The sequence below is a fragment of the Vulpes vulpes genome, chromosome 3 (genome assembly GCF_048418805.1).
Source record: "Vulpes vulpes isolate BD-2025 chromosome 3, VulVul3, whole genome shotgun sequence".
Classification (NCBI taxonomy): Eukaryota; Metazoa; Chordata; class Mammalia; order Carnivora; family Canidae; genus Vulpes; species Vulpes vulpes.
This window is the reverse complement of record NC_132782.1, coordinates 11,945,224-12,521,939: the sequence shown is the minus strand read 5'-3', so window position 1 is coordinate 12,521,939 and position 576,716 is coordinate 11,945,224. Positions and strand designations below refer to the sequence as shown.

At 35.9% G+C, this 576,716-nt stretch overlaps 4 protein-coding genes, 1 long non-coding RNA gene and 3 pseudogenes across 22 annotated transcripts; 5 read left to right on the top strand and 3 right to left on the bottom strand.

Annotated features, from left to right (window-relative positions):
• Positions 1-18,788: 18,788 nt before the first annotated feature.
• Positions 18,789-19,381, bottom strand: LOC112916572 (MICOS complex subunit MIC26 pseudogene; annotated as a pseudogene).
• A 10,694-nt stretch (positions 19,382-30,075) lies between these two features.
• LOC112916527 (tetraspanin-6 pseudogene) lies at positions 30,076-30,820 on the top strand (annotated as a pseudogene).
• A 23,262-nt stretch (positions 30,821-54,082) lies between these two features.
• On the top strand, positions 54,083-57,721 carry LOC112916573 (DNA primase small subunit pseudogene; annotated as a pseudogene).
• Positions 57,722-92,420: 34,699 nt separating this feature from the next.
• Positions 92,421-177,268, top strand: SCN7A (sodium voltage-gated channel alpha subunit 7). Of its 3 annotated transcripts, none has more exons than XM_025994110.2 (25): positions 92,421-93,019; positions 110,995-111,230; positions 114,908-115,020; positions 115,368-115,457; positions 116,749-116,877; positions 118,342-118,433; positions 123,511-123,717; positions 133,508-133,577; positions 134,791-134,932; positions 138,198-138,398; positions 144,898-145,000; positions 145,660-145,898; positions 147,062-147,235; positions 148,695-149,051; positions 153,239-153,676; positions 156,735-156,840; positions 158,432-158,586; positions 161,121-161,294; positions 163,501-163,608; positions 166,577-166,855; positions 167,617-167,670; positions 168,586-168,723; positions 170,436-170,540; positions 171,294-171,564; positions 174,237-177,268. In XM_025994110.2, the coding sequence occupies exons 1-25, from the start codon at positions 93,010-93,012 to the stop codon at positions 175,301-175,303; spliced, it is 5,058 nt and encodes a 1,685-aa protein (XP_025849895.2). In that variant the 5' UTR covers positions 92,421-93,009; the 3' UTR covers positions 175,304-177,268. The 3 variants fall into 3 exon arrangements, with proteins under 3 accessions (XP_025849895.2, XP_072607942.1, XP_072607943.1); XM_072751841.1 differs by lacking the exon at positions 92,421-93,019 and adding an exon at positions 93,039-93,249; XM_072751842.1 differs by lacking the exon at positions 92,421-93,019 and adding an exon at positions 96,607-96,790.
• A 30,882-nt stretch (positions 177,269-208,150) lies between these two features.
• Positions 208,151-374,133, top strand: SCN9A (sodium voltage-gated channel alpha subunit 9). Of its 2 annotated transcripts, none has more exons than XM_025994117.2 (27): positions 208,151-208,384; positions 272,748-273,055; positions 278,385-278,503; positions 278,879-278,968; positions 279,492-279,620; positions 281,082-281,173; positions 282,173-282,382; positions 287,658-287,721; positions 289,122-289,263; positions 290,877-291,083; positions 292,655-292,942; positions 295,049-295,420; positions 298,096-298,225; positions 299,563-299,801; positions 302,851-303,024; positions 303,847-304,203; positions 315,269-315,745; positions 338,099-338,219; positions 344,988-345,142; positions 349,022-349,195; positions 352,070-352,192; positions 356,479-356,760; positions 357,416-357,469; positions 358,413-358,550; positions 364,508-364,612; positions 366,434-366,704; positions 369,684-374,133. In XM_025994117.2, exons 2-27 carry the CDS (start codon positions 272,798-272,800, stop codon positions 370,871-370,873), a joined length of 5,961 nt encoding a protein of 1,986 aa, XP_025849902.2. In that variant the 5' UTR covers positions 208,151-208,384; positions 272,748-272,797; the 3' UTR covers positions 370,874-374,133. The 2 variants fall into 2 exon arrangements, with proteins under 2 accessions (XP_025849902.2, XP_025849901.2); XM_025994116.2 differs by lacking the exon at positions 208,151-208,384 and adding an exon at positions 209,281-209,402.
• On the bottom strand, positions 342,222-417,574 carry LOC140598178 (uncharacterized). Its single transcript, XR_012000304.1, has 3 exons — positions 417,184-417,574; positions 344,420-344,736; positions 342,222-342,298 (listed from the first exon to the last, which is right to left on the bottom strand). It is a non-coding gene; the product is annotated as an uncharacterized lncRNA (long non-coding RNA).
• LOC112916444 (sodium channel protein type 1 subunit alpha) lies at positions 417,264-558,199 on the top strand. Of its 15 annotated transcripts, none has more exons than XM_072751832.1 (28): positions 417,556-417,704; positions 421,646-421,746; positions 479,736-480,048; positions 491,234-491,365; positions 493,295-493,375; positions 494,995-495,123; positions 497,302-497,393; positions 498,285-498,554; positions 500,404-500,467; positions 500,975-501,116; positions 501,781-501,987; positions 503,674-503,958; positions 504,915-505,262; positions 506,546-506,678; positions 507,915-508,153; positions 509,426-509,599; positions 510,625-510,981; positions 512,958-513,440; positions 530,372-530,492; positions 532,400-532,554; positions 534,255-534,428; positions 537,005-537,127; positions 544,141-544,422; positions 546,857-546,910; positions 548,618-548,755; positions 550,885-550,989; positions 552,525-552,795; positions 554,904-558,199. In XM_072751832.1, exons 5-28 carry the CDS (start codon positions 493,296-493,298, stop codon positions 556,079-556,081), a joined length of 5,604 nt encoding a protein of 1,867 aa, XP_072607933.1. In that variant the 5' UTR covers positions 417,556-417,704; positions 421,646-421,746; positions 479,736-480,048; positions 491,234-491,365; position 493,295; the 3' UTR covers positions 556,082-558,199. The 15 variants fall into 15 exon arrangements, with proteins under 15 accessions (XP_072607931.1, XP_072607935.1, XP_072607927.1 ...); XM_072751828.1 differs by having other exon boundaries at positions 417,568-417,704; positions 504,915-505,295; XM_072751830.1 differs by lacking the exon at positions 421,646-421,746 and having other exon boundaries at positions 417,264-417,704.
• LOC112916447 (protein CEBPZOS-like) lies at positions 511,450-511,791 on the bottom strand. The gene has a single exon (XM_025994121.2). It carries the CDS (start codon positions 511,789-511,791, stop codon positions 511,549-511,551), a length of 243 nt encoding a protein of 80 aa, XP_025849906.1. The 3' UTR covers positions 511,450-511,548.
• Positions 558,200-576,716: the final 18,517 nt, after the last annotated feature.

The window sequence follows — 576,716 nt, the reverse complement described above, 5'->3', positions numbered from 1 at the left end:
ATCTGAGATAACACTAAGCTTTTACCTAGCTAGGTATTAATGAAGTGCCTTAGCATAGACCAGTCTGCAAAGACTAGGGAAGATGCAGAAGAGGGTTCATTTGTTTTAGGTGTTGGTACTCAACAAAATCTCTGTCAAAACACAAGCTGAAAACAAGCTAAGAACAGACTTCAGTGACCACAATACAAAGAACAAAATCTCTGTGAAAACAGTGTCAGTAAACAAATGGACTACTCAGCTTTCAACAGTCAAAAAAGCCACAACCCCTAGGGAAAGTGGAGAATCTGATTTCAAGTATCACTACATTATGATATTTAAATGTCGTTTAAAAAATTCACAAGACATGGGTACCTCAGGAGCACAGTTGGTTAACGGCCAGTTCTTGGTTTCAGCTCAGATCATGTCTCTGGGTCCTGGGACAGAGCCCTGCGTTGGGCTCCAAGCTCATAATTCTCTCTCTCTGCTTCTGCCCCTCCCCTAGTCCACTTGTGCTCTCCGTAATTAGCCATCAAGAAAATGCAAATCCAAACCATAGTGAGAGAAGTCTTCTTATCCATTAGAATGCCTGTAATAATAAAAAAAAACAGACAATAACAATGTTGACAGTATATACTGAAATTAGAACCTTAATACACTGTTGGTGAGTATGTAAAATGCTGCAGGCCTTTTAGACTATGATTTGGCAGTTCCTCAAAATCTCCCATTGACCCAACATTTCACTCCTAGGTTTTATTCTTTAGAAAAATTAAAATCTTTGTCCACAAAAAAACCTGTACACGAATGTTCATACAGCATTCATATAGTCAAAAAGATAAAACAACCCAAATGTCCAGCAACTGATGGACAAAATGTGGTATATCCATACAATGAGATATTATTCAGCAGTATATGTAACAAAGTACTGATGCATGCTATAACATGCATAAATTTTGAAAACATTATGACACACAGAAGCAGCCAGTCACAAAAGACTATATATTGTATGATTCCATGTATATGACTGTCCCAAATAAGCAAATAGAGAGAGAGATAGAAAGTAGACTTGTGTGTGCCGAGGGCTGGGGGGAGATGGAATGGGGAATTATTGCCAATTGGGTTTCTCTGAGACAGCATTAAAATGTTTTAAACTTAAGACTGTATTTATAGTTGCACAATTCTGTAAGTATACTAAAACCCTCTGAATTATTTATTTAAATCAGTGATTGCATGGTATGTGAATTTTATCTCAATAAAGCTTTTATTAAAAAATTTTTTAAAGACTTTACTAAAGGAAGTGTTCATTGGAATGATCCAGGGTTATCCTACTCAATGTATTAACATAAACAATGTGGTCTAACTCAATAGTTTGTAAACATGGATGTATCACTTGGGAGTCTCATAAAAACACAGAGCCCCGAGGTTTTAATTTCATTAATGATATTTAGGCTGACTTGAAAGAAATTTATTATCTAACAAACCTCCCTTTTCCCCTAAAATCAGCATAAATTGCCATTTACCAACAGCTAATTAAATTAATAGTAGTCTAATATTTTACTACTGCTACTGATATTCTGCTAGATGCACAATAGAGCAATATATGATTAATATAGATATGTATTTTTAAAAAATTATTAAACAACTGAAAATTCATTGAGGAACATGGCAATTAATGTCCTGTTACATCAACTTTTCTTATTAGTATTTCCAACTTAAGTTTTCAGTTTAACTGAGATAGTAAGACCTTCAAGAGGATATGCCATGCAAATGGATCATTTTGTAATAACTCTAATACAGAGGTGGGAAAACCAGAATTATTACATTTTATTTCACATAAAAGGTATCTCCTTTTTCATTTTGTATCTCTCATTTTGTACCCTCCAGGAAGTTACCTATTTACAATACAATAAAATTGATTACTTATGTCTCTTCTTTCCATACTTATTAAGGTGTTGTTTCCATTGTTTCAACTATATATTCCTCAAGAAATATCCAGTCTTTATGTCTAGTTAAAAACCTGATATTCTTTCTATCCCTGTATCCATTCACCTATTTAAAATACATTCAAATTTCTATAGGGTTGTCAGACACTGTGCCTTTTACACATACATTACAAACAAGGCATGATCCTTTCTATAAAGGAAGAAAGACAGCTCTTTCAACACAAAGTTAAAATAAACCGGGGTAAGTGTGCTCACATAGTGATATATATAGTGCAGCAATAGCATGAGTGACAGCAGTCAGAGAAATGGAGGTTAGGAAACATTTAACAAAAATAGAAATTCTTGAGCTCTGTCATGAAGAATGAGTTTGCCCCTTTGCCAGAGAGCCATGGCTGGGCAGGTACTGCAAGCAGAGAAAACAGCAAAAATAAAGGCAGGGAAATATTAAATTGTATAGAGTAGTTATATTAAAATAGGATTGCATTTTTACTTCTGCTTCTAAGAATGCAGAGTGAAAGTATTTTGCCTACTATTCTTTCTATATACAACTAAAACGCTGAAGTTATATATAAAATAAACATAGGAAGACATTGAAAGGTGAGGAGAAGGTAGACTGGTTAGGGACCCTGGCACCTAAGTAATGACAGGATAATAGGATTCTTGGGTTTCTTTTTGCCTCTTATACCCAAGACACGGCATTGAAGAAGCCAGAAACCTAAAAATGAAAACATGAGCAACCAAAAAACAAAACAAAACAAAAAGTCAAACAAAACAGGCAAGGGGCAATACAGCAAGACTGAAAAATTTGAGATAATAACTTCTTCAGCCAAATACAATAGAAAAGGATTCAGCTGTGGTCATGCCAACAAAAGCCAAGCTAGATGCCTAGGTTTCCACCCTCATCAGACTGTTAACGATATACCCCAATCTCATTACAAGGGTCATGTCAAAGAAGGTTGAGACTTACATCCTCAATGGGCACTAATGAGCCCCCAAAACTTCTGTGATATCAATGAAGACCTTATAGAGAACCTGAGGTCCACCCCATCCAGCATTAAAGAGATTGTCTCCTTTTCCCATGATATAATATAAAAGGAGGCCTAGTAGAGACACAGAACTTTTGCCACCCAGCATTACTAAAGCCCCCCATTCCCTATGCCATATCATCAGAGGGCAGATGGAGAACAGTAAGGAGGTACATCTTCCCCTTCCAGGCAGAATGGGATCAGCAGAGGCCCAGTAGGGTGCTGAAACTTTCATTCCACCAAGCAGTAAGGAGGTACCTCTCTCATCCTCCAGTGGGAAAGCTGGACTTTTATCCCTGCTTGGCAGTAGTTAGTCAATGTCTTCATTTTCCTGATGCAGCAGTGTCAGAAGAAACAAGGTAAAACAATGTTTAGGTAAGATATAGTTTCTCATAAGATAATACTCAAAATGTCCAATTTCCAACCAAAAATCACCTGTCAAACCAAGAAGCAGGAAAGCCTCAAACTGAATGAAGAGTGATAGTCAACAGCCACCAACACTGAGATTATAGAATGTTAGATATAATTGATAAAGATTTTCAAGTAGCCATGATAAAATAGCCATAATGAGTAGTTACAAATACATTTGAAACAAAAAATAAGGAATCTCTGAAAAGAAGTAGAAAATCTCAAGAAAGATGTAAAGAAGAACCAAATGCAAATTTTAGACTGAAAAATATAAACACCAAAACAAAACTCAGCTAATGAGCTAAAAAGGAAAATGGAACACAGGAAAGAAACAGTAAACTTGAAAACAGAACAGTAGTAATTACAAAAAATTTATTACAGAAAGAAAATAAATGAAAAAAAGCCTCACTGATCTGTGGGACTGTAGCAGGAGAGCTAACATCTTTATCATCATAGTCCCAGGAGAGGAGAGAGTAGAACTTAAAAAATATCCAATGAGATCATGACCAAAAACTTCTCAAATATGTCAGTGACATACACCTACAGATTGAAGAGGCTGAGCTAACCTCAGAAAGGATAAATCCAATGGAATTCAGGACAAGAAATATCATAGTTAATCTTCTGAAAATCCAATTATACATAGTGTGTCCTCCAATTATAATGGATAAAATTAGACACAAATAATAGATAACGTAAAAATATCCAAGCATTGGAAACTAAACAATATACTTTTAAATAATCAATGGATCAAATAGGGTATCTCAAGAGAAATAAAACTATGTTGAGTTTAATGAAAATAAAAATGCAACATATCAAATATATAAGATGTAAGTAAAGCAGTGCTGACAGGGGAAGTTATAACATCACCATTTATAATTAGAAAAGAAAGAACACATCAAATCGACAGTCTAAGCTCTTACCTCAAGAAACCAGAAAAAGAAGAACCAAATAAAGTAGAAGAAAGTAAATCATGAAGATAAGAACTTTAATGCATTGAAAACAGAAAAACAGGGATCCCTGGGTGGCACAGCGGTTTGGCGCCTGCCTTTGGCCCAGGGCACGATCCTGGAGACCCGGGATCGAATCCCACGTCGGGCTCCCGGTGCATGGAGCCTGCTTCTCCCTCTGCCTGTGTTTCTGCCTCTCTCTCTCTCTCTCTGTGACTATCATAAATAAATAAAAATTAAAAAAAAAACAGAAAAACATTAGAGAAAATTAATAGAACCAAAAGCTGTCACTTTAAAAAGATTAATAAAACTGACAAGCCTCTAGCAAGAACGACAAAGAAAAAAAAAAAAAGGACACAAATTACCAGTATTAGCAGTGAAAGAGAGGCTATCCTTACAGAGGCTGCAGACAAAGCACAATAAGGAAATACTGTGAAAAACTTTACCTACATAAATTATACGAATCAGAAGAAATAGACCAATTCCTCAAAAAGCACAAACTATTACTGAATGCATCCAAGATGAAACTAATCATTTCAATAGGCCAATAACTATTAAGAAAATTCTATTCATAATTTTAAAATACTGCCAAAAAAGAAATATCCAGGTCAAGATGAGTTCAGTAGAGAATTTTGCCAAATGTTTAAAGAAGAATTGACCTCAATTCTGCATAGGTTCTTCCAGGATACACAAGAGAAGAGAGCACCTCTCAATGTTATGATGCTGGTATTATCCTAATAGCAAAACCAGACAAATACAGTACAAAAATTTAAAAATACAGACCAGGGGCGCCTGTCAGTTAAGCATCTACCTTCAGTTCAGGTCATGATCTTAGGGTCCTGGGATTGAGCCCCGGGCTGGGTCCCTGCTCAGCTGAGAGTCTGTCCACCTCTCTCCCTCTGCCTCTCCCCTCACCCATTCTCTTTTTCTCTCCCTCAAATAAATAAATAACATTTTTTTTAAAAAAGATAAAACTACAGACTAGTATCTGTAATGAATACAGATGCACAATTCTGAATGAAATATTAGCAAATAAAATTAAGCATCCAAGAAAAGAATTATATATTATGACCAAATGGGGTTTAATCTGGGGATGAAAGGCTGGTTCAATATTCAAAAATAATTAAATGCAATTCATCATTTTTATATAATTTGATAAAATTCAATAGCAATTCATGATAAACCCCCAGGAAACTAGAAATAAAAGGGATCTTCCCCTGACAAAAAAAAATCTACAAAAAACTTTCATAGAATATTATTCTTAGTGTTAAAAAACTGAATGCTATCTCTTTAAGATTAATAATAGTGCAAAGATGTTTATTCTTAAGACTTTTATTCAACATGGTACTAGTTCTAGCCAATGCAATAGGCAAGATTGTTATATACAGGGAAGTGGGGGAGAGGGAAAAGAAGTGGGAGAGACAAACATCAGAAATAAAGAAATAGACTCCTAACTCGGGGAAACGAACTAGGGGTGGTGGAAGGGGAGGAGGGCGGGTGTTGGAGGGGAATGGGTGACGGGCACTGAGGTGGACACTTGACGGGATGAGCACTGGGTGTTTTTCTGTATGTTGGTAAATTGAACACCAATAAAAATTAATTTTAAAAAAAAAGAAATAGGGATCCCTGTGTGGCGCAGCGGTTTGGCGCCTTCCTTTGGCCCAGGGCGCGATCCTGGAGACCCGGGATCGAGTCCCACATCGGGTTCCCGGTGCATGGAGCCTGCTTCTCCTCCCTCTGCCTGTGTCTCTGCCTCTCTCTCTCTCTGTGACTATCATAAATAAAATAAAATTCTTAAAAAAAAAAAAAAAGAAATAAAGAAATAAAAACATCCCTATTTGCAGATGTCATGATTATTTACGCAGAAGATCCTAAGGAGTGCACATATACACAAAAATCCCGAAACTAAAAAGTGAGTTCAGGTACATTAGAGAATGCATGATAAATGTTAAAAAAAATATTGTATTTCCACATACTAACAGTAACACTCAGATACTGAAATTAAAGATATGATATTCTTTATCTGCTCAAAAATCCTTTGGTGTAAATCTAGCAAAATATCATAGAACTTGTAGACAGAAAACTATAAACCACTAATGAAAGAAACCAAAGAAAATCTAAATAAATGGAGCATATACCGAGTTCATGAATTGATTCAACACAGTAAATATATAATTCTATTCAAAGTGATATGCAGGTTTGATGCCATGCCTATCAAAATCTGAGGAAGGTTTTTTTGGAAAATATTGGCAAGACTATTCTAAAAATTATACAGAATTTAATTCTAAAATCTATATAATAAGGTATGAGCACTAGAAAAGGTAAAAACAATTTTGAAAAGAAAAATAAAGTGAGAAGGAATCTTTATACCTAATTTCAAGGCATTATATAGGTGCACTGGTGAAGTGACAGACATTTACTTAGGTCATCTTTAATTTCACTCAACAATATTTTATAGTTTTCAGGGTACAAGTCTTTTATTTCCTTGGTTATTTATTCCTATGCATTTTATTTATTTGTTCAGTTTTAGAAGAGGAATTACTTTCTTAATTAACCTTTTTAGATCATTCCAATTCTGGTATATAGAAACAACTGACATTCGTGTGTTGATCTTATACCCTGAATTATTTCTTAGCTTTCATTATCTTCTTGTGGGTTTTCCTTCAGTACTTGTTTTCAGTGTAGCTCAGAACCACTGGCTTTCCTAGGATGACTTACCCTAAATTAGTCCAGTACAGCCCCAGTACAGAACCCATGGGTGTCCTAGGTGTCTTCTTATCCTCTGGGCTTATCCTTCACATAGTCCAACAAAAACAGGTGTTGCATACTTAAGCTTAATTGGTTTTATTTATTTATTTATTTATTTATTTATTTATTTATTATTTATTATTTATTATTTATTATTTATTTACTTATTTATTTATTTCTATTTTTAAAGGATTTTATTTATTTATTCATGAGACACACACACACACACACACACACACACACACACAGAGCAGAGACACAGGCAGAGGGAGAAGCAGGCTCCATGCAAGGAGCCCGACGTGGGACTCATCCCAGGTCTCCAGATCACACCCTGGGCCTGGGCCGAAGGCGGTGCTAAACCTCTAAGCCACCAGGGCTGCCCAGCTTAATTGGTTTTAAATGACAATTATTTTTGTATGAACTTTTTCTCAAAACTTTTCCCCCGGGTTCCTTCAGGACTATTTTACAGACTTCCCAGGAAGTGAGGATGATTAGACTGAGTGATGGAGGTGCTTATGACTCTCTTTCCTTTGGGGGTGACCTCCAAAGGAAAGCTACACTGGATGCTGTTCCCTGACTCACCTAAGTGCAAAGGAAAGCAAACAAATGAAGCAAGGGGAGGAAAAGGAATGGGAGATGGGACAAAAGCTTGCAGAGGACTGTCAGTCAGCAACTGACTATAAGAGAAGAGTAATCCTCTGTGTAACCAGAAGGAGGGGGGAACTGTATTGAGGAAGCTTGCTTTGTACCCTAGCCACCCCCCTTATTCACCAGGGCATTCCAAGGCCCCCATGGAAGCCTGAAACCATGCATAATACTGGACCCTATATATATTCTATGTTTCTCCTTTACATACATACCTATGATAAAGTTTCATTTATAAACTAGGCACAGTAAGATTAACAACACTAATAGTGAAATTTAAAAATTATTAACAGTATACTGTAATAAAAGTTATGTGAATGTGGTCTCTCTCCCTCAAAATATCCTCTTGAATTTACTCACCGTTCTTCTTCCTGTAATGATGCCAGAGGATAAAATTTCTACATAATGAGATATAATCATTTAGTTACAATGATGCAAGTATTGTGATGCAGCATTAGGCTACCATTGACCTTCAGACAGTATGTTAGGAGGAAGATCACCTCCCAGCTTCTGGATCTCGTTTGACCATAGGAAACTGAAACTGCAGAAAGCAAAACTATGGAAAAGGGAGACTTCTGTACTTTGAAATGCAAATTGGAAGAGAAAAAAATAGTTTTATTTATTTTACAATCATTCTCTGCCTTGAATCAATCCAGATACAAAAGAGTTTGCCTTCCTACTGATTATATCAATTTTAAATGGCACTTATTGCTATTTTTCTTTTATTCAGAAATATTTATTGGATGTCTGTTACATGCCAGCAACTATTCTCACTAGAGCAACTAAAACTAAAAAAAAAAAGGCAGAAAAAATTTCACACTCATGCAGCTTGAATTTTCGCTAAAAAGATACAGGAATAAACAAATAGTGAAACAAATAAGCAAAAAGGATGTCAGAAGCTATAAGTACTAAGAAGAGAAATAAAGAAGGGGTCAAGGGGATGGTGAGTGAGATGTACATGGAGAGTTATTATCTTCATTGGGGTACTCAGGGAAATTGCCTTGCCCCAAGATTAATGCATGCTAATGGTGGGAAATTTTAACTATAAATATGAACAAAATGAAAAACTGAAATATTTTTTAAATTTTATGACTCAGGGATAGATAGTCTGTGTTAATATCATACTTAATTACAATGATTATCCATAATTATTTCATGAGTCTAATTTCAAATGTCAGTCAACAATTAAAAATTAGAATTGTGATCAACACTGCCATAATTTTTTCTAGTAAGTTATTATCATGGGCATTGGATGGGGGAAACCACTTCTTGAAATACTCATTAACATTGGTTATTACCATTCATCAATATATGACGAAGCTGATTTATCTTTTTTTAGTTTTTATCATCAGCATAATCATGCTATATTGTCTTTAAAATATAGATAGTATGCATTTTGCGATGGAATCTACATTCATCCAACTAAAAGAACTATTTTAAAGGACAGAGGGAATATATTTTCTCACAGTAGGTTATAATGGTAGCACACTGCCATATATCAACAGTACATGTGGAACACAAACCTCAGTTACCCTTTGCAGAGGGTTTGACACATTTTAAATATTTTTAACAGCTTTACTGAGATATAATTGGTGTATACTACACTGTGCATATTTAGCTGTACAATTTGATAAGTTTAGACATTTGTACAAACCCAAGGAATTATCACCACAATCAAAATAATAAACATTTCTATTATTCTCAAAGTTTCTTTTGGCCCTTTCATAATCTAAGCCTCATCATGTATCCTTACACACTTCCCAGAAAAACGTTTACTTGCTTTCTGTCATCCTAGATTTATTTTCAATTTCTAGAATTTTATATACACTGAATAATATTATCCACTTTTTTTTGGCCTAGTTTCTTTCATTCCTCACAATTATTTTGGGATTTATTCAAGTGGTTGAATGTACCAATAATTTGTTTCTGTGTTAAATATGAATTTAATAAAATTTGCTTATCCATTCATTGATTAATGGACATTTGCATTGTTTTCAGCTCTGGCAATTATTAAAAACAAAGTTGTGATGAACATTCAAGTACAAATATTTTTGTGGTTGTATTTTGCAGTTATACAAAGTCAGTATCTCTTTGTTGGGTGGTATGGTAGGTATGTGTTTAAGTTTTTTAAAAACACCTAAACTATTTTTCAAATTGGTTGCCTCATTGTACATTCTCATCAGCATTCTTATTCTCTACCCCAGCCTCAGTTCTGGAGTCACCTTAACTTGTGATAGGCTCCACTGCACATAAGTCACAGTTCACACCATACAGGAATTGAGACACTTAAGAAAGAGAAACACCAAGGTCAGCTTCCCCAGCTGAGAAGATTTAAAAAGTTCATTTTTTCATAATCATGCTTCAAGTTGGTGCTAGGCAACTTTTGAGAGAGACTTCTACCCAGGAACTGAAAGCTCAATCTGAAATAGTGGAATACCCTACCCTCAACTTATCTAACCTTCCTTGATGCTGCACCTCAACAAACAATGAAACCTGGACATGAAAATTCAGGAGACACAAGCTGAGGACTTCTTGTTCCCATCTCTCTCTCCTCTTTCCTTTCCTCAAACCATTCAGATGGGAAAAGAGCTATGTCATTGCACGTTACCCCATGCTTCTAAAATGATAGGTTTCCTCAGGGCTCTGCTGCATAACCTCAGAAAGCATTCTCATTAAGCTATGTTCCCATCCCCTTCTGATAGTACCCTCCATCAGAGACAACTACCATCATGATTTTGGTGTAGATGTTTCCTAATAACATTTTATACTTTACATATAACACATAAATAGTATATACATATATACATGAACAATATACTAAATTTTTGCATATAAGAATCTAAAACTTTTTTATTAAGAATACACAAAGGTATAGGAATGAGATGTCCTTTTCCTGTTTTTAATGGCTACAAATTACAATGAATAGACATGCTTACATTAATAGTTTAGTAAAACATTCTAAAGATTTATTTTTATTTTTTATTTATTCATGATAGACAGAGAGAGAGAGAGCGAGAGAGAGAGAGAGAGGCAGAGACACCAGCAGAGGGAGAAGCAGGCTCCATGCTGGGAGCCCGACATGGGACTCGATCCCAGGACTCCAGGATCGCGCCTTGGGCCAAAGGGAGGCACTAAACCACTGAGCCACCCAGGGATCCCCAGTAAAATATTCTAAAGTAAATAAATATATCAGCTCCCGAAGTAAAGGATCTGAACAAGCTTTAACCTTTCCTTGAACTCCCACTTCCCATCCCAAACCATGTGAAATACGAAAGTATTTGTTATTTTATTTTAGAGACCTCTAATTTTTTCAATGTGCTTTATACGTTTCTCACCTTTCTTTATAGAATCCCTCGTCTTCTGCTTGGGGTTATTTTTCTTCTTGGTATAATATGTTATCGATGACAGTCTGTGGAGTGATTAAAGAACAAACACTTCAGAAATATGTTCATTTAAGCTTGTTTTTAAACTTCTGCGAGAGAATAAAAAATTCTGAGATATTGCTGTAAATAATAGAAATCATATTGGAGTCTTCATAATATGAAGTGAAAAGGATAATTCTGATAAAAACAACTTCAATACACATATTTTAAATTCTTGTATTTTGGTTTTAATTCGAAATTCAGTTAAATCTGAAATATCTACAATAAACCTAATTAATGAACCTATGTAATTTTTAAAGCTAGCCACACACTCTGACTCATATTTTTCTGTTTCACGATATTAACAAACATAAAAGTATATTTTATAAATGCAGAGAGTACTTCTCATGGACACTAAATGGCAAGAAAACAGCAGAAAAATTACTTTCAATCATGCAGAAAAATTTGTCTTAAGGCTCGTTTTAACTTGATTAGTGGGAAGACAGGATTCTGCTTAACACCTGTGTTGTAAATATTCTGAAAGACTAGTTTCTTTTAGTAATGAAGAGACATAATTCACAGCATGGGTGCCTAGATAAACAGAAATGCTTTAGATCCTAGTTATTTCCATCATAGCTTTCTTTTCACTTAAAGGTGATTCTGTGTACAAAGGGATATTTTGTTGTCACTTTTGTTTCATTTTTGAGAGGTCTTATTTTATTCTATCTTGATAGCAACAGGCGGTTTTTAAAAATATTTTATTTATTTATTCATGAGAGACACAGAGAGAGAGAGAGAGAAGCAGAGACACAGGGAGAGGGAGAAGCAGGCTCCTCCCAGGGAGCCCGACATAGGACTTGATCCCAGGACTCCGGAATCATGACCTGAGCTGAAGGCAGATGCTCAATCACTGAGCCACCCAAGCATCCCAGTAACAAGCTGTTGTGTGTGTGTGTGTGTGTGTGTGTGCGTGCGTGACTGTGTGTGAGTGTATGCAATAACTAAAAATAGTTCGGATGCAGAAATTCAGGTTCAGAGATATTTTCCTTCAGCACTTTAAAGATACTCCATTATATTATGACATAAATTGCTACTAAGATTGTTACTAATGATTGAATACTATTTTTTGCATAGGAAATCTGTATTTTTACTTTAAAATGTTTTAAATATTTTTCATTGTTCTTAATGGTATGCAATAATTTTTTTACCTCCTTCTTTAAAGTTTATTAGATACATATTATAGCTTACTATACCTTAGTTTCTCCTCTATAGGCCCTATCTTTGATTGAATTATAGAAATCTACCTAATTTATTACCAAATTCACTTATTCTTCACTTATGTCCAATTTACTACTGAATTTAAGGATTAATTTTTAAAGCTAATGATCAATTAATGTTAAAAGTTATTTTTTTCTATTATTAAAGTTAATGGTTAATATCTAAAAATAATGTCTAGTTTGGATGCCTGGGTGGCCCAGTGGTTGAACATCTGCCTTTGGCTCAGGTCGTGATCCCCAGGGTCCTGGGATTGAGTTCCACACCAGGCTCCCCACAGGGAGCCTGCTTCTCCCTCTGCCTAAGTCTCTGCCTCTCTCTCTGTGTCTCTCATGAATAAATAAATAAATACAATCTTTTTAAAAAAAATAAAAACAAAACATAAAACAAAAAACAATTCCTAATTTTTTTCATATTCATCAATGATGTCCTTTGGAGATTTAAAAAAAAAAAAAACGTTTTAAAATTCCTTCAAATTACTTTAGTGATCTGAATCTTTTTTTCAGGTATGATTTTTCCACTCATGAGTATGCTGACTCTTTTTCGTGGCAATGGATTTTTTGTTTGCTTTGTTATTTTTGTTTGAAAGCTCATTAGGCATTGTTTCCTAACAATGAGATTTGGTTCCACATCTTGGTCTTTTTTCAGCCTCTGACTTCATAGAAGTTACAGTCTTTTATTATTTGCCTAGTTTTGCTCTTTCCTCTCTGGTTTTTCAAGCCTTTTTTAGGAGTTCCTCTTCATGTCCCTGGCTTTTAAATATTTAATCATCCTAGAGTTCTGTCTTTAGTTCTTTTTTTTAAAGATTTTATTTATTTATGAGAGAGAGAGAGAAACAGAGAGAGAGGCAGAGACACAGGCAGAGGGAGAAGCAGGCCCCATGCAGGGAGCCTGATGTGGGACTTGATCCTGGGGCTCCAGGATTACGCCCTGAGCCGAAGGCAGGTGCTAAACTGCTGAGCCACTCAGGGATCCCCTGTCTTTAGTTCTTAATCCTATCTATATTCTGTGCCTTAAAAACCTAATAAAATTTCATGAAACTAAACAGTGTCCACACTTTGACAGCTACCAAATACCTTTCTCCAGCATGAATTGCTTCTCTGAACTCTCAACTCATATATTCATATTCCTACTTGACAACTTTAGGTGGATGCCTAACAAACATCTCAACCTTAACATTTCCAATCTGAGCTCCTGCTTTTCCCCTCAAACCCACTCCTCTTACAATCTTCATTTCAGTATAGCACTCCATATTCTCAATCATTCAAACACAGATATATTGTCATATACTTTATTTCTCATACGAATATACAGTGATCTCCCAGCAAGCCCTCTGTAAATGTACCCTCAAACTGCACCCAGAAGAAACCAATATCTTCTACCTTCTATCCACCACTCTACTTGTGACACCATTATCTCTCACCCAAATTACTGAAATATTCTTCTATTTGATCTATGGTTCTGTCTTTGCTTCACTTGGTCCCTTCTCAACACAGCTGCCAGGACAATTATCTCAAAACGTAAGTCACATCATACCATTTCTCAGTTTTAAGCCTCCCAACGGCTTCCCATCTAATTCAAATTAAAAACAAATAAACTTATTGATTTATGTTTATAATCAAGTATCCTGTTTCTATTCTGAAATATTCTCTTACTACACTTCTCAATAATTCCTATCATACCAAGCTATTGACATTTTTCAAACATGCCAGGTCTTTATATCTCATTCTCCCTTTGCCTAGAATGCTTCCTCCACCCCCAATATTCACATGGCTTATCCCCATACTTTGTTTTTCGATATTTCCTCAAATGGCACTTTCTCAGTGAAGCTTTTTTCATTGCAACCTCCCACACTGTCATTTTGTGTTCCTTTTCCATGTATTATTGCTCTTTCACATTTATCATTATCTAAAATACTACAAATTTTACTTAATTTTTTTGTTGCATTTTCCTCTTCTCTGTTAAAACATAAACCACATTACAGTTAGGAATAGAGGGGTTTGTTTAATTCACTTCTATAACCAAGCACCTAGAATAAAGCCAGGCCAAAAGAATAAAAATAAAATAAAATAAAACAAACAAGACAAATGCTCAATAAATATTTTAATATTAAGGTATGATTTTCAAAATTATTCCATTTGGGGTAATGAAAAAGTTCTGGAACTAGATACTGGCATGGTTATACAACATTTTCAATACATTTAACGTTATTTAATTGTACATTATAGATTGGTTAAAATGGTAAATGTTAAAAAAAATGGTAAATGTTATCTCTATTTTACCACAATAATCAAAATGTATGTTAAAAAAAGGACCACGAGTATCATACAAATCTAAGATAAACTATCTCAAAAATTTTATTTAACTCATTTATCAGTAAGAGAAATTATGAAAGTTATGATTGCTTCAAAGAGCATTTGAGAAAGAAATATAAAATTTAAAAAGAAATGTTAGACAAAGATTTCTAGATAAAATACAAGTTATTTAGGGGGATCCCTGGGTGGCTCAGTGGTTTCGCACCTGCCTTCAGCCCAGGGCCTGATCCTGGAGACCTGGGATCGAGTCCCACATCAGGCTTCCTGCATGGAGCCTGCTTCTCCCTCTGCCTGTGTCTCTGCCTCTCTCTCACCCTTGTGTCTCTCATGAATAAATAAATAAAATCTTTTTTAAAAATGCAAGTTATTTCACATCCAACATAATCTAAAAATCATAATCTTTTACTTTACCTCTTCAATTAGTTAGAAATTTGTATCTCTGTAGAAAGAAAATCTATAAGTTAACCTCTACTCCTATAGAGATGAATATGGTCCAGACAGCAAGGCTATTGACAACTCAGGATACATCCTATGAAGTTCACACTATCTGAAACATCTATGTCATGTTAACTAACTAGAATTTAAGTAAAAACTAAAAAATTAATGGCAAATCTAAATAAATAAATACATCATTTATGTCAACTGTACTTCACCTATATAAACTTAAAAAAGGCTTAACAATTCTTCTATTTGACATTTCTCCCATATTAAATACAGAATGTGTATTTCATTGGATTCAATAATCATTTAAGCTAACTAGAAATATAAGCATAACAATCAAATCTCATTTTCCTAGCATCTTCCTTTTTATAAGATAAAAGAAATTTATGAATTTTCCAGGAGCTCTATAGAAAATTTCAAAGAAAAAAATTTCAAAGATAATTTCAGTTGTGAAAAATATTGTGAAAGTTTTTTTTTTTTATTTTCTAAATTTAGGGTTGAAACTTGAAAGTAAAAAATCAGGGGTATTCAAAGATTTATAATTGGATTAATACTGATCCTGCTTAAAGAAAAACAATATTCTGTTTCCTGTGTAACCAAAGGGACAATAAAATACTTTAGGATAAACCTAGAGGATAACATGATTTAAGGAAACTGCACATTCACAAATAAAAAGTTTTATTTAACAACTGAGGACATGATAAAGTCAACATAAAAAACAATTGTGTTGAAAATATATAAAACCTCTGATAATGGATACACTATATAGAAGATATAGAATGACTTTTTACAATCCTTTGTTAAGACTCTAAGACAAATTTAATATTTTAACAGAGAAAAAGCATTAATATGATACTTATAGTATTAAAGTAACACAATGATTTACAGCAAAAATTGTAAACTCCTTTCTTAAAAAAAAGATGTTATGTTTCTCATTATTTTTCCTACTATAATTTCACCCATCCATATTAACTATGATTTTTCACCAAAGTAATAACTTCTATTCATAGAAAAAACCGTAAGGCAAAAAAGTGAAAACTGTCATATGCAAGTATGCTGGCAGACTAGCAAAGCTTAAAACTCCACATAACACAACTTCCTATAGCCTTACTTTTTTATTAACCTTAAGGTAGCAAAAATGATAAACACATTCATAAAATTATTCAATAGTACTGCCACTCATATATTTTGGGGTTTTTTTGTTTTTTTTTTCATTTGTTTTTATTGAAGTTCGATTTCCCAATATATATTATAACACCCAGTGCTCATCCCATTAAGTGCCTTCCTCAAGTGCCAGTCACCCAGTTACCTCAACCCCCCACCCACCTCTCCTTCCGCAACCCTTTGTTCATTTCCCAGAGTTAGGAGTCTCTCATGGTTAGTCAGTCTCTCTCTCTCTAATTTTTCCCACTCAGTTCCCCTCCTTTCCCTTGTAATCCCTTTCACTATTTCTTATATTGCTTGTACTCTTAGCATATAAAACCAAGACGCAAAAGTATATCATCTTAAATTTATCTTTAATACTCCGTGTTTCAGGATTCAATGTTAAGTAACTATTATTGATGTATGGAAAGATTATACATTAATTCTTCTGAATATTAGATAAAGATTTTGATTTACCAAAGAATTTGGACATTGTGTTTAAGCTAGGAAATGCCAAGCATAATTTCTGTTATATAAAAGCATATGTCATTATTATGATTCAATTTACATGAACACAAATTTACATTTTTCATAAGCTTAAACATCATGTAGACTTTGAGATATATTACGAAGCTATAGCGATCAAAGCAATACAGTATAGGTGTCCCCTAAATGAAAAGCTCTTACATAGCAAAGGAAACCATCATCAAAACAAAAAGATTAGCTTCTGAATGGGAGAAGATATATTGCAAATGATGGATCCAATTAGGATTAACATGTATAAATACTTCTACAACTCAACACAAAAAACTCAGATAATCCAATTAAAGAATGGGCAGAGGACCTAAATGAACATTTTTCTAAGGAAAACATACAGATTCCCAGCAGACACATGAAAAAATGTTCAACATCACTGATCATCAGAGAAACGCAAATCAAAATCACAAGGAGATATCATTGCACACCTATCAGAATGGCTAAAATCAAAAACACAAGAAACATGCATTGGAAAGGATGTAGAGAAAAAGGAACCCTCATATATTGTTGGTGGGAATGGAAATTAGCGCAGGTACATCTGTACTGTTTTCCACAAATGTTTTCCATTCTAGTTTTAAAACTAGAATTGCCACATATCCAGTAATTTTACTACTGGAAATTTAACCAAGGAAAATGAAAACACTAATTCAGAAAGATATACGCACCCCTCTATTTACTGGCCTTATTTATAATAGCTAAGATATGGAAGCTGCTTAAGTGTCCATCAATAGATGACAGGATAAAGAAGATGTGATATATATATGCATACACACATACATACACAATGGAATATCCATTTGCAACAACATGCACCTAGAGGGTATATAACACTACGTAAAATAAGTAAGTCAGAGAAAGACAAATACCATATGATTTCACTCATAAGTGGAATTTAAGCAACAAAACAAATGAACAAAGAAAAAGACGACTCATGATTTGCTAAAGTTTCATTTTGATTTTGTGACTTAGATTCTTTAAATGTTTCTGAACTAGCTATCTGTATGGAGGATTATTATTTTTGTGGAAGAGAGGATTAGAACTTTTAAACTTTTAAAATATTGAAAAACAAGTTTATTTTCTGTGAATTTAAAAATATATAATTTATGTAAGTACTTATTCCTGAATAAAACAGAACTTCATTTATTTAAGAATGCAACCTTTTTACATCTGCCAGAGATAGAAAAATATTTCACATTTGTCAAAGAGATGTAAATACTTTTCTGAATTGTAGACACGCAAACATAAACATAAATATAAAGAGAACTTATTGCTTCAGTTCTACAATTTCAGCCATAGATCAAAATAAAATGAAAGCACAAAACCCATTAGTTCAGAAATCAAGGAATTGTTGTGCTTCCCAAGAGGCACAAAATTTTAATTGTTTTGAGCTCACAAACAGATAAAGAAACAAATAAAAAAGACTGGCAAACCAAATTTTCTGTCATATTCACTTACTAGAGGATAGCTCATCATTCATAGAATAGAGATCTCATCAAATGGTCAAACCACAAAACCAAATTCCTAATCACCACCAATGGGAATCAATTTTCAATTATGCATGAGCCAGAAAAAAAAATAGCAGTAGGAAGAAAGAAAAAAGAGAATCAAAGAAGTTAAAACTGATTGCCATTTGAGCAAGAAAAAACATAACTGAATTTAAATAACCATGGGGTGAATGTCCCCTTTAATACCATTTACTTGGCTCTATCATGATGAACTCATGGCATCTCAGTGAATGATTGCCAAAATGAAGTACAATTTTCATTAGTTGAAAAACATGATTCTTTTTTTTAATTCAGAATTTTAATTATGTACATAAATAGCAACATGAGAACCAGGAGTTCAAATGCTGGACATTATCTCTAGGTGAAAGGATTTCCGATTAGTCCACTGGTAGTATGGCATCACCCAAGATAACAAAGAAGCCTGGTATAGTTTTTCCTGAAGAAGAAAGCCAATTTACTACATTCAGTACTGACTTTTCTGCCATTTTTCTGTAGAAAATGGAGTTTCCAATGTTTACCTATAACTTTTGAAAGTTCTCCTTCCACAAATCTACGACTATGTTTCCTTGTAAACCCCAGTCATACAATTTCTCCCCACTGACCTGGACAAATACGATGGCTTGTTGTGAATAATAGAGAGGTAGCTAGTCCCATGAACCCAGGTGGATACACCAGCTTCTTTATTTTTGACCCTCTAGCCAAGAAGTCCAACAATGCCAGCGAAACCAATTAACACCAAGTCTTGGAAAAAATCTAGGAGGTGCATTTTGGAGATATTCATAGCTGTCTAACCCCCAGTGAACCAAGCTCTGCATCTTGGGCTTTGCTTGTGAGTACATCTCCTGACACCAACTTGTATATGGCTCACAATAATGTCGGAGATGTGAAATGCTTTCTTCAAGCTGGGTCCTTGGCTCCTCCACATATTTAGATTGACCCTCAGGAACTGAGTAGAGTGAAAGCTCATTAACCTTCACAGAAATTTTGTGAGGTGAGTCCCTTTTAGGTGACGCATAGACTTTAAAGCTGAGCAGACTCAGGCTGGCTGGCCCCACAGACCTCCGAATTACCTTGAACATGTTGCTGGCAGAGGTGGCTCTGGCGGGGTCACCCCAGCCCCGGCCCCACCCACTACCAAAAAACATGATTCTTATACAATATAAAATGAACATGTCAAATCATATTCAAATTAAATCATTAATTAATAAGGAAACCAGTAAGGATTATGACTGGCTCATAGATTCTTTAAGAATAAAATATACAGGAATAAAACAAATGTTAGTATAAGATTTCTGTGTTAGATATGAAACTACTTATATTCAACATAATCACAGAAAAAAATCTTGTTTTATTTGTTCTACTGGACAGAAATTATTTTCTTCTCTTCCAGACAAAAATCTACAAGTTAACCTTTTGCCCAGAGTTGAAAACTGACTAGTCAATAGATAGTCAAGCCAGCACTGCAATGAAAGAAAGCCAATAATCTTTCTTGGCTATTTCAAGTTTAAAATAATTTTCTGGCTGTTACATATAATAAATCTCTAGGTTTTATCAGACTTCAATTTACTTCCAATGGTCTCAACTATTATGTGTATATGTTTTGTCTTTCACTGAGCTTTAGCTCCTGTTTAGTACTTGAATTCCAAGACCGTATATAGAAGAAAAATAAGTTTCATAAGAGTTAAGGCATATTTGAAACTCTATGGTTGTGGAATAAATTGATATTTTTAATAATATGGTTACTTTGTTAAACCATAAAAAAGAATTCCATTCCAAAGCCAAGTAAATTTGTATTTAGAAAGCTTTAATAGTTTGTCTGGATTACATGGTCTTTTTATCACTTGGATAACAAGACAAATAAATGTCCTAAAAACTTGCTTCACTAGACAGATTAAAATGATAGTTATGAGTTCTGTTTTATTCAAATTATAAAGTTTCATTTCTAGAGTGGCTTCTACCTATAGTAATCTAATATCAGGGCTTTTGCTAAAATGACTGTATCTGCCATAAGATCTCAATGAAGCTTTATGAAAGGATTAGATAAAAAAATTATGCCAGATGATTATAGTTTTTGATAGTCTATTCTTAGCATATGAATATACTTTATCACCATATCATTTAACTAATATTACCACTATATCACCTGTTAACTAATAATTTAATTCAATTTGTTAGACTACTTTATTTCTATTAATGTTCAGGACCAACATTTTTTCTAACACTAGCAAATACTGAACACTGTAATGCCTAAAAACTTCTCCTTCTATTCCATGAAATGAATTTCTTTATCCCTTGGTCTTAATATGAACATCATAGGATATTTAGATGTCTTCTGCCCTCATCCTCAAATCAGTGTGACATTATATAGGTATTTCCAACACCCCATTTGCCACCTAATGCTTTTTTTTTTCTCTTTCCGATTAATAGGCTCTTGCTCTCCTTGGTAAATAAATAGAGAATACGAGTCAGGCCCCAGCTATACCACTCCTTTCTGGACAGATTTCCAAACTTTGTAACTTTCCTTATCCTTGTAAAAAAGGAATTTGGTTTTGCTGCAGTTCTTCAGAGAAGCTGTTTTCCAGAAGATATGTTAATGGTTGCTGATATATTAATTCAATGTCTCTTTTTAAAACACTTACTTTAATGAAGGCCTCCTTTGCCTCAATGGAAAGAGGTATCTCTCATGGAAATTCAAGTTTCACTACTAATGAACTATTAGTAAGAAAATTTAAGAAAATTCCATTTACAACTGCATCAAAAAGAATAAAATGCCTAGGAATAAATGTAACCAAAGAGGTAAAAGACCTGTACTCTGACAACTGTAAGACATCAATGAAAGAAACTGAAGACACAAACAAATAGAAAGATATACTATGCTCTTAGATTGTAAGAATTTAATATTAAAATGTCCATACCACCCAAAACAATCTGCAGATTCAAATCAATGCCTGTCAAAATAGTCAAATCAATGACATTTTTTCACAACTAAAATAAATAATCCTAAACATTGTATGGAACCACAAAAGACCCCGAACACCAAAAGCAACCTTGAAAAAGAAGTAAACTGGAGGTATCACATTCTTAGATTTCAAACTACAGTTCACCCTTGAACAACATGGGGGTCAGGGATGCCACCCTCCTAGTATGGCAAAAATCCATGTATAATTTTTTAAAGACTTTTTATTTATTCATTTGAGAGAGACAGAGAGAGGGAGTGAGAACACAAGTAGGAGGGAGGGTTAAAGGGAAAGGGAGACTCCCCACTAAGCAGGTGGCCCAATGCAGGGCTCCATGTATAACTTTTGATACCTGAAAACTTAACTACTGATAACTAACTGTTGACTAGAAGCCTTACTGGTAACATAAACAGTCAATTACATATACTTTGTATGTCATATGTATTATATACTCTATTTCTACAATAAAATAAGCTAAAGAAAAGAAAATGTTATTAAGAAAATACACGTATAGTACTGTACTTATTGAAAAAGTAATCTGCCTATAAGTGGACCTGTGCAGTTTAAACTTGTGTTGTTCAAGGGTTAACTATATACTACAAAGCTACAGTAATCAAAACAGTATGGTAGAGGACAAAAACAGACACATAATTCAACAAAAGAGAACTGAGAGCCCAAAAATACATCCATACCTATATGGTCAATTAATACATGAAAAAGGGGACAAGACATTCTCTTGAACAAATGATGTCTGGAAAACTGGGCAGCTACATGCAAAAGAATGAAACTGGACCACTTTCTTACACCAAAACAAAAACAAATGCAAAATGGATTAAAGACCTAAGTGTAAGACTTGAAACTATAAAAACTCTAGGGAAAAAAAAACATAGGCAATAAACTCTTTTAGCAATATTTTTTAGACCTGTCTTCTCAGGCAAGGGCAACAAAAGCAAAAATAAACTATTAAGACTGCATCAAACTAAACAGCATTTGCACAGCTAAAGAAACCAACAAAATTAAAAGATAATTTATTGGGAGGACATATTTGCAAGTAATACATCCTATAAGAAGTTAATATCCAAAATAAAGAATTCATGCAACTCAACACCAAATCAGCACAATGTGATTTAAAAATGGGTAGATGACCCGATAGGCATTTTGCAAAGAAGACATACAGGTGGCCAACAGATACATGAAAAAATGTTCAACATCACTCTTCATCAGGGAAATGCAAATCAAAACTACAATTGAGATATCACCTCACACCTGTCAGAAGGACTAGTATCAAAATAAATAAAGAAATAACAAGAAATAACAAGTGTTGGAGAGGATGTGAGGAAAGGGAACCCTCATACACCGTCGGTGGAAATGTAAACTGGTGCAGTCACTATGGAAAACAGTATGGACACTGCTCAAAATTAAAAATAGAAATAACATACAATCCAACAATTTCACTCCTGGGTATTTATCTGAAGAAAAAAACCGCTAGCTCAAAAAAGATATACTCACTGTATGTTCATTCCATCATTATTTACAATAGTGAAGATATGAGAGGAACTTAAGTGTCCACCAACAGATGAATAGGTAAAGAAGCTGTGGTGTATGTAAACAACAGAATATTATTTAGTCATAAAAATGAAATCTTGCAACAACACAGATAGACCTAGAGGGTATTGTGCTAAGTGAACTAAATCAGAGAAAGACAAATATCACATGATTTTACTCATATATGGATTCTAATAAGCAAAGCAGACAAGCAAACAAATAAACAGACTCATAAATACAAGAACCAGTGGTAACCAGTGGTTACCAGAACGGAAGTGGTGGAAGTACAGGTGAAAGGGAAGGGAATTAAAAAGTAAAAACTTCCAATCTTAAAATAAAGGGGCTGGATGCAAAGGGAATATAGTCAATAACACTGTAATAACTTTGTATGGTGATGCATGGTAACATGGTGATCACTTCATTATGTGTATAAACATTGAATCACTATGTCATACATTGAAACTAATACAATATTGCATGTCAACTATAGTTCAATAATTTTTTTTAATACTTGCATTTTTAAAAATAAAATTAAAAAAACCCTCAGGCTTACTGGTTTCAGGGCTTCTATAACAAATTGTCCCAGATCAAGGGATCCCTGGGTGGTGCAGCGGTTTAGCGCCTGCCTTTGGCCCAGGGCGCGATCCTGGAGACCCAGGATCAAATCCCACGTCGGGCTCCCTGCATGGAGCCTGCTTCTCCCTCTGCCTGTGTGTGTCTCTGCCTCTCTCTCTCTCTCTTTCTGTGTGACTATCATAAAAAAAAAAAAATTGTCCCAGATCGAGTGGCTTAAAACAACAGAAATTCATTCTCTCACAGTTCTGGAAGCTAGGCGGTGTTGGCAGAGTCATACTATAAAGGCTCTAAGGAAGATGTTCAATGACTTTCTTTAGTGTCTGGTGCTACCAGCAATTTTGGGTGCTCCCTGACTTATTCACCTATTATTCTAAACTCTGTTTCCTTCATCCCATGGTATTCCCCCAGTGTGTCTTCTGTGTCATTTCTCTTCTTCTTATAAGGACACCAGTCATACAAGACTAAGGCCCAGCCTAATTCAATGTTATGCTATCTCAACTTGATTGCATCTGAACCATCCCATTTCCAAATAAAATCACATTCGCAGGTATCAGGGGTTAGGATTTCAACATATCTTTTTGGGGGGAAAACATAATTCAACACAACAAGCCCAGGTCTTGCACCACAACGTTCCAATTCTTTCCCGATGGTTAAAGGTGCTCTAGCCCCAAACATCAGGAGATGTGCAATTTAAACTGTTTATCAACTGTACTTCTTTTTGTTTGAATGCAGCTATGCTTGGTTTCTGCTCTCAATATTAAAGCCATGATAGTGAAGGAAAATTAAGGGAGGTATGCTAATCTGCCTCATGCATCGTCTGCAAAACCGTCAGGTAAATTCGGACTTCAAAATTTTTGTTTTAGTGCTAGTGACTAGAAGTAGAATAAACATGGTTTGATTTGCAGTCAGCTTGCTATGTTTGTGACATTACAGCAGTAGAAAAAATATTGTTGAGAAGCATAAACTAAGAAAATTTAATATGGAAGTCATTGATGTAGTCTTGGGAGAGACACTTTTTCAAACAATAGATGCATTTTATTGCTGCTTTTAACATTCACTACATTTTCAGCAGTGTTGCCATATACATATTAAAGATATCTTTAAAAGTAAATTATATGCAAATATATGGATATTAAATATCACATGGTTGTACAGCTATTAAAGACTGTTTTTAAGGCTACAGGAAAAGCTAATTTGGGCCTGACTAATTCACATTTTTGATATTTCAGTAATGGTTCATCTTAATTTTACCTTTGCTTTATGAAAAAATAATTTGCAAAGCATATTTATCTTATGAAGAAATTGCCCTGTTTATGTGACAAATTATATACATATTTCTGGTAGCCTGGAAACATTTACATATGAATAATTGATACACTAATTATAAATCATTCTCAGCTGTTAGTTAAATCAAGTTTTCTAAGTTCCACTTCCAGAGGAGACTAATTCAAAGCAGAATATAGCACAGTAGAGAGTGTTATAAAAGGCATTTCTGTATAAGAAAAAGCTTTTTAATGCATAATTTTACTTATGCAAATAGACCCACCCTTTTTTAGATGAAATTACTTAGAACATGTTTCTTATATTAGATTTTATTCCTGATAGATAATTTGTTCATATTCTGAGATAGAAAGCAAAATGTGTGTTAAAATCAAAGATTGATGGTTTCTATAAATGAGTGAAAGATGGACACCAAGGAATTCTCTTATACATTATAGAACCAAATATAGTTTCACTTGTTATTATGAAAAGAATCAGGTAATTGTACAAGTTTGCATTCTTTAGCACAATGAGGGTAACTGAAGATGTATATGTCTAATATTACTCAACAGGATTTAGGAAATAAAGGGAATCTGGCTGAATCTGTTACAAAAATGTACAGAAGAGAAACCTTCAGACATTCTAATTTTGTAGTGAGTTCTCAAGGAGTCAAAACTAGTCATAGTTATTGAGAATAATGCAGAGAATTCACTCCTCAAATGCTGGAATTAAAACAGAATTTGTGGCTCAGGTAACCATCACCATATTAGATCAGTGATGAATTAACATGTCATTTTATGCCCACTTCACATGATTATATGAGATCCATTTTAGTATGCTCATGATGTCACAAATTCCTCAGATTATATATCAAGAAGTTGACTAGATGTCTATTACCTGTATTTTAGACTTAGCTCTTCTGACTAAGTGAAGTTCACATTTAGACTTAGGCTTAATTAGTGAGGAGAGTTTTATCTCAGAGGTATCTCTCATAAGAGAAAGATTGAAAGATCTTTGCGATCTGACCATAATGATTTAGCATAGATTTTTGTGGGCCTTAATTATCCTTCTACTTTATAAAAACAATTCTGAAAGATTGACTTATTATATAAATTGAGGGAAAATGCTATAGATATATTTGGTGTGTTTATATTGATATTTGAATATCAAGTGGCTGTTCCATTAGTGCTTATGTCACAGGGATTACAACGATTGTGGCATGGAACGGTTGCTTCTGAAAACCTTAGGTGTTACATAGGGAAAATGAGAAGTGTAAATTCTTGAATGCTCAGCTCAGAACATGGGAAAAAAGAAAAGGAATTAGAAAATCTCTATGAAAGTTTTAAAAGATTCCTTATCTTCCTAAACAGGTAATAGTGAACTTGACTGGTTACAGAGTTGTAGTACCAATTAAATGTAGCACTCTATCAGGCCTCTTCAATTAACATTAAGGCATGGTGTGGAAGACATTGGAAACTAGGATAGTGGGCCATTTGGGGTAAAAACAAAAAAGACCAAGAAGTTTGAATCCCTAAATTATCCTAAACCTTCTTTATTGTAGAAGTAATCAGTCCTTATATGAAAGAACCAGCATTACTGTTGTAAAACTCTTTCACTTCAGGCAGTTGCCCCAAGTATGCCTGTTTTGCATCAAGACTCAACCTCACCACCTTTCATTGCCTCTGGTCCTAAGCAAGAGATTTTTATCCTACTATACCCCCGATGGAGAAATAAAAAAAATCTACTCCGGAAAAAGCCTTTATTCAAAAGAATTGCAGAAACTTGCTAATGTAAATATTCTCAAGATGAGCATGCTGGAGAAAAGCAAATATCCAGACCTTCCAGAAATATTAGATGTTGGTTCTAAACTGAAGCTAATTCTCAAGGACCCAAAACCCTGCTATGATTCATGGCCAGACCGAGTGGCATTGGAGGTCAGTTAAAAGATGAAGTCGTGGTCTGGGGATTCTCATGAGACACCCACTGCAGTCATGGCCATATGCTGTGGTTCTTTCTTTGGTTCTAGAACATATACTTAGTAACTGAAAGAATCCTTAGATTTGTTCCTGTGAACTGGGGGTCATTTTGGTAAGTGCATCACATGGAAGCCATTATGTCACACCTGTACCAAGACAGTAAGTGAAAAGCAATAGCCAATCCCAAGAGATGGGCAGAAATCAATGCGATTTTCAAATACCTAGAAAACTGAGTGGTGATGATTCATACTGCTTCTCCCCATTATTTACTTTTTGGCTGAAACAAAAGCCAAACAGGCTTTGCAAAATGAATGATTAGATATTACTGCAAAGTTAATCAGATCATTTTACCAACACGATTGTGATGGGAAAACAGAGATATCAGTGGATAAAACCAATATATCCTGACACACCGATTTTGCTTTCTTTAGATTCCTATCAAGAGACATAAGCATGATCAGAAATAGTAGAACAAGGATGCCTGGGTGGCTCAGTGGTTGAGCACATGTCTTCAGCTCGGGGCCCAATCCCACAATCCCTCGGGGAGCCTGCTTCTCCCTCTGCCTATGTCTCTGCCTCTCTCTCTATGTCTCTCGTGAATAAATTAATAAATCTTAAAAAAAAAAAAGAAAGAAATAGTAGAACACTCTGTCTTATCATAGGTTATGTCAATTCATCTGTTCCTGGTCATCGCATTGTCCAGAGGGATTTTGATTGTCCTGTTATTCCTCAACTATCAGGTTGGTTCATCATATTGATGACATTATGCTAATTGAACCTGGCTACAGGATGTGACAAACTTTCTAGCTGCCTTAGTAAAACACAGGCATACAAAAGGAAATGGGATGAACCTTGAAAAAGTTAAGGAGCCCACATATCTGTGTAGTATCTAGGAAAAAAAAGTATGCTGGAATGCCCTTTCTAAAGTGAGAGACAATCCTTTTTGTCCTTCATGACCTGTGTATTATCCAATCAATGAATGATAAAGTTATACAAGCAGCAGTATCCCATGCTTAAATGAAAATATTTGTTAAAAGAATGAACAAATGTTACTGTTTAAAAACATTTTTCAAATATTTCATTTCCCTTTTACATTACCCTAATTCTGACTGGTACGTTCCTTTAACTGAAAGGAAATTAGAAGGAAATCATTAAGAAAATTTAACTTTCCAAAGAGTGTAGAGACATTCTCAAAAATCAATTCACACGGTACTAAAACAAAGAAGTAATCTAATGGCCCACCAGAGGGCAAATGGTGATCCAAAAAATAATTGTGGGTTCCTTAAAGTGCCCTTTGCTATTCATTTCCTTCCCTTTAATAACAAATCATTATATATATGGAATTACTGTATCTGGTAATATTTATCCACTCATTCATTATTCATTTAGATAATGAATAGACATCTAGAGATAGAAACGATAGAAATAGAGAAGGTATGAATCATAAACAGTGCAGTAGATTTTAAATGAATCTCTAGGACATTGGATTTACAAGTTGGTAAAGGAAATGCTTATTTCGGTGAAGACACCGATTCAGTGTCTTCATTTCTAAATAGGGTAGCTTAATAATTCTAAAGGAAGACAAAAATATTAATGTGAGTTACTCATAAAATTAATGAATTTTGTCCCAACTAAATAAGAATTTTTCTTAAAAATTGAACAAAAGTTTGTGTTTACTGTCTTTATGATGATTAATTGGATTAATGATGCTTAACAAATTTTAACAATATTTAAAACTGTTTAATGGAATTTAAATTGATTTAACAATTTAAATGTTCTATCAACCATGAATAAGAGATGTTAAATGATCCCAGGTTAATTAGCTTTTGATGCTTAACCAGTCTGATCTAGTCTTTTGAGCCTAAAAGCATAATAAGGATTTCAAAAAGTTTAGTTATTCCCAGCTTGGTTTAAGAAGGCTAAAGACACTAAGCCTTATTTAATGAGGCTTAACTACATTTAATGGAGCTTGAAAATTTTAATGAAGTTTAAGTTTTAGTAAGACATAAGAATCCCCTCCTATTTAAGATTACGAATATTTTTCTTTATATCTGGAAAGCACCTTAAGACCTAGGACAATTATGAATACAATAAAAATCTATTGATAAATAAAGATGATCTCTAAAGGATTCACTATGTTTTGGGGGCTGGAGAGGCAATCAGGAAACTGAAATTGTGAGTATTCCAATAAAATAGCACATAATAGATTCTTAGAATCTGAAGGGGCCTTTTCTTCCATTTTATTTGATGTTTTACCCAAGGAAGGACCCTTCTATATACTATTCCTGAAATACTGCAATTTAGCTGTAACCCTGAGCAACGCCTGTAAGAAGGCTACAACTCTAGAAAACATCACATTGGACTTTTAACTAACTATTTACGGATAACTAATTGTTTTATAGTGAGATGCAAAATGGTATTATGAAGCCAGTTGACTTACATTTGAATATTGACACCAATAGTTACCAAATGCATTAAATACATTGCTAGAAATAAAACACAATATTTAAGAACATATGTTCTGGACTTAAGATTGCCTGAGTTTATATTACAGCACCAATATAAGCTTACTAGCTGTGAAGCCTGAGGAAAGTTATTTAACCTCTCTGAACCTTGATACTTCTAGAGGATTTATTTCTTCATAGAGTTGTTGTGTGGCAAGGAATAGGCAATCAGTGATGGATAAAGGATATTTGGAATTCTTTGTACAATTCTCATAAATTCGAAATGCTAGAAATCATTTCAAAATAAAAAATAAAGCAAATATAATAAATATTTAAATGCAGCTCTTGTGAACATCAAATAGTTCAATTTTTTTTTTTATTTTGTGTCAGACTATTCTGTCCATCTTATACCTGTTCACTGGAGTATTTAATCCATTTAAGTTTAATATAATTAAATAACTGATTACTATATGTTTTCTATTTTCTTCTCTGTTCTTTGTTCTTTTTATATCTTTTTCTGCCTGTTTGGATTAACTATTTTCAAAATGATCCTTTTGGCACTTCATTTTACTTCCTCTGTTGTTTTTATGAATACCTCTGTTTTAATGTTTTAGTGGTTGTTCTAAAAACTAAAATAGTATCCATAATTTATCACAATCTTTCTTGGATTAATATTACACAAGTTTAGGAAATCAACAAGGAGATAGTCGCTTTGAATGACACTTGAACCAGATGGATTTCATATATATTTTCAAAACATTCCATTCTAAAACAAGAGAATACACATTCTTTTCAAGTGCACATGAAACATTCTCCAGACAGATCACCTATAGGCCACAAAAGACTCTCAACAAATTAAAATGATTTAAATCATACCATGCATCTTTCCAACCACAATTCTATCAAGCTAGAAATCAACCACAAAGCAAACAACTGGGAAAATCACAAATATACGAAGGTTAAACAACATGCTACTAAACAATGAATAGGCCAATTAAGAAATCAAAGAGGAGGCGCCTGGTCCGGTGGTGCAGGGTCGTGGGCTAGTCATGGCGTCCCCGTCTCAGAGACTGCAGACCAAACCAGTCATTACTTGTTTCAAGAGCGTCCTCTTGATCTACACTTTCATCTTCTGGATCACTGGTGTAATCCTTCTTGCCACTGGCATTTGGGGCAAGGTGAGCCTGGAGAATTATTTTTTCCCTTTTAAATGAGAAGGCCACCAATGTCCCCTTCATGCTCATTGGCACTGGCACTGTCATCATTCTTTTGGGCACCTTTGGCTGTTTTGCTACCTGCCGAGCTTCTGCATGGATGCTAAAACTTTATGCAATGTTTCTGACTCTCATTTTTCTGGTTGAATTGGTCGCAGCCACCATAGAATTTGTTTTCATACATGAGATTAAGAATCTTTAAGAATAATTATGAGAAAATTTTAAAGCAGTATAACTCTATGGGAGATTATAGAAGCGATGCAGTAGACAAGACTCAAAATACGTTACATTGTTGTGGGTCACTGACCATAGAGATTGGAGGGATACTATTACTCAGAAAAAGGATTTCCCAAGAGTTGCTGTAAACTTGAAAATTGTTCTCCACAGAGAGATGCAGATAAAGTAAACAATGAAGGTTGTTTTATAAAGGTGATGACCATTATAGAGTCAGAAATGGGAGTGGTTGCGGGAATTTCTTTTGGAGTTGCTTGTTTTCAGCTGGTTGGAATCTTTCTAGCCTACTGCCTCTCTCGCGCCATAACAAATAACCAGTATGAGATAGTGTAATCATCAAACCACGGGCTCTATTGTTCAGCTTTAAGGACATTTACATCTCCCCTGTGAGCTAGGAGAGTGCCTGGATGGAAGATTGCCTAATACTACTTACGATAGGCCAAAAAATTCCATCAATAATAGTCTGATTCAATCAAGACATTTGTGTAGGTCCACCTTTTGTCCCATTGGTGTTAATCACTGAAACCCCTGTATCACTGTGAAACACTGGAAGAGCTAATAAATTATAAATGAAGCAAAAAAAAAAAAGAAATCAAAGAGGAAATAAAAAAATACTTGGAGAGATGAAAATGAAAACACAATGGTCCAAAATCTTTGAGATTCAGCAAAAACTTTCTAAGAAGGAAGTTTATAGCAATGCAGGCATAATTCAAAAACCAAGAAAAACTTCAAATAAACAACTTAAACTTACACCTAAAGAAGCTAGAAAAAGAATGAACAAAATCTAAAACCAGTAAGAGAAAGGAAATAATAACGATTAGAGCAGAAATAAACAACACAGAAATGAAAAAACAAAAAACAAAACAAGAATAAAATAGATCACTGAAATCCAGAGCTGAACCGATTCTTTGAAAAGATCAACATATTGATGGACCTTTAGCAAGGGTCATTTAAAAAAAGAAAGAAAATCAAGAAAGAGAAAAAAAGAAAGGACACAAATAAATAAAATCAGAAATGAAAGAGGAGAAATAATAACCAAACCACAGAAACACAAAGAATTATAAGAGAATATGAAAAATTACATGCCAACAAATTAGACAACCTGGAAGGAATAGAAAACTTTCTAGAAACATATTACCTCTGAAAACTGAATCAGGAAGAAATAGAAAATTTGAACAGACCCATTACCAGCAATGAAATTGAATCAGTAATAAAACTCATAAAAAACAAAAGTTCAGGACCAGACAGCTTTCACAGATGAATTCTACCAAACATTTAAAGAAGTATTAATACCTATTTTTCTCAAACTATTCTAAAAAATAGAAGAGGGAAAACTTTCAAATTCATTTGATGAGGCTAACATTGCCCTGATACCGAAACCAGACACTACAAAAAATGAATGAATGAATGAATGAATGAAAGAGAAAGAAAGAAAGAAGAAGAAAGAAGAAGAAAGAAAGAAAGAAAGAAAGAAAGAAAGAAAGAAAGAAAGAAAGAAAGAAAGAAAGAAGAAAGAAAACTACAGGTTAATATCTCTAATGTACATAGATGCAAAAATATTCAACAAAATATTAGCACCAAATCCAATAACACATTGTAAAAAAACCATTCACCACAATCAAGGGGGATGTATTCCTAGGTTGCCAGGTTGGTTCAATACTTGCAAATCAATGAATCTGCAAGTGTGATACATCATCTCAACAAGAGAAAGGATTGAAGCCATTTGATTATTTTAATAGATGCAGAAAAAGCCTTTGACAAAGCACAACATCCATTTATGATAAAAACCATCTGCAAAGGCAGATTTAGAAAGTACATACCTCAACATAATAAAGGCCATATATGAAAAACCCACAGTTAACATCATACACAATGGTGAAAATTTGAGAACTTTACCCCTCAGATCAGGAACAATACAATGATGTCCACTTTCATCATTTTAAAAAAGATTTTATTTATTTATTCATGAAAGACACACACACACAGAGAAGCAGAGACACAGACAGAGGGAGAAGCAGGCTCCATGCAGGGAGCCCAATGCGGTACTCCATCCTAGGACTCCAGGAGCATGCCCTGAGCTGAAGGTAGACACTCAACCACATAGCCACCAGGCATCCCTATTCTCACCATTTTTATTCAATAAAGTACTGGAAGTCCTAGCGATAGCAATTAAGCCAGAAAAAGACACAAAGGGCATCCAAATTGGTAAGAAAGAAGTAAACATTCACTATATGCAGATAACATGATACTCAGAGAAAACCCTAAAGACTGCACCAAATATATACTAGAACTGATTAATGAATTCCATAATGTCACAGGATACAAAATCAATATGCAGAAACCTGTTGCTTTTCTATACACTAATAGTGAAGTAGCAGCAAGAGAAAGGAAGAAAAAAATCCCACTTACAACTGAACTGAATAATAAAATAACTAGAAATAAACTTAATCAAGAAGGTGAAAAACCTGTACCCTGAAAATATAAAACAGATGAAAGAAATTGAGGACAACAAAAACAAATAGAAAGATATATCATGTACGTGGACTGGAAGAACAAATATTTTTAAAATGTTCGTACTACCCAAAGCAATCTATAGTTTGAATGCAATCCCTATCAAAATACCAGTAACATTTTTCATAGAACTAGAACAAAAAATCCTAAAACTTGTTTGGAGCTACAAAGAACTCTGAATAGCCAAAGCAATCTTGAAAAAGAACAACAACACTGGAGGTATCAGAATCCCAGATCTCAAGATATGCTACAAAGCTGCAATAATCAAAACAGTATAGTACTAGCACAAAAACAGACATCTAGATCTACGAAACAGAATAAAGAGTCTGGAAATAAACCCACACTTACCTGGGCTGTCTCTTTAAAAAGTGGTATTGGGAAAACTGGACAGCATGCAAAAGAAAAACTGGACCGCTTTCCTAAACCACACACAAAAATAAATTCAAAATGTATTAAATACCTAAATGGAAGGCTTGAAACTACAAAAATCCAAGAAGAGAGCATAAGCCATAATTTCTCTGACATCAGGCATAGAAACATTTGAAGGAAGAGAAACAAAAACAAACTATTGGGACTACATCAAAATGAAAAGCTTCTGAATAGCAAAGAAAACAATGAACAAAACTTAAACAGCTTATTGAATGAGAGAAGATATTTGCAAATGACATATTTGTAAAGGTTTGTATCCAAAATAGTTAAAGAACTTAGGCAACTCAAGGCACAAAGACCCCAAATACCGAATTAAAAAACAGGCAGAAGACTTGAATAGATATTTCTCCAAGAAGACATACAAATGGCCAGCAGACATAGGAAGAGATGTTCAACATTCTCATCATCAGGGAAATGCAAATCAAAACCACAACGAGATATCACCTCACACTTGTCAGAATGGCTAAAATAAAAAACACAGGAAAAAAATATTCACAAGGATGTGGAGAAAAAGGAATTCTCATGCAGTGTCGGTGGGAAAGCAAACTGGTGCAGCCACTACAGAAAACAGCATGGAGGCTCCTCAAAAAATTAAAAATAGAATTATCATATGATCCAACAATTCCATTACTGGTTATTTACCCAAAGAATATGAAAATACTAATTTGAAAGGACATATGCACTTCTTTGACTACTGCAGCATTATTTACAATAGCCGAATTATGGAACTATCTACTGGTAGATGAATGGCTAAGGAAGAAATGACATAAACAATGGAATATTACTCAACCATAAAAAAGAATGAAATCTTGCCATTTGCAACAACATGGATGGAGCCAGTGAGTAAAATGTAAAGTGAAATAAGTCAGTGGAGAAAGACAAATACCTTATTATTTTACTCATATGAGGAATTTACAAAACAAAACAAATGAAGGAAGGAAAAAAAGACAAGCCAGAAAAGTATGGAGAGACCTCCAATTACAGAGTGAAAACATGGTTACCAGAGGGGAGGTGAGTAGGGGGATGGGTGAAACAGGTGATGGGGATTAAAAGTACACTTATCGTGATGAGCACTGAGTAACATATAGAATTGCTGAATCACTATACTGTACACCTGAAACTAGTAAAACACTGTATATTAACTATACTGGAATTAAAATGTAAAAATATTTCAGTTTAGGTATAATGCAAGATGCTTACAAAAGTAATATTCCATGTTACTCTGCTATCTTCTATGCTATCCTAATGATGCATTTATCACTATTTGTGATATAAATCACACAACAAATGTTACTGTTGTGCTTTACAGATACAATTTATATTTTAAAGAAATTAGTTAAGAAAAGTTATTTTATATGTGCTTACCATTTATAGTGCTCTTCAGTGCTTCCTGTAGATTTACCTTTTTTTTTTTTTAAGATTGAAGACTGGCCTTTAGCATTTCTCTCTTTTTTTTAAGACTATTTATTTCAGAGAGAGAGATAATATACATGAGCGGGGTGGAGGGCACAGAGGGAGAAGGAGAAGTAGACTCCCTGCTGAGCAGGGAGCCCGAATGGGGGCTCCATCTCAGGACCCTGGATCATGAACTAAGTGGAAGGCAGATGCTTAACTGAGTCATCCAGATGTCCTGGGAGCAGGACTTTTGACCACCACAAGTTCTATTGGCTTTTCTTTCTCTGAAAAAAATTTAACCTTTACTTTAAAAGGTTATTTCTACTGCATATAAACCTATATTTATATTTGCCTTTTTTGTTTTGTTTGTTTTTTGGAGGAGTTTTATTGACTGGTTTTGTTTTTTCTAAACAACTTTAAAGCTATCATTCCATACGTTCTCGTATGCTTTGTTCGCAATGGGAACTCAGCCACCATATTTAACTTTGTTTCTCTGCACATAATGCGACTTCTTTATCTGGATGCCTTTGGAATTTATCATGGATTTTCAGTAGCATTACTATGATGTGCCTTAGTGTGATTTTCTTGCATTACCCTGTTTGGAATTTGCTGAATATCTTAAATTTGTGGATTACTGTCTCTTATGAAATTTAGAAACCGTCTAACTACCATTTCTTTAAACACATTCTGTCCTGGTTTGTTGTTTCTCTCCTAGGGGGCTCCAAAATTAAAGTGCTTGACATTAGACTGATTGATTGATTTGTTGTGTTTTGCTTTGTTCTCTTGCTTTTCAGCCCGACCTTCCTTGTACTTTTCTCAGCAAAACTGGTAGTGGTGTTGGACTTTAGTAGAGACAATTGTTGGACAAAGCAAATTGTTCTCTCATTTTAACTGTATTCAAGACTATCATCATTCCTGCTTGCTCCTATTTTAAGCAATAGCTTACCTGGCCTCACCCCAGGGGTGTATTTCTTGTATTTTTTTTTTTTTTTTGCCAGACTTCCTCCTACTGCTTCCTGAACCAGAGCCAGCAGTTTCCCCAGGACTGCTCTGGGGCTCACTACTCACATATAAATTGGTCCTCTTTCTGGGAATCAGTTCATCAAGACTTTTCTTGTACCCACTGCTCTTCATGAGTCTTACGGAAAAGTATGATTTTCTATTTTACCTAGGTTTCCCTTTGGGTTACTACAGGAGTGAAGGCTGTGCATATCTTTTCATGTCCTAACCAAAAGTGAAATCCCCTAGCACCTGGCTCTAATGAAGTTGTAATCCATGAAGTTTTTCTTTTGTTATCTTTGTTCCTCTAATTGATTCTTTGCTGCGCTATAATTGAGCTGCTGGACATTTGTTATGGAACTTTTAAGTCATACTATCTTGGCTCATATTAAACTTGCACTTAACCATTTTTATTTTGATAAAGTGAGTTTACAGCAGCAGAGACCAAGAAACCATGTTTTGATTTACAGTTATAGGGATATTAGCCACATTAAAAATATTTTTAAAAAGAGAAATACATCTTTCAGAGAAATGTTCTTAATAAAGCCAGAGATTAATTTTTCTTTTACATAACTTAAAAGTAACTAATTTTAATAGCTTATTCACAGGTACTGCCAAGGACTGAACTCTTAATCTTGTTTCCTTTTCCCTTTTCTTTTTAAAACAATGTCAATATCTATGAATATTCAATCTTCTAGTATATTGTCCAATGTCTATTTTACCTAAGAGATTACTAAGGGCAATGTTACATTCCTGTCTTCAGTATCTGATATTTCTCGGTTTTCTCCAACATAATTACCCTAATAATCTATACACATTTCCTACTATGTAAGCAAATAGCCAAAAAAAAAAAAAAAAAAAAAAACCCAATAAATAAAAGTAGTAATTTTGTGGTCTCTTTCTTTCTCTCCTTCTTCTTAATATCTGTATCATTTATTCCAAATAGGTATCTTTCTTGTTCCTGTTATGAAAATAGCCTTAAAAGCATTCATTAACATCTTCTTTAAGATATATAGCTTTTGGGATCCCTGGGTGGCGCAGCAGTTTGGCGCCTGCCTTTGGCCCAGGGCGCGATCCTGGAGACCCAGGATCGAATCCCACATCGGGCTCCCGGTGCATGGAGCCTGCTTCTCTGCCTCTCTGCCTGTGTCTCTGCCTCTCTCTCTCTCTCTGTGACTATCATAAATAAATAAAAATTAAAAAAAAAAGATATATAGCTTTTAACTCTACTCTTATGGGATACTTTTATTTATTATGGTTATGTAAGATTTTCACAACATTTGTAAGTTCATATGTAAAATCTGATAACATCAGAAAGCCTTGCTTGTAAACACAGATAGTTTTCCTATTCTTAGTTGAAATCGTTTGGATTTGAAACACCTAACTCTTATGTTATTTCTTTCTAAATTTTATTTTTAAATAAATTTATCTTTATTTTTTTAATTTATTTATTCATAGAGACAGAGAGAGAGAGAGGTAGAGACACAGGCAGAGGGAGAAGCAGGCATCATACAGAGAGCCTGACGTGGGAGTCCATCCAGGGTCTCCAGGATCAGGCCCTGAGCTACAGGCGGCGCTAAACCGCTGCGCCACCAGGGCTGCCCTAAATTTATCTTTAAATCAAACTTTATTTTTAGGTAAATATAAAATTTGATAAATTTTATTTTTAAAATGTACTATTGATTTGAATTGTATTAACATTTGGAAATGACCATATGATCTTATCTCTCCCCATTAAATTTAATCAGGTTATCAATCAAATTGAATTTTATCAAGTTATTGATTCTCCTACTAAATACATTCACTATCTTTTTTAGGATCAAATAATTTTTGAATTGTAGGGCAAGGTTTTGAAAGTCAAATCCTATTTTTGGGTAACATATATTTATTTAATCTTCTAGGAGTTTTACCTCCATAAAAGAGATGAAAATGTCATTAATTGTATTCTTTTTGTCCTTGATTATTATCTATGAAACTGTAAATAATGGTAAATAGCTCCAATTTGTAACAGCTCTTTATTAAGTACACTTTCCCTTAGGCAACTATACTAGTTCACTCCAACTTTGGCCAACTATACTAAAAATATTTCATTCACCTCTACTGTTTTGCTGCTTGGGTATCCCAGTCACAGTTAACAAAATAAAATACTGCTATCAAACCATAAGTAAATTTTGCTTTCTGTTGACACTTTCAAGGAGAATAGCAAGAGATGATAGATTTAGAACAAAGAATAAGTTAGAACAGATATCAAATGGGGAAAAAGAGCAGAAAAATCTACCAAACAACCATTTGACTATTTGATCTGTTTAAAGCTCAGAGTTCCCAACCAGCACCCAAATCTGTGCCTGACATCTTCATCTTAATAGTCTGAATTATTTCAAATAATAATGTTATTTTCTCCATAATTCCTTACTCTTGTGCCCTTTATATATCTTAGGGACCCTGTCAGCCACGGAAGACTGGTAGATGAAATAGGTGTTTGTGGAATTAGTTTTCCATTTCAAAATTTAGGATAAAACCAGAACTAGAGGTAGGCAGGAGGGATTAGGATGAGGTCTCTGTCCTCTGTTACCTGGTTTCCAATAACTGAAATATATATAGGAAAGTTGTTTTATTTTCATGTGAAAGTGTAAAGCGTGTTATCCCACTCTATCTTAGTTAGAAGCTGTAGTCCCCTGTGAATTTCGTATTTTGAAACCAGCCCATATTTACAGTGCATAATCACTTAAAAAGTACAAAAAAGAACTAGCTATTGAATAATTTATATTTTAAATCCCAGACTAGTGAGACTTTTTACAAAGGAATCAGGCTTGATGTTTTATAAATGTAATAGTTTTCACACTGTGTTATAATCATTTCAAATTTATAGTCCCTAAGTAAGGTAGCAGTCCAACAGTAAAGTTTCTGGACAGTTTTCTGGATGGCCTTTGCTATTTTCAATGGCTTCAACTTTTAGCAGAAAGTCTTTCATTTTCAAATGGAATAAATTCCTGTGATGCTTTAAAAATAACAACTGAACACCAGTCAGTGTGATCAAAGCTTTAGCTTAAATCTGAAAAATAACTTAAAATTATTTTGCATTGCTCTTTGCACACATCATTTTAAGTTTTAACTCTTGTGAACTATGCCTAAGATTTTGACTATGAGATAATGGCAAATTATGCATTTTTAATGAAATATATAAAGTCACATATAAACCAACACAAATGTTGTTAAATTCAACCTTATAGAAATCTAACTTAGAAGTCCACTCTATATATAGTGAGTAACGATACTGAGCATTACAGTTATGAATGGATAGGAAGGTCATTTTGTCTGGAGATGCAAGTTTAATTCAACTGCCCACCAGAGTCACAGCTCAGGCTTTATAAGTGAAGTGTCCTATTAAATAGTAGGAACAACATATATTCAAATTTGTGAAAGACAGAACAATGCTTATACTATATTTTTAATTTGTAGGCATAGTTCTCGAGCAGAAATTATCTATTGTTAATGGAGATGGAACATAGATAAGTATCATGTTTGTTTACAACCAGATTATTTATTAATCAATTAATTTATATTCTAACATCTTAGCTTTCAGCCTCATGCAATTTGTTGTAAAATGAAGTTCTTGAATTTCTCTCCTATGCCTCTTTTTTTCAAGGTATTAAATCTCAAAGGTAAATTAAATTAAGTTCTCTATGCTTTTTAACACCCTATTTGCAAACTGTTATCTTCTGATACTGTGTATAAATAATATACTAGAAATAAAAGGAAAAATATTAACAGAATAACAATAAAATTAATTCTCTCAATCTGTAGAAACTAAGACCAATAAATCTACAATGAAGGAATTAAAAATGGTTAGTATACATTGCTCTATTATTCTCCATCAGTTTCTGCCTTTCTGGGCAGTGTTTACACTAATTTCCACAAGACATTTCCTCAGGCCCATATTTCTATACCATTTTCTATACCATACTAAGGCATGACACAGTCCTCAAAGCAGTCCAACACTCTAAACTCCATTGTATAATATACCTAAACTCTCTAGATTTAATGTTTCTTTTCCCCTGCTTTAGCATACAAATGCATAAAAGTAAAAATAATTTTTTTATTTTTTTATTTGTCTATTATGTCTTGGGTTTAGACAGCATAGGTAAAGTCAAATTCAATTTACGTCAATTTTTATGCATTCTCTGTTTTATCCTATTTTTCCAAATGTTTTTATAACTATGACATGAAAAATACAATATTAAGCAAATTTTATATTATGGATAATTCACATATAAATTTTTATGAAATATAAGAACAAATAATGTGTCGTTTTAGCATGTAATAATTAATTGCCAATGCTTGATTTCTGATGCATTGGAAAGTTCTGTTGTTTAAAAAAAAAAAGAAAAGGAAACCTTTTAATCATGGGTTGATTCTTGAAATTTAATTGATATCAGTTATTTGGCTTAAACCGTTGACCCTGCTGAAATGCATGTGTTCTTGAGAGGAGTAAGAAATTCAACTTCTATCATATATTTATGCCTTATTATATATGGTTTATAAATCTTTAACCAGGAGAGTTCAGAATGTGAGAGAGTTGAATAAATAAAAAATAGAAGAATATGGATAGAATATGAAATGCAAGAATTCAAGATGTTCAATGCCACTAATGTATACAATTGCCAATTCTGTATTTTTGCACTCTATATTTACTAATATCCCATATTAAAAAGGATACTTAAATGCAAGTAATCCACATACCCCAAAAGTATTTACAACATTTGATGTTCTATATTTTACAATGTTTGTAAACATTTTATAATTTATAAAATGCTATCATTTCAGTGGAATAATTAAAGCAATAAAGATATTTTTATTTTTTTATTTTTAATAAAAAATAACCTAAGGCAAAGAATGAAGCTCTGATACCCATGCCAAAATTTGCGTAGGGTGGCAAAGGCACTTTAAGTATCAAAACCAATTTCTTTAATTTTCAAAAGAAAATTTAGAAAACATGGATTCGATGGTTTGTCAATTATAGTCAGAAGCAAATCTAAGTTCAGGACAGAGATCTCCTCATTGCCTAATCTCAGTAATTAGTATACGTGGTATCATAAAAATCCTCCCACTCACTTCCCTCTAACCCAGCCTCCCATCTATCCATATCTTTGTCCTGTGTTCTACATGTGCTGTCAATGAAAATGTCAATAAAGTATTACTAATGTATGTAATCATAACTGAAGTTGTCAAATAATTCTTAAGGAATCATTCTCCTAAATAATACTTGTATTTTTAATGACATTAGTTAAAGTCAAATATCTGAGCACAAAATATTGCAGTGAGGGCAGACACTGGTACTAAGGAACCTACCCTATGGCTTCATCTTCAACCAAACCACTCACTTGCACTACTCTTAGAAGTATTTTCTGAACATGTCCGAGTTAAGCTTCTAATCACAGACTTACCCAACATGCTTCACACTGCCACTAGAAGAACGAAGGAGGTGGGTTTGATGGGATCTACAGATAAGTGAGAGTAAAAATAAATATAGCCTTTGCTGAATGCTTATAAAACCTTGATATAATAACCAAATATAAATCAGATTTTGAACAATACAGGAGAACTATTATATATACCTAATATAATCTCAAAAAAATTTTATAGGAAGCTTCAAGGAGGAAGGAACAAAATCTGGGCCAGGTAGTCAAGGCATGAAAAACTGTATGTCACTACTGATATATAATAAAGTAGACAGAAATGAACCTACTGGAAAAAATTTAGTGAGAGCTTAGGCCATCAAGACAAAATAAAAGGAGTATCATCAATCTCAAGTTTGAGAACTCAAATGAGGGATAGCCTCCAAATGTACCTACAGTATAAGGTCATAAGAAGAAAAGCATGCAACATCATAGGCATGAATAAAGTGGGGCAATGGAATGAAAAATAGACCCAAGAAAGCCAGGAATATTGTCTGAGGTCTGTCACAAACAGTAGTCCCAAGTGGGGTCAAGCTGAAAGGGAACATGTTCCATGCACAAGGCATAAAGTAGGTAATCGACTATCAAGCTTGATTTCAGATGCATGGGAAAGCCATACTATATAAAACAAAACAAAACAAAACAAAACCTCCTTTAACCATTGACTCTCTCTGTTTTTTAATATTTAACACCTCAAGCATTTGGCCTAAAGTTTTGATCCTATAAAGAAAAGAAATCTGTTGTCAATTCTTCTCACCTCAGCAAGACAACATTAGGATTTATGATGAATCTCCTACAGTTTTCATAAGCCTGGAACTTATAGGATTAGTGAATCACACTGTGGTTTACATGCTGGTAGTTTCAACATAACTTTCTTCATATATTTTTTGGGGGTACTGTATACATGCTCCCATCATTCTGAAAGTAAGAGTGAACTAATAATTATGTGTATTCCTGTCTTCCTCATCTAATATTTTCATTTAAAATCCTTAAAGGAAGGCCTTGTAACTTTTATTAATTCTTTATCCTCAAAACTTAGTATGGAACCTAATAGATGGTAGACATTCAGTATTAGCTGATCTGAAAGTTTACTAGAGGTAATTTTGTTCAAGAAAAGAAGAAATTTTCAGCTTTACTGTAAGTTATATATGAATTCATCTGATTGGCACACAGTCTGAGAAATGTTTTTTTTCTTTTAATTTAGGTAAGTTTCCCTCATTGAATTGGTTGCCATATTTTAAATTTCACCATTCTCACTACAGAATTAGTTGGTGTTAAGAATCCAAATTATGTTTCTACTTCTGTCTGACCTATCCTTTTGTCATTGGATGTCACTTCTTTTTTCCTAGATCTAAATTCCAGATAATACTATTGATTCTTTGTGTGTAATGTAGAGTGATGTCCTTTATTCATTTTCAGGAGGACATGCTGTTTGAAATACTTTTCTAGTAAAGTAATATTTTCTGATGCAATATTGAATGAGCAACCATAAATCCTTCCTCAAATATTGTTGTATAAACATATATATGAACTTAAAAATACACACAGACTCTTACCTGTTCATCTTTAGAACCAATAGTTTCTATTTGGTCATGGTTCCAGGAACAATTTGTTATTACTGGAGTAGAGTGAAGCTAAATTTTTTGTGTCTTTGTTCATTTCAGAAAGATGATAGAAGCAAATAATTTCACACAAAAAAAATCATTTATAGGGATGCCTGTGTGACTCAGTGGTTGAGCATCTGCCTTTGGCTCAGGGGGTGATCCTGGGGCTTGGGGATCAAGTCCTACATCAGGCTCCCTGTGAGGAGCCTGTTTTTCTCCTTCTGCCTGTTTCTCTGCCTCTCTCTCATGAATAAATAAATAAAATCTTTAAAAAATCATTTATAAAGGTGTCCAAAGGTTTTGAATAATTATAACATTCTATTAAGACACCAAAACTCTGCCAAGGAATTGTTAGATTCATGAAACAGTTTCTTCAACATTCATAAATATTTCTCTTTCTGTCACTGCATAATAATAAGATATTTTGATGTGGGAAGACAGATGAAGTAAAAAATGGCATGGTTGATCTTATCTCAATCAGCCTATACTCGAGTTTTTAAAGGTCCCTTTTATCTGAATAATACATTTCCCCTTCTTTGGAATAATTATTAGTAGTTAGAAACTAACTCTATTCCTGCCTGTACAGACCACCTCCTTAGATCCTTGGATGCTCTCCGTTTCTTCTGAATAAACAGCCAACTCCATTACCCTGCCACCTGCCACAGCCAATTGAAGTAGGTGGACAGTCAACCAAAACAGGGTCAATGGGAATTTATCTCCAAGGACTGCAGAGTTGCTACCTAGAGAGATTAGAAGTGTAGTCTCCGGTTTGAAAGAGTCTAATGTGGCTGTCACTGGGCTGACATGAGCAACTTGAACAAAGAAATTTGATGTGCCAGGAGAAAGATGAAAGAAGCTGAACCTACAAGGAGAAGTAGAGATAAGAGAAAAATGTGAACCCAGAAAGAGAGACAGAGAGCAAGAAACAGATAACAACTTTCTTAATGTCTAATTATCTTACAGTTCTTGGTTTTTATTCCCATGACTAAATCCTATCTGCCCTTAACTAGAAATTAGGGAAGTTTTCTAATTACAAATGTTTTTCTTCAGCATGGAATTCAAGCTAATGTTTGCACTTCCAAACTAGGCCTATAGAGGTCTCATAGCAGGTAGTCCAAACAAAACAAAACAAAACAACACCACCACCACCACCACCACAAACAACAACAAAAACGGTTATTTATTAAAGTACATACAAAGACAGTTTGTTTGGATACTTTGATTCCAAGAAATCAAACAGATAATCTAGAACTCACATACCTGACGTAATCATCACTGAGAGAGTTCTTGATATGGGATAAGCACTGGGCTGATGATTTTACATTATCTCATTTTATCCTCCAACAAACCTAGGAGTTATGTGCTATTTCTGGCATTTCACAGATGATGAAACTGAAACTTTAACCTTCCGAAGGTCACAGAGGCATTAAGTGGTGAAGCCAGAATATAAATTCAGGTCTCTGACTCTGAATCTGTGTTCCTTTTATATATAATCCATGTAAATTTGGTCAGCTTTGCTTCTATGTATCTAGTTTATAACTAGATTATTCTTTAAGTATAATTGCAGATTAAAACACTAAGCTAAAGACTACTAAAAATGGCTTAGAAGATCTGTAATTATATTTTTCGTTACTTACTGTGTCAAATTAATTAAGTGAATGAATTAGAAAACTAAAGGACATGAAATCAGAGATAGCTAATTACTAACGACCAAAAGAAGACTAAAATCACCTAAACGCAATTAATCTAATATAGGAATTTATTTTGATTGTGCCTTTTAGGGAGCAAAATGATACCTTTTTACTGTCTTTAATTCCAACATTATTACCTTTTATGAAGATAAAGTTAGTATTTTTTTATTGAAAAAATTATGTACTTAGTATTCTCTAAACATGTTAAACAGGAATGAATAAATAAATACCCTTATGACAAGCATCTGAAAAAGATGATTCATAGAAATGAATTAATCTTACAGCATTGCTATAAAAACTACACTCCAAGTAGCTACTACACATATTGAGTAGATATTTCTTATTAATTTAAAATAGATTTATCGAAGGAGGGGCAAGAGGGCGGAACAGTAGGGTCCCCGAGTCACCTGTCCCCACCAAATTACCTAGATAACCTTCCAATCATCCTGAAAATCTACGAATTCGGCCTGAGATTTAAAGAGAGACCAGCTGGAACGCTACAGTGAGAAGAGTCCGCGCTTCTATCAAGGCAGGAAGACGGGGAAAAAGGAATAAAGACACAAAAGGCCTCCAAGGGGGAGGGGCCCCGAGGAGCCGGGCTGAGGCCGGGGCGAGTGTCCCCAGGACAGGAGAGCCCCGTCCCGGAGGAGCAGGAGCTGCACCGACCTTCCCCGTGGAAAGGGGCCCGCAGGGAGGTGGAGCAGGACCCAGGAGGGCGGGGATGCCCTCGGGCTCCCTGGGACACTAACAGGCACCTGCGCCCCGGGAGAGCGCCCCGAGCTCCCTAAGGGCTGCAGCGCTCGGCGGGACCCGGAGCAGCTCGGAGGGGCTCGGGCGGCGGCTCCGCGGAGGAGGCTGCGGGGCGGGAGCGCGGATCCAACAGCGCAGGCCGCGGAGCACAGGGCGCCGGGACACAGCCCAGGATCCGGCCTCCCCCGGGACAGGCAGAGGCCGGGAGGGCCCAGGACAGCGAGGACGCCCCTGCCTGGAGCTGAGCAGATCAGCGGCCCCGCCCCGGAGCCTCCAGGCCCTGCAGACAGAGAGCCCCGGAGTTACTGCGGGAGCTGACTCCAGGGCTGCAGAGCTGGCCCCGCCATTGGGGCTGTTCCTCCCGGGGCCTCACGGGGTCAAAAACCCCAACTGAGCCCTGCACCAGGCAGGGGCAGAGCAGCTCCCCCAAGTGCTAACACCTGAGAATCAGCACAGCAGGCCCCTCCCCCAGAAGACCAGCTAGATGGACCAGTTTCAGGGGAAGTCAAGGGACTTGAAGTATACAGAATCAGAAGATACTCCCCCGTGGTTTTTGTTTTTGTTTTTGTTTTTCTTTTTGATTTCTGGTTGCTTCACGCACCGTTTTTTGTTTTTTTTTTTGTTTTTTTTTTTTTTTACCTTTCTTTTTCTTTCTCTTTTTCTTCTCTTTTTTCCTTCTTTTTCTTTTTTCTTTTTCTCTTTTCTGTCCTTCTCTCTCTCTCCTTTTCTCCTATTCCCAATACAACTTGTTTTTGGCCACTCTGCACTGAGCAAAATGACTAGAAGGAAAACCTCACCTCAAAAGAAAGAATCAGAAACAGTCCTCTCTCCCACAGAGTTACAAAATCTGGATTACAATTCAATGTCAGAAAGCCAATTCAGAAGCACTATTATACAGCTACTGGTGGCTCTAGAAAAAAGCATAAAGGACTCAAGAGACTTCATGACTGCAGAATTTACATCCAATCAGGCAGAAATTAAAAATCAATTGAATGAGATGCAATCCAAACTAGAAGTCCTAAAGACGAGGGTTAACAAGGTGGAAGAATGAGTGAGTGACATAGAAGACAAGTTGATGGCAAAGAGGGAAACTGAAGAAAAAAGAGACAGACAATTAAAAGACCATGAAGACAGATTAAGGGAAATAAACGACAGCCTGAGGAAGAAAAACCTACGTTTAATTGGGGTTCCCGAGGGTGCCGAAAGGGACCGAGGGCCAGAATATGTATTTGAAAAAATCCTAGCTTAAAACTTTCCTAATCTGGAAAGGGAAACAGGCATTCAGATCCAGGAAATAGAGAGATCCCCCCCCTAAAATCAATATAAACCGTTCAACACCTCGACATCTAATAGTTAAGCTTGCAAATTCCAAAGATAAAGAGAAGATCCTTAAAGCAGCAAGAGACAAGAAATCCCTGACCTTTATGGGGAGGAGTATTAGGGTAACAGCCGACCTCTCCACAGAGACCTGGCAGGCCAGAAAGGGCTGGCAGGATATATTCAGGGTCCTAAATGAGAAGAAAATGCAACCAAGAATACTCTATCCAGCAAGGCTCTCATTCAAAATGGAAGGAGAGATAAAGAGCTTCCAAGACAGGCAGGAACTGAAAGAATATGTGACCTCCAAACCAGCTCTGCAAGAAATTTTAAGGGGGACTCTTAAAAGTCCCCTTTAAGAAGAAGTTCAGTGGAACAATCCACAAAAACAAGGATTGAATAGATATCATGATGACACTAAACTCATATCTGTCAATAGTAACTCTGAACGTGAATGGGCTTAATGACCCCATCAAAAGGCGCAGGGTTTCAGACTAGATAAAAAAGCAAGACCCATCTATTTGCTGTCTACAAGAGACTCATTTTAGACAGAAGGACACCTACAACCTGAAAATAAAAGGTTGGAGAACCATTTACCATTCAAATGGTCCTCAAAAGAAAGCAGGGGTAGCCATCCTCATATCAGATAAACTAAAATTTACCCCGAAGACTACAGTGAGAGATGAAGAGGAACACTATCTCATACTCAAAGGATCTATCCAACAAGAGGACTTAACAATCCTCAATATAGATGCCCCGAATGTGGGAGCTGCCAAATATTTAAACCCATTAATAACCAAACTGAAGAAATACTTAGATAATAATACACTTATACTTGGTGACTTCAATCTAGCTCTTTCTACCCTCGACAGGTCTTCTAAGCACAACATCTCCAAAGAAATGAGAGCTTTAAATGATACACTGGACCAGATGGATTTCACAGATATCTACAGAACTTTACATCCAAACTCAACTGAATACACATTCTTCTCAAGGGCACATGGAACTTTCTCCAGAATAGACCACATACTGGGTCACAAATCGGGTCTGAACCAATACCAAAAGATTTGGACCGTCCCCTACATGTTCTTAGACCATAATGCCTTGAAATTAGAACTAAATCACAACAAGAAGTTTGGTAGGACCTCAAACACGTGGAGGTTAAGGACCATCCTGCTAAAAGATGAAAGGGTCAACCAGGAAATTAAGGAAGAATTAAAAAGATTCATGGAAACTAATGAGAATGAAGATACAACCGTTCAAAATCTTTGGGATTCAGCAAAAGCAGTCCTGAGGGGGAAATACATTGCAATACAAGCATCCATTCAAAAACTGGAAAGAACTCAAATACAAAAGCTAACCTTACACATAAAGGAGCTAGAGAAAAACAGCAAATGGACCCTACGCCCAGCAGAAGAAGAGAGTTAATTAAAATTCGAGCAGAACTCAACAAAATCGAGACCAGAAGAACTGTGGAACAGATTAACAGAACCAGGAGTTGGTTCTTTGAAAGAATTAATAAGATAGATAAACCATTAGCCAACCTTATTAAAAAGAAGAGAGAGAAGACTCAAATTAATAAAATCATGAATGAGAAAGGAGAGATCACTACCAACACCAAGGAAATACAAATGATTTTAAAAACATATTATGAACAGCTCTACGCCAATAAATTAGGCAATCTAGAAGAAATGGACACGTTCCTGGAAAGCCACAAACTACCAAAAGTGGAACATGAAGAAACAGAAAACCTGAACAGGCCAATAACCAGGGAGGAAATTGAAGCAGTCATCAAAAACCTCCCAAGACGCAAGAGTCCAGGGCCAGATGGCTTCCCAGGGGAATTCTATCAAATGTTTAAAGAAGAAATCATACCTATTCTACTAAAGCTGTTCGGAAAGATAGAAAGAGATGGACTACTTCCAAATTCGTTGTATGAGGCCAGCATCACCTTAATACCAAAACCAGAAAAAGACCCCAACAAAAAGGAGAATTACAGACCAATATCCCTGATGAACATGGATGCAAAGATTCTCAACAAGATACTAGCCAATAGGATCCAACAACACATTAAGAAAATTATTCACCATGACCAGGTAGGATTTATCCCTGGGACACAAGGCTGGTTCAACACTCGTAAAACAATCAGTGTGATTCATCATATCAGCAAGAGAAAAACCAAGAACCATATGATCCTCTCATTAGATGCAGAGAAAGCATTTGACAAAATACAGCATCCATTCCTGATCAAAACCCTTCAGAGTGTAGGGATACAGGGAACTTTCCTCAACATCTTAAAAGCCACCTACGAAAAGCCCACAGCAAATATCATTCTCAATGGGGAAGCACTGGGAGCCTTTCGCCTAAGATCAGGAACAAGACAGGGATGTCCACTCTCACCACTGCTGTTCAACATAGTATTGGAAGTCCTCACCCCAGCAATCAGACAACAAAAAGACATTAAAGGCATTCAAATTGGCAAAGAAGAAGTCAAACTCTCCCTCTTCGCCGTGACATGATACTGTACGTAGAAAACCCAAAAGCCTCCACCCCAAGATTGCTAAACTCATACAGCAATTTGGGTGGGTGGCAGGATACAAAATCAATGCCCAGAAATCAATGGCATTTCTATACACTAACAATGAGACTGGAGAAAGAGAAATTAAGGAGTCAATCCCATTTACAATTGCACCCAAAAGCATAAGATACCTAGGGGATAAACCTAATCAAAGAGGTAAAGGATCTATACCCTAAAAACTATAGAACACTTCTGAAAGAAATTGAGGAAGACACAAAGAGATGGAAAAATATTCCATGCTCATAGATTTGCAGAATTAATATTGTGAAAATGTCAATGTTACCCAGGGCAATTTACACGTTTAATGCAATCCCTATCAAAATACCATGGACTTTCTTCAGAGAGTTAGAACAAATTATTTTAAGATTTGTGTGGAATCAGAAAGGACCCCGAATAGCCAGGGGGAATATTAGAAAAGAAAACCATAGCTGGGGGCATCACAATGCCAGATTTCAGGTTGTACTACAAAGCTGTGGTCATCAAGACAGTGTGGTACTGGCACAAAAACAGACGCATAGATCAATGGAACAGAACAGAGAACCCAGAAGTGGACACTGAGCTTTATGGTCAACTAGTATTCGATAAAGGAGGAAAGACTATCCATTGGAAGAAAGACAGTCTCTTCAATAAATGGTGTTGGGAAAATTGGACATCCACATGCAGAAGAATGAAACTGGTCCACTCTCTTTCACCATACACAAAGATAAACTCAAAATGGATGAAAGATCTAAATGTGAGACAAGATTCCATCAAAATCCTAGAGGAGAACACAGGCAACACCCTTTTTGAACTTGGCCACAGTAACTTCTTGCAAGATACATCCACGAAGGCAAAAGGAACAAAAGCAAAAATGAACTATTGAGACTTCATCAAGATAAGAAGCTTTTGCACAGCAAAGGATACAGTCAACAAAACTAAAAGACAACCTACAGAATAGGAGAAGATATTTGCAAATGGCATATCAGATAAAGGGCTAGTTTCCAAGATCTATAAAGAACTTATTAAACTCAACACCAAAGAAACAAACAATCCAATCAGGAAATGGGCAAAAGACATGAAGAGAAATCTCACAGAGGAAGACATGGACATGGCCAACATGCACATGAGAAAATGCTCTGCATCACTTGCCATCAGGGAAATACAAATCAAAACCACAATGAGATACCACCTCACACCAGTGAGAATGGGGAAAATTAACAAGGCAGGAAACAACAAATGTTGGAGAGGATGTGGAGAAAAGGGAACCCTCTTACACTGTTGGTGGGAATGTGAACTGGTGCAGCCACTCTGGAAAACTGTGGAGGTTCCTCAAAGACTTAAAAATAGACCTGCCCTATGACCCAGCAATTGCACTGTTGGGGATTTACCCCAAAGATTCAGATGCAATGAAACGCCGGGACACCTGCACCCCGATGTTTCTAGCAGCAATGGCCACAATAGCCAAACTGTGGAAGGAGCCTCGGTGTCCATCGAAAGATGAATGGATAAAGAAGATGTGGTTTATGTCTACAATGGAATATTACTCAGCCATTAGAAATGACAAATACCCACCATTTGCTTCAACATGGATGGAACTGGAGGGTATTATGCTGAGTGAAGTAAGTCAATCGGAGAAGGACAAACAGTATATGTTCTCATTCATTTGGGGAATATAAATAATAGTGAAAGGGAATATAAGGGAAGGGAGAAGAAATGTGTGGGAAATATCAGAAAGGGAGACAGAACATAAAGACTCTTAACTCTGGGAAACGAACTAGGGGTGGTGGAAGGGGAGGAGGGTGGGGGGTGGGGGTGTATGGGTGATGGGCACTGAGGGGGACACTTGACGGGATGAGCACTGGGTGTTATTCTGTATGTTGGTAAATTGAACACCAATAAAAAATTAATTTATTAAAATAAATTAATTAAATAGATTTATCTTTCTGTGACCAAAATATTCATTAAAAATTATAAGACCTACATTTTTATAATTTCAATTCAATAATTTTTGAATTGAATAATTCAATAATTCAATGGAAGGAAAATCTTCCCATTAAGGACAGGTACCAAGCCACCTGCTAGCATGACTCATTCTGACCCACTAACCCCAGAAGATATAAGTGCTAAGCTGACAATGTAAGATCTGGTTATATAAACAGGATTATAAAGACCAAATTGAGACACCAAAAAACTATATAATAGGAGCACAGAAAAAAAAATAGGAGCAAAGAAAGGGAATGAAGGGGAGACAAATGCCATCATAGCTGGCCTACAAACCAAAATTCAAACACCAGTGAGGAAAAAATGATAGTAGCAATTGATTAAAAAATCAAAATTCATGAGATTGTCATTTCAGATATGGTATAGTATAATGTATCTAAGATGACCTTAAAATAAGTATGTTGCAGATTATCAAAGGCATATGAGAAAGGTAATCATGAAAGAAAGAGTAGCACAATATGAAAAACAACCAGTTACAAATACCAGGTATTTAACATGTAATTAATGAAATTTAGAATTTAATAGATTCTTTAGGCTGAAAAGAAACACAGGATTATTTTCTTTTTATCTTAAAGAAATGCACAGCAAGCATAGAAGAGCTAGTAAGATAAAGAGTGAAAACACAAAAAACAGGAGTTCAGAAATAGATGTCAAATGACAGACTTAATGAGGGGTTCTAATTTATCTTTAATAGGAATGCATGAGAAAGACATTGAGGAAGCATTGGAGAAACAATACCCAAAGAGGTAAGGCTGAGAATATTCTAGTACAATTGGAAGACATGAATCTTCAGTTGGAAAGCGCACTTGGGAGAACAAGCAAAATAAACAAGAACCACTATATCAATGCATTGCAGTGATATACTGGTAATAGTACAGTAATAAATAATATTAACGATAAATAGTACATGAATAAGTAATGAAAAGGAATTTCACATTTAGAAATATATAGGAAGGGAGGCTCCCTTCTCCCTAGGAGGCCAAATAAATTAAAGTGTTCAATATGTTCATTTTTAAAATAAAGTCTTAAGTAAGACATTCAGAACTCCTAATAGTAAGCATCAAATAATAAGGGATTTTTTTTCTTCCTTTCTTTCCCTTTTATTGTTTTGTTTTTCTACTGGACCTCATTTTGAAAGGATTTTTAATTACACTTTTAAATTAAAAAGCACAGTGTCATCATATATCATTATCTGCCCTCTTCTTATTTTTGCCTTTCTTTCATGATCTCTATTCTTACTCCCCTCATCCCATTGCTAATATGATTGATCTTTGTCCTTAAATATGACTTCATACAGGTTCACAGCTAGAAAGATATTTTGCCTCAGATGAATCAATCATACCTTGAGCCTCACTCATATCTGATTTTTTTATGAGACTTTGGACTCTGACTTTAGAACTGATGCTGGAAAGAGTTAAGACTTTAGGGGCTGCTGGAATGGCATGCATATATTTCGTGTATGAGAACAACATGAATGTTGTATAGCCAGAAGTGGAATGGTATTAAATTATGTCCCTCCAGATTCATATGTTGAAGTCCTACCGCCCAATGTGATGGCACCTGGAGATAATGAGATCATGAAAGTAAGACCCTCAAGACTGAATTAGTAATCTTGTAGGAGGAGGCACCAGAGAGCATGCTTCCTCTTCACCATGTGAGAATGTGAGAATACATTGAAAACCCTTCTGCAAGCCAGGAAGAGAGAGCCCTTACCAGAAAAATGAATCTTGATCTTGGACTTACCAACCTCCCGAAATGTGAAAAATAAATCTCCATTGTTTAAGGCACCCAGGCTTTGGTATTCTGTTTTGACAGCCAGAGCTGATTAATACAATTTTTTTTCCAAGTTTCTTTGCATTTTTTTATTTATAACTTTTGTTTTTCATTTTTCTTTCCTGCCTTGCACTTGACAGATCCAATTTCTTTTGATGCTTTTAGATTCATTCATTCTTCAATTTTTTTTTTTTTTTTGGTCTGGTCATTACCTTACCCTTTATTATTTTTTCTTTATTTTTCTTTTCTTTTTCTTTTTTTTTTTTTAACAATACCTCTATCTTCCTGAAAGACATGGCAGATATTTTAATACATCCTATTCTTCCTGGGATCCCTAAGGCCTTCCATGGCTTTCTCTCCCAGCAAGTTCTTTTCTTCACTAGGCTTAAAAAAAAAAAAAAAATGCATTCCAATCTAATAAAGAAAAAAATAAACTTTAATTTTTAAAGAAGATATAAAATGTTTTTTGATCTTAGGATAGGGAAAATATTCTTAAAACAGATCCTCTGCAAAAAAAAAAAAAAAAATATGAGTAATGCTAACTTTTTGCGTTGTGCCAAACAGGCAAAGAACAAATAGGTCAAGTACCAAATGACTGGCTTCTTTTTCTATTTTGAAATGTAGATTACTAGTCCTGAAAACTTCAAATGAAGTTTTACTCAGGGAGAAATCACGTCTAATTTTGGCAAATTTCTGAACCATTTTGCCCTTAAGATTTGTAGACTTCTGAACTCCGTCTAAAGGTCATTCATACTCCCTGGAGCTCAGACTCCTGGCGGCAGTTACACCTAAGCAGCGAGGCAAATAAGCTTGAAACTTCCCTCCGTTTCCAGCCTCCTTCCTGTCCTCAGGCATACACAGGGTTTTGCAGCGCGCAATTTGCAGGGAATTAAAAGTCGGTCTGGGAGCTTCCAAGCTGGTCAACACGTGGAGCCTGGGGCCGAGCTGTGCGCCTGCAGAGCGCGGGGACCTCTCCTCCCGTTCTCTTGGCGCTGGTGCTTTGTAACTCTTCCTCTGGTTGGGTGTTCTCAAACGGCTCAAAAGCTCACCTTTCCAGAGAAGCTCCTCTTTCTGGAAGTTGCGTGGCCTCCTCGCCTCTAGCCGAGCAGTGAACCCAAAGACGATGGCCCGAGATCGCAGGAGCCTCCGCGGTGCCCAGACCAAGCCCCAAGCGGGAACTACAATTCCCAGCGGCCCCTGCAGAGGGCGCCAGCCTGCGCCGAGCTGGGGCTCAGCCTCGGTCGTGCTGTTCCCGCCAATCACGTGGCGGGCGTGGAGTCCTGCGTTTTGCGCAGGCGCAGGCGCAGACGCAGACGTCCGAGCACCTGCGCCGCTGCAGGTAGGTGCTTCAGCCTTATTACCTGGCGTTCTTTCCCTACGCCGAGTACGGTCGCCGGGGTAAAAGGTTGCTTTCGCACGGGGGTTTTCGTTCACGCCAGAAGTTGACCAGTCCTCAGACACCCAAGTGATGTGGCAAAGGGGATGCAGGAGGGCGCGGCAAACTCCGCGGACCGGAATCCAGGGAAGGCGAGAGCGTCCGGGCTCGGGAAGACTCGTGTTTGGCGCTGACGTCACAGCCCAGGACGGTGCGCTGGACGCTCTGGTTCTGGAGACGTACGTTCTAAGTCTTGGACCTTCCTGAAGACGGCCACGTGCGTCATCGACTGAGCATCGAAGGAGGGCTTTGGGTTCAAGCATCGTCCCTGGGCGTGTTCTGGAAGCAGAAGCGTTCCTCGTTGGGTCTGTGATCCGTCCGTCGGAAGGTTTCCCCCGGCAGTACGCCCTGGGATGCTCGACCGTGTGAGCCTTGCAAAGGGCGGTGAGGACGTTAGAAGCGGGGTTCACCTGAGTGAAAGAATTCACCTTCGGTCAGAAAAATCTACACACGTAATTCTAAATTGAAAAATGTGCCTTGGTTGGTCAATGTATCCTCGAAAATAAAGAAAGGTGGGGTAAGATTTTATCACTCGCCTCGGAGACCGTTCATGAGGAGCTTCAACAAATCTTCCGAAAGCATCGCCGTTCGCTTCAGCGTTGGGAGCATTGCGAGACAGCAACCAGCAGATGTCAGAATAACATTAAAAAACGACAAATGTGAACCCCGGTTTGAGTGGGAGATCGGGCTCCTACACTGCTTTCCATGGCCGGATGTCAGTGTTAGCAAAGGAATCTGTCATTTACCGAAGAGCTCTGTTAATATTCATACTAAAACAGGTTGCATTTCTGTGCCTGTTGATTTACAGGAAGTAGATCAGTTTGATCCATTTGCTGCTCTAAAAATCTCGCATCTGTCATGCATTGGATAACATTTCCACTGAAGAAGAAGGAAGGAGAATGAAGCTGAATCTGATATCAAAGATGAAATCAGAGGTTATGACCTTTCTAGCTCCCTAAGTGGAAGTTTTCAGTTTCTTGAAAATCTGGGCAAGTCCTCAAGAGGATAGTCCTCAAGAAGGATAATTTACGAAAAGACGGGCAGTCTGGGTGGCTCAGCCATTTAGCGCCGCCTTCAGCCCAGGGTGTGACCCTGAAGACCTGGGATGGAGTCCCACGTCGGGCTCCCTGCATGGAGCCTGCTTCTCCCTCTGCCTGTGTCTCTGCCTCTCTCTCTGTGTCTCTCATGAATAAAAAAAATAAAATCTTTTTTAAAAAATTTACAAAAAGACTTCTAAAGATAACAGTTTCCCCCAAACCAATGTGGGTATCTTCAATCTAAAATCAAATACATCAATCTAAATCGAATATTTCAAAAGCCATTTGATAAATATGGCAGGACCATGTATGCAACTCAATGCTCAAAGAAAAATTTCCTTTTTTTGAGAAATAATTATGTTGAAAATACTCCTGAGACAACCAAAGGAGAGTGTCAAGATTCCTGGAAGGAGCAATAATGGAACAGATAAGTGGATTACAATAAATTTGTAAAATTTCATATTTTACAGTGATAACTCTACAATTTCTGAAATGAACACTCAGCTCTACCAGTTGCTATAGGTAGAGGTAAGTGACCAGTAATATGCCTGAGATTTTAATCTAACCCCAACGGATACCTGCATATTTCTGGAACGAATATTCTAGGTGAATGAGGACTTTGTCCTTAGGTCTTTGACAATTATACCTAAAGTGTGTATACAGTTACTTCCTAATTTTGCTTACCAATATTTTTATTAGGCTACACTTCTAAAAATCATTTTAAACTGGGCATCTAAATTTAGGAAAACTTCAATTCAAAAGATATGAGTTACTATATTAAAATATTATAACCTACTAGACTGTCTTTTACAACTATTGCAATTGTAGCTCCCAACTTCTTCCCTCAGAAACAACTGGATTGGTCCCCTTTAAAGAAACAGCTTAGAAAAAAGTAGCTTACTTTACCAACATAAAACTGTTGTATTTGTCAAAACACTTGGACTTTCTATATATCTAGGTACTTTAATTTTAAAGGTTTTGTTTCTTTCATGTTTGATTTTGTGCAATAGATTTTTTTTAAAAGATTTTATTCATTCATGAGAGAGAGAGAGACAGAGCGCGCAGAGACACAGGCAGAGGGAGAAGCAGGCTCCATGCAGGGAGCCTGATGTGGGACTGGATCCTAGGACTCCAGGATCATGCCCTGGGCTGAAGGCGGCGCTAACCACTGAGCCACCAGAGCCGCCCTGTACAATAGATTTTGAAGTATCCAATCTCTTTTGCCTGGTTTTATAGCCAGTCTAAACAAAACAAATGTTCTGTTTTACATTCTTTTTTTCTGAGAAACAAACTATTGGGCTAGTGCTTTCCATGATTTAAGAAAATTGCCTTTCCTTTGCATTTCCTTTAACATTGTTTTCTCTATAGTTACACAGTCTTTTTTTTTTTCTTTTATCTTTTGGTTACATAGAACAAACTAATGCAGGCAACACACTAAAATGCCCTGGATTTCTTTCTCTGCCAATTTTTTAGAGCAGTATTACAATTGTGAAAAAAAATACCACTTAAAAATTTATTTAAATTCAATTTGCCAACGTATATAGTATAACACCCAGGGCTCATCTCATCACATGCCCCCCTTAATGACCATCATCCAGTTACCCTATCCCCTCCTGACCTACCCTTCTGCAACCCTTTGTTGTTTCCCAGAGTTAGGAGTCTCTCATAGTTTGTCTTTCTCTCTAATTTCCAAGTGGAAACCCACTTGGTTTCCCTCCTTTCTCTTATGGTCCTTTTCAGTATTTCTTACATTCCACATGTGAGTGAAATCATATGATCATTGTCTTTCTCCGATTGACTTATTTGACTCAGCACAATACCCTCCACTTCTGTCCACATCGATGTAAATGGTAGGTATTCATCCTTTCTGATGGCTGAGGAATATTCCATCTATATATAGACCACATCTTTATCCAGTCATCTGTTGAAGGACATCGTGGCTCCTTCCACAGTTTAGCTATCGTGGACATTGCTGCTCTGATCATTGGGGTGCAGGTGTCCTGTCATTTGTCCTATCTGTATCTTTGGGGTAAATACCCAGTAATGCAATTTCTGGGTCATAGGGTAGCCCTATTTTTAGCTTCTTGAGGAGTCTCCACACCGTTTTCCAGATTGGCTGCACCAGCTTGCATTCCCACCAACAGCAGAAGAGGGTACCCCTTCTCCACATCCTCGCTAACATTTGTTGTTTCCTGTCTTTTTAATTTTAGTCATTCGCACCAGTGTAAAGTGCAAAGATACTGCTGTTGATTGTGGTGTATATATGAGCATCATGAAAATGGCACAATAAAAAAACAACCTGAATCAGAGTTGATTTGGGAGAAACAAATGCCTTATGAGAAGCATTAAGTGAGATTTTAGCTCCACCTAGTGTCCTGTGGTAAGATCAGATCTTGGAAATGAAAACTAATCAATCCATCATAGGCAAGACTCAGATTAGGTGGCTAGTACAAGGCTGGGCACTAACTCAAAGCAGCTACAGTCAAAGGCATGTTGCTTTGAGTTTCTTAGTTGCTGTACTGAAAAACAGCCACGCACAAGAAACATTCTTAGATCTAAGGAATTTGCCAGAAATTTACAGGGCCAATCAGTACAAATGCTCTTTCATATATCAACTTTAAATATAAGACGGTTTAAGATGATAGAAACCTTGATTTACTGAAAATAACAGTGAGATGGCGATGGAATTCAGGGTGGCAGTAACACCTGGAAATAACAAGTTCACAAGACACATAAGGACAATTTTGCATATGCATGAATAAAGCCATTTTGTGCTTTTCTTCCTTTTTAGTGCAAGTATGTTTTAATGTTACCATTTTAGAACTGGATCTAGATAATAGACAAAAAATAAATGCAGAGGCTATGTATAATAAAATAAATATATTTGATTACATAACTCTGGCTATATTTGGGAGGGGGAGAGTTTAAATTCACTAAATAGAGAATAATCTTTATTGTGTACCTATAGAATATTTCTAAAAGTTAATCATGCATTTGGCTAAAACGAATATCTTAAATCCAAAAAGTAATGTGTTTATGGATCACATTCTCATAATAAAATAAAAGTAGAAAAAGAATTTAAAGTGTTTCCTAGTTTTTAGGAATTAAGAGGCATACCCAACTCTTCTCAACAAAGGGAACAAAAAAATAAAATTATAAACTAAAAAACAATGAAAAGGTTTATAACAAAACCTATGGGATCTAGAAAAAGCAAGATTGGGAAAAGTTTTACCCTCAAAATACTCCATTATTCATGAACAAAGATGAAAAATAAAGGTATTAGTATTTATCTTGAGCTATTAGAAAAAGAATAACAATCTCAAATGAGAAAAGAGAATTAGGATATAAGGAATCAATTTGCTCAAAAATGTTTTATTTAGAGATAGTAATATAAAATGAAAATATGCCTATTTGTGTCTGGTCAGAGGAGCCAAATGCAGCATTATTTCAGTCATCCCAGCAGAGTTTTCAAAGTCTGCCCCATAAACCCAAATCAGAGGCAATTTAACATTGTTAATCAATACCCTTTTCAAAGTGTATCGATACTCCATCTCATTTTGAATTGCCATAAGAGCTTCTTGCCATCCAACTTGGGCCCATTTAATGTTTCACATATTTCTGCACAGAAGTTAGGAGTAATTGCCCAGTTTTTTTCTCTGTAGGGCCCAGAAGTAAATACCTTAGGTTTTGTGAGCTGGATTGTGTCTGGTATCTATCCCAACTACTTAACTTTGCCATCATTGCTCAAAACCAGCCATAAAAAAACATTTGGATGAATAAATATGGCTGTGTTCCAATACAAATTTATTTGTAAGGAGATTGGGGATGAATTTGGTCTGTGGACTGTGTTTGCTGACCCTACGTTGGTGAGAGTGATTAGGCACCACTGATCTATATATGACTATATAAGAAAGTTCACTTCAAAACAAAAAATAGGGGCACCTAGGTGGCTCAGTCGGGTAAGTAGCTGCCTTTAGTAGGGTAAGTGGCTGCCTTCGGGTCAGGTCATGATCGCAAGGTCTTGGGATAGAGCCCTGTGTCGGGCTCCCTGCTCAGGAGTCAGTCTGTTTCCCTCTCCCTCTGCCCCTCCATCTTCTTGTGCATGCTCTCTCTTTCTCAAATAAATAAAATCTTTGAAAAAAAATAGAAAAACATATCCATTTGAGAATGATAATAAAGACAATAATAAAATAATAATTATTACAATTACTATTATAACTCTCACTTTGGTGGGGTTTTTCTACAGATTAAGCACGTTATACAGTGTTTCATTTTTTTTAATGAAGTGTAATTTCTCACTTAAATGTCCACATCAACCCTAGGAAGTAGATATTGATATCACTGTCCTTTTACAGTTGGAGAAACTGAGGTTTTGCCACTTAAGATATCTGCCCAGTGCTCTAAGTGAAAGGTGGCAGTTTGAGATTTAAAGTCATGTCTGCTGAGTCCAAGTTCTTTTTTTTTATTTATTTTTTTTATTTTTTATTTATGATAGTCACAGAGAGAGAGAGAGAGAGGCAGAGACAAAGGCAGAGGGAGAAGCAGGCTCCATGCACCGGGAGCCTGATGTGGGATTCGATTCCGGGTCTCCAGGATTGTGCCCTGGGCTAAAGGCAGGCGTTAAACCGCTGCGCCACCCAGGGATCCCCTGAGTCCAAGTTCTAAACAGCTCCACAGCAATACTTGGAATCATGGTGCCATATACCCAGCACATGAAGGTGTCTTTCTTGGGTTCAGGAAGCTATTACTATGTATATGTCCATATATTTCTGTAGGCACTTCCACTCCATTTCCCAAGAAGCAATACTTCATCCCAACCTCCCTTCTGACCTTGTTCCAGCATTGAGTTCTCCCTAATGGTGGAAGAACTGAGCATTCCAATTAAGAGTTAGCCATTCCCTGAGTCACACAATCATCAGGTTAGGACCAAAGGATTATAAATTAGGCAGCATGGATCCACTCTCTCTTGTCCTTTTGGAGTGAGTTGTGTCCAAGCGCAGCAAGTGCTTGCTTCTATAAATTCCATGGAATAAGCTGAAGAAGCAGAGCTTCTTGTCAGCTTGTCCACCTGCAATGTGATGGACAGATCAAAGACTTGAGGTTCAAAATAAATTTCTAGGCTCAAAATAAAGTAGAAATAACCCTGCCAAATTCTTCAATCCAGCTTTACTAGGAAAAATTCTGAGCCTGCTTTAGTACTTACTGGGTCCTTGTCTGACTTTAATTGATTAAGTTCCCAAGGATGGGAGGAGTGAATAATTAGGCTCACTCAAACCTCATGACTATGGGAACCATAGAAATTATAATAAATGCCTGAGGTTACTTGAGAGTCCACATTGTTTCTGGAATGTTATTATCTGCCTAGAGTATACCCAAAGGCAGAGTAACTCTAAAAATTGTTGAATTCCCCTCCATTTGACAACTCTTGAAGAGAATTTATTTAACAATTGCCTATCATGAAGTTAATGGAAGACTAACAAATTACAGTCTAATCATGAAATGGGCTGGAACTGAATCTAATGAGACAAGGTGAAATTGCAGAAGACTGGAATGAATTAGAAGGGTCAATGGTAGTCACCACTTAACTGTTTGGTATGATGAAGTTCAACTATGATGTGATGGTTAAGGACTTTAAAGAAAGAGTAGTTACCAATTCTTCTGTATTCATGGAATTCAAATGTTTGTCTTTCTGTAAGAAGAATGTAATTCAGGCACAAAGATACATTCTTTAACTGAAAAATAGGGAGCCAGGCCAATAAGTTACTGAGGAAAAGCCTTATTTGTTTACAACATTTTAAATAGCTCCTTTTAGATTCTAGATTCTAGAAATCTTGCTGAAGTCTGTGGCTTGGGACAGTCATCAGAACTTTACTTTCACGCAATCAGGCAGAAATACAGATTCTCTTGGCATCATTTAGTGAGATCACAGCCTGTCAGCTTGCACTCTGCAGCTACTAGGAAAGCAAAACTTTGGGATGTGAGAATTCTCCCTGGGTAATTGTAAGAGAGGTGAGAGGAATGTCTGTCACATAAAAGGATTTTTTTTCTTAAATTTGAGGATTAAAACTTGTTAATCACACAGCATTTAACAAGCACAGTCAGAAGATAGTTTGGAATTATTCCTGGTTGATCTACATAGGTTCAGTAATAACATATAAAGAAAGAGTTTTTTAAGGGAAAAAAACTGTTGTATTTGAATATAAAATTGTACCAAAAATAATTAAATTAAATTAAACCAAGACATGAATCCTTTCCACTATTATTTAAATATATATTTAATCATCCTTGGAAAAGTTCTAACGAGTAGATAGATTATGATGTAAAAATGTTGGGGTTCAGAGCAAACGATCAAGAAAGAACTCTTAAGGGTGTCTTTGGTACCAAAAGGGTGGTTTTTTTAAAGCATGGGGACAAGATCTGTGGACAGAAAGAGCTGCACCGGGGTTGTAAGGAGTGGCTGATTATATACTTTCAAGTTGGGAGTGAGTTAGGGATACTGTAAGTCTGAGGAATTTGGAAGCAAGCTGTTGTTAGGAAAAGGTCATTTACTACTGTTTAGGAAGACCTAACTTATGAGACCCTACAGATGTATATCAGTGGGTCATATACTTGGAGGATGATTGCTAACCTGTATCTTGGCGGGGTAGAGATAAAGGAAGTTTCCAAAGGAATTTTTTTTTTAATTTTTATTTATTTATGATAGTCACACACACAGAGAGAGAGAGAGAGAGGCAGAGACATAGGCAGAGGGAAAAGCAGGCTCCATGCACTGGGAGCCCGATGTGGGATTCGATCCCAGGTCTCCAGGATCGCGCCCTGGGCCAAAGGCAGGCAGCAAATCGCTGCGCCACCCAGGGATCCCTCCGAAGGAATTTTTATATGTTAAAAGAGACTCACAGGATCCTGGAGATCAGACTAATGTTAAACCAAGGTTGCCTTTTGCCCTTACCAAGGTTTATTTTTTAAGATTTTATTTATTTTTGAGAGAGAGACAGCTAGCTTGTAGAAAGCACAGGAGATAAAAAGCACAAAGGTGGGGAAGGGCAGAGACAGAGGGAGAAGTAGACTCCCACCCAGCTGGGAGCTGGAGATGAGTCTTCACCCCAGGACTCCAAGGTCATAATCTGAGCTTATGCTTACCTCACTGAGCTACCTATGCACCCCACCCTTAGCAAAGTATTAACATGGGAACAGTTGAGTTTGTAAAGGAAGATCAGCCTGCCTGTTTCAAGGCCGTGTCAATGGGCTGTAGGTTATAAAGAAATTTAACTTTTTTTCTTTTTTTTTTTTTTTTTTTTAACTTTTTTTCTTTTGATTTTGTTCCCCACATTAGATTAGATGGACAACAAATAAAAAAGATAAATATCTATTAATTAGATACAGAAGTGAAATTAAATTTTAGATTATGAGTAAATTAATAGAAGAGTGTATTCTGGTAGAAAGTATACAATTTGATAAGTGAATTGTAGTTGAGGGTATGGATTAAAATGAAGTAATTAACACAGAGAAAATGTAAACATTGCTTCTAATTTGCTACAAAAGTATGGTTTGAACAATACAATTCCAGAATGCCTTTTAGGTAGTGAAATTTGTATATCAAACTGTTACATGCTTGGATTTATATCATTAACTCTCAGGAGCTATTGTGTTTTTTTTTCCTCTAATCAAAACAACAGCATAAAATATTTGGTACTTCATAAATTAAGCACATATCTAAATCAATGTCTACAGGTATTTACATTTACATTGCCTCTTTGCCCTTCATCCTTCTCCCATTATCAATCTTTTACTCCTCCACGGGTAATCTAATTTTGAAAAGCTAGGATGTATTGAAGCCACTTAAAGCATTCTCAAAACAAAACAAGACTGTATTTCTTTAGAATATTCCAAAAATTGCTTTTTTTCTCTGCCCTCAGCAATAGTAAAATAATTAACTCTTTAAGGTGAATCAATACTAGTTCTTTGTTCCTTTGCCAATCTTAAAAACACAACGGAGGTATTAAATTCCTGTTGTTATTGTAGCAAATATCACAAACATAGTAGCTTAAAACAACACAAATTCACTATCTTAGTGTATGGAGGTCAGAAGTCCTAAAACCAAGGTGTCAGAGGACTCCATTCTTTTTGGAGACTAGAGAAAAATCTGTTTTCATGTCTTTTCCAGCATCTGGAGGCCTCCTGGATTCTTGGGTGCATGACCTTTTCTTTCATCTTTGAAGCTATGTCTGATTCTGACGTTTCGTCTCCTTCTTATAAGGACTGTTGTGATTACATTGGATCCACTCAGATAATCCAGTATAGTCTCTCCAGCACAAGATGTTTAACCTAATCACATCGACAAAGTCCCTTTTGCAAGGTAAGGTAACATACTTAATAGGTTTTGAGGATTGGGATGTGGATATCTTTTGCAGAGGGGGAGGATGTTATTCTGTCTGCTATAGTAGCATTTAGAAACTTGAGTCTAAATTTAATGTGGCCTAGGAAAGAGAAAATAATAGAGATGAAAAAGGAGAAAAGCCCTGTTGGAAACAGTTTAACTTCCTTTCTTACCGCTAAAAGTATAACGAAAGAGGTGAATGTGATTTCCATGGGATATTAAATGGGAAATAAGTTCTTTTAAGGCAGAAGCTGGCCTTTTTCGGAGAGTAATTATGTAATTATTTTAATCTGTTTTATGAGATTTTAAACAATTTATAGATGTAAATTGCCTTGCCTTTCCAATTCTCTACTTTATCTATCCTTCAACAAATGTGTAAATAGACGTTAGAGAAGAAGTAGACAAAGGGGATGCTTGGGTAGCTCCGTGGTTGGGCATCTGCCTTCGGCTCAGAGCGTGATCCTGGGATGCCTGGATCGGGTCCTGCATCGGGTTCCCTACATGGAGCCTGCTACTCTCTCTGCCTGTGTCTCTGCTTCTCTCTCTCTCTCTTTCTCATGAATAAATAAATAAAATCTTTTTTTTTTTTAAAAAAGAAAGGAGTTAGAAAAAGAACTTCACATTTAAGAATTTTGTAAAAGGTGTCTATCTGACCAGTGACATTATACTCTAGTCCCAGCCCCAACACTTCACATATAAATTATTATGTATCACGTTACTAGTGTTTTTTCAAAGCTGTCCCTTACAATCTATCCTAAATATTATTCTTAACACATGTTGCTTAGCGATCACTGTTTTTTCAACACATTGAATCATACCACTTAATGGAGCGATTCATTAATTAGTTCTTTCATTCATTAATTTATTCTACTGATATTTTATTGGCTATTTTCTAGAGTTTGTGCTAGAGTTTGTGCTAGAAGTGTGTAACAAGCACAAAGAAATTTAAGCACATGCGTTTTCACCACCTTTTCCAGGCTCACCACCACTGAGAATTGTTGTTGCTTTAGGGAGATAGTAGCATACTGGTTATTCATATTTTTCCTCATATTTTAATGAGGAATTCTCATTTTAGAGAATTGTTTTAGCCCTTCTCTAATGGCTTTTTTGAAGTTTAAATAAGCCAATCTATGGTAAAGTTCTGAAACCAGTGCTTGACACATTGCAAAGCCCTCAAAAGATGTTAACCATTATTACTTCCCTTTCCTCACTTATTTCTATAAGGAATATCTCCGAACCAAAGAGGCTGATGCTTATTCTAATAGTGAGTAAAATGAAAAACTGGAGAAGAGAGGGTGGTAAGATTTGCTTTGGCTGGAGCACAGCATTTCTCTTGGGACAGAATAGAAGAAAGAAAAGAAACGGAATTGGCCAAGAAGTGTAAGAAATACTGAAAGTGAAAAAAAAAAAGGAAATGATTTTTAAGAACATGCCTTAGTAAGATACTAAGCCTTTGGAAATTTTAAGAAGATATAGTAGGAACTAAAATCGCTTTTATTTATTTTAAGGTTGCCAGATCATGTTTTCATTCATTAATTCATTCAACGAATTTTTAATGGAGCTAAAACTATGTGTCATATCTTGGGCTAAGTGCCTATGATTGTTATGGAAAAAAAAAAAACTAGGGCTCTGTCTGCATTTAGCTTTTGTTCAGGGAAATGACAAACCTTGACTGAATAATCAGACACAGAAATGTTAAATTATTAATGTTGCAATTGCTGTAATTATAAAATTAGGGGAGTTTGATCCACTCAGGATGGTCAACAAAGCTTTATCTGAAGGATGATTAAGGGAGTGAGCCTAGCCTGTTCTAGGAACAGAAGGAAGGGGTGTGTCTGGGGTGCATTCGGTGAGTGCTTGAAGTGAAAGGAAAGGAGACATAGAAAGATGTCAGACCATATAGGGGCTTGTGAGTCTTTCTGTGTGTGTGTGTGTGTGTGTGTGTGTTTCCATGTGAATCTTAATAATGATTTTGGTTTTTGTCTTTAGGAGAAATGGGCTGATGTAATCAGTTTCATATTGTGAAAGGATTTTTCTTCAGAGACTGCTTGGAATAAAAGATATATGGACAGACCAGTGGAAGGCCATTGCATTCATAACGAGGAGAGGTAAGAGTGCCTAGGATAGGACAGTGATGAGTGATGTCATACCGGTGGATGAGTTTATGGAATTAAAAGCTGTATAAGAGTGAATCAACAAGTTTCACTAATAATGACAGAATGGGTGTGAGGTTCAAGGAGAAGGAAGTGTGACAGATGACTTGTAATTTTCTGGCTTGACTAACTAGTTAGATAGATAGCAGCTGCATTCCTGGGAAGGCTGGAGGAGACTAGAAATTGTGTTGGATTTATTTTTGACTCTGAAAAATCTGTCCTCAAAATGAAAATAGGGTTTATCTAGAATTAAAATCATCACCCTGGAGATGAGCCAAGAGTACTGATGAACTATGAACATGTGATATTGAAATTTACTGTTGAAAGACATGCAAATGAACTAGACAAATTGTAATTTGGGGGAAAAGGTATTAATCAAGGCAGAAGATATAAAATATTCTGTTCAATGTTTTGTTTTGATTTATAGAGTTATTTTAGTTTCAGGTGTACAATATAATGATTCAACAATTCTGTACATTTCTCAGTGCTCATCAAGATCAGTGTACTATTAATTTCCTTTATCTATTTCACCCATCACTCCACCCACCTGCCTCTGGCAACCACCAGTTTTTTCTCTGTATTTGAGTCCAGTTTTTTGTTGCTGTCCTTTTTTCTTTCTTTATTATTTTGGTTTTTTTCCTTAAATTCTGCATATGAATGAAATGACATGGTAATCATCTTTTACTTATTTCACTCGGCATTGTACCCTCTAGATATAGCCATGTTGTTGCAAATGGAGAATTTTCATTTTTTTATGGCTGAGTAATATTTCAGTGTGTGTGTGTGTGTGTTGTTTGTGTGTATTTATATCTCACATCTTCTTTATGCATTAATCAATAAATGGACACTTGGGTTGCTTTCATATCTTGGCTACTGTGATATGCTGCAGTTGTTGTGCCCAAGATTGCAAATCTGAGAAACCACCAAGGAGCCGACACCGATGCAAGCACACGAGGGTTTATTAGCAAGCTCGACCTTGGGTCCAAGTATACCCATCACAGCAGAGCAGGGACTTGGACCCCAAAGTGGGTTACAGCTGGGTTTTTTATGGGCTGGTCTAGGGGATTTTAAGAAGGGGTGGAAGAATTTCTCAAGTTCTGTTTACATTCTGATATGGGTCTTTCAAGGTCATTGAGCTCTGTTCTGCTTGGGCTCTGTTGTCTTTCTGATATGGGATTCCCTGCCGAGGACATTCTGCAGTTTTTCCTGTAAAGTTCAGCTCTTATTCACAGGGGCCTAAGATGACTCTATGTGTGCTAATGCTTAACTTGAGGTGGAATGGCCTTAATTTTTCTCGGCCTCCACAGCAATAAACATAGGAGCGCATATATCTTTTTGAATTAGTGTTTTTGTTTCCTTTGGGTAAAAACCCAGTAGTGGAATTACTGGATTATATGACAATTCTATTTTTAACTATTTGAGGAAACTTTATACTGTTTTCCATAGTGGCTGCACTAATTTCCATTCCCACCAACAATGCATGAGGATCCTTTTTTCTCCACATTCTTGCAACACTGATTATTTCTTGTGTTTTTTATCTTAGCCTTTCTGACAGATGTTAAATGATATCTCACTATAATTTTGGTATTCATTTCCCTGATAATTAGTGATGTTGAACATCTTTCATTATATCTGCTATCAATCTGTATGTCTTCTTTGGGAAAATGTCCATTTGGGTCCTCTGTCCATTTTTTAAATAGGACGTTTTTGTTTTTGAGTTGTATGTTTTTATCTGTTTTGAATAACAGCCCCTTATTGGATACATCACTTGCACATATCTTCTCCCATTTGGAGGTTTATCTTTTTGTTTTGTTGATGGTTTCCTTTGCCATGCAAAAGTTTTTTATTTTGATGTAGTCCCAGTAGTTTACTATTGCTTTTGTTTCCTTTGCCTCAAGAGACATATCTAGGAAAATGTTTTTATGTCAAAGAGTTTAATGCCTATGTTTTCTTCTAGAAATTTTATGGTTTCAGATCTTCCATGTAGGTCTTTAATCCATTTTGAGTTTATTTTTGTGCCTGGTTTAAGAGAGTGGTCCAGTTTCATCCTTTTGCATGTAGCTGTCCAGTTTTCCCAGCACCATTTATTGAAAAGACTGTCTTTTTCCCATTGTATATTCTTGCCTTCTTTGTCATAGATTAATTAACCATAAATGCCTGAGTTTATTTTGGACTCTATTCTGTCCTATTGATCTATGTGTCTGTTGTTGTGCCAGAACTATACTATTTTGATTACTACAGCTTTGTAGTGTATCTTGAAATCTGGGATTATGGTAACTAGTTTTGTTCTTTTTCAAGATTGCTTTGGCTATTCAGGATTGTTTTTGTGGTTTCATACAAATTTTAGGATAATTTGCTCTAGTTCTGTGAAAAATGCTGTTGGTATTTTGATAGAGATTACATTAAATCTGTAGATTGCTTTGGGTAATATGGGCATTTTAATAATATTATTCCAATATGTGATGTTCTTTTTTATTTGTTTGAGTTTATTAAATAGAGAAATCCAAGGAGACTTCTTTGTAAAATTTGAAACTATGCCGCATTTTTCACCCAACTTGCATGGAAACCCGATTTCTAAAACTTTAGGAGCTTTTCTTCACTGAAAAGAGATGTCAATATTAGACATGCCTGGATGAATTTAAAGCTTTTGTACTGCCCTGCTGGCTAGAGCTTCAGACTTGGCTGCTGCTATAAAACTTGAAGATAGTAAGCATTGTTTTTGACCAGAGACTGAAGAAATTTGTAGGTAATTCTGTGCAAAGAAGAGGAGAAAAGGAATTTTGGTTTAAAGAATACTAAGCTCTTGTTATAGAAGAGAGACAGAAACCATTGAAGAAGCACAAAAATACTGCCAATTGCTAAAGGTCTGTAGGATCAGGCATGGTTAGACAATGTTTCAGCAGAGAATGCCCTCATTATACTAGAGGTAGTGGAGTAATTTGGATTCATATGCAGAATTCATAACAGTTAATTAAACAATAAGGGTACAAAATAATCTGCCTGTGATTTTAAAGAGAATAAACTCGTACTCTGAATAAAACATCAAGGAGCCAGTATTGTCACGGATCAATACAAATTGAACCAAGACATGGAGGAATATTTCTTCAAAAAGAACTCTGTCTTGATCACACACACAGCACACATCCTGATTACTTGGTAAAGTCAGTGAAGAAGAAGAAAGAAAGAAGGAGAATTGTGGCAGGATTCTAGGACTAAGAAAAAAGGAGCAGAAAGATTTGAATAATGTAAATGTCATGCAGGCAAGCTTCAGCTTCTTGAAGATACCACAAGTCCCTGTTGGGTGATCCTTATCTCTAGAATCACCACAGCAAACCCTAGAGGAGAGCTTAAGAGAGCATTACTCACAATTTTTATTTTTCTGAAATCAAAGTTGGTTACAAGATGGATTACTATGATTACATAAGGACACATGTCCTTGAGTTCCACAGAGCTCTCCTCAAAAAATTAATGATTTAGTTATGAATCTGCTGAGTAAACAGGCACATTTCAATATACCTACACGAGTATCTGATAAGATGCATGAATATTGTGAGCACAGAGAGAAATTCACCCTGTCTGAGCAACCTACAGAAGTTAGCCCAGAGGAAAATTGAAACTAGATTTTTATTTAATGTTACTATATGTGTTGATATGATATATATATCAACATATCTATAGAAGAGAACATATGTAAGTGTACATTTCAGTTAATTTTCATGACATGGATATAACACCATGCAACCAACCATGCAACCAACACACAGATGAAAATATAGAAAATAGCGAGTACCCAAGAAATTCCCTCTGTACTTTCTGACTACCACCTTGCCCAAAAGAAAACACTATCCTGATTTTTATCACCATAAATTATCTTTTTCTGATTACAGTAGTACCTTATAGAAATAGAATTCTAAAGCATGTGCTCTTTTGTATATATCTTCTTTGGCTGGATGTTATGATTTTGAGGTTCATCCATATTATTATATGTAGCAGTAATTTGAATATACCATTATTTATGTGTCCATTTGTACTATCCCAAAGAGTAAAATATTAATTTAAGATGGATTCAATAAATCTAGGATCCATTGTGTAATCTCTGGAAAATTCATCTCTCCTCCTTTGAAAATAGTAACACAATCTATAGGGAAGTTAATATAAGGGAAAATAGAAATATTTAAAAATGTATTTTATTCTTATTAAGTCAAGAAAGAAGAAAAAGGAAATAAAAACAAAAGGGGAAACTGAGGGAAAAGTAAGATAATAGATGTAGATTCAAATATACCAGTGATAACATTTAGAGATGAATATTTTCAGTCTGGATGAAAATAGACCTAACTTTTTTCTAATTACAATAAACATATTTTAAATATAAGAAAGATTGTAGTGCCTGGGTGGCTCAGTTAGTTAATCATCTGCCTAAGGCTCAGGCCATGATCCTGGAGTCCTGGGATTAAGCCTCACATAGGGCTCCCTGCTCCTTGGGGAGTTTGCTTCTTCCTGCACTTGTGCGCTCTTGTGCTCTCTCAAATGAATAAATAAAATGTTAAGAAAAATACACACACACACACACACACACACACACACACACACACACACACACATATATATATGGGTGCCTGAGTGGCTCAGTCAATTAAGTGTCCGACTGTTGATTTTAAGTATAAGACTCTGCCTTTGGGTGGCTCAGGTCAGGATCTCAGGGTCCTAGGATTCAGTCCTGTGTGGGGCTCCACACTCAGCAAGGAGTCTGCTTGTCCCTCTCCCCCTACTTCTTCTTCTGCTCTTCCCCCCTCTTGCTTGCTTTCTCTCTCAAATAAATTTAAATCATTTTTAAAAAGAAGGATTGAAAGTAAAAGGATACAAAATGATATGTCATACAATATTAACCAAAAGAAAGAATATGTAACTTTACTAAAATCAAACAAAAATACTTTATAACAAGAAGCATCAGTAGAAATAAGATGGCATTTTGTAATGAGAAAAGGCTGAATCTACTGGGAAGATATCATAATATTATATCTTTGTGTATCCAAAATCTAGCTTTTGAATGTAGAAAGCAAATGACAAAATTTTACGAAAAATACACATCCACATTTATTGTAGAAAATTTTTCCAAACCTCTTTCAGTAACTCATAAAAGAAGGTAACAAAAAAATCAGGAAATATGTAAAATATTTGAACAACACTATTAACAAAAATGACTAACATATAGAGCATTTACCCATTTACAATAGAATACACTTTTTCCCCAAGGGTACATGAAACATTTAAGAAAATAGCCCAGGGCCTTGGACCATAAAGCTCAAAGTTTGAAAATCATACAGAATATTTATCTGACCACAGTGGAATTAAGCTAGTGGCAAATAACAAAGCAAACAAAAAGGAAATCTCTCTTTAGCAATTAAATAATGCACTTCTAAATAGCCCAATGGACAAATTGTCAAATAAGATAATATTTTGAGCTAAATGAAAATGAAAAAGAAAACTTATAGAATGCAGCTAAAGCAGCACTAAATAAAATGTATAGACTTAAATGCATATTGTGGAAAAGAAGAAAGCTTAAACATTAATCACTGAGGAATCCATCTAAAGAAGCTAAGAAAATACCAACAAATCAAAATAAAACAGAAGAAAATAAACAATAAAGATACCATGTATAAACAATAGAAAACAAATGAATGAGAGAAGCCAATAAAACCAAATTTAGTTTTTTAAAAGACTTAAAACTTTGAAAAAAAACTTTGAAAACTAAAAAAAAACTTGAAAAACTAAATAACAAAAATGATCAAGCAAAAAGGAAACTATCAAATTAAGAAATTAAAAATGGGATATTGTTACATATTCTACAAGTATACAAAGATAAGAGAGAGTATAATGGACAACTCTATTCCAATAAGTTAAGTATTTAAAGAAATGGACTAATTTCTTAAAATATATTTTTTCAATATGTCATAGGAAGAAGTGGGAAATGTGAATAGTTCTATACCAATTTAAGAAATTGAATATGGCATTAAAGCCATTGTTTCACATGTGAACTTTTTGATACATATACATAAACTCCTTCAGAAAATAGAAAAATATAGAAAATAGAAAAACTACTTGAATCCTTTTATGAGGTCAGCATGACCACAGACCTAATATCTGACAAAGTTAATCATAAGAAAGATAAATTGTATGTCAATGTCTTTCAAAATCATAGATGCAAAAACTCTAAACAAAATACTAACAAATCAAATCTAATAATATGTAAAAAGGATAATATGCCATTATAAAATTTTATCTTCAAAGACATAAAGGTAGTATGACATTAGTAAAGATTAGTAAAGTAGTTTATTCCAAACTCCCTTTTCCAAGCCAGGGTTCCTTTTCTTAGGAATTCGGAACCATTTGCTTCTTTGCCTCTTTATTTTCCCAACTTCATTTTTTAATATTAGATTTTCCTCTTCCTTGCCTTTTATAAGTCTTCATGGTCTTAAATTGGGGTGCCTGTCAACCACAATTCCAAATCTCCTAGAAATATTCAGGCAGCCTTGGGTTGGGCATACAGTGTTGCGCATACAACCCTTAATGGAGAATTTCTGAATTCCCTAACACAGGCTTCCGTGGTGAAGTATATTTCATATGGCTTTCCATGCCTTCCTCCAGTGGGAGCTGAATAAATTCCTCTACCCATTGAAACTTACATTAGAACTAAAATTCTTAAATATTGCTCAACAAGCCACATTGTCTTAGATAGGATTATATAAAAATAGAAAGTGAAGTAAAAGCTTGTTTACCTTATTTTTATTGGTGATTGAAGTACCATGGGAGCTGAGGTGTGAGGTAGTATAGTCACCAAAACAGTTTTTGCTTTGAGTTCTGATTTCTATAAAAGGAAGAACAGATAAATAGGAGTGCTTTACTGACGCAAGCAGAGCTTTATAACAAGGATGACTTTGTCTTGCTGTATGTTTTCAGAGAAGTAGGATGGAACTACCTCATCTCAAATAGTCCAAGACAGGAGGAATTGAGAGGGAATTTATTCTGGTTCCCTCTGGACCTCTATCCCTCATCAAAGTTTTCTTCATGGAGTATTACTTGGTCTTCGCTTCAAGGTGTCTCACCTAACCATGTCAGCTCCCATCAGGAAGGTAAATCCCTCCACTTGCTGTGTGGAACTTTCTTTGTGTCAGAAGTGGTAGGAGGAACAAGCATGACAAAATTTAGCATTAGGTTTTACTGCAACAGCTGGAACCAGGTCCACCTAAAGTTATTAGATCTCCAGCAACTGGGACCATAATATTGATCTAGGAAACATAAATGAGTTTGAAAAGCTGTGGTAGCAATAAGTGGTGCCAGATACAGTCATAAAACCCTGAGTATAGCTGTTAAACTCTAGAAATATATTCCATACTTCTAGTGTTCCCTTTTTAATGGATGAAATTATTTGCTAGTGTTCAGTTTGATACTCAAAAACACTGTTAGATTGAATCCCTGAGTTTTTGTGAATTCTGAACTATCACATTTTCAAGATGTGGGACACACATCCCGCCAGAGCATATCAGTTTAATATCCCCAAGTAATTTATCACTGAAGTTCAGAATAGATTAATAAGACCAATGCTAGTAAGCAAGCTTTATCAATACCAATAATTTTACCCCAAAACATTTTTGTCTCATATGTTTATAGTACTTCTTGGATCACTTCATCAATTATGTTATAATCTCTTGCATCCTCTATGTACCTCTCAGACATTATAAAACTTGGTGTGATGACTAAAAATAGATTCTGTTTATATGGTTATAAATAATATTCACCATAAAACAAATTTAGAAACGGATTTAGGAAAGGATGAAAGTAGAGAACGGGTGCTTAGAAGTATGGAATAAAAATGACCAATATGCTAATTGGTTTTACAAGTTGTTTAACATTTCTCTTTTACATCCAAGTTATGATGAAACTGGAAATTATATTATTACCATAAGAGATGACTGTTCCCATCTTTCCATTCCTTTTAGCATCTCCATTTAATAGCATTTAGAAGATGGATTAGAATTTAACTTGTCACTTATGGCTTTTAGTAAAAAGCTTGGAAGGAGTTGCTTTTCAACACTTTCTCCTCAGCAGTCCCAGTGGGCCTGTGAGGAGTATTATGTTCTTCCAACTCTTGGCATAATATTCTAAGAAGATGCCAATGCTTAGCCAAAGCAGTTACATTAGGAAAAGTGAATATCTGGGAGAAGACAGAGCGTCCCTAAGGAATGTGGCTGGTGCTGAGCAGTAATGTGTGGAGGCAGCTCTAAGGGGATGCAGGGTACTGAGTGAAGAAGCTGGCTCCTCTAACTGGTAGAAAACAACTGATGTTCACGTGTACAAAATAACTCCATGATTATATTCATGATTACTGCCAAACCAGTATAGCACAGTACTTTAGTATATCTAAACTTGTGATCTCGGCTAGAGTTAAAATGTGAATCCCTGGACTCCATCCATATCTGCTAGTTTTACAGTCAGTTCTTTAAGATATTTGTATGCAAACTGAAATTTGGGAGCTGTGTTCGCTTGGAATCTAAGGGTTAAGAGATTATCTATGAGGGGTTAAGAACATGGACCCTGGCATAAGTCTACCTGGACTCACTACTTATGTTCAGATGATAATCTAACTTGCCTTAGCCCAGCATATGATTTGTGCTTCATGAATCTTGGCGGTACTAACAATGGTCGAAGCAAAGCTCCATACTTTCGGTGTGTTTATTCCTTGTGTGCTACCTTTTAATAAATTCATTTCCCCTTTAAGAATACTCTAAATGACCATTTTAACTAGATTTCAAAACTGCAGTATGGGGAATGCCTTTAATTTAAAAAAATAGTATTTGGATTTTTTCTGGAGTCGGGGCCTATTTCCTCCCCACACTGGGAAAGCCTAGAATTACCTAAGTATAGGCATTATTGTTCCACTATGCTAAATGCCAGAGGAACATGGGGTGAATTTCTCCCCAAATAACCAAGACCCAAGTAAGCAATTTAGGATTCTTTCAAGTTGCGAAACAAGTAAAGAATACCCAGATTTTAGTTGAAGAGGGAATGAAGGAACTGGGTGAGCAGAGTGAGGAGCTCTACTATAAAGAAAATCTAGGCTATTTTCAAACAAATTGTTGGAGAGTACAATATACTGCATTATTCACATACTCCATTATGCCTCTGACTTCAATAAATAATTAACCCCCCATGAAATGAATACTGTAAGTTTGACATTGAGCTAAAGAATGAATTATATATAATCTTATCAATAAAATTTTCAACTATAAATATTTTTAAGCAAATGGTTTTAAGTAAAAAGAAGTCATTCTTTCAGATACAATTGTGAGTTCTTGGATAATCATAATCTTCCTAATCTCAAAGTTCCCAAAACTCAGAATTGCCTAAGCAGTAATATTTTTCTTGCATTATCTTCACTCTCTAAATGCATTTTTAGTTTTTCTTCCTTGCTCTTGGACTATTGAAAATCATTACCAGTGCAGCAAGACTAATTTTTGTGCCATTACAAATACTGACATTTATTCCTAATGACTATAAGGGTAGAAGCCAAAAAGCAATTGCAATCGATTATATGCAGAAAGTTCTTTTAGTCACAATTACAGCATTTATATAAATTTCAAAATCTGCAGTTATAGATGTCTCAGAAGACAAATTCTCAATTATTGTTAAAATACAAAATATAATTTTCTAAAACAAGTGTTTTTCTCTTACACAAGATCTGGATTTTTCAACTAATTCTGCCCTAAAATGTTCTTTTTCTAGATCCCAGTATAAATGGTCACTATTTGCAGTAACCCTCCCCCAAAATATATTAAAAGTTTCCTTGCTTTCTTTAACTTTTTTACTAAAATAAAGTTTGAGCACTGATTTTATATAAATTCTCTGTGCTCTGCCTGGAATTTCAAATGTGATTCTTTTTCTGAAGCACTTTAATGCTATTATGTTTTACTGTAGTGATGTTAAAACCTTCTAATGTCGTTCTTGCCAGCTTACCTGTTTCTCTTCTTTCCTTCCTTTTCCCTGTACTTGTATTAGGGGAGGTTCAGTTATTTAATCAGTGGGTTCTTTGTTTTTCTTTTCCCTGTACACATCAATCCCCATTTTTTAAATAAATATGGTCTGTAGAAATATAAGCATCTTGCTTTTATACTTCATGGCCAAATTTCTTATAGTTACAACCAAACCAACTTTTAAGGGCCTGTCAAAATTGCTGCATTGGTCAAAGTTTAACCATCATTTCTAATGGGAAGTGTTTCTGATCTGTGTCATCTAGATCTGGAACAATTTTTTTTAATTCCCCCATATAGTGCCTTCTATTTGTTCTTTTAACACACTTATCGCATTGTACTATAAGTCCCATCTATTTATCTGTATCCTCTATAAAACTATATTTTTCATGAGGGAAAAAAGGGATCTACCTTATGGCTAACACAATATCTGGCACATAGTAGGCATCCTACAAATACTTGTTTGTAAAATTAGCAATGAAAACTCCCTCTGCTTGCCTTTGAGAAATTAAGAATGAAAAGGCCTGAGTGGGCAGGACATCTAGCACTTTATCATTGATATCTGTTATCTTCAATGTCCCTTGTGAAATATATCTTAAATTCTACAATGAAAGAGCTGAACTAGATGCTATCCAGAGATCATTGTCAGTTCTGAATGTCTAATAACATCGCTTTTTGCAGTTCCTTACAATTAATCTGAACAAGAGGGAAAAAAGGAAAGCTAAATCAATGTGCATCATGGCAAATGTGTGGAAATGTATATGTTAACTGATTAATGAAAGGGAGAGAGGAGGAAAGGTGTAAGGGAAAAAAGGAAGAGACTGAGATAAAGTGAGCCAACAGACTCTGAAATTTGATTTTAGACAGGAATTATTTCAGATATCCAATTGAATTAATCAAACATATATATAGTTATTAATTTCATCAGAGTCACAACTGCAATAAAAATGGGTCTATCTGAACCAAAATTTTGCACACCATACCTCCAATAAGAATGTATGGTGGAGAGATGTAGACAGTGTAGCATATAAGGCTTAATTTTAACACCAGGGGGCAGTAGGGCATTTTATATTTAAAATATAATGTGTCTAAAATAAAAACTTAATTTGAAACTTTTTCAGTCATATTTACTGAAATACCCACTTTATGCAGACCTATGAAAAATATACTGAGTAAATTCCTTAAGAAATAATGTACTAGTTCATAAGTATTTAAAATGAAATAATTATTAAATTAATCAGCAGTCCTATGTTACCTTATTTAAGTCAATGATTTCTAGTTCAGTTAGAACTGAGATAGTGAATATATATATATGCCTCTTCTAATAGCAAACTATAATTTCTGTAATTTATTCCTTTAATTGAGGTACAACTTACATATATTTGTTTTAAAGTATGTAACATAATTATTCAATATATGTATATATTGAGAAATAATTTACAATAAGCCTAGTTAAGATCCATCACCCACAGTTACAATTTGCTTATTTATTTATTTATTTGAGAGAGAGAAAGCAGAGCACAAGCAGAGAGAGCAGCAGAAGGAGAGGGAGAAACGGGCTCCTTGCTGAGCAGGAAGTCCTATAAGGAGGTCCATCCCGGGATCCTGGGATCATGACCTGAGCTGAAGGCAGATGCTTACCCGACTGAGCCACCCAGGCACCCCACAATTTGTTTTCTTGGTGAGAACTTTTCAAATCTCTCTTAACAACTAAACTATAATTTGTGGCTTTCCACTTCGTTTGTGCAAATGCTCTTTGAATAAATGCCAATAACAAATTGAGTGATAACTCTTCTTCAGTATTTAAACTACTTCAAGACCTAAGAAGGAAAATCTTCGAGACAGATGTTTTTAGGAAATCATTTCCTTTGAAAAAAAAACACAATAAAATTTTTTTAGGGATCCCTGGGTGGCGCAGCAGTTTGGCGCCTGCCTTTGGCCCAGAGCGCGATCCTGGAGGCCCGGGATCGAGTCCCACGTCGGGCTCCCTGCATGGAGCCTACTTCTCCCTCTGCCTGTGTCTCTGCCTCTCTCTCTCCCTCTCTGTGTGACTATCATGAATAAATAAATAAAATCTTAAAAAAATAAAATAAATAAAATAAAAAATAAAATTTTTTTAGAGCTAATAGCAGAATCACTGAAACCAATTGTTCTGACCCCTTTGTTTTTGCAAATAAAGCAACTGAAAAAAAAATCTCCTTCAAGATCATACTGTTTTTTAGCACTACACTATCCATATGGTAGCCACTAGCTGCGTGTCACTATTTGAATTTAAATCTATTGCAATACAATGAAATTTTACCATGTGATTTTCAGTTTCACTAGCTATATTTCAAATACTCAGTAGTTGCATAGGACCAATGACAATTCTTATTAGACAGGCAGATATCAAACATTTTAATCATTGCAGAAAATTTCCTTTGGATAGCTGTGGGGTAGAGGAGGAGCTGGAATAAAAACAGATCTCTTGAGATGATGTGCAAGAGAAATTGAATCAGAAGAGTGTGGTGTCAGCAAGCACAAGGAAAACAATAGTTTCAAGAAGGAAATTATAATACAATAGAGGTGTTAGCCAAATAGAAACTGAAAAGTGTCCACTGATTCTGGCATTTAGTGATTTTTATTTTTTAGAATTGTATACAGTGCCGTCCCACTTCTAGTATCCTAATATAACACCATGATTTTCCAGAGAGGGAAAAACTGTAACAGAATGAAATTACTGAATTATAAGACATAATGCATACTATCAGTTAATTGGAATTAAAACATTTTCAATTTCAATTTTTGTGTGTAAACTTTGAAAAAAATCTGTGAAAATATAAATTAAAGGAGAGATAAACTAATATGGCAATCTATGGGGACACTAACCACTATCTGTGCGTCTTCTGCAAGGTACTTTATTCATATAAGATGCTTTTATTGATGACTGTGTCAAGAGCAAGTGGAGAGAAAGCCTAAAGCCAAATTCCAGAGTAGAATGAGAGAATGAGGGGAGAGGAAGCAAAAACATCAAGTATAATCTGTTTTATTGAGAAGGTGACAGAGAAAAGAAAGAGAGGATGGTAGCCTACAGAAGACCAGAACTTTGTTTTATTGCACTATGTACTTTAATAAATGAGCTTCAAACTGGTCTTAAAACTAGCTACAAAACTTTTTTTTTACAGTTTTTTTTTATTTGTTTCTTGAGAGAGTGCATGCTCATGAGTGGGGAGGAGCAGAGGGAGTAGGAGAGAGAGAATCCCAATGTCCATGCTGAGCATGGAGCCTTACATGGAACTCGATCCCATCACTCCAAGATCTTGACCTGAGCCTAATTCAAGAATTGGATGCCCAACTGACTGAGCCACCCAGGTGCTCCTTAAGTTTATTTAAGTAATTTCCATGCCCAACATGGGGACTTGAATTCATGACGCTGAGATGAAGAGCTTCATGCTCTATTGACTGAGCCAGCCAGACACCCCTAAGTGCAAAGCTTTTTAGGTTTGTACATTTGTGTCTTTTTCTGCAGATGAAGTGTGTAGCATCTCTATAGGTTAGTCTAATGGAAGAATTTGGAGATAGAAAGGTGAAATGTGATTGATAAAGGTCCCAGAATATCAGGTAAGAAAAGGAATCAGGAAGAAAGGAGAGAAGTAGTCTTAGGAAGGAGTAAGGACTTCAGTTTTGGTCATAATAGAGACGAAAGCCTGGGCAAGGAGAGAGAGAAAGACAGTCTTGAATAGTCATATTAAGAAGTCCTGTAATACTGCTTCAAACTACTTGGTTTCACCTAGGCTTTCCCTAAATATTTTTGCTAAATATGACTTCTATGTAGAAAAATGTTTCTGTTATACAATATATTACATTTTATGGAAAATGTGTAAGAACTGTGATCATAAACTAATTTATCAGCAGGTATTAATTAAGCAGTTAATATAAGCTAATTATGCTCAGTGCTATGTTTTAATATTCTTACATAGTATCTACTTGTACCAAGATCAGAACTATGCAGAGAAAGACCTAACTTTATAGTTATAACTTTAATAAATATAACTTTAATAATTTTAGAAGAGGAATCCAATAACTCAAATGTGCAGACATCAATGTAAGGAATCAAGAATCACAGAAAATTAGGTAACTTTGACATCACCAAATTAATGAGGCTGCTATAACCAACCCTAAAGAAATGGAGATCTATGAACTATCAGACAAAGAATTTATATTAATCCTTTGAAGGAAATTTAGTAAATTACAAGAAGACACAGACAACTAAATGAAATTTGGAAAATAATGCATGAACAAATGAGAAGTTTGACAAGGAAAGAGCAACCATAAAAAAAAAAAGAAAAGAAAAATCCTATGGTTATAAATGCAGTAACTAAACTGAAGAATTCAATAGAGAGTTTCAAAAGTGGAGTCAACTGTACAGAAGAATCATTTACCTGCCGGATAGGATGTTGGAACTTATTCAATCAGGAGAACAAAAAAAAAAAAGGAATGAGAAAGAGTAAAGAAAGCCTGCAGGAATTGCGGCATTCAATGAAAAGAACCAATATTCATATTATAGGAATTCCAGAATAAGAAAAGAAAGAGATAGGGCAGAAAGTATATTCACTTAACAAGAGAAGAGCCAAATTAAGATTTGATGTTTTTTTGGAAGTTACTCTCATTTTCCCAGATGAGAAGATGAAGATGCCATCCTTTTGGAAATTCATTTCATGAATAGTTATTTTGTAAAATCTCCATTTCAAGTCTGTTTTTCCTTCAGATAGGATAAAGAGATAAAGCATCAATGAGCAGAGAGAAAGGACATTGTTTATATCTTCATGATAGTGTGATGACTTCCTGGGAAATTATGTATCAATTTATTTTAATTAATTTTATATTTTATTAATGTAAAACAAACATAGTTTAAATTAGAGTCCTAATAGGCTCATAACAAAACCTGCCCATCTTCTTCATTTTTCTTCCCAGTAGGCAACCCTTTAAATCATTTTAGCAGTTATTTTCTTTTTAAAAAGATTTATTTATTTTTTTAGAGAGAGAGTGGGAGAAGGGGCAGACGGAGAGAATCTTCAAGGAGACTCCTTGCTGAGCATAGAGCCCACTGTGGGATTTCATCTCACTACCCATGAGATCATGACCTGAGCTGAAACCAAGAGTCAGATGCTTAACTGACTGAGCCATCCACACACTCTGCTGATATTTTCATATGCAATCTTCTGAATTTACACACACTATATGGATACTGCTCTCTTTTGGTTCATCAATTTTAAATATTACATACCACATTTCTACTATAGAAAAAGTAGCATTTTCCCTCTCTTTCACCCCCTCCTCAGGCAAACATCCTGCCAATGTGACTGTATCACACTGATTAAAACCATGTTAGTTGCTTTCATAATATGATTCTGCTAGGTCAAAGAGAATACTATAATTTTATGTCCTTAAATCTATGCCCTTTTGGTTTTTTGCAGAGTTAATATTTGAATAACTTTAAAAAATGTTAACCATTGGCTAAGTATCTTGACACTCTTCAAAATCTCTGTAAAATGCCACCATGTACCTCAATGTACCTTTTCATCCAGTCTGGACTGTGTGCTCTTGGGATGTGCATCTCTCATTCTGGCATGTTTATTCTCATCATTGGGAAATGCCTCTTTGTTTTGAAACCTGTTTGTTGGATCCCAGGAGCATTTTTGTATTGTTTTCTTCTTGGAGAGATCACATTGCTCAATAATTTCATAAGTAACAATGCATAGATAAAAAAGTGCATGGAAAATAAATTTTGAGAAGTCCAATGTCTGAAAATCATTTACATTCTTCTCTTATATTATTAACTGATGGTTTGTCTGTAAAGTACTAGATTGGAAATCATTTTACTCTAAAATTTGAATTTACCGCTCCATTGTCTCCTACATTCCAAAGCTGCTACTGATAAATCTTTAATATTTATAGCCCAATCCCTCGTTTGTTGTTTTTAATCTATAGATTCTATTAAAATTTCTCTAGTTTTTCCACCAATGTCATTCTCCCACAACAGGATGTAATCCAGAGTTCCACATTGTATCTACTTTTATGTCTCCTTAGTCTCTATGATCTATGACAGTTTCTTGGTATTTCTTTGCCCTTAGTGACTTTGATACCCTTGAGGAGTACTGACCAGTTTTTTTATAGATTCTCCTTTATTTTTTTTTTTAATTTTTATTTATTTATGATAGTCACACACAGAGAGAGAGAGGCAGAGACACAGGCAGAGGGAGAAGCAGGCTCCATGCACCGGGAGCCCGATGTGGGATTTGATCCCGGGTCTCCAGGATCGCGCCCTGGGCCAAAGGCAGGCGCCAAACCGCTGCGCCACCCAGGGATCCCTAGATTCTCCTTTAATTTGAGCTTGTCTTATGTGTTCTCCTGATTAAACTGAGTTTATACATATTTGACAAAATATCACAGAAGTGGTATATGATGCCTTCTCAGTGCATTTTATCAGAAGGAACATGATGTTAGCATGTCTTATAATTGATGTTAATTTTGATCATTTCATTATGTTGGCCTCTGCCAAGATATTCCACTGTAAAGTTGCTTTTTCCCTTTGTAATTAATACCTACTTTCTGACTAGATTCTTTGGGATTTGGGGAATACCATTTCTCATCATCCTTTCATCCTAAATAATACTTTGCTATTTCCAGCAGTTTTAGATTTACAAAGGAACATTTTTGAAAAGATAAACAGTTTCCATACACCACTGTCCCTACTCTCCATGCAGTTTCCCCTATTATTTGCATCTTAAGTTAGTATGATACATTTGTTGTAAGTACTGGACCAAAGTCCATAATTCAGATTTCTTTTTTTTAACGTAATGTCATTTTCTTCTGTTTCAATATCCCATCCAGCTTACTATACTTACATGTAGTTGTCATATCCTAATCTTTTGGGTGTAGCAATTTCTGAGACTTCCTTCTTTTGATATTCTTGACAGTTTTTCCTTTTTTTTTTTTAAATTTTTTAATTTATTTATGATTGTCACAGAGAGAGAGAGAGAGAGAGAGAGAGAGAGGCAGAGACACAGGCAGAGGGAGAAGCAGGCTCCATGCACCGGGAGCCCGACATGGGATTCGATCCCGGGTCTCCAGGATCGCGCCCTGGGCCAAGGGCAGGCGCCAAACCGCTGCGCCACCCAGGGATCCCTCTTGACAGTTTTAAGTAGCATTGGTCAGGTATATTGTAGGTTATGCCTCTATTGGACTTTCCCTGATGTTTTTTTTTTTTCTTAGTCTGGAGACATGAGTTTGGGAGGAAGATGACAGACGTGAAGTGCCATTTCCATCAAGTCATATCAAGAGTGCATACTGTCAACATGACTTATGACTGTTGATGTTGACCTTGATCACCTGGCTGAGGTAGTGTTTGTTATGTTTCTGCACTTTAAAGTTACTCTTTTTCCCCGTTTTCATACTTTGCACTTTGGACGGAGGTCACTATGCCCAGCGCACACTTAAGGGGTGCAGAGTTATTCTCCCTCTCCTTTAATGTGGTGTATCTACATGAATAATTTAGAATTCTTCTGCGTGGGACATTTGTTTCTTCCCCCACATTTATTAATTTATTCAATCATTTATTTATATCAGTGTGGACTCATAGATATTTTATACTTTGGGTTATAATTCAACATTACTTATTTTGTTGCTTAAATTGTTCCAGCTTTGGTCATTAGTAACTCACTCAGTTGGCTTCCAAGTCCTTTTGCTTTGATAGATACTCATTAACATGAGGTGAGTTTTGTTCTGTTTTATTTTGTTTTTTGAGCATTTCTTTATTTTCTGGCACTACAAGATGTGCCAGATTCCTCTTGTATATTCTGCCCTAGTCCTAGAAACTGCCATTTCTCAAAACCATCCTGGTTAGTTTTATTGGACAATGATATGGCACTCAAGATTTAAGCAGTAGATAGATAACCATCCCTTATACTTAACTCACTTTTTTTTCCCTGTCTAGGAGTTTTTAAGTCATATCTTTATACAAAGATTGTAATATTTCATGATAACTTAATTTTATTGAGGAACTATTTTTATTTAAACTGGCTTTCTGTTGGTCTATTCACTTGGGGATTTAGGCCCTCATTCTAAGAAATTGTCTTGATTACTTTATTTAACAGTTTTCTCTCACTTGTTCTCTCTGCTGCCTTCTAGAATTCCTTTCAGCTGAAGGTTGAATCTTTGGAATTTATTCTCTAATTTTATCTTTAATATCTTGCTGGCCATCTTTTTGTACATTCTTAGTGGTTTCCTCAGTTTTATTATTGAAGCTCTTTCTACATTACTACCACCATCATCCTCATCATCTGTCATAGATATAGATTCCAGGTCTTTCATATATTGTTCCTTTAAAATAGGGCATTGGGCAGCCCAGGTGGCTCAGTGGTTTAGCGCCTGCCTTCGGCCCAGGGCGTGATCCTGGAGTCCTGGGATCAAGTCCCACATCGGGCTCCCTGCATGAAGCCTGCTTCTCTCTCTTCCTGTGTCTCTGCCTCTCTCTCTCTCTCTCTCTCTCTCTCTCTCATAAAAAAAATTTAATTAATAAATTAATTTATTAATAAAATAGGGCATCTTGGGGTGCCTGGGTGGCACAGTTGGTTAAGGGGCTGACTCTTGGTTTCAGCTCATGTCATGATCTCAGAGTTGTGGGATCAAGCCCCGTATCAGGCTCCAAGCTCAGTGTGGAGACAGCTTGAGATTCTTTCTCCCTCTCCTCCCGCTCATGCTCTTTCTCTCTCTTTCTCTCTCTCTCTCTCTCCCTAAAATAAATAAATAAATCTTAAATAAAATAGGGGATCCTATTCTTGTTCTATGGATATATCGCTCTTATATCTCATGTTAATTATGTTGTATTTGAATTTTCTTCTATGCTTTGTTCTATCTCTAAGTCCACAGTCTTCTTTCAATAGATTTGTTTCAGCTCCTTTCTGCCATGCTAAAAAAATTCCTCAGATGTTCAGTGATTCTTGTTTAGTGATCCCTAAGTAACTAATTGGATGCATGTGTTTAAGGGCTGAGGGAATAAATCTGTGGAATAGAAGGCTTTATTCTAGAATGATTCAGTAATCAGCCAATTTTTTTTTTTCTTGAAAACACCAAAATGCCAGAATCAATGGACCTATCCTGTGGGATAGATCAGATTTTCTAGAGGAAGATCCTAGAATCTCTTTTCTGAAATATAAAAATGTAACTACTAGGATTTTGGGTGTTGGTCAAGGGAAAGAACCTGGGGCAAAGGGGAGAGTTTTATCATTGAGAGTATAAACTTTTATTAATATCCACCCAGCACCATTGAGAGTATAAACTTTTATTAATATCCATCCAGCACCTTTCTTTATTATCTTCTGTGTTTAGTATCCCAGATTTCAAGCCTCTGTAATCAAAATTTCCTAGAGAACATACCTTCCACCATGACTTGAGGAAGAAAGCAGTTAGTATAGTGAGCTAGTTTTGAACCTCTGGTGGCCTAAAGATTTTCAGATAACTTGATTTTTACAGAACCCAACCTTGCTCAGCTGTATGATAACCAGGTTTGTTCAATTCTGAGATTTTCTAGCTGTCTACAGAAAGGATTAGTTTCTCTCACCAGTATCATTATTTATAGACAATTAGGTTAGACTTTCTTTGTTTCTCTTTACCAAGTCATTTATTTTAATTTTTCCATCTGCATTTCACTTCATATATTGTATTTTGATGTTACAGATGTTTCATAGTTTCACTGAAGATCCCATTAGCAATTTCTGGTTTTTGTACTCCTTATCTTGAAAAATTTGGGAAAGGAAAAGTTGTAAGAAGAGTTTTTGACCTGCCATTTTATCAAACAAAACACAAAGTAGTAGAAATAAGTAATATAACTGTGAAACCTAATGCATTTGAGTAAACAAACTAGACTCTATCACTGTAACTGTTCAATTAGTCCTTCAATCTGAATTTCTTGCCTGACAATTGTAATTTAGGTGGGGAGAAATGTTTCTTGATAAATTTGGGTATGCTTTTGTAAGTTCTTAAATCTTCAGAAGTTACTTTTTTTTTTTTTCTAATTTGCTGTTTGGCATGGGCAGGAAGTCTGGATAGAATGCCGATTGTAAATACAGACACAGTATGGCAGAAGTTGCTGGTCATCCCCAAATATTTATTCTTACCTTTCTCTGTATTAGTAGAAACCTCAACCTTTGACTCACTGAATGAATATGACATTCCTTAACCTTCCTTGCACCAGTTCTGTCTATGGGGTTAAGTTCTGGCTAATATAATATGAACCCAAGAATGTGTAAACTAAAACTTCTATATTGTAATCTTTAGTGGAATGACATGAATTTCATTTCTTCTATTTCCTTTTTCTACTGCCTGCAATCTTGCCATCTTGAATTATGCAAATAAGGGTTTAATACACTAAAGATAGCAAATCTACAAAATTGAAAGAGCCTCATTCAGTGATGTTTTGGACTGGTTATACCTGGATTATTAGGTTTGAGAGAAAGAAACTTCTGCCAAGTTTAAGCCATAGTTATTTTAAATTTTTGTTATAGCAATCAAATCTGACTTCTACATACAACGTGTAAATATTCAGCCATTTCACATATATGCATGTAAATTATAATGGGATTTCTACATAAATGACAAAAAGTTGCAAATTTGTAATTATCTTTGTTTTCTATTTTATTTTTTCATTTGAAAATATTCTGGGCTTCTGCCAAGCCTGGATAGGAATTACTTGATACATGATTATTGGATACAAAATTGCAAAATAGACAGCATTGTGATTTGGAACATTTTGAATAGAAACTTCAGTTATACCTGTGATCTTTGTAATCTGATTCTTAGGACCAAGGCAAACTATAAAATAAGTATAGGTATGAAATGACCCACCATCTACTATATGAGAGTATGTTTTCCATATGAGATGTTTGAAGTCTTCTCTGCTAATTTCCAATATTTATTTTTTTAAGGTTTTATTTATTTGAGAGAGAGAGAGAGAGAGAGCGCGTGCGCACAAGCAGGGGGGAAAGGCAGGAGAGGGAGAAGCAGGCTCCCTGAAGGTGGGGCTCTGATTCAGATCAGTCTGATCTCTCACACTGAGATCATGACCTGAGCCAAAGGCAGAGACCTAACCAACTTTTTTTTTTTTTTTTTTTTTACTTAACCAACTTTAATACGGCTTTTTGCCGATATTTTTTATTGACTGTGCCTATCTTTGGAAGATTTTTGGAAAGAGTCAAACTGGGGCTATGTGTTTATATATGTGTGTCTGTGTGTGTGTGTATGTTCATCTATAAACATATCATTGAGGTATGTATGTATATATACATGTATTTATGTATATATGCTATATATGTACATATACATGTTATTTATATAAAACATATGCATATATATATAACAAATATGTGATCTGGGTGTGTATGTATATACATCTAGGGAGCTAAGAAATTGAAATCAGTTTAGAAATTTGTCAACTGATAAAGTGTTATTCCTCACTATTTTGTAGAGGAGCCCAAATAACTTCAATCAAGGAACTGATTCTGGCTTTGCAAGACTGTCTTTATGTAGGTATGTGAGGATGACAAAAGTGAAACTATGGGGCACCTGGCTGGTTCAATCAGTAGAGCATGTGACTCTTGGTCTCAGGGTTATAAGTTCGAGCCCCATGTTGGACGTAGAGATGATTTAAAGAAATAAAATCTTAAGAAAACAAACAAAAATATTGTGGATGGACTGTGTGTAGCCCCCTCCCCGACCCACCCCAAATTCATATATTGAAACCCTTCTCCACAGTGTGATAGTAATAGGAGATGGGGCCTTTGGGAAGTGATTAGGATTAGACCGGATCAAAGAGTAGAGCTGTCACGAATGCATTATCATGAGAGAGCTTGCTTCTTCTCTCAGCTCTTCACCATGTGAAGATACAAGTAGAAATCTATAGTCTGCAACCCAGAAGAGGGCTCTCATTGGAACCTATGTTGGCACTCTTGTCTCAGACTTTCAACCCCCCAAACTGTGAGAAATCATTTTCTATTGTTTAGAAACCACCAAGTTTGTGGTATTTTGTTATAGCATCTTTAACTAAGACATAAAAGGATTCTAAGTATACGCCTATGATGTCACACATGACATGTGGAAAGGTAACTAGCATTTGCTAAAAAGAAAAAACATGAAGTCTTAAGAATTTTAAAATTCAAACAATTCAAATTATTTTCTACAATATGATTTATATTATATTCGTCATGAAAGATATCTAAGCCTGGATTTTCACAACAAACCCAAGCCAATGTCTATTTCTTGTTATACTAGAATAAGAGTAGGGAAGTTCCTCCTTGATGCTGAGTGCTTTAGTTCCTTGAATGCCTCGGCATTCCCCGTAGATATAATTGGACTTTCTTGTTTTGTTTTTTTTGTTGTTGTTTTTATTTGTTGTTTACCCTTTCTTTTCAGAGAGGCCTGTGCTTTGTAACAAGATTCTGCAACCAGGGAAATTTTCATACCTATATATTACAAAAGCATTAAAGTATATAAGTATACTGGAGGTTAAGCAGAATGAAAGCAGATCAACAAACAATTCTCATGTTCTTCAAATTACGTATGCTCTATGATGTATTTCTATGGTGAATCACTATATTTTTCTGGGAAGCACATAGTGGATTAGAGGCATTCTTGGTGTTTGTTTCTTTAGCAAATTTACTGAGTATCAACTATATTACAACCTGTGTTCTAGGAACTACCTCACAGCAGGGGATAAACAAAAATTGTCATACAGCATGCATTCAAGTAGAACAAAATAGAAAATAAACAAATAAGAATTGATATTTAGCAATGCTAGGTAAGTGTTATGGAGAAAAACAAAGCAGTTGCTAAGCTGCTAGACAAGATTCAGAGTGTAGGAATTATAGCTGAGGTGGAGTGGAGAAAGAGATCATCTATTAGGGAAGATATCAGAAGCTAGGCTATTAGATGTTTCATCCAAATGCTGTTGATATCCAAATGGATGGGAAAGTTACTAATAATAGGGAGAGTCTGGGTAGAGGAGACTGTCAACTAGAAAGTAAATTCTTAATAAATAAGAGTGTCCATAAAGTTAAAAGATGAATGCTAGACTAGAAGAAGAAAAAGATTACACAGCTAGATAAACATATCTTCAAAAAAGGAGTTTAGATTTGTTTGCATTTTGGGAGTATTGTTTAAGGTTTTATCAAACGTGGGTGTGGTGATATGGAGTGAGAATAAAAACAAGAGTCCCGTCCACACTCCTGAGGCTGACATCTTTGAGGTCAGAATAAATAGCCCCCTCTTGAGGCAGCAAGGAAAATAATTCCCCTAGGGGCCTATCAGGTTCAAGTGTAGTGTGAGGAAGCAGGTTTTTCCTTTTCTTTTTTTAAAATTTATTTTATTTAAATTCAACTAATTAACATATAGTCTCAGAGATATAGTTCAGTGATTCATCAGTTGCATATAATATCCAGGGCTTATCACATGCCCTCTTTAATGCCCATCACTCAATTACCCCATCCCTCCACCCACCTCTCTCCAGCAACCCTCAGTTTGTTTCCTATAGTTAAGAGTCTCTTATGGTTTGTCTTCCTCTCTGATTTTGTCTTATTTTATTTTTCCCTAACTTTCCCTATGCTCCTCTGTTTTGTTTCTTAAATTTCACATATAAATGAGATCATATAATTCTTTGATTGACTTATTTCGCTTAGCATACTACCCTCTAGTTCCATCCAAATCATTGAAAATGGTAAGATTTCATTTTTTGATGGCTGAGCAATATTGCATTTTATATATATAATACATTATATTATTTTATATAAATATTTATATAAAATATAAATATATACATATACATATAAATAAATATATGCATATAAATATATATGTACATATATACATATATACATATAAATAAAATAAATGTATATTATTTTATATAAATATATATAAATATATACATACATATTTATCCCACACCTTCTTTATCCCTTCATCTGTCGAGAGACATGTGGGCTCTTTCCATAGTTTGGCTATTGTGGACATTGCTGCTATAAATATTAGGGTGCAGGTGCCCCTTCAGATCACTGCATTTGTATCTTTGGGCTAAATATCTAGTAGTACAATTGCTGAGTCATAGGGTAGCTCTATTTTCAACTTTTATAGGAACCTCCATACTGTTTTTCAGAGCGGCCATACCAGTTTGCATTCCCACCAACAGTGTAAGAAGGTTCCCCTTTCTCTGCATCCTCACCAAAAGCAGATTTTTCTTGATAAAGTAGAGCATGCTAGAGCTTCCACCTTCTGGATACATACTTAGGAAACACAGCTTAGAAAACACAATTATAAGGTTCTTAAGGCAGATGTGTAGAAAATAAACAGCATCCCCTTGCTGAGCAATCCAAAAGAATCTCATCAAGTCCTTTTTAGGGTCATAATGATTGCTAAAATGTGTCAGATTAACTTAGTAATATTATCTGACAATGTTGGCAGTGTGTGGGAAAGATTTTAGGGTTTGAAGCCAATGGCCAAGAAAGAATTCTTGCGACATTCTTTGTGCAGAAAGGTAGTTTTATTAAAACGTGGGGACATGACCCGTGGGCAGAAAGAGCTGCACTGGGGTTATCAGGAGTGGCCCATTAAATATTTTCAAGTTAGGAAGGAGTTAGGGATAGCGTAAGTCTCTAAGGAATTTTGGAAGCAAGGTTTCCAGGACCTTGAAGGGGCCAGCTATTGTTGGAAAAAGGTCATTTATTACAGTCTAATAAAATCTTATTCATAAGACTCCTCGGATGTATATCGGTGGGTCATATGCTTTGGAAATGATTGCCAACATGTATCTTGGGAGTAGAGATAAAGGAAGTTTTAAAGGAATTTTTATATGTTAAAGTAAATTTACAGCATCTGAGGGGGCAGACTGAGATTGTCTTGTGCCCTTAGCAAATTATTAATATCGAGGCAGCTGACTTCGTAGAAGAATGTCACTCTACCTGTTTCAAGGACATTTCAATGGACTGGATGTAGTAAGGAGATTTAATAAATTTCTTCTGCCTTTGTGTCCCACATTAGCAACATATTTCCTCCAGAACAACAACACAAAAATGCCCAGTTCAGAAGATAAGTCCAACATCATTGTTTTCCCTTCTGTTTGTCTCTTATTTCTATTATTGGTTTGCATAGTGTCTTGGGATTAGTTGCCTCTTCACTACACATTACACAAAGAAGTTTATGTCAAGTACATTATTTAAGCTTTAAAATATTTAATATTAAATTTGTTAAATGTTCTTATGTTTTAATATACTGAAAGATGCATAGATTTTTCTGGGTGAAAAGGGATAGATAAGTTGGATTGCCCCAAAGGAGAGTTCTGCGCACTAGAACATTCACTTGTACTGCCATCACAAAGTGTGGGAAAGAAGAGATGATAATCCATACATTGTTTATTAAAAAGATATCAAGTGGATGTTTGACACTATGAAGTAATTGTTAATTATTAGGTATGATAATGGTACTGGGTTGTATGGAGGGGGTTGTATTTTTAAAGTGCTTATACAGAGACTTATGTTAATATAATTTTGGATAAAATATTATGTTGTCTGGACTACTTTTAAGCTAATCCAAGGTGTGAGGGCAAGCGTAGATAAAACTAGATTGGCTATGTGTTGACAATAGTTGAGGCAGTGTGCCTGAGGCAGAGTGATGAGTACATTGGAGTTTATTAAACTTTCTTTGTATTTTTGTATATGTTCGAAATCTTTCATAACAAGTGTTAATTTAAACAAACAAAATACATGTAACAAGGCCTTTTCTGTGAATCATGGATGAAACATGCAGTCTTCTGACATGGTATGCACAGAACCAGTGTGTGTTTAGTTCCACTTTACCCTTGTTTTTCATACTTTGGAATATAAACTTAAAGTCTCTCATAAATATACATGGTTTCTTTTCCCTTTTCCTCATTTTTGTTATTTTTTCCTGGTGTGTTGTAGAAATAGTTTTTGTTTTTGTCTTTTTTTTAAAGAAACATCACCATTTGCAAACAAGATAGAGTTATAAGTGAACATTCTATGATGTAACAGTTTCCAAACTCCCTTTGGGAAAGAAGGTCCAACATCTCTTCCCTTCACCCCCAAACTTCATTGCTGCACACCAGTTTTTCCAAATATGCATGATTTTTTCTCTTTGTACCTCAAATCACCAGAGTGGGAAAGAAATCTAGAATGAGGTTGTAGTAGCTCCAGCCCATTCCTTCCTTAACAGGCCACCCCCCCCCCCCATTCCTAAGTGATGTTCAGGTCTGAAAACTGCAGGCTGACAATTGCCCCCTGACAAGCTCTACTGGGGCAGCTATGCAAGAGGATAGAGAAAGCGACTAGAGGTTAAGACATGAGTTTGCTGCCTTCCTCTCTTCCTCTCCCCTATCTCCCTCCTATTCCCAGCCTTCCAGAACCCTTAGCTGCATCCCCTTCCACTTCTCTCCATCTTTTCAAGCTCTCGAAGAACTCTCCGCTCCCTCTCCTCTCGCCTCCGCCCTCCTGGGGCAGCTGTGGAGGAGACGCGCTGCAGCTGCAGTTCAGGCCTAGGCAGGCTCCGTCTCCATCACCCCGCCCACGCCCGGTCTGGAAGGCGAAGTCGCGCACCGGCCTGGGGATGAGGGCGGGGGAGAGGGTGGCGTGGCTGGGGGATGGGAGGGAGGAGGGAGGACACAAAAACAGCATCAAGGCGGCAGGCGCGGCTCCACTGCGCATCTGGCCAGGAGGGGTCTGCGGGTCAGTGGCTGGGCAGCCACCCCAAAGACCCGGTTTCTAGCTGGGAATTCAGTGGGGGCCCATTCACCGCTGAGCCGTCGTGGCCTGTAGCATCAGCTGGTGAGGGCAGACGCCAGCCTAGCAACACCTCCTAAGCAACCAGAACTCAGGAAGCCAGAGAGATCCGGGAAGAAAAAGAAGCCCAGGAGGAGAAAAGGGCTCCAGGGAGTTGTGCTTCTCAGGGTTCCTTCCCCCAGGTGCTGTTGGAGACCTGTCACATGGTCGCAAGTAAGTGCCTCTTCTTGCTGTGTGCCCAGCCCCAGGATGGTGATAGCCGCCATCTGCTGCCAGCCTTTCCCACCCACCCCCAGCCTGCCCCACCCCATACACACCCTTAGGGTCTTTAGCAGTAGATTTAAGATTCTGGACCTGAATTAAGAGAGCTACTTCGAAAGCAGCGTTGGTCTGCAGATGTTTACTGTGTGCTGTGTCTGTGGTCAGTTTTCTCATCCCACCAGGTAAGCTTCTGAAGCCAAGAGGCTCTGTTAGTGAAAAATTTCTAGAAATCCTATATGGCAACGACTTCTAGTTACATGACACAATGATAGAAGAGAGGGAATAAAAGCTTACACAGCAAGATGGAATATACTTTGAAGGAATCTTGTCTCTTAAGTAACTTAGTAATTTTAAGATTGATGCTTTTCATATGTGAATCAACAGTATAAAATTAGAGGCATAGATTAAAAAAATAAAATAATCAGAGGCATAGATGTGATGGGAAATGGTGTGCCCAGTTTAAACGGCTGTGCATTTTGGTATTGTTTGGATCAACAGGTTTGTTTATATTGTTATCTTGGTTAGCCTGTGAACTGCATACGTTCTGGAAGTTATCTTCTAGAAGTGATGATGTGTTCATTGTGACTCTGGTTATATGTTGACTCCAATACTTAGGATATTGGTCAAAGCAGGACAAGTGATAAAAAATATGTAGAATGACACACTGATATGCTCCCTTTATTAATGGAAATGATGGACTCAAATTTGGATATTGGTCAGAAAATTCTCTTGTAATGAGTATGGGTAGTATTTTTGTGGATACTTTTCTTCCTGGCTATTTTTTAGGAGAGTAGTTTATAGCAAAATAGAAGGAATCTCGGCCCTATAATAAACAGAGCCCTGTGCATCATACCTGCTATTTTCCAGCCCTAATTAAAGTTTCTACAACCCAGCCACTAGTTTTACAAGTGAAGAAGATAAGGCCTATAGGTAATTTGTTGAAGTTACTAGGCTAATCAATAATGAGCTGAAAAAAAAAAAAAAATAATGAGCTGAAAATCCAATGAAGACATTGAGATTTAGAATGATAAAAATAAATTTTCATTTTTTAGAAATGAAATTAATTATTTCATGTTAGATTAAGCTTTATTCTTCTAATTTGTAAGTGACACATCAAAAACTTACATATCCTGGTGAGGACTGAATAACAGATTACATGAAGGGTGTTGTGAATATATCACGTGTAACTGTTGCTTGTATAAGGAATTGTTTTGTGTTTTTATCCACTTTCCTATTCTCATTTTATGTCTATATAAAAATGAAAGGGGCTTCGACAACCTCACTACAATGCACTAAAGGAAAAAATATTCAAATCCAGGTTCTGATCTCTTGCCACCTGTATAGTTTAAAGAATATTCTAGCCTGTGAGATTGCATCCTCACAAAATTATGTGCCATGGTTAACAATTCATATGTAAATAATTTTGAATATTCTCAAAATATGCCCTATCCTCTTCCTCTTTTTAGCTCTAAATTTTATTTTTGGTATGTGGTCTTACTTCCTTGGGATGCAAGTATATTAGATATTGGTAAATTTATTTGGCTCATTAATTAATATAGGAGAAATAAAAGTTTAGGCATACAATATTCTACTCTTAACTTCTGGGATTTATTATAATCCTGGACTCAGAAGAGGTACTGTGAGCCCCTTCTTTCCTCCTTGATGTGTTTGAAAACCATAGGAGAAAAACCTGAAATTAGATGTAGGCTCCAAAAAAGGGATGTATAGACCCCAGATGACATATGCAGGTCCCAGGACCTGTTGCTGCCTATCATCCTCCACTAAAGAGCAGAAGGTAGAGCCAAACACCTTAGAACCGGGCATTCTGTCTCACAGCCTCCTGTGGGAGAGGCTCTGGTAGGGCAGTTGATATACATTCCCATGAATTTTGCCCCAGTAGGATGAATACAGCTTTAAAGCACTCAGGGAATGAAACAGCAGTATTTTACTCAACACCTTATTTAGGGAAGGAGTAGCCTGATAGACCTCAGCCCTAGGTTCTCATTATGGTAGGATCTGTACCACAACAGGGGTGCCCAGAAACTGACTAACAACCCTAAACCTAGCATCGTAGATTCTCTTGAAAGCTTATTGTGGAAGCGTTAGTGTAAAAGCGATGTTCTTGATTTCTGGGACTCTGGTCCTACTATTTTCACTAACCAGTATCAGTTTTATCAGTTGTGAGAGGGTATCTATAAGTCCCTCCCATTACTAGCTATTAGCAATGTAGTCTCTCACCGTCATATGAACTTGTACAGATCTCATTTCTTCCTGAGTTGGCCCCTTTCTCTTCTATTAGGGTGGGCTGATCAAGGCCAGGCAAGGAAGTCATCCCTTCTGCAATGCTGAAGGAGGAAACCTTTAAGGCTAAAGAGAAAATTTTCATCCAAGGGCTTATAGGGATGTTTTTCACCTGGTGTGTATGTATCTCTTGGCCCAACTGAGATCATGATTTCCATATATTTGTTCATTCATTTATAAATCAGGCTTATTCTAGTTGCACTCCATGCCAGTGGGAGATCCCTAATTCTGGCAAACAGGTATCCCAATTATAGACACAGTATTTCTGACTGACTTGACTCAGCCTATTGCTAGCTGAGGATAACTTCTCTGTGGACAGCTGTGGACACCACACATCAGGCAGGTGCCAAACTGACTGTATCAACATCAAACAAAAGTTGACCAAAATGCTGAAGCTAGCTCTCCCTCACCAGCCCCCTGAACCCCAGCCAGACAAATTATAATTCTAGAAGTCTGAGATTAGGGCAGAGCATTTGGTTTTAAACTAGAACCAAAGGATGATGATTTGAGGACCATAGTACCTGGTTAAATATATGGTACTGAATGCAATATTTCTTCTTTTCTACTTCAAATGCCAGAGTGAGACAACTGATCTGTCAGTTTTTAATTCTCCAAGTTCCCCCAGAGATTTCAGGGTCCAAGCACCTGATTGCAGGCTATAACTTGGTTCTGGTCCATATCTAGTCTCACCCTAATATGTTTCAAAGTTGCTCTTCAACTCTAGAAGGAGTTGAATATCTATGTGTCTGGTTCTACATTTGAAAAGCTAGTGTAGTTTTGGGATTGGAGTCAATCCTGGAAAAGTAGACCAACTCTTTCAGGGTAACCAGGAGCAGAGGCAAATAGCCAGTTCTAAGAGACCGCTAGGGTTCCAGTGAACATGCCAGTTTGGGATTTTTTTTTGTATTCCATACATATAATCGCGTCTAAAACCATAGGCCAAAAGGTCTCAGGATTGCTGATGGGTATAGAAGGTACATGTATAACAATCTTTCCTTTGTATTACTCAATTAGGGGCAAGAATTCATTCCTTCTTACTGAGCTCTTAAATGGACTCTGGCCAGTTTCTTCTGGTCAAAGGTCTGACTGACTAGGGTCACAAGAACAGTTAGTTCTGTAAAGATTCTGGCCTTTCCCCAGTATGCTTGTTCTGGTGGGCTGGACAGGCGCAGCTTGGAAGTTGTTACCGTATCCATAGAAATAAGTGAACCATGCTAGTGAACCATGAGGTTGCCAGAGAAGTTCAAGTGGGCATCCTTAAAACTGAGGCAGCTTTCCTTCATGTTCCTGGAAGCCTTCCCTGCCTCCATTGCTAGTCATTATGGCTCACCCTGGTGAGACACCATCTTACACAATGACTTACTGTCCTGCATCCACTCAGGGCTTTCAAATGTCCACTGAGCTTTCCTTGGGCTAATTCTGGTAAGTGAACTTGAGACAAGATGCTAAGATTTTGTAACATGATACTTTTCTCCAGATTTCTTCTCTTCAGTATAGGTTGTACCACTCTGAATGTGTATGACCTGTCCTCCTCCTCCCTGGCAAGAAGATACTTGTGAAGACATCAGCTCCTGATTATTTTAATGAACCATTACTAGAATCCAAGTTTACTAGGTTTGGGGGGAATTCGATTCTCAAAAGAGATCTTTTTTTTTTTTTTTAATTTTTGGTGGTACTCATTTATTGACAAGGCTGTTTTCCTAGTTTTTGAATCCAGACGAGTATTAAATATCTTAGGGAATATAATCATAACAAAATGGCAATGCATATATATGTTTTTGAGAAAGTTACTTATTTAAAAATTTCCTTTTCAGAATGATATATTTTAGGAATACTTAGCTGAAATTGTCAGAGAGAATTGAGTCCATAATTAAATGGGTATATCAAAGCCAAAATAGACTGACCTGGGAGCAGAGCAGAGCTACAGGAAGAATCCAGGTCAGATAAAAAAGTCATTTAAATCAGGCAAAACAGACTGTATGCTCAGGAGACGTAAAAGAGTAGAACTCAGATCATCAAAACTAACAAGAAGTAAGCAGCTCAAGTGGAAAAATAATCCCAAAGCAGAAGACCAAGTCAGTTCAAGTCAAGAGGAAGAGACAGCTACAAAATTCCGGGTGGATTGGTGCCACTCTGGTCAACCTATGCTTTATTCCCGAGCCTTCAGTGTATAAGACTCTCCATTTCTGGACTTTGGGTCTGTATATATTTGTGTTCAAATAGTATAGAAATATTAACCAGAAGATGACAAAATCCTCTGACACCTCATCAACCCCTCTCCATAGATGTAGCAGCTTACTTCCTTCCAGAGGGGGAACATTATGCATGCACTAGCATATATAGTATGATGTATGTAATTCTTATACTTTAGTCAAAGGTGAACAATGAAAGCCAATTTCAACATTAAATTTTTCACTAATTTATTTTGGGAATCTTTCCCAAAGACAGATATATCTGTCTTATTCTTTATTATTACTAGTGTTCCATGATAGCAACATACTGAAATTTATGGTATCGTTCCTTAGGGTGGACTACTTGATTGTCTCTAGTCTTTGAAACTAAATGTATGTTGTGATTAACATCTTAGCAAACATGATTTCTCAAACTTCAACAAGAATATTCATAAGACAACTTAATTGCTGGGCCAATGAGTACATGCAACTTTATTTTAGAAACTAATACCAAATGGAAAAAAGAATGTGCTTATTTTTGCTCCTAGCTGAACTCTATGAGGATGTCCATTGCTTCCATATCAAGGTTGCATCCATTGAGGAGAGTTTCAATTTTGCCCTGTAGAACTTTACAGTAAAAATGATTGATTATTTTGATCTTATCCGTATCTATCAGAATTTCATGAGCTTCAGTCATCTTTCCTCATAGCTTTCTGCTTCCTAAAAGACAATGCTATTATTTTGGTATTCTCCATAAGAAAAAAATCACTGCCTCTAATATCATTTGAGTTCTAAACCCTAGAGAAAAAAAAGGTAAGAGCTGTGAATCATCACAGAATGTGAGAGGGGATGAAATATAAGCTATAATATATAGCATTTAAGTGCTATGAAGTGCATTTAAGTGCTCTCAATGAACAAAAATGTCAATCTAAATTGGTCACTTCAGGACACCTGGGTGGCTCAGTGGTTGGGCATCTGCCTTCGGCTCAGGGTGTGATCCTGGAGTCCTGGGATCAAGTCCCACATTGGGCTCCCTGCATGGAGCCTGCTTCTCCTTCTGCCTGTGTCTCTGTCTCTGTCTCTGTCTCTCTGTCTCTCTCTCTCTCTCTCTCTCTCTGTGTCTCATGAATAAATAAATAAAATCTTTTAAAAAATTAAAAAATAAAAATTAAAAAATAAATTGGTCACATCACTAAAGCTATTGTGCTTCCCACGTTCTCAGTAATACAGATTCTGTTTAATGATCACATTAACTGTGTCTCCTTCACTTATGCATGCAATACCTTCCAGTCTCAAGTTAATTTACCAGCCTTGTCATTAGTAGCATTACTTTTTTTCAGAGTTATTTGAATGTCATTGGTGCAATAGGCTTGATGCATTGTCCATTTCTGATATAGAAAGAAAATACTTTGGAAATTGAGAAGTCTTTTTACCCTTATCTCCTGTTCCATGTCAGAGTGAAATTGGCATTTGGGATATTTTCCTTATTCTGTGGATCCACAGAGTAAGGATTTTTATTTTTGCTTTATTTTTCTTAATTTATATTATATTGCTATGTGACTTATGCCCTTGTAAGCTACTCTAAATCTTTTTAGTAAATATATTAGAAGAATAAATAAATATATACTACCTGGTACACAGTAGAACATCTCATAAATCTTTTGGAAAAGCTACTCTAGCTCATCTTAGGCTCGACACTAGCTTCGCACAAAGCATAGAGGTTATCATTTAGATGTTGTGGTTCCCATTCCCTAAGGTGGGAAAAAATTAAGGGAGTTGTGCCTATCCTGGTCAGTCACCTCTTACATGTGGGAAAATCTGTCTCCCCAGCCTGACTGCCTTACTGGCAGGCTCTACTTAGGGAATATAACTAAGGGATAGGGAAGCAGTAGAGAATGAGGCAAGGAGAGAGGAAAAACACTGACTTCTGGCATTCCCTTTCTTCCCTGTCCTTTATTATCTCTAAGAAAACACAGCTGCAGTTGCCAATACAGAATGCTACCCATATAGCCTCTTCCTTGGGAACTCAGCGGAAGAGGCTGAGCATTGGCTCACTGCTTTGATGGCTGTGTCATTCATCATCCCACTAAAGATGATTCTGAAAGGAAAAAGAATGCTATTAATAATTAGTTCTCAACAGTAGGCATAAATCCAAACTGTCCCCCAAAATTGTGACTTTTGGCCATGCTACTTAAATATGAGATAAGATGTATTGGAAACAAGAGGAAGAGAAGAAGGAAAAAGATTCGTTATCTTGGGAGGAACTGGAAGCAATAGGATAAGATGGATGTCCCAGTTGCATTTCTTTGACTTCAAACATTAGAGCTGTTTTGCACAGGACCTCTGAGGCAAAATAGCAACATCTGGTAAGATCATTTCCAAATAGGCACCTAGAGAATGAGGACTATTTTAGAGATGGGGGGGGAAAGGTACCCAAAAAGGTGAAAAACATGTGCATATTCTGGAGAAGTTATGTTCTAAAATGGGTATTCCCTTCAGCAATTCAAGTGTAGCTTCATCTCTTATAGTTAAGAGCTCAGTCAAGAAAAAAACAATCTCCCAAAATTTAATGATGCCTCTGCCTGCTTTATAAAGGTGAGTGGATGAAACTTGGCTGTTAGCCAAAAGAATCTTTCTATCTGGCAAGCTGCATTAGTTTTATCTCAAGGGGCCCAAGGCTAAGATGTTCTGAAATTGTCTGTCTGGGTTGGGCTGCTTCCTAGATTTTCAATATTAGCACCAGGAGATTTCTAATATACAGTCAAGGGCTGGTATAATTCAAATCAGCTGCATTAAGAGGATTTTCTTTCCATACAACTCACAGTACCACCATCCTCTCACCTTCTCTGTCCTCTCAGAGGCCCCAGGAGTCATGAACTGCAGATTTGATGCTATCACATCTAGTCAGCTGCCTAGGGTTTCATACATTGTCTAAGGTCTTGTGCTCATCACAAGATAACCCAGTGCCAAATTAGCTGCTAGAGGTTTATAGTTGGCCTTACATGACAACTGGTTTTAACTCTTACATCTGGTCACAGATTTGGGCATAGTTTGTGGATCTCTGAGCTTAGTTCTGCTCAAAAGGTGAGCAACAATGAAGGTTCAAGGAAATGTAGCAGTTTAACTGCATATGAAGAGGATGTTCATGGAGGTCAGCTAGTTGTGAATGTCCCCGAAAGCTCCAGGGAGAGTGCCAGTTTTAGATTTTTTAAACAGAAATCGGGTCAGGTCTTGCATATCAAAGGAGCAAGTTGCATCAAGTACTTCAGGATTGAAAGCAAGTTATAGAATCTGGTTGCATGACAGAGCCCTTTGCATTCCTCTGGGTAGTAACAAAGGGCATTTTTCTCTCAATTATTGAGCCCTAACATGGCCTCTGGTCAGAAATTTTTGGTCAAGGATCTGACAGATTGGGTTCACTGTGAATACAATTCTAGGAAGATTCTGGCTCCTTTACAACTTGCTTATTTTGTTTGAGAAACAAGGGATAATTCAGAAATTCTAGGGGCCAATTTCACAAAGCAGTAGAAGTTTTGAGAACAGCTGGAGAATTTTGGGACATTGAGTGGTTTAGAATGTTGGGTTAGACCCCTTTCCCAGACTGACTGGTAGGGATCAAAACCTTTGTTGTCTTAGAAGATTCAAGTAGGAATATTTAAGGCAGAATCAACTTTATTTTTGTGTTCCTGGCAACCTCACTTTCTACTGTCTTTTTTACTGTCATATATAGGACATTCACTAGTGAGGCAAGAGACCCTCATTGAGATCCTATTCCCAGTCAACTGCATCCATTCCTGGTGTTTCAACTGCCACTACGTTTTCCTTCTGTTCATTGTTCTTCCAAAATTTGCAGTCAGCTGCAAATAGAGAGACTTTGTTATCTGACCCTGGTTATGAACTTCTAATTCTATTGTGTGTATTGACTGTGTCATTCTGAAGCTTAATATCTTAGACTGTTCCTCCCTAAAGAAGAGAGACATTAATTGTTCTGAGATTATTGGAAATTTTGACATGTTGGAGATGATTTTTAATTTCAGTCCTTGTTGCTCTTGATGCTTAGTTTTCAGAGATGACCAAGATGACTTGGTTCCTATTTATTTACATGTCTGTCTCCCATTGTCCTTAAATTCAGTGTCTATATTTTATTACTATCTCCAGTGTTTCTGTCTGGCACAGTGCTTGGCACTTAATAAGTATATGTTCTACAAATGATTGCTAAATAAATTGTTAAGAGCAAACACCGTGGTTAAACTTATGGCCCTGTATGACATATCAAAATGTAAGAAATATTTTTTTAAAGAAAAATCAAAGCTTAATTTTTAAATATATCTGAAATTATAAATAAAAATAAGAACATACTTCTCTGCAATATAACACATTCCAATAAGGTACTCCAAGGGGTCTGAGGGGCGTTAGGACAAGGGATCTAAGGAAGGATAGAAGTGAACAATCATCAAATCTGAAGCCACCAAAAGCCCAGAACTGGGACCCAAAGTAGGTCAGTGCTAGTCAGATACACATATTGAGGAGCCTTAGCCTAAACTGACTAAACTCTGGGCAGAACACAAAGAGAATGTAAAGATCAGAGCCATAAATCAAAAGTCATTTAAGTCAGGAAAGAGTAAACAGCACCAGGGACAAGACAAATAGTTGGAATAAAGAAAATGATAACCAACTGGAGGGAAGAGATGCAAACACACAAAGAATCCAGAAATATAAATGAGTTGTGCAATAAACAGAGTGAAGCCTGAACCAGTTTTGAAGACTAGAGCTTGGAGATGGCTATTTTTTGTCACATGTTAAGTCTATCCAACCAGCTGCCTTCCAACAGTACACCTTCGTAGAAAGAGTTATACCATTGGAACATTAAACCATTGGATAATGATTGTGTCATATTTTAGATTATACTTATAAAAGAAAGAAATGCCATCAGCTTCTTCTAAAGCTGACTGGAATCTGGGAATCTAAAGACATGTATGCTCTACCTTGGTTATCCAAGGGTCAGCCTTCATAATCACAAGCTTTCCAGCTATATCTCAGAATAATAAAATAATGACGTCAGGGATAGGGAGAGGGGAGAGGTTTTATGAAAAGCCAGAACTTTTAAAATTTGGTTGACTTTTTCCCCCCATTGGAGAGCTTGACTGCCGTCTCTAACACCTATTATAATGGTGTTTATACGTAATAAGCTGGAGGCAATTATTAGAAGAGGAAGCATATAGAAGCAAGGAACTTGTAAGCGGAAGCAAAAAAAAGGTAGAAGTCTGATGATAAAAGAGATATGAATAAATAAAGCAAAAGAAAGTGTAAAAAGCAGAACTCTTTGAGTTTTAAAAATTATTTAAGGATGTCATAATATTGGAGCGCCTGGGTGTCTCAGTTGTTTAAGTATCTGCCTTTGGCTCAGGTCATGATCCCAGGGTCCTGAGATCCAGTCCCCTGTCAGGCTCCCTGCTCCACAGGGTGTCTGTTTCTCCCCCCCCCCCATTCATTCTCTCTCTCTCTCTCTCTCTCTCTCTTGCACTCTTTTTCTCTCAAATAAATAAAATCTTTTTTGAAAAGGATGTATTGTGATCATTGTAGTTGAATATTATTATTACTTTGCTTTATCAATAAGAAATTAAATAAGGGGTGCTTGGGTGACACAGTCAGTTAAGCAGCCCACTCTTGATTTAGATTCAGGAAATGATCTTAGGCTTGTGCGTGAGATGGAGCCCCGCATCAGGCTCTGTGTTCAGCACGGAGTCTACTTGAGACTCTATCTGCCCTGTCCCCCTAAAATAAATAAATAAGTCTTAAAGAAAAAAGATTAAAATTATTCTTTTTCTAAATTCCATGAATTTAGAAATCATAATAATATCGTAATTTCAATTAAAAAGATGATTAAACATAAAAATACCATGTTTTAAAGGATTGAAAATAGTAATACTAGTATTTATTGTATAGCGACTATCAGGCACTGTTCTAGGTGCTATATATTTATTAACTCTTTCAATGCTCACATTCCTCTTCACAGAGGTAAGCCCTTCCTATTCACATTTGGTTGAGGAAAATGAGGAATGGAAAGATTAAGTACTTTGCTCAAGGTCATAGTTAGAAAATGCTAAAGCCTCAGATTTGAATCCAGGTAATCTAGCTCCAGAACCAAACTTTTTTTTCCAAATTTTTATTATAAAATAATTTCAAACGGAAAAAGCAACAGAACTGTGTAATGAACACCCTATACTCAGAACCTAGAGTCTTCAATAGTCATTCTATAATATTTAGTTTGTCATTTATCTATCAATGCATTCCTCAAACCATTTATCTGTTCTTCATATTTCCATATTGCCTTTCAAAATAAGTTGCAAACACCAGCAGACCTCACCATAAATACTTCATAATTCATATATTTAACTGGAATTCAGTGTTTGTTTATAGGTTTTTTATTTTCTTATTTTTCTTATTTATTTACTTTGTGGGGTACACAGAGAGATGAAGACAGAGAGAATCTTAAGCAGGCTCCATATCCAGTGCAGAACCCTATGTGGGGCTCGATCTTACGACTCTGAGATCAGGACCTGAGCTGAGATCAAGAGTCAGATGCTTGCTTATCCAACTGAGATGCCCAAGTGTTCTGTTCATGGGCTTTTTAAAGGTAAAACAAAGTAAAACACAAACTTTAAGGTATCCTTTGGTGAGTGTTCACAAATGTGTATACCCTTGTGCTCTTAAGTCCTAATGGGCTTTGAATGTTCTCACCCCAGAAAGTTCCAGCATCCTTCACACTTGATTTCTGTTCCATACCTAGAGATTAGTTTTGTCTGTTCTACCACTCCATATAAAGTGGATTGTGTAGTTTTGATATTTGCCAGAAGGCTTCTTTCACTCAGCGTAATATTTTGGGTCTTAGTCGTTTTGATCTATCAGTACTTCATTTGTTTTTGTTACTGGATTATGTTCTATTATATAATATGCCATAGTTTTTATTTTTCTGTCTATTCTCTTGATGGACAACTGGGCTGTCTCCTGGTTTAGGTAATTATGCTTTATTTCCCACATATTTACAAATTCTCTTGCTCTTCATTTCTTCTTACAGATCTAGATTTCCATCTTAAACATCTAAAAATATCTTTGTCTTCATTCTTGAAAGATACTTTTGCTTTATGTGGAATTCTAGATTTATCTTTTCTTTGTTGTTTCAACACTTTAAAAACATTATTACACCATCCTCCGGTTTCTGTGTTTTTGTGATGAGAAGCAAGTAATCATCTTATTGTTTCCTAATACATGTCACTTTTCTTTAAGGGCTTTCAATATTTTAACTACGATGTCTCTTATTTTTTTTTACCCATGTGATTTAAAATACTCAGTGATACATAAAATCACTTGTTTTCAAACTTTTTTTAAAAATCGCAAATGTTAAATAATAGATGCTTTTCAGTGGGCTGTCCTTAATATCATTCTGTAAAGAATTTTACATTTGCAAGTATACATAATCTCTTGTACTCTTTTGATTTCAACTATTTATTTATCTATATAACTATATAACCATATTTGGTATGTACATGTATATGTATACTAATATATACACATATATTTATGCACATATATAAAATATATAGACACATACTGTCTAATTATCTTGTTAAGCTCCAGGTCCAAATTTCCAACTTATCTCTGAATTTTTTATTTTGGATACCTCAAACCCCCCAAATTCAAAACATTACCTCTTCTGTCCCTAATCTAAACTGGTACTTCTTCCATAGTCTATGTTCTTTATATGATATGACAGTCCAGATATATGTGTGCATAGAAATTGGGGGCAGCCCCAGTGGCTCAGTGGTTTAGCGTTGCCTTCAGCCCAGGGGTGATCCTGGAGACCTGGGATCAAGTCCCACATCAGGCTCAAGCATGGAGCCTGCTTCTCCCTCTGCCTGTGTCTCTGCCTCTGTGTGTGTGTCTCTCTCATGAATAAATAAATAAAATATTTTTTAAAAAAAGAAATTGGTTTGAGGTATATCAGTGAAGTAAATTTCTATTCAAATTGCTAGGGTAAGGTATACACATATTAATTTGGATAATTAGTGCCAGATCTTCTTCTAGAAAAGTTCTACTATTAACACTACCAAAAAGTTTATTAGAGTGCTTATTTCCTCAAATCCTACCAGCACTTTGCTTCATTAAATTAGGACTTCCATTTTAAATTATTATAAATATGTTCACTTAAGTTTTCTTTTTTAAGTTTCATAATTTAGACTATTTAAAAATTATTTTTCATTTAAATCACTGAACCATCTAAGTTTTGTTTGGCTGTAAGAAGTATAATGGAAACTGCCCGATTCTGAACCTCCATATATATGCTCCACAAATAATACAGTACAAAAAGAAAAACAAACTACACAAAACCCACACCATCAGCACAACTAGAAGACAGAGAATGCCTGAACTTCAAAATGCACAAACCAAATTCATTTGCATGCTCTTTCATGCTCCAAAAGCTTTATGGAAAGTAAGTTCTAAATTTGATTTAAAATGACTAAAAGAAAGATAATACTCATCCTAATTATGAAAATAATGGGGGGAAAGCATTTTCTTTTTTTTATTATAAATTTATTTTTTCATTGGTGTTTGGTTTGCCAACATATAGAATAACACCCAGTGCTCATCCCATCAAGTGCCTACCTCAGTGCCTATCACCCAGTCAACTCTACCCCCCGCCTACCTCCCCTTCCACCACCCCTAGTTCGTTTCCCAGAGTTGAGTGGAAAAGCATTTTCCATAAATTTCCTATCAGTTATTTAATAACCTCTATTTTTCCCATTCTTATTTGTAACAAACTATTTAGGTTTTATGTAGATTCTATATTATACTAATACTTCAAATTATGCTTAATGATAGTAACAAAATCAATCTGAGGAAAATAAAATCATGTGATAGATTAAAACTCAATACCCAGTAATACTAAATCTGGGTATCTACAAAAGAAAATGGAGGGATTATAGGTAGAGTGCACTAAGTCATAGCTGAGATCACAGCCAAGATCATACGGCAGAACCAGTCTAGTAAGCATCATAATACCTCTGCTCAGACCACCAAAAATATAGCACTGGTTACTGCTACTGGCTCTGTTGTTACTGTCACTCCCAAAATGGCTCAGTTTCTGCTGAAGCCTCTACCTCTCTTGCAAAAAAAGTGATTCTCCACTGCCTCTCTTATTTTATGTCAATAAATCAAAATTAGAAAGCTTGAGAGGATGCATTTGATTGTCTTTGCAAGATCATGTTGTCACTCATTAAATCCGCGAGACCCTGAAAAAGTCATTGTATTATCTGGTCCTTTCCACTTCTGTTGCAAGAGGTCTCTCATGATTCATGATTTATGAATGATTGATTCATACGATTCAAATGATTCATACAATGAATGATGATTCATACAATTCAAAATTTTCTAAATCTATGTAGAAGATCATCATGCTCACTAGGCAGCACCTCCTCCCCTCCAAATTAATGTCTACTATGCTAGCTCACCTTCAGTTTTACAAAATTTTCCAAAATATTTGACATTGACAACATTTACAAAAAAGTTTCTAAACAATACCACATGACATCAACCTGTCAATTACTCAGTGAAACAAGTTACTCCAGTAAGCCCATTGGTTTTTTGGATATTTCTAAGGTAGACATACTGAGATATCAATTGTTTACACTTGTCTGAAAATTTATAGCTCCTATAGTTTAGAGATACCCAAATTTAGATTAGACACACCTGGGTTAACATCTCCCTCCACCATCTAACGAGCTATAGAGTGATGGAGAAATCATGAAATTCATCTGTCTCTGTTTTCTCACTGGTAGAATGATGACCACAATGATACATGAGAATATGAGATCATAGAATTAGAAACATCTAGTTCATTGCCTCTCAAATGGTAGTCACTCAGTCATTGTAACTATAATTAGAATTGTCATTATTATTATAGTAAATATTGGCTTATGTTCAAATGTTTGAAATTTGCTTTAAAGAGAATATTTTTCAAAAGAATGCATCTCTTTTTTCTATACTGATGCTGCTGTGCTACTTTCAACTGATGTCCAAGAAAATTGACTTGCACTTTAACCAACAATATAAGACACCAGTACAACTGGAACTTGTTAGGATCCAAATCTGGGCTGATTTTGATAAAATTTTTGCCAAAAGCTTACTTTACCTATTCAGTTTTTTAGAAAGGCATTCTAATGGACAGGTTAATCTTTCTATATTTTTCAGGCTTTAGCATTATATTAAGATCACTCACTGGAAAGCATAGTGCCTGACCATATTTTATGAATTCCCCACAGAAATGCTTTCACTGAATTATGATGTAATGATGAATAATTTAAAGTCTGTGCTCAGCTATCTAAAAGTCGGATGCAAGCCAGGTCCATTTGATAAATACTTGCCTTTCTTTGTCATACCATGGGAGAGAATACCCACTGTCCATTCATTCACCTAGTCAACAACTCAGAATAGTTTCATTCAACATCAAAATCATTACTAGAGATGGCTTCTGGGATAACTGCCTGGGTTGATAGAATTAGCATCAGCAAAGTCAGTAAAGTGCCCAAAAATATTTTCATTATTAACAGCATCTTTGCAGTAAGTTTGAAACTCCCTTAGTGTCTACTTTTAAGGAGAATATTCTTTACATATATACTTAATAATATTTGTTACCAGTTACAATGGATCCTAAAAATATAAGATATAAGAAGTGCTTTTATTTTAATATGAAAAGAAAAAAGATGCTTTTGATTTTGTTAATTCAATGCTGCATAGGTTCTGTGTAGCTAATAGCCCAGACTTTTAGGTCATGTAATACTCTGTGAAAATTCAATCCGAAGATTTTAAGATCAGAAAGTTCTAAAATTATAAGGTTGCAACCAATCAGTATTTGGACCCATTTAAGTTATTCTACCCAACTGTCAAGAAGTCCATGCTTTCATATTGCTAATTACAAGGAGGGATTAATGTCCAAATTAACTTATTCCATGTCTTGACAGCTATTTAAAAACTACTTTATTATTTTTTTATTATTTTAAGCCAAATGTATTCTGCTTCAGCCTAATGATTCTAGTTCATCTTTTTTAGAAAATAATACTTAAATCAAATTTCTTTTCTACATGAGAATCATTGAGATACTTGGAATCAATAATGTTCCACTTGAGCCTTTTCTTTTCTCCATTCTTTTATCTGGTGTTATTTGAGTCTAATCAACATTCAAATCCCATCTGAAGACCCTTTCAGTTTATATACAGGCCTCTTTGACGTGGTCATGGAATGCAGCAAAGTAAAGACTGCTTCCTCCATCTTCCTCCGAAACAGACAAAAGTTATATTAGCTTTTTTTGGCAGACACAAACTGGTATTGATTTATATTGCAATTATTATTAAGTAAAACCCCTTGGTGGTTTTCTCTGCTGCAAAAATATATCTATTACTCTTGCACAGATGGGTTGTTTTGGTTCAAATTTCAAAACCTTATATGTATTCTTACTATATATTATTCTATTAGATTTGGCCCATTATTCTAACATATAAAATCTTATCACAATTAAAAATTCATATTTACTTCCCACCTATCGTGTGCCAATGACGGTAGTAGACATTTTCACCTATTTTATTTTATTTTATTTTATTTTATTTTATTTTATCCTTATTTAACCTGAGAAGGAATCCCTATTTTATGACTGACAGGTTTAAGAACACTAAGTGGGGATCCCTGGGTGGTGCAGTGGTTTAGCGCCTGCCTTTGGCCCAGGGCACGATCCTGGAGACCCAGGATCGAATCCCGCGTCGGGCTCCTGGTGCACGGAGCCTGCTTCTCCCTCTGCCTATGTCTCTGCCTCTCTCTCTCTGTGTGTGTGTGACTATCATTACAAAAAAAAAAGAGCACTGAGTGGTTTTACTGAGACTGCTAAGAACATTAGTAACAGGAAGGACCATTTAATTCCAAGATTCATGATTTTATTTGTTTGTATTAGACTATAACCGTGAGTCGTTAAGAAACTATTTAATATGTATTCAAGGAATTCCATGTAATGGATATAATTTTGAAAGCTCATTAAATATTTCATTAAATATTTTAAAGGAAAATTTTATATGTAAGTGCAAACATCAAGTATCTGTAGCTTGTATTGACAAATTGTACTAATTCAAAGCATTCGGGCTCCTCTCAATAAAGTATGATATGTGAGGTGTGTTGACAGGAAACGGAATGGAGAAAATCAGCAAAGAACATGTTTTATGTGAGAGAATAAAGCAAAGTTCATGAATGGGGAATCAATGCATGAAATTATATTTAATGAAAACTAACTTCAGTGGCCTTTCAGATGACTTAAAATAGGCAAGACTTAGAACTGAGAGAAACCTTAGAGATTACTAGGGCAATCCAGATATAGAATTATAAAGATGTGTACTTTGACACAGATATGTGAACAATGGATAATATTTAAATTAAATAGGGATGTTTTTCACCTGGTGTGTATGTATCTCTTGGCCCAACTGAGATCATGATTTCCATATATTTGTTCATTCATTTATAAATCAGGCTTATTCTAGTTGCACTCCATGCCAGTGGGAGATCCCTAATTTTCTGGCAAACAGTTATTCCAATTATAGACACAGTATTTCTGACTTACTTGACTCAGCCTATTGCTAGCTGAGGATAACTTCTCTGTGGACAGCTGTGGACACCACACAGCAGGCAGGTGCCATACTGACTATATCAGCATCAAACAAAAGTTGACCAAAATGCTGAAGCTAGCTCTCCCTCACCAACCCTCTGAACCCCAACCAGACAAATTATGATTCTAAAAGTCTGAGATTAGGGCAGAGCATGTTTAAATTCATGATTGAAGATAATTATAAGAATATTATTTTGTTCAGAGGAATTGATGACAAAGATTTCATGAATAATTTTCAAGGTGTTAAATTTGTGTGTTTGTGTACGTGTGTGTTTACTATGTCTAAAAGGTTAAAGAGCAATTGTAGTCACTCAGTCAAACAATGAATTTTGTTTTTACTTGTTAAATTGCTGTTATGGATGTAATTGCCACTTGGATGATTGAGAGAAGAGAATGTTTGCGGAAATGTTCTTGGTAAATATCCATGTACAATAATGGAAACTGAAAATCTCTAGAACTTTAGAAATCTTTTATTATGGGGGAGAAACTGGAAGGCAGTTTTCAATAAAACAGAGAATTCAGTGGATGAGTAAATGATGTAAGATTAGTCACTCATGAACTTACAAATAGGTATAATATCAAATATAACAAAATCTAGTTTAACAACTCCCATATCTACAAAACTCAGGAATTTTCTTTGAATGTATATATTTAATTTGCTCTTCTCTTTTAATCATATCCTAACCATTTGAAATTTAATTTTTTCTTTATATACCAAAATTTTATAAAGAACTGAAGAAAATACATTTTTGCAGGTAGAAAATTGGAAATGGCCTCCCCAGAACCTAAGGGCCTTGTCCCCTTCACCAGAGAGTCTCTCGAATTTATGAAACAGCATACTGCTAAAAAGCACAGTGAAGAACAAAGAGATTTAACGCCAAACACTGACTTGGAAGTTGGAAAAGAACTTCCATTTGCTTATGGGAATCTCCCTCAAGGAATGGTGTTGGAGCCCTTGGAAGATGTGGACCCATACTACAAGAATAAAAATGTGAGAATGAATTGAACTTACTGTGACTACATTTTCATTTATTTTTTTCAGATGTACAAAAATTGTAATTGAGATAGGATTTAAAAAGAATGAATAATAAGTCAAAGAGTTATTTTAAGTGTAAAAAACTGGATAAGAAATTTCACAAATATTCGGGATTTTTATTAAAACTGGTTGCTTGCCTGCTAGGGTATTTTGGGAGTTACTTTACTTTTAATAGGCTAGACTGTTAGGACTTAGTGTAAAGGACTTACTTTATGGGATTGGCTACTTAAGGTTATTGATTTTAAAATGACTATGATACAAAAATTTTGTAATATGTACAATAATTTTAAATGTTGAACTTAATAAGCTTGTTCAGTAGATAGGAAAATAAAACTAACTTATATTTTGTCACTTTCATTAATTCATACATTTACATCCTATCTTATCCCTGGAATGACCTGAGAAGCCAACTAAGTATTTGAACAATCCACAAACAAGCACAGAAATGATAAAATAAGACTATTATTCTTAGCAAAGGCTGTGTGGGCTGACAAAGCTGAAAGAATCTTCCTTAAGAAAATAGAATTTTAGTTACAGCTTGGAGAACATTTCACATTTTATCCCTGCAAAGGGAAGATCTTGATATTAATTGGAATAGGGAAGAGATAGGGTGATGATAGCACTCAACCCCTCTTGCAAGTTGTGGGAAATGAAGGAATGAGGAAATGAAGATGTCAATATGGATTTAATGTGATGGCCAAAGGACTGATGTGATGAATGCAATGTTTAATTAAGTTCAATTTGAATATTTATAAATTACTATTGTGTAGAAGAGATGGGGTCAGAGAGATGATATAGGAAAGAGAGTAATCCAGGTCTGAAGTGAAGAGGCCTGGATTATAGGAAGGTCTTAGAAGAGGGAAAAATTAACAAACCTGAGAAGAAACAACGGGATTTGAAGACAGACTAATAATGCCAAAATTTCAGCCTGGAATGATAGTAGTGCTACTTTACAAAACTGAAATAATTCTAAAAAAAAATTAAGCTTGGGGGGATATGAGGATTAGCCCTATTGTGGACAAACGTAATTTGATATTCTTTTAAAGCATTCAGTGATATTACCAAATGGGCAAAATGGAATTGAACCAAAGTCTCTGGATAGAAGGCAAAGTGATGATTTTGCATAACCACAACTCTTTCAAATATTTTGCATGCTGGAAGAGTATTAGCATTTTACAGTGTAAATGTATAGGTTAACAAAGACTCCAGTATCTGCAGTAGCTTCCATGGGCATTATGTAGCATTAGCTATAAAACACCTGTAAAATCTTCAGAGCATTTTAGTGAAAATGTTAAGTCTTCATCTCAATTATCTCTGCTTTTTTTTTTTTTATGATAGTCACAGAGAGAGAGAGAGAGAGAGGCAGAGACATAGGCAGATGGAGAGGCAGGCTCCATGCACCAGGAGCCCAACATGGGATTTGATCCTGGGTCTCCAGGATTGTGCCCTGGGCCAAAGGCAGGCGCTAAACCGCTGCACCACCCAGGGATCCCAATTATCTCTGCTTTTACTTTTACTATATAGCAGAGTTCTGAGTTTTTTGTAATGTATAAGATATGGTAGGCAAATCTAAGTTTGTTATTTAAGACAAAACCAAGGATTTTGAAAAATAAAACAAGCCAAAAAGCATAAGGATAGTTTAGTATAAAATCAGTAGTATTAATGATGATACAAAGTATTAAAAATGTAAATTATATTCAGTTTATTTTGTTAAAGGTGGCATACCAATAAATAATTGTGAAATTAAATAATTTCAGCACTTAGACATTCACTGGAAAATTGTTATGTCTGCAATTAAACATTTTTTTCACAATAACAAACTAGTTGATTGCACATAGAGTGTGCAATCTTTTTTTTTTAAAGATTCATTTATTTCACAGAGAGAGAGAGTGAAAGAGCTTGTGGAGGAGAAGCAGAGAGAATCTCAGACAGACTCCATGCTAAGTGCAGAGCCTGACTCTGGTCTTGTACTCACAACCTTGAGGTTAGGAATTGAGCCAAAATGAAGAGTCACAGGCTTAACCAACTGCGCTATCCACGTGCCTCACTCACACATTACCTCTTGTATGAAGTTTGAGATTGTCCTGGAAAATAACAGAAAGCACATGTTAAATAATCAGATTTTCGGTGACCCTCTTATTTTTGCTTTGCGTTTGAAATGGAAATAGGGAAAATAACTACAATAGATGACAAAATGTCCATAGATTATATATTCAAAAAGTGTTTTATTGAGAAGAATTATAATACACTCCATTTCCATTTAGAATATACATTCATAAATACCAATGGATATATATTTATATTAACTAATATATTTATATATATATAAATGCCAATATATAGTCACCATAGGTACCTATAATACTTAATTATATAACACATACAATATAATACTTAAGTATATAATAGATTATTTTTACATATATCATTTAGTACATTATTATCACATTACATTGTATACTATATTTATATACTATGTTGTATTATGGACATAATATTCATTGTGTATAATGTATTTGTACTCACACCATAATAAATGAATTTTCCAAATGGATATGTATATATATAGTAAAAGTATATATGTGAATATATATGCACACACACAAAGACATACACACATAGACACTTTCACTGTACATATATGTGTGTGCATATATATATAATATATATGTATATGTGTGCATATGTATATCTGTGCATCTATTATAATATAGATACATACATGTTATAACATATATGTATACATTTTATAATATACTATGTGTGTCTGTATTATAATAGATGCACAGATATACATATGCACACATATACATACATAACTCATTTTTAGGACATTTCTGATCTTTCATTATTTTTGTATTTAATGCTTCTGTATCCCAATATATTAGGGTTTTTTTTAAGATTTTATTTATTTATTCATGAGAGACACAGAGAGAAAAGGAGAGAGGCAGAGGGAGAAGCAGGCCCCATGCAGGGAGCCCAACGCAGGACTTGATCCTGGGTCTCCAGGATCACACCCTGGGCCAAAGGCAGCGCTAAACCGCTGAGCCACCAGGGCTGCCCCCAATATATTAGTTTTACATGATGTAACTTTTTGTTTTAGATATGTTTATTTCAATAATAACACAAAAGTGGAGTTTTATACCATAGATAATTACTAGTGATTAATAAAATATTTACATGAATTGGCTCATTTTTACTATTGTAATCTCACACCTTATTTGCTTTGAAATAAAATTAACCAAAAAAAAAAGAAATAAAATTAACCTTTTTTATATTCATTAATTCAAGTTTCTTTAAATGTATCTTCATGAGCCATCAGGATCAGGATATAGATTTCTCCATATTACATTAGTTCTCTAGGAATACTTGAGGGTTGGAGTGTGGCAAACGGCTTTTTAGGTAGAACACTAGCAAAAAAAAAAAGTAGTAGATAATCCTAAATATCAGTGAAAATGTTTAAAAAAACAATTTTTCCCATTTGATTTCATCTGGTAGAGGATATCAAAATATAAGAAAAGTGTACCTGTTAGAATTCACGACTGAAGTGATCATTGGCAATAGATTACATAGTGGATGAAATTATAGTTCCTAGTTGTAATTTTACTTGATGTTCTTTTTTAATTTTACAGACTTTCATGGTATTAAATAAAAGTAGAACAATCTTCAGATTCAATGCCACATGGTGCACATTTTCTCCTTTCAGTTCAACTAGAAGAACAACTATTAAGATTTTGGTACATCCATATCCTTTTCTATTGGCTTTAGACTGTAATAGTATCAGATGCAACTATTCTACTCAAATATTGCTGCAGTATTTTTCTCTTTTGAATTGATATCTCATTTTAGGTCATATTGGAATCTAGATTACAACTGCACTAAGTGTTCCATAATTGAAAATACATTTAAAATTTTTTTCTGGTATACATAACAGTAGTAAATATTAACAAATCTTAATCCTCCTTGTTTTTCAATATGAATAGTATTCTTTCTTGACATTTAAAAAGATATCTCATGTATACACATATAAACAAGTTATAAAAGCATATTTCCAATATTATATTTATCCATTATTCCTTGACTGTAACCTACCTTTTTCCGACTATTCATTTTAATTAGCGTCTTGATTGACTGCATATTTATGTCCATGACTGAGATGCCAAAATGGGGCCCAGTATTACAGTAAGTCATAGAATTTTATTATACATTATCTCATATATGATTATATTTTATATTTAACATATTGCATCACAGTACATTATATACTACATATTTAACATTGTACAATTTACTATTTATATTTCATATACAATATTCATTGTAATATAAACTCATTATACATAATATCTTATACCTATAGCACAATTAATGAGTTTTCCAAGTAAAAACAAATAGATACATATATTAGTTAATAAATTTTAATGTTTTTCTGCCCTTTCATTATTCTTAGTTAGATTTTAAATGCTGTCATTTTCCAACATGTTAAGTCAACATCATATAGATATTTGAATGTTAGATACATGCTTATATCTGTGTCAGACAAATGAGGTTTTAAAGTCAATGAGGTTTTAAAGTTAATTAATAAGATTAATATATTATTTCAGTGCCTCAGATTTTTACTATTGCAATTCCACCCCTGACTTGTAAACTCAAATAACATTTATTCCTTTCTATTCTTTAAGAAAGTTATTTCTATTGCCTCCATTTTGTTCTGTTTTTCTTCTCTTTCTTGAAGGATGTGAATAGTTTGGATGGTATTAGCCTACAATGGTGGAAAGGCCCATTAAAATTTCTAGAGAAGCCTTTCTTGATGCTATTTCTTTTTTTTTTAATTTTTTTAAATTTTTATTTATTTATGATAGTCACAGAGAAAGAGAGAGAGAGGCAGAGACACAGGCAGAGGGAGAAGCAGGCTCCATGCACTGGGAGCCCGATGTGGGATTTGATCCCGGGTCTCCAGGATCGCGCCCTGGGCCAAAGGCAGGCGCCAAACCGCTGTGCCACCCAGGGATCCCCTTGATGCTATTTCTTAAGCTTTAAATCTGTTCTTAAAACTAGTTAATTTTGGAAGGTAAATATAAGACTGAATCACCACAAAAATTCTTATATATGCACATAATAAAATCAGTTCTTTCACACTCTTATAATTTGGCTAATTATTCTGTGATTTCCAATGTGGAATAAATTTGATATTTTATATTTTCATTATTTACCAAAATATATATAAAGACTATAACCTTAGCTAGAGCTTGTTGAAAAAGTTGATAGATTTCATAGTTAATGTTGTAACACATAGCCCACCCTAAAAGCTCTAAGTCCTACTGTATGGTTCAAAGGGCATAGGCTTTTTGTTGTTTAGTTGATTAGTGGATTGGTTGGTTGGTTGGTTGCGAAAGAGTTACCATAGACATATTTTTCAGAGCTGATAATGCATTTTCTCACTTTTAACATTTATATGAAAATTTTTCTGCAGGAATACTTTGCTTGGAATTTACACATTTGAAATACTTATAAAACTCATTGCAAGAGGCATCTGGGTAGAACCTTTTTATTTCTTTGGTGATCCATGGAACTGGCTCGATTTCAGTGTAACTTTGTTTGAGTGAGTATTTCTTCAAATTGCAAACATCTTAATACCTGCTGAGCAAGTACTTTTCATAAAGAAACATCAAGATTAACAAGTTTTCTGCTTGCAAAAATTCTGTAAACAAAATATTTCATAAATCATAACCATAATGAATTCTCTCAGGCAGCTCTGACTGAACTAGCCCTCAGAATATGCAATAAAAATGAAAGAAATGGGATATTATCTCTTTTTATCTGAAGCAATGTAACAGAATTGAATTTTAGAATTTTAAGTGATTATTCTCAATGTGCAGTAAATCTCTTGGAGACTTAACAAAAAGATCCTAACATGTTGATTTTGTCTCCAACCTACATTTAGTTTAGCTACATTGCTTAGGGCCAGTAAACATACTAGATATCAGGGTAAGATATTTTATTTATTTATTTTTATTTATTTTATTTTATTTTATTTTATTTTTTTAGGGTAAGATATTTTAAACACACACATATTTTCAAGAGTGTTACATTAAATTTTAATGCTTCTATTTTAGTGTACTTTGTCTTATGGCTAAGGAAGTGATCACTGGCACTAAACTCCTGTTAAATATAATTTAAAATGATATTCTATTTCAAGATTTGAGGTTGATTTTTAAAAACAACGAATAGCCTTCATAAAGCACATAATCAGTGTCTGCCATGTTGTAAGCAATAGAAAATAATAGTTAATATTCCTAAAATTATTATCACTAGTACTTTTGCTATTGCCTTCGCTGGTAGCTAATACTTTGCTAACACAGATAACCCTTATCTCCATATGCCAGGTACTGTGCATGCACTTTACGTCTATTAGCTTGTTTAATCCCCACAAAACCCTTAGAATTAGGAAATATTATCTCCACTCTAATTTTGAAGAAACTAAGCCAAGAAGGAATCACTAATTTTTCCATGTCACACAGCTAGTAAATTGAGAGCCTGAATTTCTACACACTGAATATCTACACACATGCTCTGGCTACAGTCTGTGCTCGTAACCAGTATATACACTGCCTTCTGCTATCACCACCAGCATCATCTCCACCATCATTCTCATCATAATCATCATCAGAAGCTTAAGTACTTAAATCTCATTACTTAGAAAACTATGGATTTTTCCTATTTTTAACTACCTCTTCACTATTTGGATAACAAAATATTATCCATAAACATAATATATGGTATAAACATAATATATGGTATTTGGTATGGAATTATGACTAATCAGTGTCAGTCTTTTATGAACTGTCATAATTTGTTTGTGGATTAATAATTACCCAATTTCTTTGCACTGTAGCAATCTTTGTCTTCAAATCAATAATGCAACTACTTGCAAAATGGAACAATGAGAGCAAGGGAAACGTTTGGATATGTGGTTTTAAAAATAAGTTTTAACTAGTATAAAAAGTTAATCATTAGCAGCATAGACTCAGTATGACTTCTAAGTAATTCTAATTTAATTCCACAGGCACATAACAAGATACTTACCCCTATACTTCATTCCAATATTTAGAATTTCAAGAAATTTGAGGATTTTAAAAATTATTCCCCTAAACCAAGGTAAGAAATGGCATTTTGTTCTTGTCTTCATTTTGATTTATGTACTCTCCTGTATTCTTTTGAACTCCCCTGCAATTGCTTGGAGAAATACTAAATTGAACAGTGCTTCTTCTTTGAAATCAGTGAATTATCCGATCTGTAAGTTTATTTCAGTTACTCCAAGAAAGCCAAAAAAATTCACATTCAACCGTTATTTATTTGAGATGGATTCAGTACCTAATGATAACAAAATATAGAAATTAATCAAAATATATTATTCTCTATTTTTTCTTATTTATTCTTGCATCTTAAAAATGAACTTATAAAATTGTCCTTAGACTTCTAAGAGAGCAATTTAGACAGATATCTAATTTGCCTTCTTTTCCTCACTGCATCTAAAAGCCTGTTGAAATTAACAAAGTAATACAAAATAAGATAAATTTTCTTTTCTTCTGAGTGCTTGGATAGGAGACATTCCACATGCCACAGAATTCACGGAAGTTCTGCTAAATAAGGTAGAGCTGGGATCACATTGATGGAAGATGCTAAGGACTAATTTACAGCTCCCATTCCTGAAGATATCCTAGAGAGGCCCACTAGCACCTATTTATGTTAAGAATTAATAAAAAACAGATAGGAAAAACTCCACTCACTCAGAGTGTTTTTGGCTGCTGAGTCAGAAGTACTTTTGAAAGAGGTGGACCAATAAGTCCAGGAGCAAGTATGATAATACCAAAAATGAGATCTACAGATAGTTTCTGTCCACTGGAATTCCACGAAGAAGACCAGATATATGCATACTACGTACTTGGAGTCCAGCTTGGGCAAAACAGCAAAAATATTGGAGAGTATGGTGATGGACAGTGCATAGCCCTGTCGATATATTAAAACATTGATTGGTACACATACTGTGTGTGAATTGTGTGATTAATGAACTATAGCTCAACAAAGCTGTTTAACAGAAATGACCTATGCATGGCAGCTTCACCAAACCCAGTGAAGACAGTAGCAGGGCAGTCCAGGTGGCCCAGCGGTTTAGCGCCGCCTTCAGCCCAGGGCCTGATCCTGGAGACCAGGGATCGAGTTCCATGTCAGGCTCCCTGCATGGAGCCTGCTTCTCCCTCTGCCGGTGTCTCTGCCTCTCTCTCTCTTTCCTCTCTGTGTATTCTCATGAATAAGTAAATAAATCTTTTTTTAAAAAATAAATCTTAAAAAAAAAAAAACGAAAGTAGCAGTGAGAGTCGCCCTGATAGGAATTTTCACAGTTCTAACTCCCTACTACTCTCCACAAGTGACTAGAACATAAACCTGCATCACCTGTATCTTCATCTTAGGCTCTGAAGTAAAGATTATAGAACAAATCAGGTGAATCTAAGTTAATACAAAAAGAATGTATTCACTGAGTTGAAGACACACAGGCTGATAGAAACTTTTTTTCCAATGGTGAAAATAATCAAGACACATACCAACAATGTAGAGCATATGAGAGTATTTTTGCAGTACCAAAAGAGGAGCATATTATTTAAGAGAATAAAAAATAATTCTTTTTTCTTTAAAGATATATGCCCTAAGGAATAGAGGCAAGCATACGAAGTTATCTTTTTTTGTTGTGCCTTCAAGATTGTATCTATCTATCTATCTATCTATCTATCTATCTATCTATCTATCTATCATCTATCTTTCTATCTAAGAGAGCACAAGTGAGGGGAGGAGCAGAGGGTGAAAGAATCTCAAGCAGAATCTGCACTGAGCTCCACATGGCGCTGGATCTCATGACCCTGAGATCATGACCTGAGCAGGAACCAGGAGTCCAATGCTTAACTGACTGCACCATCCAGGTGCACCTTTTGTAGTGCCTTCAGAAGAAAACTTAGACACAAGTGGAAGATGAAAATGAAATAATAAAATAGACAAAAACACTTATCAGACAAAAAGTGATAAAAATTATAATACCTGGGGCACCTGAGTGGCTCAGTCAGGTAAGCATCCAACTCTTGGTTTCAGCTCAGGTCATGATCTCATGGTGGTGAGATGGAGCCCTGTGTTGGGCTCCATGCTCAGTGGGGAGTTTCTTTAAGATTCTCTCTCCCCCTTTGCCCCTCCTACTCATGTACTCTCTTTTTCTCTAAAATAAAGAAATCAATCTTTTAAAAATTTATAATATCTTGGTGAATATTTAATGGTAATAGAAGCACTAAAATACAGTATTATCTGTACAGTATTATGGTATAGTAAAATAAAACCATTTGGGTAAAGAAAAATGAGGGAAATTCTATATTAATACAGTAAAACTAAAAGTGGATGAGTTAATGAAAAAGAGAAAACTAAGTTCCATCTTATGGGTAGTTGGTGACCCTAAAAAAGAGATTAGAATAAATGTAAAAGACAAATTATTTAAAAATATACTAGAAAAGTTTTTAAAAAATAATTTAATGAGATTTTTGTCACAAGTGGAAAAGATTCATTTTGCAGTAGACAAAAGCTAAAAGATATACTTAAACATAATAATAGCTTTTAAATTTAAACTATTAAAAATAAAGGTATAAAAATCCTATAAGCAAAAAAAAAAATTCCCTGTGGAAAGGTTATTTTTAAACCTTTTGATAATTTTGAACATGAATAGGCAGTGGAGTTTCAGAGCTTAGAAGAGATATAGGCAGGGAGGTATAACACCAGTATTCTAACCTGTTTGTTATCCATATGTGAAGTTGATAGGAAGATATTCTCAGTCATGCAAGAGTTCTGAAATTTTATATATGTATCTTTCTTGAATAACTGGTATGAAAACAAAATATTCAACAACGGAGAGATTTAATACCAGAGGTAATCACAGTGAACTCTGAAATTTCAACACAAAATGAATTTTTAATTACTGTTGTTAGTGGTATGCAAAACAGATTGCAAATGTTATAAATCAGAAGTAATAGCATTCCTGAAAAATATTCTGTTTTAGAAAACTTTGATAGAGATGCCAAAGTCATAAAAATCTAGTAATTTTTAACATTAAAATCTAAATTACTTTGGATGAATTCTCAGTATCCACCCACCTGCATTCTTGCATGACAACTACCAGCTGTAGTTGAGGAGCAGGTGCTCCTTTAAATTAGGTATATTCATCCAAGTCCCCTCTGCTCCTCCTTTGCATGAATTTATGTTTCCTAACAAGCTATTGTAAGGATTTGAATGTTACCTTTCCTATAAATCATGAAAGATAATATGTAATGCAAAATACACAAATTGAGGAATTATAACTAGGACAGAAGTCCTAAATTATATTAATAAAAACTGAGAAGTGGGAATAGAGAAATGTGAGAAAATAAATGATTATTTCCTTATCTTACATGGTGAGACTATAGTACAGTTTTATTTTTGATGTAGAGAGTACATTTGTTCAAATTAAGAACATAAATTTGATACGGTTTCTAAAACAAATATGTTTTGTCTTAAGTACTAGAGAAAAGGGAGAAAAAGTAAACTTTATTTTTAAAATATGAGACACGTAAGGGGAATATATGAATCCAAAAATATAATGGTAAAGTCATATCCAAAAGTAAAGGCAATTTATGAAAATAAATACAATTGGATCAAATTTTTCTGTCAAGATGTAGACTTTATTTTTTTTTAATTTTTTATTTATTTATGATAGTCACAGAGAGAGAGAGAGAGAGGCAGAGACACAGGCGGAGGGAGAAGCAGGCTCCATGCACCGGGAGCCTGATGTGGGATTCGATCCCCGGTCTCCAGGATCGCGCCCTGGGCCAAAGGCAGGCGCCAAACCGCTGCGCCACCCAGGGATCCCTCAAGATGTAGACTTTAATATTAAATCTTAAGTAAATCAAACTCCACAAAAGATAAACCTAAACTAAAACAGAATGAAAGTTTAAAAATAAAAGGGGAAAGTTATACTAGGAAATCAAAGTCAAAATTGGCATATGGTTCAGACCTTTGAACAGTAGATAGTAGCGAATGGTGGATAATAATGAAAATTAGTAATAAATTTGATTTTGTAAAATTCAATGGTGACTTTTTTTAACCTTCAAAATGTCATCACTAAAATTAAAGCTCCACAAGAAACTTGGTTATGTATATCTATATGACATACATATATTCTTATTTAAGAATTCATATACATATTCATATACATATTCACATACATATATTCTTACTTAAGAATTATTCTTCTTAAGAATAACTCTAACAGGGGTAGCTGGGTAGTTTAGTCAGTTAAGTATCTGACATTTGTTTCAACTCAGGTCGTGATCTCAGGGCCATGAGATAGAGGCCCATATGTTTCTGGCTCCTGCTCAATGGGGAGTCTGCTTGGGATTCTTTCCTATCTCTCTGCCCCTCTCCCTGCTCATTCTCTCTCTCTCAAATAAATAAATATTAAAAAATAATAATAATTCCAACAAAACTGCAAAAAATTTTTTGTAGAAAAAAATTACAACTAAAACTAATATAACACTGTATGTTAACTATATTTCAATTAAAGAAAATATACAGAGGACTCATGATAGTTGCTAAATGAAAAGTACATATAAAATATACATATTTTGTAAGTTCATTATAGTGATCACAGAAATTACATAAAAGTAAAGTGATCTTATTTTTCTTCTAATAAATTGGCAACTTTTTTAAAGATGTCAGTGAAGGCTTGACTATGTATTTATATCTTTGGTTTATACATTGTTTCAACATCTCTTAAAAACAAATTGAATATAATGTATTAATACTTAATATATTATGGTAAAGCAATTCTACCTCTAATATAATACATTAAAAAATACTTGCAAACAGCAAAATAAAATTAATCTTGTTCTTTATAGTAAAGAAAAACAAATAGCTAATTTTAAAATTTGTGCCTGAATTATTTTATCAGATGTAATGTTAGCAAAAATATAGAGATTTTAAAGTTTGTATATTTAGTTATCTTATTTTTTATTCATTTTATTTATTAGATATAGATAATCATGATTTAGATTATGAAACACAAAGCTGTTGATTTCAATGGAGTATGCATTCGCCCTGGAGGAATTGGGCTAAAGGCTGCTTTACTAAGATATTTTACTTTATCAAAAACAAACTTTTCTTTTTTTAGGTCTGAGGTCTTTTGTAGGGATCCTCATCCACTGCTTGAAGAAACTTACTGGTGTCATTACCCTCACTCTGTTTTTTCTGAGTATATTTTCTCTAATTGGGATGGGGCTCTTCATGGGCAACCTGAAACATAAATGTTTGCGATGGCCTCAAGAAAATGAAACTGCAACCCTGCACAACAAAACTGGAAATCCATATTATATTCGAGGTAAGAATCACTTGCCACCTATATAAAAAAACTAGGGATCCTTGGGTGGCGCAGCGGTTTGGCGCCTGCCTTTGGCCCAGGGCGCGATCCTGGAGACCCGGGATCGAATCCCACGTCAGGCTCCTGGTGCATGGAGCCTGCTTCTCTCTCTGCCTCTCTCTCTTTCTCTCTCTCTCTCTCTGTATGACTATCATAAATAAATAATAAAAAAAAATTTTTTTTTAAAATAAATTTTTTCTTACTGGCCATGCAGCCTTCACAGAAGTGTTAAACACTCAACTTCAGAACAAACTTCTTATAAATGCTATAACTGTGCTCGATACGTCTTCCCGGCTTTTTGAAGGTTCACATTTCACCACTTAGCTTTTACCGAAGACCTACATGAGTACCAGTTTTCGCTAACCAAAGGAAATCTGAAGATGATTTTCACTTTTATGAAAAAGGCTAAAAAGATAGCATTCAGCATTTGTTTTGCAGCAAACTGTTAAAAGATAACATGCATTGCCACAGGTAGAAGTGGCCCCAACAAAGCTCCTTCCCCTGGAACCACACTCAGCCTCTCGGCATCAAGCTGCCATAGCTTTGAATTGTGTCTGTGAGCACCTGTGCTTTATCTTTATTTTGTGCATCCATAAGCAAGATGTGTGCTAAAATATCAGAAAAGCTGAAAAGAGGTTACTTTGGGGGCCTAAGAATGCCTGCAATTTTTTTCCCTAAAAACTAACGATAATTGTTTCTTTGCTTTATGTCATTTCTGTTCACAAAAGATTTCATTAGAAATGCTCTACTTTTGGATAGTGAGGGGAAACCTGTGCTGATTTGGATCAGTTTCTTTTTTTTTTTTTTTTTTTAATTAATTTTTATTGGTGTTCAATTTACCAACATACAGAAAAACACCCAGTGCTCATCCCGTCAAGTGACCACCTCAGTGCCCGTCACCCATTCCCCTCCAACACCCGCCCTCCTCCCCCTCCACCACCCCTAGTTCGTTTCCCCGAGTTAGGAGTCTTTATGTTCTGTCTCCCTTCCTGATATTTCCCAACATTTCTTCTCCCTTCCTTTATATTCCCTTTCACTATTATTCATATTCCCCAAATGAATGAGAACATACACTGTTTGTCCTTCTCCGACTGACTTATTTCACTCAGCATAATACCCTCCAGTTCCATCCACGTTGAAGCAAATGGTGGGTATTTGTCGTTTCTAATTGCTGAGTAATATTCCATTGTATACATAAACCACATCTTCTTTATCCATTCATCTTTCGATGGACACCGAGGCTCCTTCCACAGTTTGGCTATTGTGGCCATTGCTGATAGAAACATCGGGGTGCAGGTGTCCCGACGTTTCATTGCATCTGAATCTTTGGGGTAAATCCCCAACAGTGCAATTGCTGGGTCGTAGGGCAGGTCTATTTTTAACTCTTTGAGGAACCTCCACACAGTTTTCCAGAGTGGCTGCACCAGTTCACATTCCCACCAACAGTGTAAGAGGGTTCCCTTTTCTCCGCATCCTCTCCAACATTTGTTGTTTCCTGCCTTGTTAATTTTCCCCATTCTCACTGGTGTGAGGTGGTATCTCATTGTGGTTTTGATTTGTATTTCCCTGATGGCAAGTGATGCAGAGCATTTTCTCATGTGCTTGTTGGCCATGTCCATGTCTTCCTCTGTGAGATTTCTCTTCATGTCTTTTGCCCATTTCATGATTGGATTGTTTGTTTCTTTGGTGTTGAGTTTGATAAGTTCTTTATAGATTTTGGAAACTAGCCCTTTATCTGATACGTCATTTGCAAATATCTTCTCCCATTCTGTAGGTTGTCTTTTAGTTTTGTTGACTGTATCCTTTGCTGTGCAAAAGCTTCTTATCTTGATGAAGTCCCAATAGTTCATTTTTGCTTTTGTTTCTTTTGCCTTTGTGGATGTATCTTGCAAGAAATTACTGTGGCCAAGTTCAAAAAGGGTGTTGCCTGTGTTCTCCTCTAGGATTTTGATGGACTCTTGTCTCACATTTAGATCTCTCATCCATTTTGAGTTTATCTTTGTGTATGGTGAAAGAGAGTGGTCCAGTTTCATTCTTCTGCATGTGGATGTCCAATTTTCCCAGCACCATTTATTGAAGAGACTGTCTTTCTTCCAATGGATAGTCTTTCCTCCTTTATCGAATATTAGATGACCATACATTTCAGGGTCCATTTCTGGGTTCTCTATTCTGTTCCATTGATCTATGTGTCTGTTTTTGTGCCAGTACCACACTGTCTTGATGACCACAGCTTTGTAGTACAACCTGAAATCTGGCATTGTGATGCCCCCAGCTATGGTTTTCTTTTTTAAAATTCCCCTGGCTATACGGGGTCTTTTCTGATTCCACACAAATCTTAAAATAATTTGTTCTAACTCTCTGAAGAAAGTCCATGGTATTTTGATAGGGATTGCATTAAACGTGTAAATTGCCCTGGGTAACATTGACATTTTTACAATATTAATTCTGCCAATCCATGAGCATGGAATATTTTTCCATCTCTTTGTGTCTTCCTCAATTTCTTTCAGAAGTGTTCTATAGTTTTTAGGGTATAGATCTTTTACCTCTTTGGTTAGGTTTATTCCTAGGTATCTTATGCTTTTGGGTGCAATTGTAAATGGGATTGACTCCTTAATTTCTCTTTCTTCAGTCTCATTGTTAGTGTATAGAAATGCCATTGATTTCTGGGCATTGATTTTGTATCCTGCCACGCTACCAAATTGCTGTATGAGTTCTAGCAATCTTGGGGTGGAGGCTTTTGGGTTTTCTATGTAGAGTATCATGTCATCGGCGAAGAGGGAGAGTTTGACTTCTTCTTTGCCAATTTGAATGCCTTTAATGTCTTTTTGTTGTCTGATTGCTGAGGCAAGGACTTCCAGAACTATGTTGAACAGCAGTGGTGAGAGTGGACATCCCTGTCTTGTTCCTGATCTTAGGCGAAAGGCTCCCAGTGCTTCCCCATTGAGAATGATATTTGCTGTGGGCTTTTCGTAGGTGGCTTTTAAGATGTCGAGGAAAGTTCCCTCTATCCCAACACTCTGAAGGGTTTTGATCAGGAATGGATGCTGTATTTTGTCAAATGCTTTCTCTGCATCTAATGAGAGGATCATATGGTTCTTGGTTTTTCTCTTGCTGATATGATGAATCACATTGATGGTTTTACGAGTGTTGAACCAGCCTTGTGTCCCAGGGATAAATCCTACTTGGTCATGGTGAATAATTTTCTTAATGTGTTGTTGGATCCTATTGGCTAGTATCTTATTGAGAATTTTTGCATCCATGTTCATCAGGGATATTGGTCTGTAATTCTCCTTTTTGGTGGGGTCTTTGTCTGGTTTCGGAATTAAGGTGATGCTGGCCTCGTAGAACGAATTTGGAAGTACTCCATCTCTTTCTATCTTTCCAAACAGCTTTAGTAGAATAGGTATGATTTCTTCTTTAAACGTTTGATAGAATTCCCCTGGGAAGCCATCTGGCCCTGGAGTCTTGTGTCTCGGGAGGTTTTTGATGACTGCTTCAATTTCCTCCCTGGTTATTGGCCTGTTCAGGTTTTCTATTTCTTCCTGCTCCAGTTTTGGTAGTTTGTGGCTTTCCAGGAATGCGTCCATTTCTTCTAGATTTCCTAATTTATTGGCGTACAGCTGTTCATAATATGTTTTTAAAATCGTTTGTATTTCCTTGGTGTTGGTAGTGATCTCTCCTTTCTCATTCATGATTTTATTAATTTGAGTCTTCTCTCTCTTCTTTTTAATAAGGTTCGCTAATGGTTTATCTATCTTATTAATTCTTTCAAAGAACCAACTCCTGGTTCTGTTGATCTGTTCCACAGTTCTTTTGGTCTCGATATCATTGAGTTCTGCTCGAATTTTAATTAACTGTCTTCTTCTGCTGGGGGTGGGGTCTTTTTGTTGCTTTTTCTCTAGTTCCTTTATCTGTAAGGTGAGCTTTTGAATTTGAGATCTTTCCAGTTTTTGAATGGATGCTTGTATTGCGATGTATTTCCCCCTCAGGACTGCTTTTGCTGAATCCCAAAGATTTTGAACGGTTGTATCTTCATTCTCATTAGTTTCCATGAATCTTTTTAATTCTTCCTTAATTTCCTGGTTGACCTTTTCATCTTTTAGCAGGATGGTCCTTAACCTCCACGTGTTTGTGGTCCTTCCATACTTCTTGTCGTGATTAAGTTCTAATTTCAAGGCATTATGGTCTGAGAATATACAGGGGACTATCCCGATCTTTTGGTATCGGTTCAGACCCGATTTGTGACCCAGTATGTGGTCTATTCTGGAGAAAGTTCCATGTGCACTTGAGAAGAATGTGTATTCAGTTGAGCTTGGATGTAAAGTTCTGTAGATATCTGTGAAATCCATCTGGTCCAGTGTATCATTTAAAGCTTTCGTTTCTTTGGAGATGTTGTGCTTAGAAGACCTATCCAGGGTAGAAAGAGCTAGATTGAAGTCACCAAGTATAAGTGTATTATTATCAAGGTATTTCTTCAGTTTGGTTATTAATTGGTTTAAATATTTGGCAGCTCCCACATTCGGGGCATCTATATTGAGGATTGTTAAGTCCTCTTGTTGGATAGATCCTTTGAGTATGAGATAGTGTCCCTCTTCATCTCTCACTATAGTCTTTGGGGTAAATTTTAATTTATCTGATATAAGGATGGCAACCCCTGCTTTCTTTTGAGGACCATTTGAATGGTCAATGGTTCTCCAACCTCTTATTTTCAGGTTGTAGGTGTCCTTCTGTCTAAAATGAGTCTCTTGTAGACAGCAAATAGATGGGTCCTGCTTTTTTATCCAGTCTGAAACCCTGCGCCTTTTGATGGGGTCATTAAGCCCGTTCACGTTCAGAGTTACTACTGATAGATATGAGTTTAGTGTCATCATATCTATTCAGTCCTTGTTTTTGTGGATTGTTCCACTGAACTTCTTCTTAAAGGGTAATTTTAAGAGTCCCCCTTAAAATTTCTTGCAGAGCTGGTTTGGAGGTTACATATTCTTTCAGTTGCTGTCTGTCTTGGAAGCTCTTTATCTCTCCTTCCATTTTGAATGAAAGCCTTGCTGGATAAAGTATTCTTGGTTGCATGTTCTTTTCATTTAGGACCCTGAATATATCCTGCCAGCCCTTTCTGGCCTGCCAGGTCTCTGTGGAGAGGTCTGCTGTTACCCTAATATTCCTCCCCATAAAAGTCAGGGACTTTTTTTCTCTTGCTGCTTTAAGGATTTTCTCCTTATCTTTGGAATTTGCAAGCTTCACTATTAAATGTCGAGGTGTTGAACGGTTTTTGTTGATTTTAGGGGGGGATCTCTCTATTTCCTGGATCTGAATGCCTGTTTCCCTTCCCAGATTCGGAAAGTTTTCAGCTAGGATTTGTTCAAATACATATTCTGGCCCTCTGTCCCTTTCGGCGCCCTCAGGAACCCCAATTAAACGTAGGTTTTTCTTCCTTAGGCTGTCATTTATTTCCCTTAATCTATCCTCATGGTCTTTTAATTGCTTGTCTCTTTTTTCCTCAGTTTCCCTCTTTGCCATCAACTTGTCTTCTATGTCACTCACTCGTTCTTCCACCTCGTTAACCCTCGTCGTTAGGACTTCTAGCTTGGATTGCATCTCATTTAATTGATTTTTAATTTCTGTCTGATTGGATCTAAATTCTGCAGTCATGAAGTCTCTTGAGTCCTTTATGGTTTTTTCTAGAGCCACCAGTAGCTGTAAAATAGTGCTTCTGAATTGGCTTTCTGACATTGAATTGTAATCCATATTTTGTAACTCTGTGGGAGAGTGGGCTGTTTCTGATTCTTTTTTTTGAGGTGAGGTTTTCCTTCTAGTCATTTTGCTCAGTGCAGAGTGGCCAAAAACAAGTTATATTGGGAAAAGGAGAAAAAGAGAGAGAAGGAAAGAAAAGAGAAAAAGAAAAAAGAGAAAGAGGAAAAAAAGGGGGAAAAAGAGAAGAAAAAGAAAGAAAAAGAAAGAAAGGAGATAAAAGAAAAAAAGGGGGGGTGGGGCGGGGTAAGCAATCAGAAATCAAGAAGAAAGAAAGAAAAAAAAAAGCACAAAACAAAACAAACAAATAAAAAAAAAAACACAAAAAAAAACCAAAAACAAAAATAAAAAAAACCAAAAGCAAAAACCACGGGGAGTATCTTCCGATTCTGTGTTCTTTAAGTCCCTTGACTTCCCTTGGAACTTGTCCCTCTAGCTGGTCTTCTGGGGGAGGGGCCTGCTGTGCTGACTCTCAGGTGTTAGCACTTGGGGGAGCTGCTCTGCCCCTGCCTGGTGCAGGGCTCAGTGGGGGTTGTTCACCCCGTGAGGCCCCAGGAGGAAGCCACAGTGGCGGGGGCAGCTCTGGGACCCTGGGGTCAGCTCCCGCAGTAGCTCCGGGGCTCTCCGTCTGCAGGGCCTGGGGGCTCCCGGGCGGGGCCGCTGATCTGCTCAGTTCCAGGCAGGAGCGTCCTCGCTGTCCTGGGCCCTCCCGGCCTCTGCCTGTCCCGGGGTAGGCCGGATCCTGGGCTGTGTCCCGGCGCCCTGTGCTCCGGAGCCTGCGCTGTTGGATTCGCGCTCCCGCCCCGCAGCCCCCTCCGCGGAGCCGCCGCCCGAGCCCCTCCGAGCTGTTCCCGGAGCTGCGCCGCCCCCTCCGCGGAGCTTCTTCCTCCGCCCGAGCCGCCGCTGCCGAGCTGTTCCCGGAGCCGCGCCGCCCCCTCCGCGGAGCTTCTTCCTCCGCCCGAGCCGCCGCCGCTGAGCTGTTCCCGGAGCCGCGCAGCCCCCTCCGCGGAGCTTCTTCCTCCGCCCGAGCCGCCACCGCTGAGCTGTTCCCGGAGCCGCCGCCCGAGCCCCTCCGAGCTGCTCCAGGTCCCGCCGAGCGCTGCAGCCCTTAGGGAGCTCGGTGCACTGTCCTGCGCGCCCCGCAGGTGCCTGTTAGTGTCCCCGGGAGCCCGAGGGCATCCCCGCCTTTCTGGGGATCCTGCTCCAATTCCCCGGGAGGCCTTTCCCCCGGGAAGGTCGGTGCAGCTCCTGCTCCTCCGGGACGGGGCTCTCCTGTCCTGGGGACACTCGCCCCGGCCTCAGCCCGGCTCCTCGCGGGCCCCTCCCCCTCGGAGGCCTTTTGTTTCTTTATTCCTTTTTCCCCGTCTTCCTACCTTGATAGAAGCGCGAACTCTTCTCCCTGTAGCGTTCCAGCTGGTCTCTCTTTAAATCTCAGGCCGAATTCGTAGATTTTCAGGATGATTGGATGGTTTTCTAGGTAATTTGTTGAGGACAAGTGACCTGGAGACCCTACTCTGCCGCCATCTTGCCCCTCCCTGGATCAGTTTCAATGATCAGAATTGCAAAGTTGCAATCTTCAGACAGTTCACTGAGGGAAACCTAAGTTTGAAATTGCTAAGTTTTGTAAATTTTATCTTTTACAAAATAAATACATATGACCAAAGTCTTATTTGCAGTTTCATCAAAGTAGAATCCTCATAATACTACCTTTTCAATAAAGTTGTTTATTTATTTATTTATTTATTTTTAAAGTTGTTTATTTAAAATATAAATTTAACTTTACTCATTAGAAGTTTTAAAATGACCTTAATATAAAAAATGGCCTCCATTATAGAAATTCTTACTCTTGTTGGGTTTCAATTACTGCTGCTAATTTTAAATGTTTTGGATTATCCCTTGATAAATAATAAACATATTTTAGGCAAATAGTAATAATGCCAAAATAAATATTGCTTTTATATATAAATAATTCACATGCTTGATCACATACCTTCACCATAATCCTGCAGAGAAGTGAATGACCCCTGTTACAAACAGAAAAATCCAGCATATTGTAACTACTCAGTGATAAAAATAGGATTCTAACCATGCTCAATCTAGATTTCAATTCCATTACCTCTCTGCCAGGCTATATTCTCTTATTGGATTTTTGTCTCATATTAAAATTGTCAGATCCTTCTGATAGTATTTAGAAAAATATAAAAGCATATTTTTAAACGAATAAAAATAAAATATTGATGTCTTATGTAGTCCCCCTACATTAATTTTATTTGTATTTAGATATAAAAAGTTCTAAAACAAATCTTAATAAATTTTACTGTTTAGTTTACCCCAAAATATCATTATGATGCAAGTATTACAAAATTATTGGCATATGAGTATGTGAAACATTTCCTTATTATATGTATCTATTTCATGGTCATGAATCTGGTGGTGAGGGCAACAGAAAATGAATGTTAAAACTTAGATTCCAATTGAGGTACTCTTTGGTTTCTTTGGTTATAACAAAAGTAAACAATTTTTACTACTTTACTGGTTATTGCTAGGAAAACAAAGACCAATTTCTTTTCATCTTAAAGCATAATTTATATTATAAAGAAATTACTTTAAAATTTGTCCAATTTTGGTCATTCCATTTCCTCTAAAAACATATTAGGACTTGATTAAAATATTATATTTATAAGACATTATTTAACCTAATTGCCATGTCAAAGTCCTTGTATTTAGAAGAGTATTTGAGGCTGCCCTCTTCTATTAATGTCAAATTTCATTTGGTTTTTGACTGCCATTTAAAAGGTTTAATCAAACGAACTAGGGGTGGTGGAGGGGGAGGAGGGCGGGTGTTGGAGGGGAATGGGTGACGGGCACTGAGGTGGACACTTGACGGGATGAGCACTGGGTGTTTTTTTGTATGTTGGTAAATTGAACACCAATAAAAATTAATTAAAAAAAATAAAAAAAAATAAAAGGTTTAATCAAAAAATAAATAAATAAAAGGTTTAATCAGGGGCAGCCCCGGTGGCTCAGTGGTTTAGCACCTGCCTTCAGCCCAGGGCCTGATCCTGGAGACCTGGGATCGAGTCCCACATCGGGCTCCCTGCATGGAGCCTGCCTCTCCCTCTGCCTGTGTCTCTGCCTCTCTCTCTTTCTGTGTCTCTCACGAATAAATAAATAAAATCCTTAAAAAAAAAGAGGTTTGATCAGTGGTATTATTTTAGGCAACAAGCTGAAGTGACATTATTTGAGATTGGAGTAATTTGGTTTTGTGTGTATGTACATACCTACGTATATGTATATGTATATGATTCTATGACATACACGCATACAATCAGGACTAATCTCATGTGTTGGATCTCTGTGGTTTGAATTTTGAACCTAATGTCAATGCATGTTCCCAACCCTGGTAGCTCATCTCTAAAAACACACAATTAACATTTTGAATGACAGCAGATAAGGATATATGAATAAATTCTATGGACTATGATTCAGATTAGTTTGTATTGTGGTTGAAATTAGGTGACATTATGGCAAGTAACTGGCTCTGGATGCTTTTTGTAGAAGAATAAACTTCAAAATGGGAGGAGGCATTTAAACCCAGAGGTAGAAATATGGTCTTCTGTTCAGGAAGATCATTAAGAATAAACCCTGGAAGAAAAAAGTTCCTCAGGCTTTCAAACATTTTAGTTTTGGGAATTTTTCCTTCAAGGTTCTCATCATACCTGGCTGGTTATATTCATTTTCCAGAACTCTAATTTTGAAAGGGATTCTCCTCTTTTTATGCTGAGCTTTCATTTTGGGGGCAGTGAAACAGGTGGATTGTCCAAGTGAAACAGGTGCATTTTGACCTGTGCATCATGGACAATTTTGTAGATAAAAAAGGGCGAGGGTGTATATTTTTTCCATAGTAGAGAGGGATATTTATCTTCTAATACAGATATAAATGAATATCAGATATGCTCTTCACTCAAAATTAGAGAATATAATTTCTTTCCTATTTTTTCAGAAACAGAAAACTTTTATTATTTGGAAGGAGAAAACTCTGCTCTCCTTTGTGGCAACAGAACAGATGCTGGGTAAGTACTGTTAATGTTCTTGTATCAAGTCAGTATCATGGATCCATAGTATTTACTGAATTATTGTTGCTTAGGATGATGTTTCTCATTTGATTACGTTATCTCATTTTATTATTAAAACCATGCTGAGAAGTATACAACATGGAATACTATTAATCTGATTTTACAGGAAAAAGCAATAAACAGACTAGTTAAATGATTTACTCAATATCAAGAAGTTGGTAAATGGCAAGGCTGGGAAGTAAATAAGGATCTGATTTTCTGTTTTCTGTATACCCCAGAACTAGTGGGAATTATTAAGAAAGATGATATGAATCTTTTCTTTAGCCAGAAGCCTTTGAAGAGAAGAAATAGGAAAGATATGCTTTAATTTCACTTATTTTATGGCTTGTATCATTTATGACTAAAATTTACATTCATAAAATGCTTACTGCTCTTAAAAATAGTACTTATAAATAATTCTTCAGTGATATGACAAAACTCTCAAGTCATTGTCTTATGGCTTCAAATAAAGAGAAAAGAAAATAGAAATATGGTGCTTCTCAGCAGTACTAGCACTTCAGTAATTCCTTATGTTACTTCCCTCATTGTAACTTTCCTCAAATATGATTTGATGCCCATCTGTAGGCTCAGCTCTTGCTTTAGCTCTGGGGCCCAGATTTAAAAAGTCATATGGAGGCAGAGGAGCATGAGTTATGTAGTTTATATGTTCACATGATTTAGACATTTTGTTGCTTGTTCAACTCTTTGCCCAGATCATGTGAATGATCTGATCTTTCTACCAACACGTAAGTATTGCTTATAAATTATCAATGTGATAAGCGTTTTCTCACCCATAAACAATGGGAGCTAAGGGCTTGAGGTGAGAGCATTTGAAAATTAAACTCTCAACTACAGCTTTGTTTTATGACTGTTATTTCCCATCAAGTATGCTTTGACTTTGATACTGAGTAGCAAAGAAATCTTTAACAAGGCTTTGCAAAAAACCATTTGTGAGGCCCTTTTTCCTTTTAGCTTAATTAACACTCTTCACTTATATTAACTTAAAATCTACCTCATTTGCAGCTTCTTCACTAGAAATTGTTTAGAAGACTATTCTCTATGGAAGAAAAGAACCCTTTATTATTCATGGGTAGATGTTCTGTATTTACGATTTGGCTATAATGAGAGTCACTTAAGAGTAATCAGCTTTTCTTTTCTTTGTCTTCTTTAGTCAGTGTCCGGAAGGATATGTCTGTGTGAAAGCTGGCACAAATCCTGATTATGGCTTCACAAATTTTGACACTTTTGGCTGGGCCTTGCTTGCCATGTTTCGATTAATGACGCAAGATTACCCTGAAGCACTTTATCATCAGGTAAGAACAGAAAGAATCTGCATTGCACATAAAAATGATGCCATGCTCCTCCCTTCTAAAATAAAGGTCAAATGTAACATGGTTTATCAAATTTTTATGGAGAGAAGAATTTGAGCACAGAAGAAAAGAGAATCAGAATTATTGAATATCAAATTGTATGCTAATGCTGTGCCCAAATCTGTGCCCTTATATATATTTCATTTAATCTTTGAAACAATCCTGCAAGACCAATATATATATGCTTTTTATATGAAGACACTAAGATCCGAGGGTGAGTAACCTCTCCAAAGTTACAACACATGTATCTTCCAGAGATGACTGCCCTGCCCTATGTTATCATACATTTGATATTAACTAAGTAAAGAACATTGGTAGGTACTAATTCTTTAGTTAAAAAAATTTTGAACCTATGAGATTACCATGTATTAAAAAATTATTTAATATCTATAATGTGTATTTCACATCAATTCTTCTATTTCTTCTCATTCCCCTTTAATATTTAATCATGGTCTGATTTTAACAGAAAGCTTGCCATTATGAGACTTGAAATCCAAATTGAGTCTTTTTTCATAACCGATGATTTATGTGCCATAGTTTCTCAGAAAGATATAATACTCTTTATAATGGAGACTCAGTTTTTCTTTTAAGAGAAGTTTTATCACAGTATAATATGCAGTGTTAATTTAGCAGCATAATTAATATCAAAATATATTAGATAAAATAAATTACTTTAAATTTCCAAAGTATGTACAGTGAAGGAAAACACTTTTTCCTTTTTTTAAAAAATATACACATACACTCCATACTTTTTATAATTGGGTAAATTACGGCGAGTGTGTGTGTGTATGTGTGTGTGTGTGTGTGTATTTACAGGCTATTAATAATGATAGGACTTTCAGCACAACGGTTGATGTTATGTTATTAGATGAAAAAATCAAGTAAACCAAATAGACATGCAGTACAATTATATTTCTAATAAAAGAAATACATTAAAATATTAAAATGACTTTTTAAAATGCAAACTATATTTCTCTGATTTTGTAAGGGGAGTATTTATTTATGTTATTTCCAAACGTTGTTAAGTATCAATGCCTCCTCCACTGTACTAGGAACTTCTTCTTTCTAAAATAATCTTATAACGTTATCCTACTGCTAAAAATCTTTCAAAGGCTTCCAAATCCATTGGTATGCAGTTCAAAGTTCAAATGCTTGGTCTATAATGCCCTTTAAGATCTAGTTTTTGCATACCTCTCCAGATTTATTTTCTAGTGATATCCCAATATATACCTACTCTCTGCTTTATTGGAAAAGGCTTGCTGTTTCCTAAGTGAGCTTTTTCCCGTAATTTCTTGTTTCAATGTATGTTGTACCCTCAGCCTAAATTCAGGTTTCTGTTTTCAGTCTCATACCTTAAATTCATGCCTCAAATCCAGAAAAAGTCTTGAGCTTTTCCAGTCTTGAGCTTTTCCCCAAGCCTTTCTTCACAGCTAGGCAAACCCTACAGTAGAATTCCATGGAACTGTATAATTGTCTTTAGTTGTGGTTATTTTATCTTATTTTATTGGAGAGAGAGAGAGAGAGAGCATGCATGTGCACATATGGAAGAGGAGGGGAAGAACAGAGAGAGAGAATCCTAAGCAGACTCCATACCAACGCAGAGCCCCACACAGGGCTCGAACCCACAAGCCTGAGATCATGACCTGAACAGAAATCAAGAGTCAGACACCTAATCGACTGAGCCACTCAGGCATCCCTAATTATGGTTATTTTAATTGCTTGTTCAGCAGTTTCTCCCACTAGGAGATATGTTAGCTAAAAAGTATTTTGCCACATTTTAATTTTTGTGTTCTCAGCATCAAACACATAGAAATGCTTAATGAAATTTTAATAAACAAAAATATAAATGAATATTTATGGATTGTATTACTTTACATAATAATTAATGTTTTCTGATTTTTGGTAACAGCCCTCTAAGTATGTTACCTAATTTTCTTCTTAGAATTGGTCTAAAGGAAATCCTTTCCCACTACTAGTGAAATGAAAAATCAGCCTGGGAGTACCCTGGTGGCATCCACATACCTCATCTTTCATCTGCATATTGGAAATAATAATAAATACCACATAAATGTGCTGCACAGATTTAATGAGATAATAAACAAAGTATTGATTAATATGCATGGCCTACAGTATATCCTATAACATCTATTTTTGACTCCTGAATGTCTATTGTAGATGATAGCTAGTTCAGTGGGAAAAATATTTAACCAAATTCTAAATAGGTGACTCTTTGGGGAAATAAAGCTTACTAAAAATACCGTTGAAGATAATACACTATAGATTAATAAGATATTATTTTTGATTGAATGTTAGAACTTATTAATCTGCAAACATTTTAACTGTTATTCAGTATAATATATTCTATAAATAATACTTACCTATTGATTCAAGTGGATGCTTAAAAATTAACACTAGTCTTATCTATTTTTTTAAATTTTCTTTATATACTTTTAATCAATAATGATAAATCCGTGGCCTGTATTACTTATATAGTGGACCTTATCTATTACTTATAATTTTCTAAATTTTTAAATTCTCTCATTTTTCTTAGGTAATTATTATGAAATAAAAGCTAGTCAATACTCAGTTTTTAAGTCTAAAATCTTGGATTTTTTTCTATACATAAATGACTTCCATAAGTAAATTATATGACTTTACCATGTGATTTGTCTAAATGTTCTTCACCAATGTAGGTATCTGACCTAGAAAAATTATCTTATTCCCCACCTCTTTGAAGAGACCTAAGCTGTTTCCTTGTTATGATGTTTTCATAAAGTAATAAGAAGAAACTAATCTCTAAATATTCATTCTCTAATTTTAATAAGCTTCATATATTAAAATTTTTACTATAAAGGAAATAGTCTTTACTTCAGACTGTCCAGCTTTCTTTTTGAAAAATGACAATTTTTTCCTGTCAGTGTGTTTTCTCTTTTAGTGAAGACCTAAAAGCCGGACTCTCACCCTAACTTAATTCAGTTACTAAATTCTTCCTTTGGTTTTATACCATGCATTTTGTACCTAATGTATATATCTAAAATTGAAGAGCTTTTCTCTTATTTCTCCAGTTTGAGCCAGTAAAACTATTCTGTGATTACATTCTACTTACAACTAAATTATTTTCATAACAAAATGTCATTTTTCATTTTAAAATAGATTACAGGAAGACAAATAACGTTTTCCTCTTTTGTCGTTTTCCATCTCTCCTTAGATCCTTTATGCTTCTGGAAAAGTCTACATGATATTTTTTGTTGTGATAAGCTTTTGGTTTGCTTTTTACATAGCAAGTTTGTTCTTGGGCATACTTGCTATGTCCTGTGAAGAAGAAAAGCTGAAAACTAAAACTAGGAAGGTTGAGCCAAAATTTCAGCAGACTTTAAAAGAACTTCAAGAAAGAAACGAAGCGGCTGAGGTAAAAATTTTTCTTAATGCTTCATAGAATCACAGAATGAGTTACTTTCTCAAGATCTTGGACTATATTGCTTTCTACTTAGTGTTCAGTAGCTGTGTGTTGTTCATGATAGGAACATCAACAGTGATCTTGATAAGTGGGCTCACTGTTGCTACATAACATTATTTCCTGAGTGCAGTGTGGTAAGAGTGACCAACATCTTTAAATATTTCTTTAAGACAGATAATTTTATGTTCCAAAATGTGTATTATTACTGCTGATAAACTATGAATATATTATTTTTCAAACTTCTCTTAATGCAGGTTTAGTTTATTCAAGCTTGCTTCAGACAGTACATCAGACTTAACTGGACAATTCTAGTATTCAACTCAAAAGTGATAATGCCTTCCATAATTTAGATATCATGATGTACTAAAAGTATGGATTGAAAGTACGGTACTGGGCAGCCCCAGTGGCTCAGCAGTTTAGCGCCTCCTTTAGCCCCAAATCCTGGAGTCCCGGGATCGAGTTCCATGTCGGGCTCCCTGCGTTGAGCCTACTTCTCTCGCTGCCTATGTCTCTGCCTCTCTTTCTGTGTCTTTCATGAATAAATAAATAAAATCTTTATAAAAAAAGTACAGTACTGAAGTTGTAAAAAGAGAAAAAAATGCACTTTAGTAGCTTTCTAGTTCTTTCAAGAAGAAATGCACTATGCATCTCAATATAAGGAATTATTTTATTCATGAAATGATGAAATCCATGGCTAGTAAAATTTAATTAATTTCCCATCATTTTAGTGTTGTCTTTGAGTGTATTTTCAGATTTTTAGCTTCATAGCAAAATGAACCTAAAAGTATTGACAGAAGTAACATTAAAGAAGCTATAGAAATTATCTTTAAAAAATCTAAATTGGTATAAGTGTACTAAAAGAAGGGGACCCAGGGAAGCAACCAGAGTTGCTTTCTTATAGTCAATAGGACCTGGCAATTTCATACTTCTTTCTCAGTTGGGGAGGAATAGGTTTGGTCCAGTCTTCTAACACCCCTACCTGGAGCTGTTGAGGTATGTATGGTGGTCAGGAGCCAAGTGGCCTGCAGTAGGATTCAGCCCATGCTTTTTCCAGGTATTTCTCCCTACCCTGGTGTTATAAAGAACCCTCTTGCCTGGGAACTTAGTCTTTGGAGGGTACTGGGAACAAAATGGCTGTAGTCGAGTTGAGTGCTTCTTGACTGGAGTGGCCTAGATACAGGACCTCACTTGCCCTGCCTCCTTTTCCATTCTTTTAGGTTTGTAACTATTTTGCACTCTCAACACCTGCTCATAAAGATTGTCTACACTGGAGAAAAATACAAACTCCATGATAAAATGACGGATTGAGGGAGGAGACAAAGAATAGAAAGGAACTCTACTGAGACCCTGTCATGTGAGAAAGATAAAAAGAGATGGGGACAAGTAAAGAGCCAAGATAGACTTCAGCACTAAGTAGAATGTGTAGTAAGGCTGGCTAAGAGGTTCAATAATACAAAAGGTAACTTCTGGGTCAAAGGGGGAAAATGTTAACTTCCCTACATATATAACTCTTTATTAAATCATCACTGAAGAATCTCTAGAAAAGCCATTCTCCTAAGAACATGGGAACTGAGTAACATAGTGTAGGATCACACCAAATTAAAAGTTATTGATAGATACTGTGTCTACATGGTTCATAACATGCATACCATTGAAACAAGAAGCAATTATAGACAGTATGAAGAAAACATGTATAAAAAGAGGCTATTGAGTGTACCCATTATATCACCCATGAGGAAGTCATAGAAAAATTACAAGAGATTTCTGTCTCTAGAAATGAGTGTGGGGTCCTTCTGATTGAATGATTATGGTCTTAATGATATGCTGAATGTGTAATTTGTTTTAAAGTAGTATTTCAAATGTCAAGGGCTACACACAAGTGTATCCAAGAGCACAATACTTCTCTTATCCCAAGATGAGATGCCCTCTTAACTCTGCTTAGAAAGAACTTGAATTATTTCTCAATTTCTTAATATCTCCATTCATTTGGCTGCTTTGGATCACATAAAGCCTTTCTGGTTTTAATTAAAATCTTTCAATTGTAAAGGATTTCTTTTCCTGGAAGAGTGCTAGAACATTTTGTCATGAAAAACTTTTTTTGGGAAGCAAGAGGGAAGGTCATTTTCACAAGATTTACTTTCTTTTCCTTTTTTATTTATACATAAGAAAATACTGTAAATACTGAGAACCCTTTAGGTGACTGATCTAAGACTAATTAGATTCTAATTCTGATGATGGAATTACTGAGAGATTACTTAGATGCTTCATACTTTCACATTATAGGAAAGCAGTAAATCATATTGGCTAAAAGCATAGTTTTGCAGTCAGATAAATATAGATTTCAGTCTATTTTAGCCACTTAATAGATATATGATATTTGCCAAGTCTGTTAACCTTTCTGAACTTCAGCTTCTTTATCTGCAATATGTATATATAATTGTAGTATCTGTCTCATAGGTTGTGAGATTCAAATGAAATAAATGCTTGTAAAGCACTTGGCAATGCTTATAGTATACAAAGAAACTGAAAAAAAAAGATGTTAATGGCTAATTATAGGGGACACAAGAAGGCACAGTAATACATGATAGAGACTACCCCATCAACATAAAACTCTTAAGTCTTTGACTATATCCCCCTCTCAGAGGTAATTACCCCCTTTTAGGGGTAATTAAAATAATAGTAATGATAATAATAATGGTATATAATGTTTATTGAGTGTTGACTCACATATGATAAGCATCTTAATGAATCCTCAAATTTAATCTTTATTGAGGAGTTCCAGTTGCAAAACTTGACTTGTATTTATTGGTATCTAATTTCTCAACACTTGACTTCATTTTTCACCACTTTATTTTTCTGGAGGCTCAATGCTGAAACTATATTTTTCAGTCAATTACACAGTTGGCAGATGAAACTTTCTCAAGAATTGCCAGTCACTGTCCAAACCTTAAGAAGAGATTCAGATATATACAACTGTAGGAATATAAATATTTTCAAAAATATTTGCCCATCTAATAGCAAATGGCATCCTTATATCTCATCTGTCTAAGTAAAATGTTATTGACAATCTGCTATATACTTGGCATTATACTCAGCATTGGAGATTTTTAAATGTTAATAGATACAAATACAGAGTCTGCTTTCATTAAGCTAATGACCAAATGGGGAGATAGACCATAAAATTATCATAAACACAAAATTGTACCTCTAGGACTACCAGACGTTATGTGTTTCCTGTTGTTATGAAACATGGGACATATAAAACACCAGATATAATATATTATTGCTATAATCTGAGCTAAATCTAGTAAGCCTCTAGATCTAACAATCTTTATCTAGAGACTATAAGAAAAAGAACACATTAAATTACATTAATAGGACACAATCTGCCAAATCAAGAAAGTGGAAAATTCTGCAGTTATAAGTGATCCATTATCGTCAACAAATAAATCACATAGGAAAAAAAGTCACCAGATAATCAGTAGACCTGTAAGCTAAGTTCAATATGTGGATCTCTTTTGTATTTTGATTGGAACAAATAAACTATAATAGAAAATTTCTGAGCAATGAAAGAAAATGGAGCACGGTCTGTATTGAATAATATTAAGGAATTACTAATTTTCTGATTGTGATCCTAATATTGTTATTATGTGTCTTACAAAGCTTATTCTGGTGTCTGATTATATAGTGTCTGAAATATTTTTCCTGAAATTTTTAAAATAAAGTAGGTTGAGTAATGCATCAGAAATGAAGAGTATAATGTTAATATTGGGTACCTGGTGATTCACTGTATTTTTCTCTAATAAAAAAAAATAAATGAAACTGTGGCACATGCCATAAAGGTGAGAAACATGATGTTTTGAGAGCCTATAATAAAGATTTCCCTGAGTAAGAAAAGGTTTTTCTGAGGAACTGACACTTGAACTGAGATCTAAAGAATGAATCCACAGTATATAGGGGGAAGGAACACAATGAGTAAGGATTAAAAAGGCCAGTATAGCTTAGAGCAAATCTAAGTCCAAGATGAATACTTCATTGCTTCATTCACTGCTAAATGCTAGAAATATGACTGGATTCTATCTTATTCATATATCCTCTCTAGAGGAAAATTTAAACCGGTTGTGAGAACAAGAATCATAGCTCCTTTTCTCAGTCTAATTTTAACCTGGGATATGTCCTGATTTCCTCTTAAACTTCCAAACAGGAGATTGCTGAGTTGTGATCTTCTTAATTTGCGTTATAAAATGGTCCTGTCCTTAGTAGTTGGCCAACTTGTGGGCATTCATTCAATATTTTTAAGAAGTTCCACTGAAGTAACTATATTACTAGACTTATATGTAGTTTATTCATTTTATATTCTAAAATATATCTACAGTTCAAGCCAAATAAGTAGAGAATTGAACATTGAGTATATTGACAATAATGTTATTTCTCTCCTCACTCTACCTTCTCCACACAGATGATTATCTTTACTGAATTGCTTCTTGAGGTGGTTCCATCAAACACTGTCATCAGAAACCTCTCTAGGAGAGGCAATTCCTCATATAAGAATAGTGGAAGGTATTATTCACTATCTCATAAAATATCATCTTTATGAAGGTTTACCTGGAAAATCCTTGTTAGACTTTAATAACAGAACAATTATGCTTTTGTTGGTTTTTAACTCATGGAAATCTGAAATTTTGTAAATTACAACTTATATTTTATATAACCTTGTAAGTCAGTTAAAAACTACTTTCTGAAGTAAGTTTAGTTAAGGTAAATAACCTCACATCCTGAGTTTTTAGATTACTTTTCCAATAAAAAAAAATAATAATAAAGGAACAGAGATCTGTAGACCTGAAGAATCTATCATTTTCATGATGGGATCAGTGTGTAGTACAGTTGGTTTTTACCTCCTCTGATTCTACTATTTATGAAATTAGAGGTAACTTGACTTATATAGACTGAGATAAATATGATGATTCTCTTGATACCTATTATGCCACTTCAGAAAGACCACAGCAGAACCTGCCAACCAGGGAATGCTGAGTATTGCTTATCAATGAGCCTTGACCACTAATTCCTTCAGTGTTAGTGCAGAGCAGCAGCCCCATGCCATTTACCTCTGTTCCAGAGAAGCTTTATATTCAAATTTATTTACTATTTATTTTACCTATTTAGCCATACCTAATGGCAAGTTAACAAATATACAAATATAATTCTCTTGTGTATCAAATGTAAAAACTGTTGGGAACTCTGTGGTGTAATATTATGTACCCATTGTCGATTTCTTTCTTTTTTTCTTTTGAGAAAGAGCATGTGCACACATACACTCAGACACATGCATGCGCACCAACGTGTGCGTTGAGCAGGAAAGGGCAAAGGGAGAAGAAGAGAAAACCCTGAGCAGGATCCACACCCAGCACAGAGTGCAATGCGGGGCTCAATCTCACTACCCTGAGATCATGACCTAAGCTGAAATCAAGAGTTGGATACTTCACCAACTGTGCCATCCAGGTGCCCCACCATTGTCAGTTTCTTACATTTTAAATTCAAATATAAATTTATTCATGGTTGCTAGAAACATCTGAGCTCTATTTGTGATAACTCTAATGGTCTAGAACTTGTAACATCTACATCAGACTCTAGGAATGTATTTCCAATGCAGGATTTCTTCTGAACTCTGTGTAACCACATCAGCAAAAGAGACTATCTTAAAACCATCACTCAAGAGACATGACAGAAAGAAGTGATTCCTTTATGGAATTATCCTATATGTTCTAGCCAAAACAACTCTGCGATACATTCTTTTACCTCATACTATTCAAGATTATTTCATTATCACAAAAGCAAATAATTTTGATTTTATCAAGAGAGTTTCTTTAAAAAAATAAAAAAAGATTTATTCATGAGAGACACAGAGAGAAAGGCAGAGACACAGGCAGAAGGAGAAGCAGACTCCCTGTGGGGAGCCCGAGGCAGGACTCCATGCCAGGACCCCAGGATCATGCCCTGAGCCAAAGGCAAATGTTTAATCCCTGAGCCACCCAGATGTCCTTCAAGAGAGTTTTCAGTTATAAAATACCCTCAAATAAATTTTGTTTAAGAAATACTATTATTCAGTGGCATGTTTACCAACTGGATATTTTGCAATAATCCTAAAATATACGTTGAATGGCTTGTCAAATATGAATAATAAACCAGTATTCTCTGATTTCCTCCTTTTATATTGACCTCATAGTATGAAATGATTTTTTTGAGTTGCAAGTTATACACATTCATTACCCAAATAATCCTAGATTAGTTTAGTATTGCCTATAGTGTAAAGAGCACCAGATGATGAAACCCAAAAAGAGATTTCTGGAGGTAAAAGAGTCAGCATTTTAAAAAAGGTTATAAAACTTCTTATAGTTATAGTCTTGTGTCTATAAAGGGAAGAAGCCATTGGACTCATCTAATTTCTTTTTAGACCAACGCCACACAAATAGAAATGAAGAAAAGATCACCAACTTCTATTATCACTTCTTTGAATATGTTGGATGATGCTACTGCTGCTATCAGACATGAGGAAGGTAAAGTAGAAAAAAACTTAGACATTATGAAAGGTACCATTCATAAGATTCACTTTTAAAGAAATCATGCAATTTCTTCAGAATTTTAAATGATAACAAAAGTTTAAGGATTGATATAAGAATATTAAGGAATTCCATAAACATGGTATTTTAGACATTGGAAAGAGTCACCAAAGAGTGCTAAGAAATTTTCTTTAACATTGTAAACAAAAAAGTATTAACTTATAACAACTAAAAATAGAAGTTGTAATAATAAAACAATATTTTGAGATCCTTTCTGTACTGTCTGCTTTTTTATATTTATAACCAGTAACTCATTATCATGGACAATATTAAAAGCCATTATTTTGTAAAGCATTAAAATCTAGAAATTATAAATCGTAATACTCTCAACTTTATTACATACTTGTTTTCTTGAGAGAAACTAATATTTTGCTTCTAATAGACAGTTTGTCTCATTTTGATTGGTCTAACTCAGCAAGAATGAACAAAATAGAGGAAATTTACTTTCCTCTGCTTTTATTAGTACAAATTATTTCTATTTGCTAATTCCAAATCAAAAGTTTTAAACTTATCTCTTTGCATGCAAAAATAAAATATTTTATTAGTTAGATCTTAAAGAATTTGCTAATGTTTAACTTTTTATTCTTTCATTTCAGAGCTTAAAAAATCCAGGAAGAGATGCCCATCGTGTTGGTATAGATGTACTAAAACTTTCTTGATTTGGAATTGTTCTCCCTGTTGGTTAAAATTGAAAGAATTTATCCATATGATTATAATGGACCCATTTACTGATCTTGTCCTTGCCATATGCATAATTCTAAACATATGTTTTTTGGCCTTGGATTGTTATCCAATGAGTGAAGAAACCAAAAATGTTCTCAGCATTGGAAACCTGGTAAGGCTCTTGTACATCATTTTCCTTTGTGATTTCAGCTTTCTTTAGTCATCATTATTCCCATTATTTTATTTTATAACTCCAATTTGTTACAAATGCATTATATGCAGATTAGCTTCTGAAGTATTATGTTCATACTTCCACAACCCACCCCAGCTCTGCTTTGTAAGTGTTCTTATCATTGAATAAGTTTATAGCAAAAGTTTATAGCTAAAGTTTAAAATTCTGCTATTTAAGTTTGAGATTCTAGTCAGCTGCTTGGCAGTTAGGTTAAATGGAAATATTACTTATTTTCTCTCCCTTCCCAAGTATTTCCCCTCTTGGTACCATAGCTCCATAGATCAGAGCAGGGCACAGGTGAAATAACAAATACAAGTTCCTCAATGACACCTGAATTCTGAATCCTGACTACAACCATACCTGCTTTGTCTGTTCCAGATGGGAACTTTGCCTGTCTTTGCCTTAGATGGTAACTTATCCTTTTGGCAAGGCATTGTTGAGATACACTCATCCTTTTTCTTACCTACAGTGCAAAAAGCAAAACAGATTTCTCAGAGTTTAAAAACAAGTCACATTCAAGGAAAGAAACAGTGTTTAATTTTCTTTGCTTTCATGGTAGTTGTTGTTTGTTGCTTGGTATTAGTACAGATTGCCAAACTACTACCCATTTTGAATTATGCGTTTATTCGGTACCAATATAACAATTTAGTTATTTCTGCCAGTATAGTTTACAAAAAATAGTGTTCATAGATTTACTCTGTTTTTTTTCTAGTTCATATATGTACTTTTAAAATTCTTTAACGAAAAAAAAGTAAAAAAATAAAATTCTTTAACGGTTTAAAAAATTAAATATCTTATCATCTACTCTATATCCCAAAAGGAACCATTCAAAATGAAAAGATTTTCATCCTTAAATATTCTTTTGTTGTCTTCCAGAATAGTTTTTTGTTAAATAACTGAAAACTTTGTATGCAATGCTTGATGTTAGGCTGTTAAATAAAAATGTTTGAGCCTAGCCTTATAATACAGGCTCCAAAACTAATCAGATCTTGACAGAGAAACTGTGAAGACTGTGGCAGTGAAAAGTTATAGTTTCTGTGTATGAGGGTTTTGATAGTGTATTTGAAAGCATATTCTCATCCATGTGTTTTGTTTTTGTTTAGATTTGTGTCGGAATTTTCACAGCAGAAATGATTTTGAAAATAATTGCAATGCATCCATATGGGTATTTTCAAGTAGGTTGGAACATTTTTGATAGCCTGATTGTGTTCCATGGTTTAGCAGAATTTTATCTAGCAAATATTCATGGAATGGCTCCTTTTCGAACATTCAGGGTGGTAAGTAGGATTCAATATCTAAATTTTATTTTATGAAAATTTATCTCAGCTTCCTCAGACACAACGTAGGAAGGATAGTAATACCTATCCCATTGGGACATTTGGAGTAATAAATGAATTAATTTTCATGGAAAGAGCTTAGAAAGTGCCCCAGGAAGAGTAAGCAGTTTCCAATGCTGTCATTTGACCAAAACCTCAAAGAAAATGAGCCACATCTGTAGCAAATTTGAGGTGTAGTTTTAGGAAGTAGGACCAGGGTTACTGGTCAGTTGTGAGGAGCAGGATAATCTAGAGTCCCAGAAGCTGAATGCCAGTGTATAACTAAAGAACAGTATTTCTGAATGTAGAGTTAGAAAACATTATAAGAGATCAGGCTAGCAGAATGTTATTATGAAAAATATTAAGTCAGAATCAGTATATGCCTGCAATGTAGGGTGGTAGTAAGAGTCAGAAAACTAGCCAAGGAAATAATGTTATTAGAAGAGTATGTATAGAAATGTTAAGTACTTAATAAGTAATATATTCTGGTAAGAAGTTGAAGGAATGTAGCAGGAATCAAGAACAATTAAGTAGCTTTGACCTTTTCCAAGTAATTCTTCAGAGCCTTGTCTTAAGTCTTTATCTGTAGACTTTTCTAATCAGTAAGATATGCATATGTGAGAGGTACCTATCAAATTTATGGATGAAACAAAACTGGGAAATATAAAAATACGATAAAAGTATCAAAGTATCTGAAAAGCTGGTATGGACTGAATATAAATGATTGAGTTTTACATGAATAAATGTGAAGCCCTACTCTTGAGTTCAGAAAGCCAACTGTATACTAGACAAAGTTGTAGAAGGTATAACATCTATAAAAATGATGTTTCAGTTTTAGATAACTGTTCACTGTAATATGGTGGCTAAAGTTTTAAGGTAACCCTATCAATAGAAACAAAAAATCTAGTGGAAAGAAGAGAAATATTCAGACTAAACCTAGAATGCTGTGTTTGGTCTTTGATAAGTTACTTTAAAGGAAAATACATAATAAACTTTAACTGGAATTTAATGGGACCTAACATGTTTTTTCGATATCATCTATTTGTCAGAATGTAGGAGAATTTCCTGTGTGTTGTGAAAAGCAAAACAAAGAATGGCTAGTTGCCCTGCCAGATATTAAAACAAAACTAGAGTAATTATAATAGTATAATGTTGAATGAAAATTGACAAATAAATAGAAGAAGATGTGTATGGATTAGTGTAAAAAATACAGAATATGTATGTTATATTAAGAATTGTATAAAAATGAATTTTCAGTGGTTATTATTAATAAAACTTAAAGCTGAGTATTGCATTAAAGACTATATATGTATATGTGTATAATGCTGATAAAAATTTTAAATATGTGTCACAATACAAAGTGACCAGGTTTTTTGTTGTTTGTTTCTTATTTTTGTTGTTTCTGGGATTTCTGTATTAGTTGAGAATTTTCAAGTTGGTAAAATACTGGCCGACATTTAAGATTCTGATGCAGATTCTTAATGACTCATTGGTGGCCCTGAAAGACTTGGTTCTGCTGTTGCTCACATTCACATTTTTTTCCGCTGTGGTTGGCCTGAAACTCTTTGGTATGAGTTACAAAGAAGGTGTCTGCAACATAGACAAAGACTGTCGACTCCCACGCTGGCACATGCAGGACTTCTTCCACTCCTACCTGAATGTGTTCCGGATTCTCTGTGGAGAGTGGATAGAGACCTTATGGGACTGCTTTAAGGTAGCAGGCCAATTCAGTTGTATTCCTTTTTACATGATGGTCATTTTAATTGGAAACTTACTGGTAAGTAACCCATGCTTTTACATTTTCCTTGAAAAACTGATGTAATGTAGGCTGGTATTTTCATGATACAGATTTATGGGATCTAGTAGTCTATTAATTGTGTTGTCCAATATGGTGGCCTCTAGCCATATCTGGCTGTTGGTCAGTTGAAATATGAGTGGTCCAATTTGAGATGTGCTACATGTGGAAATACTCACTGGATTTGAAGTCTTACTCCATAAAAAGTGTAAGTGATTTTATTAATAATTTTCATATTGAATAAATTTTAAAATAACATTTTTGATATATTTAGTTAAGTAATATATGTAGTAAAATTAATATCACCTGTTTTTGTTTATGTTTTTAACGTGGCTACTAGAAGTTTGCATATGTGACATGCATCATATTTCTGTTGGATAGCACTGGTTTAAAACCTTGCTACTCAAGTAGCATTGGCATCATGGGAGATAGTTATCACTGCAGATTCTTAGACCCCACCCCAGACCTATGGAAGTAGAATCTACATTTTTAACAATAACCCCAGGTCATTTGTATGCACATTAAATTTTTAAGAAGCACTTAGATGTAACACAGTTTGTCAAACTTGGCTGCACATTGGGATAACCTGGGGAATTAATAAAACTATAGTAATACCCTGGATCCATTCCCAGAGATTCTGATTTTATTGGTATGTGGACATAGCCTGGTCATCAGGATTTTTTTTTTTTTAAGTTTTCATTTGATTGAATTGTGCAGCAGTTTAAAAATCATTGGTTTATAAAACTGTTATGCATTAACTAAAAGGAAAAGCTGTCACTTTTAAATTCCCAGTAATTGAAGTGGTATTACATGAATTGAGTAAGTAGCTTTCACTTCTTCCAAGAAAAGGGAATAGCTTATAAAAGAAAATTGCTCTTACAGAGAAAGGGAAAAAAAAGAAAGGATTCAATATTTGGTGGAGATCAAATACATTTTCCTAAAGACTGAAAAAAAAATCACAGGTTAGACTCCATTGTATCTATTGGTGCTCCTATTCACCTTGCTTCTGTTTCACCTTGGTTATAACCCCTGTCTACTTACCTCTGCTGACATTATGTTTAATTGTTGATGTACATGTCTCAACCTTCCTTATTAAACTAAGCTGCACAAAGAAAGGATCAAGACTTTTCTCCATATCATCAAAGCCTAGAACAGGGCCCAACATGTGAAAAGACTTCACTGACCTCTGCCTTTGTAGCTATTAGTACACTTTCAACTCCCAGTGACAAAACCCTATTCGTACTGGCTGAAACAAAAATCAACACATGTATCGGCATGCATAACTCAAAATATCGGAGGTAGATTTCACTTCAGTTATAGTGTGACACATATGTTCAAACAAGGTCATCTTTGTATATCTCAGATCTGTCTTCTGTATGCCTCTTGCTGGCTAGTGCCCTCTGTTTTATCAAGATGGCTGCTGAAGTCTAAAGCTTCTTGTGTTCATATCATGTCAAGTCTAATAGAAGAGAAATTCCTGTTTCTTTCCTAGAAGTCACAGCAGATCTCTCATATTAGCTCTGAGTCACATGTCTATTTGTAAACCAATCTCTTTTGCACAGGGTGTGGAATACACTTATTATTTATTGTGCAATGTGTAGAATATATTAACTTGTGATATATTAACATGTATTACATTAAACTACTCAGAACCCTGTCCTGGAGCTGGAGTTGGCATCATTTCAACTCATATAACTACTAATGAGATAAGGGTGATTTTGCAAATGAAATATAAGTTTCTATTCCGAAAAGGAGGGATCATGGTTGATGGCTATTGATGGAAATAACACACAACACACACACACACACACACACACACACACACACAGAAAGCAAGGAAGCAAAAATGCTGAGGCAATTATATAATTGTACTTCTGTTTCTTTATTTTGGAACTCTATTCTGTGTCTTATTTTTCTTATTCCTGATTATAAGAAACTTGATGTCAATAGGCAGACAGATTAGAGGGTAAAATGGAGTTACATGAACCTCCATTTCCAATTGATTGACAATTATATTACTCGGCTTGCTGAATCTTTTAAACTTTATTCCCCTCAACAGTCACCCATGTGTGGAACATCATGATAATAACACTAGAGTAAATAAGGGAAAAAATGCAAGGAGAGAATCTGTAAGGCTGTAGATCTTTCCCCCCTGTACTTCCAACTCATTGCATTACAGCATTGCAATTTCACACTCAATCTCAGCATTGATGTAAAAAGAAGATATTTCCCAGTTTTTAGATTTAACTTTATCTTATTCTCCCAACAAGATTCCGACAGTGATTCAGTCTTAAGTGGAAATCTTAAACTATTGTCATATACAAAAGCAAGTATTTAATTGACTTTTAAATACTTATATGTAGCATTGAGCTGTAGATAAAAACAGAGTTCAGATCCAAGAAAAAACAGAGTTCAGATCCAAGAAGAACAGTTCAGATCCATGGGTTCAAATTTCAGTTCTATCATTTAGAATTTCATTTCAGCTTTTTAACATTTTTATTGTATATGTAAATCTGCAGGTATTGTGTGTAGGATATGTGTATCTAAGATATAAGAAATCTTAGATTGTAAGCTCTTAAAAACACAACTGTTATAGCAGAATATTTCCTTGTCCAAATCCTGGCACAATATCTATTCTTTTTTTTAAGATTTTATTTATTTATTCATGAGAGACACACAGAGAAGCAGAGACAGAGGCAGAGGGAAGAAAAGCAGGCTCCATGCAGGGAACCTGATGTGGGACTCGATCCCAGGACTCCAGGATCATGCCCTGAGGAGAAGGCAGATGCTCAACCACTGAGCCACTCAGGCGTCCCCACAATATCTATTCTTTCATTCATTATATAATTTTTTCAACAAATATTTATCACTTATTTTGTGCCTAGAACTGTGCTAGTTGTCTTAAGAGATAACTTGGTTCCTGCTCACATGAAGTGTATAGTCATGAAATTCTTACCTAACTTCCCTTCCTTTATTTCTCACCATGCCTAATAACCAAACAAAGGAAGGAAAAGAAACAACCAACTACCTTAAATTATATTTGGTGTTGCGTTCTTAACATCCTGAACTCATTGTCTCTTAAGAAGGATAAAAATCCTAATAATGTAATTTGTACAAGGGCCATAGAGCCCCTGCCCATATTTTCTGTAAGTAAACTTTACATTTATATATATATATATATATTATATATTATATATTATATATTATATATATTCTTAAACACAATTCATGTCATTTGAATTTGGTTCATTAAAAGCAATGTATAAAACATAAAGGAAACTAAATCATTAAAAGCTCAGATATCCAAAGAGAGGCAGAAAAACTTCCATAACAAGCAAGATGCTCAAATTATTATTGTAAGTCTAAAAGAATTACCAATATGAATCTCCAGCTCTAAAGTCCAAAAATATTATTTATATCCTACAACTACAAACAAGATAAAAGTATGATTCTCTGTTACAAACAAGATAATAGTATGATTCTCTGGAAACTAAACATGGTTTGATCATATCTCTTAGTGATAGTAAAGGTCAAAATATACACCCTCCTTGAATTCAAATAACTTACAAGTATTAGGAATGATTCTTCCATCACTCATCTCTTTCTTATTTAACAAATTTATTACCACAGAGAATCAATTAACCTACCCAGTCCTTGTGCTAGCATGTCCCAAGGAAATTTAGATGCATGCTTCAGAACCAGGAATAGCACTCTCCTCATTATATTCCTTGTGGGTTTGCAGAACCCATGAAGATGTCATTGTATGTCTTCCTGGGATAGTGCTGAAGTGAAGTCAGCCACCTGAAGTAACAATCTGTTTCTTCATCTTGGAAGATGTAGCCTTAGCTAGACAAAGGAAAACAAGCTTTGGAATAAGATTTGAGTCTAATCTATATGACCTTTGATATTTGAGACCTGTAAGCCTTGCCTTTTTCATCTATAAAAGAGAAATAAATGATACATCAGAGAATGTTGTGATCCTAAGGGAGTTCTAGCTGTACAAACTCTTAGCATAGCACCTGACCCTTTGTAAGAACTGGCTAGCCTAAATAGCATTGTAGTTTGTATCCTGTTTTCAAATCTCAGGTCAGTTTTTTTCAAAGATGTTTTATTGTTTAGAAGGAAACAAAAAGTAAGATAAAATCAACCTCATTTACTTCCTCATTTAGATAATTTACCTGTTTCTGGCATTGGTGAGCTCATTTAGTTCATACAAGGCTGCAACAACTGAAGAGGACGATGAAGCAAAAAATCTCCAACGTGCAGTGGCAAAGATTCAGAAAGGAATAAACTATGTGCTTTCTAAAATATTATGCAAAAACCAAAATGTTTCAAAGGAGACAATGGACAATGTAAATGATGTATATGTTAAAGAGAATATTTCTGACCATACCCTTTCTGAATTAAGCAACACCCAAGAATTCCTCAAGGATAAGGAAAAAAGCAGTGGCACAGAAAAAAACACACTGACTGAAAATGAGAGTCAATCACTTATCCCCAGTCCTAGTGTCTCAGAAACTGTGCCAATTGCGTCAGGAGAATCTGATATAGAAAATCTGGATAATAAGGAAATTCAAAGCAAGTCAGGTGATGGGAGCAGCAAAGAGGTAAGATGTTTGAATATTCTGATTGCTTATTGTTGATTTATGCATTGTCGGTAAGAAAGTGAATTAGTGGTAAAGTTGCGAGGACCCATTCAATCCTAGCTATAGCACTCCTTGCTCCTGATTTCATGCTCCTAATCAAGTTAATTAACCTTTCTAAGCTTCAGTTTCCTTGTCTATAAATGCAGATAGAATTGAATCTATTTCTTAGGGAAGATGGGACTGCGAAAAGTAGATCAATGGTGCGTAGAACAATACCCAGTCTATAGTAAACACTTTGTAAAATTAGGTTAATATAATTACAAAATTTGGTAAATTAATAAGCAGGTAATATGGGGTGATGAAAAGCAGGTTGGAGAAATCTAAATTTTCAAAGAAATTGACATTTCTTTGTGCATTATCAGAGAAATCATTAAACTCTGGGCATTATCATCTTGGAAATGAGAAACTAGACTATAGGAGGGCTAAAATACTTTCTTACTTTCTAAAATTCCAGGATTCTTGTCACTTTATTTCTGCAACATTTACTATAACATATATAATTGAGTTGGGTTAAAAGAATAAAGAAAACGCTACCATTGTGAACAGTGTGTAGCTTTATCAACTCTTGAACAAACAAAGCAAAATGAAAACAAAACAAAACAAAACAAAAAACCCAGCAACAAAAAACTCAACACATTCAAGGAAGTAGAGATATTGCTGCTAACTTACCTTCTAAAATGTACACCCTACTGGAATCAATCTTATCTTCTTCATTTGCAAGCATTATGTTGTCTTAGTAGGAGGTATAATTTAATATAAAGTTACATTTACAGAGATCACATCTGCTCAGCAAGCTTCTTGCTTTGTACCTCAGTAGGAAACCATCTCAGATTACTCACAGGAACTGGGAAGGAGAAAAGAATGTCTCTTTCCACATCCCTGAAAAAGTCTTTGGTACCATCTTGTCTCTCAGACCTCTTACAGCTTGGCAGCTGCGCTGTAATAACTTCTCAAGTTGGCTTAATAGGAGTTGAATTGCAATTATCCAGAATCCTTCCAGCTCCTAGTGAAAGTATCTATCTTTGTGTTACAGAAACACTTTCACTCCTTAGCATGCCAATATTTTTAGGTCTATTTTCCTTTAATTAATACCATTTCTTTCTTTTTTTTAATTAATACCATTTCTAAAAAAACAGGGAATACTCTTCTCCAGATACACTTCCATATCTTCACTTACAACTTTGACTACCATCTTATTCTGGGTAAAATTGCTATTTATCAAAGCACATCATGTTGAGATGCTCTGGGAAACTTCTTGCCAATCTCATTAGAAAGTCTGGGATTTGAGAATATATAGGAAAGATGACACTTAAGTATAATTGTAAATGGTAAGGTTTCAGAAAGTGTAATTAATGCTTTATAATTATTTGTTCTTGTTGATTGATCAGTCACTTATCTGTATATTTAGTTGCATATTTAATTTAGACACTTAAAGATTATGCAACTCAGGAGTACTTTAGGATGCTAATCTCCCAAAAACCAAAGAATATAAAGGTATATCTTATCTGATAATTCTGAGATATATTCTTCTTTTTTCTTTGTTATTAAAACTTTCAGCCATTTTTTAGTTGCAATGTGACTATAGAAATTTTTTAAAAAATAACATCAAACTTTATAATGAATTTTATGTTTCTCATATGTAGCATGGTCACTTCATCATGCCATTAAATAGTCTTCTAATAAAATTATTTATAATTTTGAATTCCAATTGATTTATATATATATTTAGAATAACATACTAAAGGGGTTTGGAAAAATCGCATCAAATAGTTTATTTAAAAATTCTAAAATAACATAAATATAAGGTGTATAATTTTTAATTATGGAATGCTGAAGCATTATATAACATTCATTTATGTATTGTTTACTCTCAAACCCATACATTGCTATACCTTTATTTCATCGGAAATAAAGGAAATTTGAGGAATTGAAATAATAAAAGCAATTTGTTTAAGAGTAATACCCTAATGGATATATATTTTTTCAGTACCAAATGTCTTACTGACAATTGACCATGTAAGGTCTAAGGCAAACAAAGCCTCCCATTTATATTTCCTTGACACTTTTTGTGGATAAGACCAATAGGTAGGACAAAATATTTATAATTTTCCTTTTGATATACTTTATTTAGATCTTTCCTTAATTTTTTAAAAATAAGACTGTTCTTCCCCAGATGTTTTAATATATTTATCTTATTTTTAATTAGAAAATAATCTCCTATGTTATTAACTTTAGGATCTTGGTCATTTTAAAGGATGACATGCTGTATATTGATTTTAAGATAAAGTAGAATAAAGCATTGTGAGAAAATAATTTCAAGTAAAAGCCATGCATGTCACATGCATTATTACCACATATACAAAGTCATGGCTACCTTATCCTATTCGGTCTTGAACTTCAGTCAAGTACCGAGTGAGAAAGAATGTCAGTCCCTGTAAATAGCCTCTCCATAAGGCTGGTACCATTTTGCCAGGTCTATTCCTGACCTTTATTCCTTGTGCCATTTCTTCATTTCACTTCAGGATAACCTCACATCAGTCCTGTCCTATGATGGTATATACAAGAATGTCTGGACTGGATTTCACAATACAAACTAAGTGCACTCTTGTCTACCCATCTTTAGCATCAAGGGGTAATTTATTCTGATACTACTTATCTAGCTGAAATGGCATATGTGGAAATCTTGTGAATAACTTCAGGAGAGCTTTGAAACTCAAATCCTTTTGGATACTGGAGATATGGTATCCTATACATCTTTCAGGAGAACAGCATTATGAACTAAATGCTAATTTTAATCTAAAAATTATTTTAGTTTAAATTAATCTTTAATTTTTTAAAACTTCAAATCACAGAGATATGTATGCATTTTAATGCCAATCATGAAATTAGCCTAAATAGTCTTTAAACCTGATAAAAGTCTTTCGGTACACAATTTTTCTTATTCCTGAAAATGAAATAAACTTGAACTCCAGTGAGAAGCTTTAATCACAGCTTTTTTTGGTGGGACTTTACTTTTTAGAAGGTGAAGCAATCTAGCTCATCTGAATGCAGTACAGTTGATATTGCTATCTCTGAAGAAGAAGAAATGGTTTATGATCATGAGAAGCCAAAGCATCTTAAAAATGGTAAGAAAAAAATAAGTTCCTTTGATCATTATATTGGAATTCAACTAAATTTCTTAGTTTATCAAATACTATTGTATATATTCTAATTTTAGAGTTTACTAATTTGGCTAAGGAACACACAAACAAATATATGCACACATGCTCATATCAATCCTGATAAAATTTATAGGGAATGTCAATAAAAATGTCAACATGTGGAAAAGAGGGAGAGGGCCTATTTCCTAGGAAGTTTAATACAATAGTTAAGAGCATTGGCTCTGGAGTCAGATAGGCTGAATTCAAATCCCAAGTCACCATTTACTGGCTTTTATTTAGCCTTTCTTAGGCTCATCTCCTAAAATGTAAACTGAGGATAATAATAAAACTTAACTCACAGGATTGGTAAAAAGATTAAATAAGTGTATGTGCATGCATGTGTGCACGTGTGTGTGTATTTTTATGCTTCATGGAATACAGTCAATATTCAAAATACTCAGATGAAAAATCTTCTATCTTTCATAGGAAAACAAAATAAGTAATGGTGATTACATCAATATTAAGAAATGTATGACTTCAGTCAGTTGATTAAGTCACTAGATATATAACATACATCTCTTGATGACTTATAATTCAAATTAGTCCTAGCAAGATGAACAAATAATTATGGGTTCTGGACATTTGAAATCACTGGAAATCAGAATGTTAACTGCTAAAATGCTCAAATTCCTGTATTTAGTATAAGAACCTGCTCTCAAAAAATAAAATAAAATAAAATAAAGTTAAAAAAAAAAAAAGAACCTGGTCTCAGTAGCTCAACTTCTAGGATTTGTATGATTCAAGACAAAGGATAAAACATTTCCTATTTTTTTTTACCAAAGATATATAAATTGACAGTAGGTAAAGTTAAAAAGTAAAATGCATTGACTTTAAACTCCACCCACTTCTGTTTCTTCATTTTCTCACCTGTTACGCACTGTCTTCTCAAGTCTCAGGGTTTTTTAATTTTTATGCTAACTCTCTTAACCAGAAGGTAGAGTTCAATCCATGCACATGAATTCTACCCACAAAGTGCTCTACAATCCAGAGGAGCTCCCCAGAATCACCATTCTCACGCCACCTAAGACCTGACATCAATTTAATTGACTTAATTAATATTATACTTCTCAACATTTCATAAGCATCTATGTGCTTAAATGAGAATGCTTTGTGAATTTTCAGAGAATGAATTTTAAAGCATCATACCAAAATGTGATGTTTAGAAGGTGTTGCATGTGTGTGTGCTTTTTTTTTTTTTTAAGGGTGGGGAATAAATTCTATTCTTCTTAGACTCTGTCCTTCTGTCCCACAAGGCTAGGGGATGTTGTAAGTCATCTTTTCCTTTTACAATTTCTTTCCTCCTACTATTCTCGAACTCACAAGTTTTTCTTGTCTTCCTCAGTGACTGTGTGGTCACAGAAACAGGGGTAAAAAAATCAAATTTTTATAAGTCAGAGAGCACCTGTATTAAATTCTGTAAATAACTAATTGCTAAAGCATATGGTAGAAAGTTTGAGATGTCTACTTTTTCATGACTGTTCAAGATTTTTCTTCTTAGCAGTTTCATTTTTGACAGGTTATAGACAAAGATCTTCACCTGGCCAATTTAGTAGAGTATCCCGGAAAGGAAAAATTTGGCAGAACATAAGGAAAACCTGCTGCAAGATAGTGGAAAACAGTTGTTTTAAGTGTTTCATTGGCGTTGTCACTCTGCTCAGCACAGGTGCTCTGGTAAGTATATGAGACTTTTATGGGAAAAAAATGTGTCTGAAGTCTGTTATTTGAAGTCATCATGCCAAGTTCATATTTTGTGATTTTACTTTTGGAAGACATATATTACAGTCTTAAAATCTGTATTAGCCTCTTTCAATATTAAATAAATAAAATAATTTTGAAATATATGAATAACAGTGGGAAAATTTGGTTAGATACCAAATTCTTATTTTAATAAAGTTTTCTGTATGAGACAAAGTTTAATTACAGTCTTAAAATCTGTATTAGCCTCTTTCAATATTAAATAAATAAAATAATTTTGAAATATATGAATAACAGTGGGAAAATTTGGTTAGATACCAAATTCTTATTTTAATAAAGTTTTCTGTATGAGACAAAGTTTAATTACAGTCTTAAAATCTGTATTAGCCTCTTTCAATATTAAATAAATAAAATAATTTTGAAATATATGAATAACAGTGGGAAAATTTGGTTAGATACCAAATTCTTATTTTAATAAAGTTTTCTGTATGAGACTAAGTTTAATAATATGCACATACATACTGTTATACTGTGCTAGTACTTTGGTACCAATTCAATCAGGAAAGAAAAGTGCTGTATATACTTTTAACGACCTTTGAACAAAAAATGTATTTATCCATTGACCCAATAACCCTAATTCTGGGAAATTATCCTACAGATCTGAGCATGTATTAAATGCATTTAAACGTTATTCACTGAACAGTTCATTGTAATAAAAAAAAGATTGAAGAGCAAAAACAGTTTATAATAGGTGACGGTTTAAATATGCTATGGTACAATCACCCAATGGGATACTGTGCAGTTATTTTAAAAATATGGAAGCTGGAGTGCCTGGGTAACTTAGTTGGCTAAGCCACCACCTCTTGGTTTCTACTCAGGTCATGATCTAAGGGTCCTGGGATCCAGCCCCAGGTTGGGCTCTACCCTCAACAGGGAGCCTGCTTTAGAATTCTCTCTCTCCCTCTGCCCCTACCACTGTTCTCTCCCTTTCTCTCTAAAATAAATAAATGTATCTTTTAAAAGTTATAAAAGCTGTATGTATGCTGATATTGCAAGATATGGTAATAAGTGGAAAAAGAATGATCTGGAATAAAAGTATCTATTAGATATCTATTAACATTCATGTTTCCCACTGTCATTCGTATATTTTGAAATTGTTTTATTTATTTAATATTGAATGACATAGGAAATAAAGAAAAATAGACTATAAATTATTTTCTTGGGTTTCATTGAAGAAGATCAGAGAAGATACACAAAAAATAGTTAATTGTGAGATGCATGGAACAGAGAAAATGGAGTCACAGCTGGGAACCAACTTTATACTGTATACATTTTTTAAAGTAAGCTTTATATTGACATTTAGCATACATAATGAAAACCATTGAAATTCTAAGTATATAGGCTTAAAGAATTTTTACAAAGTGAATGTATCTGTGTAACTGTCACTTACCTTGAGGAATAGAACATTACCAGGACTCCAGAACCACATACTCTGACACCTAACAATTACTTCCCCAGTCCACCTGGGTAGCTGGTATGTGGACTTCGAGTACTATATATTAGTTTTGCCCATTTTTTAAATGTTTTTAAAGACTTTTGTATATCTTTTTATATTATCTTGCATTATATACTATGCAATAAGTAAATACATTGTAATAAAGTTCTTTATAATCATTTTAGGTTATATTTATCATTTGCTTACATAGACACCTTTACTCCATAATTGGTTCAATTGAAAGTCAGTAACTCTGCTGTCATGTTATATTTACTCTTAAACATTAGACTTAGAAGAACCATACCATTATTTGCATACTATTATTTTAATCCTTGTTTGCTTTTTGAACTTGAATATACTTTAATAAAAGTATGCCTGACATTATTGGTATTTTATTGCCTTTTTTCAGTGCTAAAATAAAAACACTATGAAATTGCTTTAAATGACATTGTCAGGCTTTGCATCCTCCTTGGTAAAATTAAAGTTGATCAATTAAATCTGAGGGGCTTTGGAGAAATGATTATAGTTTTATTTCATATTTATGTATTTCCATTGGTTTACCTGATTATTTCTGCAGCAGAGCAAACTTTGTGATTTTTCTTGTAACAGCAGTGTAGATATCTGAAGACACATTTTTTAAAAATCTCTACTTCTCTATTAGCAACTGGCATATATCTGTGAGTTGGCTACATGGAATTAGAGCTAATAACCAGTCAGATGTCAGTAAAAGTTGCACCTCTTATGTTAAGTGTGATTAACTGATTTGAGAGAAGCTTTATGGATCATTGTGGTGCCAAACTAGTCTGTATAAGAAGTTCTAGAACCAGTTGATGTCTGCTACAGGCATGGGATCAGAAACTGATACTTAGGGATTATGTGAATAACCAGCCCTTGAAACAACAGCCTATGACTTTGCTCACCATCTGCTTACTAGGGAGGACATTTCATTCATCTCTATGCCAAAGATTTATTAGAAATAACATGTACACTAATCCTTATTTTTTTTTACCCATAGGCTTTTGAAGATATATATATCGATCAGAGAAAGACTATTAAAATCTTATTAGAATATGCTGACATGATCTTCACTTACATCTTCATTCTGGAAATGCTTCTAAAGTGGATGGCGTATGGTTTTAAAGCCTATTTCACTAATGGCTGGTATAAACTAGACTTCATGGTTGTTATTGTACGTATTTTAAAGAAAAGTTTTAAAGTTCAGTATTTGATTTTCTTCTTTACTGTGATTCTCACTTAACTCTTCCATTTACTTATATCTTCCTTCTTCCTCTGTCTATACATTTTCAGTTACCAAAATCCCCTATATCTTCATTTATAATGCTAACATTTGTCCTTTTCTTTTCATCCTAATATTTTTGAAGTTCAACATTCATACTTGAATTATTCTAACAATCACCTATGAATCTGCTACTAACAGAATAGGCTTATTGCACATCAGTATCCTAAAATATTTAAATTCTGTTGGCTTGATTTTTAAAACATATATTCAAAATTAGACTACTTATCATAGCCTTCACCATCATCACACTGATCCAAGCTACCAAAAACTGTCATTTGGATCACTGCAACAGATTTCAACTGCAATCCCTGCTTCCATCACTGCACGCCTTCATTCTGTTTTCCACATAGCAACCACATGCATTTTAGTGTTGTAAAAAAGAATTCAGCTCAAGTCTCTTTTCTTCTTGACACCCTCCAATAAATACCTCATTTCACTCAGAGTATAAAGCTACATTCTCTGCAATCAAAACCTACAAGTCTCTACATGATCCAGTCTTATCTCCTACTACTCTCCATTTACTCCATCCCAGTCTACAGACTGCTCCACCATCACTGACGTTCCTGAAGTTCCTAGGGTATGCTAAGATGAGTTCCATCTTAGTGACTTTGCACTTATTTTTCCTCTCACCTCGAACTTTGGCTGGCTCACTTCATTCATGTCTGCTCAAAAAAAAAAATGCTGAAGTTAGATGTCTATCTGCATTACTATATTTAAATCTGCAACCATTATAATGCCCCCTTTTCCTTTCTCTGCTTTCTTCATCTCCATAGTACCATTAGTATTATATATTAATTGATATTCATTGTTTATTCATTGTGACTGCTTGTCTTCCCCCACTGAAAGTTTAGCTCCTTTAGGGAAGAATCATTTTCCTAATATGGTTCTTGTCTTATCCCCAATGCCTAGAACAATTCATGTATCATAATTGGTACTCAGCAATTTTTGTTGAATGAACAAATGACTCCTATTTTACAAGCAATGATTGAAGCTTCTCACTGTATAAATAAAATGACTTACAGTTCTGATCTCTGACTTCTAAATAAATTATTGCAAATTAACCTTCTATGCCAACAAAATCACACCATACCATCAACCCGTCTTCCTGTTTGCTAGTCATTATTTTTAGGTGTCCACATACCTCCATGCTTACATAAATCATATGACTATTTTAAAGCTCACTTTAAGACCATCTGTTAGTATAGCATAAAAAAGAACAAATTTTTCATTTATGCTGCCTTGAAAATACAGAAAATATAAAGATGCTATAAAAGTTCATCATAACTCTACCATCTTATTCAATCTCCATTAACAATTATCAATCCTGAATGATATTTTTAAAAGATAGGTTAATTGATTTTAGAGAGAGAAAGAAAGAGAGCAGATGGAAGAGCAGAGGGAGAGGGAAGGAGAATCCCATGCAGACTCTGCACTGAGCATGGAGCCCGACAGGGGGCTCAACCTCCTGACCCCAAGATCATAACCTGAGCTAAAAGCAGGAGCTGCACGCTTAATCAACTGAGCCACCCAGGCACCCCAGCCCTGATTGATTTTATGCATATGCTTACTTTAAAAAAATCACGTTAGTATCTTTGTATACATTTTTGTAATTTGTACTTGGACTTAAAAATATCCATATTCTCCTTGATGCCTCTTCTCTGAAATCTTATTCTATTAACCATATTTAATATGAATTTGTATGTAACATATTCCAAATTTTGCTTTTATGAATGCATAGCATACTATTACTATATTACAAATAATCATGAAACTGACTCAATCTAATTTCAAACTAAAAAATGGATAAAAAAATCCTTGATCATAAAGTATGACAAATATACAAATTTTTGTTTACTTCAATAATATATATTCCTTCTGCTGCAAAATATTTTTATTTTATCTTTTTGAAGTTATTTCCTCATCCATTTCTGTAAGTCATTGATAAGATATATGGAAATATATATTAAATCTTTTGTATATTTCTTGGTAAAGTTTAACTTATCTTTTCTGTGATAAATACAAAGTTTATTTTGCAGATTGTTTTATTTAATTTAAAATTAAACCCAATTCATCTTTTTCCCTTAAACATATTTAGGTGTTTTGTCTCAGCTTAATAGGCAAATCTCGGGAGGAATTAAAACCACTTATTTCCATTAAATTCCTTCGGGCACTCAGAGTTCTATCTCAATTTGAAAGAATGAAGGTAAGAAAAGTTTCTAAACCAATCTGTAGATTTTAATTTAGGATTACTAAACTTCTACAAATTAAATTTTTGCAGTTTTAACATTTGCATCTTTAATAATACCAATGCAAGAACCTTATGTTCTACTATTTTAAAATATAGAAGAAAGGTATGTTAGTTATGCTTAAGATTTTAGGTCTTTATTGCTCATAAGATATGAAAAATCATAAAAATAAGAAAAAAACCTCTAGTAGTTGGGAGAGAATGTAGTTTCAAAAAGTGAAACCATTCTAGCCCATATCATCACCTAGATGTTTAAAATTATAGGAATATTGTACACACTAAGTAATTATACTGAATAAAAGTTTGAATTTTAAAATAAATTAGTTTTTAAAAGTCATATATCACAAATTATGAATTCTTGTCATCTCTCCCTCACCAATGTGTTAAAATCTCTTATCAATGTGAGGGAAACTAATAGGTTGAGCCACATAAAACAACTAACGTTCAATCTTTCGGGCCCATAATGGAAACCCACCCCTTTTGGCTCGAGCTAATGGAGAAAACAGAATTTATGACCCACCACACAGAGTATAATTATGTAATATATGGTGATCAGCTATGTGAAGAAATGACAGAAAAAGCCCAATTTTACCTTCATTTCATAATAACACATCAATGTTTTCTTGCATTTTTCATTTACATAGATTAGTTAACATTAACCTACCTATTTGATTAATATTACAGAATTTCATCTAGTCAATATAGGTAGAATCCAATAAGAAAATTATCTGTGTTTAATTGTATAAGAAAGAGTCCAGTTGCATGTGGTTGCTTATTTTTCCTAGCACCATTATTGGAGAGATTGTCTTTTTACACTGTATATTCTTGCCTCCTTTGTCATAGATTAATTGACTGTATAAGCATGGGTTTATTTCTGGATTCTCTGTTCTGTTCTATTGCAGATTCAGATCTTAGCCTTCATTTCTACCTCTGGAAGTTCTGTAGTTGAATGATTTCTGAAAATATATCATTGAATATATAAGGAGCCACGTGATTACAAAATTAATGCTTTATAGATTTAATAAGTTCCAGGTCTTGGGTGCTCTGACTACTAAAATATTTGTGTCAACTCTATCCCACTGCTTTTTTCTTACATTGAGTATATTTCGGATGAGAATAGCATTTTTTTTTATTAGAGGCATCAGTGGGCCTCTCAAAATATCTAAAGTGCCAACAAAGGATCTATGACTTAGTTTTAGAAATAAAATGAGGTGTTACTGAAACCAAATTAAAAGTTAAAATATTTATTCAAAGCCAGAAAACTAAGGAATAAATATCAGCAAGAAAGTACAGCAGGAAGAGTATGCACCCAGTAGTGGCTGAGGGAAGGGAAGGATAGAGTGGTAGAAAAGAGAATCAATGGTGCCTCACAAAAAAAGAAGGACAGGAAATTGGGAGAAAGGGGTCAAAAGTGTAGATGCTAAGGGAAAGATAAAGAAATGCAAAGAGTGAAAATTTCTATTGGCTCTAAGAACTGGTTTACATTTGCCGTAATAGCTATAATGGAGTGATAAGAATTCAATTCCGATTATAGTATCAAGAGAGAAGGGAGTTCTATGGAGACAGTGAATCTAGACTATTAGAGTTATTCAGGTTGAGGTGGTAGATTTATTTCCCACACTTACTGCTCTGGAGTGGTTCACCAGTGATGTAGAGTGATAGAGTGAGGAGGTTTGTGATCTTGCAGGCAACCCCTGCTCATTCAGTGTTTCTTGAAATAGCCTCTTGCCATGACTTCATTGATCTACGATTTCTTGGTCTTCCTCTAATTTCCCCCACCACTTCAGTGTCTGCTTTGTATGCTTATCCTCCCCAAAATTAGAATCATCAAGACTTAGATGTAGCCCTGTTTCTTTCTCATTTTATATACTTTCTAGGTAATATGTACACATATATTCACACAGGTTCAGTTGTCTTGCCCATTTCTGGCACAATACAGGAAATTGGTAAACATGTTAAATCAGTGAAATAATTATTTACCTAATCAACTCTGTTGCCTTTTAGTGATTATTTTAGTATGAAAATTTTGAGAATATCTGGATTTTAATGTATATTTTTAATTGAAATATATTAGGTTGTTCAAATACTGGCATGTGGCTGAGTAAATCTTTAGTGATCGCTTTTTTTGGTTATTTCTATATGACATTACATTTAACATTTCCAATTCAATTAAAGTGATTTTACATTTCTTTTTTTTTTTAATTAATTTTTATTGGTGTTCAATTTACCAACATACAAAAAAACACCCAGTGCTCATCCCGTCAAGTGTCCACCTCAGTGCCCGTCACCCATTCCCCTCCAACACCCGCCCTCCTCCCCCTCCACCACCCCTAGTTCGTTTCCCCGAGTTAGGAGTCTTTATGTTCTGTCTCCCTTCTTGATATTTCCCAACATTTCTTCTCCCTTCCTTTATATTCCCTTTCACTATTATTCATATTCCCCAAATGAATGAGAACATACACTGTTTGTCCTTCTCCGATTGACTTATTTCACTCAGCATAATACCCTCCAGTTCCATCCACGTTGAAGCAAATGGTGGGTATTTGTCGTTTCTAATGGCTGAGTAATATTCCATTGTATACATCTTGTGTCTTGGGAGGTTTTTGATGACTGCTTCAATTTCCTCCCTGGTTATTGGCCTGTTCAGGTTTTCTATTTCTTCCTGCTCCAGTTTTGGTAGTTTGTGGCTTTCCAGGAATGCGTCCATTTCTTCTAGATTTCCTAATTTATTGGCGTACAGCTGTTCATAATATGTTTTTAAAATCGTTTGTATTTCCTTGGTGTTGGTAGTGATCCACAAAAACAAGGACTGAATAGATATGATGACACTAAACTCATATCTATCAATAGTAACTCTGAACGTGAACGGGCTTAATGATTTTACATTTCTTACCTAAAGTTTACCTGTTTGTTTTTTATATGCCAGGTGGTTGTGAGAGCTTTGATAAAAACAACCTTACCTACTTTGAATGTGTTTCTGGTCTGCTTTATGATCTGGCTGGCTTTTAGCATCTTAGGAGTACATTTATTTGCTGGCACATTCTATGAATGCATTGACCCAACGAGTGGAGAAAGGTTTCCTATAGCTGAAGTCATGAATAAGAGTCAGTGTGAAAGCCTTGTGTTTAATGAATCCATGCCATGGGAGAATGCAAAACTGAATTTCGATAATGTTGGAAATGGTTTCCTTTCACTGCTTCAAGTAGTAAGTTCACTTCTGATTTGTTTTGTCAATGTTTATATACATTCATTCATATTATAGGTGAACATAAAGGACAAAATGTGGATGATTGCTAGAGTTGGTTATTATAACATATTTTAGCAATTATTAGTTTAGTAAATACATGTTATGGGACATGCTGCACTAAGCTTATTTGGGAAGACAAAAGTGAAACACAGACCCTGCTCTGCTGGGAGAGGGAAGGGTGAAGATAGGTCTGATGGGGGAGATGACAAGTACTGGAAACCTGTTTCTACCATAATTGGTAAGGTAATAGAGTCACAATTTTTGGTCCAGTTCAGGACACTACTATTTTGTTTCTACTTAGTGCTATGGCTACTCAGTCACCCAACATCTAACAGAAATGAGGAGATAAATCATTCATCTTGTCTTACTTTCCCCATATAAAAGTACATATATAGTAGATACAAGTAACAGTGACACTTGGGTAGCATGTATATATTTACCATTTATCTACCTACCCCCCTCTCTTTCTATTTATACTATCTTACAATATTTTTATCAGCTACAATTAAGCTACCACAATTAAGTGGTTTTAAATAGTTGTTAATAGACATTATAAATGCAGTAATGGAAATGATAAAGGTCTCAATTACATGGTATATTGAAATGAGGTCAGCCTTACTAATCACACTTTACACTATTAATAACAATTTGAGTTTTATATTTTATTTGCCATGAAGCTTAAGATTTCCATAAGAATTAAATACATGCCATTTTTACAGGCAACGTTTAATGGATGGATCACTATTATGAATTCAGCAGTTGATTCTATTGGTGTAAGTACAATATCATCTTAGAGCCATTTTTAAGGTATAGGCAAGGTTATTTTTGCAGTTCCAAAAAGGATACCAACAATAAGAGAATAAATAACATGGTAAAAGCAAATGCTTATTCTAGACAGAAATTGAATACATTTCAGATTGAGTATTTCACAGAAAATGAAATCCTTCCAGGATTATGTACAGTGGTTGAAGCCCAGTAGGCTTATTTGAAGGATTATCAGACTTCATAGCAATGATTAAACCAATGGAGTAAAGTTTGAAATCTAAATAAGCAATGATATTGCTTCACCAAAGAACAAAGAAGAAACATTACCTCAGGTAGAATTGTTGGTTTTTCCTGTTGTAAAAAGGAAAAATTGTTTTATAAGTCTTATGTTTTAAAAAATTGGTATATCAATATTTTGCTATATTGTTTTATAAATCTTATTGTTTTATAAATTGTTTTATAAACAGTTGTTTTATAAATTGTTTTATAAATCTTATATTTTATAAATCTTATGTTTTATAAATCTTATGTTTTAAAAGATTGGTATATCAATATTTTGCTTATTTTTTCACTCTTTTATTTTTAAAGATTTTACTTTTTGGAGCAGTTTTAGGTCTACAACAAAATTGGAGGGACATTTAGATATTTCCCATATACCCACTGTCTCCACACATGCATAGCGTATTATCAACATCACCTCCCAAAATGGTACATTTTTACCAAGGATGAACGTACATTAACAAATCATAACCACCCAAAGTCCATAGTTTACTTTAGGGTTCACTTGGTGTTGTACATTATATGGGTTTGGACAAATGTGTAATGACATATAACTATCATTACAGTATCATAGAGAATATTTTCACTGCCCTAAAATCTGCAATGACCTATCTATTTTTCTTATTTTTTAACTTAACTTTTAGGTAAATAGGCAACCTAATTTTGAAGACAACATCTACATGTATTGTTACTTTATCAACTTTGTTATTATTGGATTATTTCTTCCTTTGAGTATGCTGATCGGTTTTATTATTGCTAATTTCAACAAGCATAAGATAAAGATAAGTACAAATATTTTTTGTCCACTAATGCCTAAGAAAATCAAGCACATTTATAAAAATGTCCTGCTTCAAATAATTGGTTTGGGATCAGGTTAATACCATTTATATTTGGTACTTACCTAAAAAACAGGTTGATATTCCTGCATATTGAGAAATACTGATAAAATTATCATCTTTACATTGTTTTCTATATTCAAATATAAATGGACAGCTTAAAGTTAAAAGTTACAAGTATATATATATATATATATATATATATATATATATATATATATTTGTAAAAAATAACATACTGACAAGTATATTGTGGTACATCTGCACAAATATGTGAAGTTCAAGAAAAATAAGCTATACTTTTTACTCTCTGATATGTTCAAAGCCTTCAGACTCATAACCACCATAGACATCTCTGTCAGCACAGTAGCTTTTTCAGCTAGAAGTAGAGAAAATCCTAAATCCTAAATATACAGTCTAAACAGGAGTACTTGGAACGAGTAAGAGATGCTTCAGAGACAGAACAAACAACATGTTTGGTGCCATCTCTGCACAAAGACTTCCTTCAGGGCTTCTACAAATGTAAGGGCCTCAAAAGTCATTGAAGTCTGCTTATTTTAACCACAGAGACCTACTTTCTAGAGGTTTAGGAGAACCTTCTAAAGAATCAAAGAAAACAATAGTCTAGTTTTCAAATTCTATCTTCAGCCATGTACAGAGTCTGGTAAACAAACTACTCTCAGCCTCTGCTAGTCAAATGGGATTAGGAGAACAGTGAGCAAATATGCACTTGATAGTATGCTTCAGCTTCTTCAACCTAATGGGATAACATCCTAGGATTTGCTTCTGGACTTGAAATTGGTGACTCTTGTCAAAATTAAGTGACTAAATCCTGACTTAGGCAGTAATAATTCCTAATTTCTAGATTAATACAACATTAACTATTTACCTCTTATTCTCTTGATGTATTTTTATATAAGATACTGAAATTAGCACTAGGGACACAGAGATAAATAAGCTCTAGAAGGTGCTATGAAGAAGTAAGCACAAGGCCCTGTTGGCCTAAGTGTATAAAAATATCTTCCCATAAGTATTATTTGGAAAATTAAGAATATGTGAACTTATAAAAACATATAATGGCCAATTCTATTTTTCCTGCTTATTAGAAGGTACAAACTAATTTTACCCTTAGCTTTTTTTTTAAGATTTTTTTTTAAGATTTTTTTGAGACAGAGAGAGAGAGGCAGAGAGGCAGATACACAGGCAGAGGGAGAAGCAAGCTTCATGCAGGGAGCCCGATGTGGGACTCGATTCCAGGTCTCTAGGATCAGGCCCTGGGCTGAAGGCGGCACTAAACTGCTGAGCTACCTGGGCTGCCCTACCTTTAGCTTTTGGATTAAATTTTTCCTAGTAAACCTTTCCGTTTATCCCTGACTGTTTCTTCTCTGTCTCTGTTTAACATGAGGTAGGCCTCGGTAGACTGAAAAATTAGACAAGAATTGACTACAAGAAAGTGCACCAAAAGATAATTGCTGCTAGCCATTACCATATACTTTACATGTACTTAGTGTGGATTTGTGTGCAGAAGGTTAAATGTGGTTAGGCATGAATCAGGTCATTGCCTTTATGCCCTTTCTAAAAGATCAAATCAGTAATGATTTGATGTAAGGTGAAATTTAGATTCAATGTGATTTTAGTATCTTCTTTCATTTCTTTACCAGGGAGGCTCCAATATCTTTATAACAGTCAAACAGAAGAAACAATCCCGTGCACTGAGGAGGCTGCTGTGTGAGGACTCTCAAAAAACATTACGTCGCCCAGGAGTAAGAAAACATTCCATTTTTAACTAGAGATTCCATTTTTAACTTCAAGAAGAGTTTCTTTTGTGTATTCTCTTTTAAAAATGAAAATGTGGGGATCCCTGGGTGGCGCAGCGGTTTGGCACCTGCCTTTGGCCCAGGGCACGATCCTGGAGACCTGGGATCGAATCCCACGTCGGGCTTCTGGTGCATGGAGCCTGCTTCTCCCTCTGCCTGTGTCTCTGCCTCTCTCTCTATCTCTCTGTGACTATCATAAATAAATTTAAAAAATTAAAAAAAATTAAAAAATAAAAATGAAAATGTGTTGGGATGCCTGGATGGCTCAGGGGTTGAGTGTCTGCCTTTGGCCCAGGGCGTGATCCTGGGAGTCCCAGGATCTAGTCCCATGTCCGGCTTCATGGATGGAGCCTGCTTCTCTTTCTTTTTGTGTCTCTGCCTCTCTCTCTCTCTCTCTCTCTCTCTCTCTCTTTGTGTGTGTCTCTCATAAATAAATAAATAAATAGTAATCTTTTTTAAAAATGAAAATGTGTTTTTAGAATGCTTCACAAATGCTTTTGACAAAATTTAAAAATATGTTCCTTAAAGTTTTGATGATCTTTTGTTTGTTTGACTATATACACTATAATTATATTTTGGTGAAAACTTAGGCCCTCATTTTCCTGTTTATGCTAGGAGGAAAATTATAAATGTACAGAGAATATGTGTGGGAATTGAACCTCTTAATAAGGCTATTATATCTTTTTTTTTCATCCACAGAATAAGTGCCAAGGATTCATCTTTGACTTGGTAACAAATGACATTTTTAATGCTATCATTATGGTTCTTATCTGTTTCCAAGCCATAACCATTATGATACAAAGTGACGAACAGAGTCAAAAAATGGACGCTGCTCTCTGCTGGATTAATTTAGTTCTTATTATTCTGTACACTGGAGAATGTGTACTGAAGCTCATCGCTCTCCAATGTAGCTATTTCACTATTGGATGGAATATTTTTGATTTTATGGTGGTCATTTTCTCTGTTACAGGTAAGATTTTGTTTAGTCAGATTTTCTTTTGTAGTAATACCAATTCAGACAAGTTCTTACACTAAATGTGCCCTGAAATATAGTCTCTTAATAGGCAAAACAGATAAGATACCCTTCTTATTCCAACAGGAGTCCTTATATTTTTTCATTCATATGTGTACACATGCCTGACAGTTATAAGGTATTCAAAAATACTTGTTGAATTAATACATAGACTTTACTTCAGAGGTCACCCCTTCAGTATATCACATACAGTATTTTTCTAGGATGACTCTAGAAGGAGCTTTAGGTCTTAGCATGATATAACCTTTCAAGGTCCCTATTCTTTTTTCTCTAATCTCTAAAACTATTAACAACTCTCACAACTCTAGAGTGTTAGGCTTTAATAAATTTATCACCAGTTTTCTCTTATTCTGGGGACCTCAGTTTTATTGAACAAATATATTTTATTATCCCCTTTGTGAATAGATATTATACTATATGCAAAGAATCCAATAGTAAACAAGGTAGGCATAATTCCTGTATGCACTTAATTTACAATCTAGTAAGGGGTACTGATGATTAAATACATATTTCATGTGCTATTAAGGTTGTGGTAAGGGAAGAAGCACAGGGTGTTATGGTGGCACAAGAGAGTGAAGGGCACCTAACAGTAAGTAGAGATTAGAGAAAACTCCATGGATGAAGCAAAATCTAAATCAAGATGCATTGGATAAGGGGAAGAACTAGTAAAAAATCTAGGATAAAAATCTTTCAGGCCCAGAAAAGTTAGTTTATTGTCTGCCTCCCCATAAGACACATACTAGGAAGTAAGCTCCATGAGAAACAATATTTAAATGTTTATTATGTTAAGCACTATTCTATATAGTCAGTAGTGAAAATATAGATAAACTGTCTGCCCAGTTGTGCTTCCAGAAACTTCAGCCTATTCATTTGGTAGTAGAAGCAGTTCAACTATTGATAATACAAGCACAAGAAACTTGAAAGAAAAATACAAAAGGCAGGAAGGGGCTGATAGGGGGAAAAATAGAGGACTATGGAAGTGAAGAGCCCTTTCGGATTAAAGTGAAAGTTACTGAATCAGAGGTTTCAGAAGGAGAGCAAATCACAGTCAGAGAGAAAGCTGTTTTTAAATTTGAAGAAGTCTCAGATGGTGAAGAATCCTGGGTTCAGAATGTGGCCATAGCTGCATATGACTGAAGTAAAATTATAGAGATTATTCCAGGTAAGAAAGTCAAAGAACAAGAGACTGGCCTTTCAATGCGCTGTTGATGGTGATGTTGGGGTGGAAAGCGTGAGAGTGAGCCAAGCATTAATTCTCCAATGAGTGTGAATAAGGAGAAATAATAGATCATATAGCCAAGAAATGGTATGCAATAGTGCAGTTCAGTGGCATGATCCACAATGTGTCAGGACAGAAAATTCTTTTTTTTTCTTTATGAAATTGACTTAAAGTGTCTGGAAATCACGTTGGAAAAGATGGAAGATGTTTGGTTATTCAATTTTTCTACCCCAAGAAATCTGGAGTGGGAAGAAAGAGCTCTCTGCACTTGAGAATGTTCCAAGGGTAATAGTGTCCTCAAGTTAAAGTCAAATTTTAGATAAGAAAAGAGGTGAAGAAAATCTAGTGATGAGGATGTAGAAAAAATTGTCTACAATTATATGGGGATACTTCTGGCATAATGGATGAATTTGGAAGATTGTAAGGAGAAATAAAAATTTAAGTCAGAGCAGAAGACTCACTAAAACAACGTGGAAGGTAGAGACAAGATAGAATGTCAGAGAGAGTGTCATCATTGACAATGACCAAGCTGAATGGAAATGGAGACATGATCCTTCCAGATTCAACAAACATGCCATCTCATTTAGAAGCTTCATGGAGTTCTCCCCTACCTACCCTCTCAATTAAAAATGAACCTCACTCTCTCCAGTACTTCCAGAAAATACGCCCCCTGCTTTTAGGGTAATTGTAATTTCACTTTGTTTCATAGTTATAGCTCTCACTCCCATGGTTCCCTCATCCACCCACACTTCTACAAAAAAAAAGTTCTAGGCCAGGACTCATATATTGAATTCAACTAAAGCTGCCAAGGGCCCAAATACTCTTTATGAAATAAATTAAATTACAGTCTGTGAATCACTGAATGCCAGACATTTTTATAGTTACGTTTATCAACTAGGAGGTCTTTCTACCTTACATTATAATTACTTTAAATATCTACCTCTACTTTCTAGATTATAAGGTCTTTGAGGACAAAAGTCAGGTCATTCATCTTTGCATATTTGCATGACACCTTTATTAGATATACAATAAAGGCTGGATTGAACTAAATTTCTTTATCCAACTATAATCAGAAAAAAAATGTGACTACTATTCTAAATTATAAAGTCATAGCATCTGTGAATTCAGAAATACCTCACCTATAGTACTCTTAAGATAATGGTATAAGTAATTCTCCTCCAAATTTTGCTAGGTAACCTGAAAATTGCTGCAATTGATATTTGGCTAATCCGCACTTTATGTTCTATTATATGAGAAGGATTTATAAAATGATCTTAGCATATAGAAAAAATGAAATAATAATAGAAATAAATTAAATAAATTTATATTCTTCTAAATACAGTCATATTTAAATAATTTTATTGCCTGTTTTATCTTCTCCCACACCAAGAACTATTTCTGCCTATGATGGTAGGATACTACCTTGTGTCTCCTTCCATCGTGGAATTGATACGAATGTCACGGATTATCCACATCCTGCGTCCTGGGAAAGGACCAAAGGTGTTCCATGATCTGCTACTTCCTTTGATATTGTCTCTCCCAGCATTGTTGAACATCAGCCTTCTCATCTTCCTGGTCATGTTCATCTACGCAATCTTTGGAATGTACAATTTTGCCTATGTTAAAAAGGAAGCTGGAATTAATGATGTGTCCAACTTTGAAACCTTTGGCAGCAGTATGCTCTGTCTTTTCCAAGTTACAGTATTTGCTGGCTGGGATGGGATGCTCAATGCAATTTTCAACAGTAAATGGTCTGACTGTGATCCTGATAAAATTAACCCTGGGACTCAGGTTAGAGGAGATTGTGGTAACCCCTCTGTTGGGATTATTTATTTTGTCAGTTACATCCTCATATCATGGCTGATCATAGTAAACATGTACATTGTTGTTGTCATGGAATTTTTAAATATTGCTTCTAAAAAAAAAGCCAAGACATTAAGTGAAGATGATTTTAGGAAATTCTTTCAGATATGGGAGCAGTTTGATCCTGATAAGACCCAGTATATAGACTCAAGCATGCTTTCTGATTTTGCAGCTGCTCTCGACCCTCCTCTTTTTATGGCAAAACCAAATAAGGGCCAGCTTGTTGCCATGGATCTTCCCATGGCTGCCGGGGACAGAATTCATTGCCTTGACATTTTACTTGCTTTAACAAAGCGAGTTATGGGTAAAGATGTGAGGATGGAGAAAATTATTTCAGAGATGGAATCAGGGTTTGTGTTAGCCAACCCCTTTAAGATTACATATGAGCCAATTACAACTACTCTGAAACGAAAACAAGAGGCAGTCTCAGCAACCATAATTCAACGTGCCTATAAAAGTTACCGCTTAAGGCAAAATGACAAAAATACATCAGATATCCATATGATAGATGAAGATAAGGAAGTTCAGGCTAACACAGAAAATGCCTATTTTGACAAAGCTGAGGAAAAATCAACTATTCAAAGCCAAATCTAATTCCACTTACCACCTTTTCACCTTCTAAAAACGTTGGAAGTTTGAATCAGAAATAAAAATGAAAATGAGAAAAGTAAAGATTTTAAATTGTTTACCACCCATGGCAGTTAAACTTGTGTTCACAAGACTTCATGTCAAGTTTATTTTTTACTTTTGTATATTCAGTCTAGCCAAGACAACCCCTTGAAATCACTTCTGTGAGTTAAAATGGCTTAATATTGCCATTTGATAATCCAATGCTTATTTTCTCTATCTGACTTACATGGTGTGTACTTCTTTCTTTTAGAGGATCAGGGAGGTAATAGAGAGATTAGTAGCAAAAGGAGCTTCCTTGTATAGTTTATGTCTACTTTATGGGATTCAAGTCACCATTAATAGGACTTAATTACAAATAAGCAAGTACAATAAGTACTTTCTTAAGGAGGGAAAGTGTTAGAAAACTACAATGCTACAGGCCATTAAGTCATAAACTTGCAGACTGGGGGAAGAAAAAAAGGCGGTTCTTAGAAAGTTCCTTTAAGGTCAACCACAGATACTCTTGGGCTGATCCAAACCAGGTTTGGTTGACTGGAACCTTGGTTTGTGTTTCTGCCTTCTTTTATTTTTGGTACTGGGGATTAATAATGTTTGTTTTTGGATTCCTGTTTTTTTATCTCTTTGGCTAGTTCTACCTAAGCTCTAGCTCTTCAACAGAATGGATTCAAAGAATAAGAAGCACAAAGGGAACCATAGTTATGGCCTACATTTTCCTCATTTTTTTCTCATTTTAACTTTTTTTAAAGTATACATTTACTAAAATGATATAATATAGAAACTATTAGACTCATGTATTATATTATCATAAGGGTGATATATTTTTGCCACTTATCCATAATGTAACATTGAATAGTAAGATCTGGCAAATGAAGCTCATAATATGAATTAGAAGAGTCAAGGGTTACTGTTATGTCTAGAAATTTTCACAGAGTCTAGATCCTTGGTTGGGTAACTGTGGCCACTTTGAAATACTTTTCACTGTACTTTATGGTTCTCTATAACTTAGAGAGAGAACATGACCACTGAAACTGTGAAGACTCTGAATAGAAGATCAAAGTGTAAATTTGTTGATGGTGTGTAACATTAGTGTATACAAATCAGTTTTCACTTTCTCATTTATCTTTTTAAGTTTGTTTTCACTCTTATCACATGCACACTCTATAAAATGTTTTGTTTGAAAAACTTGAAAATCCTAAGTATTAATTGTCACTATCTTTAAGATAGGCACAAATAGTTGTTTTTTAACATGATCACAAAAATGCAGCCACTTGCATCCATTTAGTACGAGATACTGGTATTTGTTCCCTTTGTATAAAGATTGATTTCAATGTGCCTAGAAAATCTGAAAGTATTCAGAAAGAAAATATGTATACTGCTGACATAAATGATAAACTTTAAATATGTTGTATGACATTCAATATCACTTAAATGTCAGTAATTGTATTTTATTATGAATGCATGATCTTGAGCCTTAACTATTATAATCTATTTCTGCTCCTCAGAAATGTATTAACTTGACCAAGATGCCTTTGGGGGAACCCTTAAGTAAATGTAATTTCAGGGTTCTGTTTCTTTAAGTGTTCCTTCCCTTACTCCTTCTGTTCTTCATCATGTGATGGGGACCAGTGAGGAACTAGTGTTAATTTGGTGACATGGTGACAGTTGGTGCTTTACCTAAATTTCTTAGGTTTCTATTTCTTGGAAATGCTTTAATGTAGAAACTGCTTTAGATATTTAAATTGAATCTTAACTTGCTTCTGTAAATTCAAGACCATTAACTGATTTTAGTTTGAAATCATATTAACTTATAAACTATGTTTGTCACTAACCTTCCAAAAACTATGTAAAGAATTATTTTTAACAAAATCTTACAATATATTCTACTATTTAGAAAGTATAGAAAATAATAAATACAACCTGTTAACCTAAGCTTTGGGGTTTTTTCTTTGATAAGTCAGGTTGTCTACTTTGTATAAGAACTTTTTCCAATGAGCCTTACATTAAAGTTTATTCATTCAGGTTCAAAATTCAAAACTGGCAAAACTTGTGCCACAAGTTTTGAATTCACAAAAATTCTGTAAAATAAGTGTTAGGAAACTTAACAGAGACCCTTACACATAGACAAAATTTGCAAAACACTCCTCCTATTAAAATTATAAGTTTATTAGATATATCTCAGTATTAATTAGAATTTTCTTTATGGAGGATAATACTGAAATAAATTGATGGGTGTGCTACAATTTTAAAGTCTGCATCTTTAAAATTTTTCTTTCTGCTTCTTTAGTAAATATAATGAATGCACTTTAAAATGGTTCTAAAGTTATTGGAAATAGCTACCACTTATTGAGCAGACTATTAATATGCCCAGCTTTGTGCTAAGTATTTATCATGCATGAACTCAGCATTTACAACAACTCATGGAGCAATGATAATTTTCATTTTATAGACTAAGAATAGACTTAGAAGGGTAATGAGAGCTCCTATGGGGCACAGAACTTGAAAGCGACATGGCCAGAACTCCAAACCAGGTCTAGTTGAAGAGCCTTAATATTTAACCACTATGTAAAATAACTGTCAAGTAATAAATGACCTACCTAGAGGCAGAAGAAGAGAAGAAGTTTAAGGTGAATTAAGTTGTTGTGGAGAGATAAGGTCTCTCTCTCTCTTTCTCTCTCTCAATCTCTCATTTGGTGGAGGGAATTTTAAAATTTGTTTAGAGACAATCCTTGGATAAAGGAAAGACACAAGAAATAAAGCTACAGGAATTTTTTCATTCAATATTTATTGTATGCTAGATACTAGAGGTAAACCCAAAGCCTGGATCGATATTCATACATACGTACAGACAGACAGATAGGCACACAAAGATAATTTGAGACTAGAGAACTTGCTAACTACTGAGGGAAAACATAACTATAGCTAATTATAATATATGGTAGTTTTTATACTATTAATATAAATTGCAATATGTATTTTGGAAAGAATGATGGGTTCTGCATTGAAAATTATAGATGAAGTTAGTAAAGCAGGCCCTGGAAGAAAAAGAAAGATTTTATCAATTAGAGAAGAAGGTAACTATGATCAACACAGAAACATTTTTAAGAAAAGGAATCCATACAGAGATGATACCTAAGGATCTGAGCTTTTGATTTGTCAGGGTAGACAATAAAAAGAAAGAGGAATCAAAGATGGAATAAAATGTCTACTGAAGAGATTGGATGGATGGCAAATTAGAGCAGAATTACTCTAAACACCGTGATCCCTTCCCAGATATGCTTTATTTTGTCCTTTGGTTCTTGAGCTCTTCCTCCCTTACTGTTCTTCACAGAGATTCCAGGTCCATATTCTCAATTCTAACAGTCAGTGAAGAGCTCCAGTGAATGACTGAGCCTTCACTCTCCAGGTGAGGACTTTGATCTTTTATCTTAGAGAACCTAACATTGTCAGGGTCAGACACTTACTCATCTCCTCATCAGTAAGTGAACCTCTTATCTTCATCGACTTCAAAAGCAGATATGAGCTCAAAGGATTCTCTCAGTTCCAACTTGTCAGTTTATTAATCATCCAGGTGGCACAGCACCCCTAGTCCTCGATTCTAAATCTACACCACATGAGAGTAACTTCTTAAAATGATGCATGAGTTCACAGTTCCCAATCATGTAAAATCTCATCATCCTTCTTCCCTTCTTTTCTCGCCCATGTTTGCTTTCATAAGATTTTATCAAACACTTCCTAGGTATTAGACACAACAATTTAGAGATAAATAAGGTCGTCTTTATCCTTAAAAAGGTAGTAGTCAGGGTTTTCCAGAAGGAAAACAACTAATAGAACATATAGGTTTCCCCTGCTATCCAAAATGAGAGTGTGCCTATAAAACCTTTTATAAGCTGAAATAATGTGAGAAGCAATTACTATTTATATGAAAACAATTTTTATCATTCTGAAACCCAAAAAATAACCTCTTAGGCTTTTTTGTGTCCTCTTAGGACACAACTTGCTAATACATACACAAAATATATCAAGACAAAGTACAGAAGCTCACAGACACAGTTCAAAGGTATGGTGGTTTGATGCTGAGATGTTAAGTGTAGTTCTGGGGAAGAAGTTTGGCGGGACTGCTCTTGCTGCCTGGTTAAGGGCTCATAGCAAAACAAATACTATTTTCACTTTTCCTTTAGTTTTTTCCTCTCCTTTTTCGTTTTATGAAGGCAAAAATCCTCTTTGGATTTCTTTTAGTTAGTGAAAACAGGTACTAATATAGGTCTTTTGTAAAAGTGAAGTGGAGCAATTCAAACTTTTCAAAAAGCAAGGAATACCTATATATAGATTTATAAGAAGAAATTTATTATTACGGGAAATGTTTCATAGGGTCATAGAAGCTGAGATGGGTGGCAATATGCCACGTGCAAGCTGGAGAATCAGGAACATCAGTGGTATAATTCAGTCCAAATCCTAAGGCCTGAGAACAAGGCGAGCCATGGTGTAGCTCACTGAGGCCAAAGAATATGGTGAGGGGCACTGGTGTTAGACCTGGAATTAACAAAGACCCAACGACCAGGAGCTCCAATGTCCAAGGGCAGGAGAAGATGAATGTCCTAGCTCAAGGGCAGAGAAAGAACTTACCCTTCCCTCCACCTTTTTGTTTCATTCAGACCCCTAATGAATTGAATGTTGCTTGCCCACATTGGTGAGGGCAGTCTTTTTTTTTTTTTTTTTTTTCATGCTTTTACTTTTAACAGACAGATGTCTTTGGATTTGAAGTGAGTTTCTTGTAAGCAGTGTATAGCTGGGTTACATTTTTTAATCCACTTTTTATTGATGTACTTAGACCATTTACATTCAAGGTAATTATTGATATGTTAGCACTTTCAGTTTCCATTTATTATTTGTTTTCTATTTGTTTCTCCTGGCCTCATTTCTCTGTTTCCGATTCCTCTGTTTCTCCTTTCAGGCCTTCCTGTACAAAACTCGAAATTGTTTTAGGATTTCATCTTGATTTATATATAGTGTTTTTGAATGTATCTCTTGTATATCTTTGGTAGTAGTCATTCTGAGTATTACTAATCTGTCCCTCTATCTATATTTGAATTATACTGTTCACTAGCAGCGACATTTTACCACTTTGGATGAAGCGTGAAAACCTCATTCTCATTTGTATACCTTTGTCTTTTTCATTTTTAAGTATCATTGTCATGGGAGTCAGATGATGTTATAATTTTTTTGAAGATATTTACTTATTTATTTATAGAGTGTGCGTGCAAGTTGGGGGAGAGGCCGAGGGAGAGAGAGAGAGAATCTCATGTAGACTCTGTGCTGAGCGTGGAGCCTGTCTCAGGGCTCAATTTCACAACCCGTAGATCATGACCTGAGCCAAAATCAAAAGTAGATGTCTAACTGGCTGAGCCACCTAGGTGCCCGTGACACTATAATTTTTGTTCCAGTGATCAAATCTGGTTTTATTATTTTTATTTTTATTTTTTATATTTTTTAAAATCTGGCTTTAAAACTCATGAGGAAATGAACGATTCCTTGAATGTAACCATATTTCCGCTCTTTGCATTATTCTTTTTTTTTTGCATATTTTTTTTTGCATATTATCCTGATGCTCGAGCATTCTTTCTTTTATCAATTACTTTCCATTTGAAGAATTTTGTTTAGCCAATCTTTGAGAAAAAGATATTTTATTTATTTTTTTTTGCATATTTTTTTGCATTTTTTTTTTGCATATTATCCTGATGCTCGAGCATTCTGTCTTTTATCAATTACTTTCCATTTGAGGAATTTTGTTTAGCCAATCTTTGAGAAAAAGATATTTTATTTATTTTTTTTTGCATATTTTTTTGCATTTTTTTTTTGCATATTATCCTGATGCTCGAGCATTCTGTCTTTTATCAATTACTTTCCATTTGAAGAATTTTGTTTAGCCAATCTTTGAGAAAAAGATATTTTATTTCTCTTTAATATTTTCATACTTATGATTTAAATTACATTTTGGCATATTGAGTTAAACAAAATATATTACTAAATTTTAAAAATGAATATGCATGCTAGTAACAAATTCTTTTAGCTCTTCTTTTTCTGAACATATTTTTATTTCTCTTTCTTTCCTCAAGTATGGATTCACAAAATATAGAATTTGTTGCTAACAGTTCTTTTATTTTAGCACTTGAAAAATATGGTACCACTTTCTTCTGGTTTCTATGACTTCAGATTTGAAATATATTAATCATTTGAATTGTTATACCCTACAGGGAATACTGATTTCCCTCTAGTTGTTTTCACGATTTTTTCTTTGTGTTTATCTTTCAAAATTTTAACTATGGTGTATCTTTGGCATGGATTTCTTTGTATTTATCTTACTTAGTAAGCTTCTTGGAATTATAGACTTCTGTCATTTTACCATCTTCAGGAATTTTCAGCCACTACCTCAAACAACTTTTCATTCCCCCCTCTTTTCTGCTTTCCTTCTGGAAATATATTGACATGAATGATGGCTCATTTGTTATTGTCTCATAGGTCCCCAAGGCTCTTCATTTTTTTCCAGTTGATTTTTTTTCCCTCTCCATTGTTCAGAATGGATGAATTCTATTGTTCTGTACTCAAATTCACTGATTTTCTCCTGTCGCCTTCACTCTCTTCTATTGAGCCATCTATTGAATTTTTTTATTTCTGTTATTGTATTTTTCAGTTCTGTAATCCATTGTTTTTCTTCTAAAATCTATTTCTGTAGATATTTTCTATTTTTAATTTGTTCCAAGAGAATTTGTAATTAATTGCTGAAGCATTGTTATAACGGATGCTTCAAAATATTTTTCAGATAATTCTGACATGGGATTCATCTCAGTATTATGTCAACTAATTGTCTTTTCTCTTTAAGTTATGATTTTCTTAGTTCTTAGTATGCTGAGTGATTTTTTTTTTAATCATACTCAGGGAATTTTGTCTACTATGGTAGAAAATACTGGATCCTATTTAAGTCTTTCATTTTGGCAGGTAGTTTAAACACTGCTTAGGTTTAGCACATAGGTCCTGATCTATTTTTGTGAGTTATGGTTCCCTGGTGGCTTAGTTTTTCAGAGGCTTTATGGTGTTATTTTGGTCTTCTTAGTTTATCTGGTGTGGCTTGGACTCCCACTGGTTTCTGTGGGTTCCTGTCAAAGGGAATGGAAGAAGTTTCTATAGGTCAGGCAACCTGGTTTTTCTCAGTGGTGGTGAGGGAGGGGAGGTGAATACCCCTACCTACAGCTTATGAGAAAAAGAGGCTCTCTGAAGTGGGCTCTTGTGGCTAAATTGTCCTTGCTGGCTCTGCCCATGCATTATGGTGTTTCTGGACAGGGAAAGAGGGTCTCAGTCAAGCCTTGGATCAAAGACAGAGTTTTTGGGTCAAAAAACCATTCTGGATCAGGCCACTTGCCACAGCTTTTTCTCCCTTGGCCAGTTCCAGCTACTCTTTCACCAGAAAAGGGACACCTCAGGCCCAACAGAAAAGGAGATTTCTTCCCCAATCACCTTGTTTTTGGTAGGGCCCTCAAGAAATTCTTGTGCAGGCCTGCCTAATGTTGCCAGAGGGACTCTCTTTAGATTCAGGGAGAGAATCAGCCAACCTGACCACCTTCTGTTTTTTAGATCAAAGGTGGTGGACTTCTGCTGTTGGTTGTTGGAATGCAAGATGTCTTTCACTGCACTGTTTTTCCAGTCATGGTTTCTCAAGTCAACTTGCCTTCTTTTTAGCATCCTCAGGGTTCTTTTTTGGTTGTGTTTTATAGCATTTCCAGTTGTATTTAGCAGAAAAGAGAAGGAAAAACATGGTCTATGACATCTTGTCTCAACCAAAAGTCTCATAATATATTTTTAAAGGTCTGTTAAAATTGTTAAAGGAAAAGTTAGTTAATGTAGAATGTTTCATTTTCCAACATTACATAAATGAGGCATCACTTTAATTGGACAATTATGTAAATATAGTATTAGTATAAATACTAAGAATGACTAAAATGCTATGAAATTAGTGATAAATACTAAATATTAAAAGTAGTGTAAAATTATGTTGCCATTAATCAGGCTGCTTAGAATTATCATTATTAACAAGCATCACTATTTAACACAATAAGAAATAGTAATAAAATTTTAGTTAGGCCATCAAAAATTATAATCAATTTTTGTATGGATAAATCCTAACCTAGAACAGTGGTTCTCAAAATGTGTTCCTTGTGGATGCCTGGGTGGTTCATTTGGTTAAGCATCTGACTTTTGATTTCAGTTCAGGTCACAATCTCTGGTTTGTGAGATCAAGCTCATGCTAGGTGTGGAGCCTTCTTAAGATGCTCTCTCACCCCCTCTCTGCACCTCCTCTGCTCAAATAAATAAATAAATAAATCTTTTTAAAAAAATTTGGGCATCCTGGGTGGCTCAGCAGTTTAGCACCGCCTTCAGCCAGGAGCCAAGTTACCAGGTTGTATGTTTAGGTACAAAGACAAAGTAACATTGAAACTCTCTGACCTCTAAAAGTTATAATCTAGCTCAAACAGGCCATGAAAAAAGACATGAAATAATTAAAAGTAGTATATGCTATAACTCAAATTATTAGTAGGTAAAGGTACCACAGGCACTAATGTGATACGATCATGGGACTTGGCCTCACCTTCAACCACACACTAACAGTCTGCTTGTGATTGGAATGAACAACACTTTCACTACTAGTTTGGCCCAGTTCTTCCCCTCTTACTTCAACTCCCAATTGTTTGAATCCCCTGCTCAGAAAATCAACTTTTTGCAGCCACAGCCCAGCCTGAGCACTTGGAAATCCATTACCAAGGATACTGAGTCTTACTACTCTCAAAGCTTCCAGTCTACCCAGTAGAAACAGACAGTGACCTCTCAAAACTACAGCCAGTTCAAGGCATGGCAATGAAAAGTCTTCAATCATTTCTAAGTGTAAACTTTCAATAAGATAAAGGTTTCTTTTCTCACTGTTAAGAGGACTCTAAGTATGTAAAAAAATGACTGTTATTTCCCCCACCCTATTTATTCTCCCCTTCTTCTTTGGTAATAGCATTCCTAATTATTAGCTAAACATGGCCTCCTTGAATAAATACTACATTTTACAACCTCTTTTCGCAGTGAAAGCTGACCATGTAGCTAAATTCTATTCTTTAACATTTCTTTCCACTTGTTGGAACATGGTTAAAGACATGGGCCATCTGTAATGATACAAGTAAGGCCGATAATCAATGAATGATAAGCAACAAGTTAGAAGAGCCTTGTTCAGATCATCATAAAGTAGTAGCAATTAGTCCGATCACATTTTTTCTCCTGTAATAAAAAAAAAATAGAACCTTTGTATCATAGCGAAGTGATGTCCCAAACTTCTTTACATTTTTAGGCAAAGGTCCAAATCTTAAAAAAAAAAAAAAAAAAGGGAAGGAAGGAAGGAAGGAAGGAAGGAAGGAATCCACATCTTTATAGCAAGATCATATTGTCGAGCATTAAGGCCTAGAAAAATTGTTAGACAACAGTACAGTTGAGAAAAGAGCAATCTAATATAATATCCCATTAAAATTGACTTTTTGTTAGCCATGTGTGTATTATGGGCAGTAGTTTCCAACTCTGCATTGACTTTCACTTTTTCTTAGTACAAATATCTCCAAGATTTTAACAACTGAATTGGAAAGAAACTTATAAACTCATAAAACAACGCACAGTGAATTGGGAATGCCTTTTTGATCATTAGGTGCATCATGGTGTTTCAGTATGTGAAAGAGCTATCTTTGTTTGCTAAATACATATTTATTTTAATGGCTTCATCAATCATGCTTAATGGTTCTGGTGAAGAAAAGTTATCTGTTCTCTCAACTAAGTGAAACTTCTTTAGATCAAGGTGAAGCACTGACACATTTGGGTCAAGCAAGACTTTACAATAGTGTAATCAGCTTGATTAAAGTAGATGTGTTGATTTAATTTCTTTCATATCACATAAAGTTACTAAGAATTATCTCTAAATGTCTACTTTTTTCCTGGACCTTAAGTTATTAAATATATTTCTATGGCCTCACATTACTTTATGCAGAAGACACTGCATTCTTCCATTGGACACCAAGACTCTCTACTTGGCAGTGTAACCCAAGTCCAACCAGTCACGGTTTGCTGGGGATGTCTGCTGCTAAAGCATTCGAGGCACACAGGAAAAGTCTCATGAATAATGCACGGTTATAAACAGGTGACCATATCAAGATCTCTTCACTTAATGCTGTTCCCAAACACACTCTAAGGAAAGTAATTGGATACCTTCATTAGCAATTGATCTGTACAGGAAGAAAGTGTGATTAAAAGCTTTGCAAGGCATCGATTGCATGTGCATTAGCTTGCACTGACTTCCATTTATTTTCTACTAAAAACCCACGTAAATTGTAGCAATAACCAGAATTGTAATGCTAAACAGAAATATAAAATATTTTAAAGCCACAAGGATGAAAATCCAGAGCCATTCTTCCACTGCAGAGCAGGTAAGAAGCAGAAGCAGCTTATCATGAGGCCACCTTACAGCTAGGTTAAGTGCTTGTGAGGCGGTGTCAAGTGCTGATGTGCTACCAAAGGAACAGTTTATAAAGTATGAATCCACTCTAGTCCATTTTCTTACCACCAGTGACAAGAAATGTCAGGAGGCTCCAAGCACCTTCCTGGAACAGCCACCACTAATCTCCAATATGATCACATCACTTTTTTATTACTCTAGATGAAAAAAAAAATAGCGGCACTTTTTTCCACCAATCACAGACTATGTGTTAAACCTATTATTAGTAGTTTTGAGGAGCATTCCACCTCAGCCATAATTATCAGCACAATTGACTAAAGTTAATTGCTGCTTTGGGCAGTAAGGAACAGGTGTATGGTCCCCATGGCCAAGTTATATATGACAGATTTAAGCCTCTTTACTTACACAAATCTTTAACAAGACCTTTAGAATGATTTCTGTACATTTTGTTTCATTTTATGTTATTTTAGTTCAGTGGCTATTATGTTATCAGTGAGTCCTATAAAATATTAACTGTATCTGAGTAACTTTTTCTTGCTGAGATTATAAAGCAGAGTTATTATCTAGGTCCTCTGTAGATTCTATGTTGCTGATTGTCTGTAGCAAGCTTTACATATAGTATATCATTAGTCTGTTACGGCTGTGTTCTCCATATCTTAGTTGTTCCTCCTTATCTTTGTTGGTTTAATGCATGAAAATAAAAATGATGATGGAGAAGAGAAGAAAAATAAAAATTTAAGCTGTCATTAGTGTGAGGTGCAAACATCGGGGAAGAGGGATTTACTTAAGGTTATTTAAAGTCAGGATCTTATGCTTCCATTTATGAAAGATCAACTGCTGTGGGAATTGTCATCTCACTTTAAACCACAAGAAAACTTGACAAAATGTATGAGAGAGATAGTTTTAGACAGTGGGCAATAGGCAGCACAGGACTGTGAAATCTGACAGAAGGGGTCCCTTCTAGATCCCTGCCCTAGGTTAAAGGATGCTTCAGACCTGTTTTAAATACACTTCAATACAAGCCTCAAATTTCTAAACTAACTTGAAAGTAATTTGAATCTGTGCCATATTTAAGGAATAAATGCAGCACTTAATAATGTAAAATTCACAATTTTCAGTATCCAATCAAAACTGTCAGAGAAAGAGGCAGGAAAATATGACTCTTATGCAGAAATAAGAAACAGACTCAGTTATGACATAAATTATGAAATAAGCCAACTACAATAGTAAAACAATATTCTAAATAATATAACTATGGACAGGAGTGTAAAGGAACACATGAGTTAAGGGAAAAATTGAAAATATAAAAGAAATTCAAATGGAAGTAGAATCCTAGAGATTAAAATAAAATCATCTGAAATGGAGAAAAAACTGGCTGGGTTTAACTGCAGATTAGAAACTGCAGAAGAAATCTGTGAACTCAAATACGTAGGAATAAAAACTGTCCAAATTTAACAAAGAGAGAAAAAAAAACTGGAGCCTCAGTGACCTGTGCACCAATGTCTACATATTTTACATAAGCATAATCTTTCCAAAATTAGGATAAATATTTTTTAAGAGAAACAAAATATAAGAAAATCTATCAACAGTAGTGCTACACTATAAGAGATCATCAGAAATCGTGTAGAAGGTGTGAACAATCAACCTGATTTTATCGACATGTTAGAACCCTCTGCCAACAACAGTACGATACACATTCTTTTCAACTATAAATGAATGATGCACTCAGACACAATAAGCTGAGACATAAAACACATCTCAACAAATTTGAAAGGACTTAAATTGTAAAAATATGTTCTCTGACCCCATCCTTATTAAACTGAAAGCCAATAAATGAAAGGTATGTGGAAAATCCTCTACATTTTTAAAAATTGAAAGTCATACCTAAGTAACCCATGAGTCATAGAAGAAATCAAAAGGGAAGGATGAAGCAAATTTGTCCTTATTTAGAGGCAAAAACATTGTGTACAAAGAAAATCCCCAGATTTTTTAAATAAAAAATGTAAAAGCTATTGTGCAGACAAAATTTAGAAGGTAAGTATCATTAACAAAATTAAAGAATGTTTATATATGAATTAATTACTGAGATATTAATATAAAACAGCCAATAACTAGTATTATATACAAGAGCATAAAAATGTTAAGTATTTAAGAATAAATTTAACAAATCATGCACAAGATCTATATTCTGGATAGTGTAAAACATTTTGAGAAAATATACTCTTTGAATGCATTGAAAATTAAAAATTATTAAGATGTCAATTTTTCCTCAATCTGTAGAGTCAATACAATCCCAATCAACAGTAGAAATCAAGTCAAGTATCAAAAACAACTTTGAAAAAGAATACAAAATTTGATGAGTTACATCATCTGATTTGAAAAGCTACTATAAAGCTACAATATCAAGATAGGATAGTATTGAGGTAAGAATAGCATATATATACCTTTGGAACAAAGTCCAGAAATAAATCAACAACTATCTGATCAATTGATTTTAACAAAGTTACCAGGGTAGTAAAATGGAGAAAGAAAATGTCAACAACTGTGCTGGAGCAATAGGCTGTCACATTCAAATAAAAATTAATTAATTAATTAATTAATTAATTAATTAATGGCTATACTTCCCACCATTTAAACAAAAATTACCTTGAAATAGATCCTAGATCTACACATAAGGGCTAAAACTTAAAATTCTGTAGGAAAACATGGGGGATAATCATTCTAATATTTGGTAAATGAAGGATTTCTTAAGCATAAAAACTGAAACTACTGCAGAAAAAAATGTATTACTAGAGCAGCATAAATTTTTTTTATTATTATTTATGATAGTCATCAGAGAGAGAGAAAGGCAGAGACACAGGCGGAGGGAGAAGCAGGCTCCATGCACCGGGAGCCCGATGTGGGATTCGATCCTGGGTCTCCAGGATCGCGCCCTGGGCCAAAGGCAGGCGCTAAACTGCTGCGCCACCCAGGGATCCCAAGCAGCATAAAATTTAAAACCATTTGCTCATTGAAAACACTGCAAAGGAAATATAAATCCTTTATAGTCTGGGAAAAATATTTTAATACATTTATCTTACAAGGAACTTTTATTCATAATATATAAAGAACGCGTATATCAATATTAAGAAAATAACCAGTTTAAAAATGACAAAAAAAAAATGTGGATATACACCTTCACAAAGGAAGAAGAGACACAAGGAGCAAATAAGCCCAATATAGTTAAATCGACATAGGAAAATGCAAATAAAAACCACAATAAGACACCAGTGTGTACCCACTAGAATGGATAAAGTTTTGAAGGATGACAATGGCAGGTGCTGGTGCTCTGTCATATACTGCAGGTGAGAATGCAAAATGATACAAGCACTTTGGGAAATAGTTTGACTCCTTAAAGCACAGATTTGTTGCCCAGAAAAACCACTCCTGAGTATGTATCAAAGAGAAATGAATACAAATGTCCATATAAAATCTCTGTTGAAAAAAAAAAAATCTCTGTTGAGTGTTAATAGCAGGTATCTTCATAATAATCCCAAACTAGAACAACCTAAAGTCCATTGACTGGTGAGTGGATCAATAAACTGTGATATATCCATATAAGGAATACTACTCAGAAAAATAAAAGAGAAGAGAAATGAACTACTGATAATCACAATGTAAATGAATCTCAAAATCATTGTGTGAAAGAAAGAAGATAAAAATTTTACATATTCTATTATTCCATTTAAAACAAATCCCAGAAAAGACAAAACTAGATAGAAAGCACATCAGTGGTTGCCTGGGCCTGAGTATGGAGTGAATACACCAAAGAGAAGCTCTTAGGTGAAGGAAATTTTCAATTCAGTATCTGGGCAGTTGTGGTTACACAACTAACTATATATTTGGCAAAACCCATTGAACTGCACATATAAGAGAATTGGATACAAATCAAATATTAATAAATTTGAAAAATGTATAATCTGTTCTGCTAAATTATACAGACACACATGTATGCATAGAAAATTCTGGAAAATGAGATTTAAAGCATTAATCATGGTAATCTCCAGGTAGCCTCTTTTTCTGGCAAGAAGTTAGGTATGATGAATAATATTTCCTTAATAAATGTATACATGGGTAAGAAAATGCTTTCAACATTTAAGATCAATTATCACAAGAAATTAAAGGAAATAAAAGATATCAAGGAGTAGAAAGGAAAGAGAAAAAAAAGAAGAAAATCAAGAGTAAAACAAACAGGAAAAAAATAAGATGGCAGAAATAAATCCAAGCATATAACTAAGCACAATAAATAAAAGAGATACATCTATTAGAATGTGGTTTTTCATACAGTATAGGAAGGGGAGAAGGGATGACTTCACAAGGGAGAACATGACAAGCACTTCCACAGTCAGGTAATGGTCAAGATCCACAGTCATTAATCACGCTGAGAGTATATAGCCCTGATATGATGTGACAAAAAGGTATTTATTCTTCATGATTTTCCTCCAAAAACTCTATATCCCCAGTCTAATCACAGGGAAAAGATCAAATTCCAAAAAAGAGTAGTATTCTGCAGAATTGCTGAATTGTCAATATCATCCAAAATCAAGGGAAGCTTGAAAAATTGTCTCAGTCAAGAGAAGCTTGTCCTGGAGACAGGACAAGTAAATGTGTGCTACTCTACATGAAACTTTGGAACAGAAACAGAATGTTAAGTAAAAACTAAGGAAATCTGAATAAACTAAGGATGTATTTAATGATATTCAATATTAGTTCATTTTAATTGTAGCAAATGTACCATATTAAATTAAGATGTTAATAGTCAAGGAAACTGGATATGGGATATATAGGAACTCTGTACTGCCTTACTTTTTCCATAAATCTAAAACTTTTCAGAAAAATTTTAAATTAAAAATGTATTATAAATCTGTATACATATTTATGTATATATGACAAATTAATATGGTTTGTATTTAGCTCAAAAGGCTGAAATTAAATAACAAAACAAAAACAAATGTATTTTAAAAAATAAATAGTAAAAATCACAAAAATGCACACAAGAACAAAAATAAGTCCTTAAAATTTGTCCTTAGAAAATGCAGTTTTAAGACTATATAAATAAAAGAAACAAGTACTGGAGATATATTCCTCAAGAAATGTACATGTAGGGGCACCTGGGTGGCTCAGTGGTTGAGCATCTGCCTTTGGCTCAGGTTGTGATCCCGGGGCTTGGGGATTGAGTCCCACATCAGGCTCCCCGTGGGGAGCCTGCTTCTCCCTCTGCCTGTGTCTCTGCCTCTCTCTGTTCTCTCATGAATAAATAAAATCTTTAAAAGAGAGAGAGAGACATAAAAGGAAATCATGGAGTCAGATTGAAAGTAGAGAAAAAGAAACAAATATAATTAAAAAATGAGGTGAGGCAAGATTAACATCACACAATATAAAATATTTAATTAAAAAGGACTAAAAGAGGTAAAGAAGGGAAGGACTGAGTGGCTCAGTCTGTTAGGTGTCCACTCTTGATTTCAGCTCAGGTCATGATCTCTGGGTCATGAGATTAAGCCCTCTGTGGGGCTCCCCACTCAGCAGGGAGTCTGCTTGAGATTCTCTCCCGCCCTCTTTGCCCCTCTGCCTGTTCATACTCTCTTTCTCTCTCTCAAATAAATAAATAAACAAACAAATAAAATCTTAAAAAAAGAGGTGAAGGACACTACCTAATGATCAAAGGAAAAAAAAATAAGCTAATGAGGTGGCATTAAAATAGGTGGTGCAAAAAAGCAACGGAATTGTAACGAGAAGCTATATATTCATAGAAAGAAATGTTCTAATGTATTTGAGAAAAATTATGCAAAGAAAGATCAATAAGATTTAGAATATGAAGAACACTACTGAGTTGGGTTTAACCTGCACACTACAAATAAAGAATACAGAATTTTTCGAAGAGCACAGGAAACTTTATAAAATTAAAATAGTTAATTTTAAAAAATGGATATGATCCTTTTGGAGAAATTGTTAAAAGCTATTAAGGTGTTTTTTTAAAGTAATAAATGGATAGTAATAAATGGATAAAGTAATAAATGGATATACAAATTCAATCCTGGCATTAATTCCAAATAATGTTCTTTTTAACATCGTTGGTATTGTTGGAACCAGGCAAGCTGATGATCTAAAACTCACATGGAAGAGGAACTGTCCAAAGATAGCAAATATAATTATGAATAATAAGCAAATAAATAAAAGGAACAATCACATTTTCAGATATAAAAAATAGCACAGGGATCCCTGGGTGGCGCAGCGTTTTGGCGCCTGCCTTTGGCCCAGGGCGCGATCCTGGAGACCCAGGATCGAATCCCACGTCGGGCTCCCGGTGCATGGAGCCTGCTTCTCCCTCTGCCTATGTCTCTGCCTCTCTCTCTCTCTCTCTCTCTCTCTGTGACTATCGTAAAATAAAATAAATAAATAAATTTAAAAAAATAGCACAATTTCCTTCCTTGTTTCTTTTCTTCCTCCTTCTTCCTCCTTCTTTCCCTCCTTTCCTGTCTCCCTCTTTCCTTCCTTCCCTACTTTATTCTTTCCTTTTAGTTTCCCTCAACTCCTCTTGCTCTCCCTGTTTTCCCCTCCCTCTTTCCTTCTTTTCTGCCCTTTCTACTTATTTATGTAACAAAATCCCATAATGGAAAAGAGCAACTTCAGCCAAGGTATTGGAATACAATGTTCTGACTAGTGACTTCTCACACATTCCCACTGACTTACATTATAATTTCAGGAACACTTTCTGTTCAGTAGTCAATATTCTTTGGCTGAGCCATCAAATATACATCCAAATGAAGGAGTGCCTTTGAACTAATGCTTTTTGAATAATAAGATGAGTCCTGAGTTGGACTCTAGTAGAATTAATTACTTCATGAAGTAGTACAAATCAGAGGATTATTATAGATTGATAACTTATATAATTGTGATAAATCATAGGATATCTCACTTTATTAGAGCACATACTAGTCTTACTCTTTTAAAAAGATTATTTATTTTAGAGAGAGAGAAAGAGAGTGCACAAGCAGGAGGGCAGGGAAAGGGGGAGAGAATCTCAAGCCTCACTGCGTGGAGCACAGAGCCTGATGTGGGGCTCAATCTCAGGACCTGGAGATCACGACCTGAGCCAAAACCAATAGTCAGTAGCTTAACCGACTGTGCCAACCAGGTGTCCCACTGGTCTTACTCTTAATTATTTTTTCTAAAAAAAATATTCATTCATAAGACACAGAGAGAGAGAGAGAGAGGCAGAGACACAGGCAGAGGGAGAAGCAGGCTCCATGCAGGGAGCCCGACGTCGGACTCGATCCCAGGTCCCTGGGATCAGGCCCTGGGCTGAAGTTGGTGCTAAACCGCTGAGCCATCCGGGCTGCCCTTAATTCTGATTATCATTTTAGTCTACGGTATGAATGACAGATATGCTAGGGGCAACTGATTCTTGGGGGAACCTTTTATAAGCCAAATTAGTTATATACAGCTCTTAAGAAAAAAAGTGTTTTAAATAAATCCATAATAAATACTTCAGTGCTGAAAGTAATGAAGCCTTTGTAAGAGTCATTTTATGTGTTCTACTCTTGTCCTCAATGGTAATGAATGACAATAGCTAATAATAGTGGTCATTGTTTATTGAACACTTACTATAAGCCAAGCATTATATTTAGCATTTTATTTGTATTATCTCCCTACCAAATATCCATTGGATGAGTATTGTTATTGTCCCTATTTCACAGATAACTTAGGCTAGTGTATGGTACAGATAAGAAGTCTGTCATCAGACTCTATTACACATTAGCACTTCTGAGTAAAAATATGGAAAGTATCAGTCTATTTGGTTGTCTTAAAATAGAAAAAAACTCTATTTGTATAGATACTTATTTGTACCACCTCTTGTTCTAGAATGGAGTGAAAGTAACACTCAAAAGTACTCTTGTGGTAGATTGTATTTATGGTCCCAATTCTTTGCTCTTCCCTCTATCCATGCCCTTTGCTTTGTGGTATTATAGTTTATCCATTACAGAGTGAGGTTAAGTTCATTTCTCCAACTTTGAATCTGAGCCTGGCCATGTGACTTGCTTTGCCCACTAGAATGTGGCAAAATGTTCTCCATACTAAGTCTGAGCCTAAGCCACAAGGGATCTTACATGTTTCCACTTGCTGTCTTCTTTGTGAGCATGTCTCGATTAGCTAGGGGCTGGATGACCACGGAGAACGGATCTGTCCAGTAGAACTCAGCTACCCCAAGTGCCCCACTGAGGCCAGTCTGATCAGTCTAGATTAGTAACATTCAGCCAACCTCCAGACATGTGAGTAAGCCCATCTCAGAAAGCAGAGCCACCTATCCAACCCCAGTAAACTCCTGACTCTGGCAATGAATACTGGTTGTTGGATGCCAGTCAGATTTTCTGACTGTCTGTTATGCATTATTATCATGGTAATAAATAACTGACACAATATAGACCGAGTTTCATTTGGCAAGATTTTAAGAGCTCACTCCATACCAGAGAGTACTCTAGCTGCTAAGGCTATGGTAGTAATCAAGAGACATGGGGTCCCTGCTTTTTGCAGAGATTACATTCTACAGAAAGGCAGAGGAAAAAAATATATATATATTTGTACAAAAATATATATATATATTTATTTGTACAAGATACTTTCAGTGAAACTGCATGAAGAAAATCAAGCTGGATGGTATAATCAAGACAGACAGACAGAAGATGTGAGGCATAAAGTGTGGGGTTAGGGAAAGGGGACATTTCAGTGTGGCATCACTTTTGACTTGGGAAGGTGACATTTGGGCTGGTACTTGAGGGAGTACCAAGAGACAGAATTGCAAGCAGACCCTAAGCCTGATGCAGGGCTTGATCTCAGGACCCTAAGATCACAACCTGAGATGAAATCAAGAGTCAGGGGCTAAAAAAAAAAAAAGAGTCAGGGGCTTACACACCCTGAGCCGCCCAGGGGCCCCTAGACTGTGAATTATCATGAGAGAAGCTCATGAATCAAAGTGCTATTAAATTAACAGCTACCTAGTTACCCAATAACTGACAATATCAAGTCTGAGCTCCCTGGCATGTCATTACAGGTCCCTCCATGATTTATTTTTGCTTATCTCTTTGATTTCATTTTCATTCACTCCCTGCCTCACATATAAAAGTTGTCCAACAGATTTTAATTCCTTAATGCTCTATTGTACTTCTCACTTCCATATCTGTACATGCTGTTTGGTGGAATGTGTTGCCACCATCTGCCTCAGATTTGCTTGTCTCCTCCTCCTCCTTCTTCTTCCTCCTCCTCCTCCTCCTCTTTTTCCTCTCCTTCTCCTTCTCCTTCGTCTTCTTCTTCATTTCACTCATTCATTTAATAATCGAGCTTCTTCTCCTTACCAGGCATCCTTTAGCACTGAGATATAGCAATAAAGTAGACATATTCCCCTTTTCACAGAACTTTGGTTTAACAGCCTAGGCTGAAAAATAATTAGACAATTACAAGCATGATGAAAGGAAAGTTCAAAGCATAAGGTGGGGACAATGTGACCCAGTCTTGGGAATTGAAGATTGGCTTCAAACTGAGATATAATTGATGAAGAGAGTTTCAGAGAATGGGGATGGCCCTATAATCAGAGGAAACTGCATGGTCAGAGCCCTGAAATGGAGTATTTCTCGTTCCAACAATCTAAAGGAAACTACTCTTTTCCTTCTCTGTCTCTGTCTCTGTGTCTTCCCTCCCCCCCCTTGTTCCCTCCCTCCTTCTCTTTCCCCTTTCTTCAATTGTTGACTTTTGTTTCCACTCAGAAGAGGTGGTATAGCATCATTTATTATTTGTGTATAAAGTTATGTATTTAAGATAAGCTCCTTGTCTGTTCAATGGGAGTAGTAAATGTGCCTACACCCTGGTTTATAATGAGAATTTAATGAGATTGTGTGCCAATGCCTGATATGTCATGAACACTCAAACACCTTAGTTATCTACCACTCTATTGGTATGTTTGTCATTGAGCCTCAACAATGTATTTTATGAGTCAAACCCAGTGTTATGGTATTTTTACAGATAACGATCTTAGGTAATCTCACAAACTCTTACAAGGCAGGTGTGACAGTTCCCTAGAATGTTCAACACATTAACCAGCTTCACTTGCTTATGAGCCCGGGGCTTTTAGATACCACAGTAAGCTTTATCCCTTCATAGGGTTGTTTTGTATTTTTAAAAAGGGAAGTTATTCTTTAATATTGACACAAGCGTATTTCTTAACTTTGTTTATATAGAGGAATTTTGAACTTAAATGCAGTATAGAAACAAGATTGCATTATTCTACAGCTCCTGATGAGTGATACCACAAAGTTAAATCACTAGGGGAAATGATGGAAGGCAAACTGATTGATAGAAGAACGTTAAAGGAAATAAATCAGTCAAAATGCAGTGATTATGTTTTTAATTCCTGAGAACTACAGTGTCCTTGCCAACCCAGCTTGGTGATACAGATCATTTTTCAAATATGTATAATATGGAAGACTTCCAAAAACCTGTAGGGTAGATCATTAAAAGCTACAGTTAGCCAGTGGCCATCATTTCAGCCTTCTGTCGCCATCCTCTTCCTTCTCCAGGTCCCCGGAGACTGATGCTTATGATAATATCTATTAATGTGGGTTAATGGCCTAAGAGGTCAGGAAAACAATTTACATCAATTGGGTGCCAGTTTACAGTTCACTGATGGCCTGGTTCAGATATATGTCTTTTTAGGGGGCTGTCCAGACATCAGAAGTACATATGGATGGTTGAATCTTCAGACAATATCCTTTTTTTCAACAACAGTATTGAAGCAAAAAATGTAATAAATTCTCTGATAAGCATCTGGAGTTCAAGTTATCTGTGCTTATTAAGTCCAGGTCTCTTGTGCATCATTTGATTTGGGGTGCACTCTGTGCTTTTATCATACTACAGAGTCTATCTCCAGACAAGAGGCTGTCAATGTTGTCCATGATTGGTACAAGTCCATGAGGAGTTTTCACCAGTCCTCAACTTCGGACTTCTCTGTGTTGGGGATCAGTGCATCCAGCCAATAGCCTCACTGCAAGCAGACATCTAGCTGTCCTGGAATGCTCTGCAGTCTCCATACCCCTCACAGTTCTAACAATTAGTCCATTCATTACCTGGTCTCTAACCCTTTTATTCTCAAACTGTCAAGGCAAAGTCAGAAATATTGCCTCTGATTTCTAGGGTTTCTTCTCTCATACAGAGATTGACTCACTTTTCTCAATATTCCTATGCAATACAGACTTTCTTCTGAGATAAAGGAATCAAAGAAAACTCCCTCTAACTTAAGGAGTGAATCCATTGTTCCTGAAGTGGGATGGGTAACACACCACATCATCTGCTATAAGTTACTGTGATACATCAAATCTTTGTTCTCTTCTTTGGGTTTTGCTACCAAATATGGATTCCTAAAGTAACAAACGTAAGTCAAGAAAATAATTACATGCAATGAGATTTGCAAATAATATTAAGTTGTAACTTTCTAGTTCAGAAAATTAGTATATATAAGATATAAGATTAACTATATATATGAATATATATGTGTATGTATATATATATTGACCAAGGTTTTTTTTTTCCTGTTAAATTACTGTTATTCTTAGATTATGTTGTGTATACTCTTTCAGTATCAAAATGTAATTTAAAAATATATAATATATAGGTGTTAAATATCATATTTGGAATTTTTTAATAACACTATGTTGATGTCCACACATCAGACTTTCTTACTAAACAGTTCCACTTGTATTTGTCACAGCATCTCAAACTCAGTATGTATACAACTTTACTCATCTTCCATCATTAAATCCACTTTTTGTACTATTTATTGAGGGTAGGATTGTTAATAAAATCATCATTGTCATCTGTTGTCACCCATGTCAAAACCTTTTGATTTATCCTGAATATTTCTATCTACTCTCCCACCTGACTACAATAACTACTTACTTCCTCTCAACTGTACTTAAAACTATCAGTGCTGACCATACTGTTTCATTTTTACTTCATTAGTTTCTTTAAGTGTTTATTTTCTCTCCACTGAATATTTTTCAAATCACTCTTCCTAGTGTTGTTGAAGAAATACATATTTTTAAGAATAATGATTTTAGAATTAAAATAACAATGGTGATAGTTCATATTTGTAAAACATTTAGAATGTCTCCCTTCCAGATTAATGCCAGACAATGTAGCAGGGCATTTTCGAGACTTGTTGTGGCCTCTTTTTCTCCTGGCTTATCTTCTCTTATTCTCTCAAGTGCTTCCAATACTTCATCTATACAGAAACTGGAGTTACCTGCAGTATACAAAGTTTCCTATCTTTACACATGATATTTTCTCTGCCTGGGACGTGCCCTTCCTCCAACTAACCCAACCCACCTGAGTAACTTGTGAGCAACCTCCCAAGTGCAGCGCAAGCATTACTTTTTTGGAATACTTTTGCTGGCACCCACACAAAGCATCATAATAAAATGTGGTAAATGTTTTGATAAGGGGATATTCAGGATATAATGGAAGCATGGAGAAGTAGAATTTAACCCATACTTAGCTCATCAATCAGGGTTTAGCAAATGTGATATTTAAGATCTGCAGGATGAGCAGAGTGGGTTAAGCACAGGTGTTGGGGCAGAGTGCTCTATCAAAGGAAGGTGCAAGAGCAAAGCCTTGCTGCTAAAGATAACAATGCATATGTTAGGGTTTTCGACCTTTGTCCTGAAGGCCACCCATTAAAGAGAGAGTATGGAGAATTGGTTAGAGTTGTTAATGCCTAAAGGTGACAGAGCAGATATAGAGACTGTTTTTATAACACAGAAAAAAGTTCATGCCACTCAAACTAGGACAGTGGGAATAGTGGTGGAAATAAATAACTTTGGTGTAGATTTTTCCAAAAAAAGAAATGAAGGAAGGAAGAAAAAAGAAAGAAGGGAGAAAAAAGAGGGAAGAAAAAAAAAGAAGGAAAGAAATCGAAGGAACTAAGAAAAACAGTTGCTCTATTATTTTCTTTCTCCTTCGCTTAGATCAAACAAAAAGTGCCTACATTTTGTAGACCAATAAATCTCCAACATTTGCCATTGACTCTTCCTTTGTCAACATGTAGTAAGATTTCTTTGATCATGTATTTGTGGACAAAAGCCATTCAAAGCCAACCCAGAAGGAAAGACACAAAGTTATGAAATAGTACTTTGGTAATTAATGCTTTTTGTTTCAATATTTTAATTATTTATTTGAGAGCACAAATGGGAGCATAGGCTGAGAAGGAGAAGCAGAGTCCTCACTGAGCACTAGCCAATGTAGGGTTCGACATGGAGCTCCATCCCAGGACCCTGAGATCATGACCTGAGCCAAAATCAGACACTTAACTAAGTTACCCAGGCATCCCTGGTTATTAATATTTTTGCATTTTATCATGAAGGACAAAGATCATCATCAGATGCCTCCCCATATCTGCCTCTACTTGCCATTACTTTTTTCTCCTCTCCTCCAAGAGCACAGAGCAGTAAAAGGAGGAAAAGTGAGAGGAGAAATTAGGGGCAATGTTCACATTTGATATCTGTTTAGAACATTATTAGGAATTATTCAAAGCCTTGGCACACTCAGGAGTAGTCTACTTTTAAGATGGGCTCAGGCCTTACAAGACAACTAATACCCTGGAATTAAATAGACTTTCCTGAAGAGCTGTATGTACATCTCTTCTGGAGAGTATGGGTACCCCATGGATACTATTACCTACCTTCTGCACTCTATGCCATTTAAATACTTTTATTCTACAGGCATTTCCCTGTTTCTCTCATTGGTTTCTGGTCCATCCTGTGGTTCTAGACAGGAAACCTAGTGCCTCCAACCACCATATCTTGAATTTCCTCCAAACTATTTTATTTTAATGGAAGGAGAAAAGTATCTTGTTTATAAATTCAAACAAATTTTATTTGAGATCTACTTTAAAAATAAATTATACTTTATAAAATGATAATTACATTTATATTTTCAAAAAAAAATAAATATCCTAACTTCTACACTTATTTATACTGTCCCTCTCCTTTATTTCAAATTTATATGTATCTCTGAGAGACTTTTGTTTTGCTTTGTTGTAAATCAAGAGACTAACATAAGATTATATGATTTGAGGAAGGCTTTTCTATATCAAGTGGGGTCCCCTTAAAAATAACTTTGATGAATATTTGTGACAAAATCACAAGTAGAGGAAGAAAAGTTTGCATAAAACAATTACAAATTATTAAAAAATATCTCAACTTAAAAATATATATATCAGAAAAATAAAATAAATCTAAATTAAACCTGTCATATTTATTAGCTGAAATGATTTCTTTTCATATCACTCTTACAAATACTCAGAAGTGTTTCCCTTCTGCTCATCTAGAGATGGATCTTAAATCTGAACATCAGCAAAACATACTTTTCTGCTTTTCATGTAGATAAAATTTTAACAAGATTCATATGAGGAAAACTACAAAACAGATGAATAAAACCAAAGAACTAAATCAATGAAGAGTTATTCTCTGTTTATGGATAGGAAGACTCAGTATCGTCAAAATGTCAGTTCTTCCCAACTTGATCCATAATTTCATTGCAATCCCATCAAAATCATGTCTAATTATTCTATGGATATTAACAAACTGATTCTAAAGTTTATGTAGAAAGGCAAAAGGCCCAGAATAGCCAATATAATATTGAAGGAGAGCAAAGTTGGAGGATTGACATTACCTAACTTCAAAGTTTACTATAAAGCTACAGTAATCAAGATGGTGTGACATTGGTGAAACTAACGTTGTAACAGTGGATCTATGTCATTATACCTTTGTCCCAACTCATAGAATATACAACACCCAAGAGCAAACTCTAAGGTAAACTATGGACTGCTAGTGATTGTAATGTGACAACAGAATTTCATTTCTGAGTTAAAAAAAAATGTAGCATTACGGTGAGTGATGCTAATAATAGGGTAGGCTATGCCTTTGAGGGGGCTGGGTGCATATGAGAAATCTCTATACATCCCTTTCCATTTGGTATAAACCTAAAACTGCTTTTAAACCTAAAACCTAAAACTTCTCTTAGAACATCTAACAGAAAGAAAGAAAGAGCGAAAGACAAAATAATGTAAAAGGTTTTCAGTTGACTTTCTAAAATGTTTGACATTATGAACACCAGGTGGCAGTAGACGTAACATTTCTCAAAAATGAAAGTGTGGATGAAAAGGATTTTGAACTTTATGTATGCGAATTAATAGGATATACAGAGTATTCACATTAGGCAGTGTGCTAGAATTTGTAATGGGATACCTCTGAAGGAAACTCATAATCCAGTACTCTAGATGATTTCATATTTGAACCTACGGTTTCTATTCAATTCAATCTCATTTGATTACTTCTCTTAATTTGTGTCAAAATACATTAATTAGCCATTTTGGTAACACCTTCCAGAAGTGGGAGTCATAGAAAAAATATGAATAGATGTTGCTCACAAATAACAATTTTTCTGGAGGCTATTTGTTTCAGTAAAATAATATTCGATTTAAGTTTGACTTAGAAAACTGCACATATTCATATAAAAGAAATATAAAAGGTTAGAGAAGAAAGGACCTTAAAAAAAATTTAGTACTAACCTTTCCATTATGGAGGAGAAAACTAAAACATACAGAGAGGGGTGCCAAGGGTGGCTCAGTTGGTTAAGCAGCTGCCTTTGGCTCAGGACATGATCTCAGGGTCTTGAGATTGAATCCCACCTCACATTGGGCCCCCTGCTCAGTGGGGAGCCTTCTTCTCCCTCTCCCTTTGCTGCTCCCCCTGCTTGTTCTCTCTCTCTCTCTCTCTCTCAATAAATAAATCAAATCTTTTAAAAGTAAAAATACAACACGCAGAGATTAGGAGACATGAAAGACACAGTAATGATTGGTAAATTAGGAAATGGCTTTTGTCCTCTTTCTATTATACTATGAAGTGGTTTAACTTCTCTGCCATGCTTGATTTCAGTTAACAGGTTTAACTGTGAATAAATGAACTCCTGAGAGGTTTACTTACCTTACATTTATATTGTTCACCTGCATTTACCAAATTTAATTTTTAATTCATAATTGTAGGGTAGCCTGGCCAATGTTTTCTGAATGTGTATATTGAGAGACATAGAATAGCCGCCTCCTATGGAAGTAATACAGCTTGTTGCTTAACACACGGGCTCCAGATCCTGATTGCTTAGGCTGACATCTTGGTTCTGCCACATATTAGCTGTGTAGCCTTGGACAAGTTGTTTAATCTCTCACATTAGTTAGTGTTTTCACCTGTGAAAAAGGGCATGGTAATATTACCTACTTCAAAGCATTGCTGTATGGATTAATTGGATTAAACAAGAAAAGTTTTAAAAATACATGTTAAAACTTCAACAAGTGTTATCATTCATCTCACTGGCAAGGACTAAAATAATTTCAAGAGTTAAACCTAATTACTTTTCTGAATTTTTTATAAAAATATACTGACCATTTAAAAAAATACCATGTTATTTACCATTCAACCCGTCTTTATTACAGTTCATATAATAATGCAGTCTCAGATACCAATATTTTGGTGGATAGTTAACAAATTTAGACATTGCTACAAAAGACCTCAAATTTATAATTTATTGTATCTAATTCATCACTATAAGATATAATCTATTTTAGGAAAATGAATTTCTTTTTTTTTCTTAAAAATTTTTGGTGTGTGCAGGTGTCTTTCCTTAAAGCTACAAAAATTTGAGTCTATTTATTGAAGTGCTTAAAACACAAGGTTAAAAAAAAGTTAATGTCTAAAAGCCCCCACGATGGTAGTTAATCAGATCATTTGAAAATCTAGGATTTCAACAATAAACCTTAACTGATTATTATTTACATGATAAAAAGTTTCAGTATGGGAATCTTTTAAAAAATAAATTTAGTACTTAGAATGTGGGGATCTGTAAGTAGCAAATAAGATCTTACATATATAGGCAAGACCTTGTGAACACTGAGAACTTGTGGACTTCCCCAAGACTTACCACTCTTTTAGCTCTCCAAACTTGATCCACAGATTGGGAATATTTATTCCATTGTTTTGTTTAAACAAACCAAAACAAAATTCAACTGAGTTAATTTAAAGATCAAGTTGACCTTATTCAACAATTCATGAATCAGACAACATTCCATCTAGCAAACATAAAGGAGTTAAACAATGGGAGACCTTTATAGGCAGGGGGGCAGGACAAGGAAAGAAATGATTACTTTGTCTTTCTTTGGGTCTATCAGGTGGATTATCTCACTAGTACAGATAACAAAATTCCAGGTTGACTAGTTTAAGATTATATTTTTTGGAGAGATTGAAACTGCATTTAAGTTAGGTATTAAGGCTTGGTTTACTGACCTGGGCTTTAGCACAAGTGACTCCATTTTAGGTCTGCTGTCTTTTTTTTTTTTTTTTTTAAACAGTTTCTTCTTTCTCAAATGTTCCATTTCCATCTTTGCTTTAACAATTACTAGTTAACAAAGTTAACAAAGTTAACGAGTAGACAGAACTCAGTTACTACCACATCTTAGACTATACAGTCAAATTAGTCAATACTCTACTTCTGACAGCAGTCAAAATAACTACAAAAATGATGCCTATATTTCCAAACTATATTTCATGTCACATAAGGGAAGTTTCAATTCAGCAAATATACTGAAATTAATACATTTAAATAGCTATTATCCCACTTAAAGTAGCAGCTTGGGAAGTTACATTTTGATTTCACTAGCACTATTGCTGAAATATTTCTGAATTTCTCTTTGGAACTATCTTCAGGATCTGTTTCATATATCCTTAATGGAAGAAAATTTCTGATCCTTGAGGGTGAACTTAATAAATATAAAGTTTTATTTATAAACTAAATATGTTAGGTAAATATATTATATGTTAGGTAAATATAATAAAATGCTTATCCAAAGCTAAGGATGATCCCAGCTCCCTACAAATTATTATAACTGCAAAGCAATTATTGTATTAATGTTTTATTGTTTTAAATAATAATGACATATTTATTTATATAGGCAAATTAAAGTCTAGAATGAGAGTAGTCAACTTGTTTAAAAAGGTTGCACATGAAGTTTTGTGATTTAGGGCTCATGAATTTCCTATTTTGCATATATATATATATATATATATATATATACATTCTCTGCTTTTGCGAATTGCATTTATATAGAGTGGATTTTCATTTCTGGTACCGTATCTTTCATATATAGAAGTTCCAATTTGCTGTTTTAATATCTTCTATTTCTCTCTTCATGATGTTCAGATTTTTCTCTAGGGTCTTGAGCATGTAGAGCACACTTATAATATGGAACCTAATGTCATCAACTGTTAATTCTATCATCTTTGCTGTTTCTGGCTCAGTTCCTGTTGATTGACTTTTCTGCTGACTATGGCTCATATTTTCCTGCTTCTTTGCATGCCTGGTAAGCTTTTAAATCAGATGCTAGTCAGTGTTAATTTTATATCATTAAATACTTTAGAAAGTGTTGGACTTTATTCTGGCTAGAATTTAAGCAAGTTGAAATCAATTGGGTCCTTTTAAGTATTGCTTTAAAGCTTTGTTATTGTAAATCCAAAGCAACTTTAATTCAAAACTAATATAGCCTCATTACTAAGAAAATACCCTTCTAAGTAAGGACTCTGCAATATCTCATGTGATGATGAAATTTTTCTACTTTGGCTGGGGGAAATGCAAATTATTTCTAGCTGTGTGATATCCAGGGATTTTGTGACCTACAGTTTTCCATTAATTCTTTCCCTGGCCTTAGGTATTTGGGTTCTCACACCACCATATGTCAGTATCCACCAAAAACCTGAGGGTACTCCTCTGCAGATCTCTGTATAGGTTTCTTCTCTATGGTACTCTGTCCTACAAATCTGAGATGCTTCAGCCTCTCAAACTCCAGTTTCCACCTTCTCAATTCAAGGACATTGCAGGGCTCTTTTCCTATTTCCCCCTTCCTGTGCTACAGTCTGTAAACGAATCTCATGTAGTAACTTGGGACCATCATAGGACTCACCTTGTTTACGTCCTTTCTGTCAGTGATCAAAGTCTTCTGTATCATGTTGCCTAATGTCTACACACAAATATTTCATATATTGGCTAACCTCGTCTAGTCTAAGGCTTCTGCAAGAAAAGAACTTTGAGAATAGTAGTTTTGATTAAATGAAATTCCATAGAAAGCATCTGATCAGCAAAAGCATTGTTCTAGTAGAGGACTCATTGGTGGGCTGTTTGACTTAGTGGGAATTCATCATGAATAATTGATCAATCACTACACTACTAAGCATCTACTACATGCAAGATAAAACATGTTTATTTTTCTTCACATGAGTTTACTACCACAAAAACTCCCACCATGTCAAATTAGAAGAGCGAATATTCTAATGCTGATATATTTAGGAAACCTCTTTTCGTTGTTTCATTCTGCATAATTTGTCCATCTTTTTATTATTCCAAACTGTGACTAATAATCTTCCTTATGTATTGCACTGTTTTAATTGTAGTTCTATTTCTTTTTAATCCTACTTTGAAACCCAACTTTTGAAACCTGCTTTTTAGCTATGTATATACAAAAAAATTTGTAGCTTGGTTCTTTCATTTTCACAACAGCATAATTGTTTTTACTCAAGTTAGAATACTGCCACGTAGCAGATATTAGACAATAAATACAGATTTATAATCCTGTTTAATGAGAAAAAAACAAACTGCGGGTACTGTACTGTTTAATTTACTGCCTTCATAGTACTATCTATTTCTGTCTCCTCCAGAAAATTTGAAGAAGTTCTAAAAATTGGAGAAGCAATGTGGACAAGGAAGTGCGGCTTTCCATGGTTCCATTTATTTTATTTATAAAAAAATAAATTTTTTATTCCTGTTCTGGTTTTGGAATATTGGTTAATTTCAATATGTAAACATCTCTACCTTTTGTGCCCAAATTATAGAACATCCATTTGTGAATAGCCTAAGGGATTTATTGGTTGTTGGCTGGTTCAACCAGATTATCTTTTCTGCCTTCCATAATTCAGGTCTAACATTTAACCTTCTCAATGGCACAGGTGACACCATCACTTAATGCTTGATGAACTCTTAGGTATGTTGACTATAATATTTAATAAGAGTTTCAGTTCTTTTCTGGATTTAAACAGAGACAAAAATCTCTGCCAAAAAAGTGATTAAAAACAGAGACAGCATAGACTGAAAGCAACAGATCACAAAATGCTTTGGAGACTAAAAATGAATCGTAAAACAGTTTTGGGGTAAATGGTTGAAAGATAAAAGAGAATTGAGAAGATAATTAATAATATACACTAGGCTTTGCCAAGGAGCTCATAGGCAAATCCTTCCAGGGATCCTTCAGACAGACCAAGGAAGTTTTATTTTTGAAGATCCCTAACCAGAGTGTAAGTATATCATGTATAATATGTACCTGTGACTGAACTCTTGGAGTAGAACATGTATTACTAACACTAGACACCAAAACCAAAAGAGATAATGTGAAAAAGAAATTCATTTTTTATTTACAGGTATAACAAATCATGCATTGATAACAAAGAGGCAGCAATGTGATTGCTTTATGGTAGCCTAGTATAATTGATATGATTGCTTCATGTTAGCCTAATGTATATGCTAATGAATGAATCATAAAATTTTTGTGGCATGCATTATTACAGTCATATTCATAATACAGCATTGCAAATATTAACATTCAATACTGCTAGGCTATGTGGTTCATCTGCAAATTTTTTCAAATTGTTGCAAATCTCAAAAATATTTTCCAATATCTATATTGAGAGAAATTTGCATATTAAGTACACTTCAAATCTGTGTTGGTCAAAGATCAACTGTGTGTGTGTATATATATATATATATATATATATACTCATTGACAAAGAAGCATGGTGTAGGTTATTCATTATTTTCTTAGTGGCAGAGGAAAAGGGATACCAAATCTCTTTCCTAACACACTGATGCAATGTACTTTTTTTCTCCACTAGTAAAAACTGCTACACTTCATTATACCAATGGGTTACCCAGCCCAATATTCCATTACTATCCCAAGTGCTGTTTTCTGGGTGGTGCTATATGACAACCAACCAAAGGTGCCTAACTGTCTTATAATTATTCTGAATATTATATGGATTATTTCCTGATGGAAATGAGATCAAATGTCAGGGAGCTTTAAGACAAAGGGTTGATTGAGCTCATTGTACTTCACTGTGACTGCACTGGACAATTTAGTTGAGGAGGGACTTGAAGGTGTCAAAAAAGAGAAAGCAGCATTGATTAAGTGTAATAAAAAAAAAAAAAAGGCTCTCACTCTTAGTACAGTTGAACTCTTCTATGTCTGCGACCAATCAAGGAAGAGAAGATGAAGTGGCTGTGATGTAGCATTAAGAATTATCTCAAGTGACCAAGTTCACCCTTCAGTGGAGAGCCTGTGACACAGAAAGCTTCCTTTCTTCAAGGGCCCATCTTGCAAGTCAGGAATCTAAGGTCAGCGCCCCAGGGCAAACTTCAGAATCTCAGTAGGCAGCTGGGATTGGTCAACCCTGGGATTTAAAATCCTGTGTATTGACCACTAACTGTTTCCACAGCAAGAAGGTGTGGAAGCAAACTACAGGTGCAGATGCCACCACTTACATTTGTACTATACTGTACACTACACAGTGATTTGCCCTCTTTTTAAGGCCTGAATCCAGAAATCCAACATAATCCTTTGATCTTTCCTTCTGGTGGAAATTTCTCTTTGAAAAAATAATCCTGTTTTCATTACTGTTTCTCCCAGCAGGCTGTTGTAGAAAATATACATACATACCCACACACATACCACAAAAAAATTTATGAAGATTCATTTTCACGCTCATTCGTACCCAGCTCTAAACTTGGAACCTATACGACCGACGATGGATCCAGACGCGCGGGTCCAGGTCTGCGAAAGCAGCCTCTACCCTACGTTGGTCCCTCTCCACCCACGGCCGCCTCTGACTCCTCGTACACCCTGGAAAGGAAACGGGGGTTTCTGCCTGCTGTAGAGACCCGGCAACCAGATCGATCTGGGAAGGAAGGGAGGGAGGGAGGGAGGATGGAAGGATGGAAGGATGGAAGGATGGAAGGAAGGAAGGAAGGAAGGAGGAGGGGAGGGGAGCGAGGGGGAGGGAGGGGGAGGGGAGGGGAGGGGAGGAGGGGGAGGGGAGGGGAGGAGGGGGAGGGGAGGGGAGGGAGGGAAGGAAGTAAAGAAAAAGGTCGCAGCCTAGAGACAGGTCTTGGCGGCACCTCTCCGGTCTCCTTGGGCAAAGCCTCGGAGAAGGAACCGATCCGCAGCCCGAATCCTCAGGGCCCCGCAGCCCCGGCCCGGCCTGAGCCCTTGGTCCTCAGCTCCTGGGTCTGGAGCCCTCCTCCCGCTTCCCACCAAACCGCACGCAGCGACTTCTCGGAAACGTTAGCAGGTGGTGCCGGGCAGGAAGGGAGCGCGGGGGGCGGGGTGAGGCCAGGGAAGAGCCCTGGAGGCTGCAGGACGGGGACACACACACGCACACTCACACGGGCGCGCCCCCTCCCCCCGGCGGGGTAGCGGTGGGCGCGAGGCCTGGACAGCGCGGGTGGAGGCCGGGCGGCGCGGGCGGGGAGCGCGCAGAGGAGGCGCGGCGGGGAAGCCGAGGCGCGGGGGCGGGGCTGGGGCCGAGGAGGGGGCGGGGCCGGCTGAGGAGGGGCGGGGCCGGAGGCGGGGCCGACGAGCTCGCGGAGGGGGTGCGGCCGGGAAGCCGAGGCGCGGGGGCGGGGCCGGGGCCGAGGAGGGGGCGGGGCGGGGCCGGAGGCGGGGCCAACGAGCTCGCGGAGGGGGTGCGGCCGGGAAGCCGAGGCCCGGGGGCGGGGCCGGGGCCGAGGAGGGGGCGGAGGGGGTGCGGCCGGGGAAGCCGCGGCACCGAGGCCCGAGGCGGGGCAGGGGGCGGGGCCGGGATCCGGGGGGCGGGGCCGGGGCCGTAGAGGGGGCGGGGCCGGGGCCGTGGAGGGGGCGGGGGCGGGGCCGTGGAGGGGCGGGGGCGGGGCCGAGGAGCTCGCGGAGGGGGTGCGGCCGGGGAAGCTGCGGCGCTGAGGCCCGAGGCGGGGCAGGGGCCGGGGGCGGGGCAGGGGCCGGGGCCGGGGGCGGGGCCGGGGGCGGGGCCGGGGCGGCACTGGGCGCGCCCGGGCCGGAGGGGCTGGGTGTCGGCGGGGCCTCGCCTGCGCGCCCGCGGCGGCCGAGCGCTGTCCGTCCAGGTCCGCCCTCCCGGAGGCTGAAGCCGGGCCGGGCCGGGGACCAGCGGCTGGTGGCGGAGGCGCCCGCCGAGCAGCAGGAGCCAAAGGAAAGAGGGTGGAGGAGCGGCGAGGGCGCGCGGGCGAGGAGAGGCCGGGGCCCCCGGGAGCGCGCCCCGTCGCGGGCGGCACCGCTGTGCGCTGGGTGGGCGCCGTCGGCCGGCCAGGGTGCAAGTAAGTGCGTTCCCCGGGGCTCCCTGGGGCGGCCCGGGGAGCCCGAAGCCCTCCGCGTCGCGCCGGCGCTCCCTCGGCCGCCACACCCACCTGTGCCCGCTCTCCCGTCCCTCGGTGTGTTACGCCGCCTGCAAAGTGGAGGCGAGAAGCTGCGGGGACCAGGTCCAGGCCGCTGGAGGAGGAGCCGGGAGGCCGCGGGGTCGCTGCGGGGCCGGTCCTCGGCGGGTCCTGCCGCGCGGCTCCGCTTGGCGGAAGGGAGAGGCGGTCTCCGCGGTGGCTGCGCGCCGTCGCTCTGCCTGTGCCGGCAGAATGGTGGGGTGGGCTTCAGTTCCAAGGGGCAGGTCGTATATTTGCGAGAAAAAAAGCAAAAAAGCAAAAAGGCAGCCCGCGCCAGGTGGCGTCTGCGGAGCTGAGCGTGCAGCCCGGCCGCGGACCCACCTGCCGGCGGCGAGCGCGCCGCACCCCCCGCCGCCCCGCACCCTCCGCCGCCCCGCACCCTCCGGGGCCCCGCACCCTCCGGGGCTCTGCACCCCCCGCGGCCCCACGGCCCCCGCCGTCCCGCACCCTCCGCCGCCCCGCACCCCCCGCCGCCCCGCACCCCCCGCGGCCCCGCACCCCCCCCCGCGGCCCCGCACCCTCCGGGGCTCCGCACCCCCCGCGGCCCCGCACCCCCCGCCGCCCCGCACCCCCCGCCGCCCCGCACCCCCCGCCGCCCTGCACCCCCCGCGGCCCCGCACCCCCCGCGGCCCCGCACCCTCCGGGGCTCCGCATCCCCCGCGGCCCCGCACCCCCCCCCCCCGCGGCCCCGCACCCTCCGGGGCTCCGCACCCCCCGCGGCCCCGCACCCCCCCCCCCCCGCGGCCCCGCACCCTCCGGGCACCGCACCCCCCCGCCGCCCCGCACCCTCCGCCGCCCCGCACCCTCCGGGGCTCCGCACCCTCCGCCGCCCCGGGCTCCGCACACCGGTTCTGCTTTTGTGTTTTGTTTTGATTTTTTTTCCCCAAACGAATAAGCATTTTACAGTGATACTCAGAAAAGATTCAGAGCCCTTTTAACTTGTTTTCGGTCTCGACTGAAAGTGTCATTTACTTTCAATGGGGAAAAAAATAGGTATTTTTGTTACTTAAAGACAAAAGATCAAAACAAGATGACCACACTGAAAACTTCGATGCCAACTTTTGTGATTCTAGCTAACATTTTACTCGTTCTTTTAGTGTTTCTTTTTTCAATGATAGTTGCAGCCTCCCCAGTAATTTTTATCTTCTATGACGCTAAGAATCTTTTTTTTTTTTTTTTTTTTTAATCTGAAAAGCGTAGGGGGAGTTTTTATAAAAGCTAACTGCAGTAAGGTAAAGACCAGGTCAGCACAGGCTTTTCAAAGAACGGTGGATTTTCAGTTTCTGGGTGCCAATGTTGGGAGGTTCGTTTCTTTTCAGAAATACAATTCATGTTCTTTTCTATTTCTCCTCCTTCCCTGTGGACAGGAGAAAGACTTTTTCTTTCTTTCTTTCCTTTGAGAATTTAAAATACATTTCCCTGATTTTTGCTTTAACACCCAAAACCTAACTATGACACTTAAACCTAACATTATAACCTAACATTTAAAACCTAACTATGTATAATCTGCAAACCAGATCCAATTATTAAATAGCCCGTTTTATTGAAAAGTCCTGAAATTCTTTTTCCATGTTTTAAAATAATGAAACTAGATTTCAGGCTCTTAGAAACTATGATAAATAGGATTAAAGAATTTTTATTTGATTATTTAAAAGCTGATCTTATCTGATCCATACGTATGGAGTTATCACAACTCTTAGAAGAGCTTCCTCACAAAATACTAGACAAAATAGGACATTTGATGTGTTGGAGAGCGTGCCTTCTATGTAGGCAGTGGGTAATAGTTTTGCTTAAGAGAAGTTTTCGCATTTTGCATGGCTTTACAATACCTGTCTATTGGAGGTTCACTTTTGGAAGAGAACCGTTGTGCAATCATGGGACAGACACAGTGACGTGTTTTTACAGAGGCTCAGTAGACAATGTGGCATGATTCCTATGGTTTAGGGCAGGGCCAGCTGGGTACCTTGACGAGTACAGAGGAAAGATGAGTCAGGTCTGGCTCTCTGCCAACAGCATCCTTATGCCTCTTGGTGTCCCCTAGGAGTGGGAAACAATCATGGGAGCCCGCCAGTGGTAGTGCTTCTGTGTTTTTGCTACTTGTTGCTGAGGTGAGCTTTGTCAGCAAAGAAAAAGTAAGAAATTCAGAGGTGGCATCAGTGAGTCACTCTATTCAATATGACCAAACCACTCTCTTTGTGGCAAGGAAAAAAAAAAAAAAAAAAAAGAATGGCATTTTGCATGAATAATAGTGACATTTATCTAATTTATCTAAACATTTATCTAATTTCTATTCCTACTAGATATATGAAAGAATGGGATATGCTGGAAGGATTTATTTGGTATTTTTCTAATCCAAGGCATGACCTTGCTGAGGAGCTTAAAGTTTATTAATGTAAATGGGTCATTCTAAATATCATAGTGGTATGATGATGATTTTCCCTCAAACTGTTAACATCTGAATAAATGGCTTAACCTCCAAAAGTTGATTGCTTTCTCCCTTCCTCAAGACCACATTTCATCTATAGCTAGTCCAGATGTAGATCTATCAGTTTCTCTTCCAAACATCTCTATTCAATTGTACTTCTCATATATATATATCTCTCTTTTGCCTTATTCTCTATATCTACTATGCCAGTAAATTAGTTCAAACCACCATCATATTTACCTGGATTTCTGCTACATGCATCATATTAGTCTCTCTACTTCCATAGTTTCCTTCCCTGCGATTCACCCTTCATACAAAGCATACTATCATGCCTCTCCTTAAAAACATTCATTAGCTAACTGCATAGAAGGGGAAAAAAAAAAAAAGGAATCAATGCAGAAACATAGAAACCAATCAACAGCACATTCCTTCTGTTAGCATATAGCTCACTCTAATCTGGTCCTTCATTATGACTTCACTGGAGTGTATCCCCCTCATTTATATGTGACTAGAGTCACACTGGTCTTTTAGTACTTGGAACACGGAATAATTTCACCCCCTGAGGCTGTTTTAAATGCTGTTGCCAGTGCCTGGACTCCTCCTTTCACTCTTTGAATGGTTAGCTCCTTCTCAAACTTTATTTTTCAAAAAAGATTTTATTTATTTATTCATGAGAGACACAGAGAGACAGGCAGAGATTCAGGCAGAGGAAGAAGCAGGCTCCCTGAAGGGAGCCTGATGGGGGACTCTGTACCAGGACCCTGGGAACACGACCTGAGCCAAAGGCTTAACCACTGAGCCACTCATGTGCCTCACCTTCTCAAACTTTAAATCTCAACTCAAAAGTCTCTTCCTCAGGTGATCAAGAATGAAAGTAGATTGTCATCTGTTTTGTTTTTTAAAAAAAGGATTTTATTTATTTATTCATAAGCGATACAGAAAGAGAGGCAGAGACACAGGCAGAGGGAGAAACAAACTGCTTGCAAGGAGCCCACTGTGGGACTCGATCCTAGATCCTGGATCCTGGGATGATGGCCTGAGCTCAAGGCAGATGCTCAACCAATGAGCCACCCAGGCGTCCCAGGTTGTCTTCTGTTAGTCTCTGTCTTGGTACTCTTTGTTTCCTTCTTGGTGCTTATTATAGCATGCTCATATTTTGTGGATTTGAAATCTGAATGCTCCAAAAAGGAAGAGAGACCGAGTCTTGATTGTTGGCCCAGTGTCCAGAATAGTACCTGGCATGAAGTGGTGTGAGGTTCCTAAATATTTATGTGAATAATAGAGTACAAGGATATGTCTTATTTCACCGTAACACACGTCAGCCCAGTCAATTTATGCATTTTATGATTCAATTTCTTTTTTATTTGTTGAGCATCTGGTGCATTTACAACCCTGTACTATGATTCTGAGGAAGTGAAATATTCTGAGATGTATCCCCATCTTTCAGCAGGCTAGGCAATGATGTGTTCAGAGGTAAGTAGACTATAGCATATATTTTGGAAACCAGTGACCACAACTGGATTAAAATATATCCTGAAGGAAAATTGGAGCGTGTAAGCCAATATGACTCTTGTATGAGTGACTTCTGACACGCACAATGACCTTATTAGATTTAGTTATGTATCTTTTGCCAAGAATTTGAGGGTCTCTCAGTAATTACTAAATTTAAAATATTGTTTTGTAATAAAAATGGATATTTGAATGAGTTCAGTTGATGGCAGTATGGTCGATTGAGGCTGAGGCCATAGAGCCTGAGCCAACATGATCCATGTTGGTGTTTATGCCAGGTTCAAGGGGCAGATTATCTCATAAACCCCAAGTGTCTGCTCAGGAAGGTTCTGAAAGACAGTATGGGCTCATCTGTGAAGATCTATCACTATTACTGGGTGTGGAGGAAATGGGGCTTTAAAATTCATGCTGGTTAATGATAATGGCATATTTGTACTAGAATTTATACAAATATACACACTTTGTGTAGTGATAAATCCACCCATTATTTTTTTGAGTCTGTATTTAGAGATATTAAACATTCTTGGTATTAACATATGATTGAAAAATCTAGCTTTCAATTAGGCAAAAAGCTTTGATTTTTGTTTTTTATCTAGCAAGTGATCAGCCACATTGTTTTTTTATTGTAAAGAATTTGGCAATCTTATTTCTGGGAGGACTAAACTATTTCATGAATTGTCACCAGGGATTTTGTAAATTTGCTACTAAGGTGGCACATTGTGGTTGTAATGTGTTGGAGTGCCTCTGTGTACTAATTGAAGACGGCCCTCTGTTTTACATGTCGAAATTAGCTAATGTTTTTTCTTACTCAGAGGTATTATAGCTTTCTTCAGAAATATTTACATTAGAATAGCACTTAAGATGGCACTGTCATTATAAAATGAGTATTATAAGGTTGTATAAAAATAATTTTCACTTGAGGATTCATGGAAGAGCATCCACAGAATGTGGGTAGACTACTTTTGTAGAATGTGAGAAAACGGTTTTGGTGTCTTGCCATCCTGCAAAACAAAATTTCTTCACTGAGGGTTAAACTGGCTCTTCCCCCCACCCCCGCCCCCATAGCTGGAAGGAAATGGCTTTAGGCAACAGGGAAAGCCATCAGCTCTTGGCAGCTGACTGTAGAATAAACTTTGGAGGAACAAAACTCTTCTGGGTGGTAAGGAAAAATGCCAGACCACGATATAGAGGGACAGGAGGTGGGAATGCCTTGAACAGTGCCAATAAATATAATCTGCCACAGACAAATTTGAGTTGACATTGTATATACAGTTGAATTATTTGAGATCTTTTTAGCCACATTGAGAAGAATTCTTTCTTCTCTTGTCTTTAGAATAACAACTGTAGTTTCAGTGAAAACATGCTATTATTGCTTCTTTTATACAGGAAATGGATTACCTTTGGATTTTTAAAGTGATATAATAGGGACCCAAAAATGTCATGTATTACTATTTTTAAAATACCTTATTTTCTTTAATTGTAAATTCATTACTATTCATTTCATGATTTCCTTTTGTTGTGTCAAGTGTTTGAGAGACTGCTGTATTGATTATACAATTTCTTTAAAATGTCTCCTTGGTTTTTTTTTTTTTTTTTTTTTTTTACAAAGCTTTGCCAGAATACAATAAAACTAATTGTAACTATGATGTTCACTTAGAAATTTAGAGGGAGTAAGTACATTTACACTGTCAACCTACCATCAACCTACCATCTCTGCTCTACAGTTTATGTCTTTTTTCTCTTTACATTTCATCTTCTGAACATTTGATATATATGCAGTAAGACAAATTTTGCTCCACTCTTTGGTCAAACTATTATTACAAATAATTGGAAAATTGAGCTTCTAGAGAAGAACTAATAAGATTAGATAGATGCATTAAAACATAAGCACAAAACATTTTCTGTAGAGATTTTTGATGAAATTTCTATGTATTATGTGCGAAACTAGACATCCTGCGTCATCTGATTTCTTTTTTAATAGGGATGATTTTACTAGAGGTAGTAGTATGTAGTGGTATTTGTCAACTGTACTAGTTGCTCATAAACTATGTTTCTTAGAATCTAAGCAATTCTTTTCATCTTTCTGAGAGCCTGTGATTAGAGATTCAAAAAAGAAGTAAATAGTAGATACTAAAATACATACAGAAAAGTAAAATAGGGGAAATATCCTCTTATTTATTGGTTTAACTCCACTAAATGATTATTTTTTTCAAGTCCCATGGACAATGCTTCTTTCAGGGTTTAGAGTAAGGATAGCTTATTAACTGTATGTACATTTTGAATAAGATACATAGAATATTTTATTGAAAAATTATGCCTTCCTTTGCTTTCTCTAGATAATGATATAAAGTTAGCATTCCATATAGATAAATATTATGGGACTAATCTTTATAGATGATTCATTCACGGAATAAAATATCACAAAGTATAAGTAATGATTTGTCCCCCTTAACATAATATATATTCTTGTTACCCTGGAAAAACTTCGCTCATGGTAATTCATATAGGGAGAAGAGAAATAGCATCCTCAAGTGGGAACAAGGTTCTTACAATCTCATGAGATCATGTAGTAGACTTTCAGGAATTAATGTTTATAGGATCGATATGCAGAGACATTCTTAAAAATTCATATTACATCCTTACTGTATTTTTCAATATTTATAAAATATTTTTATAAAGGGTTAAAAACATAGAGGGATAAATTTGTATTCATATAAGTGTAGTTACAGTGTGTTTTTCTAGATATTTCTGTTGCTCAACATGTGGTCTTAGCCAAATGTTTTTTCTCAAATGCAACTTCATTATTTGTAAAATTGAAAGTGTCCACTTCTGAGGTTTCTATACAAATTAGAATGTGTGTGTATATATATATATATGTATGTATGTACATATATATATATATATACACAAAATATTTATTTATTCATGAGAGACACAGAGAGAGAGAGAGGCAGAGACACAGGCAGACAGAGAAGCAGGCTCCATGCAGGGAGCCCGATGTGGGACTAGACCCCGGGACCCCAGGATCACGTCCTGAGCCAAAGGCAGATGCTCAACTGCTGAGCCACCCAGGCGTCCCAGAATATATATATTCAAAAAAGCAATTCCAGTGTCTTGCACATGATAAGGAGGTTTTCAATAATGGTAGATAGATATTTGGTAACTTAGTATATTATAATCAAAATGTGTTCTATTTGAATATAAATGGTACAGCATTTAAAGTTCACTCTTGTTACATTTACTTTGAATCCTATTTTAAAAGTTCTAATTATACATCTCTAATATAGGATCATTCCATTTTGAATTCTCTGTTGGTAAAGTTGTCAGTTATAAGCTATTACAAATAGTTTATGTGAAGTACCTAAAACCTTATATAAGTAGGAAAAATGAAAGCAGAGTCTAAAATTCAAGACTTTGTTAACTATCCAGTTATGTTTTCTTTCTGTTTTTGAACCTGATCCCTCAGAATTTTTCATTAGTAGGGAGGAGTTCAGTGGAGGGGACCTGCCAGATATCCTAATTATACATCATAAAACTACCTACTTTGATAGGAACTTTTTTTAAAGATCATATCATGAAATTTCTCACTTATGTGTGAAATCAAACTTACTCTAGTACTTCAGTCATCAGGAATGTAACTCTAAATTTTTTTTTAACTCTAAATTTTTAAATCAGCAAATAAGATGTCTGAGCTTGAAGGAAACATTTGCCAATATAGCCATTTGCTTACTTTCTTTCAGTAGTAATCATTAACAAAAACCGGAATCTCGTAAAGGAAATTATCATATTAAGGGTAATAATTGAATTGGTTTTATTTATTGTTTTCTTTAGCAATCTGTGATTCTTCCTCAGTTACAAAGAATAATAGACTTTGCACTTTAAGAGGTAGATCATGGCAACAGTTCATAGACAGAAAATGAATATATGAACAGGTACACTGCCATTAAGAGAAATACGGGTAGCAGCATCATTTACATACTGTTAAGATTACTGATTATACCATTAATTTAATAGCCTCAAATACGGAGCTCTCATTTTTGCGAAGCGGTTCATTAAGAGTCCTTCAAATGCTCCTTTTAAATCCCTACGACCACCATGTGAGGTGAGAACACTCAGGCTCAGAAGTTTGCTAAATTTCCCAAAGATTTGCAGTGATCACTAAACTGAGTAATGTGCATTCTTTTTAGAGGCAACAAAATTGTATGTGTCCTATGAATGTGGTTGTACGTATTCCACCCAAATATACCTAGGAGTTATGTTAACAAGGATGAAAATCTTTTCAATCCACAATGGAGCTACAATAATCTAATTTGCAATTAAAGCAAACTGTGTAATTACAACACTAGAGAATAAGACAGATTCTTATTCAGTGTTCATTTTGAATACTGATTTTTGGGTAGTGTATTTGTATTAAACAGAAGCTGAGATTTAGATGGAAGTTTGAGGACATTATGATATTATGAAATGCACCCATAAGTTTAAAGTGTTTTTGAGGTTGTTTTTAAAGTTGCGTGGCTTTGCTTTCCTGGTCAAAGGATATCATTGTAATACTCTGCGTTGGCCACGATGAGAATGTTTTGCTTCTTTTATTTTGGGGAAACTAATGAACTTTCGCAATATGAGCAAGAGTTTGAAAGAAAAAGTAGTGCCATTAAAAAGGATAGGAGTATGAAACGTCTAGACAAAGTTCATTCAGCCTCAAATTTGAATAATTAAATGGAGAAGAAAGAAGAAATGAAGCCACATACAAGATCCTGGGTGTTAGGGGATGGAGAAGTAGAGAAAAGCAAAGTGACCTTGTAAAGTGTCAGGAAAGAAGACGACAATGTTCATCTGAAGTTCTTATGTCCTAGAAATTGAGAATATAAACCTTTCTAATTAGAAGAGTACAAATATTTTGAGTACCCCAAATTGATACACTCAAATGTTATCTTAATCATTGTACTTATTGTCACAAAGAGACAATGATTTATGTCAGTTAAAGTGTTTAACATTAATGATTCAAGGTGTTTGCTCTTAAAGATTTTAAAATATTTTTGGAAAATTAATTTATTTTGCATTATATTTATAATTTTATAATGCAAATGATCTTTAAGTATCAAGTGTCTACTTAGATGCTGTACTTTGAGTGGGGTATGTAAACATGACGGTTGGAACCTTGAATTCTACGGTATAGCTGAGTTCTAATGGTTGTTGACTGGCAGCTTGTCCAGTAGACTGTTGAGGCTTTAAGGGTAGAGACCATAGCTTTTTCACATCGGCATCTCTGCGTGGTGCCTTATATGCAGCCATTCTCAATACAGATTTGCTGAAGCAATGAATCATGTTTATTACACAAGTATATATTTAACTCATTAAAAATAGCTCCTTTTCACTGAAACTTACTTTCCAAGTATGTGGGAGAAATAGGTTAGGAGGAATTTAGTAATTTAGACTTCTCATACCTAGCGTTTTTATCATTACTAGGTCATGAAACAATCATATTTCTTTTAAAAAGTTAAAACTGAAACTTCCAACTGATTTGTCTTGAGCTGGTGATCAGTCAGTCATTCAGCCATATCTGGTTGGCCTCCAAAATGTGTAGGTCAGGAGTTGGCATCCAAATTGGTGTCATGCCATTGAGGTTTGTGGGGAGGGAGAGCCTGGCAGAGATCCTAAGGGTAGCGGTAAAGGGAGGCTGAGTGGCTCTGGGTCAGCTCTTAAAACTCACCACCACTGCTCTCAGCATTTTGTTCTGCAGTTGAACAGAAATTCCTTCTTTCCTTCCTTCTTCCTTTATTCACTCTCTTCTCTCAGCAGATATTTATTGAGTGGCTACTCAGGCCCTGTTGCAGACAGTGTAGATAGAGCAGTGAACAAAACATGGAGGATTCACACTAATTTTGAGACATAATGAGCAAATACACAGAAACCACTATCTGTATGCTGTGGAGAAACATGGAGCTGGACAGAGAGATCTGAGGGAAGGAGGCGTTAGTTAATAAGGATGGTTAGAAAAGCCTTTTAGAGGTGGTCTTAGAGCTGAGACCTGAAGGAGGTGGGGAAATGTGGATGCCCGAAGCAACAGGAAGATCATTGCATTCACAAGGAGCTGCAGTTGCACCAGCCTGAAGGCATCTTTGATGTGTTCATGGAAAAGCAAAGACCATCAGGGTGGCTGAAGTGCAGAGAGCAAAGTAGAAAGTGGTAGAAGATGGCGCCTTTTCTTAATTTGAGAGGGGTTACTAAGTCTGCCTAGAGGTCTGTATAAGAGCACATGCTTTGGTGACCAGCATACGACAAACTGCAGGGAGCTGAATTGTGCCCTTTTTTTTTTTTTTTAACTGGATCTCATTCTGAATATAGGCACTGCACGATCCAAATAAATATTTGGGAAACTCCTAATTTCCATATAATATTAATCTTTTTTGTGATTTATGTGTAAATGTCTTATATTCTCTTCCTATCTGCAATGAAGTAGATTCTTAGCAGCCCTCACTACCATTTGAGGAAGAAAGGGCTCACATAACAGAGATTATAATTGAGAGTATTTTTAAATGTTTAAGTTCAGAAAAAAGTAAATGTTTAAATTCAGGAAACTCAAACATGGTGAGAGTACAGTAATATTTTGCATATTTTGATTGATTTTTGTATCTCTTGTACAGTTAATTACTTATGAAATAGTGGAACTGCATGGATAGAAAGGAGTACTGCCTAGCAAAATAGATACCAGGGAACACACCTGTATCCTGTAAAGCTTGACCCCCTGCTAACTGTTATGACTTTAGTATTCTACTGACTCTCTCTTCCTTACAGTTTCCAGCAAGTTCTTGTGAAATTAAAAAAAAAATTAATTTTGGTGCAATATTTATAACATAAAATTTGCCACTTTAGCTATTATTAAGTATACAATTCAGGGGCATTAAGTACATCCACATTGTTGTGCAGCCATCACCACCATCCATCTCCAGAACTTTTTCATCATTCTACACTTAAACTCTGTACCCATTAAACAATAACACATTACCTTGCTACATCTACCCCTTTCCCTGGTAATCACCACCATTCTACTCTCTTTACCCAAGAATTCTATTATTCTGGATACCTCCTATAAATGGAATCATATAATATATGTCCTTTTGTGTGTGGCTTATTTCACCTCGCATAATATTTTTAAGGTTCACAGATGTTGTAGCATATGTCAAAATGTCTTTCCTTAAAACAAAAAAAGAATTTCCTTCCTTTTAAAGGCTGCCTAGTACTTCCTTGTGTGTATATCACATTTTGTTTACTCATTCATCAGTTGATGAATGTTTGGGTTGCTTTTAATTTTTGGTTATTGTGAATAATAATATCGTGAGCATTGGTGGGCAAATATCTGATTGCATCCCTGCTTTAAATGTTTTGGTTATATACCCACAAGTGAAATTGCTGGAGCACATGATAATTCTGTGTTTAATTTTTTTGAAGAACTATCATACCATTTTCCATATCAGCTGCACTACTTTACATTCCCACCAGCAATGCACAAGGGTTTCAATTTCTCCACACTCTTGCTAACATTTATTTTTTTTCTTTTTTTACAAAATAACCATTCTATTGGGTGTCAAGTGGTATCTCATTGTGGTTTTATTTACTTTTCTGGAATGATTAGTGAAGTTGAATATCTTTTCATATGCTTATTGACCATTTGTACATCTTCCTTGAAGAAATGTCTGTTGAAGTTCTTTGCCCATTTTGTAATATTGCTTGTTTTTGTTGTTAAGTTTTAGGAATCCTATGTATATTTGGATATTATTTTTTTTATCAGATATGTGATTTGAAAATATTTTATCCATTCTCTGGGCTGCCTTTTCACTCTCTGACAGTATCCTTTGACATACGAGTTTTCAATTTTGATGAAATCCAATGTATCTGTTTTGTTCTTTTGTTGTCTGTACTTTTGGTGCCATATCCAAGAAAACATTGCCAAATCCAATGTTTTAAAGATTTTCTCTTATGTTTTCTTATTATAGTTTTATAGCTTTAGCTCTTACATTTAGGTCTGTGATCCATTGAATCCATTTTTTTTTCAATTCCTGTAGACATAGAGTCTAAGAGTCTCCAACTTCCCTTCATCCTTCTGTTGTGTGTGTTTTTTTTTTTTTAAGATTTATTTATTTAAGAGAGAGAGAGAGAGCAAGTACTTGCAGGTGCACAAATGCATAGGGGAGGGGCAAAGAGGGTCCCAAGCCGATTCTGCACTGAGTGTAAAGCAAGACTTGGGGCTCCATTCACAACTTTGAGATCATGACCTAAGATCATGACCTAAGATCACAACCTCAGCTGAAAACAAGAGTTGGGAGGCTTAACCCACGGTGCCACCCCTTCCCAAAGGTCTGGATTTTTAGCTCAAATATTCCTTACTCATTCCTTACTTAGAGTTCGGTAAATAAATATTCCTTATCTTATGTAAATATTTACCTTACCTTTTAATAGCCCCCTGGTTTCATTTTTTTCCTTGTATGCTAGGATTAAAGTCCTTGAATTATTGGAAGAATATGCTAACAACTAGGGAGATTCCTGATATGGAAAAAAATGTACTATTCTGCTATCTGTTGGGTTTGTTCATTCTTTTGATCAATCCTGTTATTGAAAACTGTTTGGGTTTGGTCCCTGCCTATATTGTCTAGAAATTCTGATTCCTTGCCAACTAGTTAATAAATTCAGGAACTGTTCGTATTCTAATCCTAAGTATTAGATGTTTTGATTAAGTAGAGCAAGAATTCTGTCTTGCTACAATCAAATCTCCTCCAACTCTAGCACGATATTTTACACCGAGTACTAAGTAATACTTGAGTGAGTAAACAAATGGGCAAATGCATGAAAAAGATTGTCTTGTTTTCTTAAGTGTTTAGTTAATCAATGACTTCTACTTTTTAGAATCTTAGATTCATTTTAACAAGTTTAAAAATATTTCCTCTATTCCTTAATTCTTATAAAAATATTAATTTCTCAATCAATTTTTCTAGAAGTGTTTACAGAAGAGCTTGCTACCGAGAACTGAAGTTTGAAGGTTAGAGTTCGTACCATAAATATTTTTTGTTCCATGAGAAGTCCTTGTGGAGGTTAAATCCCATAGGCAGTACCTTTTCCCCTTGGGTGGCTACCAGCAAATGAAAAATGGTGACTATTTATGGAAACTCAAGGTCACTGAGTATGGTTTATATTGTCATGAAAATATGACATATGAACATCTTTTTGCTTATAAATAGTTCAGTGCATTAATTAGTATAATAAAAGAAGTAAAGCCTGTAAATAAAAATTACCTTTGCCATTGGATTGTTTTAGTTTCTTTTTGCCTCAATACTCACCTTATCTCAGAATCCAAGTCTCCTGATCACATATCTACTAGAATATAAATTTGAGGATGGGTAGGAAATATTTTCTTCAAATTTACTTGTCACTCTGTGGCCACTATCTAATCTGGAATTTTATTCACTATTCTAAGTTTATTGATGTCTGTTATGGAATTCTGAAAATCATGTCTCAAAATGGTGAAAAGTAAGAAATGATATCATACATTTAATTAACCCCCCTAAAAAATAGCCATACCCTTCATCTTTTATCTTTCAAACAATAACAGCAACCATTTTAAACATTATTACATGTATTTCATCACATTCCCAGATTAAGTTCAGGGCTACTAAATTCCTCACCATAATTTTAGCTTCTGGTTCCAAGAGTAGGTGTAGAGAAGTATGAAACGTGGAAGTTCCTCTGATGGTGAACATATTAGTTTGCAAAAGATTTGTTTGTAAGTTTATGTTACTTATCCCATAGAACCTCCTTCCCCTGCTGATAGACATTCTAATGGAATGTCTACAGTAAAAATCTTATAAGTAGATGACTACTTTTCTCAATGATGTCCACAAATATTCCAAAGAATCCCTTGGCATATATACTACTTAACTCACCTGTTCTGATATCACATTAAAGGGCCGTTTGTTATTGAACCATTCCTGGGTTGCCAGGAATATTTCATCAACAGCTGTCACTCTGCTTGGATGTTACCCTCTTAAATGTGTAGCTAGCTTTCTCTTGCTTTGTCAGTTAGTTTCTGGATGAAGAAAATCCTCTGGTCCATGGTAGAATGTTTTTTCTTTTTGTTTCTTAAAATAATGTTTCTTTGTATCTTGCTAGATGTTACCAAGGCCCAGCACTTTTAATGATCACATGATGCTGCTCAGTCCTAAAGAATCATTTCTACTGTTAGATGATTAATCTTTTATGAATTTGCCATATTTCTTATTTTCTTACACTTTCATCTATTTGATTATTTCAATTTTGGTTTCAAATATTACAGCACTCTCAGATGTTTGCATTTAACAAGCCTGATGGTTTTAATCATTTTCATCACCACTTAAAAACAATGCATACATTCTGTTCACACTGCATGGACTAATGAGCCTTATGTTGGTAGAAACGAAATGGCTCTAAGTGATATATATTGCCACCCATTGGTAGAGAGCAGTGTAGTTCGGTTTTGCAATGATCATAATTTTCTTTTACTTAAAATATCCTAAGTTGAAATAAATGTCTTTAAGAAGAATAAGTTCTGGATATGTAATACAAAACGTATCTATTATGAAGTCACCAAACTTATTCTCCATTCTTAAGAACATTAGGTAAGCTAAATCAATTTGTAAGAAAGTTGATAAAAATCACTAATAATAATGGTTAGAATATATTACACACTTAAAGTGTATCAGGAAATGTGCTTAATAATTAAAATGTAGTGTCTCATTTTTTTCCATTAAATGATCTAATAGGATAGTCTTTTTCAGCCCTGTTAATTTATGACGCAGAAACCAAGATTTAGGGATCCCTGGGTGGCGCAGCAGTTTAGCGCCTGCCTTTGGCTCAGGGCGCGATCCTGGAGACCCGGGATCGAATCCCACGTCGGGCTCCCGGTGCATGGAGCCTGCTTCTCCCTCTGCCTGTGTCTCTGCCTCTCTCTCTCTCTGTGACTATCATAAATAAATAAAAATTAAAAAAAAAAGAAACCAAGATTTACAGAGGTTAATTAACTTACCCACAGACACAAGTTAGTAAGTAAAAGAAATGGGATTTGAACCCAGGTTTCTCTCACTCTGGAGCCACAAAATTAACAACTCTGTTATGCTGTCTTCCTATTGTACTGCAGATCTAGATTTTAAATGAAGGCCACAAACATGTTAGGAAAATGAAGTTGCAACATAAGCAGCAAATATTCTCCCCTAAGATTTTAATGAGGTTTTACTTTTACTCACTACTTCATGGTTTATCATTTAAAAATTGCTCTATATATGGGGAGATGATACTGTGGCCAGTATTTAGTTAGCCTAGGCACTGTGGTAGGCACAGAAACTGTTTCTATTCTACCTAATAACCTTGTAAGGTGGATATTTTCTCTGCTTCATTTATGAGGAATTTGCATAATGCCGCAGAGCTACTTGGGTGTCATAATCATGGGGTTCAAACCTAAATCTGCCTGCACCAAAGCTGTTATGCCCTTTCTCCTAAACCATGTTGATGTCTTGGGTCAAGTGCATACATGGCACAGTCAGAGTAGAAATGCATTCTCTATATAACACTTTATAAAAAGGTGTACGACTTCTTCTGCAGCCACACTTTAGTGACCTCGGCAGTTATTTAAGTTTGTGATGATTTGGGCTCTCAGAAATGTGTTAATTCTGGGTTCAAATCTTTTCTGTTAGTCAGAATTAGCTAATATGGGCTAAGAAATATTTTCCTTTTTTCTTCAGACATCATATGTAGATGGAACATGCATTTTTCTATTAACAATTTCAGATATGTCAACTGTCATTGACAATAAACATAATTTCCCCAAAAATAATACACTTCTTGAGTTCTAAACATTAATTTCTTATAAATCTGAGGAAAACTATATTTTGTTAGCTCACAAATAGAGACAATTTCTATCTTAAGGTAGAATTTAAATAATCATTATGTGTGTTGCACAAGACCCAGATCACAATATTTTAATAAATAAATCCCTAACATCCATCTGCTACTCATAATTTAAAATCACATACACATCTTAAGGTTTTTTTGCGTATCAATTGTTCAAAGACTGTAAAATTTCATAAAAAAAATTTTGAGTGATTTTAGGACATGGAATATTGGACTACTCTTTTGAAATCTTTATAATAGTCATTGTCATCCCCCAAATTATGCATCTCTAAGAAACAATAATCATTTAAAGAATTGATTATTTATTTATTTTTTTTAAAGATTTTATTTATTTGAGAGAGAGAAAGAGCATGAGATGGGGGGAGGCAGAGGGAGAAGAAGAGTCCCCACTGAGCAGGACCCTGAGATCCTTACCCAAGTTGAAGGCAGATGTTTAACCAATAAGCCACCCAGGCACCCCTAAAGAATTTATTAATATGATTACCATGGTGCTAAACATGAAGGATGCAATGAGAAGAATTTGGCAGTTAGGAAAGTAATTAATTAAAATGATTGGTTACTTATATATTGATTATTATATTTAATTTAGAGATGATGTACTTAACACTAGAGCCTCTAAAGTGGGTAGCCAGCTAGGTCCATTTTTCTTATTATGATGGTATACTTTGTATTTATGATCTCAAGAGAAAGTATTAAGAAAAGGAGTTACAGCATATAAAGACTGCGGTTCTTTTTAAGTTAACTTATAAATTTACTGCATCCCAATGAAAACAAAAATAGGATTTTCAAAATTAGATAACACGAGTCTAGTTATATCTAGGATAATATATACACAAGAAAGAGCAATATCTGATAAGGCAATGCATTAAATATTTAACCATCTTATAAAACTAGAATAATTAAAATGATATGGTATTGATAAAATATATAGTGCAGTGGAAGAAAATATAATGTCCAAAAATAGACATAATTATATTTGAGAATTATAAATGCCATCTCAAATAGGTGGGAGGAAATATTAGTTAATAAGTATCGTTGGGACAACTGGATAGCCATGCAGATAAAAATAAATTCAGATTGCTACTTCATAACTTAACCCAAGATACATATCAGATGAATCAACTATTTAAAATATAAAGTATAAATCACAAAGAACAAGAAATGTTACTGGAAGAACACATGTAGATAGGGTGCCAAGGTGGCTCAGTCAGTTAAGTGTCCGACTCTTGGTTTTAGCACAGGTTGAGATTGAGTTCTGCATCAGCCTCTGTGCTCAGCATGCTCAGTCTGCTTGAGGTTCTCTTCTTCTCTCTCTCTCTGCCCCTCTCCTGCTCTCCCTCTCTAAAATAAACAAATAAAATCTTTAAACAATATTAGATGAAAACATAGAATTTTTTCTAACTCTTAGTGTAAAAACAATAGTCATTAGAGAAAGGATTGTTGAATTCACTTTAATAAAATAGTAAATGCTTCAAAGGGCAAAATTACCATAAACGAAAAGAAATGAAAAACAGCAAAGTGATAAAAATATTTGCATCTTATACTACAGAAAAGAGCTAATTTATTATTCAGAGTTCCTAAATTAATAAGAACAGAATAATAGCCCATTATAAAAATGGAGGAAGGCTATGTATGGAGAGTTCACAGAAAGGAAACCCATTTTAAGAATATGAAAAGATCCCCAACCTTACTCATAAGAAAAAAATGCAAACTGAAACAATAGAAAGTTATAATTTCTTACTTAAAATAGCAAAAGTGAAAATTTTTTTATAAAACACCATGTTGAGGGTGTGTGCAGAGAATCCCTGATGTACTGTTTATGGGGAGCATAAATATGTAGAACCTCAATGAAAATTAACTTGGCAATATTATTTTCTCCAAGTAAAACTGCAGATGCAGTTGTGAATCAGAGATTTTACTCTCAGCTTTTCACTCACAAATATAATTTCATATTGTGAGGCTATGTATGAGAAGATAATCATTGTGGCTTTGGGAAACAACCTTAATGTTTGCAGGGAGGAATGGCTAAATAATTTCGGCGTATCTATGCAAATAGAAGTTTATGAAACTGTTGCAAAAAGAGGTGGTGGCTCTATACATACTAATATGGAAATGTTTCCAGGCTATATTTTTAAGTGACAAATGCAAAATGTAAAGCAGTGTGCATACAGGGCATTATTTGTATGGAAAGGAAAATTAATAGGTGTCTATGTGTTTATAAAAACACATAGATGGATACACAAGGGATTGGTACCAGTAGTTCCCTCCAGGGTAGGAATCTGGGTATCTGAGAAACAAGAGAGAGAGAGAGAGAATTCTTTTCTTTATACATACTTTTGAGTTTCTTGGCTGTATTTATGCTTCAACAATAAATATAAGAATGATATTTAGGGAAAAAATGAGTCATAAACTGGCAGTTTTGGCTTAACTATTCAACTTAAATGTGTTCTGTTCTTGGAGTTATTAACTGCTCTGAAGCTTAGGATTATAATCAAATAACAGGTCTTCAAAAATATATCTGGAATGAATTTGAATGAATGATGCATGTAAAAGTGTTCTGCAAACTATAATGAGTATAAAAGTATATAATATTGCTATTTGCCCTCTTTAGAGTCATATGAATTAAAGAAATTTCAATCTTCGAAATAACAAATTCAGAAAAGATAGTACAGAAGATCTGAGGAGCTGTGTTACCCAAACACTGAGAAAAGAGAAGAGGAAAAGTTTAGATGGTTTCATTTGAGGTAAAATGAGTAACTAAGATCAGCCTCAGATAAGACTCCAGGGATTGTGTGAGTATCTCATTCCTAGTCCTGTGCTTCCCACAAATAGTAATTGAAAATAAAACTCTGCTGTCACATTATGAAAAAAATATATATGCACAAAAGTGAGAATGTTTTAATTATAAAGTAACTGTATAGTTCTTTTAAGTAGTAATTACATATTTTTATTTATTTTTAACAACCAGGTTTACCCAAGACAAAAATGAAAAAATGACAAATTGGCAAAAAATAAATAGAAATTTTTGTGAAGAGGGATCAATATTCTTACATAGAATCCTTATCAAAAGAAGAAAATGATGAATACCCCAATAGAAAAAGGACCAAGAAAATACAGATTTATCAAAGAAGAAACAGAAATGTTCCATGTAATATTTAAAAAATATTTTCCCCATCAAATTGGGAAGCATTTTTACTTGGAAAATAGGGGAAAAAGCCTACATATATTGCTAGAGAGAACATAAATTTTTATAGCCTCTCTGGAAAGCAGTTTGGCTAAATGTATGTACATAAAAAGACAAAGTAAATACCTCAAAATAACAGCAGTAATTTTCTCCACACAGGTTAATTTTATTTTAGTCTTATGCCTTTCAATATTTTCTAAATTTTCTAAGTTACTGTGTTTATTACCCCAAATTAATTATATGCACAACTTTCTGGAGAGGATTGTGTCTTGGACTTAATGATAATAAAATGTTTTCTTTATAACTTGACCTTGTTTTTATCTACCAATTTTAAATAAACTACATTATTAAAAAAATAAAAAATAAACTACATTATTTAATAGCAAAATTTAAGTTAGAATTAACCAATAATCCACTACTGTATCTGTGCCTGAATTTCTGAAAAAATTAAGTTTTCATTTTGTTAGAGGTCCAGACATTTGGTCATTTATCTTTAATCAAACATACACCTCAAATAAAGTATTTGCAATTTGGGGGAGCTTAAACACTGGTGAAAATGGAAAAACACTTCTAATGTTTTTTTAACTTCTGCTAAGACTAGTATACCTCAAAATTATTGAATTTCAAAGTTTAATTAGGTTGTGTCCACCGTATTGGTCTCCCCTCTCATCCATCTGATCAAACTTTTAACTTTATTGTTTATAGTTAAAAGAAAGCTGCTTTGATTAAACCCAAACAGATAGTAGTTTTTGTGTTAGTGTCATTAAAATGAGAAATAAACTATAATAGCAAAACTTGTGTATTTCTTGCCCATGTTAAGCTAAATATAAGGTTAGGAATTACTTTGTTCCTGATATGTTTGAATTTTTCAAATAAGGAAAAAAAGAAAAATTGAGATAGCATAATTTTTATTTTTTTATTTTTATTTTTTAATAATTTTAAAGCATGTTTCTGATATAAGTCAATGATGGTTATTAATATAAATATTTGAGGACACTTTCAAAATATTAAAAAATCTTAAGTAATTTAGTTAAAAATCTTAGTAATTTAGTTAATAATTAAAATAAATAATTTGTTTGCTTACAAATTTGTGTGATATATGTGTTATCTTAAGGACAAGATGCTTACACTTCTTCAAGAATTTGGGTTAAGAGAAGTTGTCATTCCTCGAGCATTTAACAAGTTTCCATGACACCTAGATACCCTGATAAACACTGGTAATAAAATATGCCTAAATGCAAACCGGTGTAGCCACTATAGAAAACTGTGTAGAGGTTCCTCAAATAGTTAAAAATGGAACTACCCTATCATCCAACAATTGAACTACTAGGTGTATGCCCAAAGGATACAAAAATATTGATTCAAAGTGGTACATGCACCCCAATGTTTACAGTGGCATTATCAACAATAGCCAAACTATGGAAAGAGCCCAAATGTCATTAACTGATGAATGGATAGATAAGCTGTGGTATATATATAAATATTACTCAGCCATCAAAACCAGTAAAATCTTACCATTTGCAAGGATGTGGATGGACCTAGAGAGTATTATGCTTAGAGAAATAAGTCGCTCAGAGAAAGACACATGCCATATGATTTCACTCAAATGTGGAATTTAAGAAACAAAACAGATGACTGTATAGAAGGGGTAAAAAGAGAGAGGGAAACAAACCATAATAGACTTCATAATAGGGAACAAACAGAGTTGATGGTGGGAGGTGGGCAAGGGATGGGCTGTTGGGTGATGGGGATTAAGGAGGGCACTTGCTTGTTGAGCACTGGCGTTAGGTATGTGAGTGATGAATCACTAAATTCTACTCCTGAAACTAATATTATACTATATGTTAACTAACTAGAATTTAAATAAAAAAATAAAATCCTAAATAAAGATTTATAAACACAGAAAGGAAAATACAAAATAAAAGATGCTAGGGTAAGTTTCCTATCTAGGGAACCTAGAGTCTAGTTGAAGAAGATAGGCATTGAGACTGATGAAAGAAATGAAGCATTACTGCAGCTATGATTTATTTATTTTTTTTAAAGATTGTATTTATTTATTCATGAGAATACACAGAGAGGAGAGAGAGACAGAGACACAGGCAGAGGGAGAAGCAGGCTCCATGCAGGGAGCCTGACATGGGACTCGATCCCGGGACTCCAGGATCACGCCCTGGGCTGAAGGCGGCGCTAAACCGCTGAGCCACCCAGGCTGCCCTGCAGCTATGATTTAAGAAAAAAAATGACAACAACAAAACAAAAACTCTTGCTCTCAGGGGCTGTTGAAAACCCAAAGCAGACAGGAGAGATGAGAGGAGAAGCTGATGAAGAGCTAATTTATATTTGATGGAAAGAAGATAGGAGATGAGGTCAGATGTCTTCAGAGAAGAGATATGGAACTAAATATTAAAAGATAAGTGATCAAGTGATCAGGATAGTTGAAACTGGAGAGAGAGAGCATCATGAGAAGGCAGGGAATCATAAAATAATCTGGCTGCCCTTTGAGGAAATAAAATGTAGAGTGATGGAGCTGGAATGTAGACTGCAAATAGGGGAAGCGAAAGAGGCTGTCAGCCCCAGGTTTGGAAAATCTTTCTATGCCAGAACAGACACAGAGCAGGTTATTCTGTAGTAGACAACTAGAAGATTTTTTTTTTTTAAGCAGCAGAAAGTCATCAAATTTCCCATTATAAAAATAGAATCTCTTGTGCACTGAATTAACATTCTATAATTGAACCAAACTTCCTTACTACCTGGTGAAGTGATTTTAAGCATTTTCTACAGCACAGCTGTTTTTGTTTTTGTTTTCCAAAATAAATCTTGTAGCACATCAATACAAAAAAAAAAGCAGATAAAATGGAAAGATACATCCCTAAAAGTTTTAAATCCTGGTATAGAGAAAACAATTTATTGTTTCAATAATTCCTAACGCTCCTAAATTGAAAATTACTAATGTGGCTCATCGCACTTACACAGAAATGACACCCAGTTTTCAACTGATGGAGGCAGCAGAATGGAGCAGTGCAGAAATCTGGAAACCCCTTTCAGGTGGAATACTGGGATTCTTAAAATAGGTTCTGTTTGGAATTTCTTCCCTTTATTTAAAGTTTAATTCACATAAAACTCTCGGTATCTCCTTACAACTGTAAAGCAATGGTTTCTTGGTCAAGATATAGGAGAACACAGTGTCATTATAGTTAAGGAGAAAAATTAACAAATTTGAAACAGTATTTTTAAAGAATGCATTAAAATTCTGATGAAGATGATTTAAAAATAAAAGTGTATTTTAGTTAACTATTAATATTTTGTAATTGAGGATTGCTTTCCTAAATACCATTATATTTCACGATGGGATATAAGGTCGTTGCTAATGCATTATTTGGTTTCTTAGTTTCAGTAATGCTGCACTCTGCTTTTAATGGTAGGTTTATGTTTTTAATTTGTCATTATCATTAATCTGCTGTAGTATTTCATTTTTTGTACTTATTTAAGATCATATTTTATATGCTCTATTTCTTGTCTCAATAAAAGAATGCCCTTACCAACCATGTAAATATTTGTTGAATAGAGCAGTCTTTAAAAGTACATCATTAAATCAGTATGGATCTATCTATTTTACATTTTCTTTTAAGCTTTCTTAAGTAGGGCTGTGTAAAAGTGATACTCCATTAAATTATGTTAGGAAAACTTCTAACCAATCCTCTGAGTTAGCAGTTTTTTTTTTCTTTCTTACATGTATAAATTTTATTTTTTAGCCATGCCAAGTATAATTTCAACATTGTTTTATTTGTTTAAAAAATTCTTTATTTAAATTCAATTTGGGGATGCCTGGGTGGCTCAGCAGTTGAGTGTCTATAGTTGAGTGTCTATCTGCCTTTGGCTCAGGGCCTGATCCTGAGTTCCCAGGATCGGGTCCCACATCGGGCTCCTTGTATGGAGCCTGCTTCTCCTCCCTCTGCCTGTCTCTGTCGCTCTTTCTGTGTCTCTCATGAATAAATAAATAAATTCTTAAAAAAGAAATTAACTTGTTAACATATGTGGTATTACTTGTTTCAGGGACAGAATTTAGTGATTTACTGTTTGCAGAAACACCCAGTGCTCATTATATTGTATGTGTTTCTTAAGAACAGCCTGAAGAGGGTGGACAGTGGAAGAGTGTTCCTAACATAGCTTAGCCCTTATCCTCAGATTTTATTTTTACTATGTCTTACAAGAGTAAAACAAAACAAAACCATATCATATATACTGGAATAAAAATAAAAGGCAATAAAGTGACAATCAAGTGTCACTTTATTGTTTTGCATATAAACATATTCTTGGGTGATAATATGCTGATGATGTGCTTCATAGTAAATAAAACTCCAGAATGAGATTTGTTCCCATTTCAGTCAAGAAGGATAAGGCATTAAAAAAAAATACTAGGTCTATCCTTCGGTAATTAAAGTTAACTATGTGGGCACCTGGCTCAAAAGGTTTGGATATTGTGAATCCACATGATTTTTCTACCCAACCCCCAACCCTAATGACTTAAATGATCATGCTGTATTCGTTTGTCCATACCGAAGACAGATGGATCAGCCAGGGAATTCTCCACTAGCTCTGCCTCTGAAACCACAAAGTCAGGAAATGTAATCAGATTGCTGAGCTGAACCAGAGCAAGAGCTTTCCTAATGGGTAACTGTGACTTGAGAAATCACATCCATTAGATAAAGTGATTAAATATACATCAGTCCTTTGGCAAGGGAGCCATGAAGATATTGCAATAGAACATCATCCTGTGACCCATCTCTTTTGCTTGAGAAAGGAACACATTTTTACCTTTGACATGTATAGCCTCTAAATTCTTCAGTTCAGTCGCAGGAAGACATTTTTTCATGATGAGATTTATGCAGTTCATCATTTTCTATGAACTAAAGTACTTGCGTGGTTGATGACACAGTACAAAGGAAATAATTCTGACTTGCTCATCCCCTTCATACTGCTTTTGTTTTATATTATTGTTCTTTATATTTTAGGAATTTCATACTTCAGGTTATTTTTTTTTAAATTCTGTGTTCCCAAGTTATATTTTTTCACTTAGATATGTATGTCTTAAATATCTAATTAAAAAACTGTATTTGTGTTTGTGTGCTCATGAAAATTTCCCTTAGCTTTCCAAATAAGCTTTCTTTTTTTGTTAAAATGTTTAAAAATATTTTCATCATAAGGAAATATGACATCAAATAGCATTAACCTTGAATATATTTATAGTTCTAGAAATTCCTGTTTCTCATTCTTAGTTATAACTATAATCATATATTTGATTAATAATATGAAGCCCATAATATATTAATATACTTGCTACTAACCCACTTGAAGTAATGCATGCATTCATAATGTTCTTTTTAAGCTATGAATGACCCTTTACTTTTTCCTTGGTGACCATCAGCGAACAATTGCAAAATGACTGGCAGAGAATGTGTTTACAATCATGGAATCATAGATAATGAGGTTGAAGAAGTCTTCAAAAATTTTGGTCTACCTCCTTATTTTATGCTGGGTCCCTGAGAGTTTAATTTAATGTGTCCAGGATAATGGGAAGCACAGTTAAAGAAGTGAGATCAAAAGTAATTGTAATTTAAAATTTTTCTTTAGTGAATTTCTGAGGACACCTCTATCCATGCTAATTCCTACCACCAAATCAAAATTTCTCCATATATTCTTAAATTTATAAGCCTTCAAAGTCACCAGAGATGAGGGCAAGGGGCTCTAATTCTATTGGGTTTTCTGCTGCCTAGGCACATACAGGGGGATGTCTAGTTTCATGGACTAAGTGGTAGGGATATTACCCACAAAGAGAGGTGTCAGAGTCAAAGCCCAGATGAGAATGAATATGAAGTGCCTGCAGGGGCATTCTTACTAGCCTATTTGATAATCTCTGTGATTACGTAAAGTACTCACGTTACCTATAAATTACACAAGCAGGAAAAATGGAATACAATTTTCATACTGAAAGGAATTTTACAGAGATGTTGTAGTCAAAACTACTCATTTTATAAATGTTTTTGGTGCTTATAGATGGTTTAGCTATGGCACAGCAAGTTAGACTCAAGTCTATGAACCAAGAGTAGAAAGGCTTTTAACTGAAAATATAGCAGACCTGGTATGTTAATTTGAAACATTTTTATAGATATGGTTTCTCTAGGTTCTTACAGTACATTACTGCCAATATCTATGTGGAATGTATGGTAAAGTTGTGCCCTAATTTAAAATGTAGTGGAGATGTTCTGATTTGCAGAATTGACAGTATTTTAACTTCCTCTGACCATTGAGAATGTTTAACATTCCTGAATTTTAAGATGAGGAGAAAATACTCAATAAGTAAAACATCCAGTTCAATATAGAAATAAAAATAAAGGGGATCCCTGGGTGGCTCAGTGGTTTAGCGCCTGCCTTTGGCCCAGGGCACGGTCCTGGAGACCTGGGATCGAGTCCCACATCGGGCTCTGCTTCTCCCTCCTCCTGTGTCTCTGCCTCTCTCTCTCTCTCTCTCTCTATGTCTATCATAAATAAATAAATAAATCTTTAAAAAAAAGAAATTAAAATAAATACAATTCGTTGTGCCAGTACATGCAAGAGGAAGTGGAAAACAGTACATAACTTTGTGACCTTTTTTTTCTTTCATTGAGGATTTCAGTTTTGAGGTTTTCCTCACCTTGTCCATTCCTTTCTTTCTGAAGTAAGGAAAAGAGAAAAGAGTATATAGACATTGAATCAATGTTTATTCCTACCGTGTGCCCCATTGGGCTAAATATTGAGAGTAGAAAGATGAATAAGTTGTCAGATCATGATGAGAGTCACTACTTTGGAGACTTCGGGAAGTGGTCCTTAGGACCTTGAAGAACCCACAGTCTTGGATAGGTGGGTGGAGCTGAATTGTAGGGAATGAGACTAGGACCATTTAGGAAAGGCTCTTTTGAGTTAATCTCATAAGGCCCGGGGAAGCTATTGATGCCTTAAATAGACAAGTGGTGCTGTCAGTTTGTTTGCCACTCTCATGAATATGTAGCCTATAGATGGGAGGAAAAGAAACTGAAAACCTAGAAATTAGGAGACTATTGTGATAGTGCAGATAAGAGGCAAAGAAAGAAAGAGAAAACTGTGGGGATGTACAGGGGAATGAGTTAGGGATGATTTAGAAAGGAGCATCAATAGGACTTGTTGATGAGATGTTAAGACTCTATTTTGAGTTCCCAGGTAGAAAAATGTAGTCGTTTCTAGCCTTGGCTACTGATTAGTGTCATTTAAATGAGCAGAGTAATAAAAGAGTATATGAAAAGGTAGCTATGTGTGCTGACCTCGAATGACATATCTAAGCTGGAAAATAGTGTTTTTAAAACATATTTTACAGTGGAAACCCTTTCCATTCTTAGTTTGTAGAAACCATATACAATAATCAACAGACAACTGCACATATAAAAGTGGCATATTAGCTCATTTACATCAGCTCATGAGTTGATGGCTGCATGCTTTCCTGTCCAACAGGTGTTGGCTGCCAGCTGTGAAACAGACATTAAATTTCCCACATGTTGTCCCTCAGTGGGCACCTGGTTTGAGTCCCCCACCATCTTCTAGGAAAAAGGCTCCTGCCTTCTGGAACATGCTCAGGAAAAGTTACCAGTTATTTTTTATGTATCTCCTGGGTTTATCTGAAATTCCAATTCAGCTAGGTGCCACTTATCTAGTTACCCTATCCTATGTTTCTCTTAAATGTTCATCCTTCTCTGTCTCTTTATGACCCCAATATATAAGCTCAAGATCAGAATGTACTAGAGGCCTTAAATTCTGGGACGTGCATTTCATATGCATGAGAAGAATGGGGTTAGGGGAGGATAGTCTACCATCAGTCAATTCCAGGTACTTCAGACACTGATTCCTGGATTTATTTTCAGTGTTGTCCTTTATTGATTACTTCACATAAAAGCTTAATGTGTTTATAATTCAGGAAGAATGATGGAATAGTACTAACAGTACTGCAGGTGTGTTTTGAGCATTAATTAGTTAATTATGAAACACTTTGTTGAGAGGCATTCTAAATAGCATGGAACTCGGGGCTTTTCACCTCAATCAGGGGTCCACTTAAATAGCACTTTACTAAACCAGGAAAAACAAACACAACTTGTAGTACCTGAGGTACGTCACCCACTAGGAACACTAATCTCCCAGTGTGACTGCTTGCCTGAAAAAAATATCCCCTGAGTGTGAAAGGCTTTCTAAGAGCAATGATTCATGAACCTCCTGGACCTTGGACAGTGCTGTGAAGTTATTTTCATCTGTATTCATAAACAGTTACTTGACATGATGAAAATATTTTATGTTTTGATTCAGGAGTTATCAGTGTCAGTGGAAACAACAGAATACTCTAAAAATGTAAGATCCTAGAGGAGAGAAGGAAGGGGGGTGAGGGAGGTGGGTGAGGGAGGAGAGAGAGCCAGTGGGCGGCACAGTGCCTGAGGATTTCAGACAGACTCCAGGGACTGATACCTCTTGTGTTCTCTAAATGCCATTCTTATTAGATCAGGGTCACCATCGTACTTAAAAACATTTTAAAAAGTAGACCAGTCAGGTATCATCAAATTGATGTGGGAAATGTGGCAGACACGCGGGTGACCCAGGTCCAGTCTCAATTCCCCGTTCTATTTTAAATTGGAAAATCCAGCTTTTTAAGCAAACTGAGTTCTCCCCAGCCTGAGGCTCAAATGATTTGAATGACTGTCTCAAAGCTATTGTATAGATGTCCGTTTTTCTAGGTTTTTTGTTGTCTTTCTGAGTCTTTCCTCTCCTGGCTTTTTCTACCTACTATTAGAAATCACATACGTTATTGTGTACTTTTGTATAACGTATATCCTTTACAATGAGCTTGATTCCCACCTGAGCCCATGATGTAGAGAGAGAACAATGATAGATTTCTCTGCACCTGCTCTATGTTTAGTAAGTTTCCAATTCCTTTCGGTGTCAAACAATAGCAGGTATCTCTGAAGTCCCTCAGGTCACTAATGTGCTGGTTTTGTTGTCAAGGTAGCAGCTGAACCATATCTTTCACAAACAGTTGGGCAGAGCACTTCTCATTCATTAGGAGAAATGCCCCTAGAGGCCTGTCTCTGTGTCACCGACATGGCTCAAGCATTGTATACATTAAAACGTCTGATACGTTTTCCTTGTGCAATATTGAATTGTTTGAATTAAGAATCTTAGTAAATACTCTTACTTTTTTGAGATGAATGAAAGGTGCTCAGTTTGTGTTCAGTTTTCCCTAGTCAAGACTGAAATGGTCTTTGAGAAATGCTAAGTCATAGTGGATTCATTGGGGAAAAAAAAGAAAAAAGTTTCCTGGCAAAAGGTTCATGGTCTTTGGTATTGAATTTTGGAATTAAGGTTAGAGATAAAAAATGAGATTTTCATGATGATCTGTTCCATTTTTATGTTCCCTGCCAAGCCCGTGGCCTTTGTGAGAAATTGACTAAGTCATAAAAGAGGGAGCAAGTGTTGGGGCATCACTGAATCATCTTTCCTTGTTTGTTTACAAGTAGTGAGACAAATTACCTCCCACAGCAGCACAGGTTAATCAAGGGGATCGGAGGAGCAGGAGGATGAGACACTCTATTCATATTTTAGTATAGAATTCTCCTCCAACTCTGTGGTTTCAAGGCAGATGAGAAGAACTCTGCAGCCTGTAAATCCCAGTTAGCAGACCTATTGGCATAGAACTTTATCACATGTTCCACAGTGATCGTTTTAAGTGCAGAGTATTTCTGAGATTCAGGGAGAGTGCTAGGTCTAGTTCCTTTTCGGTAAAAATATTGCAGAATGTAACTTACAATGCCTATTCTTAAGCATTTTTTCCCCTAGTAGCTTATAACTTCTCTTATTAAAAGATGTCCTCTTGTGGTGAAAATAGAAAGACACAGGCTAGGCACTGTCAATTTTTTGGGAGGTGGTCATAGTTGGAAATACACAACCAAGGGTATCACGGCAACATAGAGCCCTGGGAGATCAGAAAGAAGGAAAGCGACAAATACCTTCATCATCAATAGGAACTTCTGGCAAATATGCTTTTTTTTTATTCCTCTATTGATTTGAAAAACTTAGTTCTATTGTGTTTGCTTGTAACTTACATCTTTGTCAGCCAATAATCCCTCCTTTCCCCACTTTTTCAAGACCCCACTGACCTCAACATAGTGAACACATACAACACATGCAGAACTGAGTGTAAAGCCTGCTTCTGTCCCTTTCTAGTAGTATCGGATGAAATCTCTAATTCTCCATGAATGAAATGAGGATAAAACCATTCTTTGTGTTGCTAAAAGGATTATATTTCTAACAGCTTTGAAGAACACAGAGTAACTGCTTTCATGCACTCTGCTCTCTCAGATAGATAGATAGATAGATAGATAGATAGATAGATAGATGTAAATTTTCTTCTACAACACAATAACTCTTCTCTCACAAACCCAGTTCTTTCCTGATGTTCTTTACAGCTCTATATAAGCTTCCTTATCGCTGGCTAATTCCCTAAGCCATGCACACCACAAGTCAGTACCAATTTTGTCACGAAATGTCCCAAAGAAAAGCCTGAGAATAGAAATTCTATGAAAGAACATTGAGTGCCATTAAACCAAGATATGTATCATAAAGCAGTGATTTGCTTGATATTCACCCATACAGATGATAGAAAGTCCCTATTTAGGACACTGGATTCCCATTTTCCATGACAGCTGTGATATTTTAACTCCTGGAGTAACTGGGGATGTATTTGCAATACAATCAGCTCAAATCTAATTTATCAATTTTATGAGGTCTGAAACATGGTCAAAGCTCCCTTTTGGTGCCTTGAGAAAAAGCTGCTTGCCAAGATAACAAAGGACATGACTCAACTGCTTTCTGATTTGCACTCCTGCTTCACATCAGAGCAGAGAATTTTATGTTTAGTGACCTTCTCCTCCCACATATTTTAGATTTTCTCATCTAAAGTCACAGCTATGACATCAGTGATGGAAATTTCCATCTCTAGGTTTGTTAGCTTGATTATTTTTTTCCACTCGGCACAAAGAATTTTAGGTGGCTTTTGATAGGCATCACTAAAAAGGTTAGCAAAATAAATCCGGTGTTATGTGCAGTGGAGAAAAAAAAATCATAGCAGCAGAAAATTTTGTTTCCTCTTTTACAGAAGATCTAATACATAATGGTGAGTTGCTAGTATGATGATTGTTTATATACCTCAGATACATCTTAAAATTTATTCTCTGTTGGCCAAGACCAGTACTCCATGCAAGGTTGAACGATTCTCAAGACCACTTTCAAAGCAAATATAAAAATTACAAATCCTTAGTTTCATAAGATACCTTCTCACCAAAAGTCTTTACTCTGTGGTTTCTCATGTTAACTCCTAGGTGATGGATAATGATATCTTTTTCAGCAGTAAAACGTTGTCAGGTTCAAATGAAGTAGTGGATACTAAAAAGCTTTATGAAGTTAAAAATATATCAAAATAAGGCTTTAATGATGCTTCATTTATTCTAAGTGATGTAATGTGGTTAATAATTTTTCAATTAAGCATTTACCCGTGCCAGTTTAGTTTGCTTGATTAGAATATGATGCTACTGAAGCTAATGCAATGAATTGGATTCCTTTAGGAACACTTAGCATTTCTCCATGGAAAGACCTACGCTCAGACAATCCTCCTTGAACCTAGCCTGTTATCTCACACAAGCATAGTATTGACCCTTAGCATTTTGAGATTTCATATTTATCGAGTGCTGCTTGTGTTCAGCACCGTCTCGGCACTTTGTGTTATGAAGTATTTATCTAAAGTCGATGGCATTATATGCATTACCTATTGTAATGCACACACTAACCTGAGGATGGGCTCTATTATCTCCACTTCTTAGATGAGGAATCTGAGGCTTAGAAATGTAAAGGCACTTGTCCATTACACACAACTGGAACATGATATAGCTGGAATTTCGACTCAGGCTTGTCTGACTCATGGTTCCTACTACTATGCTGTATTCCTCAAACCAAAGGCTTCCTCTTGGCTGATTTTGAAATGCATAGAATAATTCTTGGGGAAAAAAATAAAAGCTAGATTTTACTTATTCATTTTTCTTTTCCAGCAAAGGTTTTTGGCAAGTATTTTGTGTGGAGGCTTCGTTTTTGAAACACGAACATTCCCAGTTCTCTAAAAAGCTTGGCATATATAATATTTCTCAAAAGCTTAGTTTTTTACATATGTAGAGATTTCTTGTTTTCTTTTCAAAATAAAACATCAGTTAGAATTCTAAATGGGTTACCCCAAATATGTAATTTTCTCCTGTAAAGCTAGCAGAGGATATGATAAAAATTTTGTGTGCTCTTTTTCTCATCACACGAAGAAAATCAGTCTTATAATTATTTCGTTTGAATAAGAATTTTCATCTGCACTAAAGTATGTAGTTAATTTTACAACACCTAGAAAGTTGTTAAACAGAAGATATTACAATTAATCTTGATATTGAAAGAATGCTGGTTTTAAAACCAGATGTAGGCTATGTGAAAAATGTGTTTTTGTAATATGAAGGTCAGAATAGACGAGGCATGTGTGCCAGAGTACTCCAGGGAAGTTTGGGTGGCCGCTGAGAGGCCTAGCTGAACCTGACAAATAGATTGGGACTTGGACATTGTAGAAGGCATAATCTGTGGTCTCCAAGTGGTATATGCACACATAAGAAGGATGTTGGAAGAGTTTTTTTTTTAATCAATGTCTTTAAATTTTCAGTTTTATTTTATTTTTTTTAAAGATTTTATTTATCAGAGAGAGAGAAAGAGAGAGAGAGAGAGGCAGAGTCACAGGCAGAGGGAGAAGCAGGCTCCATGCAGGGAACCTGATGTGGGACTTGATCCCTGGTCTCCAGGATCACACCCCGGGCTGCAGGCAGTGCTAAACCACTGGCCACCACCAAGGCTGCCCTAAATTTTCAATTTTATACATAATATTTTAATGTATATAATGCTCTATAGGTGACGTGTAGATTCTTTAAAATTTAGCAGTAGTATAAATTCATGTATTGGAAGGTGCTCACTTTGTTATTGTTATTTTGCTAGAAAAAATGAATCTGGGACATTCTCTTATATTGAAAACATTATCCTATAATTGTCACCATTTTAAGGAAAGGCAAGAAAACTAGCTATAGGAATTGACTGTTGACATGTTGCTATTGGTTTATTATAGCAGAAAGTGACCAAACATAAACATCTCTATATGTTATTTTTTGAATAAATTGGCTCTACCACTGATCTAAATCACCTGTGTTTCCTGCACAAACTTGAAATAATCCAATAATTCTATATTATTTTAAAGTAGTATTATATATTTATGTATATGAGTTTATGTATATTTTTTCTATTTGAAAGACATCATTATTTCTCAAATGTCAATAAAAAGTATCTTCATGAAAGATTTTTTAGAAAGCATATACAGAAAAAAAAGAAAGCATACACAGTCATTAATTAATTATTACTTTGGTAGATATTTATGCCACAGTCACAAATATAAGTCTGAGACATTTCCTATGTATTGACCACACTGTTCTGCAAGCATGCTTATGAGACAATATAGGAGAAATGAGGATCTCCTACTATTCTTAAAGTTAAGACCAAAACTTGCCTCATATTTCCTGAATGAAATGACAGGTTAATGTTATTGATGAAATGATTATAGCTTGGCTTCCTTGAAATGTAAGCTGTTAGTAAAAAAGCAATTAGGAAAATAATGAAGAAATGAACCAGCAATTCCTCTCTCATTTTTCCTTCCCTCTGTATTATGTCATAAACAGAAGTAATATAATAGTCACTAATTATAGGAAACCTTTCAGACTTTGTAATTGGATCCTTCATTTTTCCCCACAGCAACTGTGAACTAAATTTATTTACAGATAAACCTAGTTCATTCCCATGAACTCCTGTCAGTGTCTCTTTATAATAGTCTTAAAACAAAGAGATGTATGTCTTTAGTCATATTAGCTAAACTGGTGCCCTTTTGTTTTAGGAGTAAATATTAGGCTTCTTCTTGCTCAGTCTTTATCACCTACTATCAAAATGATCTATTTTAAGCTGTACGAAATGGTGGAAGGCACTGAAATCAAAGCTCAAAACTTCTGGTCATAGCTCCAGAATTTCCTTAAACATGACGTGGCAAATATTAAACTCTATAAACCATGATGTAACCATTTGTATTTTTTTAAATTTTGTTTTCACTCATTTTCATTAAGGAAACAGGTTACCCAGTTACTTTCTTTTCCTTTCTTCTTCTCTTTCTTTCTTCCTCCCTTCCTCCCCCTTTCCTTCCTCCCCCCTTCTGCCCTCCCTCCCTTCTTCCCTTCTGTCCTCCCTTCCTTCCTTCTCTTTATTCTTAGCTGTGATGCTCTAGAATAAAACTAACCAGTTTCTTGATGTGCCTTAACTTATCTCATCCCCTCTTCCCAACAGATTAGCCAGGTAGGTTCCTCACCACTGAAGTGAGATGTACAGTACCTAGGTATCTGAGAGGATAAATCACTTGCTTTTCACACAGCAGTGATAAAGCCAACATGCTTTTGTAACAACAAAGCAGATTTTTAAATTATATTATGTTGCCCCTCTAGACAGAGAACTAAGGTTCTCATTTATTTTTCTACCATTTTATAATATAAACGTTATTTAAACAAAAAGCTGATTTTTCTTAAGGTGATTTTTTATAGTAACATTAATTTTTTTCTTTGCAATGGTGAGTTTGCAATTAATGAATAGGTATTGAGCAGATACTTAGATACAAGAGACAGTTTTGTTGATATTAATGTAGCTTTTTTAATTTAAATATAGAGGCTTAAAAAAGATAAATAAATATAGAGGCTTGTAGGGATAAATGGTAATACATTTAAGAAACTTCTCCTCCACCTTCATAAATTTATTACGCTTAGATGCAGGGGCCTACAAAAATGTAAGGACCCATAGATTTGTTATGTATCAACAAAATTCTAAGAGAATGCATTTCCTTGCCATAGCATTTCTTTAATTTCCCCTTCTTATCACCCATTTTTTTCATTTTAATTTTAATTACTATAAGCTCTAAAGTACAAATTTAGAAATTCCTGATTTAACGTTGCTATCAGTGAAAGATTACTACCTACATACCTACCTACAAAATGAGCCTTTTCTGTGATGTATTCAATATTAGAGAGTTTGCAATTACTTCTTCATGCCTTTAAGGAAGTTAAGAGCAACCTGCCTGTCATTTTAAATTTGATTTTCAAAGAGCAGGGTGCCAGAAGTGTGACATAAACAAACCCAACAAAATGTGGCTTCTAGTTGTTACTGATGGGTAGGCATTCTTCAATTAAGTTTCTGGGGATTGTTTTATTTAATTACAAGGGCAGTTTACCAAATAAACTACTCACTGATTGAATTTCTAAACTCAAGCCTGCTGAAAAAGGCCAAATGAATCATCAATTAAAAACTTTAATGATTTAGGAATTGTTGAATCACTATATTATATATTTGAAACTAGTATACTCTGTATGTTAATAACTGGAATTAAAATAAAAAGGAATAAAAAGCTCCTCTCTAAAATAAGAAAATAATAAAATAAACCTTAGTGATTCAGATGCCAAGACCTCTTTGACAGGTACATGTTCTAAGCTGTATGCTACTTTTTGAACTTTTAAAAACAAACATTCCTCACCTGGTGTTATCTGTTTTCCTATAGGACTGAGGATGAATAGACCTCAGTCCTAGGCCTGGCTCTGCTAGACACAGCTCTGTCATCTTGAACAAAGTAACCTCTAGATGACACTTCAATTTCCTTACTTGTTAAAAAAGATTTTATTTATTTATTCATGAAAGACACAGAGAGAGAGAGGCAGAGACAGACAGAGGGAGAAGCAGGCTCCCTGCAGGGAGCCTATGAAGGACTTGATCCCAGGACCTCAGGATCAGACTTGAGCTGAAGGCAGATGCTCAACCACTGAGCTCAAGGTGTCCCAGTTTCCTTACTTTCAAATTTAGAGGTCTGACTTACAGTTTCTCTAAACTCTAGTCACTCTAGAGTAGTACTTTTAAACGGGATTTTAGTGAATTGTAGCATGTAGATTTAATGCATGCATGCAGGCTAATGGGAGTAGACTAGGAGAGAACATCAGTGTTATCTGTAGTAAGAATAAGTATTTTTTTGTGAAGCTTTGTTTCAGATATTAGTAAAATATAGTTTGCACTGTGTAACTTGGCCAAACATTGTGAAAATAACTTCTGTAGAATTTTAATCAGTATTGCACTTTGTTCATAAGATTTGGTTTACAAATGAATACTTAATAAGTATCATCTGTCCCCAGTACAGAATTTTAATTGTCCCAGTCTTAAAAATGCCATGCCCCCAAACAGTAAACCCCTAAATAAAGCCAACACAAATATATATGAAATAGGGTTCCAACTATTATCCTAAATTTAGTCATGGAAAGAAAAGCAGAAGTGTGTTTAAGGCACTAAAGTAGTATTTTGCCCAGTTAGATTGAGATGCATTTTAAGTATTTCCTGCATCCCAAAAGTTAATTGATTGTTAAATTTTAATGTTGGCTTTGCCGGCCCTGTTCTTTCAGAATGATGAGTCTGATAATTGCCATCTAAGATTTGCATATTAAATCAAGATGATTAATGATTGTTGAGCCTCAATGGATAGTAATTAATGTAGTCTTCTTAAAGTATTCAAGTTTTCTTTTTATTTCTAGGCTATAAAATAGATTTTATGGTACTTTTGGTCTTGAAAAGCTCTAAGTAGGAAGAACTGCTGCAGTATAGTCATTTATATACAGCTCATTTGGACCAAGGTCTTTATAATTGGAGTCTTACTGAAATATTATGTCTGTATTTGTGTGTATATTCCATGGAATTCTCTTATAAGTGAAATTGATATTTTGCTGTGCCTTCTTTTGAAAGGTACCTAAGACAGCTCTGTGCTTTATTTCTCTTTGGAAAAATAATATTAACTATTGTATTAAAGCTGTATGGTTATGAGATTGTTTTATAGCCCTCTGAAATCCATAAAATCTGTGCTTCTTGAGGGAACCAACCTGTGTGGTAACATATCAAGCACTGATTAAGATACATTTTTAAAATTAATAATAATAGTGAAAAATTAAAGTTTGGTATATGTAAAAGAACAGAAAAGCGTACAAAATATGTTTCAGTGTTGTATTTGATGCTACTAAGAATAACTATTTATTCCAGGTTAATCAGTTTAATTTGATATGAATCAAATTAGTATTACTTAATTTAATAGCTATTAAATATTGTTTTAGTATCATTTTGAATTTTAGATTCAGCTGCTAATATTAGAGACCTGAACACAGTAGCTTACACTCCCAGATTTTATCCTTTCACTTATTAGAAACCCAAGGTAGACTTCCAGAACTGGTAGTGTCTGTATAAAGTCACTGAGTACCCAGATCTTCTGTCTTTCTGTACTGCTACTCCTGACTTCCAGTACGGTCATGCTGTAGTCCACGATAATTGATTGTCGGAGTGCCAATATTCAAATGCAAGGCATCAGAGAGGAGGAAGGACACAAATTCTCCCTTTTCAGGCATCTGCCATGAAGTTCCATGTAACACTTCTCATACTTGTCAGCCTCCTCTCATGTACCTGTTAGGAAAATTGGGTAATGTTGGGTAGATTTTCAGGATGCTGAAATGCTTTTCAGTTGGGTAGATTACCTAGGATTCTCAAAGAAAGGCAAGAGTGAATGTTAGAACACAGATATTTCCTCTTTTGTTCCAGATAATGGGCTAAGTTTAGTTTATTTTTTATTTTTTCAAAAGACAGTCTCATTACCAAATAAGATGGAAGGATTTATTAAATAATCATTTACTGACACTGTTATTTCTATTCAAAATAAGCTAAACCATTTCTGGTAGTATCACAAATTCAGAAAAATCATAGCTATTTAAATACACTTTTTAAACCAGAAAAGAAATTAAAGACCATCATTTAAATTTTATATTTTCCATGAAAGTATCTGATACTAGGGTAAGCTGGAGGAATCTGCTTTTTTAAGATTAAAAGAACTTTAGAATATTAATATTTTAACATCTGTTAATCAGATCAAATAAGATAGTTTACAGAGGGACACTTTTTCTGTTTTAAGCTTTATTCATAAAAAGGAAAAGTCTTGGGATCCCTGGGTGGCGCAGCGGTTTGGCGCCTGCCTTTGGCCCAGGGCGCGATCCTGGAGACCCGGGATCGAATCCCACATCAGGCTCCCGGTGCATGGAGCCTGCTTCTCCCTCTGCCTGTGTCTCTGCCTCTCTCTCTCTCTCTGTGACTATCATAAATAAATTTAAAAAAAAATTTAAAAAAAAAAAGGAAAAGTCTTGTCAGAAACATGCTATTGAGTTCATTTATAAGGCATTCATTTATAAGGTTTTCATTAGGAATTCAGAATACATTTTCCTGTAAGGAATATATAGTATTTTCACAACTGGCTCTTGGAAGCCCATGTAACACTTGATGTATCCAGAATAGCATACACATAATACTACAGAACTTAGCCATTCTACTTCATTTGTTTAGTAGTACTAATGTGTATTAAACATAAACGTTAATATACATTAACATTTATAGTTCTAGGCACTGTTCTATATACTGGAGACAAACTTGGTTACTGTCCACATAGAGTTGACCACGGGAATGGTTTAAGTATTAGACTAAGTATTAAGCAAATAATTCAGAGTGAGATGAGTGCTTCCACTGAAAAGAACAGGATCCTAAGTAGATACGTTAGCTGGAGGAGAGAGGAGTGTTCTGAGAGGAAAGATGGAAATAAAAAGGGGCCAAAAGTTACACATCCAATTCTGCTCAACTCCAAGAATTGATACTGATTCCTAAAGAGAAAAACTAGTGGCAGAAAAGTTTTTTTTTTCCCCGGCAAAGTATATTGATTATTCCTCAGCTATACCCTGACACCCAGTTTAGAAACTTCTTACTCTCCATTTTTTTTTCCCTTTCTCTTCTTATCCATTTATGCTTGGTCTGTAGCCGAAGAGGCCTCCGGTGTCTGTAGGTAAATGGCAAACTTTAGTCTTTCCCATCGTCCATGACAATTCAACTTTCAGTTAACTTTCTGGCTCTATTACCTTGGAAACATATAAAAATATGTGAATGATATCACTAAATCACATTGTTCATGTTAACAGAAACTCCTGAGATACAGAGATTCACCAGTCAGCAAAAACAATAGTAATAATTATCGCAAACAAGATCCACTGATGGCTATACTAAAATTAGTATGCGAATGTTTGAGGACAAACAGGATTTCCATAGTCTAAGTATCTTCGCTTACCAACAACAAAGGTAAAGTGAGTAACTTGGTAGTGGAGAAAATTGAAAAAATTCAACTGAACTAAGTGATCAAGGTAACATCTGCATAGTAAGACACATGGGCATTATGAATCACTTGTTCAAAATAAAGGTTTAAATAATAAATGAAAGCTGCATAGAGAGGAGGAAACAACAAATGTCCTAAGTATAGTGCTGTTGTATGTGTGCACATTAGATGGGCTGTAACAGTAACCTCTAGTATCAGTTAAATGTAAGGGAAACTGAACAAAAGATTAAACGTGCTCCCTGATTGGTAGGGCCCAACTGAGCTATAAATGCCTGAGGAGATGGTCTTGCCTTTGGCCACCCTTAATGCAATGACTCATGTAAGTGGGCTTGCCCCTTCCAAGCAAAGTTGTTATAACTGATTGGTGAAACATGTAGCTTTTAAGTGGTGTGAGTCCCACACTTGTTCAGCATGAACCTCATATCCTGGTACTTGTATGGATGTGTAGTGCTATACTGATTACTGTAAAAACTGCCAAAAAGTCTCCCATAGAAGAGAAATGCCTGTCACTACTACTCTTCTGCTAGCAAGTGCCAGTTCATACCTTGGTAGAGTACTACCAAGTACTCCATAGACCTCTCATCATTGCTTTAACTTGTTCTGTGTGTTCTGATGCATGCATGGCTGGCTTGGTTCATTTTGTTCCCTGTGTGATTAATAATGAGAATAATGACAATAGTAATAGGCTTTTACTATCATCTTACTGTTACAAATATCATTCTAAAAAATTCATATTCATTTTCATTCATTCAATTAACTCATTTAATTGTTCAACATCCTTTTCATACTCATTTTACAGATGGGTAAACTGAGATTCCCAGTTAACTAAGTTGACCAAGGAGACATAACTTCTAAGTGTTGGAGGTAGGGTTAGAAAGAAGATATCTGGCTTGTCAGTCTCACCTTTACAAATTTGCATGCAACCGTGTTCTTCTGTAGAATTTTGACGTATCTTTCTTATTACCATCTCAAACTCACTTCTAATTCCTTGTGTTCCAAAATACATTTTAACTACTTCTACTTAAGTAATTGTACCATGCCTTATATTATGGTCTCTTAAAGACCATTAACCCTTGGAGAGTAGGAATTTTTATGGTCAGTATCACATAGTTCTTTATATTCTGTGACTCCAAAGTTACTATTTCCAAGCCAGGCTCATTTTATGAGTTCTAGAACAGCATGGCTAAGTACTTACCCATCATTTTCCTTTCTTGTTCAAGCCTCATCCTCCTAGTTTTTCTACCATATGGGATCATGGGACCATTTATTTGGTTGACCAACTCAGATAGCTGAAAAAAATCCTTGCTTCCCATCTCATTCCTGGAATCCCATATTCAACTGTCGATTTTCTCTTTTAATGGGCTCTCAAATATGACCACACATATACACCAGAGTATGCTGTACCCCCAGTTGTATCAGTTTCATTAATTTGCTAGCTGATCTCTCTACTACAAATCCACCCTCTGCCCTGTGGGAGACAGGAGTTTTATAAAATACGGATTTGTTCATCTTCCTGCTTAAATGAATTCATACTCATTGCATCTACCTTCTTCTCCCATCCTCTCTCTCTCCACTTTATTTTTTCAAGGAGATGGTGCCTTACAAAATAATGGAAACAATCAGTCAATATTTCCCAAATGAATTAGTGTCAATGTACAAGGCCTATAGCTCAGTGCAGGTATTCTTTACAGAGAATACTCTAATATGAATACCAAAGGTTGGACCAAAAAGTCACTGACAAGGGAATGATTGTAATTAAAAAGAGGCTAGCTTTTGTGGACTTACTGACAGCCTAAAACACCCCTCAGGAGAGTTTACAATGTAAATGGCAGCTAGATAATGTAAAAAGCAATTAGAGCCACGTTAGAAATTAAAAAGTCATTTTGTAAGAACCATAGCCAGTACTAAATTAAAGAGGCCACCAGATGAAATTGTGATCTAAGCCTAACTTTCTTAATTCAGCAGAATGGACATTTGGGGCTATAGAATTCTTTGTCCTGGAAGGCATTCCTTGTAGGGTGCTTAGTGTCCTCTCTAGACTCTTCTCACCAAGTATTCACGGTAAGTATTCTTCCCTCTTACTGAATTACAAGCTAGTCATAAAAATTATACTTTTGGTGGAGATAATAGAAATATAAATTTGGTGGATGTTTGCCCAAAGGTGCAGTGTTTATTGGAAGTTGAAACAAAGCATAAATGAATCTCTGGCTGGTATTATGGTTCTGCTCTATTGTACATGATGAAGAGTACTTGATGTTCTTTATAGTGACAGTAATTGTCATGAAATTATTCCCTTATTTCAGCACTTATTCTGTTCAAACTGAACAATTAAAAGAAGTTTTGTATTTTTTTTTCTTTTCATTTAATAGTCTTCAGTTCTTTTGCATTCTAGAAGTTAGTGGCTCTCTTGAACAAACGAAGCTGGGAGACTCCTCAGCTTATTTGAAGCATTGAAATCATAATTATGAAAAGTCCCCACAAATTCTTGCTGGCTTTTAAAGTATCCATTGAGTGAAGTCTACGTGTTTCTTATTTGTAGTGATTTTCGTGATCTCTTTAGCAGCAAGATTATGCAGCTTGAAAGAAGAGAAGAGAATGTTATTGAGTATTTGTGGTACTCCATTTCTTAAAAGAACTTGTGGAATGTGTGAAAAAGAAAATTAGTGAAAATGTTATCCCTTAAATGCCAAGGTTGTTTTTAAAAGGGAGAATATTACCTAGGAATAAGCGGGGGAAAAATCCATCTTGAAGAGAATAATTTAATGGCAGTTGTCATGACTATATTTTGAAATGAATTTAATCCCCTGAAGAATTTGATTCTTTTATATGGATGTTGCTAAATAATCTTGCAGAATGGAAGTAAGTAGAATTATCGTGGTAGAAGAAGGGAGTAAATTTACAGTAATGTTTTGTCGGTGGGCAGCATTTTAAAATGTTATAGTCTGAGAGATATAACCTGATCCTCAAGAATGCAAAAGCAAGTTATGCCTTGAAAGATAGTACTAAATGCCTCAAAAAACTCATATTTCTTAGAGTTGTTGACTTTATGTCAATATGTGTTCAGTATCCCAGCTCATAAAGCTAATTTTCTCATTAATGAATGTTCTGCTATGGTAGATAAAGGTAAATAGAACATAGACTTTACAAGTTAAATTGAACATAGACTTTAATTACAAGAAATTTTATAAGCAAATTCTGTAAAACAAGGAGCTGTTCATGAAAGCCAAATCATTAAGGAAATATTCAGGAAAGATGTATATAACTTACTGATTATATATTTCAGATAAACAATGTACATTTTTGGAATAAGTATGTTATATGCATATTTTTTATCCCAAAATGTGCGCAGGGAACTAGAAATAATTTAAATTTAATTGAATGTTGTAATTTTTTTTATTTGCTAAGTCTGGAAGGCAATCCTAAGGGAAGGTGGGTAGGAAAGAATTGCCCAATTGGGAACCGCTAGTTTAGGGCTAGATCAAATAAGATAGCATTCTATGATTGTTATTTTAATTATTTTATTTTATTATTAGCATATATATTTCTCATAATAATATTCCTGTATGTCCCCAACTTTCCTAAAGATGAAAAAGTATATTTTATGTTTTATAATGAAATGAATTAAAAATGTATTTTAAAAGAAAATTTAGTTTTGAAGATTTTAAAATATCAAAATTTTGTTTTATTCTAGCCAGTTGACAATCCTTGTACTGCTCACTGAAGAATTAAGGTCCTGTCACATTAGAAAATTGATTAAATTTGTTGCATATATATGTCAATGATTCCATTTTCAAATGCTAAGAATAATAATGGAAGAGATAAAAGAGCAGTTTGCTTGTTTATTTATTTATTATTTTTATTTTTTAAAAGAGCAGAATATTTAAAGTGAGTGTTAACGACTGAATTTAGATTGTATAGAAGTTTTGGACTACTGATTTTGCAGAAACACTTTAAATGGAGATTGTAAGCAAAATAATCGTATCTTTTTTAAACTATGCAGACTTATGAAATGGGTTCTGCATTTATAGAGTACATTATTTTTCTTCCAAATTGCTACTTCTGAGCTCAGATAATGATTTTTCAGATAATTCAGAAGAAATACTTTAATCACTTAGCAAAACTGCCCTGTCTAAAATTAGCTTGTTTTTGTCATAGCCTAGTTTCTACACAGTGAGTCAAAAGAAATTATCCCATATTAAACAAGAATATTGGCTGAGAGCAAGAGGAACAAACATTTGCTGTCTTAAGCCAAAGAGATACTTATTGGAAGTTACAGGATCCTGACAGAGTTATCGGAAAGCTTTGAGAAGTCGGATGAGCTGAATGGGAAAATGAGAAGACCAAAGGGAGGACTAGAGGCTGTTTGGCTGCCCCAAGTGGCAAAGACTGCTGGACCACTCTGCCACAACCAGATTTTCCCATAGCCATCTAAAGGCTCCAGCACAAAGGAATGCCAACCAGCTCTTCCTTCACTTGGTTTCATTCATTCCAGGGTCAAAATAAAAGGCAAGTGAATCCATCTGGACCAGTTTAAGAGATGTGGCCTTACCCTACTAGCAGGAATGGAAAGGGAAGATAGTTCACCTTAGATTTCCATAGTAAGAGACAGAGCTTCAGTCCCACTACTCACAGTGGGAAATCTTCATTTACCCCAGGTAAGAAGGAAAATTGTATGTTGGATAGGAAAAATATATGTATGTGTGTATGTAGGTGTGTGTAGTCATATATACATACACACATGCATGTACACATCTATAATTTGCTTTGGGGTTAAAAAAACAAAGCAAATTGATGTTGGACATGTATGTAGAATCAGACGTAGAATGACTGAATATTTAGAATCAATGCACTATATATGCTTGAAGCAAAAAAAGGCATTTTTACTTCAAATAGTATAATTTTCAAATAGTATCATCTTATGTTTGAATATAAGTGCCATCTAAGTGATAGTGGATATCCCCTCCCCACGTAGGTAAAAGATAACTTGTGGTGCTTTTTCAACTTGTGAAATTGTAATTCTACAGTTTAGACCGAACTATGATTTAGACGCAACTATGCCTATTCTCTAATTTCATAAGTTAACTATGAAATAGTGTATTATGAGGAGCTTATATGAATGCAAAAGGTAATGCACTAAAAAGTAGATTGTATTTTTAAAAAGCAGTTAAAATTGAGGACATGGCATTTTGTCTTTTTTGTCATTGAATTCCCGGATTTTACCCAGTATCTGACACAAAACAGTTACTCATATTCTTTACTGGTGCTCCAAGAAGAGAAAAAGAAAGGAGAAAAAAATAATGTGTTTTTATTTCTAGATGATATGATCATCTATTCAGAAAACAAAATTGACAAACTATTAGAAAGGAAAATTAACAGTTGCTGAATATAAAGTCCCTTGGTAGCAATTACCAACTAGAATGTATATGGTTTTATTTATTTTATATTTTTTAAGATTTTATTTATTTATTCATGAGAGACACAGAGAGAGAGGAGAGACACGGGCAGAGGGGACTCAATCCTGAGACTCCAGAATCATGCCCTGGGCCAAAGGCAGGCACTAAACTGCTGCGCCACCCAGGGATCCCCTGTATATGGTTTTAAAAATAGGATGTCATTTATAATAGCAACATAAAGCTATGAAGTATATAATATATCTAGAAATACACAAACTCTTATGTAGATAAGATTATCTACCTCATTAGAGAATCATTCTGTGCTTTTGGATGGGAAGACAATACTGTAAATATATAAATTCTTCATAAATTATAAGTTTCAGTTGGCTTTTTGTAGAAATAGATCAAACAGAAAAATGAATGATCATTTGTAGATAAGTTGACCTTAAGAGAAAAAGGACTTGTCTCAATATGTACTAAGACATAATATAAGAAATCTTGGTGGGAGGAGAGGTGGAGAAGGCTATTTTAAGCAATACTTTCAGAGCACTACAATAAGACAAAGGTACGTGTTCAATAAAGAAAAGATACTACTGAGAAAGTTAATGACAGAGTAGAAGATATTTGAAATTCTGAAATTGAGATATTAAAATCTAATATATCAAAAAAAAATCTAATATATCCAAGGAACACCTACTTATCAACCATAAAAGACAAAAATCACAACAGAAAAATTGGAAAAAGGGTAAGAACAAAGAATTTACATGAGAAGAAACTCAGCAAATAGGCATACAAGAAGTGCTCAGCATTATTGTAGACCAGAGCAATGCGAATTCAACAGAAATAGGTGATTTTTGATCTCTAGATCTTGTAAAAGAAAAAATTTTGAGAGAAATCCTCCTTGGGAAGATGATATTGTAAATGTACAAGTGAATAATGCCAAGGATTGGTGAGGATGTAGAGATGTAGAACCTTTGAGTACTCTGGTGGAAGAATAGAAAAGTCAAGTCCTTCTGGAGAGGAATGTGGCACTGCTTAGTTCAATTAAATATATATGTACCCTAGGACCCAAGAATTAGCTCCCAGGTAACAATTTCCCAGTAATTCTTATATAGCTCCATAAAGGGACACATGCAGAGTTGTTCAGGACTGTTATTTTGTGCTGGTGACAGGTGAGTTTACTGAGAAAGGAGGAGCCTTAACAATGTATCCACATGGTTAGCTATTTTGGTAAGATTTACAAAAGTAAGATATTTTAACTATTACCATAATTTCCCTCTTATTAAGTAGTGTTAAGAGTATGGCTACGGGCATATCTGGTTTGCAGCAAAGTGGAGTTCAGTTGGAGATACATTTAATGGGGATTCAGTGGGATGTATTTATGTGGTTTGTAGTCACTTCCATGTACATTTATCATGCACATTCTTAGAAAAACACTAAGTATATAGAACAGATGCCATGCACAGGATTTCCTTTAATCTTGATGGAGAAGAAAAAACTCTCTTCCCAGTATCTGAAACTGTGATTACTTGGTATTTTTCAATAGTTGCATTTTTTCTTTTTTTTTTTAATTTTTATTTATTTATGATAGTCACAGAGAGATAGAGAGAGAGGCAGAGACACAGGCAGAGGGAGAAGCAGGCTCCATGCACCAGGAGCCCGATGTGGGATTCGATCCCAGGTCTCCAGGATCGCGCCCTGGGCCAAAGGCAGGCGCCAAACCGCTGCGCCACCCAGGGATCCCGCATTTTTTTCTTATTGCATTTTCTTATTGCATTTTATAGACATATTTAAACACAAATTCCAAACTGGCAATTTTCTTTTATGTACTGTACCTGTTACAAAGCTTTCCAAGCTACACAAATTAGGTACAATGTAATTCTAAGATGGACCTTTAAAGATTTTGTTGAGAAAACCAAATATCAATGAAGTACAAGACTTAATCATGAATGTGATAAAGCAAAAAATGACAGTTTAGCTACAGTTTGGAAAGTGTATAAAAGTATTTTAAGTTTAAAATTGCAAATTATGAATTATTGAACATATTATATATATATATTACACATACAAAAAGCACTTTTTTGTTATCTTTAACTTTTTTGTATTAAAATACTGAGAGAATTCAGATACAAGATTAGTGGTATATAAAAAAGTATAAAAGGCAAGGACATGAATAAATTATATTAACATTGAGCAAGAAATATAACAAAATGTTTTGTTATCTCAGAAGCAAAAGTGAGAAACAGTATTTCACTAAAAGGAAGAAGGGTATTTCTTAAAGATATATTAAATAGATTATTGGTGTTTGGTAATCCGGTTAAAGAAGAAGAGTGAATCATAAATATGTTGAGGACAAAAGATTTAAATTTTATGTTGGTTCAAAAAAAAATAAAAAATAAATTTATGTTGGTTTGCCATGAAATATCCAATGCATGAGATAACACAGAACTCATTATACATCACTATATTGAGGACATTGATGACAAAGTGGTTAGAAAGTAGTTAATTCAAAGTATTTAAGATAAACCATTGAACTAGGATATTTGAAATCCTGTTATTTTATAGATCATCTATGAAAGGAACTAAATGGAGGCATTCTCAAATTTGACAATATTTTTAAAAATTTATATGCTTTTACCAATAATGAGTTGTAGAGATCAAAGAACTTTGCCCAACTATCAGTAATAAATACATACACATTCCTATATTTCAATTAGTTATGTTAAAGGAAAGATAAGTGTGCCTCTATTCCCTGTATTTACAAAACCCATTGCCCTATGAAGAGATAACCAGAGCATGAAGCCAAACATGGAGGAAGAGTATTAAGTGTGCTAAGGAGTTAAATTTTGGAACTTGTGTTTGTGATATTGGTTAGTTTTTTTAAAAAATGGAAATCCATTTAATTTCTGAACTCACTTTTAATAAATATGCACTTTTATATCTACTTTTATTTGTAATATGCATTTTGTTCTCAACCCCCCCCTCCCCACCCCCCGTAAAATGTTGTGTAAGCTATGGGCCATATGGATCTGTCTCTGGGTTTCGGGAAGGATGGGCGGGGGGGTCTAGATGGCACCCGGGTGTTCTAAGAGCAAAGAGGCAGCATATCTGATAATATATGTTGGAACATTATGCAGTAGTTAGAAATACAGATTAGAATTATTTATAGTAACATGGATAGATCTTTAAAACCATAGTGCTTAGTTATAAAAATAAAATGAGTCATATGACATGAAATTTATGTAAATTTAAGATATAACATCCAAGATAATATTAAATTTTTAAGAAAACATAGTGCAAAGATGTATAGTAAACATGCTAGGATGGTTGCCTAACAATGAGAATGAGAAGATGCTAAAGTAGCAGGGAATGGAATGTGGCTGATGAAGGAAAAGAATAATAATTATGATAGGCTTCGTATGGCCAATGATGATAATTGTCTGTGCTCTGGGGAGTTTAACTCCAAACCTGAGCTTAAAAAAAAAAAAAATGATAGGATGAAGGAACTTTGGTTGATATTATCTCCAATATAGTTAAATCATGATTTAATCTCTACAAGCTATGTGCAAACATTTTAAATCTTAAATTACACTAGTTTAGATAAATCTAGGAATGGAATGTAAACAGTTTGTGAAGTTACACATTTCAAATTCCATGGAAGTACAAAGTCAAAGATAATTTTTTTATTGTTTAGAAAAGCTGAGAGTGGTGAAGACAAGAAAGCGGAGATAAACCTAGAAGATGACAAAGACAGCTTCCGGACCACACCAAGCAGTTAGTTAATAAATAATCTTATGAATGAAGAGTGTCAAGGGAGAGGATTTATCAAGGATGTGAGTCATAGTACAGATCAGCTGGCTTCTACTCATCTTCTCTCTCTGACCTAAATCTTCCCTCTGAAGCCCAAGTCTGATGCCGTTCTTGTATATTCTCATTACTTTTGAATGATAGGGGGATTGCATTTGTTTATTTGTCTTTATTTCCCAATAGACCAGGGGTCCCAGAGGACAAGCACCAAGGCTGCCTAATTTGTATTTTTGTCCCCAGCACCTGGCATAGTGTCTGGCACTTAGTAATCATTTTTAAAATATTTGTTGAGGAGTCGATTAAGTAGAATTAGTATTAAAAGGATGTTAGCATCACATGATTTCACACATATAGCAGTCATTATTTGTACCTTCTACTGAGGGATGATCTTAAAATTAGGATTACCTTCATTTTGATTTAGTAATTTGAAAGTAATAATATTTAGGTCTTCTTGTTTTACTCTTTTGTAGCTTAATAAAGAGAAATTTACAAGCATATTCCATTAATACTGCTAGCAATTAATATGATGGCATTTAAAAATAAATTTTAGGGATGCCTGGGTGGCTCAGCAGTTGAGCGTTTGCCTTCGGCTCAGGGTGTGATCCCGGAGTCCCAGGATCGAGTCCCACATCGGGCTCCCTGCATAGAGCCTGCTCCTCCCTCTGCCTGTGTCTCTGCCTCTCTCTGTGTGTCTCTCATGAATAAATAAAATCTTTAAAAAATAAAAATAAATAAATAAAAATAAAAATACATTTTAATACACATAGTAGTATTACAATAATTCAACTGATTATTTCAGTTATTATTGCAACTGGTTGTTTAAAATTTATTCTCTAATTTTCAGTTAGTGAAGGATCTTTCAAAATAAGACTACTTGGGAAAAAAAAGTAATATCTTACAATGGTATACTCCAAGAGTCTTCATGGACAGTATTTTCTACCAAAAAGAAAAATTCCATCTGCTTTTTAAAAAAATCTGAGAATAATGACTTCTTAATAAAACCAGTCAAATATTGTAGACAAAATAATTGAAAATTAAATAAGATTAAAGGAAATCTAGTTTGTATATACAAATTGATGAATTTAAGAAAATATACAAGTTGGAATTCACTTATGCATTTTATTCTACATAGTCTTAAAATCCATATGATATTATTAATGCTTTGTATAGTCCTTGTTCTCTTTTGTGGAGTAAATTTTTTTTATATACACAGACACACCCATTCTGATATTCATTTTTTTCTGTGCTTCCATTCTTCTGCTTTTAGGATCTTTTCATTCTGCCTAAAATGTTTTTTTAATGTATATTTAGTGCAGTGATGAATTCTCTATTTGCCTTTTCTGAAAAAAAATTTTTTAATTTCACATTTGTCTTTTTAAACTTTTCATGAGATACAGTATACTTTAATAAAAATACATATATCCTAAATGTGTAGTCCAATGAATGCTCCAAACTAAACAAACCGTGCAAGCAGCACTGGGATAAAAACATAGAGTTCCCTCACTCTAGGAGGATATTTTTACTCCCTTTAGTATTCTGAATTTTCAGAATATCATCAGAATAATATATGTAATATATTATCATCAGACTATATTATCATATTGTCAGAAAATTGTCAAGTGGCATGTGTGCTTTCTTCCAAGCACAATTACAAGCTAAGGATACTCAGCTCCTTAGGATTTCATAATTTTAGAAGTTCCTAGAGACATCTAATTCTAATAGTTAAGTAAAGCTATTTATGGGCTGTAGTTAAAGGGTGACACAGATAAGCGCACCTGGCCCACTTTGTCAGGGAAAGCCCCTTAATACTGTGAGAAATAACTGAGTTAGCAGGTCTTGGGGGCTTGGGGACAGTTACCTGGGTTCAGATCAGCTTTCTAGAGAAATGGACTGGATAAATTTATCATGAAGATATGCACTTAATTGATAAGGTTGTACTGTATTTAACTGTTTACTTCTGATGACATTGTAAGAAACTATATAAAGTTAAAAGCAAATGGAGATATTATATTGAGGAAATAAGAGTGTGTGTAGATGCATAAAGGCTGTCTTAATTCCAGTCTCTTTACTGCCTACTTAAATGTAAAAATTTTGGTTAACTTTGAAATATCAGGTAACAGAGCAAATAATATGGCCATCACCTAAATTCTTGAGTATGATGGATTATAATCATTGGTTTTACCGCACCTACACTAGGCAAAGGGTAAGGTAAAATGTTAGTGATAGAACAGTCAGCAATTTGAAAATTGATAGTTTTCTAAAATGATAAACTGATATTCACAAAGTATTGGAGGGTTTCCCAAAATCAGAGCTAAAAATTGTGTATTTATTTTGACCAAAATAAGACAAATTTCAAGACAGCCCTTTTATTGCAGATTAAATGCGATGCCAAGCGTATTTGGATATGATTCATGGTGCTTCCAGCCTTTAGCCCAAAGTTGGGAATCTTGTTTTTGAGGTTCCCAGCTCTGCAACTCACTAGGATGCCGTTTAATCAAGATATAGGATTTCCCAACACTAATATGTCACTATGACTAAATCCTAAGAATTTTTCTTAAAGATTTGTTTATTTATTTTAGGCAGAGAGAGAGAGAGAAAAAAAAACATGCATGAGGGGAGGGGCAGAGGGAGAGGGAGAGAGAAATCTCCAGCAAACTCTCCACCAAGCGCAGTGCTGGACATGGGGCTTGATCCCAGGACCCTGAGATCATGACCGGAGCTGAAAAGAGGGGAATGTTTAACTGACTACACCACTCAGGAGCCCCAAATCCTAAGAATTTAAGATTTAAGGTTTAAGTTCTATTTATGTTTATTTTAGTACTTCTGTGCAGCCATAAAATCTGTCTTTCAGAAAAGCAGACGGTAACTGGGGCATACCTTGATAAAGAATTATGATCAAGACAATTAGTTTTGGGGCACCTGGGTGGCTCAGTAGTTGAGCATCTATCTGCCTTTGGCTCAGGTTGTGATGACAGAGTCCTGGGATCCAGTCCCGCATTGGGCTCCCCACAGGGAGCCTCTTCTCCCTCTCCCTGTGTCTCTGCCTCTCACTCTGTGATTCTCATGAATAAATAAATACATAATCTTAAAAAAATACAATTAGTTTCATATGCTCCCTTAAAAAGATGTATTACAACGCAGAACCAGGATTTTAGATCCTCTTTGGTAAGTTCTCCTAGGATCTCTCAAAACAAGATGTATATATATCTAGACTGGTCCAGAACAGTCCCAGATTATACCTGTTATCTTGATGTCCAATGTGATGTAGCATTTATTCTTGACAAAAAAAAATCTTATTTTGCAACGTAAATGCTAGGGTCATCCTGCTAAGGATAGAACCAGACTGTCAAGTGTATTTTTTTCATAGCCAAGGTCTATCTCTCTCTGATTTCCTCCAGTGATACTGTCAAATGTTCAAATCTCAGTACAATGAAAAACTATTGAGAGATTTTTTTAAAATTACAATTCAGAGAGCAGATAGGAGTGGACTCAAACCTGGTTTAATTATTATCTTTTCCCTATATTCTCTAGATTGAGTTTTCTAAAGCAGTGTTCATTTTCTTATGCAATTAGGTGAGCAACTGGATGACTAAAGGGCACTTCCTCTTGTCGTCAGATGTGTCAGCTTTATCTTCCTTGTTGTTAACATAGAGGATTTGTATGATCTTGATATTCTTCTCCTGCACTGAGGCTGGAAAGACTCATTCTGGAAGTTTTTCAGTTCTCATGGAAGAGAGTACAGATCATAATAGTTCATATTGGAAGTGAACATTGCCTTTTCCATCTCTCCTGATGATGTCATTCTTTTTTATCATGGCATTTTAGATTTTAGGAATGGAAAAATTGTGACATATTGTCATTGAATTAATAGGAGTTTTTAAAATGCCAGGTGACCAAAGGGGCCTTCATGGATATCGGAAATGGTTAAATGTACCCCTGGCAGCCATAGTGGAGTCAGTCATCTGTTGCCTTGTTTTGGTCATGTTATCAAGTGTTCACACATCAGTAAAAGGAGAATTTCTGAGTCAGTTGCTTTCTTTCATTTCAGTGTTACACTGCAGTTCTTAAAGTAACACAAAAATCAAAACAGAACCTTTGTATCTTAATAGAATCATGAAGATCAATACATAATAAAGTTAATTTAACAACTTAAAGAATAGTTTTTGTGTTTAACACTACCAGGTAAGTTAAATTACCATTTTTCTAAAAGGGAATGCACACAGAATCCCTTGCAGATTTATTTTTTGGCCTACTTAGTCATAATGACTCTCAAGTATAATTAGGACTCAGACATTGTGACTCCAGTCTATTTCTATGTTTTTAAGTTGTAAGCTCATTCCTTACCCAAGAGAACACATTTATAGAAAATTATCCTCCCAAGCATAATAACTTTAAAAAGTTGATCAGCATTTCTAATGGACCTCTTATTGATCAAAGTGTTGTTATTTTGTACTGTGTAAAATATTATTTTTATATATTAATTATAACCCATTTTATACTGTTAATCACTTAGGTACATTATAAATAATGGCAATATATTTACTTCAAATTTGCTGGAACGTTGTTAACTTTACATAATATTAGTATAATTCTATATCTGTGATTTCTATTTTTACATGTACTTTTTATCTTGAAATAGATTTATGGAATAATGGTGCAGACATTATGGAAAGTTCTGAAAGAGTCCCTACCCAATTCCCCTGTATTAAGACATACATTAGTATGGTGCAGTTGTCACAACTAATAAAACCATAATGATACATTATTATTATTAACTAATGTCCTTAATGCAGATTTCCTCAGTTTTTCCTCACTATCCTTTTTTTTTTTTCTACTCCAAGATTACATCCAGGATACCACATTGCATTTAACCATCATTATCTCCTTAAGCATCATTAGGATGAGGCAATTTCTCAGACTTCCCTTGTTTTTGATGACCTTGACAATTTGAAGTAACATTGATTAAGGTATTTTGTAGAATGTCCCTGAATTGGAATTTTTCTGATTTTTTTAATCATTAGATCAAAATTATGGGTTTTGGGGAGAAAGGCTATACAAAGAAAGTAGCATTCTCATCATATCAAGGGAACATATTATTGTTGAACATATACTGAGCCTGGGTGGCTTAGTTGGTTAAATGTCCCACTCTTGATTTTGGCTCAGGTCATGATTTCAGAGTCCTGAGATTAAGCCCTGGGTTGGGCTCTATGCTCAGCCCAGAGTCTGCTTAGTATTCTCTCTCTCCCTCTTCCTCTGCCCCTACCACCCCCCCACTCATGCGTGCTCAATAAATAAATAAATAAATTTTAAAAATCTTTAAAAAAGAAAAGGGAACATATTATCAACATGAGTTATCACTGCTGATGTTAGCTATGATTTATTTTACAGTGCTTTTGAAAAATGCTCATGTATAGATTCTGTGGTGCCTTGAGAATACTTTAAAAATTAATAGTACTCCAGCCAAGATCTTACCTATGGGAAAATATCACTCTTTATTTCAAGAGAAGTGACATTTTCAAAGCAGTTTTTCATTTGACAACAGTCAGCATCAATAAAATATTCTATTTTACTTATTTTTACATTGGTCCACCGTCTTAAATAATTTAGATAGGACCTAATTTGATTCAGATTTTGACAGCTCTTCAAAATGGTTTATTGAACCAATTTTAATTTTATATCCATAGAATTTAAGTTATCTATAGGTAAGAGACTCAGAGAGAAATCTAAAGAGTCTGAGATTATGATAGAGTCATATATATGTAATTATTCTACTTAAAATATGGAAATATCCTATCTTAATCTCTCTAATCACAGTTACACAAGAAATTAAAATATTACTTGCTTTCTATAAGAAATGTTGAAAGTTTTCAATTTACTGCTAAAAGAATTCTATGGGAAATATTTTTAAGAGAATAATTAGTCCCATTCTTTAAATGTAGATTTCATATGTAAGACAAAGTATGCCAATAATAATCATTACCAAAGCATAATTCATATTGCAAAAGTATATGGACATAATACATATCCTATCTGAACCACAATGGAGTTGACACTGTGACATTAATGAATCAATTGGGAACTGCAATTTAGTGTTCCAGTATTAGGTACCTGCCATGGAGCCACTGGGACCTTTGCCAGCATAAGATAATGGGCACAGGCCACATTTTCTCCTTTCAGTCATTTAGGTAAGAATTGCTTTTGGGGTTCACTAAAGTGATTTCTGGGAGATTCCCAATTTGGTTTCTAAGTATGTAGGGGAACCCCATCCCCAGTCTCCCTCCCAGGGGCTGTCCCTATGTAGAAGATTTCATAGGACCCTGAGGACTAACGGAATCCCCGAAAGCAGCTTCCTGGAAGCTGCTCTTGATATTTGATTCCAGGAAGATAGTTTCCAGAGCAATAGTCTGTTCTGAGTCATAGCAGGCATCCAGAGACCCTAAAACTCTAGAGACATTACCTGTGATATTTCTTGCTTGAAGGAAGGGATCATTCTTGTAGTCTGACTCCATTCAGGATATTTAAATGCTTCTTAGAAGATGAACCAAGTAGAAGAATTCATTTCCTTTTGAGCTTATTCAGAAATATCAATTCAATTAAAGAAAAAAAATCTTACTCATATGTCTATGGAGCCCATAACTGGTCTAATTAAAAAAATATTTTCAAGTTTTCATATAAAGTTCAAGGCAACAAAAATAAATTAATGGGAATTTCATCAAATAAAGGAAATACAGCAGCAATCCAAACCTCTGAGTGATTGGTATTTATTCTAGGGTTGTTGCAATGTCTAACATTACATTTTACAAGTAACTGGTTTTAAATGGTCCAATGATTTTAGGCTCAGAGTGGGTGCATGAGTTGGACATCCAAGGTCACATACATAGCTAGTAAATGGTAAATCCAAGATTTAAACTCCAGGCTTTCTACCTCTAGAACTTACACTTGAATCATTATTCTAGACCAAAACTCTGCTTATATTATATTAGAATTCTATGGGAATATATATATATATATATATATATATATATATATATATTTCATGTTTAAAAGGCTAGTAATTCCTATAAATTGAATTATCCTCAAGATTAATGGAATTAATAGATCTTAATTATAGATGCATGATGAAATTGTTCAAAACAAGGAATTCAAATGGAAGGACAAGTTAATATTATTAACAACACTACTTTTTTCATGATAACAATTTGCAAAACTCTCTTCTAAGTACTTTACACACACTTAACCATCCCAGTCCTAGCCACTCTTTGAGGCAGTGATATTAATAAAATACCGTTTTTCAAAGTAGGAAACTGAAATTCAAAAAGTTAAGTCATCTGAACAGGGTCAATAGCTATAAAAGGTAGAACAGGGATTGTGATGTTCAGGTCAAGATGATTATTTATCTGTGAGCTACTGGAACCAGTTTGGATTTTTCTGTATTGAATACCAATGTACTTCATGGTGTATGTTAACTATTCCTGAAGGATTTTATCTACTTTACATTTTGGAAATTAAGCCATATTTCCAATGTCTTGCAGAAACTCAAATTTAAAAAGAAACTAGAAACTCATTTTTAAAAAGTGTATACATTCCTAAATAATATTCATAAAGTAATAAATACATACCTTTCATTCTTATGTTGATAAAATAAACATGTTTCTTTTAATATCTTTTTCTTTTTTGCAATGTTGTCATTTATTCCTGAAAAAAATTGAGGTATAATTGGTATGTAATATGTAACTTTCAGGTGTATAACAGAATGATTTGGTATGTGTATACACTGCGAAATTATCACTACAATAAGTAGTTACCATCTGACATCATACATAGTAAAAAATTTTTCTTTTTTTTCTTCTTCTGTTGAGGACTTTGAAGGTTGACTCTCAGCAACTTTCAAATATTCAATACAGTATTATTGACTATAGGCACCACGGAAGATTGACTTTTTAAAAAATACTTAAAAAAACTAGATGCAGCTCTTAGTTATTTTACAGTTTTACAGTTTTTTTTCTTTTTTCTTTTTCTTTTTTTTTTTTGTCGTTGTTGTTTTTGAAAGACATTTTATTATCAGTGTTCCATTCCGTTTACTCAAGGCACTGGATGAGATGGCAGCTCAAGCAGAGAAGCTGGAGACAAACCCCACCCTCCTGGGAGGGCCAAAAACGCCTGCTGAACTCAGGGGGCCACGCTGGAGGGCTCTGGGGCCCTGACTCACTGGGAGAAGGTCCTTCCCTCCCACCCTCAGAGGCCCAGTTTTTGTTAGCAGCAAGTTATCTGAGGTCACATAAGAGCTGACCAGTTTGAAGGATGAGTGAGTGTTAAGGGCATTATAGCAAGGAGTATCCCATGCCTCAAAGGAAAGTAGAGAGAATAAAGGATATAAAAATGGGGTTTCCAGGCCTAATAGGGATAAAGGAATGTGAGCAACAAGAGGGATGCTTAAAATGTTGAGAAATAATAAAATAAATAAATAAATAAATAAATATTGAGAATTAAAACTAAAAATTAACATGATGAATTTGCTTTGCTCTTTCATTGTCTTGGATTTTAGAGCTGTGAGTATACTAAGGGACAGAGGATATTTTTGTTAATCTCACATCCCTTGGTTTATCATCTTCCTTCAGTGCTTCAGCATCGTTTCTCATTATTCTTTGTGTTTCTTCATTCAACTTTTCTTTCTTTAATGGAGCCTAACAGATTCAGAGTTCAAATATGTGGTGCTTTTCTCTTTTTAAAATTTTTTATTTAAATTCAATTTAGTTAACATAGACTATATCATTAGTTTCAGGGGTAGGATTTAGGGATTCATCAGTTGTATATAATACCTAGTGCTCATTCCATCACATACCCTCCTTAATCCCCATCACTTAGTTACCCCATCCCTCCTCACTTCCCCTACAGCAACCCTTAGTTTGTTTCCTAGAGTTAAGTGTCTCTTATGGTTTGCCTCCTCAATTTTGATCTTATTTTTCTTTCCCTTCCCTTATGTTCTTCTGTTTTGTTTCTTTAATTCCACATGAGTGAAATCATATGATAACTGTCTTTCTCTGACTGACTTATTTCGCTTAGCATAATACCCTCTAGCTCCATCAATGTGGTTGCCAACAGCAAGATTTCATTATTTTTGATGGCTAATATTCCCTTGTGTGTGTATATGTGTGTATAATATTCCCGTGTGTGTATATGTGTGTGTGTGTCCTTTCAATTTTAAAATGGAAATTTTAAACTTTGATGTTTTACATTCTTACTCTTCAAATAAAACAAAATCCAAAAAGTTTTTGTGCACCTTAAATTAAATTTGCTTTCTCTTATTAAGTAATAAAACCTGGTTACTAAGTTGTATTCATCAGATGTTTTCACTTTAGTGCATTTGTTGGTTTAAAGTGGTTCTTAAAAGGAGGTTCATATCTATCATTTATGTTTTTTTAAAAGTAGAAAAGTGGGACGCCTGGGTGGCTTAGCAGTTGAGCATCTGCCTTTTGCTCAGAGCGTGATCCTGGGAGTTCCAGGTTCGAGTTCCATGTCGGGTTCCCTGCATAGAGCCTGCTTCTCCCTCTGCCTGTGTCTCTGCCTCTATGTCTCTCGTGAATAAATAAATAAAAAATATTTTTTTAAAAGTAGAAAAGCTTAGATCCTCCCACTAGAAGTTTGTTTCAGCAAACTTACTGGGTAAGCCCTGGCAGTTGCTTTTTATTTTTATTTTTTTAAGTTACATGGTTGATTCTTTTATACATTGTGGTTTAGAATCACAGTGGAGTATACCTTTACTTTGACATTTGCATTTTAGGCAGCAATAGGGACAAGCTGCCTTCTTACTATTACCTAACATAGTGAAAAGAGCTTTTAAAACATAGTCTTTAAGAAAATAGTAGGAAATAATACTTATTAATTCCACAGTATGGGTTCTTGGTATAACATAATACCGATTTCTAAACCTAATTATGGAAGAATTGGCATCAGATTCAGTGATACTTGATATTATTGAAAATCACACATTTAGCAAGCCAGCCATAGGTGGCACCTAAAAAAGCATTCCATATTCATTTAAGAGAGAAAGTAGAAGACACATTCCTTACCCTGCAGTGTGACATATTAAGACTTTGAAAGAGTTATTAACAGAGTTAATAACAGAGTTAAAGAGTTGTTAACATTTATTAACAAAATAAATTTCAAATTATTTCCAATTTACCCTATTATATAAATAATGGGTCTAATACAGAGATTTTTTTTTTCAAAACCTTGTCTTTATTATTGGAGTACTAAATTTTCACTAGAATGATCTTTTTAATTGAACCTCTTTCATGCTTTTCAGCCGGATGACTCTTGATTAAGTTTCCTATATCATTTCTTGTATTTTCTTTCTTCCATTTGCTGCTCCCTTTTTTGAAACTGACGCTAGGACTTCCTAAATAATTCGACATCTCCTAAATTTTGTTTTGAGTTTTCCCTTGTTCTACTGTATTGACACAAATCTAAAGTACAGAACACTGAATTTTTTTTCATATGTATGTACCTGTGTGGCCATCACACAGATCAGCTCTCACACACCTGAGAATTCTCACTTGTACCCCTCCTGGTGAAGTACCTGTGGAAAATAACTAAAATTCTGACTTCTTTTTAGCAAATACTCTATTGAAATTTTTATTTTGACGATTATGCCTCCAGTTACCAAGAATTTTTATTGTTTTCAGTTCCTTTTTTTTCTAATAACCTGTTCTTTTCACTAAGAGCTTATCTTCTCAAATTTCTCTGAAAATACTAATTTTAACCTTTTATTTATTAACCTATGTTTGCTAAATGTTTCCTTTCTTCTAGAGTTAGGAGTATGGTCTGTTCATCTCAGTCTTTCAATTTTATATTTGATAGGCCTTGATTACCAATTCATCCTTAATTATCTATTAATATTTGTGAATGAAAGACTATGTTGCTGTTTAGGGTTGCTTCTGCCTTTGTGTAGGTCTGTTTCCCAAACAAATCCTGCCTTGTTGGAGGGAATACCTGCAAGCTTTGTGTATGTGGCTGTGTGGTGTGTGTATGTCTGGTAGGCTAAATTTTAGGATATGGGTGAGGAAAAGGCAAGAAGAGTCCACCTTCAGAAAAAATCCTAAGTAATCTACCAAAATATCAGGGGTAATTAGAGTAAATTTAGCAAAGCCACGGGATACTAACCTAGGTTCAATTTTACCATTTTTGCATCAAACAATTGTTCCATTGTTATTCAAAACAGTGTTTCCAAACTGTCTTCTGAAAAACGCAGGAGAAATTAACATGTGAAATACAAAGAGTTCTGTACCAGTTTGAGGTTACCCTTAGGAAATAAGTGAGGAGTGAAGATAATTGAGTTGAGAATGGTGAAGGGGCTTCAACTATAACTGAATATTTTTATTTCTTCAAAAAACAAAAAGTTAAAGATCCAAAGCAAATATGGGAAACTGTTAAAGTTTGTTAAATCTGTTATTTCCTATACTTTCTGTGTGTTTGAAATATTTCATAATTTATCATTTCTAACATTATCAAAATAAAAGAACCACTAAAAAAGAGTTCTATGATCTAGCAGAGTCAAAGTCGGCCATATTTCAACTGTATCAAACTCTTAAATGTAAAAAGTCTCTGATAGTTTAGTGGCAGAGAAATTTGTTTGCTTGTTTTCTACTCCAGTATTTTCCAAATTTAGCCCCAGAACTCTTTTATGGTGTATTATTTCATATTGCATGGGCCAGCATTCACAGATACTAGTTTTTTATATGCTGCTTTGTAATTTGTAGCCAATTACTTATCAAAATAATTTGAGGAATTATTCAGTGGAAAATTATATTTAAAATAGAAATAGAAATAAAAATTAAAAAACATGAGAAAAAGGTAGTAAATTAAAAAAAGAAAATCAACAAAGAGCCTATTTTCCCCTTGACTCTACCCTGCTTCTAGGAAAAATGGAAATGAACACTTTAGGGATCTTATGTCAATTAATTCAGAGATTAATGTTTTGGTTTAGCCTGAGGATAAATCCCACTCCACTGCCTCACACTTAGATATAAAGGAGGATGTGGAGAAATGTGGCCTGCGACATTGTTGGGTACATAATCCATACTCAACTTGTTTTCTGACCTACTTAACCCATGGGCCAACTCTATGACTTCTTTGCTGGATGGGAATATTTTTTTTCTCTAACTCTCTCAGATGAGTGTGTAGGCTGTGGCTTCTGCTAATTTCCTCACTTAGGTAATCCTATATGCTCTCTCTTCTTCAGATTTGTGAAAACTCTTTAGTGTCTTCTCTGGTCTTCAGTGACATCATGAAAATTTTCCCTACTCCATCTTTATTTTCATTGCAATGGCTTTCGCCAAGGGGTGAAAAACACATGGGATAGAAGTCATAAATTAGAAATTGAAGGAGTCTTGATTGGAAAAATGTATGAAGAAAAAATAGATGATAGATAGTACATGTATGTGTGCATAGATAAGGGAGTTCAGAATAAATTTTTTATATCTACTTTAACTGTGAGAAATCCTAGATACAGGGATTTATACTTTTGGTTTTCAGTAGTTGTGTAAGTATCATCTAATATTGAGGTTAACAGTAGCTGGATAGAATTGTCATGAGAACACCAAAATGTACAATATGTACGATATTCAAAAAATGTAGTCCTAGTAATATTAATAAGTGGAAATATGATACTATTATTTTTCAAAGTTTTAAATTAAAAAATGTTGATTTCATTAAATTTATTAGATTCAAGCCAAATAAATTTAAATGCATCCTTTCAAAGTATTTTTTTTGGGCAAAAATGCATGACATCTCCATTATAAAAATTTGAAAAATAAAGAAAAGTATAAAGAAAGTAAAAAAATATAACCCATGATCCTTCAGCTGTGAATAACCTTCATTGACTATATTGAGCACTTAATTTCAGACTTTCTGTACATTTTAAAAATTGAGATGAATATACAGGTATGTGTATGTGTAACACATACATCAGTTACCCATTAGAATATTTTTATAATTCATTAAATAGTTTTTAAAAGTGTTCTTCAAATACCACTCAGTTTTTCATTATATGTTCATTTTTTTTTTATATGTTCATTTTTTATTTTATGGAACCCTATTAGGCTTTTAGGTTGATTATAATTTTTCAGTATTATGGTAAACATCTGAAGTAAACATCTTCATAAATGTTTGAGGACATCTGAGATTATTGCTTCTGGATAAATCCTAGAAGGGAGGTTATTTAGCAATAAAAATGAATTATCATATTTAAGGGTTTGATAGATATTACAGAATTCTCCTCAAAAAGTTTGGATACATTATTTATTCCCATCATCAAGATAGGAGGCAGTGACTTCTATACCTTCCAAACTAGAGGATGTTGATGGAATCTGATCTGAGTCTCTTCAGCTTACTTTCCAAGACCATGATTGTAAGCAGATGCTCAGATGCTTAGTGTCTTTCTTCAATTTAGCCTAATCCGGAAAATACCAAGCGTGGTACCACTGACATGAATCACTTGCCAAACCAAGTGAATACTTTAGTGAATCAGAACCTGTGTGTGTAGGGTATGCATAAATAGAGAGTGAAAGGAAGAAAAAGAAGGGAAAAAAGAATAAGGATAGTGGAATTGGGGATTGGACATCTGTATTCATGAGATCTACTTACCTGAATTTGTCAGATAATTCCTGAAAGGTGTGATACCTCCATTTGAATGTAGGGTATATAAAAATACCAGTTCTTCAACCATCCTTTCTCCAACAGACCAAGTATGTGTACACTGAAAGTCTTTTGAGGAAAGCAATCTTCCCCTCCCCTGTATGATTTCCAGAAGCATTGCGGAGCCTGCAAAACCCAAGTAGAAACTGCACTCACTGCCTTATTTCTCAGATTGAAGTGGTATAGTTTCTACAAGGCTACTACGGTCTTTTTAAAATACATAGATTTCTGGTAAGGAGATTTCTTATAACTGTGCCCAAATAACTGAGTGGAAAAACCATCCACTTTGTTTTAAATATAATTGAAATTTATTTTGTTTGATATGGCAATAGGAAAAACCTGAAAAAGAATAGTTTTAGCTTCTCCCACTTCTTTTTCTGAATCTTTGTTGTCACTACTGTGATTTGCTTAATTTTTATACTTAGCCCTGGATAATAAAAGAGCAGACCCTGGATTCTCTTAGTTCACTCTCCAGGTTTGGTGATATTATTTACTATACAGCTTTTCAAGCCATTCACAATGGACCAATTTATTACATGTTGGTCATGTTGGTGTGTCCAACTCTGAGGCAATCTTAATGTAAAAAAAAAAAAAGGATTACTTTTATTTTTTAATGGAGAACTTATGAAGCTATCCTGACTCATTGAAATAATGAGTTTGTTGTTTTAAAATAAGAACTATTATTTTTTATGCTTTTTTGTTTAGAACATTCCAAGATACTGATACATAGGGACTTGACTTTTGTATTTTACTTTTTTCTTTTCTATAAGTTTTGTATATACATATAAGTTATTTAGGGAGGTCATAGTTTGAATGCATAGCCTATTTTTTAAAATTTTTTAATTGAATTTAAAATTTTAATTTGAATGCATACCCTATTGTGGTTTTTTTTAAAAAAATTTAAATTGAATTTTTAAATTCAAATTTAAATTAAAACACAAATATGTTTTAAATTTCTTTTCTTTGTTATTCCTAACATATTTTCCCTAATTGTTTTTAATTCAAAATGAGAATATATTTTTTGTGGTTTCTAAAGGGACGTATAATTGTAAGAAAATGTAAAAATGCAAAATAGAATAAAACAATCTTTCCATCACCTCATTTCACAGAAATGAGGTTCCCCAAGAGAGGGGAGCAGAGGTTTGTGAGCAATGTTAATGAGATTAAGACAAGAGGATGAAGTGAGGTGATCAGAGAATCAAGAGAAGCTTGAGAGTGGTAGGAGACTGTTAAAATTCTTACTGCGGTAAATTTTAAATGAGAAAGGTTGATTGAATTGCAGTAAAAATGAATACAGATGAAAAGTTAAGGGAATTGATTTGTTTTTTCATTAAGTTGTCAGTTTTTCACTTTAAAAACTGAGAAGTAAAAAAATAAATAAAAAAAAATAAAAGCTGGGAAGTGTTAAGTTCAAATTTTTAAATAAAGATGGTAAAGAGCATGAAAAGTTAAGTCTTGCATGTAGCAGTCACTCAATAAATGCTAATTCAACATAATAATTCTGTGAACACATTACTTGTAGTTGAAACAAAAAAAATCTGTTTAAAGATTGATTGATTGATTGATTGATTGATTGATTGATTGATTGATTTGAGAGAGTGAGAGAGCCCAGGTGCACACACATGTGAGTACAGGGGCAGAGGGAGAGAATCTCAACAGACTCCCCTGCTGAGCACGGAGCCCGAGGCAGGCCTGATCTCATGACCCTGAGATCCTGACATGAGCTGAAATCAAGAATTGAACACTTAACCCACCTGAGCCACCCAGGTGCCCCAACATCTGTTTATTATTATTTTTTTTTACTGTGCCATTTCTGGCTGGCAAACATTTAACACTTTATTTCTTTGTTTCCATTTAGGCCTCTTATGTAAGGAGCTGAAGGGGAAATAAAATAAACAGGATGAAAAGATGGCAACGTTGCCTCCCCCAGGACCTCAGAGTTTTGTCTACTTTACAAAACAGTCTCTTGCCCTCATTGAACAACGTATTGCTGAAGGAAAAACAAAGGAACCCAAGGAAGAAAAGAAAGATGATGATGAAGAAGGCCCTAGGCCAAGCAGCGACTTGGAAGCTGGCAAACAGCTGCCCTTCATCTATGGGGACATCCCCCCAGGCATGGTGTCAGAGCCCCTGGAGGACCTGGACCCCTACTACGCAGACAAAAAAGTGAGTTATTGTGACTGCAGTAGTGCGGTCTCTGTTTGCTTCTTTTGTTCAGAGAGCCATTTTAAGTTGAGAATCCACTGCATGACACAGGTGTTCAGCTAAATGCATATGTAGGATATTCAGATTATGTACTTTTAATTTTTCATCAAAACTGGTTGTCACTGGCATATTATTTTGATTTCTGTAATCTTTCAAAATATTCAATATAATGTCCAGCCTTTTTGGACGTGACACAGATGCATACCTGTAGGAACAAAATTATTATCAATCTGAGAACTAAGAGCTGGGATATGTCCAGAATGCATTTGCACGCAGGTGACAGCTGAATCCATGGGAACATATAAGATCATTCAGCTAGTAATGGAATTTAGACTTTCCATTATCCAAAAAAGAAGGGGGCATATATTATAAAATTATTACAAAAGTTGAGGACCAAGAAAGACTGTTGGAATGAGCAAAGAAAATGAGCTGGCAACTTTGCGTAAGCAGTTTGTCTTAGGGGATACAAAGCAGAGCAAGAGCAAATAAAAAGAGGAAGTTGGTAGTGGTACATTCATGCTGAGAAATCTGTCATTTTCCACGAGAAAGATGGTCAGTTGAGGCACCAAATTGAAAACCTTTTCAACACAGCTTTGAAAGCAAAGGAAAATTATTCACAGGAGAAAAATACAGAGGGTTGGAATAATGTCATAGCGAGTTGCAGATGTTAACAGACAAGATACAAGCTTCAGGTCCAAGTGTATTTGCATTAGAAATGTGGAGAGAGAAAAAAAAAAGAAACGTGGAGAGACTTGAGGGGCAGATAGAGGTTGGATTTGGAGAGTCCTGATATGTTGAAGTAATGCGGTAATGAAGTAAATGCAGGCACATCAGAGGAAATGCATGTTAAATGATGTCAATATTTTCCATAGTACAGGAATGGAAATTGTCCTCTGAATGTCAAATGTTGAGAGTACCAGAGTTGAGAAGGTGTTTATTACATTAGGGAATTGGGAAAAGTTTGAAATAACTGTTGTCAAGTTTATTCTATCGAGAAAATGAGAAGTACAGTTGCAGACACAACCAGGTTGCAGTTGAAGTAGACTACGAGGAGTCTGTAAAGAATTAGATAAGCAGTTCCAAAACTTTCTCCAACATTGCTTTGCATTATAGCACCTGTAGACTTTGAGAGATCAAGAAAGGCAAAATACTGTCCATTTAAAAACATATTTTGGGCCGCCTAGATGGCTCGGTTGGCTAAGTGAGTGCTTTTGGCTCAGATCATGATCTCAGGGTTCTGGGATCAAGTCCTGCATTGGGCTCCCTGCTCAGCAGAGAGTCTGCTTCTCTCTCTCCCTTTGCCCCTCCTCCCCACTTGTACGCTCTCTCTCTGTCTCAAATAAATAAATAAAATCGTAAACAAAAATAAAAACATATTTTTGATTTGTTTAAAATAAAAAAAATTAAACAAATTTTGATTTGTTTAAATAAAAGAATATTTCTTGAAAAGACACCTAGCTCATAAGGTAAAATAGAAAACATATTTTAAATATCTTGAAGTATAAAATATGATGAGGTTATATTTTGACAGTAGAAACATGTCTGCCTCAGGTGGTAGTTGCTATGAATAGCGATACCTAATATTTTGGTTCATTTTAAACCCAGCATCTCAACAGGTTGATAGCACAGTGATAAAAAGTGGAATCCTGTGAAGACCTTGAAATATTACACAGCATTCTAATTAATCAGTCACTATTCTTACACAGAAAGGAAGAATGGTAATTTGTATTGAGAATCTCTGTGTTAGGCACTAGACTTTTTATATAAATTAGCACACAAATACATTTATCATAAACTGGTGAGAAGAGATGTAATACTCTATTTTTAGATGAGACAAAGGGCTTGGGGAAATTCAATGTAGAAAATGTTATACCCTGGTAAATTGCAGATTTTTAAAAATTCAGGTTGGTTTGACCCCCTACTGAGATATTCTGTTGTGCAACATCTCTTAGTATCTTAGTTTCTGTTGTATAGCAACCACTATGCCAACAACTTGGCAAAAGTGAGTGAAATAATGATGAGTGAATAATGAGATAGGCAAGATAAAAAGTACTTTCTCATTTGCTTATTCATCCTGAAAAATTCCTGGCTCAGCATGGATACCAACTACATTTCTTAATTCCACAGGGGGGCTGGATGTTACTTAATCAGCTACTCCTTAGGGGGAAAGGAATCTCTCCAGAATAATCCTGGAGTCAGAGATAGACGCTAATACTGGTTTAAAATGACTTGAGAGGTAAAGAGAAAATGTTTACATTTGAATGGAGGAGTAGTCTACGGCCATGCCACCCTGAACGTGCCCGATCTCATCTGAATGGAGGATTATAGACTTATTAATAAATGGAGTAATGTTAGTTATGTGATAGACTAATTTAATAGACGACATTTGGGACAGGACTCCAGCCCTTCACCTTGTCCCCAATTCCTTTTAAATATCCAGTATTTGGGTATCAGATAGCCTCATCAAAAGCCTAACCCACATGTGCATCAGTATTGTTGAGTTTTGACTTTTGCTTACAACTTTCGGGTTAACTTTGTGTTTCAAGTTACTCACGCTAATTGACCAAAACTTTATTTCTGCTACATTATAATTATTGCTTGGATTAAAAATCTTAGTGACCCCAAATTTGACTTGGGCTCAGATATTAATTTGTATTTAAGTGTAATTATCAATGCTTCATTAAAACAAAGAACAGTTAACGATAGAAGTTAGGGCTTCATTTTTATGTGTGATGAATATGTAAGTACTTTTTAATAGTGTTATGCTGTGCTTTTTTTGTAAGTGAAAGTTTTTTTGTCTTTAAGAAAGAATAAATTACCAATCACCCTCTGCTATGGGTATTAAGAAAAAAGGTACATTGTCTTATTATCTTCATATTTTCTGTGCCTTATATGTTGCCTGTAATTTCAGCAGCTGCTCCCAACATTGACTAAGAATTTAACAATGTGCCAGAAACTTAAAAAACTTTATAGGTACTAGGTGCTGGCTCTCACGCTGCTAAATGGTGGATCTGATATTTAGAATCACATCTATCCAAACCAAAGCATATGCTTTTTAGACACCATAATTCTCTAATTTAATGTTCAACAAATACTTAAATAAATTAGCAAAATTAAAAGAATTTGGCAGCCCGGGTGGCTCAGTGGTTTAGTGCCACTTTCAGCCCAAGGCATGATCTGGAGACCCGGGATTGAGTCCCATGTCGGGCTCCCTGCATGGAGCCTGCTTCTCCTTCTGCCTGTGTCTGCCTTCCTCTCCCTGTGTCTCTTATGAATAAATAAAATAAAATCTTTAAAAAATTTAAAAGAATTTATTCAAACTTTGACATCTACGCATTTCATAGCAGGATTTTAGAATTTCTTAAAGGGACCTATGCTGATCCCTCAAATTTCGTTTGAGGTTTACTTATTCTCCTACCTATAATTAACTCCTAGGTGTGTGTAAACCCAGATATTCCTAGAGAAGTTTTTGATTTTTTTTTTTTAGAGATTGTATTTATTCATGAGAGGCACAGAGGCAAAGACATAGGCAGCAGGAGAAGCAGGCTCCCTGTGGGCATCCCCACGTGGGACTCCATCCCAGGACTTTGGAATCACAACCTGAGCCAAAGGCAGACACTCAACCACCCAGGTGCCTGAGAAGTTTTTGATTTGAATAAACATTGGGAATTTAAATTTAAAAAGAGAGATGAATTCTTTTTTGTAAAAATTTCAAGTGCAGTGTAACTGTATCTGGCCAAGCCTAGACAGTAATGTTGCAATTTTTACGTTAGCTCAGCTGACCTCTGGTTCAGGAATTCTCCCTAATAATTCTGACACACGTGTGACTGTCTCCTCCACACTGTCACACTCCTCCATTTGTATTTCTCTGTGTTATTCTTGTCCCATCTTGCTTTGTATTCAAGATATTGTGTATGCATCACTTTTCTAGGACGTTTCTTGAATGTAAAACCAAAGACTCACTTACGTTAAATGCCTTTTATCACCTCATATGCCAGAGTTGCTCACTACACAATTATAGAACGTTATGGATGAATGAATTTTAAAAAGCACAGTGTATCAAGATTTAAGACAATAGTGGTTGTACTCAAAGACTAGATATCAATTTTAAAGCTAATTTTAAGTGTAAAAGTGAACGTTATGTTAAATCATGTTTAGGTATAACTAGTATAGTGAAAGTGACCAGGAATATAAAAGGGCATCTAAAAATAGCAGATTCTCCTTCCTTTTCATGAAAACACTGCCACATAAAATTAAAAAGTAACATACTCAAACTTAGGTCCCCAATTTGGTGAAAAGTATTTGTTCCCAGAAACCCATTCCTAAACTTATATAAAATTCAGATTAAACAACAACAAAAGTCCAAGTCAGTGTCTGCTCAATAATACAGGTAATTTGCTTACCAACTACAGAAAAATTAGACAAAGATTTGAACTTAATCTTCCTGATTTCCCAGCAGCTTTCTTAGATTGCATTAATATTTTCTACATATTTGAGTAATTTTGAAAAAATTAAAGAAATATTTGCTATTTATTTATTTATTTGTTTGAGTTTAAATTTTTAACTAAATACCAAACCCATAGAGAAAGTCACTTATTGTGCAATGGTTACATAATACATTTCAAGAGTATTTGGTTCATTTGTATTATTTTTAAAAATTACTCTGAGTTAGGAGCAAGTAAGTCCTTTAATTTGTGTTCTTTTATTTTAGCTGTTATTAGAATTATATCTAGAATAGGAAAATTGAACTGGGTAATAGGATTCTTCTAACTCTAATATTCCTTAAATTGATGAAAATGTGTTTTTGAAAGGACTCATATTTTGGAACACTTGCCATTAATCATGACAATAGCCAACAAGTATTAAAATTCTCAAGGTGTTATGGCAAAAATCAGAGATAGCTAGTTTCTATTTAGTTTGCTTAAAATGCAGTGAAATGAAAGAAGGAAATTATATTCTAAACTAATCCAGTGGCACAACTTATTGTTACTGATTTGGGTATTCAAGGGATATGAAAAAGAGAAGACACTATATTTTGGGAGCTCTAGGCAATCCATGCTCACAGTTGTCTCACTTCTTAATTTACTAAGAAGAAATGGACCAAGTTCGTTGGTCAACGTGACCTAAACAGCTGCGTTAATGGCAGTTAATGGCGACGTAGCTTGAGTCTGATGGCATGTTTCTTTACTATGACCCTACTACATGCAGATGTGGTAAACTGCTGATATAAACGTGCTAGGATGAAATTTTGGATTCTCAATTTCATGCTATTTTCTTTCTTTTCCCACAGACTTTCATAGTATTGAACAAAGGGAAAGCAATCTTCCGTTTCAATGCCACCCCTGCTTTGTACATGCTGTCTCCATTCAGTCCTCTAAGAAGAATATCTATTAAGATTTTAGTACACTCATATCCTTTTTAAAATGATTACTGGCATTGGTTCTTTAAAATGTAGGTTTTGCTGTTTATTCAAGTATAGATTTTAGTCCTCTTGTAGCTGAAAAGACTTGGGTTTTAGTTCACCAATTTTGATATAATATGATGTAAGTCTCAGAAAATTGGGAGAATGGCAGTTTTAGCATTTAGGATAAATTTTAGGATAAATTATTGTTATGACAAATTACTTTGTATATTAGTCCCTTGTCCAAAGAAATAGAAAAAAAGGTATAAATTCATATAGAATTATTTTCTAGGAAAAAGTTGTTAGCATTTTAACAAGTGTCATTATCAAATATTCAAAGTTCCCACTGTGTTCTTTTATCCTATTCCTTGATTCTAAGCTACCTTATTCAGCATGCTTATTATGTGCACTATTCTGACAAACTGCATATTTATGACCATGAGTAACCCTCCAGATTGGACCAAGAATGTAGAGTAAGTGGGTATAAATACATTTTAATATGATCTCTATGTTATTTTAATCCTCTCCTTTCCCGCCACAAAGTTACTGCAGCTCTAAAAATTTTGGTGTTTTTCTGCCCATGTTATATGGTTGCTTTTCTTTCGATTATTTTTTTCTTCTCTGTGGTATTAATCTGCTAGCAGTGGAATAGAATAGTCAGATGCTACAATCTTTTCTAGAAGAATGAATGTATCAGATGTCCTACCTTGTTTCTTAAGACGTGTATTTCTGATAGGAGTAATGTAGGACTTTTCCAGGCAGATCTAATACCTATGTTCTTAGTCATTTTGAATACCACGACTTTCTAATGTAGACATTTAAAAATTTTCTGGAAATACCTTTACTGTAGTTTATTCTAATAGAGTGAATCCAGGGATTTCCCCAATAGCCACACTCCAATAGATGCCTTTCTCTGGTTGATCAGAAAAAAATAAAAGATTTACATGCTGTTGTATTCTCCTTATATTTAATATTCCATTGGATTCTTGTGTCTAGGTACACTTTTACTGGAATATATACTTTTGAGTCACTTGTCAAAATCCTTGCAAGAGGCTTCTGTGTAGGAGAATTCACTTTCCTTCGTGACCCATGGAATTGGCTCGATTTTATCGTCATTGTTTTTGCGTAAGTACATTCAGTTTTTGAAATGGCAAACTTAGAAGAATCAGTATTTCAGTAAGAACAAGTCCTTGGGGTCTGACTTTTCTTGCATGTAAAGTTGCATTTAAAGGATACTGTGTGAAAGCTAGTCATTGATAAGCAAATATTAATTTTTGAGAAAGAGCATTTCCCATTCAAAAGTATATGACATCCTTAAGACTGATCCTCCATTCTCAGCAATTGGATGGATAGTCTATGCAGTGCAAGTGAGATTACACTTTTTTCCGTGTCTTATTTAAAAACTAATAAAACCTGTAAGAATCACAGAAAAAGCTCAGGCCTTTAATTATAAAGTACATTTCTTTTTTTATTAACCTATACTATTCAAGAGCTAATTAAGTATATTAAGATATAGAAAAGTAAATCTTTTTATAAGGGCTGTCACTGCATATAATCCTAACATCAGTGAATCATATATGTACTACATATGCAGCCACAGCTTATTTTTGAGAGAAAAATATTACATTAAAATATAATTTTAATTAATTCATACTGCTGTTATTTTCCCAAATATATTTGCCAGTAATATTCCATTGTTTTTTAAAATCTCCAACCTAGATACAATATTTTTCTCATCTATCTAATTTTAAAAGTAATACATGTCCATCGGAGGAATTTAGACAATAGAGAAGGGTCTTAAGATTTCTAGTTTCCCATTCCCTCACCCCCACCTCCACCTCCTTGTCCATCAGGCTTGCTTCTTTCATGGTCACATGACTACTGCAGTTGTACCTACCACCTGCTGGTAAGACCATACTGTGTCAAAGAAGGCTGCCTCTTCAGGGGTCTCATTTTAAGTTGAGATATAATTTATATGATGAAAATTAACCTCTTTAAAAGTATAAAATTCAGTGTTTTGTTGTTTTTTTTTTTAGTATTTTCACAAAGTTATGCAACCGTCACTAATCTCTATTCCAGAATATTTCCATCATCCCCAAAATAAGTCGATTACATTCCCTTCTCCCCCTAATGCTTGGAAACCACTCATCTGTTTTTGAATCTATGCATTTGCCTATTTGCCTATTCTAGGCATTTCATATGAATGGAATCACATAGTATGTGACCTTTTGTGTGTCTTGCTTCTTTTCATTAGCATACAGTTTTCAAGGTTTGCTGTTGACATTTTATAGGATATTAAGTATCTACATTACCATAATGTGGAGGTATAATAATTAAAGCATTTGATTGTTTATGTAGGGATTTTAGTGCATGAAACCATTTTAATAATCTGTATTTTGCTCACATAAAAGGGGTCAAATCAAATCTAATCAAATTAAATTAGTTGTGATGGGGGAAAAAGAAGGCTTGCAGAAACTATCCATTTAAATCTGAATTTCCCAAATATAGGTAATACCTTGACTAAAGGCACAGGTAAGTATCATAGACTCTATCTAAATTCTGAATAACTCTGATTTAATTCTACAGGTATTTAACAGAATTTGTAAACCTAGGCAATGTTTCAGCTCTTCGAACTTTCAGAGTCTTGAGAGCTTTGAAAACTATTTCTGTAATTCCAGGTAAGGAGTGATTGGTGTGAAGCATTAGGCCACTCATAACTCCAACTATTTGGGAGTTGTTCTTTGTTTGTGTGTGTGTGTGTTGTCACTGTGTTGTGTGTGAACTCCCTATTACAGATATGTGACAGAGTTCGTGGACTTGGGCAATGTCTCAGCGCTGAGAACATTCAGAGTTCTCCGAGCACTGAAAACAATTTCAGTCATTCCAGGTGAGAGTGGGGTTAAACACCGGGGCTGACTTTGATCTTTTGGAGGAAAGACAAGAATGATTTTCTCTTACATATTTTAATTGAATTTGATTTTTTGTGGTTTTCACAATCATTATTAAAAGTCAGCCTTTGCGTTTAATCAATTGCATGGGTCTTAGAGGATGAAGATGGCCATTTGGCTCACATCTCAACTTGAAATTTTCCTTCCTGTGTAACCGATCATTTTGCATTTTGTTTAGCCAGGAACGAAAATTTCAATTTGTTTTGATTGCTTTTCATACAGTTAGAAAAAGAGATTTAAAAAAATATCAGCATGAGGGTATTGCATGATGTACTGTACTTTTAGCGTTTCACAACAAACCATTTCTCAACTGAAAATTGGTTAAGTTGTCACTATACGCTGCAGTTCAGCCTCTTTTAATGTCTTTATAGAGAGATGGTTTGTTTGACAAGCATTTACTAAATTAGCACTTTTAAAAATAATATTTACAAGTGAATATGGATATGATTTGAGCAAACAAATTTTTCATTTTGATAGTCTGGCTACTCATTGGAAATGTTTTATATTTTTTTATTATTTGCTGTAATATATAGAAACAAAATATATATATAACAGCAAATCCACCCTGTTGAGCTAGTAGGCTTTTTTGAACTAGGATACATAAGGTCATTGATTTGATATAATGCATGCATTTCTAGGAAAGCTTGTGTTTTGTTTTTATGTCTCATTTAGAGGCTTTATTTCATTATGAACTTTTTTTTTTTTTTTTTTTTTTGCCCCTGTGTTCAGGCCTGAAGACCATTGTGGGAGCTCTGATCCAGTCTGTGAAGAAGCTCTCTGATGTCATGATCTTGACTGTGTTCTGTCTGAGTGTGTTTGCGCTGATTGGGCTACAGCTCTTCATGGGCAACCTGAAGCATAAATGTCTCCGGGATCCACTGGACGATAATGAAACATTAACAAGCTTATTGGATACCCTTGAAGAAGAAGACTATAAAAGTAAGAATGTCCCTTTAGTTGATAATAGGTTAAAATTAGATTGTTCTCTTTTAGCAATGAAATGTTGCTTTCTTTAATTTTTTCAAAATTACTCAAATATATAGAAAGTTACCACAGTGTGAATTTGGATCATGTTATATGTTCATAAATCTCCCTGTTTCTAAGCTTTGTAGCAGTTTTGGTATTGGACATATGATAGAGCTACATAATTCTTAATCTCTTCTATAAGATAAAAATAAATAAATTTGCTCTAGAGAAATGAATTTATGTGTTTTATATACTATAGTTGTATTGTGTAATTTATACTTAGGTTTATAGGGTAATCTATTTGTTATATAATAATATAATTATATTTTTACACTTGTGTTATAACATATGTAGTTGTATGAATCCCAGTATGACAATATTATTAATTATCACATATTAAAATGTCTACTTGATAGTATTTCTGAAGATTTGTATAAAGCAGAATGGTTCACTCAGCTTTATCAGCACTATCCCTATAATCAATGTAGTTTCACAGCTCTAAGGGCTTCTCCTGAGTCTAGCCAATAGCGTTATATCAAAGTTTAATTCATCAGAACTAGTCTGTAGGAAACATATGAGTTTATCTGTGCACACAATCTCAAGTCTGCTTAATTCACAAGTATATTTTAGAATATCTTACAGAGAGCCTGAACTGCGTGTTTTCTGAACAATTGTCCCCTACCGCAGTTTCTCCTGCCAGAGCTATTGATGAGTTTGGGTGAGAATGAGATCAAACAAGATTGTGCTTTCTGTCTAACACCTGCAGTGTGTCTGTATGATGTTATCCACATGAACCCATGAACCTTAATAGATAATTAGATCCAGAATGGGGGAGAGGAAATCAAGAAACTTCCAAGTGTATATGCCTTTGACAGAATGTGATCAAGGAATAAAGATCTGAATTGGATTATGAAGAGTATACATCATTTTTTTACTTTACTAAATATGTACTCTCCCACTCACTAAGGAAGATAAGAGCAAATGAAACCTAGCTAGTATAGTAGGAGACTGTAAATAAAGAAAACAGAAAAAAAATATGGAAGCCTAAAATGAGAAAAGTGAAGGTTTTCAAGTAAAATATTTAATGTATAATTTCTTTACTATCAGTGTTTGATGAGGAATTTAGCATACTTTCCCTTCCATTTTATTTTGGCTTATTTTTCCAGTTTCTGATTTTTTAATGATATAATCTTTAATTTTATTTTCAGTTTACAAAGAATTATATTCCTTAATTTATAGAACATAAAAGTAATATATATGGGTAATTGTTGACATTTACAATTAACAATCAGTTTATAACACTTACTTAAATTTAACCTTTTTCTGTTTTACTAGGATTATTACCAGTTATTTTATTTTGATTACGTGTAAAGTTAAGGTTGGGCCAAGCTAGTATGATAGACTTAGAGAAATACTTTGAAGTTGAGGAAATCATAAAAAAATGACGATAACGATTACCTATTGGATTCTACATTGGACAAGGAAAGAAGTGAACCCAAGAGTTAGTTGATAGATATGAGAAAGTGGTGCAGTAAATGAACTGGAACCCTTGAAGAAATGAAAGTATTACAGTGGTAAAGGCAGCCCCACAGAGAAAAGCTAATATATTTTGAAAGTGTTTTCTGGTGCCTGCAGCAAAGCCTTTTTTGGAGGTGTTTTTAAAATTTATCATCAAATAAATGAGCCTACTATCTAACATCATGTCTCAAAATACACAATTTATAGATTTCCTTTGACACCAAGCATTGTCAACATTGATACTCATCAAACTTCCTTCTTGCTACCACAGGTGAAGGAAAGGTTCATGCGCACAGCTGATAGCTAAAATTCCAGTAGCTATTGTACACTAATATGGTGTGGTTCTGTTGGGATAAAGAAAGATAGTCTCTTATTCCAGTTTTCTGAGTGTTTGACATTTAAAAGGTCCTGGAAAAACCACAGTATTGGTCTGTACCACACCCAGGGCTTTTCCTGTCTTCATCTAAAGTGCTTTCCATGCGGGGACTCCATAGAACGCAGTCTCCCAGAATGCAGTGTGTCACCTGCAGGTGCTTGGCCTGTACTTTATCTCCTGCACCAGTGTTCTCAGACTTGACTTATTATTGCCTCTTGGTTGAAGAATAAACTCCAAAAGCCCAAGTCATATGTAGTTGCTAAAGGTCACCAGTCATGTCTCACCATTCTGTATCATTGGCTTTGAAATTAATTGAAAATTTCCTCAGAATCTGCACTTGATCTCCGTTCCAGAATTTTGTTGTATGGATTTTGCAATTTTCTTATTCCTTTTATCCATATATGTCTTTTACTGTGAGGTTGGGGCTTATCTATTACTATCTGCAACCTTTGTTTTGTTGTACTGAATTACATTTATTTAACAGCTTTATATAATTCACATACCATAAAATCCTCCCTTTTAAAGTACACAATTCCATGTTTTATAGTATATTCACAGTATATTCACATTGTACAATGTCACTAATTTTAGAATAATTTCACTTCCCTCAAAAGAAATCGTGTACTCACAGGCAGTCACTATCCATTCCCTCCACCCCACCATCCCCTGACAACTACTAATCATCCTGTCACTATATAGATTTACCTATTCTGAATATTTTATATAGGTAAAATTATACAACATGTGGTCTTTGTGTCTGGCTTCTCTCACTGAGATTGTTTTCAAGGTTCATCCATGCAGCAGTTGATTCACTTTTTATTGCTAAATAATATTCCATTGCACGTATATACTACATTTTGTTTATTCATTCATTAACTAATGAACATCTGAGTTGTTTCCACTTTGGGGCTATTGTGAATAATGCTTCTATGAACATTCATGTGTAAGTTTTACTGTGGACATATGTTTTTATTTCTCTTTGCATTACATTTTTCCTTTACACATTAACCTTAAATCCTCTTGGGGCTAATTATTCTAACCATTTAATGTCTGCTTATTTAGGGGTGAATTCAGAGTGTTCTATAAGACCAGAGTAAACTACTGCCATTGCTTTAGCTTTCATCATTCCTGTACCGACTTGAGTCTGGTCACCCTACCATGTGCTAGCACAGGCAGCTCAAGAGCCCCATTCTTGTAAGGCAACTCCTCAAGCACCGGTAAACGTGAGCCAGCGTTCCTTTAAAGGATAATTCTAAAGCAGTCCTTCCATAATAATAATATCTTGGAGGCTTATGCACAAAAAGTTGCATCTTAACCTCCTCCCTCCTTATTCTATCATGCCCACCCTACCTGAGGTACAGGAGTTCTTTTTCAAAAAAGTTGTTCATGTACATTCCCAGCTAAATTGTCACCTCAAATGAAGGGGCTTTATTGTTTTATTTGTGTCCTCTAAGATTTTTATCTTCTGTGGAAGACAAAATGATGTGTAATTCAGTCAATTAATCTTACCTGGATTGTTTAATAGTTTAATAATGATAGCTGCTGCTCTCTGAGCAGCTGTGTAGAACGTGTGCATCACTGTATTAAGTGCTTTACATGCAATATCCTATTTATGCTCTACAATATCTCTATAAAGCAGGCATTCTTATGCACATTTTACACATGTAGTGGCAGTGGCTAACCGTTAAAGTGGTAAGATCATTCACCTACGTAGGAAGGGGTAGGAGCAACATTCAAATCCAAGTATATCTGACTTCAAAGTCTTTCTTCCACTATTACTTCAAAAGCCTCCTAATAATTACATCTTTATTCCTTCAATTTGAGCCAAATAGGAAGATGGGCCCTTACTAAAAAGAGTGGAATATTTTAGTTCTTTATACATTTACTGTGCACTGTTGGATCAGCTCTGTGTTTTAGGAATAAGCCTTAATAGTGCATGGAGGAAGAGATTATAAGATCCCTTAATGCCTGATAATGGATACAAAGAGTGCCACGGTGAGAAATTGTGCATTTTGCTCACTGCCACAGCCTCAATATCTGGAACTTAATAAGTCCTACATAAATAGTGATTGGTGAATAAACAAGAATTTCAGGAGACAAGTTGCATTGTTCCATTTATGTATGATATTGCCTTGCTGGCTCCACCTCTTCTAGAATGCTTTGGGCCTCAGTTGGGGGCTCCCTTCCTTCTCTTTTCTCCCCTTCCCTTTCTGAGCTACACTTTCTCTTTGGGTTAACTCAAGTCCCACGGCTTTAAAAACTGTCTACTTGATGATCATATTCTTGTGTCCTCTCCACCCCCCGCCCGACTCTATCAACAAGTCCTGTCTACTCTGTTCTCATGCACACAGCTGTTCTCTGAATTTTATCCATGTTGCCTCTCACTGTAGTCACTTAAATCATTTCCCTGCTTCCACACTTGCTCTCTTATAGTCTACAGTCCACAAAACAACCAGAGGGATATTTTAAAATGTGATTATTATCTCCAATCTCTACCTCCCACTTCTATTACTTCTAATTATACTTAAAATCCAAACATCTTTTCATAACATACCAAGGCTTCCATCATTTGACCCCTGCTTACCTCTGCCACCGTAGTTCTCTCCACTCACTGCACCATAGCCAAGCTGGCCATCTTGCTCTTTCTTCCACACACCAATTTCACTTTTGCCTCAGGGCCTTTGCACCTGCTCTTCACCCTGCAAGAATACCTCTTCCCAGGGTGTTTGGATGGCAGCTTCTTTGTAGCATTTAGGCCCCAGTTTAAATGTCATATCTTTAGAAAGGCCTTCCCTGACCTTTTCTCTTTTTTTTTCCTAAAGATTTTATTTATTTATTCATGAGAGACACACACAGAAAGAGGCAGAGATATAGGCAGAGGGAGAAGCTCCCTGCATGGAGCCTGATGTGGGACTCGATCCCGGGACTCCAGGATCACGCCCCAAGCCGAAGGCAGATGCTCAGCCGCTGAGCCACCCAGGTGTCCCTTCATTGTCTTATTTTCTTTAGGACATTTATTGCTTTCTGAAAATACCTTGTATATTTCTTTATTTACCTGTCCTTCTCCATCCCCAATTTACACATCCCCTTCCCTACACATAAAGAAAGATCCATAAAACTAATGATCTTGTTTATCATGCTTTTATTATTATATTCACTGCCTGGCCCATAAGAGGTTATCAATAAATATTTGAAGGAGAATATACAAGAATATGATAAATAAATGATTGTACATTGCTTGAGACTGGGCCTGAATGTGTGTGTGAATATGCCTATACTAATTAATTTATCATCTGTGTCACTCTTAAAGCTTGCACTCTCTAATGTTATATTGTTGAATTTCTTCCTAAACAGAATATTTTTATTACTTAGAGGGATCTAAGGATGCTCTCCTTTGTGGTTCGAGCACAGATTCAGGGTAAGTAATATTTGTTTTTAGTCAAAGGCTACAAAAAAAGGAAAAGCATATCCAATCAGTTTTTTTTAAAGTAAGGACCTCTGATTTTTATATTGTTTTCATATATATCATGGCATTATTCTGTCCCACAGTGAGTCCCAACTTTACAAATTTATGGTTAGTCCATACTTCTTCTTTTTTGTAAAGAGTTTTTATTTCTTCATTCATAAAAGACACATAGAGACGCAGAGACACAGGCAGAGGGAGAAGCAGCCTCCCTGCAGAAAGCCCAATGTGGGACTCGATCCCAGGAATCTGGGTCATGCCCTGAGCCAAAGGCAGACACTTAACCACTGAGCCACCCAGGCGTCCCTGTTAGTGCCTACTTCTGAAAGCAAAAGTTGGAGGTAGTGCTTGAATTCAAACAAGATACAAGTCATATAAATCTTAAGAAAATGAAACTGGAAAACTCCACCAAAAGTTGCCTGCATAGTTTCAAGTCTTTCTTTTTATGGAAAGAAAAGTTACAGAATCAACTTTTTCTTCCATTCCCAAATTCTATTTCCAATCAAGAATGACTCATAGGTGAATGAATGCAGTGACAATTTGGCACCCTAAACAAAAGGAACCCATGGATTTCGGTAAAGATATTTTAAGAATCTCCCATATATGCAAGATGCCCATCTTGTAGTTTCTCCTATACATCACCTCATTTCTGCTGGAGTGCCTTTGTTCTTGTTCTCCCCCGACCAGATATTTCTTCACCAGGCTCTGTGTACCCTGGGAACGTTAAAGTAAACAGATAGAGTTGCTGCCCTCGGAGACAGCTCAGAACACTGTTCAGAGCATCATGGGTATCAATCCACCAATTTTAGAAAAATACCATAAAGCTGCAAATCTTTATGAACTTATATAATTGCTCTATTTGGGCTATTTTTTAATTCTTACTCCAAGAATAATTTGGGGGAACCCAGTTTTGGTGGAAGCCTATATATCAGTATTTATGATGCAAGAACTATTATTTGACATCAGTAGAAGTTTCCAGGTTTTGATGATGATACTAATAGCAGGTACCATTTATTAAATGCTTTCTATGTTCAGGAACTAGGCTAGGTAATTTGCATACATTATTTTTTTTAACTTAACAGCAGTCTTAACTATTTGAAGTAGGTGTTATCCTCTTCTCACAGAAAGAATGAACTGCATCTTGAAGAATTTCAGTAATTTGACAAAGTCACCAACTAGTAAATAATAGGGTTGGGCTTCAAACCCAGTTCTTCTTGATTCCAGATAATGTGTTCTTAACCATTATTAAGTATTGTCCCTCTAGGAAAGGAACCTTGACTATCTAACTGTTTTGTATTCCCCTTTACACACATCCTGGAAACAGTCTAACTTGTGATATTCTTTTTCATATGTAGTCAGTGTCCAGAAGGGTACAAGTGTGTGAAAGCTGGGAGAAACCCTGATTATGGCTACACGAGCTTTGACACTTTCAGTTGGGCCTTCTTGGCCTTGTTTCGGCTAATGACCCAGGATTACTGGGAAAACCTTTACCAACAGGTGAGTGCCAAGAGAAACATTCGTTGCAATTTTGAATGCAACGAATGCAAAAATCTGGTGAATGTTCCTTCTCAGACTTTATATGAGATATTTCCTCAATTTAGAAAGGACAAAACCCTATTGTCTTATCAGTAAAATTAGACATGTTTTACTTCCAGCTTTATGAGATTAGAAAATTCTTAAAATCATATATTATTTTCATATCTTTTTTGGCTTATTTGATCTCTAGTTCACTTTCCCCCTTTCTGAATATAGCATCCCATGGGTCCTAAGTAAATAGCAGGAAATACGCTGTCATGGTCTTTTGTTGCTCTCCTGTACACACTGTTTTCTGCACATGCTGACTCAATTGCTCATTCCCCTAGACCTACATGGCATTTGAATATTCCTCAGTTTATCCATGGCTTGTGCTTTCATTGTTCATTCCCATGGCCATCGCTCTCCAGCTTAAATGTGATCTTTTTTTGTCCTAGAGGCTGCATCTTTTCACTTACATATTCTCAGCACTCAACCCCAAGAGGAAGGAGAAGAGAATGGTCATTCTGTATTATAAATAAAAATGAATCCCTTTTTCAGAATTGCCAGATTGTTCCTTTGGCCTGTCTTATGTCTACTTAATTTCTGATAATATTATAAATGAATATAGAAATTATATAAATAAATTATATACTTTAGAGGAAAAAGGGAATACAAACAACTTTATATAAAAAGATGCTCACTTTTACTCAGAATTAAAGAAATGCAAATTAAAAGTAGAGTAACATCAGATTTTTTACCTGTTAGAATGACGGAGCTCAAAAGAGAGGTGCTGTCTGGCTGAGATGTGGGGAGGCAGACTTTCTCATATGTTGCTGGGAACCACTGCAGAGTGCAACATGGGAACCTCTATGAAAATTAAAATGAATATGCCCCTTAATCTAACAATTCCACAACTAAGAATTTATCAAAGAAAAGAAACTGTAACATTAATAACTGATAGAGAAGGAAATAAGGGAGCATCAGAGATAGGAGAGAGATTTTTCATGTACTATCTTTTTAGGCCGTTTTTTTGTTTGTTTGTTTGTTTTTTTGTTTTTGTTTTTTTTTTTTTTACCGTAGACTGCATTCAAAAATTTCTAATACATGTTAATGGAAAGTAAATATAACAGTAGATGAGCAGATAAGATCATTCAGTGGGGCTTCCTGCTTTGTGTGAACATAATACATCATCATTAACACTTCCTGCTAAAGATAGAATTTTATCAATAAGAAAGGAACTATACATATTATCTGGTCCTCTAATTTGAAAATGAGCAGAGCAGAGGGTTTCTGAGTAATTTTCAGACTGCAGATAAAGAAAAATTGCAAGAGCCTTAGTCTTAAAAATTGTAAAGAATCATACCTGATTTTAATATAAGTTTAATGGATTGCTACTATATCTTTTATGCTGAAAAAGTATGTATTTTCACACTCATTGTTTTCCATGGAGATATAATTTTATTCCTTTATACTTTTGATAACATGGGTTTGTACAGACCTGCCTCACCTTTTCCAGGCCTAATATGCCATTGAAGTTGAAATAATTTACCAGGAATCTTTGTGTCACTAAAATAATGATTTCCATTTTTCCCTAGACACTGCGTGCTGCTGGGAAAACCTACATGATCTTTTTTGTTGTGGTGATTTTTCTGGGCTCCTTCTATCTAATCAACTTGATCCTTGCTGTGGTTGCCATGGCCTATGAAGAACAGAATCAGGCAAACATTGAAGAAGCAAGGCAAAAGGAGTTAGAATTTCAACAGATGTTAGATCGTCTTAAAAAAGAACAAGAAGAAGCTGAGGTATTCTTATTTCATTTAAAATTCTTCCTAGGAGTCGAAGTCCAAAGGGGGATAGCAGAGGCTCTGTGGCCTTTCTAGGGAAGTTTTCCTTACTGTATTTATAAATATAAATAGAATTTTCTTTCTGATGTGGTCAAAGGAACCAATTCTTGATTGAGTTAGAATTGGCATCTGTCCCATTGTACCTTTCCCTATCATCAGCTCACTCCAGCACAGAGACTGTTCTAAGCCATTCCTCCTAACCCTGTTATCCATGAGGCCTCAGTATGTGTACATTATGCACAGTCCCAAAACAGATAGGATGTGTAACAATTGCATACAAAAGTTTAGGGAAAATTATTTAAATATTTAAGTTAACAGATACCCTATGGGGTAGAAAGCAAAATGTGCATCGATTTTTGTTAATGTGGCAAGAACTTTTAAGGTAAAAAACATGAGATGTTAAGAAAGTCTATACTGATGGTTATGGATGCTTTAGGTTAAGGCACATATTCCAGAGGATTCTTCCTCACATTCCTCTCCAAAGGGGCGCTTCAGGGGAGAAGTTGGGAAGGTTTGTACCTTGAAAACACAAATTTAAATATTCTGCAAGAGTTTAAAAATTATTTGATGGTTCAACCTAAGTTAAATATCTTCAAAGCATCTAACTTATTAGGTGTAAGGTAGTAATCTGTAATGCAGAGAACTTGAATGCAGAAAGATGTCCAGTGCAGTATTGTGGTAACATTAAAAATCAAAAAGCATTTAAATTTTTTAAAATTAGTAGAATTATGATATTTTTGTCTCTTGGAGTATTATTCAGCCATAAAATTAGGTGTTTTAAGAATATTATGACAGTGAAATGTGTTAATATAATCACATATTAAATAAGAAGATACGAAATTGAGTATAACATACAAACAATTTAAAAATTATGTATAAAGATTGGAAGACATATTAACAGCAGTTATTTCCAGGATATAAGATTTTGAGTGATTTTTATTTTTTATTCACAATGCCCTTATTTTCCAAATTTTTACAAGGATTATTTTAATAATAAAGCTTAATTTTTTTATAAAGCATTGAAACTAGGCCATCCCAAGAATCTTTTAGGAAACCCTTAGAAGTCTCTCATTTTTTTGAGATGATTTTATAATAATTCATTTTCATTTTCAGACTATTCAGTCTTCATTAAACTGAGTGCCTGACTCTATTGATAATAGTGAGTTAATTACCTGAATAACACGTATTCAGGTTTATGTTTATGTGAGTTTATGTGAGTTTTATGTTCCAAAATTAACTACTAAAACTTTCACATAAACTATTTTTAATTGTTTTACTATCAATATAGTAATAATGTGCAATAGTTTAATTCCAAAGTGAAATGGGGCCTTATTACAATACAAGAGAAGCAATAAATATATGCTCTGTAAGTTCTCTGGTCATAGTGCAAAGAAAACAGCATTACTCATGTACAAGGGACGTGATTATATGCATGGTGCAGTTATATTCCTCGCAGAGAGCTGCCCTAGCATAGGGTTCCCCAGACTTTGGAAATGACTTACTGTATGTGTGGCCTCTTGGTCCAACAGGCGATTGCAATAGCAGCAGCTGAATACACAAGTATTGGGAGAAGCAGAATGATGGGCTTCTCTGAGAGTTCCTCTGAAACATCCAAACTGAGTTCTAAAAGTGCTAAAGAAAGAAGAAACAGAAGAAAAAAAAGGAATCAAAAGAAGCTCTCCAGTGGGGAAGAAAAAGGAGACAATGAGAAGTTGTCCAAATCGGAGTCAGAGGAGAGCATCAGGAGACAAAGTTTCCATCTTGGTGTTGAAGGTCATAGACGAGCACGTGAGAAGAGGCTGTCTACCCCTAACCAGGTACTCCTGCAGCTACCAAATGCATTTCACCAGGGGTAGGATTACAGAGCAAATGGTTCATTTTGAAGTCCAGGATCTCATGAGAGGAAAGTGAGCAACTTCATCGGTGTTTTTAGGCAAAAAACATTGGACATTTAATGAAAGCACATAGATGTCCATAGTTTTCCATGGAAGTTTGACCCATTTTTGAAGGAGCTTATAGTTTCAGCATTGTCAAATGATCTTCTCTTTTCAAAACAAAGTATTCATGAGAACTGTCGTAGAAATGAAAAAAGAATCATTCACACTATATATTAACTCCTACATTTTTATCTAGTCTGTATTTTATAAGGCCTCACTGGTTAAAAACTAAACTTGACTAGTTTCTCCACTTTTCTTCACCACTGTAAGTCATGGGACCACTGAGTAGCAGTCACCAAGGCTGGAAAGTTTGAAGACATCTTGACAACCTCCACCCACAAACTGCTCAGTCACTAACATCAAGTTGCACAGTTTATTGTTTCTGCTTGTGTAAAACTTCTCATTTTTTTCTCTCCTTCCTGGAAACCATATCTCAGGTTTCCCTGCCTACAGACCTCCAAGAGGAACAGTTGCTTCTGGTCTCCGAACCCTTCCCTGTGTTCTATCACACAACCTTCCCAAATCATTTTTCTAAAACAAATCTGTCCCTTGGCTCAACTTAAAAAAAAAAAAAAAAAAAAAAAAGCCCAACTCTGTAGAATAATCACAGACCACAGAACAAGACTCACAACTTATCCATGTTGTGGACTGGCCTCAATTTCATTTCCTTCCTTTCTCTACGTTCATGTACCCTCAGTCCACCATGATCATTCACTCTTACCTACCCTCCCTGTACCTGTATTACTTAGTACATATCGTGTTCGCTAAGTGGTGTAGAACCACTGGTGTCATAGCACTCATTCTTTTTGTTTTCCTCCTGGTGCACAAGCACTCATTCTTCATTCACTAGCTTGGATGCCACTCATCCCACAGATTTATCTCTCCCCTCTCCACTTGTCCAGTCAGCTCTTTGATGCCCTGCTCAGAATTACTATCCTTCTCATTTATGTCTTCATTTAAAATTTCTACTGCTTAAGTGTTTAAGACACTGCCAGACAGACATACAAATAAAACATAGAGTCCCTGCCATAATAGATTTTATAATTTAGCTGGAGAGACTGAATTTGAATACATGTGATATCAATAAAAGGAAATATGACAAGAACAATCCAAGCTAGTTTTAAAACAGAGACTTTGTTATGCTTACTTTCCAGTATTCAGAGTGCCTGCCACTTTGTCCTGTCCATAGGAAGCACTAACATTTATTGAAATAGGTACTTCCAAAGAATAAACATTCAGTTTGGTTTATGGACACAGTTTGTCCTGGCCACGAGTCAAATAAATGTGACTTACCCCTCTTTGGTGTTGGGCAATCTCTCTCAAGTTCTAGTGTTTTATGACTTCGTAAACTCATTGACATTAAAAGGTCTTTCTCAATGTACCTTGACTGAGTTTCCAATATGTAAAGTGGAGTTGCAAGCAATGGAAGGCAAAGAAGCATACAGTGTGGTCTTTGGCCTCAAGAAAGTGTCAGTTACTTAGAGAACTTAGGGATCAATGTATAGGGGCACCTGTGGCTCAGTTGGTTAAGCATCTGCCTTTGGCTCAGGTCATGAGCCCAGGGTGCTAGGATCAAGCCCCACGTTGGGCTCCCTGCTCAGTGGGGAGCCTACTTCTTCCTCTCCCTCTGCCACTACCCCCAGCTCAGGCCTTCTCTCTCTTACTCTGCTATCTCTCTCTATCTCTCAAATAAGTAAATAAAATCTTAAAAAGAAAAAAGAAAAAAAGAACAGTAGAGGCCATGGTAGAAAATATCTGTACGGCAATGAATAATTTACCTGTTCCTAAAAGGATGAATTCATCCTATCTTTTCATCCCTTATTTGGAAGAATTTGTCTTGCTGCCGGATTTCTTTGTTTTTAACTATGTTCCTTTTAAACCAGAATGGAGCCACCTGACCTCCACTCAGCCGTGTCAGTAGCCAGTTCTGTGTGCTCTATTCTTGGTGCTTCAGCAGATAAGTGTCATCTCTTCTCTTTTCTGCAGTCACCGCTCAGCATTCGAGGCTCCTTGTTTTCTGGAAGGCGCAGCAGCAGAACAAGTCTTTTTAGTTTCAAAGGTCGAGGGAAAGATATCGGCTCTGAGACTGAATTTGCCGACGATGAGCATAGCATTTTCGGAGACAGTGAAAGCAGGAGGGGCTCACTGTTTGTGCCCCACAGACCTCGGGAGCGGCGCAGCAGTAACATCAGCCAAGCCAGTAGGTCCCCCCCGGTGCTGCCGGTGAATGGGAAGATGCACAGTGCCGTGGACTGCAATGGTGTGGTCTCCCTGGTTGATGGACCCTCAGCTCTCATGCTCCCCAATGGACAGCTTCTGCCAGAGGTGATAATAGATAAGGCAACTTCTGATGACAGCGTAAGGACGTTTTGAATAGCTCAGGCATGGCTCGGCCTTTATTCTTGCATCACTCAGTCTCTGCTAGTGGGACCTTCTCTGGTCCTGTGAATGGCTCTGCATTTTGCAATACCTCTACTCTAGAAACACACCTTTAACTCATTAACATACTTTGCATACTGTATGCTGTAGATGTTAATGCAAAGATATTTGAAACTCCATTTTTTAAAAAGGAATTTATCTATTGATATTATACTTGGATATTATAAACCATCCCTGTACAAAACAATGTATAAAAGACATACATGCAAATGTATCAACACAGGAAATGCATTGATCATGCTGATCTTATCAGTTGATAATAGGTCTCATTTTTGTAAGGAAGTTTTGATTATTTGCCACCTACTGATACCTTGTTCAAGATACTGTTTATACCTTGTGCAAGGAATATTGAGTTTTAAAAATAGTAATAATAATAGCAAATGTGTGTTCAATATTCACAATGGCCCTATAAAGTGGTATACATTATTCCTGTTTTAGGAAGGGGGAAACAAAGACACAGAGAAGTAAAGCAGCTTGCTCAAGTTCATTCAGCTAATATATATATAGTAGTCCTGAAATTCAAACAAAGACCTTCTGTTTCAGACCTTGTGCTTTTAACCCACCACACTTTTGCTGTCTCTCCAATGTGTGGTAGACTTCTTAACTCAGAAATAATTTAGAATAGCTATGCTTTTTCCCCATACATAAGTGAAAATTACTATTTTCATTTTTAAAAAACTTTTTTTGTCTGGAGTCTATGAATAAAAAAATAATATACTGCATACACTAATACGAATATACATGCATAAAAGCAAAAACAAAACAACTAGTCCAAAGAAACAGTTTCAAGAGTTTAGAAGTAATTGGTTAGCAAAAGAGTCTGATTAGGCTTAAAAGAGATCTCTCTGGTTTCTGGAGTTTCCAGGTCTCTTTAGACCTCTTTAGACCACTCACTATGTTGCATTGCATTACTAAATATCAGCAGGAGTTTCGACTAGCCTAACAAGCTTTGAACCCATGCTGCTTATTCATATATTTATATTTTCAGATGATATAGTATTTTTCTTGAGAATAAAGTTCCATCAAAGTCATGGCCACAAACATATTTCAGTTGGAATGAACGCATGTGCTTTTAGGTAACGTGTGACCTCTGTGCTTGCATGATACAGCTTTGGCCCTTCTGTCAAGATATTTTTCCTTATCAAGTGAGCATGTTAAATTTCTATGGAACCAGATCTTTGCTGTGTTTTTCTTTTCAATGACATATTATCTGTGAAATATATAATTTATATCAAATTTGTGTGATATTTCATACCTTTAAATAAAATGTTTTAAGACCTTACTTTTACCATAGGAAAATCAGTGTTACTATAAATCCTGAAACAAAATATGAAACTCTGGATACTCTAAGATTCAACAGAAATGCAGTAAATGTAATAGTGTGGTAAAAATGTACAGATGAAAAAAATGCATGACAAATAATATAACCTTGACAACTAAAACATGTCTACATGAAAAAGAATTTGTTACTCTCGTTTGACTGGTAGAAAAATTGCTGTTTCTGGGAAGTCAGTAAATTAGAGATTGTATCTGATAGATCTCTATGAAAAGCAACCTGCAGATATGTATGTGTGCATGTCTGCACATACACATACAGACACATATGCAGATATTATGCCCATGTGTCCATGTTTTGAGATACACACATATATAACTATATCCAAACAACTATACAACATTAAAACTCTAGAACCATATTTATATGCTTGTAAAGTGCATATAAATACATGCTACAACAAAGCAGATAGATATGTGATATACATAGAGAGTTGTATAGTTGTTTGTGTGTATATATGTGTGTGAGTGGTGTGTGTATGTGTGTGTATTATTGGCTTGCACGGAACCAGCATACTGTTTTAACTTTGAATTGGTTGCCAAGATTCAAAAATAAGACATTTTCACACAAAAGTGAGTGTACCTGGTAAGATTGAGCTCATATTCCTGCATGGCAACAATGCTTTAGAGCAGAACAGTGGTCACCTCTTTTAGATGGAGCTTACATTCTCCACTTTGCTCTAGTTCCCACCAGTCCCCCATTGTGCTTTTCAAATGGAGTCATTTATCATCATACTCAGAGCAAAATATGAGACAACCATTACAGTCACCACCATTAATGCTATTACCTCAACAAACAATAATTACAGAAATTTATCAGAGAAAACTGAGGCTCTGCCCCTTTACTACACATCACTGCAGTACATGTCTAGCTGTTTTCATGTAGGACTCTTACATGGTAAAACTATCTGAATAAATTCAAGACCCAGAAAAATAGATGATAAACATGACTGTAACAACAAAAACAACTTGTTTTATTTTTTATTTTTCTAAGCATTAATTTTTTTAATCCTCAAAGTAAGAATATGAGGCAAGTACTATGATTATCTCCATTTTACCAATACTAGAACTGAGACAGGAGTTAAGTAACTCTCCAATTATACATACCCATGAGTAGCAGAGCTATGATTCCAACCCAGCAACCTAGTCTCTACTTTTATTTAAGAACTACAACCACCTAAGCAAGATTTTATTCTACACCTATAATTTATTAGAATTCTATTCTTAGAAGCTTAATTAATCATCTTTTTTTCTTTCAGGGTACAACTAATCAAATACACAAGAAAAGACGTTCCAGTTCTTATCTCCTTTCTGAAGACATGTTGAATGATCCAAATCTGAGACAAAGAGCAATGAGTAGAGTAAGCATATTAACAAACACTGTAGAAGGTATGTAATAATACTCGCTTACTTACCCATAGAGATTTTTATAAACAGAATTTAGATAAATTCTGCTCAGTCTTAAATAGGTATATGAAGTTCTTAGGAAGAATTCAAAGAATAAAAATTGATTATAAACAAGAGTAAAGATAACCAATGGATACTAATGGAATGGTCTTTATGTGCTCAAAAAGTTGATAAAGTTTTCTGTGATTAAAGACATTGAGTGATAGGACTTCGCAAAGATAAAAAGCTCAATGGTTATTAATGAAGAAATCTAGGCTAAACTAGGGCTGTGTGGTTCTCACTATATAGTCTTAGAAATTTAAACTAGTCTCTCTGAAATTTTCATCTCTCTAATATGCAAGAAAATAATACATACTTCCAGATGTCTATAAATGGGTATCCCTGAGCACATTCAGTAAAATTATAAAATGATAATATGTGATGTAACATCTATCCAGATTATGATGAAAAGACATTAAGAAAGCAATTCAGAGAACATAATGGAAACAATAGTGGTTAGACCGTGAGACGCATTGAGAAGAGAATTAAGGATGGCAACTTTTAAAATGTGCTGGCTCCCACCCTCACCCCCTACAACATGCCCCAGAGGTCCCACCCCATCCATAGATTACCTCATACCCAAAAATACCATGATGGCCTCAAACAAAGTTTCCACCTACCTCTTAAACTTAATGGTAAGAAATGAAAGGGCTCACGGCATGACATATCTATTGAATGAGTCACTCCATAAGTTATTTCTAGTCTCTTGGTTCTGAGATCGTTTTCACCTGTGAAAGGATATATATTGGTGGAAAATATATACTTCTCCATTAAGAAAACATAGGTTCTCCTGTTTCCCATCACATGTTAGGTGTATGTTTCTCAGGGAGTTGCCTGTATCTGCTTTAAGTCATTAATTTCATTGCCTTCCCCTAACTTATACTTTCTCTAGTAAATGAACATTGGTAATGTAAGATTTTCTATGTAATATGCTATGCTTTCTTTTTTTTTTTAAGATTTTATTTATTCATGAGAGACACAGAGAGAGAGGCAGAGACATAGGCAGAGACACAGGCAGAGGGAGAAGCAGGCTTCATGCAGGGAGCCTGACGTGGGACTCGATCCCGAGTCTCCAGGATCAGGCCCTGGGCTGAAGGCAGCACTAAACCACTGAGCCACCAGGGCTGCCCTATGCTATGCTTTCATAGAAGTACTGTTAAACTTGTAAATTTGTAAACAGAAAATTTGTTTCAGTGTTGGAGTACTGCTGATTTGTACCTGGTTAGGAATAAAATAAATAAATGATTGACTTACTGTTCTCTGCTGTTTTTTTCCCCCAGAACTTGAAGAGTCCAGACAAAAATGTCCACCTTGGTGGTATAGATTTGCACACACATTCTTGATCTGGAATTGTTCTCCATATTGGATAAAATTCAAAAAGCTTGTCTATTTTATTGTCATGGATCCTTTTGTAGATCTTGCTATTACCATCTGCATAGTTTTAAACACATTGTTTATGGCTATGGAGCATCACCCAATGACTGATGAATTCAAAAATGTACTTACTGTGGGAAATTTGGTGAGTCTCTTAATGCATGTTATATAACCATAGTTCTTCTCTGATTGTCATGACTGTCATTTCTTTATTTTTTACATCATATGGATATGTAATTACATAATTATCCATATCCAGAATTCACAGTATGAATCATTGTACCGAGTCAACTTTCTGGTGATACTGTTTTAAGTAACTTTGCAGAGATTCAGAGGTCTGTAACAATACTATTTCCAAAGAGGGTCACTCACCATCTTGGGAGTTGATAGCATGTTTTTCTTTTCTGCTGGCATATCTCTTTGAAGTAACAGTCTGAAAATTTGATACTTTCTTATCCATTTTATAATTACATAGCAGCTGCCTTGTGAGTACATTCTCCACATATTTTCAGAAAGACTATGGATGGTTTGTTTTGACATACAAGTGAAGTATCTGGGCCTTTCCCAAAGTCCTGGATTTGAATTCTGATTCTGCCTCTTACTGGTTGTATGACCTTTAACAAACATGTTAATCTCTACAATCTTTAATTTTCTCATTTATAAAATAATATATCATTTGTTAAATTAGAAAAATGATTCATTATTTATAATAATAACACCTCATTTATCATACTATTAAGAGGATTAAACACTTTCTAGTTAACGTTGGTGTGGTATATCATAAGTCATTAACAAATTAAGCCTATCATTACTGTTACTATTATCATAATCATGCTGTAAATCAATTAGCAGAAGGAAGCCTTAAGAAGAAGGATACCAAGAAACCAAAATGGGAGAACTGGACACAGAAGACAAAGGGCACTATGCTTCAGGAAGATATAGGATCCTACTAGGAAAATGGGTGCCAGAGTGATCTCTTAAATGTGCAGTGCTGGTCACATTTTTACTTAATTAATGCCTTAGGGCAAATGATAAGTGCTAGCTTGTGAGAATCAGTGTGAAGCAGACAGAAGTTCTATTTCATGGCCAGAGGGTCCCAGTTTATGACTCTTCATAAATTGTGAATGATTCTGGATGTCTTTGTGAATGTCTGTCTGAGATCATTTTACTTTTGCACGATCCCATACCAATTTATCTTTGAAGCCAAAGAGTTTCTTTCTGAGTCAGGCTTCTTTCCCATATATTTTTAGTTGAGTTATATGTACCACATGTGCTCTCTGAGGTAGCATTCTTCTTCCTTCTGTTTCTCTTTGGAAAAAACAGGACTAGATGGGTGATGGGTAGTAAGGAAGTCACTTGTGTTGAGCACTGGGTGTTGTATATAAGTGATGAATCACTGAATTCTATTCTAGAAGTCAATATTGCATTGTAGCAGAATTTTTTTTTGACATTTTAAGAATAGTTTAATTAATTTTTGCCTTATTCTTAAAGAGTTCCTTCAATGGGAACAAAGTAAGAATTTTATATCAGAGGGAAAGAAAAACACTTATGAACACGTATAATGCCTCCTCAACCTGAAAAGCAGGAAAGGATAATAAATAGCAAAAATCAGATAAAAATACTTCTATTATAATAGACAGCATATGGCAAGTGCATTTAAAATTAGCAATGCATAACATTTATTTCCTTGACATTTGTCTTCCAAAGAGTTCACAGTGTTTCGGTGTCAGTTGAAACAGGGGAAGAATCTCGGGGAAGAATCCTTCACATAATAATAGGACCATTGGTAATAATGTCTCTCAGTTCCTTCCAAATCTGTAAAGATGCAATTCCTGATGAGTGACTGAGCTCGGGGTCCAAGTAGCAGAATTTTAATAAAAAAGGACTGTCTAGTTTCTAATTGGTGGAAGCACAGATCATGAAAATCAGTACCTTCTTGCTGAGTTGACTATATCACTGTGAACCTCAAAAGAATTTATCCTGTTTCTTATCTCTTGCCACAACCCTAAGTGTGGGTACTTCCTGCTTGTCTTCTTGATGTTGCATTTTTTGTTAATTGACGCAGCACTTAAAGACTTCACCATTTCCCTTTGAGCCTTCTTGGGTCAGCTTCTTTGAGTCAAATCAAATCTGAATGATTCATAAACAAGTCCTTTACTGTTTTCTTTTTAAGTCAATCCTTTGATACCAGTGTCATGAATTAATGATGTTTTGTGATGCACTTTTGTGTCAAAGCTTTGGAAGTCTTACTTTAATTCCCACTGTGTCAATTAAATACTTTTTCCTATTCTACTGATAAATCTTTAAAGAGTGAGTCAACATATTCTCTATTACCTTAGCAGTCGTCAGACCAGACAAAAAGACTGGCTCAAAAATTCAGTATCAATCTATACTTCCTTTTCATTTTCTTCCAGAATAACTTATTGACCCACATAACTTTTTTTTTCCAAAAAGTGACTGTGTTAATTGTCATAGTTTTATTTATGTGGAATTTTTTAAAATATTTTTCTTTATTTATGTGAGACAGAATGAGAGAGAGCTCGGAGCAGGAAGGGCAAAGAGAGAGGGAGAGAGAAACTCAGGTAGACTCTGCCCCGAGTGCAGAGCCCAATGGGAGGCTTGATCTCACAACCATGAGATCCATGACCCCGAAATTATGACCTAAACCAAAACCAAGAGTTGTACACTTAACTAACTGTGCCACCCATGTACCCCTATTTATGTGGAATTCTTATATGCTCTTCTAAAATACTGTCTAGGGACACCTGGGTGGTTCCGTAGTTGAGTGTCTGCCTTTGGCTCAGGGCATAATCCCGGGACCCCGGGATTGAGTCCTGCATTGGATTACCCACAGGGAACCTGCTTCTCTGTCTGCCTAAGTCTCTGCCTCTCTCTGTGTGTCTCTCATAAAGAAATAAAAAATTTTAAAAATCTTTAAAAAAAATAAAATGCTGTCTAAAGATGATGAGAGCAGACAGGAAAGTTAGAGCTTTTTAACTCTGTAATGCTTGTATTATAGCGATAGAAATAGTATCACCAAGTTTATGGGACTAAATGAGATAATTATATACATTTGTAAAGGATCTGGTACATTGACTAATGCACAGTGATGCTAAACAAATAGTCATAATCATCATTACTTTGATTCCATGCTTTTAAGAATACCAGAAAAAAATGTTGTATTTCTCATTTAGGTCTTCACTGGGATCTTTGCAGCTGAAATGGTTTTAAAACTAATTGCCATGGATCCATATGAGTATTTCCAAGTAGGATGGAACATTTTTGACAGCCTTATTGTGACTTTAAGTTTAGTGGAGCTTTTTCTAGCAGATGTGGAAGGACTGTCAGTTCTGCGATCATTCAGATTGGTAAATATAAACTAACCTTACTATTATATTCCACATATAAGATTGGAGGTTTGAATCAAAAGACAAGATTAGGTCTTGCTATCTAGTATAATCAATTTCATTTCCATAAGAAAAGCTCTTAAAGAGCTCAAAAATCACATGAATATTTTTATCTTAGCATCTTGAAGACATAGTCGTAATTGAATTAATTTTAGGATCTTGAAGACATTCAGTTGTATATACTAGTATAATAGAAGTAGGTAAAGAAAATATTTCTTTGCCAGTAGGCAATAATTTATTTCACATTAAGAAGCTTATGGTTTACAGAATTTCAGCTCCTACAGTATAATCATTACTTTATGGGTTTGATAACTAAAAGTCAAATTATTGTCCCCAAAATGATTGTTGTCTAATATCAAAAATATAAAAATGTAAAGACTTAAAAGCATTTTTCTCTAACATGTTGGGCTTTATCCCTATGTCAGGCTGAAAAAGTAGATAAAACTATCAGACTATATTCAAAATAAAACAAAATTTTAAAGTATCAGAAGATAGAGTTAAGGATAAATTATCAATTCTAAAGGGAATAATATCTGAAACCATAATAATAGGCTTTTATAGCAATCCTGGACTTCCTGCAAATATATGTGGGGTAATTATATTGTGGTAAGCATAACAAAATAATAGAAATATTGAAAATAGCTGAAAGTAAAAAAATAGAAATAATCAATTTTAGTTAATAATGATAATATTTTAGAATTTAAAATTTGGAACAAAACTCAAGATTGGAAACATTGAACATTTTTCATAATAATTAATATTAAGCATTGTGTTTCCTTTTAGCTTCGAGTTTTCAAACTAGCAAAGTCTTGGCCGACACTGAATATGCTGATAAAGATCATCGGCAACTCAGTGGGGGCTCTGGGCAACCTCACCTTGGTGTTGGCCATCATCGTCTTCATTTTTGCTGTGGTCGGCATGCAGCTCTTTGGTAAGAGCTACAAAGAATGTGTCTGCAAGATCAATGAAGACTGTACACTCCCACGGTGGCACATGAATGACTTCTTCCACTCTTTCCTAATTGTCTTCCGTGTGCTGTGTGGAGAGTGGATAGAAACCATGTGGGACTGCATGGAGGTCGCTGGTCAAGCCATGTGCCTTATTGTGTACATGATGGTCATGGTCATTGGAAACCTAGTGGTACGTAATCAGATGTTCACACATTTAAAATTCTGCATAGAAAATTGTTATATGATCTTATCAGATCAGTTATTTTATAATTTTAGGATTAATTATACCTGAAACTATTAATTGTAATAGAATATTGCTCATTTTAATATAGGAAAGTACAGAAAAGAAAATGAAATATTGTTTCAATTTCCCTGACAGATAACCTATATTTGTATTTTTCACAAATTTTGTTTTATTTATTGTATTTTTAAAAATATTTATTTGAGAGAAAAAGAGAGAGCATGTGCAGGGAGGGAGGAGCAGAAGGAGAGAATCTGCAAGCAGACTCCTTGCTAAGCATGAAGTCCGATGCAGGGCTCAGCCTCACAACCTCACAACCCGTGAGATCGTGACCTGAACCAAAACCAAGAGTTGGACAGTGAGCCAACTGAGCCACCCAGGCACCCCTTCACAATATTTATTTTAGGGGAGGAGGGGCAAGAGGGCGGAAGAGTAGGGTCCCCAAGTCACCTGTCCCCACCAAATTACCTAGATAACCTTCAAATCATCCTGAAAATCTATGAATTTGGCCTGAGATCTAAAGAGAGACCAGCTGGAATGCTACAGTGAGAAGAGTTCGTGCTTCTAGCAAGGTAGGAAGACGGGGAAAAAGAAATAAAGACACAAAAGGCCTCCAAGGGGGAGGGGCCCCCAGGAGCCGGGCTGAGGCCGGGGCGAGTGTCCCCAGGACAGGAGAGCCCCGTCCCGGAGGAGCAGGAGCTGCACCGACCTTCCCCGTGGAAAGGCCTCCCGGGGAATTGGAGCAGGATCCCCAGAAAGGCGGGGATGCCCTCGGGCTCCCTGGGACACTAACAGGCACCTGCGGGGCGCGCAGGACAGTGCACCGAGCTCCCTAAGGGCTGCAGCGCGCTCGGCGGGACCCGGAGCAGCTCGGAGGGGCTCGGGCGGCGGCTCCGCGGAGGGGGCTGCGGGGCGGGAGCGCGAATCCAACAGCGCAGGCCCCGGAGCACAGGGCGCCGGGACACAGCCCAGGATCCGGCCTCCCCCCAGGACAGGCAGAGGCCGGGAGGGCCCAGGACAGCGAGGACGCTCCTGCCCCAGCTGAGCAGATCAGCGGCCCCGCCCCGGAGCCCCCAGGCCCTGCAGACGGAGAGCCCCGGAGCTACTGCGGGAGCTGACTCCAGGGTCCCAGAGCTGCCGCCGCCACTGTGGCTTCCTCCCGGGGCCTCACGGGGTGAACACCCCCCACTGAGCCCTGCACCAGGCAGGGGCAGAGCAGCTCCCCCAAGTGCTAACACCTGAGAATCAGCACAGCAGGCCCCTCCCCCAGAAGACCAGCGACACGGACCAGTTTCAGGGGAAGTCAAGGGACTTAAAGTATACAGAATCGGAAGATACTCCCCGTGGTTTTTTGTTTTGTTTTGTTTTGTTTTGTTTTGTTTTTGATTTCTGATTGCTTCCCCCCCCCTTTTTTTCACCTTTCTTTTTCTTTCTCTTTTTCTTCTCTTTTTTCCTTCTTCTTCTTTTTTCTTTTTCTCTTTTCTGTCCTTCTCTCTCTCTCTTTTTCTCCTATTCCCAATACAACTTGTTTTTGGCCACTCTGCACTGAGCAAAATGACTAGAAGGAAAACCTCACCTCAAAAGAAAGAATCAGAAACAGCCCTCTCTCCCACAGAGTTACAAAATCTGGATTACAATTCAATGTCAGAAAGCCAATTCAGAAGCACTATTATACAGCTACTGGTGGCTCTAGAAAAAAGCATAAAGGACTCAAGAGACTTCATGACTGCAGAATTTAGATCCATTCGGGCAGAAATTAAAAATCAATTGAATGAGATACAATCCAAACTAGAAGTCCTAACGATGACGGTTTTCGATGTGGAAGAATGAGTGACATAGAAGACAAGTTGATGGCAAAGAGGGAAACTGAGGAAAAAAGATACAGACAAGAAACCATGAAGACAGATTAAGGGAAATAAACGACAGCCTGAGGAAGAAAAACCAACGTTTAATTGGGGTTCCTGAGGATGCCGAAAAGGGCCAGAGGGCCAGAATATGTATTTGAACAAATCCTAGCTGAAAACTTTCCTAATCGGGGAAGGGAAACAGGCATTCAGATCCAGGAAATAGAGAGATCCCCCCCTAAAATCAATAAAAACCGTTCAACACCTCATCTAATAGTTAAGCTTGCAAATTCCAAAGATAAAGAGAAGATCCTTAAAGCAGCAAGAGAAAAAAACTCCTTGACTTTTATCGGGAGAAGTATTAGGGTAACAGCAGACATCTCCACAGAGACCTGGCAGGCCAGAAAGGGCTGGCAGGATATATTCAGGGTCCTAAATGAGAAGAACATGCAACCAAGAATACTTTATCCAGCAAGGCTCTCATTCAAAATGGAAGGAGAGATAAAGAGCTTCCAAGACAGGCAGGAACTGAAAGAATATGTGACCTCCAAACCAGCTCTGCAAGAAATTTTAAGGGGGACTCTTAAAATTCCCCTTTAAGAAGTTCAGTGGAACAATCCACAAAAACAAGGACTGAATAGATATGATGACACTAAACTCATATCTGTCAATAGTAACTCTGAACGTGAACGGGCTTAATGACCCCATCAAAAGGCGCAGGGTTTCAGACTGGATAAAAAAGCAGGATCCATCTATTTGCTGTCTACAAGAGACTCATTTTAGACAGAAGGACACCTACAACCTGAAAATAAAAGGTTGGAGAACCATTTACCATTCAAATGGTCCTCAAAAGAAAGCAGGGGTAGTCATCCTCATATCAGATAAATTAAAATTTACCCCGAAGACTATAGTGAGAGATGAAGAGGGACACTATCTCATACTCAAAGGATCTATCCAACAAGAGGACTTAACAATCCTCAATATATATGCCCCGAATGTGGGAGCTGCCAAATATTTAAACCAGTGAATAACCAAACTGAAGAAATACTTAGATAATAATACACTTATACTTGGTGACTTCAATCTAGCTCTTTCTACTCTCGATAGGTCTTCTAAGCACAACATCTCCAAAGAAACGAGAGCTTTAAATGATACACTGGACCAGATGGATTTCACAGATATCTACAGAACTTTACATCCAAACTCAACTGAATACACATTCTTCTCAAGGGCACATGGAACTTTCTCCAGAATAGACCACATACTGGGTCACAAATCGGGTCTGAACCGATATCAAAAGAGCGGGATAGTCCCCTGCATATTCTCAGACCATAATGCCTTGAAATTAGAACTAAATCAGAACAAGAAGTTTGGAAGGACCTCAAACGCGTGGGGGTTAAGGACCATCCTGCTAAAAGATGAAAGGGTCAACCAGGAAATTAAGGAAGAATTTAAAAATTCATGGAAACTAATAATGAAGATACAACCCTTCAAAATCTTTGCAGCAAAAGCAGTCCTCAGGGGGAAATACATCGCAATACAAACATCCATTCAAAAACTGGAAAGAACTCAAATACAAAAGCTCACCTTACACATAAAGGAGCTAGAGAAAAAGCAGCAAATGGACCCCACGCCCAGCAGAAGAAGAGAGTTAATTAAAATTCGAGCAGAACTCAATGAAATCGAGACCAGAAGAACTGTGGAACAGATCAACAGAACCAGGAGTTGGTTCTTTGAAAGAATTAATAAGATAGATAAACCATTAGCCAACCTTATTAAAAAGAAGAGAGAGAAGACTCAAATTAATAAAATCATGAATGAGAAAGGAGAGATCACTACCAACACCAAGGAAATACAAACGATTTTAAAAACATATTATGAACAGCTGTACGCCAATAAATTAGGCAATCTAGAAGAAATGGACGCGTTCCTGGAAAGCCACAAACTACCAAAACTGGAGCAGGAAGAAATAGAAAACCGGAACAGGCCAATAACCAGGGAGGAAATTGAAGCAGTCATCAAAAACCTCCCAAGACACAAGAGTCCAGGGCCAGATGGCTTCCCAGGGGAATTCTATCAAACATTTAAAGAAGAAACCATACCTATTCTAGTAAAGCTGTTTGGAAAGATAGAAAGAGATGGAGTACTTCCAAATTCGTTCTATGAGGCCAGCATCACCTTAATTCCGAAACCAGACAAAGACCCCACCAAAAAGGAGAATTACAGACCAATATCCCTGATGAACATGGATGCAAAAATTCTCAACAAGATACTAGCCAATAGGATCCAACAACACATTAAGAAAATTATTCACCATAACCAGGTAGGATTTATCCCCGGGACACAAGGCTGGTTCAGCACTCGTAAAACCATCAATGTGATTCATCATATCAGCAAGAGAAAAACCAAGAACCATATGATCCTCTCATTAGATGCAGAGAAAGCATTTGACAAAATACAGCATCCATTCCTGATCAAAACCCTTCAGAGTGTTGAGATAGAGGGAACTTTCCTCGACATCTTAAAAGCCATCTACGAAAAGCCCACAGCAAATATCATTCTCAATGGGGAAGCACTGGGAGCCTTTCCCCTAAGATCAGGAACAAGACAGGGATGTCCACTCTCACCACTGCTGTTCAACATAGTTCTGGAAGTCCTCGCCTCAGCAATCAGACAACAAAAAGACATTAAAGACATTCAAATTGGCAAAGAAGAAGTCAAACTCTCCCTCTTCGCTGATGACATGATACTCTACGTAGAAAACCCAAAAGCCTCCACCCCAAGATTGCTAGAACTCATACAGCAATTTGGTAGCGTGGCAGGATACAAAATCAATGCCCAGAAATCAATGGCATTTCTATACACTAACAATGAGACTGAAGAAAGAGAAATTAAGGAGTCAATCCCATTTACAATTGCACCCAAAATCAGGAATAAACCTAACCAAAGAGGTAAAGGATCTATACCCTAAAAACTATAGAACACTTCTGAAAGAAATTGTGGAGGACACAAAGAGATGGAAAAATATTCCATGCTCATGGATTGGCAGAATTAATATTGTGAAAATGTCAATGTCACCCAGGGCAATTTACACGTTTAATGCAATCCCTATCAAAATACCATGGACTTTCTTCAGAGAGTTAGAACAAATTATTTTAAGATTTGTGTGGAATCAGAAAAGACCCCAAATAGCCAGGGGAATTTTAAAAAAGAAAACCATAGCTGGGGGCATCACAATGCCAGATTTCAGGTTGTACTACAAAGCTGTGGTCATCAAGACAGTGTGGTACTGGCACAAAAACAGACACATAGATCAATGGAACAGAACAGAGAACCCAGAAGTGGACCCTGAACATTATGGTCAACTAATATTCGATGAAGCAGGAAAGACTATCCATTGGAAGAAAGACAGTCTCTTCAATAAATGGTGTTGGGAAAATTGGATATCCACATGCAGAAGAATGAAACTAGACCACTCTCTTACACCATACACAAAGATAAACTCAAAATGGATGAGAGATCTAAATGTGAGACAAGATTCCGTCAAAATCCTAGAGGAGAACACAGGCAACACCCTTTTTGAACTTGGCCACAGTAACTTCTTGCAAGATACATCCACAAAGGCAAAAGAAACAAAAGCAAAAATGAACTATTGGGACTTCATCAAGATAAGAAGCTTTTGCACAGCAAAGGATACAGTCAACAAAACTAAAAGACAACCTACAGAATGGGAGAAGATATTTGCAAATGACATATCAGATAAAGGGCTAGTTTCCAAAATCTATAAAGAACTTATTAAACTCAACACCAAAGAAACAAACAATCCAATCATGAAATGCGCAAAAGACATGAAGAGAAATCTCACAGAGGAAGACATGGACATGGCCAACATGCACATGAGAAAATGCTCTGCATCACTTGCCATCAGGGAAATACAAATCAAAACCACAATGAGATACCACCTCACACCAGTGAGAATGGGGAAAATTAACAAGGCAGGAAACAACAAATGTTGCAGAGGATGCGGGGAAAAGGGAACCCTCTTACACTGTTGGTGGGAATGTGAACTGGTGCAGCCACTCTGGAAAACTGTGTGGAGGTTCCTCAGCCCTATGACCCAGCAATTGCACTGTTGGGGATTTACCCCAAAGATTCAGATGCAATGAAACGCTGGGACACCTGCACCCCGATGTTTCTAGCAGCAATGTCCACAATAGCCAAACTGTGGAAGGAGCCTCGGTGTCCATCGAAAGATGAATGGATAAAGAAGATGTGGTTTATGTATACAATGGAATATTCCTCAGCCATTAGAAACGACAAATACCCACCATTTGCTTCAACGTGGATGGAACTGGAGGGTATTATGCTGAGTGAAATAAGTCAATCGGAGAAGGACAAACATTTTATGTTCTCATTCATTTGGGGAATATAAATAATAGTGAATGGGAATAGAAGGGAAAGGAGAAGAAATGTGTGGGAAATATCAGGAAGGGAGACAGAACATAAAGACTCCTAACTCTGGGAAATGAACTAGGGGTGGTGGAAGGGGAGGAGGGCGGGGGGTGGGGGTGAATGGGTGATGGGGCACTGAGAGGGACACTTGACGGGATGAGCACTGGGTGTTATTCTGTATGTTGGTAAATTGAACACCAATAAAAATTAATTTATTAAAAAAAACACAATATTTATTTAATGGGAAGTTTTCTACTTTATATTCTCTCATTTTGATAGTGATGTCACATGAATTAAATCTGTGGTTTTCCTGTCTCTTAAAAGTCCATTCAAATATCAAGTTATACTAGTAAATAGAATATGATTAAATTACAGTAACAAAAATGAGGTTATAATGGAACAAAGCAATTGAAAGGACTGGTCCCTTTGCATTACAGTCATATGTAATAAGACTACCAACCATAGCAAGGATCAGGAAACTATTCATGTGCCAAATCCAGCATACATACTGCCTGTTTTTGTATGACCTTGCAAGCTTGGAATGTTTTTTTTTTTTATATTTGTTCAATGGTTTAAAAAAATGAAAGGAAAAATAATATTTCGTGATACATAGAAATTATATGAAATTTTCAGGCTCTGTGAGGAAAATTTTATTAGAATACAGACATGCTAATTCATTGACTTATTGTCTATGTCTGTTTTACTCTGCAGTGACAAAGTTGAATAGTTGCCACAGAGATTCTATGTCCTACAGAGGTCAAAATATTTTTTATCTCGCTCTTTATAGAAAAAATTTGCCCTCCACTGCTCTGTAGCAACTCTTTCACAATTGAACATCTACTTCTCCAAGAGTGTTTGCTTGGTTTGTACTCCTTCTCTGTTTTTTGTTTGTTTGTTTGTTTGTTTACCTACTTATTGGTGAAAACTTTCAGGCTTACAAACAGAAAATTGGGATAAGATGCTCTTTCATGACTCACTTCAATTTTTAAAGCCACCATGTTGACTTGGTTTAGTTTGTCAGCTTGGCATCAGACTCCTTATTAGGAATCCTGGGAGGTGGCGTATAGTAACAACTATATGGTTAGCACTTTTACTTTCTATTGACTTGAAAATAAGTTGCTAATTTTTTTTGTCTTTGAAGCCCCCATGTCAAAAGTAATTCAGAGCCTACATTCATCAAATCACATATTAAATGGTACTGTTTTGTGCCATTAAGTGGCTAGACATATTCAGAGTAAATTATGCAATCTAAATTCTAGGCCATTGCTGCACAAAATATAGACACCATGAGTTAGAATTCTGTAATTACTGATCATCCTTTAGTTGTAGTAATAAACTTTCTAGTTTTATACAGGCTTATAAATCCCTTCCAAGATGAAATAAAATGTATGTTCTCTATCCAGTTCTTCTGAATTTAACATTTGTATTCATAACCTCCTATAATGCGATTTGTTTGTATACTTCTTCTTAAAAATTTTGCCATAAAAAATCAAAATGTAGCTTTCTATAAGATATAGGATGTCAAAACATATCATATCAATGCTGTTAGTCACAACTAATTTAAATATTTAGTACTCACTCAGGGATGTGTGAAGTAAGGGGAATTCTTTGAACATTCTCGAATTATTCATTAAATATTTGTATTACTTTCTCTGTGAAAGGAAATGTATTTGGATATTGCAGGATGGATTAAAGATATATACCTGTGAGTTAGTCCATGTTCAAGTTACTTACAATCTATGGACATAGGAAAGTGGTACACAAAATTATCAGATAAGGAAGAAGTGATAAGTGCTAGCAGTGAGGCAAAAATAAATGCTCTTGACACAGTAGAAAATGAGGGAAATTCTAAATAGTGACTCAAAGAATTTTGAAGTGGGCCTTTGAATAATATGTTAAGTAATATTTAAGCATGAACACAAGTGTGAGAGCAATGGTTTATTTTGAAAAGCAATAGTTAAAACAGCTGGGATATCTTGGTGAATGTTTAATCATATAGAATTGGTAATGACTGACTCGTGATGATATTTATTCATGATTTACTAGTAATAGTGAAAGACAAGAGAAATATAATTCACAAAACAGATAACCAACTCTTTGTTAAGGAATTACCAATAACGTAGAATTAGAATCTAAAAAGAAAAACAAAAATTTATGTTTCTGATACAGTCCTCTGTGTATGAGTTACATACTAAACAGATCTCTCTTTTTTTTTTTACTTTTTCCTTAGTTCATTTTACTACCAATTTGTTAAAATGGTTAAAAACAATAAGAAAGAACAATAATCAAAATGATGTTGAATCAGACATATATTTTATTAATGTCTTTCCCTGCTTAATCTGATAACAGATGTGTGATACAGAAGGGATTTCATTTTCATTTGTGATACCAGTAGATTTTGATAAAACAGCAGAGTCCTATTATGATTTTTGATGGAATGAAAGTTATTGTTATTATCCTTAATAATGATGTGACAAGGCAGCCCGGGTGACTCAGCAGTTTAGCGCCACCTTCAGCTCAGGGCATGATCCTGGAGACAGGGGATCGAGTCCCACGTCGGGCTCCCTGCATGGAGCCTGTTTCTCCCTCTGCCTGTGTCTCTGCCTCTGTGTGTGTGTGTGTGTCTCTCATGAATAAATAAATAAAATCTTAAAAAAATGATGTGACAGAAAATAAGCACATTGTTGAAATGTGTGGAATCTTATAAAAGTCACACTCACAGAAACAGAGACCAGAATGTAATAACTAGGGGCTGGAGGTGGGGGTAATGAGAAAGGGTGGTCAAAGTTCAAAATTCCAGCTACAAAATAAATAAACTCTAGGAATCTTGTTTACAGCATGGTAATTATAGCTAATAATACTATATTATATACTTGAAAGTTGCTAAGAAAATAGATCTTAAGGATGCCTGGGTGGCTCAGTGGTTGAGTGTCTGCCTTTGGCTCAGGTCATGATCCTGGGGTCCTGGGATTGAGTCCCACATTCCCCTGCGGGAAGCCTACTTCTCCCTCTGCCTGTGTCTCTTCTGCCTCTCTCCGTGTGTCTCTCATGAACAAATAAATAAAATCTTAGAAAGACGAAAGAAGAAGAAAGAAAAGAAAAAAAGAAAGAAAGAAAGAAAGAAAGAAAGAAAGAAAGAAAGAAAGAAAGAAAGAAAGAAAGAAAGAGAGGAAGGAAGGAAGGAAGGAAGGAAGGAAGGAAGGAAGGAAGGAAGGAAGGAAGGAGATCTTAAAAGTTCTCACTAACAAAAAAAAAAAGTAATTATTTGACATGATGGAGGTGTTCCTTAACATCGTGGTGGTAATCATTTTGCAATATATAATCAACATGTTGTATACTTTAAACTTATGCAACATTTTATAACAATTATATCTCACTAAATGTGGAAAAATTAAGTTAATTACAAATTTGAAAGGAAAAAAGATGTATTAAGATTTGCATTGATTAGGGAGACTAAAGCTATAGAATGAGCCCTTGCCTTCTCATCAACATTCTGGTTAAAACTTAGACACAAACAAACATGTATCTCATAATGAAATATATTTTCTCATTGACAATAAAGACCAAATTGAAAATAAACTATTTCAGAGTTCCTTAGTGTTTTATCACAATTGCTTTCTGTGATTTTCTCTCTTTGCTCCCTGTCAAACTCTTCTCTTAAATCAAACATATTTACATAGACATTTTTAACCTGTGCTCTTGTACTTACATGTCTGAAAAAATTTGTTTTAGGTGGGACCAAATTCGGGCATAAATCTTTTATCTTCGATTTGACCTAATTTTGAGTATTTTAATAAGGTAGATGTTTTTGTTTGTGAAGAGTCTTACATGAAAGGGTATTTCAGTTACGTTTTTGTTTCCTATATAAACAACATTTAAATATAATTTAAATACTTTCAACCCTCTGTGAGATTTTGTTTTTGTTTTCGTTTCTGTTTTTACAATTTCGAGACCGCCTAGACCCCTACCTCAGGGAGGAAAAACAAATTGTTTTGTACACAAATAGGATTTTAGGAGTTGTCCTGCCCTTTTTTATTATTTTTTCTAGGGCCAAATATTGGCATGAGGCCATTCAGTCATAATGCCATTATCTCAGTTGAATTGGTTTAGTGGGCAGGTCCTTTTATATGCTTTAAAAGCCTCATTAAGTTGCAAGCTGGCACAATTCATGGACAGAATATTTTATTGCAGGAGCTTTGCAAGTATTATATGTTCCATTTGTTGCAACAAACTGGCATTTATCTTCTGGGAAAAGTGAACACAGAGCTTGGCATAGGTTACTTCAGCACAATTGGCTCTTGTCATTATTTTCTTGTTCTACCTTTTTCTTACAGGTGACAAATATTAATTACAGGTACACATTAGGAGGGCTTTTTATACCCATGAAAAGGAATTTGGCTAAGGGACTCCTGCTGCAGATGAACTTAAGAATGATATAATAATAGGGAAGAGAGCGTCTCTTTGCTCCTCATGCTGAGTCCTTCTTGGGCATGGCTGACCTCTGCTCCCCAGAGTTCCCAGGATATGTGATAGGAGAGGATAGTGGTGAGGAATCTAGCATCTTCTCTAACCCATCACATGTTCTCTCTGTGGGAAGAAGTGCAGGGATCTTTAATCCTGGCTTGGATTTGGGCCTGTATTTCAGAAAAAATATGCTAATTTTCTTTTTTATGTTCTGTTTCCTTATTTCTCCACACTCCATCCCCATCCTAATGTAGGTCCTCAACCTATTTCTGGCTTTATTATTGAGTTCATTTAGCTCAGACAATCTTACAGCAATCGAAGAAGACACTGATGCAAACAACCTCCAGATTGCAGTGGCTAGAATTAAGAAGGGAGTAAATTATGTGAAACAAACCTTACGTGAGTTTATTCTCAAGGCATTTTCCAAAAAGCCAAAGATTTCCAAAGACACAAGAAGAGCAGAAGATCAAAATAGTAAGAAGGAAAATTGTCTCTCTAACCGCACACTTGCTGAAATGAACAAAGATCACAATTTCCACAAAGAAAAAGACAAAATCAGTGGTTTGGGAAGCAGCATGGACAAATACTTGATGGAAGAAAGTGATTGCCAATCATTTATTCATAATCCCAGCCTCACTGTGACAGTGCCGATTGCACCGGGGGAATCCGATTTGGAAAATATGAATACTGAGGAACTTAGCAGCGATTCAGATAGTGAATACAGCAAAGGGGTAAGATTGTTTCATACCCATTGTTTCATGTTATTAATCAGTGTGAAACCAATCGAAATCTCCAATTTTGCCAAGATAAGTTCTTTCTAATATTGCAGACTGATGAGGAGTTTCTCTTTTTGTTTGTTTAGTTTTTGGTTTGTTTGTGAATTTACACAGCAGCTTGCTGAAGGTTCATCTGGTAAGGTTTTACACTTACTGGTTCTTAATAATTGATTCTCTCACACTTAGCTAGATCTGAAAGCACCAGGCACCTTTAAGTCTTTGCTTCCCTCATTTCCTTTTGTTATCGATTGTAAAGTCATATGCAGTTTCCCATCTGTTGAATCCACCACTCCTTATCACCTTTGCCTTTGCACTCACTACTTCTTGCTTAAACCATGCCAGATAGAGTCCCAGCTGGTCTCTGTGCCTGCATTTTCCATCTACTCCAGGCCACGTGTTTAATTTTACTCAGGTTCAATCCTAATCATTGTCACCCCTTTGAAGTATGCTTGCCCCCCGCAAGCCTTCTGAATTATAGGCTGTGGATAAAGTCTTCACACCGTGGCCCCAATCAGCTGACCGTCCATGTCCCCTAGTGTTTGCCTGGTTTCCTTCTGCACCACAAGTGCTTCGTGCATCACTCTGCTTGGGATTTCCTTCTTCTGTCAAAATCCTATACATGTTCTTAAGACATTCTTCGTGTATAAAATTATTAGTCCTTACATAACACGGCTAAAAAAAAACAGGGCAGGTTAAAGGTTACATGAATTAACATGGGTAACAATGCTTATTAGAACAGTACTCAGAGTGTTCAAAAGCAGTAGCTTATTGCATCCTTCCTAATTTCTCCCCAAAGACATAGGAACTCTCTCCATTTTGAATCCTGCCCAATTTTATGACTTTTCCTGAATTTATTTTTTAGCCTGAATAATTTTATTTATTTTTTTTGGAGAAAATATCGTATGTATAAAGTGGTACTCTAAACTCATTGAGAAGAGGAACTTTTTATCAAAACTTTTTTATATCTTCCTTCTCTACACCTGGTTGCATATATTTAAAGTAACAGTTTTTTACTGTTTTTATTAATTGAACAGTGTTTTCATTAATACAGGATATAAGGACCATATGTGAGTTTTATGGCAGCTCTGTAAAGTTTCAAGGTATCACTTAAAAATTTTACTCCTTTCTTTAGGTCACATTTGAAAGTATTTGACAGGTGTTTATCACATACCCTCTATCTGCTTAGTCCTATACTAAGACCTGCCCTCCATGAATTTCTAATGGATTTGGAATAAAAATACATTCCGGTGTGTGTGTGTGTGTGTGCAGTGCTGAGTGCATAGTAAGTGTTCAATACTTACTGAGTGAATACATGACTATATAAATTAAGACTATGTATTTCTATGTAGCCAGAGACATTCTTTCCAAGATGACAAAGTATGGAACAAATATTTTTTATTTTTAAAACTTTTAAATGGAAGAAGTACTATCTCTAAAATTCAAAAATATGGTTGTTTCATCTTGAAGGTGGGAAATCAGATTACACATACCCCTTTTCAGGAACAGTCTTCTGAGCCTAGTCTCATGTGGAAAGGGAAACGAGTTCAATTGCTCATTTTTATGTTCATGGAGACCAGAGTTGAAAAGCCACAATTACTTGGTAGACTCTAAATAAGTTTGGGATTTCAGGTGTTAAGACACTTTGGCTGCTGGCAGAGTTTATCAAAACTTCTTTGAATCTTAATATTTGGAAGAATCGTCTTACCTGGTCATTTTTCCTTCACTCAAAACCTAAATGGATCTCCTCTTTGGCTGGAAAAAATCTTATTCTTACTATGTTAATTATAACATTTTAAAAGGATTCTTATAGATCTGCCCATTTAGCTCCTCATTTTCTGAAAAGGTAGCAGTAAGAGGAAGTGACTTTATCCACAGTTATAAGCCTAGCTCAGAGACAGAGCCATGACAGAAGACCCAGTCCTGTTTCTACCTTCCTTGCCCTCTTGGTCCACTTCAGGGTTAAACACACATCCCTATTGGGTTAATACCCAGTATTTCTCCTCTGGGGTAGTGAACCAGGCTTCTGAAGAATTAACATACCCTGTGGCATCCAGAGGAGGTTTGTGATTTAAAGAAGTTCAGGATCTACAGGAAATTTGTTAGGTAACTTAGAGCTACTATTAAGCTGTTACCAACTGTGAAACCCTATGTTTATAGTCTGTCTCTCTAGCTGTTTAAGATTTAAATGTTTCTCATTATGACTTGGTTTTGGTTTTCCATTTGAATCACTAAAACACTGCAGATTTTCTTTATCAGAAGTGCGTCTAATACCCTCCCATGCTAACCTCCCTAATCTTCAGCTCCCACATGAGTTCCAAAATTTTTGAACTACTTATTCCCTCCTGTGCAACTTTCTAATTTTTTCATGCCTAACGCATCATTAAAAGAGTGATTGCCATGGTCTTGATGAACCTTATCCAAAGCAAATCTTGATCACCCAATAGAAAGTAATGCCTGATTCAGTACATTTGGGTTACTTAAGTCTTAAGTACTACTTTGGGATATGTTTAAGAATATAGCCTCTGGAGATAGAAGATTTGCCTTAAATTCTAGCTTTGGTATTTACTACCTCTATGATCTTGAGCAATTTACAAAAACACTCTTATTGTTGTGGTTGTTTTTTTTTAGTTTCTTTATATGCAAAAGAGAATTGGTAATGATGAGTAAATAAAGTAGGTAAATAATTACATACATGTCTATTGGAAAGTAAGTGCCTGATTAACAGTTATTATGGGTATGGATTTGAATGGTCACATATACACTATAAGTAGTTCCCTGCTACAAGTTAATGAACAGTAAATGATGTAGATAAATAATTAGATACGTGTTTGTTAGAAAGTAAGTCCCTGATTAACAGTTATGGGTATAGAATAGAGTGGTCACATATACACTGTAAGTAGTTACCTGCTACAGGTTAAATTCAAGAGAGGTAGCAGAATGTAGTTCAATGGTTTACAATTTTCATGTGTAAAAGACCCAGGGAACTTGTTCCAAACTCCAGTTCTGGGTTGTACCCTTTAAACTCTCTTTGCCTAAGTCTGAAAGCAACTTTAAAGTCCTTATCAGTGCTGTTCCCTGTGGCCACTGTGGTCGATTGAGTTGGCATATGGGAAATGAACCTAAATTCACTCCTAGCGTGTTTTGACCCAGGTTTTTGAGATGTCATTTTCTTTATTCAGGGGCTGAGGCTATTTCTGTCTTTGCCTATTGAAGAATCTGCATTTTGAACAGAGAGAAACAACATCTTTAACTTTTGATGCCTCTCCTTCCTATCTCCATCAAAAAACCAAACCAAAACAGAAAACAAAACAATTTTCTTTCATGGCCTAGCATTCTGTTTTCCCATTATACGTGATGGAGACTTTTCCATCTTCTTCTAATATCAGATCTCACATAGGCAAGTGTCCTTGTCCTGATATACACTCCAGAATGAAGAAAAAATATTTATAATAAAACTCCTTACCAGAAGATGACCAAAGAGATGAATTTAAATAAGGTGTTGAGTAAAATATCTTAAACGGTTCTGAGGAAATAATTGGCAATAGAACATCAGCATTTCTCTCAAAATAAGAGTTTTTCTCAGAATTGAGAAAGACATACTGATATCTTCCATGCGCCCATGAGAATAAGACTTGTCGCTGCTTCTCAGAATACAGACACTGAACTAATGGTCCCTTTCAAAATCAGCCTCCTCCTGAGGCACACTGTGGTCCTCTAAGCATGCAGCAAACATTAGCAACACACTGCACAGATTTTTGCCATTAGTAGTGAAGTGCTTCCTTATTATGAGCCTCCAACGAAGCATGAAATGCACCCACTCATTCAATAAATATTTATTGAGATCTACTATGCTCCGGGCATGGTTCTAAGAGTTGCTGAGGAAAAAAAAAATTTTTTTTCACCCATCTGTAATGATTTAATGTGATTGGCATCTGGCTTAACTGAATTCATAAGTATAGTTGTTTTTTTTTTCAATTATGCCAAGTCTCAAAATTTAAAACTCCAAAAAGCTAAATAAGTAATTTTTTTAATGGAGAGCTCTTTCTTAGGTGATTAGAGTCATTCTCTTTGTTTTCTATCACTAGAGATTACTTCTTTCTCTGCTATAAAGATGAAAAACAAGAAGCAGCTTATAGAATTGTAACATGGACTTTAAAAGTATATATGCAAATTTCAGAGGAAAACATTAAATTAATCCAAATTTATTTCTTCAAATATTTAAAAACAAAAATAGCCTCATGTGATTTTAAAGTAGTACAGACTCTTAAAACTTTCAGAGAAGCTGTTTTATTCACTGTGACTCTAAACCCCAAGTACTTTTTTACGGCTCTTTTGACAAATGTATCTACTTATCAAGACTACTTAAGTGAATTTGCTCATATTGTGTGCTTAGCAGAGAGGAAATATTGTGTGTAAAGATTTCCTCCTAGAGAGATGCCCCTTCATTCCTCTTCAAGCCAAAGGCAGAGACTTAGATTTACCTAATAGTTGTTTAGTGTTTTGAAACATATCAAAGTTGTGATGGAACTAGCTGAGGTCATTGGAGAAAGGAGATCAATGAAATATTCAAATTTTACATAATCAAAATTCCCTTCTTCAAGAGAACATCATTTAAAACACTGCAAACATATTTATGCAAAATTACACCTTCCATAGGAACCAAATTCCAAACAAACCCCTCATTAACTTTGATCATTGGGGGTGGGGGGGAACTTGCAAAGGAATACATTAGAGAATATTTTCTAGAAACCATTGTCGTTCATTTGTTCAACTCACGTTTACTGAGGATCTTTCAGTTACTATATTCCTGCTAGCCCTTAGGAAGGCACATCATTAGTGCACTCATTTCTTCAGTAAATGTAGGCTATAAGTCTTTGTCTTTGACACTTCAGCACTGTCTTAAGTGATAAAATGAGTAAAGCAAGGTCCCTGCTTTTGAGAAGAAACATAGTGAAACCATAGATTATAATTAAACATATATAAAACATTAAAACAGAGTTTGGTTTTGGACAAAATATTCAGACAGGGTAGAGGACAGTATAACTAATCTTTAAAAAATTGCAATACTTCACAGAGGAAATGGCAGTTGAGGGAGATTTTATGAGGAAAAGAGAAATTCTTTCTACAGAGTAAGTGAGAGACCTTTCTGATAGGGGTAGAGAGTTAAGTGTATGTGGAAGCATCCAGATGTAAAAAGGCCCATTAAATACATATGATGGCCTGGTGGGAAGTAGTAGGTAACTGGGGTAGATTGGAACCAGTTAATGAACAGCTTGATGTACCATGACAAGAGATTAAAGTATGTTGCTTTTTATTTAACAGAAAGAGTAACTTAGGGTCTTGTTTTGTTATACCTTGTTAAGAGCAAACTTGTACTTTTAAAGAAAATTTCTTTGGGGGTGTAATAAAGCCCAGCCCAGAAGAAAGAGGAGAAGATGGGAAGCTATTTCACTTATCCAAAGGACAATTGATAAGGGCTCGAGCTAAGGGAATGATGGTGGCAAGTGGGGATAAACTTTGAGATTACTTCCACGTTATATGTAGGGCCTCAGGGTCTAGATATGGGAGTTGTAAATTGTTGCCAAAGGTGTATCAGTTTCCCATGGCTGCCATAATAAAGTATCACAAACTCGGCTTTATACACAGAAATGTATTCTCTGACAGTTCTAGAGTTCTAACAGTCTCAAACGGAAGTCTCGGTGGGGCCATACTGTCTGAAGCCTCTAGAGAACCTCCTGCCTTGCTTTTTCCTAGCTTCTGATGGTGGTTCCTTACTCTGTGGCATTCCTTATCATCACATGTTATTCTCCCTGTGTGTGTCTGTCTTTTCTTCCTCTGAGGCCACTGCTTACACTGGATTAAGGCCCACTCCTAGTGACCTCATCTTAACTATATCTGCAAAGACCCTATTTCAGGTCATATTCAAGTGTACCAGGGGTTAGGACTTCAGCACCCTTTTGGGAGACACAGATTGACTCATGACAATAGGTTTTATCTTAGAAGACTGGATAGATATCAATACTATTAATGAATGTGTAGGAAGAGGAGAAATTTAGGAGGTAGAGTAGATTTGGAGTTTAATTTGGAAACATCTTTATTTGTGAAGTACTTGGAGGATAGCCAAGTGATGCCAAACAGTATATATTTAAAAACTTAGGTCCTCGGTAAAGAGGAGAAGTCAGAGTTGTGGACAGGTTAGGATCTTATGTGTTAATTTATGTTAAGCATACGATATATGGGGAGTCAGCTCTGGGAGAGAAATCTGTGTGTAGTAGATTTACTGGGGAATGTTCTCAGGAGCAACACCTAACACCTGTAAGAAGTGAGGGAAGCAAGATGATTGGGTACAGGGAGAGATCAAAATGCTGTGCAGTTTCAGCAGATGCCTCTGCTGATCCTATGGGCAACTCCTGTAGGTACAAGGATGACCCTTTGGAGTAGTCCTGATTGAAGCAAGGGGGTCAGGCCTTTGTATTCTCCCAAAAATGAGTCACTGAATGCAGGTTCCCTCTCCACCTTTCCAGGGGAGGAGGTGTAACCTTGGGTGAGGCAGTCTTCTCCTGCATGACAGTTCCCATGCAAGAGCTCAACTGTGAACCTTCAGCCCCTAACACTCCTGGTAGCTGGAAGAATGAGAGGCTTGCCTGAAAGGGGGGATCTGTGCAGTACAGCACAGCATCCACTACACTACAAGGACCACAGAAAGTAAGAGGACAAGTGAGTAAAGTAAGAGGACAAGAAAGTAAGAGGACAAGCTCAATACTTGAGAAGTAGACCCACAAGAAGAAAGCACCAAAAAGACCAAGTAAAAATTGTATATATTTGCCACTTTCATATACAATATATAACTTTCCTCCTTATGACAGCCAGGAAAATGGATATTATTCATGTATATTTACATTTAACTCAAACACATCATTAAGAAATGATGCTGATTAGTCACTGATGTTTCTGGGGGTATTTTAAAAATTTAAACTCCAAGCTTTAAGCACCATATTACATGCCATAGAAGGGCACGATGTGACTAGTAATATAATTATTTTCTGTTATGTAGTACAATGTTGCATCAAAATTTCAAAATTAAGGATCAAAATTTCTGGTATACTGGTATTGTGCATTTGCTGGTTCATATTTGGCTTCTAGTCCTCCTTAATGCTGACTTACTAAGTTATAGTCTACCTCAATAATAGAGTAGAACAAAGCACATTCCATAACAGAATAATAAACCAGTTCACTGAGGATGCATTGGGTAAGAGTCTCAGGTCAGGGGCACGTCAGAGGAGGTAGCATTTGAGCCAGGCCCTAAAGGATGGAGATCATTTCATTGAGTGGATACAGTGGAGAAGGAAATCCCAGGCAGAAGAACAGACATTCATATTGCTTACCTGATTCACTGATTCAGTAATCCAGCCACCCATTCATCTATTCAGTATCCAGTCTTTTCACTTCTAAAAGCCATTATCTTTGGAGAAAGTTAAATGTGCTTACTTGTTATGAAATGCATTTCTTTGATTGCATTGATTTGATTAAAAACTGGTTAAATATTTGTAGTCAGCGAGGTTAAAGATTTTGTCTTTTTACTCTATGATGGTTTTAATTATGTTGTTATTTGGTGTCTCTTTAGATTTTTTATGAAGTTTTTTCCTCAGTTATTGCCTTCATCAAGATGGAAGTTTAGATTTCTTCTCATTATTGCAGTTCAGAAAATAATCTCTTCCAGAATTGCATTTGGTTTGGAAAAATTTAGGGATTAGTTATAATTATACAACTGTATAATTATTTTATACTATTATACCTTAATTATACAATTAAGTTGATATTGATCCTAATTTTTTGCATAGATTCTTAAAAAACAGAAAACAAAACAAAACAAAATAGACTCCTATAGGATTTTACTTAATTAACCATTTCTTTTTTGCAGATTGGTTTCAAACTATTTGAAAAATCTTTCCACTTTACTGGATTATTTTATGTCTCTAAAAACAGTGAAATTTTAGTCTGATGTTTGAGCCAGTGTTTCTTATTCTTTATATTTTGATAAATTTGGAAACATTTTTCTTTCAATGTTGTTTGAAACGTCAAAATTAAATAAATTTGATAATTAAAAATTAATCAAGAAATATGAATTTTAGAATATACTTTTTAAAAACTATACACTTCTGTCACTCACTCCAAAATTGACAATCGCTTTTTTTTTTTGGATTTTTAAAATTTCTTATTTAAATTCAATTAATTTATGTATAATGTATTATTGGTTTCAGAGGTAGAGGTCAGTGATTCACTTATTTTTAACTGGTTTTTATAAAGAGCAAGCAGAATGCAAAAGATTTCCTTAGCACATTATAATATTTAAACTTATCACCTAACTAATAGTTATATGACTGTTGAGTGTTTTAAAATTTATGTTGAATGATACTCAGTCTTATTACTGTGTTTCAAAGATGCTGCTTTACATTGAGCATATAGCATATGTTTTCTAGCATATAACTAATTTTTATTTACAGGTATGTGACTTTAAACAGTTTAAATCAGTTGACTAAACTATTTCATCATTCTGCATTTCTAAACTTCAGTACCTAACCTTCTTACTTCTCACAGGGGTAAAACCAAACTGGATCAATCAAGGATGCAGCTCTGTGCTTTTAACCAGACAGAGACATATGTGACCACTTTTATACAGGTTATCTAAAAAAAAATCATACATATATGATATTTTTTTCAGTGTCATGCATGCTGTTCAGCTACAAAATGTTTCTGCCTGACCCATTGCAAGAAAGTAGAAACATATACAATTGTTCTGTAGATGAATTGGCATCATAGCATGTCACAGGGGCAATTCCATCATTTTTTGTGGTTCTCTTGATGACTTCCTGGATATATATATCTCTCATGTCCTTAGGTGATTTCAAGTGCATGATCTATAGATTTTTATTGGATGGATTATAAAAGTAAGATATATAGAATGTAACAGAAGCCATTGAAGCAACATTTAACTTGAAAACCTCTAGCAACTTCCTCTCGTAATCTAATCCAACCTCATTTAATATATGTCACATTAAATTGTCACATTTATTGCTACGAGGGTAGAACTTTAATATTTTCCTCATAACAACAACAACAAATTGTAATTATGTGTGGGAAGGATGTGGTAAATATATATATACATATACATACATATATATGTGTATATATATATACACACACTATATATATACATGTATCAAATCATCAATTAAACTTACACAATGTTATATGTCAACTATATCTCACTAAAGCTTGAAAAATAAATTATCACATTTAAATTTAGTAAATTAAAACTCTATTAAGAAACCATTTTTGTGTGAAAATATTTTAGGCATAACCATAAAATCTCAGAACATAGAAGGAACATTCTAGTACTAGACCTGTATTTGCAGAAATTGAGACTCATACAAGTAAGCTGTGTTCTGAGTACCTAACTAGGAAGTTGGGGACAGAGCCAAAGTACTTAGCTTCTAGGCTAAATTTTGAATATATTTTGAAATGATTTTAAGAATATTGATAACTAAGGCCTTATTTCTTTAATTGGTTCAGTAACTAACATTTGATTTTATTTGATCATATATAAAATGCATCAATTAAAATTTATTAGGCCCAGCCTATGGATGAATGAGTTATAAGTGCTTGAAATGCTTTATTTGAATCTAAAAACAAGATCATACACTGATGAGAGTGTTTCTTATTATGGATATATATATCATAAGGAGATATACAGCATAGCATCAAGAATATAAGAGGCTTAAATGGAACATATGATGATGTGAACACTAAAACTTTTATTTTTTTAAAGATTTTATTTATTTACTCATGAGAAACAGAGAGACAGAGAAACAGGTGGAAGGAGAAGCAGGCTCCATGCAGGGAGCCTGACATGGGACTCAATCCTGGGCCTCCAGGATCAGGCCCTGGGCTGAAGGCAGCGCTAAACCGCCGAGCCACCAGGGCTGCCCTGAACAGTAAAACTTTATCTAGTATTTCTAACAAGTATAAAAGAAAATATGCCACTTGGAATCATTTTGTCTTAATTTTAGTATAGTTTGTTGAATGGCTGAACTCTAATAAATAACTTCTTATGAGAAAAAAAAATCCATGTTAATAAGAATCTTGCCTTTTTTTTAAAAAAAAGAATCCAGTTCACATTTTGAATTGCTCTGTCATTGTTGGGATGTTTGTATTGTTGTTTTCCATTGTGCAATGTTGAAAGCAAAACTTTATCTTGAAAATGATACACTGAAAGGATAATAGTACAAACAGTTTCCAATAAAAAAAAAAACTAATATTGTTCTAGTTTACTTGAAGTTAATGTTAAAGGTACTCCTGAGTAAAAGATGTATTTCTCTATTTTAGGTGGGTGGTGATTCAGAGGCAATATTCTCTTGTAAAACAATTTTATTTCAAAATGTAGTAAATTTCCTCCCCCTAGAATCTGAATAAACACGCATCCATACACAATAGTATGCATACAGGTATAGGTAATGTGTCTTTCTTTGCCCTTGCCTCTTTTTGCATGGTTTTAGGGGATAGCGTAAATGTACAAGTAGTCTATTTCTTATTTGTTATTCTTTTTTTTTTTTTTCAGTTCTAAATAATGGATGAGCTTGATTGAGTCTTAGAGTCTGCACTTGTCCCTCACATTTTGCTGTCCTGTTTGCCTGTGTTCCAATCCTTATTTACCCACTTCTGGTGGGCCTCGTAGTAGAACTGTTCAAGTGCTTGTTCCTAAGTGTTTGAGATATTCTCTCTGATTTGACCCACTGCATTCCAGCTACTTAAACATCTATTCTCTGCTGATAGGAGTTCTATGGCTGGTGGATCACATGGCAAGGCATTATCCATGAATGCCCTTGCCTTTAGGAGGTCCAAGAGGACACTGTAGGGTCTAGCTGAGAAATCTGTAACCAGGCCAATCTTCTTGTGTGGCCAAATTTTTTTTTCTTATTTGTTTTTCTATGCAAGATCTGAACCTTCTAGGCATATAAGTTGTCATGTTATTGGATAGGAAGTGCCCTAGGTAGAAGATTCTGGGGAAGAGTAAGAACTCTCACTGAAATCATTTGCTTTATTTTTAATTTCCATGGTGGTGCCTGAGATTTGACCCCATTATTTCTCCATCATCTGAAACTATATCACGTTGACCCTACAACAGAATTCTTGAGTGGATTTCCTGGGGAACAAGCAGCTGTTCTCTACAAGCTGTTTCTCTAGCAGTCATCAAGAACAGTAGGAAAGGAAAACTTCCATCTTTTTGCCCTGTCTCTGAAAAAGTGCTGGGGCTTTAGTTGCCCATGATTATAATGTGAATCAAGAGTTTATTGTAACTGGTAATTCAAACTTTCTAATTATTTAGGCAGAAGTAAAATGAAAATCTAGATAACAGAAGGAAAATACTGTTGACTCTTCAGGATATTCTCAGTGTTTTTTTTTTTTTAAAAAAGACTTTATTTATTTATTCATGACAGACACAGAGAGAGGCAGAGATATAGGCATAGGGGTGAAGCAGGCTCCCTGCAGGGACCCTGATGTGAGACTCGGTCCCAGGACCTCAGGATCACACCTTGAGCCAAAGATAGATGCTCAACCACTGAGCCACTCAGGTGTCCCCTATCTTCAGTACTTTTTAACTGGCATTACTATTTAAAAAGAATAATGAGAGAGACCAGAATTTCAGAGAGATGAGAAAAGGATCATAGAGACTTAAGGGGCCCAGAATGCTAAACCATGTAAAGAAACTAAATATCAGTTCACTGAAGATGAAAAACACAAATGGTAATACTATAGGTAATCTCCAATTTTAGAAAAGCTATAGGGAGATAATATTCCCATTTCTTCAGAGGGCAAAAATGGCCCTAACAATTGCCAGGGAGAGGAAAGCATATTTTGGTTCTAGACCAGAAAAAGAATATTTAAAATTGAAGCTATCCCATAACAGAATGGTAACTTGGAAAACATTGGCCTCTTACATAAAGTGTGGTAGCTATTTGTGGAATTCTTCTCTAAAGGTCCTTTGATCCTATACTCTGAACTTTACCATTTTACAACCCTATAATGATTGAGAGCCCTCATTATTAATACCAATTGTAAAATCAGACTGTAAAATTAAAAGATGGCTGATATTGATTTGAAACTAATGAAAAGAATTCTTAAGCTTCATGACATACAATAGAGCTTAGTTTATCACTAATGTCTCCCATAATTTTTCTGTCCTTATATGCCCATTCCTTCCCTTTGATTTGCTTCTCTCAACTTCTTGCTGTCCTCTGTGTTTCTTTGTTTTGATGCTCAGGTGAGATAACTGTTCCAGGCTCTGCTCCTCAATATGTTTTGTTATATGTAGCAAGCAGTGTTATAATATGTACTTCAAACGTAACATCTTTATAATGTTTTCCCCACAATTATCCTCTTTGAATAAGATGTCTTCTATATTGCTGCTGTAGGTTTGATGTTTTTTTTTTTTTTTTGGCTTTTGAGTGCCCCATTATCAAATTATCAAACAATTGTATTTCATATTTTTTGAAATAAGAAATGACCAACTAGCATTAACCACCATCCATACTAGCATGGAATAGCTTTATGATGTGAATGCCTATTTGGGGATATGTCAGTAATAAATTTACCTCCTTAGGACAGTTTCTCATATGACACTTATATTAAGCAGTCTCTACTCATATTCATCGTTGTAGAAAACATACCTTCTAGGGACTTAAAAGAAGAACCATGAAGAATTTTTAAAAGCATTTAATTTGATCATATTTTTAAATTTGCAGGTTTTTATTTAAATTCTAGATAGTTAACATATAGTGTAATATTGCTTTCATAGTTGAAATCAGTGATTCATTACTTACATATAAAACCCAGTGCTGGGGAATGGGTGACGGGCACTGAGGCGGACACTTGACGGGATGAGCACTGGGTGTTTTTCTGTATGTTGGTAAATTGAACACCAATAAAAATTAATTTAAAAAAAAAAGCAAAAAAAAAAAAAAAACCCAGTGCTCATCACAAGTGCCCTCCTTAATCCCATCACCCAACTACCCCATCCTTCATCCACCTCCACTCAAACAACCCTCTGTTTGTCCTCTATAGTTAGGAGTCTCTTATGGTCTTATGGTTTGTCTCCCTCTCTTCTTCTTTTTCTTACTGCCATGTTCATCTGTTTTATTTCTTAAATTCCACATATGAGTGAAATTGTAATGGTATTTGTCTTTCTCTGATGTTTCATTTAGCATAATACACTAGCTCTATCCATGTCACTGCAAATGGCAAGATTTCATTCTTTTGATGGCTGAGTAATATTCCATTGTGTGTATACCACATCTTCTTTATCCATTCATCAGTCAACGGAAATTTGGGCTCTTTCTATGACTTGGCTATTATTGATAATATCTGGTATAAACATCACAATGCATGGGTTCCTTCAAAACAGTATTTTGTATCCTTTGGGTAAAATACCTAGCAGTGCAATTGCTGGGTCATAGGGTAGTTCTATTTTTCAGTTTCTGAGGAACCTCCATACTGTTTTCCAGAGTGGCTGCACCGGTTTGCATTCCCACCAATACTATAGAAAGGTTCCCCCTTTGCCACATGCTTCCCAATATCTGCTGTTTTGTGTGTTGTTAGTTTTAGCCATTCTGACAGGTGTGAGGTGATATCTCATTGTAGTTTTGATTTGTATTGCCCTGATGATGAGAGATGTTGAGCTTCTTTCCAAGGGTCTGTTAGCCATCTGGATGTCTTCTTTAGAAAAATGTCTAATCATGTCTTCTGCCTACTTCTTAACTGGATTATTTGGTTTTGGGGTGTCAAGTTTGATAAGTTATTTATAGCTTTTGGATAGTAACCCTTTATCAGATATGTCATTTGCAAATATCTCTTCCCATTCCATAAGTTTTCTTATAGGTCTATTGATTGTTTCCTTCACTGTGCAGAAGGTTTTTATCTCGAGGAAGTACCAATAGTTCATTTTTGCTTTTGTTTCCCTTGTCCCTGGAGAAGTGTCTAGTAAGAAGTTGCCATGGCCGAAGTCTGAGAGGTTGCTGCCTGTGTTCTCCTCAATGATTTTGATGGTTTCCTATCTCACATTTAGATTCTGTCATCAATTTTTATTTTATTTTTGTGTATTGTGTAAGAAAGTGGTGCAGTTTATTCTTCTGCATGTTGCTGTTCAGTTTTCCCAACACCATGTGTTGAAGAGACTGTTATCCACTGGATATTCTTTCCTGCTCTGTCAAGGAATAGTTGACCATATAGTTTTCTGTCCACTTCAAGGTTTTCTCTTCTGTTCCATTGATCTATGTGTCTTTTTTTTTTTTGTGTCAGTACCATACCATCTTGATGACTACAGCCTTGTAAATAGCTTGAAGTCCAGAATTGTGATGTTTCCAGCTTTGCTTTGCTTTTTCAAGATCACTTAGGCTGTTTGGGATCTTTTACGGTTCCATATAAATTTTAGGATTGTTCTTTCTAGTTCTGTTGAAAAATGCTGGTGGTGTTTTGATGGGAATTGCATTAAATGTATAGATTGCTTTGTGTAGCATAGATATTTAACATTTGTTCTTCTAATCCATGATCATAGAATGTTTTCCATTTGGTTGTGTCCTCTTCAATTTGTTTCATCAGTGTTGTATAGTTTTCAGAGTACAGATCTTTTATCATTTTGGTTAGGTTTATTCCAAGGTATCATACAGTCTTGGTACAGCTGTAAATGGGATGGATTCCTTGATTTCTCTTTCTGTTGCTTCACTATAGGTGTAGAGAAATGTTACAGATTTCTGTACTTTGATTTTATATCCTGTGACTTTACTGAATTTATATATCAATTCTAGCAACTTTTTTGGTGAAGTCTTTAGGATTTTCTACATAGAGTGTCATGACATCTGTGAATAGTGAAATTTTGACTTCTTTTGTTTCTTTTTATTATCTGATTGTTAGGGCTAGGACTTCCAGAACTATATTAGATAACAATGGTGAGAGTAGAAATACCTGTCTTCTCCCTGCCCATAGCTCTGTTTTTCCCCATTGAGGATAATATTATCTGTGAGTCTTTCATAATAAGGCCTTATGATGTTGAGGTATGTTCCCTTTATCCCTACTCTATTGAAGGTTTTTATCAAGAATGGATGTTGTACTTTGTCAAATGCTTTTTCTGCATCTACTGAAAAGATCATATGGTTATTATTCTCCTTTTATTAATGTGGTGTATTACACTGATTGATTTATAATATTGAATCATCCTTGCAGCCCAGGAATAAATCCCATCTGATTGTGTGAATTATTCTTTTTATGTCATGTTGGATTCAATTTGCTAGTATCTTGTTGAGAATTTTTGCATCCATTTGTTCATCAGGGATATTGGCTTGTAATTCTCCTTTTTAGTGGGCTCTTTGCCTGGTTTTAGAATCAAAGTAATGCTGGCTGGCCTCTTAGAATGAGTTTGGAAGTTTTCCTTCCATTTCTACTTTTTGGAACAGTTTGAGAAGAATAGATATTAATTCTTCTTTAAATGTTTGGTCAGATTCCCTTTTCAAGCTCCTCTAGGTATAAGGTTTGGTTGTGTATATGAGACTTTTCTTGCTTCTTCAGTTGGGCCTGAATTGCTGTATATTTTCCTCTTAGGACTGCTTTTGCTTCTTCCCAGGGATTTTGGAAAATGACAAATGTTGTCATTTTCATTTGCTTCCAGGTATTTTTTAATTTCTTCTTTAATTTCTTGGTTGATTCATTCATTCTTTAGTAGGATGCCCTTTAACCTCCATGTTTTGTGGTCTTTCCATATTTTTCTTGTGGTTGACTTCAGTTTCATAGCATTTTAGTCTGAAAACATGCATACTATGATCTCAATCATTTTGTACTTGTATAGGTCTTATTTGTGACCCAATATTTGATCTGTTCTGGAGGATGTTCCATATGCACTCAAAAAGAATGTGGTATTCTACTGCTTTAAGATGAAATGTACTAAATATATCTGTTAAGTCCATATGGTCCAGTGTGTCATTCAAAGCCGTTGTTTCCTTACTGATTTCTGCTTAGATGATCTGTCCATTGCTGTGAGTTGAGTCTTAAAGTCCCCTACTATTATCGTATTATTAATGAGTTAATTTATGTTTATTATTAATTTTTTTATATATTCGGGTGGTCCCAAGTTGGAAGCCTAAATTTTACAGTTGTTAGATCTTCTTGGTGGATAGACTGCTTAATAGACTGCTTTATTCTGATACTATGCCCTTCTTCATCTCTTGTTACAGACTTTGGTTTAAAATCTAGTTTGTCTGATATATGTATGGCTACTTGGCTTTCTTTTGACATCTATTAGCGTGATGAATCGTTCTGCATCCTCTCACTTTCAATCTGCATGTCTCTTTAGTTCTAAAATGAATCTCTTGTAGGCAGCATGTAGATGGGTCTTTTTTTTTCTATCCATTCTGATGCCTTATGTTTTTTGATTGGAACATTTAACCCATTTACATTTAGAGTGAATATAGATATATGTGAATTTAGTGCCATTGTATTACCTGTTGTTGTTTCTTGAGATTTTCTCTGTTCCTTTCTAGTCTTTGTCAGTTTTGGTCTTTCTTTCCCACTCAAAGGGTCCCCTTTAATATTTCTTGTAGGGCTGATTTAGTGGTCATGAATTTCTTTAGTTTTTGTTTGTCTGAGAAACTATTTCTCCTTCTATTCTGAATAATAGCCTTGCTGAATAAAGTATTCTTGCTGCATATTTTTCCCATTCAGCATGTTGAATATATCATTCCACTATCTTCTGACCTATCAAGTTTCTGTGGATAGGCCTGCTGTTAACCTAATTTGTCTTCTAAGTTAGGGATTTTTTTTTTTCTATTGCTGCTTTTAGAATTTTTTCCTTAGCTCTGTATATTGCAAATTTTACTATGTCTTGGTGTTGGCCTGCTTTTGTTTATTTTGATGGGAGTTCTTTGTGCCTCCTGCATTTGATGACCATTTTCTTCCCCAGACTAAGGCAGTTTTCAGCTGTAATTTGCTCAAATAAACCTTATCACCTTTTCCTCCTTTTCTTCTGGGACTCCTTTGATATGAATATTATTATGCTTTATGGAGTCACTGAGTTCCCTAAGGCCATAAGTTTATTTTCTATATCACTTATTTGTTCCTCTGCTTTTTCTATCCTTGTGGTCATTACATCTGGTTTGCTCCTCATTTATAGCATTTTTTTTTCTGGTCTAACTAGTGTTTAGGTCTGTTTTCTGCAGTAAGAGATTCTCTGATGTCTACTATACTTTTCTCAAGTCCAGCTAGTATCTTCATTATTGTTGTTTTAAAATCTATATCAGGCATATTACTTATATCTGTTTCAATTAGATACCTGGCTATGACCTTTGCTTGTTCTTTCTTTTGGGATGAATTCCTCCATCTTGGCATTTTGTCTAGAGCTCTGTCTTCCCCTGTGTGTTAGGAAAGCCTGTGATGTTTCCTGCTCCTGAGAATTATAGCTTTATGAAAAAAAGGTCATATACTGTCCAGGACCTGGCACTTAAGGAAGTATTTCTGTTGTATGCTATGTGCACTCTGCTACTGTGTTTAGGCTATTCTTTCCTCAGATCAGTCCTCTGCAGAGTTGCTTCATGCCTGCAGTAAGGAGTGTTTGGACCTTGTTGAGTGTGTGGCAAGTCTTAACTTGATATGCTCTGTTCTGCTTGTTAAAAGAGGCCAGATGCTCTTTCTACTAGAGCTGAAGCTTTGCAGCACTCTACGATCAGTAGACTTGGTGCATGCAGGGGTTTGTGCTGGTCTTCTGGGAGAGGGGCCCATTGCTCTGGTTCTCGGGCACACTTACCCTAGTAAAGAAGCACCTGAAGAGTACAGGAAGGCAGGGGCTGGTGTAAGTGGTTCAGGCTTCCACTGTTGGTGCTGTTATACTTACTGAACTCAGTGCGAGCTTATGGGCAGGAACAAAAAATGGTGCCAGCCCTCTCCTTCATCCTGCAGAGGGGAATTCAGGCCCACTGCTGTTCAGGAAGCCCTCACAAAAGAGTGAACAATCTCCCCTCGTGTGTCCTAGGCTTCCCTAGATCCTTGCCTCCACCTTGTCTGTATCCAGGCTATCTTTCCTCTCAGCAATGCAAACACACCTGTGTTTTATTTCAGGCACGTTGGCTGAGTTTCAGAACTACAGACTTTAGGGATGTAGTGTAGCACAGCACTGCACTGGTCCTCTGAGGGTCTCACCATCCTCGGGCTGGTGCCAGTTTGTCCCAGAGGGCAGTCACACAGACACACAGGAGATTGGAGTTTAGATTAAAGCACAACAAAAAGCCAGCATCCAGGTTAGCTACCCTCGGCAGGTATCTCTGCCCCTATGCTAAGGAATGGGAGCACAATGACACCTGACAGCCTTTTTCCCCGAGAGGTAATGCCTCCTCTCTCAGATGCACACCAAGAGGGGGAAACTGTCTCTCCTGGTGCATCCCAGGGGATGCTCAACATACCATGTGCTCCAGGGTCTCTCCTCCTCATCCACAGGAGCACCACTGCACCTGCTGAGCTCCACACTGATCACAGTGTGGACTTCTAAAACTCTAGTTGTAAAAACTCAAGATGATCAACACCTCTTATTTTCCCAGTCACTGGTTTTGAAGAAGTGTTTTTCTTGTATGGTCTCCTGTGCACTGCTCTCTCTCTCTCTTTCTCTCCACTCTCCATGATCAGCAACCTCCCCTTTGTAGCACCCGTGATCCTTCTCTCTCCTAAGTCACATCTCCACACCTCCTACTTTCCACAGTGTGGTCTCCTCTACTTCTAGTTGTGCAGTTTGTTCTCTCAGTCCTCAGATCAATTTCCTGGGTCTTCAGAATGATTTGATATCTGTCTAGCTGCATTTAAGGGATAAGGCAAGTGTAGGATCCTACTACTCTGCCATCTTAACCTGATCATACTTTCAATAATTGAAAGGGGCTTCTTAGATAGCTATAGTAGTTTACAATCAAGATTAGAATGTTTCGGAACTACTTCAGTGTTTTATGAATACACACTGAAAAATATGGGAAGATATGTGTGTGTGTGTGTGTGTGTGTGTGTGTGTGTGTGTGTGTATAGTAGGTACCTCAAGGTAATAGAATCAGGGAGAGAGTAGAAAGGACTTTTGTTTTTTTATCATATATTATTGTTCATTTAAAATTTTTGAATTGAGTGTATAGATTTTAAAGGAAAGAAAGACAAAATTTTAGAAAGTACCTAAAAACACCATATTATTCAATAAAAAAGAGAGAATACTGTCTATAACATATTGCTATTCCTAACGCTTATGAATCTACAGCATATGATCCTATATTTATACAGTGCATATTTATACAGTGCATATATGTAGGCTGTCAAAGGTAAAAAAATTATCCTTGTTGACATGGAAAAAAGTAATAGATGAAAAGTATACTTAACTGTTTATTAAAAATAAAATTCACACAAAATAGCCTATTTATAACATTGAAAGGGACATTTTTTATACTAAAGTATTTATTTCAACAGTCTTGGTGTAATATAATAATTCTTCTATTCCCAATATTACAAGAAAGGAAAATAATTACAAGTGATTGAGTTTGTAGATATGAAAATAATCATATAATTAATTATGTAAAATGATTCAAATGATTGGCATGATCTTCTCTGTGTACTAAACAAGAAAATAAGAAAATTCAGTAGTTAACTATAGCAACACCAGCTATGAGAATAAAATGCATTTCTCTTCAAGAGAAAGTTTTTGTTATAGATGTTAGCCTTTCTATTTAAAGGCATCCTTTTGGACTCTGTTAAAGAAACTTCCACTTCAGTAAATATTAAATTTAAAGACTGAATAGATCAGAACTAAACTGACTAAATCACTAGGACATGCACATAAATGTTTAATATTATATACAATATTAAAATAGCTACTTTGTGAATACTTTATGCATTCCCAGGAAAACATAGAATTCCTAAAAGCATTTTAAGCTTGAATTTCTAAAAAGCCATAGCAATTTGGCTTATGATACAAACTATAGTTCATATCAAATATTTTGGTAATGTCTGTTCTGATGAGGAATAGTCTTGAAAAACTGTCATTTATGATAAAGAATTTGAGCCAAACTCTGAATTGAATTGACAAAAAAATTGCCATAATTTCTATTTTTAAAAAGTTTCAGAAATGACAAGATATAGTTTATAAAATCATCTTAATTTTATTTGCTTATAAATTAACTTGGCATATCTTCTTTGTTAATGCTTGGTGAGAAAGCCAAATACTGAGATTCAAGATGTTTTCATTAATTTAGACTGAGGAGTCATTCTACAAATTAGAATCATTTTATTTAAAAATTGTTACCACCTTAGAGAAAACCATGAGAACTATTTGCTAGTTGTCAATATTTTGGCTAATAGCAGGAAAGTGCTTTGAATTCTTTCTGTTAGCTGTTTCTTCCACAGCTTTGCCTCAAAATCCAGGGCAAAAATTCATTTTTCAGGTTTGAAGGACTTGGTCTCATCTCCATAGAATCATAGTACCTTGTCTTTCAGTTCCCTGGTGAAAGTCCATAGATAGCTGAGAAGTCCAGAATGGAGGGCATCAAATAATTGTAGTCTTTTAGATATCATACTTAAAATTAGTTTTTGTGGTAATTGGCGCAGTAGGGCATATTAGTAGTTATACATTTCCCATTATTTTTTGGAGTAATGTATATTTTAAAACCTTAAATATATTGTCTTATTATTAATTTCTATTTATTTTAAAGTCATTTTAGATCAATTCAGTGATTCACTTCAATCAATTTAAGTCTGCTTTTTAAATGAAATTTCATAACTGATACTATTATAAAACAGTTTGCCCTGGTGGGAAGAATGCCTTTATACCAATAGCTTTTAAGTATTAGAGTATTCATAATTCTTTACTCTCACTATAAAAACAACTTTACTTATATCATTCCATGTGTACAATACTGTATCAATGCCTTTTTTACTGATGTTGAATAATGTGTGATAATAATAGCACTGAGAATGTGGTAACCATAAAAAACACTTTTAGCTTCCCAGTAAATCTCTAAAAATTAGTATTTTGGATTAGGCCTATGATATTAATGCAAATTAATAGATTAAGGAATCCATTTAATGGAAACGAGTATTTCCTCACTTTTAGCCCTTGTATTTGTTGAACTATTCTTTAAAAAATTAGTAAAGCTGTAATCTTAATAAGGGGAGCATGTGCTGAAATAACTAGTAGTTTTCAATATTCACATGTCGTTTAGCAAATGAGAATGAAAAATGAACTCTTCCATTGATGTCCTGCTCTACCCCTTATAAAGCAAAATTAGGAAAAATTGACAGAGTTTTGCTACAATTGCTGTATGTATTTTTTCTAAAACTTTGTGTATGTGTACGTTTGTAAACATCATGTTTGATCATAAATTTCTGGGCGGGAAGAACTTGTGTTATGATCAACTGTATGATCATAATGACAATGAATTCATTCCTGTCATGTGTGAGTCTGCCATGTTTAATTTCATTAAATCTTCGTTTCAGAGTTTGCATGTGGTGCTTACTTTGGTAGCCACTATCTTTTGACAGTATAAATAATACTTTCTGATCTTTTCAACTATATCCTGAAACCTTATACTAAAATGGGTGGTGTTGGATGAAATAATTACCATGGTCTTTGGCATTTTGATTCCAATATAATATGTGACATTATTTTGTCTTGATGAAAAGCCTTCTATCTATATCATCCTGGTACATATTCTTAAATCCAAGAGATAATAGAAGAAATATGTTTGAATTTAATTTTACACTAATTTCTTTCTTTTTAAAATTTTACGTATCAACAAGCTCTTCTGCCAACTGTCAGGATATGATCTTTCAATTATCAGGCATTGGCAATTTGGCACTTGTATCATTTCTACTGCGGTCTTGGTTGTCTGAATATAATAATTATTGGTGTACACAAATTTATATTAAACATAAAAAAATGAAAATGTGACCAGTACTTTGCAAATGTTATAGTTTGTAAAAATATACTTTATGCTAATTCTAAATACTTACTTGTTAGCATACTAAAAATAATAAAATTTATTTTTCACAGGATGTGTAGATAGAAAGATCAAGCATAGATGTATTGTAAGGTTACTTGACCTCGATATGTGTTTATACGTTTTTATGGCCATCATACTGTTGATCTTTTTTCATAACACTTTGCATGACTTTGATTATTAAATATGGCTTAAATATAAGATTTGAATGAACTAAATGAACTGTCTGGGGGGGTGGTCAATTTCTTTTTAGAGATTGAACCGGTCGAGTTCCTCCGAGTGCAGCACAGTTGATAACCCTCTGCCAGGAGAAGGAGAAGAAGCAGAGGCTGAACCTATAAATTCAGATGAGCCAGAAGCCTGTTTTACAGATGGTAAGAGAAAAATCAAAGCATTGGTTAGCCATCCATTTATTGATGTTTGGGGTTCTATCTTCTATCCATGTCTGTAGCTCAAAAGTCTATTTCTGTGTTGATTCTTAAATCATTATCTTTACCCCAGATCTCACGTTTGATTTTTAGATATGCTTACAATTCCCCACTGGTCATCTCTGCTGGTTGCCTTTAAACATGCTAAGTATAAGAAGTTCAAAACAAACTTTAGTGAGTTCTACCCCATAAAATCCGTAGCTTCTTCTGGTCTTTATCTCATTTAGTGACATCATGATCTATCCTCCCTCTCAAGCTAAAGACTTTGAGTCAGCCCTGACCTCTTCCTTTCTAGCCCCATGTTCATCACAGAAATCACACGTTGCTCAGAAACTCTGGGGACAGGGCTTACGTCCTCCAAGGAATTCTGATGCACACTAGAAGCTGAGAACCACTGCTCTACAGGATAAAACCCAAAGGCCTTAACATAGCATGTGAAGCCCTTTGCACTTCAGTCTATTCTTTTCCAACAGTACCTCCTTTGATTCCTTTTCACTTCCTGACTTACTGAACTTACTACTCCTGGAATGTTTCAGGGACTTTGAACTTGACCTATGGAAATGTATAGTATTTTCAAATATGGTGTCATTCAAGTAAAAACACAAACCTATACTAGAGTTGCAGTATAATACAATAGTGTAGGTAACAAGCTTTGGAGCCTGATACATGTGAGTTCTACTTGGGCTACTGCTAACTCTCTGAGACCTTGAGCACAGTTTTAAATCTTTTATCTCAGATGCCTCATCTGTAAAATAGGCATAACAACCACATCTGAATCGTAGGGGTACCCAGGAGATGAAATGAGATAGTACAAATTAATTACCACAGTTCTTTTTTTTTTAAGATTTTATTTATTTATTCATGAGAGACAGAGAGAGAGAGAGAGGCAGAGACATAGGCAGAGGGAGAACCAGGCTCCCCTCAGAGAGCTCAGTGTTGGACTTGGTACCTGAACTCCAGGATCACACCCTGAGTCAAAAGCAGAGCTTAACTGCTGAGCCATCTAAGTGTCCCTAATTACCACAGTTCTTATTAACATCATTCTTTTCCTTTTTTTATTTTTCAAAATATGTTGTTAATAATTCTGTAGAGAAGCTATGATAGCATAGTGTTGATGCTAGTGACTTACTATCCATTACTCTCAGCATCAGTTTTTTTTGTAAAAGTCAGACTTGTGTTCATCCTCAATGATTTTTCTCAACCAGCCTCCTCTAGCACTCATGCAGTAAACAAAATGCTATCAAATAAAGATATCTTTGAACTACAATGGGTTCATGAATTTTCCTTCAATACAGGCTAAATTCTGTTTTATTTGAGAAGCAAACAAGTATGACACCCAATTGATAGAAATTTTGTTTGCTGAAATCAGTACCATGGAGCAAAACACACAGAGTTTCCTTTAGAAGTGTCTGTATTAAAGACACTTAAGAATTTCATCAGGTGTTGCCTATTTCTCAGTAAATTAATAAGCACCATTAAATTTGTACAGATGCTACCAAGATTTTCTCCACCCATTTTATGAATGACCCTAACTAAAAACTCTAGGATAATTAGAGAGAAGTTGGGTTTACCAAGCAGATTAGGGCTTCAAATTAGGGGCTTTGGAAAAGCTTAAACCTTCTGCAGAAAGTATTAATGCTAAGCTATTTCAGTCTGTAAGGACTATCTTATTACATTAAACTACATAAAAAGTTTATTTTAGTCCTAAAAAGCACTAATGAGAATATTTATGTGATTTCTTTAAAGTTATGCATAACTTCTAAATTGAGTCTAGTGTATAGGAGATATTACAGAAACACATTTTCAGATGTGTTTAGTCTTGACCACTGAAAATTTACTAAGGGCCAAGGTTTCAGTTATACAAGGTAAATACATTCTGGAGAGCTCTTGTGCGCCAATGGGACTATACGTAACTATACTGCATTGTATTCTTGAGATCTCCTAAGAGGATAGATCTCAACTGTTCTCACCACACATACAGGGAAGAAATTGGTGAGAAGATGGCTATGTTAATTAGCTTGATTGTGATGATTATTTTACAGTGTATACTTAATATCAAATTATCAATTTATATACCTAAAATATATACAGTTGCTTTACTACTTTTCATCATATTCCTCTTCATCTTTTTCTCCTCCCTCTTATGCCAGGCCTTTCCTTAGTTCTGTTCCACTAGCTTCATAATTCAAGATTCCCGGCTCCTTCTCTAGATCTGCCACTGTTCTTCACTAGCCTTACTTCTGCATGTGATGGCAACCTGACATGACAGGACTTTTTGATTCTGCTTGGTTTTACATTATACTCTTTTCGGATTATACAGTTAGTATACTACAAAATCAGGATTAGGATATGAGAAGGATACTCTTTTCCAGGAGTACCGGTGTCGCTCAGTGGTTAAGTGTCTGCCTTTGGCTCAGGTCATGATCCCAGGGTCCTGGGATTGAGTCCCCCTTCAGGGTCCCTGTGGGGAATCTGCTTCTCCTTCTTCTGCCTGTGTCTCTGCCTCTCTCTCTGTGTCTCTCATGAATAAATAAATAAAATTTTAAAAAAGAGAAGGATACCCTCTTTTCCATAAAATAATGTATTTTCTGTTAATTTGGTAGAAGGAACCAACTCAACTTGCTCCCAAAATGTTCTGAATTCAGCTTCCTATAAAATAACTAATAACTAATTCTAACTTTAAGAACACAATAACAACTCACTCGTACGTTTATCCTTTTTTAAAGAAAATATGGATGAAATACGTTAGAGAATTTAGAAAGTTTTAAGAAGTGTTTTAAAAAGCCCCATTTCCTAATCAATTTTTACATTAATTATATGATTATACTATTATATTTTTATTAATAGGTAATCCTTCTTGGAAGAGGTCGATGGAAGTTAGTTTTTTTGTTTGGGGCGGTGGTGGGGGGAGCATTGGCTTAACATGATGAAACCCAGTATAGACTTTATGAAATGTATCACGAGAACAAATTAATGAAACCACCCAAAAGAAATAGCATTTACCCAAGGGGACCCATTAAAATGTTTGAGAGGTTCTCTGTTATGTTTACATTTAATTAATAGTCCTTTTAAAAAAGAATGTGTGATAACATTGCTAACCAGCTAGGTTGGAAATCTCTTAGGATATGCCTTTGCATAAAAGCCAGACAGGCAGTCGAACACTCCTGCCTCCAAATAAGGGTGAGAAACTCTCTGAGGTGTGATAAATCCTGAGGGCAATATTTATCAACCTTCATCTCAGATAAAAAGTTTACTTTTCTAATTAGAATATATTATCTGTTTTCTTGCCTCAATCTTTTGAATAATATTTCTCTCCAATTTTAAGTGACACAAATAAATCTCAGATAGTAAAATCTTAAAGGGAAATTTTCTCCTCTGCTAATTATACTTGAGGCAGATAAATTCTGTTCTATCCTTAGTGTCACAAATGGGAAGATCTCATTCTTTTTTATGATTGAGTGGGAACTCATGGTGTGTATATATATATATATATATATATATATATATATATATATATTCTTTATCCATTCGTCTATTGATGGACTTAGATATTATAAATAATGCTGAAATAAACATAGGGGTGCATGTATCTTTTCAAATTAGTATTTTTGTTTTCTTTGGGTAAGTACCCAGTAGTGGAATTACTGGATCATATGGCATTTATTTTTAACTTTTTGAGGAACCTCCATACTGTTTTCTACAAGGTCTGTGCCAATTTACATTACCACCAACAGTACACAATGGTTCTGAAAGGAAAAAATTTTTTTTAAAGATCAATTAATTGTAGTTCCTCCTTTTTCAATTCTTCCTTTTCTTCAAAATAACTGTGGTTGTTTTTTAAAATCAACTTTAATTTTTGAAATCTCAGTCATTATCTTTTTGGGTCTTTCTTGGTTATGGTTCTGTTCATCAGCCCTTTATGAAACTTTTTACTCCCTGACTTTTTTGCTGCAGCCCCTTACATGTATGTCTCTTCCACTTCTGCTCTGTCTCCTCCTTCAGGGTTTTCTCTAATTCCGTCTGTCCTAGTGGTGTTCAGAAGAAAAAGAAAGTATGCATACATTTATCAGTTTATTTTAAATATACTGATATAAAGGATGTGTAGCACATGATTTACAAATAACATAAGCAACATTCCTTATTGTACATGCCCTATAGCTCATTGGTTCTCATAGAATGCTTTTGTTAAATTTTACCAAAGTTTTGGATGTGTAGATAACCAATGATTGCAGTTGATGAACAAGTATAGTTTTAACCTGAAGGTTGGTTGGTTATTTCACTTATGTTAATCAGTAAGCTAACAGTGAGACAAAGAAACTGTATGTCAGAACTTCACTCATTCATCAATGATGTTTGCAAATCTTAGATAACAGAATTTGAATAAGGAAAGAATATTTCCTCAATTTTTAGTGCTATTCCCAGTGTCATGACTATAAATATGACACCTTTACTGTTTTTTGTTTTTAAGATTTATTTATTTATTCATGAGAGATACACAGAGAGAGAGAGGCAGAGACACAGGCAGAGGGAGAACCAGGCTCCCCGCAGGCAGCCCGATGTGGGACTCCATCCTGGGTCTCCAGGATCACACCCTGGGCTGCAGGCAGCGCTAAACCGCTGCGCCACCAGGGCTGCCCAACACCTTTACTGTTTTATATATTTTATTAACATTTCCTGCATTACTTGTTAAGTTTACTCTAGAAAATCAGCAAACCCTGGTTTATAGCATTTGATGACTTTTGTAGTGTAAAGATCCCCACCATGGCTTATTTCAAACTACTGATGTGAGTTCACCAAATGTGGAGACGCTACCAAATGAAGAGATGCCAGTAGTTCAATAGCATTTTGTACTTTGAAATTGTCATTTTATTTTTATAGTATGACAAATTTCTCTTGACTCAAATAGAAGACAGAAATGTATTCAAGAGTATAGATAATAGTAAAATGATTTGAAAGGGATATGTTTTTAAGATTTAGTCTTTTCAAAAGTAAGTTATAATTTTAAGTTCATATAATTTAACTTTTGATAATTGCTGCATTTAACAACAGACTTGCAAAAATGCCTGCCAATTTAACAATGAGTTATCAAAACTTATGTGAGCTGGCTCCAGCATGTCATTGCATTCTGTTCCTTAATATTACTGTTTTAGAATGCTCTAGATATGGCCTTTTCTTGGCCCTAAATAGATTTTTATATGTGTGACCTCAAAAATTCTCCTTTTCTAGCCCAGACTTTCCCCCTGAGCTTCAGATTCAGACCTCCAAATAACTACAGGACATTTGTAATTGGAAGTCGTACCAGCATCTCAAACTCGTTACCTGCCAAGTAGCCCTGCACCTGTGTTCTTCATTTCATTGCTGACATTCATCCATCTGTTCTGAGATCCTCCTATTCTCTTATACTGCATAACTAAATCCTGCTGATTTTACCTGCCAAACATGTCTTGAATCTATTACTGCTCTAATTCCTAACTAGAGTTGCCATGACCTATCCAGCCGTATTAAGGCTACTGAACGAGAACCCTAAATGGTTTTTTGCGTCTTCCCCTCCTTTTTTTCTCCTCTTCCAACTTATCCTCCATTCAACTGTTGGAGACATAAATATAGGTGTAATGTGCCTATATCATTCTCTGCTTACAACCATTCACTTACTCCCCAACATTTATAGAATATAGACCAAACTCCTTTATGTGGAAGAAAATCCTTTCCATAATCTAACCAACTTCTCTAACCTAATTTCTCACCCATGCCTCCACACTTTGCTTTCATCACAATTCTGAACTGCTTATAATTCCTATGCATAATGCATTTTGCTCCCTCTTGGCCTGGAATTCCACCCATTCTCTTTTTGGCTAGTATTTTGACTCAATTCAGGTGTCAGATCTTCACAAAGCCTCTTCTGGTCTCTTAACAAATGAGCTGGGTGAGGTTTTCTGTGCTATCAATATAACACCTTTATATTTGTGATTTTAGTTGCCTTATCCAGTTAGTCATTTATTTCTCTATCTGCCTAGCCAAAACAAAAATTAAGTCCCCAGACGAGAGAAAACTATGTACATAGCTAAGTATATAAAAGATTAAAAGATAATAAATGGAGAAATTAATGAATAAGCCTAAGATTTTAAATAAAACGATCCTCAACTCACCTTGCAGCATATTTTACACCTAAAGTTCCAAACGTAGAGTTGTTTTTAATATAGAGTACTTGAAACAGTTTTATCTGCTTCTAATCAGTCTACTTTTTAAAAATTTTAGAAACTCCTACTAATTTTCTTCATATTATCTAGAATGAAGCTTTGTGAGGAACTTTTTTTTTTTAATAGAGTAGAAGGATCAGAAAATTGTAGATGAAATCCACATCAAGGAAAATTAGCAGAGAAGGTCCGGAAAAGCATTTTGTTCTCAGCTTTGAGTTTCATATTCATTCATTCCATGTTTGTCATGTATCCACACAGTGTTTGGACTGCAATAATGAAAAAAAAAAAGTGCTTTAAACACTTTGGAGGAGATTGATGAGAAATCAAGAAAGTACAGAATATATTTTAAGTTAGAAATAATTGACAAGTTATTTTTAGTTGAATGTATTCAAGTTGAATCTATTCAAAGCAGCAGTGTTAGAAATTTTTCAGTTGAGGGATGTCACAGGGAAAGCTTTGCATAAGCATTTTATTTATTCTGAATATCAAGATTTTATATGCATGTCTCTCTTCTCAGGTTGTGTGCAGAGGTTCCCATGCTGCCAAGTTGACATAGAGTCAGGGAAAGGAAAAATCTGGTGGAACATCAGGAAAACCTGCTACAGAATAGTTGAACACAGTTGGTTTGAAAGCTTTATTGTTCTCATGATCTTGCTCAGTAGTGGTGCTCTGGTAAGTTATATGACACCTAAAGCAATCATTTGAGTCCCGCAGTATTTTTAATAAATGAGTTTTACCTAAAAATGAATCCCTCTGATTAGTACTGGACAAACTTTTAGTTTAGTTCAGTAAATATTTACTAAGCACTACTCTAGGCCAGGCATTATTCTTGCTGCCTTGAATGCAAAGGTGGTTAAGATCCAGGTACTTTTCTCAATGAGTTCAGAGACCACTGTATAGAGAGGCACAAGTGATTATAGAACTGGGATGTGTTAGTAAGTGAAGAATATAATTGATAAAGGTCTTTAGCAAGAGATGAACAATTGTCTGCTTGCACTTTCAGGAAAGTAGCTGATTTTTTTTTTTTTTTGCAAGATCTAGAAAGATGAATAGAATTTTCCAGCCAGACATGGTGGGCTGGCTGAGGGAAACAAGTGTATATAAGGGAGCATTAAATATCATGATGTGTTCAGGAAATTAAAAGTTGTCGAGTTGTAGAACATGACATTGGAGGAAAAGCAAATAAAGGGAGGAGAGTGGTAGCCACTCTGTGACAAAGATAGGCAGTGTCAGCTTATGAAGCATCTTGCAAAACAAACCATAATTTGGGGGTGAGAATGAGACACATTTCTTATGTGCATATACCAAGCACTTTCTATGAAAGTTGACAGGCATCTGGGAGAGTTACAAGTTCCCTGAGCCTTTTCTTACTCACTTTTCTTTCCCACTGACACAAACAGAGATGAACTCTTAGAAGCCCAGTTCCAGCTAGAGATACCACTGGAAATTCCATTATACTAAAAAAAGAATACTCAAGAACTTTGTAAATTGCCTCACAGATAGTCTTCATGGACCTGGGATTTGATTTTACTTTACTTAAAGAAGCTAACCTCTTGCTATTTCACAGATTCTAGTGGAATATGAGACTTCCAAGTCAGAGACAAAGGATTTTATTCCTCATGACATTGGAAGCAACATGAACTTCAGCATGTTTGGGTTGCTCCCCTTAGTCCCCAGGTCTCATGGGGGCATGGCATGGGGATAAATGGTACACATAAATGCATTAGCATCACAGCTAAAGAGCACTAAATTTAGAGAACCCTGTCCTTTTTTTTTTCTTTCTTTCTTTTTAAGATAAGGGGAGCAGGAGAGGGGGAAAGAGAGAGAGAGAATCTTAAGCTGGGCATGGAGCCCAGTGTGGGACTCCATCTCACAACCCTGAGATCGTAACATGAGCTGAAATCAAGAGTCTGACTGAGCCACCCAGGTACCCCAAGGAACCCTGTCTTTTTATAGCAAGCAGTAAGAAACCTTGCTTTTTTGTCCCAGAGGCACTGTTTTGTCCCTCATAGTTGCTTGTTGCTAAAGCAACACTAAGAAATAGCCTGAGTAAAGAGCAATCAGGTTCTTGCATCCTTGGCATACCCAACAAGTATATGTTGGGGTGCTCAGGGCCTACAGTGGATGACCTCTTTTGAAACAGAAGATAAATAAGAAATATGCTTTTCTTCTTATCTGGTGGAATCCAAATAAGAATCTCAACAATATCTACATTATCTTGTATCCATCATAACTAAGGAAGTTTATTCGGTGTTGAGCCATACATGTAACTGAGACTTTTAGAAAGGAGAGTTAAAAAAAAAAAGTTTAGAGTAATCCCTTGTTCAAAATATCTAAAAAGGAAGATGACATTTTTGGGAAGAGGCACTCTCCAAACTTTGGTTAGCCTGGGTAGTGCAATTGGTTAAGAATCTGACTCTTGATTTCAGCTGAGGTCCTGATTTCAGGGTCATGAGATGGAGCCCTGCATTGTGCTCCTCGGTCAGCATGGGACCTGCTTGAGGTTCTCTCTCCCTCTCCCTTGGCCCCTCCCCCTGCTCACTCCTGTGTTCTTTCTCTCTCTAAAGTAAATAAATAACATCATTAAAAAAAACACACACACAACCCTGAAATTCAAATGAATGAATCATATGAGGAAGAAAAGGGAAAGGTATTTTAAGAAACTGCTATTTTTTACTCAGGGAGTTTGCTAATTGAACTAGATTTTTTAAGTACCTGTCTATAAAATAAACAAAAAAATAACAAAAAAATAATAGCTGAGTTAGTACATAGTTATTTTTAAGATCCTTGCATAGGTTATTTTCGCTTAATCTTTATAAACAATCCTGTGAAGTTATTATTGTTTTGCTTATTTTACCAATGAGGAAATTGGGCAGAGAGTTTAAAAAGTTGTTTAAAAAAATAAATAAAATAAAATAAAAATTAAATTAAATTAAATTTTAAAAGTTGTTTAATGTCCCAAAGTTAGTAAATGACAAACCTATAACTTAACTGAGGTCTGAAGTCACAACCACCGTATTTTTCACTGATTTCTGGCTCCTCAGAAAGGAGAGTACACGCCATGTAGAAACAAATGAGCAGTTACTGAAATGAGTAACAGTAAAACCTGCACTACACATTAATGTTGCCCTTGCCTCCTTGCTCCCATATCCGTGAAACTAGTCCTGGAGGTTAGCCAGGAGCCCTGCAGGCTGAATCTGGTTTCCAGCTCTAGAACCAGTCAAAATAAGGTGTACTCAGGCAGGGTACCTGGTTTTCAGCCTCAAGACTTACTAGTTACTGGTCCAGCTCTGCACCCCAGTTCCAGGAATAGCACTCTTTGTTCTTTGTGATCAAGTCCCTTTGTTACCTTTGCATTTCTAATACTAAAGCGTTGCCATACTGTCTGTCTGGGAAGCTGCCAGACTCCTCCACAACTTGCAGAAGGGAGGCCAGAAAATCCTGAGGGCTGGAAGTTTTCCTTTGCACTTCAGTGGCACTGACATTCAAAACCTCAGTCAGCTGCTAGAACCTTCTTTTACCATCTTAGTAAGTCTGCTCATTCTGTGCCCCAACTTCTCTGCGTGCTTCAATATTGATACCAACAGTATGTAATAAGTGTGAAGGATCATTTTAAAAGTAGAAGAACTTGGAATAAGAAGAATTCCAATGGCTTTGGGTAGGTAATGTAATGTACCATTAAGGATACAACTCCTTTTGCTTTCATGTTCTTCAACAAAGTGAATATTGTTTCACCTTGAAAGAGAAAATTCTACTGCTTCAGACCTGTTTAGGTCAGCAGTATTTTCAGTGTCTGAGGTGATCTCAATTCATTAAATCTGTTCTAATTACTTCTCAAGGGACTAGTGGCTATGACCACAGAATATCATCTATTACTTATTGAAAGTTCCAGAAGAGTGTCAGAAAGTGCCACATTCATCAAATGAATGTAATGGTGATTTGAAGAGGTAAAGCTCTCGATGAATGATAAAATACTGTGCAGAATTCAAAGAAAGAAGCCATCCTCTGTGTTCTACAGCCCGATGAGCTACTGCACTTGTCCTTTCAGCAAACCTTCCCTTGCCTTCTGCTGTGTTTTGACACAGTGTGAGGCACTGGGAATGCACAAGCATGTAAAAACAGAAGGAGATCTCCAAATCCTACTGGTGGGTGTGAAGGAGAGTGCAGGGTGAGAAAGATAAATATGACGGACCAATCTGGGAATCATGTTTTAAATTATTAAGATTCATCCAATTTGAAGAGAGGTAAAGGGGAGTCAGAGGAAGTAGAAATCACTGTAAGTATCAAAGATGAGTATTCCTTTAGAAGATTATAAATAATTTTATTCTTTGCACCCTTTCTCTTAACCTCTGGTGACCAGTGGCACATACTAGTGAGAAGTCTAGGATGAAGTGTTACATAGTAGCTGTAAACCAGAATAAAGTCAGCTAGCCCATAATAGTATGTATGTTTCAGTGTAAAATTCTCCATCAGAATTTTATTTCCAGTCTTTGTTATGAATCATAAGCCTTAAGTTGGACGTGAGTTGAAATTTGAATACTATTTTCACAGGCTTTTGAAGATATATATATTGAAAAGAAAAAGACCATTAAGATTATCCTGGAGTATGCTGACAAGATATTCACATATATTTTCATTCTGGAAATGCTTCTAAAATGGGTGGCTTATGGTTATAAAACGTATTTCACCAATGCCTGGTGTTGGCTGGATTTCTTAATTGTTGATGTAAGTTGGGTTTGTTCTTATAAATAAGTGTTCTGAAGGACATTTAGTAATGTTTGTTATCATATTTTAATTTTGGTTAGCTTTTTGTACTTTCAGACTATAGCTTCATGGTTTTTTTTTTGAAATATTAATGTAGCCAATAGAAATATATCTGTAAGGAGTATTAAAAGGGAAATTTGGCAGTGACTATGGATTATTTTCTGTACCATTCTAACATTTATAAGTTACTTATGCGTATGTTTTCTGCAATCAGAGAAAATTTGATTTTATATACATGTATATATATGTGTGATTTGAATATCATTCCTGTTGGGAAGAACAAAGTGAAAACCTTGGTGATGAAGGGTGGGAATGAAAAGGGCAGAGGCCCAGATTAAGAAGATAAAACATTGGGGCACCTAGGTGGCTCAGTCATTGAGCATCTGCCTTCAGCTCAGGTCATGATCCTGGTGTCCTGGGATCAAGTCCCACATCAAGCTCCCCGCGGGAAGCCTGCTTCTTTCTCTGCCTATGTCTCTGCCTCTCTCTGTGTGTGTTTCTCATGAATAAATAAATAAAATCTTAAAAAAATAAAACATTGATTTTTTTTACAATATAAAATTAGAAAATAAAAGAGGATAAGGAATATTCAAGTCTCATATGTTAGCTGAAAGTTATGTAAAAGTATAGTGCTAAAGCTAAATAACTCTGGGTTTAGGAGTTTGGGAGGCATGGAATTTCAAAATATTGATCTCTGTCTCAGTGAGAGGGAAAACCAGAATGAGTCACAATCCTATCCCCCCTGAAACATCCAATTTACATTTCATCTCTAGAGTGGCAGTGAAGCAGAGAAATAGGCACTGGCAATTTCAAGTAATAAATTCAGAGAACTATTCAAAACTTGAATGATGGAAAATATATAAGAATGCTTCAGTATATGCATTATTTTTAACAAAGCAAGTATTTTGAAGGAGTCTTGTTGAAATAGGAAAGAAATCCTAAAACAGCTGCAAGAGTAAGGTACTGCAAATAGAAATGGTGCAACATTCAATTTATCGATTTATTATTATTTAGTATATTTTATTTTATATCTTGATATAATTTAATATCACATATAATAGTGACCTTATTATATTTTATATTATTTTAAAAGGCTTTCTAAATTCATGACCTCAGTTTCCCAAATCTAATTTTTCTTAGAATGATTATGTTTTTCCATCTTCTGTTAATTCTCCCAGATTTTCCAAATTCTAGTCTTTGTGGCTAAGGAAGGAACAACTTAGAATCAGTTACAGTTCTGAGAGATATTTTTTACATCTGATGTCTAGAATTAGAGGGCAGTATGAAATTTTTTTTATAGTCTTAACAAGTGCTTCAACATTTAACTGAGAATTTGCATCAAATTTTCCGAAAAGATAAAGATAGCATCATTCATAGATATCAAAATTGCGAGTAAGCATGACTATACATAGCCACATCTGCAAAATTAACCCAAAACTCATCATATCTACTCAAAAGTTCAGTTTCTCAACTGTCATCCAAAGCTCAGTAAACTCTTTTTTAACAGATCAATATATAAAACATTGCAAACAATAACATTTTTGTTTTCTATATTGGTGATATGCAAAAACAATTTTTTTTCCTGATGTAGCTATACATTACACCTCCTATGTTCTTTTGGACCTTCTCTGTAAGAACTCTGATTTTTGATACCTTATATTAGTGATTCCATATGAATTGTTTTTCAATTTACTTTTATATATGTTACCTCATTACTAGCTGGAAAAATAAGGAGTAAGGTAAATGCTTTTGTAACATAATAAATTTTTTACTCTGTCACTAGTTTAATATAAGGAGGTTGACTCCCAGGTGTTCCCATCCCATGGAAAATTTCAATCTTTTCATCAGTACTTAATTCATAATGAAGCACTGCATTCCGGACATTGTTCTTAGACATTGTTTCCTGCTACATACAGTGTAAAAACAAATGAATATTTTAAATGGACCTTACTGAGAGACTGAATGCATTACAGATCCAGATGTAAGGTCATTGAGGAGCTTATTGCTCTTTTACCAAAATGTGTATTGATTTTATTTCTATCCATGTTCCTTCCTCTAAGATAGTTTACGATGAGAACACAACTTTCTGTTGGATACTGGTTATGGTCATTGTGGCAGGTCTAATGTGATGAAGTTCTGTATGTCTATGTTGATTGTAAAGCCAGTGAGATCACCTACTCTTAAGTTCTCATCAATACAATTGAGATTTTTCTCCCACTATTACTAGGTAAATCCTTTGGTGCCAGTTCCGAGAAATTACAAGGCAGAACTATCTTGTGGGAAATTAGCTCCATCTCAGAATCATGAATCTTCAAAATGTTTTTGAATAAGGTTTATAGTAGGACTAAGATTTGGTTGAGTTAATGCCACACTCATGACTTAGCTTCAGAATCACACATTTTGTTATGCCCTAGGTTTTATTATAATTGAAATTTTGATTGTTGTTCTAATTAAATGTAAAGCATAAATGTATAACATAAGTTGCTCACATTAAATATATAGCATATCTAATTAAATATATCAAGCATAAATTCAGATTTAATAAGCAAGAACATAATCATTGACCACAAAGAGTGTGAAAAGCATGTGTGATTTTTATTGACAGAGAAATAACCTACTTTCCTTCTACTATTCTTTTTATTTTTATTAGCCTTCCTTTAAAGCTATGTCCTTACAAGAGCATTCATCTTATCTATTTTTAGGCTATGAATCGACAATTTGATATATAAAATATGATTCTTGCTTATCTGTGCTTAGTGATCTTTGAAATTGACTTTTCGTCTTTATGCTTTATTATTTCATTGGAATGATTAATGAAAATTTTATTTTTTGTAGGTTTCTTTGGTTACCTTAGTTGCAAACACTCTTGGCTACTCAGACCTTGGCCCCATTAAATCCCTTCGGACACTTAGAGCTTTAAGACCTCTAAGAGCTTTATCTAGGTTTGAAGGAATGAGGGTAAGGAAATGCTAAACTTTCTAATATCTTTATTTTCTAAATGGAATATAAAATATGAAAAAAGTAAGTCTGTAGAAATTATGGGCTGTTTATATGTACATATGTCTACATATCTACATATAGATGGGCTATTTATATATGTGTGTGTACATATGTATATACATAGTATTTAGTGCACATTGTTTAACAGAGTAAAATACAATAATGCCTCCTTCATGTAATATTGTTAGGCAGTAATTCAGATAAATGACTTTTCCTTTTTTAAATGAAAATCTTCTCTATGCTAGGAAATTTAAGTGAATGGGACACTATTCATTCTGATACCATCTCCCATATACAAGTTATCGGGGACTTGCCTGTATCCAGTGCTCATAAAATATTCTTTCAAGAGCTATGCTGGGTAGGACTCGTAAGAAAAAACAGTGAAGTGACATCAGCCACCACCTTAAATTTCATCCTTAAAACAAATGTTTCAATGAAAGTAGAATTATCTCCAGATTACATTTGACAAAACTAAAGCTCTGAGAATTTACATAATTTGTACTAGGCTGCATGGTGCCAAAAAAGAGATTATTTTGTAGAGACAAACAAGGTGAGACAAATAATGACCTGTAGCAACTTAGCTTTAAGAACTGTATTAAAAGGGCACCCTCAGATGCCCGGGTGGCTCAGTGGTTAAGCGCCTGCTTTTGACCCAAGGCATGATCCTGGAGTCCCGGGATTGAGTCCCACATCAGGCTTCCTGCATGGAGCCTGCTTCTCCTTTTGCCTGTGTCTCTGCCTTTCTCTCTGTGTCTCTCATGAGTAAATAAATAAAATCTAAGAAAAGAAAAAAAAAAAGAACTGTATTAAACCAGCAACTTCATAAAATACATGGAGGACAATGACCTTATTTTCTCTACTTAGTCAATACCCTCATTTATAGCTGCTCTTCTCAAATTTTCCTCTCACCAGCTTTACACTTGTTTTTTCCTGCTTCTGCTGTTCTCTTGGCTGTAGTGCTTCTCCCTGCCCTGTCTCAACCCTAACTTATCAATATAGCAGACAGTTATCTACCCAAGCCATTAAACCTTAATTTAAATTTGCTTTGTCTCTTCACCACTGAGCATAAGTAGGCGTCTTCCCTCTATGTTCAGACATACAAAATCCTTATTATATTGTTTTTTACTTATTTATCTGACTGCCTCTCTACCTGTAGTTCCCTGAATAACTCAACATGTAGATTAGTTTATCTCACTTATCTCACTGCTCCTCCACATGTGATCCGCAGACCAGCCATCAACGTCATCTGAGAACTTATTAGAAATGCAGATGCCCAGGCCCAGCTCCAGACATACTGGATCATAAACTCTGGGATGGGGCTCAGAAATCTGAATATCAGAGGTCTTTTAGTCTAGCAGGTCTTCGGTGTTATCTCTGCTATGACTGTCATGTCTACTGCTTAATGCATCCAGTGTACAATGGCTTCCAGGTATATGAGAGATTATGATTATACAAAAAAAAAAATCATAAGAATAAGTCAATTCTTTTTATCACATGAGAATTGAAAAATTACAATGGCATTGGAATCCATTGGCATTAACTTCAGTTTTTGAGCATTTGTAGAATGTTACAATTTCTCTAGAGCTTAAGATTGATTTCTGAACTCAAACAGACAGTATACTGCATTTTCATGAATGAAGAATATACTTTCCCCTACAAAGCTACTTCCCTCAGTGATTAAGCAAGCTCATTATTTTACTCTCTTTCCTCTTTATCTATTATAGAGCTGAACTGGATGCAGGAGAATGTCTTAATATTTTTGAAGGACCAGATATGTCTCTTAGGCATTTATTAACCATACAAAAAAAGGGTATGTTCTTTAACACTGCAGGATGATTCTGAAGAATAAATGAAATAATTATTTGAAGCATTTTGTAGTTAGCTTCCTTTGAGTCTTGAGGCTCTTTAAGCTTATTGACTTTCCCAAAGTACTTCCCATCAGAACAATATGTACCTATCTCCCTCAGAGACCCACCATTGCTCACATTCTTTCAGCAAACATTTTTTTAAACATTTATTTATTCTATTTATTTATGATAGACAGAGAGAGAGAGAGAGAGAGGCAGAGACACGGGAAGAGGGAGAAGCAGGCTCCATGCCGGGAGCCCGATGTGGGACTCGATCCCGGGACTCCAGGATCATGCCCTGGGCCAAAGGCAGGCGCTAAACCACTGAGCCACCAAGGAACCCCCTCAGCAAACATTTTAAACACCAGCTATGTGTTTATATTATGCTATATGCTATAGAAAGAGTACATGGTGAAGAGACTCAGTTCCCCAACACAGAGTAGGGACAAGAATCATGGAGACACAGGGGAACAGTAGTTATTCTATGATATCAGCTATAAAATAGTAAGCACACAGTACTACAGAAACATGGTGGTTGGAGTGGCCACTTGGAAAAGTCTAAGGCCTCACAAGGAGTTGCCATTGGAGCCATAACTGAACGAGTGGGCCCAAATCTCAAGCACACAGGCATCCCAGGCAGAGATGCAACCTGATGGGGAAGCACAGGGTTGAGTGTGCAAGGCATGTCTGAGCGAGGACTAGAAGGTGAATATGCCTAGGTGATAAGCACAGTGGGGAGGGAGGTCAGCAGGAAGTGAGAATGAAAGCATAGGCCTGCGCAAGAGTTGGCCACTTTGAACTTTACTGTCTACTCTTGTTTTTCCTAATCCTTTTAGTGTCATGTACACTATAAGAATCTCATAAAAATATGGATAATCTCTTCATTTAAAAAGTACAGCCATATGTTTTTCATATAATTTCAGGCCCACATGGAACCTCAACAGGCCCATGGACCTCTGGGTGATAACTATTGCTCTAGCCCAGAGGTCAACGAACTAATACCCACAGGCTGGTTGCCTGTTTCGTAAAGAAAGTTTTACTGCCTCTCAGCCATGTCCATTTGTTTATAATTTATTGCCATAGTGACAGAATTGAATAGTTTCAACAGAGACCACATAACACTCAAAGCCTAAAAATACTTAAGAAAGCGTTTGCTAATTCCTGCTCTAAACGATATTAAAAGTAAGTCAGAGATCTTAATGTTTCACCATTTGGAAAAAAGAGGGTGCACAGTGCTCTTACTTAAAAAATTAGTCTTTAACACATTTGGATTCAAATTTAGGCTAGAGATGAAGTATAAAAAGGCAGGTTTTGAAAGAGGAAATAATTAGGAAAATCTGGAGAATGATAAACGCTACAGTAGTCTTCCTGCAGGAACACTGGAGTGGCACGAGGCACTGGTGCTTAATAGCAGTGGAAATGCTGAAAAGCAGAAATAAAGGAAATATTAAAGATAAACTATTTTTATTTTAACCAAGGCAAGCATTATCTATATTTAGCTAAGGATTTATATGTATAAAGCATATTTAGGCTTAGAATAATAAATTTGAAAAGGTGCCTCTCTTTAAGCAGATGAAGAAAGAGTCCCAGAGTCTTAATTGAATTCATGTATCACACACCTAACCAAACCAATTAAATAAAAGGTTTCATATAATAAAAGACTCCTAACCTCAACTCCTGCTTACATACACAATACTTACTTAATACTTACTTAAAAGTAAGTCAGAGATCTTAATGTTTCACCATTTGGAAAAAAGAGGGTGCACAGTGCTCTTACTTAAAAAATTAGTCTTTAACACATTTGGATTCAAATTTAGGCTAGAGATGAAGTATAAAAAGACAGGTTTTGAAAGAGGAAATAATTAGGAAAATCTGGAGAATGATAAACGCTACAGTAGTCTTCCTGCAGGAACACTGGAGTGGCATGAGGCACTCTATCTGAAAGAATTTTAGCACTGGTCATTCTAGGATTATGAACCTTTAAATGTACATTTTATTTGTTATACTTAGGAATTTCTTTTTTTTTTCCTAGAGTATGCAGATTTACGACTTCACCTTACATATATCAGGTTTTTGGTTTATTATTTTTATTTTTTTATTTATTTAAGCTGTGGTATCATTTTAATCACTTTGTTTTGCATTGCTGCTAATAGTTTCAATGTGTGTGTATCATCTATTTTAGTAAACTTGTTGTTCATAGGGCTCCTATCTCACTTTGTCTCGTTTGGCATACTACTTGAGCATAGACATTCAATTAATACATGTTGGTTGGTGACTTGATGTCTTAAACGTGTAAGGGTGGCTTTTCTAATTTGATTCTGCATTGTGCTTCATTAATGTTGACCATTTAACATTTTTACTAATCCTAATCTTCCTTTTCTTCCTTTTGAATTCTAGGTGGTTGTGAATGCACTTATAGGTGCAATTCCATCCATCATGAATGTTCTCCTGGTGTGTCTTATATTCTGGCTAATATTTAGCATTATGGGCGTAAATTTGTTTGCTGGGAAGTTCTATGAGTGTGTTAATACAACAGATGGGTCACGTTTTCCAACAAATCTAGTTCAAAATCATTCCGACTGTTCTGCACTGATGAATGTTAGTCAGAATGTACGATGGAAGAATCTGAAGGTGAACTTTGATAACGTTGGACTTGGTTACCTGTCTCTGCTTCAAGTTGTAAGTGAGCCTTATCATGATTGCTCATTATTTTAGTAGACACTAGATGAGGGATAGAAGGCATTCTTTAAATAATCTATTACCTAAAAATTAAAGATAATGTACTTTATGACTTTAAAAAGGAGACTGGGTCTTTCTTAGATTATTTGCCTATAAAATATGAGTTGAGAAGCATGTACCGTTGCATTTGAGAGTCATTAATTCATAATTGACTTCTGGTGTCATTTGGCTCCTCACCATTGCACCATCTGAATATTGATCCAAAAATAGTTTTTTGACTGCCAGTTTTACACTACATGGGAATGGGAAGAACTTCCCACTATCATAGAGGATCCTTAAGAAATGGAGGAAAAATGTTTCCTACCTTATTCATAAAATTCTCTCTGCCTCTGGAAAAATTAAGGTTCATGTACAATACTTGTAGGAATTATAACAACTTGGAAATAATTAACTAGAACTAAGATTTAGAATGTGACTGGGACTATGTCCTTTTTGTTCTTGATAGAGCGTCTTTAAATTATATTGATATTTTGAAGTACAGTAAAATTCAGTGATTTGATGTCACTTAATAGATGTAACAATAAATGAACTAAACTCATGTATGGCTATTTTAGAATATCAGCTTCACATCCAGATTTTATTGTTATATTTATAGGCAACATTTAAGGGATGGATGGATATTATGTATGCAGCTGTTGATTCTGTTAATGTAAGTATTTTTTCCTATATATATTTTTTATTGAAGTTCGATTTGCCAACACATAACATATAGTATAAACACCCAGTGTAATTATTGATCAATATTACACTAAACTTACAATTTTAAGTTTGGTTCAGCCATTTTCAAACAGTGACTCCAAGGAAACTTTGGCATGTACACACAAAATGAACTCCCACCTAATAGTAGACTAGCAATTATGCCCGCAGCATTTGGAGACAGAGCTTGCTCAAATCTGTCCTGTCATATCATATGAGCTCTGCAACTGACTTTGAACAAATTACTTTGCCTCTCTCAGCCTGTTCATTGAAAAAAAAATTCAATATCCACCTCATGGTATTGTTCTGAAGATCCAAAAAAAAAAATGTAAGTAGAGCTGGCAATAATAAGCACTCAATAAATATGTTTATTGAGATAAAAATTGAGTAACAAATGTTATTCATGGATTTTAAAAATTTAATTCATTTTCTATTGTTTTTATATTTAAAATGCTGTGGAAGGGTTTACGTGAAATGAATTCCATGCTGAGAAGGTTAAATCCACTGAAGACATTTCTGTCATCAAATGAAGAAAAATAATCAACAGAATTTTTATAAATTTGGTTATCACTTCTATCATAGTTTTTTTGTTCTGGAAATAAAAAACATACATTAGGTCATTTACCTCCAGTCTGAGAACAAGTAGTACATATGGTTAAGTCCTTTTTTAATCATTTGAAGATTATATTCATGTACAAAGTAGCATGTAATAAATATTTACTTAATGTTGAATACATGTTTAAGAATATTTATGCTGATCCTTAACATGCTGTGACTTCTGAGAAGCCAAGTTCACCTAGGAGATAGCACTGTTTGGATTAACTTGTTGTCCCATGTGAAAAAGAAAATGATTAATGTTATTGTCAACATACTGCTAATCTTTGTTAATTTTATAGGTAGACAAGCAGCCCATATATGAATACAATCTCTACATGTATATTTATTTTGTCATCTTTATCATCTTTGGGTCATTCTTCACTTTGAACTTATTCATTGGTGTCATCATAGATAATTTCAACCAACAGAAAAAGAAGATAAGTATCTTAAGTCTTTTTTTACTGCACTGAAAAATATGAACAATTATTTTTCTAAAAACATAATGTGAAATTTAATCTTATATCAGTTAGTAATTAGCTTCACTAGAACTTCACTTATTTTTCAAATAATTGGCCAGAATACAGTACAGATATGCCTAATCTCATTCATCTCTGCATAGAAAATAATTGTCTCCTAAGTCATGACTATTTTTAAGTAATATAACAGTATTCAGTTTTTTCAATGTTCCCTATAAAGGACTAATAATTATTAATGAAGAAAAAATGATGCACTATTTATTCAAAACACATTTCATTCATTCTCTGAGCCACTATTCTGTATGGTTATGTATTGGGCTGGCCCTTGACGGACTACACAGGATACGGTTCCTGAGCTCAAGGACCTATATTATAGCAGAAGAAAGGATACATGTAATGGAAATTAAGACTTGTTAAATGGTGCAAGTGAGATACTCTCCTGAGATTTCTGTTTCGTTACCCTTCACATCAACTGAATTAATTTCTTAGAGCTCCTGTAACCAAGTACACAAACTGATGGCTTCACACAACAGACATTTATTCTTTCTCAGTTATGGAGGCTTTAAGTCCAAAATCAAAGTAGTGGCAGGGCCATGCTCTCTTTAGAGTCTCTAGGGGAGAATCCTTCCTTGCATCTTCTAGCTTCTTGTAGTTCAAGTGTTACTTGGCTCACCACAGCATATCTTCAGTCTTTGCCTCTATGGTCGCATGGTGTTCTCCACTGTCTCTTTCCTTTTCCTTATAAGAACACTGGTCATATTGGATTAAGGGTCCACCCTACTCTAGTATGACCTCACCTTAAATTTAATTACATCTACAATGACAATTATTATAGACTTTGTCTTATAAATGTGGGTAGCCACAGAGAGGTTCAGTGATTTACCCAAGATCCTGCATGTAATAAGTGATAATTTTAATAGTCAGTAGTTGATCCCATATACCTCATTTATTTTTTAAGTCCTCTACTATTGCTATCTCCCCAAATACTATAATATGGAATAGTGATAAGAGTAATAAGAAAAATTGATAAAAACAATGACAACCAAAAATAAGTGGACAGAGGAAAAAATAGTTGTAGGCATTGGAAGATGAACAAGAAGATATGTAGCAACTGAGAGAAAAATAAATAATCCAGGGGAAGGATAGAAAAATGTGTGAGCACATGCATAGGGCTGACAGAAGAGACAACAATCCCAGAGGAATAGCCTTCCATCCTGTTTGAAAGGAATTTGGAGATGGAGTTTTGGGATTTTGTTTTAAGTTTTTATTTAAATTACAATTAATTAACATATAGTGTAATATCAGTAGGAGGGGTACAATATAGTGACTCAACATGTCCATCCAACACCCACTGCATATCACAAGTCCCGCCTTAATCCTTATGCCCTTTTTAACAGTCCTCCCACCTACTTCCCCTCTGGTAATGATGGAGTTTTAAGAAGAGAAATTGTAAAAGACAAGGTCTTGCTTGAAAGCAGAACTAAAACGCCATATTAGATATTTTTCAGTAGGAGCTGATGTGTCATTGAGTTTTTTAAGCAAGGAAGCACATACAATCAGGACATTGGCATTAAGATTTGATGATGTGAAAAAAAAAAAGATTTGATGATGTGTCTGATTCTGTGTAAAGTACTCCACACATGTCATCTTAATTAGGTTTTATGACAAATCTAAAAGACATTGTAAACTCACTTCCCCTCAAAGAGGTTGTGTTACTTGCATGTGCTCTGACAGCTAGGAAGTAGCTTCATCACAGATCCAACAGGAGGGCTGTCTTCCAGAGACTATGAAAACTCAGTTCTGATTTAAAAAATGAATCTAGTAATGATATATGGAATGATTGGAGAGACCAAAGACTAGGTCAGACCCTGCATTACCTGCCACCTCAACCACATTTAAGTCTTCAAATTAGTCATTTGCAGCAATAGAGAATATGGGATATGTTCAATGAAAAGATGGTAGGGAGTAGAGTCTACAGTATTATCTGTGATTTGCAAGATAATAAAGCATCTAAGTCTAAATTTTCCTGTCATAGTTCACTGAGTTACCATGGCTGTAGCACCACTCACATGAAAAGATATGTTTCAACGACAGGAGTAGAATTCAGAGTGATTTTAAACATTGGCTTAGCCTCTCAGAAAAGATGGATGTGCATACAATGAAATATCATTGGACATGATTGATATTCACAAATGGAAGAAAATTTAGTAAATGTTAAATGTTATTTATGCTTACATTTTCAAATACAGGGTTTTTTTTTCAAAGTTGTTTTAAAATTCCATCTTTCATTCTTACATTTAGTATCTGAGAGTTACACTTAGCAAACATTATCGTACATTCATGTTTAGACAGAGAAGCTTTAAAAATTGATAATTAATCTTGAAAATAATTTTACAATGTATACTCTAATTTTCAATTTAATTGTATTTTTCAACTTTAGTCATTGTATATGTGTATATATGATATGCAAGCATATTCATATGATTCCCCACTATTCCCTGCATAGAATAAATTGGACATGTATCTAGATAAAGCCATGTGACCATGGACAGGACAGCCACAGCCCTCATTGCTTTAACCTCTTTGCTTTTAAATATTATTGAGATATTTAAAACATAGGCTGGAGAAACATAGGATGGGTTGACACCATTACCATTACTCTCAGGCAAAAGTTACTAATTTAGAAGCACTGACAACTACCACCATCCCCTACCTTCCTTCCAGTATTTCATTTCCAATTTGAGTGAACCTTTGATTTACTGGCCTTTTCTGAATGGCTGCAGGTTTCTTTCTACCCTACTAAGAGACAGGACCAACACTTCAGTTAACCTACTGAGTAAGAGCCCTTATGCTAGATACTTTACATATATGAATTCATCTAATCCATAGCACAGGCTACTTAAAGTGGCATCTTTATACAAAAGTGTATACACTGGCCTAGTAAGGATAAATAGCTTATTTCAAATCAAGTAACAGGACCATGGGAAGCCAGGGTCCAAAGGTCTGTTTGACTTCAAATTTCATATTCTTTTCATAGTGTATTCTGCCTCTTAAGGTTTTTTAACTTCAGTACTTTGGTCTTAGCTCAAGGCTCTATCAAACTACCCATACCTCTTCTACTAACCAATCCCACTTTACTAGTTTTTTCCAAATACCCATCACTTTTACAAGTAATGTTTTCATTTAATAAGTTCATGTTATTTAGGGTTTAATTCATCAGAAAACATATTTTGGAAAATTAGAACACAAATTATAATAGGTTCAAGTTATAAAAGGGAAAAATATATAGTATATTTACACAAAGACCTAGTATTGACCTGGGTACATTCTAAGTAAAGCAACCTCTTTCAGTAACTATAATCTTATCAAGAAGATTAATAACAATGTCAGTAACAGCAATTAACAATTATTGAGGGCATGTGTATCTAGCATTATGCTCAGTGTTTTGAATGTATTACCTCATTTAATCCTCCCAACTCTTGGAAGTGTAGCTACTCTAGTAATGATGGCATGATTTATCCTTAAAGAGATTAAGAAACTTGCCCAAAGACAACAGAGATAGGATCTGAACAAACCAGAAGTCTTAAGTACTATGTAATACACCCTTGACATAGTGTGTAACATTGAAAAAGACCACCCTGATTTACAGAGTGTCTTCCATCTAGCTTTTAAAGGAATACATTTTGCCCAAGGTCTCCAAAGCTACAGTAAAACCAAACCAAACAATAGAAGCTCTATTGGAGCATTTTATAATCTCCTAGTTTCACCCCACTTTTTGTTACTTTGGCAACCAAGGTATCATTAAGAGAAGTTAAAATTTACTACTTTGATGTTTACTTCTAATTTCATGGTTCTCTTCCCTGTGTTTTCCTAGCTTCTTCTGGTAGGTTCTTGACATGCTGTGGTAATCAGCCCTTGCAAATGAGTAGTTTTTTTTAACATTGGCCTGAGGGCTGTCTCTGATGCCTAGCATCAATATGTAAGATAAATGCCAAATACTGTATATCAACTAGAATAAAGGTAAATTATGACACGTTGAGAAAGAAAAGGGAATCTGGTTACCATTAGGTATTTTATAAATAAAAAAATTAAAAAGCAATGTAACAGGAAGCTGAGTATTCCTAATCCATGGAAACTAAAGGGAAACCATACCAGATCATCCTTAACTCCAGAACCCTACAAGTTAGGTAAGGATTTGAGAACTATAAATTCCCGCAAAATAAATTCCTAATTACATGGGTGATACTAATTTATCCTACAACTAAAAAGTCAACATTACAGATCAATGTAGAAAATCTGTGAATATATAAAAATTACAGATAATTTTAAGAAAATTAGTTTACCCTAAAAGAACCGATAAATCTTCTAGGCACCCTTTATGAGATTTAGACTCTTACAGTATTGTAAAGATCAAAAAACTTCATTTAGAAATTCATTATTTTTACTATTGAGACTTAAAGGTTGTCTACTCAATTAATAAATCCTTCAGGTCAAGGATCCTAGATCGTTGGTAATTTCCTCAATATCTAGAATGCTGTTATGTATAATGTTGACACCCATAGATTTATGTTGATATTTCCTTGTTGGAATAAAAAAAGTAGCTAAGAGTTTCATGAAGTATACACACACACAGATATATGTGTTACATGTTCATTGTACAGTACCCCTTAACTACAGGGGATGTTCCAAAAGCCCCAGTGGATGCCTGAAACCACAGATAGTACCAAACTTTAAAAAAAAAAAAAAAAAAACACAAGTTTTTGCTCCTGCATACACCCCTACAGTAAAGTTTAATTTATAAATTAGGAACAGTAAGAGATTAACAACAGTAACTAGTAATAAAATAGAATAGTATACTGTAATACAAATTACATGAATATAGTCTCTCTCAAAATATGTTACTGTACTGTACTCACCCTTCTTGTGATGATGTGAGATGATAAAATGCCTACATGATGAGATGAAGTGAGGTGAATAATGTAGGCCTTGTGGTGTCAGTTAGGCTACTCTTGACCTTCTGACAGCATTACCAGAAGGAGCATTACCTCTTCCAGACCACAGTTGACCATGAGTAACAGAAACCATGGAAAGGGATACTATGGATAAGAGGGGACTACTGTTTATTCCTTTTCTGTGCTAAAGGAATATGGCATTTGTAAATGAATATAAATGAATGTAAAACTATTTTTGCTATTGTTTATGCCCCTGTTTTTCATTAGAGTCCCAAATATTAGCCAAATCATAAAAAAAATCTTCAGTATTCTTATTTCTTATAAGCCTTCCTAATATATTTGTTATCTAGCAATAAAATGCCTGATGAGACAAGTAGCAGATAAAATGAAGTCTTAGCACATAGTTTAAAATAACACAGGTTACCTCACCAAAAGAAAAATGAGCCAATAGTTATCATGTAATATGTATATATAATATTACATGATAACTATTGGCTCATTTTTCTTTATACATATTATATATACATATTACATTATTTATGGAAAGTGACAGGCCTATATCTAAGTAATTATTTAAGACATTTATTTTATAGATATGCGGCACATAATAAAATGCATCTTATTTCTATATAAAACATTTTTAACCTGTCTTAGTCATCTGAAAAAAGATCTAGACAGTGATTCTGGGTTTTTTTTCTCTTTACTGGAGTTTGATTTGCCAACATATAGCATAACACCCAGTGCTCATCCTGTCAAGTGCCCCCCTCGGTACCCATCACCCAGTCACCCCAACCCCCCGCCCACCTCCCTTTCCACTACCCCTTGTTCATTTCTCAGAGTAGGAGTCTCTCATGTTCTGTCTCCCTCTCTGATATTTCCCACTCATTTTTTCTCCTTTCCCCTTTAATCCTTTTCACTATTTTTTTATATTCTGGTTTTAACTAGGTTTATTTTTTATTTCTTTACCTTGGAGGTCAAGATATCTTTATGACAGAAGAACAGAAGAAATATTATAACGCAATGAAAAAGCTTGGATCTAAGAAACCACAAAAGCCAATACCTCGGCCAGGGGTAAAACAAACAAAAAACAACAAAACAAAACCAGTTAATCTTTAAACAACACAGGAGTTAGGGGTACCAACCCTCCACACAGTTGAAAATCTGCATATCAACTTTTACTCCCTAAAATCTTAACTACTAATAAAGTACTATTGACCAGAAATCTTACTAATAAACTGAAGTTGATAAACACATAGTTTTTATGTTGTATGTATTGTATAGCATATTCTTACATAAGGTAAGCTAGAGAAAAGAAAATGTTATTAAGGAATCATAAAAAAGAAATACATTTATAGTACTATATTGTATTTATCTAAAGAAAATGTCCACATATTAGTGGACCCATGCAGTTCAAACCTGTGTTGTTAAAGGGTTAATGGTATATGTATACATATATATCTTTAATGTATAAATGTTCAAATTATTTTTAATTCATCTAGTTCTTAAACTTTTTTTTCTATAAAAATAAAAAGTAATTATATATGGTTTTACTTTTATATTAACTACACAGCTTACTATAAGTACAATGGCCTGTAGAGGATACAAATAAAATTTACTTTTAATTGAAATTTATTTATCTAAATGACTATTTTATGATGTAGTTATTGCTATCAGAAGGAGGAAACTAACATGAAGATTTTTTGAAATTGTGACAAAAAGCAAGAGAAGCAGTTGGACTGATCATAAATCTAAGCTTTTTCCTACCGTGAGGTCAAAGACCAGAATGGACTCAGATGGAAATAGTGAATCTTAGCAGTCAAAGAATAGTTTATATTCCTCTAACAACTGGAGGAGAGGAATGTTTAAATGCATTATATGCATTTCAATTTATATTCAACATAACACACCTTGCCAAAGAGTTATCAGTAAAGACAAAGCCAATTAGTACTCAGCTGGTTACATGAGGATCACCTAGCACTTTCTTTTTTTTTTTTTTTTTTTAAGATTTTACTTATTTATTCATGAGAGACACAGGGAGAGAGAGAGGCAGAGACATAGGCAGAGGGAGAAGCAGGCTCCACGCAGGGAGCCCAACGTGGGACTCAATCCCGGGTCTCTAGGATCAGGCCCTGAGCCAAAGGCGGCACTAAACCACTGAGCCACCCCGGCTGCCCACTCAGCACTTTTTAAATGGACACATTGCCAGATCTCAGCCAGACCTACTAAATCACAATCTATGGAATTGAAGGCCTGGTATTTAATTTTTTGTTTGCCCTACTTGATCTTGGTAAAACTCCTTAAAACTTTTCTGTGCAACTATTAAAAAGATTTTGAAAAAGCCTGTGTTTCCTGGAAAGCATAATACTAGCAGTGAGATTAAGAAAGGTGATATGGAAATTCATATTCTGTACATGAGAGAGATAGGAAAATATAGGTCTCTGATACCAAAGCAGTCATAGCAGTGCAAGACAATGTAACACATTAGTTAAAATAATATGACAAAGTAGAAATTTAGAGACATGTTATTTTATTAACTTGAAATATTCCAGGTAGTAGAGTTGAGGTTTTCTTAGTAAAAAATTACCTGTGACTGTGGCTATTGATATATAACATACTAGGCTAGATGAGTTTAAAAGCAAATGTTAGTATACACAACCAACTAAAATCTGGCTGGTCTGGTATATACTGAAAGTCAACAACAACAGCAAAAGTTTTCATTTGCTCTGAATTAGATTTAATTCAATAATATTCTAGAAATCAAGAACCTATGACCAAGGATAATTTATGCAAGTTTTGAAGTAATACCTTTTTAAAATATTTTTAATTAATGTAATGATTAAAGGATACTTGCAAAATGTACTCTCATTCTATATAATTCTCATTTCTTTACAGAACAAATTCCAAGGATGTATATTTGACCTAGTAACAAACCAAGCTTTTGATATAACCATCATGGTACTTATCTGCCTCAACATGGTAACCATGATGGTAGAAAAAGAGGGACAAAGTAAATACATGACTGATGTTTTATATTGGATAAATGTGGTTTTTATTATCCTTTTCACTGGAGAATGTGTGCTGAAATTGATCTCCCTCAGACACTACTACTTCACTGTAGGATGGAACATTTTTGACTTTGTGGTTGTGATTCTCTCCATTGTAGGTAAGACCATTTTGAATCAAACTAAACTTCACATATGCTCAGAGAAGCTTCTGAATTCTTGAATGTAAATTTACTTTTGAGTACATTAGTAAAATGAATGAATGAATCTTTTTTTTAAGCTTTATTTTTTTAAGCTTTATTTTTTAAAGGTTTATTTATTTATTTATGATCGACAGAGAGAGAGAGAGAGAGAGAGAGAGATTGGCAGAGACACAGGAGGAGGAGGGAGAAGCAGGCTCCATGCCGGGAGCCCGATGTGAGACTCGATCCCAGGACTCCAGGATCACGCCCTGGGCCAAAGGCAGGCGCTAAACCACTGAGCCACCCAGGGATCCCCCTGAATGAAAGAATCTTAAAAACAATACTAAATAAAACAGACCTCTATGTCAGAATTCCTGGGTTCATGCTACAACTTTTCTATTTGTTAGAAGCATGTAATACTCCTGGATATTTGATCTCCAAGATTACTCTTCACAGAAGTAGCAACTGTGTCTGTATGTAGGTATGTAGATAGATAGACCTATATGTAGGTATGTAGGTAGAAAATCCCATATGTAGGTAGGAAGACCAGTGCAGAATCTGAAATCACCTCTAGTTCTAGCACATCATGAGAAATGTCCCTTGATTAATGATCATTAATAGCCAGAATATCCCTGACCTTTTGTGAAAATTCTTTCTGAATTCAAAGTGAAGGTAAGATCTCAAGAAATGCCATTTTAATTTATGGCTTCATACTTGGCAAGTCTATCAAATAGAATCATTTCTCAACCAACCCATCTTGACCGTGAATCATAGTATGATTCTATGCTTCTCCTTTCATTACCATAGCTGTTTCTCTGTCTTCTTGTTTTCTCAGTATCTGCACATTCCTTGCCCAGTATTTTACAGTTGCATTTATTTTTAGAATTACAAATTTTAGAGATTGTGGCGATTGTTTAATACAAATTCAACTTACGGATGATGAAACAGGTGGGCCTAGAAAAGTTAAAGGTCATATAACCTAAAACTTCAATATTAAGTACCATGTAATTTAGAAGAGGCATTCAAAATCAACTTTTGAAAAAAGAGTACTAGAAAGTATTAAGATATCAGAAGACAAATTAAATATGAATCTGTGATAACAAGCAAAATAGTAGAAGCATTCCCATTAAATTAGGAAGAAAAAAGAGCATTCCTCTATCACCTCTATTTTTAACAATGTTGGCTGATGCAATTAGATTAGAAAACAGAGAGATACATGAGCAAATGATCTTCATCTTCAGATCATATTATGGCATGTTTTACAAGTGAAAGAGAATCAACAACAACAAAAAAAATGAATTCAATTAGAGTTCGGAAGGTCCAAACTTTAAATCACATGTATTGATAGTCACAATTTTTTTTTTATATGTGGACAAAAAATTTAGAAAGTAGACCTAAAGAAAAATCTCATTTACATTTGCAATAAAAATAAAGTAAAATATCAGGTAACAACTTTAATAAGAAATGTATAAGACTTTTATGAGGAAAGCTAACAGATACAAAAGAAGTCTTAAATAATTGAAAGACTTCTTATACTTGGATAAGAAGGCTATCACTATAGATGTGACCCTTTTTCAAATAAATCCATTTATAAATACAGTATTATTTATCCCAACAAGAATATCAATAAGTCTTTTTGCCTGGTGGAAATAATAAATTGGCAATACAAGTCTGAATGATTCCAAAATTTATCTGGAAGAAAAATAAAAGTAATTTGCTCAGTAAACAGATCACATGAATCAAAAATTAAAGTGTAAAAAAATAAATTCAAGAAGAAATAGATTTATAACAATGAACCTATTTATGACACAAATTTGAGTCTATGAAGAAAAACCAATAAACTATATAAAATAAAAATATTCTATGGAGAAAAACCCACCACCTTCTCCCCAAATCAAAAAGATTGAAAGATGAAACACAGGGAAAAATTGTATATAACATGACCAGCAATGGATTGGCATTTTCAATAGAAAAATAGCCCTCATAAGTCAATAAGAAAATAGTAAATATCAATAGAAAAATGGGCAAAGTACTTACCATGGCCAGAAAGAAAAAGTAAAAAATTACCAAGCAGCACACAAAAAACTGTCCAACTAACAAGAAAAAAATGTGGATTTTTCCCCCAAAATAAATGCAAATAAGTTATAATGAGATGCTTTGAAACATCAAAAGATTTTCTGGTAAAAATGATAACGACAATACTGGTTGAGCATGTAGAGGATGAGCACTTTCATACATCACTATGGAGAGTTGTACAGACTTTCTGGAGATAGGTTTGACAATATATAAGAAAAATTTAAATATACTGTTTGATCTTTTATTGATATCAAATCATGTTCATGTAACTAGAAAAAACCTACTTGTATATTCATCTCAGCCAAAAATATTGAAAACAACATAAAATTCTTAAATATTTAGTTATTTGACTAGAACATTATGAAACTAGAAGAAATTGCTTTGTTGCCATTTGAATGGAAATATTTCCATGACATGATGAAGTGACTCATTATTAAAAGTGCCAATGTAGCATAATTACATTCATTGACAAAGTGTGTGTGTACTTGCATAGAAAAATATCTAAAGCGATACTCAAGAAAATAGTAATTACTATTGTAATTGGTGATATTTCAGGTGATTTATAATTTCCTTTTATGCATTTTACTGTATTGCTTAGATTTTCTACATGAGTAGGTATCACCACTATAATCAAAAATTATTATGGAGGAAAAAAAAACCAATGTCTACAAATTTAGTAAAGGGAGAGAAAATGTCTCAATTACTTGAGATAGTAATTTCAATCATTTTCCTTTGGTATTGCTCAATTGTTTGGTATGAAATTGTTTTCAATATAAAATGATAGTCCTGAAATCATAAGAGATAAGATGCCAGATAAAATTACTTAAAAGTCATGATTTTTAATTTTAATTGTTAAATTTCCATCCCCTTCTTCCTCACCAGGCATGTTTCTGGCTGAGCTGATAGAAAAATACTTTGTGTCCCCCACCCTGTTCCGAGTGATCCGGCTCGCCAGGATCGGTCGAATCTTGCGTCTGATCAAAGGGGCGAAGGGGATCCGCACACTGCTCTTTGCTCTGATGATGTCCCTCCCTGCCTTGTTTAACATCGGCCTCCTGCTCTTCCTGGTCATGTTCATCTACGCCATCTTTGGAATGTCCAACTTTGCCTATGTTAAAAAGGAGGCTGGAATTAACGACATGTTCAACTTTGAGACCTTTGGCAACAGCATGATCTGCTTGTTCCAAATTACCACCTCGGCTGGCTGGGATGGATTGCTAGCACCTATTCTCAACAGTGCACCACCTGACTGTGACCCCAAAAAAGTTCACCCTGGAAGTTCAGTCGAAGGGGACTGTGGGAACCCCTCTGTCGGGATATTCTATTTTGTCAGTTACATCATCATCTCCTTTCTGGTTGTGGTGAACATGTACATCGCTGTCATCCTGGAGAACTTCAGTGTTGCTACTGAGGAGAGTACCGAGCCCCTGAGCGAGGATGACTTTGAGATGTTCTATGAGGTTTGGGAGAAGTTTGATCCTGATGCCACCCAGTTTATAGAATATAGCAAACTCTCTGATTTTGCAGCTGCTCTGGATCCTCCTCTCCTCATAGCGAAACCAAACAAAGTCCAGCTCATTGCCATGGACCTGCCCATGGTCAGTGGGGACCGGATCCATTGTCTTGACATCTTATTTGCTTTTACAAAGCGTGTTTTGGGTGAAAGCGGAGAAATGGACTCTCTGCGTTCACAGATGGAAGAAAGGTTCATGTCAGCAAATCCTTCTAAAGTGTCCTATGAACCCATAACAACTACACTAAAACGAAAACAAGAGGATGTGTCTGCTACTGTCATTCAGCGTGCTTACAGACGTTACCGCTTAAGGCAAAATGTCAAAAATATATCGAGTATATACATAAAAGATGGAGACCGAGATGATGATTTGCCCAATAAAGAGGATATGGTTTTTGATAACATTGAGAACTCAAGTCCAGAAAAAACTGATGCAACCCCATCCACTGTGTCTCCACCTTCATATGACAGTGTAACAAAGCCAGACAAAGAGAAATACGAAAAAGACAAAACAGAAAAGGAAGACAAAGGGAAAGATGGCAAGGAAAGCAAAAAATAGAGCTTCGTTTTTGATGTTGTTTACAGCCTCTGAAGGTGATACATTTGTGTTAATAAGACTCTTTTAAGGAAGTCTTTGCCAAAACTTTTTTTTTTTGAAATATTCTTAAAGTCAGTGCGATGACTAGCTCTCATTCCCGAAAATAGATGGGCAGCATTGGCAGATGGCTATGTTTGCATTAGTAAATGATTCTGTAAGAATAGTACGAGTACTCTGTAGGGATTCTTGATTACAGCAAACAAAGCTGATTTGATTTTATTTGCTTTTAATACATCAGAAGACCATGTGGAAAATGCTCATATCCACTTCGTCATCTCTTCACGTGACTGTAAACAATCATGTTTCCTGTGCAAATACACACACACACGTCTATCATTTGGATATCTATAAAAGTATTTTACGTTAGCTTTGCAATGAAATGCCCTGATAGAAGGAACGGTCATTAGTAATGAAGGTTTAGTTAACACATCTTGTTATTAGGGAGCAAGACTCTTCTCCGTGTACAGAAGTCATTCTATATTTTGAGGTGCTTACATTTATTCTCTACTGCATTGGAACCAATTTTTATGTGCCTATACAATGCCACGGGATTGAAAACATATGTAGGCTTTTCATTTCAACAAATATTTGTTATTCATCTTGCTTCATAGACCACCCAGGATAAGGCTTACCTGTAGAGTATTGTGCTTCATAGCCTGCCTTTGAAAATACCCTCTTGTTCATACAGTAACCATACAAAGTGAAAATTTATTTTACGTACATATTACATTCCTCAAAAGAAGAAAAAACCAAGGATGCTTAAGAAAAGAAGGAACAGAAGAAAGCTTTATTCATTTTATCTTCACAATCTTAACACTGGACTGTGCTGCCTTAAAACATTAGTAATGACCCAACTCTTCATCTGTTTGGTCACAAATTTCTGCTTTCTCATGCACTATTGTCTGGTCATTCTTTAGCAGAAAGTAAAGTTGATATTTTCCTTTAATGAAGTGCTTTCTGATGTGCAGGTATCTGTTTGATACTGTGGTTGACCAGATAGTGACTTGGGCAAAGTGTTTACTGCATCGCCTACGTACCATCCTAAATGTGTATGGCAAACTTTCAAGTCATGATACACGGCAGCCTTTCAACACAGACTTGTTTTGGTTTGAGTGAACATCAGTGGGGATTCTTGCCACCCTGCTTTCTTCCCACTAACATATTTTCCTAATTTGTGCTATTAATTCTTTTCAATCTTTCTCTTTCGTCTTTAAGTTGACGACAATATCACTTTCTCCTTAAAATTCTATGACTATGAGGTACATTTTATATCAATCAATAAAGTACCATGAGCTTGTAGCTTACCAAGCAAATATTCAATTTTGCTTTAGCTGCTGTCCTCCTACCAAGGATTATAAATCTAGTTTTAGAAAGTCCTCGTTGATAGTGGCTTTGAAAAGAAATGGCCATGATGCATTTTTTTTCATGAGTTTATTTCAAGACTATGAGATCTTTCTTCTATCAAGTTACTTATGCATAGGCAAAAATCGAGTTACATAAGTAGGAAGTAATTTTATTTAGAAGATTTTGTAGGAGTTTTCAAATCAAGTATATATATCATTCATTTGCTTTTCTAAATTAAAAAAGAACAAATTATATTTCTATAATAAATACAACCTATTTTTTGTTGTTCTGGTTAGTTAAAAATAAAGGAGGTTTTAAAATACCTACAGAAATGAAGGATATGGATAGACAAAGAAACACAGTTATGAGATAGAAACAGAGACATTTCCACAGAACTTCGTATCTCTAACGTTTTTAAATTGTGATGTATTTTACAACATCCATGAACATCTAACAACTTCTAGACATTTGTCCTAAGTTACATATGAAATTAAACCTAGGGCCAAAGATTCTTTGCACCTACATTTAATCATTCATCTTAGGTTATTTGAGCCTCTTTTTTATTTAATATGAAAGATACCATGCAGTGTTTTCCTAGACTATGTAGAGCATTGCATTGCATACCTGCTAAGCCTGTTGAAAATAGGTTTTGAAATTAGGGAACCATACAAAATATATTACATTTGTAAAATTTTTTAATACAGTAAATTGAGAAATTAATATCACCTTAGATTTAAATTCAGTCTCTCCTCATATTTTAAACCCATATAAATATAACTGCATTTTGCATATTTATATATTATGAAAAGATGTGTGGTGGACAGGTTTATGTGTAATTTACTGTTCATGTTTTTACATTGCCTTATTTTTATGTGAAATAAAAATTACTGGCAACTGGTTCCTCAACAGTTTCTTCTTAGCATTTCAAAACAAAAAGTTACAGATTTGCTCTTTTCTCCTATTTCATGCTGAACAATACTTTTTTTAATATGACATAGTTAGGTTTTGTATAAATATGTTTTCCCAGGAATGTCTAGTTGTGACTTTTTATCAATTAGAAACAATATATGGAATTGAGAGCTTATTTAGTACTGTATAAGCTTGAAGTAAAATTTGACTTTGCTTTTCGTGTAGGTTACTGTTTGGTACTGATAATGAGATACCTCCAGAAGGCACTGTCATGCTAATATTTAAATTACATAATCACTGAATTCATTTCACTTAATGATGTGGAAAGGCAATTACACTGTAAAGTTTAAGTTAGCATAAAATGTAAGCAAACACAAATGGAAGCAAAAATTTGAACACAAATGCATACATACAATTTGGAGAATAGTGGGAGACTCTCATTTTGCTTTTTTGACTGTTACATAGTTTGCAAAAGATATAAGTGATATATGGGCTGTTTCTAAATGCTGATTGTTGAAAACCTCAACCCAAAATGTTCAGCATGATTTTATAGATTTTTCATAGCTTTATTAAAAAGATTTAAGACAAAATGCACATGTAAATAAAGCAATTTTAAATAGCAGTTTTGGAGAAATGTTACTGGAAGTAATGAAAGGAGGGCCAGCTAAATTAGAATGGCCAAGTAATTGGCCTGGGTTTAGGTTTAGGACCTGTGTATAGAGACTACACATTTTTTTAAGTATCTGTGGTTATGATGTAATATTCTTGAGGAAAATAATCAAGAATTGCTTCATAAAAATAAATGAATAGCCATGAATATAATAATGCTGTTTACATAGAATTCTGTATAATTTTCATACATCTGTGAATGCTCAAAATGTTGGAGTTTGTCATAAATTATATTGTAGTTATACTTGAGACTTACACATTGTAATAGAATGTTAAAATAAAAATCATTACAAAACAAAGTCATGTTTGCATGTGTTTTCTGTTTCTGTGAGAATCATCTTTAAGTTCAGTGCATCCCGAAATAAGTTGAAGCTACTAGTAGCTTTTTTCTTAAAATGGAAAGATGGACAGTTTCAAATGTCCTCCATAAGAAGTCTTCCAGGATGAGAATATGGAGATAAAGGATTAAGAGTTCTAAAGCAATTCATTGAAATCCACAACAGAGTTTGTGCAGACGGAAAAAATTGAGACAAGAAGTGAAGATATGCAAACATTTAGCCGCACGCTGACTGAATGCATCTTTTTCATGTAATAGCATAATTGTGTCATTGAGAGACATGTGTCAAGGCTCAGGTTCCAGACCTAGAAACTGTGTTTGGATCCCAGTTAAGCTAGGACTCTGAGTTTCCTGAATACATCATTTAAACTATATGTGACTCAGCATTCTTATCCATAAAATGAGGATAATTGTACTACCTCACCATATATGTCATAGAATAGAATGAGAAAATCCACATGAAGCAATCAGAACAATGTCTGATAATACAAAATCAATAATTTATATTAGTAGTAGTAATTTGGCAACCGATTTGCCACTAAACACATAAGAGCTCAGGCTACCTCTCTATCACATAGGAGCACAATGCATTCTTCGTGAATATTAAATGACAATATTTCCTCTATTTTATATAACTTTGTGTAAACAAGGTATCCAAAAGAGTCTTACACATTTCATTGGTATGTAGAGGACATTTAGTGATGTAACGTATATACAAAAATACTTCAAAATTGAGCTATTTTGAGATTTGTGATTTCAAACAACATGCTAAAATGAGGAAACATGCATATTTACAAAGGTTTAGCTTATTGCAAGAAAAAATGTGGAGGTAGTTCTCATATTTAGCTAAATAGTCAATCCAAACATCTATTTTGTTTTAGCTGTGAACATCCAGTCCTGCTTTTGATTTGTAAGTAAGGTGCACTAAGAATAATTGCTGCAGTGCTCAGCCATTATTTCAACTTTGTATGCTATTACAATGGCATATAAAAAGATAAAAAATATTCCTAGGGACCTCTGTACTGGTAGTTGTGATAATCACTGCAAAAATAGAATTATAGTCCCTGCACAGCACCATTGTGCATCTTAACATAACTGATTGGCAATCACATAAAGTTCCTACAACAAAAGAATTAACTTCTTACTTGCAATAGATAACACTATACCATAATCCAAGCAGAATGAGCTGCGGAGTACATGGTAATCTCTCTCAAGGGAGGAGAGAATTGCATACTGGCCAGACCTTTGCTGCAATAGCATTTGATGCACACAGGAAGAGAAACATGAATAATAGATAGCTCTAAACAAGCAGTAGAGCAAACATGCTACACTATACTGCCTATAATTACAAGTAGTGTAATTAGATACAAACATTAACAATTGATCTAAGAAAAAAGCCAATTTTAAGAGATTTTGGAGGCGCGTTTAATGTTTTATTCTGTGTTGTAGCTTGAATCGCATTTAAAATAATCTTCAAAAACAATTGAAGCGCAACAAAGGAATAGATAACGCAATGGACAAAAATATATAAAAAAGATTTAGGTCTTTTAACAATTTTAAAAACCTAGTTGACCTGAGCAAAAATTACTCTCGTTCCAGATATCATACTTGCTGGTATATCCTATTTTTGGTTTTATTTCATAGAAGACGAAACATATTCCACTTAGTTAACTTCCACTAGCACCCGCTTAGAATGTCTTTATGAGCCAGTCAGGATAATGAGAAGCAAAGACAAAATCACATTACTAAATGGGAGGAGCCAATCTGAAGGCTACATACTGTACAAACAAGCAGGTTGGCTCCAGTGGGAATATTTCAATGCAGTCAGAACACACTGAGGTTTCACACTTATTGGGAATTTTAAATAGAGTTGATTTTAATGACATTAGTGCCCTGGCAAAGTTGAACTGAACACGACTAAAGAAAACCTTTCTTAATGTATTAAGGTGGGGGGAAAAAAGCAGTTCAAAGACAAGGTCTGAGAAAGACCACCAATAAATTGAGGGTACAGGTAAGCAGAGTTTTCCAACCTTCCCGAAAGGTCTCACAGATCATTTCTACCTTAGGTCTCTCCGCAGAGGTTTAGAGCTGCAGAGCCTTCTCAGCCTAAGGCCACAAATCCATGAATTCAAAACTTTTCTGATTCTAGAATCTCTAGAAAGTCAAACTTAGCAAAATTTGGTGTTCAAAGAGAATGAAACATGTATGAGTTTGCTATTCATTATTCAGTTTCTACTGAGCACCCTCAGTCTGCAAACATAGACAAATCCCTTCCCTCATGAAGCTTTTATTTGAGGAGGGACAAAAACTATGAGCCACAAATGACCATAAATATCAGAGATAATGTTAGATTGATTTTATCATGCATTATTAATCATGAATGTTATATGTATTTGGTTATGTTTTATTGGATGTTCTATAATCTATGTTATATACAATTTTATTTTATGATACTTAATATCAGGATTCTTAACTCTCAAAGCTTCATAATTTTTTGTTCAAACTTAAAAATAGTGGCAATAGGGATCCCTGGGTGGCGCAGTGGTTTAGCGCCTGCCTTTGGCCCAGGGCGCGATCCTGGAGACCCGGGATCGAATCCCACGTCGGGCTCCCGGTGCGTGGAGCCTGCTTCTCCCTCTGCCTGTGTCTCTGCCTCTCTCTCTCTCTCTCTCTCTCTCTGTGACTATAATAAATAAATAAAAATTTAAAAAAAAAAAGATTCCTTAGCTTTAAAAAAAAAATAAAGGTTTTATTTTAAAAAAATAGTGGCAATATATTTTCTCTTACTGCAAATTTTTGTACCTCTGGTCATTCATTCCAATGATTTACAAGCTATTTTGACAGAGAAAATCACTCAGGAGCTAACTTTTGATTCCTAATAGTTATTCCACTTTTCACTGCTCTAAATTAATGATTTTAAAAAAAAATACTCGAAGTAGTCATTTTACTTTGGCATTTATGCCAAAGATTCGATGAAACAAAGACTAAAATTTATAGTTGAACTAAAAATGTATGGTTCTGTCTGAAGCTTGGATATTATCATTGTCCTTGGTGTTCTCAACATTGAAAATTAAGAACTAATTTTGTAATAAAATGTCATAGATGAAAAATAGGTATCAAAATTCCACACAAAATTTTCTTTTCCCCTTTCCTTTCTTTCTTTCTTTCTTTTCTTTTCTTTTTTTTTTTTTTTGAGCAACTTAAAACAACAAACATTTATTAACTCATAATTTCTGTGGTCCAGGACTTTAGGAGCAGTTTGGCTGGCACGTGAAGTTGCCACCTGGGGATGCAGTCATCTGGAGGCTTGAGTAAGGCTGAAAGATCTATTACCAAGATGGCTCACTGGCATAGCTGTTAGCAGGAGGCCTCAGATCCTCCCTGGCTGTTTCAAGGCCTTACTTCCTCCACCTGGATCTTTCCATTGGGCTGCTTGAGTGTTTGGATCCCCAGAAAGCAAGGAGGAAACTTCACTGCCTTTTATGACCTACCCTCAAAAGTCATAATCCATCATTTTCACTGCATTCTATTCATGAGATGCAAGTCCAACATGTTCTCAAAGGAGGGGCATGAAAGCACTTATTGAAGTGCATAGAAACTATGTGGACATAAAAATATTTTTTTAAAAAAAATCAGTGATCACAACTACCAAACTTCTAAATATCAGACTCTCATTCTGACTCCCTTTACAGAATTCTCCTGTAATCTCCCTGAATAACTCAGTGCACATATTGGTTCTAGCTGAAGCCCTCAATTGAATCAGCTCTAATAAGAGAGAACTGGGAAGAAACAGAAGGGGGGAAAGCATTCGTTCATGTTCATTTTCCTGCCTTTCTTGCTTCCTTTAATACACTCATCTTACCCTAACCATCTCATTTAGACCCTAAATTCAGAACAAAGATTGATGACTGGTTTAGAGTCACCTAATTTGGCCCTGGCACTTGGGACTGAAAGAAAAGTTATCTTTATCTCTAAAGAGTCACATATCATCCATTTATTTTAGAGACAAATGGGTCTGCCTCCTACGAACTTCAGCCAGAACACCACTTAGAGCCGGGTTATGGGCAGAAAGGGATCTCTGGGACAGAGCCAGGGAGAACAAGAGACGCGATCTCCTTCAGCTCTGTGACACAAGCTGCAGCCTCCATCAGAAATCTGAATGCAGATTTGCATGCAGTCAAGAAGTGAATTTTTTAGGCAAGCATATTTTAATTTTTTTTCTTTGAAGTAAAGTTACAACTTCACTTAACTCTTATGCCCAGAGCCCAGGAGGGGCATGAATAGTTTGCTCTAAAGAAGCCAGTACAGGTAGGGAAAAAACAAAGCCCTTGGAACTGCACAAAGCTGAGAAATCATCCTGGCAACCTTTGGCATTTTTTTTCCCCTATTGTCATTTCTTCCTGTCCAGTTGTTTCCTCCTGGAGTAAGAGAACTCTTTCTTTCTCCCCTGCTTCTGTCATCTTGGGAGCTAAAACCAACAAAACAAGTCTCTTCCTCTTTATAAGATCAATAGAGCAAATTGGACACGACATTGAAAGCATTTAAAGAAACCTAAGCTCTGTTTTTCACAGTGCAATACTATCTTATGCCTTTAAGAATTGCCCCAAAAATGTAAATATAAAATATATACACAGCAGCAGTAAGATCATGAGTTTAAATCTGTGACTTACTGACTACGTGACTGTGAACTTAAACAACATACTATATTTTCTGAACCTTAAGTTCATCTATGAGAGACTGGCACTCAGTCATCCTAAAGCACATGAGTACGTGATAGGAACTTTAAAGGGTGGCAATTTATTATGCATTTTCTGAAGTACCTCTCAATCTAGGATTCAGTCATAAATTCGATAAAATGATATTGAGCATCCACTGTGTTGTGGAAGAATCAATGAGAGTAGCCCTACATTACTTTTCCATATTGTAACATGTGAACATGACGGAGAGGAGCTTCCTTCAGCCAGGGCAGCCTGGAGCTGAGTATTAAAAACTGAGTGACAGTTTTGAATGTGTTGGAGTTTGAGGTACCCTGAGTCAAAGTCAAGGTCCTGAGGACAATTGAACGTAAGATCTGGGTAATAAAGAATATACAAATATGAAGTTCAGCCAGAGTTAGAGACACATGTCCAGGAGTCATTGCTTCCCAGGGGTGGGCAAACCCAAAGGCACGCTGAGTCAGCCAGGAAGAGGAGGCACAAATAGAAGCTTGAAACAAACTTTTAAGGAGAGTGAACAGAATATGAAGAAAGAGAAAGGGCTCAGCATCGCAGACTGCTTCAGAGACATCACACAACTTACCACTGAAGATGTCAATTGTTGAGTACATGTTTTTGGTGGAATTGTACATGTAAAATGCACCGTGCGTGAGTCAATGAGAAATATGTTAGGCCTTAACATGACCATTCCCCACCACCCACGAATGTCACCTTTCCAGCACACAGCACGGTAGGTATGAAAAAAAAAATCAAAACTTAAGAAACCAAACTGAATATCCTTTCTGGTAAAGTGTACATTTTCCTTTTCTGCCCATTTCTAAATTGGGATTTCAGGACGTCAGAGGAAATGTCAAAGGAGGGACCTCTCAAAAATCTACTTCTCTGTTAAAGAACAACACTGGCAAAATTGTCAAAACCAACTTTTTCAGAACTCTGGAAATTAACCAAAGGAGTTTTTATTCAAGAAAAATGGCTGAATCTCAGTAAGTACATCAAGGCTTCTGGTTGTTTCAAAAACCAGTTGTCTCATAATCCCAGTGAAAATCTGAAGCCTAAAGGCCAGCGGAGAGGACAGAACAGCTTTGGCGTTCCCCAAAAATGTCTGTTTCCAGAAAACTGTCTGGCAATTGCCTGAAAAATGCACCTGCAAAGCTGTCTTTATGTGGCCTGACTCAAAATATACCTGGTGCAAGCAGCCTTTTCCCTGGGGTTGTTTGCAATTATCTAACATTGCAGCTGCCTGGGGCAGTGATAATAGTTGGGGTAAACAAGATTACCAAAAAAAATTTAAAAGAAAAGGCCAGGGAAGGACATGTCCATAATGGACTTTGTAAAACCCCAACATATTTCTGGGAATCTACAAGCTACCTGCACGTACAGGGCCAGGCACATGGGCTGAGTTCCCACTTCTGGCTGACCTTGAGGCTCTATATAAGCAGGAAATGACAGCTAAGGTAGAGTTGTAAACTGCCTGCATCTTTTTTTTTTTTTTTAAGATTTTATTTATTTATCTGACACAGAGAGAGAGCAAGCACAAGCAGGGGGGCAGCAGGCAGAGAGAGAAGCAGGCTTCATTCAGTGGGGAGCCTGATGTGATGTGGGGCTCAATCTCAAGACCTTGGGATCATGACTTGGGTGGAAGGCAGATGCTTAACTGACTGAGCCACCCAGGCGCCCTGCCTGCCGGAGTCTTAAAGGCAGGTCTCAACAAGAAAATAGAGGCCACCAGCAAAGGCTAGGAGATGGAATGATCGCAGGCATCTAAAGGGATTTCTGACCAGTCATTAGCCGAGCACTAAGTTGATTGAGAAGAGATTTCAGTATCCACACGTGACAGAGAACACAGACTTTACTGATTTAGCCCAGTCAAGCCACTAAACAGACAAGCAGCAGCAGCACCCACCACCACCACTACCACAAAGACAAACCCGGGGTAGGGGGAAATCTCACCCTAAGATTAGCAGGTGATTTCTTATTAGAAACCATGGAGGACAGAGGCAGTGGGGAGACATAGTCAAGGTACTTAAAGAAACACTGAACTAGGAATTCGGTATCCAGAAAAACTAACCTTCAAAAGTAGCGAGATTAAGACATCCTCAGATAAACAAAAACTGAACGATTATGTTGTGAGCACTTCTGCCCGACAAGAAGTCCTACAGGGAGAGCCTAGGCTGAAATGACCGGACACTAGCCGGTAATGCAAATTTACAGGAAGAGAGACCGAGCACCAAGAAAGGTAACCAAGTCAGGAAGTATAAAAGACAGCAGGAATGTATTTTTTGTCATTCCTCTTTTTCTCCTATAAGACGTAAACGAAAACTGCATAAAGCAATACTTTTCAGTCTGTGTTGATGGGCATAGGACGTGTCAGGATGTAATTTGTGTGACTTAATAGCACAAAGAACAGGGAAGGAAAAGAGACATTTGGGAGCAAATATTTTGTGTGCTATTGAAATTAAATTAGTATTAATCCAAACTAGATTGTTACAGGTTAAAATATTAATTGTAATCCTCAAGGCAACCGCAAAAATATAATAAAAGAAATGACAAGGGAATTAACATAGAACACTAGAAAATATGTATTTAACACAAAAGAAAACAGTAAGTGAAAGTTGAGGGGAAAAAGCCATGGCATATAAGAATAACAAAGTGGCAAACAAATGCTACTTTATCAATGTATTGGAATGTCAGACTTATCTTTTTTTAAGCTATTCATAAGAGAAATGAAAATGAAAACAGCAATGAAATATCACTAGACTGCCATCAGCATGGCTACATTTAAAAAAAAAAGATTGACAATACCAAGTATTGTCAAATATATGAAGCAGAAGAAATTCTCATACCTTTCTAGCAAGAATATAAATTTGTACAATTATTTTAAAAATACATTTGTCAGTGTCTGTCAATGCTAAACTTCTTCTATGACCGAAAGTCTTATACCAGACATATATAAATAGAAACGACCTTTTATTACCACCAAAAGGCATTTGTATGATTGTTCAGAGATGCTATATTCACGAGAGCCTGGAACAAACAGGAAGCAAGGCAAAAATCCATCAAAATCAGAAAGGACGAATATTGTGGCATTAGGTATGCAACAAAATACCACGCACAGCAAAAAAGGGCGCCTTACTGACACCTGCAAGTTCATGGAAAATCTCACCAACTAAAGCAGCTAGCCCACCAAAGATTACCTATTGAATGAACTCATTTATGAATCTTTTTTTTAAGATTTTATTTATTTATTCATGAGAATACACAGAGGAGAGAGAGAGGCAGAGACACAGGCAGAGGGAGAAGCAGGCTCCATGCAGGAAGCCTGACGTGGGACTCGATCCTGGGTCTCCAGGATCAGGCCCTGGGCTGTAGGCGGTGCTGAACCACTGAGCCACCAGGGCTGCCCTCATTTATGAATCTTAATAATAGGCAAAACGTTTCTGATAGTAGAAGTTAGAGGACTGGAGACTTTGGGGGGTGGCGTGGGGGATTGATTTAGAGAGGCCTCCAGGAGAATTCTAGGGGAACAGAAATGTTTTATATCTTACCCCAGGTGGTGTTTACAGAGAAGTACAGGTATGTACATTTGAGCTGTATCACGTTTTCACCGGGCTGTGTATTTATTAAAACTCAGTAAAGTAAGGAGCAACAAGACGGCATCTGCTACTGAGATCAACCACCACCTCCAGGGGGTTCGGCCCCAGTATCATCTTGCTGCTCTGTTTCCTGCTGTTTCTTTGCTTCTGGTTCGTGGAAGCTTCTGTTAATTTCTTGCAAGCTTTGTCTTGCATTCACAAAGGTATTTATGAAATTTCACCCAACAGACATTTTATATCAGGATCTTTTTTTTTTTTTTTCAGGATATCTAGTCATCTAATTGCTGAATACTAAATAGGATGCAAAATGACTTCCTGTCTAGGAATCTCCTGTAACTTTGTCTGACTGACAAGTACAAAACCTAAGGTCATTCTAATGAAACTTGGGTCCCCAAATATTTTTTTCTCCATTTTTTAAAGCCTCCAGAGCAGACTTATAAACAGCTTTGAAAAAAAAAAGGTAGGTAAATTTAAAAAGTAATAATTCATTCAAGGAGATTCATTAAGGGGCATCTGGTTGGCTCAGTGGTTGAGCATCTGCCTTCGGCTCAGGTCGAGATCCCTGATCAGAGGGTCCTGGGATCGAGTCCCACATCCCCGCCGGGAGCCTGCTCCTCCCTTTGCCCGTGTCTCTGCCTCTCTCTCTCTCTCATGAATAAATAAATAAAATATTCTTTTTTAAAAAAGGAGATTCATTAAGACTGAGACTTCAGTTCATAAATTCAAGAATTTTTTAAAATTCTATTTATTTATTTGATAGTAAAAGAGAGTGCACAGGAGTGGAAGAGGCAGAGAGAATCTCAAGCAGACTCCCTGCTGAGTGCTGAACGGGAAGCCCAGGTGGGACTGGATCTCAAGATCCTGAGATCAGGACCTGAGCTGAAGCCAAGAGTTTCTTAACCGACTGCACCACCCAGGCACCCCCTGAGTTTGTAAACTCAGATAATGTTTTAATTCTTTTCATGAGAGTAATTATTTGGCGATCTGAATGCAGCCTCATTTTCCTACCACACTGTAACTGCTTTTCCCTAATACCATGAAGCTCTCTGAGAACCGGGATGTACTATAAATGTGTTCATCATTTCTCTTTGGAGGAGTGGCTGGAAATCAAGAATGTGATATGGACCGCTCTCTTTCCTCCAACTACAAGTCTAAAAGTTTTTCTTTTTTTCATTTCTTAGACATTCTCTTTACAGCCTACCTCAGGCTAGAAATTAGCTGACAGACGTAGGTCTCCAAGCCATCTACTGGTTTAACCTGTACAGCAGACCTCAAATCTGCCCATTTCTCTTCATCTCTACCACCATCTGGTCATCCTTGGCCTAGACTTTTACAGTAGCTGCTGAACTAGTCTTTTGGATCCGCTTTTGATTCCCTACAATCTGTTCTCCACAGAGCAGAGTGATCCTTCGAAATTCTAATTTCCATCAAGCTATGCTTTCCAGCACCTGGATTCTTCTCATAATTCTTTAGCCAGAAGGACAGCCTTACAAGCACCCTAAAGGGCCTTATGTGATCTGGCCCCTTAACTGCCCCACACCACACACCCTTTTCTAAAACTCACAAGCTGTGGTTCCACTGACTTTCTGTTCTTTCCTCTAAGTCTCCTCTTGCCCCAGGGCCTTTGCTCTTGCCCTTCCCTGCCTGGAATGCTCCTCTGGTTCAAAGCACAGCTGTGTCTTCTGAGATCTCAGCTCCAGTGTCTCCTCCTTGGACAGGCCTTCCCTAATCAGCCTATTCAAAGCAACCCCACTGCTGTAGTCCTTCCCTACTGCACTAAACTGTATTATTTTCAGCTCATTACTTACTATTATCTAAAATTATTATGATTTTATCTATTTGTTTACTTGTCTCCTCTCAACTGACAAATATAGCCATATGAGGTAAAGACCTAATGTATTTTAGCTATCTCCATCCCTAGAAGGGCCTGACATCCAACAGATGCTCAGTATTAGTTAAATAGATTATTTCAGAGTCCTGAACTCCATCAGCTTGCCTTGAAGAGGAAAAGCTCTGCTGAACTAATATCACAAAAAAGGTCAGTGTCTGCTCATAATTTTGTGTTACTTTTTCCACGGTCTGTGAATTTAACAGGGAATTCTTGCGAATGTATGTTGGGAGACAGATGGCAGGGAAGAGTTTTCTGGGATCTTCCCATTCATTTCACCTATGTGGGCTATGTTTGGCTATTTTTGTTTGTTTAATAAGAGACAAACTGTGTCCAAAGTCAGCCCATCAAATATAAACAACCACAAAAGGAATGCCTTTCAGTGGTGTGCTGGTAAATGTTTAATAACTGGCTCGCTTGGAGAAAAAAAAAAAAAAAACTCTTGTTTCTATGTGCCTTTTACCGATTTCCATGGTGTAAATACCCCACTGCAGCCAATTTCAAGCACACAACCTGAAGTCACTGGAACTGGGCTGGGGAGGACATGGGCACCTCTGGCCCTCTCCAACTGTTCCAAGCTGCGTCCAGCACACTTCTGGTGTCGTCCATGTGCCAAGAATAATGTGAAGCATTTTATATGCTGTCTTTTCGATCTTAGAGCAGCCCATAAAAGTGATTTATTGGTCATCCGTCAGAGATGAGGAAATAAGCCTAGATAGCCGGCCCAAGGGCCATAATGAAAGGGCTGAAACCAGAGTTCAAATCCAGATCTGGGGACACCTGGGTGGCTCAGCAGCTTAGCGCCTGCCTTCGGCCCAGGGAGTGAGCCTGGAGTCCTGGGATTGAGTCTCGCATCTGGCTCCCTGCATGGAGCCTGCTTCTCCCTCCGCTTGTGTCTCTGCCTCTCTCTCTTGCTCTCTGTTCTCATGAATAAATAAATAAAATCTTACAAAAACAAAAAACCAAAAAAACAAATCCAGATCTGTCTGACTCCAGGGGCCGCATCTCTCATTTGTTTCAGGGAATGGTAGCCAAAAAAGCCACACACTCATGCACACACACAAATAAACAAACAAAACCCAGCAACAAACAAGACAACTAGAATTTGGCTTAATGTCAAGTTGTTTCTTAAGATCATAGCTATTTTCTGAATCCTGGGTGTCTTGCAGATGATACCAATTTTATTGCTAGTATCAATTATATGTGGAATATAAAATTAGATGGATTGAGAATCCTACAAGTATAATCGGAGTTCAGTGCACCAATAAAATCTTGGAACCCTCTCTCTACTCCCCTTTCTTACTTTCTTTGCTAGCTCTTTTTTGACCCCTTCCCTCTAAACAGTAACATTCTAAACATCAAGGGGAACAGGCATTGAAAAAAAAAAGTGACTCAATATCAAACAAGAAGTGTCTACTTGTTTAGCAAATCTGGTGAAAAGAAAAGAAAAAAGAAAGAAAGAAAAAAGAAAAATGGGTCTGTTTCCAGGACAAAACTCAATAAGCAATGAATAAGTTTCATCCCTTCAGAGGATGGAATCACCACCTGCCAAGGATAAAAAGAGGAGATTGGTCTCAAGATAGACCTGTGATTCTCAGAATCACTGCAGATGCTGGGCTGCGCTGCCAGTTTCTGATTCAATAGGTCGGGGGTGGGGCGCCAAATGTGCATTTCTAACAACTTCCCGGATGATTCTGAGGCTTTTTGTGCAGTGACCACACTTGAAGTAGGGATGCTCCAGATGCCAAAAAAATTGTATATACATTACAGCTGCCAAAACAGGGGTCAAGATCGCTGTTCCCAAAGTTTATTGCACATTGGAATCATCCGCGGACCTGAAAACCAATGCCTCGATCCTACCTCAAGATTCTGCTTTAACTGGTCTGCGTTCAGCCTGGGTATTGAGCTTTTCAAAGCTCCACAGGTGACTCCAATATGCAGCTGAGCTTGAAAACCAATAAAAGTTGCCCTGGATCTTAATTCATGGGTGCTAAATTTTTTACACACAACCTCTCAGTGTCCCTCCTAAAACTGACCTATCAGAAAAGTACTCATACCCTCAGTTTCCTAGTTTGTTGTAAGTATGTGTTGAACAGTAGAAGTTTGAAGGCCAGTTGAAAGATCCAGAAGTAGACTGTGCCAAAGCTGTGAGTTAGGAAGCTCACCTTTGGGTCTCTCTCAGTCTCTGCTGTTTGCTGTGTGACTTTCTTAGTTGAATATGGCATTTAACTTCTTGGTTTTGTTTTCTGTTCTGGTTAAGAGTGAGCAGTATATTAAAAATTAGGAGGGGCACCTGGGTGGCTCAGTAGGTAAGGGTCTACCGTCAGCTCAGGTCAAGATCCCAGGGGTCCTGGGATCCAGCCCCGTGTTGGGCTCCCTGCTCAGTGGGGAGTCTGCCTCTTCCTCTGTCCCTCCCCCCTCAAATATATAAATAAAATCTTTAAAAATTTTTGGAAAATGCTAAGAAAAGTTTAAAATGTTATAGAGAAGAATTATTATGAGTGAATATAATGACAGTGGTGCTTATAGGGGGTTTATGGATTAAAATAAAATAGTGCAACTCCTTGTATAATATATTTTCCCAGATTGTCTGCTATATGAGATTATCTGCTATATGAGAATCCCAAATGAGAATGTTAGAGTAGCAGCTCAAATGCTATCTGCTTGTTGAAATCTGCCTTGGTTCAAGGTAACCAACATGCTTATAAATCTATAGTATATAAAAAAAAATCTATAGTATATATTTTTATAGCTATGAGAATCAAAGCCATGAATCTTCCATATACGTGCTTATTTAATAAGGGCCGATTACTTAATGATATGTTATTTCTCTGCATCTGTAAGATTAAAACGTGCCACCTCCTTTCGATTGTTAAAAGCAAAGTGACACTGACTACTCAGGTTTTTTTTTTTTTTTTTTGACTACTCAGGTTCTATAAAATGTTTAAAATAATAGTAAAGAGAGAAATCGTGGTTCCATTGTGACCTGCAAGTCTTAAAAATTCCTTATATAATGGCTCCATCTTCTGGTCAATGAAATAGTTTCCAAACTCTAAAAGGTTTCAGACTGCAAATAATTAAACTAGTCTAGGTATGAGTCAGAAAAAATAAATAAATAAATAAATAAATAAATAAATAAATAAATAAATAAAGTGACTTTTTATTGAGAAAAATTTCACAAACTTTATTAATTTCTTCCTTCTCAATAAAGGATATTGAGAATTTTACTTACTTTATTGTTTCAATTGGCCCCAGTGTCTCCAATGCTGCCATGGATGCTGTATTTGTCTCATTCTCTCTAGTTTCCTTTATCAGAGCTCCTCACCTTCCCTTGTAGTACTTCTTCTCCTGGCATTTGGAGTCCTGATCCTACTCCTGAGACTTTATGTGCACTTGACATCTTATGCTCTGTACCCAACTTTTCATTCTAATTTGGAAGAAATTTTAATGAAATGTATGTGAAAATCATGATAAGAAATTATGGATATTTGCACTGACCCACGAACAAAGTTTGGTTCCTAGTGATGAAATGTCTAGTAGAAAGGAAGACCACCAATAGTAGACCTAGGCCCAACAAGTATATGAGATCTTTGGGGGTTTACGGGCTTAGCTCAGAAGGAATAAAGACCAATTGAAAAGTGAAATTCATTTTAAATGACTAGAAAAGATGTGTACTTGAATGCAAAAAAAAAAAAAGGACTATGAAACCACTTTATATTTGGACAAAAATCTCATGGAAATGTTTTACTCCCCCTGTTCTCGGTCTATTTAATATTCCTTTGGGAAACATAACAAAATTGACCCATATTCTTTAGTTCCTAAAATACAGTAAAATAGGAGACCATTTTAAGCTGTATTTCAATGCCTTCCTGAGCCTTAGCAAATATAACTCACTGGTTCAATGTAACTGAATATTAATATATATGGGTAAGTTAGTATTTTAGAAATTCAGCTTGAGTCTTATTGTCCATATAGCTGTTGTTTTGCTTCTCATCAAGGGGAACAAAATCTTTTCTTGGAGTAGGGAGGTAGTGACATACTTAAATAGAAGTTAGGTTTTTACTCTTTATTTATGGAAATTGTGACTTATTTTTGTTAGAATGTTCTGGGCCACAATAAAGGATATTATTCATACCAAGACATATTGAGTCTACCAATATGTCTCTTGGAGTAAAGTATATGCGAGCAGTTAGCTAACTTAACATAGGAAGAAATACTTCTTTCTCTACAACTTCTCATGAGTATAAAATGTCTGCTATTGTTTTATGCTTTATTTATTTTTTTAAGATTTATTTATTTATTCATGAGAGATACACAGAGAGAGAGGCAAAGACACAGGCAGAGGGAGAAGTAGGCTCCACGCAGGGAGCCCGGCGCAGGACTTGATCCCGGGACTCCAGGACCACGCCCTGGGCCAAAGGCAGGTGCCAAACCGCCGAGCCACCCCTGTTTTATGCTTTAAATATGATAGTGAACAACAGTCTCTTCCAAATTTTAAGTGTTGAGATATTTTGAATAGTTTTATTAAAATGAAAGTATAGAAAATTAGCTCACAAATATAGTCAAGAAGCTAAAAAAAATGAAGGAATAGGATAGCAAATGCTCCAATGTCAAGCTGATCATTGAGCCACTTTGGGATCTCCACTGGAGACAGCATTTTCACTAATACCAAAGTCTTACCTTCTCTAATAGGAAATGTACAAGGAAAAGAATGATAACCAATGATTGATTTGTGGACTAAATTCAGTAGCTATTCAATAGACATGAGTTAACGGCTTCCTGTGTTCAATCCTGTTGTAGGTACTGGGTTGGGGGGCGGGGGAGGGAGAAGCCATGAACAAAGTAGACAAAAACTGCAGTTTTTAATATTGGTGTTCTTAATCATTCAAAGATGATAGCATACTGCCCTCTACAGAGGCCAAGGCTAATATAGTAAAATGCTTAAAACTATATTAATATTGGAGAAAAAGTCCTGTCCGGCAAAGACTTTCAGCAAGTAAACTTTGGAATATGAGTTACTGCAATATTAGAGAACTGATTTTCTCCTGATATATTAGTTGACATATAAAAAATAAATGTAGGTGTCCAATGTGATGATCTGATACATGTATATGTTGTGCAATGAGTTACTGCAATATTATGCAGTTTATTATTATTGCAATGAGTTACTGCAATATTATTAGCAGTTTAATATTATTGCAATATTATGAGTTACTGCAATATTAGAGAACTGATTTTCTCCTGATATATTAGTTGACATATAAAAATGTATAAATGTAGGTGTCCAATGTGATGATCTGATACATGTATATGTTGTGAAGTGTTTGCCACACAGGGTTAGTAAACATATCCTTTATCTTACATAATTACCACTTTGATGTTATGATGAAAACATTAAAATTCTACCCTCAAAGCAACTTTCAACTATAGAATATACTACCGTTAACTATAGTCACCATGCTGTACATTCAATGCCCAAAATGTACTCATCTTTTAACTGATAAAAGTTCGTAATCTTTGACCAACTTCTCCCCATTTCCCCTACCCCTCAGCCACCATCATTCCAATCTCTGTTTCTATAAGTTCCGTGTTTCCAGATTTCAAATATAAGTGAGATCGTACAGTATCTGTCTTTCTCTGACTTATTTCACTTTGCATAACACCACAGGGATCAAGATCCATTCGTGTTATTGCACATGCCAGGATTTCCTTCTTTCTATGGCTGAGTAATATTCCACTGCGTGTGTATTATGTATGCACGGTTATATATGCACACATATGCCACGTTGTGCTTATCCATTCATCTATTTATGGGCACTTACGCTGTTTCCTTGTCTTGGCTATTGTGAATAATGCTGCAATGAACACGGGAATGCAGATCTTTTAGAGACAGTGATTTCATTTCTTATGGATGTACACCCAGGAGTGGGATTCCTGGATCATATAGTAATTCTACTTTTTTAACTTTTTTTTTAAATTAATTTTTATTGGTGTTCAATTTACCAACATACAGAGAAACACCCAGTACTCATCCCGTCAAGTGTCCTTTTTTAACTTTTTTGAGGAATCTCCAAACTCTTTTCCATAGTGGCTGCATCAGTATACATTTCCATCAACAGTGCATGATGGCTCCCCTGTCCCATATCCTTGTCAGAATTTACTACTTTTTCTTTTTTTGATAATAATCGTTTTAATAGGTGTGAGGTGATATCTTGTGGTTTTGATTTGTGTTCCCTTGATGATTAGTGATGTCAAGCACCTTTTTGTGTACTTGTTTGGGCTTACAGATCTTCTTTGGAAAAATGTCTGTTCAAGCCCAATTTTTTAATTGGGCTGTTTGCTTTTCCTATTGAATTACGTATTCCTTACGTATTTTCTCCCATTCCATAGGTTGTCTTTGAACTTTTTTGATTGTTTCTTTTGCTGTGCAGAAGTATTTTCAGTTTCATGTACCCCTTCTTGCCAATTTATACTTTTGCTGCTTGTGCTTTTGGTGTCATATGCAAATAAATCATTGCCAAGATCTATGTCAAGGAGCTTACCACCTATGTTTTCTTTTAGGAGTTTTATGGGCTTTAAACATTTTTTGATGGTTTGTTATGTCGAAGTCCTTATTTTGCATTATGTCAGGGGTGTAACATAAGGGTCTAATTTATTCATTTGCATGCGAATATCAAGTTTTCTCAATATCTTTTTCCTTTGAATATTCTCAACTCCATTATCAAGTATCAGTTGACTAAATATGCATTCTGGGCTCTTGACTCTGTTTCACCAGTCTATTGTGTATGAATAACATGCCGTTTTGATTCAAATAGTTTTATAATATAGTGAGGCCTCCAGCTTTGCCCTTTGTAGTTATGTAGGAATTTTAGGATTTTTTCTGTTTTTTCTATTTTTGTGAAAAATGCCATTGAAATTTTTATAGAGATTGTATTGAATCTTTAGATGACTTTGGGAAGTAAGGGCATTTTAACAATATTAAGTCTTCCAATCCATAAATATAGATTCCACTTTTTTGTGTCTTCAATTTCTTTTATCAATGTGTTATAGTTTTTGATACATAGATATTTAACTTCCTTGGCTAAATTTATTCCTCGGTGTTTTATCTTTTTTGATGCTATTGTAAATGGGGTTGTTTTCTTTATTTCTTTTTCAAATATTTTATTGTTAATGTGCAGAAATACAACTGATTTTTGCATGTCGATTTTGTGTCCTATAACTTTAGTGTATTTGTTTATTAGTTCTAATAGACTTTTGGTAAAATCTTTAAAATTTTCTACATGCAAAATTACATCATTAGCAGACAGAACAAGTATACTTCTTCCTTTCTGATTTCAATGTCTTTTCTTTTCTAATTGCTCTAGTCGGGACTTCTTTTACCCTGTTGAATAGGACTGATTAGAAATGGGCTTGCTTGTCTTGTTCCTGAGATTAGAGGAAAAGATTTAAACTTTTTGTGATTAAGTATGATGGTGCCGATGGACATGTCACGTGTGGCATTTATTCTGTTGTGGGATGTTCCTTCTATACCAGTTTGTTGAGCTTTTATCACGAAAAGGTGTTGAATTTTGTCAAATGCTTTTTCTGCATCTATTGAGATGCTTATATGATGTTTGCCTTTTATTCTATATATCGCAGGTATTGATTTCTGTATGTTGAACCATCCTTGTATTGTAGGGATAAGTCTGACTTGATCTTCATGGTTGATTCTTTTAAGGTTCTGCTGATCTCAATTTGCTTGTATTTTGTTGAGAATTTGTATATCTTTATTTATTAGGGTAACTGATCTGTAGTTTTCTATTTCCTATAGTATCCTTATCTGGCTTTGGCATTAGGGGTATGATGTCCTTGTAAAACAACTTTGAGAGTATCCCTGCCTCTTCAAATTTTTGAAAGATTTTGAGAGGAATTGGTGTGAATTTACACCTCCTATGTTTTTTTGTAGAATTCAGGGAAGCCATATGATTCTGAGGGGTTTTTTTGGGGGGGGGGTTATTTTATTTTTTTCAGTTTTTAATTTTTTTGAGTATAGTTAACACACTTAATTTCAGGTATACAACATGGTGATTTAACAACTCTCTGTGCAATGCCATGCTCATCCCAAGTGTAGCTACCATCTTTCACCATATGATGGTCACAGGGTTCCTCTGGGAACATACAGGGCATATCACTGCCAACTCATGTTGCTCCCACCATGTGGCTGACATTGGTAGCCCTTGCTCTTTTATTTCTAGCCATTTCTATAGGCCTCCGTTTTGCTGGTCTTTTCAGCGAAACTGAATTGGGTCCTTTAGTTTGGTTCCACAAACCACGCTCACCCTCTCCTAGGGAGAGAAACTCTTTCTATGTGGAGAGTTCCCTCTTAGCTCTGATCAATGCCACCCTAGGGGTTGGGATGATGCAAGCAAAATGACTGTTCTTTTTACCCTTCTTGTGCTCCCATCTCAGGGTTTTTGTTCACTATGTTGCTAAAGTTTCTTACATGGACCTCAGAACTGCCCTAGAGCTGTTTCTATTCATAGTCAGCTGCCTAACTGTGGATCTTTGCCAGAGGACAGAGGCTGGGGTTTCCTCTGCTACCATATTGGTGACAGTACTGCTTATTCTCTGTCTGCACATCTCAAGCAGAAGACTATTTTTGACAACCGATTTAAATAAAATAATAGGGATCAGTTTTTCTTATTATCTTGGCTTACTCTGAAATCTCTAGAATAATAATTGGTAGTTTATTCTGCCAAGCCCAGCATAGTAAAAACCATTTTGGGTCTTACAAACATTATTATGCCTCTCTCACTTATTTCCATATAGGTGAAATAAAGTGTCACCATCTAGCCAATAACTTCATCTCTCTACCTCTTGGCTGTTACCAGATTCTTCTGCTTTCAATCTATTGGTCATAACCTTCCCAAATTAATCTTTCTAAAATCCAGTCAATGTTGATATAGATGGTGCTGCTTAAAAGCAATCATGTGCTATCACCTATAGTATAAAATCCATTCTGATCACTCATCAGCTCCACCTTGCTTTCCCAATTTCTATCTTTCACTATTTCCCCATTGAATCCTGTCCCAATTAGCTGGTGCTGCTCCCCGAAATATCTCATACACTTTTCTGCATCTGCCTTTGGCCTCATGCTGTCTTGCCTGTACTTTATCACTCTGGAATCTCTCTCCCTCAGTCTATTCAGCCTTCCCAGTTATATGAGTACAGCCTTTGGGGACTTTAGAGGAGAGAAGCTTGGCATGTACCCAGGAGGTGCTGCTCAAAAGGGCAGTTTTATATCAGGAGAGGAGCCCCGTTGGAAGAAGGGCATTACCAAGAAGACACTCCAAAATCAATATTGGAGGAAGGAGGCAATTTGCAACCTGCAAGTGGGAGGATCAGGAGCTCTGAGATTTGATCAAATGAGTTGCCAAGTCAGACAATCTGAGCACAGAGAAAGAAAGCTAATGTGAGAGCGTGAGAGTTGAACTGGAGAATGTAAGAGGAGTGAGGTGTCCATGTGCCAAAGGCCAGTTCAAGATGTTATTGTAATGTGTCCTCTACATCTGCCCTGTCATGTGGTTTGGGATGCTTTGCAGAGTTGGGGGAAAACCTTAAATTAACAACAATACTCTACTGGACACCCCATCCTTCTTGGCACTGTTTAATCCAACCTCCAGCAAGCCTCTATGAAACTTCCTTAGATCACTCCAGCACTACGTAGCTCACCTTCCTCTCACACTGCAGCCCGTGTTAGCTCTATCCTTCATTTGGCAATGAATCATGATTGCCTTTGACGTCTTTGTATTGTGGGTTTTATTTTTTGTTTTTATTTAAGACTTACATTTTTGTTTAACTTTCTGTGGTTAAATATAATAGGTTTATGAATAGGTTAGTATAATCTTATTAGACTGTAAATTAAAACTTCCTTCCATAGGAAATATGGATCCTTTGCTATTTTATATCTTTCTCTTAATCCAACATAGAGATATACTCTTTCTAGGCACCCAAACAAATACTTAATGCACGACTAGGAAAATGATATATTAACTTAATCTTCTTTTTAACTAAGCATGAAATGCAAGCTGGTATCAGGTCTTTTACTGAAAAACCATTTCCAAAACGTCAAAATCTACTCCAAAGTGCACATTCAAAAATAATTATTGTTGATTAAATCCATAAAGAATACAGATACAGCTCAGAATGACACTCAGGAAAGCAACATATTTCAGCCAGAATTCTCTGGTAACAAGCAACAAAATCAACTGTGGCTAACTTAAGGAGAAAACGATGTGTTATAAGGATAGTTCATAGTTCAAAATTCATGAAAAGGCTGAAGAAGAGGCCTCAACGAACAAGGATCTAAAGATTCAAAGTAGTGGACCTCTCCGAGTGCCACTACCCAAAATGCACAGGCTCTGACCATTTTTCTATCCTTGTGTTCCCTCTGCTCAAAGTTCTAAGGCTTGGGAGAGAGAAAATCCAGCTGGCCCAACCTGAGTCATTTGCTGTTCCTCTTGACCAACAGAAAGTAAAATACCTTGACTGCACAAAAAATGAGGAGAAGTAATTTGCCCAAAGTAAATCTTGGGATTCTTATCAAAAGAAGAATAATGGAAAGCAGGCTGCCAAATAAAAAATAACTAGAAAAACTGGTGTACGCTATAGTTCAATGAGCATAATGGTGAGGTTGCAAGATCAAGTTTCATTATGGTGAATGAATTCTATAATCTGTTTAGACATAAAGCAAGTAGAACGAGCATTGGGCAAAGACGCTGTTTAAATTGGAATACTATGCTGAGGCTTTAACCTTGAGGCAGACTTGTCCCCCTGGTGTGAGAATGAGCTTGTGGGCTGAAAGCACAAATCAGGTCAATCTTAAATGCAGAGAGCCGCAGGTCACCGGATGAAGATGCTTTCGGAATCTAGACAGGTCCACTGTCTACTTGGATATTCCTTTAAAGTCATGTTGCTAATGACTCTAACTCGTTCACACTGAATGAGGGCTCCGTGTGTGACAGTTAGTTGCTTCACAGCAAAGAGGAAAAAGGATAAATTAACCAAATATAGCAAGGGTGTACCTAACATGGATCCCTAATGCCCATGTGGCATCTAGATTGTACAGAATTATATTTAAGAACACAGGCAGTAGGTAAGATTAGCTGCCTAGTTATGCATCAGGCATCTCCAAACCAACACAAAGCTCTTAGAAATGCTTCTTTTTTACTCAGTACCTGGATATATTTGTAAATCTACAAAACATTTGCCAACTAATTTTACTTTAGAAAAAGAATAATACACTATGCCTGAGAATAAACTGCAAATTGACTGTACATAGTTTTTAAAAAGAATAGTCTACCAACAGCATGTGTTTCTCATGTTTGTGTTACTTTTAACTGCTTATATTAACTTAAAGAAGAGTAAGTACAAAGCTCACTCTGTAAGAAGATTCTAATTTTTCTGCTCTCAGCAGTAGGCCTCTCATGTCTTCTTGGGAACAGAAGAAAATTGTTGAGAAAATAAAATTCCTTTTTAGTGAAGAGAACTAGTCTCAGTATGAACATGGTTTAAAGAATAATCCTGGTTGCCCATGCTGCTCAGAACTGAGCAAGATATTTTATCCTGCTAGTGAATATAGGATACCTAAGCAGAAAAAGAGGATGACTGGAACATTAAGAGAAAATATAGGATCCCTAAGCAGAAAAAGAGGATGACTGGAACATTTATTGTCTTAGTACAGAGAACGGAATCAAGCACCAATAAATAGTTGCTTGATATTTTTGATAAGAAACAAAAAGACAATGGATCAGTGCCATTTTCATAGCAAAGATGGTACTTCAGTTAGAGAAAGGCATCACTAAACTGATGAGAAATCTTTGAGTCCATTACTAAATAGTTAGAGCTTAGTTTCTTTTTTTTTTAATTTTTTTAAATTTATTTATGATAGTCACAGAGAGAGAGAGAGGCAGAGACACAGGCAGAGGGAGAAGCAGGCTCCATGCACCGGGAGCCCGATGTGGGATTCGATCCCGGGTCTCCAGGATCGCGCCCTGGGCCAAAGGCAGGCGCCAAACCGCTGCGCCACCCAGGGATCCTAGAGCTTAGTTTCTAAAAATGATATTTATATATGTTAATCTCTTGCTGAGTCACCCAGGTACCCCTCTTAAACTCAATTTAAACATGGCCAGGAAGTGGTATATTTGACTGATGCCACATTAAAGTGTTTTTAATTCTATCTGCAGACATTAAACGAATGTGGAGACTAGCAATTTTACTGACTCTCCATAGAGCACTTTCCACCATAAGAAAATAAAGGAGCCATGTCATAAAATAAAGAATTTCTGTGAGGATGTCTTTTACAATGAAGCCCTTTCTTTTAAGAAAAATGTTCTTATGCCATATCCCCAGAGCAATAAACTACACATGTGCACACACACACACACACACACACACACGCACTTCTGTTTCCTATTTTGGTGTTTCATAAAAATGTGTGTGTTGCAAAGAGAGAAAATAAGTGTAGAAGAAACTAAAGCCTTGAGGTTGCTTCCAAAGCTCTTAGGGACTACTGATCTGAGTTCTTAATTACAGGAGGGCTTTTTGGTAGCAGCAATCTCACTGACTTCTTGGGCAACTGTCAGCCAGTAGTTAGAGTCTGTTTCATGCAAAGATGCCAAAAGGATTAGGCTGAGGCCTCAGTTGTCAGTACCTCTTATTTCACTATCTGATGATGTCAAGTTTCTGGTAACAGCAGTGGGAAAGAAAGGTCTTTTAGGTCACAGTGGAGCAATTAACTAGATGAAATTACTTTGGGTAATCTCAGTCTTAAATTCTGCAGGGAAATAACTCCAGTATTTTCCTGCAAGAAAAGCAAAACTAAGATCATCTCAACTTGAAGAGTTACACTACTGGCCCTAGGAAAACATCAACCACAAAAGCATGGAGACACAAATGTATTTTAAAATTTCAGAAAGATTATAACATGATTTTTTAAAAAAAGAATAAAGGTGGCAACAAAATCTGAGAGTTCTAAAGAGTGAACAGGTAGTTTTTACCAAGATCTTCTTGTCCCCTTATTGAGTTTTTCAAAATCAGTAGCTGGATATAATTTAGATCTTTGTGGGACACTGTCATCAAAGAAGTATTTCATTCATTTGTTTTCCCCTCACTGGATTCAAGTCAAAACTGTCCGAGATTTCAGAATCACATTTCTAACATGAAGGAACTTTAAGAGCTTTGTATAAAATACTAGGGCCAAAATTAACAGTGGAAATAAATATTCTGTGTCTGTTATACACCAAGTGCAGAACAAGTGTGAGTAAGCCCTGTCTTGCTTCAAGCATACATCCCAGTACATGGATGCTGAGTGAGGAAGGGACATGGGGTGGGGGGGAAGCTAAACAACTAAATGAACAAGCCAAATTCTGGTAGTGGCAAGGGCTGGAATGAAAGGAAGTCAGGGTGCTGTGAGAGGAAACAGAGGGCTAAAATTGCTTTGGTTCACCAGGGAAACACCTCACGGAGGAGGCTGTATATAATGTGAGGCTGAAATAACTAGAAAATAAGTCATATAAAGATCCAGAGTCAGAGCATTCCTGACAAAAGGAAGAGTATGGGCAAATCTGCTAAAGCAGGAATGAATCCAATTCTTTAAGAAAAACAAGGGCTGTGTAGGAAATGAGGCCAGTGCCTGGCTGGGGCGATATCATGGAGGGCTTTGTGTGACTTGGTAAGGGCTTTAGGTTTTCTTCTAGATGCATTAAGCAGTGGAATGACATACTTTAATATATATATATATATATATATATATATATATATATATATATTCCTTCTGGCTGCTTCCTGGAGTAGCAACAAGGAAAGGGCAAGAAAACAAGTAGGGATTATAATTTGGAAGCTTTTGCAAGAGTTTTGGCAAGAGATGATGGGAACTTGAATTGGGTGGTAAAAATGGAGGAAAGCAGATGTAATGTGGTAGAGATAAGGAGAGGAAAATAATTGTTTGGAAATGAGTGAAATAGCTATTTCATATGCTTCCCTCAATAATCCACTTATTCATTCACACATTTTTTGAGCACTTACTTAACTCCATTTTGGTACTTGAGATATAGTTATGGGGGAAAAAAGCACTTCATAGAATAATGCTTCAAGGTAGGTTAGAAAAAATAAGAGCTATAAGTAACATTTTAAAATAAAATATAAAATTCTATTATATATTCTTTTAGTAGTTCTGTACATGCATAAATACCTGCACTTTAGAGAAAAAAAATTGAAAATAGGAATATGCAATAGGAAGAAAAAAAGAAAGAAGGAAAAGAAAGAAAAGAAAGAAGAGAAGAAAGAAAGAAGAAGGAAAGAGAAAGAAAGAAAGAAAGAAAGAAAGAAAGAAAGAAAGAAAGAAAGAAAGAAAGAAAGAAAACCACTCTTACCACTTCTCATTTAAGCCTTTCTCATTTTTTTTCTTGTGTTTAGCTGTTTTCTTAATGAAAATAAAGCCTGAAAAGTATTAAGCTGGGGTTTAGAAATTTTGTTATATGGTTGAAATTTACAGTGTTTCATAATTATTTCATCAAGCAGTAAAAGGATTCTGTTCTAGTCTTAGCCAAGGCTGACTAGCAAACTGCCTGAGGCTGTCACAGAAGAGCAAACAGAGGGAAAGAAGCGGGGTGGGGTGTGGGGGTGCTGGAGCTGGCTTGCTTCACCAAGAGACACAGCTGATCACTTAGTCATGTGGGAAGTCTCTGGACAGGCCCTGTAACAAAGCCATGCTTTGGGACTGTCCTTAAGAGAAAGGAAAAGACCATCTACTTGCTGGCTCCTACCTCTCTCCTGTCTGCCCCTGCTCAGTGTTTGTCCCATGGAGATTTACTACCCGCCCACCCCTGTAGCATAATGCTTCAGATGTGAACAGATGTGGGGAACACAGAGAGATTTCCCCTTAAGTAGTCCCAGTGTTTTGTGATCACCCTTTGTCAGCTGTAGCTGCCATCACCCAAACAAGCAGAGGCAGCATGTACGAAGGAGGTGTAGAGTAGCAGAGGTTTCATGACCTGTGTAGCCAAGAGGATATGAGGCGAATACCAGAGTCCTATAAGATAGCCCTGATGCGGATTTATTTTTGACTTTGTCCAGACAAAAATCTAAAGATCTCTTGTGTCCTTTTTGAGTCAACTTGGATATTTTATGCAAAAGCTAAGGTAAATGTTTAATCTCTAAGCGCAAAATTGTTTTAAATGTGGAATTTAAGAAAGAAAACAAACGAGCAAAGGAAAAATGAGAAAGAGCGAGGTGCCAAGAAACAGACTCTTAAGATTAGAAATCAAACTGTTGGTTACCAGAGGGGGAGGGGAGGGAGTCCAGGGGCTGGGGGCAAGAGGTGATGGAGAGTAAGGGGCAAACTTGTCATGATGAACACAGGTGATATTGGATTTGTTGAATCATGATATTGTACCCTTGAACCTAATATTATCCTATACATTAACTAGATTTTAAATAGAAACCTAAATATATATGTGTGTATGTATATATATGTATGTATACACATATGTATATTCTTAAAAATCTGTAAAAAGTCTCTTTTCCCTTAATAAGCAATTCTTAAAACAATTTTCTTTTCCTCCCAGAGACGAGGATGCACTCTGTTTTGGCAAAGGTAGAGAAGCCCTTTGAGATGGATGAACATGGTCTTTCCTTTTCCCTAAATCTCACCTGCCAGAGCTAGATCTGTGCCATGTGATAGGCTTTCAATAACAACAGTGAGTCTCTAGGCAGCCTGAAGTTAAGCAGGCATTCAGTCTATTGGCCATGGGCCTGGAGGTTTTCACACTCTCCAGGGAGCAAAGAATTGTCCAACTACTTTCTAATTTAGCAATGAATGTGCTAAGTTTCATAGTCAGTACTTAGGTAGTGATTTGCATGCATTTTTAGTTTGACTTACATAATCTTGTTTAAAATCCTTTCTAAACTTGAGTTTGAAGCCAATTTTCACTGAATTTTTTTTCTCTTCTGTCCAAAAGATACATATTTAGATGATCTTTGGTTTTAAACTGCAACTGTTTGGTCAGACTATTAACAGATACTGCAGTGGTTTCAACCACAGCCTCAAAAAAAAAAAAAAAAAAACACCCCACAGCCTCTTATAGTTCCACCCTAGTGAAAATGATGGGATCATAATCAAATGAAACCTGCAGTGGATTGCTCTAGAATTTGACCATTTTGTGCTTCTAGTTTCTGTCCTTGATTTAAAAAAAAAAAAACTGGACCACTCTCTTTCACCATACACAAAGATAAACTCAAAATGGATGAGAGATCTAAATGTGAGACAAGAGTCCATCAAAATCATAGAAGAGAACACAGGCAACACTCTCTTTGAACTCGGCCACAGTAACTTCTTGCAAGATACATCCACAAAGGCAAAAGAAACAAAAGCAAAAATGAACTATTGGGACTTCATCAAGATAAGAAGCTTTTGCACAGCAAAGGATACAGTCAACAAAACTAAAAGACAACCTACAGAATGGGAGAAGATATTTGCAAATGACATATCAGATAAAGGGCTAGTTTCCAAAATCTATAAAGAACTTATTAAACTCAACACCAAAGAAACAAACAATCTAATCATAAAATAGGCAAAAGACATGAAGAGAAATCTCACAGAGGAAGACATGGACATGGCCAACATGCACATGAGAAAATACTCCGCATCACTTGCCATCAGGGAAATACAAATCAAAACCACAATGAGATCCCACCTCACACCAGTGAGAATGGGGAAAATTAACAAGGCAGGAAACAACAAATGTTGGAGAGGATGTGGAGAAAAGGGAACCCTCCTGCACTGTTGGTGGGAATGTGAACTGGTGCAGCCACTCTGGAAAACTGTGTGGAGGTTCCTCAAAGAGTTAAAAATAGACCTGCCCTACGACCCAGCAATTGCACTGTTGGGGATTTACCCCAAAGATTCAGATGCAATGAATCGTCGGGACACCTGCACCCCGATGTTTCTATCAGCAATGGCCACAATAGCCAAACTGTGGAAGGAGCCTCGGTGTCCATCGAAAGATGAATGGATAAAGAAGATGTGGTTTATGTATACAATGGAATATTCCTCAGCAATTAGAAACGACAAATACCCACCATTTCCTTCAACGTGGATGGAACTGGAGGGTATTATGCTGAGTGAAATAAGTCAATCGGAGAAGGACAAACAGTGTATGTTCTCATTCATTTGGGGAATATGAATAATAGTGAAAGGGAATATAAAGGAAGGGAAAAGAAATGTTGGGAAATATCAGGAAGGGAGACAGAACATAAAGACTCCTAACTCGGGGAAACGAACTAGGGGTGGTGGAAGGGGAGGAGGGCGGGTGTTGGAGGGGAATGGGTGACGGGCACTGAGGTGGACACTTGACGGGATGAGCACTGGGTATTTTTCTGTATGTTGGTAAATTGAACACCAATAAAAATTAATTAAAAAAAAAAGAAAAGAAAAGCTAAAGACCTATGTTTTTCTCTTCAAATGTTTGAATAGAGGAGCTGATCAGAAAGAGGACGCTTGACTTAGGGACAGTACAGAGGCAATTCACATGCCACACAGATGTCCTCCGATGATGCCACTAAGATCCTGCCCAATTTTGAGGGTCCGTTTGTACAAATTGGCCTTTTGATGGTGTCTTTTCTGTATTTGTGATTACTATATAAGATGTTAAAATGTACACTTGCAAGAGATTAATATAGTCTATTATAAAGGAGAAATAAGAGAAAAGACATTTGTAGTAAAAAAAATATATAAATCTGAATACTTAATCGCAACTGTCCTGTTGCTTCCAAATGTACCCTAGGGGGCGATGCTACCTTCCTTAAATTTGGAAGCATTGTAATAAAGTAGCATTTCACACACACACACACACACACACACACACACAAAAAAAAAAAAAAAAAAAAACCAAAATTGTATGGTCCCAGGATAAAGCTCTTTGCTTATGCAATAATGAGGTCTAAAGAAACTGCTGAGAAGACTGAGCTGCATGCCATCAAAGTATCCTCTATAAACTCAATTTCTCTAACTTTTGATAAGAGTCCCAAAGCAGAGTTTGATGTTACAGTTTCTGACAAGTCTAAAATATGAATATTCTGGGATTTTGGATACGAGCAATTCTTACCCCTTTGCTATCAAATGTGTAGATTGGAAGGTAACACCTTTTTATGAATAAGTGTAACACCAGTTCATCTCTTTGATATTTGATTGAGAATAAACAAATAGTTATGTGCAAACTTCCCACTGACACCAACGATGTCTCCAAGTCTTCAAAAAACAAGGATAATGTTGGAGCTTTAGAAAATAACTTGTTTCTAACATGCTTTGTAAGAATCTACTAGATTTCAATATTCTCTTCTCCTATCTCAATGAGAGATTTAATAATAGTAAATCAAAAGTTATGATATCTAGACTAGAATTATTATTTTCTGTTTTCAATTTAGAAATAAGAAGATTGTCAACAGTGTATAGACTACTTATAAATTCTAAGAAAATTAGTGATAATTTCTGACAATGGAGGGAATTCTGGTACTCTGTCCCAAAAGAAAAGTTTGAGGTCAAAATAAGGAAGACAGCAAGCATCATGCATAGACTGTAGTTATCTCAAGATACAGGCACAGAGGTAGGGGAATAGCATCATAGACATTGGTAAAATTCCCTTTACCAGGACAGCGTGTGGACCCCCAATTGTTGTCAATGTTGATATCAAATAGATCCTAACTTTCTCCTTTCCTGAAGAATTGCCCTAGGCTAACAGGAGTGACTTTCTAACCTGGAAATGTTTAGGAAGTCCCACCCTCTTCCCCAGGAAGTCTGATCCTAAAGACATGCAAGAACCTGCCACACTTCCAGGGAAACCCATCTTGAGGGAGCCAGTGTGAAGAATGGTTGGCATTTATATCGACTTTCCTCCTTCTTTTCCATTTTATAGCATAAGGCTAGGAATTTACTACTTCAAATACCATTGTTGGGCTCTTTTATTTCTTGGGTCACCTAATAAAACTACCCTAATGGATTTGATCGATTTTAGTCTTTCATTTCCCAGATAGCTCATTGTTGGGAACAATAGACAGAGTAGATGGTGGGGAGGAAAAAAGTATCATTGTAAGTTCTAACAAAATTTCAAGACAGATGTTTCTGGAAGAGGTATTGTTAGAAAAATAATACTAATGGGGCACTTGGATGGTTCAATCAGTTAAGCCTCTGACTCTTGGTTTTGGATAAAGTCATGATCTTAGGTTCATGAGTTCGAGCCCTATGTCAGGCTCTGCACTCAGTGGACGTCCACTCAAGATTCTCTCTCCCCCTGTCCCTACTCCGTCTCTCTCTCTCTCTCTCTTTCTCTCTCAAATAAATAAATAAATAAATAAATATTTTAAAATAATATAACTGGACATAAATTCTTAGTGGAAGTGGAATTGACATTTTTTAACCAACTCCTATGGAGGGCTCTGCACTGTGGGATTAAAAAAAAACTTTTTATTTATTCATGAGAGACACAGAGAGAAAGACATAGGTAGAGGGAGAAGCAGGCTCCCTGTGGGGAGCCTGATGTGGGACTCAATCCCAGGACTCTAGGATCACGATCTGAGCCGAAGGCAGATGCTTCACCATTGAGCCACTCAGGTGCCCTTGCATTACGGGATTTTTAAAAATCCCTGCATTTGAATGATAAATTATCTAATGAGCACCTGAATTAACACACACAGTTATATTCAGTAAAAACTAAAGTTCTTATCCAAAATATGCACGATCATTCTTAAATAAGCATATAAATTCTTCCATGAATGTCTTAGTTTTAACCACTGTAAATCCAGTCTTAACTAACATTCATTCATTCATGTATTCTTTTGATCATTCAGCAGCATTCTTTGAAAGATGAGCATAAGCCAAACACTGTGAAATGAATGAGGATACGATGATGCATAATTCCCTTTACTTACAGAACCTACAACCAGAATCTGAATCAGAAAAGCCTCCTGAAAGAAGTGACACTAAGCAAACACCCAAAAAATGAGGGAAAAGAGCCTAGAGAAAAGGGCAAATGTTAAAAGTAGAGTGCTGTATAGTTGAAGAACTGAAATTTAGGTGAGACTGGATGAAGAATAGAATACAAAGGAAAGAAGTGATGCAGTATGAAGCTGAAACACTAAATAGTCCAAGGGAGAGTTTTGTTGTCAAAGGTTGAGTTCTCTGGACCATAGACTCAAAGGTTGAGACTCTCATGCTGGAAGTTTATTGGGAGAACTTTCAATATCAACACCTGTGAAGCAATGAACGTGTAGTCTACTACTCAACTTCTATCTCTATGTTCAGGGCTATAATATAATTACAACAAAGTCTTCAGCAAATCCCACAGGGAGTTCTTAAATTGGGATGGACCTTCAGAGTTTTCTCTAATTGGGATAAGGGGATGGAATTTCATAACTCTGAGAGGAGCTGTCGCTGCATGGCAGCTGCCCTGGGAAAGGTATAACCTTGTGCAAGTACTTTCAGCTGAGGGAAAGTCCCAAGGAGGGACGTAACTGGGAGTTATTGGCTATGACACTACAATGAATGCTTGAGTCCTCAAGGAGGTCTAGAGAGTGAGCCTACTGTAAAGAAAGCATGTTAATGGTATATCATGTAAGCTGTTAGAATGGTGATAAGCCTGGGTTTTACACATGGAAGAGACACAATATGCAGTAGATTTAGAAAGGTCTTTCTGTCTGCTTTATGAGCCACAGGTTGGAGAGAAGCATGCCTAGAAGCAGAGAGACCAGTTGAAAGTTGGTTGGAAAAATTCAGGCAATAGATGATGGTGGTCTGAAGCAGAGTAATAGTGATTAAGACTGGAGAGTTATAGATGGATCTGAAATATATTCTGGAAGTGGAAGGGATGGGACTTAGTAGTTGGATGTGAAGAAGTTAGAGAAGTGTCCAAGCTGTAACCCAAAATTCAAGCTTGGGCACTCACAATAGGAAACAAAGCAAGAAAAGCCACATTGTTTGTTTGTTTGTTTGTTTGTTTATGAGAGAGAGAGAGAGAGAGAGAGAGAGAGAGAGAGAGATAAGCAGGCTCCATGCAGGGAGCCCGATGTGGGACTTGATCCCGGGACTCCAGGATCATGCCCTGGACCAAAGGCAGGCGCTAAATTGTTGAGCCACCCAGGGATCCCCAAAAAGCCAAATTATTTGATTGTTATTGTATTTTTTTCAAGGTAAGTGGAAGATGCCAAAATCAATTTGGGAAATGTAGACTTTAAAGTGAGTTTAACAGAGGCATGTCCTAAAAAGCATATAGGTATAAGAGTCCAGAGCACAGGAAAGTGATTTGGACCAGAAATAAAAATATAGAGGCCATCAGCAAGCATAGAGGTGGTAATTGTGGCCAAGAAAAAGATCAGGATAACTCAGGACAGTATGTAAGTCAGGAAAACAGAAGGCTTGAAATAAAATCATGAGTTCTTGATATTTTTTTCAGTGAAGCATTAATTAAATTCCTGCCCTGTGCTTCCAACATGATTAAGGAGGAGAGGGCAAAAAACGAGTACTATTTTTGAACACCTCTTATGTGCCAAACACATTATCTCATTATCTTATTTTACAACCCTATGGTTTCAGATTATCATCCCTATTTGATAGATAAGAACAAAGGCTCAGAAAATTTAAGCAACTTCCAGAAATTACCATACTATTAACTAATAAGCCCAGAGTCTCAATCCTGATCTGCCTGTGTTTTACTGTGATTTTTGCACTACACCATGGCTAACTTCCAATGATCAAGTAATAGAGGTTTAGGATGAATTATAGTTTTTATAATCATAGTTTTATTTTGGTTTATATAATTTATTACGTTTAAATATGAAAAACCAAAGCTAGAAAATTCAAATATGCTTTGGGGGATAGAGATAGGGTCTCAAACCTTAAAGAAGATGTATGCATTTGTTTTCATTAAATAGAAAACCAGGGGGAAAAAAGAGCTTAATCTTTCATTAACCACTTTGTAAAGAAAAGCTTCTATTTATTCTGAAGGGAATTAGAAATGTATAGCGATAAGCATTTAGGACAAAATTACCTCACAATACAAAGTGTATGTACTATTAGCACTGATGTTATTTATTTATGTGTAGCTAGAATTACATGCCCATATAGGACTCAGCCTTATGAAAATGTCTGAAAGGTTTTCTCGGGGCTGTGAGAAACTATAACCATGCAAAAGCCCATCATGGGCTTTCTTGCAGGGGCTCTGAGCAATCCGGCCTGGCTTCTGTTGATAGAGATGCATGAGCAATGTTCAATCAATGGCCTGTGCTAGTAGGTATCGTCAAGTGTCCCAACACATAGGCTCGGAGAGTGGGAGCTCAGTCTTCTTGCTGGAAAATGGAGGGAGATGATTACCAGAGGGACTTTTTAGCTATACTCACATGTGGGGTAACCACTCACCAGCTGTTGACCTCCTGTGGATATGTCCTCAAGATAGAAAATAGCACAGTCTTCCTAAGGGGAGCATCCCTCGCCAGTTCCAGTGGTGAGGCTTGAGTGAATTTTTATCTTTCATAAAAGGTCGTTTAGGTCAAGTGTATGGGTACATACACTTTGGAACTGCAAAGTTTCAAGTGATGCTGTAATGAATGTTAAATTACACCTATTTCAGAATTCCTTGCAAGCCTCACCTAACCAAGAACAGAAAGGGGACCTGCTTTTAAAATCATCTTCTCTCATGACATTTCTTTAGGATGTTGGTTTTGACAGTAAGGTTTAGCTGGGCTACAAACTGCGATGTAGCCCTTGAAAAATTCTCTTGCTACCTAAGAAATAATTATTTGAACAGTGCAGATCCCATTCTCATGAAAGTGGTCTTTAAAAAAACATAAAAAGAGTATTGTAGTTTTAAAAAATATATGTGTGTCTATATATTTATAGTATGCAATTTTAAAGCTTGAGGAACTAAAATGCATTTAAGTTTAGTCTCATCTATTTTACACTCAAGTACACAGATTCACAGATGGGAAATATGTTCAAGGTCATACAAGAGCATTTTCATGGTAAAAGTAAGACCATAAGCCAGTTTTTTTAAAGGAAGGGCCAGGAGGGATGTGTGGGTGGCTCAGCGGTTGAGCATCTGCCTTCGGCCCAGGGCCTGATCCCAGGATCGAGTCTCACATCGGGCTCCCTGCGAGGAGCCTGCTTCTCCCTCTGCCTGTGTCTCTGCCTCTGTGTGTATGTGTCTCTCATGAATAAATAAATAAATATTAAAAACAACAAAAAAAGGAAGGGCCAGGAGGGGAGAGGGGTAGAAGGAGAAAGGGAATCTTAAGCAGGCTCCGTATCTAGCACAGAGCCTGACTCAGTACTCAATCTCATGACCCTGAGATCATGACCTGGGCCAAAATCAAAAGTCAGATGCTTAACAGAACCACCCAGGTGCCCCTAAATATTTTGTAAAGTTCCAAATCAAATCATATACCACAGCACTACATTGCCTCGTGTCATAATTTCTTAATAAATAATAAATTAGAGATGATAAAACACTATTCACTTATATGTACTAAATAAAAACGTTAAGCCATAAACTTAGAACTTTCAAGGACACTGCAAACATATTAAAACTAAAGACTCATAATTTGCTTGGGGCGATAACATTGCTTAGTTTTAAAATATCACACGTAAATCATTTATCTAATGAGCTTCATCTTATTGCCTCCGTTTCTTTTTATAAAAAAAGTGTCCTCTGTCATTGAAGATGCTAAATAAAATGCATCAACAGAAATTAATAGGCAATAGAACTTGATGAATCCTCCTGGAGAATATTTTTATAATGAAAGCTTGGCAACAGTTCCTGTGATTAATCATGATAATGCACAAACCCTCAGGCTCTAAATAAACTGGCCTATTCCTTTTTCTGGAATATTCCTCTCTTTCCTTTTTTCTTTCAAGAACTATTAACCATTCCACCTTCTCCATGCTCTTCTTTGTGAAGTCCGCCCCCACTGCTTCTCTCTCCAAATCCCACTTTCTCCAAGTAGATCTCTTACACCCCCAAAGGAGGAGGTGATCTTGTTCTCCTTTGAATTCCAGAGTGCTTCGTATTTCCAGCACTCAACACTGGTCAGGCAGTATAATATGATATATTCCCCAGACTCTAAACATTCCAAGAGGATTTAGTTGTATGTCCCAGAAGATAGGTGTGGGTAGGGAATCAATAAATATTCCTTGTGAATAGCTAGACTGAATCCAGCAAATGGCTTAAGTACTCAGAAGCAAGGATACTCTAAAAATTCAATCATCAGTGGATCATTGGCTAATGCACCTACTGAAAGCAAGTTTTCACCATGAAGAAGGGACCCTTCCAGCCTTCCTACCTTTCCTGTTACAGAGAAGTGAGAATAAACATGCACTTTTTAAAAAGAAGCTCAAAAGAAAATATTTCCAATTTAGTTTAATCTGAAGCCTTAGTTGGTTAAACACCTTAGTTCCCACCTTTATGTGAGGAAAACAAGAAAGATAGACGTGAACTTTTTTGACCACTCAACACAACTCAGTGACTAACAAGTATTTTCCCACTGAAATTTACAATAATCCTATGAGAGAGGCATTGTTATTCCACTTTTCCCCTACAAAATTTTCCCTGGATGTTCAGGAACCAGGATTACTGAGAGAATATGAATAAGATATGGTATTTCTTGTAGGTAATATTTCCTCTGTTCTGTTTTGTAAACATATATTAAGAAGTAAAAAGCCTATGTGCTTTTAATATTCATTAATAGATATTAAATATTTGTTAAAGGTTAATAATTCATTAGGGCTCAAAGATTAAATATCAAACTATTAACATATTACATTTAAAAATATAATAGTAAAGAAATATTGTGTGTCAAAATAGAAATGGTTTTTCTATTAAAGCGCTAATCAGAATCAAATTTCATCTACTTTCTGCATTTGCCAACCTAGCCATGTGGGGCAATAGAAAAATTGGGGTTTCTTCCAGCCTCCAAACCCTATGATTGGTTGATTTATAGTCTGCCTTTATAATGGAATTAGAGGCAAACTTTTTCTACCTAATTAAGCTTGCTGACGGAGTGGTTTTTTTGTATGTGCAAAATTTGCTTGCATTTGGAACCTTGTTGCCTGTCCTCTGCAAAAAGGGCAATGTTTTCAAATCTGAAGATATTTGCAGCTGTGCAACTAGTTGACTAATCACTTCTGAGATTTCCTTCCCTAAAATAAAAATCATCTGGGGACTAATTGTTACTCAGAATAATAACAGAGCTTGGCATTTCTGAAGATTTATTCATCACTGGATTTCACATGTCTGAGCCCCTCTCTGAAACCTGAGCTTCTCTTCCAAAAGCCCACATGGAGGTCCAAATGCTAGCAGAGATTCTCTGTGGCAGGTTTGGGGTTGGGACTAGACATTCCTCACTGATATTTTTTTACCTCCCATCCATGTGTCCCTCCCCTTGATCAGCAGATTCCTACAGTGTGAAGTGTCACACAGAGCACTGCATGCAGAGCCCCAGGCCTCAGGATGCATCCTGGGCTCATCTCAGTAGAGGCATGGGTCAGGTCAGGGGCTGTCATGCAGACCGTGATGCCGATCTGGATCTGGTAAGGATCTGGGAAATCTAAAGTATTAAGCACATTCATAGAGATGTAAATTATAATTCACATTTATCTATCATTATTAGTCCAACATTTTTGTCAACTTTTTCAGTTATAAAAGGGCAAGAAGGAGCACCGGGTGGCCAGTTGCTTAAGCATCTGCTTTAGGCTGGGGTCATGATCCTGGAGTCTACAGATTGAGCCACATGTTGTTGGGTTCCCTGATTAGTGGGGAGTCTGCTGCTTTCTCTTCCTCTGCCCTTCACCCCACTCATGCTCTGTGTCTCTCAAATAAATAAATATTTTTTAAAAATAAAAAAAATAAAAGGGCAAGAAGAGGATGACTCAGCATATATAATGTCACTGTGAAGAGTATGTTTAGAGGTTTTGCTAAATGGGATGCACTTTAAATTTTTTATAATCCAGCTATATCTACAAAAGCAAAACAGGGCTGTTCATTTTGATATTTGATTCTTCACTCCTGTACCCTGGTCAAGAAGCCCTGTGTGTTGGCCTACCCTGAGAGACACGAGGTATGTGGCCTCCAGCAAGTCATCTAATTTCAAGTTTTTCTCCAATTGGAAAGTGGAGGGGTGAGAAAGAGATGAGGCCAAAGGAACAAATGGGTCTGGGCACCCAGTTCAGAATCCACATCTTACTTCTCTACCTCCAGGGAAACGCTGGCCTTCAGCAAAGGGAGCTCTACTAGTTTAGAGCTCCACATACTCAGATTTTCATATCACAATGTCTGAGGGAGCCAAGACTTGCTATTTGAAGACAAGATTTCTAAAGCTGGGTTCCAAATACAATAGCTTAATTTGGAATTCTGATTAAGGGAAGTACTTTTTATCTCCTACATATGGACTTAATATGTAGAGAACAAAGTAGAACTGCTACAATAACAAGATTATCATTTAAAAAAAATGTCAAGCCATTGCCTACAATTAGATTTTTGAAGGATAGATGTGGCTTATTTTAAGAAATAGACTTTTTGTGGAAAAACCGAATGTAAAGAAAACTACTACATGACATGTTCAATGAAACTTTGGTGATCTCTTAAAAAATGAAACATCTTTTTATAGGATATATTATTATTCCTAGTGTTTTCTATTTAATAAGTCCATGTTTGTGTATGCTTGGCTTTCTTGAAGTTTATGGGTTCATCTTCATTGTTATTAGTAATCTCAACTTTTTATTGCAAGGAATGTTATTGAATGCATACTATGTCCCAAGAAGTCTCCATTTTAGGTATTAGAAATTCAAAGGTGGGAAAAAAAAAATATGGTCTTGGATTTTAAATAGTTAACCAGTGATTTGAGGATGATGGTGTGAAAGCAAATATATTTAACCAAGTGTAGCATAAGCACACTTGAGCTTTCTAGGTCTGGTAACATCCCAAAAAGCAGTAATAATTTCCACTTGGGTGGGGGTGAAGGGATAAGAACCTGCTATTTTAAAGAACTCGTCCTTAAACCTATTATGTTTCAATGATGATAAGAAAGGACTGCGGATGGGATGCAAAGCCAGGGGTTGTAGAAGTGAGCAGAGATGAGTGACTCCATCAGAGAGAACAATCTAAGTGAATTCAGAGGCATGAGATAGCCTAAAGTTTTCTTATATCTGCAAGCAACTCAGTGAGACTAGAACATTGGTCAAAATGAGTGAGTGGGGAAGTCAATTGTTTCTTTTGATTTCGCCTGAGAATTGTTCATAGATCTTTAAGGGAATTTCTGAGTCTGGCTAACCATGTGGAGTTTGATGAGAAATAGGACATGGGGGTCCTGGAAAAGAGAGTGCAGTTATGCCAGCCCCTTAGGGTTATATTAGAGATAATATAATGCATTGAATAATGAACCGAGGCTTGCACATTCTTAGCTCTCACTTGGGAAACCAATTTGGAAAAGAGAAAACACCAAAAAGGACAAATATTAAACATCTGGTTCTTTCCTCTTCTCAGGCACCCATCTTTCCCTATCCTCCCATCTACACATATAGTTTGACCTAGTTGATTCTCCTTTTGACTCAAAAACTTAGAAACTCTGGTGTGTGTGTGTGTGTGTTTTAATGAAGAGAGACAGCTGGAGAGCAGAGAGCTTTTTTTAAAGGGTGCTTCTTCCCAGTTTAAATAGAACACCTGCTTAGAATATGACCTAGCAAGTTCAGAAGAGAATCCAAGACAGAAAAATATGGAAAGGCAGATGTATAAATCTACAGACATCCTGGTTCATTAGCCACTAAGTTACAGACCATTTTAAATGAAAGCAGTCTCTGGATTGCCTAGGGGTTCATGCCCAGCACCACAGTACCAGTAAACCTAGTGTGTGTGTGTGTGTGTGTGTGTGTGTGTCTCACTCTTTCTCCCCCCAACCCCCCGCCCTCATACACACACACACACACACACACACACACACACACACCACTGAGACCAAGCCCTCTGGGAAGTGGAAACAAGCTTATAATAATTACCTCAGGCAGATTGATTGGCCTATAAATGTTGAGTCAGACATTGTTATTTTTCCCCCTTCTTCCTTATTTTTTTTAAGATTTTATTTATTTATTCATGAGACACACACACACACACAGAGACAGAGAGAGAGAGAGAGAGAGAGAGAGGCAGAGACACAGGCAGAGAGAGAGGCAGGCTCCATACAGGGCTCCTGATGTGGGACTCCATCCCGGGTCTCCAGGATCAGGCCCTGGGCTGAAGGCGGCGCTAAACCGCTGAGCCACTCAGGCTTCCCCCCTTCTTCCTTATTAAGGGAACCCCAATTTTGTTTGAAACATCTGTTAGTCCAACTTGAAAGCTACTTTTCCTAGGCTCCTCTCTTATTCCTGTGAGGGAATACATAATAGTTTTGGCCAATGAGACCCAGGAGGAAGTCTGCTGAGAATTTCTGAAAATTTTGCTTTTTCTATATAGGCTCAACCCCTTTCTCCCTGTGCCTTCTTACATCCAGCCGGAAATACCCACGTGATATCCAAGCATTATCTGGGTCCTCTGATCAGAATGAATTCAGAAACCAACCTTTCAAGACTCATATGAACCAGCCATGTTTCTCATTGCATGTGGGACTACTGTAATTTGGGGTATTTTACTTAAAACGTAAAACCACAGACCTGAATTCCAGGAACTACAGTGTATAACTTTGAAAATCTATACTAAATTTTCTCTAATATCTGTGGGTAGAAGAAAAAGGATGTGATCCCATTTTCAGGTGCAAAATATAATCAATCATTAACGCAAGGAGAACTCTCCCCTTCTCGCCAACCCCCCCCCCCCCATGAAATCCTGAGTTCTCTAATCTCAAAAAACTATAATTGGCAAAAGATGATATTTTTTTAAGTGATTAACTGCAAAGATGAAAGGCAGAGACATCTTGGTGACCACAATAACCTATGCTTCCTTTCGAGAAGTAGCTGCCCAGCTAGGGACAACATTTCTCAGCCTTCCATTGCATGTAGATGAAGCCACATGACTATCCTTCACCATTTAAATACAAGCCAGTCATTTCTGGGCTGAAGAGGTACATAGAACTCTTCCTGGAGTCTTTTCCCCTCTGTTGGCTGATTTCCGAGTACCTGGAGGCAGGAGGAGCCATGAGACAGAACGATCCAAGATCCATACATCATCACATGGAAGGCCACCTGCCAATCAGGAGCAACCACATAGAACCTTTCCTGAGTAAGAAATACAATTTAATTGTGCTAAGCCACCAAGACTTTTGGGTATATTTATTGCTGAAGCTAGTGTTATTCTAATTAATATAAAGAAGGACAAAAATATCACATTTTACTGAGCCAAACCCAAGATAACTGAAAAAGTACTAAAGCGATTGAGCTGACCTAGAAATAATTAAATTTTCTGCCATGAGGCAAAGATGGGACATTAAAATTGAAATTAAATTAATTTATAGGAAAAGGAAGAAATTTCCAGTTTTGTTCTCCCTTGAGTTTGTGACTTGTAAAACTCATACCCCCAGGCACTAAACAGACTTTAATTTGCTGTCCTCAGTCAGGCTGGATATAGTCTGCTTTCCTGCCAAGAATTTCCTCTATTTACTCCTGTTAAGAGAGTGAAATGAATACCATGTTCTGTGTGGCTTTTCAATATAGTAGAGGCTAGTGCAGTATTCCATTTTTTTTTTCTGAATAGATTATTTCAAAATGATTGTGACTTGGGTTCAAAGTCAACTATCTTCCCTATAAAAGTTGAGTTTAAGAGAAACGAAGAATGCCAGAATTTTTCCTCCTGAAATCAGAGAGTTTCTAATCCAGTCTGGCCAGGAATTTTCTACAAGTTTTGCATGAAACTTTTGGTCTGAGGGGCCATCCTGTTCCAGGTCCTATTAAAGATGTCAGTATTATTCCTTGTCCCAGTATAAAGAACATGGTTTAGAGAGACATTCTTGTGACCTAACTGGAATATCTCACGTAGCCCATCCATGGCCCACAGGAAGAGCCACATGCTTTTCAGTCTAGCTAACTCCAGTAAGATAACAGGCAGGACCAAAATAAATAAATAAATAAATAAATAAATAAATAAATAAATAAATAAAAATAAATAAATAAATAAATAAAGCAAAAGCCTCTTTTCTAAAGTAGTGAGGCACCATTTTTCTTAGTAACTACAGAAAATTCAAAGATCTTAGCTCCAATTCAGTGTCCATTTATTCTTCTATAGTCAGAATCTCCTCAGAAAGAAACTACTTCCGACAACTTTATTTTGAGGGTGAATATAGGGTGAAATGGCATTATTTTCTTTTTTCATTCTGAAAAAAATTATCTGCAGGTTTCTCTTTGCATATTTGACTACAGTGTAATTATAAACCCATTGCTACCCAAGTAATGTTCCATTGCAAAAGTAGGTTAATTTTTTCCATAGAAGATCTGGATATAAGATGAGAAGCTTTTTCCTTCTTTTGGGAGATAAATCAACTTAGACTAAATGATCATGCTGAATCCTTTAGGATTTTACCAGAACTACCAAAAGTATATGCTAAGGGAGAATGGATAGTGGGGAAGCAACCCCATTTGCCTTAAACACAGAAGCCCAGATCTCCTAGGAAAGACAATGGGTTTGGCTAAAAACACAATTGTTCTAGACTCCTCACTATGAAGGGTGGCATTTCTCACAATTATGATCCATAAGACATAAGCCACACTGTGTGGGTGATCAGGAAAGCTCTTGGAGAAAGAGCCGATTCAACCGGGACTTGCCTTTCCCCCTTTGCAGTTCTTACCCTCCTGCCTGGAATGTGCCCAGGATGCTGGAGGAGAGGCAGCCATTTTGAGACTACAAGGCAACAAATCAGAGAATGAAAGCCAGATGCTAAGGATGGCTAAAAGGAAGGAAAGATTAGCTTAGACCTCTGAAGACTGTGGGTCTTGCCAGTACTGTGTGAAGTCCTACCTTCATGTCACTAGAGAAAAAAAAAATCCCAAAACTTCTATTTGGTTAACCTAGTGAAAGTTGGATTATCTCTTAGAAGCTGCCAAACCTATACCAAGTAGATCCAACTAGATGCAAGAAGAATGCTATTTTCTTAAAAATGAGAATAGCCTCCAAACAAGTATTTCAGAAGCATTCATTTACTTTGGCAATTATTAAACTGATATATCCATAAATCATTTTTCTACATTCTTTAAAATGCCACCAAGGAATTTTGCTAGGGAATAGCATATGCAACTATCATACATGGATCATCTTGAATGCATTTCACCCCTCCATTTATTTATTCAGTAAACATTTATTGAGGTTTCCAGTAAACACTGTGCCGGGGGCAGGGATAGAAGGATCAAAAAGAAGTGCCTGACTACAAGAGCTCAGTTTACTTGAAAGTAATAAGGCCAAGTCCTTTTTAAACATTCCGTTTTCCAGTTCCTGCCCTTCTATGGGTTATTTATTTTACGTGCATTTGCTCTCCAAAAGAAGGACAAGCCTAGCTCCACAATCAACATTTAAAAGATAAAAAGATCTAAACTACCAATGTAGTATCCATCGCCAAATGTTCAGAACACTATCTCATAATTTGAAAAATTGAATTAAATGTGCCAGTATGTTCATTACGGCTGTGAGAAATAATTGAGTAAAATTTTTCATCCTATCCACTACAGAAATGGATTTCCTAAAATCAGACTGCTCCTAAAAGCAAATATTTAGTGCTACTCCACTTTGTTTTCTGTCATTTCTATGATTAAAAAAATCATTGTACATCAGGCCCTTACACAAGTATTAGAGGACAATTATTTACTGGAGGATGGTAGGCAAACACCGGTGAGTATCAGGAAACCCACTTTTCATTCAACTCTTCTTCGGGGTCACCTTAACCACCTCGTTTAACTTCTTTCTACCTCAGTTTCCAAAGGGGTTAAACGGTGGGGTGGAATTAGATCACCATGTTGCCCCCTAGACCTAAAATTCTCTTATTTCCCTGCTCTATTCTCAGTGTGATGCATTAGTAGATAAGTTTCCCAGCTAAGAGCAGCACATTAATATTATTTTTAAATGATGCATTGCTTCTCTATTTCTGTTGCCTCGGGAATTATACATCTTAGCCCACATCCTGTATCAAACCACAATTTTATATATAATTAAACAATATAATCCCATCTTATATTAATAATGTCATATCATTGTACTCAGGATCAGAATATAGGACTGGTTTTATTATTTCTAGCTTTTAAGAACGCAATTTGCATTGCATACACTCGAGATAATTGAATGGAAATTAAATAGAGAATACATTATTTTCCATTTGCTGTTTAAAAAGTATCCTCCAGATATCTAGGAGTGAGTGTAACAAAGCTTATTTAAAAGCACAGTGATCTTCCTGCCCCATTCTGAGACATTGCTTTGAGAGTCTAAAAAAAGATTCATTGTATACAAAATCTGAAAGTCTGATCTTTTTAGTATCAACAATGGCAGTAATTAATGAACACACTTGACAGTTATCTGCAAACCACCACAGAGAGGTAACTGGATTTTCTTATTACTTTCATGAAAATACCTGAATTGAAATGCATTAAGCACAAGCAGTTTAACCCACCCCCTTCTGAATTTGATAAATCAAGATTTAAAATGCCATCCTCTCGCCTGCAAAAAGATGTTTAAGGAACATAAACACTCTTTACCACTCTTCTGGTCATCCTGCAAACCAACTCACACCTCCAACTATTACTCCTATTACATACACGCATATTCCCCTATACTCACCACAATGAGTTAAAGGTAGACAAAAGCTCTCGGTGGCAGCCTTTGAGTCATTACTTTGCTTTACCATCCCCTTCATCTTAGGTGTCATGGCACAGTACTTTACAGACAGCGGTTCGCTCTCTTAGGTTTATGGCAAACACCGAAAGCAGTGTCTTGCACTTGCTGGAAAATTTAGCTTTTATGCTTCTGGTCATTCTTCCCACAAAAACAACACGACCAGTTTCCGAGCTATTCTTAACTCTCCTTCCAAAACATTTCAAAAGAGAAAGACAAGATTTCATGATTCCCATGCAAACTCCCAGCCTGCCCGCCTGCCTGCTGCTGCCAATACTTCTTACTCTTGCTGGTGATGACATTCAGCGAGCTCCCCAGCCCCGACGCTTCGTTATGTAAGGCTGTCTAGGTCAAGTGTAGGAGACACACTGCTGGCCTGTGAAAACTCATGGAACTGTTCCTTCAGATTAACACTTCAGAGACTATGGAAGCTGGAGGAAGCTGAGCTTTTACTACATCTTTTGGGGGTAAATATTTTTGCATGATTCAGTGGTTTATATGCTATAGTCTTGGCAGATGCCTGTCAGCCATGCTGAGAGGTGCAGAGAGAGATTACCGAGGGAGTCCAGTTTTGTCAGCATGCCTGAATAAGCAGAGGAAGTCTGGTGGCAATCCTAGTTTTAAGACACTTAAGGAGCAAACGAGTCATAAATGAGGATCTGCTTATCAAGCATCCTCTCTAGCCATCGAGGAATGAGTGTTGCTTTGGCTGTTTTAAACTCTGAATACAATCCATTTGCCGGGAGGTGTTGTAGGAGAGCACTATTAGCTCTAAGAGATTTACTGCAGTTCTTGGCTGTTCTGTTGCCCTTGTCTGATTGCAAATTTGCTTTCCTCGTAAATAAGCTCTGTGTTTTCCTGTATGTGTCCTCCGTTGTGATTGTTTGTGACAACATGAGAGCGAAGCCTGCATAGCCTGGCAGGTGTGTGACTTTCACAAAGAATAAATCCTACTTCGTTCCAAGGTGAACACTGCAGTAAAAGCGCCATTTGATACTAGCACTGAATGATGTTGGGTTAACTGCTCGAGCTCAAACTGTGCTGCGTTTAGGGGACTGGGAGGCATGATCCCAGATTTGACACGAACGGTTATTCCCTCTATGAGTAAAATTAGAAACCGTATAGCGTTGATTCTGTTTTAGACTCTCACACCGTGTCCTGGTACGGGAATTAGTTAAAATAGCAGGCTCTTATTGAACGCTGCAGAAAAGCCTGGAGAAGTAGCAGGGTAAGACTGCAGCAGTGGTGTGGCATTGGCAAGGAATTGCAATAAGTCTTAGCCAGAGATCCTGACACGACAGATGGCACCTAATTTAAAAGATAGGTGGGTATTTAAAAAGTTCAAGGCAGGAGCAGCTCGTTTGAGAGGGGTTGGCTTCCTGCGTGCCCTTGGCAAGAGAAGTTCAGCACTTTGGACAGCGTGTCATGAGTTAGGGAAATCAAGGCTGTGTCAAGTGTCTCATGACATTAAAGAGGTAAATGGGGAACTGACTATTCGGTGTCCATAAATGAGGACTGGCGTGGGGCAATTAATTGCAGAGCAGGCTGGCTCACTAGGCAAACAGGTAGTTTTCAAGAATCTGAAATTTCTTGCGTTATTTTTATTAAATTGAAGGAATGAAAATGAATGTTGCTGGGACGGATGTCTTTCTGGGTACTTTTTCATTCTGTTAATTGTGATTAACAGCAGCGCATTGATTATGATGAAAATATATTGCTTATCATTTTATGCTGTATTTAATTGATTAAACATGTACACGTTTCCCCAAATAATTTGAAGAGACAGTTATGGTCCTTCAGGGCCTGATCTTATATTACTGATGTCAATAGGCATGTTCCCCATAGACCTAGCTTGGCATAAGAGCCCCATCAGACCAGGGTTTACTGTCTGGCATTCAGAATATTCCTCATACACAGAATGTTAAAAATAATGCAGGCATATTTAGTCATACTTACAATCCTTAGTTCATATATCTTTACTGTCAGTTCTCAAATGCCTATAAACGATTTTTGTTTAAAAAACTATTTTTAATAGGGATTCCTTTTCCTGTTAATGAAGCTTAAATGGTTATATTAATTTCTTCATCTCTAAAGTAAAAGATATGAGTTAAATGAGGTCTACAGTTAGTTTTGGTTCAGCCATCTATAGATGATTTTCCTCTAAATCTGAAGTAGCATTATTAATTAATCTATGCCAAAGTGAGATTTTACTTTTTTGGTGAGATTACATTTTTAAATACCTACAATACTAAGCCAACATTCATTAAGTAGCTACCAAACACTAGGCTGGTGGTTCTCAAAGCATGGCCTCCTGAGCAGCAGGAGCAGCAGCAGTGCCTCCTGAAAGCTTGTTAGGAATGCAGATTCTCGGGGATGGGCAGCTTGTCTTTTAACAAGCCCTCCAGGTGGCCATGAAGCATGCTAAAGTTTGAGAACCACTATGCTGGGTAGACCTCTACTTAAATATCATGAAAATAGTTTTTACTACATACAGTCAAATATAAGTTACATAATTAAATTCTCGATTTTTCTGGTGGCCCAGATTTTCCAATGTAAGCACTACCGTGTTTTAAGGATTTATGCTGGTGCTTAGTTCATCTTCAACCTAAATTTGTCCATAAGAAGCATTATTTTCCAGAAGTTTCATTTTTAGCGTTTGGAAGTCCCAAAGTGTGGTGGGGAGACAGTAAAGGACCTACTGCCTCCATCTCTTCAGGAAGCAAGGACTTCCTGCTCCCTGTGTGACTTGGCCCCTGTCCCTGACCCTCTCTGATGTTCAGTTTCTCATTTATAAAACAATAGGTGGGCCTATGGCAGGGTTTATCAGCTTGGCACAGTTGACATTTGGGGTCAGATAATCTTTATTGGGGTCTATTCTGTACATTATATGGTGAGCAAACACCCCTGCTCTCCACCCACAAGGTGCCACTAGCCACCCTCAATTGTGACACATAGAAATATTTCTAGACATTAACACATGTCCCCTGAGGGCAAGATTGCCCCTCCCAGCTCCTCATACCCACCACATCCCCTCCCCACATTTGTGAACCTGAGAAGTGCTGGCCTAGGGTAACTCCCCTATGTAAAGTTCTAGTATACTAATATACTAGTACAATGAATGTATTATTTCCCCTTTGGGAAGCAGATAGGTTCAAACTTAATAAAATAGGTATATGTCTCTTTTATGTAAGACACTTATAATCTGAAGCCTCTTTGCCCCCTTGAAGACCTAGGTGTAATATTGCATGAATCCCTACTAATTCCATAGTCTGTGAAAGTCCAAAACCCTTCTTCAACTTCTTGGTGTCTTAAGATCTTGTATCACCCTCTGTGTTCTGGAGTCCAGGTTCCATGTGTGCTACTTCATCACTCTTTCTTTTCTTAAGATTTTATTTATTTATTCATGAGAGACACAGAGAGGGAGAGAGGCAGAGACACAGGCAGAGGGAGAAGCAGGCTCCAAGCAAGGAGCCTGATGTGGGACTCGATCCCAGGACTCCAGGATCAGGTCCTGGGCTGAAGGCGGTGCTAAACCGCTGAGCCACCCGGGCTGCCATACTTCATCACTCTTAAAAAGTGACCTAAATCCTGTCATGAGTTTCCACCAAAGACTTTTCTATACCAATCATCTCTGGGGTTGATAGATTCCACTAAGGATTTGGGCTCTTTTCTCATTCCTCCTCTCTCTCCCATCTCTGCTCCTCACCCCTTCCCACAGGATGTTCCGAGAGCTTCAAACTCTCTTTCTAGTGTACACAGCAGACCGGCTTTCTACAGCTCTTATATCCAGATGTAAATACCCAGACCCATCAAAGAGCTTAGATAATTAAGAGTCTCTAGGTTGGAACCATCTTCCCTTCATGGAAGGCAGTTGAGGTCATGTTATGTAATCATAAAATCATACAGTTATGGGGCTGGAATAGGTATCTAATTTCATTTTACATGTCTTTAGAAGTCATACTGAATAATAGCTCTTGGCCCTTAAGATAACACATTTGCATACCAGCGTCTCAGACTTTTAAATAATATCTACCCATGAATTGTTACCTCAACCAGTTCAGCAATTCAGTCCAGACATTTGCTGGAATTGACTTGCATGGTAGAAATAGATACACCACATGCCACATGCACAAACAAACACACACACACTTTTTTCCCCAAGTGTTAGAAATTCTCTTTAGGACAATATAATACAAACTCAAACTGTATCCTAAGATATTTGTGAATTAAGCGACTTAATCTAAAACGTGGATATAAAAAAATGTACCAGACGGCTGTATCTTGAGTAATCGAAACTAATAGCTTATATTTGAATGATTTCTGTATTTTCAAGTAATTTTATAGACATCCTTTCTGAGACCCACAGCAACCCTATACAATAGGTCCCATTACTATTATCATTTTACAGATAAGAAAATAAAACTGAAGATCTTCAGATGCCAAATTTACTTCTCTTCCCACTATTCCATAAGGCAAGACTCAATAGTGTCATGTAGTTTGAACACATTGGTGAGTATGAATTCTAAGTGTTTTTTGATAAAGACTTATTTCAAGAGTCTTCTTGCTCTAAAGTCATTCAGAGATTCTAAGGGCTGATATGTGTTACCAGTTCTTTGCTTTAGTTGCTAGAATTAATACATTTTCCCTGACTTATCATACATTTATTTGTATTATACATTTCATTAATTGTACTTTATATGTACTATTAAGTACTTTGGGAATGATTTCAACACACCATTTACTATACTAGTTATAGTAACATGCATTATGTCACTTAATGGTCTTGAAATCTCCAAGAGGATGGAATTATTCCCCCTCTTAAGAGATGACACTGAATTCAATTTAACCTAAACTCGAGCTTTAGCAGTGTTCCTCCACTGACCTAGCCATCTGCTCTTGTCTCCACTAGACAAAGTAGAGTCATGCAAGCAGACTATCTCTTCTCACTATGGTGCCCAGTACATGGCACAGCACTGACCATATAGTGAGCCTCAGTAAATACTTGTAGAATAGATGTTGAATAATTATCACTACTACCCAATTCCTTTATATTTTGTGCTTTACATAACAACATTATTCACCCCAGTCAATTAAATAGCAACTTGCAAATGAGATCCAGAGGGAAAAAAAATCAGATTCCAAAAGGAAGAGGTAGGTTCACTTAAGGCTGCAATATATTTGGAGTTCTTTGCAATTCAATCATTCATGCCACTTTCTTTATTTACCTTAAGGAAAAAAAAATCTTTTGGGTTTGATATGGAGATTTTCTCAGACTTACAAAGTGAAAAATTATTTCAAACATCAAGCATAAATTTTTCCTTTAAAATGCTAGTTTCCCAACACCAGAATCACACAGCCACTTCCAACTTTATTTTATCTTAAATACCCAGGAAGACCTTGAAAGATCTTTTCTTCCATTTTGTTATTAGGAAGTAAAGCTGACATACCACATTATATTAGATTCAGGTGTACAACATATTGATTTGACAGCTCTGTACATTACTAAATGCTCACCACCATAAGTGTAGTCTCTACCTGTCACTGTACATATTCCATTTTAGAATATTCAGGAAAAATGTATTTAATAATAGAAGATAATTTAGACACATACTAAATACAATAGATTCCAAATGACTTGGTAGTATATGTAAATTCCATTTTTTTTTTTCTGAAGCTGTGACTTAGCCCAATATTACAGTCTTCTGTTGAGAGTAGAGGTGCTCAACCTACATCCTACCTCAGGACAGATAGGGTTGCAAGATGTTGTCAACCCACCCAGTTTCTGTACCACTGGATAGCTTTGTGATGACAATTTATTGAACCTCTCTGAAAATATGTTTCTTCAGCCCCCAAGTGAGAATCACTCTATCTACTGTCAAGAATTTAGAAGAGATAATGTATATCAAGTACTATCTTTCACATAGTAAACGTGTTCAGAAAATAAGAGTTTATAATAATATTTGGCATCATATGCTCCCAAATATGTCAGGCAGTCTCAAGGAGTCCTCCCAAACTCTTCTGAGCAACCAGACATTGATTTTAGTAAGGGCTCTGGGACTCAAAGTTGCTGGATTCAAGGACTGACATTCAAAGCACTGATGAGTCAAGACCTGGTGAAGTGGCAGGACAAGGCTAGCCATGAATGGACTATTACTTACTCTAACACTGCCCCTAAAGATACTTTTACAAAAGCAGTATCCTCAGATAACTAGCCAGCCTTGTGCCCAGCATTTTTATTCTTTTTTTTTTTTTTAATGTCAGCCCCTGTACTTAAAAGATTACATTATCAAGGTAAATAATCCTTTGAGAGATTTGAAAAGCCTAGGAAATGTAGATTTTTTTTTTCTGCAGAGTAGAAGGAGCAACTATTTAGAGGAAAAGAAATTTAAAAGTTGATTCAAAAAGAAATTTAGAATTATGCTGACTTAATTTATCTTGAAAAACAATTTGGACCTAAAGATAAAGACAAGCAAATTCCTACCAAGTTAAGATAAATTCTTTGACAACTGAGAGCCAAAATTAAGTAATTCCTCAGAATGTCTTTTAATTCCAATATTCTGTGTAAATGAGATTAACTGTGGAATATGGTCAGCCATGTATCAACAAAATCCAAGATGATTAGATTTAATAGACCCATTTCATGTAACCAATGATAATTAAAGAAAAATAAATGACTCTGAATGCTGCCATTTTAATAACTTATCCTAAAATACATCATTAGTCACATGGGCCTCGTATTCTGGAATTTGTTTGTTAAATAAACTGGTTTGCGAGAAATTAATCCTTTTTGTTTTTGTTTTTGTTTTTAATGAAATGACAGTTCTCTGGTAAAGTGACATTACATTTATTTTTTACATCCAGTAAGTGAAACGGTGAAATAGGATACCTAAGAGTTATCAGTGTTCTGTTGAGATTCTCTCATTTGGGGGTACAAAGAAAAATAGAACAGGTATCAATCTTCCACATGAAGATATTATAGTGATAATCTAATATTGGGAGAAGGGAACATGGCAGTAATAGTAAGAGTGCTTTGGTTTCAAATGTGCAGTTTCTAGTGGAAACGTTAGAGAAAACTATGTATCAGTCAGCCTAATCAGGACATCAGGAAGAAATGTTTTGGTCTCCAGATTCACTGAATATGTCCTCCTGACAATTAGCCAACCCTCCCACACACATCCATCTTGTCCGAAGTGGTTTTAGGAGCAAATAAGACAATTATGAAGACACTACCAATATCGTCAGTAGCCTTATAGAAAATAAATGGCTTCCTTAAACTGGTGGAAACAAAAGGAGAATATTCCATTTTAGCTTCTCAACATCATTCTCTCCTGGTCTCCTTGTGAACGTGGTTGTCTTTCCTTCCGCAGCAGGTGTGCTGGGACCTGTGTGAACTGGAATCTGCCCACCCCTCCAAACTCTAGCCATTTCCATAGAGCCAACCTTACATCTGTTTGTACATGATGTCTCCTCTTCTTAAGATGCACCTTCTCTTTCTTGTCCACATGTCTCTGTGCTTCTCCTAACAAACTCCTATGGGAGACTCCCAGGTGAAGTCAAGACTTGGCCTAGATATCACTTCCCAGTTAACAAAGAGAAAAGCTTGATATTTCCTGATGATGGCAAAGATGTGGGTAACAGGTATCTCATGATGTTGCTGGAATGTAAAAAGGTGCCATGTCTTTGGAGGGAAGCCTAGCAATATCTACCAAAGTAAGATGGGTCATGCCCTTCCACTCAGCAGAGACATTTCCTGAGAAGATATTCCACAGGAAAACTTGTACAACTGGGGAAAGTGTTAGGAAACACTGTTGACACCAGTGTTGTTTGAAATAACAGCAAAACAAATGAAACCAAAAAACTAGAAATAACCTAAGTGATTATCATTTGAAGACTGCTTTGGAGATAACCTAAGTGATTATCATTTGAAGACTTTTTGGTGTATCCATCTATATACATACTAAGATACTCTTCTTCACATAATCACAAGGGGAAAATTCTGAGATAAATGATATAATTCAAACACGCTGTACATCAATAGTATGATGTCATTTCTGAAAAAAGATCTAAAACATGTATTTCAGATGCTTGGATAGACACAAGAAATTTCAGAAAAGATTCAAAAGAAATTGTTAACAGTGATTGCCTCTCCAGAATGGCCCTGGGGAAAGAGAAGCAGGAAAGTTAATTTTAATTTAAAGGGCCACATAGGTCAAGTGACATGCAAAATGTCACTTGAAGAGTAGGTTAGGGAGTTTTCTTGGTAGAAGAGGGGAAGGGGCACCTGTCTCCAGTAGTCCTTACAAGTTTGCCTTCCAAAGGTGAGTGGGCATGCTTAGGGGACAGTGAGAAGGGCACTGGCTGATTCACAGGGCATGGGTGCAGAGGGAAGAGGGCAAGCTTAGGAGCTGAGCTTCTGTGACGGCCATTGCCAACAGTACCCTCTACAACAGTGATTCTCAAACTTTAGTGTGTACAGAAATCACCTGGGAGTCTTGTTAAAATGCAAATTCTGCTTTAGCAAAGAGGAGTAAGCCCCAGATTCTGCATTTCCACAAGCTCCCAAGAGATGCCCATGCAGCAAGCCCACTGGCACACTTTGAGAAGCAGGGCTTCAAAACTTAAGAGTATCACGTGTTTGTGTGGTTTGTGTCCTCACAAACATGAAGCAGAGCCAGGAAGCATTTGTTTTTAGAAAATGAGCTGAGAAAAAGAGTCCTCATCGAGTATGAGGTTTGCAACATGAGGCTTTGCCAGAGGAATCTTATTGTCAAATGTTCATGATCAGCAGTTCTGCTTTGTGAGACTCTTCATGTTTAACAAATGTAGACTTCTGGAAACTAGAGCATTGCCAGATGGAGGCAAGCTTCTCCACTCCACTCCTTATGTCTTTAGTTTATTTGTTGACTTGGTGAGCATATTTTCAAACATAGCTATGCTCTTTCATATTCTGAGGAAGATTGAAGAGCCTAAAACAAGGAGAAGGAAGAAATGCCATCTGCCACTCTTCCACCCTGCCACAGGACACCCCCCAACACATTTGACAGAAATCCAGGCTGTAGATCTACTATACACATCAAAGCTATCTTGGGTTGGCCACATGTAGAAATACCTTTGCTTGGATAGACACAAGGGAAGATACCTAAGAAACAGGTGTCTTTCTCCGTCACAGTTGGGCATGTATGACGTAATCCAGCTCAGTGAGGAGCAGGTGTGTTGTCTCCCATTTGTTTGCCTATGAACTTGGATCCCAGAGACTTACCATCTTGATTTTAATAATGTGGTATTGCTGGGAGTTTTATATGAAACAAGACAATATGAACTTGGGCTGCGATTGGGCACTTTGAAGACAGAGTGTTGGTTTCAAAATCACACTTAATCATCATCTCCTTCCCTGGGGACCCTCCTAAATGTGACCTCGGCCAAGTTACTCAACCATTTGGAGTCTCAGTTTCCTCATCTACAAAATCATGATAATGATAATGGTACCTACTTTATTACATTGTAATGAAGTTTTAAAGTCCTAGCATATTTAATTATGATTCCTCTTAAACCACTATTAGAATTGATTTGAAAATAGTAATATATTTCTGCATACCTACCACATACTATGCACTGTGCAAAGGGTTCAGGGGTAAACAGAATCTCTTATCATAAAGATTGGGTTCATTTCAAGAAAATAGCTTAAATTCATGTACTTGTTTTTTAAGCAAAGAGGAAAAAGTGTTTTCAGAGATAAAATGAGATACATAGTTTTTCCCCCTTTCCTCCCAGCTCTTCACAACTGATGCATTCATGAGTCATCTGCCTGAGGCTTGCAAAGGAATGGAAGTTTTAATCAGGACAGTGTGAATGAAGGGACTCTATGCAGAGTATGTTCAAGGAAGCCAAAACCAGATGATGAGACAGCCAGGGACATGCAACAGTGGGGAGGCCTGAAGGTGAGCATGCAGATGACAACATTTCCAGAGCCTGGCAAGAGCTGCCCTCACAGAAAGGAGGCCACCGCATCAGGAGATGCAGAGTGCAAGGTCCAGGAAGGGAGTGGTGGCACAACGGTGGGTCAGGGAAAAGACCTTCAGCCCTCAAAGACTGCTTTCCATAGTTAGGCATAATCTGGAAGCCCTTGTCTTCTGGGTTCTTCTGGGCTGAGCCCAAGGCAGGCATGAGTAGGAACTGGAGGATCTTCCCCTCCACACCCCATCTTCTAGCCTAAGTGGCTAGAAGTCAGCCTCCTGCTGGGGCCTTCCAAAACCCCCATCTCACTAGGATCTGGTGCCACTGTTTCCTTCTCTTATCCACTGAGACCCAGAGGTGGCACTGACTCTTTCCATTGGTAATCCCTGAGTGCTTTGTCAACCGTCTTAACCTAAATAGGAAAATGTTTCTCCATTAAATTATTTTCATTTAACAGCTTCTGAGTGTAGCATCTATTTCCTGCCAGGATCCTGACTGAATCAGAGCTACAGAATTTTAAAGTAATAGATGTTTCACGGAAAGTTAACTCTGTTGTGATGCCCTAGAGAGGAGACTCTGGGCCGATGAAGATATGGATAAAGGTACTGCTGTCTTGTGGGAAGGTAACTGCCTTGTGAAGGAGGGCAAATGATTTCTGAGTTTCATCACTGCTGAAGGTATGGAAGAGTTCACAGTCTGTATTTGCTTAGTTGCAGAAAGAGTAAAGGGGACAGAAATGCAGATAGACATCCCCTAAAGGTTCATTGAAGGGGTGCAGCCCCTCTGGGGAGCCATTTCCTGCTTATACAGTCTACTCTGCCCCACAGAGAGGAGGAACAGGTTAGTTTGATGTAATAACAACCAGGTTGCAAAAGACTTTCAAAGAGACTGTGTAAAGAGACTCAGCAGATGTCATCTGTTCACCTTCAGAAAATACCTTCATTCAAAGGCCATGGAAAACATCGAGACAAAGTGGCTCTAGCATAGTAGCTCTTCCCAGCAAGTATTATCTGACTGTAGACCAGCAGGTATAGGAGACCGTATGCAGTGTGGGAGTGCCGCGGCCTGGTGCCCATCCCAACACACATGAGCTCCAAGAGATCCAGGTGAGGCTAAGACATCCCATTGCTCAGCTAGCCAATGCAAATAGGGGCAATCCTAGAACTGGCAACTCAGTTCATGCACTGGAAAATTTCCAAGGAAACCTAGGGGAACTAGGCTAAATGTGGTGATTGTCTGGAGCTCATGCATCTTCTCCCTCAGTTGCTTACCAATCTCTTCCAAAGAGTCTGAAGCACTGAAGCGGGCTTTGCCCATTATTGGCCCACAGTGGAATTCTTGCTTGTCCCAAGAGAAGATAGAAGAGATGATTTGGGTGAGTTTGTGAATGGATTTTTGAAGGTTAGAACTGCTTAGGGATGTGGGAAAGATGTTAATCTCCCCGAAAAAAATGCCATCATAATTCTAATTATATATGTGGAAATCATGGATAGTTTTTCTTGGTAAAGGCGAAGGCTCTCGGTCTTTGAACATGAAAGGAAAAAGATGTCGGTAAACATTCCTTAGGGAAACATGAACTACACGTTTGATTGCTAAGTTATGGCAAAGTTCAGTTTTATTTTGTAAATAAAGAGTTGTCTTCATAAATATCAGCTATTTCTTTTAGTGTAAAGAAAGTCCTCTTCATAAAATAAAATCTAATTAAATCTCTTCAATAGATAGAGAAGTGACATGTTTGATTTAAAAAAATATTTAAAAAAATAAAAAAAGATATTTAAATGGCAAACTGGTTTTGTGGTTCCAATAAGTAATCAATCATATTTTGCTTAGCACTAGCTGTAGCTGACTTTTCTTTGCAAAGGGGGGAAATTGCTATATGTGACAGACCAGGCAAAAACCAGGCATAATGCATAATTGATCTAAGGGAAGGGAAAGAGCACACGTAAGCACAGACTAGAACCCAACACAGTAACTTAGTTTTTTTTTTTTATATTGCTCACATGTTTTCTTTCTTTATATTGATGCGTCTTCTTCTTTGCCCTACTGTAGCAGTAGATCTAAACATAAATATTTATGTTTATTGCTTTAAATATTGTGATGTACTTTGATCTTGTTTTAAGAGCTGAGACTTTATGAAGCTTTTATGTATTTAAAGAAAGAGGCATAAAGCTCAGGCATGTGAAACATAAAATATTTCTTCAATATAAGAAAGTTAACAGGCATACAAATATGGTTTGCTAGACTAAAGAAACAGAAAATATATTTTTAGATTACATTTTGGCTTTTCAGAGAAATTACAGAACTTCCAGATCATTTGCTTACTAGATATTTCCTGGGCCTCTTTTTGGAGCTGCATTCCTGAAAGCTGTCAATGTTACCCTGAGTACCTGGTGCTCTTGCCCTTGAACTTGAACATTTTGTGGTTAATATTTAAGATCAGCATGTGGAGCTAGACTGAAGGACGGTCACTTCTTCACCCTTTGCTAAAACCAATGTTGGTTAGTCCATCACCTTCGTAAACAGTAACTGCAATCATACACACCATCACATCCATCTCTCTGTCAAAACATGAGTGAAAATCAATTGTGGCGTATCTAGAAATACTCCACTCACTTCCATTTTGCTTCTTATGTGCTGATGCACCTACTCAATATTAATTTCCTTCATAGTTAGACAGTGGAAAAAATTTGAATGGACTTTTGTGGTATAAAACTAGCTATGTGACCTTGGACAAGTCACACATTTCTCTTGACATCATTCCTTCTCTCCAAAATAAGAACCTTGTTTAGGTGATCTTTGAGAACTTTCCAATGCCACAATTCCTCAAGGATTATCAAAAGCATATCTGTGAAGCCGTGCTAAAGATTTATGTCAATTGATGTTCTGTTTCATGTGACTTTAAAAGTTGTTTTATCCTGCCTGTAAATCTTAGTGGAATTTGATTCTGGTATTTTGATTCATCAGTACTCAGCAGATGTCATCTGTTCACCTTCAGAAAATGACTTCATTCAACCTCAAACACTGGGGTGTGTTTGGAAATAAAATAAGAAATAAGACATAGATCTTGGTTTCAAAGAGATTAGGGGATGGAGTCCAGGCAGGAGGAGCACAGCAGAGGGTTTGAGGGTGATAGGGCCAGAGGGGAAAGGAAGAAAACCAACTATTAAAGGTGTGAGGGCTCCTGGCTTATCTGGGGAAAGGCAAAGAGTTCGTTATGAAATATGACATTGAACATCCTCAGTAAATATTAATAATGTACTCTTATACTTTAGCTGAAGAAAAAAAAGACCAAAAATAAGCCAGGGCCCCAAATAAGAAAGGATTTAAAACTAAAAATTCATAGAACACTGAAGTAATTTTTTAAAACATTGCTCAAATGATTGTATGATAGAGAAAGAATAATATTATATGAAGGGACAAAAAGTAATTCTGTAATTTAACACCCTTATGAACCAATATTTGCAATGCTGACCTCATCAGATTTAATTCCCTTCCAGGAAATCATGTTTGGGTATTATTATGTCTTGTCCATAAAACCTATGTATTTGGTTTAGGAATATCATTGTTTGCTTCTCCAACACCAACAGCTGCCTATGTAATTAAAAGAAAATTGCAGTGAATCTTTCAACAGGAAGTAACTGCATCCCTGGAAATGGTCATCTGTGGATTTATAATTAAATTCTGGCTTTCATTGCTTTGGGTGGAATGGCAGGGAAGGCAGGGGGTGACTGGGGCATTCTGAGGACCTCCCTCATGATCCCACAACCTCCCCCATTTTTCTCTCTCACTTTAAAAAACAGCATTGTGGTGAGGTAAAAACAAAACAAAACAAAAAACCCCAAACCTTACCATTCATTTTCCTATACTACCAGAAAGAAAGAGGGAGAATCAGAAATAATTTTAGTGACTTTTTAGAAACTTTAAAAAATATTTTCCTGTGTGCCTACGAACGCTGATTCTAGCTACTTGAGAAACATTTTAGAATAGATTCAGGCTCAGTATATTGTAGGTGATTTTAAGAATGGCAATTTGTGAGTGGAAAAGATCATAAATCTGTAACAGGTTTGTTTCAGTAAATTCCGGGGCTAAATGGGGGTGGGGAGCTCAAGTGTGTTGATATCCTGTTTGAAGAAATAACTGGTTTTCTGTCTTTTCTTTCTTTTCTTTTTCTTCTCCCTTTTCTTTTATCTTCTCTTGATTTTCTTTTCTTTTCTTCTTTCTTTTATTTCTTTCATGGAGTGTATGGACTTTACCATGATTTTAAATGTTTATCTTCAAGTCAAGTACTTACAAGATAGCACAAAATTGGCCTATTGGTTTTAGACTATCAAGAAATTGTAACTAAACTTTCTGAAAAACTGGTTAGCTATAGTCCCTAAGAGATGGATCTAAATGACAGTTTCTGAATTTATTTATGTAGCAGGTAAATTCTACCCTCTTTTCTGGCTCATTTTCAGAAGGACAAATTACCTGAAAAGTAAAGTTAGGAGTTTATTATTTTCTGTTAGGAAATGGTTTCCATTTATAAAATAGTGGCTGCTTAAGGCACTATGTTAATAAATGTTTGGAGGACAAGGAATCAGTAGTAAATGTTTGCAGAATAATATATGTGTACACACTACTGGGGAATACATATGTAAAAGCGAAGTCCTGAAGTGGTAAATTATGTTTACTGTAGAATCACAGTTCCACAGTAAACTGTTCTTTAGCTGAGTTTCATTTTCCAATCACATGCGGGCAAAGCTAAGATTTGAAGCCAGGTAATGATACAATGATCCTGTGGATTTAGAATCATAAAGTTGGGTTCAAATTCTGACTCTGGCATATGCAATGAGTATCAGAATCACCATTCCATCAGACCTGCCACCAGCCACAGGCCTGTGCAGCATCCCTATTATATCCTTTGGGACACGATCCCAGGGTCAGACCCCTGCCCAGTTTCAACTCCGGACACCAATATCCTGATCCCTTTCCTTCAGGGAGGACCCAGATTTATGTCACTCAGTGAGCCTAGATTCCCAAACAAGTACAGAAGGGCCTATTCACATTTTCTCCTTTAAAACTCAAACGTCATTTATAATTCTGAGCAAGGGAATCCATAATCCAGAACACAATGATTTGACCATCACTTTGGGATATTTTGCATCAAAGACCAAGGATGAGCTCCTTCTCCCTGCCGAGACCCAAATTAATTAAGAGTTAAATCAACTCTTTTTATAAGGCAGCTGACTAAAAGGTTCAGAACTCCAAGAGGTGGGCACTGAGCATAATGTGTCTTTTTTTTTAAGATTTTATTTATTTATTTATAGACACGGAGAGAGAGAGAGGCAGAGACACAGGCAGAGGGAGAAGCAGGCTCCATGCAGGGAGCCCGATGTGGGACTCGATCCCTAGTCTCCAGCATCACACCCCAGGCTGCAGGCAGCGCCAAACCGCTGTGCCACCGGGGCTGCCCGAGCATAATGTAAAAATTCCCTTTATTTTCTCTGCAAGAAAATGCTAAATAATATTCTGATATTAATCTCCCCGATTCTTCAGCCTTCTGATGCTGAGCTCTCCCCTTGCACTCTCAAAGTTCTAATCACAGCAAGAAGTTCTCCTGTCTGTCCTGGAACTGACTGGCAGAAAAGACCCAGGGCAGCTTTTTCCATCTGAGTGACCTCTCTTCCCCTGTAATACCCAAAATGTACTGACAGCCCCGAGGTCCCATTAGCGCATCCCTTTCTCTTTGGCTCACCCAGCAGTGAACTGCTGCTGCTAGGGCCCAATAGAGCTGTATCAAAGTCACGATCCAATTCTCAGGACAGAACAAGGCAAAGACTAAAGGACATTTTATGCTTTCATTCTCTTTGTTAGAAACCCTCTTATAGGAAAGGCACAGCCTAAGCCTCTTAGCAGGTGAGCAAAGCTGTGTATTCACAGGTGGAAGGATTGTCATATAGGAAATAGCCAGTATATCCTTCCTACCTTCTGAGACAAATTTACAGGGATGGCTAACATTAAGAGTGGGAGGTAAGGGAGGGAAATTATCTTTTCATTCTTTGCAACTGAAAACCTAACCGTGAGAAAGAGAAAATTATATCTCAATAAGTTAACTTGCTGCATAAAGGTAAATAAAATACAGAGCTAGTTCCATAGGGAGTGTAAAATCTGGGAGGTGAATAAGAAATCTAGGTAAAACCCTCAGCACAAGGTCGAAAGAGACAATGCAATAGTGTTAAAATTTAGCACAGAGTTTCATTTTTACTTTATCTTTTGCCAACTTTAATGAATATGTGACTTTAAAAGTGTATACCTCACTAATTTAATAAAAAATCTCATATTTTGGGGTGCTGGGTGGCTCAGTTGGTTAAGTATGCGATTCTTCATCTCAGCTCAGGTCTTGATCTCAGGGTCAGGAGTTCGAGTCTCATACTGGGAGTGGAACTTGCTCAAACAAACAAACAAACAAACACCTCATATTTTGCCTTTATGCCAAGGCTTAAATGAGAAATATTTAAAGTTATCAATGTTGTTAAACTGCTTCAGCTCTGATGAAGGAAATGTCTTGTGTACAGAATGACCAGCTGGTTGTTAAAAATACCCTTTGTGCAATGGGTGGGATATTGGCCTTTTTTTCAGTCTGTATCAGAACAGCCATTTATTCTCTTATGTTCAGTTCTTTCACTTTAATAGGCAACCATATTCCACAAAATGAAACATAAAGCCATTCTGTAATTAACAAAAGAAACATGATTCTAACTACTGAGGAAATAAGAGAGATATTAGAGAAAAAGGAATATGTGAGCTGAAACATGGGTAGAATTTTCCATGTATGGATAGGGGGGCGGGGGGCGGCAGGGAAGATTTATCAAGAGAAGCGAAGACTGTGACCAAAGATACAGAGGTGGAAGGGTTGTGTGTGCAATGAAAATTGGTATGCCTTTCCATTTGTTTAAAGGGTTGGAGTAAACTCCACTATGGAGGGATTCTGATCTGATCTGTTCACTGATGTAACTTCGGTATCTGGAAAAGTGCCTGGCAAAAAATAGCAGAGCTTGAAGAGGTGAATAAATGAAGTACTGGATGCCCAGGATATAAGCAGTATTTGGTAGATTTCAAGGGTTGGGGCATTTGGATTCCTGCAAGGAGTAAACTGGTTAGGACTCTATAGAGTAACAGAAACTGAGTTTAGCTAAGTAAAAAATGGGAGTTTGTGTTTATCATGGAACCCCAAATCAGGAAAGTATCTAGATCTTAGGAAGGACTGGAACTTCTAGAAGTCATTGCAAGTTTTCTGGATCAATCTTTTGTCACAACTCCTTCCACACCTGTGCAATTCCTTGCTCCAGAGCCTGGCCCACCTGGTTTGGTTTGAGTGAAGCGTGAGCCCCACAGCTGCCAGAATCACATGGAGCAGCTCTGTTGGACTTGGTCAGGTGGGCGGACACACACTTCCCTGTCCAGGTCCTCAGGAGCCGGGAGCACAGGGTTGCTGCTGGGGACTAGAGAGGGAGAGCTGTTGAGAGGATTCTTGTGAGCAGCCACTCGAAAGCTTGACTTTTATAATAAGCAACTAGAAGGCATGAAAGCATGTGGCCAATGGTGTTCTTATTTTGTATACCTGTATGTTTAAGCCACGAGCACTGTTCATATGAAATGTTAGCCTAACATTAAAAAAAAAAAATCTCTTAGTTCACATACTTCCCACTTCTTCAGCTCCAACAACTTAGTAATTACTTACTAAATATTGGGCACCTGTCCCTCCAGCTCCCTTCAACACTGCCCTGACTCTACCAGAGACTGAACAGCACCATTTTCCAGACACTGAATAACTTTAATTAATGTCTTCATGCTACCTTGATTGGTTTTGGTGAAAATGCAGATTTGCTGAGATGAATAAGAAATGATTACTTAGTTTCATTCTTTTTATAGGTGAGAAGGTGAGGCCACAAGTAATTTATTTAGAAAAATGGTTCAGTAAATGTTTTGTGAACAGAGAAACAATATATCCTTGTGATTCTAGAACGGGGCTGAGGGGAAAGGTGGACTTTTGAGGATGCTGCAAAGGTCCATAGATTCCAGAGCCAACAGCCTCAGTTTTGCTGCTTTGCAAGTTATGTGTGGCCTGGAGCCTTCCTGATAAGGTTCAGCAAGCCTCAGAATTCTCAGCTGCACGAGGAATAGTCATGATAATATTAATAGTAACTGTTGTACTGCTCTGCAGTAAGGAACAGATAGATGGAGTACTGAAGGCGATGTCATTTAACAAGTGGTAAAGCACATGCGATGATAGTTGTCAACAGTGTGTTAGGTGGAAAACAACCAGGATGAAATACTTACTGCAATTTCTAATCTGCACGTAGTTCATTGTGAGTTTATGCATGGCTGGACGTTAAAGACTGTCTCAGTTTTACAGTACACAACAGAGAAAGTTCTATTCTCAGTTCCTAGAGTTACAAATAGTTTCACGTGGATGCTCCATTGTCTTTGGAACACCTGATAGACATGGCTCCTATAATTCTATCAATAGGGTTTACTTCATTTGACTGAAAACATATATATTTGCTTGCCAAACCATGCTCATGAGTGCTGAAATTGAAGTAAAACTCATGTCTTCTCACACCGAGCTGTTCACTCTAATACAGAACCTCCTACTAACCACAACCTTAAAAGTGAGAAAAATCACAAGCAAATCTTCAAAGGAAAGCCACAGACAAGCAAGAAAGGGCCACCCAACTCTCTCCTGGTGGGATTAGAAGACAAAGCTTTTTCCCCCCCCACAAATTACATAATTTGTAAAGTCAGCAATGATTCATACAATAAAGTAACACAAAGAAAATAAAGACATTTGCAAAAGAAACTCAAGACATTTGCTGGGCTTGAAGGTAGCTATATGTATTTTAAACTTTCTCATCTTTGAGTCGTTGGTGTTTGATATGATAGAACAACTGGAAATGAGGAAGCAAGAATTAGAGAGCCAAGGGGAAGAAGGGAAAGTAAGAAACAGGACAGAGGTTGAGAAGAACCCGTAAATCCGGCCGGCGAGAAAACATTTAGCGTCTGGCCACTAGATGGCGATGTAATGTAAGGTGCTGCCTCGACTTTTTTTTTTTTTTTTTTTTTAAACAAGCTATTTGCTGATTTGTATTAGGTACCATAGAGTGAGGCGAGGATGAAGCCGAGAGGATACTGCAGAGGTCTCTGGTGCATGTGTGTATGTGTGCGTGTGTCCGTGCATCCGTGTCCGTGGGTCCTGCCTCAGTGAGACTGCAGCCCTGGGGAACACTTGGTCGCCTTTTGCAAAAGGAATCCGAACAACTGCAACCGAAGGCACGCGGTTACCGGCCGGCTTCTTGGGAGATGCCGCTCCTCGGTGCAGATGGGTGATTTTCCTTTTCACCAGGTAAGCCGGCTGGTGCTTTCGCTGGGATCTTAGTCACGTTCGTTCTAGTTCTGCCGGCGGAGAAGGAGCCCGCGGTCCCCAGGGGCGGCTGAGCAGGAAGTCCATTTTTGTGAATTCGGACCCGGCGGTCCCCCTCCTCCCTCCCCGCCTCCCCTCCTCCCTCCTCCCTCCCCTTCCCCTCCCCCTCCGCTCTCCACCTTCCGCGAACTGAAACCAGGTTCGCTTTGCAGTCAGCATCCTGATGCAAGATGCGATTCTTTGGCCTGAAATGGCTCGGAGCCCGGCCCGCCTCCATCCTGCCCTAGGGCTCCCCGGAAGCCCCCTCCTTCCCCGGCTTCGGGACGGCGCCGGCTGGCGGGGAGGAGAGGTCACCTCGCTCCTCGGGACGGAGCGGACGTCAGCCCTCGGGCCGCGGCGGGGGCAGGGGGCGGGGGCCGGGGCGCCGCAGGGGAGCAGCCGCGGGGGAGGGCGCCGTTCCGGCCTCGGCCGCCGCGCAGCAGCCCCGGCACCCCCCCGGCACCCCGCCTCCGCCGGCCGCCGCGCAGCAACCCCGGGCCCCCCTCGTCCGCCGGCCGCCGCGCAGCAACCCCGGGCGCCCCCCCCTCCGCCGGCCGCCGCGCAGCAACCCCGGGCCCCCCCCCTCCGCCAGCCGCCGCGCAGCAGCCCCGGGCCCCACCCCCTCCGCCGGCCGCCGCGCAGCAACCCCGGGCGCCCCCCCCCCCCCCGCCGGCCGCCGCGCAGCAACCCCGGGCCCCCCTCCTCCGCCGGCCGCCGCGCAGCAACCGCGAGCTGCTCCGGGGGCTCCTGCTTCTGCTCCTGCGGCTGCGGGCGGGCGCCAGGGCTGGGGCGGCCACGTGAGGCCCTGCAGCCTCCCGGCCCCGGCCCGCCGCGCTCCTACCTGTTGGGGGGCAGGTGCGCGGGGACCTCCCGGCCTCCGCGGCCGCCGCGCCCGCAGCTCCTCGCCGCACGTGGTGGCCGCTGCGGGCCCCACCGCCCAGCCCGGGCTGCTGGTTCCGGAGCCGGGGAGGCCCCGGGGCGCCGGCACCCCCCGGACTGCGGCGGGGCTCGCGCACCTGCGAGGCGTGCTGCGGCCCCTGTGCGTTCACAGGCTCGCCGGGGAGCACAGGACAGATCCCCCCTGAAGCGCCTGAGAGCGGCCCGGGAGGAAGGTGCCCCACAGAAATGGGACATTTCCAGGCTGAGGTTGGTGGTCCCTGCAGAGAGCAGCGGGGAGCTTTCCTCTCCTATTTGCTGCTAGACCTGGCACCCCAGGGTGCCTCCGGTTGGGGCTTCTGCTCGCCCCACTGGGCCTCGGACCCTTCTCGTCCCCCTCGTCCGGGCATTTTTGGAAGAAGAAAATGAAAAACCGTGAAAAACTCCTTTAAACCTCTCCTGTGGGGTGGTTGCTCCTGTGATTGCTGGGAAGCCACTGCATCCCTTTTCTAGGAGCACTGTTGCAATTTAGGCCTTCCTCCACAAAGCTCCTTGAAGAGGGTTTTAGATGGTGGCTATTTTAGGAACATAATGTGTAGACAGGAATGGATGGCCACAGAGATTTACGGGAAAACAATTTCGTGGAGAGGCTGAGGTAACATTATAAACCACCAGAACGGAGCACGGTGGCTGGTTATGTCACATGAACCCGGCAAATGCAATTAGTTTTCATTAAACTCCCTGCAACTCCGTTGTATTGCTTTTTTTTTTTCCCCTTCCCTCTTCATTTGGTTGGTCTGTTCTTTCAAATATATATATGTTTTTAGGTAGCCAACACATCCGAATGCTCCTGCTGGTAAAAGTAATTAATCCATTGGATTTTGCCGCCAATACTAATAGTCTGTTTACAGGGCCCCTCCTTGCTGGGAAATTAAGTATCTGGAGACTCATTTACTAGAGCAGTTTCCCTTTAAGGCATGGTGGAAAGGGTTCCTCCGTCCACGTCCACGGGAGGGGAAGGGAAGGCACAACTGGAGGCCTAATTAATTATACAGCATCCAAGAAGGCACTGGGGATCTCAGCCAGGGTTCTCCATTAGCAACTAGAAATACCGGGGACACAGGGACAGACTGAAGACCCATAAGTAAACTTTATTGCCACCAGCCTAGGGCATGAAAACTCCAGAATCTCATAGAGGAGTCCAGTAAGAATCATTCTAATTCCTTGTACGGAGGGCACCGTCAGGGAACCCAGAGATCCCAGGAGAAAAACTGTAAGAGCACCTCTGTGTGTTGCAGAAAAGGAAGGGAAAAATCTGGGGCTTGTTTGGAGTTAGGCCTACAACCTCACTGACTGGCAGTCCTCGTGGGTTTATACCGGTGTGGGTCTGACACCTGAAAGCACCCCTCCAGAATTTATCCTGGGGGACCGTACAAGGTATTTTAGACCAAATCCATCCCTTCCTGCCTGGTGAACAGCTACCTTGGAAGGGGGAGGGGTGGAGAAAGAGATTACAGGGGAGGGTGGGGAGGGGTTGAGAATCAGCCCTTGATGCTTTTGCTGTCTTCATCTCCGGGTCAATGGGGCTGTGATTTGTGAAGTAATCACTACCCTTTGAAATTCTGAGTAGTCAATTAAGCATGTTTCACATCTCTATTTAGATTATACTTGTGAAAGGTGGGTGTGGGGAAGGGATTTGTTCTCTGAGCAACTGCGGTCAGAAAAGAAATTAAACCAAACTGTGCTTTTCTAACTTTCTCTTTTGTCCGTGTTCCTAGGTTACCCTTTATTATTTTATTTAGCAGAGATGATAGCATTTACTCCATCCCAGCCACTATGAGCAGATCTTTACAAATTTTGTGAGATATGTACTATTATCTTAATTTATGAGATAGGTACTATTATTAATCACCAATTTATGGATAAGGAAGCCAAGGTTTAGTGAGGTTAACTTGCTCTTGGTGAGACAACAAGTGGCAGAGCCCAAACCCAGACGGGCTGGCTGCAGAGTCTCTGGTTTTGACCATCCCTGTGCACCGGTGTGATGGGAGAGCTAGAACTTAACGCAGATGATCAAGACTCAGGTAGTGCAATCTGTATGTGGCAGCTGTAACTCTTGATGTGGAAATGTTGGGGCGCAGAGCCAATGGGCAAGAAAGACTTGCCCGTTGACCAGCTTAAGAAAGACTTCTTGAGGCACCTGTGGTGCAGAAAGTGTGGTTGTATTAAAGCACTGGACAGGATCCATGGGCAGAAAGAGCTGCACTGGAGTTGTGAGGAGTGACCCAGTATATACGTTCAGGTTGGGAGGGGGTTAGGGAGAGCGTGAATCTCTGAGGAATTTGGAGCCAAGGTTTCCAGGACCTGAGAGGCTAAACAGTTTGTTGTTAGGAAAAAGGTCATTTACTAGGAAATGACTAGGAAAACCTCAGTCATGAGATGCTTCAGGTGTATCCACGGGCCATATTGGTTAGGGGATGATTGCTAACGTATATATTGGGGGGTAGAGATAAATGAAGCTTCTAGAGGAATTGTGATATGTTAAAGCAGACTTACCAGATCCTGGAGGTGGATTAATATAAAATTAAGATTGCCTTTTGCCTTTAGTACAGTATCGCCATAGGCAGTTGAGTTCCTAGAGGAAGGTCACTCTGCCCGGCCCAAGGACCTGTCAATGGGCTGTAAGTTGTAAAGAAATTTTTTTTTTCTTTTGCCTTTGTTCCCCATGTCAATTCATCTGAAACTTCATGTACTCTGATTTAGAATGATTTCCTAAATGTACTATACTCATTCACTGGGGGAAAACAAACAAACAAACAAAAGCCAAGTTGTGCCCTCCTATAGTATAGGACAGTCCCTATGCTAGGTACAGGAATACAATAAGACGAAAATCCCTGCCCACCTGGTGCCTTCAGCCTCGTGTTAGAGTTAGTAGGCTTATCAGTGTGGAAGGAAATAACAGAGAAGATACGCTCCTTGAAGAACAATAAAGTAGGGTAAGGCAATACTGAAGATGACAGGGGCATGCAGAGAGAAGGCAAAAGAGGTGCAGAAAGCAATTTTTACCTGCAAAAGGTGAGAAGAGCATTCAGGGTTGAAGGAAGGAAGAAAACAAATAGGTCCCCTCAGGGCACAGTGTCTCCCAGGTCTAGGGAGTGGCACCTGCCTTGTTAGCAATCCCCAGAGGAGAATTGGAAGGACTTGGGGGCCACACAGGTGACCAACTAGATCTCTGGAGCCCTGGCAGTGTACTTCGGGCTCTTATTATCCCTGGCATTTATAAAAACAAACCAAGGAACAAGGTCAAGTAAATTTAAGTCGCACGTTCAATGGTGACAAGTAACTGGTTAAAACAACAACAACAGAACAAACCTAAAACACTCATTTTTACACACTGAAAAGTTTTGACAATTTGTAAAGTTCTGTGAAAAATGCTGTTTCCTAAAATGCAGTAAAATTGGCTCAAAAATGTTTAAAAGGCACTGTTTAAAAGGCACTATTTAATAAAACAAAACAAAACAAAACACTGAGATCTTTGGTTAGATGGCCGCATATAAACAGTTAAGATTAAAAAACAAACAGACAAACACCTGGTACATCTTGCTTACACTTCAGCACTGGCCCCTGAAATGGCTAAATTTGGGAGATGTGGGTTGATGGTGAGGATAGAAACCACTCTGGCATCCCTTAGGTTGGTTAGGATGCAGTAGGCACTCAGGACTGTTTGAACAAATCTTTTTTTGCAAAAGAATTAACAGGATCTCAAAATAACATGGTAAACTATAAATATCAGCTTTCATTTTTATCTATATTAAATATTTGTTAGGTTTGTATTCCCCCGGAATTCACATTCTAATGGTTTATCTTTTTAGTCTCCGCTATTTGCTCCCACTCCTTCTCAGTTACCTACAAACATTGTAATTTGTCTCCAGCAAGTGTGAAATTCTCTTCTTAGAATGAACCTTGCTTCTAACTCTGTATGTGGCCAAAGTCCTTTCCTTCTCTTAGGACCTCTTCCTCCCTTGGTGCTCTGCCCACAACCTTAGCTTGAACTTGGGTGGAAACATCCCTAATTTTTGGCTTTAATTTTTTCTTTTGTCATTTGTGCTTTTGATGTCATATATATGAAACCATCACCTAAGCCAAGGTCTTTCCAATTTCTTTCTTTCTTTCTATTCTATTTATGGTTTTAGCATTTACATTTATGTCTGTGATTCATTCTGAGTCAATCTTTGTAAATAACGTGAAGCAGGGATCCAACTTCATTCATTTGCATGTTGATAGCCAGTTGTCCCAGCACCAGTTCCTTACCAAACTTAAACTTGTCTGAACACCTGATACATAGTAGACCAAGGTCCAAGATATGGGTTTTGAAGCAAAGAAAGCCCTACTATCAGAAGGGCAAATCAATGAAAAGACAGATCATTCCCAATGTTGCCTTGCCCTGTTGAGCCTAGGGACTGCTTCTCTATGTTGGGGGAGGAAGATAAACACTCGTGGGGAAGGTGAGGCATATCTTGAAACCTTGAGGTAAGAGAAGGCTTGAAGCAATCTGGAGGTAAGCATTCTTCCAGACACTGAGGAGCCATTTGGGACCTGGTACGATCGGGTACGTCGGATTTTAAGACAACTGCTACCCTCCAGCACCCAGTGCGTTTCTACAATCAGTGGATAAACAGAGAATAGGGGTAAAAAGGCAAAGTTAATGACTGATCATACAGGAGGCGAGGAGGTACACAAAACATGATTAAGTAGAGGTCAAAACAGAATGTGGAGTTAATAATGCAACTAATACAACTGTAGTTGTCTTTATGCTTTCAAAACGGACCCAGGAATAAAGTCTTTGGCCTCAGATTATTGGAAAGACTATTGTTTCCCCACTGAATTGTCATGTTAATCCTGTTGGCCTGGTTGTATTTTCCATGCATCTGTGTTTTTAGCATCAGTTAGTACACACACACCAGGTAGTACAACCATAGTGCTATGGTTGCCTTTCTTTTTTTAAGAAATGAGCGGTAAGACTCTCCCTTTTTGAGAATCTATATAACTAAGATAATTGTTACACATACCTGTAACTGCTAAGCACTTTTTTAACCTAACTTCATGTCAAAATTTTTCTTATAGTTGAAAACATATTTATTTGTGTCTCTCCTGGAAATATAATGAGGTGATGAGTAATGATCAGCTAATGTTTTTGCAGAAAGATTATTAGTACTTTCTAAGAAACATCCCTACTATATTGCACATGCCCTAGCAAACTTACACAAACACTATCCATGTTCTTTATAATATGTTTCTAGTCTACTTTTGTTTCATGAACACCATTGGGAGAAAATCATTGAATTTAAAATAGAGGAGTACCATCCAAATAGGGTTGCTTGTTGCATTGGTTTGCCAGGGCTGCCATAATAAAATGCCACAGACCAAACAAGAGAAGTTTATTTCTCTTAGTTCTATTAGTTCTAGAGGCCGGGAGTCCAAGGTCAAGGTGTTCTCAGGTTTGATTTTTCCTGAGTCTCTCAGGAACTTGCTGATGGCAACCTTCTATGTCCCCACACAGTTTTTAATTTATGTGTATGGTTCCCTAACATCTTTTTTTGTGTCCAAGTTTCCTCTTCTTATGAGGACACCAGTCAAATTGTAATGGAGATCCCCTCACAACCTCATCTCAACTTAATCACCTCTTTAAAGACCCTGTCTCCAGACACAGTCACATTCTGATGTTCTAGGGGTTACTTTGACTTATGAATTCTGAGGGGGACAATCCAGCCTATACCAGTTGCCGTTGGTATACTAATGACTGCTAAGATAATGAACAAAGAAGATAGAAACTGATAAGCTATTTCTTGTTATTGATAAAATTATTGTTGTTATATTAATGGTGAGTTTGCATTATTCTTAACTTTCTCCCACTGCATAATGAGGAGTTGTCTGTATATGTGTTAATAGTCCAATAAAGGCAATTAATCTGGCTTCTATATAAAGGGGCATGATGAATAACAAAGTGGGCAGAAACAAAAAAGCAGTGACATTGATTACACTTGTGTGCCTGTAATGTCATGTTTGTATTCATAATCTATGAGTTTACTTAGCTAAGACTCTTACTTGTTTCAATTAGAGAAGTGACATAAAAGGATATAAAACTTAGGAATCCATGAAGAATTTATAAATAATTAATTTCAAAGTGCTTCAATAAGCAACTGAAACTGAGATTAATTTAAGTATAAAAGTAATTTCTTAGAAAATTAGTATAGTTCATGCAGTTGAAGAATAGTTGAAACCTAGACTGGAAATGACAAGAATTAGGAAGGTAAAGACAGTCAGCTAGCCCTTACTTTGGACTTTCTGGTGGTTTCTGGTGGATTTTCTGTAGGTTTCTGGTGGACTTCCTGGTGGTTTCTACAAGTTACTGTTATCTCCTAGGATGAACTCATTCAACTACTTAAAGCTTTTTCTTTTTCTTTTTCTTTTTCTTTTTCTTTTTCTTTTTCTTTTTCTTTTTCTTTCTTCTCTCTCTCTCTCTCTCTCTCTCTCTCTCTCTTTTTCTTTGGATTGAAAATTTTTTTTATTATTTATTTATGATAGTCATACAGAGAGAGAGAGAGGCAGAGACACAGGCAGAGGGAGAAGCAGGCTCCATGCACCGGGAGCCCGACATGGACCTCGATCCCTGGTCTCCAGGATCGCGCCCTGGGCCAAAGGCAGGCGCCAAACCGCTGCGCCACCCAGGGATCCCCTTTGGATTGAAAATTAAAACTCCAGGAAGTGAGCATTTTTTTGGTCAAGTTTGGATTATAAATCTGATCCCTAGTTAAGGGTGAACTGAACCCTTCCACTGACAGTACTACCAAACTATTCCCTGTTTAGGAAGAATAATTTCACCCAAACAGAATTTTTTTAAAATTGAAAACAATCTATATATACAATGTTAGCAAAATGGTTAAATAAACCATGGTCCTTACAAATAATGAGATTTTATAGAGCCATTAAACATAATGTTTCAGGAATGTTTACTTCTCTGCACAATTACCCAGGGTATAATGGGTACATAAAAAGTACCATACAAACATATATATCTGGTATGATCTCAGTAATGAAAAACAAATAGCGAGTATTTTTTCTTAGGAAAAGAAAAACTGGAAAGAATGTAACAGTTATTTCCAGTTTATAGAGATTATGATTTTTACTTTCTATTTTATAAATTTTCATTTAAAAAATAGAATAGTGTATCTTATTTTTCTTATAACAAAAGAAGTACTTGCTCATTACATAAAGCAAGAAGGAAAGTATAGAAGAATAAAGATGATAAAATGACCTCTACTCTATATAAGCAAAATTATTACTATTATTAATTTATTTTGGGATCTCCCAGTGGCTCAGTGGTTTAGTGCCTGCCTCCAGACCAGGGCGTGATCCTGGAGTCCCGGGATCGAGTCCTGCATTGGGCTCCCTGCATGGGGCCTGCTTCTCCCTCTGCCTGTGTCTCTGCCTCACTCTCTCTGTCTCTCATGAATAAATAAATAAATAAATAATCTTAAAAAAATAATTTATTTTATATGCTAAAGTATTTTTTGTACAAGTTCTCCAAAATAAGCATGTGTTGTTTTAAAACTCAGAATAAAAGTTAGCATTCAGGGGTGCCTGGCTGGTTCAGTCCATGGAGCATGAGACTCTTGATCTTGAGGTTGATTGTGAGCCCTACACTGGGTAAAGAGATTACTTAAATATAATAATATTTTTTAAAACGTTAGCTAATACATTACTTTTCAAATGGATTTGGGTAAATCTATTTTGTATAAAGATCCTTATTGTATCTGTATCAAAATAGTAAATTCAATATAAAGTCATTAAAGAAACAGTTGAATGTTTGAATATTTTATCAGCCCATGAATTCTCTATGATAAAATTAGTATTCTGTAAATTTGATAACCATAGATGAGCTTTGGAAAGGGGGCTAAAGTAAAGTTAGCTTTAAATGTCATAGGAGTATTGTTCTAAAAATTGTGTAATTTGATCTAACCTTTCCCTTTAGAATTCAGCAGCATTTTAGGAAAGTCCTCTTATATTTGTGACACACCTATTGTTTGCAATGGATTGCTTTAGTAAAAATTGACCTCAGGCTGAGAACATTAAAAGCAGACCAAAAACCCCTATTAAATACTTTTGCAGTTTATACATGATTTTTTAAAAAGATTTTATTTATTTATTTGAGAGAGAGAAAGAATGAATGGGAAGGGGGGGCAGGGTGAGGAGGAGGGGCAGAGGGAGATGGAGAAGCAGACTCCTCACTGAGCAGGGAACCCAAGGTAGCCACTCAACTAACTGAGCCACCCAGGTCCCCCTGTACATAAATTTTTAAACTACTTTGAATAAAACCCATCAAATTGGCAAAATCAGTTTATAAGATTAACACATAGGGTAGTAAGAGTATGTTAACAACGTATACTATTAAGCCAGAGGACAGGGTGGAGCAGTGAGGGTCATTATTAGTATATGTGGCATTTGGAGATGTGGAATTATTTGTGTGGAGAGTATTTAGTAGGACAAGTCTGTGTGGAGGAACAGATGGCTAATTGCAAGTCTTAGATGACAATATCTAGATTATTTTTAAGCAAATACTAATAATTTTAAAATTGAAGAGAAGTATTGAATACAGAAAAGAAACCAGAGTTCAGGATTTCTGATCCTATAGTCATAGAGGAGAAAAAACTAGGAGAATTCTGTCACATGAAATATTTCAGCCTAAGAAATTCAGTGGATTTGAAAATCCTGGAAAGAGTTACTTTGAGACTTGACAAATGCTACCAGGCAGCAGTTTTTCTATTATCCTGGAATGTGATATGCCATTTAAAAAGGCCAGTGGTATTTTGGGCTATGTATGTCAGTGTGTTGGTACAAAACCAAAGAGGCAACAGACTGGTTTCAGGTCTAGAATGCCATAATTTCAGTGGGCCTTGGCGGTTCGGGTTTCCAGTGATTTGAGGAGTCTGTAAGATTGCACACCAATATTTAAGGCATTTAGAGGTTTATAGATCAACCTGTTTGAATGAAGGCAAGACTGACTTTTGAAGACATTCCAAAAGAGGATGTTTGAACATAATTAGGAACTTAAATAGACATCAGTAAGCAAAGAAAAAAGAAAACATGAGGGTGGACTCCATAAAACTCCCTATGGAATAAGAAAGACTGGAATCTCCGCTCATTCTCCTATCTTATTCTCCTTTACCCTCTCTCTCTCTCTTTTTTTTTTTTTCTTTTTGTTTTTAGGCATTTTGCTGAGATCAAGAGTCGGACACTTAACTGATTTGGCCATGCTGGAACCTCTGTTTTTGTACTTCATTTCTAACACTCCTTCCACTCAGTGGTTATCTAAAAATATTTCCACAATCATATTCTCAATATGTTCATAGTCTTTGATGCATACAGAATGTAATACAAAAAAAATTGAAAAATTACTAACATGATTTCAACAGTTATTTTCAAAATGTGTCCCACAGTCTGCTCTAAGATCCCTTGAAGCCTTTTAGGGAGTCCATCGGTCAAAACTACCTTCAGAATCATACAAAATAATTTTTCCTTTTTTCAGTATATTGACATTTACCCTTATGATACAAGAATGATTAAAACTCCTAGTCTTGGGAGCCTGGGTGACTCAGTGGTTGAGCATCTATCTTTGGCTCAGGACGTGATCCTGGAGTTCTGGGATCGAGTCCCACATTGGGCTCCTGCGATGAGTCTGCTTCTCCCTCTGCCTATGTCTCTGCCTTCTCTGTGTCTCTCATGAATAAATAAATAAAATCTTTGAAAAAATATATTAAAAAAAAGAACAAAAAAAAAAAAAAAGAAAAGAAAAAAACTCCTAGCCTTAAACTTATTAAGACAGAGGCACCAAACTGGACTAGTAGTCATTTGTATTTTTCACTGCCATTCACTCCCTGTAAAAACAGGTAAATTAATTAATTAATTAAATTAAAAGCCAGTTATAATATTCTGTGTGCTGAAATGGGAAATATGCATAAAGAGTATGTGCCACATTCCAAAGTATGATGATGGGGGATCCTTTGGTAGCTCAGCGGTTTAGTGCCTGCCTTCAGCCCAGGCATGATCCTGGAGTCCTGGGATCGAGTTCTGCACCAGGCTCCCCTCATGGAGCCTGCTTCCCCCTCTGCCTATGTCTCTGTGTCTCTCATAAATAAATAAATAAAATCTTAAGGAAAAAAAAAAACAAAGTATGATGATGGTTGACTCAAAAGAAAGCACTGTGCAGTTGTTTGAGTTACAAACTGAACTGGCTGCTTTTCCATGGAAGATCATTTTTACTTGAAAGAATGACTGACAGACAAATTGTGGTCATTCAGACTTGGCTGTTTGGCAATTTTTTGAAAATGAAACAAGCCTGTCATTTCAAGAAAAATAGCTGAGAATATTTGTTACCACTGACAGCATTGGAGCTTTCAAGAGAAAGTTAGAATTTTTGAAAACTTTCTCTGAACTCAGCAGCTTCTCAAAACTTAAAGGATTTTCTGGTACAATTAGTAGTGCTGTTAACAGATGGATAATGAAATGTTTCAACATCTCAGAGATCTGCGTCAGTCAGTCAACCGATACATTTACAAATGAACAATATATAATGGCACAAAATCATACATGGATAATGGATCCATTCAAAGTGTAAGATAGACCAATGGTAATGGTTTCAGATTCCAGTTGTCTGGTTTCTGTAGACTTATCAAAGAAGACTGTTCACAATTAAGAGAAAAGGCTATTAAAACTTTCAAACTACAAATCTCGTGTGAGGCCAGATTTTCTTCATCCAAATGTAGACTATAATAGATTGAATGCAGAAGCTGATTTAAGAATCTAGACATTAAGCCAGACATTAAAGAAATTCACAAATTTATAAAATAGCACCACACTCTCAGATTTTTTCTTTTAGAACTATGATTATTTTCACTTAAAATATTATTTTTTTTAACATGTGATTGGTTTGTTGTTATTTATAAATTAATATTTTATGATTTCTCTATTTTAACTTCTAATATCTTAAATATTAGATAAGATATCTAACATCTTAAAAAACTTCACCCATACAAACAAAAGCTTTTGGGGATCCTCAATAATATTAACAATATAGAGGATCCTGAGACCAAAACTTTATATGACAAGGATAATTTGATAATTCATCAGATTCAATGGTACATTTATGGCTGTTACATGGTAGACATGGACTTGTTCAGGTTATTATAATGCAGGTTAACTCAGTCCCTGGAAGTTATGCTGATAGAGAAAATATTTGTCACATTATACCAGTAAGTTTTCCATTACTATAATATGAGCTGCACACATCATCAGTTTAGTTCAATAAGTTCTAGTAAAAATAAACAAAAAATCTTGCAGAGTAAATCAGAGTCATAAGAGATAAATGCTAACACTTTTTATTTTTTATTATTATTGTTCTTTTAGGGAGAGAGGGCACAAGTGAGTGAGGGGGAGGAGCAGAGGGAGAGAGACCATCTCAAGCAGACTCCCTGCTGGGCGCAGAGCCCAACGTGGTGCTCCATCTCAGTAGCCTAAGATCATGACCTGAGCCAAAATTAAGAGTCGGTGGCTTAACTGAGGGAACCTCCCAGGCACCTTACAATGTTCTAACACTCTTGTTTGGACTTTCATCATCCTTCAACTAAACCAATGGAAGAATGTTCTGTTGGTCTTCTCCCCTACTTGGAGTCAGCCCTCCACACAGTCACCAGTGACCTTTCTAACAAGCACATCAATTCACTACTTTTTGAGACTCTAAGTGATGTCCTGGGGTAAAAACCAAATTTCTTCAGGACAGCTGGCTTCTGTGAGCTGTCTAGGTTTCTCTCTTCCCCATGGCCCATCTACCCTACCATTAGTCTTGCAGAACGAATTGCATTTCTGTGATTATCTACAGCTGTTTCTGTCTCCAAGTCTTTGCTACTGCTTCTTTTTCTGCCTAAAAAGCCATCAGTGCTTCCTCTGGCGAGAAGGCTTCATTTCCCTGTTGTGGTGCGGCTGTGCTGGGGTATGCTTCAATCACAGCACCAGTGGTACTTTTAGTGTGCTTATTTCTCGGCCTCCCTCTCCTGTCTTGTACCTTCTTTGCGACACTGGCCAACCCGGTGTCTACTGTGACTAAATATTACTACCACTGGCTACTTCAGTTTGGAGCACATAGGTACCCAACAGATAAACATCTGCTTATGAAAATGAAACAAAACCAAAAAGAATTTTTGGCTAAGGTCTAACACCTGACAGTTCTATACTTTAATATGCTTCTTTACAATACCACTTTTATAAAACTATACATAAGAATTATATAGTAATTTTAATAATTCTTTTATTTCTTACGCAAGTTCCAAACTCCTATTATAGAGCCCATATATATTACAATTACACTGTTTTTCAAAGTAATTCTTAATGTTTTTTTCTTATTAATTTTAGCATCATGAATTGATTTAATATTTTATTACTTCCTTTATTGTCATTTTATGGCATATGTTGTTTTCATACTTGAATCTAACTTATATAATTATCCAAGTATGATTATCTATAGTTGTAGAATGTATAAATAGTTACTATAGATAAACTTAGAATATTTAGAAAAGTATAATGGAGGAAATAATAGTCACAATCTTATTATCGTTTATGTATTTTTTCCCACAATAATAATAGGATGTTGTTTTTAATATTTTCCTCTAAATAATTTTTAGTTTTGTTTGCATTATAGGATTCCTATACTGTTTTCAGTTTAGTGTCAGGTGCTGTATCTTAAACATTTTTTTCATGCCATCAGAAATAATCCAATAATATAATTTTAATGGCTCCATATATTCCATCATTGAGCCTTACATTTATTTAATTATCCCTACAGTCTATTACTCCATATTATATTTATGATTAGCATATGTGCTGACTGCATAGTCTGATAGACAGTGAGTGGAAATATTGACCAATAACATTGATTCAGCATTATAATAATAGTCACAGTTAATAGACCCTGAAGTAGAGTGGTCAGAAAGGTGGTCAGAGCAAGAAATAACTTTTTCCATCACTCATTTTTTTTCATTTACTATTCATTCACTTAACAAGTATATATTGAGAACCTACTTTGTATAAGACTAGTGTTAAAGGTTATGTATAAGAATGCCAAGATACCACACCTAAGTATTAGATTCTAAATAAAAAAATATAAGCTAGGTATATAAATTATTCTTAGAAAGATGGAATGCATTACTCTTTGAATCTCTGAACATATTTTATTCCATCTTTAAGCTTCAATACTACAGAACTTAGGAAAATCAATGTTCTTCTTTACATGTACTAGTCTCTTCATATAAATGGGGTACTGTGCCTTCATCAGTAATAATAGGATTCAAAATTCCAGGCAGCCTGGGTGGCTCAGCGGTTTAGTGCCGCCTTCATCCCATGGCGTGATCTTGGAGACCCAGGATCGAGTCCCATGTTGGGCTCCCTGCATGGAGCCTGCTTCTCCCTCTGCCTGTGTCTCTGCCTCTCTCTCTCTGTGTCTCTCATGAAGAAATAAATAAAATATTTTTTAAAAAGGATTCAAAATTCCAAATTAAATTTAGAACAAAGATTTTTTTTGTTATAATGCCTAACATAACATCAAAGAATTAATAGATATTCTGTAAGGAGTAACAATTCTTTTTTATATAAAGATTTTATTTATTTATTCATCAGAGACGCACACAGAGAGAGAGAGAAGCAGGGACACAGGCAGAGGGAGAAGCAAGCTCCATGCAGGGAGCCCAGTGTGGGACTTGATCCTGGGACCCCAGGATCACACCCTGGGCTGAAGGCAGGTGCTCAACCGCTGAGCCACCCAGGTGTCCCAAGGAGTAATAATTCTTGATTTTAGGAAAAAAGAAAATTAGGTAAAGAAATACATTCATGTCCTTTACTATAAAATGTTCTGTATTTTAGTTTTGACTATTGTTGAATTTTGAATTATTATGCTTTTGCATCTCTCACTCTTGGGAGACGGGATTGTTTTTCCAGTTATTTTATTGATTAATTCAGCAGCGATTTACTGTATACCATTTATGAAGAAAGAACTTTGTACGGTTTAGTGATGAATGCCAAGGTGGTGGCTGTCCTCAGGTGCTTATGGACTAAGACAGAAAATGAGACATATTCACAAGTAGGGTTAAGGTGGGTAGAAGTCAGCAAGTAATGTAAGAGTTGCAGTTAAATGCTTATGGGAATTCAAAGATGACTTGCTCTTTGTTTTGGAGAACTGCCAGTGAATGAAGAAGTTAAGTCTATATGACAGCAAATTTGCCTCCACGTTGGCTTATAAAAGTAGTTAAAGAGATCAACAAAGAGTAGGCAGTAAGTATATGATGGATAAAAATAAATGAAACATAGGTAGCTAATAAGTATAGCCTGTGGCAAAAATAATTATGAATAATTATATTCACTGTATAAGACATGCCAGCCACCAATTTATTGACACTCAGCTTCAGGTTCACCCTTTGGTATCTAGTTAGCCATAGTATGTGGGGCTCTATTAAGCATTTGTCCTTTACAGGAAGTTTTGTCACTGATGTTACACTTGAGCAGTAGAAGTCACTGAAGGGGCATTGCAAGAGGAGGGGGCTTCTGTTCCTGGTTCTAAATGTTACATTTTTTTAAAGATTTTATTTATTTATTCATGAGAAACACACAGAGGCAGAGACACAGGCAGAGGGAGTGTTGGCATGGCTAACACCAAGCATGAATATAACTGAAAATGTTGGCAATAGAAGTGAAATCAAAGTTACAATGCCTAACATAATGCCTTCAGGGAGCCTGATGCGGAACTTGATCCCAGAACCCTGGGATCACTACCTGAGCAGAAAGTAGACACTCAACCACTGAGCCACCCAGGTGCCCCTAAATGTTACATGTTGATTTTACTTGCTTCTAATTCATGGTCCAGTAGAAGGTGTGTGTGTGTGTGTGTGTGTGTGTGTGTGTGTGGCGACATCTGGTGATATTCATCCCAGCCACATACCCAGTTCAGGCAGCCCATTGGTGACTTCATGGCCTTCCCAACAGAAACACCACAGGCTGCTGGACTGAGGCCCAGAGTGGTGTACCATTCCTCCTGAAGGCCCATTCACCAGCGCCGAAGGGCTGTTCCTGCTTGTCCCACAACTCTGGCCCAGCTCTGGCCTGGGCACCCCAGCAAACAACACAGCCCCGCAGAAACAGGGCTTCAAACACAGAACCTTCCCATGTTTATCCTCCTTTGGGTGCTCTACTTCAGCCCTGAGGACACTCTTTAGGCCTTTCTTAAATCTTTATAGTGATTCTTCTGTCATAACTTAAAAACTCTTCATATTAAACTTCCTGTGCTTAGTATGTGGGTCTGTCTCCTGATTGGATCCCATCCTGGTATCTCTTGCTACAAGTTCTCTTGGTCCATTAAAATTATTAATTTTCAAGTTCCTTAGTTTGTAGTGGTAAAGGCTTAAATTTCATGTCACTTATCCCTGAAAAAAAAAAAACTGGACAGGTATGACATTATCATCTCACTTGGCTTCATGGAAGATGGCTTTTTCACTCAGGAATGCTAAATATGGTCTAGCACTCCCATTCAGAAATAAAAATTGGGCATTCACTGACAAAATGAAGTCTCATTAATCCTATTTACAATTAAAATGCTTAATTTCATATTGAGTTATCCACATAACAGATGTATAGGGATTATTTTGACCAAAGTTAGCCACATGAGATAGATTTAAACTATTTTCATATGGTCATATGTATGATAATTATTTCAATGTAAAGGGTTTCCATAAAATATAAGTATGTATATGGAAGTTTTAATAGGTATGATGAGGTCTGTAGTCCACAAAATCACTTGTTAATTGTAACTTTGATTTCACTTCTATTGCCAACATTTTCAGTTATATTCATGCTTGGTGTTAGCCATGCCAACAACTAAATTAAGTCCCTCATTTTAATACTTTGATAAAAGGGGAGGACCCTGGATAAAGCAGGTTTTTTTAAGCAGTTTTAAAACTTTTGTGATTTAAATTTTTTTTAACTCATAATGGCAATTTTACCTCAAAGATTTCTAAAACAACCAAAATCGGTAATAGCCAGGCTGTAAGTTTATTGACTCAGGGATCTTTTAAAAGTGAAAATATTTACCAAGAATACCCACTGGATTGGAGCAAGGTACACCAAGCAAATGTGTACAAAATATTAAATGAAGGAAAGTTCACATTCTTTTCGCTCTAGCAAAAATCCTTAAAAAAATAAGATCTAAGATATAAGACATTCCCCTTAGGATGGAACTGAGGTTCTTTGAAACATGTCAGAAATAAACTGAGAAATTATCTCATTTTCTTTTAGAAGTGCTCTCCCACAGATAAAGTATTTTCTGTTATTTTTATTCCCTGAGGAAGTACTTTCTCAGGACCAGATATTAGTTGTTTCCTTTCTCACCAGCAGCTTTGCACTTTCTTCTAAACAGCAGGCTGGCAAGACAAAGTGGCCAATTCGCTTCAAAGATGAAGAAACTTTTCCATTAAGAGTTGTTGACCAAGAAGTATCACTTGAAGATCCCATACAAAAAAATACACCTTATTTTAGCTTTAAGAAGGATTATTCTAAGGGTGCCAAATGGAACCTTAGGGGTGATCTTACCTTGCCCTTCTTTTCATGAAACTCTCATGTCCTATCAAGTTCAACACCACCTTTTATAGATGAAGACAAATTAAGAGAAGTGAAATGTTACATCTCTGCTCACTCAAGTAAGGATCTGCATTTTGAACAGTTTCTTCTTCTATATTAATCTCCCAATTCCTCTGTTTTCTCCACATCTATTTTCTCACAGATCTTTGATCCTCTGCTTTGTTTTCTCCAGCACATAAGATGTTTTTCTTCTTAATCAAAATGTTCCTTCTCCCTCAAGCTTCAGTAACATCTTGTCCTTCTGTTCAGTCAAGCTTCTTGAAAGAAGACTCATTCAGTGTCTCCATTCCTCATTGCCCATTTACTTTTTAAACCACTATAATTGTTTTTTTTTTTCATTTTTAGCCCTCTAGAATGTCCTTATGTTCATAAGATCATGAGGAACAATCCTGTTGGTAATGCAATGGACTCTTCTGTTCTTCCCATCCTAGACTATTCTGTAACATTAGACAGAGGTGATCATTGTCTCTTTTTTACTTTCTCTTCCTGATTTCCTCTTTGGAAAATGAGGATTATTTCTGCAAAGATTAACAGCTGAGCCGTAAGAATTAATACATTCCTTTTTGACCAATGTCAAGTTTCACCATTGTCTTAAGAAAGTTATGACAAATATGTGTCTCTGTTCTTCCTTCCCAATTCTTTTCTCTACTATCCACAAATACCACCAATAAAATGAACTGACTAAATTGAGTTTGATATCAAATCATTCACTCATTTCCTTCACTCAGCAGGTATTTATAAGCAGAGTGCCAGGCCCCCTGCCATAAGCAGAGAGATATTTCCAGCAAATCTGATATAGTGGAATAACATGGAGCTATAGTCAGATGACTCAGTATTCATATCCCAGCTCTCACTGAATACTCTGTGACTTTGATTAGGGTTTATTTCTTCAAATTTTTGTTTTCTTGCCTGTAAAATAGTGACAAAAATACACATTTGCCATACAAATTGTAAAGTCTAAAGTTCATGTTCATCAAGTACATAGCACAATGCTTGGCACTGTGTAGATGTGTTTAAACATTATTAGCATTCTATTTTGTACTTTTTTCTAAGTGATCAAAAGACCATATTAATTAAGTGGGTCCTACATGCCCTCAGACCCTTTCCTTTGTCTCCTGGAAAATTTCCTTTCATTTTATAAAATCCATTTCAATTATCACCTACTTAGGAAGCTTCTCTTAGCAGCATTTCTACTCCTCCCCCCATCCCAAAAGAATTGATCATGGCCTCTTCTGTGCTTCTTCTGTGTCTCATGGATAACTTAGTGTTACATATACACAGTGTAACAAATGTGCCTCTCCTAATATACTATAGGTTCCTCCTGAACAGAAGCCATGTCTTTCATATGTATATCCCAAATCTGAAATCAGGCTTAGAGCCAGTTAGGCAACCCAGGAATGATTTATTCTTAAACAGATGAAGCCATGCTTTCAGATACAAAAGTCTTTCATTATACGTAAAATAGAGAACATCAAATTTACTGAAGTTTTATTTGATAAGTGTTATTTTCTCTATACCTGGCATATCTGAATAACAATGCAATACAATGTAATTATTACGTGATCCATATAATCCTGCCAAATAATCCAAATAATATATTTAGCAAACAAAATTGTTTCTTTAATTCAGTGTCTTCTGAATGCTGGCATATATGTTTTGCATTATGAATAAGTGTTTTAAATACTTTCCTATCGTATTAAAATGTTCGAGTTTTGGTTTTAAATTAACAAAGATGGGATCCCTGGGATCGAGTCTCACATCGGGCTCCCTGCATGGGGCCTGCTTCTCCCTCTGCCTGTGTTTCTGCCTCTCTCTCTGTGTCTCTCATGAATAAATAAATAAAATCTTAAAAAAAAAAAACACAAAGATATGCCCAAGATATGCCTTCAGTTTTAGAGTAAGGTTATTCCTTTTTTAAATGCATTGATTCAGATAAATACAGTAAGATTATTTTATTATCTGCTGTACTTTTTAAAATTTAAGTATTTCATTATTTATGTTATTGTTTTAAATATCAGACAATAGTTTCTTAGCCTTGAATAACTATGGCAAATGAAGGATTGGCCAGCGAGATTGATGTTTCAGCACATAGTCATTCTCATTTTGGATATTAATATAATTCTTTTTTGTTATTTTATGGAATGTTGCATTATAAAGCTTTTAAAATGGCAGTATCTTACAATGTAGAAATAGAAAAGATGTTTGGCTGGCAATTAGTTTTAATATTCAAGGCTATAAATTTACTTACTGGCTTTTATAATTACAAGTGAAGAAAATAAAATAAGATTTATCTTTCATGTAACTTTAATGAGAAAGAGCCTTACAAATCACACATTCATACTGCTGATTTAAAGGGTAGAATGTTTTACTTATAAAATGTAGCTTTCATCATTAATCACCAACTTTTATATCAGAATTATGAAGGACCACCACAAGCAAGAAAATGAACTTTCAGTATCTGTTGCTGATAAGAATGAATATTGACTGTTAAAAAGCCTTCTATGAGAGAATTTGGATTTTATTACATATTCCCATGAACATGTGTAAAATATGCATTCAATATAAATCTGAAGCTGGAGCTGGCATTACAAATTCTTAGAATCTTTAGAATAACTCTGAAACTTATTTCTTGCAATCATTGGTCTATATTATATTGTTGCTAGGGTAATTTCAAGTTATTCCAGATGGTTAACACTGATTCCATGATATCCTGGAGAAATATATTAACTATACCCTATTGAAATCAATCTCAAAACTATTATACTGTTTAATGACTTTTCACTGATCTTGATGTTTGAAATTGAGAATAAAAATTTAAGTGGCATGGAGTAAACAATATTAATAGCTCTGAGGGACATAGGAATAGGAACTTGAAACTTTTAGAAACTGGTTCATTAAGGCAAGAGAAACTCTAGTGTTAAGTTTAACCATAATGTAATATGTTTTGAATCAAGAAAAAACTGTACAGGGGTACTTGGGTGGCTCAGTGGTTGAACCTCTACCTTTAGCTCAGGTTGTGATCACAGCATTCTGGGCTCGAGTCCTGTGTCAGGCTCCCCAGGGGAAGCCTGCTTCTTCCTCTGCCTATGTCTCTGCTTCTCTCACGAATAAATAAATAAAATATCAAAAAAGAAAAAAGAAAAAACTATACAAACAACAAGATGGTAGGGAAACTAATTTGTCACATGTTGGTAGAATCAACAAGGCCCTTGTGTTTGAAAGGAGGTCAATTGTGTTTGTTTCTGATTAATAACAGGAAGAATAGGAGGATCATAGGATAATTTTATAAGTAAAGATCAATTTTTAAAAAGATCAACTTTATTGTTTCAATTCTTTTTAAAAAAATATTAAATTGATTTATACAAAGAACTAGGCTAAATAGAGATATTCTATTACTGAAAAACTTTACACAGTACTTTGTACTAAGAGAAATATATGCAAAAGTCAGGCATTATCTTAATGCTATTCTTATTACCATTCTTCTATTACAGTGTCTAAGCAGATCAGTGGAAATGGGCAGAAATTGGAAAGGAGCAAATGAACAATGCAAGTAGTTATATAGTGTCCATGATACAGAAGTGAAACTTTTTTCAGTTTAGTAGAGAGAAAACTAAAGGGAGACAAGATAGCTGCCTGCAAACATATGCAGGTTTGTCATAAGGGGAGTATGTGACTGAATTTTTTGTCTCTAGAAAGACAAAACATTGGAAATGGGCATAAATTGAAGCAAGGGAGAGTTTTATTTTCTACTTCTGAAAATGATTTAATGACTTAGAAAATCAAACACAATATAAATCCGAATAATAAAGACCAAAAAGCTAAAAAAAAAAAAAGTAGTAAAGTAGATGTTAAAAGCTGAAAAGTAATAGTGATTTTTGTTTGATCTTCAGTTTAGCCTGTGCTTCTAACAGCAAAAGGGGCAGGGTAAGGGACATGGTGACTTCCATGGTTACACCTTGTTCCTTGCTCAGGAGAGTTAATAATTAAAGGGGAGCACCTGCAAATCTCTTACAACCCTATGTCCTCTAGCATGTAACAGCATTGCTATGTGATTTAATAGTTTCTTTGGTGATTGATTGATTGAGTGATTGGTATTTAGTGATCCTTTTTTGTTGAACTCTGTTCTACTACCTATGCCTAGCAACGGTGTGCCTATGCCAACTGAATATAAATTTCTGGTATTTTTATCATATCCAACTTATTTTCTGCATTTGGCCTTACTTTGAAACATCTAAAACACTAGGTATTTTTATGCTAGGATCTTTTGAATTTTGAAGTGCCACATTCTGAATGTTATTCCTTATTTCTGCCAAAAGATTATATAATGATGTATAAAACTGTGACTTTATGTGGAAAATAAATTTGGCTCAATTTAATATTCTGGGCACAAACTTAGTGTCAGCTGCACTAAAACTTGTTCTTTCTGGTAGATGTTCTACAAGATCTGAGTTGATCATTTAAGAGGACACTTTCAAACACTCACCTCATTAAGTGGCTCAGGGATTTCATTTGCAGGTAGCCCATCTGTCTGAATACAATTCTCCTCCAAATCAGTCTTTTTCCAAGTGTCTTTTATTTTTTAATGTATAAGGTGTAATAATGATGGCTGACTTTTTTTTTCTGGTCATAATTTTTATCCATCTTTTACAACATACAGCTCTGACATCCCAACTAGGAACTTGTCCGAAGGCTTGAGATTATGCTAAGAACCTTTTGAGGAAGATCTTGGCCTGGAAGGATTCTTTCAGTCTACCTTTATGGGATGGCTTAATTGATCAGGGACGTAATCAGTCAGGACAATAAATGTAATAAAATATCAGCTGCTGAATTTCTGGTTTTGAAATAAGAACACTGAACTGAAACAGTAGACCCAGATCCAGATCTCAACCTTCCTACAGACTATCTGACTGAGGCTGGTCACATCATCATCTGTGACACTCAACTTTACCATCCTTCCATGTCCTTCTCTGTAAGAAAGGCAGTTAAAATAGAGGGTTAAGAATTTTTTAGGGGCACCTGGGTGGCTCAGTAGTTGAGCATCTGCCTTTGGCTCAGGTCGTGATCCTGGGGTCCTGGGATAGAGTCCTGTATCAGGGTCCCCACAGGAAGCCTGCTTCTCCCTCTGCCTATGTCTCTGTCTCTCTCTGTGTGTGTCTCATGCATAGATAAATAAAAAAATCTTTTAAAAAATAATATTTTATGTGCAAACTCTGTATACATGTCAGGCAATATTTGTTTTCAATGATTAAAACCACATTTAAGTTAACATACATAAAATGGATTACTTATTAAAAACCCATTGAGCAAAACATAGCTAAGCCAATGAAGAGCCTAAACTGAAATTGAAAAGTCAGGAACCCAATCAAAATAGCCTAGTCTTTGGTTGCATACTTACATCTTCTTTCTGTTCATCTCTTTTTTTGCTGTGTCGGCTGGTATTCCCTGCTTGGTCCTGGCCAGACATTGCTTCCCAGCCTCAACTCTAGATCATTCACTTCAGGTTCCCATAACATTCTGACTCACTCAAGTCAATCTTAGTCCAATTTAAACATTCTCCAGAAAGAGAATCCTGTTGGTTCACTTACACTTATGCAGTAGGTTCCCTGGGATCAGTGTCCTCATTTAACCTCCCTGGCTTTGGCCGTGGGAAAAGGTTAGGAAAGTCAGGTGGTACAAAAATGATGGAACTGAAGCTGAGGGAGGTCAAGAAACTATCTTCATGTCACAATTCTACTAAGGATTCCAACCAAAATGTGAACCAAAATATATTCTCATTGTAAATCCAGTGATCTCAACATGAAACTTTTATGGCTGAGAATGGAAATCTCCAGGTCAGAAATGACGACCCCTTCCAACATTTAGATTGTATCATGGATTCATCTCTAACTAACAAACCAATACTTGCGTGAATTAACTCAATAGCTTAGGTTCCAAAAACTTGCTTTTGATATTTGTAAAAAATGCCTTACCAGGTCTGTTTTTCTACACCAGTGTTTCTCAACACTTGCCCATCGATAAAGTACAAGCTCTACATCCTCATCACCTGGACAAGTGAGTTAAATACAGGTGCTGGGCCCAACTTCAGGCCTCTGAAACAAATCAGAGGTGAGGTCTTGAACTGTATGTTTTCTAAATGCTCCCCAGATGATTTTGTAAGTGCAATGGTTTGCATCCTCAAAGTTCAGTGTCTATTAGAACAATAAGCAATGTGCCATGCTATTTTAGTTTTCCACATACCCTCACTTAATTAAAATGTTGTATTACTTCTTGTATTTCATAGAAAGGGGAATTTTTATCTGAATAAAACTGAAAATTTTCATTGTGGTTCTATGTCGATGTTCACTTAGTTTAGTGATAAAATGCATGTTGGCATAAGGTGGAGAACAGTGGCATTGCACTTCTTATGACCTGTGCACTGAGCAGATGGCCTAGGGCAAGCCACTGATTAATTACAAGTTAATTCATGTATTCATCATTCATTCATTCATTCATTCATTCATTCATTCAAAAAACTCAGTGTGGCACATATCTTGGTTCTCTAATATCTCAGAATGAATATGCCTATATTTCTAGGGGTGTTGGAGAAAAACATAGGACCCAGGAGATTTAGTTCATTTAGTTCTTGATTATTTGCATGATTTGCTTTTTTCTTCAATGCTGAAGTTGTCTTTTCTGCCAATAGTGGAAGGGGTCCTGACCTTCCTATGCAGCCAGCAGAATTTATCAGCTTATGAAAATGCCTAAAGTGCTGAGTAATGCCTGCCAATGTAACAGGCCGATCTGTCCCTTCCCTACAGTGCAGTGAATGCCCTTTAGCAGTGCTACATAATCCTTTATAACTCTGTTTCTAAAACTCCAGAGGAGTCTCATACTAAATAAAGCATTCAGTAAGTTATCAGTATTTTCCTTATTCAAATCAGTAACATCTCAGTCCATCTTGTGAGGGAGGATCTTCCACTTTGGTTACAGGCTAGAAAAAAAAAATTTAAGTGCTATGTCTCTAGTTTCTGAACACTGCTAAACAATTTCCTGAGGTAAATATCTTTCCTTGTAGCCAGTTTTTAAAGGAATTAAGTTAGATTAGTTGATTAGTTATGTGATTTTCTAAAAGGAGGAGGAGGAGGAGAAGAGGAAGAGGAGGAAGAGGAAAGAAAAGAAAATCTCTTTTTCATCTCAGCTGACAGCAACCAGTGCTGCTCCAGAAAGAAATGATTTGATTTCCAGCTTCTCTGCAGCATCTCTGTACTGCATTAGGACGCTGCTGCAAAGCTGTGCATTGTATAACTTTCCCCATCAGGCAGTCAGCTCTTTAGCTCTCTTTCCCATAAAAGTCATTGTTCAAGAGAGGGCAAAAAATAAAAATACAATGCAGGTTAGTTCATATGTTCCTGACATGTTTCATGCAGATTGTGGTACAAACACTAGTAACCAAAAGAGAACTTGTGATTGTAGCTTAAACTAATTTTGGGAAATTGTGTTTTTTAAAATAAGGAAATCTTAGGAAAAGGAAATTTAAGCATAGATTATTTAGTTAGGAGTAACAAATAGCAATATGAATAGATATACTCTATATAATATTAGATTTATGATGACAGCTACTGTTCTTTTCTGGGCAGAGCATTATGTGGGAGAAACAATATTGTCTAGAGGCCAACTCATAATATAAAATATTAAATTTTGAAATGTAGAATATGTTTAGGGGATTTTGCTTTAAAATATGAATTTTGATTAATAATTATTCAATTAACCAAAAGTTTCAGAGGGCCTATTAAGTAGTTACTCTCCTGGGTGTTACCAGAGGTAAAAGGGGTTTGTAGCTGAGGTAGATATTTAACATATTAGTTAGTTACATTTTACCAGAAAATATCTGTCTGGTGCCCAATGAGTGGTAAAGACAACAGAAGCCAGGACTGTGGTGACCTGGGAAGGTGTTAGGGCCTGTAGGTTCCAGAAGAGCTAAATATTGCCAGATTCTTATTCATCCTTTCCTTTTGCTTGGAATACACTGCATCACCTCTCAGGCTGTAGGCAGTATATAATTGCTTTATCTCTTAGAGGTTTGTGACTCACATAAATGTTTAAGAGCATTTTTTCTCCTTGTTCTTATGGCTATTCATGTTCAGTGGTTTCTTCCTTACTGATCTGAATTGCCTTCTCTTTCTTTCATTCTTGAGTTTGTACGTATATAACCTACTGAGTCAAGAGGAAAGTGAAAAAATCAACAAAAGGGAGACAAGTCACTGATATGGAAAGATGTACTAGCCAAATCTTTGAGCATAGTTCATACTCTTTATAATAGAAAAAACCTGACCATAGAGTATGAGAGGAAGCACATATTATCTATGCCATGAGTTTGCTTTTCAGAACCTCCTATGTGAGATTTTTGTTAAAAACAGAAGCCAATATTATTCATTTAACCACCACAATTTACACTTAGGGAAGCCATAATGAAGTTAGTAAACTTGATCTGTCTTGCTGTTTTATTTTTAGTGCCATCTCTCCACCATTGATGAAAATCTGCTTGTCATTATTTTAACATTTAACCGTTATCCACTTGAGAAAAATAAAGCCCCCTACGGATTCCCCTCCAGTTAAGGACTGTCTTCAAGAACAATATTAGGAGTGAGATCTCACTGGGACTACTATGTTAATCTCTGCCCCCATTGTATCCTTTCTCCTTGGCAATTGATTGTTTTATCAGAAAATCCCCACTAAAATTCATTTATCCACAAGTATCCTCCCACTGAAATTAACAGTTCCCACCTAACCCCACAGTATACCTCTTCCCACCAGAAAAGAATTCCCAGGCCCTCCATCTGATGGAATGACTCACTTTGATATGGAAAAATGAGTTAAACACTGAGAAATAAGTAGCCTTTAAAGTTAATTCATGCTGATGTATGAACAATTCATACTTACCAGAGATATTTGTCTTTCAAAAGAGAATACTTGTTAACTGAACTGAAAATGTTACCTAATTGAATTTTAGGCAATATGAAAATAATTTTTATAAGAGAAACCTTTCTTCAAATTTAGGGTTGCTAAGCTTAGCAAACAGAAATACATTATGCCCAGTTAAGTGTGAATTTCAGATAAACAATGAATAATGTTTTGTATAAGTATGCCCAAAATATTGTATGTGATATGCTTATACTAAAAAAAGAGAATCTGTGTTTATCTGAGCTTCAAATTTAACTGGATGTCATGTATTTTTTTTTTCCTTTGGCAATCCTACTGAGATTTCTTAAATTATCATGGTGATTACTAGTATCTTCTATGGCCTAAGATGGCCCTGGCTCTCCCTACCTCCAATCAGTTTAGGAGTTGGCCTTTGAACACAATTATGTTTCCTCCATCTAGCACTCCACCCGGCAAAGAGCAGTAGCTATTGCTATAAATCCAGCACTTTTCTAGGCCAACTACTTAACCTTTGGTTGGCAATAATGCCCTGTCTTTGGAACTTTACTAGAGGTGGGAATAGAGTAACAGGCAAGAAATACTTGAGAATTTAAGCACAAGGAAAAACAATTTAAGTATAAGCCTTAGTGGAACATAACAATAGTGTTCAAATTATTTCTAAGGATTTATTTAACAAAACATATATTTAAATGACTTCATCTGCCACCTGCCATTGAAGATAATGAAAAGGAAATTTTTCTCAGTATTTAAGGAATGTTAGAAAACATTTTGAGATGGAGGAACAGAAATGGATCCAAAAAGCATGCCTGTTTTTTGTTTTTAAGAATTTTTGTTTTAACAATCTTGTTCTGGTTCCTCATCACTGACATCTGACTAAAAGGCGATGACAACTGCAAAAAATGGTTAAGTGGAAAGAATGCAAGACGGGCATTGAACTTTATGTTTTCTTGTCTCATGTATTTATTAAATTCAGTGTGATGTACCAAAAACATCTTTAAATGATACAAGCATTAAAATGTGCACTTAGATTGGAGAAAAATCACTCTGGCCTGATAATTTCATATGAGATGGTGAATACGGATGACACAATGGTTGACTAGTTATTAAAATATGGTTTACTGATAATTCAGAAGAATTATCAGGTCACTGCACGCACTATGCACATACCCACACACTGACTTGACTTTGGGTTGAAGAAAGATGTCGTTTTCAATGCTTCAATGTTCATTTCCTTCCTCTCTGGGACTAAAAAAATGAGTCCACTCAGGTCAGAAATATCCAATTCTCCAAGTGCCCTAAAGTCTATTTCATAAGGCAGCCTGTAGAAGGAATTTGCTTACATTCCAGGATTTCCAATATTGTTTTTTCCCCTTTACCATCTTATATCCTTCACAGCCCTGCCCAGGACCTTGTACATGGTATGCATTCTGTAAATATTTGAGGTAAACAAAACTGATTGTGTGTATCACATGTCACAAACCAGACAGGAATAGACCTGGCTAGGGCTCTGCTGGACATCTGGTAATGTCCCTTCTCTACAAATCTGTGATAATCACCAGCTGATGGGCACTCAATCTATATAAAGCTATAACAATAACTAGAGGGTCACTTTAACCTAGACCAGTGTTCCACAGATGGTATATAGTGAGAATGACTAAGGTCACACTACAGATAAAGAGCCACTAACATAAGTATTATATATAATAAGTTAAGCGAATTTTCTTGGACAGATGATAAATAATGTATACAGAAAATCCAATATGGTGAGTTTTTGAATCAGGAAGTTATCTTTTTCATCTTTCAAGATCTATTTTCTGTGAGTTCTTGCAGCTTATCTTGTACCAATATGGTTTCTCTTTGAACAAGAGTTCATAGCAATAATTGCAGATAATATTATTACCTTGTAATTTTGTTCAGTGTTCAGATTTTTATCAACTGAATTCCTGCAGCTCTGATAACTTCTGGTCCTAATTTCTCCTAACTCAGGGAGATTACCTTTGTCTTCAGGACATTTTGAACAGTGTAAGTGTCCAGCACCAGGTACTCATGCATCAGGGTGGTAAAATTGTTGGCCACATTCTCCTCTCCCCTGTTCTACCATATCTGTCTCTCATTCTTTCCCAGGTAGTTCTGTCTTTCATCTATCCAGTTGCCCCTGGGTCTGTCCTATATCTCTCCATGCATCAACTGTGCCCTCAGCAGTTTTGGTTTGTGATGAGGTGGTCTCATGTTAATTCTCTTGAACAGGAAGAGTAACTTCAAGTTGAACTTATGCTAAAAACAACCCACCTGAGCAGAATTCCACACTCCAGGACATTTTCTGTATGACACCATTTAAACACCCTTCTGGCTACAGCAGCTCAAGGACTGCTCATGAACTATTTCACACCCTGAGTTGTTCAGGCAACACACATATAAGTGGAGGGGGAAAGCCATAAACACAAAACAAAAAACAAAAAGACCCTACGAGTTTTTAAGGATGCTAACACCTAGACATTCAGTAAAGGTCTTACCAATGTCTAATCCTGCATGCCATGAGACCTGAAAGGGTTTACATATTGGTTGAAAATATTGCATTATTTCCCTGAAATGGTTATCAAAGGAGATATTGGCAAAAAGGGAGCATGACAGTCCCTCCCCAACATCTTGTGTTAAATGCTAGTGCTGACTTCTTTTTCCCTCAACAGGAATTGTACCAAGGAAGCCTGATTTTTTTCTCTCCCGTTATTGTCCCACAGCAAAGGACAAATGCTGACTCTAGCACTATTTCCCTGGCTGCTACTTACAGCTACATAACTCCCACCTTCACCACACCATGGGCACAAATGACTTGAATTGCCTGAGAGAGCGCAGCAAGAATAATGGCATTCATTCTCTCTGTATCCTTGTGAGATTTATATTAAATTACTTTTAAACAGTGGTTTTTGAAAAATGTTGAATGAACTGCTGACATTTCTAAACAGAGAGGAAGGGTGAGAAGTGTGAGGAAGATGAGCAACAGAAGTGAGATGAGCAGCTGAGGAAAAGGAAAGAAATGGAGCATCAAGGAGAGTTGGAAGAGAAAAGAAATGAGCAAGGGGCCAGGGAAGGGAAGCAGATGAACAGACTGGCCACTGCAGGTTTAAAACCTGCCCTGTATAAGCTGAGCTAAGGCAGTGCTCCCCTCATTCCCGGCTGCACAGGTATGGGAGGCTTTCAGTGCTTTCACCTCACACTCGGTGTCTCCAAATCTACAACCACAGACACAGCCCGATGAGACCTTTACTCTCTCTCTATCCTCCCAAACCTCTGTGGCTGGACCATTCACCCACCGACATAAGAGTATTTACTTTCAAACATAAAAGACTTTTTTGCTAAGAGATTTTACGTTGAATAATTGATTTATAATTAAGGCTATTACTGTATTCTTAATACAAACTAGTTAGAGGTGTGCCAGAAAGTACACTTAAGTTATCCTGAGTAGGGTGATCAAGAAGAGATCTTGACTTGCACAAGGTTTATAATGTGGGCTAATCCACCATCCTACTTTTTATCTTTTAAGGGGAAAAAAACCATTCTAAAGATATTATGTTCTTTGTGACCAAACTACAGGCAGAAACTCATAAACAAAAGCAGGTCTGAATCTCATTCAAAAGTTGTGTTTGAGAGATACTATGTTTCTGTATCATTTGTTAAATCAGTCTAGCAATCTGGTCATGGATTAGTGGCTTTTCCTGACAGATTAGTTAGCTTTATTCTGTTAACCCTGAAGCTTCAGTGATTTACAAACTTGTTAGTGGTTCCTGGCTGGCTCTGGCAACTCTATCTATGGGTCTTCCTCTTCTAAGACCCAGGCTGAGGGAGCAGTCTCTCTTTGTGAAATGCCCTTCTCCAGAATGAGGGAAAAGAATAAGACTGGGTGGAACCACAGTCTGGTGAGCTTCTGTGTAGTTGAAGACTCTGTCTTTCCATCTTCCATTGGCCAAAGCAAGTCACCTGGTCAAAGGGACAATGGGAATTATGTTCCCTGGAAGTATGTTCCAGGAACATCACCTACCTGGAAGGGCTGCAAGTCACAAGGCAGTTGGTGATGATGTATCATCTCCTTAGGGGAAGCAAACGATTGCACATCTCCCACAGTTGAATCCCACTGAAGCGCTCATTTCACCCCTTCAGGCTCATTGCACCTGCTGCAGTGGGCGATGTTCAACATAAAGAGGAGTTTTTTTGCAGGACTAAGACTCTCCCTGTCAAGGATCTCCCCTGCCAGCTGTCCCTTCTGAGATTTTAACACCTGCCTAAGGCACTGCCAACCCCTTCCCTGTCTAGAGACTCTAACTACTCACAGAGGCAGCTCTCTCCCCCATCTCCCTGCTCTGGGATTTCTAACCTCATGTCTGCAATGCACGTAAGGGTTTTCCCAGAGGGAAGAAAGCATGGATTTCATGCAGCTTCTGTTTATTCCTCTACTAAAATTCATGAGGTAATAAAGACTTTAGCATTCCATTTGCTTGAAATGTTTAAAAAAATACATATAAGCAGAGCACACACAAATTTATATTTCAGTAAATGTTGCCACCCTGTAATGAGTTATCTAAAGGCTAAGTCTCTCAGTGAAAGTCTAGGTTACAAATATGCCAGCACTTCCTAACATCATTACAACCTTTTATTCAGGAATACACGAAGTGATACATCCTGTACTGGATGGTAGTTGAGTGGTTTCTGGAATTCAGGGAACGAATTAATGGTATAGTTAAAGGCATGGAAATAGCAATTGCCCATAAGACTGAACTCAGTGGACTATTTTGCCTAATAGAATTTGCCACAGGACAAAGGAAAATAGGATTATAGGCAGGATGGAATCTATCAGAGCTAAATTTGAGTAGAAAAGTTCTCTGTGGAGCAAAAATACAAGTGTTTGGGGGTACAACAGTGTATGTATGATCAAGCACATTTTGGGAACTGATTTGACTGAGTCAATGTATTTTTTTTTCAATTCTTTAAATACTGTCTTAAACATATTGCCAAATTAGTATATATTCAAAGTTAATTCCAACTGATAGGATTGGGACATTAGGTCCTATTTTGTTTTCCTAACATTTAATTCAGTAATTATACAGTGAGGCAAAAATGCCTAATAATTGCACAATTTTATTAATTGAAAAAGTAATACATTATATATTTCTTGATTCTAAACATCCCTAGAATATAGTGTTTTATTTTAGTTCAACATATATACTTTTAAATTCCACTCTTTGTGCTAATTTTGCATTAGCATCTGAAGTAAATATAGACCATCTATTTACCAGAGTAATAAATGATGTCGGTTTGACCAAAGTAGTCTATTGATATTGGATGGTCCAGGGCAATAGTGGATTGAATGATTTGTGGAGCTCGTGGTTTATTATTCAAATGCCCTGAGAAATACTCTTGAAATACACAATGTGGATGTCAATGTATGTTAGATATATGACCTTATTTTAAATGTGATCTGCATATAGCATGAAAATTTAAGAATGGATTACAAATATTTTAAAGAATGTAAATTTTTTAAAGATTCCATTTATTTATTCATAAGAGACAAAGAGAGGGAGAGAGAGAGAGAGAGAGAGGAAAAGACACAGGAAGAGGGAGAAGCAGGATCCATGCAGGGAGCCTGATGAGGGACTTGATCCCAGGACCCTGGATTCAAGCCCTGAGCTGAAGTCAGATGTTCAACCGCTGAGCCACCCAGGTGTCCCAAGAATGTAAATGTTTTAAAGATGTGGATGAAATAGGCAATTTCATTTGTTAATCTCAATTATAATTGTAAAAATGCGTATTGTAAAAACTCATGAAGACTTTTTAATACATGTACCAAACCAAATTATTCCTAGAAAAGAAATTTGTAAAACGGTATTTCCTAGGCTTGTGAAATTCTATGTAAAAAGCAGTTTCTTTCTTGGGTGTTAAAAAAAAGAGTTATGTGAGATCACAACTGTAAGAATAACATTTTACCTAGTTATTTTTATTATTATTGGCAGCAACATTCTTTTATAAAATAGGTGGCAGATACACCACAAAACCAACTGAAACACTTCATGAATTGTCATGCCCAGATGGTTTATGTGCCCAGAATAGTAATGGGACTGTACAGAAGCTGACAGTCATTTTGGCAGGAGTCCGTCTGGTTTCTCCTCAGTATGAAAATCAAATCACTTTAAAAACAGAATTGCAGATATATGAATTTTCCCCACCTCAAATTATATAGTATAAGGTGAACAAGATACATAAATGTCGTATAATTATAACTTTGGTGTAAGGAACCCTTTGGAGAAATTGAAGTGGGGCAGATGAATTATAGAAAGTGACCTGCTCAGTAGACAACTAGAAATAGCCAGGTTTAGCAAAGCATTAAAAAGTTACTTAAGAGTGGAGGATGAGCTAGATGGATGATGGGGATTGAGGAGAGCATTTGTTATGATGAGCACTGGGTTTTGTATCTAAGTGATAAATCACTGAATTCTACTTTAAAACTAATATTGCACTGTATGTTAACTAAAATTTAAATTAAAAAATAAATAAAATGAAAAACATTGTTGAAGTAAAATATAAATTGACTGTGGAAATATAGTTCGTCAGGTTTTACACCTGCATGATATAGTGATATAGTTTCTAAATTTAAACATTACAATAACCATTTGCTTTGATGTCTCCTGTTTTTAAGATTTTCTAAGATAGTCTCCATTTCTGCCAAAATATTTTATTTACCAGATTTGTTTCGGGTGTCTCTGAGGAATATAATTCAAGTGAATATTAGTTTAAGGTGGCTACTAATATTATATTTGCATATACTTTACTGAAGTTTAAGATCACGTAAGTACTTGAAAATTATTTTGTACTATGAGAATGGACAGGCACTGGTTTGGGGGTCAGGAAATAAAAATTCTGATTCCAATTCTGCCATTATTAAGCTATGTGACCCTGGACATATCACATATTTATTTTGGAAGTAGAAAGCACAAAAATTCTCAAAAAAGAAATATCAATTTTGCTTTGATTCAGTTTGTTTTCTATTAAGTGAGAGGGATGGATTAGATGTCCCTAACTCTTCTTTAAATGTTTGCTATTTCTTGATTTTATGGTGACTTTTCTTTGATTCTCTTAAAATACCTTACTTAACCTTTCAGAAGTTCAGAGGTTGAGGCAAAGTAAGTCATCTCTGCCTAAAAGCCTTTCTTGTAGTCTCCGGTGACTTGTTCCTCATCAGCATCAAAATACTATTATAGTAAGGATTACATATATTCTCCTGTCTGTAAAGAGAAACTTAAAAGCTACACCTGAGAAAACATAAAGCTGTATGTTTGGTTCACTCTTCAGTTGGTCAATTGATTTTCCCCCCTGTAAATTTTTTCAGGGCCAGATAAGGTATACAAATAGTAGTAATTAATTTAATAACTCATAATGGTAGCAGTAGAACCTTGGAGGAAAAGATGAGGATTGTCTCACCATGTTGGTGGCAGGAGGGGCAGGCAGGCAAGAGGAGGGGGTTGCTTTTAGACTTTAAATACAACATGGAATTTGAGGACACCATGGAAGCAAAAATATCTCATCAGAAGTTAGCAGTTATGCTATTTCTTCACCTAAACCCACGATTAAATTAAAATGCAAAGTTGTGGGTATTAGTAGTCTCTTAAGGGGAACATTAAATAGCATCTGTCTTTCTCACTCACATTCAGAACCAAGAGAAAAATTAAACAGAGGACTTAAGAAAGGAATAAAATTTCACCTTCATACTTCGTAGAAGTTTGTTTGGAGGATATAGCTTTGTGTGAAAGCCCCAAAAAGCCCGCAAATCAAATTCCAGAGTTAGGCAGACCTACACATCCAGGCCCAAGTTGTCATGGACAGAGGTGCTTTCGAAAAAGAAGTTACATAGTCCTTAACTTATAAAAGGCCAGACTTCTTCACAGACAAAGCATTTATAAGATTACCTTCATGCTTAAGGCTATTTGTGTGAAATGCTGCGATGAAGATGAAATGCTTCAATTTGAGCTGTTGTAGACATTTCCATTTGGATGGGAAAATTCAGATGCCCAAAGAAGTCTGAGTATGAGACCTCATGGGTAAAGGTTACTTTAAATGGAGCTTTTTTTACAAAGATGATCAAAACCACATTGTTCACCAGTCTAGGCCACCTCAGTGTAAAAATCTTTTGGCTGTGATACACAATTGCTCAAGTCCTGTATGTAATACTTACTTAATCTTCTACAGAAAAGAGAAATACAAAATGTCTAGAAGCAAAAACTTCATCCAGTAATAGAATGTTTATTATAATAATTATGTAAGGAATTCAGGAAATCTTAGAAGTGATACAGAATATTCTCATTACTAACTTTTGGATCTTACAAAGCTCTCCAAGAATGTGTAATATTACTAAAATGTAATTCTAATGGCACTGGTTTTGCTTCCCTTTTTTATATCAGTTTGATATCATCAGAATGTATCATTTATTATTTCTACATTCTGATAATTTTTCCCTTTTTATTAGTCTTTCATCCATATTAATTAACATTGGGCTATTACTTTATTTCTTTCCAGTCACAAATTCTATATTTTTTATGACTTTTTTTTCCACAGCCTCTGGCTTCCATTTCTTTTCTTTCCTTTTTTTTTTCTTCTTATCTTCTATAGAACTTCATATCTGATTGTTTTTTACTATTGTTTTGCTTGTCTTTCTGAAGAACAATTCTTCTTCCATTTTTTCCCCAAAGATTTTGTTTATTTGTTTGTGTGTGTGAGAGAGAGCTCACCTGCATGCACACACAAGGGGGTTGAGGGTCAGAGGGAGAGGGAGAAACAGACTTCCCGCTGGGATCCTGACCTGAGCTGAAAGCAGACACTTAACTGACTGAGCCACCTAGGTGCCCCTTCCATTTTTCTATTGTCCATTATTCTACTTATTCCCAACATTTTAAGAAAGATTTTATTTATTTATTTTTGACACAGAGAGAGAATACAAGCAAGGGGAGCAACAGGCAGAGAGAGAGGGAGATGCAGGGCTCCATCCCTGAACCCTGAGATCATGATCCTACCCAAAGGTAGACACTTAACCAACTGAGCCACGTAGCCACCCCATTTTTTGTCTTTTTCACATTTGCTTTCTGTTAACACATCTTTCCTGTTATTTTTTGTTCCTAGTTATTTTTTTTAGTTCTCTTTTTTAATTTGATCTAAATATCCCTATTCTTCTTGAAAATACATATGTGCCTTTGAAGTTTTTTCACTAAGAAAGTGAGCATGTCATCTTGTCTCTTTTATAAGTTAGCAAGGGCTCCTCTGTCAACCCAAAGACATATAAATGCTGTTTTTCTTGTAAAGAAAAAGGTGTAAGCCAAAACCATCGATTCTGTGAGGTTCCCTCTTCCATTATCAAATGAGCTATAGTCTCATAAACTTAGGACCATTTATTCAATTATACATTTTTTTTAATTTTTTAAAATTTATTTATGATAGTCACAGAGAGAGAGAGAGAGAGAGAGGCAGAGACACAGGCAGAGGGAGAAGCAGGCTCCATGCACGGGGAGCCCGATGTGGGATTCGATCCCGGGTCTCCAGGATCGCGCCCTGGGCCAAAGGCAGGCGCCAAACCACTGCGCCACCCAGGGATCCCTCAATTATACATTTTTGCACTGAAGAGTCAAGTTTCCTTTCAAGTATAAATGAAAATCTCATGATTCACTTTTATATTTTCTAGCAAAGTATGTACAAATTCCAAATATAATTTAGAACTTTTTTCTATAGTGTTACTGACAAAATATTTATATTGAATTGTATCTGATAGTTTCTAAATATTCCATAAATAAACTTATGGGATAGGTTATAATCTAAAAAATTTTTAAAGATTTTATTTATTTATTCATGAGAGACACAAAGAGAGAGAGGCAGAGACACAGGCAGAGAGAGAAGCAGGTTCTCTGTGGGGAGCCCGATACGGGACTCGATCCCAGAACTCTGGGATCACACCCTGAGCCAAAGGCAGATACTCAACCACTGAGCCACCCAGGCATCCCAATTAAAAATTTTTTATTCTATAATTAATATAAGGTTTATTTTTAAGTAGATATTTGAATATAAGGTCTACTAGAGTTGCAAAAACCCTTACATTAATCTCAGTGTGATGTCACTATAATATCCATGAAATTGCTCATATATAAATGTAATTCTAGTATCTGAACTAATTTATAGTTATTTGTAATACAGTTAAAGTGATCATATTTGTCAATGTAAAATGCTTTTCTTCTGTCTTCCTGGTTGTTTACTTCTCCAATTGAAACTCACAGCCAATAATCAGGAAGACTTGCCTGGAGGACTTTTCTCAAATGGACTATTTCTGAAAAATAGGAAGACTTTTAGTAACTTTCTGTTCATTTACACAACTTCATGGGCAATGATCTCCAACATAGGGCAGCAATTGGCCACAATGATTATATATATTTATAATATACCTACATACAAGATCTAAACATATACATAATAAGGAATTTCCAAAAGAAAGCAGTGAAATTAAAAGGATAAAACCAAATTGGATAGGCAAAGACATACCAGATAGCAAACAAGAAGAAAGTAGGAGTTATATTATTATTTTGTGAAGGCTATACTTAATTTATTAACTTAGGAAAACTTCATATCTTTATTATATTGTATTTCCATCCAAGAAAAGGATATCGTCTTTCCATTTATAATGTTTCAGATTTATTCAAAGATTGAAAAACTTTCTTACATTGTATTTATGAACTATTCACTAATTGTAACTTCCCCTTTTAAGTAGACTATTTTTTAGGTTCACATAAAACTGAGCAAGAAGTTCAAGGTTCCCCTATATGCCCAGTCCCCATTTAAGTACAGTTCAATACCACAGTATCATTTTGTTATAACTGGTGAATCTACATCAACACATTATTATCACCCCAAGTACAAAGTTTAGATTATTGTTCACTTGATGTTGAACATCCTATGGGTTTGGACAAATATGTGGTTACTTCTATCTACCATTATGGTACCATCCAGAAAAGTTTCACTGCCGTAAAAATTCTCTGTGCTTCGCATATTCATTGTTTTTTCCCCACAAACCCCCGCAACCACTGATCTTTTTACTGTCTCCATAATTTTCCTTTCCCAGAATGTCATATAATTGGAATCATACAGTATATAGCTTTTTCTGATGACTCTTCCACTTACTATTATGCATTTAAGTTTCCTCCATGTCATTTTGTGGCTGGATAGCTCATTTCTTTTTAGTGCTAAATAGTAGTCCATTGTCAGGATACACCACCATTTATTGATCCATTTACATTTTCAGGACATCTTGATTGCTTCTACATTTTGGCAATTTTTCTTAATAAAGCTGCTATAAACATTTGTGTGCAGGGTTTTGTGTAGACATAGGATTTCAGCCCATTTGGGTAAATACCAAGGAGAGCAATTGCTGGATTGTATGCTAAGAGTATGTTTCATTTTAAAAAGTTGCCAAACTATCTTCCAAAGTGGCTGTACCTTTTAGCTGTCCGGATGGCAGGGGATGAGAGTTCCTGTTACTCCACAGTCCTGTCAGCATTTTGTGTTATCAGTGTTTTAGTATCAGTATTTGGCCATTCTGATATGTGGGTAGTGATTTCTCTTTGTTTTAATATGCATTTTTCTGATGACATATGATATGGAACATCTTTTCATATACTTATGTTCCATCTGTGTATCTTCTTTGGCGAGGTATCCATTAAAGTCTTTGATAATTTTTTTCAATTAAGTTGATTGTTTTCTTATTTAGACTTTTAAGAGTTCTTTGTGTGTATTTTTTTCTTTTGAACTAAAATAAAATGTGTTTACATTTTTTCTGGGGAAGTTCAATTAAAAAGAGGTTCTAAATACACCTGGGAAGGTGTCGAAGCTGGAGAATCTATGAAATATGTTACTCCTTAATTGCAGCCTGATTGTAGCAACAGGAAGAACATCAAACACGGGAACACAATGTAACCCTTCAGTTTTGAAATGTTGCTAAATCTTCTGGTGCTTCAGAAATGATTGCCCTTGCCCTAAAAAATTTAAAATCATCTCTGCCATTATATGGGAGTGTCTTTGAATATTTTGGATAGCAGTCCTTTATCAGCTTTATCTTCTGCAACTATTTTCCGCCAGCCTGTGGCTTGTCCCGTCATTCTCTTGAAATTGTAGTCAACAGAACAGTTTTTATTTTAATGAAATCCAGCTTATCAATTATTTTTTCTCATGGATCATGCTTGTTGTGTTTTTATCTAAAAAGGCATTCCCAAACCAAAGGTCATCTAAATTTCCTTCTATGTTCTCTTCTAGGAGTCATAGTTTTGCATTTTATGTTTAGCTCTGTTATCCATTTAGAGTTACTTTCTGTGGGGAGTGTAAGGTCTGTGTCTGGATTCATATTTTTGCATGTTGATGTCCAATTCCAGCCAGCACCATCCATTGGAAAAGACTATCTTTGCTACATAACGTTGCCTTTGCTCCTTTGTCAAAGATCCCTTGACTTAATTTATATGGGCTTATTTCGGAATCTCTATTCTGTTCTGTTGACCTGTTTGTCAATACTGTCACCAATACCACACTACTTGGTCTCTGTGGCTTTATAGTAAGCCTTGAAGTCAAGTCAGTCATCCAAGTTTTTCTTCTTCAGTATTGTGTTGGCTATTCTGGGTCTTTTGCTTCTTTATATAAACTTGAGAATCAAGTTGCCAGTATCCACAAAATAATTTGCTGGAATTTTGATTGAGATTGCATTGATCAATAGATCAGTTGGCCACCGGAGATCAAGTTGAGAAAAACTGACATCTTGAAATTATTGAGTTTTCTTATCCATGAGCAGGGAATATCTCCATTATTTAGCTCATTTTTATTTCTCTTATTAGTTTTGTAGTTTTCCTCATATACACCTTGTACACATAACCTGTCAGGTTCATGCCTAAAAATTGCATTTTCAGGGTATGCTAATGTAAATGGTTTGTGTTTTTAATTTCAAATTCCCCACTTGTTCATTGATGATGTATAGGAAAGCAATTTACTTTTGTACATTGATCTTGTATCCTGCAACCTTGCTGTACCTGCTTATTAGTTCCAGGAGGTTGGTAGGTAGGTTGGTCAGTTTTTAATTAATTCTTTTGGGTTTTCTACATGGAAAATTTGTTATGTGCAAAGAAAGACACTTTTATTTCTTCCTTCTTAATCCGTATATCTTTTATTTCCTATTTTTGTCTTATTGCAGTAGTTAAGACTTCCAGCACAGTGTGAAAAGCAGTGGTGAGAAGGGCTATCCTTGTTTTGTTTCTAATCATAGTGAGAAAGCTTCTAGTTTCCTCTATTGTATTTTTAAGTGCATAACGTTCCTATAAAGAAAATCCTTTGAGTTTTTTCTCTTTTAAACCCGGATACTTAATTCTCTCACTACTTCTAGGAGTTTTCCAGATGTTTCTGTTAAGTTTCCTAGGTATACAATTACAGAATATGCAAATAAGTACAATTCTACTTCCTTGTCCTTATTATTATAAGTACAATTATTTCTCACTTCTAATTTGATTGGCTTGTACTTTCAGAAAATTATTAAATAATAGTGTTGATTTTTTTTTTCTTGACTTTAATGAAAATACCTCTAGAATTACTTCATAAGATTTGCTACTGACTTTGGGGTTCATACAAATGAACAGATATATTTATAGTTAGTTTATGTAGTAGTCAATGTTCATTGGAATAACTAAGGAAAAAAAGAATCTACCTTATTCCATATAGACAACAAATTCCAAATAGATAAAAGAGTTAAATATATAAAATTAAAGCATAAAAACGCTAGAAATGCAAGAAGAAAACATGATCTATCATATATCCCTCCTCTCCCCCAGGGACATGGTTGCTTTCCTCAGCATGACACAAAATCTGGGAGTCAAAGAAGAGCTACAGTTAAATCATCATGTTAACATTCAAAAATATTTTTAAAAGTGTCTTAACCTATAGCACAAAAACACCAGAAACTCAGAAAAAATATACCCTTTTAAAAGGCCCAAAATTAAATTGTTGATGCCATATCTAAAAAAATTGATATAGATTAGCAAGGAAAAAATGGAAACATGGACTGTTATTTAAATAGGAAGCCACAATAAATAAATAAATAAATAAATAAATAAATAAATAAGAAGCCATAGAAAAGAAAATTTTAAAACTCTTAACCCATATAGAAAAAAGTTCAGCTTTTCTGCACTATGCAAATTAAAACTATAATATGATCCCATTTTTGTCCCAATCAGATTAGAAATATTGAATATATAATAACATATTATGTGGTGAAGATATAGATGAACAGGCACAGCATTATATTGCTGTCAGGAAAACCAATGCTTCATAGCAAGTAATTTTGCAATAATATTAAAATTAACGATTCACCTTTTACACAGCCAAGTCCATTTTTAGAAACTGATACCATAATATGTCCACATATATGTGAAAGTATGTGGATGAAATATATTTGTTGCATCTTTATTTATAAAAGCAAAAGTTTGGAAACAACCTGAATACTCATAGCTGGACAATTGGTTCAATAAATTATAGTACATACAAACAATGGAAAACCATGTAGCCGATGAAAAAGTTGAATCTATAAAAATTGATAAGGAATGAACTCTAATATATTTTTAAGTGAAAAATGAAGAGTTTGTATACTAAGATACTGTGTGTATGTGTTTTTAAATAGAAAATGTGTGAGTATGCACACGCTCATGTGCTTAGTGTTTACCTGTTACATACCTGGAAAAATATATGGAAACCCGTAACATTGGTTACCTCTGGGAACAAAACTGAGTGCCGAAGAACAGGTGGCAGGGAGGGTTTACACGTAAAGTAAAAACATCCGTGTCATAATACTTCCTTTATGAGAAACGCACCACAGTTGTTATCCCTAAACTTTTATTTCCAAATAAATAACTGCCAGTATTTTCCTGATGCCTTATGGGACAGAGTTTTGGGGTAAAATATTCATTTTCCATTATTTAAATTTACTGATTTAATTTTTCTATTCTTCCAGGCTGATGGAAAGTAGATTGTATGAAATTTAGTTCACTTACTAGACAGAGGGTACAGATTTAGACTTGAACATCCCACTTGTTTCTGGCCATCCACTGAAAAATACGGTCATAAACCTGACAGCGGTGGGAACGTCCTTCAGTGAAATTTGAGGTCCCTCTAGGACTCTTCACAAAACAGTTATGGCTGCAGTTTTATTATTGCAGTTTACATACACCAAAGCTGCAATTAACTGCATCATAGCTTGTTGACCTTAATGAGTTAACACAGTTTCCAAATAAAACTCATGGCTGAGCAGGAGACTCGACTCTGGGAAGTCTTGGCTCCATAGTATCTGTGAAATTTGAGCTCATATTAAATATACCTTAAAACTATGCATCTGGGATTTGGCTCCTGGCATCAGGTCAGATCTGACTCTGCTGTATGGAGTTGAGAGTTTTGCCTCAGGTCCTTGTAATATGTTTAGCACTATAGGACTATAGACTCAGCAAGAATAGCATTATTGCTTGGGTGAAGAAAAACACTTCCGTTCTTGTTGAGCTTATGGCACCCTGGCTTCTTTCCGATTATTTTTTCCCAAAATAGAAGAATTCTGCTGTCTTTTCCCATCTGAAGCCCAATCTAGGAATTTCTTTCCAGCCTACTCTTTTTCTCATTCCTAGTCACATTAATGGCATTTGTCCAACACTGAACCATCTCTGTGTGTGTTCAAGTAAGCCAACCCTGCCATGGCTAATGATGTGAGCAGGTCACAGATCCAGTTGTCTCAATCTCAGATTAGCTCAAGACTCAGTACTCCATCAGTACTGATTATTTGATTCGTTATTAAGGCTGGCTGCAGCAAACTGTTTTGATCCGCTTGGCCAGGAGCCACTTGTCAGGACCTAAGGGTTGGATTTTTATATCCTCTCAGAGTCAACTCCCTTTCCACTTGATCCTGTTGATAAGCTATCCATTGCCTCTATGGGGATCCATCCTCATCTGGGTGGCTTACAGAGTGAACAGCCCATTAGAGACATGATGGTATTTAGCCAAATGTGCTTTAATTAAGGCTATAGTTGAATCGCTTTCTTAAGTCATGGCACAGTTCCTGTATTGGCAAAGCAAAAGAAAGAATAAACATGGGACACTTAACAAAACCTGAGATAGAAAACATAACTGTTAAGCCCAAGCCAGTGAAGCAGAAAGTAGAATGGTGGTTGCCAGGGGAGGGGAAATAGAGAGTTGACATTCAAAGGGTATAAAGCTTTAGTTATGCAAGATGAATAAGTACTAGACATCTGCTGTATATCTTTGTGCTGGTAGCTGATGATGCTGTCATGCACACTTATTAAATGCAAACATTTATTAAAAGGGTAGACCTGGTGTTAAATGGTCTTACTACCAAAAAATTAACAATTACATTTCATTTAATTGGAAACAAAAATCCAATCCTCTAGTTTATATTTCATGACCAGAGTTTATAGGTATTAAAATCTTCTCTTACTCTCCTTAGAATATCTGCATCCTTCTTTTTTTTTAGGACTTTCATATGCAGAGTAAATGGTAATTAAAATGTGCAGGATGACAAGATGGAGCAAACAGTGCTTGTACCACCAGGACCTGACAGCTTCAACTTCTTCACCAGAGAATCTCTTGCGGCTATTGAAAGACGCATTGCAGAAGAAAAGGCTAAGAATCCCAAACCAGACAAGAAAGATGATGACGAAAATGGCCCAAAGCCAAATAGTGACTTGGAAGCTGGAAAGAACCTTCCTTTTATTTATGGAGACATCCCTCCAGAGATGGTGTCAGAGCCGCTGGAGGACCTGGACCCATACTATATCAATAAAAAAGTGAGTGTTTTTATCAGGCATATTTTACTGCTAATTGCCTACTGCATACCTTGGACTATTATAGTACCAACACATGCCAAATTAGCAGAAAGTCCTTCTGTTTAAAAAATAAAACACATTTGTATGTGTTTTATGTATATGCATGCATGAGAAATAAATTGATATCCTAACAGATGGAGCTGTCCCAAATGCACCATAATGGATACCTAAAAATAAATATATGTTGTAGGCAGACAGCTAATTTAACAAATTCTCCCCAGAGATTGTATTAACTATACAATTTGATGTGGCTTCTACACTTGAAAATCCTGAAAGTATCACAATGATAAAGACTTCGAAAATGTCAATATTAATTTCTCATGGAACAAAATTTGATGCCACAAAGGGTTTCAATTTCTGTATTATGTTATATATAATAGATCAATTTTCTGCAGAAATTTTTTTTTCTACTTGGAAAAGAACATTCCTATACAAACTATAGTTTTAAAAGTTATTCAGAGCAAATTATAATGTACTTTTTCTTTCCATTTGGATCCATGTATCTTTGGGAAGTATCATGTTTAACAGTAACATTCATTAAAACTCAGTATATCAATCAACTGAATTATGAAACAAATAACTGAAATGCTGTATGACAAATGTTAAATCAAAATTTAAATAGTGAAAGCTATTCAGCCATTTTCTCAATACTATTAATACATAAAATTTTGCTTAAAATATTTTTATTTCAAAAAATTATTCAATTTCTTGATGGAAGTATATTGATATTGGTAAGAATTAACAAAAACATAGTATTCTGAAGAACTTATAAAATAATATTTAAATGCCTGCATTTTCTGTATCCATGCTTGAAATGAATACCTTATATTAAGCACCCAGTCTTTCATAATAACCATGATTTCACCAAACCAAGAAGGAAAAGCAAAAAAGTATCATATTGATATTACATTAAATTTATGACTAGTTAGCTTCCAACATTTTATTATCTTTTTCACCTTTGAACTCTTGGTAGAAGGGTGGGGCAAAAAGATTTTAACTAAGCAAATAAATTTATTTAGTTGGACATGAGCCTTAAAATACCCCCAAAACTTTTAGGGACCCTCTTGGTTGCTGGCACAGTTCTGTATCAAGTTAGTCCTTATTAGATGTATAAGTTTGGTGATTTTAATATGTGGATTTGAGACAGTTTCACAAATTACTTCTTATTGACTACTGTAGTTTCAGAGGTAAAAATCTCAATATGCTCAGATTTTTTTTTTTAATTTTTAGGGATATAACCAATTTCAGTACTTACTTTCCCTTTTTAAAAACTGGTTTGCCTGTTATACAGTATAGAAAGAGTTTTTTTTTTTTAATAATTTTTTTTAAACTTTTATTTATTTATGATAGTCACACACAGAGAGAGAGAGAGAGAGGAGAGAGAGAGAGAGAGAGAGAGAGAGGCAGAGACACAGGCAGAGGGAGAAGCAGGCTCCATGCACCGGGAGCCTGATGTGGGATTCGATCCCGGGTCTCCAGGATCGCGCCCTGGGCCAAAGGCAGGCGCCAAACCGCTGCGCCACCCAGGGATCCCTAGAAAGAGTTTTTAAAGTCACTTTCTATAGATTTTATTATCTTTTATTTAACTTTCCTTTTTAACATAGTATTGTTAAATCTTAGCAGGTAAGAGTTTATCCACTTTATAACTACCATTTAAATTATAAATTGCACATTATGGTTAAGTTAATCCTTTGAAAATTAATTTAATATAACATCCGGAAAGCTAAAACCCAAATTAAGCCAATGATGAAGGGCTTATTTGCATAAGGGAAGTAACAATGCAGAGAATTCAATTATACAACATTTTAACTTATTTAAAATTGCTTCATTATTAAAGGACTCTGATGTATTTCTAGGCAGAAATTCATTCACACCATAGAATTTGTTTCTTTATTTTTTCAGCCATTGGACAGCCTGTTTAAAAGTACTATTATCATGGATTAGTGAGCTCCATCCTCAGCAGGACTTTTGCTGCCCCCCAATATCCATGCCCCACCTTTCTGGTAGGAATCATAATCTAAAAATAATTAAAGCTACCCAGAGACTACCCCTTTATCAACAGGGCTGAAATCTAGCCTCACAGCTCATACTCCATGTCCTTATTTATAAAACAGTAAGTGACTATTTTGAGAAAGACCAAACTAATACATGTTGACAAGGGCAATTCTTTATGTGAAAACCAGATTATCCAATCAATCTTTGCTTTTAATTAAAGAGTTTTCTTTCCTTTTTAAAAAATATTTTAGTTATTTATTCATGAGAGACACACAGAAAGAGATAGAGACATAGTCAGAGGGAGAAGTAGGCTCCCTGTGGGGAGCCTGATGTAGGACTTGATCCCAGGACCCCAGGATCATAACTGGAGCGGAAGGCAGATGCTCAACCACTGAGCCACCCAGGTGCCCCAATTTGAGAGTTTTCAAACTGATACAAGTTGTGTTGAGGGAGTATCCCCCCAAAAGAACACCCCTTGGTTGGCTTATAACATATGATATGTAACAAAGGATACAAAGGCAGATAGAAAAGAAAATTATGCAAATCTTTTCAAATAGTTAAAAGAAAAGGTGTTAAAGCTGAGGATAAAAGACCAACTCTGAAGGAATGACTAGCCAGCCAGATTCTTGTGCTGAAGTAACCCTTAAAACTTTGTTAGACTCACATTCAGACTTGCCTCTAACCCTCATCTATCTTTATCTTCAAATGCACATTGTGTGAGGCAGGAAAAACATTTTGGCATTTTGGAACAAATCACATTGTCCAAGCAGGACGACCTGATAAAAGAAATATTGTTATCAGGAAGTTTTCCCCAAGGTAAGGCACATGCACTGGCTCACCACTGAGCTGACATCAAGCAAGTCTTCGAATGTAAGCCATCCAACAACAATGCAAATGAAGCTCTGCAGCACTGTAATCCTTAGAAACCAACCCTGCATGCTTAGGGCACATGACTAAGCTATGTGTTTAAAATTTCCTTCTTTTGCATTTTCATGGGAAGACGTTCTATGGTTGCCATTACACTGTTTTCTAGTCTTACATTTTCTTTCCATAATTGGATTATCTCAATATTGAGGAATAGCCTTAAATTCTAAGTTAGTTTGCTCTGATTAAAATTGGAATGCTTAGAAAATTAACAGCCTTTTTAAAATAATGACTATTTCTTTTGATATTTGATAACCAGTTTTATTTTCTGACTTGGATATCTGAGATCATCAAGGCAATCTTCATTAAAATGGTGGATTACACACACATGGGAATCCTAGATAGACAAAGCGTCTAATGGTGGAAATGTCCCTGGAGAAAATGCTTCTTAGGATGAAATTTCCCACTATCCCTGATATTGGGGTTGTGGATTTTATTGCCTGAGTGAGTTGGAATATGCAAATATCAGGAGGCCAGTGACTTACTTCCCAAAGGTTTAACTCAAGTACGATAATTCATGTGCCATTTATAGCTATACACAAAGTCTCTAGTTTCTTTCTTATTAATGTATAGAATAAACAAAGCAAGCCACTATAAAAATGGTTGCAGAATCTGTTCTTTATGTTATAAAGTACAGTGGTATCCATATAGGAAATTTATATGTAAGGAATAGAAACACACAAACCACACTAAAGCCCTCTGTGATCTTCTAAAAAGACAATGTCAGTGAGCTTTTGGAAATGTCATTGCTGATGGTGTATTTTCAGATGGCATATGCCCACATATTTTTATCTTCTTTGCCCTAGTTTAAAATGTGCAAGTTATATAATGTTCAAGAGTTCTACTAAAATTGTTAAAGTAGTTTAATCCATGGTGGTCAGTAATATGGTAGTAACAACTGAAGAGATCGTAGCAACCATCTCATGAACATTCCTGATGCATGGAAGCATTTCTAGACCCTCAGAAGTTTTAAGCCTTCAGCAGTCCACGATAAGAACTAAAAAATAAAATAACAGTGCTATCAGAATATAGTCACAGAATTTTCCCTATCATGTTAGCTCTGGTCCAGTGGTCTTCAAAACACAATTCCAGGTTGGGTTCCTTTTGTTTGTTTATTTGTATTAGCTATGTGGCAAGGCACATTAGCTTGTGAACACTTTTTAAGCTTTTTTTCCCTTATTTTTTTCAACATTTTTTTTCATAGTTTGGCTTAATTTTGTACCATTTGGCTATACATTCAAATTCTTCACCTACTCTTTATTACAGAAAACTTCTTTCTTCTCATGTTCTTCTTAAAATTACAGATGACTCATTAGTACCATGGAAGAAAATATCCTTTGTGACAGTGTCCTAGAAATAGAATGAAAGTATTTTAGATCTGTAGTGAAAATGGATGTTTGTTAATTATGGAATATAGAAATGTATCCATTTAAAAATGTATTCTTTCTTTGATTGTCTCATGGGCCATTTATGAACAACTTATTCTCCCTTTTTATCAACTCTTCTAAAAAAAGATGCATACTGCCTCTTTATTGGAGCTGCTTGAAGAGTCATATATGAATTTGTGATTCAAATTCATGCCTGGTCTGTTACTGCTGCAGGAATTTAAAATGGCTATATTGAGTAGAGAGAGCTGTTTGCTTTGTTTTTAATTGGGATTAAGGGGTTTTTCTTGCAAAAAGAATTTAACAGAAAATAAGAAAAGTAGATGGTAAACAAAAGCTTATGATCCCATAAATTATATTATGAACAGTCGCCAATTTATAACTTTTTTTTGGCATATCATTAGCTCCTCTAGAGCTAGCAGTCCCCCAGGCTCTCCCTTATACCTAAAGCACTATAGTTGACTTCCAAATCTTTCTCCACCTCATCCATTATTTCTTCCTTATGCCCCTATCTTTATCACTTTCCCATCTCTGACTCAGAAACAGTCCCAAATGAAGGTGATGGTAGTAAAATCATGGTTAGCATTTATTAAGCACCTGCTATGTTAGGAAGAAACCCTTTGATTGAGACAAAAGTCCAACAGAAACAAGTTCTTGAAAACAAACAAGCTAACTAATTAATAAATAAATGTATGTGTGAGGAGAATCTTATTTTACTATCAAAGGATCTAGCTTCTAAAAGAACAACAACAGGACACAGTCATTTTCCATTTGAGCTCTTCTTTCTCCTGTGCTGGCTATATTCACAGATTGGCTCCTCCCACAAGATGGCAGAAATGGCTACTGGCAGCATCATGCTAACATCCTACAGCCCAGTAACCCCAAGAAAAAGCTCATGTTTTCTCCAAAAGCTCTAGCAGAAGTCCTAGAATTTGTTCTAATTAGTTCCCTTGACTTCCTCTGAATTAATTTCTGTAGCCTTGGGTATGTGATGGTCTCCTTGCCCAGATTAGTGCCACACATTGACCTATGTTGCCAAGGGATGGGTCTGCTCCACCCAAGCCACATGGACAGACAATGGAGCAGAGGTGTTCTCTAAAATGAAGACATGGAGTCAGCTGAAGAAAGTATGCCAGGTAGGGAAAAATTATAACTATACTCAATATGCTACATGTCAGAATATTTACAGTTTTTATTTAATCCTCATGTCCTTCCAAGATAACTCTTGTCTTTATTCTAAAATAAGGAAACTGAGGTGAAGTAATTTGCCTAAGATCACAAAGCTATTAAGTAATGGATACTAGATTTAAAACAGATCTGTCAGTTTCTATGGCCCATTGCCATGCTACTTTGGGTTTGTAGTCTTTGCACTGATAATGCCAGTGGAAAAGAAAAGCCAATAATAGAATTTAAATAAGCCTATTTCCTGCCCCTCTACTCACACCACCTTGTAAGCTGTACCCTTCACCTCCTAGATGGGCAATATTTCCCAAGCCTGCCTTACTGCTTCCTTATTTCTGCTCAATCAGGAGCATGCCCTGTCTTTGTAAAAACTAAAATCTTTAAGACTCAGTAGACTTGGATCAACTTCTAAAATAATTAGATAAGGGCACCCAGGTGGCTCAACGGTTTAGCGCTGCTTTCAGCCCAGGGTGTGATCCTGGAGACCCAGGATGGAGTCCCATGTTGGGCTCCCTACATGGAGCCTGCTTCTCCCTCTGCCTGTGTCTCTGCCTCTCTTTCTCTCTGTGTGTCTCATGAATAAATAAATAAAATCTTTAAAAAAATAGATAATTACATTTCCCACCAGATTGTTATAGGGTGATAAACATTTTTTCTTCAAAGAGGACCAATTCAGGAAACTTAAATTATGTGCCTCTGCAAAGAAATGCATTTAATTTGGGTCTGCAGGGTAGAAAGGAGAGGAGAGAAAAGTTTTCCAGAGAAAGGGAACAGCCTATAAGTGGACATGCAAGAGAGCTGGACAATAATAAGTAGGAAGAAAAGAAGATGTGGTTGGGGAGGTGGGCCAGGGCTAGGTAAAGGTGCTTTGAAGTGTATACTGAAGAATTCGAAGTGGGCAAAACCTCAGTAGGATTTGAGTACAGGAGTGACATGGTCCACTTTATATTTTTAAAGATCAAGTTGGGAGTGTTTATGGAAGCTTAGTCTAGATTTTTGTCAATGAAAACAGAGAATGATAGATGGGATCTAAATATATTTTGGAGGTGTGCAAGAATCAGACAAGAGCAGACTTATGGCATTGTTTTCTGAATATGAAATTTGGGAGGAAACGTTGAGCAGCAAAGTTCCAATGTGAAAATTGATCCTGCTTTCAAATACGCAAGTTTTGGTATGTGTACGTATTTGAGAACCAGACAAACACACACTTTTCACCTTTTAAGTCTTGTATTTTTGTGGCCACTTTAGAATTCATTAAGGGCATTCACATCATCTCTATTCAGATGTAAGAATCAACAGGGGATAATTTGCTCAAAGTTCTGACACAGCAAGTCTGCAATAAAACTGGGCCACTAATTAGTCCTCTCCAGTCAATGAAAACTTGAGCATATAATAATGTACCACACCCACGATATAGGCTGAAGATACAGGCTGGGACATATTTGACCCTCAGATTTTACTCGCACCTGCAGTTAGAGTTTCTCTTCTCTGAGGTGGAGGCAGAGGCAGAGGCAGAGGCAGCTATAACTCTGGCTGATAGACCCCAGCTGGGCCTCCCGTGGAGGGCACTGGCCCCACCCCCACTATTACACCCAGCTAAAGCCTAGGGACCAGCAACTTTACAGACTCTTCCTTGGATACAAATTCTTCTCTTTTGGATGAGCTTAAAACAGTTTTTTTCTTTTTTTTTTAACTGACTGTGAGGTATTGAGCCCACACATACATTTGCTTTGAATCATGCACTATTGTTTATTTTGAATTAGTTTCCAAGATCTATAAATTGAGAGATTATACACACACAGACACACATATAATCATGCATATTTCGGATTTCTCTTATAATATCAGATCTGGCATTACTGGTTTGCATACCAAAAATTGATATGGACCTCCTACCATCTAGCCTCTGTGGGCATTTTGGCTTGTGATCCCTGGATTAAAGATTACATGTGTAATTAGGTAAAGGCCAGATACTAAAGCTTGGGTGGGCCACAGGCAGGCAAGTGCTACAGGTTGTTCTTTAGACTGCTTATCCCAAGCCTAAAGGGAAAAAATAGAATAAGACTAGGAGAGAAAAAAATTTTTAAATAATACATGTTCCCTTCAGTTAGGTGGTAAACATGTGAGAATGCTTTCCATTCCCCCAGTGAGCCAGAAAAAAGAGGAAAATCTTGGCCTGAATCCACAGGTCATCACAAAATAGTCAGAGTAAGACCATTTAGAATGCCCAGGGGGGAAAAAAGTATTAGACGCTGTGGAGTTGGCAGGGATGAGGAATGTTCCCAGGGATAAGCACCAACAGGAATCTCTTGACTTTCTATGAAGTTCTTTACACCCAAAACTTCTGAAATATCTCTCCTCCTGCCCATGGCTCCCATTCTATCCCTCTCTTCTGGAATCTCTTCCCTAACCAGCAGCTTAGAACTGGGAAAAGGTTGACTCCTCTTCTGATGGAAGACTGAGCCAGGGAATTTCCCTAGGTCACATGCTAGGGCAACATCAGGGGAAAGGTTTACCTTACAGCCCAGCTTGGAATTCTTTTGCCATTTGCAGAGTCACATTTTCTTTTACATGGTAATAAAGTTTCATAGTACCATTAATATAGAATTCCTCTTCATTGAGCGTTACATAGGCTCAATTTTGAGTGGCATGGAACTATATATATGTATATGTGTATATGTATATATGTATATATATATATATTCAATATTTTCAATGGGAAAATATATTCAATGTTTCAAAGAATTGATTTCCAAATATATCTTTGGAACATAGTGTACATACAAGTTGAAAATCGCTTATTTTAAATTTTGAGGCTGAAGCATAAATTTCATCAACCCGTATTCTATAGTTTCTGTTGTTTATGACCATTGCTAACCTTCCTCTATTACTTTTGCATTTACCTTCAAAGCAGGCAAATGCAGTAAATTTAATTTTGGTAATTTTTTTAGATAAATACAAAATTGGGGCTTGCATTGAAACTATTGTAAGGAATATGGCTTCTAGATCGAAGGAAAAGTTAAGATTTCTTTAGAAGTGGACACCTTTAGAAAAAGAGACTGGAAAACTATGGCTTGTTAGATTTAATGTCCACCTTGGGAAGAAAATTATTTAAAAAACGCTTTCTAAAAACTCCGAGACAAAAATCACTTGATGCTAACAAGCACAGATTCATAAATAACAGTTTCTACTAAACTTTCATAACATAATTGTTTCTTTATTGACCATGCAGCTAGGTCAAGAGGAAGAATTTTAATGCTTGTGTACAACATAATCATTGACAATTTGGGCAATTTTAAATATTGCTCATTAAGAAACACAGGTTCACAGCCCCACTATTGAAGAATCACCTGAGTATTTTATGAAAAATACACAATACTAAGCATCAGAATCTCTACTGAATTGGAATCATAACAACATTATGAGCTAAGAATGTGTATTCCCATTTTTCAAAAGAGACAAATGAGTCACATGAAAATGAAGTAACTTGTCTAGGATCTCACCACTAGAAGGCTACATTTGAGCCAGACATCTGACTCCAGAGTCTGCACTCTTAATAACTACATTAGTTAAAACAAATCCTACTTATATTTTCCTAATGTTGCTCTCCAGATTGTCAGACTGTTGAGCAGCAGGGGTGTTTGCCTGTTTTTCTTGGTTTGCCTTTAAAATCAGAATTGATTTTTACCTGGCTGAAGAGACTCTGAACTAGCAGTACACTGCATGGTTTACCTCTTGACCTGTGTTGCCAAATGCAATAGACATTAGCCAAGTGTGGCTACAGTACTTTAAATGTGGTGAGTCCCTACTTTGAAGACTTAAAATTGGCATGAAAAAAAAGTAAAATCTCTCAAGAATTTTTAATATTGATTTCATGAAATGATAATATAATGGATATATTAGGCTAAAGAAACTATTAAAATTAATTTAATTTGCTTCTTTACTTTTTAAAACTATGACTCAGAATATTTAAAATCACATATGGGCTCAGGTTTGTAATTCTCATAATAATATTTCTATTGGACAGCTCTGATCTAGGTAAACATTCCCTTATCCTTCTAAGTTTTCTTCCATTAGCTGATATATTTGAACATTTACTAGTATACAGACTTCTTGGGGTCATGTCTATCTTTGTTTTCCCAAATAAACCATAGCACAGAGATTTGCACATATTGTACTACATAGTTAATATACATCTTTTACATTGATATTTAATTCAATTAATATTTGAACCTAAACTAGTTCCATGATACTTTCCATGTGTTTGACATGATCATATTAGCAGCTTATCATTTAGGGACTCAATAAATGTTACTTGAGTTTAATAGCTACATATGAAGAGGTGACAAATCTGACCACCATCTAATGTATGAAGAGTTATACTCATACAAATGTATCCTTAAAGTGATATTTCATATATAGAATCTCATTTCTGATTCAGTGAAAATGCTATTTTGAAATTTGTTCTGAGGCACATAATTATTCATATAATTATTTAATTATGTTGAAATGAATCCATGAGTTTTCTGCACCCTTGGGCTGTGAAGAGAAGTCTATTTCAAGCTCAATGCTATTTATCAGCCTTTCTCCTCAACCATCAATTTTGAACTTCTTCATTGGTATTGAAGTAACTTTGTACAGTAAACATTATCCTGAGGAGTTGTGGTAATGAAATTTTTATTGAACTAATTAGATTTAAAAGACGCTAAGGTACTTCATTATATAATAAACCATCCAACACATTCTTTTAAAAAGCCAATATTAAAGTATACATTTAGAATTGGTTAAGATGGTAAATTTTGTTATGTGATTATTAGTAAATGCTTTAAGAAACACAGAATCAGAATCTTTTGTTATATGAAATTTATGTCATTGTATGTTGCTACTTTATTTTTTTGGCTGCACACTGCTAATTGCTCTGAAATATATCTAATTTTTAGAATGTGATTCCATTTACATTCATGGAACCTAGGTTTTTGGGGGGCTTTGGGGTTTTCCTCTGTGCTAAAAAATCACTACATGAGATGAGCAGTCAATTGGGATTAGAATTCAATGTGTCAGCTAACTCAGAAATCCCAATACAGAATTTAGCACTCCTGGTCAACAGATACTCTCCAGAGAGCTTGGCTTCCAAAAATCAATTATTGGATTATGTCCATCTAACTCAAGAGTGGTTTTGATGGTGGCTGTTTTTATTTCCTATTACCCGTAGAGTGATGATATTTATTTTAAAGAATAAGTGGTTAAAAAATAATTTAAAAAAATTAGTTCTATTGAATGATTTTGCATTCTACGGGACTAATTTTCAAGATGTTTGAATTGGGAAAGCTTGGAATCACTATCAAAGGAATGTAATGTCTTAAGAGTTTTAAAATGAAATGAAATACACACCAATTTAAGACTTTCATTTAATTCAGATGCTTAAAATATTAAGAAAATAAATACATTCTCTTGGCCAAATACCTTATGTCTGATAAAATTGCAGGTAAGTACAGGTAAAAGGTAAGTGACACCATTGGATGTCCAGTGACAGTTTGGCTGCATGGTGCACAGTAAGAATTGCAACATTGGAATGATTCATTATGACACATAACAGAAGTAGGCAAAAAAGTTAAATGGTTTATACTTTTATACTTCTATGTTGTGTTCCTATCTTACAGACTTTTATAGTATTGAATAAAGGGAAGGCCATCTTCCGGTTCAGTGCCACCTCTGCCCTGTACATTTTAACTCCCTTCAATCCTCTTAGGAAAATAGCTATTAAGATTTTGGTACATTCATATCCTTTTCAAGTGATCGATACTATTTGTGTGTGATCTAGAAGTGTTTTGTAGCTAAATATAAAGTTTGCTTGGGAAATGTCCATATTCTATGGCTTTTATCAATATATCTTTCAAACATATATTATATGTCACTCTTTCTTCCTAAAAATACTTGTATGAATTGAGTCTTAGAAGACTAGTGAAAGGTGGCCATATTTATCCTTACCATCTTTGTACAAAGTTTGTGATTATCTGGAACTTGCAGTGAATAATGATATAATAACAGAGAAATCTATTTCCAGAGCCAAGTATAGACTTATTTATTATATGAAGCATTTTAATGGACCTTAGTATAAACCTTTAAGTATATTTTCTGTGGGAGAATGTCAAGGGGCATTAGCCAATACTTAGTGAATTCTTGAACTTTTCTAATGAAATACATGAGGAAATATTGGAATATTGGCTGAACTTCAAATTTAAGTCATTGAATTATGACTCTGTCATGTAAAACTGATTGCTTAGTAAAGACTCTGGAAATTAATGAAAGAAGCTGAGATTATATTTCTGAATAGTCTTTAGGGATTTGACTTTGCAATTTTCATTGCTGTTAAAAACGGACTCTAAATTCGTCTATTCATATTCATTGGCAGAAATACTTTATTTCTGGTTATGTCTCATTTGATAGCTTTGGTGATAAACACATACTCTCTGATTTTTTTAAAAGATTCTAAAACTGAAAAGGCCATTCTATTTTTAACCTGCTAGCAAGAGAATCCTTAGTGGTCTAAATATGATGCTATTAATATTAAAAGATTTGAAACATAAGAATTATATGTTCAAGGTTTTTACATTTACAGAGGTTACCTTATCCTAGTTTGTACTCCGAGTGCCATCATGTGGTCATTTGATGAAAACTTCCTTTTGCACTTATGGAAAATTTTTGTTTTGGCAGTAAACCGTAGTGGAAAGAATGTTGGCTATGAGGGCAGGAAACTTATGTTCTACTCCTCAGCCAAGTTATCTAATTTCTCTAGAGCTTAGGTCTTATTTCTTTAATTCCTGAAATATACTGATTAGGCTAGGTGTTTTTCAAGGTCCCTTTCAGCTCCCTAATAGTTCTGTCTTCGTCATTTGTTTGAGCTAACACTTGGATCCTGTCTACTAACATTTAGGCCTCTGCCAAGTACCTTCCACGTTTTTAACTCATGTCATCTGCACCTAGAACTGACCAGGTCTAGACTTGATCAGCTACATTATAAGAAAGTCAGTGGAGACCTAAGATTCTGTGGTCAGAGTGGCTGAGTGACTTGCCCAAGATCACTTTTATGTTGAATTTTAATTATAATTCATATCACATTAAATCCTGGCCTTCTGGAATTTTCATTTTTACCCATATTCAGTCCTGCTGCACTTGTACAAACTCAAAGTAAAGCAATCAGACACTTAGCACCATGCTATACTCTGACTACCAATTTTTAAAATTTATCATATTTACATTATTATTTAATGCATCAAATTTCTATGTATTTAGGAAATTACAATATTGCATATATGTGCCTTCCTTTAAGATTTGCTCTTTTAGTCACTTGAATTAGTTCAAATTCAAATTGTTTCAGATCGGTTATCTCTCTTCAAAAGCTGTACTACTCCTGATTGCACAGTTTTCTCACTGAAGTTCTCTGGGAAGTAAGTATACCGATTCAATAATAGTATCAAAGCAACATTTTATACTTACATAAAGCTTCCTCATACATTATCTCACTTAATCTACACAACTCCTCTGTGAGGGCGATATTATTGCCCATATTTGACAGATGACAAAACGTAATTGCCCACAATGTATTAGACGGTGTCCTGGATAAACTACAGTTTGAGCTTTCAATGCTGGTTTTATATAATATAATACATGGATTTAGATTTTCTTTTGTGTGTTCCTTAACAAGTACCTACATTATTCAGCATGCTAATTATGTGCACTATTTTGACAAACTGTGTGTTTATGACAATGAGTAACCCTCCTGACTGGACAAAGAATGTAGAGTAAGTTCAACTTATATTTAAACCACCTACTATGTGAGCGTGTGTTTGTGTGTGTGTGTGTGTATGTTTGTGTGTAGATGAAAGCATATGCATGTAGAGACATATAGACATGTATATCTATATATTTAGGATTTTGAAACAATACCCCATGTACTTTCCAAACAACACTGAAGAGTATTTTTAGTAAAGCCATTTCTGAGCACAAGTACAAGCAGGGAGACAAATGACGTTGGCCTTCAGGCCTGCTGGTATTGGATTTAATATCGGTCCCTCACTTATATTTGATGGTTATCAGAATCCCATCATCCTTGGACATTCACCATTTTTCCTTTAGGATCTACAGTGGCCAAAGCAAATGTGATGAAAATAATTGCAGAAAAGAACCAATATGATAGACCTTGATTCCAATTAAATTCTAGATGAATTCAGTGAATTAAGAAGTTACAAGGGAATGTTACACATGCCATAAGAGGACAATGTTGATCCTCTTCAGAGTTTTCATTTCCATCAGGCACATCCACTTTGTGTCAGGCTTATATTAGTTTCAAGCATTGTCATCAAAAACTTCACTGAAAAAAAAAAGTCCCCAAATTCGGAATTTTACAACTTGAAAATTCAATAAACTGCAGGCTAAACTAACTGGAGTGAAAGTTACATTTGTGTTTTTGGAAACCTGAAAGCATCACTAAGAGCACTGGTGTCTCTGCTCCGGGCTACCTCAGAGGGCAGAGAGGCTGGAGTTGTGTTAAGTGCTGCTGAGGCTGCTCACCTGCCCAGGTTGTAACCACTCTTGCTCTGTGGCTGCTGACCCTGAAAACAACCACCACAGAGTATTCCCAAGAGCCCTATCCCTCACTGGACACTTCCAAGTTGGAGCCAGTCAGAAAGAAACAGAGATCCTACAGGAAATAATACAATTTGCACACAAAGAATTCCTAAAGTACTGAAGTTAACCTGTGAGGCCCAGACGTCTTCAGTTCCCCTGGTTTCTGTGATTTTATTCTCTAACTTGTGAGTAGAAGGTCAAAACTTTGGAATCATCTAAATTTCTGAATTAGACTAACATTTTATTCCAAATTAAATTTTCAATTAACTCTTATGAACCTGGAGTTATCCTGTTTTGATGTTAATAAAATCCTTTATCCAAGTTAGTTAACTGTCTTATCTTATAGAAAGGGAAAAACATGAGACTTGCTAACTTGTCAATGTTCTTTCATTCATAAAACATGATTGAAATTAATTTTTTAGTTTCTAAGGGAAAATCATTTTATGCTTCTGCAATATTATTAGATGGCCACTCTATCATGTGAATGAACTGGGTAATTTTCAGGAGGTTCTATTCATTTATGTCAATCCCAAGACATTTCAGACAGTAGCTCCATAGACTTTATACAGCATGTATTTCTCACTCTGCCCTTAGGACACTTTAAAAACAACTCTTTATATGTTAGGGAGTGGATTTAAATTTAGGGGTATGTTTTATTTCCATGAAAATAACATCAGCCTGCTTAGGTTCCTTTTTTAATATTCATCTACTGCAATGACAGAATGATAAGAAATTGATATGCTATTAAAGAAAATTATGTCTTTATTAATTCTTTTTGGATACTTGACTCCAGGTACACCTTCACAGGAATATATACTTTTGAATCACTTATAAAAATTATTGCAAGGGGCTTCTGTTTAGAAGACTTTACTTTCCTTCGAGACCCATGGAACTGGCTCGACTTCACTGTCATTACATTCGCGTAAGTGCAAGATACTTGAAACTGCAAGATAGAATGTGGTTTGACTTTCTATGAGTGCCTATGTTTTTAAAGACTAAGCTTGCTTTAACTGAAAAGATATTTTGATGTGATTTATATATTTACACTCCTGATTTTATTTAAGACAACAGAAGTCAAAGTGCTTTACTTTGGCATACAGTTTCTGCTGGGGGAGTGAAGTTACAACCTCTGCGTGTAACAAACATGAAAGCAAATTTCATACATGCCACTTGTTCAACACACACACAACCTCCTCCCACACTCACACAATATGAAAGCACAGGTATATTCATAATACATCTGTGAAAATCACTTTTAAAAATTATAGCCACACACAAAAAAATTATAGCCACAGACAGCTCTGCTGACTGTACAAATTTTCATTGACCTTACCTGTATTGTGTATTGTCTGTCTTCTTTTAAAAAAAGATTTTATTTATTTATTCATTCATTTATTCATTTGAGAGAGAGTGAGAGACAGCAAGCAGAGGGAGGGGGAGGGACAAGTAGACTCCATACCCAGTGCAGAGCCCAATGCAGGGGCTGATCTCACAATTCTGGAATCATGACCTGAACTGAAATCGAGATTCAGATGCTTAACTGACTGAGCCACCCAGGCACCCCTCTGTCTTCTTTTATTGGTTGGTACAATAATAGTATATGAGCATCTATGAGCATCAAAACATTCTTACAGATCAAACTAATAGGAAAAAATAAGGTACTTAACATATTATGTATTTAATATAGTAAATTATTTTATCAGCAAATTGATTTTTAAGACTTATGAGCAGACACATTCTCTGTATTTTTCTTTTTTTTTTTTTAAGATTTTTACTTATTTATTTATGATAGACATAGAGAGAGAGAGAGAGAGGCAGAGACACAGGCAGAGGGAGAAGCAGGCTCCATGCAGGAAGCCTGACGTGGGACTCCATCCCGGGTCTCCAGGATCACACCCCAGGCTGAAGGCCGCGCTGAACCACTGAGCCACCCAGGAATCTCCTGTCTTTTTCTATTCCTCACCTGGTCCTATTTATTTCTGCCTCTTTTTTTTTTCCCTTTCATTATTTTCTTCATATCGTTCTTTACCCTCACCATAAACCTTCTTATCTTCATCTCCCATCCAGGTACACTCAGTAGTAATACAGACAGTTTCTCCAACCATCTCCCTTTTTTCTAGTGGTAAACTTCCCCGAGGAAGAAGACTCAGAAAAGTAACCAAAGGTCATTGGGGAGTAGGTGAAATTAGTATAGAGGAAGGTGACCTGTGTCCACTTGCCCTCATTGTTCCTTCAGGAGCTGATTTTCTTGGCCTCTTGTAGGCATAATGGGGGAGATAGGAGGAGAAATAGGGCTGACATATATACTCAAGGCTCTAAATGCTGCCTGTCTGGTCTTAATTACATAGCTAGTCAAGATAAGCCAATTCTTCACCAGTCCTTCTCAGCACAATTCAAAAGAAAGCATATTGGGACAATTGTTTTTTGCTAATAAAGTAGCGGTAATACCAAGGGCACCATTGAGCCCTCAAAAAAATCTTGTTCTTACATTGCCTAACTTTTACTTAGGAGTTGCACCAGAAAAAAACTTTCATGTACAGATAGTCAGTAAGGCAATCTGCCCTTTCCTACCTAAATTTCTCTTGGATGATTACATACCCCCCCTTTTTTTCTAACTGAAACCCTGAAACTATAGCCAAGATTTATTCTCTATGTATTTAATTCTCCTTAGTTACACATGATGTTGATTGTATTTCTTGCCTAAATAGCAACAGGATTATATACTTTATGAAGTTTACATCTATGAACAGCCTTAATTATGTAGGCTAAGTGAACCATAGTGATAAACTCTAATTTCTAAATTGCTACTTAGAATATTATCATTTAGAATCACCAGGAAGGTCTTTATAAAAGGTCCAAGCAAATAATATAAATCCTGCTTAAATCTTGAATAACTCTGATTTAATTCTACAGGTATGTAACAGAATTTGTAAGCCTAGGCAATTTTTCAGCTCTTCGAACTTTCAGAGTCTTGAGAGCTTTGAAAACTATTTCTGTAATTCCAGGTAAGGAGTGATTGGTGTGAAGCATAAGGGTCCTTATACCTACAGCTCTTTCTTTGTATCCTGTTATTGTGTTGTGTGTGAACTCCCTATTACAGATACGTGACAGAGTTTGTGGACCTGGGCAATGTCTCAGCGCTAAGAACATTCAGAGTTCTCCGAGCACTGAAAACAATTTCAGTCATCCCAGGTGAGAGCTAGGTTAAACACCGGGGCTGACCCATCATGTTTCTTCAGTGACAGCTTCTTTACTTGACACTCAGCATTGCTGAAAATCAGGAATCATAAGAAAATAATCAAAATCATAATCAAAATTGAGTGCTTTACAGACAATAATTCTTATTTGGACATAAGCTTTTATGCTTTTCCACTTTTCATCAGCCTAGGAGTTTAACAGTGTTTTGCAGGAGATACTGAAAAGTACAGCCGTGTGTGTTTTGTACTTAGAGATGGCATATTTTGTTTTCTTTTTCTCCATGTCAGTTGTACCAAGGATTTGGTCCCTACTGAATGTACCAATTTATAATTTCTTGCTCATTGCAGGTATTGATGATGCTGAATATACAATGTAAATTCTAATATTGCTTTAAAGAAAAGGAAATAAGATAATGGAGAATAGCATGAGTCTGAATGGCGGATTTATTGTCTTAAAGTGTAGTTATATGCCAAACCACCTCCAGAGTTATAGCAAAACATTTCCTACTTATAAATAGGCATTTAAAAATATGTATCAGGTAATTTGCTATAAAACTGACAACTGACCCCAGTGAAAGTATAGGATGAGTTTCATTAGCTAAAAGAGATACAAGAGCCTTTTCTTAACACAGATTTCATGAAGACCATGAACTTTCCATTATTTTCTCTCAATATAATGGGATATGAACTTCATTTCATTGCTTGGATCATTATGTTTCCAATGCTTATCTCCTCAGCACTTTAGCCTACATAAAGTGTTGCTTATCCACTAGCATTACAGTTATTTTCAGACTTATGCATGGAATCTTTGTTTTCAAGAAAATTGTGGAGACTTTGTTATTTTTGACCTTCTTAGTCTTCATAGACATCACCTTCTTTCTTTAAGGCCTGAAGACCATTGTGGGGGCCCTGATCCAGTCAGTGAAGAAGCTCTCTGATGTCATGATTCTGACTGTGTTCTGTCTGAGTGTGTTTGCACTGATCGGGCTGCAGCTGTTCATGGGCAACCTGCGGAATAAATGTGTACAATGGCCTCCCACCAATGCTTCTCTAGAGGAACATAGTATAGAGAGGAATATAACTGTGAATTATAATGGCACGCTTGTCAACGAAACTCTCATTGAGTTTGACTGGAAATCATATATTCAAGATTCAAGTAAGAATTTTTGTTACGTAAATTTATTTTTTCATTGATCTGTCTTCCACCAACACATGAAAAATTCTCTTAAAATGATTGTGTAATAGGTTCTGATCTTTTAATCATCTAATCAATGGTTTGCATATACACTTAATTATTTTATTGATTACTGTTTTAATTTTGACTCCTAAATGCCGTTTTCTGTTGTATCATTATATGGGAGGCTGAAGAATTCGGCTGCAAAGAAAGTAAGTAAAATTTTCTCTTTTATTTAGTTTTAGTATTTGCCAGTAGCAATGTTTCAAAAGCAGAGACAGAACATAATTCATGGAGAAATGGAATGTCTTTTTTAAAGAAAAATATTAAATATATAAAACTTAGTCTTTAGATGAGCTTGTATCATTATTATTTTAAGGTGATGAGTAACACTGAGGGAAAAAAAATCTAAGAAAAAACCCTAGTGACTGTTGTATTGAACAAGTAGGATTAGTCATAAAAAATTACTGGTAGTTGGATAATTCTTAAAGGCATGATAAGCATAATAAAAACCTAATCAGTGTCTCTTTTTATAGTTGGAGATTTAGAAAATGCCTTGGATGACACAGATGAACTCTTTCATGACATTAGTGATATGCCAACAAATATTTTGCAAATGGTTGGAAATCTCTAGATTAAGAAAATTATGTGTTAAAGCAATACATGAAATGTCCTTTATTCACTTTGTATGATGCCACTAAGGCTATTGCTGTCACCAACTCCCTGAAATCTGTTATATTTTTTCTCTTCATCTAAAATTAAGGGTCTATGAGGACGTCTGTTAGGTTTTATTCTCTCATGTGAAATTGTGCTGGACTCCATTTCTCTTATTGTCAAAGTAAAAGAAATAAATATCTGAGGCATCTTTCATCTCTATAAATTTGTACTTATTTTGCCTAATAGTACTTTATTTGTTGAATGGAGTATTCAATAATACTCCAATTGTTGAAAAGATCATTTAAAAATTTTTTAATTTATATTTTAAGAAGGTTTTTTTTTTTTGGAGGGGGCACCCGGATATGAATTAAAAAGGTTTTATTTGAGAAAGAGAGGCAGACAGAAATAGCAACTGGGGTAGCACAAGTAGAAAGGAGAGGGAGAAGCAGGCTCCCTGCTAAGCAGGGAGCGCGATGTGGGGCTTGATCCCAGGATCCTGAGATCATAACCTGAGCAGAAGGCAGACACTTAATTAACTGAGCCACCCAAGTACCGAAAAAGATTAATTTAAATCAAATGCAAATATAAGTAAAATGGTTTATCTTTGAAAATAATAGAAAATTAAATTTATTAAAATTAAAGGTTAAACATTATGACTGAAAGTTATAATTTCTTCAGATTAAGTTTCTAGATCATTGACTTTAATGAATATTCTGGAAGTTGGTAGAATGTAAATTATAATTAACTATTAAACATTTATAAGTAGTTTAGCATACAGAAGACGGAAAAATACAATCCTTTTATTTTCAAATACTTGGCTGTTTTGAAAAATAAAGGAATCTCTATCATGCTTATCTATTTTTACAGAATGAAATTTTTATTTTTCACAAGGGTGATGGAAAAAACAATGATACCTTTTAAATTTTTCTGCTAGAACCTGCAATTATTGTTAATTTTACATTCATAAAAAGCAAATGCTTTCTCCTATTAAGTATCCAGTCCCTTTAATATAATATCTAGTATTTAGAGGGGCAGGTGGCAAATACGTCTGTCTTTGAGTGAATTATAATATATTTTCAATTACTCTATGAATCCTAAAAGTTGGGCCTGATCTTGCTTTCATTTTGCAACGTAATGCAAATGCCCATCATATGACTTTCTTTTTTCTAACCAGGATATCATTATTTTCTGGAGGGTATTTTGGATGCACTCCTATGTGGAAATAGCTCTGATGCAGGGTAAGCCAATAATTTGTGTGTGCTTGTGAATGTGTATACTTTATTAATACTTATTTGCTATAATTAAGGTTACTCTTAAGGTGAGGGATTATTTAAAGATTAGGCAAGCTTTTATGTTTCATAAAACAAGGAATAATACTTTGGCTTTAATGGTTTGTCTCTTAGAATAGTATATGTGAGCTGGAAGACAGGTCTAAAAGCTTCATAGTGGGGAAAATAAACTAGAATATGCTAAAATGCTATTTATCAACAGAAAATAATTTTGTTAGATATTAGTAAAATGCTAGGCAATACTTTAATGATGACATCAAGAGGCTAGTAAACTTATGTTAAGTCTAAAGTTGGGAAATGTATGTTACTTACTTATCATGCTTCTATCCCTTGAGATAACTTCTATGTCTTGAAATTGCCAGTTTTCCTGGGTAGACAATGCTTTAAGTATATCACACTATCAGAATAAAAGGATAGCAGAACTTCTTGTAATACTTTCTTTTGCCCCACTTATAGTCAATGTCCAGAAGGATATATGTGTGTGAAAGCTGGTAGAAATCCTAATTATGGCTACACAAGCTTTGATACCTTCAGTTGGGCTTTTTTGTCTCTGTTTCGACTGATGACTCAGGACTTCTGGGAAAATCTTTATCAGCTGGTGAGAACCTGAAGCTATACATACCTCATTTACCTAGAAGCATATAAGAAAAGCATCTTAGTTATAAAATCCAAATCACAGCATAATACAGTAGAAGGAACAGAGCTCGAAATTAGGAGATTTGAGTTCCTTTATCATATTGATTATAGCACATATTCAGCATATTGATGACAGGAATAACAATTTTCTCTCATTTCTCTTTGGCTCAAAACCAATTTCCCACTCTTTCCAGACACAGGTCCTCTAAATAGGAGGTACATCTTCCCCTCAGCCCCATCTGCCCCCTCAAGTATTATTCCTCAGGTGGCAGGTGGTGAAAATCAATAAGCAGATAGAAAGATAACTTTGATGTCTTTCTTGACTTCTATCACAGGCTCAGCTCTTTGATGAAATCTCAATGGTATTTAATTTGATTCTGATTTATTTATTTACTTACTTACTTGTTTACTTATTATTTATCCGAGAATTTCCTCCTAGAGATCAGAACGTGACTGTATGAGTTAGGGGGAAAGGAAGAGGAAGTTACAATCAAGGAGGTAGAAGAGGGTGTAACCATCATAATTATTATTTATGTCAGAGTCCTACATGACATATAAGTAAGTTGAAAGTTGAAGCTCCTAGTGAGTGAAATGATATTGAAAAATAATTTTAATGTTCTTTTCAGACATTACGTGCTGCTGGAAAAACATACATGATATTTTTTGTGCTGGTCATTTTCTTGGGCTCATTCTATCTGATAAATTTGATCCTGGCTGTGGTGGCCATGGCCTATGAGGAACAGAATCAGGCCACCTTGGAAGAAGCAGAACAGAAAGAGGCTGAATTTCAGCAGATGCTCGAACAGCTTAAAAAGCAACAGGAGGCAGCTCAGGTAAATTTTCCAAATCAAGTATGTCTGTCTCATGATAAATTCTTTTTTATTGTTTTGATTGTTACAAAAATACTGGAGAAAAAGTGAGAGATGGATAATTGTTTGACTCCACTTAGGCTGGTAGTTGGCAGATTAGTAATGGTTTCTACATATTGGTTATCTGGAGATCATTTAGTTTAATTTTTCTAAGATGTCTGTAGTATTGGTCACAATGGAAATCTCTCATGCCTTTTTAATGTTTTAAGTTTTTTTATGACTAAAGGAAAAATGTGATTTTGAATCTTCTCAAGTGAAACACATACTGAATGAGTACACTGGCATTGGGAGAAATCCGTAAGATGACTATCTTTTCTTAGAAAAAAAGTATTGGTTATTATATAAAAAGATGTTCATCTGACTCTTTAAAGATAGTCTGTTATTTTCTTTAACCAAAGATATACTGGCTTTTTTTAAAAAAAGATTCTATTTATTTATTCATGAGAGACAGAGACAGACAGAGAGAGAGAGAGAGGTAGAGACATAGGCAGAGGGAGAAGCAGGCTCCATGCAGGGAGCCTGATGTGGGACTTAATCCTGGGACTCCAGGATCACGCCCTGGACCAAAGGCAGGTGCTAAACCAATGAGCCATCCAGGGATCTCCTATACTGGCTTTTAATATGGTTGCTTACTTGTCTTTCTTATATAGTAAATAAGGAAGGGATGAAATAATACAATGTTCTATGACAAAGCAGTATTCAATAGGCATATGAAAGTCACCAATTTTATGAAGACCAGGTGGCCTATGGATTGCTTGTTCTTATAGTGAGGTATTGATACTCTCAGTGTGATAAAATGCCTGTTCTATCACTTCCATCTTCATTCATGCTTTCTGTTTATCATACAACTCAGTACATTTGCTTTAGAATAAAGATGTTTGGGAAATACTGATTTATTTGCAAGAGTCCCTGTATTGAGGATACTCTGAGAACAGTGGTAATAATCAAAAAGTGCCAACTGAGTACCAGTACAAGCTATGATCAAAAGTGTCGTTTTCATTCCATGCCCATACATCCAGCAAGAACTAGTGGTGAGCCAAAGAAGCTGGGGATGGTGTTTGGAGAATGGAATGTCTTGTCTTGCTTAGTAGAAACTGTGACTGCCCATTCTCCAGTCTTTTGGATTATGGAGGGGCAAGAAAGGGATTTTATCACCTTTCTGTAAATTCGATTGATAATATTTTGACAGCCCAGTTTTAATAACTGGGAAGAGGACCTCAGCTTTTTATTTCATTCCTCCTACCTTGGAATATGACCTCAATTAAGTCATTAGCTTTTCTTCCATGCTTCAGTTTCTTTTTCAGAGAAAAGAAAACAGTGCTAATTAAATACCAATTTTTAGAGTAAGTCAAATCCCAAAAAGAAATAAAACTTTATGTTCTCGTTGATGCCTGATTGATCCTTTTGAATATGTGGCCTTTATAGTGTAATATAAACACAATAGATGTTAGCACAGATAAAACCACATTAACCCCAAAAGTCTTCATTAGCTAGAAAGGGGGGAAAATCCCACTTACACTAGCAGAGCTTCTTCTTGGACAAACAGCTTGAGTCAGCTAACTATATTTTTTAAATGTCGTGCAAATACTTGAGCTTAAAAAGATAAAGTCTCCTCTCATGCCATACTAAAACCATTTCTTCTTAATGTAGCAGGCAGCAGCTGTAACTGCCTCAGAGCATTCCAGAGAACCTAGTGCCGCCGGGGGGCTCTCGGATAGCTCATCTGAAGCATCCAAGTTGAGTTCCAAGAGTGCTAAGGAAAGAAGAAACCGGAGAAAGAAAAGAAAACAGAAAGAGCAGTCAGGTGGGGAAGAGAAAGATGAGGATGAATTCCATAAATCTGAATCTGAAGACAGCATCAGGAGGAAAGGGTTTCGCTTCTCCATAGAAGGGAACAGATTGACCTATGAAAAGAGGTACTCCTCCCCGCACCAGGTACGGCACGACTGGGTTAGATGGTGCATGGGTGAAAATCAGAACACTCTAGAGAGGGGGAGAATGAAATCAGATTTACGAATTGTCATCAACTGAACTGACTGCTATGTTTATTATATTTAAACCTATCTTTTCTTCACATAGCTAGGAGAAAATTTTACTCCATGTGTATGTAAGTCTGCGGCTTTGTGTAATTGGGGTAATGCTGGGGTGAAAGGCAGAAGACCTGGATTCCCATCCTGATCCTATCTGCTGATACCTTTTGAAACTAATGACATTTATTCTTTTTGCTCCCCACCCTTTTTAATGAAAACAAAAACAAACCAAAAATGTGGATACAGGACTGGCTGATCAGTAACTTTTTTGGGTTATTTTATGCTGTTCCCTCCACCCCCCCCAACTTCTTTATAAACCAGCATTTGTGCTTCTGAAAATAATCAGGTGTGATGTACATGATCAAAAAGCGCATTACTCTGAATTTCAGAAGTCTGTGCCTCTTAAATGAAACAGGGATGATAATTAATGTAAAGTGACCTTAGAAAGATGACCTAAAACGATTTATGAAGTGTTGGACTTCCTTGAAAGGAAAGAACAGTGAGTCAAATGTGTCCTTGTGAAGGTCATGCTGCCAATGTTTATTGAATGTTCATGGTGTCCACAGTATGTACAAAGGATGTTTCCTTTTGAATTTGAAAGACGGTGGTTGGAGGTGTTGTTTTTTCAGTATCTTTAAGTTGTGATCTATATCTCCCCATTCATAATCTCAAGGACTAGAAATCTTCTCTGAGAAAGCCAATTTAATTTGAGCACATAAAATAAGAATGTTAATCAAAAGGAATGGATCACATTCTGTTATGAATACTGAAATCTCCTTCAACTTAATCTTATAAAATTAAAAGCACATTTCAAAAGGCTATATTAATATAATTGTACTTCTTTTTGGTTTCCGACTTTAGTCTTTGTTGAGCATCCGTGGCTCCCTATTTTCTCCAAGGCGAAATAGCAGAACGAGCCTTTTCAGCTTTAGAGGGCGAGCAAAGGATGTGGGATCAGAGAATGACTTTGCGGATGATGAGCACAGTACGTTTGAGGATAACGAGAGCCGGAGAGACTCCTTGTTTGTGCCACGACGACACGGAGAGCGACGCAACAGTAACCTGAGTCAGACCAGTAGGTCTTCCCGGATGCTGGCAGTGTTTCCAGCGAATGGGAAGATGCACAGCACTGTGGATTGCAATGGTGTGGTTTCCTTGGTTGGTGGACCTTCAGTTCCTACATCGCCTGTTGGACAGCTTCTGCCAGAGGTGATAATAGATAAGCCAGCTACTGATGACAATGTAAGGAAGTTTTAAATAGTTCAGGCATGGCTGGCCCATTATTGCTGCACCAGCCAGTGTTTCTACAGAATGGAACCCTTTGAGAATGATTCCTGGTTGGTCAAGCTGTGAATGCACCTGCATCTTGTAATACCTTTGATAGACTAACCAACTAAAACTGAAGGCCTCAACACTTTTGCATAACACCGAATGCATTTACTTATTAAACATGCTAAGGATAAAGTAGACACAATAATGAATCACTGCCTCCAGTTGGAGGATTTGCTATATACCCATGCTGAGCTTAGTTAGCAAGATATCCTCTAAAGCTTTGGTATAAAAGTAAATGAATGATTCCTCTGTTTAAGTATAAAGGGTGTATAATAAATCTTTCCAACATCTCCTTCACTATCTGTGCCTTATTTTAGAAGATTTTCAAGAACACTGTGCCTAAATAGATAGCTTCATTGTTATCTTAAAATTTCTAGTATTCACATTTGTCTTCGTAAAAAAGAATGCTGATATAAGTCTTCTCAAAATTAATCAAAAAGACAAGACAGAAATAAATCGTTAATACAGACAGATAAAGGAATTGTCTGTACAAACGAATGTTACGTGTCTGTGAACGTATACGAGGATGAGGAATTTCTGAACACATGCTGCCTCTTATTAGACTGATAACTCACTTGGAAATACATCAGCATGATGAGGCATGACTAAGTCAGAATTAGATGACTTATTGCTTTGGTACCCTGGATGAAACTGTTGTCCATGCAGCATGTGTGTGTTTTTTAACATACAGTTTGTGTTGTCAATGACCATCTGTGTCTTGTGTATAGGAAATGAGATGGCGGCTACATGTGTTGTAATCACTTGTACTTCTTGAAAAATAAATGGCTACCTTCTCAAAAGAAAATGCCTGATCATTTACATGACTTCTCAGGTTGTTTGTTTGCACTATTAGCTCGGAAATAAGGTGAACTGTTAAATATGTCTCTCAAGAGATTTATTAACTATATCAAAATTACATCACATCTCGTAAAATTATGAAATTAGAGAGTTAAAAAACTCAGTTTTTGCTGTATGACTAAATGGTTGACAGTTTGGATATTCCAGGTTAATGATACAATAAGTCAGCAATATCTGCCATCACCAACTAAATACGAAAGTGCATGATGCATGTGTTTCATGAAATTCACTGTGTCACATTTGGTTCTTTGCTTATCGCATTGCTCAAGTAATCATTTAATACATTAGCATTTTCTTTATAGGGAACAACCACCGAAACTGAGATGAGGAAGAGAAGGTCAAGTTCTTTCCATGTTTCCATGGACTTTCTAGAAGATCCTTCCCAAAGGCAAAGAGCAATGAGCATAGCCAGCATTTTAACAAATACAGTAGAAGGTTTGTTACACATCCTATTTTCATTCAGTTATTTTCACTAAACTTCTGTTGTCTCACTTGAAACAAATATCTCTGTTTGTAAATTGGAAACAGTACATTTTAAAAGGACTATAATAGATCTTATCTGAGAGTTATTATTTGTTATACCTACTCTATATATATTCTAGGAGCTTTAAAAAAAGTTACTTAAGGGCAGCCCCAGTGGCTCAGAGGTTTAGTGCCGCCTTTGGCCCAGGTCTCCAGGATCGAGTCCCACATCAGGCTCCCTGCATGGAGCTGCTTCTCCCTCTGCCTGTGGCTGTTTCTCTCTCTCTGTCTCTCTCATGTGTCTCTCATGAATAAATAAATAAAATCTTTTAAAAAAATAAAATAAATAAAACTGTAAATGCTTCAATTCCACTACTTAGTTTCCTACATACAATAAAATAAAGCAATTTATTTAAAAAATAAGTTACTTAAGCAGAATAATATTGGAAATATAAAGAATATTTTCCTGTGTGTGGCAATTTCTTGAAAATGCAGAATAAAGCATTTCCATTAGGAGTTTCTAATCTCATTAGTTATAGTGACCCTCTGTTCTGTCCCATTTAGCTTAGGACTTCAACATCATCCTAAATACTCTCAAGATTGGAGGGGAGGAGTGGGTCATTTCAAAGATGATTTTTGGCTCATATTGACCCCTACCCTGTCTCTTACAACTTTAGGTTGACAGTTTAGCCAGAAATCAATACAGGATTACACACAGTATCTACATATCTGCATCTCGTGTTCCTATTGAAACTTCGTTTAAAAGACCTTTCACTTCGGACCAAGTGCTGAGCCGTATTGTCAATGTATATGAGGAAAATACTATTTTTTGCTAATTCTGCTCTATGTGTGTGTCTGAAGAAATATCTTCAGGTGTCTAAAGAATAAATTCTATAGGGAGCCCTGGGTGGCGCAGTGGTTTGGCGCCTGCCTTTGGCCCAGGGCGCGATCCTGGAGACCCGGGATCGAATCCCACGTCAGGCTCCCGGTGCATGGAGCCTACTTCTCCCTCTGCCTCTCTCTCTCTCTCTGTGACTATCATAAAAAAAAAGAATAAATTCTATAGTTTTTTTTTTTAAGTACAAAAGAGGTTGATCCTGTAGCAAATAAAAGTGTGTTGATTACTAAAAAAGAAGTCTAATGGATCTGAAATAAATATATGTGTGTACAAAATATATCTTCTGGTGGTTTTTTTTTTTTTTAATCTAGAACTTGAAGAATCCAGACAGAAATGCCCACCCTGTTGGTATAAATTCTCCAACATATTCTTAATCTGGGACTGTTCACCATACTGGTTAAAAGTGAAACATATTGTCAACCTGGTTGTAATGGACCCATTTGTTGACCTGGCCATCACCATCTGTATTGTCTTAAATACCCTTTTCATGGCCATGGAGCACTATCCAATGACGGAACATTTCAATAATGTGCTTACAGTAGGAAACTTGGTAAGCATATTGGAAGGTAAATGTGTTCAATCTTCGAATTTTCTGTTTGAGAAACTGTTTCCATTTAATAGCTTAAAGCAGTCTTTCTACCACCCTTCCTACCTCTTGGCTCCCAAAAGATGAGAATTATATCTAGCTGGCTGCACTGCACTTTTTGCCAACAATAATAGCCCTTAATGTCAAAGCAAGAACTGAGAAAGAGGGCAATAGGCATAGGCCTCTACTACTATTTGAAAAGTCAATATTGGGATTTATAATTTTTTCAAGATGCAGAAGAAATTTAAGGACACACTCTTTGAAATGATATTATCATAGTTTCCCTAGCTGTAGAAAGAAAAAAAAAAAAAGTATATCTTTTTTATTTTGCTTAGTCATCATCATTACAATAAAAAATTTAACAACTCAAAAATATCATCAGCTTTTCCACTTCCAGGATCTAGGTAGGACATGCATTGTTTTATCTATCTATTTTATATCAAAACCATCAAATATCGAAAACTTCTAGTACATTTTGTGTGTCATATGATTAGTAAGGCCATTTTTGGTAAAGGTTGTCACTTAAATCCCTCTCTTCTATGCTTAAAAAAATGAATTATTAAAGTGTTTGTCGGTTGACTCAATCTAGGAATATTAGCTTTTATTTGCTGAAGGGGACTTTAATGTATGTATTTTTCATAATATTTGTTTTGAGGTTTAAGATTTCTGATGGAAAAGGCAAAACATATAAAACATCCTGTATTGTAGTATTCATATTTTTAAAGCTCTGGTATTAATACAATGGAAATAAATTTATTTTTTCCACATGCTTAATAAATTGATAAGATTTTAGGAAAATGGGAATATACTTACTTATAATAAATAAAAATGTTCATGGGCAAGATGTGATCAGTACCCGGGCTGTATAAAGTCTGGAGGGACAGGCAGTTTGATGTGATGGAAGCTAAAAATAGACTTGCATTCAAATCCTAGTTTTGCCATTTTCCAGATATATGGTACCAGGCAAGTCACTGCACCCATGTAAAGACCTGTTTCCTCATTGGCAAAGTAATATTTGTATTACCTGCAGTAGCCACTTCATAAACTTCTGTGGCAATATAATGAAATAAAGTATATGAGAGCTTTTTTATAAACTATAAATTACTACACAAATGTATCTAGTCTTAGAATCATTATGAGGAAGTTAGCGTAAACATTTTGTTCTAAGATCAAATACTATGTCATTCTACTTTATCATCATCTGATGGAATTAACGTCACTTTGTTTTGATCTTAGGTTTTCACTGGAATCTTTACAGCAGAAATGTTCCTGAAAATTATTGCCATGGATCCTTACTATTATTTCCAAGAAGGCTGGAATATCTTTGATGGTTTTATTGTGACACTTAGCCTGGTTGAACTTGGCCTCGCCAATGTGGAAGGATTATCAGTTCTCCGTTCATTCCGACTGGTAAAAAGCAAAACAAAACAACAACAAAAACAAAATATGAAAAAAAAAAGAAACAAACAAAAATCTGTCCAACCATCAGGGCTCTTACATAGTATTGTCATAGGTTTTACTACACGACTATTAACATTTTAAATTTTTGTGTCACACAAAAAAAATTGTGTCACATTTGCATTGTCAAAACTATCCCTAAATGGAAAAAAAAATTATCTCCACTTATTTAGATAAACCTTTATTTAAAAAAGCATGGTCATGTACAGTTTAATATATTACTCAATTGCCATTGTGACTAACTAGAGAGGACTACTTCTAGAGATTTCTGGATCTAAGAAAATATTTTTAATGAAAATATGTTACATTTTAATAGTAATTAAAAATATAAACAACCCTTCGATGGTGGTCAGACCCTAAATTGGGCATGCAAAATATTCCTAATTTGACCTCTGGAAAATATGCTCGTTTCCTAAATCAGAGGAGAAAAATCTGTAGGATTACTTACCATGCCTATTGATTTACATATATGTCCTTGCAAATCAGGGAAATAATTACAGGTATGGGAAATCTCCAAATTTTTAAACACAGGCATTTAGTTATGTCAGTGCTCCAAAGAAGCTTTAATGAATAATAAACACTTTTCTCTGCTTTTAGCTTATATGATGTCATTTTGCATGCTATTGACAAATGAATATCTTTTCAACAGTGATTATTGTGATTCAGATGTTAATATAAGTGTCAGGTCTGGTATGCCTTAGAACCACATTCACAAAAAAATTAAGGACAGTGGGACCCCAAGTAATCTTCAAAAAATTCACACTTAGGGAAAATGATCTACATGGTTAAAATATGGAAGAATTAGATTCTTCCTAGAGTCCAAAAATTAGCTATGAGCCTGAGAGTGTTCAAGGGCAAGGCAAATGTTGTAAGAGATTCAACATTAATCCATTATTTCTTGGTAAACCTCAATATATGTAATGCTCTTAAAGATCATAATAATATATATTATTATTATTACTTTTTTTATTTTCCAGCTCCGAGTTTTCAAGTTGGCAAAATCTTGGCCAACATTGAATATGCTGATAAAGATCATTGGCAACTCAGTGGGGGCTCTGGGTAACCTCACCTTGGTGTTGGCCATCATTGTCTTCATTTTTGCTGTGGTCGGCATGCAGCTCTTTGGTAAGAGCTACAAAGATTGTGTCTGCAAGATCTCTACCAGCTGTGAGCTCCCACGCTGGCACATGAATGACTTCTTCCACTCCTTCCTAATTGTCTTCCGTGTGCTGTGTGGAGAGTGGATAGAAACCATGTGGGACTGCATGGAGGTCGCTGGTCAAGCCATGTGCCTTACTGTCTTCATGATGGTCATGGTGATTGGAAACTTGGTGGTATGTACCATTTAAGATATGTGTTTCAGAAATAGATAAAGGGCATAATAGAATGGTGACCATCTTGTTAAAAACAAAAAAATACAATTAATAATTGATAAAGTCTCTAGCCTTGGATATGCATACAGTCTTACTCTGACAGCACTACAATATAGCAGTGACCCTACAGTTTTTATATTCAAATCCACTTTGTCAATCATTTCATCACATTTATTATATGAATTTTAATAGAGTAGAACATTGAAGACAGGCCTAGAGGATATGCTGGGAACATTTTACAATTTCAGAAAAAAAGGGAGGGAGAAGTATGAAAAATAACTTTATTTTTTCCCCTTTCTTATCTTAGTCTTTTGTTAAAAGTAATCTTTAACAATAAATGCCAAAGGAAAACAAACAAAAGTAAGTGGATTTGTACAGTGGATGGGAAATGACTGTAAGCCATGGCAGGCCAGAAGCTCCTGCTTTGTTCTGTGGGGCCAGGAGTCTACCATGTGGTGTGCTCATCTTTCTTCTCCCCCGCAAAGGTCTCAAACAGTTTAGATGGGAGGCTGAACGCAATGACTGGTCCTAATTTTTGCTATTCAGCCATCTTTCTTGATCTTGCTCTCTGACTCCATACATTCCAGACTGTTCAATGGATTTGTAATAAACTTCCAAGATGAAGGAAAATTTCTTCCTCATTGTCTGCCTGAAATCTTGGCTTGTGTTCATCCTATTAAACAAAAAATACGCTCCAAAAATGCCCAAGAGTTCAACTACTAAAACTCCTTTAAAGATCTTCTTTGCCAGTGGTTCCATAGTGTGAGCCATCCTGAGGTGCTCGAAAAATAACTTTAAAGGAAACTTAATCTTACCTGCCAGTATAGGACAAAAGATGGTGTCCTTAAGTATTCATAGTGATTTTACCATTTCCTTGCCTCTTCAGGGCATATAGCATTCAATCACTCTGTATCATATGGCAGGTGCATTAGCCAACCTAGGTTAATCAATTCTCTAATGGTTCTAGTCAAAATAAAGGTGGACTAATGATGCCTGTGATTACCCACATGGAGTAACTGATCAATTCTTCTAAGTTTGAAACATTAATGACTCTTTACAGTATAGAAAAATTTAATATATTCTAAAAGATATATATATATTGTCAGTCTTATGAAAATATTAAAGATTATTTAAAAATAGTTCTCCAGGGATGCCTGGGTGGCTGAGCTGTTGAGCATCTGCCTTCGGCTCAGAGCATGATCCTGGAGTCCCGGAATCGAGTACCACGTCGGCTCCCTGCATGGAGCCTGCTTCTCCCTCTGCCTGTGCCTCTCTCTCTCTCTCTCTCTCTCTCTCTGTCTCTCATGAATAATAAAATCTTTAAAAAACAAAAAACAGTTCTCCTAATTAATCAATAGTGGGGTATGAGAAATATAATAGGTCAAGAAAATGTCAGTGTTAAGATTCTCATTCTGAATCATAATGATTATTTTTTAAATTAATATCTAACTCAATATCTGCTTATCAAGAAGAAACTATAGAATTTATTTAAGTGTGTAAGTGTAAACACTAATGATTTTTAAGGTTAGAACTCTTATACATATTTCAATCTGTTTTCTTATAATCATACAATTTTAAACATAGCTGAACCTTAGGTAAACTCACGCAACTTCTTCATTCTATAAGTGGGAGAATGTGAGACCAACAAAAATCATGTCTGCCCAAGGATGCAAAGTATAGTAACTACTGAGCCAGATCACAAATTGAGATTACCCAACTTCTAATTTCTATGCTATGGTGTTTCTTTCTTATCTAGCTGTTAGAAATTAGAGTTTCCTCTACATTTCGAGGAATAAGTAATCTCATTCTGCTATTCTTTACATTGGGGTAAAATTATAATCATGTTTTTGTTTTGTTTTGTTTTGTTTTGTTTGTTTGCTTGTTTTTAGTATATGTGCTGCTGAAGCGAACACAATCATGTCTGTTTTATTTTTAAGGTCCTGAACCTCTTTCTGGCCTTGCTACTGAGCTCATTTAGTGCAGACAATCTTGCAGCCACAGATGATGATAATGAAATGAACAATCTCCAAATAGCTGTGGACAGGATGCACAAGGGAGTAGCTTACGTGAAGAGAAAAATATATGAATTCATTCAACAATCCTTTGTTAGGAAACAAAAGATTTTAGATGAAATTAAACCACTTGATGATCTAAACAATAAGAAAGACAGTTGTATGTCCAATCATACAACAGAAATTGGAAAAGATCTTGACTATCTTAAAGACGTGAATGGAACCACAAGTGGAATAGGAACCGGCAGCAGTGTTGAAAAATACATTATTGATGAAAGCGATTACATGTCATTCATAAACAATCCCAGTCTTACTGTGACTGTACCAATCGCTGTAGGAGAGTCTGACTTTGAAAATTTAAACACAGAGGACTTCAGTAGTGAATCGGATCTGGAAGAAAGCAAAGAGGTAAGATTTTATAGATGTTGGTAGGTATAAATTTATATGTATATACAGTTATTCTTGCCTATCTATAAATATATACATGTATATTACTGCCTTGGGTAAATCAGATTTGTGTAATGAGATGGGGTAAGAAAGAGTGCAGAGATATAATGGTCGGAAGATCCTCATCACATTTTATATGTCCACAGATAATGGATTCGGGGGGGAAATGATCAATTATTTTTGTAAAACATTGTATAATTTTTTCCAGGATTTTAATTTGAGTATTATTTCCATTCAAATTCTGTTTATTAAAGAGTTGAGTTTTACTAAAGAACCAATGGAAGCTGATTTTTTTTTAAAAGTGATCTTTATTTTTACAAAGTTGGGTCTAAGGTATTGTTAAAATAAATTTGGCAATATTTTTGTCTAGTTTGATTTTTTTTGTCTTGAATCTTCAGATTTGCATCTGATGGTTTGATGAAGACTAATAGCTACCACAGGCTCTGATGAATTAAAAAAGAAGCTTTTTAAACAAAGAAACTTTTATTACAAAGACCATCCATTACAAATACTTTTCTGCAAAAAAATTTACGTGATTTATATTGTTTTCGTCTGTATTGTTCAGGGCTAACAGAAAGACTGATCTTTTATTAAAGAGTGATTATCCACTGAACCACTAGAGGCAGTTCTATTTCTTCATACTCTTTATTTTATATCTTGGATTATCATTGTATTAATCGAAAATTTAAATGTTAGGGTAGTAGAAACTTTAGAGACAATCTAATGCAGTTTTTATGAGTCATGACCCAGTAGGAGTTGATAACCCAATTTATTGTACCAGTAATTTTTTAAGTTGTAATTAAGCAGAATCGATGATACCAAAGCACGTTGCATAATGTAGGGAATACTGAATGACGCTTGAGCTGCCAATGCTGAACTCAGATGCGCTGCTTTTCTAATCAGAATATAAGGACTAGGTCCATGGGGGGGGGGGGGGCACCTGAAGTGCCGAATTCTTAAATGTGAGAAACACTGTTTCAGCTTTTTAAAAGTAGTGATCATGAGAACTTCTGAACCCTAGACAGAATGGATGGCTTCTTTTTGGGTTCCCCAAAATAGAAGGCAGAGAATAGGTAATAAACAACTCATCTTCTAAGCTCATATTTCTCATCAAGTATCATAACATTTTGTTCCAACTTATATGCATAATGTCTCTCCTTTTCTATTGTGACATGCTTGAATATGTTTGGTACAAAGTAGCCACCCAGATTAAATTTTTCCATCTCATTTAACTCTGTTTAATAGAACCATTTTGAAGGATTCTCATTATCACACTTGCTCTGATGAGAGCACACTTGAAAATAGTTTTATTTATGATTCAGACACTTGGATTTTTCTCTTGATTCAATCTAATATTGTGTTAGATCTTGTTGTTTTTTTCTTTATTAGACATTTCCCTTGTCAATTTGTGTTGGGCTTCTAGGATAGTAATTATCTCTCATCTTTTTTCACAAGAATTGCTATTGAAATGCAGTTGTATCTCAATCAGGTGAATTTTTATATTAAATACTGAAACTTCTATTCATCCTCATTACATTTCAGTTTCTTTCATTCATTTTAAATTGGCTTTCTATAAATATTCTTTTATGAATTGTCATATTGTCACAAATTTTCTGGCACTTTAGTTCGCCATTTATTTCGTCCCTCTTGATCAGAAATAAACCCTTATAAAATTGTTTCTCCTCATTGCTTCCTTCTTCTTATATTCTAATCTCTTCAAATCAAGGCACAATTTAGAAGATGCTCTTTTTAGTGGAATTAAACTGATGGCAGATGCCTCAAAAAGGAAGATTCTTTATTCTAAGTTAGGGATGCAGCCTATAGTATATTTAAAGTAATCTCATCATTTTGGTTCTTTCTGTTCTAGCCTTTATTCTTTTGCCTACCTTCATTTATTCAGCAGTTACCACGTACCAGAGATTGTACTAGATAATGGAGGATACAAATGAGCCATAGTTTTACATATATGTATGGTAATTATCACTTGTGATAACATATATGTATATATGTTGAGTTTGGGGGAGTCAAAAGTTATATGCTGATTTTTGACTGCACAGGGAGTGAGCACCCTTAACCTCTGTATTGTTCAAGAAACAACTGTACATATATTTGGATTTTAGAAAGACGACTCTTAACCTTTAACTATGAATTTCTATGTTGAGACATACTTTATTGATTCACAATGTTACCTGCCATGGGCTCTATTAGACCTGTTCCATTTGAATATGTTAATGTTTCTGTTCCTAGACTTCAGTAATGAGCCTTATCTATAATGGATCATTATTGAAATTATATTAATGCCTTGGGTTAAAGTTATAAATGGCCATTGTTTATTATCCATTTTCTAAGCATTTGTTTTTAGACATGTAAGCTCACAATTATAATGTTGTTCGGAATAGATTATTCTTCTCTGGAGCCAGACAATGTGTTAGACGATTCCATTTTAGCTACATACCACATGGCCTTACCTGACTATCCAGTCCTCAATTCTCATCTCAAAAATGGGTATAATATTATCTATTTCATACTTTCTGTGGAGTATTAAATGAGACAATAAACGTGAAGGAGTTAGCATAGTTCCTGACAAATGATATTCAATAAATTGTCATTATTATTATTATTATTACTAATAGCACTTCCAAAACTCTATTCCTAGTGTCTTGTAAGAATTACTAGTAACATATTCCATTGTTAGTCCTTTTGTGTTGCTTGCTTTCTGCAGTAAATTGCTTTACATGTTTATCCAGGAAAGTGATAGATTTTGTATTTTCTGTTTAATTTTTAAATTGCCTCATTAAATTCTTGATAATGGTAGACTCCTTAAAAAAAAAAGTGGGAAACTTTTTTTCCTAAAGATCATTCCAGTCAGAGATAATAAATATAGAAAAATCTAGAGATATGACACAACAGGATGTGTTTAGACACCATAATAGTTTGGTGTTTCTGGGAGATGAATCTACAGGAGTTGTACAAGGAACAGACTCCCTCAGTTTCCAGGACATGAAGACCAGACTGCAAATGAAGAGACATATAAAATGTGTACCTGTATTTGTTTCGCCTCCCCCATAAGGTGCATACTTATGCATCACTGTCCTGCATTCCAGGACAACTTTGTGGGCTATCTTTCTATACTTGTCCCATGCTTGTCCCTAGATGCAGAAAAGGCATAGCATGGGTCACATTCATCGCTTCTGTAAGTCCCAGCAGACCTCAACCCACAAAATACATTCAAATAACCTAAGGAGTTGCTTTTAAAACCTCAAAGTTTCTTGACTCACTCAGTAGTCAAGAATAATGGATCAACTAGAAATACGGGTTTCCACTGAAAATTAATAATAAAGAACAGTGACTTAGACTTTGAAGATTTTGAAGAACTTTAAAAACCAGGCAAAATTGCTGAGACTACGCAGAAAGCAATATAAAATCATATCTCTCCCCAATTAAAAAAAATAAGTTTCTTTGGTTATGGATTGTATTTTATATAATTTTGGTCTTCTGAGGCCCCCACTGCAATGCTGGGCACAAATCTGTGCTCAATAACTTTTCGAGTTTTGGCTGACTTGTTTGGATAACTAGACTAAACGTCTAGTGGCCTTAACTGTACTGCAAGCAAATCATTAACTTTACGTTATCCTGTTTCCTAATTTGTAAAAGGAAGACAACTGTCCTCTGGTGCTTATAGGAATATTATGAGGATCTAAAAGCTATTTGGAAGTTAAAAGTGCTCAAAAACATAAGGTGACAACAGCACAATTACTACTATAATTCTGTCTGCATCAATACTTTTGAAATGAATTGAGTTATTAAACCTATACCTTTTTGGAATAAAAACAAGACATTACTATACTAGTTAGGGAAAAACTCATTGTTTTTGCAACGAGTCAGCCTTAGAATGAGTGTAAATGCCATTTGGATCTTTGTAATTCAGGTCATGCTAATAACAGATATCATTTGTTGAGAGCTTACCATGGGAAAACACTGTTTGTAGGGTTTTACACGTATCATCTCACTCAATCTTCATACCAAGAGATAGATATTATTCCAATATTACAGATAAGGACATTGAATGCAGAGTTTACATAGCTTGCCACTTCATACAAATGGTAGACACTGATCCTGGACTCGAATCCAGGCATTTGGCGACACAGTCTATGTTTTTAACTATTACACTAAATCTCCTTAACATTGTCTGATAAAATATTTTCACTGCCAGTACTTTAAAAGTAATGATATTGCTTATTGAACAACTAAGAATAGGTGTCCATTGCAGAGTTGGTCATAACTCCCAATACTTCTTCAGTGGGCTTAGGGTAATGGCATACCTACTGGTGTCTGAGTCCTCTGTCTCAGTCCTGGAGGGTCCTTTTCCTCCTGCACTGGCCTGCATGTTACACCCATCTGCTTCCGCCTCCCACACTGATCTACAGAGGTCTAATTCCAATTATAGAGCATTTGTTCTCTTAGACTATGGTTACCCCAAGCTGTGTTTTAGGAAGATACACTTCTAAATTTAATGCCACCTGAATGAATCTTTCGAACCATTCGGAAGCACTTTTGTAGTTGCCTCATTAGCTTATGAAGTCTTTGAGAATAGGTGAAACACTTACCAGGTCTTACTCACTTTAAGGCCACAGTGAGTACAAAATGTTTATTAAATGAATAAATAAATGGGTAATGAACATTTACTTCCAGACCCTCATTGGCCCTCTCAGTCAGAACATCTATGTTAAAGTAATATTTATTTGATGCTTTGTGGATATTCTTTCATTTAGCACTTTTACCTTTACTATATTTGAGTTAAAGAACATATGACAATTCCCAACCAAAGCATATACTGCTTATCAGACTGAATTTATACTACCACGGAAAGGCCTCCAGCGAATGCCTTACATGGGCAATGCTCAGTTTTTAAATGTGGGGATTAGTCCATTTCATTTGCCACAGTATAGCCCACATTCACCATCATGCCTAGCATAGAGTAGGTGCCCAGTAAATACATGTTAAATAAAGAAATAAGTGTTGGAAGTCTCTGGTCAATCTTGAATCAAAATAGATATATACCAAGATTTTTGCAAATATCCCAATTCAAGAACATCGTGATAACATAATTTTCCCCCTAGAAAAGCATCACACAACATATCTGAGGACATCAAAGATCTCTGGGAGATAAATGTGTGTGCCCCCAGCTGTTCTTTCTGTTCAGACTCTTCACAAATCCTCGTGGTCTCTGATGCAGCAGCTATTGTCTCCATCCCGTATTACACTTTCTCCTTCAGAAGCCCTTACCACAAACTTATATAAATGGAGAAGATTTCTGTCCTAAAATAAAACAAAATCATGTAAATTTTAAATGTTCCTTTGATCTAATCTCTTCCTTAAGTTTCTCTCCTTGAATTCATTGCAATCTTCCTTAAAAGATAGATTAGATTATATTCACTGCCTTCCCATTTTCCACTGCTCGGTCACCTTCAAACATCTCCTTTCTGGTTTCTTCCTCTACATTTCTCTCTGTCAAAAATTATTGATGTTCTCATATTTGCCAAGTTCAGTGACCCTATATCACTTGTCTGCAATATTTCCTAATTCTTTAAGCTCCGCATTCCCTGGCTTCCAAAAATCCATGCGACTTTCCTCCCAATCACATAAGCTCTCAAATAGCTTATGAGAAGCCCGGATTCATTCTCAACTTCTCTAATCGGAAGGCCCTCATCAAATTTACTGCCAAGTCCTGTCGATTTTTTCCCCTAAATCTATCCCCAACCTTGGCCTCCCACTTCCTGTCCTATTATTTCATCTGTATCACTACAATTACCATCTGAAACACATTTTCATGGGAGGAAAAATGGCAGTCTTGAACACATCATGAGCAATCAGACAGTCTTGATCAGACTCTTTCAGTCTAATTCCCCATGACTCAGCTCAGTTCTAGTCACATAGTTCCATGAAGTTTATGTCTTTGGACTCCCTCATTTCTTGTTAGAAGCTATCTCCTTCTCCTCGCCACTCTGCAAAATTTAACAAAACAAAATGACCTTTGAATCAACATGCAAGACTCTGTCCATGTATTCACTCAATAAAGATATATTGCTGCTTTGTTTCTCACTATATCAAACAACTCATAATTCTGGAAAGCCCTCTGAATTTCCCCCACTGAAATTTCAGTGCTTCCTGGAATCCACCCTCCTCCTCTGTGTGCATGGAGCCGCCCGTTCTCTGACCTCCGGGGAGGCTGCCTCCCCGTGATGAGCACTGTCCCCGTGTCCCCAGCCTGGCCACCCGAGGGCTACCTCACGGGAGATGGGTCCTCGGCCGGTCTTGTGGGGATCTCAAACACTTGGCAACACCGTGTAGCTGAGTGAGAGCTTTTCTGCAAACATCTGATTGCCTAATTCACATGCCTCCTCCCTCTGCCTTGAGTCTCAGACACTTTGAGAACAAACAAACAAACAAAAAAGTAGAATAACTCTATTTATCAGTTGTGTATCTGTCTATCCTACTTCCCAAACTTGTGAGCAACTCGAGAACAAGAACTGTGGTCATCTGTACCTTTGTACTTCTAGTAACTTGCATAGTACCTGGCACAAATGAAGTGTTGGGTCAGTGTTAATTAGCATTATGTAAGTTAATTACATGTTTCATGAATACCTACATTTTTATCAGTTATTCCTTCTGAAAGTATACAGATGAATAAATCAAGCAAGACTATTCCTAAGTAAAACTATGTAAGCAGTTTGCTTTTGGAGACAGCTTCTTCTCTGAGGAGGGAGCAGGAAGGAGAGACGGAGGAGAAAAGAAAACACTCAGAATTTTCATATAATTGCCTGACAGATGTTCAGGAACAGATGTAGAGTCCCATATGAACATTGGTTGGATGTGTTCTTTCCAGCTCTTTCCTATTTCCTTGTCCTGAGCTATAGTGTGTCAGGGCCATGGTCTTTAATGAGATGGCAACTATTCTATGTGAAGAGTGCTACCATCTAACCAGTGGATACCCAAACTTCCTCTTCCTTATATCTAAATGATTACCAGGCGCCACCAACTCTATGCATCTTTGTCTACTCTGCATCCCCACCAGCACACACAACATCAGACCTCCATCATCTCTCAGACTTAACTGCTCAACAAATGTTCCCTCTCACTAGTCTAGTCTGCTTATAATAAATAGTTTTTCTAAAAGGCAAATCTGGTCATAGCTCCCCTTTCTTTCTAACCTTTCAGGAGTTGCCCCTTGCTTACAGTTTATACTACATGCCTAAGAGTCCCTGCAAAAAATGACCATTATGGATCTTTCCAGCCTCACATAGTAGTACTCTCCACCTCTCTGCATCCAAGTACACTGATGTTTTGTTTCCTAAAACTGCCCATGCTTTGTCAGGTTCTTATCCTTATACCTGTTCTTTCCATCTTGCATACTCTTACGTTATCCTCTTCACCTGCCCCACCGCCACCCAACTCATCCTTCTGGAGTCAAACGTTACTTTCTTCTACCCTGCCCTTCTTAGACTTAGAGGTGCTCTCAAGATACCCTAAACTAACCCAATCACAGTGTGGCAGTCATTTGCTTATCTGTATCTTCCTTCTGATTGTAAACACATGAGGGCAGGTACGAGGTCTATGATATTCACAGTTTCATTTTTCAGGTCCTGATCTGTTGTTGTATATGGACTGATATTTTTGGTATTTGAAAAGGTCAAATATTTGCAGTTATACGAATTACGCACTATATAATACTGTTATGAAATTTATAACCATTTATTGGGTAAGCACATGCCAGGCATTTTCCATGTGTTATCTTGTTTGATACTTACAACAATCATGTTACAAAAGGATCATTTTACAAATTAGAAACTAAAGCTTAAGGAGGTGGAGATAATTCCAAAAAGTCCATAAAACCACTAATTATGATTGAAACTCAAGCTTGTGTGACTTAAAACTCTTAGCCTTTTCATTATAGTTGTTACATGGTTCCTCCAGCCAGTAGACACTTGTTAAATATTTGTTAAATATGTTATAATTTATCATGAAAAATTAATGTCAAAAGAACTCTAGAGCAAGCAAAATGACTTTAACAAGGAAAATACTCATTTGATTTACAACCTTGATTTCTAGCTTGGGAATTATAAATGCAATTTTGCAGAATTTTTTTGCTGTTTTTAATTTATTTGCATTATAATAATTTTTTATTGGTCCAATATATGATTAGATATTCTATTTATGTTCTTTTATATCTAATACTCAATACAAAATTCATATTTGACGTATTTTAAAGCAGAATTCAGAATATATTAGAGCTATATTCCTTTCCTCCACCTTCCCTTCTACCTTGATGAAGTGTTTGACTAATACTGGATTTCACAATTGATAAGAACAAGTTAATATTTAGTAAATATGAATAATGCACTGAAACTTCCCTTTCAACCCACAGCTAGAAGTCATCTGGGTAATAGGGATGATGTGGGAATTAATGAGTTAATATTTGACTTTTCCAGCTGCTCTATAGAAATGTTAAATTTCTATACAGTGTATTTTTATTTGATATTATATTGTCGCTTTGTTGAGAGTCTTTAATAGGGGTCATTTAAATTTTTAATATGCTAGTGTACACAAAAATATTTACTAATGCATAGTGTACACAATGAAATATTAATACTAATATTTTTGATGTACAGCATCTCATTTATGTATGATTTAAGATGATATATATGTACATATGTATTTGTGTATATATATATATTTGTGTGTATATATATATATATATATATATATATATATATATATATATATATAAAAAGCCCACTTTTAAAATAATACATGCCTAGCTTTAAAAATAAGTGTTTTTGGGGTGCCTGGATGGCTCAGTTATTTAAGCATCTAACTCTTGATTTCGCTTAAGTCTTGATTTCAGAGCTCTGAGATCGAGTTCTGTGTCAGGCTCTCCGCTCAGCTCAGAATCTGCTTCAGATTTTTTCTCACCCTCTGCCCCTCCCCCCACTCATACTGCCTCTCTTTCTCTCTAAAATGAATAAATAAATCTTTAAAAATAAGTACTTCTTCAAAAATAAAATATATATATATACATATATACAAACACATGTATTCTGTATCCTCTTGACCCTAAATGCCAAGTTTATATTTTAATACACTTACCACTTATTATAAATTGAACTCCTATTAAACCCTATAAGTAAGCTTCCTGTAACAAACCAAGTCTAAAATAAAAGCGTAAACATCCTAATCAAGTCAGAGAACAAGAAAAACCATTTAATCATTTACTCTTAAAAAATATCGTGGAGTATTTTATTTGCTGTGCTTTGTTTTGCTTCGCCCTCAAGGTCAAAATCATTTGCTATAGTAGAGAACATTTTTAAAAAGCAAGAAATGTTGCATAAATCCACTGAGAAGGAAAAATGCTCTTACCAGCAGTGTGTAGTTATTAAGTGGTTATTGAATGCCCTGGTGTACAGGCAAAGTGGATGCTTTAGATATGCTGTGGTCCCTGCACTCTTTCAGCTCACTTATTAAGTCAGCCTGCCAAAAATACACTATAGGTCAGGGTAAAATTTAGAGAGTCATGTGTGAACATACACATATTTGCAAATGAACTAGCTCATTGGTAAATTAAAATTTGATTAATGGCTTAATAAACATGAAAATTGGATTTTTAAAATAGTCTATTGCTCTCAAAAATTGAGAACAAGATGCTTTATTATTTGGATGGTGAATTTCAAAATAAGATTAAATTTGAATTTAAAAACAAAAAAGGAAAAACTAATTGGCCTTATTGGTTTTTAAATAAGTAAAAGTACTTGTTTGAGAATGTTCTAGTTTGGCCGTTATCCAATTTTTTAAGTATTTTATTAGAGATGTATTCTTGCCACACATCTAAAACTTTTTCCTTCCCTCTTTGAGTAATTGTATTATTACTTCAATGAAAGAAAGAACTCAGAGACACATCATCTTTGATTTTTAACAATGAAAAATATAAGACTATATTGATAAAAATATATAAAAATGGTTGTGAGCGTTTTACATTTACATTCTTTTAGAATGTGATAAAACAAAGAAAAATTAAATAGGGACATTGATCACTTGATAATATAAGTAATAAAAGTAAATGTCATGAATTATACATCTTAAAATGTATACATGTAGAGAATTCTTATTTATGTATATATTTACATAAATTAAAAATATACTAGACAGCTAAGTAAAACTCAATAAATTTGTAGTAAAAGAGTTATTGGGTTATTATCTAATCACAATACAGTTAAACTAGAAGTTAATAGTAAGATGACAGAAAAAAATTCTAGCCATTTGAAAATTAAGAAATCCCCTCCTAAACAAATATTGGATTAAGGGCCAAATAAAATATATAAATAGCTATTTAGAAAATAACATTTTCTGTCAGAATCTGTGGAATAGGACCAAGCAGTCATTGAGAGTCTTAATATTGACAAGAATGATCAAGAAAGAATGAGGGGCACCTAGGTGGCTCAGTCAGTTAAGCTTCTGACTTCTGCTGCTGTCATGACCTCAGGGTCCTGCAAGGAAGCCCCATGCCCAACCCTGGTCTGAGCCCCACATGGGGTTCCATCCTCAGCTCTCCACCTCATGCTGTCTTTCTCTCAAATAAATAAATAAAATCTTTAAAAAAAAGAATTAATGAAAGAACATGATAAAAATACTTAGTTTGATAAATTGGAAATTAAACAAAATGAAGAGACTATAAGTAGAGAAATTAATGAATTATCAACATGGTAGATGATAGATGATATTAAGATAGCAGGTGATTCTTAGAAAAGAAATGAACTTTACTCATAGCCAGTAAAGTTGGTGGATCCTGAGCTTTGGATGAGAACTGCATTCCCAGCCAACACCCTAACTTCATCCCAGTGAGACCCTAGTACAGAATGTGACTATGTAGTGCCAGACTTCTGACCTACAGAAACTCCGAATAATAAATTGGTATTGTTTTAAGCTGCTAAATTTGTGCAATTTGATACACAGCAGTAGAGAACTAACATTTGGCAAATATTATATATTAAGGAAACTCAAATGACTTTCTGTTTATAAAATGCAATTGCAGTTTGGTAAGAACTAAACAGGGGCACCTGGGTGGTTCAGTGGTTGAGCATCTGCCTTTGACTCAGGTCATGATCCTGGGGTCCTGGGATTGAGTCCGCATTGGGCTCTCCAGGGAGCCTGCTTCTCCCTCTGCCCCCTATCTGTGTGTTATGAATAAATAAATAAAACATTTTTAAAAAAGAAGAAGAACACAACACTCCAGTAGAGAAAGGGGCAAAAGTCAGGGACAATTGACAGAAGAAAAAACATAATTGAAATGAAGCTTAAGAATTGTTAACCTTAATTTTAATAAATTAAATTAACCATAAAGTACTTTGTACTTTTCACTTTGGCCACTAAAGAAAAAAAAAAAAAAAAAGGCAGTGAAGGAATAGGAAAAAAACCAGATAAATAATGCATTATGCTGATAAAGGGTTTCTATGAGACAGAGACTTAACACAAATTTCAGAATATAGCATCCTCAAACAAATGTTTAGTGATTAATTGAATATTGCACATAGAGCTAGTAGAGAAATTAACTTAAAAGCCCAGTTATATGTGAGTGGTTTCTCTGTTTCCAAGGTAGGAGTAGCTATTACTCTTGCTTGTCCCATCATTGGCCAAAGATGATCATGGGATTTTTCTAGATATAGATTTTTCTAGATATAGATTTTTCTAGATATAGATCATGGGATTTTTCTAAAAATCATGGGATTTTTCCAGCAATCATACCCACCTGAGCTCTTATTGCCTTATCTCTTCCTGGGTTCAGGTTTGTCCCTACATTGGTTTCTTATCATTTTCAATATCAGTATCTCTCTTATATCATTTCAAATCCTAAAAGACTGTGAGTTGTAGAACATTACAACAAGAACATGGGAACATGGGAGATCATCCCTTCATTTTACATATAAGAGACTAGCCCAAATAATTATGTGGACAAAACCATACAGAAAGCGAGAGGTTGAACCAGGGCAGATTTCTTCCCATAATTATTAATGGTTTTCTTTCCACTGTGATGGCTGGGGCCAGGAGAGGGTGAAAGATGGGGTTGTCAGTGACTCACAGATAATGAATCCTAAAAAAGTATTTAAATGCCAGAGAAATGATGGAGAGTCTTTGTAGATTTTAGTAGGAAGGTGATTTGTGTTAAAACATCACACCAGCTTTTGGTGGCAGATGGATTGAAGAAAGGTTCAACTGGAGGCCATAGGCTTTTAAAAACTCTTGGAATAATCAGTTGAGAAATGCTGAGAGTGACAGATGTGGCTTGACTGTAAACTAGCCTAAATCTGCCTACTTCATCTGTGGATAACCTTACAACATGATAACAGTTCATGCATATTTTCTGCATGCATGCAAACACATAAAACAACTATGAATAATTGATACAGTGGTATGTGGTAATGAAATATGTGCAGAAGCAACAAGTTCAATTAAAAAAGAGTTTTAAAGTTAGAAGTTTTGAACCCTAGCTTATTGACCTATTAACTGTTTATGTTTGCCAGGTCAGATTTGCCAATTGTACCATCTAGGTCCACTTTTCAAACCTGAATGTGAAGTTCCCTAGGGTCAATTTTAATTTCAATCCTTATAAGCTTCTAGTAAAAAACTTGAGAATAATTTATAAAAATCCTTGTTGCCGCCCATGAATGGCCTGGGCACACTTCAGCTCAGTCATTTCTGCATCTGTCTTATTTTGTTTGTTTTTCTTTTCTCTCCCACACTAATACTCATTTGTTTACATCACGTGTAAACTCCTGGAAAAAGCGGTGACATTTCTTTCTGGTTATGGTAGTTTTTTGTTTTGTTTTTTAAACAGAAATGAACAAAATTTAATTTTTTTTCATTTTAGATAATACTTAAATATTAAGAAAGCCAAAATTTTAAAATTCAAAATGTGTTGGTTAGGTTTTTCTAAACATTATATTTATATAATGATTCTGATTTTACCATTCCAAGAACAGTTGCCCAGGAGGAAGGAAAGGCTGCCTGGCATAGTCTCTGGGGCTTGTGCTGTCTTCTCAGGCTGGGTGCCCCACAGCAGAGCAAAGAATTGAAGAATCCAGGGTCCCTTCCCCTTCTCTGTCCCCTGCTCCATTTTGTTTTTATTTGAAGCATTTTTGAAAAACAAATGAAAAATTAGATTTGGATATAAAAAGCTAGATGACTACCCAGTCCAGAACTGGGTTTCATTGGAGAAGCCCTGGCACAGACAGGATGTGAATTGCCCCTCATCTATAGGGACACTGTGACAGAAGTTAAAGTCGCACATAAATATCACTAAATGTCACTTGGGACCTCTGAGCAAAAGCATAGCTAGCATCAACTCTGTAAAATGAGGGGATTTAACCAGACAGTCTGTCACAGGGCATCTGGTCCAGAAGGCTCACTCGGGAGCTCCACCGGTCAGGGCAGGGGGCACTCGCCCTCTCTACTAAGGCAGATGCACGAAGCGCTGCCTATCACTCTGGTGTGGTTAGGGTAGTTAATCTAGAGTAGACTAACTGGCCTGCACCCACCTGTCTGTAGTTTGATCTTGCTAACGTTCACTTATCACTGTATCTGATGTTGTCCTGACTTGAAAGTTGGGGCAAGTTTCCCTGACTAGTATGAGAATCAGGGTCTACCCTGCTGCGATATGGCTTACCAGGCTTTCTTTGCAATATGTTGATTTTGGAAGTTATTTAAGCCAAATATGGAGAGTAACTTTTAAAATCTAATTTGTAATCGTGTCCCACTCCTGAGAGGTGTGCAAATTTCTCCTAGATCCCAGACATTATCAACTGCCTCATTTTGAAAAATGATAGGTACCTACATCAAATGTTGCTTGAGGCCTCTTGTTCTTTTTTTTTTTTTTTAAGATTTTATTTATTTATTCGTGAGAGACACAGAGAGGCAGAGGCACAGGCAGAGGGAGAAGCAGGCTCCATGCAGGGAGCCCGACGTGGGACTCGATCCCGGGACTCTGGGATCACACACTGGGCCGAAGGCAAACTCTTGACTGCTGAACTACCCAGGCGTCCCGAGGCCTCTTGTTCTAACAGGTGTTCCATTGTTGGCAGTTCTGCACCATCTCTTTGGCCTGAGCCATACCTATAATTGCAACTGTGATTTCCAGTTTAGGTTGTTTTCAAAAAGGATAGAGATTTTAAGAACCTTATAAAACCTGAATTTAGCATCCTTCCAGAAATGCATGTCCCCATTCCCCTCCTTTTCTTTTTCTTTTTCTTTTTTTTTCGTAATTCATGCCTGATTTTATAACAAGTTTTTTTATGTGTGTCTGTATACGTGTGGGGGATTTACTTTTATTAAATTTATACAATGATTTCAACTTAGTTTTTATGGACAAAACAAGACTAACTTTCTTTTCATTCGTTTTATCAAATTATGTAAGAGTAAATTACATAATTCCAATAATTTAAAGTGGTGCAATGATTTGAAAACAAATATAACTTATTCTTGATAAGCAAACAGCTCACCTGGTGAAAGCAGCAATGCACAGGTGTGACAGTGTAGCCAATTACCTGATCAACTTTAGCACACTGAGCACATCGGTCATTGTGTCTCACAGAGAAAATGCCAACCATTATTAATGTGGTAAGTCAATTAGAATAGAGGTAGGTTAGATAAAGCAATATGTGCCCAAAAGATTGTGCAGATAAAGTGGTGAAGGGGGTTTAGATGAGGCAGCGATTATTATTCTGACATGATAATGGGCAAAAATAACCACTCTGAGCAACAGCCAGAGAACTATAGGAAGTTCACCTTGGCTAAAGCACAACTTCTGTGAAGGACAGATTTGGGAAATTTGGTTGGAGTGCTACGTTGGAGACAAAAAGCTTCATCTGGCAAGAATATATAAAACAGAGGTATCCATTCACCAAGTATTTATCGGGCATCTAGCGCAGAATAGGCTTTGTGGCCCACAAAGTTCCAGAATTAGGTGAGGCTAGAATGAGGGCAATAATTATTAAGTATAACTCTCCAAAGAAGTGACAAGAATGAACAAAAAGCCCACAGGAATTTGGAAGATGAGACTGAGAGAAGGGTTATTACAAAGGTAAAATTTAACAAATTTGACTTTCAATTACGGTCAATATTAGAAAAGCATTAAGAATAAAGGAGAGTTTGAGTCTATTTGCTCGAAGAATGATATTGCAAACAACCAGCCTCAAACATGGTTAAAGGAGTAGGTTAGGATAGAAAAAAAAAGTCATGACTTTGAGAGCATTTGAGTTTGAGTAACATTAGGCATGCTTCTACTTTCTTACAGTATTTCAGGCTGACTGTAGAATAAACTTATATTGCTTGAGAAGTGTTTGCAAATTAATTTGTAAGCATGTATAGGATCACTTGTCTATACCTAGTAACTGGTAACATATTACAAAATTGGGTTGTAAAACAAGAATAGCCTATTTTTTTATTTTTTTTAAGAATAGCCTATTTTAAAGAATATTCTTAAGAATAAAGTTTGATATATTGGCAATAGCACTCTTACCTATAGAAAATCTGAACTAGTTAGACCTGGAGTAACTCTGTGCATTAAAAAAAAAAAAGCTAGCAATTTATTTTATCATCATCCAGGCAAGACACATCAGAGGAGGATATTCAGGGAGGCAATGAGGAGACATTTGATAAAAATTAATTTCATATCATTTTAGATTCACATCTTTTTACCTTAATACAGTTGCTGATTGGAAATTTGAAATCTAGATGACTAATAATGGCATTTACTAATGGGTATGAAGTTTGATATGGAGGCTGATATTTGGCACCATATGTGAAGAACTGTGATATGCAAAAGGTGGATTTGTCCAAATTTTAAAGACTTTTCAATATTACTTTAAAAAATTTCCCTGTAACCGGGTGTTCCATGTAAATGATGAATCACTGAATTCTACTCCTGAAACCACTAATACCCTAGATACTAACTCACTAAAATGTAAATAAAAACTCAAAACAAACAAAAACAACCAAAATGTCCCTGTGAGTTGAAGTAATACTGTATTACAAAGGGTTTTATTACTGCTTGTGCTTAACTTATTATTGTGACATTTGCTTTATAACGAGTATATAATTAGTTTGGCAAAATTACTGTAAACAGGAATTAAATGGAACTCATGTCTACAGCTACCAAAGAGCTGGCTTGCTGTAGCTGATGAAATAATTTCCATGAAGATACTGAATATTTGTATTATATAAAATGGCATAATTAGCTTGTGGTGTGTATAAGTGTTTTTGTTTTTTGTTTTTCACTTCAAATTGTAGATTCTCTTCACCTGTTAGGCTAATCTTGCCATTTTTTTCAATGAATTATTTTCAGTTTTAAATTGATGGGAAAATTATAAGTGTGTCAGTACCCTCAGAAACAGTGTGATTGCACAGAAGACAGAGTATGGAGATGGGCTCAGGAGTAATTCTCTCAAATCTTGCTTTGCTCATTTACTAGTTATATGATGTAAGACAAATTCTTAACCTGTCTAGGCCTTAGTTCCCTTATCTACAAAATGAGAACAATTAATTTTCCTCCCCCCTCACCTTCTCTCTGGGCCTTCTCTAAGTGGTTTGCTTAGTACATGTTCCTGATGGCCATCTGTAACTTCATAACAATTTGATTTCATACTAACATTGTGAATAATGGCAAAGAGACAATAGACAATTTTCTTATTTCCTTTTCTTATTCAACCTGTCCTTTGCTCTAAACTTAAAATCTCTTCACTTCAAGGAGAATCCAAAAAATCAATTCATAGTACTAATCCTTTCTTTCTAGACTATTCGTTACTGAAATTAAAGTGACTGACTTTTTATGTCCACCTCATGCACAGAAACTCAATGAAAGCAGTAGCTCCTCTGAAGGCAGCACTGTAGACATTGGTGCACCTGCAGAAGAAGAGCCTATAGTGGAACCGGAGGAAACCCTTGAACCTGAGGCCTGTTTCACTGAAGGTAAAGGCAGTGACCCTCACGTTAATCTTCCATTTATAGAGTGCAGGTTTTTTTTTAACTGTTGATCACCCTAGATGGACCATTCATAATAGAATAGAACCCTTAGTAGACCTATTTCAATTACCTCCAATATGCTGTTTTTAAATCTATTGTTATTTTTGGTTAAATCTGCCCATTATGTGTAAAAGATCATGAACGTGGAGATAAATATTTTAATGTAATCAGAACTAGTAATTTATATTTTTTAGAAATGAAATGGTGATCTCACAAGAATTGTTAAATAAAAGAATTGTAAATTAAATTAAACACTAGTCAAAATTCTCATATACAGAATTTGCCTTAAAAATAACTTTCTGGGGATCCCTGGGTGGCGCAGCAGTTTGGCGCCTGCCTTTGGCTCAGGGCGCGATCCTGGAGACCCGGGATCGAATCCCACATCGGGCTCCCGGTGCATGGAGCCTGCTTCTCCCTCTGCCTGTGTCTCTGCCTGTCTCTCTCTCTCTCTCTCTGTGTGACTATCATAAATTAAAAAAAAAATTAAAAAAAAAACATAAAAAAAAAATAACTTTCTGACTACTAAGGTTAAATGACTTGTAAATGCTAAACTGTATTTTTAAACAAAAACCATCATTTTCCAAGGCTTAGTAGATGAAGTGAGAAATAAGCACAGCCCCATTCCCGATACATAAATAGTATCTAGTTGAGGCTGGTACAATATGGACAATAGTTTTAAGAGCCTTGTTTTCTCCATGACTAGCATTTCCCATGGTGTCATTTACTTGGAAATTTGAGTTTTGAAGATATGAATATATTTGCATATTCTCTGTTTAGTGACCTCTTCTTCCAGGCCTGATATATATTGTCTTTCTCTATTTCCTAATAGAAATTCCACACATCATTCAAAGTCCTCAAACCTACTTTCATCTGACCATGGTGGAAAAGAGCTTACTATTCTTCTCAACAGCTATTAACAAATATACCCATTTAATTCAGCTGATAACTTTTTGTTTATTACTTTATGATAACTCTTCTCTTTCTGTTTTGAACTATTGTATGTATCTTTACTGTCTTTTTTCTTCCCTCTCTTCCTTCCTTCCCTTCCTCCCTTTTCTTCTAGCATACATGACTTTTTCTTTTTTCTCTTTTCTTTTTGTTTTTTGGGTTTGTTTTGTTTTTGTTTTTGCCTTGAGGTAGGTTTCCTGGGTTTATATCTTTTCTCGAAAGCAAGAATGTAAGGTTCTTGGTGGCAAGGTCCAGGTCCCATACTTTTTTTCTTTTTGCCTTAAAAAAAATGTATTTGTATCCTCCATGGTGTTTGCAAAGGTAGTCACAGATATCTGTGGATTTAATTCTTATGTTTGAGTGAGTAAAAGCAGTATAAGGAAAGCAATGAGAAATCTAAGCAGGGCCAACCAATCACATCTTAGTGGACTAAATTAATTTTGAAAATTATGTGAGCTCTTCTAGAAACACCCCAAAAAATAAAACAGTAACAAACCCAGTTGGGGGATATCTACATTATTATTCTATAATCTCTTCAAAAGGGAAGTTTTCTATTTATCACTAATATTCGTTTTGAACTCCTCTACTAGTGTCACTTCAACAGAGTGCAATAGGATGACACAGGACAAGGCAAAGCTACTTTACATTTGTTTGTACTTTTCAAAGTTCTTTCTTGGACAATATGACCCGGGCAGAAAAACCAGGAAACTGTTTAGGGAGGCTGAATAATTTTCACAACCTCACACAGCTAATAAATGTGCTTTTACTACTCCAGCTTAGAGAGTTACCCTAGCAAGATGGAGATGATAATTGTAGTAAAAAGATCAATCAGGGACATGCTAAAGAATATTACTGAGGCAACAGAAGTTACTTCATCTACTCCTCTTTGAACATTATACTTGCAGGCTGTGTACAAAGATTTAAATGTTGTCAAATCAGTGTGGAAGAAGGGAGAGGAAAACAATGGTGGAACCTGAGAAGAACATGTTTCCGAATAGTTGAACATAACTGGTTTGAGACCTTCATTGTTTTCATGATTCTCCTTAGCAGTGGTGCACTGGTAAGTGAATATTAAGTAAAAGTGGTACAATATTAAGTTTAAGATAATATAATACTGATGACTTTTTAATTCTGTCTATTGCACTGTTTTAGTACCCAATGCATTCTTTCCCAAGCCCTCATCCTACATCCATTTTCATTTTCATGGTATCAGCCATAACCTCTGTTTGATAAACCTCATTTATCTCTACTTAAGACTCCTTCCTTAAATATATGTACATCTCTGTATCCAACAATCCCTCCATCCATCCATCTACCCACTTAGCACCTGTCCACCCACCCACTCTTCTACCTGTCTCCAACACATTTTTCATTACCTACCCCCACATCCCATCTTCCGGATTATAGATTTAATGTTTTAACTACATACTTCTGGATTTATTTCTACTATGTATACATTACAATTTCTAATAAACTCTTAAATTTTGCTTACTTGTAAGTAACCTATGAAAATTTGTCCCTCCAGCTTATTCATTATAACCCCAAAGAATACAAATATTCAATTACTCATATTTTAACAAGAAAGTAAGCATGGCAACTCAATGTAGTTAATAGAAGTCCTGTGATGGACTTCTGAGTTCTGACGAATATTGTGTCTGAATGGTATTATCATTTGTTTATGGACAGCCAATAAGTCCTTAGGGACCACTTCTCTGTCCCTTTTAAATTGTGTCCACTATTTTTATGCTACTCAGGAAACAATGAATATTGGTAACAAAAAATATTGGGCAGCATGCCTAAGTGATTCATTTAAAGATCACTTTTTCTTTATATGAAGATGGCTTTTATAGCAAATTAACTTATATTTATATGAAAATCACTTATAAAAATATAAAGCATAACATAGGTAACATTTTAGAAAAACACTGACACAAATAGAATACTTAAGCCATAGGGTAGATAAATGAGAGATAAAATGAGCTTGTCTGATTGATACACAATCACTTAAGTTTATAACAGATTTATAATTGGAACATAAGTCTTTATTGTCCTGCATATTTTCTAATGACATAAATTTTCTCTGCATGCCTCTTTATACAAGAGATAATCTGCCCCTGAAACAAATGTGAGACTCAGATGTTAAGTATAAAGAAAAGTTTGTATTAGAAGAACAATATCACAATCTAAATGAAAAGTATTTTCATCCTCTCATCATTGTCATAGCATAGCTCTGCTGAGAAATCTAAACTCAACAAAATGAAGGGGAGAGAAGGAGACAAATGAGCCCCACTCTGTAATAAAATTGGGCAATGTGATAATCGATTACAATTTCTGCTTTATGAAAAACATAAACCTTCACTTTTTATTTCTTCAATCTTCCTATTATGGCAAAAAATCAACAGGAGGAAGCAAAAGAAATGAAACAAAAGAAATAAATAACTTCAAGTTGGGGTAGCACCATCTGGATATAACATCAAGAACTGTTTCCTAAACAAGTCAAATTAATGAGAATTATGCTTTTACCTCTTTCTTCTGGCTATAATATCAATGGAGAGTTTAACTTTCCCCTGGTTCATTAAAAGATCTTTGAGAGGAAAAAAATCTTAAAAACAGCAATGTTTACTACCCCTCTGCCCTCCTAGTCCAATGGAATGTCATATGTATACATATAAAATCTGGGGAAAAAATATATGATCAGAAAAATAGCTTAGACTGTATAATAGTTTCAGAAAGCTTAAAATATATAACTTTTCTTTACAGGCATTTGAAGACATATATATTGATCAGCGAAAGACAATTAAGACAATGTTGGAATATGCTGACAAGGTTTTCACTTACATTTTCATTCTGGAAATGCTTCTAAAATGGGTGGCATATGGCTATCAAACATATTTCACCAATGCCTGGTGTTGGCTAGACTTCTTAATTGTTGATGTAAGTATCCTCCCTATCTTTGCCTCATATTCACAGTAATTTGTCTTATCTGTATTCATTCTAGAACAGTGAATCTCTGACCAGTATGCTGAGTTGACAGGATATGCTACTTAATAGACGCTAAACTAATTCACTGAATGATAGTGTTGTAGTAAACACTGGCTTAGTACTGGTTTAGCACAGGGGGTGGGGAGGTTATCTAGGATAAAAAACAGAGAACACAGCAGTTTGTAGAGAAAGTGGTGAAATAGGGTATGTTGCTTAAATCCCTTATATTGTGAGTCAGACAGACACACGTTCACATCCCAGTCCTATGACCGATTGGTTGTGTGCCAGTGAGTGAATTACCTGGCTCTTGAATCTTGTGTAAAAAGATATTAGTACACACGGGATTGAAGGCTCTCAGTAAACAGTGATGATGGTAGGAGCTACTGTCATTTTAAAAAAATTCTCTTTGATCTACTCAAAGTTTTAAAGGGTGAGTTTAAAGAGTAGATTACAGAGATTATTATCCTTTAGAGGCAGTGAAGTGTACCGAGTGTAGGGAAAAACTCTGCTTGGTGCAGCTGCAGGAATTTCCCAAGATGTAGACTCCATTTGCAGCAAGCCCATAATAGGTCAAACAGCCCTTCCCAGAAGTTACATGTCCAATAAAAATTAATAATATTTCATCTACCACAAACCAGGTGGCTGCCTTCGAGATTTCTTAAACAAAATATTTCATGCTATCAATATACTGTAATTTCAGCTGCAGGAAAGTGTGTCCAAAATATCACAATTTCATAGGCAAGTTTTATCTCCAAAAGATAATAGATAATAATTCAGCAAGACCACACAGGTTTATTGTGGAAAGTATTTCTAGAGCTCAGAGTCATGCATGTTATATTTCCTGAATTCTGAATAAAGGCAAAGCCAGAGCTATTTGAAAAGCTTAATGACGTTACTATGAAATGGTCAATTGAGAAAAACCTCAAAAGTAGAATAGCTTCATCATTACAAAAGAAAAAATTTCCGACATTGAGGTTTCATTAGAAGTTATATTTCAAAAAAAAAAAAGTTGTATTTCAACTCCTCATAATTTTTCACACTACATTTTGAATCTAAATATAATCAAACCCTTTTGAAACCATGAGCTTTGCTTTTCTCTACTATGCTTATTCATGTCTAAAATTTTAATGAAAAAATGATTTTATTATTGTTATAAGTTGAGTTTTTTAATTATCAGATTATTAACACTTTATTTTAATTATTTTTATTGCAGTATAATTAGCATGCAATGTCACATTACTTTCAGGTATGCAACAAAGTAAATTCAATAGTCTGAAATATATTAACAAAATAATTCTATACAGATCTTGTTATTTTGCAATCATCATTTTTTTCTATGTTCTATTTTAATTATTTCATAAGGATCAGTGTATCTTTTTTAAAAAACAAAAAAAATTTTAGCACATTGCAAGTAATATAAAAAGTATATTTAAACATAAGGTAACTTAATATACTTAAAAATAGAAAATTTTGCAAAAATAGTATCTAGTATATATGAAACTGTCCAATACTAGTTCTTTTTCAAACCAAAGAAATTGTAGCTCTGGATGTGGAGTTTTGGCACGTTCTTTATCTAGAGACTTACACACCTAACATTTTTGTTTCTTAGTTCTCTCTTATTTCATAAAAATTAAGTAAATTCATTGATTTATTTTCATGGCAAATACTTATTGATTATCCATTTTCAGCCAGATAGTATGACAGAAGCTGTAAGTTAGTACAGAAAAATTTGGGATGCCTGAGTGGCTCAGCGGTTGAGCGTCTGCCTTTGGCTCAGGGCGTGATCCCGGGTCCGGGGATCGAGTCCCACATTGGGCTCCCCGCAAGGAGCCTGCTTCTCCCTCTGCCTATGTCTCTGTTTCTCTCTGTGTGTCTCTCGTGAACAAATAAATAAAAATCTTAAAAAAAAGAAAGAAAGAAAAATTTGAGTAATTTTCAGGGTGGAATTATTTATTAGGTTACATTGTTTACATCTGAAAAAACCAGAGAGAACACAGAGGTTAGCAAGAAAAAAACGCACCTTCAAAAATCTACTATGAAATCAATGTGCCAAGTTATTAATTTTTGAGAGTACCAACTATAATTAGTTGAACATACAATGCAGGACTAAGATTTCTTGCTCTCTCTGGTATAATAGCAGCTTTTGTATTTTATCTACAGGCCATCCAAAGTTCTAAATTCACTTAATAAAATAAAGAAGGATAACCAATTACATTTTCTTATACCTGAATTTCTTCCTTTTTTTAAAAATTAATTTTTATCTAGTTTTTCTATCTAATTGCTCTACTGATAAATTAGTTTAACAATTAATAAATTACATAGCATTTAAAGTTTTTATTCTACTACCTTTAACATCCTGAAAACTACTTTTTTTGCATCAAGCTGAAAATACCTCCTTAAATTTTAAAAGCTTTACTGAAAATATACAACCATTTTTCTTCTGAGTAATTATAAGCAAAAATCGTATTTATTATATTATATAGTAAATTGTATGATGATTTTATTTATTTACTTATTTATTGGTGCAGGTTTCACTGGTCAGTTTAACAGCAAACGCCTTGGGTTACTCAGAACTTGGTGCCATCAAATCTCTCAGGACACTAAGAGCTCTGAGACCCCTAAGAGCCTTATCGCGATTTGAAGGGATGAGGGTAAGGAGAATGAAAGAACCTGAAGTATTACATATAGTAAAAATTAAATTCATTAAATTAAACTTTATAAGAGGAAAACCCATGCATGCAAAAGGAATGGCAAATCCTTGCAAAGTTGCTACTTTATCATTTTATCTGTTGCATATTTACTTCTGTGTGATATGCAAGAGAATTTAGGCCTCCCTTGAAATGATATAATATCATTTATCTGCTGTGCTTATTAAAATGACTTTATTTCCTAATCCACCTTGGGAGTTTCCTTACAAACCTGTATGCAAAAAAAAAAAAAAAAAAAAAAAAAAAAAACCCACAAAAAACAAAACAAAACAAAACCAAAAAACAGATGCACCACTAAAGTACTATGTGTAATGATAGGATAATAATCCACTGAAGTGAAGTCTACATTATATGCTTCTCATTGTGATGACCTAAATTGTACTTAATGAATTTTATTGAAAATAATGTGACTCACACATTGCCTAAGAGGAAAGGAAAACAATTTTTAAATGTCAAAATTTTGTCTGTATAATGCCAAAGTTTGCATTATTTGAATATACTCAAAGGTAGCTATTAAATATTGACTGAATTTTAAACTTTTTTTAAAGTTATGTTTAATATAGCCTCAAATTGATAACTGCATTAATCTTTTTAATTTATGTAAATAGTAGTACTAACTTAAAGATTATGTGGAAATCCACACAATTTTTCATGACAATAAAGTAAAGCATTTATAATATAATGAACAGAAAATGTAATTTTGACTCATTACCATAGATAATTCATAAATTAAGCATAACTCAAATTTCACTTGAGTCACAGAAAATTTTATACTCTTCCTTTCAAGGAAATATTCAGCTATCCCTATGATTCATTACAGATTACAAATGTTGCCATTACGAGTTATTATTTTCCATGCCTTTTAAAATGCATGAAGCATTGATATATAAGATGTATAACATTAAAAAATTAGCTCCTTTTTTTAAAAAAAAGTCAAAATTTCTTTTACCAAAGCAAAGCTGCTGAATTAAGTGTGATTCCAATAGAAAAACATTGCTTTTTTAAAAAAATATGCCTAAGGTTTAGTTGCTTATAGAAACTAAGCTGTATTGAAGACTTCCAATTACATCTTGTAGGTTGTTCATAGCCTTATGTGTTCCTTTAAAATAAGATTTATTGTAAATGTCACTTTAAGAACATGAGACTTGTCTTTAGTTTCCCTAACATATATAGAAAATTTTTTCCTCATTAGAAACAATTTAACACAATATAATGCAGTCTTATTTTATTTCTCACAGAGATCTTCACATTTTTACTAAAATGTTAAAGGAAATTCTCTCCAGGGTATGTAAAAATTAAGTTTATTTTCCAATTAAAATGTTACTTTCTTTTGTTTCAGACAGGCAGTTTCAGTTTTTGAGAAAAATATTATTTTTATGCATTCTACTTGAAAACATATTACCTGAATCAAAGTAATACCTTTTAAACATCTTCCGAAATCTGAACGATGCTAAGTATTTAAAGCTGTTATAAACGTTTCAAATTTAACCTTTTGAAAATGTATTAAGTCCACAGTTGAGATGGCCAGATATCCCCATGCTTAACACTTTATTTCCATAATGACGTTGGTCTTGTGGGTCTACCTTTGATTTTTACAGAAATAACCTTATGTTATTATTGATCAGTAATGCTTTTTATATTATAAAGAGAGATTAACTTTTGCAAGTGAGAATTTTAAAAACATAAACTCTTTATTGATGCTAATAGGAGGTGAACTCATCTTTAAATTATAGGATTTATGAATATGGTTTCTTGCCTCATAGTGACAGCATATATACAACCATAAAATGGCTGATCATTTCAAGTGGTGTTTGGCATTGTAGAGACAAAATAACCTAATTATTGACTCTATTTTTGTATTTTTAGTGTTTGGAATTTTTTACTTTCTTAAAAATGTAAACATAGATGACGGTGAGGTTAGAGATAATAATGATGACTATCATTGGGAAGTGATATTTGAATATATTCAGAAACTCTCATTTTATTCTTTTCCCTAGCAGCATAAAATCACAATAGCTGTGTCAGAGTGTAAATCGAGCACTCATTCTATTTTTGTTGATTTGTCACTTTTTCAAGCATGTGCTTTTATGCAACATAACCAAATAAAGCATGTTATGTAGTGCCTGATAAGAAGTTAGAAAGTGATAAGTTATCATCCCATTGCACTTTATGTTTTGCATGTTCTATGCACATTTCTGGCTGACAGCTTTTAAACATTTATTGTATTTCAAATTTCCAGTCCAAATTTTTCAACCTGTAAAATTGAACTGAGTGAATTGATGTTGTAACTATCTAGAGTAACATAAAATTTGTATTTTTATTTTCCTAATCTAGGAAATCTTAGATACCTTCTTTTTCAAAAGAACTCAAGTCCTGATTGATAGGGAGACAGACAGAGACCATCATATACAAAAAGTAACACCAAATGTTCTGTAATATCAGATTTCTAACTAATAACAAACTATATATTTCTATTTTATATAGGATAATCTTGCTCCAACTTGGATGGGGTGGAGCGCTGGTTCCTCCCCTCAGCCCTTTATTATGGGTACTGTATTACCCCTTTTGCTACCTTTCATCCTTTCACTGTGACTTTGTGTAGTGGGGTGAGGGAGGGATTGGGAAGGGTACTATCGCACCACAGTAGAGAAAATACACTATATTCTAATCCCCTATTTTCAACTGTCTTAAGTTTTCTTTTGAGAAAAATACCTTTGTGAACTTACCCTCTGTGGGTCTGTTGATATCTTCATTAAGCTTCACGGAATATGATTTAGTTATGTGTTTATGGAGTTATCCATTTACGGGGAGATTATCTGATTGGTGAGGGTGGGCAACCTGGTTTAGATGAATGCGTGAAAACGTTAACTTTTTGATTGATGATGCTGTTTGAGGCATTAAACCCTTGGCATTTTTTACACTGCTCTGGGTCCTGAAAACAGCCATCCAGACACCAGCAGTCAGTTCCCTGCCTTGTTGATATATGTGAACAGAAACTAGGGTTCACTATCCCAGATTTCATAAGACTCATAATGATTACGTGACCATATTCATTTTTACGTGAAAATTTATAAGGGTTATTTTCAAAATGTAATGAGAAAACAATGTATTAAGAGTTGAGTTAGCACATGTGCTTTGTGTTTTAAATGGGGAAAAGTAAGTACAAAGAGATCTATATATTTGAATTATACAAACTAGAATACCTGCCCTGAAATAAAACAGAAACATCTTACCATATGTATTAAATAGAATTTAATCCGTAAACTCACTTCTTAGAATAAGTCACTCCCAAATAACTTTTTAGGATCTTAGAAGATACCACAATGAAAACATAAATAAAAATGAATCTATATTTTGTTTATTCTTAAAGTTTGAAACTAATGTACAAGAAGGAGAGTTTTTATTTTTGAAAGCGATAAAGTTGGAGATTTTACTTGGATAATTGATGTATCATATCTTTCCAAGATAATTATCTTAATTAAGCCCCATAACACAAATGTAGTTAGTAGATTCTTTAAAAAATTCCATTATTCTTTTTTGTATTTAAAAATGTGTGATTTTATTTTGCCTACTTTTGATTTTTATTCATATAGGTTTTGTATTTAGATTAATGAAGCATTAGAATCCATGAGTAGTAGTATTTGAAATTCAGAGATAATTTGTTCAAGACATTTCTACATGTATCAAAATTCCTAACATTAATTTGCATACTTAACTGTCAATCCTTCATTTTGTGTTGATTTAATAAAAATGCAGATGGTGAACCAGATACAGAAAGTTTTTATAAGAATGGATTGTACTAGAATAGAGAAATTCTATTGATGATGTTTTGCAAAACATTTGTGAGAAGACGCAATCTCTGATATTAATTTATTAAGATCGTTCCTTCCTAGACATCTTCTTTTATGCATCCTACAACCTCAATCTGTTCTTTCCAATTAATTCAGGCCATTTCTGCCCAGTGTCTTCACCTCATGGGAAACAATTACTGCAGTTCCCTAGAGCCTGGAAAGAATTAATACACCTCCCTCTGTGCTGAACCAAGAAATGCCTTGAGGCTCTTGGGAAAAGACAATCCTTGCTCTGAACTTTATTGCTTAATGAAATTTTAAATATGATGGACCTTTGTATAGCAGATTTCCCAATACTGTGCCTAATGTTTTAGTTCTTTTATCTTCATATCTTCATAAAAATAAACCTTTTCTCTGGACCGAAAGTATGCCAACGTTGCAAATTATTTTCTGAAAGACACTGCTTCAGAGTACTTGCTTGCATCACAAATTACATAGAGCTCATTTTAACACAAAACTAATCCCCAGTTTCAAAGTAGACCTCTCAGACTTACTGGCTAACCCCCAATTTTTTGTTATGCCCAGCTCTTTATTTTCATCTCGTGTCCAAAGTAACATTAAAAAGTATGTTTTCATCAATAAATGCTAAGCTAATCTTTACTCCATTCATTCATTCCACCATTTTTTCCCTATATTCAAAGTACTCTACTATATTCCCATAGTCAAAGCATTGAAGACTTTGGAGAATTCACAAATATATTTTTGCATCTTAAGTTAAAAAAAGAAAAAGCCTCTTGTCTGTCAAAATTACAGGAATGCAGTTAACTCTAAGACAGAGCAATGTGGGAACCAGGTTAGTAGGAGCGACTCTTTGGAGAATGAGTGATGTAGAATGGAAAGAGCAAGCCCTAGATGCTACTTCTAGTCTACTTTCTGAATTTAATCTATCTTAGCCTCATTTTTTTCATTGCCAACAGAGAACATCATTCTAAATTATCTCTATGGTCCTGGCCAGCCCTGGAATTCTGATTCTTAAATTCAAAAGAGGAAACGCTCATCTTTGTTTTGGAGGCTAACGTGGAGGGCGAAGTGAGGCTTCATGAAAGAAGTGCTACGTGAACTAGACCTTGTAGAAGAAAGAATGTTCCAGAAAGGGGGATACTGGGCAAGGGATTTCAAAGGCATCTCAGTTGTCTGGTAATTGTATTAGTTGGGTTGGCATGAGGGTAGTTGGCTAGGGAAGTTTAAACTAGAAATGTAGATTGTGAATTGATTTGAATACTGAGGCAAGGAAAATATTTGATAATCAGTGGAGATCCATTAAGTAATTTTAAAGTGAGACTTGGAGATGATGAATTTGTATCACACAGGAAGGAGAAAATTAGAAGACTCTGACAATAGTGCCACTATGAATTAATGGAGGCCAGATTTAGGATGAAGGTGAAAATGGGAAAGAAATGACAGAGATGAGGAAGGATTTGAAAAAAAGAAGTATCGGACCTACAGATTGACGTGAAAAGAACTTCAGGAAATAGGTATAGGTCACCATCCTCTAAACTGACTGTTGTAGGTAAAATGCATTTTAACATGTACTCTGTGTATACACAATAAAAAGAAGTTTTTTTTTTAATCTGGATGGTAGGCAAAATATTCAGAAAAGGAGGGAGATAACTAACTTGATTCCACCTATCAAATTTTGAATCCAAGAGAAATCTAAGTGTATCCACACATTTAAAATGAGGTATAAAATAGGATTTATTTGATCAACTGTATTACTGCAGACAGGCAAATGAGATAAGATAAGATCCATGTTTCAGTCTGGTAAGCTGCCGTAGGTCTTATCACCTGGATCTCCCTGGGTGACTCCACCAACCTAAATGTTTACGCTCATTTTCCTACCTTTGCCAGTAGTGGTTTTACTATTTCCTTTGGCCCACTTAGCACATTGTTTTGGAATCCCGAAAGTCCTAGAGTTCTTTGCAAACTTTAAACATAGCTCAGAAGCAGAAGGAATTGGCTCATGTATTTGTTTTTTCAGACATGTAATCAAAAAACTTTGTTCTAAAAATGCACTGGCATCAAATGGCAGATAGAAAATACTTTGATGCTTATTGTTTACATTGGACCAGAATGACAAGAATAATAGAAGTACATAGGTAGCATTAATGTAGCTATCAATGTTCAAGTCTGAGGCATCCTCTGCCACTTATGAGCATCTGAGGTCCTGTCTTTATCTCCCCTCTTAGCTACTCCTATACAGCTCCAATGGGCACTGTCGAGCAGGGAGCAAGGACACCTATCCCTACAGTGTTGCCAAATATGAAAACTCAGATGTTTTCATCTGGGATCCAGAAATTAAGATAAGAGGGGAAAAAACATGCTCCCATAGAAAAAGAATAGATAATTATTTAGCACAGAATTTGATGTTAATCACATCAGATTTGGGAACTATGTATGACATCCCCCTTTTCTTATTTTCCTAAGAAACTAATTTCTATTATGTTTCATTTAAAATAAGTTTATTGAATTAAACTCAGTAAATGAAACAACTGACATGACTGGAGCTTGAAATAAACGATGTGATGATCTAATGAAATACATAATGCTAAATGGTCTTGCTTCTTATGCAAAAATTATTAGTCATAGCAATGCATGAATAATTAAGGACAAAACTTATAGTAGGCATTTAATAATATTTTTATATTTATACATCTGAACTTTTTTTTATTAAAGTATGTTGGTCAAGCCAACTTCTGTCCAAATATTTTAGTTTCATTATTTAATATATTGCCTTTTTAAAAATTAATCTTCTGTATTAGGATTTCCTATTTCTCTTTTTTCTAATAAACAACAAATATTCTAATATCATCTGGCAGCAAATTCCTCTGATTTTGCCTTTCCTTTAACTTTTTGGTACTTCTTCCTCTCTTTTCTTAAACTTTTTTTGTTTCTTTGTTATATTGTCTATATTTGTTTCCCTAAATGTATTGCTTAAGAAAGAATGGATTTCATTTTAAGTTTTTTTTTTTTTTACTTTACTTTTAAGTGTCCTAGAATAGTCTTGATACTTTTTAAAAAATGGAACTACTAAAGATTACTAGGGAATGTCTTTCCTTTTTAACAAATAAGAATTCTGACTTTTCTTTTTTTCCATTTGTGTATTAGGTGGTTGTGAATGCCCTTTTAGGAGCAATTCCATCCATCATGAATGTGCTTCTGGTTTGTCTTATATTCTGGCTAATTTTCAGCATCATGGGCGTAAATTTGTTTGCTGGCAAATTCTACCACTGTATTAACACCACAACTGGTGACATGTTTGACATCACCGAAGTGAATAATCATTCTGATTGCCTAAAACTAATAGAAAGAAATGAGACTGCCCGATGGAAAAATGTGAAAGTAAACTTTGATAATGTAGGATTTGGGTATCTCTCTTTGCTTCAAGTTGTAAGTGAACACTCTTTTCTCTGAAATTTGTTTATTGTTTGGAATAATAACAAAGTAATGACAAACACCTGAGTTACTAACAAGAGAGTTAGTTATTAAGAAGAAAGTTTATAACAGACTTTTTTTTTCCTAATTTTGATTTATTAGTAAGAGCCTATGAGCCCAGATGGGTGGCTACCAGTCAGTGGAAATTCAGTGCAGACATAGTTGATAGTGACCAGCTATTTCAGTTCCTCCCAAAGATTTTATTCTCCTCCTGCCTATATTTCTCTCTTCCCATATGAACAAGTTGATTAGCCATTAAGTTTGCTGGTATTTTTTTTCTATTGCTACTGGAAAGCTTTGTTTGCTGATAAATCACCCTCCCCAAACATACACACTTAACACACCTGATTGGATTGTAACTAATTGGTGGCAGTTTACTGCTACTGAGTTGTAGGATTTGGATTGAAGATCAGGGAGTGAATGATATTTAGGTATTACGGTTGGATCCTTACAGTGAAATGGAAATAATACAGGGTAGTGCCTGAACTCAGAAATGAAATACTAGCAGCCATGGTCTTGTCAAATGACTTTTTAGTGCAATTAAGTCTATTTTATCTAAGTATTCCTGCCTTTTACTACTGGTTTTTAAGCCTAATTTACACAAAAGAAAAACAGTTCACAATTTATAAAAACACAAAAGAGAAGATGGTGGCCCTTGAAGGATGTATATTTGATGCTATTTTGCAACAGCTACATCACAACACAGCAGTGGCTAAAAACAGAATCCAGATTGTTTGAAAAACACAGAAAGATCCTGCTCTTTTTTGGCCACTAAAAACTGAGCTAAAAAAAAAAAAAAAAAAGAAGTCTATAAAAGTTCTTTCCTTGTGTTTCTACAGAGGCTTTAGAGCAGAAATCCATTTCTGTTCACCAGGATTGTTTTCAATTGTTCAACCAGGAGACTAACCAAGCAAACAAACCTGCATTGGTCAAAACCCTCTAACATCTCTTTCAGAGGTGTCTGTACTATGATTCCTTGACAAGTTCTTCCCACCTTCTTGTTGGAAATTCCTATTTCTCTTTTGGATGTTTCTGACTTACTCTGAATGTTTAAGCAATTAAAATAGGGATTTAAAAAATCTGGCAAGTATGGATTCTTTAAATATTATAGTGGACACATGATGACACTCTTGAGAATTTATCCTAATCCTTAATTAATAACCGCACTTGTAAATATCACTAAAGTGTATCACTTCCTCCATAAAATGGAGAAAAGAAAAAATTTTTTCAAGAAGTGCCTTAAAATGCTAAATAACTTGAAAATGTAGGATAATGATTGTGCATGGAGCCATTAAATAAATTCTACCATTAAAGAAACTCAAAGTACTTCTTTATAGTTGGCTTTCTACAAAATCACCTCTGTTGATGAGTACCTCGTCTAAATGGTTCCTCAAATCACTTCCTTTCTTCATATGCCTAGTGTGTAATTGACTTGTTCTATCATTCACCTCAGCCATTGACATTCAGCATTTCCCTCTCTGATGTACAAACAGCTTCTATTTTCTAGCTAAGAATTATTACTTTCTCTTTACTGCCATCACACTCACCCTTTCTCGGCTTTCTCCCCGTGACATCCACCACTTCACAAGTGTTAGTGTTATGAAAACAAAGATGTGTTGGGATACAGTTGCTGAAAGATTTGCTAGACTTGCTCACTAGCTAAGAGCAATCATCTCAGACTTCCAGGGTTTAAAGTTTATGTCCTCTGACAAATAACAAATTACTATAAGCTTTTAGACTTGGGATCTGTCTTGAATATGGAACACCAAGTATCTACTGTTTTATTTTCCACTTTTACCCATATTAATTCACTTTCATCAAAAACTACAGAGAAAAAAAATAGAATAAAAGACTATTTCTGGATGCCATGCTTCAAAATTCTTAGAAGAATAGTTGCAGCTCTGACTTTATGTAATCACTCTGATCCTCAGAGTGTTACAATCAAGAGAAATGTTAAACTTATTGTCACTGTCATCACCTAGCAGATAGATTTCAGCAGATGATTGTGGATCTAAATTGTCAATTGTTTTTGCAGCTATATATATTATCAAGCGTGTTGGCATTTGTAAAGCTTTCTAAAAGTATTCCACCAAATTTCGATAGCACTTCAAACTTGCATTATTCCATTAACTCTAAGGAATTTTTTTTGAAAAGTATTTGTGAGTTGGTTATCAAGCAGAAGGATATATAAAATAACCATTTTGTTTATTGTGTATTTTAGAAATGAAAAGCCTTACTAAGATATGATATTTGTCCAAAATCTATGTAAAATTTGTTTTGAAATGCCTTTCAAAAATGTTCTTTTAAAAAAAAGTAGATAAGTAAGAATATTTATTAAACAGCAGGTCTGAATTATTCCAAAGTAAAGCTTGCATGTCCTTTTTAATAGGCCACATTTAAGGGATGGATGGATATAATGTATGCAGCAGTTGATTCCAGAAATGTAAGTATTTCTTGTATCCTGCCTTTTCATAGTATTGGTTAAGTACTAAAATTAACTCAACAGAGCATAGCAGCAAAATGGGATGATTCTATGATGACTATTTTTAAAAAGGAAAAAACATGACTCAAATTAATATTCAATGATAGCTGTGTTTATCAGAAAGATCTTAATAAAATAAATTAAAACAACAGTTAAAGTAACATATTCCTATATTTAAAAACTGATGAATATTTTACTTTCTTTTTATCTAATAATTTTGTAATCATCAGCAATAGTTTTGGTGTGTAAGAGCAAATGTGAAAAAATACATGATTGCTATCAGTAGATGAAATGTATAGTTCCTCTCCGTAAGTAGATAGTGTGAAAAGTCAGAGATGCTGTCCATCTCTAGATTTCTATAATAATCTCTGTCAAATTCATTCATTTGTATGATTTTAGTATCCGTAAATTTACTGGAGCCTTTACCAATGATGTTATCACTTCAGTGGTCAACATTTCCTTTAAGTTTGTATCATCAAAGGCAAGACCTATTTTATTTGGTTTCTCCTACAATAGCCTCTTTCAGGCTTTAAGAAGAGAACTGAAATCCATGCTTATTCCAACCCTACTCTTCAAAACTTCGTAAAATTCTATGTTCTGTCAGTCTTCATCTTTCTGTTCTTTTTTTAAAATATTTTATTTATTTATTCATGAGAGACACACAGAGAGAGAGGCAGAGACACAGGCAGGGAGAGAAGCAGGCTCCATACAGGGAGCCTGCCGTGGGACTCGATCCTGGGTCTCCAGGATCAGGCCCTGGGCTAAAGGTGGCGCTAAACTGCTGAGCCACCCGGGCTGCCCCATCTTTCTGTTCTGAAGTCCAGTCTGTTTTGTCTATTATCATGAAAAATAACTTCTGTCTCTGTAATTTTTAAACTGACCCAGTAGAGCTCACCTACCTTTCTTGATGTGCACTTCCCATAAGTGGCTCTAGTTTTATGTTGATTTTCTTCTGATATCCTCCAGAGTTGTGTTATTTCATTTGTTACCACAATTTTGTGTGTCTGGCTGGTTTTAATTCTGTTATCTTTAGAAGGACATGAATTTATTAGGGACCTATCTACTGTGACTCATTTACCCTTTACTATGTGATATGTGGTAGCTCACTGATAACTTACTGTAAGTACAATCTAAAGACTGAATTTTCACTTGAAAATTCATGAGAAGGATATTTGGTTATATTTACCCAATCTAAAAAATTCAATGGCTATTGTAATGTTAAAGGTATGATGCTGAACATCTAAATGAATAATTCAATTCTTGTTTGCCAAATAAATTCATGCATACACAAATGGTTGTGTCTAAGCATAGTTTATGCATATTTTCTGGAATAAAATTTTTCACTAATAATTTGTAAATTATTAAAATTAAGAACTTAAAAAATTACTGAATTTAACACTCTACTATCCTTATAGCAAGATATTAGTTATATTTATAGTAATAAAAATAGATTCTAAAGTGTTATAACAACCATATTTTTTTACATGAAAACATGTCTAAAGGCTAATTTCAGAGACTTATTAGAGGTAGGTGATTCAGAGGGAAAAAGAAAAGTACTGCTAAGTATTACTAGGCATTTTCTTTTCTATCTATTCTCATGAAAAAGTACCCATGACTTCTGGCAACAAAATGTATTATGATATTTTATGAACTCTTCTCCTTTGGTAGGTTGAACTCCAGCCTAAGTATGAGGAGAGTCTATACATGTATCTTTACTTTGTTATTTTCATCATCTTTGGGTCCTTCTTCACCTTGAACCTGTTTATTGGTGTCATCATAGATAATTTCAACCAGCAAAAAAAGAAGATAAGTATTTCTAATATTTTCTCTCCCACTAAGATAATAAAATTATTGGGAGTGTTTTTTCCACTAAATGAGTACTTTGATTCAGAAGTCAAATGGGCATATATATTTAATTACATTTTGCATTCTTCTCCTCTGCCATCCACTGTCCTTCTTTTTCAGGGTATTGGAAGTCAAGAACAACTGTGCTCTGTATTCCTGTACATAGCTTCACAAACCTCTCTTCTCTTTTTCTTTTCTTTTCTTTTCTTTTCTTTTCTTTTCTTTTCTTTTCTTTTCTTTTCTTTTCTTTCTTTTCTTTCTTTCTTTCTTTCTTTTTTTAAGGTAGGGGCCACATTTTCGATCCTTTGGAAGAAAATAATTAGGAAAAAAAATTGGAAAAGAACCCAAGCATATGCCCCTTTTCCAAGGTCAATTTGTTTTTTTTATCCCTATAAATCCCCTCCTTAAAATATACTTTATAGTGAAAACCCTTAGAATGTTTGCAATAAATTAAGCATAAGATGTAAACTTCTCCTACTGTTTTTTTCCTTCATTGGTTCCTCGTATAATTTCCACTTCCTTCTCCCTGATATTTAATCATAAACTATTAGCTCCAGTGTTGAGTCGAACAGCTCTTTATTACCATTTATAAAGCCCATTTTATCATCCTAATTATATACGCACATTCTAGAATATATGAAAAGTAAAGAAACATCATTACTTGGAAATAATCACTATTCACATTTTATGCTTTTCTCTTCATACTTTTTCTACACATGTTTTTGGTATCAAAATTATTTTGTCTATGATTATAAATTCTCAGGGCACCTGAGTGGCTCAGTCATTTGGGCCTCTGACTCTTGATTTGAACTCAGATCTTGATCTCAGGGTCATGAGTTCAAGCCCAGCGTTGGGCTTGGTGTTGGGCCCATGCTGGGTTTGGAGCCTACTTTAAAAAAAAAAAAAAATGAGGTCTTGCATAAATTCTTTTTTTGAATTAACATAAATATTTTTCCATTCTGTTAAGTCTTTGTTTATATATTATCATAATATACTTAACCATTTTCCAACAAATTGATTATTTATGTTCTTTCTAATTATAATGCTTTAAATAGTGCCTTGTCAAAAGTCTTCATGTAAATAAAAAAAAAAAGTAATTATTTTCCTAAGACTAATTTCTAAAGTATTTTGCTTCCTCCAAATAATATGCCTGCTCATACTCCTAAAACAGTGTATGGATGTTCCCAGGTCACTGCTGTTTCACTGGCATCAAACATTCTAATTTTTAAGACTTCATATTTGATAAATGAAAATTGTTTTTAATTTTAATTTTTGGGTCTTTTATTACTAGAGGTATAAACATGTTTTTGAGTGCTTTTTCTCATTTATATTTCTTCTTTTGTTTATATTCCTTCATCTTTTTTATCCAATATATTTTCTTTTTTTTTTAATTCAGTGTATTTTCTTATTGTCAGTGCTTCCATTGTATGAGATGCCTATAGAACATTCTTTTCCCCATCCCCTTTTATTGTTATTAATATTCTATGGTCAATGTAAGGCTTTTATTTCACTTATTAGCCTGAGTTTCAATCCTCTGTACCTCCTGGCCTATCAGATTCTTGCCATACTAATGATCTCTGATGTATCCCATAACTCTTCTACCAACTTAGCCAATTTCCTTTTTATCCTTTTGTTCCAATTCTTGGCAAAGTGAAAGTGGCTTTTTGTGAGTAACTTTAACTCATCTTACAATATACATACTATAATGCATTGCTACATTGGAATAAGAAAATCATTGTCTTTAATTTCTGAAAAGCAGTATATAGCATTAGGAACTGAGTATTTCCTGTCTCAGTGAATAGAATTTTACCACTCTCTAAGTATATGATATTGGATAAAATACTTAGCCTCTCGGTTTCTGGTTTTTTTTCTAATGGAAAATAATAAAGTCAGTTTTGTATAATGAGAGAATTAAATAATATTGTAGTACCTAAAAAATACATTTCTTATTTTTCAAATTCAAAGTCCTAGGCATAATTATATTATCCATTTTCTTTTTTAATTATCCTTTACCTCTTTTAAGTTTAACATTGAAAAATTATGTGCAAAGGGACATAATTTTAACCAGTTTTTCTTTTTCTTTTCTATACTTTGGAGGTCAAGACATCTTTATGACAGAAGAACAGAAGAAATACTATAATGCCATGAAAAAATTAGGATCGAAAAAGCCACAAAAGCCTATACCGCGACCAGGAGTAAGAAATACCAAATGATAAGGGAAAAATAAAATAAAATAATTGCATGGGTTTTCTCACAGGAGAGATAGCAGCTGACATTTCCAGCAGCAAAGATTTCTTCCACATTTAGAGCTTCATTAATTTATACCTTTTATAGTAATGGTAAAAAAAATTTAAAAAGGCAAAGACCACCAAAATAAAGAAAACGGAAAACGCACCCTATTTTCAGGGGATTTCTAACTACACAACTAGTCTCCAAACTAAAAGGCAGAGACACATAAGTAGGTGATATGCACAAGAAAAAGTTGGTCATACAATTCAAGAGTAGTTGCCAAGTAAATGTAAAGTGAGGAGTAAACCTTGGATGGGGTTAAAATACATGCAATTTTCTACTAGATTAACAGACTGACAAAATGTTGAGTGAAATAGCATCTTACTTCCACTTTATTTTCCATTAGAGGTACTGAGTGGAGAACAAAAGAATTCTAGTATCTACTGTTTGTATATATGGCTGTGAAGTTAGAAGTTACTAATGTCTTCAGAGTCAGGGTCAATAAATACAATTCATGTTGATAAATAACAATTCTTATGTTTCCATGATGAACTGACCAAACAACTCCTGTGAAATGGAGAAGGCTTATCCCATACTATATTGATTTTTGTCATGATGATCTATGAAGTTAAAATAATTCATGGAGTCCATTAGGGAGCAAAATACTAGTTAACATTCATATTGCGCTAGCCAAGAGTTGCCTTCTTGAAAATGATGAGAAATACATACTGTTCTCTGTTAAACCTTAACACTGGTAGTAGAAATGGGTCAACTATGTGTTGAAAAAATGTAAGATAGAAGATATCCTCAGAGTTCCTGAGCAGCCTTGGAAAATGAGCCAGACAATGGCCTGCAGTTACTAAAAATGGCAGAAATGGGGAGCAGAACCACAGATCAGTGATAGAGACATTAATTTTTTACATCAAAGCATAAGGAATATCATTCTGGTCTGATTATTCCTGTGTAGCCTCAGCATTCTGTGCCAAGCAGCAAGGACTATTCAAAGAACATCAATATTGCCACACACAGGCTTTAAATACATAATGTTATAGATATGTTCTTGAAGTTCCAAGCTCCCTTTAAGAAGTCTTTGAGAATAAGACAAATGGAATGTTAATAGACACTATGTTTTGAAATGGCTGCATGACCCAACTGATCATGGAATATTCTGGTAAAACAAAATGAAGCAGGTTTTCTAACTTCTCATAATCTTAATATGTTAATATGCATTTTGTGCCTCTGAGTGAAGTATACAGCATGCAATGTTTCTTTTCAGAAATCCCTTTTGGACAGAGATTGCTATTCTGTGGAATACATATTGATAAGTAGAAATTTCGATAACTAAATTTTAAAAATTAATGTGTAAGCCATCTTTTACAAAATTCAGGGTCAGTGGTTACTATGCATAGTATTAGAGAGTTAATGTAGAAAGTGCTTATGTAGATGCCAACATGTATAGGAAAACTCCTCTGTTGCTAAAACCATTTCTGTTTCCCTTCAGAACAAATTTCAAGGAATGGTCTTTGACTTTGTAACCAGACAAGTTTTTGACATAAGCATCATGATTCTCATCTGTCTCAACATGGTCACAATGATGGTAGAAACAGATGACCAGAGTGAATATGTGACTAACATTTTGTCACGCATCAACCTGGTGTTCATTGTGTTGTTCACTGGAGAGTGTGTGCTGAAGCTCATCTCCCTCCGCCATTATTATTTTACCATAGGCTGGAATATTTTTGATTTTGTGGTTGTCATTCTCTCCATTGTAGGTAAGTATTTAAAATCTCTTAAGTTCTGTTCAGGAAAAGTAAAAGTTGGAACATTCAAGTTTAAATTAGAAGTCATCCCACTACTCACAAATAGCCACCCTGAAATCTTTTTTTTGTATTTCATCCCTGTGTGTTTGTCTTCTTACAAAATGAGGCTCCTGATATATGTAGAGTATTGTATCCTAAACATTTTCTAACCATTTTAGATTATGGTGAATCTAAGGGTAAATTCTCATTCATTTGAAGTGCATGTGCTACTAACCAAGATAAAAATATTTGTGACATGTCGAGATTGAGTAATCTGCATAACATCTAAATGGCTCTGTTGAGAAGAGAACTAGAAATTTATTGTGATACTCGGGAGAGACACTACATCAGAGATATAGGCACAGAGCCATTAGCATGTAGATAGGAGTGGAAGCTGGTGGCAAGATAAAGAAAGGTATAGAGTGAAAAGAAAATAAAGTACAATATGTTACCAAATACAGATGGTAGTTTCTTATAAGGGTATCAGGTAGAGATTTTATAGATAACCTTGAAATGGGGTTATAGTAATGATACACAAAAAGATGTGAAGTGGTGTGGGGCATCATTTTAACAGTTATACACTTCAAAGTCTGGAATGTACAAAACATCACATGAGCAATAGCTCATCTCATTAAAGATACAACTCTAGCTCCAGGGAAGTGAAGAAGTCTATCTGTGGACTGAAAGTATTCATTCTTTCTTAAACCAGATAATATGATTAGGTCAACATTTTACCATTCAATATGGGGCACCTCTGCTGGGTAGCTTTTCATGCCATTACTCCCTCTGAAGAAGTTGGTCTTCTCTAACCCATAGGTTGCAAGTAGCCTTCAATTTCTACACTGATCTATGGTGTAATCAGTTGTGGCAAGAGTACTAAGGTTGTATTCACCTCTCTTCTCTTTCACTCTATTTTCCTCTTTCTCTCCCTCTCTCACACACCCACACGTAGTGAGACTAACTCACTCTTTATTGAATGAGACCATGTAACTGGAAACACTTAGTTTCCTGAACTCTTCAGTCCAATCTTTATTTCATTATTTAAAAGGCAAATGGAGAAGAAGTCTTGAAAAAAAAGAAAAAAAAAAAAAAAAAACCAGACTGAGAGACCAACATTAGACACAGGAGACCAGAAAGGGCTTCAGCTTGGATCCTTTGAGAAATGTACTAGAGCATATATCTCTATATATGTCTATATAATATATAAGAATGTTATAGTGGAAGTGTAGGCAAGCATCAAGTTCACGGAAGATGAAAATAGTATTAAAAATTGCAGATACTTTTAGATGGATAAGGACTCAACAGACAATTTCAGAAAAAAAAAAATTCTATTCATATAAATGTGTACTGGTACCTTTGGCCACTGCTGTTCAGACAGACTTGATAATTTTTTACTTATTTTTTTTAGAGCTAGTCTTGGGATTTTATATAAGCTAAAGATAGTTTTCAGATATCCCTCAAGACAAAAAGTACTATAATATTGTTATTGAATATTGTCTGAGCTTGGAGTGCCATAACAAATTATCACAGACTGGGTGGTTTAAATAACTAAAATTTACTTCCTCACAGTTCTAGAGGCTAGATGTCCAAGATCAAACCCAGCATAGTGGGTTTCTGGTGAGAGCTCTCTGCATGGCTGGTATATGGCTACCTTCTCTCTGTGTCATATCGCAGAGAAAGAGGAAGTTCTCCAGTGTTTCTTCTCATAAGGGAATTAATCCTATCATGAGAGCCTCACCCTTATGACCTCATCTAAACCTAATTATCTCCTCAAAACCCTATCTCAAAATACAGGCACTGGAGAGTTAGAGCTTTAACATATGAATGGGGGGGTTGGGCAGGGAGGAGGAAGGGACAATTTAGTCTATAACAAATATTGAGTTGAATTTAATACTGGATGTCAAAATTAAGGTTCACTTATATATATTATATACAGTCACATATAATCTATGTATGTCAAAGTTAAGATTATGTAACTAAATTTCAGGCTCTAAACTTTACTTTGGAGATTTAACAGGAGTGTAATGATTATTTTAATGGATAACTTCTAAAATGGTTAGTATTCTCATTTTTTATCACAGGCATGTTTCTGGCTGAGCTGATAGAAAAATACTTTGTGTCCCCCACCCTGTTCCGAGTGATCCGGCTCGCCAGGATCGGTCGAATCTTGCGTCTGATCAAAGGGGCGAAGGGGATCCGCACACTGCTCTTTGCTCTGATGATGTCCCTCCCTGCCTTGTTTAACATCGGCCTCCTGCTCTTCCTGGTCATGTTCATCTATGCCATCTTTGGAATGTCCAACTTTGCCTATGTCAAGAGGGAAGTTGGAATTGATGACATGTTCAACTTTGAGACCTTTGGCAACAGCATGATCTGCTTGTTCCAAATTACCACCTCGGCTGGCTGGGACGGATTGCTGGCACCTATTCTCAACAGTAAACCACCCGATTGTGATCCTAATAAAGTTAATCCTGGAAGCTCAGTTAAGGGAGACTGTGGGAACCCCTCTGTGGGGATTTTCTTTTTTGTCAGTTACATCATCATCTCCTTTCTGGTTGTGGTGAACATGTACATCGCTGTCATCCTGGAGAACTTCAGTGTTGCTACTGAGGAGAGTGCAGAGCCCCTGAGCGAGGATGACTTTGAGATGTTCTATGAGGTTTGGGAGAAGTTTGATCCTGATGCCACCCAGTTCATGGAATTTGAAAAACTGTCTCAGTTTGCAGCTGCTCTTGAACCCCCACTCAATTTGCCACAACCGAACAAACTCCAGCTCATTGCCATGGATTTGCCCATGGTCAGTGGGGACCGGATCCACTGTCTTGACATCTTATTTGCTTTTACAAAGCGGGTCCTGGGAGAGAGCGGGGAGATGGATGCCCTCCGAATACAGATGGAGGAGCGATTCATGGCTTCCAACCCATCAAAGGTCTCTTATCAGCCAATAACTACGACTTTAAAACGGAAACAAGAGGAGGTGTCTGCTGTTATCATTCAGCGTGCTTACAGGCGCCACCTTTTGAAGCGAACTGTAAAACAAGCTTCGTTTACGTATAATAAAAATAAAATCAAAGGTGGGGCCAATCTTCTTGTAAAAGAAGACATGATAATTGACAGAATCAATGAAAACTCGATTACGGAAAAAACCGAACTGACCATGTCCACCGCAGCTTGTCCACCTTCCTACGATCGGGTAACAAAGCCAATTGTGGAAAAACATGAGCAAGAAGGCAAAGATGAAAAAGCCAAAGGGAAATAAAGTGCAAACAAATAGGCATGACGGGGTGACACATTGTTTACAGCCTGTGAAGGTGATGTATTGTTGTCCACAGGACTCCTTTCGGAGGTCAATGCCAAACTGACTGTTTTTACACAAATCTACTTAAGGTCAGTGCCTACAATAAGACAGTGACCCCTTGTCAGAAAACTGTGACTCTGGGTAAAGGGGAGACGACCTCGACAGGAGGTTACTGTTCTCACTACCAGCTGACACTGCTGAAGACAAGAGATCAAATGGCTACTCGGACTGGAGGGACCAGTTCAAAGGGGTGCAAACCTATAATTTGGGGGTTGTTTAACATGAAACACTTTAGTGTAGTAATTGTATCCACTCTTTGCATCTCAACTGCCACATTTGTCACATTTTTACGAAATCTGTTAGGGGATTCATCTTTTTTTTAATCCATGTGTTGTTTATTATACGTGACTATTTTTGTAAATGGGGTTTCTGTTGTGAAATAGACAAAGGGCCTCTTCCATGGGTATGCCCCCAGGGGTGAGCGCAATCATGTGGCCTCCCATCTGCACAAAGGTGTGGTTTGCATGAGGGCATGCTGCACTTAGAGATCATGCATGAAAAAAAAAAGTCACAAGGAATACAATGAGTTCTTAAATTCCATCCATGTTTCTGGGAGGGGTAATTGGGTGATAATTGGAGGTGCTTTGCAGATCTTGTTTTTGTCAAATCCAGCTCCCCCACCAAGTAGATCATTTTGGCGGGGGGGGTGGCCATTAAATCTTAGCAGGTGCAAACTTCATTCAACTGTCTGGAGTCATAAATGTTGTGTTTCTGTTTATTGTATTTAAAAACAAACAACAACTGAGAAATGAGCATCGCTTCTCCTCTGAAGACTGAATTGACCAAAAGAACCCTTTATAAATTTCTGCTTAATCCTGCACTTTGGTTAGCCATCTTCAGCTCAGCAAGGTTGACAACCGTATATGTTAATGAAATGCTATTTATTATGTAAATAGTCATTTTACCCTGTGGTGCACGTTTGGGCAAACAAATAATGACCTAAGCACAGTATTTATTGCATCAAATATGTACCACAAGAAATGTAGAGTGCAAGCTTTACACAGGTAATATAATGTATTCTGTACCATTAGAGATAGTTTGGATGCTCTCAATGCATGTCTATATTACCATGCTGCTGTATCTGGTTTCCCCCACTGCTCAGAATCTCATTTATGGGAAACCATATGTCAGTGGTAAAGTCAAGGAAATTGTTCAACAGATCTCATTTCTTTAAGTCATTAAGCAATAGTTTGCAGCACTTTAACAGCTTTTTGGTTATTTTTAAATTTTAAGTGGATAACATATGGTGTATAGCCAGACTGTACAGACATGTTTAAAAAACAAACAAACAACAAACACTGCTTAACCTGTTAAAAATGTGTTTAGAATTTTATAAGCAAATATAAATACTGTAAAAAGTCATTTTATTTTATTTTTCAGCATTATGTACATAAATATGAAGAGGGAATTATCTTCGGGTTGATATCACGATCACTTTTCTTACTTTCTGTCCATAGTACTTTTTCATGGAAGACATTTGCTAACTAAGAAATGAAAACAAGACTGGGTAGTTGTAGATTTCTGCTTTTTTTTTTTTTTAATTACATCTGCTAATTCTAGGTTATCTCATAATTTTAAGGGGCAAAATAGTTTCACAAGTCACTTCCAGACTATGCTTTGCAATTGGCAAAGGGCATAAAATTTTACTTACATTTTTGGTAGTGCCTGCACAAGCTGATTGAAGATAATACTTATTTCTCATTTTTGTCGTTTTTCTTTCTAACTTGTTTTTATTTTCATTTCTTTGCAGTCATGTTGCTCTAGATTGCTGTAAATACAAAGCGAGTTTCGCAGGTTTTTTTTTTTTCCACAAGAACAGAGAGTAGTGAACTCACATAGACAATTACATCAGGATATTTTGTGTTTCTTACAGAAGCAAACCATAGGCTCTTCTTTTTCTTAAAATTACTTAGATAACCTGTATCCGTGAACTGCATGCTGGAAAATGCTATTACCCTAAATGATGCTAACCAACATTAAAAATGTGCAAAACTAATAAAGATTACATTTTTTATTTTATTGTTTGCCCCGTTACTTTTTGTTAAGAGCATTTTGTGAGAAGATGAAGATGCTTTATTCGACAAATGAGGGGAGAAGGGGAAGTATACGGCTATACCTGGCTATGGCTATACCTGAGCTGACAGTAGAAAACGTGGGGTAGAAATGGAACTAGGAGGAACGACCTCCCAGGGGCTACAAGCAGTAAGGGGTGAGCTCTGCTACCAGATACTGATACCAGAGCCTAAGCTGGTGGGTCTCGGTGGAAAAGAGGTCTGGGAGTCAGAGCAATGGTGGATGGCCGTTGGAGATACAAAAAGCCCTTACATCTGTATTTAGAAAATTAAAAATTGCCTTGCGGATATTTTGTTTGTTCCTCTAAAACCACTCTCCATACTTCTCCATCCTGCTCTTTGGCAGGGTGATTTTACGCATTGCATCAGTGGGCTCTCTTATCCCCTGGCTTCCACCTGGGAAGTGCCAACAGGGAAGCATCATCAAAGAAAGCATCAGTGGGAGAGAGTGAACTTGGGTATTTATTCCCCAGATCCTTCTTTGCTGAATTGCTCTCAGTTGGCAGTGGCACATTCATCAACATAAAGCTATACTTTTGGTCAGACAGTCCATTCCACAGCAAGAGCTACTTGGGGGTGTGGTCATCACTCCCCTACTGGTTCCCTTAGACCTGTGGCTGGTCTTCCCTGTTCCTTGTAGCTTTCCCCTCATCTTGCTGACACCCCTTCAAACGGCCCCTTCATCTGTTTGTTTCATTTGTCTCCTGTCTGGATCAGACAGTAATTAAATAGCTTACGGAAGGGGACAAATGGCAGAGTTGATTTAAGTCACCTTGGAAATTCAATCTAACTGGCTATGGTAGATAAAGGAATAAGAACTGAGGGGATTACAGTAAAGAATTCTATTCCTAGAGATCACAGAAATGTTACCAGAGTGGTCCCAACAGTAAGAGCAACAGCCTCAAAAACATCTAAATTGACGAGGAAAGAGAAGTCTTCCCTGGTCATCAAGGTAGTACAATCTCAGTTGCAAAGCTTAAAGCGGGAACACAGGTCGATGGAGAAAGGAACAGTCATTTACAATGCTTCTCCTGTCCTTCCACACTTACTGACTTGTCTCTTCATCGTATCACGACAGTTAGTTCTGATTTATTAGTGGCTAAAAATAATTTCCTGTTTCCAACCAACACAGTAAGGATTATAGGAGAATCTCTGTTCCCATAGAGTTAGTTCCTATTGAGTTATTTTTTTGTTTCCTATTGAGATTTTTTTTATACTTCATATCCACACCACAATTAGTGGTATTTTTCCAAATACATAAAGAACTGGTGAAATACAATTGTAAATTACCAAATTCTTTTTGGTATTACTTTATGTAATATTTGTTGCGCCAAAAAGTAATACAATGCTTAAGGAATAATAAGTCGTATCAGTGGAACAAAAATAACAGCTTGAAGGGGGTTCCCACTGGCCAAAACTGGGGGGAATTTCAGAATCAAAATAAATAACAAAAGTAGTAGATTAAAACCCATTAAATAAAAATAAGATCCACAAATATATACTGATATAAATAAATGGAAAAAAGTAAAACCCTTACAGGTGAAAGTTAACTAACAAGGATAGGAGAAATACTGGAATTAGAAAGTCACCATTTGGCAACTGTGATAATGACAACTTATTCATGCAAGAATAATGCATGCAAACTCATGAATGAAAGTTTGATGGGGAATAAGAAAATTATGTTGTCTCAAAGTATCTCTTTTTTATTAATTAAAAAAAAATTAAGAAGAATTTACAATGGAGAAACCTTGCAGATACTACCTTCAAAGACATCAACTATAGGGCCAACTACACTGAAAAAGATACATCACTTCTTAGTATCCACAAATTAGGAATTTAACCATAAGGAAAATCAAACTGAGGACATTCTGTAAAATAACTGAATTGAACTCTTCAAAATGTTTAGGTCATGAAAAACAAAGAAAGGTCAGGAACTGCCTGAGATGGAAGAGCTATGAAAACTAAACACAATCTGTAATTCTGTGTTGGATATTAGACTGGGAAAATAACATTGATTAAAGATATTGTTGGGAAAACTAAGTTTGAATATGGACTGCTGTTTAATTAGTAGTATGCAAGCTGAGTTTTCTCATTTTATTAAGTCTAATGTAGCTATTACATAATTATAAGTAATGTCCTTCTTGGATAAATGCACACTAAGCTATTTAGGGGTGAATGAGATGATGTCTGCAATTCACTATCAAAAGAAAATGTGTTCAAAGGAAAATGAATTATGTGTATACATATATATATATGTATATATATAATACATGTATATTTTTGGGAAGGGTGTTTTTTGTTCCAATTGAGTTATTGAAGTGTCTATGTATGTGTGTTCACTCTGTCATTTGTTTTTTGCGTCCTAAAATTGACTATTTCTACCCTCAAAATTAGATATACTATCTCTAACTACTTCAAAGAATGCTGTTTTAGCTACAATTCTTTTTTCTTATAAGTCATCTTTCTCAAGTCATTTAAATGATTATATTTCTTGCCCTTTATTATAATCCTTACATTGTCAAAAAAAGAAGACTTTAAAAGAAATATGTGACCTAATGGTTAAGACATCTGTATTTGAAATTAGACCTAAATTGGAGCTTTATGATCTAAACTCTGGATTTTATCCATACCATAAAAGAAGGTGGCTTATTGGCTATCTGAGCTGGGACCCAGACATAACCCAAACACAGTTCCACAGACCATCACCCCCATGACAAGGTTTTCATATGCCTATAGTTAAGCCAAGAAATTAAATGTCATAAATATTTATAAAGCTTAATGTATTCTATTTAATAATTTCATTGCAAAAGTGTATCTTTTATATTATTTTCAAAGACTAAAATCATGTTTATGTTAAAATGTTTTTCTTAGAAATTATGGTGAGCCTGGGTGGCTCTGTTGGTTGGTCTCTGACTCTTGATTTTGGTTCAGGTCATGATCTCAGGGTCATAGGCTGGAGCCCTGCTGCAGGCATTGTGCTAAGCATTCTCTCTCTCTCTCTCTCTCCTTCTGCCCCTCCCTCTGCTTACTCACACAAGTGCTCCCTCTCTTAAATAAATAGATAGATGATAGATGATGATGATAGATAGATAGATAGATAGATAGATAATAGATAGATAGATGATAGATAGATTGATAGATAAAATCTTTAAAAAAAGAAATTATGGTGAGAATAAATAGTAGTGGGTTGTTTTAATATTTTCTTTGGCCAGATTAAAAATTGGCAACTTTGTGGTGGTCCTTGCATTTGTATTTTACTGGTACATGAATTCAAAAGTCTAGGAACCATTGGGGTAGACAAATACTACTCAACCTCATAAATTTGTATATTCGTATGTGTGCACCAGAAAGCTAGATTAGAACTATACAAACTGTTTTAAAGACAGCAAATATGCCCTGTAATTGCCTGTTCTACTGGAATTTCATATTATTATAAGAAAACAAATGTTTCTCAATCATTACGAATGTATTAAAATGTTTATAATCAAAAAGCATTATTGCTTCAATCAGGTGCAGCTGATAGTACCTCTTGGCACATGGGAATACTCTTTGAAGTTATCAATGAACATTGATTCAATCAGTGTGGCAGCATAGGCCCTGGAGGAGAAAAATATTCCAGACAATCGAGTGTTGCTAGAGAAGTTGCATCACCAAGACATGCTTACCATCACAGCTGAATAATCTGCAATGCCAACTGTGTTGCTCAAGTGCTTTCTCATCCCCTCAGAACACTCCTCATATTTGCAGATAGCTCCGCCTCTTACTGACCAAGAAACGCAAGGACATTGTCATGAACTTCCTCAAATTCTTTCCTCTCCAGTGAAAAATATGGCTTCCTTCCCATCTCATCTCTTCCATTTCCTTTTCCTGTCTCCCCTTTTCCTGTCTCCCCTTCCATTTCCTTCTCTGCTCCTTGTCTTTGTTTTCCTTCCTTTCTCCTTCCTTCTCTCTCCCTGCCTATTCCTTCATCTGTCCAGAAATAATTTCTCCCCATTCATGTTTACAGACTCTGATACCATGCTCCATAAGCTATTTACTTTCTCTCGTATCTTTATTCTCTCTTCTTGGTTGATCCTTTCTGTCAGGCTTTGTGCTTTCAAAATTGGTTCTTCCAAACTTGAAAACTAATTTTGCTCAACTTTGATGCTTTATGCACTGTCTCATTATCTCATTTTTTTTTTAAAAATTACCTTCTGAAATCAGTATTCTCTACTGACTACCTTCACTCTTGGCTAAAATTACATAAAATAAAGATCCCAGTGATGTTGATGAGAAAACTTGACTGTGAATATTCTTGTTGGGGGCACCTGGCTGGCTCAGTTAGTAGAGCATGTGACTCTTGATCTCAGAGTTGTAAATTTGAAACTCATGTTGGATACAGAGATTACTTTTAAGAAAATCTTGTTGACATAAGCACATTGAATTTTCAAAGTGCTATACTGGCTTTTATCAATAAAGTTATGAGGAAAAGATGAAAAAACTTACAAAAGGTAGTTATAGGCACAAAGAACATCACCCACATGGAGCAAAGCTGTACAGGCTCTGTTTCTGGTTATCATGAACTACATCTTCTCTATTTAATGTTTACTTAGAAGGGAAATGTATTCACAGAGCTATTCAACTGTTAACTGCATTCTGTTTGTTTTGTTTCCCAGGAATATAACCTTTATTTATAAGGCATGGAGACCAAAAAGTTATTTTGTATTTTCCAAGTTTTTATTTAAATTCCAGTTAGTTTACATACAGAATAATAGTAGTTTCACGTGTAGAATTTAGAGATTCAACACTTATACACAATATCTGGTGCTCATCACAAGTGCCCTCCTTAATCTCTATCACCTATTTAACCCACCTCTCTACCTACCCCCCACCACCACCTCCATTCTGGTAACCTTTAGTTGGTTCTCTATAGTTAAGAGTCTGTTTCTTGGTTTTCCTCTTTTTCCCCACTATATTCATTTGTTTAGTTTCTTAAATTCCACATATGAGTGAAATTATATGGTATTTGTCTTTCTCTGACTTACTTCACTTAGCATATACTCTCTAGCTCCATTCATGTCGTTATAAATGGCAAGATTTCATTCTTTTTTATGGCTGAATAATATTCTGTGTGTATACTGTGTGTGTGTGTGTGTGTGTGTGTATCTCACACCTTAATCCATTCATCAGTTGATGGACATTTGGGCACTTTTCATACTTTAGTTATTATTGATGATGTTGCTATAAACACTGGAGTGCATGTATCCTTTTGAATTAATATTTTTGTATCTTTTGAGTTAATACCTACTCCTGCAATTTCTAGGGTATAAGGCAGTTCTATTTTTAACTTTTTGAGGAACCTCCACATTGTCTTCCAGAGTGGCTGCACCTGTTTGCATTCCCGCAAAAATGTAAGAGGGTTCCCCTTTCTCTACTTCCTTGCTAACACCTGTTTCCTGTGTTGTTAATTTTAGCCATTCTGACAGGTGTGTGGTAATACCTCACTGTAGTTTTGATTTGTATTTATTTCTCTGATGATGAGTAATGTGGAGCATCTTTACAGGGTTTGTTGGCCATCTGAATGTCTTCTTTGGAAGAATGTCTACTCATGTCTTCTGCCCATTTTTAACTGGATTATATGTTTTTTTCAGTGTTGAGTTTTCTAAGTTCTTTATAAATTTTGGACACTAAAAAAAAATTTGGATACTAATCCTTTATCAGATATGTCATTTGCAAATATCGTCTTAAAGTAAATTTATAGGAAGTTATATTTTAAGTGTAAATTTTTCATAGAAAATATATTATCATATAAAATTTAATTTGCTCATTAAGATATGAATGAATTCACTATCCTGTACTAAAGTTACCAAAATGTGCATTTGTGTGTACATGTGCATGTTTTTGGAAAACATTAAGATACAGGTTTTATCTTTCTTCATCAAGCGTTTGATATAAATTGTGACTCTAACAGATTCAAATGCCATATCAATGCTGAAACTTATTCTTCCATAGCTCTTTTTTCTCTCTTTAATGCTCTCAAAAAAGGGTACTATTCCCGCCAACCTACAATTACCCAAACCCCATGATCTTTATTCAATCTTTATTATATTTGACAGATTATTAGAATTTGATGTTGATCATCATCAGTACCTTCTTTATTAAATCGCGTCTTCCTTTGCCTTCCATAAAACTATTCTAGGTTTCTTCCTATATTTTAGATTCTTTGCCTTTACCGCTTATTAACTTTTTCTCTCCTTTTGGATATATACAATACCATCAGCTTTTTTTTTTTGCTGAGCTGATCCTGCAATTTCAACTTTCTGTTGGTCTTTTAGATTTGCATATTCAACTATAACCTTTCACTTAATATGACCAAACTGATTTGACTACATTCTATTCCTCTCAGCTGGCTCAGTTAGTAGACAAAACTAGCCAGAAGTCGACCTGCTTTCCCAATATCTGTTATTTTGTGGGTTATCCTTCTAGTTCAAGAAAAGAAGTAAGTACACATTACATAGTATACAGAGGGATTGATGATCCTCTATAGGATGATGTAGGAACAATTACAGCAGTAAATTCTGGCCTGAGTTTGAAGAATAAGAGGGGCAGGGCAGGCTGAAGAGCAGAAATATTATAGAATAGGGGTCAAAAGCATAGATTCTGGAGCCAGAGTGCCTGGACTCAAATATCAGCTATATTGCTTATTAGCTGAACAACCTTGAAAAGCTTCTTAACCCTTTGTTGCCTCAGTTTTGTCATCTTTAAAATGGCAATAATAATTTTATGAGGATTAAATGAGTTAATACAAATTAAGCATTTAGATCAACAGTTCCAAGCATATAGTAATTACTATACACATATATGCCCTGCTGCTGATGACCAAGACACATAGAAACAGGACAACATGTTCAGAGCATTCACAATAAAATGAAAAGTAAGTATTGACAGTGACTGAGAGACAGGCAGAGGCCAGATAATAAAGGGCCCTGAGTGCATGTCCAAAGTACAGTGATAAAGAATCATTAAGACATTTTGTACAATAAGCAAAGGTAGAAGTGAAGATACTAGAGAAGATTCTGACTTTAAGGAAAAGGAAACAGCAGATACATAATTTAAAAAGCTACTGGGAGAACCAGGCAAGCAATGATGAGACTTGATTAGGCTTAAGTACCTTCCTCATCTCCCTTTCTCCCCACTGAAACCAAACCCAAACTTTGGGTTTCAGTGACACCTCCCTTGCATCTTATTACTGCAAGAGAATTTTCTCTCCTAGGAACTTCCAAGGGATTCTGATGGGTATTTCCAAACCCAAGAAGTTTTGAGAATGAAGGAAGAGACTATTAATAATTATGCAAAAGCAGGAGGCAAACCAGGACATGAGAGCACCTCATATAGCACTTAAACTGCCAGGATGCAGTGGTCTGGAATGTGGTTGCTTCCTCTGACCACCCACCCTCTCTACTTCTGCCACAAGAACTCACACACCAGATAGTGTCTGATAGGCAGAGACTGGCTATAAATGCCCTTTATCCTCTATAGAGCTTTGCACACAGAATGTTTTCAGTGGGTATTTAAGCAAATGAACAAATTAATTAATTTTTAGCACTGATCAAAATAGTTCTATTTTTAAGTTTTTTACCCCTCTAAGATATTTTCCTCTTTATTTATATAATATCAGAGGGCTCTTATTATATACAAGATATATAAAGCAATAAAACATCTCAAGAGTTTCAAATGAATATCGGCCTTAGTATATTTTAGTAATATTGGATATATATATAATAAATATTTAAATGGATGAGTATTACATCTATCCATAAGAGCACATACACTACCTATTACCTATAAAGAAAAAGACATAGGTATAGGTATAGATATGTATATACATAAATATTTCCAAGGTAAAAGAGTTCATAAATTGATTTTTTTAACTCTTTAGAACTTAAGGATTATATAATACCCCATTCTTTGCTATGGTGGAACTATTGAGCTTGCCATTTTAAATTTATTCCTTTAAAAGGAATTAGGGCTACTGGACCTTGTTTTCTTTTCAACATCACTTGGCTTGATTCTTACCTGCATTATTAATGCTCATCTTTCATCAAAGATGGTGAAGAAATGTCTTGTTCAGCAGTATTTCTTGCAGTCGTAGAAAACACAAATTTCTAAAGGCAAATAGATTGTACCTTTGATCAACCTCAATTGTAAGTGCAGCCATTTGCCTGACCTTAGGGAAAAGTCTATGAAGTTATGCTAACTGATAACCTAAAATAGATGCAACGCTAGAGCAAACTATAGATAGCAACTATAAGATTGTGATCTTATAAATATATAAGGAAATGGACAACAGGATTTATGGAGAATGGTGAAAGTACCTGGAAATATTTTCTTCAGAGATAAGGAGAGTGAGGAAGGACTTCATTCAAATATAGCAGAAGTTGTCCTATTTGTCTTATGTTATGATTTGCTAAAATAAAACTCAATGTGCAGTTAATTGCATGAAATTTAGTACACTATCCAGGTATGTCTTTTTTTTTAATTTTTTTTATTTATTTATGATAGTCACAGAGAGATAGAGAGAGAGACAGAGACATAGGCAGAGGGAGAAGCAGGCTCCATGCACCAGGAGCCCGACGTGGGATTCAATCCCGGGTCTCCAGGACCGTGCCCTGGGCCAAAGGCAGGCACCAAACCACTGCGCCACCCAGGGATCCCCTATCCAGGTATGTCTTACAACTATAAGATACTCTCTCTTCCACCCCCAAACCTAGGTATTTCCACAGTATTCTCCCTGAATTAGGCCTTAAGAGTCCAAATCAATCCAAGGATAACTTCAATATGGTGGCTCCAAGTCTCTGAGTCTATTACATAGCCTCTCTTACCTTTCAACAATCTTAGGGCAGTTTTCTTTTCTTTCTTTTCTTTTCTTTTCTTTTCTTTTCTTTTCTTTTCTTTTCTTTTCTTTTCTTTTCTTTCTTTTCTTTTCTTTTCTTTTTTCTTTTCTTTTCTTTTCTTTTTTTTTCTTTTCTTTTCTTTTTTCTTTTCTTTTCTTCTTTTCTTTTCTTCTTTTCTTTTCTTTTCTTCTTTTCTTTTTTCTTTTATTTTTTTCTTCCTTCTTTCTTTCTTTCTTTCTCTTTCTTTCTTTCTTTCTTTCTTCTTTCTTTTTCTTCTTTCTTTCTTTTTTTTCCTTATCTAATCCTAACAACTTACCAGGGCAATAGCTAAACTACAGTTTTAGGCCTCACCTCAAATTATGTCAGAATCTCTAGAAAAGGACTCAAAAATGTCTATTGAGTTACACTGTTAGAATGAGGTGGAGGAAGCTCTCCAGGAGAGTTTTATGATCAGCAAGTCTGTGAAAAGTTCGCTTAGGGGTAGGCAACCTGGTAAGTTTCAGGGCTTCAGGAACTCATCATTAGTTGATAATAGTACTAAACCAATAAAATGCTTAAAGGTCAGAATGTGCTGGCATCACCAAGGACCACCCCAGAGTTAGAGTTTGATTTCATATGATATTTTTGGGTGCCCAAAGAATTCCCAGCAATCTAGGCTGAATAAGCAGAACAAAATGGTTATCTTTAGCACATGTGATAAATTCTAACATCAAGGACACGATTAGCTCATACAGATCTTTGTAAAAATTAGGAAAGATTTCCCTTTCTCCTCTGGGGAAAAGAGCTGTGCACTGGGATAAATAATTTGGTAACTGGGACATGGTATCTTGGTGCAGGATAGTCTGAGCTGCTGGTGGTCATTTAATGACACAGACTACAATACCAAGAGAGATCACATAGCAAATATTAACTTCTAGTCCAATGACCATTCTAATATTTTAGGGCTATGGAACACTTTTTTCCACCCAGATAGCATTTTATGATAAATATGAGAATATAAAAGTTATAATAGGGATTGGGACCAGTACGTATTTGTCTTTGCAAACTTTATTGAAGTGTGATGTAGCTTTATTTGTCTGTTTGTTTTTTAAGATTTTATTTACTTATTCAAGAGAGATTGTTTTTGATTGGGCTATAAAAATAAAGCATGCCTTTTATTTCAGAAAAATAACTAAAACAGCACAGAAAGGTATAAAATCATATTTTCCCGCTGTCTTCTTTAAATAGTTCTTGCATAACGGTCCAGGCATTATTGTATGCATATTGTTGTACACATATCATGTTGTATACATATGTTGTTCTGCAACTTGCCCTTTTAATTAATATATCTTGAGTATATTTCCATTTGGCACATATAATCCTACCTCATTCTTGGGACATCTCGGTGGCTCAGTCAGTTAAGTATCCAACTCTTGATTTTGGCTCAAGTCATGATCTCAGGATGGTGAAATGGAGCCCCACATCAAGCTCTGTGCTCAGTGGGGAATCTGCTTAGGATTCTCTTTTTCCCTCTTCCTTTGCCCCTCCCCCCAAATTACACATGTGCTCTTTCTCTCTCTCAAATGAATAAATCTTTTTAAAACAATTTTTTAAATCTACCTCATTCTTTTTAAATGGTGCATAGCATTCCATTCTATAGATTTAATTAATGGGTCATTTCCTGGTGTACATTTAGATTTTTTTCCAATTTTGCTTTGCAGCTGACAAGGCTATAATGAATATCTTTGTTCTGGTATTTTTGTGAAACCTGTAAGTATTTCTGTTGGATAGATTTCTGAAATTGGGTTTTCTAAGTCAAAGATACATTTTCCACATTTATATTAGACAGTTGGATTTAGGTATAGGTGCTTCTCCTTGAAGCAGGAGCCAGCAAAGGATACTCTTTAATTTTTCATCGCCCAACATCTCTTCCAGGACAAACAGTTCTACAACCAAAACACCTCTAAGAGCCAGAACCACAGCCATCTTAACATAGTATCAAATAGTGCCAGCACTGTACTTTTTAAAAAGTTGAATAAATTAACAACCTACCAACTTGGATAGATATTGCAAACTGAAAACTTTTCTCACAATATCTTGAAATTTAGGATTAAAAACATAAAGCCAATGATACAATTTTTTTTGCAGTGAACCCAACACAAAGCAGCATGCTAACAATGTCATTTCAGATAATAGGAGCCACATATCATCACATTATTATTCAAAGAAAATGCTTATTTGAGAATGAAAATGAGGAGTTATGGCAAATACTATTAGCCTATATAATGCTATTTAACTCCTACATATCCTATGAATGATAAAGAATGTAATTTATATTAAATACCTATGAACAATAATACTTAAGCTATCTCATTCAGCAATAGTTTTTCTTTTAAAATATTGAAAAGTACTGCTACATTTATTTCTGAAATAGAAATTATCTCTATTTTTCATTACAATAGCAAAACACGATTATTGTAACAAAATCAAGCCTATAAAATTTACGCAGTAGAAAATGAGAAGCCCAACGACAAATATTGCTAAAATTTGATTTATATTTTTTCATAGCTTATTACTACATGTGACATTAGATCCAAACATTTGCTTAACCTTTTAAACTTCCTACGCTACTATTTGTTGCTCTTCCAGAAGACTAGAAATACTGTTCTAATAAAAGCTGTAACACTTTTGAACTCATCATTTAACTTTCCTGAACACTAGAATCTCATTTACAAAACGCAGGGTTTTAAAGATATGAATTTTCAAGGTCTATTCTAATTTCAAAACATTACTTTTCTGAGAGCAAAACCAATTTTGGCAGCATAAAACAATAAACTACCATAATTAACATGGTAAATCAAGTAAACCCTAAATTAGTTTTCTAGGCTTTTAAGACAATATACAAAGGAGTTTTCGTGAGAAGGGATAGCTGCTATCTACACATTGATTTTGGTATAATATCTAGGGGAGAAAAAGATACAAACATTATAGAGAGACCACCAGTTCTTTGGAACCCATGAAAAATGATTTTCTTTTTGCTCTGAAAGTCTTATTTTATGAGGGGGCTCATGTCCAAGTCTCCAATGCAACTCTGAAATAGAACCTCACCCCGGATTATCCTGCCAAATCTAGTCTCCTTGATATTATTTGAATTATAATTGGGAAATAAATTATCGGGTTTTAAGGTATATTTGGGTACGCATCTTGAGAGCATCTTCTAAACCATTATTTGGGGGATCAAGTTCTGTTTAGACCTAAGCTAATTTAGTCACAGAAGCCATGAAGATTTTTGGTCTTAAACTTCATTCCGTCCATTGCACTATACAGAACTATGAACTTCAACTATATAGAAACTATGACTTTCTAAAGTGCTCTTATTAACTATTGGAATACCACGCAAAATTCGTATGCTAGACTAAGGCCAGTTGTTAGTATAGCATCTAGATTGTTCTCTGTGTCCATTAGAATACCCTAATGATGAAACAAGTTTGGTCAATAAATAGTCTTAATGTTATATTTTCGCTACAATTTTCGCTAAAGCAGTGGGTTTCAAAGCATGGTCCCCAGACCAGCAGCAACAACACTATGTGAGACTGTGTTAGAAATTCCTATTTTTGAGCCCCCTCTCCCCACAAATTGAACTAGAACCTTTGCAGGTGGCAATCTAGCAATCTATGTTTTAAGGAGCCCTCTAGGTAATTTTGATGTATGCTCAAGTTTGAGAACCACTGCTTGTCTTATGCATGGGGCAACAATGTCCCCCAGTGGCCAAAAACCCATACACTATTTAAATACACATATATTTTAAATAATTACCAAAGACAACTTTCACTATTTTTGGTGGGCTTGAAATTCAGTCCCGAAATTCATATGTGCAAAAAAATTTCTATTTCTTTTTCTTCTTCTTTCTTTTCTTCTTTTAAATCTAATAAAATTCAAAACTTAGCATCAGTCTATTGGATAGCCAGGAAATTAATTCCACTCGGTAGGAACATCCTCCTCTCCCAGGACTCAATTAGAATCCAAGAGGTTCATATGGTGCTCAAAAAAGGGGAGACGTTTCTTGACCCCCGCAGTTCATGACAGCTTCTGATGACTTCCTTATTGTCCAGACTAAAGTGGGTCCCTGAGGTTGGTATTACAGATTCAGCTTTACTGGGTCCACCATGCAACCATGTATCTGAAGTTCTGAAGTTTCGCCTCCCTCTGGGTACACTGTCACAGATGGGCGGGGGTGGGGGGGGTGGCGGTGTGGATACCTGAAATTATAGGACTCTATTGACTTTTGTCTCTGTCTCTGTTTCTGGAAAGTCCTCCCTCTTTTGCCTTAGTGGCACTGATCTGGCCCCTTCTATCTGCCAAGAAACCCAGCTCTTTTGTGAAAGGTCTTTTATTTTAGAAAAGATCTCAAATTCTTCTGAAGTGCTGTAAAATAGAATTTCCTGAGACGATGAAATTGTCCTCTGTGCGTGCTGGCCACAACACACGTGGCTACTGAGCATCTGAAATGTGTCTAGAGCAACTGATGAATTTAATTTTCATTTTAACTATGTAAATTTAAATAGCCTCATGTGGCTAGTGGCTGTTTCACTGGGCAGCACGTTTCTAAAGACTTTTGCTTCCACCCTGATACAAAATACTAAGGGCCTAGTCATGTACATAAATTGAAGAGAATGGAAAATCCAGAGAGCAATAAAATAGCATCTCAGAAAAGTTCTCCGGTGATGAGTATAGGAATGTTCATTATATTGTTCAATTTTTCACATGTTTGAAAATCCTCAAAATAAAGATTTGGGGAAAAATATATTGCCACAAATTAGAGCTCAGTTGTAAATGGATTTATGAGCAGGGATCCTGTGGTGTGAGCTCCAGCTGTTTTAATTCAGCTAATTCAGATAAGTGGTAAGGCCGATGAGGAGGAGTCTATGAATGAGAAGCCAGGAGTAAGATGTGAAAAGAAAAAAACCTGGAGAGGAAAAAAAAAATCTCATAAGCTGTGAGAGGGAAACATAAGCCCTGCTTCCAGGCATCACTCTGGCAAAGGTGCTCTTCCTGAGAGGACTGATGGACTCAGGTGCCTTCAGGGTGGAAGGCGTGCCATGTGCCTCAGGGTGAAGTGACACTCTAATGAGCTTCTGAAGTTGGAGAAATAAGAGGTATTAAGTGCAAGCACACTAGAATGACAAAATGAAGAGGCAATCTACTGGAGCAGAGGTATCATACAGTGGCTGTTAACATCAGATGCTGAAATGGATGCAGGGAAGAGAGAGACCAATGGGAAAGGCAGAGAAAGGAAGGCCAGTAAGACAAATCTTATCCAACATACTCAAAGACAATCGCATTAGAGCACAGCATCCTTCATGACCTCATGTGTACTGGGCATGGGCATGAAGCCACTGTTCCCTCATTCATTTTTGCAAACTCAACATTATACATTAGAATGTATTGCCTCTAAGGAATGTTGGTGACCAAACGGAAACACTGCCATAAACAAAGTTATCAAGAATCATACACCTACAAAGCCAAAGCATGATTTTTCTCAACTTTAGGATAAAAAGTAGAACAGACCGCTGGTTATCTTACATCCAGAAATAACACTGTCTAGGAAGACCGCAGTGTGAATTTGATGTTGGGTAAGATTTTTCAGATATGAACTTGGACCCACATGAGTAAATTCCAGGCTGACGGGGGAGTTGTCACTATTCTTTGTTCTTATTTTATCAACCAGATAAAGATTCTTGAAAGGAGTAGAAAGAAGACAGATGGCATCTCGTGAAGATGTTCTGTATATCGTGGTTGTAAACCACGTTATTTAAATGTAAATTTAAATAATTTATTATTTCTATTTCAAAATTCCAGACTCTTCTGAAAAATATTTTTCTGTATCTTCCCCCTCCTACTTTTGCATAGATTAAATGTCAAAATATAATCAAGAAAACCAAGAAAAAAAAATAACTCCCTTGGTAAATCTCCATCATGGTATTTGAGTAGAAACAGTCACCACATCTGATAGATGAGCAAGAGGCAAATTTTTCTGTTATTAGGAATTCTTAGCCATCAGATAGCTGAGCTGCGTGGGTATTTTTAAAGAAAAAGTATCAATGGTTGAAAAGAAGTCAATTGTAGGAATTGAGGAGAAGAACTCTCTGGACTATAACAAGTGATGTTAATTTCACTTTGTTCTTAATACATTAATCCCTAAATTTGTGAAGAGACCACTCAATTTAGTCTGTTTAACTGCACTTACTAAAACAGCAATTAAGGAGATCACTACTTATAATTTATTCATTTCCTATTGTGACTACCCATTCATTGTTCACCTTTACTAGACTTTAAAGTATAGGAAGAGAGGAACAAGAATTACTGTCTTCTCCCTAACTTAAATGAATAAAATTGCAGAATTTTATTTTATTTTATTATGATTTTATTTATTTATTTGACAGAGCAAGAGAGGGAGAGAGAGAGAGAGAGAGAGAGCACAAGTAGGGGGAGCAGCAGAGGGACAGGGAAAAGCAGACTTCCCACTCAGCAGGGAGCCCCCAAAATGGGCCTTCATCCCAGGCCCCTGAGATCATGACCTGAGCTGAAGGCAGATACTTAACCAACTGAGCCACCCAGGAGCCTCAAATTGTAGAATTTTAAATGGATGAGTTACAAAAATCATATTTTTTGCATTAGCAGATACCATGCTTCATACATGATTCAAAAGTATGGTACTTTTGTCCTGTGTTATTTGGAAAAGAAAAGAGCACTAGACAGCGTATGAAAGGTTGGATCCTAATCTCAGCAAAGCAAGGTGGTTGCCCCATAGTCAAACACCTCATCAGCTAAGGAGTTTTCCTGTAAGTGTGCCACGTTCTTTCACACGGGACTTTTCAATATTTCAATGACCTTACTATAATCTCATTTAGTCTAAATATTGATAAAGCAAATATTATTATCCTATTTCCAATTACTCATTACAGATGTATCAACTAAAGCAGAGAAAGGTTAAAAACTTGCCCAGAGTTGAAAAGTTATTAAGGGTCAGAGCCATAACTCAGATTCCTGCCTTCGGTTAACCTCTAACTTTTCTATAATGTCCCCTCTGAGACTGAACTGTGTGCTGGTTTATTTGGATTTCATACATTTTAACCTCTTCATCTCCTATTTCAACTTTATAGTAATAGCCTTAAGAAGAGAAGAAAGACAAACACTTCATCTTGTCCATTCTTCATAACTGCTTTGAAGGCTACATTGGAAGTAGAAAACTGTGAGATTTGGGGTGGATTATTTCATCTCTTTGGACCTCATTCTACTCCTTTGGAAAATAAAGAGGTTGGACAATAGTCTCTAAGGTTCTTTTTTTTTAAAGATTTTATTTATTCATGAGAGGCACAGAGAGAGAGGCAGAGACATAGGCAGAGGGAGAAGTAGGCTCCCTCTGGGGAGCCTGATATGTGATCATGACCTGAGCCAAAGGCAGACACTCAACCACCGAGCCACCCAGGCATCCCTCTAAAGTTCTTACCAGATTCCATGTTCCATATGTCTGCTTTATTTTTTTTCTTTACTTTTGTCTTCACCAGAACCACTTGTTTATCCTAAATGTTTTTCCTTTAACTTCTAGTTTATATGAAATAATGCAGATACAAGTAGCTTAGTTTAAGAATGGGAAAGAAGAAAGCCAAACAGACGCAATTGTAGAGCCCCAACAGTCCTGTAAGATTTACTAAATGCTTACAGAATCAATACCATATTCTATACTTGGAGAAGTTGGGAGTACAAATAATCAGAGGTTAAAGTTATTCAATGCTTACCACATACCTAATACTGCTGTATCCATTAAATATTAACTAATTTAATCTTTTTAACTTTCTGAGGTATTAGTTTCAGTTTACAGCTGAAACACAGAGAGGCTAAGTAATTTTTCCCAATGGACAACTAGTAAATAATAGTATTAGGATATGATCTCAGATGATCTGTCTCGAGGGACTAAGCTCTTACCGACTACACTACATGCATGGCTTTAAGGAGCTCACCATATAATAGACAAGATTAAATTTAACAAAGAGTACACCAAAACCAGAGTACAAGGAACACGTGAGTGCTGCAGGTGGTGCAGAGCACTATGCGTTTAATGGGAATTACTGGTTGCAGAATGCCTATTATATGTTAGGAAATTTCCATGTGTGTTAGGTGTTTAGTTTCTTCAGTTATTGAAGAAACTAAGGCTCAGGAAAGTGCTTCTTCCTAAGTCACAACTGTATACAGGTAAGAGTTCTACTTTAGGTCTGGGAGACCATTTTCTTCCTACCATTCCACGCAACCTCTCACATCCATCCAGTTATGGTAATCCTAAAGCCTTCATACAGAATGAGATTTGAGATGCACTCTGAAGAAAGAGTAGATTTTTTTCAGATGAAGATCGAGCCCAGAGTAGGGGAAAGCATTCCTAGAAGAAAGAATGGTTGTCCCATTTGCCTAAAATACAGGCTCTGGGGAGGGTGAAGCACGTTTAAGAAGACGATGAAGTGAAGAGTCTTAGATGCCACACTCAGAAATTGGTAGGCAAAGGTGAGTCAATAAAAATGTTTGAGCTGAGGAACACATGCCTTGGTTTTTTTAGGGAAGACAGTTTTTCCTGGCCCGGGATCCAAAAGAAACTTCTTACCTTATATGGCGAACATCAAGGTGCCAGCCTCGGCGAAGAAAATTTCTAAAGTAGATTTAATCCAACAGACACTCATGGAGTGCCAGGGATGGTGTTTTGTGTTAAATAATTTAATCATCGAACAAAACTCAATGAAGGAAATTCTATAAAGGGCTAAATTAACATGGTCCAAGCATGCAGCCTTCCAATGGTCTGATTGATGGTCCAAGTTTAGACTTTAAAGTTTTCAGAACAGTAGCTGGATCACCTGTGCCTTTAACCACATCCTTAAATGTTTTCTTTCCAATGAACTTTTCACTTAGAACCAGAACCAAGGAGTTCAAGATTCTGCACTTTGATGAGCACCATGACCTATAAGTGCAAATTATACTACAGGCTTTGAGATTCAGACCAGCACTTACACGTTGTCCATCAGCGCAGTTGTCTAGTTTCGACTATAAATACTGGAAACAAAAAAATAATCCTCATGAAAACAATATGCGACTTTGGGTGGAGCAATCTTTATACATAAACCAATGAAGAATGTTACCCAGCCATGGAGTCTGGGAAAGTAACCACTTTTTCCTTCTAGATTGTCATTACCTAACCTACTAGCATGGAGAAAAGCTAATGTTCATTGCCTCCTCAGCAGATTTTTTTTTTTTAAGATTTATTTATTGGAGAGAGAGTGTGTGTAAGTGAGCACGAGTGAGCATGAGTGGGATGCGCAGAGGGAGAGAGTGAAGCCGGCTGCCTTGAGTACCAGCCAGACACTGGGCTTGACCTCAGGACCCTATCTCAGGACCTGAGCAGAAAACTCAGCAGAGGGAGCCCCTTAGGCCCCCTTCCTCTTCAACGAATGTAAAATCTGATTATGGCATCTTCCAAACATATCAACTAAAGTAAGATTACTAAAGGTGGGATGGACATTTATAATCTACAAAAAAACCCCACTTAAACCTCAAATCTTTACCACCGTT

Bases quoted from the DNA above. Each gene is read 5' to 3' on its own strand.
- LOC112916447 (XM_025994121.2), bottom strand. From the start codon at position 511,791: ATGGCTCACACTATGGAACCACTGGCAAAGAAGATCTTTAAAGGAGTT.
- SCN9A (XM_025994117.2), top strand. From the start codon at position 272,798: ATGGCAACGTTGCCTCCCCCAGGACCTCAGAGTTTTGTCTACTTTACA. The intron at 357,470-358,412 runs GTAAGTATTTTT...TTAATTTTATAG, and splicing joins CAGCTGTTGATTCTGTTAAT to GTAGACAAGCAGCCCATATA. The intron at 364,613-366,433 runs GTAAAACAAACA...ATTTCTTTACAG, and splicing joins AGCCAATACCTCGGCCAGGG to AACAAATTCCAAGGATGTAT.
- SCN7A (XM_025994110.2), top strand. The intron at 133,578-134,790 runs GTAAGTACTGTT...TGTCTTCTTTAG, and splicing joins GGCAACAGAACAGATGCTGG to TCAGTGTCCGGAAGGATATG. The intron at 170,541-171,293 runs GTAAGAAAACAT...TTTCATCCACAG, and splicing joins AAACATTACGTCGCCCAGGA to AATAAGTGCCAAGGATTCAT.
- LOC112916444 (XM_025994111.2), top strand. From the start codon at position 479,785: ATGGAGCAAACAGTGCTTGTACCACCAGGACCTGACAGCTTCAACTTC. The intron at 506,679-507,914 runs GTTTGTTACACA...TTTTTAATCTAG, and splicing joins TTTAACAAATACAGTAGAAG to AACTTGAAGAATCCAGACAG. The intron at 509,600-510,624 runs GTAAAAAGCAAA...TTTATTTTCCAG, and splicing joins TTCTCCGTTCATTCCGACTG to CTCCGAGTTTTCAAGTTGGC.